The 576,716-nt window shown below is 43.5% G+C and overlaps 1 protein-coding gene across 8 annotated transcripts; it reads left to right on the top strand.

Annotated features, from left to right (window-relative positions):
- Positions 1–121,575: 121,575 nt before the first annotated feature.
- sipa1l1 (signal-induced proliferation-associated 1 like 1) lies at positions 121,576–487,839 on the top strand. 8 transcript variants are annotated; one of them, XR_013579509.1, is made up of 23 exons: positions 121,576–121,792; positions 211,525–211,604; positions 271,888–271,939; positions 343,820–345,611; positions 366,065–366,195; positions 370,355–370,543; positions 372,435–372,609; positions 376,747–376,850; positions 382,641–382,798; positions 383,844–384,417; positions 398,322–398,596; positions 405,892–406,164; positions 413,469–413,618; positions 422,827–422,948; positions 437,337–437,458; positions 440,097–440,566; positions 442,936–443,166; positions 456,936–457,098; positions 465,123–465,342; positions 466,282–466,428; positions 477,462–477,576; positions 478,741–479,011; positions 486,185–487,839. XR_013579509.1 is itself a non-coding variant. In XM_078563127.1 (23 exons), exons 4-23 carry the CDS (start codon positions 344,087–344,089, stop codon positions 486,326–486,328), a joined length of 5,337 nt encoding a protein of 1,778 aa, XP_078419253.1. In that variant the 5' UTR covers positions 121,578–121,792; positions 211,525–211,604; positions 271,888–271,939; positions 343,820–344,086; the 3' UTR covers positions 486,329–487,839. The 8 variants fall into 8 exon arrangements, 7 of the variants coding, with proteins under 7 accessions (XP_078419253.1, XP_078419247.1, XP_078419251.1 ...); XM_078563127.1 differs by having other exon boundaries at positions 121,578–121,792; positions 465,123–465,309; positions 478,930–479,011; XM_078563121.1 differs by having other exon boundaries at positions 121,578–121,792; positions 478,930–479,011.
- The last annotated feature ends 88,877 nt before the right edge of the window (positions 487,840–576,716 follow it).

Here is a 576,716-nt window from a genome sequence, read left to right as displayed (position 1 = left end):
TCCCCAACATCCACAGCAGAGGTGGAGGCAGCCTGCTGATTGCTACGCCCTGTCTGTGATGACTTTGGCATGCATTCTCTGGAGGGATGAAACCTGGAGGGCACTGGCCTGCATTCGGGGTCCTGCTGTATGGCAGTGACACCCTCCTCGGCCTGTGGAGCTGGAGCTGCTGGGGTCACAGAAGAAGGGATTCGGATGGGCCGGACACTTCCTGAGTCACTTGTTGTGAATGGCCCCGGGATGTGCACCTGCTGATCCTCCTCCCTATGGGTGCCCGAGGGCCCCTGGCTGACTCCTGTGAGATCGAGTTGGCCCGCACCCTTCTTGCATTGACAATGTTGGAGGCCAACTATGGCATCACCGATGGATTTCAGTCCACGCAGCAGTGCAGGACCAATGTCCTGGACCTCCATGGCAGTCACCGTCCTACCAGTGCTGATCTTGGCATACCAGTGCTATCACCTCAGCCTGAAGGTGGACAGGCTCCTCCATCATGCCTTGCAATCTGAAGAGTGCAGCAGGTATCCCTTCCTGATGTTCCTGAGCTCACCTTTGCAGCTCCAGCAACTGAGGTATGACTGAGTCCAGAGGCTCGTCATCTGTCTCGGACTCAGCAGATTTCTGGCCTCCAGCAGTCCTCCAAGTACCGGAAAACCGGGAAGTCCCTGCCGCCGCCTGCTGTGGATCAGACAGTGCGATGAACTCACCAGATTATGACACCGAGGCTACTCTTGAACTAAGCCCCACTGAGGTGTGTGTCTCTGTGCTGGTGAGGGTGTGGGTGAGCACTGTGAAGGGTCTTCAATTAGGATGTCATCAGATTCTTCTTCTGAGGTGTCTTTGGGGCTTGAGTCAAGACCTGGTTCGTGGACCCCCTCGGTTCCTTCCCAGGTGTGCCTGAGAAAGCAAGGAGAGATAATTAGTTCATGGCAGGAGACTGCGGGTCAGGGGAACTCACTCACAGCATGGTTGCCTGATGGGTGTTGCACTGCTGGATCCTCACTTGGTTCAACACTGTCAACCTCATCGTCAGCACTGCAACAGTCCAGATCGTTGTCGGCCAGCTGGATGACTCTATTTTCAAAGTCTGTGAGGACCTTGATGTCAGGCATTCCTCCACCAGTCTGCGACCTCTCCCTTTTGTTGTGCGCCAGCTTGTTCTGCATGAATACAGATGGCGAGAGTGTAAGCAGAACGCCTACCAGACCAGATGAGAAGGATGACTGGCATGTGTGGGTGGTGAGCAGTGCCATGGATGGGATGAGGACACAATCCGCAGGACAGATGAAGGTGTGTGTGAGACAGTGAATGGTGATGTCCCTCGAACTGGCAGTGAGTGAGACCCCTGTGGATGTGTGATGGGTTTGAGAGTGTGAGAGTGATGAGAAGAGTGACTTATCCTGGCGGAACAGAGGAGATCATTCATCCTCTTTCGGCACTGGGTGGCTGTCCTCCTTTGTAGGGTGTTGGCACTGCAACCGCCTCCCATGCTCGATGTTGCTGCCCCTCCTGCGGTCAAAGCGGGGTAGAGGACATCACGGCAGGCCTCCAGTGCATCCAGTATGCGCTTGAGGGAGGCATCATTAAATCTGGGGCAGCTTGTTTCCTCCCTTTGGCAGCCATGACTTTGCAGCAGTTTCCGATCCCTTAGAGAGCTAGCTCTGTGCAGGGCCGCCCTTTAAATATGGCACCCGGATTACTGAAGGCCTGAGATGACAGCAGAGCAGGCGAATCAGAGGCCTCCCCACCAGCAATCCAACGGTTTTCCCAGGAATGCATTACTGATGAGGCCATGAAAGGGATGATATGGCGTGAAAACCTGCCTTTGCGGCCGACAGTTAAAATGTCCTTTTTCCTGCCTGTTACCACACTTTGTGCAAATCTGGGTTGATTCTGCCCTATGTTTGCACCCAGGTATCCAGTGAGCTGCCATGTCTCCTTCATCCTTCAACAGTCTCATATACCACTGGTATTCTCACCACCTAAGAATATCAGCTGTTGGCTCCTGGGAGACCTATAGCTGCTGACACCGGTGAGGAACCCTATGACAGAGGCAGAAGAGAGGTCCAACTGGAGCCATGTCATCACCAGAGCATCAAATAAGGCTAGCCATTGGCTTGCTCAACATGAGGTTCCAGTGCTTTGACAGATTTGGAGGCACCCTTCAGGATCTCCCGGATAGCTGTGCCTTTCACAGATGATGGAGTAGAGCTGGTGCAAGAGGAAGGTAGGGAGGAAGGTAGCCCAGTATCCTCAGAGGAGATGGCTCATATGGCATTGGTGCTTGCAGCCACAGACCTGCCAGAGAAGCCCACAACAGACTTATCCAGGCATGCTTCACTTGTAAAGTGTTGTTACAACAATCTATACTTTCCATCAAAACCCCTGTTCAACGCCCATTCGCCTCCCACCCAAACACACCTACTTGTCACCCAGCCAACCAGCACAGTCAAACCCTTTCCTCTTCATCAAGGCTGATCATTTCATTCGCCAGAAGGAAACGGACCAAGGTGAATGGGGAATGCAACAAAACAGAGGCCATGAGGATGAGAAACTCATATAAGGTCACACTTCCATTGAAATAAAGAGCATGAATAGAGCATTGGCACTGTAATATGCATCCAAGTGAATCCTTTTGTGTAACATCTATTTCTTATACTCTCTATTATTTCTATGCGGTGCTGCCACTGTGGCTTCGGCACAGCTGGAGGCAGGTTGCTTGTTCCCCTGCTCTAACACATGAGATGCCCGTGGCAGGCATCCTTTGGATTGTGGAGCCTGATAGGGGCCCGCCAAAGACTGCCCCACCTGCATCTATGCAGGGAAAGTCTCGACCAATGTGACAGGAAGCAGCGTGTGGAGCTCCACCTGAGGGTGGGCAGGGAAAGGGCTGAGAAGTGGGGGCTTCTTCTCGAACCCGCTCCATGCCCCCTTTCTCTATCATCCCTCTGAGGGAGTATCTGCGCTTCCCTGCTAATCAAGAGCAGGAGTGCACTTGGCTGCACATCAGTGGAGGTGGTGAGCCACCAAGGCAATGCTTTGCTTGATCATCTGTAAACTGGCAGCCATAGTGTGCAGGTAATTTCTGAGGTTCAGCGTGTACTTGGTGACCTGCCACTTCTGATCCTCCACGCGGGTGGCCATAATTTCCATGGAGGTGGCCATTAGCATTAATGCCTGAGACATCATTTCACTCATGCTAAAGACAGGCCCCTCCATTTTTTGGGCAAGGGTGCGGACTTCCCTTGGAAATACTGACAGTAGCACACACGCTTCCCATCGCTGCTTCACACGTTGCATTTTCAGCAACTGGCTCAGCGACTGTGTCCAGCTGGGCAGAGCCTGGAATAATCTGTGCCGTCCTGTGCTCCACCCTATCTATCTGCTGGTCCCACCAAGATGCATGAACCTGCACTGGTGGAGGAGTCCTTCGCTGGCGCACAGGAGAGCTGTGTGTCTCGGAGTGCTGGTCTTCCTCTGAGGACTCCTTGGGGTCCTGCTTCCGTCAAGACCCAGATCGGACCTGTGGGAGTTGACAGATGTGAGCTACTGCTGAAAGTAGGTGAAATATGGCACACACTCATACTGTAGATCTCATGCATTGGTGACATCAATTCAACATGGGAAGTGCTAAGTCGCAGTGCTTTGTTTAATGCAGGTCTCTGGGCCACCCCCATCTCTCCACCACCAATGATTGGTACTAGTGCCACCCTCCCGAGCTCAAGGGTGTGGTCCTCAATTGCAGCCAGGGTGGCCATGTCAGTAGGTCCCCCCCCACCCCCCCAACACCCCCCACCCCCCCAACATTGGTTCTCTGCTTCTTCCTGGAATGGTGGGCTCTCTTCTCCTGCAATAAGAAAAGGCAGAGAGTTATAAGTATTAGAAGTGAACAGATCACTGAGGAGATAGGGGGAACATTTGAGGAGGGTGACCGTGAGGAATGGATTTGGGAGGGCGATAGATTGTGGGTGAGTGTGAGTGTTGTCTGCTGAGATAGAGATGTAGGGAGGAGAAAGATTGCATGTGACAGCAAGCGATCAGGGGATTTCTGTGTAGGAGAATGCAAGTGAGGTGAGAAGATGATGGCTACCAGCTGAGAGGTGTAGGACATTCACCTCGACGGACCTCATGAGGCTATTAAATCTTTTTCGCCACTTGATCCAGATCCTGGGCACCACATGCTGCTGCTCACCACTTCTGCAGCCTGCTTGGTGAGGCTGGCTTACCTCCTCCTTTCCCTGTCCTCAGGGAAGAGGACTTCTCTTACCGTTACTGCGTTAAAGATGATCTCTAGGGATGAGTCAGAGCACTGATCCCTCACCCAGAACCCTGACTTGCCCATGCTGTGCAACCAGCACAAAAGCAAAATACGGAAGATGTTGGAAATCTGAATTCTAAACACAAAATGCTGGAAATACTCAGCAGGTCAGGCAGCAACTGTAAGGATAGAAAGAGAGTTAGCATTTTGGGTCAATGACCCGATGAAAGATCATTGACCTGGAACGTTGTGCTGGATTTTACCAGCACTCTAGGGTCAGGCTGGGAGATGGTGAGGCAGTAAAATGGCAAGGGAAGGCAGGGGTGGAGTAACCGTTGTCTTCCTGCTACTAAGCCATTTTGCCAGGGGTGAGGAAGGTGGAGGTCAGCCATCCTGCCCAGAAGCCAAATGAGCCACTTAAGTGGTGAATTAAGGGCTTCTCCCTGCCACCACTGACATTTTATTGCAGCAGATGGCTCCTCCACCGTGTGTGGAGACTGCCTGGTGAACTCCTTGCAGGCTTGGGGGTGGTTTCCTAGTTGGGCACTCTATGGCTCACGGAGGGGCCTCTGGCACCAATGGCCACCTCCTTGGCAACACCTCGCCCTTGTCCCCACCAACCAGCCACCCTCTATCGCCTGCCTGACCAGCTCAGTGCCCCCAGACCTCACTTACCTGGTTGAGACGGCTGCCTGGCATCCTTTTCCTCTAGGCGCAGTGCCAGAAGTGGCCACCTCTCCTGGGGGCGCTGCAAAGCCAGCTGAGCTGTCGACACTCTCATTGGCCAGCAGCTTCTGGGGTGAACAACAATCCTTGGCTGCCCTGACAACAACAAATTAATTGCCTAGCCCCTGAAAAATGCAGCCAGGGGTCCCGGAAACGGCCAAGGTGGAGTTGCCCTCAGCTTCCAAGTCTGTCCATCCAGACTCCTGTTGCGACAACAGAATTCAGCCCGTTAACTCTTTCCTTGCTCTCTCCACTAACACTGTGCTGCCTGACCTACTGAGCATTTGTAGTATTTTCTGTTTTTATTCCATATTACCAGTAAGTCTGGCTATAAAGATGTGGGAGCTAAATTTAAGTTAAGTTATTGGTCAATGTTAATTATTTCCAGCATTTTCTGTTTTAGTTTGAGATTTCCAGCACTTGCAATTTTTGGGGTTTTTTTTATGAAGCAACCTCTTGCATTTCACTTTCTACCAAATTATAGTGTTAGTCTTGCCCACCCACTGGAATAAAATACTGTTCATGAATAATCATAATCTAATTAAGGAATTATTTGTATGTTGTACTTGCCAACACTGGCTATGCTTAGGCCTCCCACACATTGCTCTACATTTCTCTCACTTACTAAGCATTACACTGCTTATCCAAAGTGCAGAGAGCTTCATGGGTACATATACTCATATCGCCATGGAAATGCTCATTCCCAGATTTACAATTCAGCAGAGTTGAGTAGTCAACATTATGTTCTTATTAAAGACTATTATAAGCTCCCCTCTAAAAATCCTGGTGTTCACCGATTTCCTTATGAATATCCAAGAGTGGGGTCAGGGTTTTCTTTAAAAAAAATTCTGAATCTCAGATCAGTATTGGATATAAAGCTGCACACCTTCTTCACGATGCAAGTTCTCCATATCACTACTCTGAAAATAACTTTGCGAGCAACCATTCTGTCTGCAATCATCAACACTGGGATATGGCAGAAGAAACCTTTCTTATGGTACAATCTACAAATCCAATTACACAGCTTTTACTGAAGGTTTAACTGGGGCTTTCATGCGTGGTGGAATGCACAACGAGAGGCAAGTTCTTTTCTGTATTCAATCTCGCTGCGTGAAGTATGCATCATTATCGGCATGAAGTAAGATTTATGTTTCCACAATTGCAATTTATATTCTGTTTCATCCTATGTCTCTATGGTCACTTGTGGTGAAACACATCAAGTTCTAATAATTACCTTTGTGGAAAAAGAGTCAACCTTCTCCCATATTCTTCTAGTGATCATCTTGAGTCAGTGGCTACTTACTTCCACCCCTCCAAGCAGTGGAAACAATCTATAGCTATTTACCCTTTCATTGAATTTCCATTGTGTGCTCTTGAAAGATGGGTACGCTGTCATATGTTTGTAAGCAAGTTGTAGCTTTACCTCAGCTTTCCAAGTATGGGAAAAGTGCAACTGACGTTGTTTGCAGGTTTAATTGTACCGTGGTGAGCTTGGGTGGATTTTCTGATGAGAACCACTCTTCGTAATTTAAGTAGGCCAGAGGTATTGGAAAGGCTTACCCAGAGAGTTAGCTCACAGCATGCTTGGTTGCTCATTAGAAAATCCAAGCCAGTAGCAACTTTCAAAAGGCTAGGCTAGGCTTTAAAAGGAAAGTTGTTATGGGGTCAGAAAAATGGGAGTAATTGATCACAATGAAGCCATGGAGATATGCAGGAAAGATTAGTCCCTCAAGCTGAAGAGGTTCGGGTCTGGGAATTGGGGTAATCCTATTTGGTGCTGAAGTTCACCCCAATTAAATGCAGTATCGAGTTGCATGGAAAGGGTTCATTGAATGAGACAGGCTCTCTCAGGTCCCTTGCACTTGGCTGAAAATGGAGAAATTTGTGGGTGTTCTTCACTGTTATGGGAGTCCATCAAGGATGCCATGAACCTAAGTTGGGAATTTCCACATGCAAAGATAGAAGAATTACAAGTTTTGATGCCCTGTTATACAATACATTGTCATTATGCCAAAGTTCCAAGGCCTGAAGCCCTCCTCACTGTTAGGAGGGTATCTCCCTGGATCAACAACTATGTGGTGCAGTTAGCCCAGGTCTTTTAAGAGTTATTTCCCAACTCTGTGTTTCCATTTTCCAGAATTTTTAGGATATTATATATAGGATATTGTCGTATGTCCCTACTGCCGTTATGTATTATAGGATATTGACATATATTATTTATCTCTAATACATGCTTGAGATAATACTCTTAATTAATTCAAATCAATGAGATAATAAAACAGAATTCTATACTTGCAGTGTCTATGAAATATAGGTACCAAATTGTAATTCCAAGGATATCTTAAATAGGTTGTATGCATGCCATCTTGCCTGCTTATGCTACCTCAGCAAGACTGATTGAAGTTCACTGGAAGCTAATTTATGCTTTCACTGGATGTGGGCATCACTGGCAAAGCCAGCATTTGTTGCCCATCCCTAATTGCCCTTGAACTGAGTGACTTCCAGGCCATTTCAGAGTCAATCACATTGCTGTGGGTCTGGAGTCACATGTAGGCCAGACCAGGTAAGGATGGCAAGGACATTAGTAAACCAGATGGGTTTTTACAACAATCAATGACAGATTGATGATCACCACCATTATTGAGATGAGCTTTTAATTCCAGAATTTATTAATTGAATTTTAAATTCAAGCTGCTGCAATGGTGGGATTTGAACCTGTGTCCCCAAAGCAGCGGCCTGGGCTTCTGGATTACTGGTCCAGTGACATTACCACTGCCTCACCATCTCCCCTATCAACAGTGTGTTGTGTCTTTTAAAGGTTTCATTATGTAAGAGATGTACCACTAGTCATCATATTCTGTGTATGCGGTTGATACATAAATTTGTTTAGTGATGAGGTTAACTGCTGTCACTTGCTGTGCAGGCCTTTGACGTATTAGGTTGTTCATTGCATTCTGGACATTCCGCATATGAATGCCAATTAGTTCTCTGTAGCACTGAAGTTTTATCTCATCCCAGTACATCAGTAACAAAACCGTATTCATACCATTATCACCCCTCACAATTTCTTGATTGATTTATTCCTAATCTCTTCTGATGGACAGTTTAGGAGGTAATGTCGCCCATATTCCAGGCCTCACCATGGATAGCTATTGTAGAATGAACAGTAATATGTAGATATATATTTTAAAAGCTTATTATAGTTATTCTACTTGGTACACCTTTACATGTGTGCAAGCACTGACAGACTGCATCAGGCCGTTTCCTCAATAGAATTTCTGTGACCAGACATCACAAGAACATTGAGCACAACCCTTTCTTAGGTACGTGATTTTTATGAAAATACTTGATGCCACCTTGACTTTCATTGTGTGACTTCTTGCTCATGAGAATCTTGCTGTGAAAGGTGTGTCTTCTGTCCACCTGATGGTTCCTATTCCCCAGGAGAAGTGCTGAGGGTGCTGTCCTAAGAAAACATGGCAGTTGCCATTTCCCTGTTACTTGTGGCAACCGTAGACAGCTTGATGTGGCCGACGTACCCTGGGGTTGATGGAATTGTATGGCGGTGTTAAATCTTCATGCTCTGACAGCCTTAATTTCTCTGATGGCTCTCAGTTTCAATGCCCTAACTTGCATTGTGGGTGGAACTTCAACCAACATCGAATCAAATTTACACGTTTTACCTCGAAATCAGGCACAGTGTACAGACAAATTGAAGCCCATTTTCCCCCGCAAAAAGGGCCTCTGCAAAATTTGACCTGAAAAGAACGTGGCATAAGGTCAGAGGCCCAGTTTTCTGGTCCAGTCCTGTTGAGAGTAAGGCCATAGAAGCCACTCACACCATTGCAAAATTAATCTTTGTGTTTATGGTTTGAACAGCCCAAACAAATGTTCAAGCAATTAGTGAAAGAGAAAAGTATAAATTAACGAGGTTGAATTTAAAGGAGCCGCCATAGCGGGCTAGATAACGTGTGTGTCCACATAATTGCAGGGGAGACCACACAGCCGACAGGTAAACTGACTCTCATTATGTCAGCAATGGGAATGAGCCAATGCAGGGAACCTGCCATTATTAATTAGGCCCATTAGCAAGCCCCGAAGCCCACCAGGATTTAGTGGTGGCTCAGGGATTCTCCCAAATGGGTTTCCCATCTGTTACGGACACGAGAGAGATAGGCAAGCTGCACTGATTTCCTTCACCACTGGTCTATATTAAGAAGGTATTTTGAATTATTTTTAAAGTATGCTGTGGCGTGTTTTCCCAATCCCTAGGTTTGTATGATCCAATTTACTAATAATTCACGGCAAACTTACATTATTATTAACTCTGGAGATTAGTTTATTTCATATTCAAAATCCATGGGGAGGAGTGTTCACAACTTCCCACTCCAATACACACTCACAGTAAAGGGAGGGTTAGATTTTTCAGTATAAGAACCAAAGAAATGAATATTAATTCATGTGATTTCCAGGGCCCAGAGTCAGAGTCCAATGAGGAATTCTTCACAGAGGATTTCTAATTCAGATGGCTGATGACTGCAGGTGTAGAATTGGCTTTTCAGTTGGTGCAGATACCGCAAGATGAAATAGGTACAGAGACTGGGTTGGTTCTGCAGGCGATGGTAGGAAAACTTCCAGCAGAGACAGGCTTTGAGGAGCAGGCAGTTATTCTGCCTGGAGTTCGGCTTCTTGGGGGGGTTCACCAGTTGGATGTTAAACAGCAAACTGAGGATTTCTCAGTTCTCAAAGGCATATTGAGATACAAATTGGTCACTCGAATCATGTGACCTTCTTTCTCCAGTGACTTCAAAGGGGATGTTTATGCAGTATATGGAACTCGCTTTGACTTCAGGGCTGATAATGTCCCAGACATTAACTGTTGAAAGAGTTACCATCCATATTCAGGGTCTGGTGTCAGGAAGCCATTGTCTAGGCAGACCCTCTGACTCCGCTAGAAGGGTGAGCTTATCGGATGCAAATGGTGTCCCTTGGTTCCCCTTTGAAATGGACCTGGACAAACCCAGGTGTGATACGAGTCTGTCAGCAGCTCTGTGGACATAACAAGTTTCGATGTGCGAGTCTCCTGGGGCTGAATTTTCAGGTCGGTGGGCAGGCGCGATCGGCGGGTCCGGGAGCAGCCAGGGAACGGACCAGCAACCGTGATCAGCCCCCGACCACGATTTCACGCTAGCTGGCCGATTAATGGTCAGCCAGCGTGAAGCGCGCACTGAAATGCTCAGCGCTCAGGGAGCTGAAGACTTCAAAAGTATTAAATAAAGATTTTAAAATCAGAGCATAAATGTCCAAGCATCACAAACAGTCACCTGAACATATACATTATAAAAATTCTGTCCATAGATTTTTATTATTTTTTATTTAATAATGGAAACCTCACCCCGCCCTTGGATGAGGTTTCATGAAAAATGCAAAGGCTACCTGGCCGATACGCCCGTCCATCAACTGTGAGGTTGGATGGACCACGGAAAATCAGGGACAATTACAACTTTAATGGGCTTAATTTCCCTCTTTATCATCGGCGGGCCCGGTTCTAAATTTTGCGCACACCCGCTGACCGAAATATCATGTGAGCGCGGGATGAGGCCAGGACACTCAACTGACATCATCACGTGCTATTTTATGCTCGAGCAGGTTGGGCGCAGGCCCACACACTGACCTGAAAATTCTGCCCCTGGTTACAAGGGGTCTGTGCAATGTGCTGTGAAATCCCACAGGCTGAGAAAAGAATTATTTTGTTCTTGTAACTGCTGGTGGTAGCTCCCAGAACAAAGGGCTAACCCTGTGGTCATGTGACTTGTAGCAGCCATCTTTTTTTGGTTCAGCAGAAAGTCCGTTTTTAAAAAACAGCAGCAAAAACAAAGTTTTGAATATACAGTATTGAATTTCTTTTCATGTTGTAGGATCCCAACACATGCTTGCTGAAGGCCACCCAACAAATCATGTTGGATTTACCAGTGGCCTCCCAGAGAGGTCCCTCTTTCTTAGTGCCCGATTGAGGGAACAGGCGTCAGGAAGTGGGGTCTCCCCTGAGAGCCACCTTCCCTGCCAATACCTCTGAGCCCCCCCCACCCAACCGGCAACACCCTCCCCATGACTTCCATCCAACCCTTACTCACCTGGCCTGAGGTCCCCGTCAATCCTAAGCCTCTGGTGTGTGCATTACTGGCAGCAGCCACCGCCCCTGGTGCTGCTGACAGGCAATGCAGAGCTGCCAGCCTTTGACTGGCCAGCAGCTCGCAGGGGTGGGATTTCCACCACCAGGGCCCTAAATCCCAGAGAAGGCCCAATGCTGGCCACTTAATGACAGGCACTTAATTTGGTCAGGCTCCGTGCTGGCTTTCTGCAGGAATAACCCAGCTAGTCCTATTCCCCTGCCTTTTCCCTGTAGGCTGCATTATTTTCTCTTCAGATAATTATTAAATCCCTTTTAAGTTAAACAACACTTTTTTGAATATGAGAAGAATCACTGAGATCACTTTATCTACACTATATTAAATGATAACATCAGTACTTGCAGCTGAAATATTTGATATATTATTCATTGTCTTTCTTTACTAAGCATCCCACTTAGTACTTGGAGCTGCGCCTGGAATGCCATGTTGAAAATAACAGATTTTACAGTTCTGTTGGTGATCCTTGGCAACACAATAGTTTTACAAACAGTATTCTTTGTACTTGCTTCAATTAAAAGTGGCATATCTTTCACACCAATGTATAGCCTTGATTTAATCTCAGTCGCCAGCAGATACAGCTCATGGCAACACTACTTCAGTTGAATTGTAGCTCAACAACATGGCATCTTTTACTCATGCTAGAGGATTTTTTTCTTTAAAAAAGGCTTTCATAAAATGTCTGCTCAAATTAACCATGCAGGTGGTTTCTATCAATCTCCTTTAAGTCTACATACAGCATAACTGGTTCTTAAGAAGAAAAGAGGAGTGTTTGAACGATTAGATCTTGGTGCTAAATATGTGGTGGGTAGCTGATCATTAAATCATATACTTTGGATCGCTCTGTTTTTCGAGTGTTTTCTTTTCTGTTATTGAGTTACCAGAGAGCATGAATAGAGAGTAATAAAAAATCTTACTATGAAAGACTTGTTTGAATGATGTTTACTTGTTGCACTGCTATATCCATAATCTGTGTGAAGCACACCAAGTAGAAGGGGTATATTTGCTGAGTTTGCACTCCTGTTGCGGGACCATCACCAATGGGAACAGCTGATTCAATTAACGAACACAGAGGTCGGCCTCCAACATTCATGATTCCCTGATATTTCAGCTCTTCATTGTGTTATGAAAGTATAAGAATTTTCATAATTTTTTTGGGTTTGTTGTGAAGTAGGTTTATGGGTATAAGTATAGTTGGTTCTGTCTATGTGATTTAATTACATTTGGAGTCAAGTAGACTGCAAACTTGAAATTATCAAAAGAAGCTAGCTGTAGAAATGTGCTTGAAATGCAAATGAGTAAACATGATGCTGGCTTAGCATGTAAGGGGTGATGGAAATTTGCATTTTCTTTAGGTAAATGAAGAGATTGTTTGGATTTCAAAGGGATGTTAGTCTGTTTACAACTAACCAGGTAAGCAAGGCTAAGGAGTGTGTTTATTTTTCTTCCCAAAGGTCATTGACAATATTGGCAACATGAAAGTTTTTTATATTATGAGGAAGATACAGTTTCAAAGACATGTGGAATAGTAGAATTTACATATTAAAGAGCGAGAAACATTTATAAAGGAGAAGAAAAGTCTATGTGAGGTGAGGGTCATGTAAGATCTAACAGGAGTGTGTGAAACAGCCTTCAAGAAGTCTCTAGCCATTTGTGCATAAGTCTGCTATGTAATGTAACTGAAGTTGAGGAGAAGCTATTTGGAATTCCACTGTCAAGCGGGCACTGTGTTTTGTTTAAATCTAAAATCTATTTTGGACTGTTGCCTTAAAGGGGGTGTGTAACTGAGAGTCAGGTTAATTAGGAATTTTAGGAGTTGTATAGTAATAAGTAATTGTAGTCTTATGCATGTGTTTGAAAACTTTTATTTTCTGAATAAATATTCTAATTTAATTTTTAAAATCTCTAAAGGTATTGGCGGACTCATTACTACTAAATTCAGTGCACACATCATCTCGTATTAAATACAAATTACAAAACCATTGTGATAGTGCACCCAAATTTCCCTTGTAGATTTGGTCCTCCTGGCACACATCGTCCGCCACATCATAACAATTGTAATGACCATAAAATTGAGCAGTATGGGTGCCATTATCTGGGAGCACAGCCCACAACGTCTGAATCAGGTCTGCATGCTCATCAAGTGAGACTCCATGACAGAAGCACTAAACTATAAGATTTGCCCTGTTGACTTTTATCTCCACCATGGAAAGACAATATAAATGTTTGACGTCCTTCCACAAATTAAAGCAGGGATACTGTACCTATGGCAAGGCTATGCTTTTCCACTCATTCATTCTCATCAGTTTTATTCTTTCCCCTCTCCTGGACTTTTCTCCTTTTACCATTGTGTTCATGTACAAAGCAATGGGCAGAGCCTGGCAGCCCTCTTGTACACCTTGTACATTTGATCATTCTTTCTCCACCTAGACAGTGGAGGGTGGCAGATTATTCAAAATTGGTCTGAAGCCTAATCCTATCCCTATATAAAAGAATTAAACAAAACAACTAGTATTGCTGAAAAAAATCGACATTTTTGTTGAAGCTTTTCGTTTTGCACTCATCGGGACAATTTGCAAGAATACCAAATGTAAAGGGAACAACAATTTATACTGTATGAGAAGAAACTGCTGATTGGTTGGACTCTGACTGGTAGAGGTGTTGCCATAGAAAATGCACCGGTTGATGGTAACTGACAGTTAACTGCCAAGCATTGTTTGAAATTTCAACCGGGCAGCTTGACACTGATTGGTCAAGGTATTGCCCTGAAGAATGAACCAGTGAATGGCTGTCACTTATTTTGTTTAGCTGAAACAGGAGCAATGTGCGTACATGTTCTTTCTGTCTACAAAGAACAAGGCCCTGTATGTGAATATATATGTAGCTTCCAGTACACGCAAGTGTGCCACACTGCAAGCCTGACTGACAATCTTAAATTGGTTGTCAGCATAATTTTTAGCACACTGAGGATTATTTAGCAAATGTTGTCCAAACACAGAATCGCATCTAATGTCGGACACTGTGTTTTGAGTCTTGCAAGCACGGGCTGGTTGGGTACAGTCTGTACCTTGCCCGTTGCGAACAGCAGAAGGGACATCCGCCAGTCTTTGTGACATATGGCTTACGTACCTAGCATCAGACTGGCACTGAAATTCATACGCCGCATTACTCATTTATGTGATGGGCAGAATGTCTTTTTAGTTTGACAGCAGCATCCTGTTAGTAGTGAATACCACTCGTGTTGCTACTGCACAGTAGTAGCTTGAAACAGCTAATTTCACCTGCTGCTCAAATTTTTGAGATACCTTGCCCTTCCAGACTGGGAACTTTTCAGGCCCAAAAGCAACAGACTTAGGCCCATTCATGAGTTTGCATGATATACAGTGTGAAATGATCTGATCAGGGTAGCCATTATCCTGCAGGATGCCTTTGATGCACCATATTTCAGCATCAAGCTTGTATAATGAGCAAGTGGATTGGGCCCTTTTACAAGGTTGCCGATAAGGCCAATCTTATAGTGTGTGGAACCATAAGAATCCCAACGTGTATACTGACCAGTGAAGGTAGGCTTGCGGTAGACCATGGTATAGAGAACTCCCTGATAGATTTCTCAACTAGTACATCAAGGAAAGGGAGTTAATTTGACTGCTCCATTTCAAAATTGAATTTGAGCGCAGAATGGAGCCCATTAAGACATGCAAGAAAACCATTACATGCAGCTGCAGATTTAAATATAGCAAACGTGTCATACACATATCAGAAATATGCTAGGCATAGGAGGTTAGATGTCATTCCATCAAAGACACGTTTCTCATGGAACCCAACAAAGATATTTGCGACAGCTGGACCTAGAGGGGATCCCGTGGCAATACCATCTATTTGGGCATACATGGGCTGGGATTTTCCATGTCCATCGGTGATGGGCATGTTCGGTAGTGTGAGTGGACAACATGGCGCGATTGGTTTCACAATGGCACGAAACTAGTTAGCGATCATCCGCTCGGCCCACCAATGGTGGGCTGCATTCCCCGTCATCAGACATCGGGAACCTCAATGTAATACATCATCATATCATTATTAAGCCTTCCCGCCGGAATCATCCTCCCTCCGCTGGATTGTGCGTCAGCAGGAAAACACACCGACATGTTTCATAACAGCACATAAGCGACGTGCACTTGGCAGGCTGCGCTTCACTTGAGACTTCAAGGTTTGTTTGCCTACCTTGCTTCAGTCAGCACTCACAATCATCAGAGCCAGGCCTCACAGACAGCACCATATCACTTTTAGGGGGGGCACACAGCAGGTGTCCACCTACCAGATCAGCCATATGTGGGTGGCTTTTCAATTGCTGCAGGGCTAGGACTTGCTTGCCAGGCAAGGGAAGAGGCTGGACAAGGGCTGTACTGGGGAAGGAGAGTCACATGTTGATCTGTGCATGGCCTATCTGTGCATGGTAATGCCTGAGGAGGCAGTCTCCAGAGGAGATGAGGCCAGATGGACATGTGAGGGTATGTGTGAGAATGGGTGGTGATGTCCCTTGAGCTGGCAGTGAGTGAGATGCCAGTGAATGTGTGATGGGCTTGAGTGTGTGAGTTTAGAGTGCTGAGATGGTTGCCATACCCTGGCTGCACGGATGAAATCTGCATTGGATGGCCAGCCTCTTCTGTGCAGCATTGGCGCTGATCACCACTGCCATCACCTACCTAGCCATAGTAGTAACGTTGCTGCGCCTCCTGCGGCCAGAGCGGAGATAGAAGACGTCACAGCGGGCCTCCACGGCATCCAAAGGGCGTTAGGGGGCTGCAGACGTCTTGCCTTTAGGGGCCATGTCTTCTTTGCTGCAATCCTGGGCTGGAAGCACTGAGCGCAGCTGTACTTTAAATGTGGTACCTGGCATGATGAAGTGGCGAAGTGACGGCGTGCCAGGCAAATCGGAGCCCGCCCGCCATGGAAATGGCGTGTCTCCCGGGAATGCATAAATAATGTGGCGGGTTTGGGACGGTACGGCATGAAAACCCACCATCACAGCCAGCAAGTAAAACGTTGTTTTACCCATCCGTTACCACACTTAGTGCAAATCTGCTTCAATTCCACCCATGGCGTCGTTAAAACTGAACACAACTGCATGAGTTGCCGAGTTCATAAGTTCAAAGAATACCGATTCAAGCAATGGTGGTAGGTCTAGATCATCATGATATAGTGCTGCAGCACAAATATCTAAGGTTTCCTTAAGTGGAACATTGGTGAATAGGCTAGCAATGTCAAATCAGCACATGAACAGAGCATTGCTATCCATATGCAGGTCCTTTATGGTCTTCACAAATATGAAGGAATCTTTCACCATGTATGTGGAAAACCTGCTCAAAACTAGGTGTAACATTTCGCCCAGATATTTGGTCAATTCATATTTTACAGAACCGGTCATAGATAAGATGGGGCATAAAGGGACATCACTTTTGTGTGTCTTGGGCAGCCCATACATACGCGGGCGCAGCAAGCCTTGAGGAGTAGGAGATGGAGGTGGAAAGGAAATAAATGGCCATGGGGAACATTAAACAGAATTAAATATTGCAACTATTTATGTTTTAGTGTACATGTGCATATTTATCTCTAAACAAATGCATCAAATAAATCAAAACTTATCTGACTAAATTTGGTAAATTAACAAACACATCCCCTCCTGTTCTGAAGATAGTTTAACAAAGTATGTGAAATATCAGGTTTAGCAGTGCAGCAAGTGCACAGAATGAGCCATCATCATGTTGCTATCTTAACAATATGGAACAGCAGTCTGTGGCATAATCTGCTCCTGAGCAACAGAGTTCAGATACAGGGATAAGGATGGCATGTTCTTCAGAATCTGGGCCAAATCTGAACAAGTGAGATCAATGTTCCTGCACAACAAAGTAAAATTACATTGCACTTCAAGAATCTACTTCCCCCATGAAAATTCAACCTAGAATCATAGAAATAGCACAAGCAGGTCATTCAGCCTATATGTCTGTCCCAGTGCTTTTATCCACAGGGGTCATCTAGCCTAATCCCAATCTCTTGCTCAGAAGCTGAACTGGACTAGCCATATAAATACTGTGGCTACAAGAGTAGGTCAGAGACTAGGAATAGTGCGACGAGTAACTCACCTCTTGACTCCCCAAAGCCTGTCCACCATCTATAAGGCACAAGTCAGAAGTGTGATGGAATACTCTGCACTTGCCCGGATGAGTGCAGCTCTCAAAACACTCAAGAAGCTTGACACTGTCCAGGACAAAGCAGCCAGCTTGACTGGCACCACATCTACAAACATTCACTTCCTCCACCACCGACACACAGCAGCAGCAGTGTGTACCATCTACAAAATGCAGTCCCTTGAGCTGGCAGTGAGTGAGATGCCAGTGAATGTGTGATGGGCTTGAGTGTGTGAGTGTAGAGTGCTGAGATGGTTGCCATAACCTGGCTGCACGGGTGAAATCTGCATTGGATGGCCAGCCTCTTCTGTGCAGCATTGGCGCTGATCACCACTGCCATCACCTACCTAGCCATAGTAGTAACGTTGCTGCCCCTCCTGCGGCCAGAGCGGAGATAGAGGACATCACAGCGGGCCTCCACGGCATCTAAAGGGCGTTTTTGCTTTCCTACATTCCTCCCCGACTCCATCCCCATCCCCCCCAAACTGCAGAATCCCAGGGTGGGATCACACCTGGTAACATGCAACTTGCTTTCTTCCATTAAAGCAGGAATTCACCAAGGCTCCTTCAACAGCACCGTCCAAATCTACGACCACTACCATCTAGAAGGACGAGGGCAGCAGATAGATGGAAACACCACCTGGAAGTTCTCCTCCAAGTCACTCACCATCCTGACTTGGAAGTATATCGCTGTTCCTTCACTGTCACTGGGTCAAAATCCTGGAACTCCTTTCCTACCAGCACTGTGGGCTTACCTGGACCGCATGAACTGCAGGGTTCAAGAAGGCAGCTCACCACCGCCTTCTCATTGGCAACTAGGGATGGGCAATAAATGCTGGCCCAGCCAGCGAAGCCCACATCCCGTGAATGATTTTTTTTAAAAATTATTTAATTGTGCTCTTTTACAAACAATGATATAATACTCTTTTGAAATATCTTATGCATTCTGCTTCAAGGATAAATTTTGACAAAGATATCCACACACTAACCACCCTCTGTGTTAAGAAATCTCTCCCAGCTTCAGTTTTAATCCAAATCTCATCTAACTGTAGTTGCAACAAAACCAGGCTAATTAATTGAAATTCTTGCATTTAGGTAATCTCAGATTTCCTACTTCATTGCAATGTTGATTGAAAAGTGTTTTTTTTAATGCTTTTGATTTTTGCCACATGAACATTGTCCTATGTTATGCGGCAAATGACTATTCTCAGCCTTACTGCCAACAGACACCACAGGAAGCCAAAGCAGGGATGAAAAGAAATTGAAGGCTACTTCATCCAGGAGCCCTTGGCACATGAATATCTTGGCACATGAACAATATTGGCAGAAGCATTAAAAGCAGATCCTGTGCCTGCCCCCTTGATAGGGAAATGATGAGTATGATCAATGTCAGCTGAGTAAGTGACCGAGTTCCCCTCTTCCACAGAGTAAAGTGTCACTCCTTCCTTCAGTACCAGACCACGGCAGGTCTCAAAGTGAGATTACGAACCCAGTTTGTGGGAAACATGCAGGGATAGAGGCCTCCTATTTGGGCAGCTCAACAATGCACTGTAGCAGCATTATCCTTCACAATTTGAGACTCTGTCAGCATGCGACTTCCATTAATCTTGCGTGACTCATACAACACTGGGAGCAGGAGGTGTCCCATTCACTATTCATACAACAGACACACTTGCCATTTCATGAATTAAGCAACATTCATGAACACACTATTCTGAAATCTATAAAATACTAAAGAACAACAGCATCTTGCATTTATTTAGTGCTTTTAATGCACTTAACCTGCCAAGAACCTAAGCTCTGGAATTCCCTTTCCAGGTCTCTCCACTTCTCTCTCTTTGCTCCTTTAAGACCCTCCCTAAAATCTACTTCTTTGACCAAGTTTTTGCCATCTGCACTAGCATCTCCTTATGTAATTTGCTGTCAAACTTTGCCTCATAATGTTCCTGTGAAGCACCTTGGAATGTTTTATTATGTTAAAGGTGCTACATAAATATGAAGTAGTTGTGATGGGAATATGTTTTTTTTTAATTCATTCAAGATATGTGGGCTTCGCTGGCTGGGCCAGCATTTATTCACCATCTCTAGTTGCCCTTGAGAAGATGGTGGTGAGCTGCCTTCTTGAACCGCTGCAGTCCAGGTGGTGTAGGTACACCCACAGTGCTGTTACAAAGGGAGTTGAAGGATTTTGACTCAGCGACAGTGAAGGAACGGCAATATATTTCCAAGTCAGGATGATGAGTGGCTTGGAGGGGAATTTCCAGGTGATAGTGTTCTCATCTATTTGCTGCCCTTGTCCTTTTAGATGATAGTGGCCGTAGGAGTGGAAGGTGCTGTCACAGGAGCTTTGGTGAATTGCTGCATTACATCTTGTAGATGGTACACCCTGCTGCCACTGTGCATCGGTGGTGGAGTGAATGTTTGTGGATGTGGTGCCAATCAAGCGGGCTGCTTTGTCCAGGATGGCGTTAAGCTTCTTGAGTCTTGTGGGAGCTGCACTCATCCAGACAAGTGGGGAGTATTCCATCACACTCTTGACCTGTGCCTTGTAGGTGGTGGACAGGTTTTGGGGAGTCAGGAGCTGAGTTACTCATCGCACTATTCCTAGCCTCTGACCTGCTCTTGTAGCCACAGTACTTATAAGGCTAGTCCAGTTCAGGTTCTGGTCAATGGTAACCCCAAGATATTGATAGTGGAGGATTCAGTGATGGTAATACAATTGAATATCATGGGGCGATGGTTGGATTCTCCCTTGTTGGAGATGGTCATTGCCTGACACTTGTGTGGCATGAATGTTACTTGCCATTTCTCAGCCCAAGCCTGGATATTGTCCAGGTCTTGCTGCATTTGGACATGGACTGCTTCAGTAGCTGAGGAGTCGTGAATGGTGCTGAACATTGTGCAATCATCAGCGAACATCCCCACTTCTGACCTTATGATGGATGGAAGGTCACTGATGAAGCAGCTGAAGATGGTTGGGCCTAGGACACTACTCTGAGGAACGCCAGCAGTGATATCCTGGAGCTGAGATGACTGACCTCCAACAACTACAACCATCCTTCTTTGTGCTAGGTATGATTCCAACCAGCGGAGAGTTTTCCCCCTGATTCCCATTGACTCCAGTTTTGCTAGGGCTCCTTGATGCCACACTTGGTCAAATGTGGTCTTGATGTCAAGGGCAGTCACTCTCACCTCACCTTGGGAGTTCAGCTCTTTTGTCCATGTTTGAACCGAGGCTGTAATGAGGTCAGGAGCTGAGTGGTCCTGGCAGAACCCAAACTGGGCGTCGGTGAGCAGGTTATTGCTAAGCAAGTGCCGCTTGATAGAACTGCTGATGACCCCTTCCATTTCTTTACTGATGATCAAGAGTAGGCTGATAGGGCGGTAATTGGCCGGGTTGGATTTGTCCAGCTTTTTGTGGACAGGACATACCTGGGCAATTTTCCAAATAGCCGGGTAGATGCCAGTGTTGTTGTTGTACTGGAACAGCATAGTTAGGGGCGCAGTAAGTTCTGGAGCACAAGTCTTCAGTACTATTGCCAGAATATTGTCAGGGCCCATAGCCTTTGCAGTATCCAGTGCCTTCAGCTGTGTCTTGACATCACGTGGAGTGAATCGAATTGGCTGATGACTGGTATCTTTGATGCTGGGGGCCTCCGGAGGAGGCCGAGATGGGTCATCCACTCGGCCCTTCTAGCTGAAGATTGTAGCAAATACTTCAGCCTTATCTTTTGCACTGATGTTCTGGGCTACCCCATCATTGAGGATGGGGATATTTGCGGAGACCCCTCCTCCAGTGAGTTGTTTAATTGTCCACCACCATTCACAACTGGATGTGGCAGGACTGCAGAGCTTAGATCTGATCAGTTGGTTGTGGGATCACTTAGCTCTGTCTATCACTTGCTGCTTATGCTGTTTGGAATGCATGTAGTCCTGTGTTATAGCTTCACCAGGTTGACACCTCATTTTTAGGTATGCCTGGTGCTGCTCCTGGCATGTCCTCCTGCACTTTTCATTTTACGGTGGACACAGTCTTTCATGGTGCTGTAATAAAAAAACTTCGCTGGAATTTTACAACCTCACCGACCAGGCTTGGCAGGTGGGTGAGGGCCTAAAATTGCACACCATGGCGCAGCGCTATGCCTGTTGCCTACCTGGCTCTGCTGGGAATTAACCCATTCCATAGGAGGCAACAGGTGGCCCACTCGTCTATGGGTTGATGATTGACAACTTAAGGGCCTTTTCCTGCTCCCACTGCTATTTTATCCACAGCAGATGACGACCAGGATGCCCTTTATGCAAGCTGAGGTGGAGTTTCTGTATAGGCACATTGTAAGGTAGTTCTCCCCCCACCCCTATCCTGGCAAACTTGGCACCAAACCCTCTCACCAGTGCCTGCCAGTTTGTTCCCGCCGAAACCCCAGGCTTACCTTTAAGTCCGGGTCCACTGCATCTCTTCCTCAAAGACTGCCTGCAGTCTCAGCAGTGGCATTGATGGAACTGGACAGCTGCCAGCCATTTGATTGGCTGGTAGCTCTCAGAGGCAGCATTTCCTCCCAGATGGAGGCGGAAGTCCCGCCTCGAGTCAATTAATGGCCTGACGGAGTAAAATGTCTGCAGGGCAACTCGGGCAAAGGGAGGCTGGCTTGCTCCAGCCGGAAAGCAAGGCTCCGGTTCCGCACAAAATTCTGGGTACTGAGTCGCATGTGTTTCATTTTTTAAAAATATATGTTTTATGTTGAACATTTTTTCTTATTGCACTACCTATCATTTGGGGGAGGTGATGGTGAAGTCGTATTTATCACTGGGCTAGTAATCTTGACACCCAGGTTAACAATCCAGAAACCTGGGTTCAAATCCCACCACAGCAGCTGGTGAAGTTTGAATTAAAAAAAAAACATCTGTAATTCACCATAAAACCATTGCCAATTGTTGTAAAAACCCACCTGGTTCACCAATGTCCTTTAGGGAAGGAAATCTACTGTCCTTACCTGGTCTGGCCTACATGTGATTCTAGACCCACGACAAAGTGGTTGACTCTTAAATGCCCTCTGAACAAGGGCAATTAGGGATGGGCAATAAATGCTGACCTAGATAGTGATGCCCACACCCTATGAACTAATATAAAAAAAAGAATGTCATAATTTATTGTGGAGGGCAGAGAGCATGTTACAAATAGAACCTCTGAGTATAGATCCTCACACTCAGCTACAAGAACAATGCTTAATGAATGAGGTCAGTGGAAGAACATTGTGATTTGACAGCACTCTGTGGGGAAAAAAACAAATTAAACTTTCCTTACCAAGTGATGGACATTAAGACCTAGCTATCTGACTCCCAAATCAACTGTTCCCAATCCTGCATGAATGATATGGGCTGAAATTGCATTGTGCAATATCAGTTAGGAACATATTAATCTATTCATTTAACATTCCTTTGCCTGCTTTTTTTAAAAAAGAGATTTTAAGCCAACTGGGATAACAAATTTGTTAAAATAACAGAGGAATTTAATTAGAATGCATGAATAAGTTTGTTACATGGCTTGCACAATCTCAAATTCCCCCAATCCTGGCCAATGTTCTCAGGTTGTCATAATTTAAATAAATTTGGCAAGGCTCACATCTCCATCATGGAGTCCAAGAGTTTGCTAGGGTAGATGTATAAGAGATGGTAGCATGGTGATAAAGTCACTGGGCTGGTAATTTAGAGGCTTAGGCCATTGCTCTGGGGATATGGGTTCAAATCCCATCTGGCAGCTGGTGGAATTTAAATTTGATTTTTAAAAAATCAGTAATGGTAACCATAACAACTATCAAACCTATGCCCATTTAGGGAATGGAAATCTACCATCCTTTCCTGGTTTGGCCTACATGTGACTACAGACCCACCCACAGCAATGTGGTTGACTATTAATTGCCTAGCAAGCCTATCAAGGGCAACTAGGGACGGGCAGCAACAATGCTGCCTTACCTGTGATGCCCACATTCAATGAAAGAATAAAAAAATGTTTCTACTTGTGAGACACCCAAAATTTTGGGGTCATAGAGATAAGATGGAGGTCTTGTGGCACAGTGGGTGGCATCCCTGCCTCTGAGCCGGAAGCTCCAGGTTCACTTGACGGCCAGACAGGTTGAGTATCAAACTGCAAATCCTTCCAACACATCAATGGTAGCCGATACGAGCTGGAGTGATTCCTTCGTCAGCCGTATGATGGAAAGGGATTAGAGCCTCTGCCATCACTAACCATTGCTCCAGGCTGCAACATGAATGTAAAAGTGTATGTTGTCACAGCAACTTGAATTCCTTGAGGAGTCAGTCGGCTGCAGGGCTGGTGTGGATCAAATTGGCACCAACAGCATGGGGTTCAGTTCCCTGTTCTGGCTGGGGTAGATTGGGGACTGGCTTCCCTACCCTATTTGGTGCTGTGGGTTGGACCCGCCTTTGGGCAGAGAACTCAAGAAGAAGTTATAAGATATTCACTAAAGAATGCAGGAGAAACTTTGGTGCTGACATACTGGAATTTGCTACCATATGGAGCTGTTGAGGCAAATACTATAGATACATTTAAGGGGAAGCTGGATTAATGCACAAGGAATAAAGAAACAGAAGGATATGCAGATAGGAAGAGATAAGGTAAGATGGGAAGAGATCCATGTGGAGAATAGGCTAGTTAGGCCTTTCTGTAAGTTCTCTATTTAGCTCTGTGCAATAAAAATCTTCAGGCAGAGGCTTCTGCCCAAGTTTAGCACAGGCGGTATCTGTGGCTGGGTACAAAATCTTAAAGTGTTTCCATCTTATTCCAATCCCAGCTTAGTCTGTTCAGTTGAGTGGACTGCAACTGATTGCATGGTTATATGCTTTAAATCTTTGGCCTGTTGCCTCAGCAACCCCAGGTGCCAATAATGTGCCCAGCATCACTAGGTCACAAATGATAGGAAATACACTAGATGACATATTCCTTATTTTTGCAATTAAACTGAAGATGCATGCCCCTATTAAGGGAAAATATAATTAAGGTGCCTCATAACTTCTGGCAGGAAATCTTCCGTATATGTTCATTTAAGGCCAGGGCACTAGGGTTTTTTAATGATATACAACACAGCTGTTTCTGAGAAGGTTCCCATTAATCTTTGGTCTTGAAAATGTATAGTGTAGAGCATATACAATATATGGTCTGGACTCACTGCCCTTCACCTTGTATTCCCATCACAGCAACAAGCCATTCTGCCAAACATGTCCATGCTGCTGTTTATGCTCCACATGTGCCTCCACTCATCTTACCTTATCTCACCTCATCAATATAACATCTATCTTATGTAGGTTAAGCTTTCCCGTAAATTCATCAGTGCAGTCAGTTAAATTGCAATCAAAATTATCTCCTGATGTGAATCTCTGGATGGTCAAGTAGATTTTGAACTATAGCTAACTTTTTTTAAAATTTGTTCACGGGATGTGAGCATCACTGGCTAGGCCAGTATCTATTGCCCATTCTGAATTGTCCTTGAGAAGATGGTGGTGAGCTGCCTCCTTGAACAACTGCAATCCTTGTGATGTACACCCACAGTGCTGTTAGGAAGGAAGTTCCAGGAACTTGAATTAGTTGATGAGGAACTATGTTTCCAAGTCCATGGTGTGTGGCTTTGAGGGGAACTTGCAAGTCGTGGCGTTCCCATGCACCTACTGCCCCTGTTCCTCTAGGTGGTAAAGGTCACAGTATTGGAAGGTGCTGTCGAAGAAGCCTTAACAAGTTGCTGTAGTGCATCTCATTGATGATGCATATGTCCAGATTTTTGCTCCCGGGTCAGAAGTGCAGGGACAGGACATTTCCCAGCTCCACAAACCCGACCGAGGGAAAAGAGGCCCAGAAGGTCAGCTTTTTGTTCCTGGGGTGGGCTGCATTCAAAGTAGAGCCAGCTGCCCCCCAAATGAGTTCAGACGCTGCTGGATGCGTAGGCAGACTGGCCGGAAGGCCTGCCTCTGTGCACCGTCACTTTGTTGAAGATATTACGAAAAATTATTAAAAGAAAGAACATCCTTCCAGTCCTCACCCCTCACACTCTCCCCATGCTGCATCCATGCCAACATGTATCATCTCGTGCCCCCCAACTACCCCATGGCCCCTATACCCTCTATGCCATCTTATACCCCTCTACCATTCCCATGGCCCCTCGCATCCCAATGTCACCTTTTGCTCCTCTACCAGCACACCAACGGCCCCTCATACCCCCATTCCACTCTATGTTCCTCTATCCACCCCTATGGCTCCTCATACTCTCTATACCAATCCATGCCCCCAATCATCCCCATAACCCTTCATAGCCTGTATGCCAACCTAGTGCCAACTCATGCCAACACATGCCCCCCACCCACCACCCTTACCTCCTCCATGCCAACTCACCTAGTACCCACCGTAGGCAAACTTCAAGAACCAGGCTGACATAAAATAGTGGGCTGCATTGTAACTGCCCCTGCCAGGCATGTTTTTGGCAGGAGGGGCATGTAAAGTAGGGCGGGTGCTCAACCCACCACCTTCTTGTTCGCTCCCGAGCTCACCCCCATAATACGGGGAGTGGGCAGGTATCAAAGATCAGCAGCCCATCTGCGATGTTTAAATAAATAATCAAGGGTTAATTGAGCTTGTTAACAAGCCAATTGACCCCAATATTATGCTGCCCATATAAAACAGCTGGCGTGGGCAGTAAGGTTGGAGTGGGCAGGCCGCTTTTTAAAAAACTTTTTCAAAGGGTGGGAAGGAAGGGGGTACTATCTTTTGGGAATCAGGTGGACATCCCCCTTAAGATAGTACCCCTCCTTTCTTCCTACCCACCTGCTCCATTAAGCACACAACCCCCACCCCACCGTCCCCCTCCCTAAGCTGCCCAAACTCTCCCTGCCCAAGACCCCGGAATTACCTGACTCTGGGATCCATTGCTCTTTCTTCTTGTTCCTGGCTGCAGTCTTGGCAGTGTCTACTAATGTGCTCTTGGCGCTGCTGGGTCTGATGCTGGCCAATTGGATTGGCCAGCAGCTTCCGAGGGTGGGACTTCCTCTCCTGTGTGAGGTGGAAGTCCCCACTGTTCCAATTCAGCTCACCCACAGTGCATTATGGCTGCCAGGTGGGCTAGCATGCAGGTCAGCTCCATGCTGACTTTGCTTCCAGAGGGAGGCAAGCTGTCTGCCCCACCCCATAATATTCTACCCAGTGTGTCTATTGATAATGTCACAATTTTAAAAAAAATATATTCTCATTGATAAAAAAAAACATTCAATACATTGAAATTCCTTCAACAAATCTCTTATCAAAACAAACATTTATCTTAAGGACTTAATCTCTTATGAAAACAATCATTTCTATTCTACAACCACTTGGAGCTGTCAATCCAACTGCTCACTTAACAGGCACCTCACTGTGATAATGGTAGGTTGTAAAAACAGTCATGCAGCACAAATCCTATAATGATAACCCTTGGGCTTATATCAACAGACAAAATGAAATATCCAACACTGATTTTTTTTAAACTCCACACTTCTTTTAAAACTTAAAGCCCAGCAAAGTTAAATCCCTTGACAGCTTTGACAGTTCCAATGAGCTTTGACAGTTCCAATGAGCTTTGACAGCTTTTGATGGTTCTTTGGCAGCTTTGACAATTCCAATAAGTTTATGCATTTTTTATGCAAAATCATGTCTACTGCCTTACCTACCCCAAAGGGTGCTTTACCTCTTCCAAAGGTGTTAGGTGACCATATCGAAAAGGAGAACCTTACCTCTTCAAAGGGGTACCCTGGCTATCCAAATGAATCCACCAAGTTCAGGCCAGCTCTTACCTGGTCTAATCTACACACATTGGGTTTCACACTCCTGACCTACCAAAATCCCATTTCAGTGGAGGCAACTGATGAGTTGAATATCCAGCTGTCTCTGTAAATGTTAGGCTGCAAAATCAGTCATGCAGCATAAATTCTATAATTATAACCCTCAGGCTTATGTCAACAGACAGAATGAAATATCAAGCACTGATTTTTTTAAACTCCAGTTTTTTTTTAATTCAAAGTCCAGCAGAGTTAAATCCCTTGACAGCTTTGACAGTTCAATGATTTAAATGTCCAGCTGCCTCCCTAAACCACCCGGCCCAACTCCACCTCCACCCTGGTGAAAATAGGAAGTGCCATGTTTGAGGGTGGGACTTAGGATTTTAGGGCCTGCCCGCCATTTTTACCATGGTGGCAAAATCTCAGGCCATACTGTTGCTGCAACGTGCTGGTGGTGGAAGGAGTGAAATGTTTAAGGTGGTGAATGGGATGCCAATCAAGCGTGCTGCTTTGTCCTGAATGGGATCAAGTTTCTTGAGTGTTGTTGGAGCTGCTCATCCAGGCAAGTGGACAACACTCCATCATATTCGTGGCTTGTGCCTTGTAGATGGTGAACACACTTTGAGGAAACAAGAGGTGAGTTACTTGCTGTAGAATACCCAACATTTGACCTGCTGTTATAGCCACAATATTTATGCGGCTGGTTGAGTTAAATTTCTGGGTAATTGTGACGCCCAGGATGCTGCTGGTGGGGTATTCTGTAATAGTAATGCTGTTGAGTGTCATGGGGAGATGGGTAAATTCCAACTTATTGGAGGTGGTCACTATCTGGCATATGTGTGGCATGAATGTTACTTGCCACTTATCAACTCAAACCTGAACGTTGGCCAGGTCTTGTTGCATGCGGGCACAGACTGCTTCATTGTCTAAATAGTGGTGAATGGAACTGAACATTGTGTAATCATCATGGATCATCTCCACCTCTGACCTTGCGACGGAGGGAAGGTCATTGATGAAGCAACTTATATGGTTAGATCAATGATACTGCCATGAGGGACTCATGCACCGATGTCCTGGGACTGAGATGATTGGCTTCCAACAAGTATAGCCATCTTTCTTTTCGCTAGGTATGACTTCAGCCAGTGGAGAGTTTTCCCCTGGACATTTAAATCACTGAACTGTCCCAATGACTTTAATTTTGTTAGGGCTCCTTGATCCCAAGCTATCATATGCTGTGTTAATGTCAAGGGCAGTGCCTTTTAACTCACCCCTGGAATTCAGCTCTTTTGTCCATGTTTGGACCAAGGCAGTAATGAGGTCTAAGCTGAGAAATCCTCCTGGAACACAAATTGGGCATTGGCGAGCAGGTTGTTGGTGACTAAATAATTCTCAGTATCAGTTGTCATCGACAGCTTCCATCACTTTGCCAATGATTGAGAGTTGATTGATGTAGCAGTAATTGCTGGTTTGGATTTGCACTGTTTTTTGTACATAGGACATACCTGGGCAATTTTCCATTTTGACGGTTGGATGCCATTGTCGCTGTGCTGGAACAGTTTGGTTAGAGGTTCAGCGAGTTCCGGGGCATGTCTTCAGCGCTGCAGCCAGAATGTTCTCAGTGCCTTCAGCCGTTTCTTGATACCATGTGTAGTGAATTGCATTGTTTGAAGATTGACCATCAGCATTCATGACTGGATGTGCAAGACCACAGAGCGTCGATTTAATCCATTGATTGTGGAATCGCTTAGCTCTGTCTATAGCATTCTGCTTCTCCAGGTTAGCACCTCATTTTTAGGCTCCTTGCATGCTCTACTGCACTCCTCATGGAATGAGGATTGGTTCCCTGTCTTGATGATGATGGTCAAGCAAGGGTTATGCTGGACTATGAGAGTACAGATTATGGTTGAATAGAATTTTGTTACCATTGCTGATGGCCCACAGCATCTCATGGATGCCCAGTTTTGAGCTCCTGGATTTATTCTGAATCTATCCCATTTGGCATGATGGTAGTGTCATACAACACAATGGAGGGTTTCCGCAATGTGAAGACAAAACTTTGCCTTCAGAAAGATCATGCGGCATTCACTCCTCCCAATACTGTGATGGATAGATGCAACTGTGATAGATAGGCCGGTGAGGTCAAGGCCAAGAACGTTTTTCCCTGACGTTGATTCTTTCATTACTTGCCACTAATTTAATCTGGCAAATATTTCCTTCAGGACTCAGCTAGGTCCATTAGTAGTGGTGCTACTGAGCTGGACTTGGTGATGAACATTGAAATTCCCGCATCCAGAGTTCATTCTGTGCCCTTGCTACTCAGTACTTATTTTGAATAGTGTTCAACATGGAAAAGTACTAATTCATCAGCTGAGGGAGGGCAGTAGGTGTTTGCCTAACCCATGTTAGACCTGATGCCATGAGACTTCGGGCAGTCGTGTCAATGTTGAAGACTCAGAAAGCCTCTCCCACCTGACTGTATACAACAGTACCTCTGCTGGGTGTATGTGTAAGTGTGACTATATCAGGCTTGTCTATGAATATGTCAGACAGACAGCAATCCCAATTTTGGCACAAGTCCCCAAACGTTAGCGAAGAGGACTCTGCAGGGTTGACTGAGCAGGATGTGTCCTTTTTCATTTCTAATGCCTAGGTCAATCTTGTTCATTCCATTGGAACTTTTCACAGTGGTTTTTGTACAACTGAGTGTCTTGCTAGGCCATTTCAGAGGACACCTAAGAGTCTGCCACATTGTTGTGGGTCTTAAGTCACATGTAGGCCAGGCCAGGTAAGAACAGGTAAGGGCAGCAGGTTTCCTTAACCAAAGGGCATTAGTAAACCAGATGGGCTTTTATGACAATCAGCTAGTTTCATGATCACCATTATTGATAGTAGCTTTTTAGTGCACATTTATTTTAATTAACTGAACTTAAATTTCCCAGCTGCCATGGTGGGATTTGAACTCATGCCTCAGGATCATTAGCCCAGGCCTCAGGATTACTATTCCAGTAACACAACCACCATGCTACCATCATAATTAATTAAGGCTTCTATCACTTTTCAGTTAGATACTTATCAAAGAAAGCAGATCCACAGACATGGGGCCAAAACTTATTTGATTTTCATAGTCACATTTCTTATGCCTGCCTCTCTCTTATAGCTAGAAACTCCAGTATAAACCTGGCATGGGAAGTTTTTTTTATTCATTCATGGGGTGTGGGCATCGTTGGCTAGGTCAGCATTTATTGCCCATCCCTAATTGCCCTTGAGATGGTGGTGGTAAGCTGCCTTCTTGAACCGCTGCAGTCAATTTGGTGCAGGTACACCCACAGTGCTATTGGGGAGGGAGTTCCAGGATTTTGACCCAGCGACAGTGAAGGAACGGCAATATATTTCCAAGTCAGGATGGTGAGTAGCTTGGAGGGAAACTTCCAGATGGTGGTGTTCCCATGTATCTACTGACCTTGTCCTTCTAGATGGTAGATGCTGTCTAAGGAGCCTTGGTGAGTTCCTGCAGTGCATCTTATAGATGGTACACACTGCTGTCACTGTGCGCTGGTGGTGGAGAGAGTGAATGTTTGTAGATGGGGTGCCAGTCAAGTGGGCTGCTGCTTTGACCTGGATGGTGTCAAGCTTCTTGAGTGTTGTTGGAGCTGCACTCATACAGACAAGTGGAGAGTATTCCATCACACGCCTGATGGTGGACAGGTTTTGGTGAGTCAAGAGTTGCATTACTCACAGCAGGATCCCTAGTCGCTGACCTGCTCTTGTAGCCACAGTATTTATATGGCTAGTCCAGTTCAGTTTCTGGTCACTGTTAATCCCCAGAACGTTGCTAGTGGGGGATTCAGTGAGGGTAAAGACATTGAATGTCAAGGGGCGATGATTAGATTCTCCCTTTTTGGAGATGGTCATTGCCTGGCATTCGTATGGCACGAATGCTACTTGCCACTTGTCAACCCAAGCCTGGATATTATCGAACTCTTGCTGCACTTGGACATGGACTGTTTCAGTATCTGAGGAGTCGCGAATGGTGCTGAACAATATGCAATCATCAGCGGACATCCCCAATTCTGATCTTATGATGGGAGGAAGGTCATTGATGAAGCAGCTGAAGATGGTTGGGCCTAGGACACTACCCTGAAGGACTCTTGCAGTGATGTCCTGGAACTGAGATGGCTGACCTCCAATAACCACACCCATCTTCTCTTGCGCTGGTATGACTCCAACCAGTGAAGAGTTTTCTCCCTGATTCCCATTGACTCCAGTTTTGCTAGGGTACCTTGATGCCATGCTTGGTCAAATGCTGCCTTGTTGTCAAGGGCAGTCACTCTCACCTTACCTCGGGAGTTCAGCTCTTTTGTCCATGTTTGAACCAAGGCTATAATGAGGTCAGGAGCTGAGTGGCCCTGGCAGAGCCCAAACTGGGTGTCAATGAGCAGGTTATTGCTAAGTAAGTGCCGCTTGATAGAACTGTTGATGACCCCTTCCATCACTTTACCGATGATCGAGCGAAGACTGATGGGGCGGTAACTGGTCGGGTTGGATTTGTCCTGCTTTTTGAGTACAGGACATACCTGGGCAATTTTCCACATTGCTGGGTAGATGCCAATGTTGTTGCTGTACTGGAATAGCTTGGCTAGGGGCACGGAAAATTCTGGAGCCCAAGTCTTCAGTACTATTGCCAGAATATTTTCAGTGCCCATAGTCTTTGCAGTATACAGTGCCTTCAGCCGTTTCTTGATATCATGTGGAGTGAATCGAATTGGCTGACGACTGGCATCTTTGATGCTGGGGACCTCCGGAGGAGGCTCAGATGGATCATCCACTCGGCCTTTCTGGCTGAAGATACTTCAGCCTTATCTTTTACACTGATGTGCTGGGCTACCCCATCATTGAGGATGGGGATATTTGTGGAGCGTCCTCCTCCAGTGAGTTGTTTAATTGTCTACCACGATTCACAACTGGTTGTGGCAGGACTGCAGAGCTTAGATCTGATCTGCTGGTTGTGGGATTGCTCAGTTCTGTCTATCACTTGTTGCTTATGCTGTTTAGCATACAAATAGTCCTGTGTTGTAGCTTCACCAGGTTGACACCTCATTTTTAGGTATGCCTGGTGCTGCTCCAGGCATGCCCGCGTGCACCCTTCATTGAATCAGGGTTGGTCCCCTTGCTTGGTGGTAATGGTAGAGTGGGGAATATGCCAGGTCATGAGGTAACAGATTGTGGTTGGGTACACTCCTGCTGCTGCTGATGGCCCACAGTGCCTCATGGCAGCCAAGTCTTGAATTGCTAGATCTGTTCGAAATCTATCCTATTTAGCACAGTGATAGTGCCACAAAGCACGATTGAGGATTTCCTCAATGTGAAGACGGGGCTTTGTGCAGTGGTCATTCCTAGTGTCATTGTCATGGACAGGTGCACCTGTGGCAGGCAGGTTGGTAAGGATAAGGTTAAGTATGCTTTTACCTCTTGTTGGTTCTCTCACCGCCTGCCGCAGACCCAGTCTGGCAGCTATGTTCTTTAGCACTCAGCCAGCTCGGTCAGTAGTGGCGCTACTGAGCCACTCTTGGTGATGAACATTGAAGTCCCCCAACCAGAATACATTCAGTGCCCTTGCCACCCTCAGTGGCAAGGAGGGCATTCCCGAGACTCTCCAAAGCTCAGTCATGTCCTCCTCAATCCCCTAAGTGAATGGTGCTATTCAGCAATGTTGCCATCCTTCAGGCAACTTGGCCATAAGGAGTCTTCTGCACAGGCTCTGCCATCCTGACATTTTCCTGGAAAAGGTTCATCCTCCAATGAGGCATGTTGGAAATCCCAGAAGTGGAGTTACAGCAGCAGACCAGTGGAAACTCCAAGGAATTTCAGCTCCATATTTAAAATCTTTAATGGATGACCCATTAATATTAAACTGTGTCTGCACTGAGTACATTGATTTCCTGAGGCCACAGACACTGGGTATCACTGCTCATTCAGTCGGGATTACTTGGGAAATGGTGGCATAGTGGTAATGTCACTAGACTAGTAGTCTAGAGGCCCAGGCTAAAGTTCTGGGGACATGGATTCAAATCTCATCAGTACAGCTGGTTGAATTTAAATTCAAATTAATAAATCTGGAATTGAAAGCAATTCTCATTAATGGTTACGACAACTATCATCAAGTGTAAAACACCATTGGATTCACTAAAGATGGTACACTCTCCGATCCAGCAATGACCACAGAGGCCAGCTGAAGAGGAGAAGTTACAGTCTCCGATCCCACAGAGACTCAGGCTTCCTTTTAACCGGTTTTATTCAAGCATATGCAAGGGAGCCGCAATCATTCCTAAGAATGAAGACCCAGCTCCCAGACTGATTACATTTCATTACTTTTGTACTTTTTCTTATCATAATACATCCAATTGATAACCGACACACCGGTCCCATGCTAACTCTATCTTATTGAGTACATAAACAGGTAATTTTGCTAACCAATTATTCTAAAGGGTGCATACATAATTATTTTATCCAATCAAAATTAAAACACGTACACAAAGACCTTGGTTCCCACAACTCAAGACTGTTTGTGTTTCATCAAAGCCCCCTCTTTGTCCATTGTTCGTCTTCCCATATCTAAGCTAAAACCATCTGCCCCTTCCCTATGTGAGAGTGGAGTACACGTAATCTAATTTATGTCATGCTTTTGTCTCCAGTCTGACTCTCAAGGTTGTGCAATGTAGCAGCCATGTCTGCCTGGAAATTTTAAGGGTTTTTCAGTAAATTCTTACTGTATTCTCTTTTAGCATTTTTAATTTCCCCCGAACAGCACTAATGAGCTTTAGGGAAAGAAATCTGCTGTCCTTACCTGACCTGGCCTACATGTGACTCCAGGTCAACAACAATGTGGTTGGCTCTTAGCTGCCCTCTGAGCAAGCCACTCACTTCAAGGGCAATTAGGGATGGGCAACAAATGCTGGCCTTACCAGCAACACCTTCATCGTTTTTTTGATCTGGCTTAATTCGGTTTTATATCCAGAGCCCTCTCAGGGTGTGGTAAATACAACAGGGTTTTGGAAAGATGTGCTTATGTGGTGTTTCATAAAGGCTGTTTCCGAAACTCAATATCACTGTGGTGAAATGGAAATCCAAACAGAAAATCATCCATGTAAAGGACTCTGAACAATAAGAATTTTGAAACGCATTGTCATTTTGGATTTAAAATATCAGTGAAAGTTAAGTATTGCATTTCTGATTTATTTTGCTTCTGTATAAAGTTACCTTTATTGCAATAAATAATCTTTTCTTGTTTACCTCAAGATAAATGGTCTGTCATTCTTGTTGAAGCAGAGGAAACTACAATTAGCATCCCATCCATCTTTCTCAGGTGTAATCAAGGAAGGTATAATCTTTAAACCTGCAACTCATTAACCCATTCACGATATGCACGAGATGTATAGATTTCAGCGCATAGCAAGATGTGGGTTTGCATTTGAATCCTGCCTTGATGGTGACAGCATGCATTAAAAGTACTAGTTGAAAGCATACCTGTAACCATTTCAACCAATGGAGAATGAAATACTTGAAAGTAATCGAAAAAGCAGATTCAGGTGGTCTACATGGAGCTTAATGGATACAGAGGAACCTTGGCTCTTCACTGAAATAAAGGCAACTTTCTGTAGACCCTAGGTTTGGAAGATAATATGAAAAAGGCTTTATTCATTGGGTAGAAAGCATTAGGGGCCATTATCTTACACTAAACAGTTTCAGTATATGTTGTCTTTTTTACATGTAATTCTGGAATTTTTACTGAGGTTTTGAGGATTACATTCTGCTTCCAGCTGTTTACAAGCTGAGCCGCCACAGCTCCGTACCCCGCGCCCCACCCCTGCCCACAGAGCCCAGTTTATGGTGGCTAAATAAGTAAAATTCCATTTTAATACCATGAGATTACAGACCTCTCCTGGAATTGTGCCATTGACTTAGAGATTGCATTCCATGTATCCATGTATTTTTCCATGAAAGCTGCAGATCAGTGTAAGTAATGAATTGCTTTTGCCATTCAGTGACTGTGTGTGTAGGACCACTTACACCTGGCAGAGAGGGGAGCATTTCAGCCTGTTGATCTGGTTTGCATACAAAGCCAGGTCCCAAAGGGGAAAGGATAATATTCCAACAGACTGCAACACCCAGTCCCTCGAGAATTATACAGTTGGTACATCTGCCAGATCTTTTGTTGTGTCAAAGATAAGCGTGTAATTTTCAGTTAATGTTATTTTTGGAAAGTTATTTATTATTTTTGGGACACTGAGTGCTCCTGAAGTATCCTATATCGTTCTGTAGCAGCTGTAGCTTGGTCGTGGCTGACGTTAAAGGTAGCACTTCCATCAAGAAAAATATCTTCATCAACCCTTTACATTTTTTTGCGCGACGGGGTAGGGAGGAGGTGAATACTAAGAGGCAGAATAGCTGCATGTTATTTTATCACAACATATTCATGATCTGATCTATTTTGACAGAAATCATGCCATGGTTTTCTCCATTTATAAACAAAGTGACATTTTACTTTGTCAAATGCTTTCTTTAGGCACACAGGGTTGCTTTGACTTCATTTTTGAACACTTTAAAAGATTCCAAGGAGTGGTTTTATCTGTCACTTTGACTATTACAAATATATTTGCTCTTTATACTGATACTGTTTCAGGGCTGGATTTGCTATTGGACTACGCCACTTTCCATAAATTTGTATTGATGTGATTGAAGAAAACACTAAAATTATTGCATGTCAAATAAATTATGGTAAGCATCCTGTATTAGTAAAGGTTGAATCCAATCCACTTGGGTGTGATGAGACTCAGTGAGGTAGATTTTCAACTTGCTGCCCAGGCATAAAACTGATTTTGTGGATCAGTCATTCATTATACGGAACATCCAAGTTTCCTTTGCATTGTTCACGTTTCCTTCACAGGGAAAATGGCGAATTCCATTCCCTTAAAATAAAGATTCTGGCCTGAATTTTCATCATGGAGGTAGGTAGCGTGGGCCCGCCTGCCTCGGGAAAAAATGCCTGCATGTGAGGGATCCTCATTGCCAGCGGGCAGGTGTACGCTGGAGTCAGGCCAGCTGACCCCGGAGAAGGTTCACAGGCAGCCACAGGGACTGCGGGATGTGTAGGCGGGCTGTTTAAATGGCCCGCCTCGGTGCTGTGGGACTTCGTCCCAGTTAAAATAAAATGCAAAGGCCCTCCAGCCCTCTTGCCTCACAACCTCCCCCGGCCACCCCGACACTGCTCATGACTCGCCTATGCCACCTGATTTCCCCCACCCACCACTTATGGCCTCTCACACTTCCATGCCAATTTGTGCCCCTCCACCCACTCTCCCATGGCCCCGCACGTCACCTTCGCCAAGCTATGACCCTCCACCCACCCCTATGGCATCACATGCTTCTGATGCCAAACTAAGGCACTCCACACACCCACATGGCCCCTCATACCCCATATGCAAAGCTATGCCCCTCTGCTACCCCCATGGCCCATGTCCCCTTCGCGAAGCTATGCCCCCCCACCTTCTTCTTTGACGACCTGCGCACCTTTGTGAAGTGATTCATTTTTGAGCATGTGTTATACTTTTTCCCTTGAGCTGGACATGATATTGTGAATCAATGGGTACCTCCACAATTTCAAGGTATCTGACCGTGATGGGGCACATGTTGATGACCCTGCTGAGATCTCTTTATCTGTAATCCTTGCACTTGCGCTGGCTGGGCAAGCTGTGTTTGTGACCCTGACTCTGAAGGTAACCTTTCCATGCAACCTCTTCAAATCAACCGTGGCGGATTTGATTTGGGCTGCCAGGATCTTGGCTTTTCCCAAGGTTAAATCATCATACTCCATGAGGAGGTGTTCCCTAATTCGTGGAACTCAAGTTTTTTTTCAATAAATTGGTCACAAATTAGGGCAGGCTGGGATTTGTTTGCCCCGCCATTACCTCATTGGCTCATATTTCCTGGTGCCATATTTAAACCACACCAGCACGCACATTCCCTCTCTGCAGCTGGTCTTGGCGAACATCAGAATGGCCCCGAGAAAAACAAAATACACAGCCCCAAAATTCAGCGACAACACACTGGCGGCACTCCTCTAGGCAGTGGAGGACCAGTGGGAGATAGTTTTCTCTTGTGATGGGCGCCAGAGGTTCACAAACTTCACCACAAAGGCTTGGGACAGTCAGCACTAATGCGCCGCAGAGGAGATCCGCCATACAGTGCAAGAAGGTGAATGATCTCATCCTCTCCGCTAGGGTAAGTCCACCTTCTCGTAACTCTCAACTCACATTCTCACAAGCCCATCAGGCTTTTGCAGGGTTGCGGTCCACAGGGATCTCACTCTACCACCACAAGGGGCATCACCACTGATTCTATCACACACACTTGTACTGTCACTGAACGGCTGCAGGGCATCCTGAAGGGGGAGGGTGATAAGGCAGAGGTCATGGTACATGATGGTACCAATGACATAGGTAGAAAGGGGGATGAGGTCTTGCAGCAAGAATTCAGGGAGTTAGGTAGTAGACTAAAAAGCAGGACCTCTCGGGTTGGAATCTCTGGATTACTCCCAGTGCCACGTGCTAGCAAGCTCAGAAATAGGAGAATAGCGCAGGTGGCTTAAGAGTTGGCGCAGGAGGGAGGGTTTTAGATTCCTGGATCACTGGGACCGTTTCTGGGGAAGGTGGGACCTGTACAAACAGGACGGTCTACATCTGAACCAGGGCGGGACGAACATCCTTGCGGGCAGGTTTGCTGGTACTGTTGGGAGGAGTTTAAACTAATTTGGCAGGGGGAGGGGACACAGAATGTTAGCAGAATAGGGACACATCATAATACAGTAAAACAATCAAGTCAGAGGGAAGACAGCTGCATTAAGTTTCAAGGGAGTAAGGCAAGGCTGGATAGCCTCTACTTTAATGCCAAGAGTATTACAGGCAAAACAGATGAGTTAAGGGTGAGGATTGACATGTGGAATTGTGATATAGTAGCCATCACTGAGACGTGGTTGAGGGAGGGGCAGGATTGGCAGCTCAACATTCCGGGATATAGAATCTTCAGGCGAGACAGGGGAGGGGGTAAAAGAGGAGGCATCGCATTATTAGTTAAGGAGTCAGTTACTGCAGTAAGGAAAGATGATATCTTGGAGGGGGCATCGAATGAAGCTTTGTGGGTAGAGCTTAGGAATAAAAAAGGGGCAGCCACATTGTTAGGTGTTTATTATAGACCCCCAGATAGTCAGTGGGAAATTGAGGAGCAAATATGTGCACAATTTGCGGAGGTGTGTAAAAACAATAATAGGGTAATTATATTAGGTGATTTCAACTTTCCCAACATTAATTGGGATAGACATAGTGTTAAGGGCTTGGATGGAGTGGATTTCTTGAAATGTGTACAGGAGAATTTTTAGGTCAATATGTTGAGGGTCCAACAAGGGACGGCGCAGTGCTGGACCTATTTCTGGGGAATGAAGCCGGACAGGTGGCTGAGGTGGTGGTAGGGGAGCATTTTAGTGATAGCGACCACAACATGGTACAATTTAAGATTGTTATGGACAAAGAAATATACAAGTTGCAAAAAAATGTTTTGGATTGGGGGAGAGCGGATTATAGTAAAATAAGGCAGGATCTGGCCAAGGTAGACTAGGAACAGCTACTTGTGGGGAAATCTACAGAGGAGCAGTGGGGGGCGTTCAAAAAGGAAATGGGGAGGGTACAGGCTCAACATGTTCCCTCTAGGGTGATAGGAAGGAGTAAGCCCAGAGAAACATGGAAGACCAGACTTATTCAGGATACGATGAGAAGGAAAAGAGGCTTTTAGCAAGTACAAGGGAGGAAAACCAGCGGGGGCATTAGTGAAGTACAGAAAGTGCATGGTGAAGCTTAAGAAAGCAATTAGGAGAGGAAAGAGGGGATATGAGAAAGCTCCGGCTGGTAAAAGTAGGGAAAAATCCCAAGATATTCTATAAATAGATCAATGGGAAGAGGATAACCAGGGAAAGAGTAGGGTCCATCAGGGACCAAGGGGGCAATCTATGGGTACAGCCAGAAGACATCAGTAGAGTGTAGAACGAATACTTCACATCCATCTTCACCCAAGAGAATGAGGATGAAGGTATTGAACTCGGGGAGAGGAACTGCGAGGTTCTTGAGCAAATTGATATAGGGAGTGACAAGGTACTGGAGGTGTTGGCAGGCTTAAAAGTGGACAAATCTCCAGGTCCGGATGATTTGTGTCCCAAACTGCTGAGGGAGGCAAGGGAGGAGATCGCAGGGGCTCTAGCCCAAATTTTTAATTCCTCTCTGGCCACGGGGGAGGTGCCAGAGGACTGGAGGACAGCTAATGTGGTTCCGCTATTTAAGAAGGGTTGTAGAGATAAGCCAGGGAACTACAGGCCAGTGAGTCTCACGTCAGTGGTGGGGAAACGATTGGAGAAAATTCTGAAGGAGAGAATCTATCTCCACTTGGAGAGGCAAGGCTTGATCAGAGATAGTCAGAGGGAGATAGTCATGGCTTTGTCAGAGGGAGGTCATGCCTAACAAATTTGATTGAATTTTTTGAGGTGACCAGGTGTGTAGATGAGGGTAGTGCAGTTGATGCAGTCTATATGGATTTCAGCAAAGCCTTTGACAAGGTCCCAAATGGGAGACTTATAAAGGAGGCAAATGTACATAGGATACAGGGTAATTTGATAACGTGGATTCAAAATTGGCTTAGTTGTAGGAGACAGGGGGTGATGACAGAAGGATGCTTTCGTGACTGAAAGCCAGTGTCCAGTGGCATACCACAGGGATCTGTGCTGGGTCCCCTATTATTTGTCATTTATATAAACGACATAGATTACTATGTGTTGGGTAGGATTAGTAAGTTTGCAGATGACACAAAGATTGGCCGGGTGGTTAACAGTGAGGTTGAGTGTCTTGGGCTACAGGAAGATATAGACAGGATGGTCAAATGGGCAGATAAGTGGCAGATGGAATTTAACCCTGAGAAGTGTGAGGTGATACACTTTGGAAGGAGTAATTTGACAAGGAAGTATTCAATAAACGGCATGACACAAGGAAGTTCTGAGGAACAAAGGGATCTTGGCGTGTGATCTCTGAAGGCGGAGGGGCACGTTAGTGGGGTGGTGAAAAAGACATATGGGACATTTGCCTTCATCAATCGAGGCATAGATTACAAAAGTAGGGAGGTCATGTTGGAGTTGTATAGAACCTTGATGAGGCCACAGCTGGAGTACTGTGTGCAGTTCTGGTCGCCACATTATAGGAAGGATGTGATTGCACTGGAAAGGGTGCAGAGGAGATTCACCAGGATGTTGCCTGGGATGAAACATTTAAGTTATGAAGAGAGGTTGGATAGACTTGGGTTGTTTTCGTTGGAGCAGAGAAGACTGAGGGGCGACCTGATCGAGGTATACAAGAAGATGAGGGGCATGGACAGGGTGGATAGGAAGCAGCTGTTCCCCTTAGTTGAAGGGTCAGTCACGAGGGGACATAAGTTCAAGGTGAGGGGCAGGAGGTTTAGGGAAGAAATGAGGAAAAACTTTTTTACCCAGAGGGTGGTGCCGGTCTGGAATGCGCTGCCTGGGAGGGTGGTGGAGGCGGGTTGCCTCATATCCTTTAAAAAGTGCCTGGATGAGCACTTGGCACGTCATAACATTCAAGGCTATGGGCCAAGTGCTGGTAAATGGGATTAGGTAGGTAGGTCAGGTGTTTCTCACTTGTCGGTGCAGACTCGATGGGCCGAAGGTCCTCTTCTGCACTCTGTGATCTTCATCTCTTCTCACAACCTGCACAAGTCATGTCCTTAGCCCTTACAGAAGTCCACTTAGCACACACAGAAGGCAGGTGTGCTTATCATCTACTTTGCCATCCGTCCTGCTCGCAGTCTGTCCATCTGTCTTTATGCAGGAAAAGATCGCCCCCAACAAATGAAGAGATCTCAGACTGGTGGGGAGATGCCAGAGATCAGGCTACTCAACCCTTACGAGGAGCAGATGACAGAGCTTGCCAGTGAGGACTGGGACAGTGGCTGTGCTGAAGGCAAGATCGGCATCACCCAACAAGCCAGTGAAGGCCAATCAACAGCTCCTCGGTCACCAGGTGAAACTGAGAGTGATTTTTAACGTTTGTGATTATGCAGTCAATCACTAATATTTTCCCTCTTTAACAGGCACCAGCAGGAAAAGGAAGAGGGTCCAGCCAGCCCATCAGCCCCAGTCGCAGGCCACCTTGGATGAGGATCCTGAGGACCCACTAGATGTAGAGCTGTCACTGCATTCACCTGCACACTCCACCAGCGCAGAGACACGCACCTCGGTGGGGCCTAGTTTTAGAGCAGGGTTGGTGGTCACCATCCGGTGAGCACAGCACAGGTTCAGGTCCACAGCAGGCAGAGGCAGTGACAGCCAAGATCACCAACATTCAGAGGACTGATGGAGGCCAGGCTTCTGCTGAGCCCAAGTCTGATGGCGAGCCTCTGAACCCAGCCCTTAGAGAGATATTTGATTTTCAGGTAGACAGAGCCTGATCAGGCAGGATTGTCAGAGGTCATCACCAGATTTGAACGGAGGATGAAGGAGTCCATCCATGTTCAGTCTGATGTCATTGTGCAAACATTCCAGCACGTCGAGATCACGACTGGAAGGGTGGCAACCGCCATGGAGACCTTGGTCCAGGACTTTGTGCCGGATATGTGCAGGGATTTGCATACCTTCACTTCAGCTATGAGAGTGTTTCAGCAGTGGCTCGGCGAGAGGGGGGGCAGGGCATCTCAATCTCACTCCTGGAGCCCCTTCTTCTCAAGGAGTCAGGGAGAGGCCCTCCAGTCCGCCCAGTGAGGAGCAGTATCATCTGGACACCCTGAAGCCATCCACCCAGGTCTCTCTTGGGGCGACCAGCCTCTCCAAGTCCCTTCTGCCGGTGACCCCATCAACTCCAGCTCCTCAGGCCAAGGAAGGCGCACCTGCTCCACAGCAGGAGACCCAAGACCTCCAGGCCTCGGCCCTCCAGAGGACCCCCGCCAACGTCATCACAGACAACAGTCAACAAGACTGCCTTCACCTCTGCTGTGGATGTTGGGGAAGCACCCAGAGGTAACGGTAGGTGCTTTATTAAGATTAATTCAAGAATTAAATAAGAAAAATTAAGAAATACTAAGAGCACAAAGGTTGTTCACAATCTGTATATACTTTGCACACATGTAACTATATCTTGCTACTGCCAACTTCTCATCCAGTGTGTATCTCTTCTGTCTGATGCAATGGTCCAAGGTCATACAAGTATAACAGATGCCGCCCTCCTTACATATATCCCATCGTATGCTTCAAGTCTGTGGTTTCTCGCACCATCTTATCACAGTGCGTGGCCGCTCTCTGCACAGCAGCGACATGAGCAAAGCCTCTGCATGTATGGGCATGGTGACTGGGCAATGCATCTCTGAGACCTGAGTCCAAGGTTCATATCATGTGGCCTCATGAGTTTAGATGCTGCAGTCTGGTTTAGTCTCCTGGTGCTCCTGCTCTGAAGAGTGCTCAATGTGGATCTTAGAGGATTGAATGGCAACCACAAAGCAGTCAATCTCAGTCGATGCATCTTTCAATGGCCTGCATTTAATGCCCATCAGGCATGAGTGAGGGTTAGATATCCACCAATACTCGTGGCTCCTTTGCTGGCGACCTACAGCATTATGTCAAGTCCGCGTGTAGATCAACACTTCACCCCTATAGTAGTGCTTACTTTTCCACCTGCATGATGCAGAGCTATGGACCTAGCTTACAACTAGAGAGTCTTGAGATTCTTGCCAGAGGTCAACGACTATGCAAGATCGAAGATGTGTGTCAAGGCCCTAGATGATGGACTGTGACATGAGAGGATGCCGCTTTTGAGCCGGAGGTCTGGCTAGCGTGTTTTGACATTAACCTTGTACCAGCTTTCTAAAGGACAGTCAACATGGTTACATGGTCATCAGTATGCCTGGTTTCCATATTGATATCTGAGACCGGTGAAATGAAAATGTGGATAGCTCACGTGGGATCGGAGCAAAGCTCCACTACATCTGATCTGTACTCTTTATTATCAACAATTTAACTCTTTGATGCCTAAATGCTAGGCTGAACAGTAACATGGGAGACTCCAGACAATTACAGGGTCATGAGTACTTGACAGTGATCAAATGATGCTGCTGCTAAAGCTTCAACAGTCCACAGAAAATTGACCTGACTCGCAAGCACTAGCGTGAATGACAGATGACTGAGTCCTAAGGAATGATCTCATCCTGGGGGGCTCAATATGATGATGAGGCCGGAACATTAATCTTACAGGAACGATTGCCTGTGAAGAGATGCCGCAGTGTGGATGGAGATTAGACCTCAGGCTTCAAGACGAGATCCACTGAGTGATGATCGTCCCCCTTGAGGTGCCTTGCAACACTCCCGGTATACTGCCATGAGTGCAGTGAGGATTGCAGTGCTGCTCCTGCCTCTTGAAGTCTGTCACAGGCAGTGGAATGTTTGTGAGATGCTTGAAGACACTACACCATGTCTACTTTGCTCACAATGTGCGCTAGTAGAGTTATTATCCCATAACAGAATGGCCACATGCTTCAAAAGCAACCTAGCATTCCAAGGATGAGGACATCATTACAAGAGATAGTAACAACTCATTCTGAGATTGATGTGCATCATTGAGATGATGAGGATAGCAACGAAGGTGTTATTGTTGAGTCAGCATTAAGGGCACAGGTGAAAGAGGCTCACCTGAGCTAGTCTTCATCATCGTCCTGGAACCTTGTGGCTATAAGAGTCTCACATGCACGCCTGCCATGCCTGATCCATGCTATGGCCTCCTCCTCCTCTGGAGCCTCAACTGCGTCACCCTCATTGAGGTCAGCCCTCTTGATGTCCTCCTTATTGGGGGAGACGTGCAGCTCCTCCATCTCTCGTTGTGCCAGGTCATTCCCCACTTTGTAGGGCCAGGTTATGTTGAGTGCAGCAAGCCATGATGAGGGAGGAGACCCTCTGGGGAGAGTACTGGAGAGCACTGCGTGACCAGTCCAGACACCTGAACTGTAACTTCAACATGCTCAATCAAGGAGCATGTCACCGAATGAGCCACACTGTACCTCTCTCCTCTGAAGCACTTTTGTGGCCACTTATTGGGCATCATTAGCTACATCTTTTACGGGTAGGCTTTGTCTCCAAGGAGCCAACCCTGGATGTGCTGAGGGTCCTCGGTGATCCGTGGCACCTGCAAGTGACTCAAAATGTATGAGTTGTGGGAGCTCCCAGGGTGTCTCGCACAGACCTGCATAATCTGCTTCTGGTGATCACAGATCAGATGTACATTGGAAGAGTGCAAGCCTTTTCTGTTGATGAATCGTAGTGGCTGCTGCCAGAGAGCTCTCAAAGTCACATGTGCAGTCAGTGGAACCCTACACTTATGGGAATCTGGAAATTGTTGAAAATCCCACTGCTCTGGCAACCTGGCTGGCTTCATCCAGGATGAACTAGATGTAATTGAGTGCCTTACTAAATAGGGCATCAGTAACCTCTCATATGCTTTTATGCATAGATGCTTGAGATATTCCGCAAAGCTCCCCTACCCTGGAACAAGCCACTCGCAAAAAAGTTCAGTGCGATGCTCACCATAAGAGCCACTGGCGATGGATGGCCTCCCAAACCCTGTGGCTTCATTTCCTCCCAAAGAATGTGGCAGATGTGAGCCACCACATCCCTTGACAAGATGTCTACTGCACTGTCTCTCGCTCACCTGCAGGTATGAGAGGCATCTTCGGCACACCCTTGGTCATGCCAAACACCTCCGTGGAATGGGTCTGTGAGCCTTAATTTCAGGATCTTGAGGGGGGCTCACTGGCCCATGTTCCTCAGCACACGGCTCTTCCCTTTGCTCAGCCTCCTCCTCCTCAATTGACTGATTGCCAGGAAAAAGACAAGTTTGCCGCTCTATCCATTATCCACTCCTGCTCAGCTCCACAGAAACATTGGACAAAGACGTGACTGAACATTACGCAGGAATGGTCACCTTGCATTCAAAAGCTCGGGAATCACTGTGAAGCCCTTGGAGTGCACTCATCCAGCCATTCCATCCCTAGATCGTCCCTAGCCTGCCTTAAGGATTACCGGTAGGGCAACCCCCTTCCCCCACACTCACAAACACCTCAGGCATGACGGCATGTTCACAGAGGGGGTCGTGTCTAAATGAGTGCAGACAGGCGATATCAGCCTCAGTCAAGGCACTATCAGACTGAATCCTTTGGACAGGCCCCCTCTCTCCCTGGACTGGGACCAGGACAGGCTTGCCAAACACACCCTCTACATTGCCATGTGCTTACCCAGGACTTTCTATGCTTTCTGGCCCTGACTACTTGCCCCCCACCCCCAAGTCATATGTCTCTGTGCACCCTTTCTCTCTTGTTCCACTCAATATCCCCTCCTCCCCCATGAAGCCTTTGCCTTCCAGCACACCACATTGTCTTCCCGCTGGTCTTGCTTGAGCAGCCCTGGCATGGAGATGGAGCAGCAGTGGCCCCAGCACAGAGAAATGTAGGCAAGCGTTGCATGTACAAATCTCAAGGTCATGCGTGAAGTGCAGTTCACCAGGTGCAAGTCAGTTAAATCCGGTTGTGAATCACACAGGCCTTATTAGCTACCAGTGTGTTCATCTGATCTGGAGTGGGGGCGTGATCCCTGTGAGCTGAGTTTTTAATGAGTATTCATGAGTTTCAAATACATGCAAATACAGTTCCCTACATGACACAGCGGGCTACCCAACCCACCATGACACACGGGGATGGAAAATATCAAACTATTTTTGAGCTGGCAGGAAACTGACTTTTTGCTGCATTCCTAATTTTCCTGTCCCACCCGCCACGATGCCCGCCTCCAGTGAGAGTGGAAAATCCCGTCCATATTGTTTTATGGGCTCACCATTTCTCTGGAATCTCTGGCAGAATGTGTATCATTCGATCATTACATTGTTCTTTGGTCCACCTTATTTTTCGAGAGCTCTTACTGTGGTATCAAATATAGACATGTCTTCTGTGAGCGACTCGAATACTCGCTGGCCTTCAGCTACATTGCCTTCTTGTGAGTTACTGCTACCTGCAGACCATCCATAACCGTCGCAACCATGTAGATCTTGGACCTTGAAATCCCATGGTATGGGTGGATCTCCTTGTGAAGAATGGAAAGGTGCTGGAGCCAGTTGGTTTAAACCATTCTCCATCTTTGTTGCCAAATATTGTGCTTTGTGCCTCAGAGATATGTGGAAATGACAGTCTCACTAGGTTTTATGTGTGAACAGGAGCTTTATTACAAGTGCTTTTAAAATGTCTGCTGTCTCAAGCTTACAGCTAGGTTCTGTTTCTATAAGCATTGCGTGACTAACAGCACACAGCACAGTCAGTAGTCAACAGACACACTCAATCAAACACCAAACAATTGAAAATTGAACACAACATACTCCACTACCCTCCCTTTGAGAATGCGGGAATACTCTCTGGCAAATGGATCAAGACACTTTCAGATACACTCAAAAGCGTTTTCAAACACCTGCCAATAAAAACAATTACATAAAATTTATTTCCCGACAATTATGATGCTTTGCCATTTAAATAACACTATTGCAGGGTCCATATTCCTGCTCAACGCTTTTGTTTTCAGGTGTCAAGTCCGGCTTTGTTCAATTTTAGTATGCTGGCCTGTTGGGCTGTGTGACACCAGGACAGCACCAAGCCATAATGTTTGGATGCATGCAAGGGCTTAGCTGCATCTTGAGTTGCCAACCCTCCAGGGTTGGTCTGGAGTCTCCAGGATTTGAAGATCGATTTCCAGGACACTGCTGTGTGCAACCCTGGTGAAAAATCATCGGGATATTAAAAAAGAGTGGGTTTTTTTGTCGTTTTTGTTGACATTTCTCTTTACCTGATATAAAAGTATTGAAAATGGGGTGAAACAAGACTGTTTGCCAACAGTCAAGAATCATCCAACTGGGTAATGAGTCTTTTTGCTTTCCAATTGGCACAGGCAAGCAGTATGTCACAAGGATGGATCTGTTGGCCGACAAATGGCTGGAGCGTGGGGGCAAATCATGTGATAAAACCTCCAGGAATACATTCAATCATAGTTGGTAACCCTAGCTGCATCTGCCCATATCACCAAAGAACGCCACGAGGGCCATACAGTTAACAGTAGTGCCACAGCATGTGCATGAATTTTGCTGCCTACAAACAATGGTTAGGGCCCCAGCTGGTATATTATGTCCAATTGTCGCCATTACACTTTAGAAACGACATCAAGATCCTGGAGCGGGTGCAAAGGAAGTTTACCAGAATGGTAAAGGGATGAGAGACTTTAGTTATGTGGTGAAAATAAAAAAGGTGGGACAGCCTCCTCAGGGTAGAGAAGCTTAAGGGGAGATTTAGGAAAGGTGTCCAAATTTATGAGGGGTTTTGTTAAAGTGCCTTTTGCTCGCATTAAAATATATGTAAATGAGCTTGATGGGTCTTAAAAGATGGATCATGGGAAGAGCCAACAGCTTGAGGGGCCTGGGGGGTACTGACTTTGGAGTGGACAACTGGTGGAAATTTGGTCCCAATTTACGACCAAAATGCTCTAATTCTAGGCTAAAACTACCCAAAAAACAGTCACGAACTTTCAGGTCAAAAGGCTCAAGTACATGCCACAAAATAAAAGTAACAAAGAAACAAATTGCAATCAGTTGCCATTTAATTCTCTAAGCATCAAAGAAGAAATTGATAACAGTTTGATTTTTTAAAAAAGCACAAACTAGACGTACTATTTTAACATCTTCTTTAAATAAAAGTTGATGTGGTCAAAGTGAGGAGTGTCAGACCTGGAGAATGGAAACACTTTCCAATTCAGGCCCCCATTGTTGGAATCAAGTGTTTGCAGGTCAGGTTTAGCACACACAGCCGCAGAGCAAAAGCTCTTTCACTCTGCCTGAGCCTTTCACTTCCCACTTAAACTCAGAGAGCACGCCTTGCTGCTCCAATATGGTACTGTTATCTCCATCTCCCAGACCAGCCATTCTTAGTCACCTTGGCACTAATTGCTGAAACCTCACCCAAGTAAGAAATCCCTTCCCTCCTCATGTGTAGGAACTGAAGACACAATGCTACATTTTTAGTGATGTGAAAAGCTGTCTTAGCTGCTACTGTAGTTGAGAGAACATTGCCATTCAACAGAGAAAGTCAGTGCCTTGGAAAATTCATTCAATTATGTTATTTGTGCAATTGAGTGTAATAATGTATGATGAGCAATTACCAGGCTGCAACAGTTGCCGGAGATGGGAAAAAATCTTAAACATACTTTTGGCAGCTTTTGAAGAAATTTTAGCTTCTATATTTTTTTCCTCCCATCTGCTGTCCACAGGCTTCAAGCCTCTATAATGTTGCTCTGAAAGTGGTTTGGAGAATGATACTCCTACCAATTTCCCTTTCTCCTCACGCTTCATCATAGCAGGTGTGAATTTAGCCCAATGGGTATCAATCCCCCATTCTGCGCTCAGAATGACTTTGCCTTTACTCTGCTCCATCTTTGAGTTTATAGTATCATATCAGTTATTTTTAAATGCTTCAATTGATTCAGTGGTACAAGATGTACAAAATAGCAGTTTAAATATAGCCTAAAAGGGATGAAGCTGTGGGAAGCCATGTCATCCTCCATACTCGCATCACTTTCTTGTCAATTCTAATGTTCAATGAGGTAGATGATGCACCATTATTACATGGATGCTGTGATGCTTCACAGTCGCTCTCAATCTTTTCCATTTGGTCTGCTAGCATGACTATAGCTGTAGCTGGCTCAGCCTCACACAGACAGGAACGCTTACTCCCCATGCAAGTCACGTCCTCATGCAAAACAACAATCGACGCTTACAGTTCTGTTTCTTCCTGCCTACTGAAACTATTTCATTACATAACATGTAAACATGCTATTGTGTTGTCAAATACAGTGGCCTCCAGCTTTTTCTTCAATAAGACTAACTTTCTCAGCATTTTTCTCTGCTTATGGGAAGCTCAATGACTTAAGACAAAATGTTGGAACCCTTTGAATTCATCCCCCACCTGATTATTAAACACTGTTGAAAATGCCATGAACATTTCTGCAGCATACAAACCTTGGCTCCAATTAAGCAGAATATAAGTTAATTCAATGCTAAAATATATGCCATTGTGAATTGACAGGTCAATTAAAGGACAAGGAACAGTTAGCTACTTTACAATCCGTGAATGCTCATTATTGTAATTTGGTCATACTGCTTTTTGCACAGAATGTTCCCATTATTTCGATTTATATTTTGCCAGCAAAATATTCTATAGATCACTTTGGGGAATGGAATATTTTTTCCATCTTTGGCTGCAATCCATGATTTTCTAAAGCTTTGTCTGATGCGACATGGAGATGCTGGAGGTAAGCATGAATCAGAGAATCGGACACCAACCTTGCATGGCTGATTTTCAACATGAGAGGTGGGCAATTTTGGGCAGAAAAATTTAGATGGATTCACCAGAATAATACTGGGAATAGAAGGGTTAAATTATAGACAGGTTGAGTATACTGGACTTGTATTCCCTTGAGTATAGAGGGGTGAAATGTTTAAGGTAATTAAATGGGGTTGATAGTGTAGATATAGAGATAAAAGAGTGGATGGGAGAGTCCAGAACTAGAGGGAATAAGCTCAAAATCAGAGCTAAACTGGTACATTAACCATCCCTTCACACAAAGGAAAGTGAAAATATGAAACTGTCTCCCCACAAAAATTGTTCAAGCTCAGTCAGTTGAAAGTTTCAAAACTGAGATCACTAGAGTTTTGTTAGGCAAGTGTAATTAGGGTTACTGAACCAAAGCGGGTAATTGGAATTAAGTGCAGATCAACCATGACCTAATGGAATGGTGGAATAGGCTTGAGGGTCTGGATTGCCTACTCTTGTTTCTAGACTCTTAAGCCTATTGCTGAGTAGAATAACCATTTAAATTAAATCCTTAAATTTTGATCAGCCTCTTTTCTAGTGTTCAGCTCCACCACGTAAGCCAGGTGCATGATACTCTGAAGCTTGGCTTAGGGTGAAGACTGTTGGGCCGTGCAAATGGACACGACCTAAAAACGGGAACGGGTTCATGATGTGACATTACCACACAGCCGTTTCTTCTGATGCAGACAGCACACAAGTTTCATCCTGCCTGCTCATTTAAATTATTGTAGACTGCAGATATGCATGGCCGCATATCTGAGCAGCGGGTGTAAAATCGTGAGAGGCTGGCAATGACTTAAAGCTAGCTTGCACTTCCTAAAGGGGGAGGCGTGGTTGGACTATAGGCAGGAAGTCAATCTACAACTGTTTCTGACCCAGGAAATACAGGGGAAATGCATAATGAGGCAGGGAGCAGGATCAAATATTTTCTGAGTTGCACTGGAGGCCTTGGTGAAAGAGATGTCATCTATTCACAGGAGGCTCTCCAGACAAACTCTCAGGCAGCAGTGGGGCCAGAAAGCTGTGGCAATCAATACTAGGATTCTGGCACTGAGGACCTGGATGCGGTGCTACAAGAAATTCAGTGATCTCCTGCCAATGGTCAAGGTCAGTGAATGCATCTTCAAATGGCTTATCCCACCAGCTGCACCCCTAGCCTCACAAACTGCTCAATGCACCACATCCCATCCTACCAACAATCTCTACTAATCAGGATTCATCGTTAAAACTTAACGCTTTCACACTTAGCACTGGTAGAAGACTCTCAGTCACACAGACCTTTCACACATTCCCAGGTATTCAGCCATGACAGCCACATCACTCAACATATTGCACCATGCTCACTGACATACTTCCCTCTACCGTTCAGAACAAGGTAGCACATAACCAGAGGCAGCAGCTCTTAGCCGCAGAAGGCAGGCATGGCTGATAGATTCTTGGGGAACAGAAGAGAAACCATTGCAAGGGAGTCACTGGTTAGGTTTAGATAGATAAGAGTGGAAGCAGGCGAGCATAATCCCAGCCAGCTAGATGAGATGTTGAAGGAAGATGGTTTGGTCAGTTGTGTCAAAGATCAAGGAGGATGAAGTGGGATAGTTTATCTTTGTCAGTGTCACATAGCATGTTATTTGTCACTTTGATAGGAACCTTTTCAGTACTGTGACAGGGGTGGAAACCTAATTGGAAGGATTCAAATATGGAGTTCCAGGATAGATGGACATGGATTTGGGAGGCAACAACATGTTTGAGGACCTTGAAGAGGAAAGGGAGGTTGGAGATGGGAAGATAGTTTGCAAAGACAGTGGAGTCAAGGGTTTTTTTTTGAGGAGAAGGCAGACTTAAAGGAGAGAGGGACAACACCTGAAGTTTACAGTATTAGTTAACATAGGGACCAGGTGAGGAAGTTGGGATAGTCAGCAGTTTACTGAGAATGGCATTGAGGAAGCAAAAAGTGGTTCTCATGGACAAGGTGAGCTCAGAGCGTCCATGAGGGAAGATAGGAGAAAAATTAGGAAAAGTTTCAAGTTCAGCATTAGGTCAGGAGGTAATTTAGAGGAAGTTTGGCCTGGTGGTCAATAGAAAGTAGGGACACGGCAGGGACAGCTAATTGGATGGCCCCAATCTTGGTGACAAAGAAGTCCATGAGTTCCTCACACTTATTGTTTAAGCTGCAGGGCTACTGGCCAGGTGCAGGAAGGTGGGATTAGAAAGGGCACCTGGGTGTCCTCGGGCTGGCATGGACAAGATGAGCCGAATGGCCTCCTTCTGTGCTGTAACTTTTCTATGGTTCTATGAAGGTGGAAGGGATAGGTGAGAGGAGTTTAAGAAGATGGGTTGCATTAGGGAAAATAAGCCAGAGTTATATTTGCATTCCAGGCCTATCCTGGAATAATGAGCAGCTTAAGTAGATGAGAGGAGGGCCTAGTGCTTTATGTAGTACAGCCAGTACTGGCAATGAGTGTCTAAACCAGTTGTCCACCATTTTTTAAAATTTGTTTTTGGGATATAGGTGTCGCTGGCAAGGACAAAGTTTATTGCCTATCCTGTTCTTTCTGTACTTTTAGGCTGAATGTTCAGCACAATTCATGACTCCTCAGATAGAAGCAGTCCATGTCCAAATGCAGCAAGACCTGGACATTATCCAGACTTAGGCTGACAAACGGCAAGTAACATTCACACCACACAAGTGCCAGGCAATGATCATCTCCAACAAGACAGAATCGAACCATCGCCCTTTGACATTCAATGCCATTACCATCGCTGAATCCCCCACTATCAACGTCCTGGGGGTTACCATTGATCAGAAACTGAACTGGACTAGCCATATAAATACTCTGTCTACCAGAGCAGGTCAGAGGTTAGGAATCATGTGGCGAGTAACTCACCTCCTGACTCCCCAAAGCCTGTCCACCATCTAGAAGGCACAAGTCAATAGTGTGATGGAATACTTTCCACTTGCCTGGATGAGTGCAGCTCCAACAACACACAAGAATGCCATCCAGGACAAAGCAGCCCGCTTGATTGACTCACTTAATTGATTGATTGATTCACTCCCTCCGCCACTGGCAGGAGTGTGTACCATCTACAAGGGTTACAAAATGCTGGTTAGGCCACAACTGGATTATTGCGGGCAGTTCTGGTCACCACATTATAGGAAGGATGTGATTCCACTGGAGAGGGTGCAGAGGAGAGTTACCAGGATGTTGCCTGGGCTGGAGGGTCTGAGCTATGAGGAAAGATTGGATAGGCTAGGGTTGTTTTCCTTGGAGCAACAACGATTGAGGAGACCAGAAAGAGGTGTATAAGATTATATGGGGCTGGCATTATTTCCATTAGTAGAGGGGTCAATAACCAGGTTTAAGGTAAGACGTAGAAGGCTAAGAAGAGAGTTAAGGAGAAATTTTTTCACTCAGAGGGAACTCTCTGCTTGAAAAGGTGGTTGAGTCAGAAACTCTCGTAACATTTAAGAAGTATTTAGATATTTCACTTGCGTTGCCACAGCCTCCAGGGTTATGGGCCAAGCATTGGAAAATGAGATTAGTGTAGTCAGATCTTTGTTGACCGACGTGGACACGATGGGCCAAATGGCCTCCTTCTGTGCTATAGACATCTGTGAGTCTAAAAGATGCACTGCAGGAACTCCCCAAGGCTCCTGAGACAGCACCTTCCAAACCCACGGCTGCTACCATCTAGGACAAGGACAGCAGACACATGGGAACACCACCACCTGGAAGTTCCCCTCCAAGCCACTCATCATCCAGACTTGGAAATATATCACCGTTGCTTTACTGTCACTGGGTTAAAATCCTAGAACCCACTCCCTTACAGCACTGTGGGTGTACGTACACCACATGGCCTGCAATGGTTCAAGGTGGCAGCTCACCACCACCTTCTCAAGGGCAATGAGAGATGGGTAATAAATGCTGGTCTAGCTTGTGACGGCCACATCCCATGAATGAATCACTTTTAGGCTGAACCACTACTATTCTTTCCTCTTAGTTCATCCCTTTCCCATTTGGGCTCAGATTTCTTCATCTGCTCTGTATCATTTTATTGTAAGTGGAACCACAGAAGTTTCCAGCCAGACTGTCCATCATGCTTAGGCTTCAGCAGTCCAAACCTAATCTTGTCTCATTCTCTTTCCAGGCATCATTCTGTATGGTCTCCATAGCTTTAATTTCCTTTTAATCAAATACATAAAACTGTACTCAAATGTTCACCATTTTGTGAAATGGTAACTAAAATGGAAGATAATATCCTTGTTGTTCTCTGACCAGTGTATTGTAGACCCTTGGCCTATTGTCTGTCTATTGCCAAGCTGCCTCTATAACCACCCAACATTAGCTTTTAAATTTCTGCACCAAATTATCTGGATATTGAAATTGACATGCTTACTATTAGTCTCTGGTTCTTTTCTAAATTAACCTGTGTAATTTCAATCACTTATTACTTATATTTTAATTATTTAATTACTTATGTCCTGTGCTTTATTGACCAAAATATCACACTTTATCCATGTTAAATTAAATTTGCCACATGTCCACCCAGTTTGAATCTTTTTCCTCTATCCTTTTCTGCCACTTCTCTGCATACTGTTCTCCTTATTTTTATGTTGCCGGAAATTAGTTACAGTTGGCTGCAATATGCAGACCGGTTGGATCCTGACGATGGGACTTGGCCCTTTACCTAAGAAATATGCAGTGCGTTGCATTATGAAGTCACAGGTTTAACAAAAAGCCATGACTTGAGGTGTCGACAAAATACATCAATTGCAGTGTAACTTGGAATGAATCCATTGCATCTGCAGAAAACTAAAAGGTGTAGCTACAGCTCATGGAGCTAATATGATGACAGTGAATGGAGTTGTGATTGTTTAATGTGTAGCTGTTTAATGAAAGTGTATTGGAACGTGAGGCGGAAAAAAAAATGTAATCTGAAACGTGCAACTTTTAAAAATAAATTCCCCCATGGCGGAGGGTATTTCCTGCACCTCTTGCATGAGGCCAGGGGCAGAGAAAAGGAACATTTGAGGGATGGTTTTGAACTGGAGAGGCTGGGGAGGTAAAAGTAGGGTTGCATTTCTGGCTGGACGTATTCCGGCGGTCGCTGATGGGAGTGAAGTGAGGGGAAGGGCCAGTGGGGCGGCACGAGCGGCTTCTGAGGGAGAGCGAAAGGGGGAAACGCGCCGAGGCCTCTTATCGAACCCGCCGCAAAAAGCCCATTCCAAACCAGCTAAAAACTTCCCGTGTAAACTCCCACACATATATAGTTTGATTTTTTTTTAAATTTAAGCTAGGATTAAAATCGGCACTCCTTTTCCCTCGAGTCACGGCGAGGGAGGAAGGGAGGGGGAAGCTTCCTAGGCTTGACGATATAATTTTTCCAAGCCAGCGGCCTCAGCAACGAGCTCCTCCGCCTCCAGCTGCTCCCACTTGGCGGGAACAGACAGGCGATGACGTACACGAACGCAGCACGCATGCGCCACCACCTGCGTCGGCGTTGTACGTCATCCGGCTGCCAAGTGCGCCATCGAAATGGCTTGTTCGGCCATGAGCGGTGACCTGCGGGCTGCTGGGCGTAAAACATTGTTTTAAAATCTCCCGGATTGCTTTCAATATCCTCCAAGGGGATTGATGCCAAATCTGGTGGACTCTCCAGCCATTCCGGGAGGGCTGCCAACCCTAAGGCAAGACCATGAAACGACTTGAAAAAACAGTACAAACGCACCAGGGGCCTGAAACTCTCACGAGACGGTTGGTGGATCTGGGGCACAAAAATCGCCTGCAGAAGAACCAGTGGGGACATGACATGAATGCTGAAATGCAGGTCTCTTTCCAGATCTGGATATAGTGGAATTCTGATTACAATATTGGGCTAGCAGCCCAGAGGTCATGAGTTCAGTTCCCACCAAACTACCTTGTGAAGCAGTTTTCGTTAAATCCGTTAATTTGTGGGCTGGCACCAGAAGAGATCATGAGAGCTGTTGGATAGTCAATAAAAATCCAACTGGATAATATATATCCTTTGGGGAGGGACAGAGGAAATAGCTTCTATCCACCCTACCAGCTCCTTTAATCATCTTAAACGTCAATTAGGACTCCTCTTAATCTTCCATACTTAAGGAAATATAAGCTTTGTCAACCAACCTGTTGTCATAATTTAAGTCCTTTAACCCAGTATCATTCTGGTGAATCTGCACGGCACCCCCACCAAGGCTAATGAATCCTGCCGGAGGCACGGTACCCAGAATTAAGCTCAGTGCTTCAGATGGGGTCTAACCAGAGCTTTGTAAACTGTAATGTAACCTCCAATCTTTTGTATTCCAGAGCAACTCCCCCCCTGCCCCCTGCCCCCAGCCCCTTCAGATAAGGACCAACATTCCATTCATCATCTTAATTATGCTATGCCATAGATGGGGAGCTGGTGGCATAGTGGTATTGTTACTAGATTAGTATTCCAGAGACTCAGGGTAATACTTTGGGGACCCAGGTTCAAATCTTATCATGGCAGATAGGTCACACCATTGCTGATTGTTGTAAAAACCCATCTGGCTCACTAATGTCCTTTAGTTGTCCTTATATGGCCTGGCCTACGTGTGATTCCAGACCCATAGCAATGTGTTTGGCTCTTAAATGCCCTCTGAACGGGAATGGGCAATAAATGCTAGTCTAGCCAGTGGCGCCCACATCCCATGAACAAATAAAAAAAACCTCTATCATGCAGTTGACTCTTCATGCTCTCGGTGTAGCAAGGGATGGACAATAAATAACCCCAGAAATTCAAGCTGATGGTGTTTGTACTGTCACCAGTCCACCTCTCCTCACCCTCACCAATAATAATGCTGCCAATTTGTTTCACTTCTAGCAGTGAGCTGACACCTTATTTCCAGTCCTCTGTTCTTGATTGTAGCCTGATGTTCAGTAGCATATCAACACAGAGATGGATTCACCATCAAGTTTTTGTATTTTTTTTTATTTCCATTGTCAAAAAACTCACACTAGTCTCTAGGGGAGATCAAACAGTTCCTTGTTCTGTACACATTCATGAACCTTTATTTAACCCTAACAATAAATCCTGTTCTAATCCTTCGTCTGGATCTGCCTAGAAGCCCTCAGGCAGATGCTTCACCATCACAGTGCCTAAGCTAAACAGGTCAGATATACTGGAGGCCTATTGGGCAAGAAAACAATATTCTTAAAGAAGCCCAAGGTCTGACAAACACGTTTGATTTTGATCATGGGGAAGGAAACATCCTGTCTGATCCACTTCTAACATTCACGGAGGTTGGATTAAGAACCTCTCAATGTGACATTTGCTTCAGGGCATAAGCAGAATTAACATGTCACACCTTGTGTACAAGGGTGGCAATCAGCTTATTCATGTTTTGACGCCGCACCTGAGGCAAACTTCAAAGGAGTTCTCCTTTGAAACTGAGCCATCAGATCTGTTTTTTAACTTCATGAAAACAAAGCCAATATGTCATGGTCAACTGAAGAGATGAAGCTCCCTTAAACCATGCTGAGTTAGAGCAGAAGTACAGATTCAACTGCTTTAATGGTCTCATAGAAGATGATGGCATCTTCAGGAAGTTGAAGGAGTAGATTTATTATCAACACCTTTGTCATGATGTAATTAACTACAAGGATTTTCATGCTAAAATTCATAAACATTCCTCTCCTGTGATCTATGCATTACTACACATCATTTACCACAAAGAGAAGTTGAATTGCAGAGGTTATAACTTCCATTTTCGTGGAATATTGCAGCTGTCGAGAAAATGTTTTATTATCTTTCGTAACCTGTTTCATAGCCTCTCCAAGCCACACACCATTCTGATTTAGAACCATATCATCGTTCCTTCACTATCACTGGGCTGAAATCCTGGAACTCCCTAATACTACTGTGAGTGTACCTGCACCACATGGACTGCAGCGGTTCAAGAAGGCAGCTCACTGCTACCTTCTCAAGGGCAATTAGGGATGAGCAATAAATGCTGGCCTAGCCAGTGATGTCCACATCTCATGAACGAATACATTTTTTAAGAGATCATGTTGATTTGTTCAGATGTTGGAGTTTGTGTACTGCAGTTGAATCTCTTTTTGTTATTTCAGGATTCAATTTCTTTGTTCCGCTTCAGCACCAGCCTCTGGAGCTCTCTAATTGTCCAACTCTTCACTGCCTGAATCTTACTCAGATCTAGGTTTTGCTGATTCATCATTCCTGCCCTACTTAACATTATTTGCTCCCTTTCTCCCAACGCAATAAATTCAAAATCCTTGTACTCATTTTCAAATCCCTCCATGGCCTTCCCATCTTACCACTGCAAATTTCTTCAGCCCCTATATTCCTGCAGACATCATATCATCCCTACGCAGCCTCTCTTCTGGTCTTCCCGATTTGGTGACAGAACTTTCAGCTGTCTTGGCTGCCCTCTCTGGATTTCCTCCATGTCTTTACACTTGCTTCCACTATCTTTAACTTTGTTTCTGGCTAAGCCTCCTGGATGCTCTGTCTCATTTGCCTCGTAAGCTGCATGGATCGTCCAAAGAGGCTACAAAAAGAAAATATTCCCTCTAAAAATGTTCTTTCACAATGGGAAGTACAATCAAATTTAACAATAACATACAATACAATTCCTAGAAAGCATTTATTTTTTTGAAGAAATATCTTGATTCCATGATTCGCAATGGCCATGTTTTCATCTCAGCCACAACTTTCCTACTTGCTGCATTAACAAAGTTCTTGCCATTTCTGTATGGACTGCTAATTTTATTTTAGCAGGTTTCCTTTTCACACTTACTGTTTACAAGAATCGAGCTATTGATAGACTATGAAAAGACATTTTACTAAGCAAGGCGGAAATTGGATTTAGATTGGCTTGGCGCAGCTGGTGTTGCTCGATTATGTTAGCATAGCCTTGCCAAACTAGCACACTGTCATTTCAGGCTGGCTGCATTTGTTCAGTTATGGGTTTCATTAGGATCAGAGTCCATGATTAAGAATGATGACAAAGGGAAAGCTACAGAATTTGTGCAGTGCCTTCTTCTCATTCATTGTTAAGCTGTCAAAATCATTTTTGTTCATATTACAAATCTTCAGTGAATTCACATCTGGGAAGAAATGGAATGTGATGCGCATCATTTGAGTATGGCTTCAAGTTCAATTATCTTGCAACCTTATTTTATACAGGACAGCGCATAGTTAGAGTGTTTCATTGTGACACAAAATAATAGATGCCACTTTTCCAGCCATTATCTACAATCATTTCCCGAACCCCGTTAAGCTTTGGGGCAAAGTGCAAAGAAAAGGAAAGAAATTTTTCATTGTGTTGGAGTGAAAATCAAACAACAAGTCAAATTGGCTGTTCTTTCACATCTCCAAGCAGACAGTTGCAGAATTCAAGATAGGAGCTAGGAGATGAAGCAGAGTTAAAGAGACCAGGGCCTGAATTTTCAGCTCGGCAGGCGGGCGCAATCGGAGTGCCCAGGAGCGGTCGGGAAACAGACAGCCGACTGCAATCGGCCCCTGGCCACTATTTCACACTGGTTGGCCAATTAACGTCCAGCCAGCGTGAAGCATATGCTGAAATGCTTAGCGCTGCCAGGGTGGGGGCGGGAGGAGGGTGGGCGATGACGTTAATGCGGGCGAGCGCTTACAGAAAGCTCCTTGAAGGCAGAGAGCTACCTCAGGGATCTGAAGACCCAAAACCCAGGAAATGAAGTTTTCAAAATCAGGAAAAAAATTGTCCCAGCATCACAATCAGGCACCTGAACGTATAGGTTATAAAAATGCTGTCCACAGATTTCTATCTTTATTTTATTTGGTAATGGAAACCTCGTCCCACCCTTAGATGAGGTTTCATGAAAAATGTAAAGGCCACCTGGCCGATTCGTCCATTCGCCAACTGTAAGGTTGGACGGGCTATGTAAAATGACAGACAGTTGCGCCATTGCCTTAATTGCCTTCTTAATTGTCAGCGGGTGCACTTCCGACTTTTGCACGCGCCTGCCGACCAAAATATCGCGCAAGCGCAGGATGACATCGGGATGCTTGCCAAATGCATCATGCGCAATTCCACGCCCGATCTGGTTGGGCATGCGCCCACCCGATCAGCGTAAAATTCAGCCCCAGTTGTACATTGGGACATGTGTAGGAGTTGTATTAAAGAGACCAGGCTAAGCGTTCAAGTGTGAACCATGACTCAGTGGCAGAACTCTTGCGTCTAAGTCAGAAGGTTGTGAGTTCAGGTCCCATTCCAGAAACCTGAACAGAAAGTCTGGGGTGACACTCCGGTTCGGTACCAAGGGAGTGCTGCACCGTCAGAGGTGCTGTCCTTCTGATGAGACATTAAACCAAAGCCCTGTCTGCCCTATCAGGTGGATATAAAAGATCTCATGGTCTTTCCCAGTAACCCAATACTTATCCTTAACCAACATCACTCAAAATTAAATTTTCTGACGATTATGTCATTGCTATTTGCGGGATCTTGCTGTGCAGAAATTGGCTGTTGCATTTGCTACACTACCACGGTGACTACATTTCAATAATCGCTTCATTAGCCGTGAAGTGCTTTGGGATGTCCTGCAAGTGTTGACCATTTCAAGTCTTTCTTTAGGAAATGCATGAAAGCAAAGTTAGAACATCTGTGTTGGGAAGTGGAGGAAGTGTAGGAGGACAAGGCCAGAGGGAATGAGACAGAGTATTAAAATGACAAGTATCTGGGTCACCGCTGTGGATTGAACGGAGGTGATCTGCAAAGTATCACCCAGACTGTGTTTGGCCTCCCAGAGAGGTTGTTGGGGGAGTGATTGAAGAGTGGACCAGGGTCTTGCAAAGGGAACAATCCCTTTGGAACACTGAAAGGGGAGGGGAGGAGAAGGTATGTTTCATAGTGACATCACACTGGAAGTGGCAGAAATGGCAGAGGAAAAGCTTTCAGGGAGAAGCTCCCCACCAGAGGATATAGTTTCTCCCTTTCAACTCCACTAATCATCTTAAAGACCTCAGCTAGATCACTCTTTAATCTTCCATACTGAAGGACATACAAGATTAGTCTATGCAACCTGCCCTCATAATTTAATCTTTTCAACCCCAGTGTTCTGCTATCCAAATTATGTTTCTGGGACAAAGGGGAAGGAGCGGGGGCAGAAATGTGGGAAATGGAACAGATACTGTCAAGGCCCCTGCTAGCTACAGTGGAGGAGAATCCTTGACTGGAGAAAAAGGAAGACAATTGTGTCTGGTATGGAAGGTAACATCACCAAAACAGATGCAACAGAGAGAAACTCGAAAAATGGAATAGGGTCCATTCAGGAAACACGTAGGAAGAAGTGAAATGAAGGTAGCCATTGGAACCATTGGCTTATTGTAGATATTGGCCATCAGCTTTGCCTCAGAAATGGAAGTAGACAAGTCCAGGAACTAAAAGGAAAAGTCAAAGATGAACCATGTGAAGGGGACGGAAGGGTGGAAATTGGAAGCAAAGTTGTTACAGTTTCCAGTTTGGGGTAAGAGCAGGAAAAGGCACCAATGCAGTCATTGATATACCATAAAAAGAGGTGAGGGTGGGGACCTGTGTAGTACTGGAAGAAGGAATGTTCTGCATATCACATGAAAAGGCAGGCATAACAAGAACTCATAAAAGAACTTCCTGCTCTTCTGTGCCATGCAATCTCTTATTTCCACCTCAAAGGGCAGAAGGGGCATCAATTTCATATCTCATCTGAAGTATTGCAGCAAAGATAAAGTGAGACAGGTGTTAGCTTATACCTCACCGACAAAAATAAAAATAATCCATTCATGGAGATTCAGGTCACATCAAAAACCACAAGAATATTCTGATCCCAAAATGGAGTTTTTGTTTTAAATTTATCAAGTAATATCTGTCACTGTTTACAATATATGCAGAGCTGTGAGTTCTTCGTTATGATTATTTTTCTATCAATGCGACGATATGATTTAGTGCAGCACCTAGATGTCACACTAGTGAACATGTTATCTTTCAAATGAGATGTTAAATCTAGGCCCTGCCAGTCTGCTCAGGTACATCTGAATGATTCCACAGGATTGTTCAAAAAAAGAGCAGCAGTGTTCTTCAGGTGTGCTAGTCAATAGTTATCTCTCAACCCAGCATGGGCAAAACCCACCTCTATGCTGAAAGTGAGACCTTGCTTTGTAGAAATTGGTTGCATTAGCAACAAAAGTGATGACACTCCATCAGTAACTTAATTGAATCTGAAACTCTTTGGACATCCTGAGATCATAAAAGTCAACTTATAAGTTCAAGTTCTTTCTTCACCCTTTGTATTTCCCTAGGATCTCTGTGATTTCCACTGGAGTCAGACCCAAGTTGTTGCAGCTGCGAAGGTGGCGGAGAGCCTGCAGCCCACAGAGAGCCTGTAGCCCATGTCTCCGCTCCTTCTTCCTCTGCTTTGCTCCCAGGAACTGAATATTTGAATCCCAGACAAGTGAGCTGGGAGCAATGTAAGGACATCTCCCAGCTCATTTTGCTGCTGCATCACTGAGCAGCAATTATTAAGAACACATCCAGAAGACATCTTAGCTTTGCTCACACTGAAGAAGCTGAGAGGGCAGCAAGTCCACGCAGAACCCAAAAGATAAATGTCTATTTTCAGGTCCCGCACAAAATTTTTGGGAATAGATGCCTTCTAGCTCTGGTTTTTGGACAACATGCAGAAGGCCTCACAGTCAGCTGTCATTACTGCTGCTATAGACATCCAACAGTGGTTGAATTACTTCTCTGGTTTATAGGCACTGGGATCTACAACAGAGCGAATTTGTGCATGGAGTATTTTGGGCCTGTGGTAATATAAAGACCCACCAATACAGTTGAATGGGGGGAAAAAATCTATTATATCTGTAATGGAACATATTTTGAGAAATGTTTGAAGTGAATTTTAAGCAGTAAAGGTCCCTCTGCATTTTAAAGCAGTGAGCTGATGAAATATTTCACTTACTGCATTTGAAAATTCTGCTGACCTCTCGCCTACACAACACACTCAACAATGGACTTGTGATCCTTCTAATCTTGGTAAACTTGTTTCTTGCATGACAGGTCAATAACTTACTCATGAAACCAAAAAGGATCTTCTTGGGATTCAGCAGAGTATATTTCAGTTCCACAGTTACCAGAGCCCTCAGCATATTCTCTTTAGCTTTTCATCTCCTTCCTAAACACTTTGGTGTATGTGTGCCTCTTCAGTTTTAAGAATCTTCACTAAATCAGTCAATTGATTTTTTTATTTGTGCCATGCATCCTATTTGTACAATAATGTGACGTAAGTCATTGACACGCTTCAAAAACAATACTTTGGTAGAAGTAACATGAAAAAGGAATAGTTTTATTTTCAGGAGTGCATTTGCAGATAAGGTTCATACACCATCAGTTTGACTCAAACTGATCCCAGATTGTAGTATACTTTGAATAGTTTGGTAAGAAATGTCACAATCTGCTTTGCATATAGAAGTGTAATTACCACTGAGTTGCACCGGTTTACATGTTTAAATTTCCACCTCATTATTTTACTAGTAAAGCGCCAATAACAGTTAGGGCAAAATTCCTTTTTGCACAAACCGCTTAAAGAAAGACTTGCCTTCATTCAGCGTCTTTCACAGCCTCGGGACATCCCAACACACCTAACAGTCAATGAAAAGCTTCTTTTGAAGTGTCATCACTGTTGTGGTGCAGCAGGCTCGACAGCCAATTTGTGCAGAGCAAACAAAGAGCAATGTGATAATGGCCAGAGGGGTCGGTTAGCTCAGTTGGCTAAATGACTAGACTGTGATGCAGAAGGATGCCAACAGCGTTTAATTCCCATACTGGCAGTGGTAGATGACGGATGCCTGCCTTCTCACCTTGCCCCATGCTTGAGGAGTGGTGCCCCTCAAGTTGTATGTAACCAATTGTCTCTCCCTAATGGAGAGAGAGACACCTACAGTCCTTTGTGGATTGTGGCTAATTACCTTAACTGCATTAATGATGTTGATTGATAGATAAATATTGGCCAGGACACAAGTCACAAAAATTGATATTAAATACCTCATGGGTTGCAATGGATAAAGTAGTGGCAGATTTTTCTGTGTAACTTGAGAAAAACTGCATAAATCAGGAAGACTTGATGGAAATGATGGAGATCTGAATTTTACAGAATGTCTATAAAAATTACAGTCTTGCTTTGATCATCCCTTCCATCAGCTCATGAATTTCTTTCGTGTAGTCACTTATTGATTTTCCTTCATGTCTTGTGACAGCTGATTAGACCAAACCATTTAACGCACATACTGGTCTTTAGAGTTGAATAAGGGTATCTTTCCAATTTTAGCAGTTTACAATAAGAAAGGTTAGTTTTAAATGCTGGTCAGTTGGGTTCTGTCAGTTACTGGGTTTAATTTACTCTCAGAAATGAACAATTTTACTCAGGGTACTTTTTTGTGGGGGGAGGTTGGATATGTTATAACTAACATGCGACACTATAGCCAATCAGAACTTAGCATACCATTAAACTCATTAACTTTTGACTGATTTTCAATGACCTGATCTCTTTTGCTGCCCCTTTCCTTTTCTTTTTGTTCATCCTAGAGGTTTGCTCATCTTTTTGTGCTTCATTCATGGAAGTGTATCCATGAAACAATCATCTGTGTGGATATTGGTGAACCTGCTCTTTATTTTCAGTATTTTCTGTTTCAGTTTTAGGTTTCTAATGAGTCCATTAGTTTTTCTTTTTCCTTTTATTTGTACCTGCATTAACGCTACTGAATCCCCTGTAATCCTTCCTAATTGGCACTGCACCAGCTCAGCTGTGTAGCAGGGTGCAAATGGAGAGGGCAAGGCCTAGAAAGACAAGCTTCATTGTCGGGGGCCATAATGCAATAGCATAAATTTGATGGGAAAAGCAAAATTCCCTGTGTCATTCTCAGGGGAACTCCATGGGCAGGGGTAAGTGGCAATAACATATTGGAGAAGAAGTCGTATTTGTCACCTTTTGCACCTGGCAGAGTGCATGGAAGCAGCATATGATGTGAAGAAAAGTGCTAAGGCAAGCAATGAAGAAGATTTAAATTATCAAGAAGGTAAAGAAGCTCAGTTAGCTAGATAGCTAGCCTGTGGTTCAGAATAAAGCCAACAACGCAAGATTGATTGTTGTTCTGGCTGAGGTAAACTTGGGATCTGCCTCCTCACCCTGCCCTTGACAGTGGAAGGCAATGGTGAGCCACCACTGACAAAACAGCCAAGAAGACAGGTTAAGATCAGCAGACAATGAGCCAAGAACCTGCCTTTGGGCACAGCACACATGAATGAGTGAATAAAAGGTAAGAACTTGTACCTGTTTAGTACCTTAATTACCTCAGGATGTCCAAAAGCGCCTTACAGCTAATGAAGTACTTCTGACGTGTAGTCACTGTTCTAAGATAGAGAAATGTAGGGGAGAATGCAGGGTGGGAGCTCATGCTTGGATTGGAGAGACCAAATTCATAAGGATTTGAAAAGAGGCTGGAAGATTCACCTAGCTTGTGCTAGAGGGGAAATCTCCAGGAAAAACCGTCACTGTGAAAGACCATTCTGGGGTTAAAATTTACCAGAGTGAGAGCTAAGAATCACTTTGGACAGGGTCTGGGAGAATTGAATGTCTACTCAAGGGACAGTGTAATATATCAGTGGAATGGGGTTTTTAGTTATGTTAAAAGTAAAAGGGGAACATTCTGTTTTGTAGTTTAAAGTATAAATTGCCTTTTGAACTAGTGTTTACTCATTGGTGTTGTTGGTTTTTTTGTCACAGTGTAAGTCTTAAACTTTGAAATCTTGTCATGCCATCCTTTCAGCTACTCACTGGAAGTTCAAATTTCGTTTTTAAAGGTTATCAGTCTCTACGGAGTTCATAACAACTGTTTGTTTCCCCAATGGAGACAAGCACAAAACCTATGTTGCTGGGATCCCAGTAGCCCATGATAGGGGTACATGAATGCCGTCTGCATGTGGCCACCCTCAAGGGACATTGTGGGGGTCAGCAAAGATGATGGATGTCTCTCATGTAGGTGCAGCCGTTTCTCTGACAAGATATGCTGCTGCTTGACCCCCTTGTCAGCGACTGGGTGGTCACTCCCTTTGCACCAAGGGTACCTTTTTGTGTTGTCACATGCAAGCGCCTGAGGGAAAAGAGGTATGGAGTACTCAACTTGGCAAACCAAATGAGGTAATTGGCACGCTTGCAGGAGTGGATCCATGTTTGGGGAGTGACCCCAGTGCTGCTGACCTCCTCTGTGATCTCTGTCCAGTCTTGCTTGGTTGAGCAGCGCCTTCTCCTCCTCCCATCCCTGAGGAGGAGGACTTTCCCTTGCAGCCTGGAGGAGAATCTGCAGGGAGGCATTGCTGAACCATGGGGCCAACCGGGGTCTTCCTTCTGCCATTTTTGCTGTAGCCCTCCGGTGAGCTCCTCGGTTGGGTTGAGTCTTCAGTGAAGGGAGTGGCTGCAGGAGCAGGATAACTCAAGGCAGCAGCAGCAGGGTGGGGTAATTTGTTCAGGCTGCAATGAGGCAAGGCTAGCAGCCCTTTAAATATGGCACCAGCACCTGCCACGGCATCAGCTGATGTCAACTTAACCACCTGAGTTCCTGCTTTGGGCAGGGATTGGGTGGCCCCGGCACCCCAATTCCTTCATTGGTCAACCACCACAAGATCGCATATGGCCAGCTGCTTAATGAACAAACAGAAATGGCACCCGCTTCTGCTGCCGCTGCTATGACCTCCACCCTTAAGATAAAAATCAGCCTCTAGAGTTGGATGTTGATTGGCATTCAGTTGGCCTCCAGGCCCCGTGATGCTTCAGAGACTAGACCAGCTGCTCCAAGTAGACTTTTAGACTTTCCCCACCTGCCTGCCCTCAGCTTCCCAACACAATAATGACCCGGCTGCTGAGAACATTTTTTAACTAAACAGCTTAAAAGTTGGAGAGAAGGCACCTCAAGATGAAGACTTACCTCTCTTACCTAAAAAAACAGGCTGTTGTTTCTTCTAAGCTGGAGAACCTCCAGCCTGCCATGCTTAATTGGACAGTGAGCCAGCCCTCTGGCCACTAATTGGCCAGTTTGGGAAAAATCGCTGCTGGACAATTGTTCCACACATAGTGCAGGATTGCCATCCCCCCATTTGGCCCTGACGTCAGGGTCCCAACGCAAACTCAAAATTCTGCCTGTAGCAACCAATTAGCACACAGCTAGATCCCACAAACAGCAATGTGATACATGGCGGGATAATCTGTGCTAATGATATCCATTTGTGATAGAGGATTGAGGGATAAATATTGGGCAGGACACTGGGAGAATGTCTCTGTTCTTCTTCAAATAGTGCCCATATAGGATCTTTAACATGCACCTGAAAGGGCAGACTCATTTTAACATTTCATCTAAAAGATGTCACCTTTGCGACAGTGTAAGAAAGGGCTTAGTGCTGCACTGAAGTATCCACCTGACTTAATTACTGACATCTCTGGAGCGGGATTTAAGCCCATGACCACTTGATTCAGAGACAAAAGTGCTACCACTGAACTAAAGCTAACATGCTATTGCTACATATAAGCCAGAGCTATTAATTATCTTGCATTATCTCAAATTGATATCCAAACAGGTTGCAGTTGATATGTTGGACTAATTTCTCAAAAGAATAACGTTAATTCAAATTCATTCACAAAAAGAGAGGATATAAAGATATGTTAGAAGTACAACAGTCAGGCATACAAAGTAGCAGCTGATTGTTCACTAACATCCTTATGCATGCAAAGAACAGGAAATCTTAAAATAGTTCTCTGCTTTTCTAACCGTTGCTAGAAAAGTATTTGACTTTTTTCTATTCTGCTTGGCCAAGCAATGTGTGTGCAACCTTACTTTACCTCTGTAAAATTCCATCTCATACAATGAATACTATTTTTTGCTTTGCAGAATAAAACAACCTCCAACTGACAGCCCCAAGAGAGGATTGAAGGTAGCACACGCCATAAGTGAATCCCCTCACTCACTAAGAGGGTGGCATGCCAGAGATTGTAGACTGGGAGGCCATTCAGGGATAAGTTGTTGCTATATTTGAAGAGGCAGCAATGCTTCTGGCTTGTGCACCGATCATCATCAGCTGTGCTCACACCTCAAACTCTGCTAGCTCACTTCTGCGCCTTTGCCTGGTATGAAAGCGACACATGTAAATCAAATCTGAAGTTTGCCCATTTCCCATTAATTGCTGCTTAACAAGCACTCAAGCAAAAATAAAGTCCACACTGGTTCGATGTATTAGCATTTGCTAAACCTGTTTTCTGGAGGAGGTTTAGGATTTGGGGAATGGTTAGCATCTGCTACATTGAAATTAATACACAACATAAGACATCTGAGTACAGAGTTAGTACAGGAGACAGACCAAAACTTATTAACTTCTATTATTGTTGGAACTAAATCCTGTTGGTCCTGACATGACACCTTATTCCAAATTCATAGTTCATTTTTCCATCTGCCCATCCATTGTACATAAACATATTTTACATAGACCCTTGAATACCTTCTGTTTCTATGTAGTTAGCATGTAGAAACATCCACAATGACATAGCTGGGAAATTAGTAAAAAAAGAAATCCTTCCTCAAATCAAATGGAAAGACTTCCTGAATATTTTAAAAAGGCAGTGTCCTTTTAATCTGTCTCAACTAAATTATTTTACTTAAATACCTTTACAGTTTTATGCTAGAACTTTGCAATTGCTCTCCACCATCCCATTGCTAGGGGGTAATTTATTTATTCTTTCCTAGGATGTGGGTGTTGCTGGCAAGGCAAACATTTGTTGCCTATCCTTAATTGCCCTTGTACTGGGTGGTTTGCTAGGCTATTCCAGAGATTTAAGAGTCAACCACATCTGGAGTCCAGACCAGGTAAGGATGGTAGATTAATGCACTAGATGGATCTTTACAACAATCAGTGATAGTTTCATGGTCACTACTACTGATACTAGCTTTATATTGTAGATTTTATGAACTGAATTTGAATTCCACCAGTTGCCATGGTGGGATTTGAACCCATGGCCCAGGACATTAGTCTGGGCCTCTGGATTACTAGGTCAGTGACATTATCACTACGCCATCATCTCTTCTCACAAGGTACTGCTATGTCGTAAGAGTTGCTGTGCCAAGCAGAATTTTTTGGGTGAAGCATGCTTAAAGTGGGCAAACATCTGTGGCTTAGCCAGCTGCCACTGTCCAATGGAAGACCTGGGAATGTGGTGATCCACATGTCTGGATGAGTGGAGCTCCAACAACACTTAAGAAACTTGACACCACCCAGGACAAAGTAGCCAGCTTGACTGACACCCCATTCAAAATATTAAACATTCACTAACTCTACCACTTCCACCACTGGCAGCAGTGTGTTCCATCTACAAGATGCATTGCAGTAATTCGCCAAGGCTTCTGTAGCACTTCCCAAGACCACGACCTCCACCACATAGAAGAACACAAGCAGCAGATGCATGGGAACACCGCATGCAAGTTAACCCTAAGTCAACACCATCATGGCTTGGAATTATATCATTGTTCCTCCACTGTTGCTGGGTCAAAATCCTGGAAATCCCTCTGTAACAGCACTGTGGGCAGTATCTACACCACATGGACTGCAGCGGTTCAAGATGGCAACTCACCACCACCTTCTCAAGGGCAATTAGGGATGGGCAATAAATGCTGGCCTTACCAGCAACACCCACATCCCATGAACAAATAAAAACAAAATTAGGTTTAGACCTGGATATACCTTTTTTTTCAACCATTTTCTGCAGGATTATTTTTTGCAGTGGGAATTATACCCCTCCAAAGAAAGAAATAATGAACATCCTTTCAGACAGTACCTTCCAAAGCCTATGAATGCCCAAAGTGCTTTACAGTCACTGTTGCCATATAGGAAATTTGACAGCTAATTTGTGAACAACAAGGCTCTACAGACAGCAATGAGATATCTCTCTTATGGCAAATAAATGCTAAATGTGAAGTTGGATAAATTATTGTTTGGACAAGTTGATTTGTGGTTAGAAACATAGAGCAGGAGTAGGCCATTTAGTCCCTTGATCATGTTAATGTCCTTTTTGGATCTGGGACCTACCTCTATATACTCACCTTTACCCTATTACCTTCATACCTTTGGTTAACAAAAATCTATCAGTCTCAGATTTCAACTTAACAAGTGATCTAACACTAACTGCCACATGTGGAAGAGAGTTCCAAACTTCTACTACCCTTTGCATATAGAACTGTTTCTTAACTTCACTCCTGAATATCTTGGCTGTAATTTTCAAAATTTTTCCCCTCAGTCCTAGACTCCTCAACCGGCAGAAATTGTTTCTCTCAATTTAACCATGCCTGTTCCCTTTAATATCTTGAAGACTTAGGGCAGAATCGTCCCAGGTTTGCGCTAAGTGCAGTTTTACCCGATGGCCGCAATGGTAGCTTTTCAAGCTGTATGGTCCCAAACCCACCGCATTAATTATGCATTTCTGGGATACAAGCTGTTTTGATGGTAGGTGGGCTCCAATTCACCTGCCACATCATCCCCTCGCCGCTTCATCATGCCAGTCACCACATTTAAAGTACAGCTGTGCTCAGGGCTTCCTCGAGCACCTTTTGCCTGCTGTGATGTCCTCTATCCCCACTCTAGCCGCAGGAGGGGCAGCTACATTACCACTCCAGCTTGGTAGGCGATGGCAGTGGTGATCAGTGCCAGTGTTGCACAAAAGAGATTGGCCATCCAATACAGATAGAGGATGAATGATCTCATCCATGCAGCCAGGGTATGGCAACCATCTCATCACTCTAAACTCAGACACTCAAACCTATCACACATTCACTGTCATCTCACTCGCTGCCAGCTCAAGGGACATCACCACCCATTCTCACACACACCCTCACATGATCATCTGGCCTCATCTCCTCTGGAGACTGCCTCCTCAGCACTCACCATCTTGAGGCCACTTGCACAGATCAACACCCTGGAATACCCCCTTCCCCAGTACAGCCCTCACCCTGCAGCCTCTTCCCTTGCCTGAGGCCACTTCTTCCCCTTCCCCAAGCAAGACCTTGCCCTGCAGCCGTTGAAAAGCCACCCACATATGGCTGACCTAGTAGGTAGAGACCTACCCGTGAGCCCCCCTAAAAGAGATGTGGTGCTGTCTGTGAAGCCTGTGCTGATGACTGTGAGTGCTGACCGAAGCAAAGTAGGCAAACAAATCTTGAAGTCCTGAGCCTGCCAATGCACACCTTATATATGCTGTTGTGAAACTCGTCGGCATGTTTTCCGGCTGACGCGAGTGAACGACTCAGCGGTGGGGGATGAGTCCGGCAGGCTGGCCTTATAATGATATGCTGATATATTACAATGAAGTTCCTGCTGTCCGATGGCAAGGAATACGGCCGGCGGAGCGGACGATCACAAACTGGTTTCATGAGGTTGTGAAACCAATTTTTGGCCTTCTCGCCATATTGTCTGCTCATGCCACCGAACACACCTGACGCCGGTAGGCAGGAAAATCCCAGCCTTTGATCAAATTACCCCTTAACCTGCTACACTTCAGGGAGCACAACCACAGTTTGTGTAATCTCTCCATGTAATTTAACCTTTGGAGTCTAGTATTATTCTAGTAAATCTACATTGCACATCCTTCAAAGACAATATATCCTTCCTAAGGTGTATCCCCAGAACTGCTTGCAGTATTTCAGGTGTGGTCTAGTCAAAGCTTTGAATAGCTGTAGCAGGACTTCTAACCCCTATATTCTGGCCTTCTAGTATAAAGGCCAGCATTCCATTAGCCTCTGATTATTTCTTTGTACATGTCCATGTCATTTTAATGATCTATGTACATGGAACTCTTAAGTCTCTTTGAACCTAGATTGCTTCTGGATTTTCAATATCCAGGAATTACACTAATCTGTCCATTTTAGGTCCAAAGTGGATGATCTCGTATTTGCCTACATTGAAATCCATTTGCCACAATTTTACCCAGTCGCTTAATCTATTAATATCTCTTTATAACTGTATGTTTCCATCTGCATTGCTTCCAATACGGCCTATCTTTGTCTTATTGGCAAATTTGAAAATGTGGCTCTCTATTCTGTCAACTAAGTTGTTAATAAATACAATGAATATTTGAGATCCCAACAAAGATTCTTGCAGGATAACACTAGTCACATTCTGCCTATTAGAGTACCTATGCATTATCCATAATCTTGGTGTCCTATTACTCAGCCAATTTCCTAGCCAGATCAATAATTTGCCATCAATTCCGTGATCTTCAACTTTAGCTGACTCTTTTTGTGTTCATCAGATGCGGGTGATGCTGGCAAATCCAACATTTATCCACCCATAATTGTTATTGAGGAGGTGGTGGTGAGCTGTCTTCTTGAACCATTGCAGTCCTTTTGGTGTAGGTACATACACAGTGTTGTTAGGAACCTAGGGGCAATGAGGGTCCAAGTCAGGGTGGTGTGTGGCTTGGAGGGGAACTTGCAGATGTTGGTGCTCCCATGCACCTGCTGCCCTTATTCACCTAGGTGGTGGAGGTTGTAGGTTTAGAAAGTGCTGCTGAAGGAGCATCCCCGAGTTGCTGCAACACATCTTGTACATGATACAGATTGTAGTCCTTGTGTGCAGGTGTGATAGGAGTAAATGTTTAAGGTGGTGGATGGGGTCCTAATCAAGCAGGCTGCTTTGTCCTGGATTGTGTTGAGCTACTTGAGTGTTGTTGGAGATGCACTCATCCAGGCAAATGGGGGAATTTCCATCACACTCCTAACTTATGCCCTGGAAATGGTGGACAGCCTTTGGGGAGTCAGGAAGTGAGTTGTTTGCCACAGAATTTCCAGCCTCTGACCTCTTGCAGCCACGGCTGGTACAATTAAGTTTCTGGTCAATAGTGTCATGACCATGGATCATAGCCCCAAATTGCTTATGGACATATTGAACTTTTAAGTAAGACATGCGTTTTTTCAATAAGGACATACAAGCAAAAGCTGTTTGAGACCATAAGGTAATCACTTGCTGGAAAATTCCTATGTGGATTATTTGACTAACTAGTTCAGAGAGAACAGAATGCCGCACCTAAAAGGTGTGACACAGCCTACTTCAGACATAGGCACTTCAAATGAAAAGATACAATGCAAACTGAACTGTAATCTCCTGTGACTGTGGAGATAATGGAAAATGATTACCATCTCAGCTGAAACCTTCTCCTATTAAGTTATATCCCAGACTGTGAACATGAACTGAGCTGAAAAGAAAACATATCTGGGCGAAAGACAACTTTGTTTTTTCCCTTCCAGGAATACACAAGGAAAGAGGTTTAAAAAAGCCAACTGCAACCCAAGTTCTGTGTGCTAGTCTGGTATTCTGTTTTGGTGTGTGTGTGCTGTGAATGTCACAGCTGAAGAACACCAACTGGGCATCCCTGTGCTTGCAGGTAAAAAAACTCTCCTTGGTTGCTGGAAGCAAGTCACAAGTCAGCAAAGCCACAATCGAAAAGGAAACAGGACAACTCCTTTCAGCTAACCTACAGAACCAAGAACCTCCAAACCAACTGCTCAACTGCCAAAGCCAGCACTACCAGAATCACCCCAACTTAACGGCCGTAAAGTTTCACCATCTACTCCTCACGGACAAGCCAAAGGAGTGATCTGTATATTTTTTTAACTATTATTTTTGGACTCACTTTCTCATTTCTAATCTGTGTGTATGTGTGTTGCATTTTTATTCTTTTTTTTCTCACGTTTTAGTAACTAATAAACTCACTCTTTCTTTGAGTCAAGAAAGCCTGGTTAAATTGGCTCCTTTTAAAACATAAATACATTTGGACTGGGAAAAGGTATCCAAACAGAAGGGATCCTTTTTAAATAAACTTGTTGCGACCCCCAAGCGAGAGGGTTGAATAAAAAATGGGAGCCAGTTCAGCCCTCCTCACCCAGGAGCATAACAATTTGAGGTACCTCATCTGGGATCATAACAAATTGGGGGAAACTTGCCCGGGGACCAGTCGTAACAATAACGACCCCAAGAACGTTGAAGGTGGATTCAATGATAGTAATGCCATTGAAGTCAAGGAGAGATAATTAAATTTTCTTTCGTGTGGTGCGACTGTTGCTTGACATTTGTTCCACTAAAGCCTGAATGTTGTCCAGGTCTTGTTGCTTGCAAAAATATGCTGCTTCTTTATCTTAGGGGTCGTGAATGGTGCTGAACACTGTGCAACCATCAACAAACATCCCCACTTCTCACCTTATGATGGAGGGAAGGCCATTTATGAAGCAACTGAAAATGGTTGGGCCTAGAACCCTACCCCGGCGAATTCCTGCTGTAAGGTGCTGAGGCTGAGATAATTGGCCTCCAATAACCGCAACCATCTTCGTTTGTGACAGGAGTGCCTCCAACTAGTGAAGAGGTTTCCTGCCGATTCCCATTGACTTCAATTTTGCGAGGGCTCCTTGATGCCACACTTGGTCAAATGCTGGCTTGATGCCAAGGGCAGTCACTTTCACCTCACCTCTGGAAATCAGCTCTTTTGTCCATGTTTGGACCGTGCTTACAATAAGTTTTGGGGCCGAGTGGTCTTGGCGGAGCACAAGCTGAGCATTGGTGAACAAATGAGGAGGATCTTGTAGCAGCTAGAAAAGCTCTGAAGTGTGCAGTGTTATAGAAATAATCCATGTGACCATTTGGGCTCCACTCATTAAACTTGGGCCAGATATCACAGGAAGGGATATCTCTGCATAAATATACTGTTGTTCCTGCCCACAGCAATATGATCCTGCCTGTCATCAAGGTAGTGGCTACAATACAGTGGTCCACCATGCCTTCATAATCTTTCTAAAGAGAATAAACACTTGGCTGTGGAGTGACTAGGAGAAGGGAGAGTTTCCAAGAAGCTTCCATCATTGTAGATTTTCACAGCCACTCTCTCAGCTGTTTCTATTTAATATCATAAAAACCTAAAATTTGTTTAGGAAATTGATTATGCCAAAAAGCTAATGTCCTGTAAAACTATAGTATCAATCTTCATTTTTAAATGCCCTATAGGGCATGGTAACTGGTGTGGCTGTTTGGCTACCTTTGTGTAATTAGTCTTTTGTGAGTATTAGTCATGTCATAATAACTCCATACAGTGAAAAGAAATATTTTGCTTGAAACCAGAGGCATCACCTATTTGTATTGGCTTACTCAAATCATAACTCCTAGCATATTGCAGCAGTTTATGAAGCTCTTGTTTTTCAAACTGTCTGGTTGAGATATGTGAAATGGGTGGACACATAGCAGATAAAATTTAATGCACGTAATTATGAAGTGATTCATTTTAGTGGGATAAATGAAAGGAAGCCAAATAAACAAAATGGTGCAACTTCAAAGGAGGAGCGGCAATGGAGAGACTTGGATATGGACATATGCAAGTCTTTGAAAGTTCAGGACATGTTGAGAAGGCTGTTGAAAAGGCATACGGGATCCCTGGCTTTATAAACATAGGCACATTGTACAAAGACAGGGAAGTTGTGCTAAACCTACATAAAGTATTAGTTAAGCCCCAGATGGAGTATACTGGCCCCGCACTTATGAAAACTATCAAGACCTTAGAGAGAATGCAGGGGCGATTTACTCGAATGGTACAAGAGATAAAAGATTTCAGTTACCTGCACAGAGGAGAAACTAGGGTTGTTCTCCTCAGAGCAGATGAGTTTAAGAGGAAATTTGATTGAATGAATAAGGAGAAACTGTCACCATGGTTGAAAGGTCAGTAAACAAAGGACACGGATTTAAGGTGATTAGCAATAAGACAGAGGTAGCATAGGAGAAAACAAATTTAACACAGTTAGTGGTTGTGATTTGGAATGCACTGCCTGAAAGGATATTCAATAACAACTTTCAAAATAAATATTTGAAGTGGAAAAAATTGCAGGGCTATAGGGAAAAACTAGGGAAATGGGCTTAATTGGATAGCTCTTTCAAAGGACTGGCATAGGCATGATGGGCTGAATAGCTTCCTTAAGTGCTGCATTATTTTATGATTCTATGTATTATTCTTTTCTTGCTGCAGTCAGTGTTCTCAAGCATTTGGCTGCCAAACCAATGATCCTTGTACATGTAAGATGCCACTGGAAAAATGTGTTCTAATTTTTATTTTTCTTACCCTATTGTGAAGCCTGGAGGAGCAGCTGTGTTACAAGCTCTTTGTCCATGACTGATACCTATAGCTCTCCAGTCATCAACAAATGAGGCCAGAGACCCAATTTTCTATGATCCTGCCACTAACGATATATTAGCCATGTACAACGTGTATAATAATAGGGTCGTGCTCTGAACCGGGTGCCATGCAATTTCTACCATGATCATTTTCAATGGATTAATACCTTTGTTCATAATCAACAGAGGAAACCCATTATGTATTTGTTACTGATCTCATACAGCAAGATTACAATCTCTATAAACCTTGAAGACCTGCTTACTTATTGCCGATGCTCTTGCATTAGGTATTCAAAATGGTGAACGAAACACTTGTCTACTTTGGAATCCATTGTCAAAAGTGAAAGCTCCCAGGCTAGCTAGTGTGTGGATTACATCCAGAGTAAAGTTCTATTTGCCTATCTCCAATAGCATGCCTTAACTAGTGAGCCAGTGTGGTGTTATCAGTTTCCAATACTAGACTTCCTTTTAGCCTATCTTGTAATTAGTTTCAATGTTGTGCTTTAAAGAAGATTCTGCAACTGCACCAAGCTACTGAAAAAGTATTTGATTCTAGATCCCTGCAGCCATTAGAAAGAGAAGACATCCACTGCTGAACACAACTGAGATTCACAGATTAGAAGGTATTACATAGAATTAGTTACAGAAATAAGCCATTTAGCCCAATTATGCCGGCACCTATGATCCACACAAGTCTCCTCCATCCTTCTTCATCTTACCCCATTAGTACACCTTTCTATTCCTTTTTCCCTTATGTGCTTATCCAGCTTCCCCTTGAATGTATTGACACTACTCATTGTGGTAGCATGTTCCACATTCCTACCACCCTTTGAGTGAAAAGGTTTCTTTTCAATTCTCTATTGGATTTATTGATGACTATCTTATATTCATGGTTCTAGTTTTCCACAAGTGGTAACATTTTCTCTACGTCTACCCTATCAAGGTCCTTCATAATTTTAAAGACCTCTATTAAATCACCCCCTCAACCTTCTCTTTTCTAAAGAAAATAAACCCAGCCTGTTCAGCTTTTGCTGATAAGTATATCCTCTCAGTTCAACAAACTGAGTTTATCCAACAAACATACCCACTATCAAAGATGAGGTGAGGTGAGAGTGACTGCTCTTGACATCAAGGCAGCATTTAATCGAGTGTGGCATCAAGGAGCCCTAACAAAATTGAAGTCAATGGGAATCAGGGGAAAACTCTTCACTGGTTGAAGTCATATCTAGCACAAAGGAAGATGGTTGTGGGTGTTCCTTTTGTATTTGGTATTCTTGCGAATGCCCTGATGAGTGCAAGACAAAAAGCTTTGACATGTCTCTTTTTTCAGAGATATTCAAGTTCTATACTACAAAACAACTATTCAAGTCTTAGTTCCACTGAATCTACCAATGCATTGCCTACTTAATCTCCTGTTTTTCATGAAGAATCTTCCACAAGGGATCCTTTGCCTGAGTCCAGATCAGAGTCCATAGAGGATCATACTGCTCAAGAGCTGGTACCTTCCTGGGGTGAAAGCCATACTTCAGTCCCAGCTGAAAGTCTTCTTCCCTCCAGAGCTGGAGGTCAGCACAGGAGCTGAGGTAGAATCTTTAGCACTTCTCAAGCTGCAGAATCCTGTATAGCAACCTTGTCCCAGACTTGATTGTTTACAGGAAATTCATCTTATTAGAGAAGATGAGGCTGTCTTGTTTCCATATCCTCAGCAATTCTTCCCATTGCCCATAGTGGAGCAACCTCACACAGAGAGAGGTGTGGCTCTCTTACCATTGCCTTACCCTGCCGACACAAATGAGAGCATTCATCCTCTTTCTACATTGGATGGCGAACCTCTTCTGTTCAACATTGGCACTGATCCCCACTGCCATTGCCTACATAGATTGCTGGACTTCCTGTGGCCAGAGCGGAGGTAGAGGACATACGGTGGGCCTCCACGGCACCCAAAAGGCATTCCAGGGATGCATCACTGAATCGGGGGGCTAAACTCTTCTTACCTTTGGGGGAGCCATGTCTTCTGTGCAGCAGTCCTGGGCTGGAAGCACTGAGAGGTGTGCTTGCAGCTGCACTTTAAATATGGCACTCGGCATGAGAAAGCAGCGAGGTTACGCCCACCATCGAAACAGCGTTTTTCCAAGGAATGCATGATTAATGAGGTGGGATTGGGACAATAATGCGTGAAAAGCCACCATTGCGGCTGTGGGGTAAAACATTCTTTTTTCTGCCTGCTACTGCACTTAGTGAAAATCTAGGGTAATTCCACGAAAAGCTACACTCTGCTTCCTAGCAATGCTGACAGCTGTGCTGCTAAAGTGTTGTCTTATTCTGCAGATGATGATGTTCTACCGGACGCAGGAGAAAGTCCTCATGTCTCCAAGATGTCTTCCCTAAGGGTTGAGGGTAGTGTGAGAGATTAAGGGGAAGGGAAAGCTGGAGTGAGATTGAGCTGCCCCACACCCCCCTCGCATTGAGACTGTTGTAGGCCAACTATGGTGTCAGCGATGGAATTGAGCCTGCGCAACAGTGCAGGACCAATGTCCTGGACCAAGAACTCCATGGCGGCCGTCATCCTACCAGTGTTGACCTCAGTGTGTTGGCATGCTGACGCTATCACCTCAGACTGAAGGTGGACGGACTTCTCCGTCATGCCTTGTAATCTGAGGAGTGCGGCGGATATCCCTTCCTGATGTTTCCGAGCTTGCCTTTGCAGCTCCAGCCACTGAGGTATGACTGAGTCCAGAGGCTCCTCAACTGACTTGGACTCAGCAGATTTCCAGCCTTCAGCAGTCCTCTGAGTGCCAGAAACCTGGGAAGTCCCTGCTGCCACCTGCTGTGAATCAGACAGTGTGATGTGTTCACCAGATTGTGACCCTGCAACTACCCTGGAGCTAGGTCCCACCGAGGTGTGTGTTTCTGCACTAGTACAGGGTGTGGGTGAGCGCTGTGACGAGTCATCAATTACTGTGTTATCAGATTCTTCTTCCGAGGTTTCTTCAGGGCTGGAGTCGAGGACCTGGCTCATGGAAACTTTGGCTGTTTTCCAGATGTGCCCGCGAAAGCAAGGAAAGATAATTAGTGCATGGCAGGAGACTGCGGAACAAGAGAACTCACTCACAGCATGGTTGTCTGATAGATGTTGCACTGCTGGTTCCTCACTTGGTTGAGCACCACCGACCTCACCGTCAGCACAGAAACGGTCCAGATCATTGCCGGCCAGCTGGATGACTCTATTTTCAAAGTCTGTGAGGACCTTGATGTCAGGCATTCCTCCACCAGTCTGCGACCTCTCCGTTTTGTTGTGTGCCAGCTTGTCCTGCGTGAATACAGATGTAAGCAGGACACCTGCCAGACTAGATGAGAAGGATGCCTGGCATGTGTAGATGATGAGTGTGCCGTAGATAGGATGAGGACACAATCCACAGGACAGATGAAGGTGTGTGTGAGGGACTGAATGGTGATGTCCCTTGAACTGGCAGTGAGTGAGATCCTTGTGGGTGTCTGAGGGGCTTGTGAGTATGTGAGTTGAGAGTGATGAGAAGAGTGACTTACCCTGGTGGAACAGAGATCATTCATTCTCTTTTGGCACTGGATGGCTGTCATCTTTTGCAGGGCATTGGCACTGACCACTGCTGCCACCACTTCCTGTTCTGGATTTGTCACCTTGCTTGCTGGTCTTCACCCAGAGAGGGAGTAGAGGATTTCACGGCGGGCCTCCACTGTGTCCGGTAGGCATCGAAGGAAGACATCGCTAAATTTGGGGGCAGCATGTCTCCTCCCTTTGCCAGCCATGACTTTGCAGTAGTGTCCGATCCCTAGAGAGTGCTAACTCTGCGCACCCTCTAAATATGGTGCCCAGATTACTGAAGACCCAAGGTGACAGCAGCATAGACGAATTAGAGGCCACCCTGCTAACGATCCGGCGTGGTTCCCAGGAATGCATTACCGATGAGATGGGATGCGCCAGGAAGGGGGCAACATGGAATGAAAACCCACCATTGCGGCCAGCAGGTAAGACGTCCTTTTCCCACCTACTACCGCACTTTGGGACAGCTCTGCCCATAATTTCATGTTGTTAAAAGGTAGGTTAGAATACTTGGTGGGGGGGGCGGGGGGAGGTATGTAATGTAAAGGGTTGACAGATGAGATATGCTAATGTATGACAGATGATGATGTATGACTGACATCAATCAGTCATGTGTTAGACTCTTGAGAGAGAGACGTTGGAATCATGCCTAGGAAAACATGCCTACTCTGTAACTTGTTTAGAGGTAGTACTAAAGAACAAGCATTACGCAAATACCAGAGTGTGTCTACAGTCTGTCTAAGAACCATGTCCCATGCCTAGAGTCCAAGGTAGAAGGACCCATCTCAGAACATCTATCACCTAGAAGGACAAGGGCAGCAGATGCAAAGGTACACCACCACCTGCCAGTTCCCCTCCAAGTTACACACCATCCTGACTTGGAACTATATTGCCATTCCTTCACTGTTGCTGGATCAAAATCCTGGAACCTCCTCCCTAAGAGCACTTTGGGTGTTCTTACAGCACATGGATTGCAGCGATTCATGAAGGCAGCTCACCAGTACCTTCTCAAGGGCAGTTAGGGATGGGCAATAAATGCTGGCTTTGCCAGCGATGCCCACATCCCATGAAAGAATAAAAAAAAGTAGAAACTGCCATATTTATAAAGACATCAATAACACCACTGACAGCTGCCTGAAATGAACGTTTGTCTCATAAACATGTATTAATAGCAGTAATTAGGACCCCATTACAAAATTACTGCCTGGTAAACTTTCATAGGCCTGATTACAACAGTCGGGAAGCTGGCTGAACCCAGAGCTATTTAAAGGAGTCTCCGCTTTTATTGTGGGAGGTCATTGGTAAGTCGTTTTTGGCTGCTAGCGAATTTTGAAGCCATTTGTTTCAAAAGGACTGTGTTTTGGTAGGAGTTCAAAATACAGGGCAGTTGGACTGCTGACTACTGACTGCAGCTGCACTGTTTGATTCAGAAGGTTTAGGTTAGCTATGGAAAACACCAAAGGACAATTTAGAGTAAAAATACTTAATTGGAGGAGAGCCAACCTCAGCGGGTTGAGAACAGATCTGTCACAAGTAAATTAGAATCAAAGATTTGCAGGCACAACTGTAATGAACAATGGGCTGCTTTTAAAGAGGAGCTGGTTCAGGTACCATTAAGGTGGATTCCCACGAGGGGGAAAAATAGGGCAACCAAAGTCAGAGCTCCCTGGGTCGCACAAGAGATAGAGAGTAAGATGATGATGAAAAAGGGGACGTATGAGTTGTCAGGTTGTTAATACAAGTGAGAACCAGGTTGAATTTAGAAAGTTCAAAGGGGAAATGATAAAAGAAATAGAGGGGCAAAGAGAAAGTATGAGAAGAAACTGGCAGTTAACATGAAGGGGAATCCAGAAGTCTTTTATCAGTGTATAAAATAATAAAAAGGTAGAAAGAAGAGGGGTGGGTCTGGTAAGGGACCAAAAAAGAGACCTTTGGATGGAGACAGGGAGCGTGGCAGAGGTGCTAAATAAGTACTTTACATCTGTCTCTATTAGGGAAGAGGATACTGCAATAGCCATAATTAAAATTAATGTAAAATTATAAATGTAAAATAATGTAAAATTAAAGCGCATGGGATTTGGGGTAGTGTATTGAGATGGATAGAAAACTGGTTGGCAGACAGGAAACAAAGAGTAGGAATAAACGGGTCCTTTTCCGAATGGTAGGCAGTGACTAGTGGGGTACCACAGGGATCGGTGCTGGGGCCCCAGTTATTCACAATATATATTAATGATTTAGATGAGGGAGCTAAATGTAATATCTCCAAATTTGCAGATGACACAAAGCTGGGTAGGAGGGTGAGCTGTGAGGAGGATGCAGAGATGCTTCAGTGTGATTTGGACAAGCTGAGTGAGTGAGCAAATGCATGGCCGATGCAGTACAATGTGGATAAATGTGAGGTTATCCACTTTGGTAGCAAAAACAGGAAGGCAGATTATTACCTGAACGGCTATAAATTGAGAGAGGGGAATGTGCAACGAGACTTGGGTGTCCTTATACACCAGTCGCTGAAGGTAAGCATGCAGGTGCAGCAAGCGGTAAAGAAGGCAAATGGTATGTTGGCCTTCATAGTGAGAGGATTTGAGTACAGGAGCAGGGATGTCTTGCTGCAATAATACAGGGCCTTGGTGAGACTACACCTGGAATATTGTGTGCAGTTTTGGTTTCCTTATCTGAGGAGGGATGTTCTTGCTATAGAGAGAGTGCAGCGAAGGTTTACCCGACTGATTCCTGGGATGGCGGGACTGACATATTAGGAGAGATTGGTTGGTTAGGATTATATTCGCTGGAGTTCAGAAGAATGAGGGGGGGATCTCATAGAAACCTATAAAATTCTAACAGGACTAGACAGGGTAGATGCAGGAAGGATGTTCCGGATGGTGGGGGAGTCTAGATCCCAGGGTCACAGTCTGAGGATATGGGGTAGACCATTTAGGACTGAGATGAGGAGAAATTTCTTCACCCAGAGCGTGGTGAGCCTGTGGTATTTGTTACCACAGATGGTAGTTGAGGCCAAAACATTGTATGTTTTCAAGAAGGAGTTAGATAGATATAGCTCTTGGGGCAAAAGGATCAATGGATATGGGGAGAAAGCAGGAGCAGGCTATTGAGTTGGATGATCAGCCATGATCATAATGAATGGTGGAGCAGGCTCGAAGGGCCGAATGGCCTACTCCTCCTATTTTCTATGTTTCTATGAAAGAAGAGGTAGTTGAGATACCAGAAGGGCTAAAAATTGACAAAGTGGAGGTACTAGAATTCTGGCAGTGCTACAAGTTGATAAGTTACCAGAAATGGATGGGAAACATCTGATAACACTGAGGGAAGTAAGGGTGGAATTTGTGGAGTACTGGCCACAATCTTCCAATTCTCCCTAGAAACAGAGGTGATGGCCTGAATTTTCCCATCGGCGATTTGGGGGCGGGGCCCGCTCACCAATGGGAAATGACGCGGGATGATGTCGGGAGGAACCCCCGACGTCATCCCGGTCCATTTAAATCTTTAGGAAGGTGGGCAGACAGCGAAATCAGCTGTCCGCCCACCAACCTGTCAGTGGCCAATTGAGGACATTGACAGGGTAATTAAGATAATTAAAGACCCTGCCCGTCCAATCTTAAGGCTGGAGGGCAGGCCAGGAGCCCCAGCGGGCTTCTGATAATACATGAAACCTCGTCCACTGGCGGGATGAGGTTTCATGTTCGTTTTTAAAAACTTTAATAAATTTTATGTAATATTTATTAACATGTCCCATCTCGTGTGACAGTGTCACATGAGGGGGACATGCTAATAATTTTTAAATTTTTCTATTTTTAAAGTTTTTTAGACTGTCAGTAATCTCCCTGAGACAGCACTTAGTCTCAGGGAGCAGTGCGCATGCGCACAAAAGAGTGCATTTTGACAGATGGGGAATCCCTCCACCCCCTGTCAGGCAGGCCACTGGGCAGGCCTTAATTGGCCCGCCCACTCAAAATGGCGACAGGCCCCGTTTTGGCAGCGGAGTTCGGCTGCCTGCCCGCCGCCGAGCTGGTGGGGCCCGCCCGCCAACCGAGGGCAAAATTCTGCCTGATATCAAAGGACTGAAGAATTGCAATTTTGTTTTTTTCTTTCATGGGTTTTGGGAATCACTGGCAAGGCCAGCATTTGTTGCCCTTCACTAATTAACCTTGAGAAGGTGGTGGGAGCCACCTATTTGAACCACTGCAGTCCATCTGGTGTAGGGACACCCACAGTGCTGTTAGGAAAGGAATTCCAGGAATTTGATCTGGTGACAGTGAAGGAATGGTGATATAGTTCTAAGTCAGGATGGTGCATAACTTGGAGGCAAACTGGCAGGTGGTGTTCCCATGCTTGTGCTGTCCTTGACCTTCTTGCTGGTAGAGGGCGCAGATTTGGAGGGTGCTGTCGAAGGAGCCTTGGTGAATTGCTGCGGTGCATCTTGTAGATGGTACTACTGCCGCTGTGTGTCAATGGTGGAGGGAGTGAATGTTTAAGTTTATGAATGGGGTACCAATTAAGCAGACTGCTTTGTCCTGGATGGTCAGTAGCTTCTTGAATGTTGTTGGAGCTGCACTCATCTAGACAAATGGAGAGAATTCAATTGCACTTCTGACTTCTGCCTTGTAGATGGTGGACAGGATTAGGGCAGTCAGTTTGTGAGTTACGCTCCACAAAATTCAGGCTCTGACCTTCCCTTATGGCCACAGTATTTATATGACTGGTCCTATTCAGTTTCTGGCATACGGGAACCCCCAGGATGTTGACAGTGGGAGGTACAACAATGGTTATGCCATTGAATGTCAAGGGCAGATAGTTAAATTCTCTCTTCTTGTAGATGGTCATTGTCTGGCCCTTGTGTTACTTGCCATATATCAGCTCAAGCCTGAATGTTGTCCAGGTCTTGCTGCATATGGACACGGTTTGCTTCAGCGTCTGACGAGCTGCAAAGGGTACTGAACGTGTGCAATCATCAGCAAACATCCCCATTTCTGACCTTATGATGGAGCGAATTCCATTCATGAAACAGCTGAAGATGGTTGGCCTGGAACACTGACCTGCAGCAATGTTCTGGGGCTGAGATGAGTGGTCTCCAACAACCATTGTCATCTTCCTTTGTGCTTGGTATGACTCCAATCAGTGGACAGTTTAGCCCTGATTCCCATTGACTTTAATTTTGCTGGGACTCCTTGTTGCCACTCTCGGTCAAATACTGCCTTGATGTAAAGGGAAGTTACTTTCACCTCACCTGTTGAGTTCAGCTCTTTTGTCCATGTTTGGACGATGGCTGTAATGAGCTCAGGAGCTGAGTGGCCCTGACATAACCCAAGCTAAGCAACAGTGATCAGGTTATTGCTGAATAAATGCGTCTTGATAGCACTCTTGACGACACCTTTCATCACTTTGCTGATGATCAAGAGGAGGCTGATGGGACGGTAATTGGCCAGATTGGATTTGTTTTGCTTTTTGTAGATAGAACATACCTGGCCAATTTCCCACATTGCCAATTAGATGCCAGTGTTGTAGCTGTACTGGAACAGCTTGACTAAGGGCGCAGCTAGTTCTGGAACACAAATTTTCAGTACTATAGCCGAATGTTGTCAGGGCCCATAGCCTTTGCAATATCCAGTGCCTTCAGCCGTTTCTTGATATCACATGGAGTGAACTGCAATGGTTGAAGACTGGCATCTATGATGCTGGGAGCCTCAGGTTGAGGCTGACATGGAATTCCCATGGTACTTCTGGCTGAAGATGGTTGTAAATGCTTCAGCCTTATCTTTTGCTCTGATGTGCTGGTCTTCAACATCATTGAGGATGGGGATATTTGTGGAGCCTCCTCCTCCGGTGAGTTGTTTAGTTGTTCACCACCATTCACAACTGGATGTGCCAGGACTGCAGAGCATTGATCTGATCCGTTGCTTGTGGGATGGCTTAGCTCTGTTTATCACATGCTGCTTCTACTGATTGGCATATAAGTAATTGTGTTGTAGCTTCACCAGGTTGACACCTCTTTTTTAGATATGCCTGGTGCTGCTCCTGGCATGCACTCCTGTACCCTTCCCTGAACCGGGTTTGATCCCCTAGCTTGATGGTAATGGTAGAGTGGGGGATATGCTGGGCCATGAGGTAACAGATTGTGGTTGTATATAATTCTTCTGCTGCTGATGGCCCACAGTGCCTCATGGATCCCAGTTGTGAGCTTCTAGATCTATTCTGAATTTATCACATTTAGCACGGTGGTCATGCCACACAACATAATTGAGAGTACACTCAGTGTGAAGATGGGACTTTGTCTTTGCAAGGATTGTGCAGTGGTTGCTCCCACCTATACTGTCATGGGCAAATGCATCTGCAACAGGTAGATTGCTGCAGACAAGGTATAGTAGATTTTTTCTTCTTGTTGGTTCCTTCACTGCCTGCCACAAGCCTAGTCTGCCAGATGTGTCTTTCAGGACTCAGCCAGCTCGGTCAGTCATGGTGCTATTGAGCCAGTCTTGGTGATGGATATTCAAGTCCTCCACCCAGAGTATATTCTGTGTCCTTGCCACCCACAGTGCTTCCTCCAAGTGTTGTTCAACATGGAGGAGTACTGATCCATCAGCTGAGGGAGGGCAGTAGTCAATCAGTAGGAGGCTCCCTTGCCCATGTTTGATCTGACGCTATGACACTTCTTGGGGTCCAGAGTCGATGTTTAGGACTCCAAGGGCAACTCCCTCCTGACTGTGTACTGCAGTGCCACCACCTCTGCTGGGTCTGCCCTGCCAGTGGGACAGGACACACCCAGGGATGGTGACGGTGGTGTCTGGGACATTGGCTGTAAAGTACGATTCTGTAAGTATGACTCTGTCAGGCTGTTGTTTGACAAGTCTGTAGAACAGCTCTCCCAATTTTGGCACAAGCTCCCAGGTATCAGTAAGGAGGACTTTGCAGGGCCAACAGGACTGGGAGTGACATTGTCTTTTCCAGTGCCTAAGATAATGTCAGGTGGCCCTTCCGGTTTTGTTCCTTATTGACTTGTTCAAAAAAGTGTTTAAGGATTGACACAGCAATTATAGGCCAGTCAATTTAACCATGGTAATTAGCAAACTTTGAGAAATGATAACGCAGGACAAAATTAACAGCCACTTAGATAATATAGTGTAATTAAGGCGAGCCAGAGGATTTATTAGAGGCATATCATGTTTAAATAAGTTGTTTGAGTTTTTTGATGAGGTAACCATGGGGATGATGAACCTTCCAAACCCACAACCACCACCATCTAGAAGGACAGGGGACAAGGGCAGCAGATAGATGGGAACACCACCACCTGGATGTTCCCCTCCAAGTCACTCATCATCCTGACTTGGAAATATATCGCCTTCTTCACTGCTGCTGGGTCAAAATCCTGGAACTCTCTTCCTAACAGCACTGTGGGTGCACCTACACCACATGGACAGCAGCGGTTCAAGAAGGCAGCTCACCATCATCTTCTCAAGGGCAGTTAGGGATGGGCAATAGATGCTGGCCCAGCCAGCGAAACCCACATCCCATGAATGAATAAAAAAAAGGTAATACAAGTGATGCCATGTATGTGGACTTCCAAAAGGCACTTGATAACGTGCCACATCATGGAATAGCAAGTTGTCTGGGTAACAGGAAACAGAGAGCAGTGGCGAACAATTGTCTTTCACACTGGTAGAAGGTATGGGGCAGAATCTTGTGGAGGCAACAAGGTCTCAGCTGCTGGCTGGAGAGCCGGAGGGATCCCCGCATTACCTTTTTGACAAGGCTCACCACATCTTGCGTCACTCAGGCACTTAACAAGTCAACAATGAGCCTTCCCCTGGGATCAAGGACACCTTGGGTAAAAGTCCCACCCGCCAAGAGCTGCGGACCAATCAGAGGCTGGCAGCTCTTCTGTACTCAGCTGTGCCACTGAGGAAGTGGTGGCTGCTGCTGGCATTACATGAACCTGAGGCCTCAGATCGAGGAGGGACCAGGCAGATGTGAATGATGGCAGGAAAGGGGCTGTGGGTGGGTGTTGAAGTGGGGGGTGGGTTAGTTGGGTCGGCAGTAAGAGCAACGGTGGTGACTTTCAGCAGCTCCCCCATCCCCCACTTCCTAATGCGGGGTCCCTTAATCAGGCACTGAGTGCCTTTGAATGAAGGACCCCCCGATTGGAGCCTATTGGTCCCCCGCGGACAGCAGCAGTGGGATGAGAACCTTAAGTGAGCATTAATTTGTCCACGGGCCTTCCCACCTAAGACATAATTGCGGTTGAGATGGGAAGGTGGCAGGGTCTCCCCCCATCACCTTCCAGCCAAACTCGCCATGGTTGAGGGCACAAGAACCCGCCCGTACAAGGGGGTTCCCAGGGATCAGGCCTAGGACCACTGCTTTTCTTGATCTATATTAAAAACAAACTTGGGTGTAAAAGACCCACAAATTTAAAATTTGCAAATGACACAAAATTTAGAAGAATTGTGAACTCTGAGGACGATAGTAAGGTGGGAGAGGCGGCGAGCGGGAGGGTTCGGGTGGGAAGTGGCAAGTAGGGAGAGTCGGCAAGTCAGGAGAGGTGGTGAGTTGGAGGCAGGAAGCAGCGAGCTGGAGGTAAGTTATTAGGAGTTGGTCATTTCAAACATAATGAAAGCAGAAAATCTATTTTATTTCATGCATCAATACTGATAAAATATTTTGTTTCCTATGTCAAGAAAGTGGATAATTTTGTTTTATGCCTCAAAGGAATAGATACATGTAAGGTTCTAAAAGGTTATTGAAAATTTTGTAATATTATTTTTCTTTTTATCTGACTTCAATCAAATTAATATCCCCAGTGGTGCACCTTGTTAATTATCCCTTGTTTTAATACTCTTTCTTCCATATCTATGGTAACTTTTTAAAAATAACTATTAAAAATATATATTATTTATGGGTTTCTTGCTTCTACTGGTGGCACACATCTGCACATTATCATGATATTGGTGCACATTACAAATTTCATTCTGCATACGGATGGAAAAACTGAGAGGGAACATTGGTGGAGGGTGGGAGCGGTGTGAAGGGGAAGGTGGCACTAATGAGGTAGGAAGTGTAGTATAAAGTTCTGGGACATACAGGTTTAATGTGGGACTTGGTACAGTACCACCCACACAGTGATGTAAGAAGGCACAGGACTCAGACCTAGGGGTCAGTGTGGGGTTGAGCAGTGACTGATTAAGACCTAAGCATGGAGATAGCTCCTAGCCTGTACCCTTTACTGTACATGTGTAAACAGTTCTACTTGTTAATAAAAGCTTAGTTAACCTACTGAAGACTACAAAGATGTCTTTAAAATACATCATTCTGTAACCTTCTCAACATGGTGGCAGCTGGGATCAAAAACCCTCAACGTTGCTAAAATGCTGAAACAAGCCTAGATGCTGGAAGACTATGAAAAAAAAACTTTAACGAAAATTCTGACCTGAAAGAAACTCCCTACAGAAGCTGAAGACGCAGAGAAAATTTGCCAGAAAAGACTCCAGAGTGGAAGCTGAAGGCACAGATTTTTATTGCAGCAGAAGAATACATTGAATCTCCCTTGGAAGTCCAGCTTCAGAGTGCAGGGCATACAGAGTCTGCAAGGATGAGCTAAATCTTTAAAAGTTCCAGGCTGCAGACAGCCCTGAGAACTCTTTCCCTAATTCAGTGTCAGTGGCGTTGTTGAAGGAAAGCTCATCTCTAAAACCTGATTCCCCAGTTGGAGCCCCAACGTATGGCCGCCGAACTCATAAGATCAGAAAAAGAATCAATTGTTTAAATCTCCCACAAACGTCACAACTGTCCAGCTCAGAAAACAGCAAGCTTAACTTTAAATTCGAATGTCTTGTTACTCAATGTAACAAACCATGGAATGAAAGAAGCCGATCCAGGCAGCCATTATTAAGAGTCTCCTTCAAGAAGCATGCCACCGCCATTTTGCAGAGCCGCCAAAACCGGCAAGTGCGGGTAATCCCTTTGTCTCGGAGTCAATGGCGACGGCGTGTTGAAATCCAGGTAAAGCATCAGAGAAAATTTTTAAAAGAATCACTGAAAGCAGAGCAAGAAATCACCTTCCAACACAGTTCTCCAATTTTAAAAACGCCTCAATGGCACAAGCTTCTTGTTTTGAAACTTTCCTGCAGAGTTAAAAAAGCTTGAAAAAAAGACTACCATTAGTGCAATAGGACAATCGCTGCAAGGAGAGCAGAGAAAGAAAATGGTTACTGCACAGCCATTTAAAGCTGTGGTTGCAGAAAAATATTAAATGACCGTGGATCAAAAATGAAACTTTCCACATCAGTTTAGACTCATCCCAGAGCCAAACCTAATGAAAAATTGCATGTCCTGGGGAATGGAATTTTTAAGCTACTGGAGAACATTGAGTGTCAGTAAAAAATCAGAAGTCCAGATTAATACTGGCTTGGTGAACGTGCTGATGAAGTAATGCTTATGCAATACATTGATGTCTCCTTAACCAGCTTCGATGAAATATTAAATGCCTTTGATGAATTTTTTTATTTTCAAGTTCTGGGATGCACAGACCTTCTAAGAAGGAAAAGAAAATCCCCAGTAAAGCTACGAAAACAGGTGATAGTGCAGAACAAGCAGCTGACTGTGTATAATGGAAAGCTATCTGATGAAATCCAAAATAAACAACCCTACAGAAGGAAAATTAGATAAGGCTCAAAAATGTCCATATCAAAGCTGAACTGGAAGATTTGAAGGGCAAGAGACAAGCTGACTATATGCCTTTGAAAATGTACGGTAAACTAAAGTCTTCAATGAACCAAACCTTTCGAGATCTAAACGAACACACTTCAGAGACATCACAAAGATACCAGGAAGAAATAACGACCCTCAATTCCATAGGTGGCAAATTGAAGTTGAACTTGGGAAAATTCAACCAGCTGCACAGCCAGGCACAACAGCAGGCAGAAAAAGTACTCAAAGAAGTTGTATCCTTGGAAGACTCTTTGAAGAACCAATACTTGGCCCTGGAAAAACATAAGGGGCAGAATCTCCCCAGTTTTGCACTTTTTGGAAAAAGGACGTTTCATCTGCCGTCTGCAACGGTGGCTTTTCACACCATATCAACCCAATCCCACCTCATTAATTATGCATTCCCGGGAAACACACCATTTTGATGGCGGGCGAGCTCTCATTCGCCCACCACACCATCACCTCACCACTTCATTATACTGGGTGCCATATTTAAAGTGCAGCCACGCGCACAAATCTCAATGTTTCCAGCCCATGACTACTGCAAAGAAGACATGGCCGCAAAAGGCAAGAAGACTGCAGCCCTCAGGTTCAATGATGCATCCCTCGAGTGCCTTTTGGATGCAGTGAAGACCCACTATGATGTCCTCTACCCCTGCTCCGGGCGCAGAATAGGCACCAACATTACTAATCCAGCATGGGAGGTGGTGGCAGCGGTGGTCAGTGCCAGTGCCCTGCAAAAGAGGACAGTCACCCTGTGCCACAACAGGATGAATGGTCTCATCCATTCCACCAGGGTAACTAACTCATCACTCTCAACTCACACACTCAAACTCATCACACATCCACAGCGATCTCACACCTCAAGGGACAACACCACTAACTCTCGCGCACACCCTCACATTTTCCTCAGGTTCATATCCTCTGGAGCTCGCATCCTCATCCCATCCATGTCTCCATTCACCACACAAACATTCCATACAGTGCCTTGTGTCCTGCTCACACTCTCTCCATCTGTTTTCATGCAGGAGAAGCTGGCTCACAACAACAGGGAGAGGCTCCAGACTGGGGGTTGGGTCTCCCACATTAGGCCCCTCACTAACTTTGAGGAATGTGCCATCGTGCTGACTGGTGAGGACATGGACCGTGCCTACGGCGATGGTGAGGTTGGCGGCGAACACCCTCGTGAGGATCCTACACCACATCATCCCTTCTTCAACACAACTGTGAGTACTCTCTCTCTCCTGCTTTTGACTCTGCTGACATGCACTAATTATGTCTACTTTGGTTCACAGGAAGCTCTGCCAAGTGACTGACACCCTCTGTCAGCCAGTCCCTCAGCTCCATCCACATCCTCACTGCCAGCCCAGAGGACACCTCCTCCATTGAAGAGCTGGAAGTAAACAGCCTGGAAGACCTGTCACAGCGCTTACCCATACTCTCCACCAGCGTAGAAACACACACCTTGGTGGGGCCTAGTGCTAGAGCAGGCTCGGGTTCACAATCTGGTGGTCACCACATGGACTGCAGCAGGAGGAGGAAGGTTCAGCCGAGCTCCCTAGCAGCCAGAGGACTGCTGGGGAAGAGGCATCTGTGAGGTACGAGTCAGATGATGAACCTCTGGATTTGGCTATCCAACTTACCCTGGAGATTCAGCAGAAGGCAGAGGAACATCACGCTGAGCTGTCAGAAGCCCTCAACAGAGTGGCACGCGAGTCGGAGGAGTGCGTCTGCCTGCTCTCTGATGAAGCGGTGCCCACATGTGCGTGTATGGAGGTCTCCACGGAGACGATGGCAGACACCATGGAGACCCTGGTCCAGCAGAATGCGGAGATGTGTGCAGACCTGCACTGCATTGCGGTAACCATGGATGAGTTCCTGCAGTGGCAACATGAAAGGGAAATGGGGCACCTCAATGCCCCTCTAGGTGCTTGTTCCCCTCAAGGAGTCAGGCCGGGGCCCTTGGACACCCGGAGGGAGGGGGAGCAGCAGCTGACGCCCCTGGCTCATCCACTCAGGAATCTTAGTCTGTCCTCTCCCTCCAAGTCCCCTTTGCCTGTGACCCCCTCAACCTCATCCTCTGTCACTGCAAAGGAAGGAGCTGACCCACAGGAGGACAGCCAAAACAAGCTGGAGCCTCCAAGGCCTTGGCTTTCCACAGGACCCACGCCAAAGTCATCAGATGCAACAGGGCCAACCATTGCACATGCTGTGTCCACCCCTGCTGCGGATGTCAGGGAAGCACCTGGAAGTGTAAGGCGTTCAAAAGTTAAGAAATTCTGATCACAGTTGGTTGCACAGATGAACACATTTTGTCACTTTACAACCTGAAAATATATTCACTTTCACTGAATAATGTGTAATTGTGTCTTTCAGCTTCATTGACAGGCTTTGTGAGTCCTCACACTGCATCTCCCTCCGCCCCCCAACTAGCAGTTCAGCTGCACACAGCCAGCCCACGAGTGATTCAGGAGGGAGAAGTGTGTGTTTGTGGAGGAGCCTTTCGGAGCCTCATGCAAGCATTCTCCCATGCTCCCGGATACTTGCTGCACCACACTCACCTCAATGTCGTGAGCCATTTCAATGCTGCCTGCTGAGGTTCGCTTTCAGTTGACCATCTCAGCTGACCTGCATCTCCGCCCCCCCACCCCCCCGCAACCCCCCCCCCACCCCGCCACCCCACCCACTGATCACACTCCCATGCTGCACCTGTTCTCACCCACCACGACTATCGTTTCAATTTTGATTTAGCAAGCACGGTAGTGCTACAGTTTTCTTGGCTCCGCCACCCTTTTCCTCCCCAGTCACCCATTTCCTTTCTCCCATCACTGTCGACCCCCTGGCATCACCTTCCACCTCCCCACCATTGTAAAGTAGGAAAGATGACAATTTGCACACAGCAAACTCCCCCAAACAACACTGCTCTGTAACCTTGCAAGTCCCTTTCAGCACTGGTGACCACAGTCATGGTGGCAGCAGTATATGCTCGATTGGCAGAAAACTGAGACAACAGCCAGAGATGCTGCATTACAGTTGAGTCCACAAATGTACCAATGGAATTGGCCATCATTTCCATGCTGAAAAGGATGGGCTCCAAACTCTGTGTAAAGATCTGTGCCAAGTTGGTGCTAGACTCCTCCAAGCTCCTTGATGGTACATCAGATTTCCTGGCAGGCCTCCCAACTCACCAAGCATTTCATTGTCCAACAGGCTTTTTCTGTACCCTGCCACATCAAAGTCCTCAACCGAGCCCTCTGCAGCAGCACTTGAGTGCAACCTCGTGCTCCAGGGATAATGACCAGGTTATCTGTTTTTGTGATGGTTGATTGAGGAATAAATATTGACCAGGACACTAGGGAGAACTCCCTTGCTCGAGGTACCTCGCTTCGTGAAGCGGGGGGCCAACTAAAAGCCACTCCCCCCACCACGGAATCTTTCACATTCGTCTGAGATGGCGGATTGGTCCTCAGTTTTAACGCCTCATCTAAAAGAGGGCGCCTCTGAACTGCAGCACTCCTATACTGGATTGTTAGCCTTGGATTTTTGTGCTCAAGTCTTGAGAGTGGAACTTGTACCCACAACCTTTTGGCTCAGAGATGAGAGTAATGCTGACTGAGCCACGGTTGAAACCAAGTTTGTGAGTAACGGGTGCAGATTATTTGTGCATCCAGATCCCTGCATCTGTTTTTGGAAGCTGTCAAATTTTGCCTCCCCCACCAACCCCCCCACCACTCCAGCAGTCTGTGAAAACCCACAAACAACAGGGGAGGTAAGGTGATGTGCAACTGTATGCTATCACCTCCAGGTGCATGGTGGACAATATTGGAGTCAGGTGTCAGTATTCCTCCATGTGAAGGGAGAGTGGAAATCAGAGGGGGTGGACTGACTCCTGTGCAACTCAATCAAGAGCAACTTTGACGGGAGACTGGCTGTTCACCTACACAGCAGGGGGAGGGAGATAACCGTTTAAAAAAAGAAATTCAATAATAGCACCTTTGATTAAAATGTGATTTAATGCAATGAAGTGGTTTGATCTGAAACTTGTTGAAATCTTACTTGCGCTGGATACACCTGCAGTTTGTTTTGCCACCTGGCTTAAATTATAGTTTTGCCAATAGGAGGGGTGGACACCACAAGATGAGATAACAAATTAAATAAATACATTGGACATTGTACACATCCATTAAACTGAGTGATGAATTTTCTTCAAAATTAGATGCTAATTTAAAACTGGTGTTATTTTAAAACAACAGAGGGAAAGTGTTAATGTGACCCAACAGGGAAGATAATGGTTCATTGTTTTTAAAGGCCCTTTCTTGGTAATATTTTCACAAGGCTGCAGCATTCCACTGACGGCAGTTTTCTTAATAATGCTGTGCAGGGATGATTCATTTCAGGAGACAGAAGGAGCGTAGGTGGAAAGAGCTCAAAGTCTCTCAGCTGCGTTTTTTTTTAATGTTTTAGTCTTCTAAATATGGTTTGACAATATTGTATATATTACTCAATAACAAATGCAATGCTGATTTTTAATTTTAAAAATATTGAGAGGGAAATTTGATGATATTTAGACAGGAAGAATATGATTTCATATTTCAGCCATAATGGCATCACTTTGCACTTTTAATATGAAATGTGAATCAAATATCTTCAAGTATCCGTGGACATAAATGTGGCCATTTTAACCAAGTCATGGAAAATCTTGACAATTTTGCCCCCAAGATAAAAGATGATGGGGGAGGAAAAGTGGATAAGGTCCAAAAACAGATACAGGGATCACAATGAGCGATTAATCTACCCTAGTCACTTCCAATGCAGTAGTACACAATCTTTGTAATGTCTGCTAATTTGAATGATAGTAGCATGCAGTGCAGCACTAAATATGCTGCTGAGTGGCTGCACACCTCAGCAGGGGCCCAAGTTTATGCAAGGTTAGCACCACTTCAAGTTAACTTGCACTATGAAAAGGCAGCCTGCACTTTGTAAAGGGGAGCTGCATTCTGGTTGCAACAGGCACTGGAACTGGTTGCAAATGAGTCACTGAGCAGCAAAAACAATGCAAAGAGTACACTGGGGCAGAGAGCATGCTCCAAGGTTCTCTGACACAGCATTGGTGGCCTTAGTGCAGGAGATGGATAGGAGGAGAGAGGTCCTATACCCACAGGGGGTCTAGGAGGGCCTCTGTGACAGATACTCAGGGCAGTGGGAACAGATAACCATCATTGTCAATGCAAGCAGTCTACCCCAAGCACCTGGATGCATTGCCTCATATGAGTGGCCAGGGTCAGGAAACCCTCTTCAAGTGCCATATCCTTACAAATGAACCACTAGAGTCACACACTGACCCATTCACCACCGCAATTCACTCACCTACCAGCATTATCTATGAAGCATGACTCATTCTTACCATTTATAGCCTCACCTCATCCTTGCATACTTAGCAGTGCTGCAAGCCTCACACACATATCTCTTATCCGGAACACATTTCCAGCTATTCAACTGTTACCCAGACACATTGCACCACATTGATACATGTCTCTCCCTCTCTTGCAAGACAAGGTGGTGCACAAGCAGAGGCAGCAGAACCTAACCAGCGGGGGACAAGCAATGCTGCATATCCTCATGCCCATGGAAGAGATGGTGCTGCCTGAGGCTGTGGCCAATGTCAGGCCTGAAAGCATAAAAGATGATGAGGGGTAAAGAACAGTGCAGGTGCCAGTTCCCTGGAGGACGAGGCTGTACTCAAGTTCTGCTGTAGAGGGCTCGGTTGAGGACTTTGATGTGACAGGGTACAGAAAAAGCCTGATGGACGATGAAATGCTTGGTGAGTTGGGAGGCCTGCCAGGAAGCATGATGGAGGAGTCCAGCACCAATTTGGCACAGGTCTTTACACAGAGTTTGGAGCCCATCCTTTTCAGCATGGAAATGATGGCCAATTCCATTGGTACATTTGTGGACTCAACTGTAATGCAGCATCTCTGGCTGTTGTCTCAGCTCCCATTCCAATTATACACCATGTCAGTCCAAGCAAACGCCACCCACTGTTGGTTTCTGCAGTCGAAGTTCAGATGTGTAATACAAGGTCAGCTTGCTGCTATGGAGACTGAGACTGCTCTCATGGAAGCTCAGATTTCTGCTAATCAAGCTTATACTACTGCCACCATGACTGCAGTCACCAGTGCTCAAAGGGGCTTGCAAGGTCGCAGTCTGTCCTCCAATAGATTTCTGGAATTGCTGAGGCACCATCCTGAGGAGTGGCTGTGGCCCTGTGGAGCATGCATCTGCTATCCTTTCTCAAGAAGCCAGCACTTGTCCTCCCACTACTGCCACTCTGTCATGTGCTGCTGCCTGTCAGTCAGCCCAGATGATTGCCGCCCATGCCAAAATGATGCAGCCTGAAATCGGACCTTCTAGGGCCAGAGCTGTTTGTGATCATCCCCCAAGGCTATTTACAGTTTTCCCCCACTGAAATTCAACAGCCTTCCATCAGCCATGCTGGGCAAGCTCTGGGTATGGGGCCTAAAACAGATAAAGGTACATAAAAGACAGAGAATTCCCTTAAGGGAATGCAGCAGGGTGATTAGTTGCAATATGGCATGTTTGATTTTTTTTAAAATTTGGTTTGGAGAGCTTATTTTTTGTTGGCTTTTATTTTTGCATTGTGGCCAAGAGGAAGCTGTGACGGTCAATGATAGAGGGAAGATAAGGCGTAGGGCTGTTGGTGAATGGGAAATTGGGGTTGCTTTTACAAGTATTGCAACTCAAATGAGTCATCCACAACATCCTGGCAGGAAAAGGGTGTGTTAGTTGTCTTCTCTCTTCCTCTTCTTCCTCCTCCGCTTTCTCATCTGGTCGCCATACAGCTGGTGGCAAGGGCTGTGCTCTCATGATGGAAAGATTGTGCAGCATGCAACAAGACCACCACTAATCTTGGAACACACACTGCTGAGTAGGAACTCTGGGTTCCTCCAGAGCGGCTCATGCCCTTGAAGCATTGTTTCAGCCCCACTGCTCTGCTCTGACACATTTCTTGTGGGAGCATGGCTTTCCTATTATGCATGTTTCCCACTTGTGCGTGGTTTGTGTGCCGGAGTTGTGCGCATTGCCATCAAGAATGCCCCTGTCACCCAGTAGCCACCCTCTGGTTTGTCATGGTGACTCAAGTACACATGGCACAGCAAACTCTGCCAGGGTGCCAGGCATAACCTGCACCCAGGGAATACACAATGAATGGTAAGACCCTGGGAAGTACCGAGGATCAGAGGGACCTTGGTGTGCATGTCCACTGATCCCTTAAGGTAGCGGGACAGGTAGATAAGGTGGTTAAGAAGGCATATGGGATACTTGCCTTTATTAGCCGAGGCATAGAATGTAAGAGCAGGGAGGTTATGCTGGAACTGTATAAAATGCTGGTTAGGCCACAGCTAGAGTATTGCGTGCAGTTCTGGAATCCGCATTATAGGAAGGATGTGATTGCACTAGAGAGAGTGCAGAGGAAATCTACCAGGATGTTGCCTGGGCTGGAGAGTTTTAGTTATGAGGAGAGATTGGATAGACTGAGGTTATTTTCCCTGGAGCAGAGATTGAGGGGGGGACATGATTGAGGTGTATAAAACTATGAGGGGCATAGATAGGGTAGACAGGAAGGAACTTTTCCCCTTGGAGGGATCAATAACCAGGGGGCATAGATTTAAGTAAGGGGCCGGAGGTTTAGAGGGGATATGAGGAAGAACTTTTTCACCCAGAGGGTGGCGGGAACCTGGAACTCACTGCCTGAAAGGGTGGTAGAGGCAGAAACCCTCATAACATTAAAGAAGTATTTGGATGTGCACTTGCGATGCCATGGCATACAAGGCTATGGGCTTAGTGCTGGAAAATGGGATTAGAATAGTTAGGTACTTGTTTGACTGATGCAGACTCGATGGGCCAAAGGGCCTTTTTCTGTGCTGTAGACCTCTATGACTCAATGACTATGACTATGATACACAGCGAGCAACTCTTTTACCATCAGAGAAGAATAGTGGCTGGTATTTAGTACTATCAAGGGAGTGGGGGGTGCTCCCCACCTGTTGGAGAACCAGTGGAAACCCTGCGTTGCTTCTGTGGGTGTGGCCCAATGTCGTGAAGTATTCAGCAGGCATTTGACTGACCGACACATTCCCTCCTCCCAAAGCTGCCAGCCAACCAGAGACCGGCAGCTCTCCGGACCGGGAGCACCACAGGGAGCGATGGCCGCTCCCGACAATGCTCCAAGGCCCAGCCCCAAGATTGTCACTGGATTCCTGGATACAGGTGAGTTGGGTGGGAGGGGGTCACCAGCGAGGGGGAGGCAGCAGGTGGCTTTCAGCTGCTTCCCCCACCCTTTCATGAAGCTGAGTCCCTCAACACTGAGTGCCTGACAGTGAGTGACTCCCCCCACCTCAAGGCTGCTGGAAAAGCCCAACAAGGTTTGCTGGGCTACCTTGAGGAGGCATGAGAGAGCCATGCGAGACCTATTAAATCCCAACTGCATATTGAGGGAGTGGAATCTCTTCTGGTTGCAGTACATCTCAAAGTTAACATATAACAGCCACAAAACAGTCAATGGGGTCGTCTGTACATTGAGAAGCTGTACACTGACCCCATCTGCTTCTCTCTGGCAATAGAGAATGAATTGTATTCAACTCTCTTTAAATATAGAGCCTTAGTAACCTCCCTAACACTATAGGGGATGACAAACTGGGAGGCATTGAAAATATCCATTGCTCTTGCTTGGGAAGGAGCCCAATGCATAAAGGCTCATTGCTAGGGTCACCTTCACAGCAACTGGCAAAGCCTTCCTCACTCTGCTCTGTGGTTGCTTGTGGCTGAAGCAGATGGCAGCTTTCAATGAAGACATTATTACTGAAGGGCAAATGCCTGACACAGTGGGTGGAATTTAATTGAGCCCTTTATAAGAGGCATGGTGGGGTTGGGAGGGGGTGCTGGAGAATTGAGCAGAAGTACCCACATTGGATTTCCAGCATCAGGAAAGCTGTCTCCAATTAAGTTGAGGGCTGGAAGGGCCTGAGATGAAAATTCTGCCTGTCAGCAGCAGGATGTCATTAATGAGCTACTCAAGAACAATTATCCCTGAGCCCACTGGAATTTAATGGTGTCTCAGGAACTTAATGGGATCTACATGGCCCTACCATGCCTCCCAATGGTCGCACAGCAAACTCTGTTGGGTTTGCCTACGGCCTTCTGGAAGTGTGGAGGTCCCTCATTGTCAGGCACTCAGTATCAAGGGACCTGACATCAGGAAGGTGGGGGACAGCTGAAAGCCACCCCCTGCCTCCCCCTCTCTGGCAACCCCTTCCCCGTGACCCCCATCCCACCCGATTCACCTGTAGCCAGGAACCCAGAAGCAATCCTCAGGCTGAACCTTGGAGCATTATCAGCAGCAGCCATTGCTCCCAGTGGTGCTTCCAGTCTGGAGAGCTGCCAGCCTCTGTTTGGCTGGCAGTTCTGGGAGACAGGATTGCCTGGAAAGCCCAACACTGGTCAGTTAAATGCCTGATGAGTACTTAATAGCGTCAGGCCTCCCCCACAGAAGGAACGTGAGTTCCCACCAGTTCTCCAACTGGTGGTTTGGGGAGAGGCCATGTGTCAGCACTAAATCCCAACCACCTGTTCCTCTCGGAGGTTCAGGTAAAATAATTATCCCTGAACATCCTGGGTAGATATGACCTCCTGCTGACAGCTGTGCTCCCTTTCTCCTCCTCCCGCTTCCTGCAGCTTGTCCTGCTTTGTATCACCTCTGTTCATGCTGACTGTCATATTGTATCTGAGAGAAAGGGGTTGGTGCAGAATCCTTGAAGTCCAGAAGTCCTACAGCATATGCCACTCCACTTCAAACAATTATAGAAAGTACCAGGCACTTCTACAATTGCAGCAGCAGCAAGTAGAAATCAGTCAGCAACTAACTTGTAAGTAGTTGGTGATCCTTTTAAATAGGGCTGGTGGTAGGGGATTCTTCAGGTTGTTGAACACATGTTCAGTTGTGTGTGTTTAAGATACCATGTTAGCTGGAGCTTTGAGTTCCAAAATGGCAGTGCTGACACCAAATCAGTGTTGCATGCAGATGGCTCTGCCTACTCCAGATACTTCCAGGGATACTCCCTACACATTTTTGTTAATTTAGTTTATTGTTTTGACTCAAAAGAGTTACTCCCTACGCATGAGGTAACGTCCTCACTAGTGTGACTCACGTGGGAAGTGTGTATATGGACTGCAGACACCATTTTGGAGTCAAAAATTACACCCAAAGTGCCAAAAAAGGTGCTGAGTTTAGCAGCCTTTGAACTTTTATGAGTCATTTGCCCCTGGAGGGCATCTGAACCATTTCTAATCACGCCATGTCCAATTTTTCACTCTTACAGCAGGCAGCAGTGAATAAGAAACACATAGATTAGCTAAATTTCCCCCGCCCTACCCTGGAACTATTTCCTTTTATTTCTCTCTGTCAATAATATAAATGTTAGAAAAACTAAAAACAGTTGATCAGTAACCTATTTGAGGAATTTTCCATGCCTGTTGGTGTTGGCTGTCTGGGTGGGTGTGAGCAGACAACGTGGCAGGAAGGCCAAAAATTGGTTTCATGATGATTTGGATCCCCTGGGCATGTTGGCATGATTGCATGCTGACATATTTCACAACTGAACATAAGCAACATACATCTTGCAAACTGCACTTCGCTCCTGACTTTGAGGCTTGTTTGCCTACCTTGCTTCAGGCAGCATTCGCAGTCATCAGCGCCAGGCTTTACAGACAGCACCACATCACTTTTAGGGGGGCTCATGGGCAGGTCTCTACCTATCAGACCAGCCATGAGGCAGGGGTGGCTTTTCAATGGCTGCAGGGCTGTAACTTGGCTGTGGAAGGGGGAGAAGTGGCCTCAGGCAAGGGAAAAGGCTGCAGGGCTAGGGTATTACTGGGAAAGGGGGGTATCCCAGCGTGTGTGTGAGGACACATGTTGATCTGTACAAGTGACTTCAAGAGGGTGAGGGCTGAGGAGACAGTCTCCAGAGGAGATGAGGCCAGTTGGGACATGTGAGAGTATGTGTGTGAGAGTGTGAGTGGCGATGTCTCTTGAGCTGGCAGTGACTGAGATGCCGGTGGGTGTGTGATGGGCTTGTGAGTGTGTGAATTTAGAGTGATGAGATGGTTGCCTTAATATAAAAACAAAAAACTGCGGATGCTGGAAATCCAAAACAAAAACAGAATTACCTGGAAAAACTCAGCAGGTACGGCAGCATCGGCGGAGAAGAAAAGAGTTGACGTTTCGAGTCCTCATGACCCTTCAACAGTTCTGTTGAAGGGTCATGAGGACTCGAAACGTCAACTCTTTTCTTCTCCGCTGATGCTGCCAGACCTGCTGAGTTTTTCCAGGTAATTCTGATTTTGTTTTGAGATGGTTGCCTTACCCTGGCGCCATGGATGAGATCATTCATCCTCTTTCTGCATTGGATGGCGAACCTCTTCTGTGCAGTGTTGGTACAGACCACCACTGCCATCGCCTCCCAAGCTGGAGTGGTGAGACTGATGGGCCTCCTGCAGCCAGAGCGGGGGTAGAGGACATTGCAGCGGGCTTCAAAAGTGTCCAAATGGCGTCCCAGGGATGCATCACTGAATCGGAGGGCTGCAGTCTTCTTGCCTCTCGGGGCCATGTCTCCTGTGCAGCAGTCCTGGACTGGAAGCACTGAGAGGTGTGCAGGCGGCTGCACTTTAAAAATGGCGCCCGGTGTGAGGAAGCGGCAAGGTGACGATATGACAGGTGAATCAGAGGCTGCCTGCCAGCGAAATGGTGTGTTTCCTGGGAATGCATGATTAATGAAGTGGGATTGGGATGATACGGTGTGAAAACCCATCATTGTAGCCAGCAGGTAAAACGTCCTTTTTCCCGCCGGCTACCGCACTTAATGCAAATCTAAGACGATTCCACCCTACGTGTTTCACCCATTGGTAATCAGAACGTACCGAGGACAAATGTATCTTATGGGTTAGTTTGTTGGTTTCCAGTAATGAAAGTGTTAAAAGCTCAAATTTATCCACAACCTCTCTCTTGCAAGCAATAAGCTAATTGGAAGTGTATGGTATTAATACTTGTACATGGTTTTGCAGCTAGTGAGTCTGCTAATGGTGATGTTTTGGGTGACTCACTGATGAATTAATTGGCAAACAAACTGAAGAGCAGTAAGGAAAGGACGTTTATATACAAAAACATAACAATTGTGCCCTAGCTTTTGACAGACACCAAGTTAAACCAAGGCCCTTGTTGCCTGTTCAGGTGGGCATAAGAGATTCCATGGGCTGGATTTTTTGTTTCTTGGCTGGGTGAGGGAGACAGAACAGAAATTGAGGGGTACGCTCACTCCTGCTCCTGCCATCTCTGTACGTCCAGTCAAACATCAGATGGCCAATAAGTGGCTGTCCAGCATGAAGGAGGCCAATCATAGGTGCATAGGAATCTTGCTTCCCGATCACAAACCCTTTCCCTTGCTTCCTTCCAACCTTGCAGTTATTATCAGGGCCCATTTCTCATGCCTGCCTTTAGATGCCATAGTATAGTCAGCACTTGTGACTTTGAGTTAATATAATAAATAATATAAATAAGATAGTGATGAACTTTTGTTGTAACTAAATTTATAGTGGAATATTGTTGGGTTCCTGTGACACAGGAAGAAACTCAACACTATGCTCAGAACTTTATCTATATTGCTATGTTATTTTTAAACAATGGGCTTTTCTATTGAGAAAAAAAATTAAGATGGCTGCTGTAAGTCACCCGACCACAGAGTTGATCTTTTGTCTGGGAGCTATCCCCCACTAGTTTCAAGAACAAAAGAATTCTTTTCACAACTTCTGGAATTTCACACTTCATTGTACAAACCACTTGTAATCAACGAAAACAGAGGAAGTGCACATGAACTGGCTCCCCCATCCTGAACTATCAATAAAGAGAAAGATGAAAGAGATGCTAATAACCAATTCGTCTCTCTCCTAAGGAGGAACAATGAAATCCTGGTCAGAAGCACAGAAATGGATTGTTAAGCTGCAATTAACTATTAATAGGCCATGTCACATGACCGAAGCCTCTGGCCTTTTGGGACAGTTTACATCTTTGGGCTTCACAGACAGTCTGTTGTTTTAATATTCAACTGGTGAGCCATCAAGAAGCAGGCTCCTTCTGGCAGAACCACAGCCTGCCCCTCTAGCCTGAATCTACTGGAAGACTTCATACCATTGCCTACAGGACTGACTCAATCTCTGCGTACCTACTTCATCTTGTGTTATCAGCCCCAACAGGAAAAAGCAAATCCTACAACTCCAGTCTTCAGCCAGCTGACTTTGAAAGCCTACATGAAAGAATTCCTCATTGAACTCTGACTTTAGTCTCTGGAACTCGCGTGAATTACTATTCATTTTCTGTGATCCCTGTACTGTAAAACTCCTTTTCTCTACCCCTCCCCCCTTTACTGTGCGTATGTGTGTGTGTGTGCGTGTGCGCAGAGTGGGATGTGGCGAACACTCCTTTTACAGGGTTTGAATGTGGAAATAAACTAACCTTCTGAATTAATCCCAACTCAAGTTTGCTGTGGATTATTAGGAAAATTGGATCACAAAAACCAACGGATTGGGAAAACACACCACCAAAAACTAATTTGAAACACCTTCTGCTTAGCACCTGCCATAAGAGGAAGAGAATCAGCACTGTAGACCGGGACATCATGTGGCAGAGGGGTAATGCCGTGGTCACGGCTAGTATTGTAAAGGCCCCCTGCTTTCAGATCAGTCTTTATTATTGATTGTGCAAGAAAGATTTTTTTAAATGTCATTTAAAATCATAAAGGCACTGCCACCTTCCCCAGCAGAATCTGCTGGTAAATTCAATCATGGTCCCTGTGGTAGGCCTTTTCTACCATCCTTGTGTTGCTTCGTTTTAACTGGTGTAAAAGACTCCCAAACCTTTTTTCGTTCAATGCCCAAAAAATGCATTGGGCAAGGAAAAATAGCAGACTACTGGATTGTGCCCCCGGGCTTTCCTTAATATTGGAGACTGGTGTGATACCCGACGTCACCACACCGAATTTTTCGTCAGCATGGGGTGAGGAGGCAGCGTACCCAATTTGGGAACATAGTACAGCTGCATGACACGATTTAAAAAGAACACGAGTATTACCCCTGTGTCTCACGTCAGTCAACACTTTCCTCAACCAACCTCACCAAAGCAGATTATTTGATCATTTAACACATTGCTGTTCATGGGATCTTGCTGTGTGCCACATTTCCCACACTGCAAAAGTGCCAGCACTTCAAAAAAACATTTAACTGACTGTGAAGCACTTTTGAGATGGGTGGGGATGTGAATATTCTCTATAAATGCAAGTTCTTTCTTTGTCAAGTAGCACTGGGAACAGTCTCCTATGGGCTTGACTAACTAGGGAGCAACGCATGGCTGAGGGAAGTCCAAAGAATGGGGAAAAAAGAACTGGGAAAATAAATTTTTTAAAAAATATTCAGTATAAAGTTTATATAGATTTGATGCAGTGAGGATATACAGTTTGTGTGTTATCCTGGGATATGTTTACTATATTATTGAAACTATTTGTTTTTCAAGAATGTCATGTCTTTGTTGAATCATGCCAGATTGCAAGACATAAGTATATTCACGTTAATGCTCTGTGACAATCTCACTGCCTAGAAACTAGAATCATGTTGAGATTCCACTTCTACATATTGCAAGCAAGAGGGCAGATAAAGGCACTTTCACCCTGAGGGAGTGCCATCAATGGTAGACATGTTGTTACTCAAGTCTAAATATGCTCTCTGCCCTGTGTAATAGTTAACACACCACAGACTCGCTGCGTCATAGATCTTGTGGCCTGCTTTCAACTAAATATCTCAGCTCCACAATTCATTAGGAGACTGGGGTGGAAGGTGTGCAAATCTGGGGCAGATTTGAAGATCTGCCAAGCCCACAACCTGTGTCCCTGAGTCCACCTGGAATTCATGGGTCAGGTTAACTTAATACAGTACCTTAAGCAGGGGCCTGAACCACTGCAGCACTACTGGGGCTCCCATACCAGTGAGAGGGAGGAATTCCACTGCTGACACTTCACCACATTGTGGGCTCTGGGAGGCAGAAGAAACCTTTCAAATTTAATCTGTTTCCTCTCACACTGTGATGTCATAGTACTGGTAGATTCCTCATTGTTTGAGTATGTCCAAGCTGTAAGTGATTTCAAAGGTCATACTTTTTACAGCTTAACCTACACTAAGGGATTTGATTATAGCAGAGGAAAGGCATGTGCTGCTGCCCCCACTCACTTGGCTGCTTTCACAGGATCCAAGACATCTGGGTAGTTTGGCAGCTGCAGTGGATCACCAGTACAGGGTGTTTCTCTGCTTTCACCCTTTGTTCAAGTCCACCAAGGGTTGCTAATCATGTCTTGTGCCACAATATCACTATGGGAACAATACAAAGAGCTAGGCCCCAAGAACCACCTCTGCCAGCATGGGGATTGAACCTATGCTGTTGGCATTATTCTGCACCACACTCTTAGCTAACTGAGCTACCTGGCTCTACACTCTGATGTATTGTGTAGCTAAAACCCTGAATTGTTTAATCCCCAGCTCTCCCTGTGCTATAGACAACCAAAGCTTTAGAGGTGGTCCTGGTGCTCAGCATTACCCAGGGACTAAAGAGGAAAATGCATTGCATGATAAGTTCACCCATCTATGATCCCTGCTTTGCAAGTCAGTCTCCTGAACGTGTTGGAAATTTTAATGCAATTGTAAATAGACAGAATGCTGACGGAGTACCTGCTTCAAATTCTCACCCCTTACTGCTCAGGAATTTCAGGGCCTTCCCATTTTGGTTCATGGAGGCTGTTCAATGCATTTGCATCCTTGTGTTATGGCTGATTCATCCCATGAAAGCCATGAAGATTGAGAATGTGGCTCGGGAGAAACTTTGTGCAAAAAGTGGAAAAAGAGTGAATGATCCATGAAACCAGTAAAGAGAGGTTAAAATTGTTGAGATTTTCAAACTATAAGTAGGCACCATGATGGAAAGTCAATAATGTACCAAAGGAATGAACATTGATTGTTTAAACATTCTTTTCCCAGCCCTGTTCTTTCCTAACTTCTTAAAAGTCTAAGCTGGAGCTGAAATCTTTATCACTTGCAGGTTAAAACTGAATGCACCTGGACTAACTGATGCCTGCAAGTCTGTTTTTCCACTGAGTTCTAACCCAATTGAAATGTTAATACTGCATGTACTGTGTAATGTTATATAATATGTTTAGTCATTTTCTCTCTGGCATGCAAGTTGCTTTTAAAAGTTCAAGGCAACAAAGTGCCTGAAACAGTACATTTTCCATGGGCTGCTGCCCAATAGAGTGAAGAAAATCCAAAAATGTGTGAGAAAAGTTCCCAACACATAGATACCATTCAGTGTATGAACATGTTGGCAATGTTAGCATTTATTTCGAGAGGACTAGAATATAAAAGCAGGGATGTGCTGCTGAGGCTTTATAAGGCTCTGGTCAGACCACATTTAGAATATTGTGAGCAGTTTTGGGCCCCGTATCTCAGGATAGTTGCGCTGGCCCTGGAGAGGGTCCAGAGGAGGTTCATGAGAATGATCCCAGGAATGAAAGGCTTAACATATGAGGAACATTTGAGGACTCTGGGTCTATACTCGATGGAGTTTAGAAGGATATGGGGGGATCTGATTGAAACTTACAGAATACTGAAAGGCCTGGATAGAGTGGACGTGGGGAAGATGTTTCCATTAGTAGGAGAGACTAGGACCCGAGGGCACAGCCTCAGAGTAAAGGGAAGACCTTTTAGAACAGAGATGAGGAGAAACTCCTTTAGCCAGAGAGTGGTGAATCTATGGAATTCATTGCCACAGAAGGCCGTGGAGGCCAGGTCATTGAGTGTATTTAAGACCGAGATAGATAGGTTCTTGATTGGTAAGGGGATCAAAGGTTACGGGGAGAAGGCGGGAGAATGGGGTTGAGAAACTTATCAGCCATGATTGAATGGCGGAGCAGACTTGATGGGCCGAATGGCCTAATTTCTGTCTTATGGTCTTATGGTCTTATTCAGGCTTTGTCCCTCTGCCTTTTAAAACTCCCATCATCAAAGCCCCTAGTCAAGACCTGACCCCTCCAACCAGTATCCAACCACTAACCTCCCCTTTTTGCCAAGGTCCTTGAATGTTTTGTTGCCTACCAGGTGCATGCCCATCTCTGTCACAATTCCTGTTCAAATCCCTTGAATCTGATTTCCAACATGTCCACCCTGCATCAAAGCCACTTTGGCCAAATTTACCAATGATAACCACTGTGACTGTAAATTTGGTGCATAATTGTTCTTGTACACGCTGATAATTCTACAGCAATTGTGGAGGAGTCCAAGACTAGGGGCCATAATATAAGATGGTTACAAATAAATCCAATAAAGGATTCAGCAGGCAATTCCTTATCCAGGAAGTGGTTAGAAACCCTTGGAATAGTTGAGAGGAATTGCATAGATGCCTTCAAGGAACAGCTAGATAAGTATATGAGGGAGAAAGGAATAGAAGGATATGCAAATTGGGTTAGTCAAAATAGAATGGGAGTAGGCTGGGTGGAGCATAAGACAGTTGGGCCAAAGGGCTTGTTTTTGTAAATTCTCTGTAACTCAGTTTAAGTAACATTTGGCTTTGTTGATCACACCAATCTCTTTCACTGACTCTGCTCCATGACCCACCTCAGCGGAGCTATCATTGCATAGACCTTGTATCATTTGTTCCAACACAGCCAGCGTGTAGTTCCAGTGGCTTTTCTTCCACCTTCTGTATGGTCACCTTGAGAATTTGCCACCCTTGGTCCCCGTTCTCACCTTCATCTACATGTTGCTGGGGCTGTCAAACCTCCTGGAATCCAGAGGAATGAAAAGATTAATTATCTAGGCACCTTTATGAGCAACATCAAAGAAAAATAATCGAGGCACCAAGACAATTGATTAAAATATTGGAGATGGGAAAAGGGCTATTTGACTTGGTAGGGCAGTTGGAGTTGTGAGTCATGTGGTGAAACAAAGATATATAGAAAATTTATCCCACAGAAGGAGGCTATTCAGCCCATCATGTTTGTTCTGGCCAAAAAAGAGGTATCCAGCCTAAACCTATTTCTGGTTCTTGGTCTGTAGTCCTGTAGGTTATGGCACCTCAAGTACAGATCCAAGTATGTTAGAAATGCAATGAATGTTTCTGCCTCTACCACCCTTTCAGGCAGTGAGTTCCAGACCCCTACCACCCTCTGAATGAAATATTTTTCCTCAAATTCCCTCTAAAACTTCTGTCAATTACTTAAAATCCATGTTCCCTGGTTATTGACTGCTTGGCTAGGGAAAATAGTTCTTCCTATCCTAACTAGGCCCTCATAGTTTTGTACACCTCAATTAAATCTCCTCTCGGCTTCCTTTGTTCCATAGAAAACATCCCCTGCCTAACAAATCTTTCCACATTTCCGTATCTACCTGTCCTGATACCTTCAAGGATCTGTGAACATGTACACCAAGGTCAATGTTTTTTCTCCTCTATACTTCTCAGCATCGTAGCATTTATAGTGCATTCCTTTGCCCTCCCCAAAGGTATTATCTCGCACGTCTCTGGATTGAATTCCATCTGTCACTTTTCTGCCCACATGACTAGCACACTGGTATCTTCCTGCAGGTCTACAACTTTCTTCCTCGCTTATCAACCACATGGCCAATTTTTGTATCATTTGCAAAAATCTTAATTATGGCCCTTACATGTAAGCCTAAATCAGTGATAAGCAAAGGACCTGGTACTGAGCCCTGCAGAATCCCATTGGAAACAACATTCCAGTCACAAAATCAGCCATTGACCATCACCCTTTGTTTCCTGCCACTGATCCAATTTGGATCCAGCTTGCCAGTTGCCCTTGGGTCCCATCAGCTTTTATTTTTCTGACCAGTCTGCCATGTGGGAATTTGTCAAAAGCCTTGCTAAAATCCATGTAGAAACCTCCAGTGGTACTTTCAACTAGGGCTGACAACTCTGTTACATCATCTGCAGACACAGTGTCAGCTTCAGTGGGTATACCTGATGACATCTAGCCCTATCTTTCCATCATTTCCTTTTGCACATGAGCAAATCTATTTGACAATAAGCCACAAATGACCCAAATATCCTACAAGTGAGCCAAAAACCAAAAAGGAAGACCAAAACTACTGTTTTTGCATGAGCCAAAGTTCTGCACCATTAACTGCATCCACTGGTTGAACAATTGTTTTGAGCCAGAGCTGAGTTTTAAACTCCATATCCTACCCATCTCATAAAACCATTTACTTCTACCTCCACAGCATTGTCTACCTCCAACCCTATATTATCTGCACCTCCACTGAGAACTCTTTTGATTCCTTTGCTACCTCAAGAATTCTCTATTATCCTTTTGGCTGGCCCTGAACTTTACTCTCCAAAAACTCAAAATCATCCAAAACTTTCTAATTAGCCTCCTGTTCCACGTTACAAACCATTTACTGCTCTTAGAGAGGCCTTAATTTTGAAGAAAATCCTTTGTAGCTAGGATATAGTAAAGTTCACTTAAAGTCATTTCACCATCGAGAGCACATCATTTGTCCAAGTCAAGAATACCCCCACCCTTCATTTTGTGTGCTGTGCTGACTGGTTGTAGCTCCATATTCATATTACATTATAACAATCCAAATTTGGAAGACTTGAGTGCTTTCAGTCTACCCTGAAATCAGAGTATTGTGTTTCAGAAGTGATTACAAAGCTGTTAGTAGGTCAGACTTGCAAGAGAGGGGAATATGCAAAAATTGAACCAGGTTAACGGGAAAAAAAATGATTTATACCTGCCACTGTGTGCAATGCTTCTAGCAACAATACAGTGTAGGCCCCATAACTTATCTTCATTTTTGCCTTGTTTGACTGCTTGCAAAAATTTCATGTGTCAGCATGTCGAAATGGTTTGACTGATAGCTACAATACCTTTATTTTTCTGCAAGACTCAATAGTAAACAAAGACCAGTGCAGCCTGCAGCTGTACTCAGGCCCGAGACCCAGATGGTCACAAAAAGAGGGAGGTGTCAGCTGTGGCTCAGTTCATAGCACCCTCGCCTTTGAATCAGAGGGTTGTGGGTTCATGTCCCACTCCCGGAAACCAAGAACTGTGATTGTACTCGAAAAGAGTTGCAATCTGTGACTGTTGGTAACTCGAACGAGTTTCCTACAGGTAGGAAGTAGACGATAGAGATTTAATCATGGCATTGACATGCACAAGGATTGCATAACTGCACTCTATCTTGCAAATCAGTCTACAAAGCACTTGGAAGAGAGACAGCAAATCAGAATATATATATAACAAAAAATAAATTACTTATGTGTAACAACCGTCAAGAATATCACAGAGCATGTTATTGGTATGGATGGTTTAGGGGTAGTCAGGGAGAGGAACTACTATGCAGCAGATGGAAAGGATTGGGATCCTATTGTGGTTTCGGCTCAGAGCGGAATTGGTGAGATCAGAAGTGTGGGAAATGGGACAAGGTCGGTCAAAGGCCCTGTTAACTATGGTGGAGGCGAATCCTCATTTGAGGTAAAAGGATACGTATTGGAAGCACTGTGTGGCAGGTGGCACCATCAGAACAGCGGTGATGGAGACAGTGGAACTGGGACAATGGAATAGACTCCTTACAGGAAATGGTGTCAGTGAAGGTGCAATCAAGGCAGCTATGGGAATCAATGGACTTATTGTAGATATTGGTGCACAGCTTAATTACAGAAATGGAGATGGAGAAGTTGAGGAAGGAAAGGGAAGAATTAGTGATGGATTATGTGAAGATGAGAGTGGGGTACAAATTGCCAGTAAAGTTGATGGAATTGTCCAGTATGTGACAAGAGGGAATCAGCAAAAACGGTATTTGAGAAATCAATCCGAAAGGCAATGAAGGTATATATTACAACAACAAGAAGTTGTATTTATATAGTGCTTTTAACTTAATAAACTGTCCCAGGTGCCTCACAGGAGCTTTCTAAAGCAAAATTTGACACCAAGTCACTTAAAACGATATTAGGACAGATAGCCAAAAACTAGGCCAAAGAGGTAGGTTTTAAGGACTGTCTCAACGGGAAAGATGGAGATAGTGAGGGAGAGAGGTGCAGTGAGGAAACTCCAGCGATTATAGGCAACTGAAGGTGTGGCCATAGTGGAACAATTAAAATCTGGAATTTAAAGAGGCCAGAATTAGATGAGGACAGATATCTTGGAGGGTTGTTGGGCATGAAGAGATTACGGAGATAGCGAGGGGAAAAGTCATGGAGGGATTTAAGAACAAAGATAACATTTTAAAATTGTGGTATTGCTTCATTGGGAGTCAGCGTAAGTTAGTGAACATGGAGATGGGAGAATTGGACTTGGTGCGAATAAGGACATGGATGGCAGAGTTTAGTTGATCAAAAGTTTACAGAGGGAAGAATATGGTTGGCTGGCCAGGAGTCCATTAGAATAGTCAAGTGGTTTCTGCAGCAGATAAGCTGAGACAGGGGCTGAGTTTGGCAATGTTATGGAGGTGGAAATAAGCGGCTTAGTGATGGTGTAGATATGTGACCAGAAACTCAACTCAGAGTCAAATATGCCACCAAAGTTGCAAACAGTCTGGTTCAGCTTCAGACTGTTGCTAAGGAAAGAGATAGTGTTGGTAGCTAAGGAGGGAGTTTGTGTTGGGGACCAAAGATGAGTCTTCCCAATATTTAATTGGAATAAATTTTTGCTCATCCAAGAGTTTTGCTGGCCAAAGGAGTGAAGTGAGGTGGCAAGAAAGCTATATTCCAAAGCTGGAAAAATAGTGACTAATTGGAAGCATGGAATAGAGGTAATCTTAGAATTAAGCAGAACACCAAAGTTGAACACAACTTAGTTCAGGCTCTGTGAGCACCTGGGACATTTATGAAGCTGTAACCAGAGGCAGAATTGGAGTTTGACTTTGGATAGCATGGTAATAATTAATGGTAGTGACAGAGGGGTAAAATCAGGTGTCATTAGTGTACGTGTGAAAGCTGACTGGAAACTTATGGGTTATTGTATTATTGTCACCAGCAAATAAGTTGTACACAATAAGTAAGTGATTGGTAAAGCACGAGTCTCAGGGCAAGCTACACATGCAAGGAGGGACAGTTTGAAGAGCTATAGATGCTCTGTCTGAAATAAATTGGAAAGATCAATGCATGGAGGTTATTTGAGTGTCACTCTCAAAACCCAGCTGACTCGAAAAGAGACAAGACAAATAAAATCAGTGTTGAGTACAGTCTTTCAGGCTATTTATAGTTGCTTTTATATTTCTCCCGAAACAAAAATGAGAAAAAGCAAGCAAGGAAGATGATATCAACCTGAGGTGAGTTGATTCTGTGGAGACAGTTCAGGGACTAAAAAATGTGTTAGACAAAAAAGACAAGTGGATAGAAAGGAATTTAATATAGTCAAGTATAAAGAACTGCACAAAGTGGAAAATAATATAATTACCAACTTAATTCAGATGTGAATGATGCTGACATACCTTAAGATCAAGTCAGAAGGAATTTAGGGAGTCGAATAAACTTGACACTCATCACAGCAGAGCAGCAATCAACAAAAAAAATTGATTGCCAAATAGCAGGGTCTAACTTGGACGGATCAATCCTTTATGAACCCTCCAGGTCTGGGATGTTCAAGGAACTGAAGCTTCCAATTTTTCAAGCTTTAAGGAAAGAAAGGATGAGTGGGGAGAGCAGAGAGGGAATGAGGATGGAGGAGAGGGAGGGAAGAGGCTGAGGAAGAAAGGGAACAAGAGGATGGGGAAAGGCATGAATGTTTTATGTGTGAAGATTTTGGGGCTTTGTTTTCATGTCTTTGGGGGCTTACACTTATGCATAATCATATATCACCCACTCACTGCATTTGGTATAGGTATTTACCCCCAGTTCTAAAGAGTTCAACACTCCTGATTTAACAGACACTTTGATGCCATAATGAGGAGAATCTAAAGTAGGCCAAATGACTTTTTCCTATATATTTTTCTGGTGATCTTGTTCTTATAAGTGTTATTATATTACAACTCCACATTGGGATATGCATGTCAGCAAACACTTTAGCTATTCCTGAATGCTAAGTTTGTCTGTCACCTTAATTTCATTTCATTGTTTTATAAATGTATGTCAATTTACATCAGTAGCTGTAATTTTTTTGAAGCATTGCCAAGTCTACATAATTCCACCTTGTGTTATATAATGGTAGGAAGGTGATTTGTCAGTTGGGAAAATATTGGACTAAGAAATTGTCAGCTCTGTTTGAGTGCAGGGGTCATGATTTGCCACCTGCCCAGGCCGGTTGTGCAACATGCAAACTTGGTTCTTCCATGTCATTTACTTTATCATAATGGAGGGCCAAGAGGGATCCTTGCTATTGGTGTCCCCTTCGTGCTTCGAGCTGCCTCTGTGTTCAGCAGGAAAGCAAACTGCATTGTGCTGATAGCATGTGGTGCTGCCAGTATTCTCTTCCTAAAGGCAGTCTATCTCTCTTAAAGAGAAGCTGCACTGAATGATGTTGCTGGAATTTCAAACACGAAAAATGGCACACCAGAACAGAGAGAGGGTTCCAAGGTGATGCATGGGGCACTGGAGGCATTAGTGGTGGAAGGAAGATGCCACGGTTCTGCAGGGGTACCAGAAAACCCTCAAAGATCACCATTAATTGTATAATAATTGAATATTTAATTATATTTAGGTGGTGGACATTAACTAGGGATTTACTTGGTCTCCTGTTGGGTTAGGAGGTGGATACTTATAATGTGTGTTTCTGTAAATAAAAACCTGAGTATGTGAACATTAGGTTTCAGTTCTGTCCTTCACTGCCTGACAACCTGGAATAGAACACCACCCCCAGAACAGAATGGGAGCTGTTGGCCTGGGCACCTGGATCCAAGGAGTTGGCAGCAGTGTCACAAGATGTCTAGTCACCTTACTCTGGTGGTCAAGGTCAGTTAATGCATCTTCACATGATATCTCCTACTCTGCACCACCAGCCTCTCGTGCTGCTCAATGTACTTACATGCTCATCGGGCACCCTTTGGCATCCCCTATCTCTCAGGACTCACACCCAAGATCCAGATACTCTATGTCACCCTCACACACATGTTTAATGCTGCCAGCCTCACACCAGTCCATTCAGTCTTCAGATACTTCCAACTATTCAGCTATGGCAGCACACCACCCGAGTGCATCACTACATGATCACTGACATTCTATCCTCTCTCTCTTGTGGGATAAGGTGGCACAATAGAAGGGAGCAGAGCAGAACTGGATGCCTGCATCTCCTGAGCCCTGATGAAGATGGTCCTCTGCATCATGGGGCTGGCTGAAACACAGACTGTAGCAACTTACAATACTGAGCACATTGACAATGATGGTATCTTCTTGTCTTAAGCCCCTTCTTAACTCTCAGCACATCCTCATCCCGCTAATGGGCCTGATGGGAAGGCTGTTGATGGTGTGACCATGAACTTTTGCTTCCCCCCCACACCAAATCCCAGACACTAACCTTCCCCTTTTGAATTCCTGCTTTCACACACCCAAAAACTGCTGCCTGCGCCTAGCCACAGAAGCCCAAGGAGGAAGAGAGAGATCAACAGCAGAACACTAATGAAGAGGCCCTATTGATTGATCTGACACTTGCAGCCATTGGAAGTATTGGAGCTGCAGGTACCTTGCAAGGATTTATAAAGTTCAGATCAGCATGTGGTGAGTCATCTGGGCATGAGTGGACAGCAGCTAGGCCATGGGGGAAAGATTTTCTGTCCCACCATAGGGCAAGGTCAGAGATGAGTTCTGCTACTGAGGATTCAGGTGAGAATCTTGATGGTTTGACATATAGGAGAACGCTAATGAGGACATACACTACGATGCTGGGGGTATTGGCAGGCCTACCAGACAGCCTCCTATCACTGTCAAGAAGCATAGAGGAGTTTGGCTCCAAGTTGGCAGAGGGCATTGTGCAGACCTTGCTCCAACTTTTTGCTGTGCTGCAATCCCAGAAGCACTACCTGTGCTGCCCCCACACCTGTTCTAACCTTGTGTGGGCATGTCACCTACTTCTTTGCCCTCCCTGTGAAGACACAGTAACACTCTCAGACAAATCCAGCAGCTCACCACTACACCTCCAATAAAACTCCAGAGTACTTCCAGTCACTTTGAGATAGCATAAGAGCTTAGTTTTTAAAAATTCATTCACAGGATGTGGGCTTCACTGGCTGGGCCAGCATTTATTGCCTAGTTGCCCTTGGGAAGGCGGTATTGAGCTACCTCCTTGAACTGCTGCAGTCCCTGTGGTGTAGGTACACCCACACTGCCGTTAGGGAGGGAGTTCCTGGATTTTGGCCCAGTGACATTGAAGGAACGGCGATATATTTCCTAGTCAGGATGGTGTGGGGCTTGGAAGGGAACTTCCAGGTGGTAGTGTTCCCATCTATCTGCTGCCCTTGTCCTTCTAGATGGTAGTGGTCGTGGGTTTGAAAGGTGCTGCCTAAGGAGCCTTGGTGAGTTTCTACAGTGCATCTTGTAGATGGTACACATTGTTGCCACTATGCGTCAGTGGTGGAGGGAGTGAATGTGTGTGGATGTGGTGCAGTCAAGCCTCTTGAGTGTTTTAATAATTACCTTATGTGCAATTTAGGTGCCTGACCCTTTAAGGAACACTAGTGCAGGGCCCATCTTGCTGCTGAGCATGTGTTGTTTGAATGGTGACAAGTGAATACGATACCTGGACCTGCCTGGTCAAAATTTGATATCCTGACTTTGCATTAGCCACTTGGGCTCTATGACAGTTTTCCGGTGCACACTGGGGACACAGCAACAGGAATGCCCTTATCAAGAGACTGCGTCACCAGAAGTGACTGGTAGCGCAGCACACCCCAGGAAAACCATCAATTTATTGCCCATTGTGTCTAACATGAACCAAATGGGGGTGGTGGCAAATCCAGGTAGGCATCTGTTGTTTGTCAGTGCAAGTTGTATGTGCATAATTTTCACTTATACAGGAAATATGTTAAATAGGAATGCATGTTATATATGAGTGTTCCATGAGTGAGAAATTATGATACTTGAACTTTACATTGGCCCACTTATTGACTCAGTACAACTTCCATAGAAGCATAAAGTTGCAAGTATAAACAGGCATTTGTTATCTGTCTAACCACAACTAATTCTAAGCTACTACTCCACATCCTGACAGATGGGTGCTACTGCTGGCTGTTTGTTATTCCTAGGTACAATATATGTACAACATGTTGATTTATAACAATATAAACACATACCAGCCAGAAAATTTCCTGACATATTAAGTGCAAATTATTTATCAATATATTTCATGGCATTATATTTTCTAATTCTTCTGTTGTGAACACCATACATCAGTAACACTGAACATTCTAGCAGATGGCAAACGTACGAAACATTGCATAAAATTATCTAGTGTTTATTCCCCTGCCTGGTATGGAAGACCGCAGACAAGAATAAGTTCACTTACTGGCCAATCTCAAATGTGGCCCTACAATTTGCCTCAGTGTTCCTGGGCTAGTGAGTGTTCTCACTTAGGAACATAGGACCTGGGTAGGTCATTTGACTCCTTGAGCCTGTTCCGCCATTCAGTGAGATCATGGCTGATCTGCGACCTGGCTCCATATACCTGCCTTTGCCCCGTATCGTTCAATACTTTTGGTTAACAAAATCCAACAATCTCAGATTTAAAATTAATCATTGATCTAGCATCAATTGCCATTAGCAGAAGAGTGTTCAAGCTTCTACCACTCTTTGTGTGTGTGTTTCCTAATTTCACTTCTGCGAGCCCAGACCTTTAAGCCATGTACCCAAGTCCTAGATTCCCCAACCAGCACTAATGGTTTCTCTTAATCTATCTTATCCATTCCCCTTAATATCTAGAAATCTTTGATCAAATACCCCTTTAACAATCTAAATTTAAAGGGAATACAACCCTAGTTTATTTAATCTTGCCTCGTAATTTAACCCTTTGATTGCAGGTATCATTCTGCAAACATACACTTAAAACACCCAGAAAGTGCATATGTATGGGTGTTAGGTGAGGCCAGGTTGGGTTTGCCTGTGATTCCATCTGTGGTTGAATAGTCCACCAGCAATGCAAGAGAGCTACAAACCCAACCTACATGCAAGTATTGGATTGATTGAGTTGATAATATGGTCAACAAAGCTTTGGTACACCATGAATGATAAAACCACAGGGCTTAATCACGTCATTCAGGTAGATATTCGGTGCAGAATTAAGTGAATATTGCATTTAAAGAAAGGTACTGAGTTTAGCTGCGGCCTTCAGCAATATTTCTTCCTTAAATAACACCACCAGAAATCTAACTGCTGTGTGTTCATGAAATGGCTGCTGCATTTTCCCACACAATAACAGTATTTCAAAGTAACTAATTGTGTTTGAAGTGCATTAGGATGTTTTTGAGACATGATATCAACCCAGATCTTTTGCTTTTGACACTGGCTGTCTAGGATACATGCTAAATGACTACTTGAATGAGCTTTCAGAGAGTTGATGGTGCTATGGAAACCATCCTACAGTATAAGTCACAGTCTTCAGCAGAGGAGGGGGTCAACTGAGCTGGGGAGAAGGTAATTAGACACAAAGGTCACCCTTAAAACATACAGCAATAGTGTTAAAGGCACAGCCTCTGTGGGGAAAAAAAAACATTCATTGCTTTTGAAACATCATATCTGAAGTATGTTAAAGACACAGTCTCCGTGAAAACAACCTTCAATTATTTTTGAAGCATTATATCTGTAGTGTGTTCTAATGTCTTTTTTGAGCAATAAAAACAATAATTTCCCAAGTATTTTCTCTGTAGACAGTGCACCTTAAAAATAAAACTCTGTTCTTTGAGTATCAAGATCTAATCCTGAGATTCAGAGGTGGCCCTGGAGAGGGAGCAGGCGAGGTCTTGTACACTTGATGCCTTCCGTGACCAGAATATAGGGCACTGCAGAATATAGGGCAGAATCTTGCCCTTGTCGGGCAGGCTCGGGTGGGGGTGATCGGGAAGCTGACTGACGCCTGAGATTGGGGTCGGAAGGTGATTTCATGCTGGTGGGCCAATTAAGGCCCGCCCAGCGTGAAAAGCGAGCGGCAGCGCTGCCTGTGCAGGCGGGGAGTGCGAATGGGGCGAGTGCGACCTTCGTGCATGTGCGTGAGTGCGCGCTTCATAATCTCCCTGGAGCACAGAGCTGCCTCAGGGAGATGAAGAGTTATAAGAAAAATAAAAAGGAAATTAAAAACGTAATGAAACACACATGACCCCTCATCTGTCACATGAGTCGGGACATATTCTTAATTAAGTTTTAAAATTTTCATTTCATTTTTATTTACTTTGGGAAACCTCATCCCACTGACTCCGGCATGCGCCCGCCAAACAAAATATCACATGACTGGACGCTGGCCCGACATCAACGCATGTCATTTTCGTTGGAGCTGGTTGGGCGTGTGTTTGCCCACCAAGCTAAAAATTTTGCCCATAGTGCTTTATAGTGTTATGGACAGCAGAGAGAGGCAGGACTGAACTTGTTTATTCTCTCGCATTCTGTCCGTAAGCAGAGGTGTTTTTTAAAAAAAAATTACCATTTGTTTGTTAATTTTTAAAGTAACTCGCAGCAAACTCAGAATTAAATTGGAAGTTTAGTTTGTTCACACATTCAAACCTGGAAGATGATTGCAACTTCACACACACATACCCACACACACATATACAGTAAGGGGAATAGAAAAGAGGGGGTTTTACAACTATAAATAATTTAGCAGTAAAAAAGAACCACAGAAATAGATATCAGCTCAGGCGATTTTCAGAGTCCAGGAAGTCCAAATCCAGTGGAGGTTCCTTCATGGAGAAGTTCTGATTCAGGCGGGTTCTTGGCTGAAGGCAGAAGTGCAGAATTCCTTTCAGATAATGGTGCTGCAGTGATATGAGGTTGATATTCAGAGACTTGGTCTGCTTGGCAGGCAGTGGCCAGTGGCTTCCAGATGAACAGGCTTCGAAGAGGGCCTATTGCTTGGTCAGCCTCGAGTCCTGCTGTTGGATGGTTGAAGGTTGGGGATAAATCAGAAGGCAGGCCTCTTCTGAGCTCTCAGCTATAAATGGAGACTTCAAAATGGTCACTCGAGTCATGTAACCTCCTTCCGCCACAATTATTTCATAAAGGGATGTTTATCTGGTGTCTGGGTCTGGCTTTTGTTTTGCAGCTTATAATGTCCTAGTCATTAGTCTCTCAAAGAACTGTCATCCATCTTGATGACCCTGTTGTGGGTAGCCATTGTCTTGGTAGACCCTTGGACTCCACTAGAGGGGTAAGCTTATAAAGATGCAAATTATGTACATTTCCTTTCAATAGTTCATTTTTGAAATGGATCTTAATAATCCGAGGTGTGAGATTCCATGAGCGACATATCTCCAGTGCAATCCATATAATGTCTTAGTGGTCACGTTACAATTTTATACATCAGGTGACTTGTGGCAGCCATCTTTTGGTCCAGCAAAGTTAATTTTTAAATAAGAAAAAAGAATAAAGTTTGATTAACATAGTTTATGATTTATTTCATGTCTTAGGGGCATGTCAATAGACTCAGTTAAGAACATTTTGATTTAGTTAGGAAGGCACCCCTTTGAGTTCTGAAGGGTCATCATCGACCTGAACTATTAACTGTTTCTCTCCACAGATGCTGCCTGACCAGCTGAGTCTTTCCAGCATTTTCTGTTTTAAGGCATCCCTTTGCTTTTGTTGGGACTTTGATGCTTATTTTGGCATCTTTTAGTTTGATTGAAATGTGAGTTTCTTTTATTGGTGGTGTCTTAAAAGGGATACTGATGATGACTCTCGTTTACCTGCTCTTGGACAACCCAATGCCACCCTTTCTGGCCCATCAAAAGTGCCCTGGGCTTCCGAATGGAAACAAAATTCTGCAGATGCTGGAAATCTGAAGTAAAAGCAGAGAATAATGAGAAAACTCAGTCAGGGAATTAGCTCAAATGGTAAAGCGAGTGCTCTAACTGTGGGAGGTAGCAGGATTGATGGCTGCATTTGCCACTCCTCTTTACCAGCACAAAAACTGATGGGCTGAATGGTCCCCTTCTGTTCCAGAAATTTCTTTGAGATCAGGGAGCATCTATGGTGAAAGAAGCAGGGTTAACCTTTCTGGTCTCTCGGGGAATTAAGGGATATGGGGAGTGGGTGGGAAAATGGAGTTGAAGCCCTATTTCCGCTATGATCCTATTACATGACGGAGCAGGCTTGACAGAACATATGGCCTACCCCTGCTCCTATTTCTTGGGTTCTTGGTCAATGACCTTGACTTTAACTCTTGTCTCCTCATAGATGCAGCCAGACCTGCTGAGCGTTTCCAGCATTTTCTGTTCTTATCTGGCCTTCAGAATGTGGCTGAAGGTGCCCTGGAATAAAAACAGACAATGCTGGAAACACTCAGCAGGTCTGGCAGCATCCTGTGGAGAGAGATACAGAGTTAATGTTTCATGTCCATGGCCCTTCACCAGAACTGAGGGAATGAAGAAACAAAATAAGTTTTGAGCAAATGAAAGGGGAAGAGAAAAAGGGAAGGTTTGTGTTGGGGTGGAGGCAGATTAATTGACAAAAGGCTGCATGATCTTCCTCACCCACCTCCCCTTCACTAGCTCAAAGCCTATTACATTTCTAACTTTCCTCAGTTTTAATGAGACATGAAACATTAACTCTGCTTCTCTCTCTCCACAGATGCTGCCTGACCTGCTGAGCATTTCCAGCATTTTCTGCATTTATTTCAGATTTCCGGCAGTATTTCGCTTTTTGCCAAAGGCGGCTTTCTCGTGGTTTAACGGCAATTATCTGGTCCCGTTGATCAGATTTAACAGTTACGGCACCTCTCTCTCGATCCTCGTGCACTGATTTCTGTAAATAAAGATAAAACGAAGAATGCAAACATGCGTCCTCCCAAGACGTTTTTGCTCCCCTGTTTACAAAACAGAAACAGATTCACGGATTTGCTATTGGCCACCAGTTCCTCAGCTTGCTGGAAAAAAAAAGTGGAGGGTGAAAGCTTTTTTCCCTCCGCTCCGATAAGGCTGCAGTGTCTGAGCAACAACACAGCCGGTCTTCCTCGCCTCTCCTGCACTTCAGTATCGCGACGTTTTGCCGCAATGACCTCAGACGTTTGGAGGTGGATTGGACTGAACTTTTCAACAACTTCCAACTGCATTCGGGGGCTGGGAGGGTTTGGTTTGAGCGAAGCAGACGAGCACAGATCACTGGACGGCAAGCCAAGGACAACTCTGCTGCTCTGACTGGGGAATTCAATCTATCTCGCCTGGGAACTAAAGAGTTTCGGCATCTTCCCCAATCCCGGATCGGGAATACTTTATCGACAACAAAAAAAAGACAAGCGGGTAAGAAAGTGAAGCGTTTAGATAATGAAAAGGGAGAGCTGCATGCAAAGCAGCTGGAGACGCAGCTTTTGTTGCCTGTGTCGCCCTCGCTAGTGGCAGAGCCTCGTACACTTCTAGTGTTCCTACCATTCAGGCAGGACGTGGTAGAGGATCCGAGAATGTAAAAATAAATCATATGCTCACAGCTGAGTGATGCATGAAACTTTATGGTCAGCATGAAAGGATCCTTGTCTCGGGGTTGTGGACTGTCAGTGAAGTGGCGGTGGTCGGTATCATTTATTTTATAGCCAGATCCAAGTTTTATAGACACATAGTATATATATATATATATATGATATATTATGATTCAGATTGCAGCCTTTGAATAAAAGCTTTGAAGGATCGGTATTGAAATATTTACATTGCACAGATCGTAGTTGCACGGTGAATGACACTAGTTACAAATCGGGTGGGGGTAGGGGTGTGGGTAAGACCAGTTTATTCAGTACATCAAGCTTCAGAAGCAGTGAATGGATGATCAGATGTCAATGATATGTGGATTGGAGGCCACTGTATCGTACCAGGGCATAGGGGTTGAATGAATAATTGTTGATGAAATTGCCGGTTATGTAATAGAAATAAACAAAAGGTGTCACTTAGTCTGTTTCTCTGTTATGGTTTTTCTTGTTAGTTTTGAAACACAGAAAAATTGATTTGTGAATTTATTTTAAATGGCTGTAAAATGATACTTAAAGCACTGTGTCTCTGGTGTAGCGCTCTAATCTAATTTCCATTTTGAATGGAAACGTCGGGAGTTCTCGACTGGATTTCATTTATAATCTAATTTAACCCCGAGTTAAAGTGTTTAACGCCCCTTTTCAGATGCAAATTTCTTTTGCTAGCTGATATTTCCGATGGCTGGAGGAGGTGGCAGCTTTGGAAGATCAGCCTGTATTCATTCACCTGCCACTGGCCCAGTGTACCGACCCTCTCAACATGTTTCATCCGTTCACTTTAGAGGCTCGAATTGTACCTCTTTAGTGCTGGGTTAAAAATGTAGGTTTGTAACGTCAAGAATGTAGATGACTGGCCAGGAGGAGTGTCATGTTCCCTTTCCCAATAGTTTAGCGATCCCCAGGCTTATGAAGATCAGAAACAGACCCTTGAAAAGGGGATCCGCATAAATAAATTGAGGTTTAGCATGGGTTCCTCATACCACTGCGTTCTCTTTACTCCGCATCTCTATAGTAAAGTAAAGGTTGAATGAAAATCGGTGAAGTAAGCAGCAGGATTTTGGTGGTGGGTGGGTGAATGAGGAGCGTGGAGACCTGTCCCATTCATTCAATCGGTGCGTTGCCTCGATTTATTTGTGGTTTACAAAGTTCATGCGGAGGTGGCAGGAGAAACTGCTAAATTTTAAATTAAATTACATTTTAAATTGCTAGAGTACGTTCTGTTAGATTGCAGCAAAAAAATAGCGGAGCACTGAAATTTTAGCAGTTTGATTAGCGGGGAGTCAGGGATGCCTGATCTTGGTTGCAGCTTGCTGCTGCTGCCCAGTTGTGTGAGGGGGAGCCACCTGAGCCTTCACACCTTTCGCCTCCACCTGGCGGCTGGTGCCCGGCCCCCGGCCCCGCCCCCTTGCCCCGCCCGCATTGGCCGGCAGCTCTCGCCGCCGCCGCCTCCGATTGGCCGGCGTCGCACGTCGATCACGCCGACTCCAGGCCCTGCCCCCCTCCTCCCTCCTGTCGTCAAGGCGCCGGGCGCGCGGCTGCAGAGCCGCAGTAGCAGTAGGAGAGCTCGAGTCTTGGGGTACAAGCAATAGCAGCCGCCGCCAGGTAAGGAGGGGTTAGGGACATTGTGAGGCACAAGGTCACTCATTGATGGCCCTTTCAATATAAAAGCTGCTGGCCTCTTCTCAACCTCCCAAAGAAAAATCAGGACAAAACGTATGATTGTAACAACCTACACCCCCCCCCCCCCACTCTTACCACCTACTCAGTAAAACGACTGCAAATTGAATACAGGTGGCTGGAAAGAGATGGAGAGGAAGAGTGAGAGCACCTTTTGAAAGGGTTGCCTACTGCAAAAGTTGTCAGGCAAACCTTTTGTTGTGTTCGTTATTGTTGGTAAACATGCAAGCTAATGAGGCATTCTACTGCTAATGAATCATTACCTTTTCCGTGCAGTGATTTCAACCTCTCTCGCCTTTGGGAATTGTGTACTGGGATTTTGGTTAATTCCCTCTCATCCCTCCCCCCCCCCGCCACCCCACCCCTAAAAAAAGGATGATGGCAGCATTTTAATTTTGTGCTCCTGCAAACTTGTGTTAGATTTAAAATTAATGATGAGCTCAGAGGTGCTGCAATATAGAAGATGTGATGTTCAGCTGCTGAGTCAGTCTGGTGTTGTGTTCAATTACATTGTCATTCTCAGACATTCTCATCACTAGGATATTTTTTCAAAGTTCCAACTAATGTGCTGTTCAGGGTTGTAACTTTATAAAGACTTTGGTTAAAAATGAGTACCTTCTAAGTTTAATTTATTTTATATTCTGTGATAATTCTCATTTGTACTTCCTAATATGTTAACATATGCTTTTAATTGTTTAGTCTTGAAATTCATGCTGTTTGAAGCAATAACCTTTTACCTATAACTTCTGGGGCTTTCAGTTATTATTGGCTAATGGCACAATGGGTGCACAAATGTGCATGAGATCTGAGAGTCTAATCCTGGCTACATCAGATTGTCTGTGACTTCTATGGCCTGTCCATTGTCTTGAGCTGCTGTGGCTTGGGGGCGGAGGCTAGCAATCCTGCATTCTCTATTGCACAATTTAGGACCTTAGACCTTGCAATCTGATTATGGACATAGCTAGGAAGCATCAAGTAATTCTCTTGGCATCTTTTTTCTTTCCCTGAGTACAGGGAGGGTCAAAGATTGGTTCTAGTTGTCAACCAGGTTGGTTGACAACCAGGCAGTATCACAAAATGTCAATCTCTGGGGTGAATGAACGAGCCTTCCAGAACTGAAAAGTAAGGTTATACTACACAGTTCATTTGGAACTTGGGAGTGTTGGGAGGAATATTGGACAGCTAGATTAATATAAATGCATGAATCTCTTGCATGCCTCCCAGAACCAGCCTCTGTCTGACTGCTGCAGGTAATTCTCCAGGGACACAAATTTGAAGTAACAAAGGAAAATGAGAGATTTAGGGAATGATATCTTTAGTAAATAGAAATGATCAGTAGGAGGGTTAATTTAAAAGAAGTCTGAGCAAATTGCTGTTTGGACTCAAGACTGTTAGTTGTGGAATTACTGTATGGAACTTGCAGTAAGTTTTAGTTATATGGACCAATGGCCTTCTGCACTCTGAGGCTTGAGAGTCTTTGGAACTCTCTTCCTCAAAAGGTGGTGGAAGCAGTCTTTGAATATTTTTAAGGCAGAGGTGGATAGATTCTTGATAAGCAAGAGGATGAATGGTTATTGGAGGTAGGTGGGGATGTGGAGCTGAGATTACAATCAAATCAGGCATGATCTTATTGAATGGTGGAGCAGGCTCGAAGGGCCGAGTGGCCTAATCCTCCTAATTGATATGTTCAAAGCTTTGAAATATACCTAACTTTCTTTTTGTGAGTTTAAAAGCTGCCACTGATTAGTTGAAAAATAACGCAAAAATAGGTGGGAAGGCAAGTGGTGAGGATGACACAAGGAGTTTACAGAGGGATATAGACAGGTTAAGTGAGTGGACAAAAACTTGACAGATGGAATGTAATGTTGGAAAGTGTGAGGTTATACACTTTGGCAGGAAGAATATAGGAGCTGAATATTATTTAAATGGAGAAAGACTGCAGAAGGCTGCAGCATGGAGGGATTAGGTAGTCCTTGTGCATGAATCCCATTTAGCTAACATACAAGTTCAGCAGGTAATAGGTAAGGCAAATGGAATGTTGGCCTTTATTTCAAAGGGAATGGAGTACAAAAATAGGGAAATCTTGCTAAAACTATACAAGGTGCTAGTTACACCACACCTAGAATACTGAGCAGTTTTGGTCCCCTTATCTAAGGAAAGATGCACTGGCATTGGAGGCAGTCCTGGGAAGGTTCACCAGGTTGATCCTGGGTATGGAGGGATTTATTTATGAGGAGAGGTTGAGTAGGTTGGGCCTGTACTCATTGGAGTTTAGAAGAATGTGAGGTGACCATTGAAACATATAAGATTCTTAGGGGGCTTGACAGGGTAGATACTGAGAGGGTGTTTCCCCTTGTAGGAGAGTCTAGGACCAGAGGGCATAACCTCAGAGTAAAGGGGTCACCCATTTAAGACAGAGATAAGGAGGAATTTTTTCTGAGGATAGCGAATCTTTGGAATTCTTTGCAACGGAGGGCTGTAGAGGGTGGGTTGTTAAATATATTCAAGGTTGATATAGACAGATTTTTAATCAGCAAGGGAATCAAGGGTTATGGGGAAACCGCAGGAAAGTGGAGTTGAGGACTATTGGATCAGCCATGATCTCATTGAATGGCAGAGCACACTCGATGGGCCGAATGGCCTACATCTGCTCCTACGTCTTATGGTCTTAATGGTCTTAAAACTGAAAATGTCTGCTATCCTTAAGGCTAATTCCTCAGGGTCTTGAGCTGTGTCCTCGATCTCAGTTTGTGAGGTGACACATTGTTTTACTCTGGATTAAACCCTATAGTGAGCTATTGAAGTTTCAGTTTTAGCTTTGCTTAATATTTTATTCCAGCCTACTAAAATTGGGGAAAGCTGCAATCCATTTCTTAAGGGTTCAGCTCCACACTGCCTTTACTAACAAAATCCCAGGTTCAGTTGCTAGTGTGGGCTGAGGTTACTGATCTTGGGTGAATGGCAATAGTTGTGCTGCAGTTTACCTCAATGCTCCTGGGTGAATGTTGGGAAAAATGAGTCAGAATTCCCAGTCCTGATTGCTTTTTAAAAAAGGAAGATTTAAGGGTGTGGAGAATGGATTACTCTAGCTCTCTTATGTGTTTACTAAATTGGCCTGTTTCAAAGCTGCTATACTGATTTTGTCTAATCTTGATGAAAATTACGTGCATGGACATAACGTGAGGATGTGTGTGGGCTTCATTGTAGTTCCCTTCATGGTTGACTAGCCCATTGACATTCTAGTTGGGATTCCATGCACAATGGTCATTTAGGAGAGGCATGCGCAGGTGAAAAGATGGAAAGCAACTTGGGCAAGCCATTGCAGGTGGCCGGCCCTGCGGCTTCACACTCCGGCACCAATCAGAGACCTGCAGAACACTGCCTCAACATAAGGAATCTTGAAGAGAGGAGGGATAAAAGCTCATTCCAAGACTAGTGTAGTAAGAACCAGTTTTGCAACAGAGTAAACTCATTCTAAAGTTCTTTCTAAATCCTTTCTCACTGCATCACCCGAGTAAGCTGCAATTGTGTTTGGAAATGACATAAGCAGCACAATAGAAGCCTTGAAACATATTTTAAATTCTGTGGTCTTAGTTGTGGTTGTGTGGCCTAGAAACTGTTCATTATCTGAACTCCCCACTGTGGAGGTTTAATTTAAGTGGGTCATATCAGATTCTTATCTCTGTATCTGGAGCAACTGCAACTCGATGTCGTCAGGCTTCAGTTTAGGTTACATTTGTATTCTGGTAAAGGGCAGAAAATTGTGGAGAGATTAGTTATAGTTACGTGAGCTTTAATTTTCATTTACATATATTATCTAGCCATCGTGCAATTGTGGAGGAATATATTGGTATAAAAGTTTCTTGGCAGGTTGCAGTTGTGCTAAGAGCAATGCATGTTCATAAATTGAAGCAATTTGCCTTGGTACCTCAGTTGGATTGGGGTTCCTTTAAAATAATCAAAAGGTTCCATTTGATCTCATCCTTCCAGATTATCTATGCTACCATCAACAAGAGGTTAGCAAGATTGTTATGAAAAAAAATTGACACCCAGCCACTGAAGGTGAAATCAGAACAAATGACCAACCTTGGTCAAAGAAATGAATTTTTTAAAGGGGCACCCTAAAAGAGGCAAGGTGGAGAGGTTTTGGGAGGAAATTTCAGAGCTTGGGGCCAAGACAACTGGAAGCATGGCTGCCAATGATGGAGCAATTTAAAATTGGGGTGAGGGCATGGGGCTGGGCCATTCAAAATGCCAAGAAAGGAGGGAGATCATAAACTAGATTATTCCTAGATTCAAAGAAGGAGATCAAGCAAATCCCAGGGAACTATAGATTAATGTCTGTAGTAGGAAAAATATTGGAATCTTTACTTCAAGATGTAATAGAAAAACATCTACAAATAACAGGTTTCAAAAGGGATGATTGTGCTTGACCAACCTTATTGAATTCTTTGAAGAAGTAACAGAGTGTGACTGGGGTAATGCAGTGGATGTGATATGTATGGGATTTGAAAAAGCTTTTGACTATTATGCAGTACCTTAAAGTCAAAGTCTATGGAGATAGGAGCTAAGGTGTAGCTAAGCTACAAAACAGAAAATGGAGTAGGGGGAATTAAGGAAGCTGCTTCCTTGTGCTCCTTGGAAAAGAAGGGGCTAAATGGGATATGTGTGCAAAGCAATCAAGGGGTACAAATCATTCAAAGTGGCATTGTAGATGAGCAAAGCCGTACAACTTTCAATCAAAGCGTTGGACCTTGTATCTAGAGAAGTAGAAATCAAAGTAGAGAAGTTATTTTAACTTTGTATAGCAGCATGGCTAGACCACACTTCAAGCACTCTACAGTTCTGGTTTCTATATTTTTAAAAAAACAGAATGTGGAAGCACTGGGGCAAATGCACAATGAGACCAGAGCTGAGGGGTTATTACTCTCAGGGAAGACTGAACAGGCTGGTGCTCTTTCCTTTAGGACAGTGGTTCTTAAACTGGACTCAGTAGAGACAATCTGTGGCTCCCATGTTCAGTTTCAAGTGTAAAATTCAGTCTGAGTGGAGCACGCATGGAGGAGCGCTGAAACGGCACAAAGATCACCAGATAGACCCGCAGTTACCAAGTCTGGTGGTGGGTGCCAGGTCAGATCAACCTTGTTCAAGACAGGAGAGTTTTATTAAAATATTTTAAGTTACTGCTTACTTAGACACAAATACCTATGATTAAGCCACATGTAGCACTTTCATATTCTGAGTATTATATCATATTGTAACTTAGATTAGGGGGATGCTCCATGATTAATGTATTTGAAAAGAGATTCTTCAACCAAAAACTGCTCAAGAGAAGAGAAGGCTGAGTGTTGTCCTAATGGAGGTCTTTAAAATTCTGAAGGGATTTGAAAGGGCAGACATAGATAAAATGTTCCTGATTGAGGGATCCAAAACAAGGGAAGAATGTGTTCAGGAGAAACTTCAGCCAGAGTGTTGAGTATGTGGGACACACTTCAAAAGGACTGTTTGAGGTGAATAGTGTGGATGCCTTTGAGAGAGAAAAGAATATGAGGACATGTTGATTAAGTTAGATAAAGTAGACTGGGAAGCGATTCATGTGGAACATAAAACACTGGCATACTTGGACTGAATTGCCTGTTTAAGTGCTGTAAATTTCATCAAATTTCCCTTGCATACAGGCCTGCTTTAACTGAAGGTATTCTCTATGTCCTTGTTGTGAATTGGACGTTTTTATTACTTGCAAATTTTTTATGATGTGCCACAAATTTAATTTGCTCTTGAGAAGGAGCTTTATAAAACCCATTTATGCCCACCATATTTATGGTTTGACTGATGAGCTTCCTCATTCTTGGCTTAAACTGGATAGTACTACATAGTATTTACTGCATGGAGGCAGGTTATTTGTCCCACCGGGTCCATGTTGGTGTTTATCCTGTACATGAGCCTCCTCCCACCCTTCTTCATCTAACCCCCATCAACATATTCTTCTATTCCTTTCTGCTTCATGTGTTTATCTAGCTTTCCCTTCAATAAATTTATACTAATTGCTTTAACTACTCATAATAGTGAGTAGTTTTACCTAATCGGCACCATTTTTTTTCCTCTTGAATCCTATATTTTAGTGGTCTATTCTAGGATAAATAAAAAGAGTTTTATTTTCAGTCTGTGAAAATGCCTGTTCACATGACATTATCGGCTTTGAATACTGCAGTTGTTACTGTGGAGAAAGCATATTTTCCATTGTGCAATATGACACAGAGCACACCCAGTGGATTAATGAAATAAATGGATGTGGCGTTGCAGGTTGTAAAGATTCGCAGAACCAGTGGGGATTGCATGGACATTTGTTTATGTGCCAGGCTATATATTGTGGACACAGTAGTGACATTGCTAATGTGGCATGATGATGTATAACAAATAAATTAATCCCAGGGCAAAGTTCATAACATATTTTGGACATTTATACAAGTGAATATCCTTGTAAAAAAACAATGTTTTTCCAGTAAGACTACTCTTCTTGTGCCTGCAGACAAGCTTGCTCATGCTATACTACCCAAAATGTTCTGCTTTTTGGTGTCAGCATCAATGAGTGTGCTACCTGTCCCCATGGCAACCACTTTGCATGCTTGCACAATCACTTCTCACTACATAACTAACTGAAACTGGCACTGAAACTATATGCTTAACAAAAGCTTGTCCTCCTTGTTTTATCAGTCAACCCCTGTTAGTTGGAATATTGCGTACAGGTCTAGGCACTGCATCTTGGGTAGGGTGTGATGGCATTGGAAAGAGTGCAGAAGTGGTTTATGAAATGGTTTCAGGGATGAGGAACTTCATTTAAGAAGTAAGATTGGAGAAGTTGGAACTCTTCTTTTCGCCAAGGGATAAAAAAAGGCTGAGGGGAAATTTGATCAAGGTATTCAAAATCATGAGGGGTCTGGACAGAGTAGATAGGGAAAAGCTGTTCCCACTTGTGACATGATTGAGAATGAGGGGGCACAGATTTAAAGTAATTGGTAAAAGTGATATGAGAGAGAACTGTTTCTCACAGCGAGTGGTTAGAGTCTGGAATGTAGTGCCTAAGACTGTGGTGGAGCCGGGTTCAACTGAGACATTGAAGAGGGAATTAGATGATTTTCTTTTCAAATAATCTTCTGGGTTACTGGGAGAAGGCAGGAGAATGTCACGAGGCGAAAAGCTCATTTGGAGAGCCGGCGCAGATATGATGGGCCAAATAGCCTCCCCTGTGCTGTAACAATTCTCTGTTAGGCTTGTGTGTCATGCTATGCTGTCACCTCAGAGTTCTCTATCGTTGCAGCCTCCTTGGAGTCTTTTGTACAATGTAACTCCAGTCTTTGTGTACAGGCCATGAATTTCATTCAGTGCTAACTCTTGGATGTTATGCAGTAGAATTTCTAAAATTATAAATTGTGCTGTAATCTTGAAGTGTTGATTTTTATGTTAAAGAAAGTCACCATTTGTAATTAATATTGTCTTTCCCCACAAATTCCATCCGTTTGTTATCAGCATGTGTCATTGTTTTATATAATCAGGTAAAGTCAAGCATTGCAATGTGTATAAATTTCTCATCTGTTTACCTGTTTTGCTTTCAAGGGAATTACAAGCACTGAATGTAAATAAAAAATTATGTATGACAACTGATTCTTGTACCTGTTGTGTCTCTACAATGCAGAGGAGCTGAGACCTATTTGACCAAAGCTGTTCAGATATAGAATCTATTTAACAGCCTGCCTGATATCCATGTACTTTATCTTAATTAGGCCTCTCTGCAGCCTCAAATAATAAATAAAGGATTTAGTTAATTATTTCATGTGTTTAATTCATTTTTTTGAACTGCTCTTAAGTTGTGTGTTACCTTTTTTGGACTACTGCATGTAGTAAAGCAGGTAGTTTATCATGATTGTCTGTCAATAAAAGAAAGAACTTGTATTTTTATGGTGCCTCTTTCAACTTCAGGATATCCCAAAATACTTCCCAGCCAATGAATTATACATTGTTTAATGTGTAGCCAGTGTTGCAAATTAAGGAAACACAACATCTAATTTATAATATTAAGACCCCACAAACAGTAATGAGCTAAATTACCGGATAATGTAATTTGAGAGTTATGATAGTTGAGGGATAAGTTTTGACCAGGGCACTGGAATAATACCTCAGTGCCTCAAATTGGCCTTAGGGATCCTTTATGTCCAACATTGATTTCAAAGAACCTTGGTTTAATATCTTATCCGAAAGACAGCACCTCTGGCACTGCAGTTGTCCTTCAGCACTGCATGGAAGTATCTGCCTAGATTACGAGCTCAAGTCTCTAAAGTGGGGCTTGAACCCACAACCTTCTTGCTCAGGTGAGAGTAATGCCCCCAAGTCAGATACAAAAGAAGAAAACATGGAGGAGTTTATATTGTCAGGACATCATGTGGTCAGGTCTTTGATGCCTCCTATTCTAGGTATGTGGTATGCAATAATATTGTTGAATAACTTGACTATACTTTTATATTTGAGCAGCATGATTATATATGCAGACAAAAACTGTGGCTGGGCATATGTTGCAGGACAATAATGTGTGTGAGGGTTTTTTTAAATCACCGGAATGATTTAAAAAAAAACTTCTGGTCTCCTTTCAGTGTGGTGCTATTAGTGTTGTACATTTTATTCTGTCTTTATGGCCATTTAAGTGCCAATTTTTGTACAGACCCATATCACTCAGTTAGGAGTCTGGTTGTGACGGGGGGATGGCTAGAAGAAATAATGCTTTTAAGATTTTGTATTATTGCGTAATTTTGTGTTCAGAATCCTACAGCCTACTTTGAGTCTACATGTGGTCAAGTCCATTTATCAGGAGCTACTAAAATAATCTCCCAGACAGCTTTACCCATGTTCTGTGTATAAATCAGGTTTCCATACTCTGTAAATAACTAAACTTCCAGTTAAGTTCTCTGGACTAGTGACGGAATATCAATATTGCATCAGTATTGTATCACATTGACCATTTGGACACAACCCTTCCTGTGATACCCTGTATGTTTCATTTTATTAGTTTTGTTTGTTTGTTTAAATGGCTAGATATATGGTTAGTTGTTGCCTTGAAGCCTATTTTCACTGATGGAACATGGCATGGAATTACAATACAGAAATGGGCTGTTCAGCCCAAGCAATCTGTGTTGGTGTTCACATTTCATATGAGCTACATTAGTCACATGTTGCCACATCCCTTTCTTCCCTTTCAACCACCTATTTAACCTGCTCTTGAATATTGACATGGTCTATGCTTCAACCACGAATAGAGCATTCTGCAGCCTTGGCTCTCGCACATCAGCATTGAGAGGGGAGATAAATCATGCAGACTTCGCTCTCCCTGACTTGTAGAGATTGTTGCAGGAATGGGGCAATGTGCGATAGTTCATTGAAAACCATATCGAGCATGTCTGATGCACTGCATGAACATGTAGCTTTCAGGGATTTGCCCATTCTCTTCTCATAAGAAGGCGGCCACTTGGGCAGTAAACCTTTATGGAACTGTACTCTAGTATAAGGCAGAGTCTGAGGTGGGGGAAGGGGATAGGGGAGAGAAAGGTATTTCCATACAGGCCGTGGTTTAAGCTGGAGACATTTTTGTTGGACATGGGTGATTGATGAATTCTGTCTCTATCATTCCAGCTATGTTTCCACATTGGCACCTTTGCCACATTATGGAACCATCTAGAGTACAAGGCTTTCCAAACTGTGGGTTGAGATTTTGGAGTCACAAGCTCTAGCTCAGACTGAATGTTAACAACTATGAGGCCCCTTTTAAGTCCTTGTTGTTTTTTCCAATGATGGTTGCAGCTTAAGTGACCAGTCTTGAGGCCTGATTTCTGCTTTGAAAATGTAGGTGATTTTTTGCTTTAAAAATCCAGCAGTTTTAACATCATCTCTGTGCGTTCACAGCTCTTCTGTCTTTCCCCTTCCCCACTCTCCCCATTTCCCTTCCCCCGCTCTCACCCCACCCCAACTCCCACACTCTCAACTGTCCCCTGTCCTCCACCACCACCACCACCACCACAGCCGGGTTACGGCAATTTTCAAGCTTCAAAATGGGGTCACAATGGGGAAAAAGTTTGGGAAGCACTGTAGCAGAACTGCATAGAGAACACAACCATGGAAACAGACCATTTGGGCCAAATAGTCTGCGCTGGTGTTTCTAGTCCACCTCCTCCCATTCCATCTGTCTGAACTCGGCCTTTCAGCATATCTTTTTATTCCATTTCCTCTTTTATACTTTCATCTAGTTTTTTTTTGAAAGCATCTAAGCTACTCAACCACTTACTGCATTCCACATTCTAACCACTGTCTTGAGTAAAGACATTTTTCCTTGCCTTCCTATTGGGTTTATTAATTATCTTGTAATGATGGCCTCTGCTTTTGGATCCTCTTGCAAGTGAAATAATTGTCTCTACATCAACCCTGTCCAACCCATTTATAAGTTAAATTATTTTGACTAAAGTTAGTTTAATTTTAAAATTATAAAGGAAGTGACAACTGGACACTTAGAAAATAATGGTATGATTGGGACAGGAGTCATCTTGGATTTTTGAAGGGAAATCATGTTTGCCAAATCTATTGGAGTTTTATTTTTGAGGATGTAACTAGCAGAGTAGATAAAGGGGAATCAGTGGATGTGGTGTATTTGGATTTTCAGAAGGCTTTCAGTTAAGGTCCACGCAGGTAATTAGTTAGCACAATTAGAGCCCATAGGATTGGGGGTAATATACTGGCGTGGATTGAGAATTGATTAATGACCAGGAAAACATAGTGGGAATAAATGGGTCATTCTTAGGTTGGCAGGCTGTGACTAGCAGGGTATGGCAAGGATCAGTGCTTTGGGCCCCAGCTATCCACAATCTCTATCAATGACCTGGATGTGCAGACCAAATGTAATATTTTCCAAGTTTGCTGATGACACGCTTGGGAATGAGTTGTGAGGCGGATGCAAAGAGGCTTCAAAGAGATTTAGATGGGTTAAGTGAGTGGGCAAGGACATAGCAGATGGAATATAATGTGGAAAAATGTGAAGATATGTGCTTTGATGGGAAAAACAGACATGCAGAGTATTTTTTAATGGTGAGAGATTGGGAAGTGTTGATATGAACAAGGACACCCAGGTCCTTGGGACAAGTCACTGAAAGCTAACATGCAGATGCAGCAAGCAATTAGGAAGGCAAATAGCATGTTGGCTTTCATTGCAAGAGAGTTTGAGTACAGGAGTAAAGAAGCCTTGCTGCAGTTGTATAGAGCCTTGGTGAGACCGTGCCTGGAGTATTGTGTACAGTTTTGGTTTCCTTACCTGAGGAATGATATACTTGCCATAGAGGGAGTGCAACAAAGGTTTATCAGGCTGATTCTTCGGATGGTGGGATTGTCCTATGAGGAGAGATTTGAGGACATTGGGCCTATGTTCTTCAGAGTTTAGAAAGATGAGAGGTGATCTAATTGAACCATACAAAGTTTTACAAGGCTTGACAGGGTAGATACAGGAAGGATGTTTTCCCCTGGCTTGGGGTGGAGGTGGGATCTGCAGGGGGTCCAGAACCAGGAGACACAGTCTCATAATAAGAGACCATTTAGGCCTGAGATGAGGAGGAATTTCTTTACTGAGGGTGATGAACCTTTAGGGGCTCAGTCATTGAATATATTCAAGACTGAAATCAATAATTTCTAGACATGAGAGACCTGGCGATAGTGCAGGAGAATGACATGGAGGTAAAGATCAGCCATGATCTAGCTGAATGGTAGAGCACACTTGAGTTAAATGGCCTACTGCTATGTTCCCAAAGACCTTTATCATGTCACTGCTAAAAATTTCTAAAGAAAAAAACCTAGTCTGTTCAATCTTTCATGTTAACTGTAATCTCCCAGTTCTGGTACCATCCTTGTAAATCTTATTTGCACCATCTCCAGTACTTCTATGCCCTTTTTAATGGAAATCTTAACCATGCACAGTACTTTTTAAGTGCCATCTGACCAGGATCATATACAAGTTTAACATTGAGAGAACCTGGGCCACCACAGACGGTTTAAGCATGACTGATTTTAAAAGTGTCCGTGAAATTACAAATCTAGATAAAAGAAAAACACCTAGAAGTAGCAAACATAGATTTCAAAAGGCACACTGCACTTGACAAAGCTCATAGATTCACTTTTTGAAAAGGTACCTGATATGGTAGGTGGGGAAATGGTGAACATGGACTTGATGGAATTTATTGTCAGTATGGTTGAGATGCTGCATTTTGGTAGCAACCATAACAGCAGTAATTAAACTCCTGAATGGAAGAAGGCTTGGTACTGTGGATAAGCAGATGAATTTGTCAGTACAGCATCACATGGCTTTAAAGATGCACTTCAGATTAATAAGGATTTGGGAAGAAAATAAAATATTTTGGGTTCTATCACAAGCTGTGGAATATAAAAGCCAACAGGAATGATGATCCTACATGAAACCATAATGCTTGAGTATTGTGTGCAGAATTGGGCAGCACAATGTTGGAAGGATATTGAGGCTTTGGAGATGGTACACTGCAGATTGACTACAATGCTGCTTGAGATAAGGAAGTAGGAATAGGAAGAAAGGTTTGAAAAGCTGGGTCTTTTTTTGCGACACTGGAAATGATAAGGTACTATGATAGGAGTTTTTTTTCGAATTATGAAGTGTTGAGACTGGATAGGTAGGCATATTTTATCAGTCATAGATGCAGCATTCAGTTTGAGAGATTTAGAACAGAGGGGAGGAGACATTTTTAGAGTTGAAGCTGTGGAATTTACTTCCATGGTTTGTGATTGAGGCAGAAATTGGATAGATGGATGAAGGGAAATGGGTGGAAGAGATACAGTAATGGTTGCTCACTGATGACAAATACTTGCTTGATGGAGGCTAAATGCAAACATGGACTGGTTGGACCGAATGGCACTTTTTCCATGTTGGAACTCCCATATCTCCCTTTGTGAGAAGCGTCGATGTGGAGCATTTTTTTTAAACTGTGATCTTCTGATCAATTACAAACTAAATAAATTAAGAAATTGACTTTTTTAAAAAAAACAGACAATAAGGTGGCTAATTGTAGCCTAATAATAAACTAATTAAGTACATGAGGCTTGATTAGATCAGGACACGTACAATGAGACACATAAATCCGCAAAAACTATTACGCTTCAGCTTCCTGTGAGCCACCAATCAGATAAATAATTGCTAAATTATTCTAATTCCTTTGCTCTAGCAGTTTCTAATTAGATTGACTTCAGATGTGTGTCCTATCTCCTGGCGGTGTGTCCATTGATAAGATTACAGTTCTGTAACCTTCTCTTCTCTCCTCTTTGTTCTTTCACTACACCCCCAATTTGTGAGGGAACATTCCGATTCTATTGTAATATTTAAACCTGAAGGATAATGAGATTTCATGATTCCTCCTTGACCCAGTGGCAGATTGCAGCAGTTTCTGAACAATATTACACTTCTGCAATAAAAATGTGTTGAGTTTCTAGTCATGTTGTCATTGTAGTGAGAGAGACAGTTACAGTCAAAAATCTCTCTGCATTTTTTAAACAAAACTAAATATATCTTTAACGGTGACTTTTTTCCTCCATTGATGCAGTAGTGTCAGTCTAATCTAGAATGTAGAACCATGGAACTTTGTATCCTTGATTAACATGTGAGTAAATATTTGAAAAAACTTTTAAACGCAGTGTATATTGACACCATTGTCAGCCAATGAATTGGAAGTGGGTTAAGATGGCAGGATTTACAACAAACACAATCTATTTCACAGCAAGCAGTGCATTTACACAGCAAATAGGGTTTCTACAAACTACAGTAAACTGAATCCGTAATCAGAACTACAGCAAAGTCTCCTGATGAAAGCAGGATTATTTCTCCACCAAAAACGCAGTGAGTGGAGAATAATTAGGTAATACAATTTATGTGCATTGAATCGATCCCAGTCATTCATTCACTCCTAAGTATAATTGACGAGGGAGTTACCCAATCATATTTGTTGTGGCTAGGACTTTGGTCACCATATGTAGCTAAATTTAAAAGGGTACGGGGGAAAGTTGGGGAATGAAAGCCTGTAAAATTCTGACTGTATGACTTGGACGGTCAGTCCCTGATTGGTGAGCATAGGTGTATGTATGAATTATTTCCATTTCTAGGAGTGCACTCCACTCCTTTCACATCAAAGATGAAGCAACTAGACTACTTGAGGAAGACTTGAGCAACCATTAAAAACATGGTTGGAAAAAAAAACTAATGAAATTTCATGTCAAGTCATGAGGTCCAGATGATCTACATGGCAGGATGCAGAAATAATATCCATTGTTTTACAAAATTCTTCGGAAATATCAATTAACCAAGGTTGGGATATACTGAACTCTGGTTTATTTTTTAAAAAAATACTAAGGATTGACAAATTAGCATGATTTTGGTGGGAGAAAATCTGTTGAGACCATAATTAATATTGCTGAACACTTGTAATAAAAACAGTAAGTGCTGGAAAAAACTCAGGTCTGGCAGCATCTGTGGAGAGAGAAACAAAGTTAACATTTCAAGTCCAATATGACTTTCTTCTGTGGAACTGAAGAGGGGTAGGAATGTGATGGGTTTTATGCTGTTGAAAAAGGGTGAAGCAAAAGAGGTCAGGGGTAGGTTAGATGGTGGGGGAGATTAAATGACAAAGATGTCATAGAACACAAAGCAAAGGGAGTGGTAATAATATTAAAGACACAAAGCATTGGTCCAGGGTATATTTTAATAGCAGGATAAAGGTCAGCGCTGTCTGAAAGCAAAAACACGAGAACCAGGCACAGACTTAGCGGGGTGGTGGGGAAAGAATCAAAGTGGAGCACAGAGTTCATGGTCGAAAGTTGTTGGAGTTGATGTTGAGTCCAGAAGACTGTGAAGTGCCTAATTGGAAGAGGAGATGCTGTTCCTGCAGCTTGTGTTCAGCTTCACTGGAATATTGTAGCAGGCTGTGGACAGAAATGTGAGCAAGATGGTAAATTGAAATGGCAAGCAACCAGAAGTCGGAGTCATGCTTGCAGACTGAGCAAAACTGAGCCAAATGCAAGCTGAGGGAGCAGCACCTCTTGTTCCATTTAGGCATTATATAGCCTTCTGGACTCAACATTGAGTTCAGCAACTTCACACCAAGAACTGTGACTTACTTAGGTTTTGTATTTTTCTTCCCCCAAGTGCCACTCTGTTGCTTTCAGATGCCAATGACCTTTATTCTGCTATTAACACCTACTCTGGACTAATGCTTTGTATCTTTCATGTTATCACTCCTTTTGCTTTTTTTGTTCCATGACTTCTTTGTCATTTAATCTCCCCCATCATCTAACCTATCCCTGACCTACTCTTTTGTTCCACCTGCCCTTCCCCTCTTTTCAACAGCATAAAACCCATCAAATTCCTACCTCTCAGAAGAGTCATATTGGACTTGAAACATAACTCTGTTTCACACTCCATGGATGCTGCAGACCTGGACCTGCTGAGTTTTTCCAGCACTTTGTTGTTTTATTTCAGATTTCTAGACTCTGCAGCATTTAGCTTTTGCTTAACCACTTGTGCTGCGGGTCCTGCTTGGAGTTAGCCAGGAAAATTCCCAAGCATTTGAAAAATGGAATTTGGTGGATCGGATGGATGTATTTGGACTTCCAAAAAGCTTTCCATAAGGTTCTATAAAAGAGCCTTGTTACAAAGATTAGAACCCATGTTATTAAATGTAAAAGCAAAAAACTGCAGATGCTGGAAATTCGAAACAAAAACAAAAATGCCTGGAAAAACTCAGCAGTCTGACAGCATCTGCGGAGAGGAATACAGTTAACGTTTCGAGTCCGTATGACTCTTCACCAGAACTAAGGAAAAATAGAAAAACTGTGAAATATAAGCTGGTTTAAGGGGAGGGGGTGGGACAAGGAAGAGCTGGATAGAGGGCCAGTGATAGGTGGAGATTGCCAAAAGATAACATAGACAAAAGGACAAAGAGGTGTTGACGGTGGTGATATTAGCTAAGCAATGTGCTAATGGGGATATTAAGGGTAGAAAGCAGGACGAGCAAGGTACAGATAGCCCTAGTGGGGGTGGGGTGGGGGGAAGGGATTGAAATAGGCTAAAAGGTAGAGATAAAACAATGGATGGAAATACATTTAAAAATAATGGAAATAGGTGGGAAAAGAAAAATATATATATAAATTATTGGGAAAAGGGGGATCAGAAAGGGGGTGAGGATGGAGGAGAGAGTTCATGATCTAAAGTTGTTGAACTCAATATTCAGTCTGGAAGGCTGTAAAGTGCCTAGTCGGAAGATGAGGTGCTGTTCCTCCAGTTTGCGTTGAGCTTCACTGGAACATTGCAGCAGGCCAAGGACAGACATGTGGGCATGAGAGCAGGGTGGTGTGTTGAAATAGCAAGCGACAGGGAGGTCTGCGTCTTGCTTGCAGACAGACCGAAGACGTTCTGCGAAGTGGTCACCCAGTTTGCGTTTGGTCTCTGCAATGTAGAGGAGACCACATTGGGAGCTTCGAATGCAGTAGGCTAAATTGAGAGAAGTGCAAGTGAAATGCTGATTCACTTTTTAAAGGAGTGTGTGGGCCCTTAGGTGGTGAGGAGGAGGGAAGTAAAGGGGCAGGTGTCGCACCTTCTGCGGTTGCATGGGAAGGTGCCGTGAGAGGGGGTTGAGGTGTAGGGGGTGATGGAGGAGTGGACCAGGGCGTCCTGGAGGGAATGATCCCTGCGGAATGCTGCCAGGGGTGTGAAGGGAAGATGTGTTTGGTGGTGGCATCATGCTGGAGTTGGCAGAAATGGCGGAGGGTGATCCTTTGAATGCTGAGGCTGGTGGGCTAGTAAGTGAGGACAAGGGAGACCCTACCATGGTTCTGGGAGGGAGAGGAAGGTGTGATGGCAGTGAAGTGATGGCAATGGATAGAAGGTTGCTTGAAAGATAGAGAATGGGTTTTAAGAGTAAGTAGCTGGTTTGAGGGTTGGAACGATGTAGCTAATTCTGTGCCTCATTAGGAGTTGGGACCTCTATCTTTCTGCAGTGAATTGGGCACAGTCTCTGAACAAAATCAATATTTTCTGGCAATACCAAACTAGGAAATAAGGCAAACCAAGGAAAGGTGTGGAAGACTGCAGGGGACAAAGACAACTTAGTCAATGGGAGTGAGACAAATACAATTTAATGTAAATGAATATGAAGCTGTGTATTTTGGGATAAATAATTGACTGATAACTTCCCTTAGCTGGTACAATTTTCAGTGAATTAGATGATTTTAAAAGATCTATAGGTTCAGAAACACACCAATTGAAAATAGAAAAGCCATGAAAAGGGTTAATGGCTTCTGACTTTTATATGGGCATTGAATGCAAAAGCAAGGAGACAGTAATGAGTCAGGACAAGGTTAAGCCATAGTTTGAATGCTGTGTGAATAATGGGAGACTTGAAATATAGACTTAGATGATACCAGAAGGACATAATTATAATGAGAGACTTATAAAACTTAGGCTGCATTCATTCAATGGAGCAGAGAAGCCTACAGAAAATTCGATAGCAGGAAAATATGCAAAATGCCAAAGGGTTGAGAGAGTGAACAGAATGTTGCTATTGATTGGAGTATTGGTAACACGATGATGTAAGTTTAGGATTAATACTAAAAGAACAAAAGTTAGATATTTTTCACACAAGCTTCATTAGAAAGTGGATTGCATTACATCAATAGTTCCTGCATTGTCAGTCAGAGTAAGAGGGCCTCACATAAACACTTGAAGGAAAATATTAAAGGAAAGAAGAACAAAAGAAATTGCCTAGAGCCCTAGATGGACATGATACAGGAGCTAGCACAAGTACTATGGGCTGACCTAAAACAAATAGCTGGAGAGATAGCAGGCCAATCAGCATCGGTGGAGAGAACAGATTGCTCTACATTCAAGGATGCCTACCTGAAACGTAGTTGTAATTATTGTTCCCACACATGCTGATTGGCTGGCTGTGTGTTTATGTTTTCAGCATTTGGTATATTTTGCTTAGGTTGAAATGGCTCTTTTTTTTTGTATGTTCCAGCTAGGCTGTGAGCTAGTGAAACTTGTTAAAATAAGTTTATTTGACTACCCCAAGGTTGGAATCTGAATTTCTGCCTCTCCAACTTCAACTTCAATTTGGGCAGTGTGCAGCTGTTTGCATGAAGTGCTTTATTTCAGTGCACATAGCACCTGGTGCCAACTTGGGCATGGACAAACCTGATAGCAGGCTGTAGTCTTGATTCTTTTATTCTGGGCTCATGTTCCTTTTGTAAAATTGTGCTTTCTGAACAAACTACATGAGAAAGGAATGGTTAATATTTGGAACGTACTTGATAACCTATTTTACCTAAAGGATTTCTGACCATTTATGAAATGTGTAGCAAAACTATTAATGCATTCCCAGTACTTCAGCTACTGGACATACATTCTCCACTTTTTTCCCTCCACCCTGTCTCATCGCTATTGCCTATTGGATCGCTGTGTTGCTCACATAGGGTTATGAAACTTCAAACTATCCCCTACCCTGCCCTTTACCCACTGTTTAGCTAGGGCTTGAGCCTGTTGTTTCCAAAGCAGCAATATTTAGCATGAAGTCAACTGAAGAGCGAGACCTAAGGATTGCAGTTTATCAGTTAGCCAGTAAGCAGTAACAATAATAGTGAAGTACATGCAGTGATGAATACTTGTATGCTCTGATTCTCACCTTGTAATTTTACCAACAAACTCTCAAAAATTTTAAAGTACCCATGCACGTAAAGTGTAAATAAGTACAGAGATCACCCAAAATGGTGTCCAAGACTCTTGTTTTTATTTGCAAATCAAAAATGCAATTAACCACATCTTGACTTCCAATTATCCACATGACTGGTGGGTAATATATTGGACAACGCTAGCAGAGACCTTTCTGACTCTCAGAATCATGAATCTTTACAGTGCAGAAGGTGGCTATTCGTCCCATCGAGTCTACGCTGACTCTCTGAAAGAGCATTTATCTAGTCCCACTGCCCTGCCTTATCCATGTAACCTTGCACATTCTTTCTTTTCAGATAGTAGTCCAATTCCTTTATGAATACCTCGATCGAACCTGCCTCTACCACCCTCTCAGGAAGTTTGTTCCAGACTCCAGCCATCCTCTGGGTGAAAATTCTTTTCCTCGCATCACTTTTGCACTTCCCGGTGAAATCTGTGTATTTTTTGTCCAAGATGAGTTGTGTGGGGAGCTGGTTAGCTCATTTGGATAGACAGCTAGCTTGTCAGATCAGATTGCCAATGGCATAGGGTTCAATCCCCATTTTGGCTGAGGTGGACTCTGGGCCTGCCTCCACGCTACCCATGGTAAAAAATCGAGGTGCTTGGCTATGGTTCAGCGAATAATCACCAAGGACCAGCCTTCAAGCAGAGACCTCGAAGATGATGAGTTGTTTTTCTGGGAACCAAAATATCTGGTAAAGCAATAGCAAGTAAGTGGTTCTGAAAAAGAAACAGACTGGTTAGATGTTGGGGTTCATCATATAATCAGTCCGCTAACTGTGTAACTCAGGCTGTTGTTCCATTGCATGTTGCAGTCACAAGTTTAACCAGTGTGAAGGCAATGCAGAAGCAGTGAAGCTGTCCAACATGCTGCTGCCTTTAAGTTGTATGTAACTGTGAGGCTTCAGAATGTGATAGCATTACTGAGGTAAAAATAAACTACAAGTGCTGGAAATACACATGAGAAAGTATGTTTTGATATAGTTGTTTGGTCGTACAGAACTTGAGTATTGCTGAAAAAGAGGCATGCCACCTAAGCTTTTCATCTTTTCATCAGGGCTGATTCGCAAGAGTACCAATTGTAAAGGGAATAACAGTTTATACTGCATGAAAAGAGTGCTGATTGGTAGAGGTGTTGCCATGGAGAATGCACCAGGAAGCAGTTAACTGCCAAGCTTTTGTTTAAATTCAAACCAGGCAGGTCGACTGGTCAAGGCAGTGTTTGATGTAGTGAGCTCGACAGTATGACTATAATTCAGATGGTTATAGGAGCACCTGAGTTGGGTTTGTATCTGTGAACTTGCATTTATATAGCACCATTTTAAAGTAGTTTATTGTAAATAAGGATGAAGTGACCTCACAACATTACCAGACAAAATTTAACGGAGCCAAAGTCTCTTGCACTCTTGCCTCAGGTAACCCCACTCTAACCAAACCAACAGAAATAAAACCATAATTTTATAAGTAGCTCTATGTGGGGTTGAAAATAAAATACAGCAGAATGTCTTTTTGCCAGCATTTTTGAAAGCCAAAAAACCCTTTTTACACGCGTTTTAGAGTCCAGGAGACAAGTGTAGGTGCATTGGAAGCCCACTTCACTGGTTCTGGCTTCCTTAATCTGGTAGTAGGTTTGTAAACCCACGAAAAACTGGGTCTAATGAGTTTCTGTCTAGGTAAGAGCTGGATTTAACAGTGTAAATGCTAAGAGCTGGTGACTCACTGATATCACAATCCCGGGTTCAAAACTCAAAACAGTAGCTGTATAGAAACAGCTAAAGATCTGATTTACATGGCGTCCAATTGATAAGTGATAAGGCATCTTGTTGCTTGAATTTGTATCAGCTTGGCTCAGCTATTGATGCATACCTGCCTTTTATTCAAGGTTGTGCATTCAAGCACAACTGCAGGACTTTTTCAATTATGCACATTTTATATTAAAGAGTGCTGCCTAAATAAATTTTTCCCAACTATGTGTAAACATTTTTTTTTAAACATAGGATCCCATCTGCCTGTTCTGTTGGTTTTGGCAAGCCTTAAAGATCCCACAGCAATTTTTGAAGAAGAGCTTGGAGTCCTTCAGCTTGCCTACGTCAGAAGTCACTACTTCAAATTAATACGTTTGTGTTATTTGATGCATGTGATAAATTGCTATAAAAATACAAATTTATCTTGTTGGCTCCTTTGGTGAATAAAATGAAAAAGTTTTAGTCATTTATATTTTGGCTTAATTCCTGAACCCAGGCTATTGCAATACTAATGTTTAACTCACAACCCTTCACTTTAGGAATGCTCACTTGGAGTTTTGTTCCTCTCTCTGATGTTAGATTACCATTTGTCTCTTTTGCCTTGTTCACTTTCATTGCTTTCTTATTCCTTTCTCATAATTGATCAGGTATCCTCTAAAACGTTCACTGTAGTATCTCTTTCCTCAGCAACTGTTGCTAGCTCCAAATTACTTCATGTGGATTCCACTCTTCATGTTTCAAATCCATTCGCTGTTACAGAAATTCGCATATTCAACGTTCCTCAAACCACTGTTCTCGCCACTTCTGGAGATTTCACGCACAATGCATGAGTTGCCGCATACGTCCTATCGACATGTCTCTTCAGAAACACAGACTCAGTCTATCTCAAAGCTGTCCTGGTCCACAGTTGCATTCATCCTTGATGTCTCATCCAGTAGCTTTTGAAAGGAGATAAGTTCTTATTTATTCAGACATCAATGATTAAAAGTTTCAAGAACTCAGATATGGACATGCCTTTTGGACCCTTTTTACTGCATCCCTGTCCTGGGGATGGGGTGTAGACAAATATCTAACGAGCTTCCTGTAAAGACTCTCTTCCATTCTTCAAGTTTCTTCATCCCCGTCACAGCTATTCTGATTGCACCTTCCATTTCAGTGTTTCCAAAAATGTCCCTTTTTCTCAATCATGGCTTCCTCTTCACTGAGCTTAACTGAGATCTCAAACGTCCATCCCATTGGCCTGCACCTGCTCTCACCCCTTCCCCTCCCTGTCATAGGGCTCCTCTTATCCTTGACTTCAAGCTCTGTATAAGTGGATCATTTTTCCTTCCCTTCAGCATGATGTCACCATTAAGCTGATCTTTCCCTCCTATCTCCTTTCATCACTCTGAAGGCATTGTTCTGCCGGCAGCACCTCGGTCCAGTTCACAATCACCCATTTCCTTTACATGCCAATGTAGGAGATGGATCATGTGCCCTTTTACCTTCTCTCTTCACACTGTCCAGGGTCCCAAACACTCACTTGAGGTGAAATAGCAATTAATCTTATGATTTAAATTTACTATGTTGTGTCCGCTGCTCAGTGAAGTCTCCTCAACCTTGGGGGAGACTAAACGCAGATTGGCTGATCACTTTGCAGTGCACCTCCCTTCAGCCTGCAAGTGTGACCCTAAGTTCCCAGTTGCCAGTGGTTTTAATTCCCCACCCCACTCCTACTTTGTTCTCTCTGTCCATGGTTTCCCACAATTTTCCAATGAAGCTTGAGAAACAGCAGCACCTCATTTGATTAGGCATTTCATAGCCTTCTGAACTCAACATTTAGATGAACAATATCAGCTCATATACCACTGCTCCCATATCCACTGATTCTGCTGTTGTCACTTACACTTCCTCTGGACCCATCTTTTGTTTCTTTACCTGTTCCATTACCATCCCCTTTTGATTTGCACCATCATCTTTTCTCATTCAACCTCACCTACCTTCCATCCTATTACAGATTTTTCCTTTTGTTCTTCCTCGCCAGCCCCTGCCCAACTTTTTTTCTGCCTCTATACTTAAAACCTGTTGCATCTAACTTCTTCCACTTCTGCTGAAAGATGATATGCCAGAAATACTAACTGTTTCTCTCTGCAGATGCTGCCTGACCTGCTGAGTATTTCCATTTTTATTGCTGTGCCATATGGTTTAAGAGCACATTTTGATGATTCTTGATTGTGTTTTAAGATTTGTCCTCCACTGGGAAAGAAGGGGTACAGTATTCAAAATTGGGAGATTTAGCCAAAGGCTAAACCAATGAATATTTGTGCGCAAGATGAAGTGATTATTATTAGAATCCAGAGCAATTTATTTTTTCAACTACAGAATTTGCCGTGTCTTCTGTTGAGATTTGAAAGCAGTTCTAATTTCATGTTTTACACCTGGCTACTAAATTAGTTATAATGCAAAAAGAATTGCTCAGAGCTTCTCATGGCAATAATAACTACAGAAATTTTAGCCTCTGAGCCAAGGCTGAAATTGCAGAGATGTTTTCTTTTAATTCATGTCTTGGTTCACTTTGTGTATGCAGATATAACAACTTGGTAAACTTGAATTTCTTCCAGTTTATTTAAAGTTTATTTCAGCTGGTTGTATTAGGCTGTCATTCCCAAACTTGTCTGGCAGATGTTTTACTCATCATTACATCATGAAGCTGTCTTCAGCCTGACTTGGCCTTGGATTTGGAGGCCTGTTCACCAAGACATTATGTAGAGGTTCCTATTTTTGACTGTTGATCTGCACTTGATATGGTGTTTTTTTATCAATTTACAGATAGTGGGTGTTGCTGGCTGGGCCTGCATTTATTGCCCATCCCTAATTGCCATTGGGAAGGTGGCGGTGAGCTGACGCCTTGAACTGCTGCAGTCCCAGTGGAGTATGTACACCCACAGTGCTGTTGGGGAGGGAATTCCAGGATTTTGATCCAGCAACAGTGAAGGAACGGCGATATATTTCCAAGTCAGGATGGTGAGTGAGTTGAAGGGGAACTTGCAGGCGGAGTTCCCATCTATTTGCTGCGCTTGCCCTTCTAGATGGCAGCAGTCGTGGGTTTGGAAGGTGCTGCCTAAGGAGCCTTGGTGAGTTCCTGCAGTGCACCTTGTAGATGTTACACACTGCTGCTACTGTTTGTTGGTGGCAGAGGGAGTGAATGTTGGTGGAAGGAGTGCCAATCTAGTGGGCTGCTTTGTCCTGGATGTTGTCAAGCTGTTTGAGTGCAGCTCCACTCAAGTGGAGAGTATTCCATCACATTCCTGACTTGTGCCTTGTAGATGGGGACAGTCTTTGGGGACTCAGGAGGCGAGTTATTTACAGCAGGATTCCTAGCCTCTGACCTGCTCTAGTAGCCACCGTATTTATATGGCTAGTCCAGTTCAGTTTCTGGTCCATGCTAACCCCCAGGATGTTGAATGTTACTGGGGGATTCAATGATGGTAATGCCAATGAATGTCATGGGGCGATGGTTAGATTCCCTCTTGTTGGAGATGGTCATTGCTTGGCACTTGCCAGTTGTCAGCCCAAGCCTGGATATTGTCCAGGTCTTGCTGCATTTGGACATGAACTGCTTCACTATCATAGGAGTCACGAATGGTGCTGAACATTGTTTTGTACAGGATGCTCTGCCCATTTTATCAAAGTCATAAATGTCATTTAAAGACCCTACCTTTTATCCAGTCCTGATTGCTGAAAAGCATTCAGTGGTAAAACCTGGGTTTCCTGTGCTCTTTCTCCCTGCCATCTGCCTCCCTCGCCCACCTATTTAGCTTAGCAAATCTAAGTAGTGCCTCAGTTGTCTGCGAAGTTTAATACTACACTGGGTGGCAGTTCTGATTTTTTTCCTCTCTCTCTTCTATTTCCCTTTCCCTCCCCCCCATCACCCACCCACTAGTGTTTGCAGTTGATGCATCATTGTTTACTAGATGCAGCTCTATTGTGAATGGGATGTTGATGGCTGCTTATTTAGACTTAAGTTGCATTGTTATCTATAAGAACCAACAATCTTTCAGAACAATGGTGCTTTCTAAGAAGATGCCCTCTTGTATCAATGTAATGGCTGGGTGACAATCTGAGTGGTGAGATGTTTATACTATTTCATAGGCATTCCCTTGCCTTGGCATCTATTCCTTTTGTGAGTTTAAAAAAATTTGAGGGGTGATGTGATTGAAGTGTTTAAAATGTTACATGGATTAGACAGGATAGATGCAGAGAAATTCTTTTTCTTGTGGTTCTGTAATCCTGAACAAGGAGACATAATTTTACACTTAACCCATGCCATTCAGGAGGGGAATCGGGAAGCATGTGTTCATGCAGAGGATGGTAGAATTGAGAATTTCTTCCCATTAAAAGGAGATGTTTGGATAGTTGGAGCTTTCAAGACTGAGATTGGTTAATATGTTATCAAGAGAAATGGAGTTTACAGATATGGAGATCCAAATGGAGGTACAAATTGACTATGACCTAACTGAATGACGGGACAAACTCAAGGGACTTAATAGGCTACTATACCTATATATACTTTAAATTTTAAGCATGCAGATTTCTGTAGGTTTTTGACTAGTCCAAACAGTAATTCAGAAATGTACTTGTAATTATTTTTGCTTGGAATCACCGTGACACACTATATATAGGTGTTTCCACAACAAGTTAAGAGGAAATGGGGCACTGAGGCTGCATGTTATTGCGTTTGGCCTGAGCAAACAGGTGAAAGGATTCTTCAGTGTGGCATTTCTGACTAGCTTAAAAGTTGATCATTTGTAAAATATTGTTGTTCATCTATAACTTGATGTCAAATAAACTTTGGAGCGACAGAGTGGCAGTTGTGGAGTCGAGGATAGTGACGTAGAATTTGTCACTGTGTGGAAGGATAGAAAGGGAGCTGTTCTGCTGTTGGGAGCATTGGAAAAACTAATAGTTAGATCCCAAGGTGATTATGATCCATCTCTTGAGTATCCCTTGCTCGGTTTCACTCCTACCAATCCATATAGAGCCTGCTAATTGTAGATGAAATGATCTTGATATGGGTTGTGGGAGATGTGGAAAGAAGTTTGTGCTATTGAGTCAGTCAGAGACAGGGGTTGGTGGAGGCAGCTGAACAGATAAGTGTATAGTCTCGTGCTTTTGTAAAAAAATCCAGATAAGGATTAATATCTTATTTCTTCCTGTTTTTCCTTGAATGGTCTTTTCCTGTTCCTATATCCTTTCCAGGCATTTTATGATAGAAATTTAAAATGTTGTTCTTTGGAACTGTGCTAACTTGTTTTGACAGCATAAATAATTGTCATCTTTCCTTCTGTTGGTATCAAATCTGGTTTGGTTCAAAATTTATATATATTTTAAAATATCTTGGAGATGAAGAGAAATCAATCATTGCAATTAATTAATTAATTGCGTTAAAATTAGAACAATATCACTTAGTTTTCACAATAGTGTTCCACTGGTGACCTGGAACACTTCATATTGGGAGCCATTTGTTAATCTGTGGGTAATTTAATCATTTGGGAAAGTATTTCTGGCATTGTTATCAATCCTGCCCAACAAATTTCAAAACAACATTACCGTGACAATTTATTCAGTTTTGCAGCTTAATATCTATCGGGGAAACCTACCTACCACGTAATGGGCAGAAAATGGGTTTGCTTTTTAACTACAGGTATTGCCAGGTCAGTAAAATGCTTTTGGGAGCAAGTGTATAAATGTGGAATACATAAATCATTTTATTTCACTTGATGTGTTTACTGTAAAAACCTGGGCATTGTCCAGGATAGCAACTATCAAGTCTGCTGCTGCGGCAACCGTGGGTGCATAAGCTGGAATGTTCTTATTCAAGGACCAATTAGTCCACTGTCATCCTCCATGACCTATCTGGCTTCTTCACAGGCCAAATGGGGGAATTGACGTGGGTGGCTATCAGTTGGAGGACTCCCTGTTCCACTAGGGATCCCACCGCTTTCTCCAAGTCATCCTCTACCTCTTTTGGATAGGTGTATTTTTTCCAGGGCCATACCATGGCTTCCCCATCTACCTGCGCCTCCATCCCAGACAGTCTCCCACAATCATGCTTATGGGTGGTGAGCGAGGCTCTGTTTCCCAGGTAAATCTTTTATAATCAGAAGGGGTTATGCTGTATTAGGGCGTCGGGGTCATACGATCTCAATGAGGCAACGGGCCACCTTTTCCAGGTTCTCCCTGTGATGACCACAACCCTGTCTTCTCCTACTACCCCTCCTCACAAGCAATTATTTGCCGTGTCTCCCGCCAGCTGGTGGTGGAGCATCTAATCTGCTCCCAAAACACTATTCCTGTGTCTGACCACTTGGTCAGGATACAGGTCCGTTTAGTGATCTGAGGTCTGGGTCAGTTTGGATACTGCCCCAGCTGCTGAGTGAAACACTCTCTAGTGTGTTGTGGTCTTGACTGGACCATGGAGACCTTAGGGGGCAAGAAGAGTAAGCGAGTAAGAGTAAGTGGGAAGCTCCCGTATCTAGCAGGTGCCTATCCTCCAGCCCACACAGGGTTGCCTGTACTTGCCGTATTCAAGTGGACACAGTTACTCCCCGGCTAGGCGCAGCCCCATCAATTCCGAGCCCCCCCAAGGATGCCGACATCATTCCTCATCGAGCACACTTTCTACTTTCTAGAGCTGCTAGTCGCCTTTCCATGTCCTCCCAAGATGGAGCTGTGGACACTTTATCAGGAGCCTCCCCTGCCTGATCCTCCCTTTTTGTTTTTGTGGGTGGGGGGGGGGGGGGGGGGGGGGGGGGCTGGTTTCTTATGTTCCCAGTTGGGATTTCCCCTTTAGTTTCCTTTTCTCTTTGTCTCCCTTGAAATCTAAGGGTCATTTTCCTTAGGACTCCTGCCTCCGTATTATTAACAGCATCTGGGTCAAAGTCCTCAAAGGCTACCTGCAGAAAGGATGGAGAGTGGGCTATAAGGACCCGCAAACAGTGATTCAAGGTGCCAGCCTGATCTCGAGCAGCACCCCCATGGGCCTGATTGTACACAGCCCAAAGCCTGTTGGTGAACATCGCCGGTGACTGTGTTCATGGCGAGTACTGTCTGACAACTTAAAAGGGTCCCCTCTGGTCAGTCCCGTGGCAGCTGTGACTCGGGTTTTCATTCTGATCCCTTGTCCTGCCTTTGCCTCATGCAGCAGAGTTGCATAAACGGAGGGAGCCAAGGTAAAAAGGAGCAGTCGGGCTTTTCTCCTCATCATCCAAGCCTTGGAGCCTGGCCACCTGGTCAATTTCTAGGAAATGACCGTACGGTTCTTCCCCCGGCTGGAGTTTCTTCTAAGTTTCCGGCTGTTTTTTGCAGTTTCTCAGCTGAATAGGGAATAACAAATTTGCGATTTGAGAGCCACCCATTGCTGATCGGGACCTGGGGCTTGAAATCGCTTCTGTTGCATCTGGATAACCGAAATGTTGTTCTGCATCGATGTAGTTTCTCCCCACTAGCCATCATCAAACTCCTTTGTCTACAGCTTCGCCTCCCTTTAGCATGCAAATGGCACCCCGATGCTGCTGCAATCTTGCTTCTAGCATCTCAATACGTTGCTGACTTTGTGTGTCTGTGTGTCAGCAAGCATGTTCCTTTCATACTCCTGAACCCTGTAGGCTGCTCTGAAATCATCTCTATCTGCTTTCGCTCTTTTAGGGTCCCAGCTCGTGGTCACCAAAGACTCTTAACCAGGGAGTCTCACTACCTTCTAAGGTCCTCACCCTGTAATTGGTATCAATGACAGAAAACAAACTATGGATACAATTTCCACTTTGAGGAAAACCTTTATTAAACCACTAAGCAATAGTACATGCTTACAACACCAGTTGCTTAGTAAGACCAGCGTACAGGAGTTCATTCCCATGGCTGGTACGCTGAACAAATTCCTCCACACGACTTTCCGTGATTCACCAAATCATACTTCCTGGTTGCAGCCCCAAGGCCCTTGGAGCTGTGGCTTTATACTCCTTTCTGACCCTGGTCTCTTGGCATATAAAGTAATGTCTTGAATTGAGTCATCTGATTGGATTATCAACCCCACCCTGGCCATGCAAAGACAATCTGCATGTGGTCATTCCCTGCTCTCAGGGGGTGTCTCCAGGTACCTGCCAGCAATGGATTGATTTCTGTATCATGGTAAGGTGGGGGAAAAAAGGCATTCACAGATACCCGAGAGACCATTACCAAGGTCGTTTCTGTTATTGGGTTATCTGGTGGTTAGCCACCGCCCCAGTGGCATGTCCCGACATGTCTGTGTATCCTTGTCCAGTCTTTATCTTTTAAAAAAAGTTCCATATAAGCCTCAGAATTGATGTCTCCGGTCAAAAATTTCTCCCTTTGTCCGACGTCCTCCACATTCTGTTCCTAACACCTGGTTCTGAGCTCGGGACGTTGGTCCACCTCACAACTGGTTATATTTTGACACAGTATAAAGATAATACATATTAAAAAGAAACGAAGGGAGGCCTTACAGCATCACAGAACTGCACAAAATATCAAAATGCCTTACAGTGCAGATGTGTGGTTGACAGCTCATCTTGGGATCAAATATGACACCAAGGTTGTAAGCAATCTGGCTCAGCCTCAGACAGTTGCGAGGGAGAGGGATGGAGTTGGTAGCTAGGGAACAGAATCTGTAGCGAGGACTGAGACAATGGCTTCAGCCTTCCCAGTAAGTTTTTTTTTTGCTAATTCAATGCTGAATGTTTGATTAATTTAGCAACAGTCCTATGGTAGAGCTGGATGATGTCAACATGCATGTGGAAACTAATGCTGTGTTTTCACAAGGAGAGAGTAGCATATCAGTAATGTTACTGGACTAGTAATCCAGACATCCAGACTAATGCTCCAGGCACTTGAGTTCAAATTCCACCATGACAGTTTGTGGAATTTAAACTCCATTAATAAATCTGGAAGAAAAACCTAGTCTTGGTAATGTTGACACTTGAACATTTGGTTCACTGATGTCTGTTAGGGAGGAAAATTGCCATGTGTGGTTAACCTGTGGCATCACAGCACTGGGTCCCTTTAATATTTTGTGGACCCCCAGAAAGCCTCAGTGGAGCCCCAGTGGCCCATTTTGAGAAGCGCAGATTTAGTAGAAGAGCATTGACACTTGCTTTGGTAATTTCCATTGACCAGCAAGGTATTTTGAAATGTTAGTTATGCAATTTGCCTGTCTGTGGTGGGTAACAAGTCATGCATCCAAAACATATTAGCATATCATTGTGGTTTATTTTTTCATCTTCACGGTTCCTATCACTGAATAAGTCAAAGTTTTTATTATGTGAAATTCCAGTATCTTTGTTAGGTGCTTGTTTTAAATATTTGACTGAATTTTTACCAAACGAGAACCATTTCTTCTAGACTCCTTAAAATATTATTTTCCTTGATTCCGTCCCTCTGTCCCTAAGCTTGTTGTGTTACCTCATGGTTCTCCTATTCAGGCAACCCTTTTTATAGGGAAATCTAATGGAATTATTGAGACATCAGTCTAACAAGATCATTTGTGGCATTATATGATAATTTTAACATGTAGTATGATTTTGATAATGAAAAACCCTATCTATGTCACTCACATCAGCATGTGCTGAAAATTGTAGTTACTAAGCCACAAGTCAGGTCTGTTCGGAGTTGGTCAATCTCAACCTGACAAGTCACAAGGATGATATGATTAGCCTAAGCATCCTCAGCTTAAGAAAGGAGGGCATTACTTACGATCCAGCTAGTTTTGTATTATTTGTTCAGTATCACAATAGGATAGAATTTAATATCTTAAGAATTTTATCCATCGCAAGTATTTTTCGTATTGATATTTCTCCCATTTGGATTTTTCCTCTGATTATCTTGTCTGTCTACTGCTTTCAAGTTGTTTGCTTATATTGAAGTACAGTTCCAAGGTGATAGATACCTTGTCCTGGCCAATGGTTACCCCTTAACCAACATTACTTTTCAACAAAAAAAAATCCATCATCTGGTCATTATCACATTGCTGCTTGTGGGACCTTGCTGTGTGCCAATTGGCTGCTACATTTTCTACATTGCAACAGCAACTACCTTCAAATGGCTTTGGGAAGCCCTGAGGTTGTGAAAGGCACTATAGTCTTTTTACCCTCAAATATCTTTTCTAAATGGCTATTCTTTAGGTATGAGCCTAAAATGAGTTTTGACTGGCAATTTGGGTGAGAGGAGAGCTGAACTAATTCTGATTCTGTACACACATTTACACCCGGCTCCATACTGTTATGATCCACTTGGAGATCAGCAACTGTGTTTAAAGTAGTTGAAGTTTGGAATCCCAGGCACCTACTAAGACAATAAAGCCGCATGATTCCACAGTTTTAAACAAACAAAATAAAATTTACTTTTTTGGCTTTGTACAGTAAAACAATCGGCAATATCTATCTTATACTAATATTCAAAATAAACATGAGGTAAATGTGAATTAACAGGAAAACTGGTCGAACACACCCTACTGCACGTTAAATGGCAACCAAGTCAGATCCTATGGATGGTTAAGCAACCCACCTGGACGTCAGTAACCACTGTGAGCCACAAAATCTTGTTAAAACTCTGTCTCCTTCATGAGGGATTTCAGCTCTTCACTTTTGAAGATCTAGTCTCTGAAGTTCCTCAGAAATCACTTCGACTCAAACTGCCTCAATAACTGCTCACCTCTAGAGAGTTCAATCTCTTCTCCTGCGACTGCATTCCACGGGATTCACAAAGCTGCACTCTTGCCTCTAATTACCAGCTTGCTTCCAAATCTTTCACAGATCTCTAGCTTCACAAAGCTAGCACTATCCTTGGGTTACTCCAAACTCAAGTCTCCTGACTGCAATGAGCTATAATTGATTGCCAGCGATTCTCTGGTTTTGTGCTAGTGGCAGTTAGCGTTCAATGACCTCCTGCCTCCTCAGCTCCCCAGGACTTCACCTGAGCCTTAACGGCACCGAGCAGCTCTTAGGGCTTCCCTGTGAGCTGCATACCACACAAAATCCAAACTGCAACCAACCCCCCTCTCCCAGCAAACACAGATGAATTGAAACCAGAGAAGTTTCTTAAGCTCATCCAACTCCATGACTTTGTAGCCTTTGAGGGTTCACTGAATGCATTTTAAACTAATTCACCTCTGACTCCCAAAACAAAACAACTCTGGACTGCACTTCTTTGCAAGCATTGTAGACGTGGCATCTTCAGTTCTCCAGCCAAGTAAGCCCGCCTATTGTTTTATGGCTCCATGTCTTCTATTCTGATCTGCCACTTTCTTTTGGGTATTCTGGTGCTCTGTAAACCCCAGCATTTTAGCCACCTTCACAATAATCTTCACAGATCTAAACGTTACCTCTGAAATATTAACATGCACCATGAATTACATATTCATCACAGTATGCATCCGCATATGACACTGACCTCAACCACCACCACCAACTATATAACGCACTTAATGTGGAGGGTGGGGGGGGGACTTCAAATGCTTTACTGGGGTGCAAGGAAATAATACAGAGCTAGCTGGATAGTAAGTTATGCCCTCGTTTCCTAAGCTGAAGATGTTTAGGCTAATCATATCACCCCATTTGTCAGGCTTGACCAACTCCAAACAGATCTGACTTGTGTGGTTTAGTAACCACAATATGCAGCATATGACATTTAGCCACTGAGCCACTTGGGTTGGGGAGGACAAAGTAATTTCTATCTTGTGTGGTTCATGGATTCATTAGATGGAAACCATGATTTTTACTATTTGTTTTTACTAATGGGAGAGATGAAATAAAAGGTGAGAAAAAAATTAATTCTTGACATTGTAGAAACTTTTTTTTCCAGAAAAGAGCTGAATTTGAATGCCTGTGGTTTTGCTGTGGATTGGTGCAATGAAGGTGTTTCCTGTGTTTATGGTACCTGTAACAATTCTGTCTCGACTTGTTGTATGAGTCATATGGTGGTGATGCTGATGACGACGTAATTCTGGTAATACAGGATCCCTTTGCTCACTCCATCAAGTCAGTCATTCCATGCATTTTAGTTTATCCTTCTTCCCTCATCCTGTTTATATCTGGCCTTTGAGCTTCCACAATTGCAGTGTTGATCTGAAGTCTGACCTGGGATTAACTTGCAAAAACAGTGAGTATCACCATAAAGTGCTACAGCGCCTGCATGGCAAGTTGGTTCATGTCGAATGTAATTCTGTGTTTGAACAGCTTTGAAGTGTTGTGATGTAAAGTGCTATTCCTGAAAATTATTTGGTTTTATAAAAATCCCACCTTCCCCTGCCAAAAAGAAAAGCAAATTAAATTGAAATGGCTTTGTTAATATTGCAGCAACATTTTTGGATTTTGTCTTTGACAAGGTGGTCAATGTAAAATTGTTTCCATACAGAAATTGTGTTCTTTGGGGTACAAAAGTCAATGCTGCTGATGTGATAACTTTCACAGTTTGGTTGCCTCGTGTCAGCATTAAGCAGTTACTATTGAGGCTTCCATTAGCCAAAAGAAAGAATTGGTATTTGCGTAGTATCTTTTACATTTGTAGAATGGCCCCCAAACACTTCACCGCCAATGATTTTGCTTTTGGAATGAGGCAATTGTTATATGTAAGCAGATTTGGAAGATAATTTGTCCACAGCAAGGTCCCACAAACAGTAAGTGATAGTCCAAGGTGGTGGTTAAGGGAGGAGTGTTGGCTGAGGCATTTGGGAAACTCGTTCCTCTTTTAAATGGTGCTATTTGGTCATTTACGTTCACCTGGACCACTGTGTATAGAATGTCTAAGCCTTGGTTTAAAGTTTTAGTTGAAAAATACAACACTCTGTTGAAATGTTAGGTATGATTCTGTGCTTCAGTGAGACTTCATCCTTGATTGGCAACAGTGATCAGTTGAGCCAAAATGGCACTTCAGATGCTTGAATGTTTTATGTTCCCTCTTTGTACCTCAGTGTGACATTTCAGTTTCCCAAAGCAGTCATACTTTATTTATGATTACCAGTTTGTGTTAATCATAACCAGCATTTTGGTGTAGGTTTATCCAAGCAGAAATGATTTTAGTATGATGTGCTGTCTAGGATTGTGCTCACTAATGGGCTGTATTGGGATTAAAGCTGTCTGGGAGTGTGTTAGAAGGTTGTAACATAAAGACGCAGTTCTGATTACAAACGCTTGCAGTTAAGCATGAACGACTTAAAAAGTTTCAAAGTCCTGAGGGAAAATTTCAGTGATTTGTCTTTTGAGGCTGCAACACTTTCTTGGGTATTCCTAATCCTTGGGGAGGGATAACTAACAAGCTTTTTCCCCCCTCATTTCCAGTGTAAATCCTGCTGCTTTAAAATGGGAAATGCTGGATGCGCACAGGAGGTTTGAGCATTCTGAAAAAGACGAAGGGTTGAGATTTAGATGAGAGATCACAAACCAAATTGCTAAGTTGGCTTTCTTTGTTCAGAGGATGGAGTAGCTGTGTATTGCTGTTTTTGGTTTTGGATTTTTAGCCTTCAGAGGCTTTTTTTCAAAATCCATTTTGTTACTAGTTTAATGCCCTTTAAACTTGATACACAAACTATTGGTCTGTGTTGGATAGTACCTGTTTAAAAATATTGCTTTGCAAGATATTCCTTCCCCTCCGCTTATTGGTTAAATGTTATTTTTATTGACAAACCTTTGGGCCGTGCTCATGTTGGTAAATTAGATCCCATTCCATTGGTCCCTCCTGACATTACTGGAGCTAACACTTTTCATCAGGCACCTGGCTTTTAAATGTATCGGCTGACAACCATTTTGAGCCTGAACGTTTAGCTGTTTTGGTTACCATGCCATCAGTGTACAGCTGTGATATTGAATGTCCATAGAAAAGTGAGAAGATGTTAGTGAACCTCCATTAATAAAAAGGAGTGCACCTACTTTCTGGTTAGTGTTACAACAGAAATGCTCCCATATTTGCCATATGTTAACAGTGCATTTGAACCAGAAGCAAAGGAAAATTAAACTCAGTGAGAGACTTGCTTTTGACTTGTATGACCAACTAATAGTCTGGTGGCACAGAAGGTTATAGGGGAGCAAGAGAATGAGTGAGAATTGGTAAGTAGGTGAAATGAAGATAAATCAGAGTATGGTCTTGTTGGACACCTCCTGCTGGCTGAGGTTTATGTACTATTGAATTGCTAGGTAATTGCAAGTTTGAGCAATGCATCGCACTCCATGAGTTGTGCAACGCACAGTTTGAGGCTTCAGCACCAATTCTCAAAAGCCCATTTAAATTCTTCCGAATAATTGATGTGCGTAATGATTCACAAGCTATTAATGCATGGCTACTGCAGCCAAGTAATGTGTTTACAAAATAGTTGCAGCGTTGAAAGAGCAACATTGAAGAGGGGGGAAAATGAATAAAGCTGCAGCAGTGCAGGTAGTAGGAGAATGTGTGATGCTTGCCTGTGGGATACCAGTTTGATTGCTGAATAAGAGCTTTCTTTTTAAAAAAAAGACAAAAGGAAAATTGAGATATCTGGTGGGAGGTTCATGATGAGCTGAAGCTGGATATTATAGCAACAGAGTACTGAACTCTATAGTTAAACCCTGGTAAATCATTGCATAATAAACTTTGTTTATAAAACCCTACTGTTGCAGTGTATCTAATTCAGTGCAGTAGGCTGTGGTTTGTCACTTGTTCATTGCAAGTTTCAGATCATTCTTGGCGATCTTTGTCCATGAGGGGAAAGATAATTAGAATGATTTGTCATAGGATGGTCTAATGCGACTGAGCAGCTGGTTAGAGCGCCTGAAATTTGTGTGGCCATGGCAAAAGCTGAGGGGGAGTTGGGACTAATTGATAGCTCTTTGAAAGAGCTGGCATAATGGGAAGAATGGCTTCCTTGTGTGAGGAGGTTACCTTTTCATCCTTAACACCTGAAACAAGCTAGAGGCAGGGACAGGGAATAATGGAAATCGTATCCTTTCAACCCCTCCAAAATAGGGAGGGTTTGGGAATATAGTGTAAGCCTCCTTGCCCTGAAAAATAGATAATTGTAGGCGAGGCATGTTGGCTGCCAGCAGCAGTATGGAGAGTGTTCTAAAAGTGCTGATAACTTATGTAAGCAGCTCAAGTTTTTCTCTTGTAACTTTGTTTTTTTTTAATTGTTGAGGTTAGTTGCAGGAAAAAGGTCTGTAGTACCAGAGACCCCCCAGAGCTGAAAGAATGTAGGGTAAGGTTAATCAGCAAATGGTGACTAGGGTGTTTCTCAAAGTATATAGACAGGAAGAGGAAGAAAAAAATGGAGGAAAAAAAGTCCTTTTTTCACAAGTCCTGGAAAAGAATGAGTTTTCAGAGTCAAGGACTCAATGTTTTGAGGGTACACTGAGGAAGGCAAGCATGTTGATGGCATTTTGCAATTTTAGAAATAAGGGATTTAAGAGACCAGAAGACCACTGACACATTTTCATGTTAGATTACTAGTTTTTAATCCCTATTAGATATCTGTTAACTCTGTATGCCAAACATATGGTTATGGACTTCATGGATAGCCAGGGGCTCAGTCAAGCACTTAAAAAGAAAAGACTTGAACTTAAACAATCCCTTTTGTGACCTTAGGATATCCCAAAGCACTTTATAGCCAGTTATGCACTGTTGTAATGTTAGACTGCCCTTGACATTATTGAGGTGTATATTACATACACACGTTCAAATTACTGAAACTTTTTACTTTTCAGTACAATATATCTTGGCTATACTTAATTTAAAAAAAACCTGTGTATATTCAGAATTTGGGCTGGCCTCTTGTAGTACAAACTCTGATGTAAAATGGCTTCTGTACTGCCAAGGACTGGAAACTGTTCCACTTGAAAGAGTACTGTATTGCTCCTAGATGGTAGTTCTTGCTGAGTTTGAATTAATGTACAAATTCAGTATTTTGTGCTGTCCTCAGACTATTAGTAGAATAATTCTGAACATTGGCCACAATTATGAACTAAAAAATAGATAGAATTTTTGTATCATTTTCATAGCCCGAAAAGAAAGGATTGAGGTGTCTGTCGCCTGTGCATGGTGCAGTTAACCCATGAATATATAATCTCAATTTTGTTAGTGATTATTGCCATTGCTTTATAGGGAATATGCCGCTGTTCATCATTTTGTTACATCTTTAACGCTTGGTTAACCATTTAAATCTGGCTTTTCTTATTTTAGCCGAGTGTCATCTTCAAACCACAAATATGGTTTGAGAAGCTTCATCTACTAAAAAGCGGCTTCCTCTGCTCCGTACCACAGGAGAATTGAAGAAAGCTAACAGCTAACAATAATTTGATGAATTGGAGCTGCCTACTCTAATCCTTTTATATTGTTCCTTTTCAAATATTTATTCAATTCTTGTTTGAATTATGTTATAGCCTCTGCCTTAAAAGTCACTTGTGGTGCAGAGTTTAATGTTTGTTTGTTTGTGTGTGTGTGAGTGAGTGTTTGGGGGCGGGGGTGATAAAAATTCCTTTTAACTTTTCCCTTTTGTTTCACCTGGTTTCCAATTTGTTGACAAGGGGGTGCAGACTCCAGATTACAACTAAAAGGACAATCTTTCTCTATTTATCTTCCTTGAAGCCTTTCATGATTTAAAAGGAAAATGGATAAAATCCTCTTAATCTCCTCCTGTTATAGTTATGCCTTTATATTCTGAAGGTGTGTCACTGTTTTTATCTTCTACAATTGTATGCTGCAATGCTGGAGTTTCTGGCACAATCTCCTTTCTATTGAGTGAAGGAACTCTGATCAACATCAAGGAACTGCTAAAAGTGGCAGTTAGCTGCCAGCAAAAGTGTTGCAGATTGTAAATCTACTTGTATCTATTGAGCAGTGTGTTTTTCCCTCCTAGATTTTTTCCCCCACTTATGAAAAGTTGTTGATTTGTGTGGAGGTGCAATTCCACAAATAGCAGAAGCCCTCTTGTAATTTAACCATGCACATTGTAAGCATGGTCCATGCTGAAGGTCATTTTATTGAGAGGCACCAACTGTCCCCTCCCTTTTCTTATCCAGTGTCTCTGCGCATCTAGCAAAGGCCACTAAAGAGGGATCAGGAGTGGCACCCAGGACCACTAAGATAGAAACAAAAAGCTAAAAGCTACTGCGGATGCTGGAAATCCAAAACAAAAACAGAATTACCTGGAAAAACTCAGCAGGTCTGGCAGCATCGGCAGAGAAGAAATCAGTTAACGTTTCGAGCCTTCATGGCCCTTCGGCAGAACTGAAGCATAGTTAGAAGAAGGGAGAAATATATTTCTCCCTTCTTCTAACTATGCTTCAGTTCTGCCGAAGGGCCATGAAGGCTCGAAACGTTAACTGATTTCTTCTCCGCCGATGCTGCCAGACCTGCTGAGTTTTTCCAGGTAATTCTGTTTTTGCCCAGGACCACTATCTCATTCCTTCCCCCACCGCACCCCCCCCCCCCCCCCCCCCCCCCAAAGTCTTGGGTGACTGAGACCAACCCCGCTGGTGGTCCTGCTGACATTGGTGCTAAATTTATGTTTGAGCTCAATGGCACATTTTACCACAGAAGTTGGCAAAATCAAAGTGAGTGATCTGCTTTCTGAATAATTGATACTTGGCAGCTCTCCTTTATTAAAACCATGTGTGCAATCTTCATATATATAGAAAGTACATTGATTTCCTGCTGAAACCCTTATCCATGCCAGACTTAACTGTTCCAATGCAGTTCTGGCCAGCCTCCCATATTCTACCCCCCCTCACTGTCTCCTGCACGTTCTCCAACCAGGTTCACGCTCTGTCTCTCTCCCGGGTAAATTAGGCCCCGAGCCCTGCGCTCTCTTTGTATTCTCGCTGTCTCCTGTGCGTTCTCCAGCCAGGTTCCACATATCTTAGGTAGACTTCATTTCCCCCAAAAATCAAATAACAAAAGGCTTGCCGGCTGTGTGTAGATTATTCCAGTTTATATTGTTTCATCCTATTAAAGCATCTTTTATCTATTCAAGCCATTTTGGAGAAACTCCAGGGCCTTGGCGCTTGGCACAATCCATTTCCTGGACTTTGTGCTAAGGGATTCACTGAGGCATGCATGACTTAAACCCTCCTGTCATTGGGAGATGCAGATCAGCCATGGTATAATTAAATATGGAATAGACCCATGGAGCTGAATGGCCTCCACCTGTTCCTATGCGATCGTATTCAATTTTTCTGTGTTTGATTGAGTCTGTTTACTAATGATGTTCACTGGTTGATTGTTACTCCTGGGTGTAGACTCTGATAAAAGTAAACAAAATTGTAGAAAGAGCTGGAAGCTAGAGTTGAAGCACGGAGTAGACATTTTAAAGCACTGTAAATAAAACCTGTTACACACAAACCTGTGTCACCTCTGCATTGCTCTGAGATATAAAATATACAAGAGTAGCAATTTGGATAATTTGTTCCCCCTTTCACTATATATTTAAAACAAAAGAATGGGATAAAAGCTGCTAATGGTGTAAGCTGCGTAAATGAAAGTAGCTCATCCTTCAGATCTGAAGATAAAATATATGGTGATTAACAAGGATAGATTATACGACTGTGAAAGACTTCAAAGATACTTCCTTTCTAAACCTATTCTCAGGTTGGTGCAAAAGACAATCTGTTTGATTCTCTCAAGGGCATGCAATATTTTCCAGTTTTGTAGCAAAACCTTATCTTTGGCAGTTTTTATTGATATCAATTTGTGAAGTGTACAACCTCTTACTTTGAGCATAATGTTCGTGTAATGTATATAAAATTTGGGCTATTGACTTTTTAAAAAGCAACCTTCTATCTCCATTTCCCTATATGGCCCTCATCTAGATAAACCAGCCTTTGCAGCAACTCAGAGCTCCAGGCACTAGTATCCTTGGTGACACTGGAAAAGAGCAGAAATCTATTTTTTTTTCAAACATGTTCAGTTCTGTCAAAATGTAGTCAAAATCTGGTGTAGGGGCCAGTGATGAGGTTGGTGTGCAGTCAAAATCCATGTGGTGTGATCTTTCCAATCAGACTGATGCCAAATGATTAGTGTAACTAGGAGCCAAGTAGTGAGGCTGTCGAAAAGAATCTGCTCCTCAGAGGCTGCGTGGCAGTTGTGGTATCGAGGTGAGCAGTATGGTGGTTTCTCAATTCTCTCTGCTGCTCCAAGTAAAGCAATAGAAATCCACTTGGCTGAGTTGTGCAAATTAGTTTTGAATCTTCATTAAATGTTTTTGATTTTGAATGCCTTTGCTTTGTAAGGTAACCTTTCATCAAATCAACTGTAAATTTCCTTTTGCCAAACAGCAATCATCTTCCCTGTTTTATAGCTTTCAATGTTTCCTTTTGAGCGTTTTATTGTGTGATCTCCAAGTGATTCAATTGTCTTAAACCATGATGAAAATCGTACATAACCAGGGCTAATTAGTAAGCATCAAATAAACTGGTGAATTTCCCATTGTTTGAGTTGTCTTTTTTTAAAAAAAAGCTAATGTGGGCTCTATATTTTCCCTGAAAAAAATTATATATTTGAGGCAATGCATTTCATTTCAGAGATTTATTTACTGGATCATTTGCAGATATCCATTTACAGTTTGAAAAGGCCCATAGGCAAAGTGCACCCTTGTGCTTTCAGGAGTTAAATGTTTCTGAGTTGCATGAAGGTTTCACTAGTTTGAGCCCCTCTTATGTTAGTGTAGCTTGGGTAAATATGCAGTTCTCCCAACATTTGTTCCAGTACCAGATCTTTGTGGGTATTGCAAGTTGCTGCCAGATCATCATCTGAGTAAAGCATCAAGGCAGGTTCCTTCCCTCTTTATGAGCAGGAATTGCTGGCCTCCAGTATCTAGCAGGTCTTAGAGAATGGCAACCTATCCAAAATTACCAATGAGACTGCAGTGCCTAGAGGGCACTAGTCTCTATTTGAGATGTTGCTCATTGCACCTGGTGGGGAAGGTGGAGGGGGTCAGTGAAGTATGTTACTGCTGTGGGGTTTGGAATATAGGGTATGCAACTGGGTTAAGGGATTATGTTTAAAAATGCCTCACAGTGCCCTTGCACAAAACTACCACCAAAGAACAAACTACCTAGTCACCTCTCATTCAGTTTTCAGATCCTTTTTTTCTCCTCTTCTTCACTTATTTGTACAGGATTGTTATAGTTTTGGTAAAAAAAATATTTTGACCACAGAAATAACAAACCTTGTAGCTTTTTTTGGCAGGGTGTGGTAGGATTTGTTTTCTTTCATTTTGCATTGTTATGCACATTAGTGAATGAGCCAAATGTTAAATTTTTACTCTGGTGATAACCCTTGATTTATTTAGCCTTAAGTATTTTCAATTTAATTAGGAAAATTTCGGTTGCTGCAGAATACTCTGCAATGTTTATGGCATGGGATTGTAGGACTTTGGCTTTAAAAATAAATGGTGTTACGAGGCAGCTTTTATGGATCACAAGTACTGATTCAATAGACTACTGGTTCTAAGTGTGTCCTGCCAAATTGTACAGAGTAATTGAGTTTTATTACAAAGCATACTGAACACCATGTAGCATCTCTGATGGGAAAATGTATAACCATTACATCTCATAAGTGACCTCGTTACCATATCGAAATTAGGTTTGTCCTACATAAACCACTTTGCAACACTACTCACTTTCCAGGAGGAGGGTTTTTGGTGTGCTTTTTGTAGTTACGTTGTATCTACTAGGCTTCTGCCATCTTTACTACTCTTTCACTTTTTTCAGTGCCTCTGCTGCACTTAGTGCTGGGTACATTGAGCTTGGAGATATAATACGTAGCTCAGCATCAGACATTGGTTTAAGTCTTCTCGGTGGTGGCAGAGTTTCTGAGCTGGAATACTGTGGGGCTGTTGACATAGTATTGTCAACAGTTTAATTCCAGTATATCCTAGATTGCTATATTTGGTGCCTGCGCATGAGAATATGTATATTTAGCTTGAATCCTTGCGGTAGTATTGGCTGTGGAGTGATGTGAATGAAGGCTAGATCTCGACTGTACTTAATGCAATCTCCAACAGAACAGTTGATGTCAACACAAAACCACTTTACACCAATGCTGAAGTGTCAGTTCTGCAACCTAAAACACAAACGGGCTGAGGAAACATTCTTCTAGAACATTCTCGAGCATTACTGGGCTGAAGTGAGATTATCCGGAGAACAGTGCTGCAATCCTAATGTTATCCTCAGAAGCAAAGAGCTATCGTTTATGAAACACCTCATGACGTACTCCGGATATCTAGTACTTTGCAGTCAATTAATTGCTTTTGAACTTTAGTTGTCGTTTAAGCAAACATCTCAGCTGATTCTGCCTACACACACATCTTAAAACAGCCTGACATGTTTGGCGAGCTAATTTGTTTTTGGTAGCAGTGATGGTAAAGAGGGGTGGTCTTGTGGTGCAGTGGTAGTGTTCCTACCTCTGGGCCAGAAGCTTTGGTTTCAAGTCCCACTCCAGAACTTGGTGGCCATGGAGGGTGCGTTCATAATGTGGCCAACCAGGTGGTTGATCAGCCTACAAATCCTTCCATTATGCCTGATGGCAGGCGATTTAAAAGCAAGAGCTTCCTGGTCAACCATACTGCAGAAGGCAACGACAAACCACTAATATTTTGCCAAGCGTAATCATGGACCAATCCAATGAAAGTCCATGGTCGTCAATGCCCTCTTAGGACATAGTACCTGAAGGAGGAGGATGGTAGAGGGCATTTAGGAGAATAGTTTTTTGAGCAGTGCAATGGAATTAATGTCTAACTGGAAAATCATATTCCTGTCACTAACCAGTATAATTTCTCTGGAAAGAAGATTACTTTAGGGTAGTGCTTCCCAAACTATGGATTGCGATCCCCAGTGGGGTCACGAGATGAGATTTTGGGGTTGCAAACTATGCAGCAGCAACAATGGCTGTTGTGCAGTTCAGACTAAATGCTAACAGCCGAAAGGTCCCTTTAAATCCCCATGTGACCTAAGAGACTCCTTTGACGCTTAATTGTTGCTGAAAAAAATGCTGTGAAAACCCTGCAGTTTAAAAAATTGCCATCACGCTCAACCTTAAGCCACAACCTATCTCCCCTTGCCTGCCACCCCCCACCCCCCCTCTTTCCAGCAGCTGAAGACCATGCCTTCCAATGCCCCCCCACCACCACCTCAATCTTGTGCCCCCACATTTTTCCTCTGGGGTCACTTGAAATCTGGGGCATTAAAATGGGGTTACACTGGGAAAAATTTTGGGAAGCACTGCTTCAGGGAAGGTAGTTTTGGACTTTCTGCCTGCTGCAATTACCTAGTCGGAGCAGTGAAGATTTTAGTGTCTGGTATGGTGTAATTTCAAGGTTATGTCCCCTTGTTCTGGATTCTGTCATCAGAGGAAACACTTATCCCTTATCCACCCTATTAAATCCCTTAATCATCTGAAACACCTCACTTAGACCATCCCTTAATCTTTTACACTCAAGTAATTGCAGGACTAGTCTGTACAACCTGTATATTTAACTCAACTCTTGTTTAGCCCTGATATCATTCTGGCAAATCATGCCGTATTTATTTTATGCAAGTGGCGTTCTTTGTTTGAGCCCATAGACTGATTATTGGCAACCTAATTAAGGGAGGTGTGGGAGTTTGAGGTGTCTTGTCCTCAGGTGGTACTCGTAGATGTTCTTTTCTAGTGGGGTATGCTGGCCTGTGATCAAGAGCAAGAATGTGGCTGATTTTTCTTCCACTGCTACATGATTTGCATGGTTCATTATGGTGATGTGAGTGAGCATTTACAAAACGTTGCTTGACTCTTTCATCATTCTCTGCTACTGATGACCAATACCAGGTCAGTGTTGGCCAAAACATGTAGAGACTGCCACTAGCCTGACTACCACAATCCTGTTGCTCCTAGTTTTATCATTTACAGTAGTTTTATCACCATTTGCCAAGAGTGTGCGCTCCCACTGCAAGATTTTGTTTTAAAACATTACAAATTGATGCATGAACAGTTAGGCTTTTTAGAGCACCCATGTGGGACATTTTAAGACCATAAAAGCACAGGATGGAAGACTCGGTCATCCATCTGACAGGTCTCAAGAATGAATACAGTGACTCTCAATTGGACTCTCCCTCAAATCGCTATTTAATCTGCTACATTTAGTCCACTGCCTGCTGCCACTGCTTCCTGGCCAGTTTGTTCAACATGTTCACCATCCATCCCCATTCTCTTCGGGGGTGGGGGGGGGTGGTGGGGGAAATAACCCCCATGTTAACCTTAGGTTTATTCATCAGAATCGTCTTCTCTTTCTGCAGGATGTGGGTGTCGCTGGCTAGGCCAGCATTTATTGCCCATCTCCAATTGCTCTTGAAGGTGGTGAGCTGTCTCCGAGAACCGCTGCAGTCCATGTGTTTGTAGGTAGACCCACAGTGCTGTAAGGGAGGGTGTTCCAGGATGTTGACCCAGTGACTGAAGGAACAGCGATATAGTTCCAAGTCAGGATGGCTTGGAAGGGAACTTCCAAGTGGTGGTTTTCCCATGTCTGCTCAAACAGCCCATATAAATTAGATTGTTAAAGATGTCTAAACTGGTTATTAGGCAAATGCAGTGCATGTTTTAGTACTGAGTATTGGTGAGTTAGGCAATTTCTGCTGGATAACTACAGTTGATTTCCATGCCTTTGTCCTAATTGTCATCTGGAAACATATATGGGTGTGGGAATTAGGCGAAGATGGGATTGTGCTCTTCAGAGATGTGCCCGTGTACTTCCGGGCTTGCACAAAACTGCCATTTAGAAATGTCAGGGGGCCATCAGTTTTCCTGGAGCTATACTTCAGCACCAGTGCACTGCGTTTAGGTAGGGGGAGGTGAGAGGAAAAAAAATCATCTTGCCAGTTATTGGCTGAAAACTTTCATAGAGCTACTTTGAGGTAGCTCAGTCCTGTAAATTAGGTACTGTTTGCTTTCCTACTTGAAACCAAAAATATCCTAGCATAACAATATACATTATGGCATTTGTTGGTAAAGGGGATCCTTCTAAGCATGTCTGCATTTGTTATGAGGTACAGAGGTCTGATCTGATGCTTTTGATATTCAGTAACTCATCAGTTGTAAGTGACTAACCATTTTATAAGTCAGAGAAGCTTTCCATAAATAAGTTGAAGGGCGATGATTTACTAACTCAAAGGCTGTGCACACCTTTTTATGGGAAAGCTTAGAATCCAACCCATAGAGGAGCCTGCAGCAATGAAACCCAGACTGTTTTGCAATGTGCATGTATGTACAAATGTGTGTGATTGCACGATCTCTGCTAGAAAACCTGACCTTCGATTGGCAGGAAGCTGTTTTCTTGTTGAGCTGGGTTCAATTCACTGCACTGGAATATATTGATGTCAAAATGAGGTTGAGGAAGATTTTTCTTTTTATTTGTCTCATTTACTTAACTGGCATGTAGCTTGGTCAAAGACCTGGTCAAAGTCAATGACTTGGATGAAGGGACCAAATGTAGGGTAGCTAAATTTGACACCAAGATAAGTAGGAAACTAAGTTGTCTAGAGGAGGTAGAGAATCTACAAAGGGATATAGATAAGTTGAATGGAGAAAACTTTGGCTGATGGAGTAGAGAATGTGGGAAAATATGAACTTGTCCACTTTGGCAGGAAGAATAGAAAAGCTCTATACTTCTTAAATGGAGAGAGATTGCAAAACTTGGTACAGAGGGATCTGGGTGTCCTGGTACATGAATCACACAAAATTAGTATGCAGGTATAGCAAGTGATTAGGAAGGCAAATGGAATGCTAGCATTTATTGCAAGGGGAATGGAATATAAAAATAGGGAAGCTTTACTGCAGTTGGAATGGGCCTTGGTGAAACCACATCTGCTGAGTGCTATGTCCAGTTTTAGTCTCCTTATTTGGAAAAGGATACACTTGCATCAGAAGCAGTTCAGAGAAGTTTCACTCGACTCATTCCTGGGATGAAGGGCTTATCTTAGGAAGAAAGGTTGAACAGGTTGGATCTATACCCATTGGAGTTTGAAAGAATCAGAGGTGATCTTATTGAAACATAGAAGATCCTGAGGGAACTTGATAGGGTGGATACCAGGAGGGTGTTCCCTCCGGTGGGGGAGACAGGAACTAGGAGACACAGTTTAAGGATAAGAGATCTCCCTTTTAGGATGGAGATGAGCAGAATTTTTTTCTGAGGGTCATTAGTACTATATGTGGAATTCTGTTCCTCCGAGCAGTGGAGACTGGGTCATTGAATTTATTTGAGGCTGAGTTGGATTTTTGATGACAAAGGATCTAGGGTTATAGGGGCAGACAGAAAAGTGGAGTTGAGAGCATAATCAGATTAGCCATGATCTTATCGAATGGCGGAGCAGGCTTTAAGGGCCTAAGTCCCATGTTGCTATATTCCAAATTAATGCAGGCCCCTCATATACCCAAGGACAGTAATCATATATGTGTAACCAATATTAAGAAGAAACCCGATAGCTGAATCAACCTAAAAATGTTCCTCCTATCTTGTCCTTCCACATTTCTTCACCATCTTCATTTTCCCCTGCCCCTCCTCATTTCTAATACACCTGTTATGTTTAAATGCCAAATTGGCATTGTCAGGCCAGTAACTGGGAGCAATATCATACAGTATCCTGTATTGTCCCTAAATCTAATGCCAAAACATAAAACCATCTGCTTGTGACACAGCTTAGTCTGTGGAGAATCAGCTAACTAAGCCTTTCTTCAAGAAGAGCATCATTACGGCTGCCACTACCCCAAAAGACTGATGGCAACCAGGGAAATTTAATGGAAAACTGGTCCTCCTTGCTCTTAGTCTAAAAATATTTCTCAGATTTGTTAATGTGGCCATATCATTAAAAAGCAGACATTGATGTATTTGGGTTACTCAAAGGTATGTTGCTGTTTTAGTAACTGAAAGAGTAATCCCTGCAGATGGAGTGTGTGTGTTATTTAGGTTTGAGCATGTGTCTATAGAACCATAGAACCTACCAATCTGCAATAGTGTTCTCTGTCCAGTCTGCGTTAACTGCTGAGGTAAAATAAAACGCAACATTTAAAAATACAATCAGGAGAATATTAGTTTTGGAGACTAATTACTCTTGAACAGTATATACACTTTTTGTTTTGATGCAACATTTTAATTTTTGATTTTTTTTCCACCCTCAAATTATTCATGTTATAAAGAGTTTCTACTATAGGGTTTAACATACCATAACATTTGATACAATCAGCACATGGGCACTTCCTCTCCGGATTGCCACCTCGATGAAGTGGAGATGAGTGCTCCCTTGAACCCTTTAACTACGCGCTGTTGGAACATGTTGAGCACTTCCCAAACCTTGGCAGTGACCTCTCTGGAAAGGCCACAATTGACGAGGAGATCCAACACCAATCAGCTGCGCCTGCTCAACTTTCTACAAACAGCGAGTGTTTGACAACAAAGACTTCCATAAGTCAGCAAAAGTCTGAATGTACAGAGCAGTTGTCATCACTACACTCCTGTGCTGCAGTGAGATCCGGACTGTGTATCAGTGACGCATAAGAGCATTAGAGAAATTCCATCAGCAATGCCTCTGCCGCATCCTAAGGATTCAATGAGAGGCCTGCCGAACAAACGCCAGTGTCCTTCTTGAAGCCAGCTCCACAAGCATTCGGGTAAAACTCCTGCAAAATCAACTTCGATGGACCAGCCTTAATGATGAGCCAGAGCAGTGGAGAGAAGGAAAGATAAGGAAGCAAATCCTGCACTCAAGATGCCACCACCTTGCGGGACATCCTGTCCCATGTGCTCAAAGATCTGCGAGTTGAGAATCGACCTCTTCATTCGCATGAAGGCACAAGATAGTAACTTGCGACCCTGAGTAGATGTCATCCTCGAATTGAGGAACAGTCAATGGTGACGTCACTATGCTGCTCTGTTAATTTTACTCTCCTAAGTGCTTGGAAAAGCAAACGATTATATTCCCATTAGCTGCTAATGTGTATTTTTAGAGCTAGATAATATTGAGTTTTCCTGCAATTTACTACTTTTTGAGGTAACTAAGAATAGAACCAGTCCCAAAGTGTTTAACTTGGAAAATGTCCATGGGTATTGCGTAAGAAAAAATCTGATCTTTGTTTTCTTTGTGCTCGAGCAGGGTAGAATCCAACAATGTGGACTAAAATAGAGTAGCATTTATTTTTTAAAAGATATTAGTGGGGTTTTCCGAAAAATTTGTGCTTTCTCTCTTCAATATGTAACCACTTCAGCATAAAAATCTGATATGTTGAAGGCTAGGAAAACAGGCAGTGTCAATGCATTAACTAAATTTATGTCCTTGCAAAATGTGAAACTCCCTGATTTTTATGCACATGCTGCTGTGGCATTAGATATACAAGTTGTTATTTCTTTGGGCAAAACCTACACTGGTGCTGCCTGTTCTTGCAAGCCTGGGTCACATGCAGCTGGCTGGAAGTCAAATGTAGAGGCTACCAGAACTCGCTTAAAAACGGCAGCTTGGAAGAACCAGTGAAAGCAAGTCTTCCCAACAGACTTTGTGAGCCTCAGCAGCTTTATGTTCATTGAAGGGCTGATTGCATGAGAGCTGTGCTTTGGGAACCCAGGGAGCAAACTCAGGTGTCGAGGAGGCAGCTGATGCATCGGCTGAGCACCTCCCAGCATTTTATTTTAAATTACAGTTCTACAGTCATCAGCAGACTTACTTGGGTTGCGTGTGTGTTACATAAAATTACAAATTCCCAAAGGTGTCTGTGTGGTCTGGCAGAAACCTAGAAGAAAGCATATGAAGGAGTTGTAGGTGTGGAGTAGGTATTGAATCTACTATGACAGAGGACGCACGCCAGGATTGCCAACCTTACTGCTAATGGCTTGTGGGGACCATTTAAAATCTGGACTGTTTATCAAAACCCCACTGTTGTATTGTTTCAAGCTGTGAATCAATTTTATGTACGTAAAACAGTATTTCTCCCCTTTTAAATTAACAACCAAGTTCAATGGCAGCAGAATGTTGAGTAAATTTTTTTCTTTGAAATTAGGCTATGAGACTGGGCTTTCCTGTTAACAGAATTATTGTATTATATTTTGCCGACAGTTTCTTGAGCAGAATTAAATTTGAACATGATTGGTTGCGCCTTGAGCTAATTATTATCGTTGGTGAGTAGTGCCAGAGGGACACTGGGACTATTGGTCAATAATTGATGAAGGCCTGTAATATACTATTTGTTTTAATAGGGACTTTGGATCACTGGGGAAATTATACCATGTCGCAATTTTTGGGAGCACTGCCAGAGCTGGGAATTGGTCATAACCAGAATCATTCTGCACTGATTAGTGAAAACACTCAGTAAATTGTTGGGACAGCAGCAATTTGGGAGAAAAAAAATACATTTAAAATCATCTGCATACAAGTAACTCAACCAACCCACGTTGCCAGCCGCAGAGTTGGCACCAGGTTATGACTTTTCATAATTGTCAAATGGGAACATTGCCTCCTTTGTTTTGGCCTTTCTCTGTTTGTGGCTGGTGAATTTTTACCTTCCTCATAATTCTGCTGAACTAGTGCCCAGAGGCCTCTTCACCATTTGGAAATGTATCTCAAGTGGGTTAGAATAATGAACTCTTCAGACAAATATCCATCGGTCCTATCATGTGTTCTTCTTTTCCCTGAGAGCCATGACAATTTAAGTGCCTGTAGGGTTGAGGGCTACCATATAATTTTGCTATTGTGTTGCCTGCTTGCGGTTGCACTTTTTATTAATTCTCCTTTTTTCAAATAGCGCCACCTGTGTGCATGGCTTGTAACAGCTTTTATAATCCAAAAAATTCACAGTTGACAGTAAAGGTAAAATTCTCTCTCAATCTCAAGACGCAGCTAGTTAGCAAGATGAAGTTAGCTGTTTCCTTTGCTCTGGAAGCAGGAACTTTAGAAGCTGGATGTTCACATGGCACCGTTTTAAGGCAGAATAATAATATAGGGAAGGAATACTTGTGGCACAGTGGGTAGTGCCCCTGCCCCTGAGACAGAAGCTCTGGGTTTGAGTCACACTCCAGGACTTGCTGGCCGTGGAAGGTGCAGTTGTAGTGTGGCCAAACAGGTTGATTGTCAAATTGTAAGTCATTCTGAAGTGCCTGATGGCAGGCAGTAAGAGTGGGAGTGTCTCCTGGTCAGCCATCTGCAGAAGACAATGACAAACAACTGCAGTACCTTGCCAAGTATAATCATGGACCAACATAAGTCAAAAATGGAAGCTCATGGTTGCCAGCATTGTTGCTTAGGGCATAGTGCCGAGAGAGAGTAATTTAGGGAGAGTGGCACAGGGAGAATGGGGTTGCCACACTGCCTCCCATAACTTTGTGCAGCAAGAAATATAGAAGTAGTCTGATACGGCTGCTTTTTTTTTTTGGGAAGATCTGATTGAAACCATGCAGCACTGCGACACTTTCAAAAGAAGGCTTCGAGAATACTGTGCCACAAAATTCCACACATCTGCTCACCAGTTGATTCCCTCTCTTTTCTCCTGATCCCTTCACCACCACCACCTGAAATATAGCTAAGGGTTAGCCACCAAGGTCAAACTAGAGCTGGTTGGCTACCTGTCATCTCGGATAGATGATGACTGCTTTCACAGGGGCCAGAACGAAAAACAAACACAAATAAACCAGCTTAACAGAAATAAATCATTTGGTGAGCTCTAGTGAAAGATCCTAGTCCAAGCTCTTGGATCCACATTTTATATTTGAACCTTCTATTGACAGTTGTTTTTCCCATTCTTGGGATGCAATGTCGTTGGCCAGGCCAGCATTTATTGCACATCTCTGTGGATGTTGGTGAACTGCCTATAATCGAGTTCCTTGCTAGGCCATGCCAAAGGGCAGTTAAGAGTCAACCACATTGCTGTGGATCTGGAGTCACATATAGGCCAGACCAGGTAGGGACAGCAGATTTCTTCCCAGATAACAGTGAACCAGATGGTTTTCTTTTACAACAATTCAGTAGCTTCATAGTCAGTATTACTGAGACTAGCGCTTTAATTCCAGGTTTATTTAATTAATTAATTCCACCAGTTACTGTGTTGGAATTTGAACTCATGTCTCCAGAGCACTAGTCCAAGCCTAAGGGTTACTAGAAGTTGTGATTGCCTGAATCCTTTTCACCCCCACTATCCAGTGCCCAACTCCACCCCAACCAAATAGAACAGATACCTCTAACATGACCATTGAGAGTATAGGCACACCCATTACAAACTGCCCCCATAATGCATTAACATGAGGATCTGTATTATTTTGCAAGCCGCAAGATAGTTATTGATTTTAATAAATGATCCTGATGCATGCTTGCATGCGTGTTTACATGCAAATGGGGCATTACAAGCACAGTTACTACATTCAGGCCTCATTGAAACTAGTGCTGAAAGTAATGAAGTGTTTATTTCATAGTGTATATGATGAAATTTGTATTTGAAACAAGTTAAGTCCATAGCATAGAATGCAATGCTAGTTAGATTTAATTCAATTTGGGTGCCTTGCTAAATCCTTCAGAAGGTACTGTTTTTTGTTTTGGGCTACAGCTTTCTTGTTACTGCCAGCCCTTTGATGCATCATCTTCACGAGTGTTAGTTGGTTATTAGGGGTCTCCCACTGAGCTTGGCAGGTGTCCTTGCCTCACACTGTCAAATGGGTTCCGGGAACTCCGTTGGGGGGGTGAAAGCTCTTGACTGCTCTCTTTTCTCTGTCTCATCCTTTCCCAGCTCAGAAGAGGATTAAAGGACCCCAAATCCTGGAGGCGGCGATCGTTTAACTTGACATGGTTCAATAATCGAACCTGAGACCTGGTTTCAGAACAGCTCCATGCCATAAAGATTAGCCTTAAGTTAATATTTGCCTGCTTCAGCTTCCATATGACCAATTTTGATTTGCTGCCTTAAAACATGCATGCCACATGCCCTGAGCTATAGTGAATACTATGACCGTTTCATTAAATGTTTTTCTAAATTACATTGAATTGCTGTAGTATGACTTGCTTTAGTTACAAAGCTATGGTCATGCCCCAAGTTGAATCTGCAAGAGCTCAGGATGAATAACCGTTCTCTATCCCGCTATAGTTTGTTAACGAGCAATACAAGCAGGAGCGAGCTGTTGTATTTGCTTCAAAGGGAGGTGTATGGAGGGCGTACAGATGAATCCTATAGGCACGGCGGAACACTGCATCTGCAACCAGTGGCCTGCCTGACATACTTTTATGATATTACAGATTCAGCTCCAGACTCCAAAGACGTTTATGTTCTTTTCACAATGAATGCTGTTTATTTGTTCAACTGTACAGGGGAATCCCTAGTAGAAAATATTTGAGCAAAGTATAGTTTAATACAGAAGACGTTGCATAGAGCACAAGAGAGAGGGAGAGGATAAAGTTTCTCTGAGCAGCAATTTTTTTTCAGGTACAGAAGTTGAAAAATAGGCAATATTTCTGCACGTTTGTGCTCTTAAAATAATCTCTTCTGTATCCCTGGGAGCAGAAGAATAATGTTTCTGTTGAATGGTGGATAATGAACCTCCTGGTATGGCATAGAGTATTGCGGCTGTACGAGCTGAAGTAGCATCATCGCTTGGTATGATTGTAGTTAATTTTTAATTGGTTCTCCGTCAAGCTGTAAAGGTTGAAAGGGAGATGGAAGATCTGTTTCCAGTTAATTCCAACATATACAGTCCAGTTATGTGACAGGATTTATACAGGACAAAGCTTTGTGTAAGATGCTGCCTTGTTGCACACCCCGCTAACCTCAGGTTTTTTTCCATTTGATATAAATGGACCTCAGCCCCCAAAAAATATTCGATTTATTTGTGTTGTTTGCCCTCCTCCATGACCAAAATCGTTGTATTCATATGCTTTAGGATGAATGTTGAGGCATCTCGATTATCCTTCGGTTTCTATCTCCACAAGAGGTGGATCCTCTTCATTGTAATGTATAACATGGATTTAGGGATACCTAATCCTAAAGTATTTTGACATCGATTTACAGCAATGACTTCACTTGCTATCTGATAATATGCAGCACTTGATGTGTTGTACCCATTTCCCGTGGTTTAAACAGCGTCGCTTTTTCTTTTCAAATTAACTTCACCCATATCGAGAATGAGGGGTGCTCGTGCTTGGAAATAGACTCCTGGGGCTGAAATGTTTGGCGCCTCCCCGAAAACCATGGAATGGAGGTGGGTTGGGCAGCCCAAAATGACCAGTGCTCGACAGTGTCGATCTCAGGGCACCAATCCTGACGTGTCGCTCTTGCTCCATTTCAGGCCAGTTAAAATTGACAGAGCTGGTTTAAAGCTTGTCGAAGGGGGTGGCTGAGATATTTAATGGGGCAAGGCCCGTTTTAGAAGCTGTCAGTTTCAGTTTCTGAACAGCTGAGGAGAGACAGGTGCACAGAGGGGAGCCAGTCACTGCTGCCCCAGCACAATATCCTGGCCCATTCGACAGATCAATGGGGCCAAAGGGACTGCACACTTGGTAATGGGGTCACTTTGCAGAGGCATTTGAGTAGGGGGGGGAAGCAAGGCTGCCAAGGACAACTGGGTGACCACCTGCCCAGAAGGAAGGTTCCTTCCATTCGATGCCCAACTGACCTACAATCACAACAAAAGCTTCTTCCCTGTGTGCGTGTGCACTTTCCTGGCAGCTGCCAAGATTCCTTCATCCTCTGCCAGTCCAGGCGGCTTCAAATCTTCACGCGACATATTGCTTCCTTCTGGCGACGAGGAAGGCTTAGGCACAAGCAGTAAATCTCTGCCTCGGGGCAATCAGCAGCCTTGGTGATGGCTGCCGCAGAGTGTCTCAATGAGTCCTACGCTTCATTTGACCCACTTCCATTCCCGGGCCCACTGGCTAAGTTGACAGGAAACCCATCTCCATATCGCTTCAGGGCTCACCCCTGTGATAATCTGGACTTCAATCAATTTACCACCAGAGATGGGCTTCTGACCCAAAAACAGACCCGGCTCCTGATTCCTGCCTTCATGGTGAAAATTCAACCCCTGATGTCAGCTTCAAGCCCAAAGCCTATTAGGTGCAGAGAAAAGACCCTTCTACTTTATCCAAGTTCAAACAACATCCCCGATGCACTAGCTCTTCTGAATGTTCAGCTGGGAGTAATTGCAGCTCACCTGAGAGTGGCTGTGTGCACGTAGACTGACTAATACAAGCAATGGAGGGATTGGGAGAAGTGGTGAAGAGGTAAAACTGTGTGTTGTTATTTTACATGTGGCAACTGACCCCAGGTCTGTGCATGATATCGCCAAGGTAAATGTAGATAGAGGAGGGGGTGCAAAGGACGGACCCCTAGGAGACTGTTATGATCCCCATAGAGACTGATAACCCTTGAAAAAGAAACTAATCCCACAAGGACAAGGCAAAGAAAACAGCTGGACGAGGCTTCGCTTTTTATAACTTTTTTACTATAACAAAATCAGCATTATTAAAAAATTAATTAACAGGCAATAGATATTTGAAACAAAGGTAAATTTCACTTTAAGTAGTTGATACAACAAAGCTATGCCTCATAGTTAAAAGCACTCGTGTTTCTTGTGTCTCAAATGTGACACCACGTGCAATCTCAGTCCTTCCAAATTGGTCTCTGCTATGTAGGATCTCTCACCTCCCACTCGATCATTTCGGCCGTTGAGTCACATTCACCAGCAGCCTTACTCCATCCAAAGTCCCTGGACAGAGTTACCACTGACAAGGCACACGTTCATGCGCACACACACAGAGCACCCCCCCCCCCCCCCCAAGTCTGGCCACGACAATCCTGATGGCACAGAATAGAGGCTCCCTTCTCCGAACCCTTTAAGCAGCCTGGTGAGCTCTGACAACACAAACAGCAGCAATGGGTCTTGTCCAATTCACAATCCCTTGCCCTTCCTGCCTTCAATTCTCTGTCCTTTCCAACTGTATAACACATATACGGTAACATTGGCCGGAATTTTCCACCTTCCTTGATGACGTAAGTGGACAATATGGCGAGAAGGTTAAGAATTGGCTTTACGTCGAAGTGAAACCAGTTTGCAATTGTGCCGCTCCACCCATCAGTGTCAGGCTGCGTTTTCCACCGCCACATGTCTGGAACCTAATTTCAATACTTAAGCATCTCATTATAAGCTCTGCTCGCCAGAATCAACCCCCCCTCACACTGGATCATCCATGCACGTCGGCATGATTGCATGCTGACGTGTTTCACAACTGTACAAAAGCAACACGCACCTGGCGAGCTGCACTTTGCTTGGGACTTCAAGGTTTGTTTGCCTACATTGCTTCGGGCAGCACTTGCAGCCATCAGCACCAGGCTTTGTGGGCGGCACCATATCACTTTTAGGTGGGGCTCACAGGAAGTCTCTTCCTACTAGACCAGCCGTAAGGTAGGAGTGGCTTTTCAACGGCTTCAGGGCTAGTGCTTGCTTGGGGAGGGGGCAGACATGGCCTCAGGCAAGGGAAGAGGCTGCAGGGTAAGGACTGTACTGGGGAAGTGGGTTATCCCAGGGATTGTGTGTTGGGACACTTGTTGATCTGTGCAAGCGGCCTCAAGGCGATGAGGGCTGAGGAGGCAGTCTCCAAAGGAGATGAGGCCAGTGAGATGTCAGTGAATGTGTGATGGCCTTGAGTGTTTCAGAGTTTAGAGTGATAAGATGGCTGCCTTACCTTGGCAGCATGAATGAGATCATTCATACTCTTTCTGCACTGGATGGCCAACCTCTTCTGTGCAATGTTGGCGCTGACCACCACTGCTACTGCCTCCCAAGTCGGAGTAGTGAGATTTCTGTACCCCCTGTGGCTAGAGCAGGGGTGGATGACACCACGGCAGATCTCCAAAAGACGTTCCACCAACTGGTTACTGATTTCTTCTTGGTTTTCAGGGCCATCTCTTCACTGGAGTAGTCCTGGGCTGCAAGCATTGAGAACTGTGTGCGTGGCTGCAGTTTAGATATGGCACCTGGAGTGAGGAAATAGTGAGGTAACAGCGTGGTGGGAAATTCAGAAGCCGCCTGCCAGCAAGATAGTGTTTCCTGTGGCTACATAATTAATGAAGTGGGAAGCGGACAATACTGTGGCGTAGTGCTAATGTTGCTGGACTAGTAATTCAGAGGCCCAGGCTAATGTTCTGGGGACTTGGGTTTAAATCCCACCACAGAAGCTGGTGGAGTTCAAATTCAGTATAAATAAATAAATCTGGAAAATAAATATATTAGTGTTATAAATATATTATAATTATAAATATAGTTAACTATAGTAATGGTGGAAATCTGCCATCCTTAGCTGGTCTGGCCTACATGTGACTCCACATCCACAGCAATGCGGCTGACTCTTAACTGTCCTCTGAAATGGCTGAGCAAGCCACTCAGTTCAAGGGCAATTAGGGATGGGCAACAAATGCCCACAAGAATAAACCTGTATGCTGAATCCAATGGGAGCCTTGTAGGAATGATGCTGGATTGATTTGGATCAGCTGGTCAGAAAAATGCAAGTAAAATTTTTCATGCAAAATTATTGCGTATTGGTTGATATAGGACTTGCAACTTGCATATACAATGAATGCAACAGAATTAGAGGTAGGTAAGTTATTTAAAGGGCTTGTGCTAATAGTGGACTTGTTTTTGATGCTTTGGTGCAACTTAAACAAACACACAGAATGATATATAGCCAATAGAGATTATACTGCAGTTTAATAATGCACTAATCATTCCACACTTGGAAGGATGGTGTTCATTTGTTTTTCCCAGAAGAAACGTGCACGTGTTCAGGCAAGGCAAAAACAAAAAGAATCATTCTAAGTATAAATTGAATAACTGAAACAAGAGGGGGGAAACGTTAATTTTAGCAATCAGAAAATGGCAAGATTAGGGAAGAAACTTATCAAAGACATATGAAGTATTAAATGGGATATAGACAAGCCTAGGTAGAAGTCCAAATCTTATTTCAGGGGGTATGACTAGACGGCACCAATTAAAATTAGTCAAATAATAAATATCAAATAGATATCTTGGAATATTTACTTGTAATTGAACATTTTATTTGGAATATTGTACCAGGCAAGAAGGTAGAGGCCAAGATCCTGGGCTTGGTGACTCAATGAACTTAGAGGTGAGCTTTGACTGAATGTCCTTCACTTGTCCTTGACCACTCTTTATATCTCAATTCCCTATTGTGTGATTCTTCATTATTCCAAATCTTTAGGCAAGCAACAACTTCCTTTCCAAGAAGGCTAGAACAATGCAGGAGGAATAGCTTCAATCTCTGAATGATGTGAATAATAGCTTAAAGGGAGGGACTCACGGGTGTGATGTGTGTGTTAGGGCAGGTTAGGCTGTGCTCAGGAAAAGGAAGGTGTCTGGAAAATGTTCTGCTCTATTTTAGCTTTCTATCTGTCTCCATGATGTATTAAAGAACGGAGAGGAAACTGGTTTAGCAGATTCTGTGTGCCCATAGTTCACAAGAAGCCATGTGTGAAGCTGCTTTCATGTTAATGGAACGTACTGATAGCTGACTGAACAATTGCTCCCAGAGGACTGCTTAGTAAATTGCCAAAAACATGCAAGCTACAAGCCTAAAGTGCAGTTTTTACTTTAAAACTATTAGCAGTTTACTGTTATGTGCAATGGAACGATCAGAATGGCCTATACTTTGATTTGTTTCAGAGTTTCTGTTTACCTGATATTGACCTACAGTAACGTGCCAAGACTGAAGATCTCAGCTACACAATGTGCCAATTCATTGACTTGAAAATATTCTCTCTTGCTTGAAATAATTGGCAACTTGGCTTTTAAAAATTGCTTTCTCCCCTCATCCCTGTTGGAAAAGATAAAAATTATGCAATTCAAGATTGCATCAAAACATTTACTATTGTACATACAGCGTCGGCCTTGTGCAATTTTCAAAGTCCTGCCCACCATTTTAGATAGAAGCAGAAAAAAAACAGATTCGCCTTGTATTGGTTCTATGTTCACTAAATGATCTGTTTTGAAAATATTCTTCCAATTGGTTCCTTTCAAGATTAGGAAGATCCTGCAATATTCATTGTCACTTTTATGCACATTTCTTTAAAAATACATTCCATTAATAGCATTGAAACACCATTTTAGTTTTGCAAAACTCAGTGATGCTTTATCAATCGAGAGTAAATTTCCAAAGATTCCATAGCAGGTGATCACTTTGTGATTAGTACGTTGTAGCAACCTCCACACAGCAGACTCATTGAAAGTTTAAGAAGGGTAGTAGGGATAATCCAGGAAATTACAGGCTGGTGAGTCTTACGTCAGTGGTAGGGAAATTATTGGAGAAGATTCTTCGTGACAGGATTTACTACCATTTGGAAGCAAATGGGCGTATTAGTGAGAGGCAGCATGGTTTTGTGAAGGGGAGGTCGTGTCTCACTAACTTGATCGAGTTTTTCGAGGAAGTGACAAAGACGATCGACGATGGAAGGGCAGTGGATGTTATCTACATGGATTTCATTAAGGCCTTTGACAAGGTCCCTCATGGCAGACTGGTACAGAAGGTAAAGTCGTACGGGATCAGAGGTGAGCTGGCAAGATGGATACAGAATTGGCTTGGTCATAGAAGACAGAGGGTAGCAGTGGAAGGGTGCTTTTCTGAAATGAGAGCTGTGACTAGTGGTGTTCCGCAGGGATCAGTGCTGGGACCTTTGCTGTTTGTAGATTTGGAGGAAAATGTAACTGGGCTAATTAGTAAGTTTGCAGACGACACCAAGGTTGGAGGAGTTGCAGATAGTGAAGAGGATTGTCAAAGGATACAACGGGATATAGATCGGTTGGAGACTTGGGTGGAGAAATGGCAGATGGAGTTTAATCCGGACAAATGCGAGGTAATGCATTTTGGAAGGTCTAATACAGGTAGGAATTATACAGTAAATGGCAGAACCCTTAAGTGCATCGACGGGCAGAGGGATCTGGGTGTACAGGTCCACAGGTCACTGAAAGTGGCAGCACAGGTGGATAAGGTAGTCAGGAAGGCATATGGCATGCTTGCCTTCATCGGCAGGGGTATTGAATATAAAAGCTGGGAAGTCATGCTGCAGCTGTTTAGAACCTTTGTTAGGCCACACTTGGAATATTGCGTGCAATTCTAGTCGCCACATTACCAGAAGGATATGGAGGCGCTGGAGAGGGTGCAGAGGAGGTTTACCAGGATGCTGCCTGGTCTGGAGGTTATTAGCTATGAGGAGAGGTTGGAGAAACTCGGATTGTTCTCACTAGAGCGACGGAGATTGAGGGGCGACTTGATAGAAATTTACAAAATTATGAGTGGCATGGACAGAGTAGATAGTCAGAAGCTTTTTCCCATGGTGGAAGAGTCAATTACTAGGGGACATAGATTTAAGGTGAGAGGAGAAAACTATAGACGAGATGTGCGGGGCAAGTTTTTTACGCAGAGGGTAGTGAGTGTCTGGAATTCGCTGCCAGAGGAGGTGGTGGAAGCAGGTACGATAGTGGTGTTTAAGAGGCAGCTTGAGAAATACATGAATAGGATGGGATTAGAGGGATACGGACCCCGGAAGTGCAAAATATTTTAGTTTGACAGGCAATATGATCGGCGCAGGCTTGGAGGGCCGAAGGGCCTGTTCCTGTGCTGTACTTTTCTTTGTTCTTTGATGTTATGCAATTTTTCACGCACAAGACTTGAGGAACCATATGGAGCCAAGATTTAGAGGTAAGACTGAGTGTAGTTGTTACAAAGGAACAAGGACAACAACATGTACAATATAGCGCCTTTAATGTAATAAGACATCCTAAGGTGCTTTGCAATGGCATTATAAAACAATATGACACCCAGCCACATAGAGAGATTTTGGCCAGAAGACCAAAAGCTTTGTCAAGGAGGCAGGTTTTAAGGAGTGTTTTAAAGGAAGAAAGTGTGGTAGAGAGGTGGAGAGGTCTAGGGAGGGAATTCCAGAGCTTAAGGCCTAGACAGCTGAAGGTATGGCCCCTCAATCCCTCCCTTCCTGGCCTAGTATTTATAATTCTCAAATTGATTAATTGTTACATCTTTACCTCAGTCTTTCACTATCGTAAATAATATTTGCTCAATAGGGAACTTGCTTACAAATTAGACTGTACATGCTTAAATTGCAAATCTTTAATTGTACCTACAAACCAAAAGGGATTGAGGAATAGTGACCAGATACGAAGCAATCCAAAACAAAAACTGCACTCCTTACCCTGGTATGGACACAATTATTGAGTGCCTTTTCTGAACACCTAACTTTTCAGAATTATCCTTTTATTTATTGCAGGCTCCCGCTTGTTTGTTGAAACAAAATGTTAAATCACATCAAGAGTCATCAATACTCCTTTACTCAAATTATCTCCAAGGCTATATTTTAGATCTGTTTCCCATTGCTAATCTTTAAACCTATCCTTTTAACTCCCTCCATATTCAACTATTCCAATGCTCTCCTGGCTATCTCAGCTTCTGCCTACTGTAAACTTGAGTCCCTTTGGAACTCTGCTATCCACATCCTTAACTCGCACCAACTCCCATTCACCTTTCATGGCTGGGTTCACTGACCTACATTGGCTCTGGGTCTAGCAGCATCTTGATTATAAAATTCTCATCGTTGTTTTCAATCCCTCCATGGCTTCACCTCTCCCTTCTCCAGCCACACAACCCTCCAAGGTGCCTGATTTCTCTGATTCTGCCGTCTTGTGCTTCTCCAATTTCCTCCACTCTACCATTTGGCATAGGTGACTTCAACTGTTTAAGACCCTGCCGTCTTCCTACCTCTGGCATTCTTTTCCTCACTCCCCTCTCATATTGAGTTACTTCCTAAAGCCTAATTCTTTGACCAAGCTTTTATTCCGCTGGCCCCATATCTTTATGTGGCTCTGCCAATTGTTGTCTTTGAAGTATATTGGGACATTTTTACTATGTTCAAAACACTATAGAAATGTCAGTTGTTCCCTATTCTGCTGAGCTCTCTGCAACTTTGCGATTGGTAATAGAAGCCTGGATGGAAGATGGCAGGCAAAGTTAGAGGAATAGAAGAACAGCTTTAACAAATGCCCCGGCGTGGCAGTATTTTCCTGTTAATATCTTTGGGGAATTTGTTCTGCAAAGAGGGAAGCTGAGGGAAGATATAACCTGTTGACTAAGATGATGCCCTCAAGGTTTAGCTTCCAAGAGGGCTGTAAACTTACACCTCTGCCACTGAAGGTGGGAGGAGGGAATGGTTTTGCCCATGTTGTTAGTCTGTTTGTAAACAATATATCTCAAAAAACTAGTGAATGGATTTCAACAAAATTTGGTACACAGAGTATGGGCCAAGGAGGAACTGATTTGTTTTTGGCGAAGATGTGGATTTGGATCCAGCTCCTGGAATTTTTCAAAGGATCCTTTTAATATTGGGAGATATGGTGAATTGACTTTTTTTTAGAATGTTGTAGGTTGTTTTATTTAGAATATTGTTGATTGTTTTACAATATTGTGGATTGACTTGGCTGCTGTAGTGCAATTTGTCACATTGTCAAAATGTCAGCAGAGTTTTCAGAGCAGGTTGTTGATGTGGATTGGTCTGAAAGCTCCTCAGTGAGATGGAAACACTTAAGATTTCTTTTTCAACTTTGTAGTATTTTAGCATCAAGGAAGAGCTGTGTAATTCTGATAAAGTTGAGTTAATACACTGTGGCAGAGTTATGTGCTCTACTGAGTGCCTCCTTAACTTGTAATTAGTGTTTCTTTAATCACAAGTCTAACGAGTTCTTCCTCACCTGTTATGTCCTCCTTTTAGCTCCAGCACAGCCCTTTCAAGCTTGAAATAAAGACAAAACACTGGGAAAAACTCAACAGGTCTGGCAGCATCTGTGAAGAGAGAAACAGAGTTAACGTCTCGAGTCTGTATGACTCTTCCTCAGATTTCTGGCATCTGCAGTATTTTGCATTTATTACCTTTCAAGCTTGATTTGGCTGTGCTGAATGCAGCGGATTAAGCTATGGTCTAATACTTTCAGGCATGGATAGGCATTTTGCAATCAGCCAATGCAGAATTTAATTTTGAAAATAGAAACCGCGAGATAGAAATATTTTTTATTCACTATGCAACTGAGAATTGTGGTAGTACAACTGTCTCATCTTACATGTAGTAACTGCTTGATTTTGGAGCCTTAAAACTAGCTTTTATTTGTTTATTTAGTTGCTTAGCTTTGCAAATATGTTCAACAAGTTTCGGGTTGTTTGGACTAAATTATTTTTGGACCTTATTTACAATTTTTACCAAATATGGTCAGTTTCGTTTCAAGAGAATGTAGTTCCAAAAATGCCTTAATTCTGTGAAGCAACCTCCTCTGGTGTTGTCCATGTTGTGTTGAGGGATACCAACCATTTTCTGAACAGCCATGCTATATAACATCTCCTTGGGGGATAAAGGCCTTACCTCTTTTTTTTAAGTTTTAAGTGCTTTCAGTTCACTAAAACTTATAATTATCCAAAAGCTAAGTTATAATTTAAGAAGTTGCAGCGCGAAAACAAACCCGTAAAATGCTAAAACTTCTATTAAATGAATAGGTATAAGTGTGAAATGATGGCGAATTTCTGTTTCAGATAATTCAAATATGTCCTGATGGCCAGACTTCAAATGCTTATACATGTGTGAAGGTTCAGTGTAAGCATACACATGCTTAAAAAGAAAGAGCCAAGTGATTATCAAAACTGTGAAAACGAGCAAAAAGTTAAAGTGCCTCTTCTTACTTGAAGTGTGTGCTGAGGGGCAAGCCTGAGACTAGGTGAAGGGCATTAAATTCCACCCAGAGGTAAATTTGGAGGTGGGAGGGTATCGGATGGGGACCCTGCCATCTTCCTGCCTCTGACCTGATTAAGTTTGGGACAGGAAGGCTTGTGGACAACCTTCTTTCCTCAAGGCCAATTAAGACCCATAAGTGTGCAATTAGTGCCTATTTAAGGGCCTCATCCCGCTGCCGAAGGTATTCGCCCTGTGGCAGGCAAGCCAGTTGCCGCATGAGGAGCCTGAAAAGCAAATCCCGATATTTGCTTACGGGGTGGTGGTGGGGGGTCCTTTGTTGTCAGGCGCTCGACATCTGATCGAGGTATCTGGTGTCAGGAATCGGAGACCTGCTGCTGTTGAGAGCCATCCCCTCACCCTAATCTCTGTCCCTCCACTGCTCCCTCTCACATGACCTCCAACCTGCCCTCACTCACCTGTGCCTGGGTCCCTCGCTGATCCTGGGACTCTAGTGGGTGCATTGCGGGGCAACTACTGCCACCTCCCTGATGGCGCTGCCTGCAATGAAGGGCAGGCCGCCGATTGGCTGGCAGCCCTTAGGGATGGGATTTCAACCCCAATGGACCTTGATCCCAGGGAAGGCCCACTGTTGAGCACTTAAGTGCCAAAATGGTGGACCTTTCACAAAGATAGCAATGCAGAGCTCTTGCTTGTTCTGCAGTTGGTGGATAAGAACCCTGTCATCTGGATTAAATTCCACCCTATGTGAGTAATTTTAGTGAGGAAGGCGGCACTCAAAAAATGCAGTAAAATTGGTAAAATATTAAATAAACCTTAAACAACTCAATGTACAGAAAAATGTCCAATGGAAAGTAAGTCACATTTGCACCCATTTTAATTAAAGCAGAATTGCCCCAAAAGCCAGCAATAGTTATTTTATAAAGTAAATGGAAATGGATCGTAGCCTCAAAGGAAGGGTATCTAAGGCGGATTTATTTATCTTATTCTGTGTCAAGTTTGACACTTCATTCTCTTGCAAACTTTGAAAAGCCTGTCCATGCCATTTGCTACAATTAGCATATATTCCTAGGATGCTGGCAATGCTGCCCAAGTGGATGCCAGGAAGTGTGCTGGGAGTGATACACTTGCCTATTCTCTCTCCGTAGCCCCCTCTCTCCTCTTGGAGGCCTGCTGCCTAGCTTAAGATCTGTACTCTTGCCTCATAATATAGTCAAGTTTGGGTGAAAATGTTCTACTTTTAGACATGTCAGAGTATAAGAGCTCATGACAACAACACATTTCAAGATGTACTGAATCCATTGATATTATAGCACGGTAATGTTTTGTCAGTATCCTGGAAGGGAGAAGGCTGGTGGAGAGTAGTTTTTATTAAGCAGGAAATTTTAAACGCTTGATGTGTTATTTGTCCATTTCAAATGCATCTTTTGAGTGCACACAGCTTTCATTGTTTCTGAATAATAATTGAATCTGTGTGTATAAACACAAGAAGGCGGCGTGGATATCCTGATGTGCCTTAGTGGAAATCTTGGCATTGAAATTTTGGTAAGATGCCAAAAAAGCTATAGCACTTCTTGCGGAAATTTGGGTAAACATGACAGAAGGTACAGTGGGGAAATTGCCAATTTGTCTTGACGTCTCTTCTGTATTTGTTTAACTAATTAGTTTAATTTTTGATGGTTGTCGTGTATTTTGCAGGATTACTGTGAATGCATCTTCCATTGTCATTTTACACATCTGTGACTTGGGGATTGGTTATATTTTAGAGTAACTAAAGCAGATTTGATTGCTCTCTTTTTAATAAAAATGCGCCTGCAGTCAAGCTTCATTCGACTTCGTGGAGATGCACAATATAATTTAACTATGTCTTGCGCCCCTGCAGATGGCCTCTGCCAAGGTCAGAAGTTGGTGATTATCTTGCTTAATGATGAAAATTCCCTTTTCCATGTGGTGATTCATGGGAGAAGCTGAAAACTAAACAATGTGCCGGTAGTAAATAAATGCGTCACTGTTCTGTGGTGATCTTTTACCCTTTATTGTGATGTATTGTAAGGAGACATAGAATTTCATGCTGCCTGTCCAAATTGGTGGAAGTGTGCACGTTTTAGTGTTTGATTGGAAGTTGTAATTCAGCCCTGGCTTCTCCCTTGCGACTTGGAAGTATGCTGATGCCTTGTAATTTCAGTGTATGCTTCGAGGCTCTGATTTTAAGCAGCCATCACCATTTCGATGATTAACATTTTATTAAGAGAATTGGTGAGCTGTCTTGTGCTGTGTCTTTTTTTGTTTAAGTTTATTTAGAAAAGAATTAGACATCAGTTTGGTGTATGTGTATATAAGTAGTATTTCCCTTACGGAGTCAAAACAAAATGATGTTTTACCAGTAGATCTTTTATCTCGTTGCTGAAAGTGAGCCAGATAATTTGCTGTTTTATAATAGGGATTTTTATGCCATGCAGAGCATTGCATCAGGGCTACTGATTTGCTTTGACTAAATAAGACAAATTCCATTTTCATTGCCCCCGTCACTGAAGGTGGGTGGAGGTAATGCTTTCACCCCTGTTTTAGTCTGTTTGTAAACAATGTCTCAAAAACTAATGCATGGATTTCAATGAAACTTGGTACACAGATTGGGTTTGGCCTAAGGAAGAACATACGAACAAAGGGATTAGGGAGTAGGAGTAGGCCGTTCAGCTTTGGCGGAGATGCAGCTCTGGACTGGACCCTGGAATTTTTTTTTTTTAAAGGGACCCATTAACATTGGGAGATGGGACAAATTGACTTTTTTTTTTAAAAAGAATATTGTGGGTTGTTTAATTTAGAATATTGTTGATTGCTTTAGAATGTTGTGGATTGTCTCAGCTACTGTGGTGTAATTTGTCACAGCTGTCAAATGTAAGCAGAGCTTTCAGAGCAGGTTGTTGGATGTGAATTGGCCTGAAGCCTTTTCAGTGAGATGGAAACTATTAATAAAAAGATTTATTTTTTCAGCTTTGGAGTTACAGCATCAACCAGACTGGGAAAAGCTTGAAGGAAGAACTGCGTAATTGTAATAACATTGAGTTAACAGCATGGTGGAGGTATGCGCTCTACTCAATGCCCACTTCCCTTGTTAGATGTTGTTCTGGTGTTTTTGGATTGAGTTATGCAACTCTATATCCAATATTTGTGGAAACGAAAAGTAGCCTTTATATTATGTAGATTCTTTCCCCTATTGTTTACTATCCTTCACCATTTTTAAAGCCAGGAATATACAACAAGATGCACCAAGCGAAGGTTGATATCTCTTACTTATAGGCATTGGATAGGATAAATTTGGTGCACTTGTGCATTGGCTCTGGAAATTGGCGCAGGGTTTCGTAGAATTGATGAAACTGTAGTTTGGGATAAAATCAACAGTCATTTAGACAAGTGCAGGATAATTAAGGAAAGTCAGCATGGATTCATTTCCTTAAACTAACTTGTTGGAGTTTTTTGAGGAGGCAACAGAGAAGATTGATAAAGAAAATGCTGTTGTGGTATATTTGGATTTTCAAAAGGCATTTAATACAGTGCCACAGAACAGACTTGTGAGCAAAATTCTAGGTCTTGGAATAAAAGAGAAAGTAGGCACTTGGATAAGAAATTGGCTGAGTGACAGGAAACAGTATTGATAAATGGTTGTTTTTCAGATTGGAGGAAGGTTTGTAGTGGAGTTGCTCAGGGGTCAGTGTTTGAACCCTTGCCCTTCCTGATCTATGTTGATGGCCTAGACTGTGGTGTGCAGGGCATGATTTCAAAATTTGCAGATGATATGAAGATTGGAAATGTTGTCAACTGTGCTGGGTATAGTCTTGAACATCAAAAGGACATAGACATGTTAGTGGATTGGGCAGACAAGTGGCAGATAAAGTTCCATACAGAGAAGTGTGAGGTGATTCATTTTGGCAGGAATATATGGTGAGACAATATAAAGTAAAGGGAGAGCCCCTAAAGGAGGTGCAGGAACAGAGGGATCTCAGTGTATACATACATAGGTCATTGAAGATGGTGGGGCATGTTGAGAGAGCAGTTAATATAGTATCTTAGGTTTTATTAATAGAAGCATTGAGTACAAGAGTAAGGAGGTCATGTTGAGCTTGTATAAGACACTAGTTAGGCCTCATCTGGAGTTCATTCAGTTCTGGGTCCCATACTTGAGGAAGGATGTGAAGGCATTGGAGAGAGTACAGAGAAGATTCACAAGAATGATTCCAGGGATAAAGAACTGTAGCTGTGAGGATGGATTGGAGAGGTTGGGGCTGTTCTTCTTGGAAAAGAAGGCTGAGAGGAGACTTGACGGAGGGGAATGGACAGGGTAAATAGTGAGAAACTGCTCCCACTCAAGAGAACATCAAGAATCAGAGGGTATGGATTCAAAATAATTGGCAGAAGGAACAAATGCGACGAGGAAAATTTTTTTGGAGTCTGGAACAAACTTCCTGAAAGGGTGGTGGACGCAGTTTGCTCAAGGTATTCAAAACCGAATTGGGCTACTAACTGAAAAGAAATAATGTGCAAAGTTGGGGATAAGGCAGGGGAGTGGGACCAGATGGAATGCTCTTTCAGTGAGTCAGTGCAGACTTGATGGGCCGGATGGTGTCGTGCGCTGTAAAGATACTGTGAAACTGTGGTTAGTCCTTGGCTTTCGCAATGAGGTGAGTGTTTGATTTGATCAGCCAATTGTTGGAACGTATGGCTGCATCCCAACGGGTTGCTGCTGTCAGTCCAAAAAGATGTTTTGCCTACCACACCATTGAGCAACGTTGTGACAATTTCTCTGCTGGCGTGATGTGAGGTATGTAGGCCGTACGTCCCAGTGATTGGCTGATGGAATCAAACAGCATGTCCTTTCGGCTGTTTGTAATCGAGTACAGACTGTACTCACTAGCCTGTGCTTGAAAAACCCAAAACAAAATGTCTGCTGTTAGATGTGATTCCGCAATTGGACAGCACTTGCTGAACAATGCTGAGTATGCTAACAGCCACTCGGACAAACAATTTAAGATAATCAGCTGAGCTTGTAACATGGCTCATTTATGCTTGCTAGAAGCAACATGCATTCATACTCAGGGACCCATTCTCTGCAAACAAAAGGAATATGTTCAAGCCTTGCTCCTTTTTTTTGAATTACTGGAGAGCTTGGAGAGCCTATAGTTCTCCATTGCTTTCTCCATGGTATCACCTTGGCCATCAGAGTTGACTTGCCAACCAATCAGCACCCTTTTTTCTCCTGTGGCATAAATTGTGACCATTTGAAATTTGACATTCTTGCATTTGCCTTGATGAATGCAGGACCAGAAGCTTCGGCAACATGTCATGATATTGCTGAAATGAGAGGCAAGAAATAATGAAAAGAAACTTTTTTTTCTTCTTCCTTCTACATGCTTTTAATTAACCTATCTGGCTTCTTTCTCTTCCCACCTGGTATCTTACTCCTTTTCGTTAGCTTTACTCTGCTGTCTCAGCTCTTTTGTGTCAAATTTTAACTTTGATTTTTGACTACCAGCTCTACCTAATGTTTGGGATGGTGACATTGAATCTTAATCAAGGTTCTAATTTAAACACACTTTGCTCTACCAGTGGTTTCTGTGATACCAGCAAACTTTCAGTTTCTTTATGGTTTTCACTTAGACTGTAGGAGGAGTTTGGACTATAAGACCACCTTTGTCAAATTTCCTCTTTCAAACAAATGATCTACATGATACTGATGGAGTCTCTCTCCAATCTTCACTAGATATGTGGATACACCTACAACAACTCTAATCACATACTTCTCCTTGCTACCTTGGTTTTTCACCAGCTGACCTTCTGACCAGCACTGAACTCTCTAAATTTCATGCTTTGTGTAGCATAACTCTTCTTCACTTTGTCTTGCTTTTCTTTTGCTAATGATGTCAGGCTTAATCAAAAAAACCTTGACTAAGGAGCATGTTTAAACACTAACTTGTAAAGCAAGTAACCTGTTGTAGACGTGGGGTTATCCTGAAAATTGTCTAGCTTGTGTCAAAGAGAAGCATGGGAATCACTGCAGATAGATGAGAACACCACCACCTGGACGTTCCTCTCCAAGTCACTCACTATCTTGACTTGGAAATATATTGCCATTCTTTCACTGTTGCTGGGCCAAAATCCTGGAACTCCCCTTCCTTCCTAACAGCACTGTGGGTGTACCTACACCACATGGACTGCAGAGGTTCAGGAAGGTAGCTCACCACCACCTTCTCAAGGGCAACTAGAGATGGGTGATAAATGCTGGCCCAGCCAGTAAACCCACATCCTGTGAATGGATAAATAAAAATACTTATCACCTAGTAAGTACTTCTGCAAAGACCTCTTCACGCAGTCTGTAGACTTCTTTTCTGCAGCAGTATTCGATGCTGGTGGGCATTGGAGTATGTTTGACTCCATTCTTGGGAATATTTCGAGCTTTTCTGATGTAAACTGTGGACTATTATCTGACGCCAACACCCCTGGCAACCTACAAATTGCAAATAACTTCTCAAAATGTCAGTGGTTTTGACACTTGGACATAGATTCAACATTTATCCACTTGCTGTAGCTATCAACCAAAACAAGGTAGTCTTTCCCTTCAATTTCAACGTATTCATTCCCACGGTTTTCTTGTGCTTGACCATGGAATGTAAGGAACCTTGGGTGGATCATTTCTCATTGAGATACAATTCACAACTTTTCACCAATTCTTCAAATACTCTGTCCACCTTTGGATACCAGAAAATAACTACTTGTTACTGCTTTCACACTATCCCTATGTGTTTTTGATTGAAGCTCCTCTAACAATCTCTCCCTAAACCTTAGAGGAATAGTGACTCTAAACCCCATTTTCTGAATGACAGACATATTCCGACTGAACCCTACTACAAACAACTTGGCTCTGTTTAACCATATCATCTTAAACTAATTCCTTCCCATCAGGAGACTTTGTTCCCTCCTACTACCACCAATGGCAAGTAAATGGCACTAACTTGGCTGGAATACTGTTATTGAAATAACTAGTCCGTTTTGCACCAGTTTTGCGGAAGGGAAAGCTGCTTCGGAACCGCATGTGTTCTCCTTCCGAGATAACAGACAGGGCTGCAGCTGTATCAACGACGAAAGTAAGTTGTGAATTTCTAACTGGATGCTGGAATTTTATCTTCAGTCCTATTACTCTCATCTTCAGTGTGTTGTTTTCCTTGCTCTCTGACTGAGTACGCTCTTGATCTTCCTGCTCGATAACATCATATTCTGTTCCATATCTATCATATGCACACTTGAGGATTCCCAGGCTCTTGAACTTGCTTTAGATCTACCATGACCTTGACCTGGTGCATAGCTGCGACCTGGAGCTTTACCATGACCTGGAGCATTACTGTTTCCTCTACTCCTGCATGCTTTCTGGATGTGATCAACTTTCTGACAGGCATAGCAATTTGACTGGCAATGGATGCATATAAATGTTTGGTGGCTACCATGGCAACGGGAGCATCTAAATTTCTGACTTGAGACTGTGGCTGCTGTGGCCTGGACCTTGCGGAAATTGGTGGGCCTAGCCTGCTAGCTCAGGAAAAGAACTCTCTTGCAATTTACAACTATCCCTTCCTGCCATTTCCATGGCTGTGGCCTCATTGCAGGCCTCATCCTGTGTCAAGTTATTGACTTTATTCAAAAGCTTGGCCTGGGTTTTATTGTTCTATAAGACTCCTACAAACGTGTCTCTAGGTTGCTTTCGAAATTCATGCCATATCCACAGTGATGAGGGTGTTTCTTCGAGTCGAATGTAATTTGCAGCAGTCTCATTTTGGCAACCCCTTCCTTTCACGAAATGCATCTCTCAGTGCAACCTCATTAGTCATGCCATAGTATGAGCCCAGAATCTCGTTAATTTCAGAATAGTCCATACCATTGGGGTCTCGCGAGCAACACTGGCTAGACACCACCTCCAAAAGCACCTGGTCCCATCTTGGTGAGGAAAATATTTACTTTATCCTCATCTATTTTATTCGCTTTCAGTTAAATGTGGAATCTTCATTTGTATTTACAGTAGTCCTCTTTGTTAGGGTTGGATTTCCCTATTGTCCCCAAATATGCCGTCATTACCATTTTATCAATTATGTACCATGCTGACTCACTATGTACCTGAATACAATGTGCACCACACATGGCGCAACCTTTCAAATTATTCAAAATCAGCTTCAGGCGTTTCAAAAGTGCGTCACCGGTATTCTTCCGTCCTAATTTCTCAAATTAAATGTAATAGAAAATTCCACTCCATCCTCGTTGCCACCCTTCTATTGTACATTGCAATGAGTAAGACAAGCACATGTTCAACCACAGGCAGTCACTATTGCACAACTTTATTTATACCTCCTTAATAATGCAGCAGATAGGGCTCCACAATACAGTGTAACTTTTTGAATTTTGTTCAAACTCTTCTATTGGACGTTAGAATTTTTAATTAATAAAACAAATATGAAAGTTTTTAAAAAAGCATTTTGAGCAATTTGTTGGGGAAAGATAGAGTGCCACCAAGTGGCGCAAAAAGGAGGAATTTGGAGGGCAATGGGGATGAGGCAAAGGGGTGGGGTTAATTGGTAACTCCTTCAAAGGGCTGGCATAATGCGCTGTATGGCCTACTTTTTGTGCTGTAAAACTCTTTCTATGGATGGTAATAGTTGGCGTAAGCCATTTCAACATGGTGAAAAGCTAAAGGAAGATATTTACATGGAACGTCCAATGAAAACATAACATTTGCACAGAGTTTAATATATATGGATTACATTATCTTTTTAGGTCAATGCTGACTACCGCTCCTGGACAGGAGAAGGCTGAAAACTAGCCATTTTAATATTAAACATATATAGCTGGCTAATATATTTGCTCAAAATGCTTTCCAAAAATTTTATGTGCAATTTTTTCCATCAGTAATTGAAAATTCTAATGTCTAGCATAAGCGTTCACAAAAAAATCAGTTACGTATTTCACAAAATTCATGCATTTATTCAGCTACATCATTTTGAGGTGAACATAATACTTTCTCTTATAATAAAGAATCTTAGTGTATTAACATGAGGTAGCTGCAAGATTTTGATGTGTCTTAGTAGATATCTTGAACATGGGAAAGTGATAGCCAGTCTGAATTACACCCACTTTGGCACAAACCACTGGTTGAATCTGGAACCACCTTTACATGTAGCTCGATTGGCTGTGCCTATGTTTAAAATTTTCCATTAGTCGGCTGATGATATTGGTCACTTGCTTGGATTGCTTACACTCATGGACTTAGGCAGCTAGATTTCAAATAAGCATTTTGACAGGTTAATCTATTCCAATGTGATTTAATTTTCAACATATGGCTGTCTCTTTTGTTGCTCTTCACCCACTTGAGCCCTGCATTGTCATCAAAATATAGCTGAATATAATCAACCATTTAATCAATATAATCTTTTGAAGGCAGCTGTGAGTGCAAGATGTGGTCTCTTTGCAGTATCCCTTCCTTTCTTTCCTCTTTTGCAGAGAATAAGTGCACCCATTTAACAGGTCTGTGAATCTAATGAATTTATATAATTCTTGTGTACTCTCCATGTTTTTTAAAAACATAATGCAATAAGGATTATAATCATAATTGAACAGCTATTTTAATTTGTTGAAATCTTATTCAGCAGAAAATTTACTGTTGTGTGTCAAATTCATAGCCATTGGAGACATTTTTGATTAAAAAAAAATACAGCAGTACAACAAGAAACATGACTGACAGCGCCAGGGAACAGTAATGGAAAGATTTGACATTTTCCCATGTAATATAAAATCTTTTAATAGTGCATTGATTTTTTGGAAACTCCTGTTTATAATCTAGTTTGTTAAATTGTGTAAAGAAAACAGTACTTCCTCTTCCTTAGTCTGTTACACAAATCATTTCACTGTATTATAAACAAGCTTAAGTTGGCTGAATGTTGAACATTTGATAACTGTAACAGTGTATAACTGTGCTTCGGGGTTTGGATGGGCAAGAGTAAATTTTATGGAAATGTTTAACCTTATAGGGTTTGAATGCTTGATCTGGTTTTTCAAATTGTAGAAATCAATGGCTGTATGGTTATACAAGTGTCCACTCAGTGCAAGTTGTCATTAATGTATTTCGTTGTTGAGTTGTAACAAGCGGGCTGAGAATAGGAGGAGGTATGATCTCAACCTTAAGATGGTCATTTGGCCTCCATTGTTCCAGTTCAGCACAAACTCCTTACTGAAGCTTTCATATCTTCCACAACATCAAGTTGTTGTGCAAAACTCTACATTGCCTCTGTAAAACTGCAAGTAGATGACTGAACATCCTACCATTTGTCAACTGTCACATGAGGACCCTCCCTGCTGACAAAGGTAGTTCATCCCATTAACCCACTTAGTGGATACGGTAGCATAGTGTTAATGTTACTGGACTGGTGATCTAGAGGTCTGGATTAATGATCAAGGAAAATGAGTTCAAATCCCACCATGGCTGCTGGAGAATTTAAAATCAATTAATCAGATAAAACTGGAATAAGAAGCGAGCATCTGTAATGATGACCATGAAGCTATCGGATTATTGTAACAACCCATCTGGTTCACGCATCTTCTTTAGGGAAGAAAATCTACCATCCTTACCTGGTCTGGCCTATGTGTGACTCAACCTACAGCAATGTGGCTGATTTTTGGATGCCTTTATATAATTCCCGACTCTCAGCAACATGGTTGATCCTTAACAAAAATAAAAATACTTGGAAAAACTCAGCAGGTCTGGCAGCATCTGCGGAGAGGAACATAGTTAACGTTTTGAGTCCGTATGACCCTTCAACAGAACTAAGTAAAAATAGAAGAGAGGTGAAATATAAGCTGGTTTAAGGGGGGGTGGGACAAGTAGAGCTGGATAGAGGGCCAGTGATAGGTGGAGATAGCCAAAAGATGTCACAGACAAAAGAACAAAGAGGTGTTGAAGGTGGTGATATTATCTAAGGAATGTGCTAATTAAGGGTAGAAAGCAGGACAAGCAAGGTACAGATAGCCCTAGTGGGGGTGGGGTGGGGTGAAGGAATCGAAAAAGGCTAAAAGGTAGAAATAAAACAATGGATGGAAATACATTTAAAAATAATGGAAATAGGTGGGAAAAGAAAAATCTATATAAATTATTGGGGAAAAAAAGGGGGGGGATCGGAAAGGGGGTGGGGATAGAGGAGAGGGTTCATGATCTAAAATTTTTGAACTCAATATTCAGTCTGGAAGGCTGTAAAGTGCCTAGTCGGAAGATGAGGTGCTGTTCCTCCAGTTTGCATTGAGCTTCACTGGAACAATGCAGCAGGCCAAGGACGGACATGTGGGCATGAGAGCAGGGTAGAGTGTTGAAATGGCAAGCGACAGGGAGGTCTGGGTAATGCTTGAGGACAGACCAAATGTGTTCCGCAAAGCGGTCACCCAGTCTGCGTTTGGTCTCTCCAATGTAGAGGAAACCGCATTGGGAGCAAGGAATGCAGTAGACTAAATTGAGGGAAGTGCAATTGAAATGCTGCTTCACTTGAATGGAGGGTTTAGGCCCTTGGACGGTGAGGAGAGGGGAAGTAAAGGGGCAGGTGTTGCACCTTCTGCGGTTGCATGGGAAGGTGCCATGGGAGGAAGATGAGGTGTAGGGGGTGATGGAGGAGTGGACCAGGGTGTCCCGGAGGGAACGATCCCTGCGGAATGCCGCCAGGGGTGGTGAAGGGAAAATGTGTTTGGTGGTGGCATCATGCTGGAGTTGGCAGAAATGGCGGAGGATGATCCTTTGAACGCTGAGGCTGGTGGGGTGATAAGTGAGGACAAGGGAGACCCTATCATGTTTCTGGGAGGGAGAGGAAGGTGTGAGGGCGGATGCGCGGGAGATGGGCCGGACACTGTTGAGGGCCCTGTCAACCACCGTGGGTGGAAAACCTCGGTTAAGGAAGAAGGAAGACATGTCAGAGGAACTCTTTTTGAAAGTGGCATCGTCAGAACAGATGCTACGGAGGCAAAGGAACTGAGAGAATGGAATGGAGTCCTTACAGGAATTGGGGTGTGAGGAGCTGTAGTCGAGGTAGCTGTGGGAGTCGGTAGGCTTGTAATGGGTATTGGTGGATAGTCTATCACCAGAAATTGAGACAGAGAGGTCAAGGAAGGGAAGGGAAGTGTCAGAGATGGACCATGTGAAAATGATGGAGGGGTGGAAATTGGAAGCAAAATTAATACATTTTTCCAGGTCCAGATGAGAGTATGAAGCAGCACCGAAGCAATCATTGATGTACCAGAGAAAGAGTTGTGGGAGGGGGCCAGAGTAGGACTGGAACAAGGAACGTTCCACATACCCCATAAAGCGACAGGCCTAACTGGGGCCCATGCGGGTACCCATTGCCACACCTTTTATTTGGAGGAAGTGAGAGGAGTTTAAGGAGAAATTGTTCAGTGTGAGAACAAGTTCAGCCAGATGGAGGAGAGTAGTGGTAGATGGGGATTTTTCGGGCCTCTGTTCGAGGAAGAAGCGGAGAGCCATCAGACCATCTCGGTGGGGGATGGAGGTGTAGAGGGATTGGACGTCCATGGTGAAGAGGAGGCGGTTGGGGCCAGGGCACTGGAAATTGTTGATATGATGTAGGGTGTCAGAGGAATCACGGATGTAGGTGGGAAGGGACTGGACAAGGGGAGAGAGAATGGAGTCTAACAAGAAATGAGTTCCGTGGGGCAGGAACAGGCTGACACGATCGGTCCGCCGGGACAGTCCTGTTTGTGGATTTTGGGGAGGAGGTAGAAGCGGGCCGTCCGAGGTTGGGAGACTATCAGGTTGGAAGCTATGGAAGGAAGATCTCCAGAGGAGATGAGATCAGTAACAGTCCTGGAAACAATGGCTTGATGTTCAGTGGTGGGGTCATGGTCCAGGGGGAGGTAGGAGGAAGTGTCTGCGAGTTGACGCTCAGTCTCTGCGAGGTGGTTGATCCTTAACTGCTCTCTGAAATGGCCGAGCAAGCCAACAACTCACTTGTGTCCAAGAAGTGGCTCACTGCAACCTTCGCTAGGGTAATTTGGGATGGGCATTAATTAGTGGCCTTGCTAGCGATGCCCACATGTCTTGAATGGATAATTGAGAGATCCTGTATCTTTTGCAGACATTTACATGCTACAACATAGCAGTTTTTATATGATTTGAAGTTGATGCAAGTATTACATGCAGCTTTTACACAGTTGGTGGCAATATCAAATGGAAAGATTAGGATATAAGCTTTATGAACTGCAGATAGCCAGATGCCATTTAATTTAAATTATGCGTTTTTTAAAACTTCATCACAGTCTGTTGACTGATGACACAAAAAGGTAGCAAAGTAGGCTGTCAAGAAGACATAAAGAGACTACAAAGGGATTTAGATAGGCTAAGTGACTGGGCAAAATTTGGCAGATGGAGGATACCATGCAAAAATGTGAACTTGCCCATTTTGGCAGGAACAATAGAAGAGCAGTATATTATTCAAATAGCCTGAGACTGTAGAACTCCACGGTACAGAGGGATCTGGGTTTCCTAGCATATGAAACACAACAAAAGTTAGCATGCAGGTACAGCAAGTGACTAGGAAGGCAAATGGAATGTTGGCATTTACACTAACGGGAATAGAGTATAAAAGTAGGCAAGTGTTGATACAGCTGTACAGGGTCTTAGTGAGACTGCATCTGGAATACTGTGTAGTTTTGGCTTCCTTAAAAAAGGATATAATTGCATTAGAAGCAGTTCAGAGAAAGTTCACTTGACTGATCCCTAGGATGAAAGGGTGAGCTTATGAAAAAGGCCGAGTGGTTTGGGCCTATATTGGAGTTTAGGAGAACGAGAGGTGTTGTTATTGAAACATAAAATCCTGACGAAACTTGACAGGGTGGATGTTGAGAGGATGTTTCCCCTTGTGGGGGAGTCTAGAACTAGGAAACACAATTTAAAAATAAGTGGTCTCTCATTTAAGACTGAGATGAGTTTTTTTTTCCCTAGAGGGTTGTTGCTCTGTGGAATTTTCTTCCCCAGAGAGCTGTGGAGGCTGGGTCATTGAATTTCTTCAAGGCTGAGTTAGATTTTTGATTGACAAGGGAGCCAAGGATTATTAGGGCCAACAGGAAAGTAGAGTTGAGGCCACAATCAAATCAGCCGTGATCTTGTTGAGCAGGCTCGAAGAGCTGAATAGCTTACTCCTAATTCTTGTTCTTGTGTGACTGAAGTCATCTGTGGCAGCTCTGCTGTTGTCTAGCTAAGATTTTCTAAAACTGCAGAAAGCAAGAATTGAGTCTAAGATTTCCCTGGTCTCCTTGACTGAATACTGCAGCAAATAGTGTGCTTACCTATTGAACCATCAGGGGAACTGGTTTGAAAAAGTTTACACTATTTTCTCATCTCTCCTTTTACATTCCAAACCTGCAGGCAAAGTAAGGCAAAGGGTTTCTCTACCTTATGCAGATAACACTTGTACTTTGATTACAATTCATAAAATCCATCATTGTATTTAAACAGCATGTATGCATCTCTGAGGTACCATTTTATTCTGGTCTGAAGAGTCACAAACTTGAGTTGCACAACCCAAAATATTTTGCTGCATTGAAAGTGTTAGCGCTTAGGCACTGCTATTGACTTCTGTCCAGTTTTGTCAGCTAATGGCTCCAAATGAAATTGCAGTAGGAGACCACTTGAAGGCTGCCCAAAAAGAAGCTGCTGAACATTCACTGTACTTCTACAAAAGTGTCTAGATTGTAAGAGTATTAGCATTTAGAAAACTTGGCTGTAATAGCCCTTTAGGTATGAAGCCCATCAGTTTTTTTGCTGCGATCCTGCTATTTTGTATCTTGTGTTCATGATTTTTAAAGGTAGTTTTCTCTGGTATGTGTAACCAGCCACTTTAATCTGATGAGAAATAAATGAATGAATTCTTGTGGGCTACTTGGAGTCGTAAACAAATCAATAATGGGTTTTATTTAGTGCTTTGAAACATCAATGCAATGCTTCAACTCTGGCTTCCAGCTCTTTCTACAGTTGGTTTATTTTTCAGTCCGCACCCAGGCATAACCAATCATGCACAGTGAGCATCAATAAAACCATGCTCTCATAATCACACAGAACAATTGAACACTACAGATTGGGGAGGGTTACTGAAAATGATCTAATGGATCTGAATTACAAAATCTAATTTTCAAAAGCAAGGGGCCAGTTAGTTAGTATGAACTCAAAAGAGTTTGTTTGACTTGTCAGAAAGCTTCAGCTCATTTGTTCAGCTGCTTGGATTTTTCAGTAAGGGTGGTTTAATGCATAGAAAGATTCCTCATAGCTTTCAAACTGTCTCTCAGCCAAAGATTTTAAAACTAAAATTTGTATACGTGTCTATTTAATATTTCTATTTTTACTTCTCCATTTTAAAGTTGGCTGTAATTATTCCATATCGGATGTTACCACCTGTCAGCGACTTGGGACACATTGGAGTTCAGTGCCACTAAGGATAACAAAACAAACAGCATGACCTTGATCGTCCCGCGATCTATAATGCTGACTTAAAATACACTGCTGGAAGCTGGTTCTGCCCACACAACTGGTCACCTTCCTCCGATTGAAATAATGAGCTTGTTGAGTGTCTGCTGATAGTGCCCACCTGAAGAAGTTATTCAAATTGAGCTATTTTTTTTTAGGAACTAAGACAGTTTTTAAACAAGTTTTGAAATGTTTGAACATGTTTAAGGTACTGAAGACCAGTACGCATCAATGAAACTAGTACATGCTTAGAATTTAGTTTTATGTACAAACTATTTTCAGTGACTTTTTTTAAGGTACACTCGGACTAAAAATGCTCTTTTTTTGCAATAAACCCATTTTTAACCAAAGCAATAAACCTGCAGCAGGTTACTGCTCTTAAATACATCAATAAATATTTTTTAATGCAGTGAGTAAAGAACCAATTGTGTTCCATTGTGCTAGCTTATGGAAGATTTTATGCTTTATTATGTAAATGAGTTTGAGTGGAAACTTGAAACATAATTGCACTTTTGGGAAAACAAGTGTAATTTATTCTCCCCTTGTAAATTAGCTACCCACGATTTTTCAAAGTAGTAGCTTAATCTAGTAATAGCCTATAAGATGTATAGGGTGTCGTCCAGTCTCGTCAATAATAATGTCTCGTAACTATTCCCTTGTTCTTTGTTATCCATGTAAAAGTATGGGCCATAATTTCCATGGGGTGGCAATCACAGTCGGATTGCCACTCTGCTCCTAGTTATTTACGCTGAAATGCAGCTGCACTTTTCTTGCCTGACCTTCCAACTCAGGCTGGGTGAGAATAGTGCAATGCAGTGGGTTCCAGGGGCCTTCTGTCAAGTGCAGGAGAGTCGAGGGTAAAGAAGACATACCTCCCTTTTGTACGGCACTAGCTGCTGTAAAGCAGGCAGGGTTAAAGGTCCAGACACTTTGAGAAGCCAGGGGAAAGGAAAGTGTGCAATATAAGTGTGTGGGGGGGGAGGTGTGTGAGGATGGTGGTGGGGGGTGCGTTGGAAGGGTTTGGGTGGTCAGTGGTTTGGGGGTGGTGGGGTCCTCAGTACTATAGTTACACAGAAGTTAGAAGTAGTTGTAATTCTCCTAATTTTTCCTGGGTAAATATTCTTGTAAGACACTTCGACCATCTGGAGACTGCGATTTAAATTGAGTATCGAATGGTTCCCATTGAAGGTCAATTGCCCAACAAAAGTTTGAACTTCCTAGGCAATTGCCATGCAATACATATGTGGGGATTTGGGAGGTGTGTTGGATAATCCCCCAGCACATCCTTGGGACACCCCCTCCCCTGGGTATGACACCCTGGAGATCAGAAGCTATGGGCCTATATTTGCTAGTTAAATAGCATGTAAACAAACTTTGGCTTCAGTCATACTGTTCTGGGCACCACACTTTAGGAAGGATGTGAAGTCATTACAGAGGTGCAGAAAAGATTGATCAGGGAAATGAAGAACTTCAGTTATGTAGATTGGAGAAATTGAGAATGTTCTTTTTGGAGAAGAGAAGGTTGAGAGGAGATTTGATAGAGGTCTTCAAAATCTTAAGGGGTCTGGACATTAGTAAAAGGATCGAGGACCAGAGGGTGCAGATTTAAGATAATTGGCAAAAGAAGTAATGGCGACATGAAAAGCTTTTTCATACAGTGAATGGTTAGGATCTGGAATGCACTACCTGAGAATGTGGTGGAGGCAAGTTCAATCGAGGCATTCAAGAGGAAATTGGAAATTATCTGAGAAGGGAAGGTGGTTGTTATGGCACAGCTGATGGTAAATGCTGAGTTGTTCAAATCCCAAAGGGAAATTTGAAACAACTGCCACAACTTGTTTTGTATAAATTTCAAGATGCATGTCTTGAATTCAGTAGTAAGGAGACCACCAAGTCTTTTAGGTTTTACAAAACTAGATTACCATTTATTAATAAGAGAAATTATTTATAAATACATACATAGGTCTGCAAATTACGACTATGATAACTTCTAAATTCCCCTAATCAATCTAACTCCCAGTTACACTTCTGTTAAGGCAACAGTAACATGCACAGATTTTAAAAGACCCAAGCAAAGAAACATGAAACCCCGAACAAGTCGAATTTCAAGTGAGTTTTCTTAACTTCAGCTTTTTGAAGACAGCAGCTTGAGGCATAAATGCTGAAGGCTTTTTCACACTTGAGATCTTAAAATGCCTACCCTTATACACATCCTCCACTCCTTTATACATATTTTCCTCTTTGAATGCAAATACCCATTGTTTCACTGTCTTTGGACTTCATCTTCCTGATGATAAAACCCTCTCATGGCACTAAGTTTTACCAGTAATCTTTGGGAAAAATAAAGACACTGTTTCTAAACTTCACCTGGCTAGGTGACACATTTCACTCCCTCTTTTGGAAACAATCTAGCCTGGTTTATTTAAAAATGCAAATATTCCCTTGACACCTATGTTTCTAAACTTCCCCATGTTTACCTAATTAAAATTTCAAACCTAACTTTTCTTCTTACATCAAAGCACCCAATTAAGTCTCACCACACACACACACACACACACACACACACACAACTCCAATAATATTGTGAGAATCATTATATCTTGACAGTGGTGCACAGCTATGGGGAAAATGCAGGCAGGTGTGTGGCACCAAGTGAATTGCTCCTCCAGAGAGCCAGCACAGATGTGACGGGCCGAGTGATGGTTACAGCACAGAAAGCATTCTATGTTTCTATGTTGAATACTTATGACTTGTTTTAATCAGCTACTGATATAGTGTAAAGATTTTTACTCGTTTTCAGTGGAAGGATAATGTAATGCAAAAGTTTAAATTTATCTTGAGCTGGAGAATGTGTTTTGTGGTTAGGGATTTTTAGCCTTTAGTTCCCTTTTCCGCATTGGTCAGTGTAGTTCATTCAAGACTTTGTTGCAAAGTCATTGACAACAGTGGAAACATAATGGATATTCCAGCATTCCCCGTAGTACATTCCCCATACCCTTACTTTGTTTCTTGTTGGGTCATAATATTTAAACTGAACTTTACACCATTGAATAGTAGTTCAGTTTGAAGTGACAAATTAAGAATTCCAAAACTTGTCATGCTTTAAAAATTCTGATGTGCCATCAATAAAAAGATTGCATTTTTTGAAATGCTGGTAATTTGTAAATTGTGCCTTTTAGTTAGTTTTCACTTCCATGAAGGGGGTGGTTTAGCTCAGTTGGCTAGAAGGCTAGAATGACACTGACAGGGTGGGTTCAATCCCCGTACCGGTCGTAGTAATTCATTGAGGGCTGCCCCCTTGCCTTGGCCTAAGCTGATGTGGAGTACTGCCCCTCCAAGCTACATAACAATTGTCTCTCGCTAACAGAGAAACATCTGGACTATGGCTAACTGCATTACCTTACCATTTTCACCCATCGTGTCCTTTATTTTTTTCCCTCCCTACCTATGGATCATACATCCTATGGGCTCTGAAATGCACTTGATTTAAACAAAATAATCATTCAAAGATTAAACCGTAGTTTATATGAAGAATTGTATTTGACTGAATTGCTGAATACTATAAAAGGAGACGGAAAGCAAGTTTTAAAAGTGCTGGTCACATCTATTAGCTGTCAATTAGATGTAGAAATGAATCTTCTTGGATGTGACATTATGAAGTTCCATTCCAGTGAACATGTGAATGGGAATAGTGGAGCTGTATGCTGCAAGTTCTATTTGTGAAGAAACTGGGATGGATCTTTGTAGTGCCAGTGGGATTTCTGGACAAAATCTTTTTCTCCAATCTTTTTTAACATCTGGTGCATTAAAAACTTGTTCACGGTGGATAGTTTAGAATACCAGTAGGTTCACCGATTTTGAAAAATGTTATTTATGGCAACAGAATATATAAATTTGATAGTTTTCTTTTTACTGTAACCTTTATACACAAGGTACTGGAATTCCTGGTTTAATATGCTCAATTTTCATAATGAGAACAATCAACTTATGTTTATGTAGATTGGAGGATCTGTCCTAACAATGCACATTTTTTAGTTGTACTATTGTGACCCTTTACAATTTCCGCCAGCTGCCATCCTGTGACAAATTGCGAGCTTATTCTGGAGCTATGGTTAGTTTTTGTAGGAACTAGATTAAAACTGCTCAAACTCATTTTGGGAAGGGCCATTGGAACCACCAGTCAGGAAACCTCATTCCATCAGTTCGATTTGAAACTGTTCTCGGAGAAAGACTTGCATTTATTCTGTCAACCTAAACTAGCAGCTCTGACTGTGGTGGTTTGTTGTGGATTGGTTCCAATAATCTCGCATGACATGGTTTGTGATGTGCCACTGTGAATGTAAATGCACTGTTCATTTCTATTGTGCCCTGATGCACCAGTGAGAATGCAAATGTGCTGACTGTTGCTTTGCATTGTTCTGCTTTTGGAATGTTTCAATTATTCCATAGAAAGTAATTCCAGTGATAAAGATTAGCTGGTACAGAACAGTGGCCCACTGAAGATTATAACAGCATAGCATGTTGGTATCTCCTTAAATCCTTGTGGTGGAGGGGATAGAAGAAGACTTTCTCATAGGCTGGCTGCAAGGAGGAAACTTATTGAAGGTATAGCAATTCCTAGGAGGAATGAAGATTTGGAGGTTGAATCAATTCATACACTAAGATAAAAGCAAAATACTGCGGATGCTGGAAATCTAGAACAAAAACAAAAATACCTGGAAAAACTCAGCAGGTCTGACAGCATCTGCGGAGAGGGATACAGTTGACGTTTCAAGTCCGTCTGAACCTTCATCGGAACTAAGACATATAGAAATGAGATGAAATATAAGCCGGTAGAAGTGGGTGGGACAGGAGAGCTCGATAGGGAGCCAGTGATAGTTGGAGGCCAAGAAGAGACTGCTAAAGATGTCATAGACAAAAGGACAAAGGGGTGTTGACGGTGGTGATATTATCTAAAGGATGTGCTAATGGGGACATTAAGGGAAGCAAGCTAGTGGCAGATGGCCCAAGTGCGGGTGGGGTGGGGGGAAGGGATCGAAATGGGCTAAAAGGTGGAGATGAAACAATAGATCAAAATAAATTTAAAAAATAGGAGGGAAAAAAACATATAGTACAAAAAATTTATAAGTTATTGGGAAAAGGGGGATCAGAAAGGGGGTGGGGATGGAGGAGAAAGTTCATGATCTGAAATTGTTGAACTCAATATTCAGTCCGGCAGGCTGTAAAGTGCCTAGTCGGAAGATGAGGTGCTGTTCCTCCAGTTTGCGTTGAGCCTCACTGGAACATTGCAGCAGGCCAAGGATGGACATGTGGGCATGAGAGCAGGGTGGTGTGTTGAAATGGCAAGTGACAGGGAGGTCTGGGTCATGCTTGCGGACAGACCGAAGGTGTTCTGCAAAGCGGTCACTCAGTCTGCGTTTGGTGTCTCCAATGTAGAGGACATATACCTTTTGTTAGATGCCTTGCAGTGGCCAGATCAAGAACACCAGTGGATTGGTTGTGTTACCATCACTGTAGAGACCAATAACTTCAAAGGGAAATGCGAGCTTCTAGTTACTGACTGAAAGACATACCAATCTTGAACAGGTTTAAAGACTTTTGCTATATCAAATAACTTAAAAAATACACTTGACTAAGCATGTTAACTGTAGGCAACTCATAAACTCTAGAAATGAGCAGTTCTTGTCACTTATCTCTCTCCACAGGAATACAGTTCTAATAGCAAACAGTTCATGGCTGCTCCCAGCTTCCAATGGATTGCTTCTATTTTATTTTCCCTGCTGGGTAACTCCTAATCCCAGAACTGCCTTTCCATGTGAGGATTGTGCTGTAGATAATTTCTTCTCGATCCAAGCTAGGCAAATCTTCCAGCCTCCTTTAACTCCTCATGAACTCTGTCTTCAATCTGAGCATGAGCTCTGCATCAGCATTTTCTCTACTTAGAATCAGCCAAGCCTGCATCTTATTTCTTGCTCTCTACTTCTCAGTTGGCTGCAGACCGCACAGGATGCAACTGCTCTCTGTCTGTGACATCCTGAGGAAGCTTGTAACCTTAGGAGAGGTGGTGGTATAGTGGTAATGTTACTGGGCTAGGAACCCAGAGACCCGGGCTAATGTTCAGGTTCAAATCTTATCATGGCAGCTGGTGGAATTTAAATCCCAGATTTATTAATTGAATTTAAAAAGGAAGCTAGTCTAATGGTGACCACAAAACCATTGTCCATTGTCAATTGTCTCAAAAACCCATCTAGTTCACTAATGGCCTTTAGGGAAGGAAATCTGCCATCCTTACCTGGTCTGGCCTACATGTGACTCCAGACCTGCAGCAATGTGGTTGATTCTTAGCTGGCCTCTAAAATGGCCTGACAAGCCTCTCCATTTTATCAAACCACTACCAAGTCTAAAAAACCAGATGGCCCACCTGGCGTGGACCCTAGGCACTGGAAACAACAACAGCACACTTAGCCCTGTGATGGAAAGTGTTGCCAAGAGTGCTATCAAGCAACACCTACTCAGCAATAAGTTACTAACTGACGTTTGGTTTGCATTCTACCAGAGCCACTCGGCTCCAGACCTCATCACAGCCTTGGCTCAAACATGGACAAAAGGGATGAGTTTGAGGTGAGAGTGACTGCCCTTGTCATCAAGGCAGCATTTGACTGAGTGGCATCAAGGAGCTCAAGCAAAACTGGTGTCAATAGGAATCGGGGGGAAAACTCTCCACTGGTTAGAGTTGTATCTAGCACAAAGGGAGATGGCTGTGGCTGTTGGAGGTCAATCATCTCAGCCTCAGGACATCACTGCAGGAGTTTCAGGGTAGTTTCCTAGGTCCAACCATTTTCAATTGTTTTATCAATGACCATCCCCCCCATCATAAGGTCAGAAGTGAGGATGCACGCTGATTGCGCAATGTTCAGCATCATTTGCGATGACTCAGACACTGAAGCAGTCAGTGTCCATATGCAGCAAGACCTGGAAAATACTCCGGCTTGGGCTGATAACTGGCAAGTAACATTCATGCCAACAAGGGCCAGGCAAAGACTGTCTTCAACAAGATCGAATCCAACCATTTCCCCATGACATTCAATGGCAATGCCATTGCTGAAACCCCCACTATCAATATCCTGGGGGTGACCATTGACCAGAAACTGAACTGGACTACCCATATGAAACACTGGCTACAAGAGTAGGTCAGAGGCTGGAATTTCTGTGGAGAGTAACTCGCCGTCTGACTTCCCAAAGCCTGCCCACCAGCTACAAGGCACAAGTCAGGAGTGTGATGGAATAGTCTCCACTTGCCTGGATGAGTGCAGCTCCTTCAGCACTCCAGAAGATTGACACCATCCAAGACGAAGCAACCTGCTTGATTGGCACCCCATCCGCCACCTTAAACATTCACTCCCCCCACCACTGATGCACAGTGGCTGTAGTGGGTACCATTCTACATGATGCACTGCAGCAGCTTGCGCAGGGATCTTAAGACAGAACCTTCTAAACCCAAAATTTCCACCACAAGGGCAGCAGATGGATGGGAATTTGCAGGTGGTGGTTTTCCCATGCAAGCCTCACACCATTCTGACTTGGAACTAAAACAAAAACAGAATTACCTGGAAAAACTCAGCAGGTCTGGCAGCATCGGTGGAGAAGAAAAGAGTCGACGTTTCGAGTCCTCACGACCCTTCCACAGAACTGAGTATAGTTAGGAGAGGGGTGAAATATAAGCTGGTTTAAGGTGGGCGGGGGGAGAGAGAAGTTGAGAGGGAGGCGGGGGTGGTTGTAGGGACAAGCAAGCAGTGATAGGAGCATATAATCAAAAGATGTCACAGACAAAAGGATCAAAGAGGTGTTGAAGGTGGTGATATTATCTAAGAAAATGTGCTAATTAAGAATGGATGGCAGGACACTCAAGGTACAGCTCTAGTGGGGGTGGGGTGGAAAGACTGACAAGGTACTAGCAGATTTAAAAATAATGGAAATAGGTGGGAAAAGAAAAATCTATATAAATTATTGAAAAAAACAAAAGGGAGGGGGAAGAAACGGGGTGGGGATGGGGGGAGGGAGTTTAAGATCTAAAGTTGTTGAATTCAATATTCAGCCCGGAAGGCTGTAAAGTGCCTAGTCGGAAGATGAGGTGCTGTTCCTCCAGTTTGCATTGGGCTTCACTGGAACAATGCAGCAAGCCAAGGACAGACATGTGGGCAAGAGAGCAGGGTGGAGTGTTAAAATGGCAAGCGACAGGGAGGTTTGGGTGTTTCTTGCGGACAGACTGCAGGTGTTCTGCAAAGCGGTCGCTTAGTTTGCGTTTGGTCTCTCCAATGTAGAGGAGACCGCATTGGGAACAACGAATGCAGTAGACTAAGTTAGGGGAAATGCAAGTGAAATGCTGCTTCACTTGAAAGGAGTGTTTGGGCCCTTGGACGGTGAGGAGAGAGGAAGTGAAGGGGCAGGTGTTGCATCTTCTGCGTGGGCATGGGGGGGTGCCATAGGTGGAACTATATCGCTGTTCCTTCACTGTCGCTTGGTCAAAATCTTGGAACTCCACCACCCCCCCAACAGCACTGTGGGTGTACCTACAACACACGGACTGCAGTGGTTCAAGAAGACAGCTCACCATCACCTTCTCAAACGCAATTAGGTATGGGCAATGAATGCGGGACAAGCCAGCAATGCCCACATCCCAGGAACAATTTTTTTTTAAAAAGCCTGTTCTCAAAACCATCTTTATCTACCCTCTTCCCCATGGCAACAGGAAACACTTAGCTTTGCATTGAATAGAAATGTTAATTATTTTTGATCCCTACTCTCTTTCATCTTAGAAGTAAAGGGTTAGTTTGCAGCACCAGTGTTTACAACTTAACAGCTATAACACCTTTCTGGGACTTTGGGAGACTTGGGGCCTGTTCATGGTATTCAGTACCTGCTGGCATTGTCTGCAAGCATCTCCTTGCACACCTCACTCAATAAAAATATGAATTTTCCTCCTATCTCTAACAATTTAAACCACCGAGGCTTACTGTAAGGCAGACTCCAGGTCACATGACCCCTTTCAGCTACCTACATTTAAAGCTACAGTCTGAAAATATTGCAATCTTCTAAACCAAAAGATGCAATACTAAAACATAACCTTATAAACCTCATGATTGTAACAATTGGTAACCATTTGATTTGTATTCCTTCATGTTTAAAGGATGTTGAGGAGAGAGGAATCTATCTGACAGAATTGGAATTTGATATATTGTAAATGTATTGGGATTAACTTGTTAGTCACATGACAGCTAACGAAAGTTCTTGCCATTTGTTTAGGTAGTATTGATACTTCATTGTAGTAATTATAGTTCTGATAAACGTAGGACTGTAGCTTTTAAGAATAATCCTGTGTTGTACGATCACATGATTTGTGTAAACCAATCAGTTTACAGCATGGGAACCTCTAGGCGGGAGTTCTTCTATAGTTATGGAGTTAGATGCACATGTAGCTGCTGCTGCTGTCTTGTAAATAAAGTTCAATGTTTCCACCAAGAAAAGTTGCCTGGAAAGCCAACTCATATTTTCGTGCCTGCTATTCCCCAAAACACTCTATGACTATGTGGAACACAAATGACTTTACTCCCAGTAAATTTCTAGATCAGGATTTTCCTCAAGTATATATGACCTGACTGCAGTTTGTTGTGCAGTATCTGGTGGGACAGATGAAACAGTAGCTTTAGAGATGACTGGGAAACATCTGAGCCTTTTTTAACCTGATCAGCTGCAACTTGTTTCAGGTAAACTTATTATTGCTACAAAGGTCATCTGCGGCTGGTTGGAGTTTGACGTGTTTTTTTAAAACCTGCAAGCTATTAAAATTAAGCCTGCTAAATCCAGTAATTTGAAATTAGAGATGCAGAGCCCTTTGTCATATGGGTCCATCGCAGATTTATTTACTGAACTAGAACCTTTGTTCTCTGAACTTGTGTTTAAAGTATTTGTATTTTCCACAGCTCCAGATATCCTGGCTGATGAAGACTAAATCTTGGTGGTGAAGTGGGCAGCAAAGCTTTGTGGCATTTCCCAATAATACGTAAGGTCACTTTACAGTATTTGTTTCTATACAAAGTGAATGACTGACATTTCAGTAGGTACAAGCTGAATGAGAATGAACAGAAATTTATGGAATACAATGTTCTAAATGCCCTTTGTAACGAAGATAATAATGCTGTGCAGTTCTGATCAGTATGATATCTGAGGGGTGCAATTGATGAATAAAGTTGAGAAATTAGATATTTGGGAATAACATAATGGGGAAAGGCTTGAGTCAGAAATCATGGATGTCAGTATTCTGGGAGTCTCAACCAACAGGGGTGGTGGGGGCATGAGTGGTTTCTGTCCTCCCTCTCTTCCATGCTCTGGGTTTGCCCTCCTCCCTGTCTTACAGATGACTTCCTGAGGACTCAAATTACATGCAGTAACATAAAGTGATCTGGCATCATGTCATGTGATCAGATGTCACATGGGTCAAATGTCACATGGTCAGACTTTCATGTGAGCCAACCTCCAGGAATGTCTCCAACTACAGTTAGCAACTCAAACCCCACTCCTTTATAAGCATCTACTGTTGATAGTTTATATTTTTTCTGATTGTAGAGATAATGTGTTAAGATGAGTTTTTTTATTTCGGACCTTAAGTCCATTAATTTGTGTGACCTTCACAGCTCCACGTGTTGAAGACTGTTCATTTTAGGGAAAGAAAATATGAAGCAAACATTTGACAATATTAGCTTTTGAATAACTTGGTGTTGGGAGCAGCTGGACTTGCATACTGAAAAAAAAAGTTAATTATTGTCCATTAACCAGGAACAAGAACTGTAGCCTGAAAGATAGAAATGTGCAACCGTTTGTCAACACAATTGAAATGTTTAGTTGAGAGCCAGCAACCACTCTCTGTTTTGAGAGGAAGATGGTGTTGTTTTTGACTGAGACTTAATTTAAATATTACAGTTCAGTGATTCATTTAATAGTTTCTGAATCTCTCTGGTTTTCTGTCTTGTTTGGAAGTCTATGACAGAATGAAAATTACCGTTGTGTCTGACTGCAGCTTGAAGGAAAAGGTCAACATGAATATTCAGAAGATGAGCACTTTCTTATTCACTTCCTCCCTTTCCTGCTTTTGGAAGAAAATGTTTTTTAGATGAAGCATTATAGAATGTTGCGTGTCAGCATGGATTTTGTTGGAGAGAATTTCAGAGGATTATTAGCTTAGTCAGCCTGCAGTTCAGCAGATGTTATTTTCTGTTTTGACTAGTGCGTTCAAGAAGAATTGACTGAATTAGTTGCGGTCATAGGACATATTAGTAGGGGTATTTGAATCTACTCTCTCTCTTTTCATTTAATGTTCCTAATTCACCTGTTCCATACGATTTTAAAATGCCTCTAAAATAATCTGTCAGAGACATTCTTTGCAGGTTGAAAAGTTTCAGGCTCTCCAGTCTTGTATCTCAGATTCCAGGATCAGTGCCTTGGCTCTTCTCTGCACTGGCAATAGCACTTGAACGTCTCTCTTGTATCTTGGTGACCACAGCTGAACACAGTGCTCAAGATGTAGCCTGACCAGAGTACTGCCTTCCTCTGACTGGTGGGCCAAAAATGTTGGTTTTGCAGTTCAATATACTCTTAGGTCTTATTGATGTATTACACGGCCATAGGTTAATAAGGATGTAAGAAAAGCAAGCAAAGCGCTGGGATTTGAGTGGAATGGAGTTGTACATTCATTGTGAAATTTTACAGAACTTTTGTTAAACCGCACTTGCAGCACTGTTTTTTGTTCTGGGTCTCCACATAATCAAAATGATATAGCAGCAGCAAAAACAATGAAATCAGAATGGGGAGGTTATAACTACCTACCTCAATCTGTTTAGCCTTTCCACTCCTTTTGAGGAACAGAAGGCTAAGGAGTAACTGAATCGAGGTCTTTAAAATTACGGAGGGGTTTTATAGAGTAGATGTAGGAAATATGTTTCCACTTTTGGGGGAGTTCAAAGCTAATGGCCATAAATATAAGGTAGTTACTAATAAATCCAATAAAGAATTCAAGAGAAATTTCTTTACCCAGAGGGTGGTTAGAATGTGAAAATCACTACCACATGGAGTAGTTGAGGCCAATGGCAAAGATGCATTTAAGGGGAAGTTGGATAAGCACATGAGGGAGGAAGGAACAATGTGTTATGCTGATTAGATTAGATGACAGGTAGTGGTAGGAGGCATGTTAAGCACTGACATAGTTCTCGTCAGCCAGGTGTCAAATGTGCAGAAAGTGATTTCCATTTGCAATTGTCTCGAAACCGATCTACTGAGAAATGTTTAGAGCTAGAATCTATTTTGGTTGAAATGAAGTGTGTGCATGCTTTCCATAGGGTATATGCCTTGAGATTTTACTTATTGGCAAAAATAGCTTGGAGGTCCCTAAGTATATTGCAGAGATAGCTTTGGAATTTAAGCACTTAATACTATGCAGTTTACTAGCAAAGAGCCCCTGCAAACTACTTGCAGCTTTTCCACTCAGAATCATCCTGCCCATTTGAACGTTGGCTTGTAGTGTGATCTGGAATGCAAAGGGGAAAGTACTAGCTTGCATTGAGGGGTCTAATGTAGTAGGTCCCTTTTAATGGATCAGGCTGACTGCTCATAGTGCCTTGGAGTACTGCAGATCTTGTGTCAGGTAATTGAGTCTGCCACAGAGGGATGATTTTAACTGTTTTCATGGTCTACATTTGCTGGCTGCTTTATCTGCAGGCATCATGCAGCTAATAGTGTCCAAAAATTGGAACTCACTGGATATTTTACAACCTGAAATGAGGGCTCCTTTTTCTTTTGAAGGGTATTTTCTACTTACATTGGTCCTAGAAAGACCAAAGGATCTGCTGCTCCTGCAACAGCAATGCATTTTGGCAGTGATGTCACTGTGCATACACAAGGACATGCCTAGTGGCATCATGACAGTCTCAATTCTGTATGCAAGCAGGTCAAAACCAGTCTGCATTAACATGGAACAATGATCCCCACAGTACAGCTGATTTACAAGAAGATTGGCCGCTCTGGAGGAAGGCATACTTGGTTCACGCTACCAAGCGTGTAGTATAAAATACAATATTCTAGGTGTGGTCTAACTAGTGCCTTGTATAGTTTTAGCAAGACTTCCCTATTTGTATACTCCATTCCCTTTGAAATAAAGGCCAACATTCCATTTGCCTTCCCTATTACCTGCTGAACTTGTATGCTAGCTTTTTGTGATTCATGCACGAGGACCCCCAAATCTCTCTCTGCTGCATTTTTTTGCAGTCTTTCTCCATTTAAATAATATTCAGCTCTTCTATTCTTCCTGCAAAGGGCACAATCTCACATTTTCCCACATTATATTCCATCTGCCACGTTTTTGCCCACTCACTTAAATGTAGTATAAAAATTGAACTTTTCTGATTGCTTCAAGGTGATATCCTGGTAATGGACCAATGTCAACAACAAGGCAACCCTGTTTCTCTTGCTGCTGTCCCTTTCCAGAGAACTTGTGAACCGTTTAATGGATTTCCAACAGGCGTTCAATAAGCTACCGTACATAAGGCTACTTAATATAAGAGCCTATGCTGTTGGAGGCAGTATATTAGCATGGATAGAGGATTGGCTAACCAATAGAAGACCGAGTTGGGATAACTAGTGGAGTACCACAGGGGTCTGCGATGAGGCCACAATTATTTGCAATATATATTAATGACTTGGATGAGGGAAGTGAATGTGCTATTGTCAAGTTTGCAGATGACACAAAAATAGATGGAAAGGCAAGTGATGAGGATGACACAAGGAGCATACAGAGCGATATAGACAGGTTAAGTGAGTGGGCAAAAACTTGGCAGATGGAATATAATGTGGGAAAATGTGAGGTTGTGCACTTGGCAGGAAGAATAGATGAGCTGAATATTATTTAAATGGAGAAAGACTGCAGAAGGCTGCAGCATGGAGGGATTTAGGGGTCCTCATGCATGAATCCCAAAGAGCTAGCATGCAAATTCAGGTATTAGGGAAGGCAAATGGAATGTTGGCTTTTATTTCAAAGGGAAATGAGTATAAAAATAGGGAAACCTTGCTAAAACTAAACAAGGCACTAGTTAGACCATACCTAGAATATTGTGAACAGTTTTGGTCCTCTTATCTAAGGAAAGATATACTGGCATTGGAGGCAGTCCAGAGAAAATTTGCTAGGTTGATCCTGGGTATGGAGGGATTTTCTTATGAGGAGAGGTTGAGTAGATCGGGCCAGTACTCAATGGAGTTTAGAAGAATAAGAATCTTATTGAAAGATATAAGATTCTTAGGGGGCTTGACAGGGTAGATGCTGAGAGGTTGTTTCCCCTTGTGGGAGGCTCTTGGACCAAAGGGTATAATCTCAGAGTAAGGGGCCAGCCATTCAAGACACAGATGAGGAATTTCTTCTCTCGGGGGCAGTGAATCTGTGGAATTCTTTACTGTAGAGGACTGTAGAGTCTGGGTCGTTAAGTATATTCAAGGCTGAGATAGACAGATTTTTAATCAGTAAGGGAATCAAGGGTTATGGAGAAAAGGCAGGAAAGTGGAGTTGAGGATTATCAGATCAGCAATGATCACATTGAATAGCAGAGCAGACTTGATGGGCTGAATGGCCTACTTTTGCTCCTACATCTTATGGTCTTATGGAAACCTGTTTACACTGGTGGATGAAACTTATACTTGGCATTGGCACGGTACCCACTTGGTATATGTGCTTAATGCCATTTCAGCTATTGTGGTTCCTTTTCCCCCAAGGAATCTTCTATGATGTGTAAAATAATTTTCTCTACTTTCCTTTGGGAACCTATTGCTTGGCAATTATACTGTTAACTGGTGAGATCCATTGTGTGGGAGGCATAAAAGAATGCAGGCAACAAAAATATTCTGAGCTAGTTTTCATCTGAGCCTGTACACTGGGATTCCTGCCACCCCCTGTTTCATGATGCTTCTCAGGATGTCTCTGTGATTCTAGTTTGTTTTTCCAAAAAAGATATCTTATAACTAGAATTATGAATATATAAATTTTTTTTCTTTTTAATTGTATTTGTCGGGGTAAAGAATGTATTTTCTCTACAAAGCTGCAAGTGAAACCTAGCGCTTTAATAGGAGGAAAGGTTGGAAGTGGCAGGAGTAAACTGTGATGCCGGTACCTAGGCTGATGGAACTTGGGAGGTGAAGTAATGAAATGGAATTTCAGATCAGAGAAAAGTGAAAAGGAGGAAGATAAAGGGGCAGATCAGTAGACTTTGAATGTTGTGATTGAGGAGTGAACGATCAATACTGCAAAAATGTGTTTACAGTACAATGTTGTAGTGTAATTCATCATTCTAGCTAAAATACAAAAGGTCATGTTTGTGCTGATATGACACAAATGGGGAAAGGTTGCTTGGCTCCTGGCTCTTGGGATGTACTTTGGAATTTATTTTTACAAACCAATATCTCAGTAATAGGAAGGGCTGAAGAATTAGTAACAAATTAATTTTGCTGTGTGGTCTTTTTTTAAATTCACTGCAGCTCTGTGTTTTTCTTGGACATGATCTTGTAAGTATGAAGGAACTGTTCTGAAGTTCATCTTTTTTTAAAAAAAGTATGGAAACATTTGGACGAAAGGAATAGTTACTAACTCTGACCAGCTGTCTATAATGTTATGAGATACAGTGAGACTGCATTAAATGGGATACTCTAGGATCGTGCTGTCAATGTTGAACAAAGGAACCAGTATCTCACTCTATTGTACAATAACTGTCCTTTAAGAACGTAATGGCTCTTTTTCTTCTCCTTTCCATTGCTTGCGGGTAAGTCCACTGAGTTACACAGACTTGGAAACAAAGAGAATGTGTCCAGGTATTGCCTTTTTCAACTAAACAAAAACTTCGGGTACAACTTTTCCCTGGTGCATTCTCAATGACAATGCCTCGACCAATCAGAATCCATTTGTCAACCAATCAACACCCTTTTCTCATGCAATATGAATCATTGTTCCCTTTGAAATTTGGTATTCTTGCTTCTGTCCTGATGAGTGCAAAATGAAAAGGCTCGACAGCATCTCATTTTTTTTCAGCATACTCAAGTTCTGAACTACCAAGGGTAGTGGCTACTTGGAAAATAGTTGTTTTGCACGCTACTCGTGTAGCAGAATGGTGAACTGTTCTCTCTTAATGCATCAATGATGTTGCTGAGGCTTGTCCACCAAGGAATTCTCTTCCCTCACCCCAAAAACAGGAATGCCCTGGTTCATCCTGTGTTAGCTGACCTCAGGTGCAATACAGTGCAAAACTGCAATTGTTCTTGGCATTGATTGCCTAGGGGGAAGAAAAATCAGCCAGAATCCTGGTCCCAGTTGTTGTTGTTGTTTCCTGACTCCTGACCCATTGTGTGAACTTCCCATTAGAACATGATTTGGGTTGAATTGCTCACCCTGTTCCTCACCAATTGACTAACTTGCAATACACTCTGACATGATTCGCTATCAATTTGCCTTTATGTGGCGATTTTAACATTCAAGAATGCCCCACAGCACTTAAAAGCACAATCGGGCAAAAAAATTACTAAGGAGCTAATGGGGGTGCCTTAAAAACATGGGGCAAAATGTTACGCTTTGCGAGCAGGTGTGCCTCCGACCCGAGCAGACGTGAAATAGCGCAAGCAACCTTCAGGTCGGCGGGTGTGTGCCGGTGTTGATGCCACGCGCGCCAAGAATTAAAAGGCCACTTTAGGCCATTAAAAAGGCAATTGTTCGTGATTTTACATTGTCCGTGCAATTTCATGCTCAGCCAACGAGCAGGCGGGCAGCCCACTTTTAATGAAACGTCATCCAAGGGCAGGATAACAAGGGTCTGCAGCATTGCCATTGTGAGTAGTGAGAAGATTAGGAGATAGCTGCTGGTTGCTATTTGAATTTGATGGCTTCATCTCTGTTCTGAGCTTCATTCTTAGCATTTCTAGGCTTCATTTCAGGACTCATTGGTGTCTCCAAGGCCCCCGAAGAAGTTTGACTGTTTGGAGCCTTCCAGGTATCAGACACCTTTCTGTTACCCTGGTAATGGGGATTGTGCTCTCCACTGGTGGCACCTCCTCAGGAGGAATAGGAGGGCAGATGGGAGTGGAGGCCAGTGTTCCTATGCAGATTCCAGGGGAGTGACCTGTCTGAGGAGAGGCACAGGCACAGGCACAAGAGGCGCAGGGACAGTAGGAAGTAAAGCATAAAGGGCCACATAAGACGCCACTATCCTGCTGCCGGGATTTACAGGCAGTGATGCAGCTACCTCAACATGTCTGAGGTGCAATGCTGAAGGAGGCTCTGCTTCCCCAGGGAGACTGTGACCTCCATTTTCCAGATGATTGGGCCTGAGATCAGCTCCGACTGTGTGGGCGGACACCCCATGCCAGTGGCTGAAGGTCACAGTGACTCTCAACTTCTATGCCTCCAGCTCTTTCCAGGGGTCAGCAGGGGATCTTCGTGGAGTGTCCCAATCAACTGTCCACAGTTGCATCAAGCTGGTGACTGATGGCCTGTTCAGGCAGATAATGGCATTTATTCATTTCCGAACGGACGAGGCCAGCGATTGCTGGGTTCCCCCCACATCCAGGGTGCAATCGACTGCACACTTTTGGACATCAAGACGCCAGCGGGTCAGCCGAGTGCCTTTGTCAACAGGAAGGGCCTCCATTCTGTGAACGTCCAGATAGTTTGTGACCATAACACGCAGATTCTGCAAGTCCGTGCAAGGCACCCTGACAGCTCACATGATGCTTTTGTCCTCAGACACCCCCAGGTGCTGAGGCTATTCAGTGCTCCAGCCTGGCTGGATGGATGGCTATTCGGTGACGAGGCCTCTCCGCCACCTAAGAACAGAGGCAGAGCAACGTTAAAATAGGAATCATGCCTCCGCAATGGCAGTGATGGAGAGGACCATAGGTCTTCTGAAGATGCGCTTCTGATGCCTGGACTATTCAGAGGGAGCACTTCAATACTTCTCCCAGAGCGGGTGTCAATGATGGTGGTTGCATGCTGCGCTCTCCACAATCTGGCTCTGGCAAGGGCCGGGGGGGAGCTCACTGGAGGAAGAGGAACTTGAGGCAGCTCCTCAGGCCACAGAGGATGAATCCAGTGGTGAGTCCTAAGAGGAGCCTGGTAAGGAGAATGCTGAGGGCATGGAGGCAGACCTCTGGACCCTTCAGGAAGGTAGGGACACCTTGATCCAATGCTCCTTCAGCCAGGCTGCTATAAGATCTGCTTCCACCTCATGCCAGTGATGCCACCTTGATCCCGGATGTTTGAAATGACCCTTTCCTTTGAACCAAAGTCTACTCTGCCTGTGCAATAAAGTTTAGAGCCACTCACGTGCAGCATTAGATACTGGCGTGCCCTGTAGATACTGGCGTGCCCTGTAGATACTGGCGTGCCCTGTAGATACTGGCGTGCCCTGCTCCTACCAAACAAGTGAAGCATACTCGGGCCATTAACACAAAAAGAACATTTATATCATGTTGACACTCAAATCAAATGAACATAGATATATATGGTATTAATGGCAACACTAGTAAACATATTAACAAAACATGGCAGAACAGAAGATCACCACCCATGATTAGCCCCTCTTGCGCTCATGGTGCCTTAAATTTACGTTTGTAAGTGCTGCGTCTTGTTGCCCCCATTGCTGGCAGTGGCATTGGAGGCAACCTGCTGACTGTGCTGTCCAGTTGACCTTGACCTTGGCGGTCGTCCTCTGGCCAGTGAAGCCTGTTCTGGCCCTTCCTGGGAGGGAGCGGCCAGTGCCAAGGCTGGCATCTGGGCCGCGTGGCCTAATTTCTGCTCCTATGTCTTATGGTCTTATGATCTCCCCAGTCATCGCAGCTTTATCAGATGCCACGGACACTGGCAGAGGGGTGGAAGAGCTGCTGCCTTCATCCAGAGCTTGCAGAGGCAAGCAGCTTGTTCGCCATCGTGAGGTCAGTCTGGACCTCCCTGCTCGCAATTAATGGACGGGCATCTAGCTGGTTGCCTCATCTATCACCCACACTGGCACTGACCACCTGAGGTCAATGTCTGTGTGAGGGCTTGCAGGTCCGAGCACAACCCCAGGAACTCTTGATTCTGTCTGTGGAATTGCCTCTCCGTGAGAGTCGTCACTCCCTCCAGGGAGGAGGCAGTGCGCTCGGTGATGAGGGTAAGACGTAGCTCTGTTTGACCCCATTCTTTATCTCAACTTTCAGAGGTGCAGCTGTCAAACTGGTGCCGTGGAAGGACCTTATGAGATTGCAAAGCTTGGGAGGACGGTTGACTTTTGTCCACTATCCGGTAGAGGCCCATCCTGCTCATGGTGTCAAATGCTTTTGTGAGATCCACAAAAGCAAGGTGGAGTGGAGTTTTCTGCTCTTGAAGCTGACGCAGGGAGAAGATCATGTCTACTGTGGATCTGCCTGGTTTGAAGCCACATTGTGCTTCCAGGTATGTTCTGTTGGCTAGTCAATGGAGCCTTGTTACAATGACTCTGGCAAAGGCCTTCCCAGTGATGCTGAGAAGCAAGATGCACTGGTAGTTGTTGCAATCCCCTCGATTGTCTTTTTTCTTGTATAACATGATTATATTTGCATCATATACATCCTCTTGGGCAGAGCCACCTCTAGGTGGTTGTGGAGGTATGGTAGCAGATGGGGCTTTCCATACTTTAATAGCTCAACTGGTATTCCATCCTTTCCAGCTGCTTTCTGTGCTGCTAAGGAGTCAATGGCCTTTGTGAGCTCAAGTAATGAGGGTTCTGCATCAAGCTGATACCTGACAGGTAGCTGCAAAAGATCATCAAGCAGAGGCAGAGAGATACCTGTCTCAGATGAGTATAGCTTGAAGTAGTGCTCCACTCAGTGGGCCATTTTTGTTCCTGTTGGTGAGTACTTCCCCATTTGCAGATTTCAAAAGAGCAACTTGGGTGATGGCGGGGCCAGATGTTAAACCATCGTACATAGTGTGAAGGTTACCATTTTCACCAGCAGATTGCATTTCTTTGCATAGATTGATCCAATACTTGTTGGCACGGTACCTTACCTTTATTTCTATCACTTAAGTTTCTTCTTATCTTCACTGAAGATGTTGCTTTGTTGTCTTCTGCACAACTGGCTTGCCTCACATGAGAGTGACTTGTGCTTTAGGGCTAGGAGACCAGTTGCAAGTCAGCTGAGCTGCGCTCTTTGCTTCAAGGACAGGAGTAATTTCTGCAAGGTGGGTCTCGAGCCTGTCTTTGTTCCTGTTTCTTCCTTTGCCAAACATGGTTACTGCAGCTTCAAAGATGACTGACTGCAGAGATTTCCACGCTTCATCAGCATTATATAATCTTCAATAAAAAAAATATTCACATCAGCACTCCACTGGACCGCAGTGAACTTTTTATGGATGCCAATATGTAAACATGACTGTGTTTACAAGAACATAGCTGGGAAAATACTGTCTGACTTGTGCACATGGTGCTATGTTATACAAAATTCTGTACACTATTGGTGTTCTCCAACTGTACTGGAAAATGCATCTTTTAATTTGTTTTTATTTCTATCACTTAAGTTTCTTCTTATCTTCACTGAAGATGTTGCTTTCTTGCTGAGGTTTCATGGGCCTTGATTGTCCCTTCGTACCTCATCCAATTAGCCATTGCTGTCAGTATTATGTTATTGAAATTACTTGACCACAGGACATCACAGTAGACCTCCATCGTATCATGCATGTGTATTTCCAATGGAAGACTTCTCCACACCTCCACCTGCCCCTCCCGACCCTCCAAAACACCAGGTGCAGAGAGAAGGAAATAAATAATGCTTTCATTTATAGAGCCTTTTTCATGACCACCAGACTTTTCAGAGTTTTACAGCTAATGATTTACTTTGGAAGTATAGTCACTGGTGTAACTTGTGCATAGCTTGTGCTTCCCTGTTTGTCTGCACACTTGAACATAATTGTTGCGGACATGCAAATCGAAAATTTTAATGCTTTGTTTTTATTCAGCTGTGTCTAAGGTTGAAGTAGATATTTATCAATAGTAGTTTCACTTTTAACATGTAGTTTCCTCAAAGAACTTTCTTCACACCCTGTTATTATAAACTGGTAGAAGACAAGGTTAAGGTTTTAAAAGCTTCAAAATGCTGAATTTAAGAAATGCTGAGAAGTTGGAATGGAGCAGGCAGGCCTACAATTTCCTGCTGTTGGCCTGTACGTTGGTTTGTCAGCATGTTCTTGCCTCAAGCCCATTTTGGGAAAGGCTCGTTTCCAGGGAATGGAGTGGATGTGGCTGTTGGCCATCCAGTGAAGGGATAGTACCTGCATGATGGCCTGGCAATTTGTCCTCTTTATAATTATACGCTTTTAAAAAGCCTTTAGAGGGTGCCTCTGTCTTGAGGCGCCCTCTATCTCCTACCTGCACTGACAGCTTCCACCTCTGATGTGGGGCTGCCAATCTTACAGTGTTGGTAGGTCTCCTATTGGCCCTACAGCCTTAAGAACTCACCTGCCACACTTAATAGGACAGGGCTTAAGGAGGCAGCTGCTTAATTGGCCTCCTTGTCTTGTCACTGTCAGTCTGGGTTCCCAACTCTGAATCAGCCCAGCATTGGGATCCGGACCCTGGAACAAAAATTCAGTTCAAAGTTTTTAATTGGAGGTTCTTGTAAGTGGGTTTCTTTGTGCTCCATCTCCAGGCAGTTAGAACAATGTAAGCTTTGCAGTGAAACTACTATATCACTGCAAATATAAAATTGAAATTAAAATTTATAATTCTTTAATATATTTTTCAGTATTCGTAATTGTATATTTAGAATATTTAATGTAACCATGTGTTTCTTTAATCTGCATGTTGCATTACACAATTCATAATGCTTGAAGTCATTGGAGCTTTACATTTAATGTCAGTGTTGTCTTGCTCTTGTTTTTGCCCCTTTAGTCTCACCACAATTTGCATCTCGCTGTATATCTATGCAGAATTCTCTGGCAGGAGCAGCTTTCTTCTGCACAGTGCTAATCAATCAATAGTGGTAACATTTTCAGTCCCCATTCTCCTGCCTTATGGAAATACCCTTTGCCAAATCACATTCTGCCTTGTTTTCAAAATCCCTTTCTTTGGGTTGAATTTTTGTGACCCACCCCCCACTTTTCCCTCCTTGCCTTCTCAATGTGAAATGCTGTAAGTACTCTTCTGGTATGTGAGGAGTGCTGTAGAAGTGCAAGTTGTTCGGTTGTGTCACACCAACTGTCAGAGAACTACAATGGATGCAAGGTGAATTTTTTTTAGAGAAATGCTGGCCCTGCAGTATAATGTCAGGGATGCTTCTTTTGGAGTGCGGAGGGGGATAGTTTTGTGAAGTGGAGGTGGGGGGAGGGGATTGCACGGAAGAGAGCAGAGCACTTTTCAGTTTCTATCACCTAAAAGTAAAATTGTATCCAGTGCTTCATTTAAACGCTGCGTTAGATGCAAGCTCTGAACTTTAAACAGTGTTCTGTAGAATAAAATAATACATGGCTGATTGGCATTATTATTTTAAGATGCTCACTTAAGTCTTTTCTTGACAAATTGGTGTACAGTAATTCCAAATGATTGGAGTAATGATAGGCTGCTTGGAAAAATGATCAAAAGCACAATTTTGGAGCTCTTCTAACATCAAAAAGTTGATTTTATTTTCAAATCTACATTCAACGTGTCTACCCCTGGTGAGGCTTAGTTTATACTGCGTGGATGTATTCACCCCTAGCAGAAAAAAATGACCGCAGTGCTTAATTTACTTCTTATGCTGGCACTATACAGTTTTTAATGGTACTTGACCAGTAACTCTTCCTGATGTGTTTTCCCTGTTTCTGCCTTTGCCCCCAACTCTTTTGATTTCTGAAATGCATAATGGAAGCTAGACTTCAGGTAAGAATGAATGAAAAAGCTGAGTTGAGAACATGACGAGGTTGACGATGACTTTTCTCATTGCTACAAATTTAATGGCTTGCAGTAAATAAATATCCTTTGAGGCTCACTGTTACTTGTCAATTTGGTAAGCAGTACTTGTGTTGTTCAACTGAACAAGAACCTTTTATTGTCCAGCATCTTAATTTAGTGTATATTTATTTATTTAGCATGTGCATAGTTACAGAGCCAAGCAATAGCCTTGTCAGGGGCTAGATGGAGTTCTTTAAACCTGCCTTCAACTTCAGTCAGCGGACACTACTCAACAATGTGAGTTAATGATGCCATGACTTGGAGGGTTGTAATTAGTCCCTTTTACTTTGTTTAGTGATCTCACATGCATTCTCTAGCTTTTATGGGTGACAGATTACAAAGCACTCGTGTAAGGAGTCACAATTATGTCAACAAATTGGTTCATTTTACATGGACTACAATGAGTGAGCAGAATGCAGTTTTCCTGGGACTGGATTTTCAGCTCGGTGTGCGAGTGCACGCCTGACACGCACGAACGTGAAATAGTGCGCGATGACGTTGGGCGAGCATCCTGACATCATCGCGTACTCATGCGGTATTTTGGATGGCGGGTGCTCACTGGAGTCGGCAGCGCACCCGCTGACAATTAAGAGGGCTGTTAAACCTATTAATAAATTTAAGTGAATTTTTTTCCTGCCCGTCCAACCTTACGGTCGGCAGGCGAGCAAAAAGGCCAAGCGGTCTTTGGATTTTTGAGCAAATGGATGAGATGAGGTTTCCAATGTTAATTAAAAAATAAAATAAATATTTTTAAATCTAATTTTTGCCATGCCCCTGCTCATGTGACAGAGGCACACGAAGGGACATGTTTACCTTAATTTTAAAATCTTTATTTTTAATGTTAGAAATTTTCAGCTCCCTGAGACAGCTCTGTGCCTTCAGGGAGCTTTCACTGAGGGCACCCACATGCATACTCTGACTTCAGCGCTCGCCCTCCTCACACTCCCGACCGTTCACCCACCCAGGCAGCATTGAGCGTTTCCGCACGTGATTCACACGGCTGGCCATTAATTGGCTAGCCAGTGTGAAATCATGGTCGGGGCCTCATCACGGGCGATGGTCAGTTTCGAGGCCACACCTGGGCTCGCCCACCCGACGAGGTAAAAATCCTGCCCTTGGGATTACATTGAATATACAGCACGACATGGGCAATTTGGACCAAATAGACTATTGGTATTTATACTACATGAGTCTCTGACCCTTCCATCTGCCTCATTTAAACTTTCAGCTTATCTTTCTCCTGCCTTTTATGTGCTGGTCTAGTTTCCTTTTAAAAGCATCCAAGTTGTTTGCCTCAACCACTTCCTAAGGTTATACTTACTTACTAACCACTCTGAGTAAAGACATCTCCTAGTTTATTTACAAGATTTATTAGTAACTATCTTGCATTTATGGCCCCTAGTTTTGAATTGCTTCTCAAGAATGGATATGTTCTCTCCACATCTACCCTGTCCTACACAATCATGATTTCAAAGACCTTTATTAGGTCACCCCTAAGTCTTGGAGAAGATTCAAAAGCATGACAGTAAGAGTTACAGATATGTGTTATCTCAGAATCATTTGAAGTAAAAGCACAGAAGATAGAAAAAGATAAACACCAACTCCAAATCTAGAACAAAAGACAAATTTATCAAACAACTATTCTCTCAGTAAGTTGGAATTGTCAAAAGTAATAGCACAAATAGACCTTGTGCAAACTGGTTAGTGTATGTCTTTGTATACATTTTCCTATCCTGATGCTCCAACGCAGGGTCAGAAAGGTACAGCGATACTAAAGGAGGATTTTAATCTACATATAGACTAGAAAAATCAGATGGGCAAAGGTAGCCTAAATGAGGAGTTCATAGAATGTTTTTGGCATAATTTCTCAGAACAGCATGTTCTGGAGCCAGCCAGAGAGCAGGCTATACTAGACCTGGTATTGTGCAATGAGATAGGATTAAATAATGACCTCGTGGTGAATGCGTTCCTAGGTAGCAGCAATCACAATATGATTGAATTTTACATTTTGTTTGAAGTAAAGAAGAGTGGGTCCAAGGCTAGTATTATAAACTTAAATAAAGGCAATTATGAGGGCATAAAAGATTAGCTAGCTAAAGTGAACTGGGCAAATTAGGTTAAGGGATAGGTCAATAGCGCTGTAGTGGCAGACACTTAAAGGGATATTTCAGGATACATAGAATAGATACATTCCAATGAGAGAGAAATTCCAAGGGGAGGACCTACCATCCGTGGTTAACTAAAAAAGTTAAAAATAGCATCAAACTTAAAGAAAAAGCATATAATTGTGCAAGAATGGGTGGCAGGTCAGAATATATAAAACAGCAAAGAATGACTAAAAGATTAATAAGGAGGGAAAATTAGCATGAGAGAAAGCTAGTAGAAATATAAAAACAGATAGTAAGAGTTTCTATAGATATTTAAAAAAGAGTTAACAAAGTGAGCGTTGGTCCTATATAAAACGAACTTGGGGAATTAATAATGGAAAATGAGGAGACGGCAGATAAATTGAACCAGTATTTTGCATCGGTCTTCACAATAGGGGATACAAGTAACATCCCAGAAATAGCCTTAAATCAGGAAATGGGAGGGAGGAACTCGAGAAAATTATAATCACCAGGAAGGTAGTACTGAGCCAGTTGTTGGAGCTGTGGGCTGACAAGTCCCTGGGTCCTGATGGACTTCATCCTCGGGTCTTAAAAGAAGTGGTTAGTGCGATAGTTGTGTTTTTAATTTTCCAAAATTTCCTAGATTCAGGGAAGGCTCCATTAGATTGGAACATGGCAAATTTATTCAAAGAGGGAGGGAGGCAGAAAGCAGAAACACCCTCCAATGGCACCTTCCCATGCAACCACAGATGGTGCAACACCTGCCCCTTTACTTCCCCTCTCCTCACCGTCCAAGGGCCCAAACACTCCTTTCAAGTGATGCAGCATTTCATTTGCACTTCCCTCAATTTAGTCTACTGCATTCCTTGCTCCCAATGCGGTTTCCTCTACATTGGAGAGACCAAACGCAGACTGGGTGAACACTTTGCAGAACACCTTCGGTCTGTCCGCAAGCATGACCCAGACCTCCCTGTCGCGTGCCATTTCAACACTCCACCCTGCTCTCATGCCCACATGTCCGTCCTTGGCCTGCTGCATTGTTCCAGTGAAGCTCAACGCAAACTGGAGGAACAGCACCTCATCTTCCGACTAGGCACTTTACAGCCTTCCAGACTGAATATTGAGTTCAACAATTTTAGATCATGAACTCTGTCCTCCATCCCCACCTCCGTTCTGATCCCCCCCCTTTTTTCCCAATAATTTATATAGATTTTTCTTTTCCCACCTATTTCCACTATTTTTAAATGTATTTCCATCCATTGTTTTATCTCTACCTTTTAGCCTTTTTCGATTCCTTCACCCCACCCCACCCCCACTGGGGCTATCTGTACCTTGCCTGTCCTACTTTCTACCCTTAATTAGCACATTCCTTAGACAATATCACCACCTTCAGCACCTCTTTGCCTTTTTGTCTGTGATATCTTTTGGTTATCTCCACCTATCACTGGCCCTCTATCCAGCTCTACTTGTCCCACCCCCCCTTAAACCAGCTTATATTTCACCTCTCTTCTATTTTTGCTTAGTTCTGTTGAAGGGTCATTCAGACTCGAAAAGTTAACTGTGTTCCTCTCCGCAGATGCTGCCAGATCTGCTGAGTTTTTCCAGGCATTTTTGTTTTTGTTTAGGATTTCCTGCATCTGCAGTTTTTTGCTTTTATCAGAAAGCAGGTCAGTTAGCTTTACACCTGTGGTAGGGAAAATGTTAGTAGCTATTATTAAATATGTTATAGCAGAGCATTTGGATAAATTCAAGATAATCGGGCAGAGGTTTTGAGAGAGGGAAATCATATTAAACCAATTTATTGAATTTCTTTGAAGAAGTAACAGGTACTGTGTATAAAGGGGAACCGGTGGATGTACTGTGCTTATATTTCCAGAAAGCATTTGAAAAGGTGCCACATGAAAGGTTATTGTGGTGTAGGGGGAACATTGGCATGGATAGATTGGCTAGCTCACAGGAAACAGTAGATGTAAATGTGTCATTTTCTGGTTGGCAAGATGTGGCAATGGTGTGTCACAGGGATCAGTGCTGGGGCCTCGACCTTTTACAATTTATATAAATGACTAGGATGAGGGGACCAAAGGTATCGTTGTTAAATTTGCTAATGATACAAAGATAGGTAGGACAGTAATATGTGAAGAGGACACAAGGAGGCTACAAAGTGGTGTAGGTTAAGTGGGTGGGCAAAGATCTGGCAAATGGAGTATAATGTGGGAAAATGTGAAATTGTCCATTTTGGCAGGAAAAATAAACAAGCATGTTATTTAAATGCTGAGAGGATGCAGAGCGATCTGGGTGCATGAATTGCAAAAGGCTAGTTATGCAGCTACAGCAAGTAATTAGGAAAGCTAATAAAATGTTGTTGTTTATTTTGAGGGGAAGTGAATACAAAAGTAGGTATGTTATGATTTAGTTATACAGGGCAGGTGAGACTACACTGCACTATTGGCCTTCTTATTAACGAAGGATGTAAATGTGTTGGAAACAGTTCAGCGAAGTTTAACTAGACTAATATCTGGTATGGGAGGGTTGTCTTACGAAGAAAGGTTGAACAGGCTCGGCTTGTATCCACTGGAGTTTAGAGTAAGAGGCTACTTAATTCAAACATGTAAGATCCTGAGGGATGTTGATAGGGTGGATGTGAAAAGGTTGCTTCCTCTTGTGGGAGAATCTAGAACTAGGGGTTATTGTTTAAAAATAAGGGGCTGCCCATTTAAAACAAATGAGGAGAAATCTTTTCTCAATCATGAGTCTTTAGAGCTCTCTCCCACAAGGCAGTGGAAGCAGAGTCTTGAAATATTTTTAAGGCGGAGATAGATAGATAGATTCTTGCTAAGAGGGTGAAAGGTTATTGGGGTAGGTGGAGTTGAGGTTACAATCAGATCAGCTATGATCTTATTGAATGGCGGAGCAGGCTTGAGGGGCCGAGTGGCTTACTTCTCTGCTCCTAATTTATATGTTCATATGTGTTTTGTTTTCCTTGGTGGCTGTAGCTTCAAAGGTGAGAGGCTGCTGAGCTTCCATTGAAGACGGTTCAGATGGCTGTGGAAGCTGTTGAGCAGCTCGAGGTTCTCTTGCCCAATTTTGTGTAATCACTTAGGAAGACACTGGCAGAATGATTGACCGGGAACTGGCATGCTGTTATCCTAAGAGACAGTGGCAGGTGCCAAGGTCACTCTCCTGGAACTGCACCCCAGTAATGCTATGGCTCCAATCTAGAACAGAATTCAGGAGTGAGGTGATGCTCTATTTAGAAACCCCTGCCAACAATGGCTCCAAAGTTAAGATAGCAGTTATCTGATCTTCCATGGCAGCTTTTCAAGTGGCCGTAAAGGCTGCATGATGGGCCGCCACTCTGGTGGTGTTAGAGTTGGCTGCTTGGCCCAGTTGGATACAGTCGTCTCTGTGCTCTGTGTGAAGCTGTGATACAAGTTGGTGCTGACTGTTCCATGCTCTGTGAGATTGTGCACAAGTTCACTGGCAGCCACTTCCTGGTATATACCTCTGAGGCTTCTTTGGTAGGCTGAGACTTTGAAGTCAACACCTGAGTCCTCTGCCACTCAACCTGCATTTGATCTCTCCTTCCAATAAACAGGCATCTGTGGCATCTTATTTCCCCCTTCCCTAAATATACTAGTGTGCAGTAAGTCACCACGTGCAGACCTCAGTTCTAACCTTGTGTCTAAAGTGTGTATGGTACCAGCATTGGAATTGGTACAAATGATTCTTGCCTTGAAAACTCTAGTGAGGTCATTGAACCTTTTCTGGCATTGCAGCTATGTGCTGGGTGCTAGACTGCTGTTGGTAATGTGCTTAATGATGATCATCCCATGACATGCATCTATTTCTTAACATTTCTCATAACACTTTTTAAAAAAAGTTGAAGTATGTACTTTATGATCCCCAGCTGAGGTTAACCCTGGACAAGCCTGATCCCAGAGTGGAACCCAGCCTGATAGATCCGAACTTTTATTTGTTCTTTTAGATACGTGGAGAATAGTTACTGAACAGAGGCAGAGGGGTCAGCTGATGAACTTTTAACAAAAAAAAATTTATTCAACAAGAAAAGAACTATATTACAATACTCCTTCACCCACAACTATACCATTTAAAGGTGTATACAGATTTGTAATGATAACACAAGTTACAAAAACTATCTATACTTTAATGTACACAGTAAGTACACAGTCCATGTAAACCTATGGCACCCTGTGGTCAGACACACCACACTCTGAGACCAAGTGACAGATGCCACATCAAATGGATCTCTCCTCAACTACCCCCAGATGCTTGTCATACCATGAACTAACCAGTCTCACTGAATTTCGTCCTTCGCATCAGGATTTCCAATCTCCCCTGTCCAAGACCTCACTTTGGAATCTCCTCCCAAGTCGACGCTTTCTCACTGACGCCTTCCGCAAGGGGTCGCCTGCAGGATTTCAAACTCTCCTGAAGATGTTCTTCTTCCTTAGATCACCACATGTATTCAAGCTGTCTTCCCCACACACTGTCTCTCTGACTCAGCCGTCAACAGTCCACCACTGCTTCACATGATCGTAGCAAAGAGTTATAGACCTTCAGTTGTCTCCTTGGACCTTCTTGTATCTTGCAAGCTGTTCTTGCTTTAAATCTGCTTTCTGCAGCTTTTGTCTCTTTAAATCTGAAGCTTGGAGCCTTTCTCTCTGCCCCTCACACTTTTCCAGGTTACTGTCCTTCCTTTGACTAGATGGCCTGCTTTGGACTTTCTCTTCTTCTACTCCCCTGGATTTTTGGGGTTTTTCTTTAGCTTGGGACTGTCTGTCTGTCCCGTTTGCTCCAGTCTCTCCTGGCAGCAACTTTCAGAACCAACTGCACTCAAACAGCTTCCAAAAACAACTGCTATTCTTGTGTGTGTGTGTGTGTGTGGCGGGGGGGGGGGGGAAGGGACCTGCCTCTCCGGCCCTCCTGTTGCTAGGCAACAGCCAGTTTTCCACTGTTTGCTTAACTTCTCCTTGGGGGTCGTAAAACTCCTCATTAGAAATGCAAGCACCTTTTTAAGAGTGAAACTAAAACTTCCTTTGACTTTTCTTAATGCACAGTTACAGAAATACAAATCAAACTTAAGCTTTAAAGCGAAAATTCATTCCAAACACCCACAACTACCAATATAACTTAAATTATCTCTATTCCAAACAACCTTTATTGTTGTCCTGTACAGAAGTTGCAAGTTAACTGATGTTGACCTCAGACTACAAGCAGTCACTTTATCTTTGCAGAGCCCCTTTCTGTGGCTCTGCCTCAAGCTGATTGGTGAGAGAACTTTGTCCAAGCTGTTCAAAGAGAGAGGGAGGAGCAGATAGAGGGGGAGGAGATACCAGATATATAGGAGAGCGGTCACATCCCTAAGAATGGATGAGTACTGTAGTCTAGTCGCTGTGCCTGTACATGATGTAAAGCAAATGAGTGCGAGGGTTGTCCTCAATAACATATCCTGCGAGGGAGAGACAGGGGAAGTCAACTAAGTTGAGGATCGGTCAGCCAAAGCTGTCAACCAAAGTCCCCACTTTGAATAAAAAGCCATCTCTTTGCGTGGAAGCTTGCAGGACTTGGAGATTTAGGAAATCTCTGCTGGATGCATTTGAATGATGAACATCAGGGTGCAAACGCTTGTGGGTGACCTCAACAGTTTCCCATAATTCCCAATTAACATTCTAAATACCTTAAGATAAAAAGAATGTATCCTTGAGAATTAACTCTTGTAACCACAATCTAAATTCATAGCAATACCCTACAAACGTAAAACCCCTTTCAGTTTGTAGAGGTAAAAGTTCCAAAATGTTACTTACTGTCATTAATTATTATATGCAGAGCCCATTTGTGCTTTGCTGCTTGTTGTAGCAGTCTGTGTTCTGCATTTAGGAAATGTTCTTTCATCTCTGGAATTGACCATAATTCTTTCCGCAGGTGATTTGGCTCTCATTTTATACTGGGTATATGTCATATCAGTTCCAACTGAGAATGGACTTGCTGTGATTTGGTTCAATGTGAGGGTAATTATCTCTTGCATGATGTATGTTGCACAACCTTTTGGGGTTAGCAGTTAGCATAGGTAGTGAACGTGCAATGCAAACTGTACATAATTCAAGAGTTTGCCAAAGCTTTATAAATTGCATGGCAAACAAAGATCTCAGTATCAAAGATTGCACAACGAACCAGTGTGTGCTATAATTTACAGGGACCAGAAAAGTGGTTAGATCTGATTTTTATTTTGAATCCTGTCCAGGAATGGAAACTGACATTTTAGTGACAGATTTTGTTTTGCAGCATGCATGATAAACCTGGGCTTGGCTGAGATTTCCTTGGGAGGAAGCCTTTGATGCAGAAATTGGAGCCTACAAATGCATTGGGAGCTCCATGTATGATGGCTACCAATAACCAGAATGTAGCAATTAGTTATACTTAATCAAAAAGATTGAGTAAAAGCACTGTGTATTTTGGCACCCCTGTTAATAGTGAAGTGCGCAACCTCACATCTTTTATGAAGTGTTTTTTAGTCCATTATGAGAAGAACCTTGTACTTATAGCCAAGTATAGTAATAGTAGCAAAGTCAGACCGATGCAGTGAGTAGAAATGCAAAGCATGTCCATGTGGTATATTCCATATTGTCTTTTGAAAATTGTATGACATGGCTGAATGGAATATGGGTTTGGTATTGGAGCTGGAGGACAACTTAAAATGATCGGCTAGAACAATGAACCTGAGTAAGTTAGCTAGATGGAATGAACGGTATTGCTTCATCCTCAACACCACTGAATTTATTTTGATACACAAAATTCCATTAAAATGTTTTGTTTTCTATAGTAGGTTTTCTTTTATATTTCAGGGAACTTTAGTGGCGATGTGTGTTCAGGGTCCGAGACTTAAAGAAAAACACAAAAGGAATGATGTTCTTATTCAAAGGTTTAAAACAAAACCTGCTACGTAACATGTTACAGTACAGTGCTTAGCTTCATCTGCATGTGGAAAATGCTGAAGGGACCGTAGTTCAAGCAAAATACTTGCGTTGTTTTCTCTATCTATAATTCTGTTTCAAATAGTGATGAGTGATATCTTTGATTACAAGTAAGTGATCGACATTCAGTATTCTGTGTTATCAACATCAAAAGCCGTCCACCTCTTCTTTTGGCCAATATGTTAGCCTGGACTAATGACTGCCAGAGGGAAATGTTTGCAGAAGTTCCAAAGCTCTGATCACAAAGCTGAAAGAAAGTTTCATTAACTACAGCGTGCAGCACTTAAAAGTCTTGGTTCTGAAGCAGGGTTCACATCTAAAATGTAATCTGCCTGTTCTCTCCAGAGATGCTAACAGACCTGTGTGTTTTCTGACTTTTTTGATGATTCAAAAGTTTGTTTGTAACAACTTTGTTTTGTATTTCACTTTGACTTAATGCCGCTGGTACTAGGCTTTTTGTTGACTTGGTATTTGATACAGGGGAATTTTAAGGCATGTAGCGTCCGCATCATGCAACGTTATTATAAGGAAAGGCATCCTATAATGCAGAACCATGCAGCCCAGAGAGAGGGTTCCAGGTTTGAATCCTGGTCTCCGCTCAAGTAAGGGATCTCAGTCAGGGTATCACAAAGAATTGGTACTGGTATTTCTGGGTTAGAAAGTGGAAAATTGGCCACAACCCGCACTACTGGTGGTATCCAGCAATCCCCATCGGAATGCATGCATGCGTATGTACTGCAGAAAACCCAATGGGCTCAGTGCGATGTGCCATTGTAGTTGAATAGCCCACCCTCACCCTCTGCTTAAAGTCTTGCATGAAGAATTTCCAAGGGTTCCTGACATTTTATAAGACTGGCCCCCGACATAGACAACGGCTTCAGCGGAGGGTTCAAAAGAAAACTGGAAAACAAAGACTCTAGTTTTGAAAGCAGCAAACAAAAATTGTTTTTAAACTGAGTGTTAGAGGGAATTATTGCCCCTAAAACTGGTGAGTTACGTAAATATTGAAGTATGCCATTACACCATCTGTGTCAGTACTTCATATTACTCGTAGATGATGTATTATTCTTTGCTTATTTGTGGGCATGTGTTCACTTCCATTAAAGTTAGGTGTAACCCTGGTCAGGATGAAGCGGCCAAAATCAGTATAAGTAACTTCAAATCGCCTGGAACCCCACAGATTAGTGACCATCTGCTGAGGTAAATCCAGCTCCGTCAAACTTGAGGTTGTTACTCTTTCAAGACCCATCCTGTGCAACGCTCAAACAAATAATTGAGAAATGTAATGAGGGCTAAATGAATATTTACTTGTGAATGACTTGTACGCTTCACCTCCCATAATCATATGTACCTAATTTCTAGTCTCATTGTGGAACAGGCTTTTGTACCACAACCTTGTTGAGCCATTGTAACATTTTACAACCTGGTCTGGGCGATTTTTCTCCGGATCCAGAGTGGCTTTGTGTACAGCCAGGTGAAATGAGAGCTTCAGCCACAGTTCCAGGACCTGCTCAATGGTCAGTTCAATTTCGGACTGCTGCTTCGCTGACGTTGATGAGATTTTTTTTTAACATAAAGGAAGTTGTTGTGGCCTGTTGCAGTATTTCAGAGTGTCAGCCTAACTGGCAAGTCGAACAACTACTTTACAGAGCAGATTGTGCTGCTCTAAACATTGTGCCACTGGAGCTGACTGTTCCCAGCAGCTGAAATCCAGTGCATGCTTTTTGGGGAAAAAAAAAATTGAATGGTCAGTGCCTGGATGGAGATTAAGTGCTTTAAGCTGGAGGTTTTGGTTCGTTTTTGATCTGTGAAGCTTATTCCATCATTCCTTATAGTGGACAAAATAGTTTTCAGTCAGCTTTTTTTTCATAGGAATAGGATAGGGCCATTCAGCAGATCATGGCTGATCCGATTCTGAACTCAATTTACTCACCTTGGCTCCGTAACCCTTAAAGCTCTTGTTGAATAAAACTTACCTGTTTTTGAAATTTTGAGTTGATCCAGCCTCAACAGCATTTGTTTGGAAAGTAAGTCACAAATTTCCACTGCAGTTTGCGTGAAGGAGTGCTTCCTAACATCACGTTGAAAGTACTAGCTCTATAAGGACCTATATGCTTCCATAATTTTTAAAATGCGCCTTAATTTGGGTCCAAACCAGAGTTTTGAAGGACACGATGTTTTTCACAGTTCAGATGGACTTAATATGGAAGTTTCACACACTGGCATTACCGATGAGGTTTTGTTGAAATCTTGGTTATGATTTAGGTGCACAGAAAATTAACTTAATTCTATCCAATGAATGGTATTGACCCTGTGACCCTTGGATTTGTTCCCTAATTGCCACTTTATAATCATAGTGTTACAGCCCCACTCTTAACTTTAGCAGCAGCATGTGGCATTATGCCATGCCCCTTTCCTTCCGACCTCTTGGAATTAAACTTTATCTAACGTTCTAAATTTCTCAATGTTTAACCTGCTGCCCATGTTAGCAGCCCAGAATGAAAGAAACCAAGGGTGCTGGCTTCAAGGGGCCTAAATTTGCAAGAGTGACTGGTTTGAATAGATTTCGTGTTGTTTGTTTGTTCCAGCACAAACTCAACTTTATCTTTATATCCTTAAAACAAGAAGTCAATGAAGCACATACTTGCTGTAATTTTCTGCATGTGCTGCACAGCGTCTACCCACATATCTTTATGAAAGTTTGGAATTTCCTGTATGTTAGTCTTGAAACCACATGAAGTATTTGTACACTTCATTAAATCTGTATCGCTGAGGGTTAGGTTGGTTCCAATTTTTATTTTGGAAGTGTTGCAGGTTTTCTATTGGCCGTGCCTCTTTTAGGGTCATGGCCAAATCCCAAAACTGAGTAATTTTCTGGCAGTGGGTTGCCTTGCAGCTCAAAACATTTACATCTTCTCTGGCTTTGGGTAGGAACTCACTAAGTACAGTACTTGCATAATCCAAAAACTGCTTAGGAAAATTTTATGAATATGAGTGCTATGACTGTGTGAGGGGAGAAAGGTGATGTACACTTGTGATGTTCCTTCTGCAGTCCTATATGCTGACGTGCAGTCCTCATCCATTGATTTGGTCTAGTATTCTTTACAGCTCTTTTATTTAATGAAGTATTTTATATGTGGAATATTTGGTTGCATCGTCTTAATGTCAAATGTTACCTAGGGTAGATGATGAAATACTAATTACCAGCAACAACTTTTATTTATACAGTGGCCTGGAATTCACTGCAGTGGTGATATGAGTGCCAAACATGATGTGTTAAATTGCTTTGCTCTACGGTCTTCCAGCAGTGAATTTGCATCAACATTTGTAGGGGTTCTATTCGAATATGCTGACTTGAGCCAGCGATGAATCTGTAGTAGTATGGAGAATGGGCAATTGATTAATCCCATCAGTTTTGTAGTTTATTGCCATTGAGATTTCCATAAATCCACATCTATTAATGTACTAATAGATAATGGTTATATAGGTGCTTACCAGTGGCAGAATGCAATATTTATGCTTTCAAGTTGGTTGTTAAAATTATGATGATTTAGGGTTCAGTAAAATTTCAAGATAAAACCCATTTGAGGACCATCTGTAACAGAACCAGAATGTATGCTTTAAGTTGATCTGTAATAATTAATTCATCTTTCAATGTATATTTAAGAGCAATGAGAATATTGTAGACATTTCACTACCTCACTTAATAAATGGATTGGAGAAAGTAAAGGGAATAAAAAAGCTCTCAATTATTCATTATTCTGTTATAGTTTATTGAGGCCAAAATTAGCTTCTTGAGGTAGACAGTGCATGCTATTCTACACAGTGGACCAGATTATTATCTGTTTACTTGCCTGTATATAAAGTATTAGAAATATCAATAATGTGACTATACAATGTGGTCTACTTCAAATCCATGTTTCTGTGAATCATTATCATTAGGATATCATTATGAGACTAGTAAGAGTTTAGTGCATATGTAGATCATCTAATGGGATGATATCCTCCTTTTGGGTAATTGTTCAGCACTGAACTCAACAGTAGTCAGGTAACTGGAAATATTTACTTGCCATAATCCTTAATACAAAAGGAATTGTTATGACAATATGTTGTATTTATAAAGTGCCTTTAACATAGTAAAACATCTCGAGATGCTTTACAGGAGTACCACCAAAAGAAATTTGATACAGAGTTACACGAGATGTTTGGGCAAATGACCAATAGTTTAGTTGGAGGTATGTCCTAAGGAGCATCTTGAAGAAAGTAAGGTAGAGAGAACAACTAATGTACCTCAATGAAGGACTTTGACAGATGAGTTAAAGGCTGCCAAGTTTATGTCTGTGCTTCAGCAAACAGAAGTGGTAACTGTAATTTGATTTATGAGAATGTATTTGTGCATTCTCTTTGGACTGAACTTCTATGCTCTTAAGTGTGGACAATGAGACAGCAGAAGCAACTATCTTGAATAAACATACAGAATTTACAATTGCCAGGTCCACAGTGCCATTATTTTTCAACCTAAGTGATGGTGATGTGAACACTGGCTTAAATGTAGCAAAATTCACAATTGTCACTTGTTTCAATGGGCGAGGCTATAATTACCTTGTAGCTGTTTTTGATGAGGGGTAATGGCGGAATGGAGCATAAGTGCTAGGGAATTACATGGTGGCATTAATTGTATAAGTCACTGACACCATTATTTCCTGGAATGTCTGTGCAAAAATATCATAGCTACAAGTGTGCCAATTGCTCTAGTTATTACATTGCGAGCCTTCAGCAAACTCCAAGCCAGATTATGGTGTAAAGAAAAACTTCCCAAGGTGCTGCACAGAAGCATGAGGAAAATTAATGCCGAACCAAAAAAAAATTAGTTGTGACCCAAAAATTGGTTGTCGGAATGTCTTTTAAGGCTGTTAGGATGGCTTTTAAAAGAAGAAAGGCAGGTGGAGAGGCAAAGCAGTTTGATGGAAGGAATGCAAGAGTGGAATCCAGGCAGTTGGATTGGTGGCAAGAGAGCTGGGTTTATGAAGGAATTCACCAAGGCTCCTTAGACAGCATCCTCCAAACCCAAAGCCACGAACACCTAGAAGGACAAGGGCAGCAGATAGATGGGAACACCACCACCTGGAAGTTCCTCTCCAAGTCACTCACCATCCTGACTTGGAAATATATCGCCGTTCCTTCATTGTCGCTGGCTCAAAATCCTGGAACTCCCTTCCTAATAATAGCACTGTGGGTGTACCTACACCACATGGACTGCAGCGGTTCAAGAAGGCAGCTCACCACCACCTTCTCAAGGGCAATTAGGGATGGGCAATAAATGCTGGCCCAGCCAGCGAAGCCCACATCCTGTGAATGAATAAACAAAATGATAGAGGCTGAAGGAAATGGCTCTTTCTCACTGCTGTTAGTTGGAGTAAACTGAAACTCATCCATGACCAATGTCATAAATGTAACCTGACAGTACAAAAGTCATAGTAGGGTTTATGAAAGCATTGCAGAGGTAGAGACGAGTGTTTTTGGTGCGCATGTGGAACTGACCCCATATTTTTGAATGATGACTTATCCTCTAGGGCAGTGTGTAGGTAGGTCTCTGGTGGCAGGGGTGGGGTGGGGATGTTGGGGAGAGATGGAATTATGAAAATAATGTCATGGTGAAACATGCCACTGTTAGAATTGCCCTGGCTATCACATAGATGGGAATGGAATTGAGAAGGGAAGTCCCATGCAGGTGGACAGCTCTGGTGAGGCATTTGAGGAGCTTTTAAACACGTCGAAGGTTAAAAGTTGTTTGAAGATTTTCATGGTGAGAGCATGGTAACATTCAGTAAGATGATTTCATGGCTACAGCAAGTAAAATTTGCTCTGAAAATAACAGTTACCTTAAAAGAGTTTCTTAGAAGAACTGGGAGGCCTCAATGTTTCAGGCAGTGTACTCTGCCTGTTGTCTGGAGGAATGACTGGAACAGGTGAAAGGGGTAGCTATGTATAATGGGCAGGATCTTGCTGCTGATTGGTCAGGCTACTGCTGCCAGACCTGCTGAGTTTTTCCAGGTAATTCTGTTTTTGTCAGGCTACTGTGTCTGAAATAGGTTGGTACATGTTAACATTTTTGCTGCTGTTTGGTCGACTGCATAGTGGTTGTATTCCTCGAGTAAAGGTAGCCAGATGTCAATGATGAGATGGTTACTATCTTAGTGGTGTTGGTAGATCTCCATGGCCTCCCCGACATGTCTTGTATGCCAGTATGTGATGGATAAGCCTAGCGTTGGACCATTGAATGTGGTGGTTATTGCATTGAACTTGTTTGATAACTGACTTGTCCCATTCACTGTATTTGAAGCAGATTTGATGTTCCTTGAATCAATTGTGTACGCTGCAGCCTATTTCAGCAAAGCCTGTAGGTAGGGTGGGTGAGGAGAGATAGTGAACCACAGTAGAATTTCAAGGTTTAAACCCTATTCTCTAATATTCCATTAACAGCTGCAGCTACAAACAATGTGACTCTATTGTGTAAGCATCTGAAAAAGTTTGTTTTGGTTCTTGTGTAGTCCTACCATCCAGAGAGTGGCCAGTTCTGATCTTGATTTGAATCATTTTCTAACTTGTTGACATTGTGGTGAGGAGGGTGTAATACATTTCATTGAGCTTTCCCATTCCCCACCCCCTCTTCAGGGAGTTAGTTGTGTGTGTTTTGCTCAAAGTTGCCATTTTGGACAACCAGTGGTTAAAGTGTTAATTGTTCTGAACTGGAACTTTTTTGATGAGAGGGATAATAACATGTGTGATGCTCCTTCAGGATTGAGGCAGGCTGATTTTGTAGTATTGTGTTCAAGCTGCGATTTGTTTCTTGGCTTTTTTGGACGCTTTAAGAATGTTGACTTTAGTCCATGTGTTAAGAATTAACGTTGAATTCTTACAGTAGAGTGAGGTTTGTATCTTGTGGAAAAGGACTTTTTGTGAACAGCGTAATCCAATCACGAATAAGATGCTTTTGTTGTCTCAAGCAGCATGATGTACATTAAATGCCATCTCTAATCAACTACTAGAGAACAATTATAAAATTGTGAAATTCCTTTGTGTTTTTTGACAAAGCTGTGCTGCTGCTGAACAAAATGTAATTTTCTCAAAAAGTCTCATTTTAGTACGCTAGGAACCACTTAAATGAAATGTTGCTGTTAACCCAGGTTTGCTGTAATTATTCAGAGTTTACATTGAGAGCAAAGCTGATCCCTGATATTCGACTTGGAAGTTTTCCCCCCAAATCAAGCTTTCACAAAATACCATATCTTCTTTGCTGGCAGGCGAACCGTTCATATTGTAATGTACAATCACTGAGAACTTTTGTTTCAATTTTGTTTCACTTTTCTTCTGGTTTTTAAAATGGAGAGTAGCATAGCATTCCTGAGACTGACATTTTGAATGTGGGAAGGCAGAGCAGCCGACAATTGTTGAATTATCCTCGCATGCAATCAAACTAATTCTTGAGTCCCTGAGCGAGTGAGTGGCAGATGCTGTGGCTGACATTTGTGCCTGCAGCTGCTCTGATTTAGAGTTAGTGGGCACTGGATTGTCATTATGTGCATTGTATTTAAAAGATCAGTATAGATGAGACAGGCTATTTTACTGATTTAGTTAATCCTCTGTAGAAATATACTTTTATATTTTCCTGTCGTCCCCCTAAGTCATTGGCATTTAAATGACTAACTCTTGTACCAGCCTCTTGCTTTCATGAGTCTACTGGAAAACCATTCTAATATAAAAATCTTGAGTGAAGAAATACTTCTTGACATCATCTTGAACTTTTACCTGAGAGCACTATTCAGCTTTAGCATGACTTGAGTTGTATTTAAATTCCACTGATTTGGCAACAGCTCAACATTTCATTTGCTGCTCCCACAGTTGTGGGCATTGTCAGTGAGTCTGCTATCATTCCTACTGGATCTTTCATCCTCTAATTAGTTTCACATTATTATTATTACATAAACAGTTGTGATGCCTTGTCCATACAGGCACTCACCCAGAGCTACGTAATCTCCTGGCAGAAGCAGAAAAGCTGATTATGACCAACATTTTCTTCAGTGTGTAAGATCTTCCATTTACTTGCATTGACTTTCATCTGCCATAGGTCTGCCACTTGATAAATACTGTTTAATTATTTCCATTTCTATGGATTAAGATCAGGCTCAGGAACAACAGCTTTAAAATGTTGATACTGTGGTTTAAAGACTTACCTTGTAATATTCTAGCCTTATTGTATTTTCAGGCTGAATTAATATTCAGCCTTTAAAATATTAGTCATATTGTGACCACTAATCAGACCTTCTTACTGGTATATTTGATCACTGGGGAATATATCAGTAACTTGCTTTGATGTGTGATTGCTGTTTAATAGCCACTATGACAGCAAAGAGGCGCATTAAAGAACATTGTAGATTATGAATGTGGGTTGTGCTAAGCAGAGTGTGTAGTTGATACCAAAATGTTACAGGTCAACCGTGGTTGCATTTTCCTTTCTAGTTTCTTCTTGCACCCTATTTCTTATAGATTACGATTATATATTTCTTTGTAATCCAGTAAAGATATATTGAAACCAATTATAGTGCCCTGATAGCCAGCTGGCCCAACTCAAGTTTTGAACTGATGACTCTTCCTGATATGTGCGCCACATCAACCTAGCCCATTTACCCAGTCAATCGATACAGATCCCTAAAATCTGCATGGTTGGAGATATGTTGGTCTGAAGCAAGAAAGTTGTTATTTTCCAGAGCCTGGGACTGAATAGAAATGAAATGGTGGTGGATCATGTCATAATATTTAACACATTTTTACTACATGACAGTAGCTGAGAAATGTGCTATTATTTTGGATGCACCTGGTTATTTTATTGTCTTGGGACTTTCAGAAACGTACACGTTGTCAGCATTTTGAAGCTTTGCTTTTTGATGCAAAGAACGAACTGGTATGTGGATAGATCTTATACATAGAACTTCATGAAGTTCAAGAATCTGTGTCTGGCCCTGCTTAGAAACATCTGGTATTCTATTGTTTGTTTTATTCAGAGGGTATTGACGGCTGAATGCTTTTAAGGGCACTGGTGTTTCATATGATCCATTAAGAACTGCACAGGACCTATCTCATAATTTGCTAGATTAGCAGGTCCTGCTGTAGGATGTGGCTGGGAGTTTGTCATTTGAGCTAGTGTGGAGGGTTTTGCTCCATATCCTAGCTATGTAAACAGTCCTGTACCCCAGTACTGAAGCCCTTCAAATTTAATAACGAGTTAAACTGCAAACCTCACCCTCCACCCCAAAACAAAATCTGTGCAGTGAGTTGTAGTACGCGCACCAGTGCTGCACTATTATTACACTCAGTATAACATGGGAAAACAGCAGCAGGATAATCCCTGTGTAATTTTATGATTTAAATTATTCATTGATCTAGTATTCTGATTTCAACCTGGTTTCCTGTAGGGGCTCTTCAATTGGTGGCAGTGCCTTGGGACAGAGAGTGGAAGAAGCAGCCTGCCCTCCTGATCCTTTTTTTATTCTTTCGCGGCATGTGGGCTTCGCTGGCTGGGCCAGCATTTATTGCCCATCCCTAGTTGCTCTTGAGAAGGTGGTGGTGAGCTTGTACGTACACCCACAGTGCTTGTTAGGAAGGGAGTTCCCGGATTTTGACCCAGCGCCAGTGAAGGAACTGATATATTTCCAAGTCAGGATGGTGAATGACTTGGATGGGAACTTCCAGGTGGTGGTGTTCCCATCTATCTGCTGCCCTTGTCCTTCTAGATAGTAGGGTTTGTGGGTTTGGAAGGTACTCAATGGTACTCGAGAGTTTCTTGCAGAAAAGTTTGTGTTATTGGATATCTGAGACCTGCATCAGGTTCACTGGTATTGCCCCAATTTGTCAAATAGCCAATATAAGTAATCTCTGAACTACCATGTATCACAATGTAATATTGTCTTCTAGATTTATTTGTGCAGGAATGGGCTCCACAAAGATGCATGTTTAAGTGGACCAAGGAAGCAAACCAAATTTTTCATTTGCATTGTAACACAGTCGCTTGTCCTGAATGCTGTAATTGATTTAATGTACCTGAAATGTGACCATGTTTTCAGTGCAGAGTAGTTTTGTTCCAGATTACTCTTTGAACCATTTTACTACCCAGTCATTATCCAGTGACGCTTGCTGAAACTTGAGGGAGAGATGCTCCCAGTTGTGATGCTATCAGCAGTTGAATAGCACATTGATGCTACTTATACAAGATATTGGAGAGCAGCTAGAATCTCTGAAACATTATTCCACCTAGGGCCAAGACCTTGAGGAAAGGGTAGGATAAAAGTTGGAGTAGGGGTGGTGGGAGAGACACTGTATAAGGGTGGAAATACTGCAAGTCCAGACAGCACCTCCCAATAATATTGGGCCATAAATTCCAACATTTTGTGCAGAAAAACTAATTCAGGAGGGGAGGGGTTCTGGAGAGGGAAGATTGATTCATGGGAAATTTAACCACACTATGTTTTAGTTCATCTCTTGCTTCAAGGTCAGTAGAAAAGGCAGAGACCCAAAAACAAGTCTGTTGTCCTCTTGGCAGAAGGTTTTGATGTATGTAAGCTATGGGACCCTGAACCATAAAAAATCTAAATGAACTGAAGCACTCAAACAATGTTTATGGGCCAGGGAAAGACTGGTGCAGGCAGAATGAGAAAATGCTGGAAACACTCGGTAAGTCAGGAACAGCATCGACAATGAGAAATAATTGACCAATCCTTAACCAGTCCCCTTCCTTACAACCCTGCGCTTTGATTAAAAAGCAATGCTGGAAAAGGTGAATTGTCACTATTTTCTACAGATATGATGTCTGCTTTGCTGAATGTTTCCAGCATTTTCTGATTTTGGTTTTTCAGTATTTTGGTTAGTGGTGCTGATATTGCATGGCTCATCCTCTGCCCAACACCTTTCTTACCTAGCACCCCCCTCCCCCAGGTGATCCAAGCACACTATTGCAAATTTTGGGCAAGAAATAGGAATCTATATAATATATTTCACCAGCCTGGATGGCAGATGCTTCTGGTTAGACTTGGAATAATTAGTATTCATGTACTAGTAGTGTGCTTTGAATATTCAGTACATTTGTAACTTTAAATCAAATATGGGAAATGTTCAATTATAACTTTAAAAAAGTTAAATGTTCCTTTCCTGGAGACACTTTGCTATTATTGGGGCAAGTGATTTGTTAATTGATTAGACCAGCTTTCGACACTGCTTCCGGGATCTTTTACGGAAACTGTGGTACTTGTATAGTGAGCAGTACGACATGATAATGATGAACACCTTATGGGATGCTGTGCCATATCGAATGACCTGCCCTAGATATTCGAATAAATCACTACACTGGAGAGTGAAACTTTGGTTTTCAGTGTCTCTGCCTGTTTTGTGCTCTACTTTATTTACTGGTGCTGAATACTCAATGGATCCCTCTGCTGTGTTTGAGCAATGTGCTTTATTACTCAAACCTTAGAAAAGTACTCATTATGCACCTGTATGTGTGTTTGTTTTCTTTTTTTTCCTCTTCCTGCCTGTTGAATTGCTTTTGTCGTGACTAGCTTTTGGGGAGTTGTATTATGTCAATATGGAAGAGCGTTGTAGAAATTAAGGTCCATTAGGAAAAGTGTCAACCTTAAATTAGACCTACTTTTATATTGTGAAAGACCTGTGTCCGTGACTCCAGTTTCCACCACACAGGCCCCATGTAACCAGTTGCAACCTGAAAGTAAACGTGTCAGGATTTTCCACTAATAACAGTGGGACGTCCTGGTAAAATTAGGTCTGGACAGGACCTGCACATTTATGCTTGTCGCCATTAGTGCAGGCCTTGGCAAAGCAGCTGACACCACCTCCACATGTGTACATATAATTCCTAAATTACAAGCAATAATACTTTCAGTTTTGCCAAGGAATGCCCATATTGGAGGGGGAGGGAGGGGAATAAATTGAAGTAACCTCTTGAGACTATGTCCATATGTATAGTACCCTGGTTTTATTGTCCTGGTTTAGCTAACTTTCCCATATTCTCTTTCACGAATGAGCTGGTGAGTTGAATTTCAGCTATGTTGTTCTGTTCCTTATCCAGTTGGCAGTCATGTGCTTGGAAATAATTCCCTGAAGAGAAGAGGTCCCAGATTCACTTCTGATCATTTTTCCCCCTTGTGATTACCCAATAAATCGACAAGTGCGTGTGGCTATTCGCATATCAATTTAGGTGGAGAGACGCATATTAAAGTTACTGCTGTCCCTATTTGAAAAAGCCAATAAAATGATGATTCTGTTGTAATCAGTGCAACTGAACTTCCATTACTATAGGGCCTTGTGCTTCTCAAACATCTCAAAGCTCATCGCACTGTTCAGCATTTAATATATTTCAAAGGCAGACTGGGCTCCCAGATGTTGTAGCAGGGCAGTCTTGCACTTTGAAGGCTGAGACGTTTCAGAAACCCCTAATGAATAACTTGAGGCTCCATTCCCAAACAAACAAACCAGCTAATCTAGCATGCAACGTAATATCAAACCACTCTGTAATATAAAACGCGTATCTGGAGTGAAGATGGCTGGGGTTAAAGCTAGTTCAACTGGTATGCCTGGTTTCCAGTTGAAAAAGCTTGTTAAAATAATTTTTTGCAAATGAGAATTATCCGCTGTGAGGACCTTGGCACTTCAGGATCTAGTTATGTCAAATAGTTGCATTGTGTGTCCAAGATTTCAACTGTGCCTGAATTTTTTTGACTTCTCCTTCATCTTGAACTAGTTCAAAGTCAAAATGGATTATATTTGTGAAAATGAATATGCATTTTGAAATTCTGAGATTCAGGCTTGTCTCTGTGGAATTACTGCTTGGAATTTAGAAATTATGTATGTATGTATGTATGGAGGAGATGATGTCAGCTGCTTTGCCAAGACCTGCATGAACAGTGACAGTCATAGATGGGCAGGTCCTATGCAAACCTGATTTTACCAGACATCCCACTGCAACTGGTAACTAAGTGGAATGCAGGACCGAAGACTTGCCATTCTTGGTGCAGTACTGAGGTACGGACCGTTCCTAATCTGTACTGAGTTAGCTGGTCTCAGCTGGCTTCACAATCCCACAGGAGATAGGGAAAAAAACTTGGCCATTTTTTTTTCTTCCACTGCTGCCTTCTTTCCCCACCCCAGCACCACCACCGTCACCTTCCCATCAGCCCAGGCTTCACTGTTTGTTCCTCAAGACATCAAAGAACCTTCCAATACTTGCCTTGTAAACTCACAGTCTAGAAATGGTTCACTTGGGTGTGTTTGACTGGGGCAACAGTAGTGGTTTGCTATTAAGGTTAACAATCCATTCAACAGTTCCAGCTGACAATGTGAATGGTTTTGATGCCACCAAGCATGGATTTCTCGGGGCAGAAGTTCATTATATGGCGATGATCTGACTTGGATGGCCGCAGTCCCAATTTGAGCGGTTCCTCATCTTCCACCTGTGAAGAAAGTGGCCACACCTTCCCTGGCCTGTCTCCAAGTGGTTAAGGGTTGTCTAGATTTTCCATGGAAGGTTGAAACCTGGGGCCCCACCACTCTGGTCAGTTACCAGGTTGCGGTTGGTGATGTTCGCAGTCAACCAGGTGTTCCTTTGAGGGGTGAGGATGTCAGTTTATAGGGTTGGATTTGTCCCTGTAGGGTCTGCAGGATTTTGGACACGTGCATGATTTTTTTTTAAGACCCTGTATCGCTGGGAATGCTTTGTTAGCTGTTAGCCTGTGGTGTTCTTTTAAGTTTGATGTTTTCATTGTGGACATTAAGTGATTCAATATGTGCAAGCACAGGAAGCCACTCGAGCCTTATTGATCTCAACATCCCAGAAATGATCCTCAAGACTTCCTGGAGGTAGATACCTACCACGTTTGTGTTGTGGCTCTTGAGCCAGGGTGAACAGCAGTACTCTGCTGTTGGGTAGGCCAGGGTGAGTGAAACAGTGCATAGTGTGTTGGTTTTGCTGCCCCAGGTGGTACCAGCCAGTTTCTGAATGAGATTCACTCTCGTCTTGACCTTGGCTCTGGTGTTCATGAGGTGTTGCTGCTAGGTCAGTTTGCAGTCAAGAGTGATCCCCAGATATTTTGGCATTGGGTTGTGGGTGAGTGGTCAGCCACAGGACTGAGCATGAAGTTCTCCCCTGGCCTTCAAGTTGTTCAGGTGGAAGGCTGAAACAACAGTCTTAGCAATGTTTGGTCAAATTCTCCATTTTCTGAAGTGGGCTTCCAGAGAACATAGATCTTCAGGACATTGACAAAATGCTCACTGAAGTTCTTTAGTCTGAAAGCCAGGGCCAAGTCATCAGCGTATGTGAAGACCCCTAACTTTGTGGGACGGAGATCGCTGTATATGTGTTGAAGAGAGCCAGTGTGAAGACACTGCCTGTGGGAAAGCCTGTTGTTGGTTATACATGGATAGCTGATTTGATCTCCAAAGTGCACATGGAACTGTCTTTTGCTGATCATGGAGTTGGTTAGTTGGGTAGACTGGACTCCCAGTCTAAGCAGTACGAACCCACTGGAAAATGGATTCTCAGGGACAACAAAGTGAGGAACAGTAACCAGAATATACCAGCTCAACGTTGAAGGCCTAAATAGGTAAAAAGTGAACTGCTCGCAAAACAACTGTCTGATAGGAATGTGGGCATAGTCACCTGGCAAGCAGCCCACCTCGTAGACTACTCCAGCCGCGGTGGCCACATTCCTGTGTACCACCAAGTCCTTACAAGCAGGGATAACGAGACATATGGCCTAGCCACCATCAAGGAAAGCCTCACTAATGGCATAGAAGACTTGAAATCAGATGACACCCCCTCCCCCACCACCGCATTCCATCTCCCATCAAAGTAGGCAAGCTGACCATCACAAATGTTTACAAGCCACCAAATGACTTGTGGCCCAACTTTGTAATACAGCCTGCAGCATGCCCAACTATCTACTATCTCATGGCAACTTTAACAGCCGACATCATGTGGGCGTATCTCAACGACAACACTGTGGGAGAACATCTGTCAGATTGGGCTTCCGTACATGACCTAAAACTTGTGCAAAGCAGCCTGGCACATTCCATGCTGCCAGGTGGAAAAAGGGCTGCCCACCTGACCTTTGCTTCATGACCCACAACAGCAAGACTGCTGATGTGCTCCGAAAAGTGCTGTCCATCTTCCCCTATTCTCAACATTGTCAAACCCTGATTCGCATTGACCTTGACTATCCGTAAACTCAAAGCCAAAACCACACTGGAATCTGTAAAGGACAGTAAAGATGCCTAGAGCAGCGACTTCAAAACAGCCAACATGCAGATCCCACCCCTTCCCAAAAACTACAACCACTTTACACACTTTCTGAAATTAGCAGCCGCCAAATTTGTTCCCAGGAGTTTCAGCAAAACTTTCAACCCCTGCTGGGCCCTGGAGCCACAACTACATCAGTGGCCCAGAATCAGCATTGCTTCATGGCTTCTAATAAACTCAAAAGATGCTGGCCAGCAGGGAAGATAAGTGGATGGTAAAGACAGCTCTGCAGTCTCTCAAGGCTGTCCCATAGCAGGCAGACTTCTCAAGCCCTTACATGAGGAAGTGGACAACACTTCCTGACAACAGCCCAGTCAGGCAAAACAGCAGGAACCAGTGGGATTTATCCAGAATTCCTGAAGAAAATTGGATCAGCGGGAAGGAAATGTACTGTAGATGTTGGTAAACAGACACCATTCCAAACATCTGGCGTCAATCCAAGATAGTGGCCATTGCCAAGCCAGGGAAGCTGTTCAGCCCACCTGGGTGTATATATAAGGTCCAGGAATGCCTCCTGCTAAATAGACTTGAGTCCTACCCTGGGAGCAGCAATATCCCCAAAAAAGGCAGCTTTTCGCACAGGCTGCATCTGCTTCAAGCAGATCCTGACACTGACCTCACGTCCTGAGGCCGGCTTCCAGAAAGACAGGAACCGCCTTTGTTGACTTATCCTCTGACTACAACACAGTATGACACACAGGCATGCTGCTAAAACTCGATCATCTGTTTGAAAACCCTACAACTTGAATGAGTTGCTGTAGGGCAGTTGGTGGTCAAGGGAGCAAAACCTCAACCTGAGTCAGTACCTTCAGCAATAGTATAAAACATTAAAAAGTGAAAGTTGGCTGTGGGGGATGGTGTGGTGTGGTCAACATGTATATTAGAGCTGTGGTTGCAAACTGCCTTTTTGATTTCTCATTGGAGATTAAAAAAGAAACAAAGTGACTGGATGGTTTAACGGGCACTGCATCATCTTCAGGAAGTTAGTTTCCCAGTGCTCAAGCAACAAGTAAAGGCAGCATATAAATTGCGACAGAATTGTACTGCTAGCCACTAATCCCAAGTCAGTAAACAGACCTCTTGGCCTTTGTTCAGTCAAATATGTGTGCAACCGTGAAAGATTCAAACAACAGTAAGTGCCTTTGGAGTTACCTTATGTGAAGTTGAGTTGCAACAGTACTTTGATTTATTGCTGCAATATCCTGAAATCACATGATTACTCCTGGAAAAACCAACAAAAAATAGTCCTAAAGTAAACTGGAAAGCGTTTCCAAACCTACAAGGCTTCCATATAAAATATAGTCCTATTTTTTAATGACTCCAGCAATATTGATGTTTCTGTTGGGGGCACAATGATTGCGTATTATTGCTTTAAGGTCTTGTAAGTTATTTAGACCAATCTTTTATTTTTAATTTGAAATCATTAAAAAAAATCTTGGAAAAAGCTGCTTCTCATGGTCAGTGATCAGTTGTGCTGCTTATTGCATGGGTAGTGCAAGTCCCACCAAATATCTCTGTAACAATGTCCCATGCATGAAGCATCATGTGTCCCACTTTCCTGATTGGCTTAAGTAACTTTTTTCAATTTCCTGTGCTGATTTGTTTCAAGTATCTGGCAACGGTGAATAAGGAATTCACAAAAATCGAATCAATCATTGATTTTTTTTTTGTTTGAAAAAGCTACCACTAAGAACTAGGGCTATCACAAAACAAACCAGTGAAGTTGCTCAATATTTTTTCAAGTTGCTTCCGCTTGCTATTCATTTTTCACTTGGGGTAGTTGCACCTCGTCTCAAACTGCTGATGCTGATAGTACCCGCTGGCCTGATTTAAAAAGTAAATTTTGAGTTCTTTGCAAATTAGTCAGAACATCACTTTATACGTGAAATGTGGTCTGTGAACGCAAAGCCAAAAATGCTGGATGTTCTTGGTCTAAGCCATTAATTTGAAATTGAGCTAACGTGTTTTGTTTTTGCCATGGAAGATGCTGCTGGAGTTGAAGACTCAGACCAATGACCACCTACTGGATGTTCAAAGGTGGGAAAATGCCCTCCCTCAATGGTGCTTAACCATTAACAAATAAAAGGGTAGAAGGACAAAATGATCTTTCCATAATTGCATAAAGTAAGGAGGAAAGAACAAAGTAGACAAATACTACTGCAGATATTCTGCCTGTGAGGCTCATGTCTTTCAGCATCAGCAAGGCATACAATGTCTTTTTATCTCACATCAGCAATGTGTGAACACCAGGGAACTAGACGTACTGATTTTTAATGAGTTCCGACAGATCTGTTGGAGAACAGTTATGCTCCAGTTATTTTTTAGAGTCACAGTGGAGAATTTTAACCCCCAAATTTGGGTGAATTTGGTTCTGGTGGGATGTTTAAAGGCTAAAAATCCTCAAACCTAAACTAGAACCTGTGAACTGCTGGTTTTAATGGAGGTGGGATGGGGTGACGGGCAGCCAAGCCACTCCCAGTAGGCAGGTAGCTTATTTAAATACTTTATTGGGGCTGCTGGCCTCATGACTTTTCTCAATTTCAAGACTAACACTGGACAACCGGAACAAAAACAGAATTACCTGGAAAAACTCAGCAGGTCTGGCAGCATCGGCGGAGAAGAAAAGAGTTGGCGTTTCGAGTCCTCATGACCCTTCAACAGAACTGAGTAATATTAGGAGAGGGGTGAAATATAAGCTGGTTTAAGGTGGGGGGGTGGTGGGGTGGGGGGAGAGAAGTTGGGGTGGCAGGGGAGTGTGGTTGTAGGGACAAGCAAGCAGTGATAGGAGCATATTTCACCCCTCTCCTAATATTACTCAGTTCTGTTGAAGGGTCATGAGGACTCGATACGTCAACCCTTTTCTTCTCCGCCGATGCTGCCAGACCTGCTGAGTTTTTCCAGGTAATTCTGTTTTTGCTTTGGATTTCCAGCATCCGCAGTTTTTTGTTTTTTTCACTGGACAACCGGAACCCACTTTCTTGCTTTTGTATTCTATGCCTCTATTTACAAAACGAAGGATCCCATTTGCTTTGTAAATTGCCTTATCAACTTGTCCTGCCACCTTCAAAGATTTTCAAAGACCAATTCAGGCTGGATGGTTAAAGATGGTTCAGTGTTGTGAAGATTGTCATATTGAACTGTAGTAGTCTTTTTATTGAACTATTAGAGGTTAGAAGGTCCCGGGTTAGATTCCATTACTGTGCTGAGTTGACCACTCTCATTCAGGACAGCAGCTGTGTTGATGGTCATCTAGTGACCCCTGCTGTGGGTGTTGATGGAAGATTAGAATTAGCTGTAATGCTGTTCCAGTTCTCTCAAATGTTTGGTACTGCATGCTTGAACCCACATGTCAGGATGCAAACCCCCCCCACACTATTGAGGTATCAAAGGGTGATTGGTACAGTTGGGACTGCCCTTCACCGTGAGTCGGTCCACCTTTAGAGAAGAGAAAGGAAATAAATTATCTGAATATTTGGATTTGTTGTTTTTGAATATTTGACCATTTAACAAATTAAGATCTCTGTAGAGATTGCCTAAAATGCCAATTGAATTCAACTTTGATAAATTTGTATTTGTGTAATCTGTAGCTCAGCTGTGAAAAACAAAGACGTTTTGATTGGATAGTCTCCAAGTAATTGTCGAGATTTTGCTAGTTTTTGTTTCCTGTGTGTTTAAACAGCTGCTTGTCAAAATCTGCCAGTGCACAAGTAGTTGAAGTAACAAAATGTTTTGAAACTGGCTGACTCTGCCAAAGGTATGTGGAAAAAGGGCTCTCTTGGCAGATCTGAGCAAAAGCCAGTGCAAAGGCTTAGGAACACAGGCCCCTAGATGGACCCCATTGGGATACTTTTGCCCATTTGCTGTGGAATCCTTCAATTCAGGCCAGAAAAGAGCTCATTTCCTGCACCTTAAACGGTATGCTGTCACCTTTTTACATATTTGTGGCATTTCTGGATAACTCAATGGAAGAAAATCTTAAATGGACAATCCTTGTTTAAAGTAGTTTGTGCGGCAAATGGAGATGGTATGTACTGGTGGAAATGAGCGGCTATCACTTATGTGATAGCATATGTTGTGCAAGTACTGAATTTTACTGAACTTGGAAATAATTTCCCTCTATGTTGCATTACCAAATAATGTAATGCACTTGAATTTTAATGAATTGCTCCTGATTCAGACAGGCTTTTTTGCAGATAAAGGTTCACAGTATCTTTACAGTGCAGAGGGAGGCCATTCAGCCCACCAAATCCGCACTAGCTCTCTGAAAGAGCATTCCACCTAGTCCCACTCCCCTGCCTTATGCCTGTAACCTTGCGCATTATTTCTTTTCGGGTAGCAATCCAATTCCCTTCTGAATACCTCGATCAAACCTGCCTCCACCACCCTTTCAAGAAGTTTGTTCCAGACACCGACCACCCTGTGGGTGAAAAAATATTTCCTCACATCACACTTACTGCTTTTGCCAATTATTTTGAATCTGTGCCCTCTTTTTCTTGATGTTCTCTTGAGTGGGAACAGCTTCTCACTATTTACCCTGTCTATACCCTCAGGATGTTGAATGCCTCTATCAAGTCTCCTCCCAGCCACCTTTACTCCAAGGAAGAGAGACCCAACCTCTCCAACTTATCCTACCATTCTTCCCTGGACAAAATCTGGGAGGAGGATATTTTATTTCTAAAAGGGAAGGATATTTTAGTTAATTTCTAAGAATAGAGATGGGGGAAAAAAAGTTTAGATGGGGCAGAAGTGTGAGGGCACCTGGTGCAACCTTCAGGAATACATCTAACTACAGTTGGTAACCGTTATCCATCATGCAAAACATCTGGCACGCTGATGCACGATCTTAACCAAGATGTAATCTGTTTTACTTGAAAGACAATTGAGGATTTAAGAAATTAAAGGGATTACACAGTGAAGAGAAAATGCTGCAAACACTCAGCAGGTCAGGCAGCATCCTTAAAGAAACAGAATTAGCGTTACAAGTTGCTAATCTATCATCAGAACTGGAAAATGTTAGATTGTCATCATCTTGTATTTATATAGTGACTTTAATGTAATAGAACATCCCAAGCTGCTTCACAGGAGTAATACAAGACAACATTTTTGCCACTTCAATGCTATAGATAGGTTTTCAATAGTGCACAAAGCGTGAATCAGTAAAATTGCTAGAATCTTTTGCTTGTGATTTTGATCCAAGATCAAAGAGTTAATTTTTTCCCCCCATAAAGAGGTTTCCTAGCCACTTGACTATAAACATCAAATCTCTGCAACTAGCTCATTGTCCTTCTCCCTTATCAGATCCCTTCTCTCACAAGTCTATCTTTACAGGTGAGTGTCATGCTGTTTAAAGGGAGCTGGCACCACCGCCAAAACTGATCCAGTCCCCATCCAGCAACCCCACACAAGCAATTCCCAACTTGACCCATTGGGAGTGGGATTTTCTCTTTCCACATTCCCTAACCCAGGGGCACTGAGGCTAATTGTTGTAACACCATCATTATTCCAGTTTGCACTGGCTACAATATGGACAAGTTATTGAATCTGGGGCCTGTTTGCCTAGAGGAACAGCTACTTGCTGTATAAATTTACTGTTATTGGAGAAACTTGGAATGTTGACTTAATTTATCATTGGCGAGGATAAAGATGCTGAGAGGATGATTGGGAATGCCTTTTTGCCCAGTTTGGTTATCGATAAACAATTAAGTGTTACTTCGTATACTACAGACCCTGTTGGAGGTTGCATATTGGTGCCTCACTGCACTGATTTAAAAACTACATGTTTTGCTGCTTTGATTCCCTATAAGCCTTTTTCCCAATCATGGGTCTGTCTTTTTATAGAGCAATATAGAGTGAAGTAAAGTGCTTCTCTAGGCTTTCTTCTCTTCTCCTGTGTCACTTCTCCAATTTATCTAAAAACTATATAATTGGAAAAAAAAACAAATGAGAATAAATAATTGGGCATCCAAGCTTGCTCCTTCAGTATTTGAGCTCAAACCAGTGAGTGCAATGGTGTCCCAAAGTCAAATCCACTTCTGCTCATGGTGGATTATGTGAAGGTGTTGCTTCTGGTATCTGTTGTAACTGTGTAGTTTTCACCGCTAAGATCCTGTGGTCCTAATATCCTCTCTTACACAGTGCTCCCAAGTCATATTTTGGTCGGTGTGTTGTAAAGCCTCAGCACAAACTCAATTTCCGCTGTCCTTGCCACATATCCGAGTATTCTGTTGGATAGCGGGGGAAGGATGAGAAAAAGAGGGTTCACTCTGTGCAATCTTGCCGAAAAAACAGCGAGGTGACCACTTTGAATTGCATTGAAGCTTGAAGTGAAGCAAATGCCATATTATGGAGGCTAAAGGAAGCTCTTGAGCTGTTTCAAGTTTAGGGGATTTTTTGGTGGTCCTATGCACAACTGGGGCCCTCCACCCCACCCCCACACATTCCATCTTAAATGAACAAAATGAGCCAATTGCCTGAGATGTCAGCTCTTTCCTTTTCCACTGTTGGCGTTGGCTGGAAGCACTGCATGTGGTGACTTGAATGTTTTTGTTCAATGACATTGAACCAAGTTTGTTGGTTAAAGTCGGGTATCTTATGTAGATTGCCTCAGCTATTTTGTTGATTAAAAGACTGGTTTTGTAAATTTTAATTATGCTCTCCATCCTCCTGCTTCCCCTCCATACTCCATATCCCCATAGATGTTGATGTAAAATAGGTATGAACAACGAGTTGCATGGAAACAAGATATTTAATTGTATGATCCTGTTTCTTAATAAAATGAGCCATCTCTCCCCACTGCCCACTCTTTTTGTCCCACCCCGCCCCACCAACTGAGTCTCTCCTCATATCCTGTCTTTTTTTACCCCCTCTTTCCCTTTCCCTACTGCAAAATCAGACCATTTATGGTAGAAGATCTTTTTATACCAAAAACACTAATGATTCTTCTTTGTGCATTTAAAGTAAAAGATATCTTTTGGATTATCTTGTAGTTTAGTCGACCTCTGCAATGTATTGGCTTCTGTTAAACGCTTAACCATCTGTGCTTCTGTATGTGAATGACAGTGAAGAATTTCTGTTAAGAAACTACTTTTATATTTCCTGTGGTGGGATCGCAGTGATTCTCATTTTCCATCTTAAATTTCAATTCCCACTATCAGGAAATCCTTAAATCCTAAAGAGTGGCATCTGTAATTTTGAAGTCAGGCTGTAAAAACAATTTATGGGCAGGAATTCAAGACAAAATTATTTTGGCATTTTTCACAATTTTCATTCTGGGTGGTGGATGATTTTGCAGCTTGCTGATTTGTAACTTTTGCCTAGTAATGTGGTTGAGGGACGTGCCGATATTCCCCGGATACGTTTCTTCGCTGCTCCCCAGGTAACCGCACAGGCCATTCTGGTCTCCAGCCAGAGCTGACATATTTTTTATTGAGCATTCCCAGTTTCTTTCTCTTGTTGAAAGCAGCCTGTCAATATAGGCAAGAAAAGTAATTAGCTTCCGCCAGCTTTTGTGACTTCTTGCCAGGCTAGAATGAATGCTGTTGGTGGTGTCACGACTCACTGGAATAGTGCACTAATATCAAGCCCCACTGTTCCCCGAGCCACAACAAATGTGAGAAGTTTGGCCAAACCACCAGATTGCCCCAATTCTACCAAACTGTTTAGTTTAGGTTAACAGAATATGAGCACCAGGTTTGTAAATTTAATAAGTAAGTAATTGTTTATTGAACAAACTGTCGTTAACCAGTGGCAAAAGAAAGAAATATGAACTGCTAATTTCTAACTCTCTAACCTAAACTCTACTCCTTCTTAAATCCTTATACACACACATACAAGGCACACACAAAAAAACATGGATTTAAAGGGTGGGATAAAACAGTTCAATAGCACCAATTCCAGAGTACAGGATTCAATGGGTTGATTTTGATCGATGTCTTCCAAATTCCTTTCAGTTCTTGTTGAGGACATGAGGTGGTCTTCCAGCACTTTCAGTATTTAGTTCACTGGTTGAGAACTTGCTTTTCAATGTCTCTAACAGTGGTTTTCCCCTTTGCCTCTTGACAGAGGTTTTCAGAGAGAGAGCAGGTTATATATACATCCTTGGAGAGAAAGCTAAGAGGAGACTTGATAGAAGTTTTCAAAATCATAAGGGAGCTGGACAGAGTAGATAGGGAGAAGCTATTCCTGCTTGTAAACAGATTGAGAACCAGAGGGCATAGTTTTAAAGTGTTTTAAAAGAAGCAAATGCGAGGTGAGAAAAAAAACTTTTTCACACAGCGAGTAGTTAGGGTTTGGAATGCACTGTCTGGAAGTGTGGTGGAGGCAGGTTCGATTGAGGCATTCAAGAGGGCATTGGATGATTGTTCCCATTTTTTGGCAGGGTTACGGGGAAAAGGCATGAGATTGGCACTAAGTTAAAATGGTCAGCGAGCCAATGCAGACATGATGGGCCGAATGGCCTCTTTCTGCAACGTAAGAATTCTGTGGTTCTGTATGAGGAGAAAAAGCCAGCTAGCTATTATTGCGGAATTACTAGAATCTGACACACACGGGAGAGAGAGGTTTTAGGTCTTGTTCCTTTCAGGCTAGGAGCTATTCTTCTGCACTGCCCTCTCAAAAGCCTGGTCACCTGGTCAGGAACCAATTAAAACGTTGTTGCCAGGCAGCTCCCTTGGTCCAGGGCTCCTTTCTGGCACCATCCTGTCTTTTATGGCACACTCTGTTCCAGGCCTGCAATGTTGTATATATCTCTCACCCTGTTCCAGTGGACATGTCTTTCAAACTGCAGCCATTGTAATTTTAATCCACAGTCCAACAGAAAATAAAAAGATATATGTTCTTTACAGCAGTCCAACAGAAATAAAGATATGTTCCTTACATTGGAAAGATGGAGCAAATTGAACTGGTTGATGTGGGAAATCTGTTTTTTTGGTGGCACTGAAATAAAGGTTCTGTTCCTAGGAAATACTTTTTTTTCTTTCTTCCTTAACTCTTTAATATGTTGGTTCAGCTGGTGATTGATTTTTTAAAAAATTTGTGTAGATCAGTTTGATCCTCATGAAAAATAAAGCAAAGTTTTTTTTGAGGGAAAATCGGTGTCATTACAGCATTAAAGTGATGTTGTGTTTGATCTACTGGTTTGGATTTGGACTAATTTAATTATCCCATGGAAATGCTGTCAAGTTTTATTTTTTGCATCCTGACTATCCCAGAAATTTTTTTTTTTTTGGAAGATAGCACTTTTTTGCCTCTGCTGTGACGTTTCTACATTTTTAAATCCAGGTCCTTTGCTTAAAATTTAAATAGTACCTAATATTTCAAATCTGGTCCGAAAATGGCTCAAGGATACCACCATTCACGAATTGAACCAGATACTATTACTGTATGAAATTGACTTAATAAAAGGAATTTACTTTTATTCGAAAAGATATGCTGGAAGATCAAAGTCACTGTCCTTGGCCCCTGCCAAAAACTTTGTACCCTAGCCACCAAATTCCACCCACTCCTTGGCCACTGTCTCAGGCTGAACCAGGCTGCTTCTATCCTCGGCACCTTTTTTTTGACCCTGAGCTGAGCTTCCAACTTCAAAGCCTGCCCACCACAAAGACTGCCTAATCCCATCTCTATAATATCATCCACCTCTGCGCCTGCTTTAGCCCATTTGTTGCTGAAATCTTGAAACCCCTCAAGCATGCTTTTGTGACCTCCAGGCTCGACAATGTGAACACTCTCCCTCAACCGCGATCACTAAAAATGGGTTATCTGATCATTACCTCATTGCTGTTTGTAAGATCTTGCTGTAGGCAAATTTGCTGCCAGATCCCTGACATTGCACCAGTGACTACACTTCAAAAAGTACTCGACTGATTAGAAAGATCTTTAGGAGGTCCTGAGGTTGTACGAGGTGCTATACAAATGCAAGTTTTTGGACCTCTGTTTTTCCTTGCAATTCCTTTTTGGTAAAATTCAAGTAACTGGATGTTGGTTGAGGACAGAATCTGGCTTAGTCTCACAGAGTTATATTTCTCATGGTCGATCCTTGCTGCCCAGATCCAAGCTTGAACAATGGCCACTTGGTGGAAATGAAAAAAACTTGAGAAAACATACCAAGGCCCAGAAGAAGGGAAAGTGGGTAGAAATAAGGAGTTTAGATAAAAGTTTTGAGGATGTTCAATAGACGCCCCTTATAAAAGGGAACTTGCACCTGAAATGAAAGACGAGAAGTGAATGTTCTTTATGAATTAAGATTACAGTGAACAGGTTAAAGATGAACATAATTGTAGGAAGCTGAAGCTAATAAGCAATCATAAGTTACATATAAGCAGCTCTAACCAGCAGAAATGCACCTCGTGTTCACCTTGGAGCATCACTGATATTTCTAACGAACACCTCCGAACATAATAGTTCACAATCACAGAATTATTACAGCACAGAAGCAGGCCATTCAGCCCCTCGTGTATGTACCAGCTGTCCGAATGAACAATTCACCTAATGCCATTAATCCTGCCTTCTCCCTGTAACCCTGCGCATTCTTCCTTTTTGGATAGCAGTCTAATTACCTTTTGAATACCTTGATTGAACCTACCTCCACCACACTCCCAGACCAGTGCATTTCAGACCTTAACCACTCCCTACATGAAAAAGTTTGCTACTGTCTTTTATATAAAAGTTGGATCCAGGATATTTTGAGGCTATTGGACCAGTCTTTTGCAGGCACTTTCTTACAAACCCAGTAAAAGCTAACATTTTTCTGGAGATTCTTATGTTGAGCATGAGAGCTCATTACCATCTAATTGATGTCTATGGCAGAAGGGTTGAAGTCTACTCCTGGACCTGCATTAATTTAACAAGGGAGCAACAGTTAAACTTGCAATGCATGGTTGTACTTCCAAAATTGCAAAATGGCAGCACCATTCAAGGCATGTGTACATTAGTGTTAGATGAAAATTATAGAGAACTTGCACTGTATTAAATGTAACTAGGCAGGTGAATGACAAATAGTTTATCTATGCCAAAATGGTAACTTTTTAATGAGAGGTAGAACAGGGCAACGGATCTGACGTGGACAGTTTTGTTTGCTCACAGCTGCACCGATAGTATTGATGAGGGATTCTGATGTGGGATGAAAGGAAACTTTTAAGGAGCCACTACATAAAGCTCTGATGACACCCCAGCTGGAGTATTCCATCCCAGTTCTGTTCACCACACTTGGCAAAGACGTGAAGGTCCTTGAGGGGGTGCAAAGGAGATTTACCAGAATGTTAGCAGGGATGGGGGGGGGGGATGTGATGGTTAGTTACAAGGTTAGATTGGAAAGGGTGGGGTTCTCCTGGGTGCAAAGGAGATGGACAGGAGATTTGATAGAGGTCTACAAGATTAAGCCAGTTAGATAAGGCAGATGAGGAAAAACTCTTCTCATCAGCTGATTGTACAAGGACTAGGGAATATGGGTTTAAGGTTTTGGACAAGTGATGCAGGGGAAATATGACGAAGAACTTTTTTTGTGCAGTGAGCAGTAATGACCTGGAACTCTGCATTGAGAAGGGTTGGATGCAGTAACACAGGAACATTCAATGCTTTCAGAAGTGTATTGGATGGGCACTTGAAGGAAATAAACTTGTGGGGCTGATTTTAGATTGCCGCGGGGTGGGGTGGGGAGCCAGCATGGACTTGATGGGCCAAATGCCACCACCTGTACAATATATGATTCTCTGGCACTAAAAATAAATAGCTGCATACACTGATGCTGTGTTAACCTTTAAATGGGTGGATGATGCCTAGCATAGAAGCAGAGCAACTTTGTCCACCGGTAGTGGCAGTTATAATTCCACAATACAAGTTGGATGCAGGAAACCTTTCAGCATGCAGTGCAACTTTGTCACAGTTTCCTTTGGCAATCTTTACCTCTGATTAGTCCAAATAAGTCTACCTCTCCTTTATATATGTGGTTTGCAGCCTACAGGCGGGCCCAATCGTCCTCTGGTGACCCTTGATTAATCCCGCACTTCTCTTATTTTCCCATGGCAAACAGCAACTAACGTTACTGGTTTCCATGGTGGAGTTAAATATGAGAAGTGGAAGTAGATTACAAGGAAAGCAAAAACAAATGTTGGTTCATAACCACAAACTGGCTAATGTCATCTTCTCTTCATGAAGAAAAATAGCTTCTTAATGAGGGAAAAACCATTCGGGTTTCAGAAACTTATTTTTCCTTCAAATGCTGTTTGAAGGAAATGAGTTGCCAGTGTAGAACATTCCATAGGAACAACCCGGAACCTGCATTAAATGCATTTTTGCATTACACTGAGCTACACATTATTTGTTCTACTTTTGTTTTGAGGTGGAGGAGTCAGCTTGTATTGAGGCACGACAGAGCTTTATATGTGTTGTAAGAGTGTACTTGAATGCATGTACGGAATGCTGTTCATTAGCCTCCTGACTGCTGGTGAGATTACTAATTGTATGAGAAGAGCCTGCGGGCAGACAGCTTTCTTGTAGTCCAAGAAGCAAACCAGCCCACTATCACTGCTGAATCTATCACTGTAGACACCATGGCCCCGAAAGTTTGTTTTAAATTCTTTTAAAGCAATTACCTTTTTTTTTGGTGTGCGTTTACGTCACCTTCCTTTGGTAACTAATGTACAATTTACCTGTTCTGTTTTGCATTAACTTGTAATACTGGGCTGGGATCCAGAGCATGCTGTTCTAATATCAGAAGTATGTTATAGCAGGATATTAGTGTAGAACTGAGCCATGTTTTACTTACTTCATTCACGGGCTGTGGTTGTTGCTGACTAGGCCAGCACTTATTGCCCATTCCTCATTGCCCTCGAGAAGGTGGTGGTGGTGGGAGCTGCCTTCCTGAACCACTGCAGTCCATGTGGTGTAGGTACACGCACAGTGCTGTTAGGGAGGGAGTTCCAGGATTTTGACCAGGCGACAGTGAAGGAACAGCGATATGTTTCCAAGTCAGGATAGTGAGTGGCTTGAAGGGGAACCTCCTAGTGGTGGTGTTCTAATCTGTCTGCTGCCCCTGCCCTTTCAGATGGTAGTGGTCACGGGTTTGGAAGGTGCTGTCTAAAGAGGCTTGGTGAGTTCCTGCAGTGCATCTTGTAGATGGTACACACTGCTACCACTGTGCATCGGTGGTGGAGGGAATGAGTATTTGTGGATGTGGTGCAATTATGTGGGCTGCTTAGTACTGGATGGTATCGAGCCTCTTAAGTGTTGTTGGGGTTGCACTCATCCTGGCAAATGGAGAGTATTCCATCACACTCCTTGTGCCTTGTTGATGATAGACAGACTTTGGGAAGTCAGAAGTGAGTTGCTCGCCGCAGGAATCCTAGCCTTTGTCCTGCTCTTGTAGCCACTGTATTTATATGGCTAGTCCAGTTCAGTTTCTGGTCAACCCCCAAGATGTTGATAGTGGGGGTTTCAATGATGGTAATGCCATTGAATTTTGAACTATGGTTGGAATCTCTCTTGTTGGAGATGGTCATTGCTTGGCACTTGTGTGGTGTGAATGTTACTTGCCACTTGTCAGCCCAAGCCTGGATATTGTCCAGATCTTGCTGCATTTGGACATGGACTGCTTCAGTACCTGAGGAGTCCTGAATGGTGTTGAACATTGTGCAATCATCAGTGAACATCCCCACATCTGACCTTATGATGGAAGGAAGGTCATTAATGAAGCAGCTAAAGGTGGTTGGACCCTGAGGAACTCCTGCAGTGATATCCTAGAACTAAGATGATTGACCTCCAATACCCACAACCACCTTCCTTTGTGCTAGGTATGGCTCCATCCAGTGGAGAGCTTTCCCCCTAATTCCAATTGACTCTAGTTTTGTTGGGGCTCCTTGATTAATTTTTAAATTCCACTGGCTACCATGATGGGATTTGAACCTGTGCCCTTAGAGCATTAGCCTGGGTCTCTGGATTAATAGTCTAGTGACATTACCACTACACCACCATCTCCCCTTGGGGCTCCTTGATGCCGCACTCAGTCAAAGGCTGCCTTGATGTCAAAGGCAGTCAGTCACTCTCACCTCGAGAGTTCAGCTCTTTTGTCCATGTTTGAACCAAGGATGTGATGAAGTCAAGAGCTGAGTGGCCCTGATGGAAACTCTTTTGAGTTACCAACAGTCACAGATTGCAACTTCTTTCGAGTGCAATCACAGTTTTCGGTTTTCCGGGAGTGGGACATGAACCCACAACCCTCTGATTCAAAGGCGAGGGTGCTATGATCTGAGCCACAGCTGACACCTCAAGTGGCCCTGATGGAAACTCTTTCGAGCTACCAACAGTCACAGATTGCAACTTCTTTCGAGTGCAATCACAGTTTTCGGTTTTCCGGGAGTGGGACATGAACCCACAACCCTCTGATTCAAAGGCGAGGGTGCTATGAACTGAGCCACAGCTGACACCTCATGGAACCCAAACTGAGCATCAGTGAGCAGGTAATTGCTAAACAAGTGCCACTTGATAGCACTGTTGATGACCCTTTCATCACTTTACAGATGATTGAGAGTAGGCTGATGGGGTGGTAATTGGCCGGGTTGGATTTGTCCTGTTTTTTTTGTGTACAAGACTTTTCTGGGCAATTTTTCACATCACTGGATAGATGCGAGTGTTGTAGTTGTACTGGAAAAAGCTTGGCTATAGGGGTGGTAAGCTCAGGAGCACAAGTTCAGTATAATTGCTGGAATATTGTCAGGGCCCATAGTCTTTGCAGTATCCAGTGCCTTTGGCTGTTTCTTGATGATATGTGGAGTGAATCAAATTGGCTGAAGACTGGCATCCGAGATGCTGGGGACCTCCAGAGAAGGCCAAGATGGATCGTCCACTCAGCACTTCTGGCTGACAACTGTTGCAAACGCTTCAGCCTTATCTTTTGCACTGCTGTGCTGGGCTCCTCCAATCATTAAGGATGGGGATATTTGTGGAGCTGCCTCCTCCAGTGAGTTGTTTAATTGTCCACCACCATTCACAACTGGATGTGGCAGGACTCCAGAGCTTGGATCTGATCTGTTGGTTTTTGAATCACTTAGCTCTATCTATCACTTACTACTGATGCTGTTTGGCGCACAGGTAGTCCTGTGTTGTAGCTTCACCAGGTTGACACCTCCATTTTTGGGTGCTCCTGGTGCTGTTCTTGGCATGCACTCCTGGGAAGCCAGGGCTTCCCAAACTGTGGGTTGCATCCCCCTGTGGGGTCATAATTGAGATTATGAGGTCGTGAGTTCCGAGGCAACAATGCTGCCATGGAGCTTAGACTGAATGGTGGCAGCTGCAAGGTCCCTTTAAATCTTTGTAATTTTTTTATTGGTGGGAGTGGCCTATTGGACAGATCTTTGAGGCCTGATTGCTGGTGCAAAACAAGGGCCTGTGAAAAGCTTGGGTCTTTGTTAAGAAAAACCCTGCGGTTTAAGCAATTCCCAGCACCATGAACTTAGAGGTAGGTAGACTCTTGACTGACAAGGGAGGCAAAGGCGGAATTTGGATAAGCCATAATATTGAATGGTGGAGCAGGCTCAAGGGGCCAAATGGTCTACTCCTGCTCCTAGCTTGCATGTACCCCCAACATCCACTCACCCGCCCTTGCCATGCCTCCTGGGCCTGGGGTCATGCAAAGTATGAGGCATTAACATGGGGTCACACTGGGAAAAAGTTTGGGAAGCACTGATGTCGGCCAGAAGAGCCGGGTTTTGGTCTGTGGTGTGCTGATGCATAATTGAGTGGGGAAATCTCGGATTGGCAGCCTTTCTTATATATGACATTGCGTGTTCCACCGCGATGGTTTAGTGGTCTTTCAATAATCACAATCTCTGCTCATAATGGAGAACAGACATTTGGATGATTAGCAGTGAAACCATACGCAAGCGTGAAAGCCTTCGGGAGAGAGAATCAAAATTGAGACGGACAATAGGTTGTTTTTTTGTCACATGTGGATCATGCAACATCTGACAGTGATACAAATCCATTTGTTGAAACATAGCCTGCGAAGCAGGCTGATGAGGACTGAGGCCCCCACAAGTTTGCTGACTGAATGATTTGCTACACTGCATCCATTCCCAAACCTTTCAATGTACTGTATGCACACCTTAAATGACTTGTCATTCTGGGGATATCAGCCCAGAGTGTAAACTCGGATTTTTCTAGTAGTTTGTATTGGAAACATTGATAATTCAAATAACCTGAGCCAAACCACTGTTAACTGGTGGAATCAATGATATGTCACATACTGGCAGTATTGCAAATATCTTTAAAATAGTCTTTTAAAAGCTTGGGACTCACAAACAGCGAAGTTCAGATTCTGATGTTTCAATGAATTGAATGGACTGGCCAGCTTTTCTTCTGGAACCTGATATTCACCTGTGATTAGACTGCTGATGCAAAAACTTCTTCTGACTACTGCAAGAGCCCGAATTGAAATGTTCGGCTGTCTCAATTGAGCTAGTTCGTCCTTTAGTTACTCTCAGTTTGGCGCATAGTTTAAATTCAGAGAAGCCAGAAGGGCGGCCAGCACCAGCAAAGAGGAGAGACCTTCATTCTCCAAAGCCCTTGAATGTGCTGCCATTTCCCAAATCCGTGGCTATCTCTCACGGAACTCCATTGCCTGAATTTCACGCTCCTTTGCTGGCAGGTTTTCAAACCGGGATGGGGCAGCTCACAGCCTTTGGAATTATCTATGCTCGTCTAACTCTGGTGTTGTCCGTCCGTCTCCCCACCCCCCCCAAATCCTGAACTGCCTGGTGATCTCCCCCCCTCCCCCACCAACCCCTTCACTACCCTCAGGACTCCCCCGACTACCACCTCCCAGACCCGACCTGACCTCCCATCCCCTGACTGTTCTGGCCCAAAAAATCTGCAGTTCAGAGCACCAATCAAAGTCATTAAATCAATGTTCTTCATTGCAAGGCCCTTGAGCCAGTGGCGGCTCCCATCGACATGAAATACGGCTCCCTGACTCCATCCATCCATTTTCAGTAACCTCTTTATCCTCAGAGGGTCACGACGAGCTGGAGTGCAACCCAGCATTCTATTCCTATTAATTGTATTTTTAAACAGTGAAAAATGTGTACCGAGCCTATCAAAAGTCAGCCTTCCTTACATGTCACATGTAGCACATGGTACAATGTGCGCCAATATAAGTATATTTAAGTTTGCGTCTTGTATAGTAACAGTCATATTACCATAGCAACCACCATAGAACCAGCAGAGTATTCAACTGTTGACGTGTATTTTTTTTTGGCCCGAGTGAGATACTGGAGTAGTAAGCAATAATAATTTAGTAGTCGATGTGGCTCTCACACTGCAGGTTTTTTGTTAAAGTGGCCCTTGCTTGAAAATTAGTGAAGACGACTGCACTAAGTGTTACGTTTCCAATCCCCTTGATTTGAATTGACTTTTTTGTGATTGGTTTAGTTGCACTGGTGGTGGTTTTGTGCTCTCTTTTTCAAACTGCTCTTCCACAATTATTTTCCACAGGTGAGCAGTGCCGTAGTGCGCCCGTTTTCAGTGATGTTGATCATACTTAGTCAGCTTCTGTACTGTTTAGAAGGATGAGAACTTTTTATCAAGCATACTCTGCTGGGATGAAGTTCTCTTCCTTTTTAATTGTTTACTTAACAGCGAGACAAGATTAGGTCACTTGGAGTTTAATTTTTTTTGCGATGTAACTCTCAACTTGTCAAATGCGCAGCAGTTTTGGCCCGAGGTCAGAAACCAAGTTGCTTTTGTCTTTTTTAAAAAAAAACTTTAGACCTGTGGTAAAGTGTGATTTTTGCTTATGTAAAATTTCCACCCTTTTTTTCCAACTGTACTATAGTATAATTGTAGAAATTGTGATGGGCCACGTTTGCTGTCACCAGTGTACCTGGGAATGTTTAGTGCTTCATTGATAGGCAAAGGAATTGAATGCTATAGGTTACCAGTGCTAGCTTGCCATCTGAAATCAATTGTTGCGTCAAAGTAAAACAGTTGGGAGAGGCAACTGAAGCCGTGATCAGGAGGAAGATTTTGAAGATGGGAGGAGAGTTTTTTTTTTATTGCAAGTGGAAAATATTCCATCACACTCAAGACCAATGTTCTCTCCACGCCTCATGGCCACAATGCAATCCGAAAGTTCCTGCCTACGCAGGTCGTCCCTTTTTAAATTAGCATATGTGAGCCAGTGCATAACAATTCTTAAGGGTCGTTCACTTAAATGAATTGGCATCAGACTACAAAAAATAGAGAGAGGGCACATTGAGTGTTGTTGGAGCTGCACTCATCCAAGCAAGTGGAGAGTATTCCATCACACTCCTGACTTGTGCTTTGTAGATGGTTGACAAATTTTGGGGAATCAGGAGGTGGGTTACTTGCTGCAGATTTCCCAGCTTCTAACCTGCTCTTCTAGCCACAATATTTTTATGACTGTTTCAGTTCACTTTCTGATCAATGGTAACACCCAGAATGTTGATGGTGAGAGATTTGGCAATGGTAATGCCACTGAACGTCAAGCAGAGATGGTCATTGCCTGGCACTTGTGTGGCGCAAATGTTATTTGCTATTTGTTGGCTCAAGCCTGAATGTTGTCCAGATCTTGCTGCATACGGACACTGACTGCTTTGGTGTTTGAGGAGTTGCGATTTGTGCTGAACCTTGAGCAATCATCGGTGAACATCCCCACTTCTGATCTTATGTTGGAGGAAAGGTTATTGATGCAGCTGAAGATGGTTGGGCCGAGGGCCCTACCCTGAGGAATTCTTGCAGCAATGCCCCAGGACAAAGATGATTGACCGCCAGCAACCATAACCATATTCCTTTGTGCTTGGTATGACTCCAACCAGTGGACAGTTTTCCTTGATTTTCATTGACTCCAGTTTTACTAGGTCTCCTTTAAGCCACATTCGCAGCCTTGATGTCGAAAGCAGCCACTCTTACCCCATCTCCTGGAGTTCAATTTTTTTGTCCATGTTTGGATGAAGGCTGTAATGATGTCAGGAGCTGAGTGGCCCTGGCTAGCAAATGCCACTTGAATGCACTTTCGACAACCACTTCCATTACTTTGCTGGTGATTGAGAGTAGATTGATGGGGTGATAATTGGCTGGGTTGGATTAAACCTGTTCTTTTGAACGAGGACATACCTGGGCAATTTTGCACATTACTGGGTAGATGCCAGTGTTGTAGCTGTACTGGAGCATCCTGGCTAGGGCCACAGCAAGTTTTGCAGCACATTGCCGGAATGTTGTCAGGGCCCATCGTCTTTGCAGTGTCCAGTGCCTCCAGCTGTTTCTTGATACCACATGGAATGAGTTGAATTGTGTGAAGACTGGCATCTGTGATGTTGGGGATCTTGGGAGGAGGCTGAGATGGATCATCCACTTGACACTTCTGGCTGTAGATGGCTGCAAATACTTCAGCCTTGTCTTGTTCGCTGATGTGCTGGGATCTCCCATTATTGAGGATGGGGATCTTTGTGGAGCCGTTGCCTCCTGTTAGTTGTTTAATTACTCACCACCATTCCTGACTGTGTGTGGGAGGACTGCAGAGCTTGGACCTGATGTGTTGATTGTATGATCACTTAGCTTTGTCTAATGCATGCTGTTTCCACTGTTTGGCATGCAAGTAATCCTGTATCGTAGCTTCATCAGGTTCACACCTCATTTTTAAGCATGCCTGATGCTGCCCCTGGCATGCCCTACTGTACTCTTCATTGAACCAGAATTGATCCCCTGGCTTGACGGTAGAGTGGGGGATCTGCTGGGCCATGAGATTACAGATTGTGGCTGAGTATAATTCTGCTGCTGCTGATGGCTCACAGCACTTCATGGTTGCCCAGTCTTGAGTTGCTAGATCTGTTCAAAATCTATCCCATTTAGTATGGTGGTAGTGCCACACATGGTGGGTATCCTCAACGTGAAGGCGGGACTTCACTCCGGAAGAAGCAGTGGTTACTCCTACCAACACTGTCATGGACAGATGCATCTGTGATGGGTAGATTAGTGAGGATGAGGTCAAGTAGGCTTTTCCCTCTTGTTGGTTTCCCCCTCACCACCTGCCAAAGACCCAGTGTAGCAGCTATGTCCTTGAGAAGCAGGACTTGGCCAGCTCGGTAAGCAGTGGTGCTACTGAGCCACTCTTCATAATGAATATTGAAGCCCCGAACCAGAGTACATTCTGTGCCCTTGCCACCCTCAGCTCTTCTCCCAAGTGCTGTGCAACTGTTTCATCAGCTGAGATGGTGGCTGGTAATCACTAGGAGGCTTCCTTGCCCATGTTTGACTTTGAAGCTATGAGACTTCATGGGGTCAGGAGTCGATGTTGAGGACTCCCAGGGCAACTCCTCCCTGACGGTATACCACTGTACCGCCACCTCTGGTGGGTCCTTCCTGTCGGTGCAACAGGACACACCCAGGAAGGTATGGTTCGATGAGAATGATTATGTTGCCTGACTCGTCTGCGGCGGGACAGCTCTCCCAATTTTGGCACAGGTCCTCAGATATTAGTAAGGAGGTCTTTGCAGGGAGCTAGGTTTGTCATTGTCGTTTCCGATGCCTAGGTCAATGCCAGGTGGGACGGTCTGGTTTCATTCCTTTTTTGATATAACTGATGCTCGCTAGACCATTTCAGAGTCGCATGTAGACCAGATAAGGATAGCAGATTTCCTTCCCTAAAGGGCATTAGCAAACCAGATGGGTTCTTGCAACAATGGTTTCATGGCTATTTTAATTAATTGAATAAACCGCACCAGCTGCAGTTGTGGGATTTGAACCCATGTCTCCATAGTACTAGCCTAGCCCTCTGGATTACTAGTCCAGTGAAATTACCACTATGCCACAGCCTCTCCGACAGTAGCCACAGTGTTTATATACTGGTTTAGTTGCATTTCCTTTTACTGAAAAGCCCCAAGATGTTGGTGGCGAATCAACATTTGCGCACGCCATTGAATTTCAAGGGGAAATGGTTAGATTCTCTTTTGTTGGAGAATGGTCATTGCCTGCCATTTGTAAGTTGCCCAGGCCTAAATGTTGCCCATGCCTTGCTGCATGCGAGCATGACTGCTTCAGTACCTGAGGAGGAAGTAAGGTGAGAGTTAGAATGTCAGGCTTTAGTGGATGAAAGCTTTGTCACTTGGTGGAACAGAAGGTTCAAGAAAAAAAGTGCAAAGGCAGCCAGAGTCCAAAGAGTAGAGGGATCGTGCACTGACCCATAGGGATAGAGATGATTAGGGAGGTAGAGATGAACCAGAGAAGAATTTGATTTGTAGTGGCAAGGACTGTGTGGATGTTGAGGGGTCATCGAAGAGGAAGTTGCAGACCTTGAGCCTGTAAGTGAAGAATGCATGAATGAGGGTTCTAGGTGAGTTTGTAGTGTTCACACAGCCCATTGAGTACATTTAAAAAAAAAATGCTGCTGTAAGGCATTATGCAGTTAACTTTTTAATATAAAATGTTTAGCTATGTTTTAAACCTCTTCTAGATTTTAAGCCTTGCACCATATGTCTGTGTTTCTGACCCCAGCTGTTTACAGAATGTGCTTGACTTCCAATATCAACAAGCTTGTCTGATTTTCTTTCATCTATTCTATCATGAGTTCTTTTTTGTAAATTAGGATCTCTAGTTTTTTTTATTTGTAATGTTTTAGACCTTTTTAAAAGCCATTAGGTGGTGGTACAGAACTTGGAAGTTTTTGTACCAACAGAGGGTAATGGGAGGTTGTGTGTGTGTTGTGTGTGTGTGTGTGTCGGGTGGGGGTTGGTGTGTGTGTGTGTGGTTGTACATAGACAGATGGATGGGTGTCCTTTACTATTGATGAATGTTGAAATAGCCCTGCAAGGTATACACTGACTATTTGATTTACAGATGCCATCTCTGATTCAGTGTTGAAGGTCACAGGGAGCTTTTTTACTTTTTACCTGACTTATGCCTCTCTACTGTGCTGCTATGCTCAGTGCCACATGGAAATGCAAACAGTGAAGACTCAATGAGATTTATAAAGCAACGATTGAATCTGCTTCTGCTTTGGTCTCTGAATCCCGAGATTGAATGACAGCCTTGGGGAACTTTCTGCTGGCTAGCAATTGTTCTGTCTTTTCTCCCTCATTATTCAGACCAGAATAATTTAAAGCTAGACAGCTTGAATTGAAAAAAATGGGAAGGTGTGAATAGTATATTTGAAACTTTTTTAAAAGAAGGTTCAAACTAGTGTTTAAGAGTGAATTGGGCTATTGCTGAATTTTAGATGAATAGTAATGAAAAATTGGGCCTGTAATGAAAGTTTAAGTGGACTCAGTCCCTAGATGTTTGAAGTTCAGTGTTGTGACCCTAATTAGACATGGCATTGAACGATGTTAGTAGCTTTGACAGTCTAGCAAGCCTGACTGGGTCAGAAAAATAGCTGTGGAATTCCAGAACATTCCAATGCATATTGTCCTATTCATCACTTGCTCTTTGTGTGAAAGTTTTTCCATTAAGCTGAAACTCCGTGTATCTGTAACTCCTTCAGCATTGGTTTTCTGAGATGGACAGCACTTGGGTAGGAAATTAAAACGGAAATGACCAATTTATTGCAATTGGCTCAGACCTGTCACTTTTCGTCCTGTAGACCAGATGGCAATGCTATTTTATTTTATTTTTTTCCCAGAATGCTTTCTAAACTATCATTCATGATGGATACTTCCACTTGTTTTTGGAATGCGTTCTTTTACATGTGGCCCATCAGCTATCGCAAATTTAATGATTTATATCAAAAGTTCATTTTTTGTCGAGCTTTTTTTGTTGGAAAACAACTGCTTGCCAGTTATTTTGTCGCTCTTTTTTCCCCTTAAAGACGTCGTGACCATTTAATTTCTGATCTTTTGTTCTAATTGGTCTCTTTCTTTGACAGGTGTGTCTACCGTAATGCAGTTTGTGCTCCTCCTAAGGATATGCTGAAACAGGTCAGTTCCCTATCTCATTTTGATCAGCGGAATGAGGGTTGTTTGAGTTGGTACAGGTGGCACATATACATCCTGTGTCAGAACTGAAAGTTCCAGGGTGTCAGATATACCTGGACCGATGCAGAGATATGCTCCTCCAGCCCTCTCCATATATGTCGATATACCCAAACCCTGATCACAGTGCAATATATCAGTTTTAAAGTTTTGCTTCACAGGAATAGCATTGGGATAGGTATTCCATTGGTGATCATGCTGCCTATGTTCTGCAACCTCGCTCTCATTTCTGTAGGTTTTTAAAATTCTTTTACTAAGCTTTTTTCAGCTCATCTTATCTTCATGTCCCATTTCTTAAAAATACAGATCAATAGCACTTTTAAACTGTCCCAGCCCAGAATCCCCTGGTTTCTTGCTTACGGTCATGTTAAGCGCCTCATCCTTTCATAACCTTTTCTTAAAAGAAAATTGACTTATAATGGTTTTTGACAGAATGTACCATGCTTCACGGAGGTGACTATTTGATCTGCAGTATTGACGGTTCTTTTTTCTTTTTAAAGCTTTGAAATGCTTGAATTGCTGTGCTGTTGGCATCAAACATTCACTCACTTTTCAGGGGTTTAAAGTTTAAGTACTTGCTGTTTATCAGCAGTTTGAGAATGCTAGTGTGAAGTAAAGGACAGGCCTCCCATCTTCCAGAACACCTTATGGCAGAGGTAATGTGAAATTATGGTTGTTCGTTTGATCCTTTCATTAGCACCATATTACCGCATTTCTCGCATTTCTGGTGGATATGTGCAACTTATTGTACGATTCAAACAGGAGGGCTGTTCTATTTGTTTAGCAGGCAGACTTTTTGTTTGAGTAAATTTATCCTTATATCCATTTATGTCATTTTCCCCCGCCACATTATCTTCCCTCACTCCCTGAAGGTGCTGATTTTTGTTGATGTATCTGTCGTTCCTCCAGCAGCCTCCACCCTCTGCTGCTATGCTGGTGATTGTTCACGACTGTTGATATGCTGTTCAACTCCAGCAGGCAACATTGCCCAGGCTGAAATAAAAACAGAAAATGCTGGAAAAGCTCAGCAGGTCTGACAGCATCTGTGGAGAGAGAAACAGTTAAAACGTTTCGAGTCTGTATGACTCTGCTTCAGAGTGGGCTGCCCAGGCTGAGTCTGTTCTCGCCTGATGTATGTGCATGTCAATTTTTCCGGCAGTGACCACTGAATTGCAATTAGGATACCTGCTTACTTACGCTCTTTCTTCCCACCCCCATCCCCCTCCCTTCCTCCAGCCCACTAATTTCGGGCTCTCTGCGGATGATTGCAATATCTGTTTTCCCAGATTTGGTTTAACTTGCTAGAGTAGAAACCTGGCATCTTTTGACCTTGTAGCTTAGCACTACAATGCATTTATCCAATATTCTATTAGAAGAATCTGGAGCAATTATTTTCAAGTTTAGAATAAATGGGAACATGGAAGTCTGAGGTGGATGTTGCACAGATGAAAGTGATGTAGCATATCTTAATTTACCAGAACAATTGCATTGAAACATTGTTACTATCGCTCTGACTGCAGGACCATTTTAATTGGTTAGCTTGGGTGCCCCATTGATTGGTGGCAGTGTGGTTGCTAGGAGAGCACTTTCTTGTTTAGCATGGAGTTTTCACAAGCAAGGGGTGGGGTGGAAGAAGACAGCTGCTGAGAATTTAAACAATGAACACCTTCTGTTAAGCCCATAAATAGAATAAAGTATTAATTCATGGGTGTTAGCACATCTCACGGCACATTACAGGGTGGAGATGCACCTTGGTAAGTGTAGAGTCTTTACAAGGGACTAATGTATAGCCTGGCATACAGATAAGAAGGTGAGGGCTTTTTATTTAACCCTTTGCTCTCTCCCTCTTTCTTTCTTACGGCTAATGTAGATGTAAAACAATAGCTATAACTTTACAGTCAGCTGGTTAAGACACATGTTGGCCTTGGGAGTAGAGGAGTGTGTCGCTATGATGCCTCTTTTGTATTTGTGAATTGGGCATTGGGATGTTTTATATGTTACATGGCATCCTCTGGTTGACTGCAGTCATACACTGGAGTGTTTATAATTTTCCGCATCTGCCATAGTTTATGCTCACAATCTTCACAGAAGCTCAAAGCCAGGGATCTTTTGCACCGGTTCTTTCATGATATGACTTCCCGTGAACTCCAGTTGACTTTCCGCACCATCAAACCACCAAACTTCAAACCATGGGGTTTGAAGTTGCAATATCGAAGGTTAAGTGCTTGGCTTGTGGAAAGGGCTCGTGTGATTTCAAGCGGGGTTTGGGATACTGTTAAGGTCCTGGTGGATAGGGAGATGTTAGTTTTCCTCAATTGGCTGGACTTCCTGGTGGGTTGTGCCCATATAATTACATTTAATTACCATATAATTACATTACAACTAGATAAGTGCAGCTATTATGTGAGTGCTGCTCTATTTACCTAGCAGGTAGAATAAATATATCTGGTAGTTGGGTATCTATATCCAGTGACTTGGATCCCCTCCCCCATTCCACCCTGATTTCCTATTGCGGTATGAGGTGAACGTATGTGAATGATCAGCGAGCAGACTCGTTTTTGCAGAGGTGATAATAGGTGCTGCTGAAATGGGAATCTGTGTTTGGTTAATGAGCATTGCGTTAACTCCTTGCACTCCAATTTGATTATATGGATTTGTTTTGAACTATATTGAGTGCTAGTTCTACAGAAATTACCCTGGAGTGTAACTTGTGTAAATGTTCTTTTCTTTCTCCCACTTTGCTTAAATTCTAACTCGATTGCATCCACATCACCAGCAAAAGAACTATTGGGATGTGAAATTTACAACACAAAAATTAAAATTTATCACAGTAAGGTAGGTGGTTAACCGCTGCACAACCAAGGAAAATGTAAACGGGCTTCATTGGTTCTCTGATTTACTTAGATGGGGAGATGATGCTATCAATGAACTGAATGTTTGAGGAACTCCAGGAAGTGCATTCCTCTATGATAAAGCAATCAGAAGCCTGACTTGAGCCACATCTGTTTAACACACAACTTCTATAGTAGGTATTGTATTTTTTAGGGATTTTTTTGCTTTTTAAACCATAGATATTTTTGGCTTCCATATTTCAGAGTGCTATTGTAGATGAGCTGTATTAACCTATAACAGCTATTTTTACTCACCCAGGTAGGTGCATACATTTGTAGCATCGACACGGAATGAACACAGAGCCCTCTTCAGTTTATTTTAGCTATTAGTTTGGTCATGTGATCTTGTGATTCTCCTGTCTTTGAGACAAGGTGTTAAACTGTTTCAAGTAGACAAACGCTTTCATGGCACTATATGAAGAAGATGGCTGGCCAACATTAATCCTTCAAGCACCATCACTAACGCAGATTCAGAAGTCCTTTATCTGTTTTTTTTTTCTGGAACCTTGTGTGCAAATTACCTATTATGTTTCCTGCATTGCAACAGTGCACACATTTCAAAAAGCACTTTATGCGATAGTTATTTTATTTTTCTCTTCTCTCTCTCTCTAACAGTGGGCCTGATTTTAACACTCTAAGTGAATGGGTTTTGAACGAGTTAAAACTTTCCCCATAATATAAGTTAGTAAATCTGTAATTTAATTTTGCCTGAGAGTGTTAACAAAGACAATATTAAGCTGCATCGTAAGCAAAAATGTTTCGTTTTTGCCACAGGTATTTGATGATGGGCTTGATCAGTTTAGCTCAAACTGCATTTTACAGCAGGTTTTTTTGCCTGAAATGTAGACTTTTCATTCACATGTACATAATTGCGGGAAATGTTTTTAATCCACTTTCTATTTGTAGTAATTGCAGTGTTTCCTGTAAAAGGAACCTATTTGACTCTGGACAGCTGGTAGGGCAAATCCTGTTCATTAGTCACTTGGGCTGTCTTCCACATTCTGCTTCACAAATATGAGCTAGATGTTTTGCGAGCGAAGGCTTAAATTCATCCATCTTACCTGTCAGCAAGCCCTGCTTTGAGATGGCGATTGAGCAGCAAGGTTTTGAATAACTGCGGGTTGACTTCTGAAGACATTGATCAACCTAGTATTTTGTCCGAAAATGAAGTTTTTGTCCAACTACATTAAAGGTCTCTCGTAAATTGTGTAATATAGCAGTTTTCTCATGTTGCAAGTTGAATGTTTGAATAATTTGTTTGCACATTATTTTGAATCAAGATTATATAAAGAATGATTAACCCATGGGAGTAAAGATGAGCTTATTAAGGGTAGAAAGCAATTAATTTAATTCTCACCAAAAATATGAGAATAGCAGTTTGTATATAGCGTTTAAAGTGCGACAGGAGGGCCTGAGCAGCATGCTACATTTTGAAACCACTCCTGTGTGCCATATATTTTGCTACTGTATATGAAAACACCTGGGGCAGCATTTTCCCCCCAGTTGGGGAGGGGTGGGTTGTGCAGGAGCGAGTGGGTTCCCGATCGGAGCCCCCAGTCGGGGGTGCGACGTCATTTTACATGGACGGGCCAATTAAGGCCCGCCCAGCGTGACGTCCGCTCAGAAGTGCTGTGTGCTCCCTGTGCAGGTGGGGGATTCCCTGTGCCGGGAGTGTGCACTTGCACGCAAAAGAGCGCACAGATCTCCCTCAGGCAAAGTGCTGCCTCAGGGGAGATCGGTTCAAGATTCAAAATTTCATCATAGGCAGAAAAAATATTCCTGACACTGTCATATGAGCTGGGACGTGTCAATTTCTTTTATTTAGACATTTCATACAAATTTGAATACCCTCATGAAACCTCATCCCACCTGTGGATGAGGTTTCATGTTTTTTCTGAAGGCCACTTGGGCTCTTCAGGCCCATTAATCAGTTTAATTACTTTTTTAATGGCCCTAACAGGCGGAACTGAAAATCTAAATGACGCGGGGTGACATCGGGAAGCACGCCCGACATCACCCCGCGTCATTTTACGTGTCGTAACCCCGCTTGCTGGCTGGAAGATGCAACCCCTGAAGTTTTTCTTCCCACCCCATTTCTGCAAACTCAATTTGAAATTATGGCAATTTTACATTGTACTGATTGCATATGCATATACACCAAATGGGAATCGCATCTCCCAGTTCTCCCCCATTCAAAATGTGTATTGTTTTAACCTACATAGAAAATCTCACATTGAATTACATCTGCTACTTTTTTTCCCCGTTCCACGATCTTATCAGAATCCCCACGGCCCTCAGAATTATTGACTCTGCTTTCTGTTTTAATACCATCTGAAATTTTCAACACCTAGCCCTATATCCAAATTACAGTTGTACTCAGTGCACAGAAGTAGTCCAAGAATAGAACCCTGTGGAATACCATTCCCCACTTAGAACCAACCATAACCTGAGTGCCTGCAATGTATTGATTTCTAGTGCAGGGCACATCACCCTGTGTAACAGAAACCCTTTGTTAGTTCATGTGGTGTCACATCATGATTAAATTGTAGGAGCCATCTTTTTGAGCTGACATAGCTCCTTGTAACCACTCGATATTTTCATTCTCCCCTTTCTTCCCCCATTCCCATCATCTCTGTATCTGTCATTTTCTTCAAGAAATAGCATTGGCAAGGGTTGGTAGGGAAGTGGGTTTTGATCTTCAGGGAGCAGACCCTCTATTTGAAGTTTGGGGACAGGGCTTTTGCCAGGATTCCGGACATGCTACTCAGGGCGAGAATGAGGAAGGCATAACTTGTTAGGTCTGATGCAAGATTATCGACTTGAAGCATTAATCTTGTTCATCAGAGATGCTGCTAAACCTGCTGAGTATTTCCACCATTTTCTGTTCTTATTGCAACTTATTGGTTGTTTGTGGGGGATTGGGGGATTGATTGCGGGGGGGGGGTCAGGTGTGGTTTGGCCTTCATGCTAAAGAATGTGCAGCTCAGGAGGCCATCCATGTACAATGTTGAAGTTGCTCAGCTGAAGAGGAGGTGCTTTGGTGTAGTGGGTTTTAGCTATTTGGAGTAGGGGCAATGCAACTCGATAGTTCAGTTGAGGTATATGCTACTGTGATGATTCAAGGCAGGCTGGTCAAATGGGGGAACGTGCACAACCTGGGATGGGCTGATCATCTAGTTAAGGCCAAAATTTTCCAATGTTAATGCCTAAACCTGAATGTCAGCTAAATGTTTGACCCCCATGAAGAAACACAATTGTCTTGTTATACAGCGGCTTACTGACATTTTCCTCTCTTAGGCTGTGGGTGTGGGAGCAGATGTTTCTCTGGAGGACTGTGCTGGTGGGAGGTTGGGCTTCACAGGGAGAACTGTGCACATAGGAAGGCAAGTGGTCGGATGATTAGAGCAGAGGGCTGTAAATAAATTCACTTAAACTTAGTTCGGTTCAACTCAAAGCGTTACGACATTATCTATGGCAGTTCCTTCAAATGACCAATTCTGAAATAACTATTGCCTGTGCAGATATGGAGGAAAAATGTAGAAGCAATGGGCTGAATTTTTTTTAAAGAAAAGCTGATTTCAGCGATAACTTCAGAGGAGAGAGGTCTAGCTGAAGGCTGGAAAATCTAGATTAAATGATGAAAATAACAGAACTAAAATTTAATTATTAAATAGACGCTTGAAAGTGAAGAGATGAAACAAGTTGGCAGCGGACAGCTCTGATTGTTCTCCCCCGGGAATCGCTATTTGAAGATGTTCGCGATATCACCAAACAGCTACATTCTGTCCTTGCAGTTTAGCAAGTTGAAGGAGGCAAAACTCATTATAAATGTAGGCCCAGGAAATTATAATGGAGAAAGTTGACGGTGTGACAACAGGACGCTAAGTGGTCTTAGCAGGAAGTGTGAGTAGAAGTAAGATTGTAGTGTGCAGGATTATTATAGATAGGTGTATCAATGTGTCCTACTGCAATGAACTGAATAGCTGAAAACTGAAGTAGAACAGAGTGACATATATTAGTTACTTGGAATTCTACCTCACTGAAACCTTTAATAAATTTGAGTAATTAGTACAATGAAATGTCCTAAACTCCTCTTCCCCTGTTTTCTGCCTGCACACGCCGCCCTCTCCCATTCTTTTTTACTCTGCTACTTGCCCTGGTAGATTGAAAGCACTTTTCAGACTTGGCCAGTCAAATTCTATGACCTTCGAATAATGAGATGACCTTAAAGAAAGAGCTTGCATTTATATAGCACCCTTCATGTCCTCAGATATCCCAACGTGCTTTACAGCCAACAAAGCACTTCTTGAAGTGTAGTCACTTTTGTAACATAAGTAATATGGCAGCCAATTTGTGCACAGCAACACCTCACAAACAGCAATGTGATGTGACCAGGTCATCTGTTTTGGTGATGTTGGCTGAGGGATATATTATGGCCAGGACACTGGCACCCCTGCTTTTCTTTGAATCAGAGGCATGGAATCTTTTACATCCATGTGAGAGAGCAGACGTCTCTTGTATAACGTCTTGCACAGAAGGCAGTGCCTTCACTAGTGCAGTATTATTCCCTCAGTACCATGCTGGAGTGTCAGATGAGATTTTTGACTGGAGTGGGATTTGAACCCACTGCCACCTGGCTCGGAGAGAGCATTATCAATTGCGCCTAGGCGAGTGTTGCTGGAAAACCTATGTGTCATTTCTTTTCCGTAGAATTGTAACACAATTGAATAGTTAAGACTACAAGTGAATAGTTAAAGAGTATCAATTGTATTACTTTGATATTATTGATGGTTTTCCAAGATCCTATGAAGTTATTTTGTTCTCACAGCTTTCATTGTACAAAGTATCTCCTTATCACTCAGCATTATGTATTGCGTAAAAAAGTGATCTCTAGGCAATAATATCTATGGATACTATCTGAACAACAAGACTCTGTCATGTGTAAGTTGTTCTAATGTGATTTCGTAATTTATTGCAATGCATTGTATAAAAGGGAGGAAAAATTCTCAAAACTAGTTCCCTAAAATAAATGTTGGGAAATTTAAGGAAAAAAAAGCCCTTTTTCAAATGGCATTCCATGTTCTTTTCAGCGAATTTTAAGAATGATTTCCCTTTGGGTAGCCTTCTCAAAACCTACTCTAGGGTTGCCAACCCTCCAAGACTGGCCTGGAGTCTTCTGGAGATTGAGCTTTAATTTCTGGACACTGCCGTGTGCAACCCTGGAGAAAAATCACAGGGACATGTGGACAATTGTTTTCTTTGCCATTTTCTTTGAACATTTCTCTTTACCAGATATAAAATGTTGAAAATGGGGGGGAATAAAGGCTGTTTGGCTAACAGCCAAGTATCATCCAATTGGGCAATAATGAGTCTTTTTGCTTTCCAATTGACATAGGAAGGCAGTGCTTCACAAGGATGGATATGTTGGCCGACTAATGGCAAGAGTGTAGGGGCCTGTTGTGTGCTGAAACTTCCAGGAATGCATTTAATCATAACCGGTAGCCCCAGCCTACACAAGAACTATTTCCAATGACCTTTTGTTCAAAGTACAACCTTATATTTAGAATTAAGTGACAAGATTATTTCAGACAAAAGCAACTGCAAAGACCAGTATAATTTTGAATGTTAATGTTAGCAGCAATTTTTGGTTCAGCTTATAAAAGGGAATCAATAAAAAAAAAGGCCTGAATTTGAGAAAAACTAAACACTGAAAATTGTGGGTGGGTGGGGGTTGGGGGGGAAGAAGCTAGAAACTAAGCTATATATAAATTTTGTTAGTCCAGTGTTCCTGATTACTGCTGCAAAGTATTGCGAAACTAGACACACAGCTGTTACTAATTGGGGCAGAATTTATCTCCAGACACGGTCCCTCTCTCCCACCCAGTGCAAACCCTTCATTCCTTTCCAAGACCTCAGCAATTCCCAGCTTCTGCACTCCTGCACAAATACAGCTCTGATTAAGCACTAAAACCAGGTTACTGTTCCAAATATCCCCACGCCCACACATGCAAAGGGTACAATATCGAAACATTTTTAGGGGTTTCTACCCAGATGTTTTCAACATAAAATGTCTGTTGCCGATACTCATTCTCTCTCACTCCCTTTTTCCAGCCCCCGCCTTAACTCTAATGTTACTTGTCTGTGTGACAGCTGCTGTTATGCTGTGTGTTGGAAGACAATATATTTTAAAAAAAAACCAAAAAAAAAATCTGGGAAAATGTGATAATGTTCAAGCTTGGGGAAAAGTGCAAGCTTGATTGACTGTCAAACTGCCTCCAAAGCGCTCCATTTATTAAATGCTAGTACATGGAACATCTGTAATATACTGCAGAAACAAAGGGGCATTGTTTTTCTGATAATCTCCTTCTAGGTTATGTATATGTCAATGACGTGGAGAAAATTCTGACAGCACTGTATTTGTTGTGACGAGTTTGTTTAGAAACTCAGCTTTTTTTTTCAACTTTCTGTTCTCTTCTTCCCTCCCTGCCCCCATAAACTCCACCAAACTGAATGTCTTTTTTAAAAAAAAACCTGACCCTATTTCTGATTTCACTTTTTTTTTTGTTCTTCCAATGCCGTTAAGGAAATGTGCAGTTTAAAAGGGTCAAATTCAGATTAGTGTATGCCTACCTAATGCATACTTTAAGTATAAAATCGACTGGTGCAAACCATCGTCAGAATGAGGTTTGAGTTTTAATGTAATAACAGCCTCAGGTGGCGTGTTGTGCTGTCACCAACATGTTACTGATTGGAAAAAGCTTGAAAGCCTCCCTGGCGATTTTCATGTTCTTCCTCTTGGGGGATATGGCAACCCTGGAAAGATGGTATTTATTGCCTATCCCTACTTGCCCTGAGACTTAACCATGTTGCCTTATGTAGGTCAGAGCAGGTTTGGAAGTTGGAGGTGGGTGGGTCACAGGACACTCTCTTTTTTGAGAAGTTGGGTTTTTATAACCGTTCGATAATTTTCACGATTTTATCTATAATTACCGGATTTGTCGATTTTAATTTCTCATGGTCGGATTTGTACTCTCAACTGTTGGGTTACGTGTTGAGGTGTCATGACTGCTAAGCTACTGTGTCTTTACAAACCATTCGGCCCAACTAGTCTGCGTTGGTGTTTAGCTTCCAAACAGTAAATATCCTGTAGTTCTAATCGTGTTTACCTATTCATTTCTGCTGTCCCTTCTCCTTCAATCACCTACCCATTCAAATGTTAAGTGTTGATATAGCTACTGCCTCGATCACTAACCCTGGATGTGAATTCCACAGCCACAAATCTCTGTGAAAACTATTTTCCTGCCGTCTGTTCTATGTCTTTTACATTTAATCTTGTATCTCTGGCCCTCTTTTCTTGACCCCTCAATGAATGGAATCACTGTTTCTATATGCTCTGTGCCATCCTTTCATACCGTTAAACAGCTCTATCATAATGCTCCTAGCCCATGTTGTCCTAATAATAAAAGACCCAACTTTCCAGGCCTGTCTTTGCATTTTTTCATACTGGCAACATCCTAAGAATTGCTTTCAATGCTCACAAAAGCTGCAGTGTTCTTCCTGTAGTGTGGAGCCCAATGCTAGTACTCTAACAGGGATCTTGTTAAGGTTTTATAGAGGCTCATCATTACCACTAGCTTTTATGTTCTATGGCTCTTGAGATCAGACCTGCAATACCATTTGTTTTTTTTTTTGCAGTCTTGTCAATCTGAGATGCTGTCTTTAATCTTAACGACCCATGGCCCCAGTGATAGCATCCTGGAACATAGCGCAAATGCTTATTAGTTTCACTAGCATTGATAGAACCAACATGAAACTAACTATGAAATGACTATTCGGACATAGTCATTGGCCTGTTGTCTAATGCAGATTGACACATGCAAAGCTCCCTCCTTTCCTTTAACTGTAACTCAACTTTGATAAAAAGAGAGAATGAAAATGGACATTCCATGAAGATTCTAGGAATACATTATCCCTCTTCAAATGAGATTACACACAATGGTTTGAGATGCCTCTGATTTCCAAAATGGCTAAAAATGCCCCCTGAGTACAGGAAATTTGGTCATACCAGGATGTGCATCATTGAGGACAGGTTAGGTAAGTGCCTTACCCCTTAGTAAATTCATTCACTATTTGCTCACTTTTTATATATGCACATTCATACATTAGTACATATTTCTACATTTTTTTTCTGCAAATCAACAATAATGTGGATAGGTAGATATGATTGGAACTACGGGATACTTGTGTGGAGGGTAAACACCAACACAGACTAGTTGGTCCAAATGATTTGTAAAGGTACAGTAGCTTCGTGGTCATGACACTTCAACATGTAGCCCAATGGTAGTGAGTACAAATCTGACCATGAGAAATTAAAATCAATAAATCTGGTAACTAGATAAAATCATGAAAATTATTGAATGGTTATTAAAACCCAACTTGTCAGAGTCCGGTGACCAACCCACCCACCTCCACCTTCAAACCTGCTCTGACCTGCATAAGACAACATGGTTAAGTATCAGGGCAACTAGAGCTAGGCAATAAGGGAGACTGTGGCATAGTGGTAATGTAGCTGGACTAGTAATCCAGACGCCCAGGCTAATGGTCTCGGGGCATGGGTTCAAATTCCACCACGGCAGTTGGTAGAATTTGAATTTACTTAATAAATCTGGAATAGAAAGCTAGTCTCGGTGATAGTGACCATCATCACTTGTTGCAAAAACCCATCTGGCTCACTAATGTCCTTCAGGGAAGGAAACCTGCCAACCATACCTGGCCTGGCCTCCATCCACAGCCTACAATGGCCTACAACCACAGTAATGTGGTTGACTCTTAACTGCTGTCTGAAATGATCTAGCAAGGGCAATTGGGGATGGGCAACAAATGCTGGCATTGCCAGAGATGCCCACATCCCATGACAGAAAAAAACACCCAGGAGCTTGTTTGTTAATGTAGCGTGTTCATTGTGAAGAGTGACATTACACCTGATTGTAGTAGAGCTTTGCATAGTACAGCTCCGCATTCGTTCCCCATGTGTCCATTGTTCTCTACGTCATGTTCACTGTTTATGCAAAGAAAATGCAGGGCATTTTAATCAAATTCAGATGATATTGATGAGCCACTCGAGCTTTGTTTGATCCTTTATCTGTACCTATTGGTGTTGGTGTCTTGTAATACTCTCCACTCTTGTATAATGGTGTGTTTGTGTGTGTATGCACGTGTTTATAAATGTACATGAGAGTTTGATGCTGCCTGTGACATGCTGCGATGTAAAACCTCATGTCACCATGCATGGTGTATTCCATAGTTTGAATCATTCACAAGGCACACTTATATATTTTTGAACAGTATTCATGTCCATCTGATGAAATCCAAGACACATTTCCAGTGTTTGTGAGCATGCTGAAGTCTGAATAACGACAAGGTGTAATGGTGACTATGTGGCTTTTTCATGTTGGGTTTACTTGAACCCAACAGCACAACTGAAAATATTGTCCTTCCGAGCTTGTTTGAGATAGAAGCAATTGAAGGTGATGATTTAAGCGTGTCACACAATGCTTAAGTTATTCCACATGCATCTCTATTACCTCATAATTAAAGCACACGTTTGTGTGGTTCGCAAGGTGTCCATTGACTTGATTGTGTCACATTGAACATTGCAGCACTTGTTCCAGTACATTTCTGCAGTGGCAGGGAACTATAATCTGCCCTGCTGAAATTGTGACCCAGTTATATGGGATGCACTGTTATAATAATTTTACTGTTGTCCTACATTGATGTAATATGCTCAGAGGAAAGGGGGCAAAAATTGACTCACAATGTAACTTTTTGTTTTGAAGCTATTGAATCTATAAACTGATCATCTTATGGAAGAACTGCTTAACAGGAGGTTGCAGTGAAAGTCCGATTTAGAAAAGAAGTGATGTGATCATTGATTTGAATTATGCTGACAATTCCCAGCAGATCTTGCAGCCTGTGTGGGAGGATATATCCATAACTTCATATCTTGGAAGCAAAGAGTGCACAATCTCTTGAAAGTAGCTCCAAAGAATTCTGTTTGTCTTGATAAAAGCCAATTTTGATGGATTTATACAACTGTCTCAATGTTTCCAATATACGCTTGAAAACTGTGATGCGTTTCTATTAGTTAGGTTTGTGCTAAGTATCTGAACTTGGGCATATTTCACATTAGTTCAGGGATCCAGCAATTGTCCTTTGGAGTGACTCTTGAATACTGAAGGCGAATGGTTACACTAGGCCAAATCCATTGAGCAGCCCCTGGTAATTCAAGCTTGTTCATGTGAGCCTCCAACAAAGTGTACTTTTAAATGCGCAATGTGCATTCCTAGCAACACCCCTCTTTAGTTTCATGTGTGATACCCACTGTTGGTTGTTGAGAAGAATAATGTTTCCAGGGTATTTAAGACACACCCAGTATGTCATGTTGGCAGGGTTTGGTTGTTTGTAAATGAAACATTATAGCTTTGATCCTAGAGTTTACTGAGTGTATTGTGCTTCAGAGAGAAGGATTTTATTGGTAAATTAATCTGTTTACCGTAGCCAAATAAGCATGTTACTTCTGAAATAATAGATCATCCCTTAATCATACCTCTTTACAAATTGAACGAACCACAATAAAACAAATAACTTGACGTGCAGGTACCTGTAGTTGCTTCAACAGTGACAAGTGGTGGGCAAATAATAAGTGAGTGTTTAGATACTGAAGCTGTGGTGAGGTAAATGCAGAGGAAATAGTTTGCTAGATGCATTTCTTTTTTTCCAATTTTCTGTTCTCCAAGAAGCCATTCTTGATATGTAACTCTCAAGGGTGAGTATTCCCAGTTTATTCTACTGTGAAGACCATTCCTGTCGAGCCCAATTGATGGTGTTGCATTTTGGGATTTTATGCTCTCTATACAGGTGTAACTGGTTGTACCATCTCCTATCATCGGATGTGTATCTTTACCTGACCAATATCTAGGTAATTGATAGCAAGAAGTAGGGATTAAGCAGAGAACTCTAATATTCCAGTAAACGAGAGTACAACAGTATCATAATATAAAAGCAAAATACTATGGATTTTGGAAATTTGAAATAACAGGAAATGCTGGAAAGCTCGGCATGTCTGGCAGCATTTGTGGAGAGAGAAATAAAGTTAAAGACTCAAAGCTTTAACTCTGTTTCTCTCTCCACAGATGCTGCCAGACTTGCTGAGTTCTTCCAGGTTTTCTTGTTTATATTACAACAGGATCATGTTCTTCCCTGTGATTCCTTTTGAATTGAGTAGGCGACTGAATATAGATTCAGGTTGGGGCAGCTCATTTAGCATCATAGAAATTAATCTTTACCCTAGGATTCTGTATCAGGTTATCTGAAACTGAGTTTGAGAATCAGCGAAGTTACGTTAGAGCAAAATACATTAACAAACAAGATCTTAAAAATTATGGTCAATGAAATTTGTCAATGAAGAAGGATGTTTCTTTCCTCCATCCCATTTTGAAATCTGTCATGGTTGAGACTTTGTCCATCCAGTCAACATATAACAGTCAATGCAGCAGGTCAACCCAATGCCCCTTTATTCAGTCTACATTAACATGCTAATCGATTATTTTTTTTAAACCAAAATTCACACTTCTTAACACACAAACACTCCTTTATTGATACTTAATCAGGCAACCCTGTGTGGGTTGCCATCCATGCATAATGGCACCATTTATACCAGACAAGGTCTTTTGGAACAAGGCACATTACTGCCCTGCCCTGAAGTGAGAAGATTAGCCGGACAGTGATGTACACTTATTTCAGTTTAAATTACTGTCAATGAATGGCCATCACCTTTTGTATACATTTACTAGTAATAATAAATATTCATGGACAATTCTTAGGTGTTTCCTTTTATTTGCCTATGATCAAATATATTAGTATGTGGATGTGTGTATTTTCCTACTCTTGGGGTGATTGAGTCAATTTTAATGACTCAGCAGCAAGCTTTTGTGTATGAAAAATGAAGAAGGCTGTATTATTTCTCACACACTAGCCCCAGAGGTTAACAGAAATGCGACGTATCACTCGCACAACTCACCTACACTACCATTCACACACAAATTAAATATGGATGAGGATAAAACAGTAATTATAAAAATGAAATTTAACTCAGTTGCTATTTTGATGCAACCCTGATGTTCCTCAGTCGAGCTGTTACTGTGGCTGAACTGAAAGTGTTTAAAAATGCAGAGATTTCTCAGTAGTTGCAATGGTTCCTTTGGCAGATCTGCCTGGAGGTTAGTTTCTCAGGTGACCTTGAAGAAGGAACAGATTACAGGAAAGAGAATCCCTCATTCTGTTTCAGGGTACTGTGTTTGGGCACTTTGGCTGCTTAGTCGACTGCAGTGATCAGATGGCTTTGCTTGCTGGGACTCTTTCTCCCCACCAAGGATGGCCCCCAACCCATGTGACCTGGTAACAAGTGTCGAGCCATGGTCCAAATAAGGTATTGTGGTAATTCAAACGGCAGTCTGTTATCCTTCTTCCGCCTATCGTTTTAGTGGCTTTGTTTTTGACGAGGCAAATCTGCATTTTTACAATGAAGGTGTTGAGGAACTTTGTGGCTGAAACTACAGTAAGTCATAATCAAATCAAAGGTTAACTTTGTCCTCTCAGGAGGTAAGACAATTCGATCCACAAAACCATCTGGTAGTCCTTGGAGACATCTTGAGTTCCAGTCTTTTAAAAAATGTAGCCTTAAAAATATAGCTTTAAAGATTTATAATACCGCCTTGCAGGTACTGACAAGACCGAATTCAAAAACTCTTGACAAAACCACAAAATACTTTTTAAAATGCATGTACTTACTGATCAATGGCCTTTCCAAACCTCGGTGCGGTCAAGATTAGGCTTAACTTGTGTTTTCCTTGGTTCAGTGAGTAACCTGTTCTCCCTCTGCCTGCTCTGATCTCAAGTGAAAAATAGCCTTTTGGATTAGTTATGCAAGCATTGCACTGCCTATGGTCTGAGTCCGTGGCTTCAGGAAAGGAGTGAGGAAAATCTGTCAATGGGGAATTATGAGAGAGCAAGGGAGCCACATATTTTTGAACAGTAGATACTCTGCATTCCTCTCCATTACTGAGCCAAAGGCATGAGACTGAAATCAAAATGCTGGAAATACCTAGCAGGTCTGGCACCATCTATGGGAGAGAAACAAGAGTTTAATGATTCAGTTCGATGATCTTTCATCAGAGTTGACTTAACCCTGAAAGATTGTTTGACGCAAGATACCAGTTTCCCCAATTCTGGAAAGTGGGATGCACACTTGGAAGATAATTGTATGTTTTTAAATTTCTAGTATTGTCTCAAAATTGTTAGAGCACTCGCTGAAAGTTACGGCCTTCTGGACCTGTGTGGGTTGCGTGGAAGAATGGTATGTCAGCGTTGGCATGGCTTAGTGTTGGAAAGTCATCTTCAACAGGCGTTGAGTGGCTGCCTGACAGTAATTCCTGGCAGTTTCTGCGAGTGGGGATTTATTTATTTTGGAATTGGCATTGCTGCTCTAAAATAATGCATGAATAATTTCCTTTTCTTCACAGTGGATATACACAGTGGCACTGCAATAAATAAAAGAAAATTGAAATTCTCTCAATTTTATGACTGGGAGGAAAAGAGCATATCAAAGTCTTCAATGGTCTGATCTTAAATTCCATTAGAGCCCCTCTGGGGAAAAATTCAAATGGTGTTCTCTGTGTCTTGTCTAGTTATTTTTAAATAAAAGCCTTAAATTGGAGTAACTTTATTTTATTGGTACCTCCTTTGTTTGGGCCATGGAAAGGTCAAGACGCGGTTGTTCCACTCTTGGCAAAGGATTGGGAAGGTTGGTTTAGGTGGCAAAATTCAGAATGTATTGTGGAGTCAAAAGAGGTGACTGGCCTAGTGTGTCTACACTTGATGATTTGTATCGTTGCCAATTATCATTAAGGACACTCTGTTCTACATAGGTAAACATGTTTGGAGCTTTGTCTTTTCGAAGATAAAAGGGAGAACTTGTAAATTCTCAAACCTACCTCAAATCCAGCTACTTGGAAGTTTTAGTCAAGGTACCTGTGGTGACAAACCTACACTCAGCACTGAAATCTTACAAAGAGGCTACAACCTTCCAATTTAACGGGGCTTTTATTTTCTTTTACCCACGGGAATCCTAATGGGTAAAAGGAGCCAAGAAGAGCTGGACCAGTGAGGCAAGTGCCTTTCTTTCTTTATTGCACTGCTTGTGAGCCAGGCCGATCAGGAGCATTTATTCCAGGCCCATCAAATTAATGTGCATGCAAATACAACATCTCACTGACTCCTTTCCTGCCCAACAGGCAAGCAGCCTGTCAGTCTGGCTGGCTGTTAGGTGGAACCCAGCTGAGAATATGTGAAGGACATCCTCCTCTGATTAATTTTTGCAGGCTGTCTGAAAAATCCATGCTTCCAAATTTCCTGTCAAACCTTACCCCCAACCCAATCCTGAGTAAATATCAGGGCCAAAGATTGTTGTCCAATAACTAAAATTTATCTGCAATAGCATCACTATAACTTCCTATAATGGAGGAAACGCCCAGTGAAAATTGGACACTCTCATTTGGCATGGTAATGAAAGCAAGGACAAGTAACTAAAGATCTATTATGGGAGATGGTTTCCTTTGTGTTACATGCAAAACTGGGAGTTTCAACCAAAGGATATCTTTGCATTTTGTTGCTTATATTCACCAAGTAAAGAGACAGAATACATATAGTGTATAAGAATGAGGCTGAAATCGGGTAATCAGGATGACTGCGAACCAAGCATTGTAAGTTCCACTATTGCCATAGGTGTGCTGCTCAACAGGTCAGAAACCAGCGCCTGTCAAAATAGTAAAGTTGGTGACCTCATGAGGAGGAACCAACTGAGCCACTTACTGAGCTGAGTTTTTTTTTCTTGCTTGAAGGCTCTCAACTGCTTCCAACAGAAGAAAAACCAAATCTGTTGAAAGCAAAAGAAACAACGGAAATTGCTCACTTCCAAATGTTCTTTTTTTTCTAAAACAACCCCTGACTTTGCAACTCCCTGTCCAATTTGTGACTGGTCAGAATGAACTAGGTTTCTGAAAAACTGTCACTGCTGTTTTAACAGTCTTGAGCAGAATTTCAGGCAGTGAAATAAGTCATAATTGAAGTATAATTGGAGGCTTTGCTGTGAGCCATGGGCTGAGGGGTTTTGCTTTGTGAATTGGGCGATCTGTTAAATAAGTGATTAAGAAAGATAGATGCACGCCCCCATCATACTTGTCTCCTGGTTTGCCACACTTTTGATACTTCTCACATTAGAAGCTTCAGTTGTGAAGAATTTATATAGTTCAAAACCAAGGCCGAAACTATTTATGTTGTAAATTCTAATTTATAAAAGACTTAATTTTTCATATACATTGATTATAAAAACAAATTTCTTTACTGAGAAAAATTAAATAATGTCAGAAATGACGATGTCACTTAAATTGTTAACCTGGAAGCAAAAGATCATTTCCCTCCACCTTGCATCTGTGATCAGTGAGCCTTAGAATTAATGGCTGAATCACAGGTTAAATTCTAGCAGTATAATACTGCAGCCTAACAGTTGTCTCTTACTGTTACAGTTACAGGACGGGTGTGTACAGCAACTGACAAAGACAACTGTGTACATCACAGTTGTAGTAGGAGAGGTGGTGTACAATAGTGATACAGACAACTGTCTGCATCATTGCTAAAATTGGGAACCAGTGTGTATAACCATTGGTACAAGTGTCTTAAAAAATGACACCAATTCCTCCCTGGACATGTGGATGCGGAGTTTTAATCTATGTTGCCTCCCTGGTGCCAGGGTCAAGGATGTCGCGGAGAGGCTGCAGGGCATTTTGAAGGGGGGAAGGGTGAACAGCCAGTGGTCGTGGTTCACATTGGTACTAATGACATAGGTTTTAAAAAAAAAAGGGATGAGATCCTACAAGCTGAATATAGGGAGTTAGGATATAAATTAAAAAGTCGGACCTCCAAAGGTAGTAATCTCAGGATTGCTACCAGTGCCATATGCTAGCGAGCGTAGAAATAACAGGATATATTGGATGAATGTGTGGCTGAAGAAATGGTGTAGAGGGGAGGGATTCAGATTCCTGGGACATTGGGACCTGTTCTGGGGAAGGTGGGACCAGTACAAACAGAATGGGTTGCACCTGGGCAGGACCGGGACCAGTGTCTTCGAGGGTGTTTGCTAGTGTTGTCGGGGAGGGTGTAAACTAGAATGGCAGGGGGATGGGAACCTGAGCAGGTAGACAGAGGAGGGGGAAACTAGGATAGAAACAAAAGACAGAAAAGAAGCAAAAGCAAAACAAAAGGCAGAAAAAACAAGGGCGAAAAATAAATGGGGTCATAGTGCAAAATAAAGCTAAGGTGACTAACAAGGTTAAAAAGACAAGTCTAAAGGCATTGTATGTTAATGCGTGGAGCATTAGCAATAAGGTACATGAATTAACAGCGCAAATAGATATAAACGGTTATGATATAGTTGCAATTATGGAGGCATGGCTGCAAGGTGACCAAGGATGGGAACTGAACATCCAGGGGTATTCAATATTTGGGAAGGACAGACAAATAGGGAAAGGAGGTAGGGTAGCATTGTTAGTGAAGGAGGAAATCAATGCAATAGTGAGGAAGGATATTGGCTTGGAAAATCATGATGTGGAATCTGTTTGTGTGGAGATAAGAAATACCAAGGGGCAGAAAAGGTTGGTGGGGGTTGTCTATTGGCCCCCAAATAGTAACGGAGTTGTGAGGGAAAGCATTAAGCAAGAAGTTAGAGAGGCACACAATAAAGGTACAACTGTAATCATGGGTGACTTTAATCTACGTATAGATTGGACAAACCAAACTAGCAATAATGCTGTGGAGGAGGATTTCCTGGAGTATGCACGTGATGGTTTTTTTTAGACCAATACATTGAGGAACCAACTAGAGAGCAGGCTATCCTAGACTGGGTATTGTGCAATGAGAGAGGATTAATTTTAACAGTCTTGTGCGGGGGTCCCTTGCAGGACAGCGACCATGAAATGATAGAATTGTCCATTAAGATGGAGAGTGAAGAAGTTGAATCCAAAACTAGGGTCCTGAATCTAAATAAAGGGAACTACGAGGGTATGAGGTGTGGGTTGGCAATGATGGATTGGGGAACCTAACTAAAATGGTTGACAGTGGATAGGCAATGGCTAATAGTTAAGGAGTGCATGCATGAGTTACAACAATTATTCATTCCTGTCTGGCACAAAAATAAAACAGGAAAAGTGGCTCAACCATGGATTACAAAAGAAATTAGCGATAGTATTAGACCCAAAGAGGAGACATAAAATTGCCAGAAAAAGCAGCAAGCTTGAGGACTGGGAGCAGTTTAGAATTCAGCAAAAGTGGACATAAGAAATTGATCAAGAAGGGGAAAATGGAGTATGAGAGTAAACTTGTAGGGAACATAAAAACTGACTGTAAAAGCTTCTATAAATATGTGAAGAGAAAAAGATTAGCAAAGACAAATGTAGGCCCCTTACAGTCAGAAACAGGAAAAATGGTAATGGGGAACCAAGAAATGGCAGAAGAATTGAACACACATTTTGGTTCTGTGTTCACAAGAGGACGCAAATAATTTTCCAGAAACATTGAGGAACCAAGGGTCCAGTGAGAGGGAGGAATTGAAGAAAATCAGTATTAGTAAAAAAATGGTGCTAGAGAAATTAATGGGGTTAAAGGCTGAAAAATCCCCAGGGCCTAATAACCTACGTCCCAGAGAACTAAAGGAAGCGGGCCTGGAAATATTGGATGCATTGGTGGTCATCTTCCAAAATTCTGTAGACTCTGGAACAGTTCCTACAGATTGGAGGGTGGCAAATGTAAGCTCACTATTTATTTACAAAAGGAGGGAGAGAAAAAACAACAATTACAGACCAGTTAGTCTAACATCAGTAGTGGGGAAAATGCTAGAGTCTATTATAAAAGATGCCGTAATAGAACACTTGGAAAGCGCTAACGGAATTAGACAAAGTCAGCATGGGTTTATGAAAGGGAAATCATGCTTAATTAATCTATTGGAGTTTTTTGAAGATGTAACTAGTAGAATAGATGAGGGGAGAACCAGTGGATGTGGTGTATTTGGATTTCAAGAAGGCTTTTGATAAGGCCCCACATAAGAGGCTAGTGGGCAAAATTAAAGCACATCTGATAGGGGGTAATATGCTGGCATGGATTGAGCATCGATTGACAGACCGGAGTGGGAATAAATGGGTCTTTTCCTGGATGGCAGGCGGCGACTAGTGGTGTACCGCAGGGATCAGTTCTTGGGTCCCAGCTATTCACCACATATATAAATGACTTGGATGAGGAAACCAAATGCAATATTTCCAAGTTTGCCGACAAAACAAAACTGGGCAGGGTTGTGAGGAGGATGCAAGGAGACTTCAGGGCGTTTAGACAAGTTGCGTGTGTGGGCAACCATATTGCAGATGCAGTATTATGTGGATATACGTGAAGTTATATGCTTCGGTGTGAAAAACAGAAGGGCAGAGTATTATTTAAATAGTGATATATTGGGAAATGTGCATGTACAAAAGGATCTGGGTGTCCTTGTACACCAGTCACTGAGAGCAAACAGGCAGGTGCAGCAAGCAATTAGGAAGTCAGATGGTATGTTGGCCTTCATTGCAAGAGGATTTGAGTTCAGAAGTAGGGATGTCTTACTGCTGTTAGACAAGGCCTTGGTGAGACTACACCTGGAGAATTGTGTGCAGTTTTGGTCTCCCTATCTAAGAAAGGATACACTTGCCATAGAGGGAGTGCAGCGAACGTTCACTAGGCTGATGCCGGGGATGGCAGGGCTGACGTATGAGGAGAGATTGGTTCGATAGGACCTGTATTCACTAGAGTTTAGAAGAATGAGAGGGGATCTGATTGGAACGTATAAAATTCTAACAGGGCTAGACAGACTAGATGCAGGGAGGATGTTTCTCCTGGTTGGGGAGTCTAGAACCAGGGGCCACAGTCTCAGGATACGGGGCAGGCCATTTAGGACTGAGATGAGGAAAAGTTTCTTCTCTCAGGGAGGGTGGTCAGCCTGTGGAACTCCCTACCACAGAAGGCTGTGGAGGCCGAGTCACTGAGTATATTCAAGAAAGAAATTAATTTTTTGGATATTAGGGGCATCAGGGGGTATGGCGAGAAAGCAGGAATATGGCAATGAGATAGAAGATCAGCCATGATCATATTGAATGGCGGAGCAGGCTGGAAGGGCCAAATGGCCTACTCCTGCTCCTAGTTTCTATGTTATCTAATTCTGGCTTCTTATTCCCAATTCTAATGGCTCCAATGTTGATGGCCATGCCTTCAGATGCCTGGTCCCTTAACTCTGGAATCCCCTCCCTAAACCTCTGCTCCTCCCTACCTCACTTTCCTCCTACCAGGAAGGACTCCTAAAAACCTGCCTCTTTGTTCAAGCCTTTGCTCTTTGGCCCTAAAACCTCCTTATGTGGCTTGTTGTCATATTTTGCTTTATAATATGCTCCTGCGGAGTGCCTTGGGACTTTTTATTATGTTAAAGACCTTAAATAAAGATAAGTTGTTTTTGCTTTGCTCTAAAATTTCCGTTGGAAGTGACATGTGATTAAGTATGTAGTTTATTCCCTCCCCCACCCCCCACAATTACCTCTGAGTTCTCCTTACAGTAAGAGCCATTGAACAATGATCAAAAATGGGAGTCCCAGGTATTTTAAAAAAAGAAAATCCCCTCTATCTGCTATGGATCTGAGGCCAGTTGTGTCCCAAATGCCACCCAGGCTGACAGTTAACTGAGTGTAGAGCAGACATCGAATGTTGGACTTTCCTGTTTGGAATGGCTCAGTTCCATGCTGAGGCAAGTGCATCTGCCAACTTAATCTTAAGGGGAGATAAGCAATGTCCTTTACAGAATAAAGTATATGTATAGGACAGGTGGTCTGATTCTCTCTTTTTCCTCTTTCCATCGGCCAAATGTTATTTATTCAAGTCTGTTTTAATACTTAAATACTGCGGAATAGAGCAGGGTATGCCGAAAAGCCACAGGGAGCAATGAGCATTCCTTCCTTCCTGTAATGCTGCAAGAATGTTTTAGTGCTTTGTATTATCCCAGAGGAAAATTGAAGTCATTATTTTGAAATGCCGCCATGCGAGAGAGTGGAAGCTGTAATTAGTTTGCACATTCAATTTAGTCAGCATCCTGTGTTATTCACAAAGATGAAAGAGCGGAAACACCACGTTTACTGTTTTCATGGTTGGAGCAGCAAACGTGAATCAGAAAGCTAAAGCTTGCATTGTAGAGGGTGTTCAGATGCTCTGACACTATAATGTTACAGGGGGTGCAAAATATGAGCATTTAACCCTGATCAAACCCAACACATTTGCATAAAATCATGATTCACTATATTTACTGTACATTTACTATATTTATATTACTGCTATATTTACTGAACATTTTACTCTGTTCTCTTTCTGTCTTTCTCTGAGGAAGTCACACATGAAAGTCTGGCGAATTTGTTGCACCTGTCTTACCTGCATGTTTTCGTGCCTTGAAATATAAGGTGCGGCTGAATTGGCAACCTCCGTGTGTGAAAGAGATTTATTTTGCTTTAGCAGATGCACAGTGGCACACTTTAACATGTGACAGGTTGGGACAGAAACATGTATGAAATTGCAGCATTGGGATAATGCTGGGTATTGCCAGGATTTTGTATATATGGGCTTATATATCAAGTCACCTGATCATTTGTTTCAAATGTGTTTACGCAAATGTCTGTTGTGCAATTTGAAGCATATTTAAGCAACACATATCACACCACATTGAGGACATAAATTCAGACCATGTTGGCTTTGGACTTGTCTAAGTATATAGATGGTTAGTTCAGTTAGCTAGATAGCTAGCATGTGGTTCAGATTAGCTCCAATTCTGGGTTCAATTCCCATTCCAGTTGAGGTAGACTTGGGACCTGCCTCCATGCCCTGCCCCAAGAAAGCAATGGCAAATCACCACTGACAGAAAACTGCAAGAAAACGGCTGAGGATGAAGCATCAGTAGATAATAAGCCAAGGACCTGCCTTTGAGCAGACCACACATCACACTACATGACATGAAATACATAGGTAGGGAGGAGAACCATACAGTGCATCATAAATCATGAACCAAAAGAATTCTACAGTCTCCACATTACAGCACCAACCAGCTCTTAAAGTGCTTCAAATAAATTGCATTAAATTAAATTTTGGCTCTAACACCTTGAAGTTCATTCCATATAAAGATCTACCTGAAACTTGTCTTTTGTAAGTTGAACTGGTGCACTCCTGTTATACTGTTCTGATTTAATTCAAAATAGTGCTCCAGATAATACCTGTTTTTATTTTGTGCCATTTTTAATCCCTGAGGTTCTTTGAGCTCCAACCATCATCTTTCAATGCCGAACAGAAAGTTTCCCTTGTTTTCTCACCCTCACACTCTTATCTTCTCTGTATTGCTTCTGGGACTTGGTGTTCCAGTGATCCAAAGCAGCCACAGTCATCAGAACCAAGCACTTGTAGAATTTTAGCATTACTTCCTTTAACCTGCGCTCCACTGAGTTAGCAAGAATATAAGTCAACATTCTGTTTGTCGACTCATTTAGTGCCAAACCAAGTTTAAACATTTCACTGGCAGCAACTTTATAAACCTCGGAGCTGTCTTAAGCTGATGATCAGATGCACACAAATGGCTTTAAGGGTGTGTGTTTGCACATATGCAGAGCTTGAACTTGCTAGTACTGCATCACATTATACAGTTACTAGTCTGAGACTTTATTGTGCCTCAGTCGATCATTACCGATCAACATTTTAGTGAGGCCAAAGGCAGCAAGCTCAGGTTCGGCTGCAGTATAGAGACAGATCACTGTTCATTGGGCATGTTTTACACTCTCAGTATTTCATCGAGTCTCAGGAAAATGACATCCACCTTGGCAAGTTGCTGCTCTGCTTTTACCATTAGGCTGGGGAACTTAGCTTTGGTTTTGTACAATGTCTGTTGGAAAGTAAATTTATTCGCTAAAACCAGATCCAGTATCCTAATAAGAGAAGCATAAGATACTCCCGTTTTCATCGATTCCTGATGAGCATTAGACTTGTTCATACAATGGAGTTCAGACAACGAGAGAGTGACTTCAGTGTAAAAATGTCTTTAAATCGGTGTCCCTATATATCAGTTTTAGAGGACAAAAACTTGAGGTCAGGTTTGGAGAATGTGATGCATTGCTTGTTCAGGGTATTGAGTCTGACCTGGAAGTGACTGTTTCCCAAAAAGATCACAGTCCAGAGACTAGTGGTTTCCTGTAGTTGAACTTGGAAATGAATGGATGCTATTAAGAAGAGTAATTAATTCAGTCAGCATAAGCAATAGTGAGTGCTTTATAACTGAAGGAATTATCTGTTGGAATAGTTCTCTGTTGCTTCAGAAGTAAAGAATGGATGGTTAGCACTCAGCTGAACAAAAAAGGCAGCATTTCCCATTGTTACAAGTCATTAAATTAGTAGATATTAAAATGTTCTTGCAGTAACACAGTATTTTGTTCATTATGAGCAGATTTCACTGCATCAGGAAAGCATGTGTGGGCTGTTTTTTTGCCGTGGGTGTATAATCCTCTCTGCACCTCCTTCTGAAACACAAGGGGGAGGTTATACTAGTGTCACAGAATGTTACAGCTACCTGCATATTTATGGGACTTTTAAACAAGTCGTATAGTTGACTGGAAATGGCTGGTAACCATTGAAGCATCAGTTAACTCGTTCTTCAGTGTGCAAGTCACCTTGCATCAATATGTAACACATTGTTTTCATCCACATTAACAGCTAATGTCAGCACAGCAACAGACAAAAAGCTAACTGGGCCAGCCTATGAAATAAGTTTTAGTGATTACAAGCCAATAATCGAATCTCAAGGTTTGGATGGGGTTGATTACTCGCTTGAAGTTCATTTGTTTCAGTTTATGGTGTCCCTACTTAGATTGCTTTGTTTTCTGCCCCCTAAATGCTAGATATGCACAATAGGAAAATCAGCATCTCAAAAGAGGAAACTAGGAGCTTTTATCAGAACAGCATGACATCTCTTTCAGGTGCTGCAACTTGATGTTCACTTGTAACCGTGTGTGTGTGTGTGTTAAATCAATGAATTTGATGTTTCTTCAGTGTTTTGAATTTGGCAACCGACCCTATTCACACTGACACACACATTCCTTAGCAATACTTTAACAAGGTCCAGTGGACATATTGATGGGAAAGTGTTGAAATGTGGGGGTGGATGGATGTAAATAAACTCTAGTTATTTTTATAGAAACCAAGAAGGAATGTGCCAAGGTAATGTGTAGCACTCTATTAAATAAAATGTTAAGAATGCCAACAGAAAAGGCTTGGATTGTTATTAGGGCAAGATAGTTTGTTTTGATAAGGTTTTGTGTAAAATATAGTGGATATTTTAAGTGCAGAACTCTGATAAAGGAAACTTTATTTTGTGTACATTATGATCACATTCATAAGAGGAATTTAAAGTGGATAAATTGAAATGCTTAAATGTGCCTCACGCACGCTCCAAATGTGTTGTATATTTGAATAGTTAATTTTTCCCAATGAGTGCTGTTGCTTGGTTTATAGTATCCTCCCATAAATCTCGAACTCATCACACTTCTTATCAGCTTTTATTGTTATTTTTCCGCCATCGTTGCTTCGCCTTTTTAACTCACCACGTGGGGGTGAGGGTTCCTGAGCATGGATGTTCTCCAGCACCTTGCTCTGTGGCTGTTCTTCATGGAGGGGACTAGATCATGCGTGAAGGGCTCATCTGTTTCAGAATTACTCTACGTAATGCATTTATCCAGCGGCTAGTGGGGGGTGGGCGGGATTGAAGATTCTTCTTTCTTACTCCCCACCCAATATCACAGGCAGTTATTGCATCTTGAGAGTGGGAGTGATATCTAGTTTTGATGCTCGTGAAGAACACTGGGAACAGATTGGAAAACATGAACAAATATGATAGGAATTGATCTATATTGCTAACCGAAGCCTTGGATGACCACTATCTCAACAAAAATCCTCCATGTTACCATGCCATCGATAGCGTAGCATATCTTGTGGAAGTACAATGATCCACCTGCTGTGTTACTGGATCTGCTGCCCAACGGTTAAGTTTTAACATTGCATCAGTGGAAACAGGATTCTCAAGACGCAGGGTAAAACCCAAGTGTCTAAACAGATTTTGTTGTCTTTGGTCACGTTTTTCAGTTTCTTGTTCGCAGCCCCACCAAAAAGAATCAACTTACTAGATCATTATTTTATATTTCCCTGCTATACTTAAAGCAAAGGAGAGGGCGTGGCAGGAAGGGAAGGATATTTAATTCTTGAACATTTCTCGCCTCATGCTTGAACCAAACCATCAGCGGAGATCAGACTAAATTGTAAACCTTTTATTTGTATCTTCGTAAAAGGCAATGTGACATTACAGTAATTAATCAGTGTCACAGCTGTTGCAAGTTGTCGTCTCAGTGAATTGGGCTTGGCCACTGGATTTGTTCATTGGTTTGGAAAGTGATGAGCCGCTTAGATAACTTCACCTCCTTTATAGAATTTTCACCAAACGTTATGAATGGTTTCTTGTGTCACTTCCAACATAACCAGATGTCAATGATGCTTGCTCTTTTTGATGCTCCAAGGAATGAGGTTTAGGGTTGGCTGTGCATTGAGTGGTTAACACATTCACCTTTTATATATTCCTGTCTGAGCTATTTTAACACATTTACATGTTAAACTTCAAATGGGTTAGCAACTGCATTGAGAAGCTCTAGTTGGAACATGTTAACCCGAACGCTAAAACGTTAGTGCCCTGATAAACGAGCACACCCCTCCCTCCCCGCTTCCCTCTCCCGACTTATTTATATGTCCATAAACATGAATGCATGATCTCATACCTCGGATGATTTGTGTGTTTTATTAACATTTTACATGACACTTTTTTTTGAAGCATGATACTTAATGTAGTCTTGTGACCTTTAAAAAGAAATTAATGTCATAGGTACTAGGGCAGAATTCATGTTAAATGATATTGTAGAAGCAACAAATAGGGTAAGTTCACTTATGCAAATGAAGTTTTGGAAAGTCTTTTTTTAATGCCATTTTGTTGTTGAAATTATTCCCTCTTATTTTTATATCCATACTCCTCATGAGGAGACCTGTCCACAGACCTGATTCCTTTTCCTAAACTTTCTCTTTATTGCTTTTATGTAATTTTCTTCGATCTCAGATCTGTAGGCGTATTCAGTAGCACACTCAGTAACTATATCACCTTTGATTAAACTTGTCTCATCCAGAGCCTGGAGGTTAGACAAATGCACTGAATCTTGTTGACAGATTGTGACAGGTACAGAACATATTGGATCAACGCAATACTAATTTGGTAGCTTGTCGCGAATCATTGCAGGTAGTAATTATTATGTTGCTTTCTTCGATAAACATTCTCTTCCAGGATTAAAATGTATGCACTCCAGACCGGGCTAGGTTACAACAACTGATTGCCAAGAGGACAGGGTATTTTTTTAGTCCCCAGGCTGCCTGTTGTTTCAGCAATTTTGGGGGTCACTATCAGGGAGGGAAGTCCTTTTTTTTCCCAGAAAGAAGCAAAGCGGAAGTAAAAGACACAATGCTTCTGTCACTTGTAGTAAGAACAGAAAGGCTGGAAATGTGCAGAATGGTAAGGAGAACATTTCTTTCGGAACTGTTGTGTTCTGAAGACTGAGACAGCCAACACTTCTATGTTCCTTCTTGTACAGCAGGCACCTCAAAGCACTTTATATCTGGGGGGAAAACAGTAGTTACTGAGAAGGAGGGTAAGAGGGATAATGGCATGGACCACTAGCACCATTTTGAGGGAACTTTTTGAAAGTGTTGGGAAGGGAGATAATGAGATGGAAGATCAAAGGGACTTCCTAGCTTTCACCTCGGGACTGCTTTGATGCTCAAATGTGTTGTGGGTGATTTGGCGTTGGGAATCCTATTGGGCTTTCCACGTTGAAGCAAGGATTCTGCTAACTGAAGAAAGGATGGTTTGGCCATTGTTTGTAAAGAAAGAAACTGGAAATTACAGCTGAAGCAATATGTTGTGTTTTCAAGATACTATTTGGTCTACTTGTGTTTAGTATTTTCCGGTGTTTATTTGGGATTTCCACTATTTATTGATTTTAAAATATCTCATCCTGTTTGTATTTAGCTTCTTCATCATCTGTTGCCAAGGCTAAGCTGGTGACAGGAAGCGTAAGACGGAAAGGAGGAAAAGATGCAGTACGGTTTCCACTTATTTTTACTGTAATGTTTGTGAAATGACTCATTCCTTTTTGCAGATCCAGCGAGTGAAATTCTGAACTGCACATTTATTAAATTATCTCAGCTCATTACTATGGCAACCAGGAGGGGAACAATGAAGGAACCAGTTGCTTTGAAAACTAGTGTTACTTGAAGTAACCTGTATAGTTCTGCAGGCACCTTGTTTATGAATGAGCAAGACAACAGTTGGGTATGTCATTATCTGTGCTATGCCAAAGGACAGCCAGGTTGTGATGGAGGTGGTAGTTAGTTCCCAACACAGCTGTGACTTTGCAACATCTGAATGCTGTGCCTAAACATTGGGAAATGTCTCAGTTCAGGGGAAAAAAGTCATGGTTAAGCTTTTGAGAGGTTTGCGCGCACTGTAGATTGGGTTCCTCATTCATTCTTCTGTAACTTCTTTATTAAAAGTACATTATTGCCGCACTGTGGTATTTTGCTGGTGGTTCTGCTTTCAGCCACAATTGTGGCCCCCATCTTTTTTTTTGTTGGGGTACTTTTATGGCATCTGGTAGTCATCACCTGATCCAGCCCAGCCCATAGTAACAAAACCAAGGGGCATGGTATTTGTGTAAGCAGGTGCATTTTTGGAGTATCCATTCTTGCAGTGTTCCAGAGTTGGAAAGAGTGTTTGTGCTGCTAGAAGCAAGATGGTTACAGCTTCTTTTCGGGTCAGTTGCTTTACCAGATGTGCTTTTTGTTTGTTACTGCAGAGAGGAAGGAGAGTCTGATTTGTGGTTTATATTACAATGCCACAGTAAACAACATTCACAAACCAGCAATGAGTAGCAAGAGGAAATATTTACCATCCTCCCAGTGGAAGCAGTTCTGTTAAGTCCTGTGGAGTCTGCCCAATTTACATGGTGGGCGGGAGTCTTTAGGTCAGCTGAGTACAAACCATCATACCATGTGATAAAACCCAAGTACTGAGGAATAGACTCAAATAGAGTTTGTTTAAAATCTATAAGACACACTATATCTATCCCCATAAAGAGATGTGTTGTTTGCCACTACTTGGCAGATCTTGCATGGGAACTCTAGATATGCGCATGTGCACTGCTAGAGTTTGTGCTGCTTGCCTGCATGAAACAACAGTGCTTGCCCAGTTAGGCCCACCCACTGCTTTGCAGGTTTATCTGGAGCCGAGTGGGAACAATCGCATCTCCAGTGATGGCCCTACTCCAGACCCTATTAATGGGGTATATTGGCTGATCAGTTATCAAGTGTGCCTTGGAGTACTGCACACCTGACTACAGGGCTCCACCTTTATTGTACAGATCATGGTCTGAGTTTCAAACTTTCATCCGCAAGAATAATATCTTGGAGCTAATTTAGTTTTAAATATGCCCCGCTTTGGGGTGGAGTCCATAGCCCCAGTGGAAAATAAGGGCACATGCTTGGTTGCTTGAAAGCTGTGGTTGGCAATTTCAATTTCATTTTGATCTGGGGAAGTTCTGTAATAGCTGGCTATCATTGGCCAGTCATTGGCAGTGTCAGTGTTGGTCTCTTGCCTTGGAGGTGCCTGGGAAGGCCTCCTATTTAGGTGGTTCGAAACAACTCTTCAGGCGGCAACACCTTGTTATTTACGTGGCAGCTGTGTGATTCCAAAGGAACTATTAGAAACATCTCCACTCTGCATATTTCTTCATAAATTGGACTTGCTGTTTATTTAAAATTGATCCGCCTGCTTCCCTAAATGTCTGTTTCATTGTTGTATGAAATGTTTTCCGTGGTGGCCTTAGTCGGTGATCTGTGTCGCCCAATTGACTGACGTTACAACCGGGATGGGAGGAGTGCAAAGTTTGACTAGCCCCACTATTCTACAGGTCACACCATTAGTTTAAAAGTTTGATTCACTCACCAAAATGGCCAATTGTTTACCAGCGATAATGTTGCCCAGAATAAAAGAGTTTAACCAGGCTTCTTTCAATAAACAACAAACTTATTAGTTTATAATAAATGCAGTCTAGTTGAATAGAAAGGCAAAGCTTATTAACATGCAGTATGAAATATGAAGTTATACCAATTACTCTCACTCACACAAAAAAAGGAAATAGAAGAATTCTGCCAAAGGTTAAAAGTCAATGGTTCAAGGCAGAAGGAAAGGTAATGGAGCCCTTGAGATGGTGTCCGGGTTATACGGTTGGTGTCTCAGCGCTGATCTGCGAAACAATCTGACTCTTGCACTGCTTTTCAGGCGGACTCAAGGAACACCTGCAGGTACTCAATTCCAGCATGTAGAGCAACTTAGAAGCAGCTTATATTCACTTTCTGCTTTGGGCTGTCGCTGGTCTGCAAAAAGGCTGCTATCTTCCTTCACAAGCAGTTGGTCCTTCTTCCTCTCAAACCAAAACCAACTTTTAAGTGCAGCTCCAGGCATGTATTTTACCCAGAGTCAAAAACTACCATGTGACCCCTTTTATACACAGTCCACCATGGTCAAGAGGTTTCCAGCTTCTTTACAACTGCTTAATTATCTTTTCTTGTAAATAGTTTTTCTTGGAAGAGACATCCATCAAGAGTTCTTGCATTAACCCTTTAAGGAATAGTATCTCTTAAAACACAGGTTCTCCCAGATTGTTCTTAGTCCTTGAAGGTGGACCATTTTCTTGATTGAAGTGTTCATCACTCTGACCAATTGTCAAATGTTGCTAATATTTTTCAAATTTTGTTGATAATCTCATTTTAATCCAGTACAAATCCTTTGAAGGTTATTAATAAATACGTTGCCTGGCTGACTTTAAGGTGGAACAATTTTCAGCTATTTTGCCTAATTTATATTAGCAGCCACGTCCATGCACAGAGCAACAGATAAATTTCAGGGGCAAAAAAGGAGAAATTTCAGTGTCAGGCAGATATAATATTTTGCATAATGTTATTGGAATTTATTGTAAAGTATAGGGGGGTGGTGTGTTAATTGAATTAAAGGCAGCTGATCTGAAGGCTTTGATATATCAGAAGATAAGCTAGGTTTGAAATGTTAAGTAGGTAGACATAGGGGTAATGGGAACATTTCCATTTTTAAATAAACCAGACCAGCTTGAATTCAAAAGAGGGTGTGAAATGTTCACCATGCCAGGAGAAGTTGAGTAACAGTGTGTTTATTTTTCCCAAAGATTATTGGTAAAATTGGTACTATGAGATATTTTTATTATTAGTGAGGTAGAGTCCAAAGACCTAGTGAAACAATGGGAATTTGCATTCAAAGGGGAAAATATGTATAAAGGCTGTTTGTAAGGGTAGGTAGTTTATGATCTAAGACGTGTGAAAAAGCCTCCAGCATCTAAGCCTCAAACTGCTGTCCACAAAGAACTGAATTTAAGAAAACTCACTTTGAATTGGATTGCTCAGGTATCGTGTTTCTTTGCCTGGGTGTTTTAAAATTTGTGTGTCTTACTGTTGCCTTAACAAAAGTGTCAATGGGAGTTAGATTAACTAGGGCGTTTAGAAGTTATCATAGTATGTAGAACTGTGTGTGTTCTTAAAATAATTTCTTCCATTAATAAAGGTTTAATTTAGTTTTGTAAGAAACCTATAAGATTCGGTCTTATTACTACTGAATTCAAAGCACGCATCTCAAAATTTATACAAATTGCAAAACAGTTGTGACAGTTGTTTCAAGTTTTGCTTTGGGATTTGAGCAGCTCAGCATTTACCATTGGCTGTGCCATAACGGCAGGGATTTTCTCTAAATCCTTGCTAGGAAATTGTGGGTAATTATTGGTACTGTGACTTAATTGCATATATAGTCACTGAAGTGGCAGTGCTCCTGTCCCCTCCACTTCACAAAGGCACTCTTGTCTTTCCTTCCTACTGCTTACATTGGCACACTTCCCTGGCCTGTCCTTCGCTGTCTCCTAACTGATGCTTCTGTTGCAAGAGTTTTATTGAAAGCTATGAGTGGAAATTTATGACCTTCCAGGACAATTGTGTAATCAGGAATTTGCATGCTGTATGTGTAGCACAGATCAATGTTTAAGGCAAAGCAGCATTAGGCTAGAGATTGGAGCAGTGGTAGCAAATTGGGGAATGCAGTAGAATACAGGTTCCTGTCTTTACTGTCGTGGGGTTGAATGTACAATCATAAAGTTGCATTGGTTCCAATTGGGTAGCAGAGAATCATCAGGCTGCAGCTAAAAACTCCTTAGGAGTGGGAAGAAGGGAGGAGACTTGCAAGGGTATGGAAGCAGGAATTGAGAGCAGCCTCGGCAGTATTCTCGAAGATTGCTCCTTACGATGACCAATTTCTTAATTCTTTTGATTTTTATGTGCTCAAAATCAAAAAGATGGTGGTTGACCCTTCCACTGCCTATGCTTTTTCATGCTGCCCATCTGACATTCAGAATTGGGTGAAAATAAATTTTCTCTATCTGAATATTGGAAAGACCAAAGCCATTGTCTCTGGCCGTCACCACAAACTTCATTCCCTGGCCATTGATTCCAGCCCCCCCCTCAGGCCACTGGCTGACGCTGAGCCAGACTATTTTCAACCCCTGCATCTATTTGACCCTGAGCTGAGCTTCCAACCCATATCCTCTCTATCGTGATTTCTGCTTCCACCTCCGCAACACTAACCTGTCTCTGTCCTGCCTCAGCTCATCTGCAGCTGATCCCCTCATACATGCTGTTGTTGGACCTTAAGCTCTCAAGTTCCCTATCCACCCATCCATGTCTGTTGGTTAGCCCAGCCAGCTCTTTCCTAAACGCTTCAATTCTTCACCCGTGCTGTGATCCACAACACCCCCCAAGCCCAATCCAGTCATTATCCGATATATTACCTTGTCTTCCAGTGGCCGAGTCTGCCTCTGCGCAGGTGCAGGTGGAGCAGTCTTTGGCGGGACCTTCACAGGCTCCAAAACCCAGAGGCTGCCATCCAGGAATCTGCTCAGCAGCCTGCCGCTACTTCTGTTCAAACCACAGGTGTTGCACCACAATGGGAGCTGTGGGATAAAGAGCAATAAAAGTCTTGGATGTGCATGTGGATTCATGATAAAATATTATACTGTGAGCTTTGCATTGCTTAAAACCACAAATTTTTTGAATTACTACCATTTTCTTGTCTTGCCCAATCACTGTGGGGTGGCAAGACACCTTTAAGTGTGCCTGATGATGATAGGGGTAACATGAATTGATGAGGATCGATGTTGTTTGGGGTGCGGAGGAATATGCAGCAGAGGTTGATTATTTGCAGGAATGCTTTGTTTCAGTGCTACGTGGGTCTGTGTGTGTGGGAGAGTCGGTGGGTTGACAAGAAGTGTGACTGCTGCATGTGGTTCTAACATTGGCCTACTGATGCAACTCAAGTGAACCTTGCATTAATAAAGGCAACATTGTGAGCAACTGGTGTTGGGTTGTGCTCATTACCTTGGTCTGCCTCCTCGTCCCTTTAAGAATCACCCAGAAAGAACCTTGTTCAGCGCTTTGCTCCTCCTGCAGGCCCAGACCTCTCTCTGCTGCACGATGTGCAGAACACAGTACACTATGATCATTCTGGTGCATATTGAAAGGCTCCTCCATAAGAGTTGTAGGGCATGGGTTCCCCCCCACTGATTTCTTAAGCCAAGTTGTTCTTCTGAGCTGAGTATTTGACAGAAGGAAGAAAGACGAGGAAGGCATCCAGTTACTTGAGAAATCAGGGAAGAACCCATGTCCTACATCTCATATGGTGCAATGTCCAATACAAACGTTGTACCACTGCAGCCATTGGTAATAGTCAGGTTCTCTTGATTTGAAAGGCCAATCGAGAGGCAGGCTTCTCTGAATGGCCCTTTGTGGCCAAATGCTCCAAGGTGTGGAAGAAGTTGTCCCTCCCCCTCCCTCTAGAATTATTTCATACCAGCTTTCACTTCTATCGTCGGCACCGATAACCTATCCATAATCAGAAACATGGCATATAGAGAATGCGCGGATATGTAATCACGTCTGTGCTTTGCAGTTAAGAATGCCAATGTATAGACTACAGAGGCTCAAAATAAATTTACTATTTTCAGATCAAATGGGCAATTTTGCCTTCTATGAGAGACGGGGTTGGTATATTTTTGGATTTTGACTCAAGATATTTCTATCGCTTTTGATGTTCCAGACCAATCCTGTAGGCAGGTTTTCTAACCTTTTATAACCTTGGACTGTCTTCATCTGCTCTTTCTGGTCAGGTTAGGTCATCTGTATTGAGCCCAAGGATTGGGCTGTTGGGAGGAGTTTAAACTAATTCGGCAGGGGTAGGGGAAACAGAATGTTAGCAGAATAGGGACACTTCATAAAACATCGTAAATCAATCAAGTCAGAGGGAGTACAGCTGCAATAAGCTTCAAGGGAGTAAGGAAAGGCTGGATGGCCTCTACTTTAATGCCAAGAGTATTACAGGTAAAACGGATGAGTTAAGGGTGAGGATTGACATGTGGAATTGTGATATAGTAGCCATCACTGAGACATGGTTGAGGGAAGGGCAAGATTGGCAGCTCAACATTCCGGGATATAGAATCTTCAGGCGAGACAGGGGAGGGGGTAAAAGAGGAGGAGGCGTTGCATTATTAGTTAAGGAGTCCGTTACTGCGGTAAGGAGAGATGATATCTTGGAGGGGGCATCGAATGAAGCTTTGTGGGTAGAGCTTAGGAATAAAAAAGGGGCAACCACATTATTAGGTGTTTATTATAGACTCCCAGATAGTCAGCGGGAAATTGAGGAGCAAATATGTGCACAATTTGTGGAGGTGTGTAAAAACAATAACAATAGGGTAATTATATTAGGTGATTTCAACTTTCCCAACATTAATTGGGATAGACATAGTGTTAAGGGCTTGGATGGAGTGGATTTCTTGAAATGTGTACAGGAGAATTTTTTAGGTCAATATGTAGAGGGTCCAACAAGGGACGGTGTACTGCTGGACCTAACTCTGGGGAATGAAGCCGGACAGGTGGCTGAAGTGGTGGTGCGCGTGCATTTTAGTGATAGCGACCCCAGCATGGTACAGTTTAACTTAGTTATGGACAAAGAAATTGACAAGTTGCAAAAAAATGTTTTGGACTGGGGGAGAGTGGATTTTAGTAAAATAAGGCAGGATCTGGCCAAGGTAGACTGGGAACAGATACTTGTGGGGAAATCTACAGGGGAACAGTGGGGGGTGTTCAAAAATGAAATGGGGAGGGTATAGGCTCAACATATTCCCTCTAGGGTGATAGGAAGGAGTAACAAGCCCAGAGAACCATGGTTGACCAGAGATATTCAGGTTACGATGAGAAGGAAAAGAGAGGCTTTTAGCAGGTACAAGGGCAGCAAATCAGCAGAGGCATTAGTGGAGTACAGACAGTGCAGGGTGGAGCTTAAGAAAGCAATTAGGAGAGCGAAGAGGGAATATGAGAAAGCTCCGGCTGGTAAAAGTAGGGAAAAATCCCAAGATATTCTATAGGTATATCAATGGGAAGAGGATAACCAGGGAAAGAGTAGGGCCCATAAGGGACCAAGGGGGCAATCTTATGGGTGGAGCCAGAGGACATCGCTAGAGTGTTGAATGAATACTTCACGCCTGTCTTCACCCAAGAGAATGAGGATGAAGGTATCGAACTTGGGGAGAGAGACTGCGAGGTTCTTAAGCATATTGATTTAGGGAGTGATAAGGTATTGGAGGTGTTGGCAGGCTTAAAAGTGGACAAAGCTCCAGGTCCGGATTATTTGTGTCCCAGACTGCTGAGGGAGGCAAGGGAGGAGATCGCAGGGGCTCTGACCTAAATTTTTAATTCCTCTCTGGCCACGGGGGAGGTTCCAGAGGACTGGAGAACAGCTAATGTGGTTCCGCTATTTAAGAAGGGTTGCAGAGATAAGCCAGGGAACTACAGGCCAGTGAGTCTCACGTCAGTGGTAGGGAAACTATTGGAGAAATTTCTGAAGGAGAGTATCTATCTCCACTTGGAGAGGCAAGGTTTGATCAGGGATAGTCAGCATGGCTTTGTCAGAGGGAGGTCATGCCTAACAAGTTTGATTGAATTTTTTGAGGAGGTGACCAGATGTGTAGATGAGGATAGTGCAGTTGATGTAGTTTATATGGATTTCAGCAAAGCCTTTGACAAGGTCCCACATGGGAGGCTTATAAAGAAGGCAAATGCACATGGGATACAGGGTAATTTGATAAGGTGGATTCAAAATTGGCTTAGTTGTAGGAGGCAGAGGGTGATGACAGAAGGATGCATTAGTGACTGGAAGCCAATGTCCAGTGGCGTACCACAGGGATCTGCGCTCGGTCCCCTATTATTTGTCATTTATATAAACGACATAGATGACTATGTGGGGGGTAGGATTAGTAAGTTTGCGGATGACACAAAGATTGGCCGGGTGGTTAACAGTGAGGTTGAGTGTCTTGGTCTACAGGAAGATATAGACGGGATGGTCAAATGGGGAGATAAGTGGCAGATGAAATTTAACCCTGAAAAGTGTGAGGTGATACACACTAATTTGACAAGGAAGTATTCAATGAACGGCATGGCACTAGGAAGTTCTGAGGAACAAAGGGACCTTGGCGTGTGTGTCCATAGATCTCTGATGGCGTAGGGGCATGTTAGTGGGGTGGTGAAAAAGGCATATGGGACACTTGCCTTTATCAATTGAGGCACAGATTACAAAAGTAGGGAGGTCATGTTGGAGTTGTATAGAACCTTGGTGAAGCCACAGCTGGAGTACTGTGTGCAGTTCTGGTCGCCACATTATATGAAGGATGTGATTGCACTGGAGGGGGTGCAGAGGAGATTCACCAGGATGTTGCCTGGGATGAAACATTTAAGTTATGAAGAGAGGTTGGATAGACTTGGTTTGTTTTCATTGGAGCAGAGAAGACTGAGGGGCGATCTGATCGAGGTGTACAAGATTATGAGGGGCATGGAGAAGGTGGATAGGGAGCAGCTGTTCCCCTTAGTTGAAGGGTCAGTCACAAGGGGGCATAAGTTCAAGGTGAGGGGCAGGAGGTTTAGGGGGGATGTGAGGAAAAACTTTTTTTATCCAGAGGGTGGTGACGGTCTGGAATGCGCTGCCTGGGAGGGTGGTGGAGGCGGGTTGCCTCACATCCTTTAAAAAGTACCTGAATGAGCACTTGGCACGTCATAACATTCAAGGCTATAGGCCAAGTGCTGGTAAATGGGATTAGGTAGGTAGGTCAGGTGTTTCTCACTTGTCGGTACAGACTCGATGGGCTGAAGGTCCTCTTCTGCACTGTGATTCTGTGATTGAGCAGAAAACTATTTATGGAACATACTATATTCTTGCTACTTGCATAAACTTCTGTGACTGCAGAAGACGATAGAATAAACACTTTCCCAGAGTACGACTTGGGCTGTAAGCTGCCAAAACAGACTTATTAATCAGTAACTGGATTAAGTAAACAGAAGCAAATGATATTTTGGAGAATTATAGGAGTTCAGGCTTAACTATCTCACCTGCAAGGATGGAAAAATAACAGTTTTGGCTAGACAAAGGGGGTAATTTGAACTGCAGGAGCTTATGGGTTTGGGTGTGGGGTGAAAATCTAACCTGCCGACTTCCACGTTTTGCTTAAGCACATTAAGGGGCAGGCAAGTTGCCTACTAACATGATCAGTGATCACTCAACTGGAGTGATATTCAACACAGTTTTGAGTTTAACAGCACATCCATGTGTTTAAGTGTGTCATGCCAAGCTGAGAGAAGCCTCATTATGGTAGAGACAACAGTGAGAGGATTTCTTCTGTCTGCACAGTATTGCAAAATCATAAACCTGTTTATAAAAGCTGTATTTTTTTTTTCAAAAAGTTACATCTGATGCAGGCAAGCAGCCTTCAGCCGAGCTCAGCTGGTGACCCATTTGCTCCACTTGCTGGGGAATCATGGATTTTGTTGTGTGTGCACAGAAATGGTACAGAAAAAAAATTCTTTGAGGGAAAAGCAGTGGGTGCAGATGCTGTGGAAATTGTTAATTGTTGTATCATGTTCAAATAGCTCGCCTTGTGTCTAAAGAACTGGCCTTGTCTTGTTTATGTACGTGCTGACTTAAAAATGAGACCACACAAGCAATCCATTTCTGTTTGTGGTCTTACCACACCAGAGGAAGATGAGTGCTAACACTGATGTTCAGAAACCACAATAAAACCATACCTCTGGTGATAGTTCTGCTGAATATGAATGCTGTTTTTAAAGAAAGAAAATCCCGACTTGTGAAAATTTTGCATTGATGTGGTGTGAGTTTTTAACCACAGTTGGCATTGTCTTTTTTTTGATGATTTACTGCAGTTTTTTTTTTCATCAATGGATGAACAACTTGAAGTGATCGCCAGTACATCACAAGTGATGATACTTAAAGTAAGTTATTGACTCATTGCAGCATAGGTAAGTTTAGAAACCTGTATTTCTCTGTTTCAGCAGCTTCTTAATGCAAAGTTATGGAATTTTGGTGGCAAATGTTTAGAGGTATTCTGCTGGATGGGGTGTCCCGGGAATTATACCCCACACACTGCAGTAAACAGCTGCACCTGCTCCAGTACAACTCGTCTGTCAGCAATATAGCAATGCTTGCTTTTGGCAATGAGGATTTCGGCACACGATAATTTGTTTTACAAACTGTAGCTTTCTCTAACATGCAGAAATGTTGCTCTCCACCACTAACCGTCCAACTTAACCGCCCAACTACTTTAAAAAAAAAAGTGCTTGGGTCACGTTCTGATTGGTCCACTTCGTCGCCCTTGCCCCATTTTTCCTCCTGCCCCTTCCTCTCCCTTTTTCTGTTCTCCCCCTTCAAGCTGACCCTATGGCTTAATAGTTTCCCTAACTGTTTTACTCTGGGTCAGCATGTCTGCACAAGTGCTTTCGAGTAGAAATGGCTGGTTAGTATTCAGGAACAGGGAACCTATTCTAGGCTAAATTTCTACTTAAATTGCTTATTTGATCACAACAGTTGCAAGGAAGCTGTGCTTTCTGGAGTGGCGTCTGGGGGTGTTCCTTAGAGCAACTCGTTGAGCCAAATGTTGCTAGGCACCGTGACTGTTCAACAAAAGTTTCCAATATTGACCAAGAGAACGATGGGACGTAGATGAGATTTACTTGCTTCATTTTATTTCCATTCATTAGCTTGTTCTCCCCTCACCACCCCAAAAGCAAGCAAGCAAATAAGCACATACTCAGCAGGTCAGTCGGTGACAGTGGAGAGAAAGAGTTAATGTTTTAAGCCGATAACCCTTCATTAGAACTATTTCTGGCATTTCCTGTTTTTATTTCCGATTTCCAGCACCTGCAGTATTTTGTCTTTGTTCTCGTAACCACTTAACTGTATTTAAGCTGTTTGATTGGCTAATAGTTTAGGATGTTAATTTTCTGCTTATGACCCTGTCAATGTGATTTGCCAATAACCTCGCAAACTCTTTTCCTTTAGGTAGGTGTGATCTCATTCCCATTCTTCTATCTCCACTCGAGTGCCTGCAAAATTAAAGTTAGTCACTTATTGGATTTTGCAGCATAAAATGGCAAGCACATTAGGTCAACTAGTAGTGTTGTGGCGGAGCTTTGTCAGCAGGGTATTCCTTGCGGCGAATGCCGATTTAACTTTTATATTGCATAGTAGCAGAAGATCTCGGTACAAGCTTGGCAGATATGGATCTGCTTTATAATAGTTCACTCTTTTTTAAGAGTTCGCTTAGTTTTTTTTTAAAAAGCTGAAATGATTTTTGACTCGTTACCTGGCATTACTTCCCACTACTTTGTGCTGTCCTGGTATTTTATGCTAAGCTCTCAATATTTAATGTGCGCCTCAATATTTCAGAATTTTTTTGACTGGAACCAGCAATTTAAACTTTTTCAAAGTTTATATTGTTTTCCCCTTCTAAAGTGCCTTTAAGATGCTGAGAGGAATGACGTGGCAAGTACTAACTCTGCAGATTCCAGTTTGAAAAACAAAGTGTACAAAAAAGTAACTTAAATTGTAGTGTTTTGCCCTCTTCGATCCTCCCCTCTCCTCCCCTTGCCCCCGTCAAGGTTTATTGGCTATGGAAAAGAACTAGGAGTAATCCAGAGTTAAAAATAATTAATTGGTGGAGGGCCAACTTCATTGGGGTGAGATGGGATCTGGCCCAGATGAATTGGCGTTGAACATTGATAGGCAAAATTGTAGTTCAACAATAAGCTTCCTTTAAAGAGGTGATAGTTCAGGTGCAGTCAAGGTATAGTTCCACGAAGAGGAAAAGAAGGACAAACAAATCTAAATCTCTCTGGATAATAGAATTAGAAAGCAAGATGAAGCAGAAAAAGGGTGCATTTGTCAGATGTGAGGTGGCTAATAGAATTGAGAAGCAGGCTGAATATATAGAAGGTTCAGAGGAGAAGTGAAAAACAAACAAGAGAAGCAAAGAGAGAACATGAGAAGAGACTGGCAGCTAATATAAAAGGGAATCCAAAAGTTGACTTTAGGCATAGAAATAGTTACAAAAGTGGTAAAAAGAGTGGAGCTGATTAGGGACCTAAAAGGGGATTTACACATGAAGACAGGGGGCATGGTTGCGACACTAAATGACTACTTTGTATCTCTCTTTACCAAGGGAGAAGATGCTGCCCAAGTCATAGTCAAAGAGGAGGTAGTTAAGATTCTGGATCGGCTAAAAATTGCTAAAGAGATATTAATAGGCTGAATGTACTTGAGTTGGTAAATCAAAAGGACCGGATGCGATGCATCCAAGGGTGCTTGCAGAAGGAAGGGTGGAAATTGCGGAGGGGCTGGCTATAATCTTCCAGCCCTCTTTAGATACAGGTACCTGTATTGTGTCAGAGGAATGGAGAATTACAAATGTTACACCCTTGTTCAAAAAAAAGTATAAGGGTAAGCCCAGCAACTACAGGCCAGTTAGTTTAATCTTGGTGGAGGGAAAGATTTTAGAAATGATAATTGAGGACAAGATTAACAGTCACTTGGACAAATGTGGATTAAGTAAGGAAAGGCAGGATGGATTTATTATGGGAAATCCTGTTTAACCTGCTTGAGTTTTTGATAAGGTAACAGAGAAGGTAGATGGGGGTAATGCAGTTCATGAAAGGCACTTGATAAAGTGCCCCATAACATGCTTGTCAGCAAAGTTAGAGCCCATGGAATAAAAGGTTCAGAAGCAGCATGGAAATGAAATTGGCTGAGTGATAGGAAATAAAGAGTAATAGTGAACGGTTGTTCCTTGGACTGGAGGAAGGTTTATAGCGGGGTTCCCCTGGGGTCAGTGTTGGGGCTCCTGCTTTTCTTGTTATATATTAATGACCTAAACTTTAGGTAAAAAGGGCATAATTTCAATATTTGCAGATGGCACAAAACTTGGAAGTATTGTGAACTGAGGAGGATAATAAACTTCAAAAGGGCATAGGGTGGTAGATGGGCAGACCAAGTGGCAGATGAAATTTAATGCAGAGATTTGTGAAGTGATTCATTTTGGTAGGAAGAATGAGGAGAGGCAATATAAAATAAAGGGTACAATTCTAAAGGGGGTACAGGAACAGAGGGACCTGCGGGTAACTGTGCACAAATCGTTGATGGTGAATGGGTGGGTTGAGAAAGTGCTTAGTAAAGCATATGGAATCTTGGGCTTTCTAAGGCAATTGAGTACAAAAGCAAAGAAGTTATGTTGAACCTGCATAAAACACTGGTTCAGCCTCAAGTGGAGTATTGGTCCACTTTTGGGCACCACATTTTAGGATGGATGTGAAAGCATTGAAGTTTTTCTGTGCCCTCTTTGAGATTGGCTCCAGGGATGAGGAATTTCAGTTACATGGGTAGATTGGAGAAACTAGGGCTATTCTCCTTTTAGAGAAGAAAAGGTTGAGAGGAGATTTGATAGAGGTGTTCAAAATGAAGAAGGGTCTGGACAGAGTAGATAGGGCGAAACTGTTCTGTTAGCGGAAGGTTGAGAACCAGAGGGCACTGTTTTAAGGCGATTGGCAGAAGAAGCAACTGTGACACGAGGAAAAATATTTTTTATGCAGCGTATAGTTAGAATCTGGAATGCACTACCTGGGAGTATGATGGAGGCACATTCAATCTTGGCTTTTAGAAGAAATTGGATAATCTAAAGAAAAATTATTTGCAGGGCTACGAGGAAAAGGTGGAGGAATGGGAGTAGGTGAGTTACATTTGCAGAGAATTGGCATGGACGTGGTGGACTAATTGTCCGCCACTTGTGGTGTAACCATTCCACGATTCTATATACCTGCTATGGCTGAAATCTACTGCAGCTTACATCACCAGTAGTGTTAGTACAGTGATACATGATGGGGTCTTTCTCAATTACCGCTGCATCTGAATCTTCGACAGGGTTGAGGGAGGCAGAACCAGCGGGATTAAGAGATTGGCTTTCTAATTATCTTGCAATAAAGAAAATTACTTTAACCAAGATATTTCGATAGTTTTGGCCAATAACGTCACTGATCAGAGGAAAATGACAGCAATGCTTCTAATTCTCCCTTTGGTTTTTATAGAATTGTACAGGAGGCCCAGGGTCTTTTCAATAGACTGAAGTAAGGCTATGCCGGAGCATGTAGTAGTAAGCAGCTGACCCTGACTGTATATACCCTAGTGCTTTTACAAGTCTGCTTTGTGTATTGGCGCAAATCAGCTCATTCAACATTTACCCAGATTTGATTTCAGCCCCTTCCAACATCCATTATTCTACATATGGGGTAGATTAAATCATGTATAACTATCTGTCACATGAATTGAAATATCACACAACATTAATCACCTTGGATTGTTTACTGCTACCATCGGAGCGCTAAAGCAGATGCCAACCAGTATCCCTGACAGGAACCTGAAAAAAAGATTATGATCCATTCTACAACCTGTTTTTCTATATCTCAACCTACATAGAATGTAGAGCACAGAAACAGGCCTTTGGGCCCAAGTGATGTATAAAGCTGTCCAATGTGTGCCACACAATACACCTATCATTTTATTGTCCCCTTCCCATCCTGCCTCTGTATCCCCTTTTCCCTTGTCCCTCATATATATATATTATATATATATAATAGAGAGAGATGGTTTAATCTTTCCCAAAAAAAATAGGTGCCTCTTCTCAATTCTGGTGGCGTTGTTGTAAATCTTTTCTGCACTTTCTCCATCCTTCAATGTCCTTGCAGTATGGAGACCAGAATTGTGCACGGTTCTCCAAATGTTGGCTAAATATCTTTGCCCCCTGTTTTTGTGTTCTCTTTCTCTAGAAATGAATTTCAATTTTTCCCCACATGCTTATGGCCTTATCAATTAGGGGTGTGTGTGTGTGTTGGATTTTTTAAACTACTGTCCACTGACATCTCACAATTTGGGAACTGTGTAGGTGTGCAATTCCATACAGATTTGGTGCAGTGAGCTGCCCGCCATTTTACACTGGGGTTCTTAAATGAGTGAGTAGGAAGAAACAAATTTTGTTTATTCCAATTCCCCAGTCACCCCATTCACAGTATGAAACTGCTAGCAGAGCTTGGGCAGGATTTTCCCCGACAGGGGTGGGAAACATTGGTTGGAACTGTTTAGAGGTCCCGCTCCCGTCCCTAGGAGAGTGGGGTGGTGGGTGGGAAACATTCACAGGGACCAGTAGATGTAATATATTTGGATTTCCAAAAGGTGTTCGATAAGGTACCGCATATAAGGCTTCTTAATAAGAAAAGAGCCCTTGGTGTTAGGGGGAGTATATTAGCATAGATAAAGGACTGGCTAACTAATAGTTGAGATAAGGGAGACATTTTCAGGATGGCAACTTGTAACTAGTGGAGTGCCACAGGGATCAGTGCTGGGGCCACAATTATTTACCATATATATTAATGACTTGGATGAGGGAAATGAATGTACTCATCGCCAAGCTTGGGGATGGTGCAAAAATAGGTGGGAAGGCAAGTGGTGAGGATGACAGTCTACAGAGGGACATAGACAGGTTAAGTGAGTGGGCAAAAACTTGGCAGGTGGAATATAATGTGGGAAAATGTGAGGTTATGCACTTGACAGGAAGAATAGATGAGCTGAATATTATTTAAATGGAGAAAGACTGCAGAAAGCTACAGCACAGAGGGATTTGGGGGTCCTCGTGCATGAATCCCAAAAAGCTAACATACAAGTTTAACAGGTAATAGGAAAGGCAAATGGAATGTTGGCCTTTATTTCAAAGGGAATGGAGTATTAAGATAGAGAAGTCTTTCTATAACTATACAAGGCACTAGTTAGTCCACATCTAGAATACTGTGAACAGTTTTGGTCCCCTTATCTAAGGAAAGTTGCACTTGCATTGGAGGCAGTCCAGAGAAGGTTCACTAGGTTGATCCTGGGCATGGAGGGATTTTCCAATGAGGAGAGGTTGAGTAGGTTGGACCTGTATTCATTGGAGTTTAGAAGAATGAGAGATGACCTTATTGAAACATATAAGATTCTTAGGGGGCTTGACAGGGTAGATGCTGAAAGGTTGTTTTCCCTTGTGGGAGAGTCTAGGACCAGAGGGCTTAATCTCAGAATAAGGGGGTGCCCATTTAAGACACAGATGGGGAGGAATTTCTTCTCTGAGGGCAGTTAATCTGTGGAATTCGTTACCACAGAGGGCTGTAGAGACTGGGTTGCTAAGTATATTCAAGGCTGAGATAGACAAGACTTTTAATCCGTAAAGGAATCGAAGGTTATGGGGGAAAAGGCAGGAAAGTGGAGTTAAGGATTATCAGATCAGCCACGCTCTCATTGAATGGCGGAGCAGACGCGATGGGCCAAGTGGCCTACTTCTGCTCCTATGTCTTATGGTCAATTTTCACAAGGGCGGTCAATTAATCACCAGAGAGCGGACTCGCTGAAGGGCAACAGGCAGCCTAGTGAAGCTGGAAGGTGAATCAGAGGTCTTCCAGTTTGAAAAGCCTCTGAATGCAAGTAAGTGTGAGAGAATAAGAGAGAGAGAGAGAGCGTATCCAAATGAAGACACAGTCTCCAACTATTTTAAAATGTAAATGGAAAAAATGGCCTTGCAACCAGGTCACCGCTGTGGGGACAGGTGGGGTGTGTGGTGCTGCAGAACCTGAGGCTGCTGCAGCATCTGTACAGTCAGGGAGGACCTCCATGGCCTGCCTGGAGTGTTGGAAGCCCTGTCTGCTGCTTCTAGGCAGCTAAACTGACTCCGCTGCCTGCTTCCAGTAGGCCTCAAGGTTCCGTTGAGGCCTACTGGAAAATACCAGTCAGCCTCCTTTAGTTGCCCTTAATAGGCTCTCAATGATCTATGCCGTGCCCCCACACCCACAATCATCCTGCCTCTGCAAAAAAAAGTTCTTTGAGTTTGCATTTGGAGAGGAAAAGCTGTGACTGATTTCCAGGAATAAAATGGCCTGTACTTGACACATCACAATCTACATGATAATTCAAGTATTGTGCTTTCTTTGGAACAGTGTGATTTTTTTAAGTGTTGAAAAAGCCACGTGTGCTAATTGTATTGACTTTGTCGCTCAAAGATTTGCATTTATATAGTGCCTTTCGTGACCACAGGATATCCCAAGTGCTTTACAACCAATAAAATACCTTTGAAGTGTAGTCACTGTTGTAATGTAGGAAACCTGATCGCCAATTTGTGCACAGCAAGTTCCCACAAACAGCAATGTGATGATCACCAAGTAATTTGTTTCAGTGGTGTTGGTTGGGAGACGAATATTGATCAGAGCAGTGGGGAGAACACTGCTGTTCCTCTTTGGGACAGTGCCAAGGAATCTTTTTTGCATCCATCCAAGAGACCAGATGTGGCCTTGGCTTAAAGCCTTATCGGGACTGTACCACCGATCATGCAGCACTCTGAGTCCTACACTGGAGCATTAGCCGTGATCATCTGCTCAAATTCCTTGAGCTGAGCTCGTGACATTCCGACTGTACCGAGAATTGTACCACTGAGCCATGGCTGTCGCCACAGTTGTCTTTTTTTTCTTTCACATGTATGTTAAGAATATAGCACCATGGAGGTGGTACTAACTCAGCATCCATTACACAAGTGAAAGAAAGCAGGCTGCAGAAAGAAAGCAAAAAGATACAATCTTTCAGTCAAAACCAAAGGTTTGATCCACCAAAAATGAGTTGCCTGTGTTCAGCTCCTGATCATTGTTAAATCAAGGAAGAGAGTCCAATCAAGGGGAAATAATAGAAAGGAAGGAGAGACGGTTTGTGGCAGAGGGATAGTGAGCTGGAAGGTTGAATGAATATTCTGAAATTTTATTAGATTTCCTTTTCGGTAGGGGGAAAAGAGGAAGGGATCAACTGTAGACGCTTAAATAGATTAAATCAGGTAAAACACAGTCCATGATAGATTTCCTGTGGGATGGCTTGATAGGTCATAAACTTCTCTTACTGCACATTTTTTTTGTTTTCTATCACTTAGACTTTACTTTCACCAACCAAGCCACTAAATAACAAGGTATTTTTACTTTGGGAGGGAGCGGATGGATTTTACTGTAAATCAATCTGGAACATAATCAGAAATCTTAGTGCTCCAGGCATCTTAGTGATGGCCAGAGCCTTTGATTTTATTTGATCACAATAGGCAGATCTGTTGAGAATTCCAATCAACACCACAATTCATGTTAATTAATATACATTCCGTGCAAATGTATATACTTTGGATGAAAAAACTTGTTGAGCATAAAAGTATGAACGCTGTCACATTGTAATTTGGAGACCTGCTATTTCCTGAAACCCTAAGGAGAGGAAAAGTATTAGGAGCAGCAGAGGTCAAGTGAAAAGTGACTCCAAGCAGCAATGATATTTCTGGTAGCCAGTGGGAGGGATTCGCTATGATGACCGTTACAGTAAATTAATGTTGAGCGACATGACAAACTGCACAGAACAGCTGTTCTATGGGATTAGGTTTCCTCTGGCATCGTGTGGAGAATTGCAAAGCTAATCTTGCTGCTGAAACATGGGCAGAGCTGAACAAAAAGGCAGCAAGCCATAGCCATCTAGAATGGAAATCAGGGTTAGGAGTTTAAAGGAAAAGTGATTGAAGTCAGACATGCCATAGTGATTTTTTTTTGTATCAAAATGGAAGAGAAACTGAGAAAATAGCCGTTCTAATAAAGCCGAATAATTTAAAATTACGTACATCCAAACTCCGCCATACATCTGATTCTTATTACAATTCCCCTCCCTCGAGGACAGTAACTGTAGCATGCTTGTCAGTGGTCCTGGTTTTATTCTGTTTTATCCTCCGTATTCATGCCACTGAAGTAGCAGCGAATACCGCTCCAGATGGTTTAAAAAAAGCCGTGGGTGGAAAGGGGAGCTCCCGGCATGAACACAAATGTGATACAGTATGCTGGAAATGCAATTCTGGCTGTCATTTAGCACTGCGCCAGGTTCCCTTTTATGCTGGGTAAAATTAGGCATTTGTAGATCCAGGCTGAACTTGGCGAACAACAAATATTAGTGATTACAAGTTGAAAATATTTTAAATCATATGTTTTTGGCCAACTTTTGATTTCAGTGCAGTCATGGTATGATTTTCCATGAGTAGATTTATAAGAACCTACATGATTTCTTTTTTTCACCCCCAGTTTTTCATAGGTGCTTGTTTTTTATTCTTTGATGTTGTGACTCAGTTGGTAGCGCACTGACTTCTTAATTACAAAGTTCCAGGTTCAAGTCCCACTCCAGGGTTTAAGCACAAAAGTCAAGGCTGATATTCCAGTGCAGTACTGAGGGACCGCTGCACTGTCAGGGTCTTTCGCATGAGATGTTAAACCAAGGCCCCATCTGCCTGCTTGGGTGGATGTAAAAATTCCCATGGCACTATTGCAAAGAACAGGGAAGTCATTCCAGTGTCCTGACCAATAATTATCCCTTAATCAAAAAACAGATTACCTGGTCATTATCATATTGCCGTTTGTGGGTGTTTGCTGTGCACAAATTAGCTGCTGTGTTTCCTACATTACAACAGTGACTACACTTCAAAAAGTTCCTCGTTGGTTGTAAAGTGCTTTGAAAAGCACTACATAAATGCAAGCCGTTCTTTTGTTTTTAAACCAGCTTTACACATGATCACAAGTGCTCTGGTAGTCCATTCATTTAGTGGGATGCCTTTGCTTCAATTTGCATCGGCACTTTTTAAAAAAAACTTCAAGCCATGCATAATCACTTTTGAATAAGGGGTTGACCAGGTAGCTGTCTCGACTGTACACTAAATGGATGTCAAAGGGAGCACTTCCCAGAAATTGCCAGAAGTTGCAGCCCACTTATCCCCAAACCCCAAGAGAGGGCACATGGCTGGCCTTTGATAATGGTCTGACGATGAGCACTTTAACTTCAACTGGTAGGTGTGCCTTGCAGGTGAGTATAGACCTCTTTAAAATTACAGTCATAGAAATTCACAGAAAAGAAGGAAGCAATTTCTCACATCTTGTCAAGGCCAGAGCTTTTTTTAGAACAATTCAAAATTGCTGCTGTCTCACTCCCTTCCCATTGTCCCGTATCTTACTGATGTTTCCATTTTCCCCTGAAAGATTGCAATGGTTGCTACCTCAGCTACTTCCTGTGACAAAGCATTCCATTGCTCCAACAAGCCTCGTGTAAAGAGATTTTGCCTAATCTCTTAAGGGATTGTCAATTTAAAATTCTTATCACTTATTCTCCAACTAGAAGCAGTGGTCTTTTCCTATCCACTTTCTCAATTTTTTTATAAGAGTAAAGAAAATCATTATATCCCCTCTTAGCCTGAAAATAGTATGCATGCTTAGTGAATCCCTATAGTTTTTAATGTCCTTTCTGTAATGGGATGTCTAAGACTGCACACATTATTCTAACAATAGCCTAATTTCATTTTTCATAACTTCTTTAGTCTTGTACTCTGCCATTATTCATACTCATCAGGTTTTGGTCTTTTTTTTGTTATGTATTTGCCTGTGTGCTCACACTTTCTGCTATTTGTCTTTGAATCCTAGGTGTCTGCTTGTCCATAACCTTCAGTGTTTCTCTATTGAATGTATAACTTCATTCCTTGGTTTTCCTCCTAAAGTGCATTACCTCATATCCACCTATAATAAATTGCATGTGCCATCTTCCTGACATTCTACAAACATGTCTGTAATGCTGAATTTCTCAACACTTCCCCTCCTTTTGTGTCGGTATTTATAGTTTGCAGCTATAACATCCTCAAAAAAAAAATCTGATAAATTTGGTGTATTGGTCAGAACGGTGATATAATACTGAAATGTTGTCCTGAAAACCAGTAACTTCATGAATTCGTGCATTAAAAATACTTGGTGAGCAAAAGTCATATGAACATGTATTCACATGTGACTTATACTGGATGCAACACTATTTTTGATGCAAAACCATAATCTACAGCTAGCTTTAAGAGTTCACATTTCAGAATTCTCATTATTATCCCAGTTTAGAGATGGATTTCCTTGTTTCATACAGAATATTCCTAGGACACGAAGGCAAATTAATAAATGCTATGGTCGCCTGCCATAGAGACAATTACTGAATGCAGTACCATCCAAATTTCACAAAGTGAAATTGTACACCATGATGAAGCGCTCTCCTCCATTCCAAATTTAGACTTCATTCCTGCAATGGGGCCCAGTTGGCATGAATGAATTTAGGAATATTACAGTAATACTTGCAGGGGGAGTAGTGAAGAAAACACTCATGACCTGATCTAAGCTACCACCAATCCAAGGTATTGTACGCTGCATACTATGTAAGGTGAAAGTTCTGTGGTTCTCTATTTCTAGACCCTGCTGAGTTCAGCTGACTTGCTGCATTTGGTTATGAGTTGCAGCGTAAGGAAACCACTTAGCTCTTCTAATGGAGCTGTCTACTCTCATCTCATTTCCTGGTCCTTTCTGCCTATCCTTTTATATTCATCAATTTCAAACACTTATCTAGTCACTTTTTAAAAGATATAGAGCAGAATTGTCCCTGATTTGCACAGTGCAGTAGTAAGCAGGAAAAAGGACATCTTACCGCCGGCCGCAATGGCGGTTTTTTGCGCTGTATCGTCCCGTTCCCAGCCCATCCCGCCTCGTTAATAATGCATCCTCGGGAAACATGCCCGATTGCTGATGAAGCGGCTTCTGATTTGCCCGCCCCGCCGTCACCTCAGGCTGTCAGTAATTCGGGCGCCATATTTAAGGGGCTCTCCTGCACAGAGAGAGCGCTCGGTAAGGGATCGGAAGCTGCTGCAGCCATGGCTGCCAAAGCGAGGAAACATGCTGCCCCCAAATTTAGCGACGCCTCCCTCGGGCGCCTATTGGACACGGTGGAGGCCCACCATGAGGTCCTCTACCCCCACTCTGGGCGAAGACCAGCAAGCAATGTCACCCATCCAGCATGGGAGGTGGTGGCAGCGATGGGCAGCACCAACGCGTTGCAAAAAAGAACAGTCACCCAGTGCCAAAAGAGGATGAATGAGTCTCCACTGTTCTGCCAGGGTAAGTCACCCTTATCACATTCCACTCACTCACAAACCCATCACACATCCACGGGGATCTCACTCGCTGCAAGTTCCAGGGACATCACCATTCACTCTCTCACTCATCCTTCACCTGCCCTGCAGATCATGTCCTCATCCCATCCACAGCACCACTCAACCCCACATATGCCAGGCTTCCTTCACATCTGGTCTGGCAGGTTACCTGCTTACAATCTCCATCTGTCATCTTGCAGGACAAGTTGGCACACAACCAAAGAGAGAGGTCGCAGACTGGTGGAGGAATGCCTGACATCAAGGTCCTCACAGACTTTGAAAATAGTCATCCAGCTGGCTGGTGATGACCTGGACCATTCCTGTGCTGATGGTGAGGTCAGCGGTGCTCAGCCAAGTGAGCATTCAGCAGTGCAATATCCATCAGACAACCATCCTGTGAGTCAGTTCCCTGTTCCACAGTCCCCTGCCATGCACTAATTATCTCTCTTTGCTTTCACAGGCACATCTGGGAAGCAGCTGAAGGGGGCCCATGAGCCAGGTCCTCGAATCAAGCCCCAAAGACACCTCGGAAGAAGAACCAGATGACACCTGAATTGACCCATCACAGTGCTCACCCACATCCTCCGCCAGCTCAGAGAGACACACCTCAGTGGGACCTAGTTCTAGAGTAGCCTTAGGTCACAATCTGATGAGTGCATCGTACTGTCTTGTCCACAGCAGGCAGCGGCAGGGACTTCCAGGTTTCCGGCACTGGGAGGACTGCTGGAGGCCAGAAATCTGCTGAGTCAGAGGCAGATGAGGAGCCTCTGGACTCAAACGTACATCAGTTGCTGGAGCTGCAAAGGCAAACTCAGGAGCATCAGGAAGGGATAACTGTTGTACTCCTCAGATGGAGGAATCCGTCCGCTTTCAGTCTGAGGCGACAGCGCTGGCATGCTAACGCACCGAGGTCAACACTGGTAGGATGGTGACCACTATGGAGATGCTGTTCCAAGACATCAGCCCTGCACGGGCTGACCTCCATTGCTGATGCCAAAGTTGGCCTCCAACAGTGTCAATGAGAGAAGGGTGCAAGGCAACTCGATCTCACTCCAGCTTCCCCTTCTCTTCAAGGAATCAGCCAGGAATGCTCAGGCACCCACAGGGAGAAGGGTCAGCAGGTGCACATCACCGGCCCACCCACCCAGGTGACTCCAGGAGTGTCCGGCCCGTCTGAGCCCCCTCTTCCTATGACCCAAGCAGCTCCAGCTCCACAGGTCGAGCAGGGTGCCACAGGACCCTGAAAGCTAGCCGGGGGCCTTCAGGTCTTGGCCCTCCAGAGGATGTCTGCCTAGGCCATCACAGTGCGTAGCAGTCAGCAGGCTGCCTCCACCTCCACTGTGGATGTTGGGAGAGCACCAAGACATAGTGGCAGGGTAAAGAAGATGTAACTCTTTCGAGTACATTCACAGTTCTTGACCTTTTTTTTTGTTCAAGTCCTGGAGTGGGACATGAACCCACAACCTTCAGACTCAAAGGTGAGGGTGCTATGAACTGAGCCACAGCGTAGTTGCACAGCCTGGGCATCGGTGTTGATCACTTGTACTTAATGTTCACTATTGTATATAAACTCCCAAAAATGTCTCCTTGCCTATGGCTCCTTGTTATGATAAGTGTTTGTCTCTCTCAGATGTGAAACCTTGGTTCCTGCACAAGATAAAGGCAGGTGTCTCAGTCCAGGGCCTCTTCCCTGTGCAGTGTGTAACCTTCAGACCAAAGCGATGGTGAGCTTCACACTCACTGGACACATTAGCGATGCCTGCACCTTGATGGTGCTTGTTATTGCTGCCAGAATGTCGTGGGCTGGCATCAGAGTTCTGTCATTCTCTCTGTGTGCGCTCAGCACGTCTGAGGTGGGACTGGCCCTCCAATCTCTTTATCTGTGACCGGTGACGCTGTGCTCCTGAAGGGGTCAGGCGCAGAAGGCTGACGAAGGATCAAGTGCATTTAAAGTTTCTTGGCTGCATCTCTGTGATATGACTCTGATCACAGAGCGCAAGCGAGCTGCCCTCAGCCAGATAGGAATCAGATATGATCCTTACTGCATGTTGTTGTCATCCTCCTGGAAGTGAGTGACTATTAGGGCCTCTGCTGTGTTTCCATGACTTTAGCCTGAATACTGAAGGTATGTGCGCTGCCATCAGCCACAAACGAGTCAAGTGTTCACAGATGCAAGGTGAGGATGTCAGGACTGTCTACATTGCATCTCGTCATCATCTTTCACAAATCTTGCAGCTGTACGGGCCTCCCGAGCACACCTGCCTGGTCTGGCGACTACGATGGCCTCCTCCAGCATCCTCGCCTTCAAGGACCTCATCGTCATCGCTTTCAATGTCATCCTTATTGGAGGAGACGTGCTGCTACTCCATCTCCTCAGCCAGGTTCTCCCCCCCCCCACCCCTATTGCATCACCAGTTGGGGAGCGTGCAGCAAGTGATGATGTGCAACACCCATCCGGAGTGCTCCACCGGACCTGTCGAGGCACCGGAGCTCACTTTCAAAATGCCTATCGTTTGCTCCACCTAAGTCTGTGTTGTGGCGTGAACCTTACTATGCTGTCACTCTGCTGCAGCCTGAGGCTGTCATGTGGGTGTCATCAGCCACATCCTTTGGGTAGCCCTTGTCCCCGAGGAGCCAACCCTGCAGCCTCTCTGCACCCTGGAAGATGTCAGGGATCTGAGACCTGCTAAGGATGTAGGGGCTGTGGATGCTCCCTGGGAATCGTGTGCAGACCTGTAGGATGAGCTTGTGGTGGTCACACACAAGCTGAACATTCAGCGAGTGGGAAGCCCTTGCGGCTGACATGGTGCTTGTTGCCATGGAGATCTAAGCGCCACGTGAGTGCAGTCGATGGCACTCTGCACCTGTGGAAAACCTGAGATCTGCGCAAATCCTGGCACTCTTGCTTCCTGGCTTTCCTGATCGCAGGCAAAACGCACAAAGCTCTGTTCCTTCACGAAGATGGCATTTGTGACCTCCTGGATATACTTGTGCTTGGAGGCTTGTGAGATCCTGCACGGGTCATCTGTGGAGCCCTGGAAGGAGCTACTGGCATAAATATCGAGCGCCATGGTCACTTTCATGGCTACTGGCAGCAGATGCCCTCCATGACCTTGTCACGCTTAATCCTGCAGCAGGTGGCATATGTGACCGACCAGTTCCCTAGACATGCGCAGTCTTCATTGACACTGGCTCTCGGTCACCTGCAGGAATGACAAGCGCCATCTATAGACCTTGGGTCTAGAGAGGTACCAACACGGCTCACTGAATCTTCAGCTGCGTGTGCAGCAGGCCCTGCCTCCCCTTCATCTTGAGGGAAGTGCTCCTCCCTTTGCCGAGCCAGGCACCTCTGCCGCTCTCTTCCTCTTTTTCTTCTCTGTTCCCTGTAAGCCATGAGGCATACCGCTAAATCACCAGGCTCCTTGATCCTGATGTTCTCCTCCTGCAGGGTCAAGGAGAGTGATGCAGGGGTTAGCATGGGTATACTAAGAACCTCCTCTTGGTTAAGCCTGAAGGCTCCTTCATTCATGCAGGAGAGTGCCGGCCACCATTTGGATGGCCAGTGTGTGGTGCACTCATTGGCTGTCCAAAGCCCCACCCACCTCTGCCCCACTCCACTTGACCAATTGGCGGTAGCTTCAGCCATTGGACTGCATGTTGTTTTCTCAACTCGGGTGCAGGCATTCTCCTAACCTGCACTGCAAGGTTGCGCTGTTAGCTTGACCCATAATGGATACTGGTCCAAGCCTAAATAAAGACCTTGCAAGGGCCAATGAGTGCCTCCACCAGCGATTGTGCCATGGCCACCTTTTACAAGGGGATTGTACAACTTGCCCAGTTGGCCAATTGATCTGCTGCCCCCTAAAACACATGTTAATTTGCAGTCTGCACCTGGGAGGTGAAAGGTTCTGGAGCTTTTGGTGGCACTTCCATGCTTTTGCGTTTCTTGAGTGGGCAGAAAAGCTTCAGAGGCCCAAATCCAAACATGTCAATGGAGCTTCAGCTGAATGGTCTCGGAAGAATGATCACTGTCGACGAGCTTTTCCAAGTACGTGGCCGCCTCCATCACCACCCCCCCTCCCCCCACTCCCCCATCCCAGCACGTGCTTGAGTATCTCCTTCAGTCTGTCTGTGCTGCCTTGCCCCCCTACCTCCCCCGGCCTGGCCCGCAGTGCAGCCCTTGCCCCGGCACCATGCTGAAAAAGTGACTTCCCTGTGCCTCTTGCGAATGCGCGGCGCCACTTCGTTGATGTCCTACGGGTGATGTTCCCGAGCATTGCGCAAGGTTGTGTGCACTCGCCTCGGAGTTCCCCTCAAAATTCAGGTGGCCAGGTACTATTTAAAGGCAGTTGTGGATCACACTGTTCTGAAGTCGTGCCGACATGGGTGGTAAATTTGACTTTGCTGGGGGGATAATTCAGGTGGGCAGAGCTTATGATTAGATGCAAATGTATTAAAATGACATTCCCAACATGCGATGACAGAAAATGCGGGCTGCCATTGACTGGTAGAGTGGATGATTGCAAACTGGTTTGACGATGGTGCAAAACTGATTTTTTTTTTTAAGCCTTCTCGCCGTACTGACCCCACCACCGCCCACTATGATGATGCTCGATGCCAAAGGGACTGGAAAATTCCAGCCATAGTCTCTACTTCAGTAGTCCTGTAACAAGACATTCTTTGGCCTAGAAATTGGGTTGCATGATCCCCATATTTCAGGCATAGCTAAGTCAGTAAAATTACAGGTAGAAAGCGCAGGTGCATCTAATGGGAATTGCGAACTCTCTCTCTTCCCCCCCCCCTCCCCCCCCGGGCATATTGGTGGAATGGCAGTGACTGTCAGATTGCCACTGTGCACCATTTTACTTACCTGAGTTGGGAGCTGCATGCTTCTCGGCCTGGTGAGAAATGTGCAGCGCAGCAACTCTGGAGACCTTTCCGTGCAGGGAGGCAGCATTGGAGGAAGTGAAGCCATGCTCCCTTTTTTAAAAGGACCAGCTGCCGTAAAGTGTTCTCTCCTTTGACAGGAGAGAAGGTAAGTGGGTGAGGGGTTAGGCTGGTTGGGGGATGGTTCTGGGCTGGTGGGGGCTCAGTAGTCGGTTGGGGGGGGGGTGGGAGCGGTGGGGGGGTCAGATAGTTGGGGGTATCAGGTTATGGGCAGGCATGGCAGGGATGGGGGTGGGGTAGTTGGGGGAAGTTGGGAGGGTAGTTTGTGGGTGTAGCCAGGAAGCTAGTTGGGAAGCCTAATGGGAGGTTGGGGGTTGGGGGGAGGGGTGTGGTGGTCAGTGGCATAGTTACCCAGGAGTTAAGTGGTTTTAATCCTTCTAACTTTTCCTGGGTAACTATTCTGTAAAGAGAGTTGAAGCCATCTGAAGTCTCCGATTTAAATTGGTGTGTGGGATGGTTCCAGGTGCAGGGCAATTACCCATTGGAAGTTTAAGCTTTTCGGACAATTTCCATGCAATCCTTGCCTGGGACTTCTGGGGAGGCTCCCTGGCGCATCTTAAGGGGTATGATATCACCCTCCCCGCTCCCCTCCCACCCGGGGAAAAACCTGGGTAAAACCTTCAAAAGTTGAACAATTCATTACCTGCCATTTACAAATCCAAGCTGACTTCTTAATTGGCCTAAGACTTCCTTTGTCTTCACTAAATCTATCCACGATCAAAGTCAGGCAAATTAGCCTGTGATTTGCTGACTTGCATTGTTCTCCTTTCTTGAATAAGATTGTGACTTGTGCTACCCTCCAGTCGTTTTGCTATTTTCAAAGCTTTTGGAAAGTTTTGTTTTGTGCTTCAGGCATTTTCCCCCCCTGCCCACCACTTTAAGCAATCTGACATGCATACCATCTGATCCTAATTGGCATCTCAGGCTGGGATGGACAATAAAAGTGTTGGACAGGTCGATGTGCATGTATGTGGACTCCAGACGAGGAGCGATTTGGACTTGGCTCGTAATACTGTCACATCATTGAATATCTCATTAATGTTTGCTGCCTGTGCTCACAAAATGAAAAACAGCTTGGGCAGATTGAAAGAAGAAGAGTGATCAGTGCCTGAGGAACAACACCAGATTAAAAGTTGGCATTTTTTGGAGAGGAAGGGAAAGATTGTGTGTTGGAACCTCGACTTGATTCTCCAATATTTGGGGTTTTAAATTTATAACAGCCACCAAAGTGAATAGTTGTTGCAGAAGTCATGATTTAAATGTCTCGAATATTAAATTGGAAGATTTATTAAATTAAACCTGAAGGAGTTCCTTTTTATTTTGTGTGACTGTATCTAAGTTGCACCATGTTGCTGCACAGCAGGTCGGGAGATGGTAATCTTTCAAATAAAATATATATGTTTTTTAAAAGACCAATTGCAAGTCTTTTTCTTTTGTTTTGATGTGGCTGAAAGCCATTAAGTGGCGATTGCATGTCTTTAGTGAGAAAACAAAATTGTGAATTTTTGTTGGAAGGAATGTTTTCCATTGGAGAGGTTTTGAAATATTTTAGGTGACGATCGTGATGACTGAACACTTCTTGGGGACTGCAGGAGTTGGTGAATGCATTTTTAAACAAATAATAAATATGTAGAATGGTGAAACTTGAAGCAGGTTTGTATGGCCTTTAAGGTGAGGGGGTCATCAATTGATGTAATCAAGCCGGGGTGAAGGGTGAATAGGATTTGGTGCAAATTAAGATTGCAGGCATAGTTTTGGGTGAGCTCAAGTTGATGGAGCGTGGAAAATGTGGGCTGGCCAGGAGACCATCGAAATATGTGTGTCTGGTGGTAACAAAAACATGAATGAGGATTACAGCAACAGATGGACTGAGGCAAGTGATATTACATAGGCAGAAGTAGCAGGTCTCTGTGATGAAGTGCTTATGGGGTTGGAAGCTCAGTTCAGGGATGAGTTGGATACCATTGCTCAGCCTGTGATAGCAACCAGGGATGGGAATGGAATGGGGAATGGACTTTCTGTTGGTGGGGGGTGGTGGAGAGAGTGGTGGCAAAGACAATAGCCTCGGTCTTCCTGATCTTTTTTTATTCCCAGCACCTTTGATTAGAGTTGTAGTCTACTGCTGGAGGCTCTGTTCATTGAATAAGCTTACACCAAGGTCACATGTCAGATTCTCCTTGTTTTTTAAAAAAAAAATTCACAGCCCTCATTATAAAAACAGAACAACCACTTTCGTGACAAGTCCTCTACCAAGCTGACCTCTGTCACTTTACAGCTTTCTTCCCTCATACCCCGTGCCACCAGCTTCATTGTAACACAAGTGTGCCAATGTGCACTTTGCTGGAAATCTACGATTAAAGGATCTCAAACGAAATAGAAATATAAAGAGCATTATTAACTGGTAGATTTTGCTTCTAATTCCTATTGGTGTTTGGTTTGACATTTTAAGTAGAATCCTCTGTCTCCAGTGATTTTATTCTAACATTCACTGTAAATAATGGTATGTTTGCGTAGAGTCGAGTTTGAAAATGACCTTACACTTGGAAAGTTGAGCCGGTTCAACAGCTGGCAGCAGAGAGAGAAGCAGGTGCCTCTTTCTTTTAGTGCTTGATTAAGTCTTTTCAGAAGCTAACATATGTTGAATCCTGTGCCAGGTTTTTGTCAATGGTTGCTCTGTAGGCCAGGAAGTAGCAAGATGACATGCAAAACACAAGAATCCTAACATTTCACACAGAGGTTATTTTGTCTGAAGTGAAGAGCAGAGATCGTGTAAAATGGACATGCTAAAGAATCAATGCTGAACTCGTATTGGCATTGCTTTTGGCCCAGGAGCAATGGTGTCTTGTCGGACGACTGCCCAGTTGGCTATTCATGGTCTTGGAGCTTGGGGGGAGAAAAAAGCTAATGAATGTTGACTAGATTCGCAGAGCTCTTCGGTGACATAAATGAAATGCAAATTGGACATCGGCATGGTGTAGGGAGGAAGAAGGAACTCCTACTTTGTGAGATGGGCTCTTCAGCATAGTGGTACAGTGCGTGTTGATATGTATGTGTTTGAATGGGCCTGTGTTGTAGACCTGCATTTGGTGAATACAGAATAGTGCAGTTGCAGTTCCAAAGCTATCTTATCTTGCTGGATGTACTTGCAAAATCAAAATCAAAATGTTGGTTATGCTTTGCAGTGGACTCAAGACAGCAGAATGTAAATACACCAAAAGTAGGTCAGCTTTAATGTTCAGAATGGGCATGTGTGGAGCATTTGTCAAATTATGGAACAGATTATCAATGTCAATAGCTTTAACTGCTTACTGATTCCTTACGAGCGCTAGTTTTCTGGAGCCTAATATTGTCACTGTGTTTTAGATAAGAGTTTTTACTTCTGCTCAGAGATTAAAGTAATGTTTGGATTCTCCACTGCTGTCCTCCACCCCACAATATTATAATAAATGATAGTATATTTTATTAAAATATAACATGTCCCAAAAACGTTAAATACTACGTTAACCACTGAGATTTCAAAATTATTTTGGAAGCAGAGTAAATATTAAATTTTTTTCAGTAGGATTACGCTCACTGCAACTAATAGATTATTAAATTCCATTATTATATATTAAAAATTGAATTTAATGTATTTTAGTTGTAAGTGCCACAGTGAAATCACTGCACTATTTCAGCTCGTTGTTGAGCTTTTCTCCCCTGGGAACTTTTTAATACATTTATCAGCCCATGTGGGACCTACTACATAAATGAGCAATCTTCTAAGTGGTGCAGTGGTTGGCCGAATTTACTCGTGCCTGTGACGTTGATTTTATGGCTGTCTTTGGAGTTTAAGGAGCTGCTTCAGCCAAGTTGGGATGGAGTGATAGAATAGAAAGTATAATGTAAATCATATTTAACTTCTGTTAGTGAAGCTACTGTTTGTGTGTTGGTCCCAATTATCTGCCACTGTTGTCTAAAGTCCATGCCCAGAAACAATAAAATGAAGACTGTTGACCCTTAATATCGCAAATAGAGCTTCCATAGTTGTGTCCTTTGACTAGATTGAAGCTACTATTTCCAGCTATTTGAAGTCTGGCAGACTAATAAAATAAACATTGGTTTTAGGTTAAGCGCCCTATTGTTTCTTGGGTAGCTGAGAAAGTATAAACATGTAATGGTTGTCTTCACGTTGGACTTGCGGCAAGTGCACTGTTGGGTTTCCTTCAGGCCACAGTGTATTACTGTGTCTTTAACTGTAGTTTATTTTGTATGATTTATTACTTTGTTCAAATATTGATTGCACTTGAGGACCAGTTGTTTGCTCATAGTTGTTTTCACTGTTTTGAAAGCTTGAAGCTGAACTCTTTGGGGTTTGCAATGCACTTGTGTCTTCACCTAACCTAGTAGGTAGTAGTGCATGCTACAGCTTGAAAGCTCTAGTGAGTAGCTTCATCGACTACTCATTGTTTTTCGCTGCAGGTAAAGGTTTGCATATCTGGAGATCAAAATTTAAAGCTTAGAAACATGGAGGGAAGTCAAGTGCAACTTTTTCATCCGAGGGGCTAAATGTGTGCCTTGGGTCACTGAAGCAGACTGCAGAAGTAGATTCAAGAGGGAATTGGTTGTGCTTCTGGAGACTGGCAGTAAGAATTGAAGGATATAAAGAGAAGTTGTCTGTTTGGGCTGTTCTATTCCAGAAAGCCAGGTGTTGAAGGATTGAACTGGAGCATAATCTTTACACACTTTTTTATAAGCTTTTATATACAGAGATTTGCTGAGAATCACTTTACAAACGTGAATTTCTAAACCCAACAACCACAGTTTGTTTGCTCCGCGATAAATGAGCACAAGTGAATATCCAATTAATGCCCAACACCTGAATATAAGTAAACACTAAATTAATATACAAGTAACAGGGCTAATATATGAAAAATGCCTGGAAAGGTGTATTTTTTATTAGTAACAGGCAAAACTATATTTAATTGCTTTGCCTGCATCTTGTGCAGACCCTTAGCTATGGTTTATGATGACAGCGGCTTTTTCTGTCTCTCTTGTTGCTCATTGATGTCCATGTAGAGGAAAGTGGGGAAAAAAACTTAATCCACTGATTATCATTGCTTTTTAATAGAAGAAAAATATAGAATTGAACGGGCTCCACTTTATACTATTCATATCAAGTCATAAGAACATAAGAAATAAGTGCAAGAGTAGGCCATTTGGCCCCTCAAACCTGCCCTGCTATTCAATAAGATCATGGCTGATCTGCCCCAGGCCTTGCCAGCTCCTCATAGCCCTCAACTCCCCGATTATTTCAAAAATCTATCTACCTCTTTAAATAATCTGTGATCTAGCCTCCACAACTCTCTGGGGTAGAGAATTCCAGATGTTCATACCCTCAAAGAAGAAATTCCTTTGCATCTCAGTTTTAAATGAGTGTCCCCTCATTCTGTAACTACGTACCCTAGTTCAAGATTCCCCCACTGGTGAAAACGTCTTCTCAACATCTACCCTGTCAAGCCCCCTTAGAACCTTGTGCGTTTCAATAAGATCACCCCTCATTCTTCTAAATTCTAATGAATAAAGGCCTAACTTGTTTAGCTGTTCTTGATCAGTCAACCCCTTCATCCCAGGAATTAACCTAGTGAACCTCTTTTGAACTGCCTCCTATGCCAGTATATCCTTTTTTTAAACACGGCGACCCAAACTGTACATAGTATTCCAGGTGTGGCCTCACCAACGCCCTATACAGTTGTAACAAGACTTCCCTATTTTTAAACTCCAACCCCCTAGCAATACAGGCCAAAATTCCATTTGCCATCTTAATTACTTGCTGCACCTGCACGCTAACCTTTTGCGTTTCATGCACAAGAACACCCAGATCCCTCTGTGCTGCACTTTTTTGGAGTCTCTCTGTACTTAAATAATAGTCTGCCTTTTGATTCTTCCTGCCAAAGTGCATGGCCTCACACTTTCCTGCATTAAACTCCATCTGCTAAGTTTTTTCCCACTCACTCAACCTATCTATATCCCCTTGCAGATTCCTTATGTCCTCATTACAACATGCCCTCCCACCTATTTTTGTATCATCAGCAAATTTGGATACATTACACTCTGCCCCTAACTCCAAGTCATTAATATTGATGGTAAATAATTGAGGCCCTAGGACTCACCCTTCTGGCGCTCCACTAGTTTGTCTTTCCAACCTGTAAAAGACACATTAATCCTGTCTCTTCTGTGTGTTAACCAATCCTCAATCCATGCTAATACATTATCCTCAATACTGTGAGCTCCTATCTTGTGCAATAACCTTTTATGTGGCACCTTGTCGAATGCCTTCTGGAAATCCAAATACACTACATCTATCGGTTCCTCTTTATCAACTCTGCTTGTTATATCCTCCAGCAAATTTGTCAAACGTGATTTCCCTTTCACAAAACCATGTTGACTCTGTTTGATTGCATTAAGCCTTTCTAAATGTCCTGCTATTTCCTCCTCAATTTTCCCAACTACAGATGTTAGGCTGACTGGCCTATAATTTCCTGCTTTATGTCTCCCTCCCTTCTTGAATGGGGACACTATATTAGTGGTTTTCCAATCTGCTGGGACCCTCCTAGAATCCAGTGAGTTCTGGAATATTTCGACCAATGCCTCCGCTATCTCTGCAGCCACTTCTTTTAAAACCCTTGGATGCAGGCCATCAGGTCCTGGCGACATGCCTGCCTTTAGTCCCATTAGTTTTTTCAATATTTTGTCCCTCGTGATAGAAACTGTTACAAGATCTTTCCTCCCATTAGCTCCTTGCTTAATGCAAAATATTGGTTTAAATTATCCACCATTTCCCTGTTCCCTGTTATCAGTTCTCCAGTCACATCTTCCGAGGGTCCCACGCTCACTTTGGCCACTCTTTCTTTTTATATGCCCGTAGAAGCTCTTGCTGTTTGTTTTTATATTTCTTGCCAATTTATTTTCATAATCAATTTTCTTCCTCTTTATTAGCTTTTGAGTCATCCGCTGCTGGTTCCTTTGAAAAAAAAATTCCCAATCGTAGTTTTCGCCACATTGTATGCCTTAGCTTTTGATTGGATGGTCTCCTTGACTACCTTTCTTAACCACAAGTAGTTCAGCCTTCTCATCAAGCCTGTTTTTTGACCAGGATAAATTTTTGCTGAGTGTTATGAAATATCTGCTTAAATCCCTGCCACTGCTCATCCTCTGACCTTCCCCTTAGTCTATTTTCCCAGCCCGCTTTAGACAACCCTTTCTTCATACCTCTGTCATTGCCCTCATTTAAGTTCAAGACGCTGGTTTGAGACCCGAGTTGCTCGCCCTCAAACTGAATTTGAAATTCTACCATGTTGTGATCGTAACCCCTTAGAGAATCCTTAACTACGGTACCTCTTATTAATCCCACCTCATTACACATTACCAAATCTAAAATAGCCTGTTTCTGGGTTGGTTCTGCAATGTATTGGTCTAAGAAACAATCCCTGATGCACTCTACAAATTCGCCTTCTATGTTACCCCGCCAATCTGATTTATCTAGTCAATATGCAGATTATAATCACCCATGACAATCGTAGCGTCCTTCTTACACTCCTCCATTATTTCCCGATTTATACTTTGCCCTACAGTGAGGCAACTCTTTGGGGGCCTATAGATGACTCCCACCCATGACTTCTTCCCCTTGCTATTCCATATTGCCACCCAAACTGATTCCACATCACGATCTATTGCACCTATATCACTACTCACCACTGCAGTGGTACCTTCCTTTAATAACAAAGCTACCCCACCCACTTTTCCTTTTTGCCTATTTTTCTGGAATGTCAAATACCCTTGACTATTGACTTCCCAGTCCTGGTCACCCTCCAATCATGTCTCTAATAGCTATCAAGTCATATTCATTTATTTCTATTTGTGCCATCAACTCATCTATCATGTTGCAAATGTTGGCGTGCATTCAGATAAAGAGCCTTAGGCTTTGACTTTTTACCATTATTGCTCATTCTGGTTCTGATTTCTGCTGCACTCTTCTGCTTAGATTTTCTGCCCCTTCCTGTCACACTTGGATTGTCATTTGCCTCTTCACTATGCTGCACCTCTGCTCTCTTGTTTCTTTTTGATTTTTTTTTAACTTCCCTTCAATTTAACCCTCCTCCCCACTAATTAATTTAAAGTCCTATCGACAATCCTAGTTATACGATTTGCCAGGACACTGGTCCCAGCATGGTTCAAATGAAACCAGTCCCAATGGAACAGCTCTCTCCTCCACCATGAATTGGAACCCATTTCTCCCACACCAATTTTTGAGCCACGCATTTATTTCTCTAATCTTATTTACCCTACGCCAATTTGCATGTGGCTCGGGTAGTAATCCGGAGCTTATTACCTTTGTGTTTCTGCTTTTTAATTTAACCCCGAGCTGCTCGTAGTCCCTCAGCAGAACATCTTTCCTAGTCCTACCTATGTCGTTGGTACCTACATGGACCACAACAACTAAATCCTTCCCCTCTCACTCCAAGTTCCTCTCCAGCCCAGAAGGGATGCCCTTAACATTGGCCCCAGGTAGGCAAAACAGCCTTCAGGACTCCCTCTCTTTGCTGCAGAGAACAGTTTCCATTCCCCTAACTATGCTATCCCCTGTCATTATTACATTTCTCTTTTCTCCCCCCGCTTGAATGGCGCTCTGTACCATGGTGCTGTGGTCAGTTCACTCATCCTCCCTGCAGTCTGTGTCCTCATCCACACCAGGAGCAAGAACCTCATACCTATTGGACAAGGGCACTGGCTGAGGCTCCTCCAAAGTTAAAAATTGAATCCCCATACCTACCTCACTCACAGTCACACCCCCTGTCCCTGACCACGGATCAAATTTGATGTAATTAATCTAAGGGGTGTGAATGCCTCCTGAAACAGTATCCAGGTAACACTCCCCCTCTCTAATGTGTCGCAGTGTCTGCAACTCTGAGCCAAAGTTCCTCGAGCAGCAGATGTGGTCACCGTGGATTGCACCGGTGCCCACCAGCCCCCACATGCTACAGCTGCAACACATTGCCTGCCCAGCCATCTCTCTTCTATTTAATTAATTAATTTGAAAGTTAAATATTTTAGATGTGAATTTCTTAACCGTACTCTTCAGCTGTAATAACGTCTCTTGATTTAAACCATTTGACCAATCTAAAGAGGCACGGAAGAGATACCCACCAATCACCTACCTGTTTTCCTTTGATGTCACATTTCCGCTCTAATAGGTAGAAACAGGTCCTCCTCTCTCACTCTCCTCGAGGTGCTGCTGACTGCCTGTCCCAGAGTCGTCCTCTCGCACTCTCCTGTATGTGGATTGTACTTGTTTCTTGTTCTCCAGCACCTGTTCACAGTTCTAAGCTAGCCAAGCTTGTACTACTCAAGCTGTGGTGTAAACTTTGGGCAGTGGAATCATTTCAGAATCAGTGTTAATTTTGTTTTCCACATTGCAAAGCAGATCCAGAAAGTTCAATTTAATTACCTGGCAAATTGAGATGGTAATAGCATTCCTCGCTGGGAAGCCAGCTTAACTCTGTAACTCTGCTGAGTTGACAGCCTCAACTGGGTCCTTGGGACACTCTGAGCCAAACATAACCTCTTGAGGCGGAGGAAGTTGTCATCAGGTCCACCTTGTATATATCTTTATGCACAGTTGAAAAGTGCCATAGAAACAGACTGGCTGTGTCTCCTGTTGACACAGAAAGTGAGTTTCTTAGTGAGATCAGGAAGTGGAAAATGGGAGATTACCCTGACATGTAACATGTGGTGCGATGTGATTCTGTGTTTTAAGTATGAAAACATATGAGTCAACTTTCCTGGCAGCGATCAGGAAACCCATCTGCATTACTTTAACTATTGGACGATTTATTAGTGATTACTCATCTGTATTAACACTATCAGGCCTTCTATAGAAACGCTGTTGGATTGGTGATGGCCCAAAGATGAGCTGGGCCAGTTCTCCCCTACCACCTGCCCCTCCTGCAACAGCATTGCAGTTCATTTCTGAATTTCATTGCTGCTGATTTGGCTCAACTGGTAGCACTCTTTACCTTTGAGGCAGAAGGTTGTAGATTTGGTCACACTCCAACACGTGAAGTCTACTTGAGGCTCCGGTGCAGAATTGGTGGAATACTGTATTGCCAGAGGTAAGTTTTTTTTTGATGCGGTGTTAATTTGAAGCCCTGTTTTCCCATTCTGGTAAACAAAATGGATGTTCAAAGGTGCCCTTTCTCAGATTACCTTGGAAGGGCAAAGTATGTCAAAAATTTGAGCAACAGGTGAAGCTAGCTGTTTCACACTGCTACTATGCAGTAGCAACATGTGGTGTTCGCCACTAACAGGATGCTGTTGTCAAGTCAAAAAGGCGTTCTGCCTATCACACAAATGAGTAATATGGTGTATGAATTTCAGTGCCAAAATGATGTTAGGTATGTATGTAGGCCGTAAGTCCCAAAGACTGGCAGATCCTATCAAACAGCATGTCGCAACCACTGTTTGCAATGGGAAGGGTACAGACCGTACCCAACCAGCCCATGCTTGCAAAACGCGAAACACAATGTCCAGCATTTAGATGTGATACTGCAATTGGACACCGTTTGCTAAATAGCCCTCAGTGTGCTAAGAATTACGCTGACAACCAATTTAAGGTTGTCAGTCAGGCTCACAATGTGGCGATTTGAGTGTACTGGAAGCTGTGTATTAATATACAGGGCCCTGTTCTTTGCAGACAGAAAGAATATGTGTACACACTGCACTTGTTTCAGCTAAACAAAATAAGTAACAGCCATTTGCTTACTCATTCCTCAGGGCAATGCCTTGACCAATCAGGGTCAAACTGCCTGGTTAAAATTTCAAACAATGCTTGGCAGCTAACTGTCAGTCACCATCAGTGGTGCATTCCCCACGGCAACGTCACTTGCCAACCAATCAGCATTCTTCACATATGGTATATGTTGTTTTCCCCCTTATATTAGTATTCTTGCATGTGTTCTGATAAATGCAAGACAAAAAAGCTTAAACATGTCTCCTTTTTTTCAGCAAAACTCAAGTTCTGTACTACCAAATGATTATTTCTCAAAAGAAATGGATCAACTGGTGATTCACCACAATTCTGTTTGTTTGTGAGCTCTTGCAAAAAGTTTCTGAAAGATGTGATGAGGTGCTTTGCAATTTTTAAAATAACACCTTCATTGTCATTTTCATTTAATACTGGTTTTTATTTCCAAATTTTCTTTGACTGGATTTAAATTCTGAAACTGCTAGAGGATCATTTGAACTTAACTATTATTAGTTGAGGCCTCTAGTTTACTAGTCCTACAACATAACCACTACCTTACTGTATCCTGTATGAATGTAAGGTGTTCAGATTCTAAAGATGCACCAGTATTGGCTGATACTGCTGGAGCTGGGTGGGTGTTAGTTAATTGCAACTTAACCCTGTCTCAAAATTTGTCCAGCAATATAACTGGGCTATTCATTTGTATAAATTACACATCACATTTTTGAAAATCTCTTCTCTCGATGCTTATGACACTGGCAAGGCCACAATGGTTTGCACAAAATTGCTGCCGTTTTTTTTTGTAGTGATATAAGAATCAAATGATTACAGTGAAACTGTGGGCACCTGTAAGACCAGTTGGAGTGCCATGCACCCTTCCCTGAAGGACAAAACCAGCTACTTTTTATAGCAATTTGGCAACTTCCATTTTCAGTTCACCTGATGCCAGCCTAATTCTCGCAACGTGCCATGGTGGGATTTGAACCCATGGCTTCTGGATTGCTGGAATGGTGCCATAAACACTACATAACTGTACCCGTACATTTACTGCTCTCCATTTTACTTATCCTTTCACGGAATATGCATTGGCTGCCCATCCCTAATTGCCCTGGCAAGTGATGGCGAGCTGCTGTCTTCAATTTCTGCTGTCATAGTGCTGTTAGGGGTGGCAATTCCAAGTTTTTGGCCCAGTAGCAGTGAAGGAACGACGATTATAGTTCTAGATCAGGATGGTGTTAGGCATGAAGGGGAGCTTGCAGAAAGTGGTATTCCTATGCATCTGCTGCCTTTGTCCTAGAGATCGTGGGGCTGGATGGTGCTGTCAGAGGAGGCTTGACAAGTTGCTGCAGTGCATCTTGTAGATGCTGCACACTGTTTCCACTGTGCGCTGATGGTGGAGGAAGTAAATGTCTATGGAGTGACGATCATGCAGGCTGCCTTGTCCTGGATGCTGCCGAGCTTCTTGTGTTGTTGGAGCTGCCCTCATCCAGGCATTTGGAGAATGTTCCATCACACTCCTAACTTGTGCCTTGTAGATGGTGGACAGGCTTTGAGGAGTCACAAGGTGAAAATCTCACCACAGAACTCCTAGCCTCTGACTTGCTCTTGTAGCCATAGTAGTTATGTGGCTGGTCGGGTTAAGTTTCTGGTTAATGGCAACCCCCGGAATGTTGACAGTGGGGGATTCAATATTGGTAATGCCATCTCACGTCAAGGGAATATTGTTACATTCTGTCTTGTTGGAGATGGTCATTACCTGACACTTGTGTGGTTTGAACATTACTTAACAGATTCTGAGCTCTGTGACTTCTAGAATCTAGCTTTACACTTTGCTGATAATTTATGTACGCTGTATGATTGTTTTTGTTTGCCTTTACTCAATTGTTTCACCCATTCAAGGAATTAAGGCGATAGATTTTTTTCTGATCAAGATTGTTTAAATTTTAAAAGATAAAAGAGCTGATTTTGAGAACTCGATGTTATAATTGTAAGCAATCCAGTGTCTTAACTACCATAAATTCTGGTAGTTAAGTCACTCCTTTATCTTATTGGTTGGTGTTGAAACACTATGCAAGTCACATCCTTGTAATAGGAGGATTAAATAAGAAGCATCAATGTACCCACTTGTAAACCAGATTTTACAGTAGTTCGACACTCCATTCCTAAACAAGGGTCATGACTTTAAGTTCTGGGGATGCTTGTCAGTTAAAATGTTTGGCTCAGACTTTGGCAAGCTCCTTTCAGTCTCTGCCTGACCTGTCAATGTGTAGCCCTTCATTGAGGAAGAAATAGGAAATTGCAGCATTATCTGACTTTGCCAGCTCAAGTCGAGAGTGAAATTAATTGCAGTTGAAGAGTGGTGCTTGACTTAGACAGGCTGTCATCCAAGTGGAGAAGGATAAGTGGAAACTGGATGATAGTGAAGAAGGACAGAGCAAAAAAAAGTCTTCAAAAATCTTTTATAAAAGTTCTTTGTAATTGAAATTGGGTATCGTAGTTTCCGAAGTGCTTTGGCATGGATAAGGGCTCAAAGAATCAAAACCAGCTGATTTTACTCAGAGCCCACAACAGCATTATCAGCTGATCTACATTTAGATTGTTTGGTTGAGCTTTGACTGGAAATTAGAATGGTATTTCTGTTTCACATGTATTCTGTGAATATTCTTTAATGCAAGTATAGGCAGCTAATCAGAATCAAATATGAAATAAATTCTGGCTGCAGTATGTTGCCAGCAGCAATACTTCAGATGATTTAGTTGATATTTAAGTTGTCACTCCCAAGCTTGACAAATGCTTATGTCTTAGCTTGTTTACCTGTACAAAAAGTTAGTCATCATTGTCAGTCAGCTTATTTAAAGTATTGCCATTGGTTCGCTATAGGAAAAACCTTACGCAGATCAATATTTTATGGCCTTGTTTCATCAGTTCATATTGCTCCCACCACTACCAAATGCAGACCAGTACTTAACTCTTGGGTAAATCTGCTCAAATGCTTTCTTTGGAAACAATTAACCCAAAGTTGGGAAGGGTAATATCATTTGTAGGCTGCTGGTGCTCCAGTGGAAATGGTCCGCAAGCTTCACCTGGCCAACAAAATATTTTATTCGTTACAAACATGAAGAAATTACATTTTGTAATTTCTTAGTTTTCTATTCTCAGTTTTGTATAACATTTTGTGCTGACAACCATGTTCTCCACACATCACCATTTTCTATTAGATCACGCTTACTTAGGTTCCTCAGATGGGTTAGTGTGCAAAGGTCTTGAGTTTTACTGAGCCATGCAGGTAATTAACATCATAGGGTTTGATTCCTGTTCTGAGCTGAGTTATCTGAGCTGGGGTGATGGTATCACAATTGGTATCTTTACCTTCAGGCCATGGAATGGAAAATACAATTGGCCAGAGTTCTCATGGTCACTATTTGGTGATATCTGCTGACAAATGCATGCGTATGGATGCCCAGCATTGAGGTGGGTTAGATCGGGTTGGTTGAATGAGCTGGTTTTTTGGTGTGCATGGATTCATACCCTAGTGTGAGCCCTCCTAACCAGGTCAGAAAGAGAAAACTTGTGGATTTGTGACATTGTAGTATTTTTAAGCGAGTAATTCAGCATTTATTATTGATGGTAGGTAGGGAATTTTATTAATGGCCAAAAGGTTGCTCCTGAAATGTCAAGCTGTTAGCATTGGAAGGGGAAACTAACCGGTACAAAAAATTATGAAAATGTGGCAATTTCATTTTAAGTTGGTGATCTTACTGTCAAGAAGAACCAGTGATCTTCATATTTTCTTTTCAGCATGTAACATTCTGTAGCAATGAAGAGATGATATCTTCTACAGTTTTCATTTGCTGATCCTCACCAGGGTTGCTTCTGAGTTGGATTTTCCAGTATCCTGTTTGTTTCTTTCCCGTTTCTTGCTACAACCTTCACGGTTTGAGTTCACCTCAATGATCAACTCAAACCATGTTCACCCCCTATAAAACAAAATTTATTTCCTTTCCTACCAGAGAATTAGCTACATGTTGGGGACATTAATGGAAAAAGTGAGAGACAGTGTTATTATATTTTCAGATGTTTAAAACAATAGCCACTTGTTTTTCTATAACACGCCTCATGCATGAAAGATGTTCCAGTCCAATGAAAGGTCATTGACCTGAAACATTAATCCTATGTTTCTCTCTGCCTTTGCTAGGTGACTTGTTATTTCCAGTGTTTTCTATTTTTTATTTCGGATTTCCAGCATCTGCAGTATTTTGCTTATTGGTTACATGTTTCAAAACATATGGCGGAAATAAAATAACCAATACTTTTTTTTTGTTCTTTTCAGGTTTTCTTCAAGCCTTGGCAGTCGAGTGATTGTACCGTCTAAAATCTATATTGTGAAGATGTACTGTGGATCGTTAGACAGCAGCTCAGATTATAAACAATGCCAAGATGAATATATGTGAGAAAGATACTACAGAGTAACAGGAATCTGTAGACATCATAATCCTTCAACTTGACTTGCTTAGAGATTGCTCTCAAGGAGATTCTTACTTCCAAAAGAGATGGTTGTACGTTTAGTAGAAGCTATTGGGAGATACAAGTGTGGAGCATGACCAGTTTAAAACGTTCCCAGACTGAAAAGGTGGGTATCGGTGCCACTGCAGTTATTGGCCCTGAACTAACCATTGGTTCACGTTCAGATGACTTCTACGCGCGCCGATTCCGAACACCAAACGGCACGTTTGGCTCATCTAGTGTGACTGGGCCACCGCAACGAAGTGAAAGTGCTCACCATGTTGGTGCAATGCCAGGTGTGCCTAAAATGGGTGTTCGAGCAAGGATTGCTGACTGGCCTCCCAGAAAAGACATGGCTAAGGAGTCTTGTAGAACAAGTGACCAAGAATCTGCAGGCAGTCCAGATGGAACAGTCATGTCTATCCACTCTGGTAGCCCAAACAGCCGGCTGAGCCACAGTAATCAAAATTCTCTGGAATCATTGGCATCAAGGAGGATGCATAGTGACTACCTACAATCCAAGGCACAAGAGATGGAGAGCTTGGATTCTAGGTTTCTTACACCAGATGGTTACCTCCAGTCTCCTGCAAAGGGCCTTCGCAGAATAAGACAGCGCAGTAATAGTGACATCACCATCAGTGAGCTGGATGTCGATGGAGCTGAGGAGTATGGAGCATTGAGTCACAAATTGGGAACTGCTCTTCACCGTGAATATGGCAGCACCTCCTCCATTGACAAACATGGAATGTCAGGGGACAGTTTTTTTGATTTATTAAAGGGTTATAGAAATGAACAGACTGACCAGCGAAGCCCAGCACCAGAACAACTCAGTGAGCTACTAAAGGCAGAAGCAAGTAAAGCCTATGGTTCAAATATTGAAAGTACCAAATCTGACTTTGTGGATGGTTTCTTTGCACACAGAGGGAGCCCCAGGCCACTGCATAAAGAAAGGGAGAAACCACTTAAAAGGCGATCGAAGTCCGAGACTGGGGATTCTTCTATTTTCCGCAAATTGCGCAATGCCAAAGGTGAAAGTGAGCTAGGCAAGTCAGCAGACTTTGAGGACAACAAGTCAGAAGACAGTGTGAAGGGCTGGACTTGCCAGAAATGCTTTGGTCATTACGATGTGCAGAGTGTACTGTTTGACTTGAATGAAGCTGTGATGACCAGGCACAGTGTTATTAAGAGGAGGAACACCACAACAGGTGCATCTGCGGCTGCTGCCGCCTCACTGACTGCTGGCCCACTAGCACATTCGATCAGCTTTAGCTCTCCCTCTGGCAGCACAGAGGACCTGAACTCAAAAGAGAATCTTGACGTCGACTATGGGGATGAAATAAGCAATGAACTTGTGTTGAGCTGTTCGTACTTCAGGAATGAAATTGGTGGAGAAGGAGAACGCAAGATAAGCCTATCTCGGTCGAATTCTGGGTCACTGAGTGGATTTGAAAGCACCTCTTCTGAATTTTCCCTGAGCTCCCACTGCACAAATGCGGGAGTTGCTGTGCTGGAGATATCAAAGGAAAACTTGGCAGTACATTGTGACAAAGTGAAGAGATACATTGTGGAACATGTGGACCTTGGAGCTTACTACTATCGGAAATACTTCCATCAAAAAGGTAAAGCTCTATTTCAATTGCTGTCAGTGTCTCTGGTTTAGGAAGGATTGGTCAAAATCCCATCTTTTGTGTGGTGAAGCAATTTGTAAAAAGTGATGTATTGAAATTCTGGCTTGCAAATATAGGTGTTACGTTTTGTCCAAAAAAAGGTACAATTCCAAAAAGAGGTGTTCTTAAAAAAAGTAACTGGATAATTGAACAAAAGCAAGGAACTAATTATTTAAACTAGCATATTTTTGGAATAAGATACATCCATCAGTTGTATACACTAAAATCTATCAATGACAAAGCGACAGGGAGGATGTCTTTTGTGGGGAGTAACATTTAATGCAATTATTCATGTGAGAGAAAATGGATGAAACAATCAGTAAGTAGCACAAGGGAGGGGTCAGTTCCACATTATGTTGCATTACATGAGGGCCAATTGTGTCACAAACCTCATGTACATTTCCAAGTTTTTTGATATTTTAAGTAACTTCTACACAACCATGATGTGCAAATTGGGTCAGAAGTGACACTAGTGTACACCGGAATCATAATCAAACTTTCTCTCAATTTCACACTTTAGAAAATTAATGTAATTTAACTTTAAATTCTGACATAAATAACAATGATTTCAGTCTGCCTGAAGTGTCCTTGGAAAGGAGTGATTTGTTTATTACTTTGGTCACGCTGTGACCTCTCTTTTAATCAGCACAGATGGTTTGTTGTCTGCTGGGACTCATTGGAAATATGAGAAATTCATCATTGTTTTTAAAACCAAGGTATAAACCCTTTTCTTTCCCTCTTCGCACTCATTAATGACCCATAACTAATTGTAGAGTGTATATTTTTCCCTGAAAGCAGCCCATCTGCACAGTTCACACCCATCTTGCAGGATTTACAACAGCGTGAAGAGTAGTATTGCTGGAGAAGACTTTTTTTGTCAAAGCTTTTCTTCTTGCACTCATCAGGCCAATTCACAAGAAAATACCAATATCAAGGGAAACAACATATCCACAGAAATGTGATCGATAGCTTATCTGTTCTTTTCTTAACTTACCTGCCAGTTAAACTATGTTGTTGATATCCTGATATACAAATATCCATGACAGAGGTGCAACAAAGACCAAATTCGGGATATCAACAACATAGTGTTATGACTGGCCCCCAGGCGAGGTCCCTCAATTTGTTAACTTCCCGAACGTGATCCCGATTTTTGTTATGCTCCCAGGTGAGGAGCAATGAGCTGACTCCCCTTTATTCAGCCCCCGTGGTTGGCCGCAACAAGGGTAATTTAAAAGGGATCCCTTTCCCATGGAGACATTTTAACAGTCCAGATGTGTTTATTTTTTAGAAGGAGCCAATTTAACCAAGCTTCCTTGAGTCAAAGAAAGAGTAAGTTTATTAGCTACTAAAAATGAGAGAAAAACAATAAAAAATGCAACAAGCACACATCAGAAATGAGAAGTCAAGAGTCCAAATAGAAGTTAAAAAGATGTACGAATCAGTCTTTGGCTTGTCCGTGAGGTATAGATGGCAAAACGTTGCAGCCGTTAAGTTGGATAATGCTGGTAGAGCTGACTTTGGCAGTTTCACAGTGGATTTGAAGACTTTTGGCTCTGCAGGAAAGCTGAAGAAGTTGTCCTATTTCCTTTTTGATTGTGGCTTCTGCTGACTTGCCTCCAGCAACACAAAGAGAGAGAGACACCACCTGCAACTGCAGTTGGAGACTAGTTGGGCTTCTGTTGCCGTCACACACCCAGCACATTAGCACACACTGCACTGCTCTGCAGAGATGGATTTTAGAAGACTGCTGAGATGTGGTAATCAGTCTTTTGTCTCTGCAAGCACTGGAGATTAAAGTTCAGTCTTTTGCATCTTTGATATCTCCCCTTCAAGTCTCTATGCTTGAAAAAGGCCATGACACCTTTTTAGGTGCGACATTGCATGTTCTCTCCGGACAGGTCTGTCAGTATAATCCACATAGGGATTTTTCCAGAAAGTGGTCACTTTGCATTATCAGCCATCTTTTGCTCAGTGCCCTTGCTTGTATTTCTTTGAAAACACACACGCCTTTCTTAAAAAGTTCAATATGGCCGGAAGTAATTCGTGGCTTTAATCTGCTTTTCATGAGAATAGTTCGACTTGCAGGTAAGCTAACTATTGAATTCCTATAAATATGTTGTTTCCCGTGACATTGGTGTTTTCTTGTGAATTGTCCTGATGAGTGCAAGACGAAAAGCGTCAGCAATATTAAAGTGAAGAGCCATTGCTGAGTTCATTTAGAGCAGCGTGTAGAAACTTTAATGCTGTGTAGTTTTTATGACGTTGAATTTTGGAGACAATTCAAATAAGCATTTTTGTTGAGAGTTCATTTTGATTTCATAATGATTTTCAATGTAGCTGCTCTTTTTTATTAACTTTAACATGCAGTAGAAATAGGGGTTGTGATTAGCCCGCAAAAGAGATAATTGCCATGTGCGCTGTTGCTTTAAGCGCCTCATGAACGAATAAAAACAAAATGCCATGTTATGCGGGCTTGGTCATGTGATGTATTCAATAATTTATACCTTTAGCTTCCTTCTTCCCATTCTTCTTTTCTGAAATATGCTACAGCAAAGATCCAGGGAATCAGGCCACTTGTTGGGATCCATCTTTTTGATAAGGGTCACTGTTGTAACCAACATCTTGCTTAACTGTACTGTGAAATATTAGGGATCAGTCACAAGCTGTGAAATTCTGCAGCAAATTTGAATTAGATGAGGGAGTAAAAATGGTCCCAGATCAGTACCTGTGACTCCCCACATGGTGAGCTCCTGATTTTCATTCATCATCCCTGGGCATTTGCCAAGTTAAGGAAGGGAAAGCAAAAAAAAAAAAGTCTTGAACACCAATAATTTTGGTTTTTAGCATTTGGTCTTTTCTGTCGCTTCTAATTCCACCCACCCGAAGGCATTGACTCAGTTTGCAGCACAGCTTCAGAGGCAGCAGCTGTGGTAATATTCATTCAAGTGGGTCTTGTGTGAGGTTAGACAGGCGAGTGTTAGGAGGATATTGCTCAGGATGTCGTGTCCTTGGAGAGGGTGCAGAGGAGGTTGACCAGATTGATACCGGAGGTGCAGAAGTTCAGTTATGTGCTGGGGAGAGGAGAGTAGAGAAGATGGGATTGTTCTCCTTTAAAGCAGAAAAGGTTGTGGGCAGATTTTGCATAATAGCAAATTATGATCTCGAATGCACTGGGTGGTGGCTGCAAGTTCACCAGTAACTTTCAAAACAAAGTTAGGTAGATACAGGAAAAAAATTGCAGGACTATGAAAAAGAGCAGAGGAGTGGAACTAATTGGTTGGTTCTTTCAAAGAGCATAGGCATGATGGGCTGAATGGTCACCTCCAGTATGCTGTGGTGTGGGTCTGTATTATAATGCTACACTAGAACGTGCCAAAAGTCAACATTTTTAATGACTATTTACTTTCTATGTTTATTATCTCTAAAGATCCTACAATAAATATTGGAATGCCACAAGAACCGCTTCAGACAGCACTTAGTGGGGGAGCGTGGGGGTGGATTTTTTTGTCTTTTTATTGTGAATGCTCTTCCTTTGTTTTGGCCTGTCTATGAAAACTGGGAAAAATGTGCCTCTTAATAGCATCCTCATGTCTTTTGCTTGAGAGCAAGAGAATAGGAGAGGAAACAATATTGAACATTAGTTCAAAATCCCAAAGACAGAAGACCATGCATGGAGGCCAAGGGTTGCGTAGGGAGTGGTTTGAACATCACAAATCAAAGGGAGTGAGGCAGAAGCCAGCCCCTTAGACTACATCATGAACACCATTGACATTTGCCAAAACAAGTTGAAATCTACTGTTCAAAAATTATTGCCATAATTACAGTTGTTAACTGTAGGATGCAATTTACTTTGAATCCTATGACATTGGCCTCTTTATTATCCATTTACCTATTTAATTCAGCTGCTGCTTTACCCCTTGTATATAACAATAAGAAAGTAATATGAACCCTTCTATTAAAAAAAACAGTTTTACAGGCTTATCTGCCCTTTATTTCTGGCAGCATAAATGCAGACACTTTCTTTTCCAAGTCACTGGTATTTTAGCTGGTTTGCTTTATGCATTCAAAAGTGTTCATGCATTCAACACCTAGATACTTTTGGTCCGTGATGAGAAAGATTTAGAAAAGCAGAGAGAAACATACTGACTTAAATCCAGTGGTTTGAAGGCTAAAGTAGCTTTTGGCTATCCCAACTAGGTTACTAGAGTGAAGGAATAACTGTAGAATTGGGCTTCAAACTGGTTGTTTGACAAGTTTCCAGATAAAGTAGAATCTTCCTCTCATCTCTGCCTGCTTATTCAAACCATTTCACTTCATTTTTTATTTTACCCCCCTCACTTTTGAGTTATTCAAGGTGGGGGATTTGCGCATTTCAACAGCCCATCTTATGACTGACATGGCATGTCACTTATCCGGCATCTCGGAGTCATCTAATTACATTGGATATCAGACTGCACTTAACTATCTCTGGAGTTCATGCTACAGTTAAATGTCAGCATTCTGTTGTTCACTAGTGTTAAATACCAACTCTGCTGTTCAACTCCCCGGATTTAAAACTTATTTCCAGATTCCATGAATCCTTTGAATAAAATACCAAAATAACCTTAATTTAGATTCTATATTTAGCAACGCTTATTTGATCCCTGTATGCCCTTGCTTCATCTCCTGTCCATCTCTCTCCATTGCAGACAAGATACAGTCGACCTATTTTAGGGTTTGCAAAAAGAAAAATCAATGGTAGAAATGGACATGTTCATTAATTTTCTTTCCATGAACAGCCAGAATTAATTTTGTCTTGGCTTACACAAGACCTCTCCTGTACAATAAATTATCAATAAAGCATTTAAAAGATTTCCTGTGGAGGACTTTATGCAAGAATAACCAAATAACCAACCCTTAATACGTCCAGTGGTTTATTGCAAGCTTTTTCAGAGTTTTTGAGAGATTACCCAGCACTGTTTTGTACTTGCAACAGTAAATTTGAGCAATATGAATGCACGTATTTATCATTTACTGTATGTATAAAATAATCCATTATCCAGTACATTCCTTTGGAGTTAAGATTATTTGAGTTAAATTCTAGTAGTGTACAACAAAGGGTTTCTAAATGGCGATTCTTAGCCTTCCTTGAATCTAGGAGAGAGCCAGTCAATTGGTATTTTCTGCAACACAGATTTCTATAGGTAGTGCCTCAATCACCATTTTGTTTTTGTATAAATACATCTAAAGAAAGGGGAAAAAAAAGAGGAGGCCCTCTTTTAAACTCTATTTTAAAAGCTGAGTGACTCATCCTTTCTCTTCTCTTTATTCGCCCCTACCCATTCGCCCCACTTAGCTGGGAAAAATATCATCGTTATTCCAAGACCATCTTCTGTAATTTTCTTTCATTTGCGGGATGCAGGTGTCACTGGCAAGGCCTGCATTTATTGACCAGCATCCTAATTGCCTTTGAGAAGAACAATTCAATCCTCGGCAAACTCCCCCACTTCCAAGGTCATTACTGAAGATGGTCGGGCCTAAGACACTGCTCTGAGGAACTTCTGCAGTGATTGGCCTCTGATGACTGCAACCATCCCCCTTCGTGTTAGTTATGACTCCAGCCAGTGGAGAGTTCTCCCTGTTTCCTATCGACTTCAATTTTACTAGGGTTGTTATATGCCACACTCCGTCAAATGCTGCATTGATATCAAAGGCAGTCGCTCTCACTCTGCTCTGGAATTCAGCTCTTTTGTCCATGTTTGGACCAAGGCTATAATGTGGTCCTGGTGGAATACACACTGAGCAGGCTGTTGATGAGCGGATATCATTTGATGGCATTGTCAGTGACCCCTTCCATCACTTTACTGATGATCGATGGTAAACTGATGAGGTGGTAATTTACCAGATTGAATTTGTCCTTTTTGTGGGCAGGTCATACCTGGACAATTTTATGCTTTGTCAGATAGATGCCAGTGTACCTGTGCCTAAACAGCTTGTTAGGGACACTGCTAGTTCTGGAGCACAAGTTTTCAGCACCACAGCTAGGATGTTGTCAGAGCCCATAAGCCTTCATTGTATCCAATACACGCAATAGCTTTTTGACATCACATGAAGTGAATCAAATTGGCATTGACTAGCTTCTGTGATGGTGGGGACCTCCACTTGGCACTTCTGGCTAATGATGGTTGTAAATGCATCAGCCTTATCTTTTTCACACAGATGCTAGACTTTGTCCTCATTGAGACGGCCCCTTTTAGTTTAATTGTCCACCGCTACTCACGACTGGGTGTGACAAGACTGTAGGGCTTTGATCTGAGCAGTTGGTTGTGGGATCACTTAGCTTTGTCAGTAGCATAAAAACAAAAAACTACTGCGGATGCTGGAAATCCAAAACAAAAACAGAATTACCTGGAAAAACTCAGCAGGTCTGGCAGCATCGGTGGAGAAGGAAAGAGTTGACGTTTGTTGAGGACTCGAAACGTCAACTCTTTTCTTCTCCGTCGATGCTGCCAGACCTGCTGAATTTTTCCAGGTAATTCTGTTTTTGTCAGTAGCATGTTGTTTCTGCTGTTTAGCATGCATGTGGTCCTGTGGTACCGTATTTTTAAGTATGCCTGATGCTGTTCCTGACGTGCTCTTCTACAATCCATGTTGAATTAGGATTAATACCTGGCTTGGTAGTGTTGGTAGAGAGCGGGTTATGCCAGATCATGAAATCACGGATTGTGGTGAAATACCATTCTGCTGCTGATAATAGCCCACAGTGACTCATTGCCCAGTTTTGGGCTGCTAAAATCGTTCTGAATGTGTCCTGTTTAGCATGGTGGTAGTGCTACATTGTGAAGAGCACGAGTGCTGAAGATGTTGGTATTGGTAATTGGCCATTGTCCACGAACAACCAAAGGCCTCTCTCTCTCCATTAGAGGGAGACAATTTGTTATACTTGAGGGGCACCAGTCCACATCAGCTGTGGGCCAAGGCAAGGAGACAGGTGTCCAAGTACTACCAAAGCTGGTACAGTGATTGAACCCATGCTGTTGGCGTTGTTCTGCACCACAGTCTAGCCATCTGGCCAACTGAGCTAACCAAACCTCGCGCTCAGAAAAGGTCACTGAATTTAAGACGCAAGTGAGTTATATTGCTCAAGTATCTGTAATTTTTTATGTTGGTTCAAAAGACACTTTACCTGAAACAATCCCTGTCAATAAAACTGGCCACACCCCAGTTCAGTGTGGTGGGTTTCCACCAATTGTTGATTAATATGATCACAGGTGCTGAGGATATGAAGTTGACTATTTCAAACTGGTCATTCACCGAGGTATAATTTCTGGCTTACTTAACAGCTTGCATTTATATATGTATATAGCCTTCAACAAAAATAAAGTCGCAAGGTGCTGCGCCAATAGAGAGAGAAGCAGATGCCAACATATAGAGAGAGATCAGAAGGACTGGCCAACGATTTCGTCGAAAAGATGAGTCCTGGAAAGTATATTGGGAAGGCATTAGAATTTTGCAAAGACATGCCAGTGAATAGAGGGTGAGCAGCTGTATATTCTGTCACTAATGGTGGGATGGGATGAGGTGAAGTGGTGAATGGGGCCAGGCTGTAAAAAGCTAAAATAAGAGGACAAGGGGGCTGAGGGGTGGATAAAGGCCTGCTCAGCTAGTGTGGGACTGGAACCTGGAAGTACCTAAGGGTTTAAATCTAATACTTTTAGGGACCAGGGTGCTAGTGTAGGTCATTGAGCTTGGAGATGATTGGTGAGCGAGACTTGGCATGGAACAGGTTATAGGCAACTGTGTTTTGGACACACTGGCGTTTTTGGAGAATGGGAAGCCAGCAAGGAGGGTACTAGGGGTGCCAAAAGCAAAATCATGTGCATAGTAAAACACTGGCATCAGTTCACAGCACAGAACCAAGACAGAACAGCCTTGGCAGAGAAGGAGGCCCTTTTGACCTTTGCACACATGGATCTCTGAAAGAGCTATGCATTGAGTCCTGTTGTTGTTTTCAATTCCTTTTCCCACATTCACTCATTTCCCTTTTACATGCTGTAATGGATTTAACTTCTAGCACTGTTTCTGGGAGGGCATTCATTTAAGGAGGGAGATCGATAGATTAAAGTGCAGAGCTCCCTCCTTTAAGGAGATATACGAGATATTAAATGGTGTACAGATTAAATACGTTCAGCATGTTGCGTAAAGATGAGCTGTGACTGTAAGATAAAAAGGATCTGTTTGAAATGATCAAAGGGAAATGCAGGATCAATATCAAAAGTTTTCATGCACAAAGCAATTAACTCTTGGATTGGACTTTGAGTTTGGGTAATGAAATAGAAATTAGAGTAATTTTAGTCAGTTGGATGCTTTGATGGGATGACTGCTAGATTTTCTAGATAAATGAGTTATGATGGGACAAATGGCATTCCATTTACTTGTGATCTTGATTTTGTGATTTCATAGTCATATTTCAGACAATGCTGTTACACATCTTATGTTAATGGTGTACATTTATATGTTCCCCAGGATTTCAATACAGTACAACTTTATTGTGGTAATTATCTCAGTTGTAAGACTTATTTATTTAGCAACAGAATTAATTGGGTTAATGTTGCAAAGGGCCATGCCTTATACATTCACACCAGTAATATTTCACTAATTTTTCTAATTTCTCTTGGGACTGAAACTCCAGGTCACCAGCTCTATCCATGGTGTTTGCTGTCTGAGCAATCTATGCACACACTAACATTCAGAGTTACGTTTCAGCACACCAACCAGTGCAGACTACTTTACAACTCAGCTTATGTATTTTGCAAGGGCTGTTTAGATATTTTGTGCAGTTTTGCACAGGAATGATTTGCACTGGATTGATTTGAAACACTCCGATCATGCTTAAGAATACTAATTTGAAAGTTGGAATTCCAATATGATCTGACCTGCAATCATGGCGTTAATTATGAGTAATGTTATATATATATATTACCTGGATCTGCACCTGAACTGCTGTAAGCTAAAGGCTATGGACCAGGTGCTGGAAGGTGGGATTAGAATGGATGGCTAGTTTTTTATTTTTTATTTTTCAGCCTGCGCAGGCACGTTTGGCTGAATGGCCTCTCCCTGTGCCGTAACTTTTCCACGGTTCTAATCCATTTGCAAATAACATTCCATAGTTTTGTTATTTGGAAAAAGAAAGCTTGCATTAATGCATTGCCTTTCAGCGCCTCAGGTCGACCCAAAACACCTTATAGCCAACGAAGTATTTTTCTGAAGTGTATTCACTGTAGTAACGTAGGGAGACATAGCAGCTAATTTACAAGAAGCAATAAGATACTGACCGGATAAGCTGTGTTAGTAATGTTGAGGGAGGGATAAATATTGCCCAGAATACTGGGAGAATTCTTTGGCCAGGATTTTCTCCTCGGCGATTTGGGGGCGGGGCCTTCTCGCCGAGGGGAAAATGATGCGGAACCCCCGACATCGTCCCGGTCCCTTTAAATATTCACGAAGGTGGGCGGACAGCGAAATCAGCTGTCCGCCCGCCGACCTGTCAATGGCTAATTAACCTTATTAAATACCCTGCCCGGCCAGTCTTAAGGCTGGCGGGCAGGCCAGGAGCCCCAGCGTGCTGCAGATTATCAATGAAACTTCGTCCACTGGTGGGATGAAGTTTCATGTCTGTTTTTTAAAAATTTAATAAATTTTGTGTTTATTATTAACATGTCCTGTCTCGTGTGACATTGTCACATGAGGGGGACATGTTAATAATTTTAGAGTTTACTTACCTCCCACGAATCTCCCTGAGACAGGACTTTGCCTCAGGGAGCAGTGCGCTCGTTCGCACGCATGTATGAAAGAGCGCACTTTGACAGCTGGGAATTCGACCCCCCCCCCCTTGCACAGGAAGCACATAGCGCTTTTTGTTGGGCAGGCCATAAGGCCCGCCCATTCAAAATGGCGGCAGGGTTCGGCTGCCTGCCCACCGCCGAGCCGGTGGGGCCCGCCCGCCCATTGAGGTAAGAATTCTGCCCTTTAACTCTCCTTTGAAAAATGCCATGGAATCCTTTATGTCCACCTGAGAGATCTCAAGTTATACAAACTCCCTCCAAGTACAAATACAAGCCTCATTCTTATTGCACCTGTTGGTGCTTAGTTTATGTAGCCATGTATGTGAGTTTACATATGTGAGTTTTGACTATGAATGAATGTGCAGCCATGAATGACCTTTTTATATCTCCTCCATTGCTGGCCTGTATGGCTCAGTGCTACACTAGTTAGTACATTTGTCCACGAAGCCATTGTGGGGAGTGATTTGAAACTTTTCTGATATAATCTGCCCATTGACAGATGAAATTCTGCCTCTTGACATATGTCAAGATATGAAGCCAAAATAAATTGAGAACTCGTATCAAGAAGTGCTTTGCCTTCGTCTGCGTTTAAAAATTAAAACGTTGGAGAAAGCACTTCATTTCAAGCATGAAACATGCAGTGACAGACGCTAACTTTGAAAGGCACCGGGGAGCCAGATGCAGGAATGTCCCCATGCAGTGCAAGTACCAAACACAGCTGAAATGACCATAGACTCCAGTTTCAAATAACCATTGTCCCCTTATACACTGTAACTCCACACTGGTTTTCATTTACAAATATTTTTTGGACAGATGTGAGGGGTAATTATTTTTGACATGTATGGGATAACACTGTGCACCAGCATTAGAGAAAGTAAGTTCAAGTTGACAAGGATAACTTCCTAGGATTTAAGGAACAGCAGGGTTCAACTGAGCGCAACAATTCCTTTACTACTACTATGTTTCCAAACCCATAAGTGGCATGAAGGTGGCGTTGGAGACTGAGTGCAACCAGACTGAGTGCCTAAATTCATTTGGTAAATGAGGGAGTTTTAGGAGTTGATCTCTTTCTAATCTAGTCAAATTTGCATTTGGCATGTAACTTGACTGTAACATTAAATTGTAATTTGATTTTTCACTCAGTCCATGTTAAACAGGCTCACTGCTAGAGGCAGCTGCAGTTAATTATTTAGGTACCGGTAGTTAGAACTGGTTCCCTACCCAGCAGTGGCTGACTCAGCTCACTGGAATCTGAACTAGTATAAATAAAGTTTAGCAGATGAATAAAGTAAGTCACACGGAGATGGTGGCAGGAAACTGGGTGCAGTGAGGCCAATTGCTTAAATCCAGGGATTTTGGTAAGTGAGGGAATTCGGTGCAATGAGGGAGGTGATGCTGTCTGGCCTTTACAGAAAAAAACAGGTCCAAGAGAGGGAGCTAGACACAGCGAAAGCTGAAGCCAAGAGACACCAATAGGTGTGCAGGTGGGTGATACGTGAGTTTTTTTTTATTGTCCATCCCTAATTGCTGTAGAGTGGTTGGTGGTGAGCTGCCTTCTTGAACTGCTGCAGTACAAATGGTGTAGGTACACCCACAGGTGGGGAGGGAGTACCAGGATTTTGACCCAGTGACAGTGAAGGAACGGTGATATATTTCCAAGTCAGGATGATGAGTGGCTTAGAGGGGAACTTCCAGGTGGTGGTGTTCCCACATGCTAGCCGCCCTTGTCCTTCTAGGTGTTGGCGGGTTATGGGTTTGGAAGATGCTGTCTAAGGAGCCTTGGTGAGTTCCTTTGAGTGACTTTGCTTACAATCAGTGTGACACAAAAATGATTTCATCATAAAATGAGTGTTACATTTTAGTCTTTTTCTCCCTACTCACCTGCTGATGGTACTGACTTGTGTTGGGGTACAGCTTTCCAGATTTCGCCTAAATGGCCACCTTTCATGCTTAATCCTAAATGGTGAATCCAAGAAGGAGTGCTTTGCAGCCAAGCCCAATTATGTCCTTGCACGTAGTTGCATTTTAATCAGGGGCCCATAGATAGCAATTGGGAGTGGTGGATCACTTAAATATAGCCCAAGGATTGAAATTAGGATGCTGCTTTGCATTACACAATGCCAATGAATCTCTCCATTGCCTCATTCGACACTCAGGAGGGTTTTGTCAAATCTTAATCTGCAGGAACATGGTATAAAGTGAAAAACTGATCTGCAATCACGCTCCCTAATTTCTCTTGTGCCGTGTGTGGAGGCATCCTGGACTAATTCATCTGCAATTGGGTCACTTGATCATGTGCAATATTTAACCAGATATTCTACACATGGCCTTAGTGCTTTTAAATTTAGATTTATCGCTAACTCAGTGCAGGCTTTAACATCGATGGAATGCAGTCTCAGAAGCAAATAACACTCTTTATAATCATTCGGATTCTTTATCTGTTGTACTTTTTGCTTTTATTCTAAAATGCTAATGTGACACCTTGAATGTGAGAGGACTGTTTATAGAAAATACTTAGAAATGTTTGTGTCCTCAATCAGTTTTCTATTCTTTAAACCAAATCTGATATGTTTTGTGATATTTATCCAGAGCCAGTCTGTCCCATAAATAATAGTGAATTTGTGCTTTATTTTTGAAGAATGCATCTATAAAATCAATTTGCCCCCGCTCTTTGAAAAATCTCCTTGTATGAGGCTAGTTCTTCAGAATTGTATAGAGGGAAGCAGAGGCAACATTTCAATGAAATGTAAACTCTGTTTTTGCCTTTGCACATGCTGCCTGACCTGCTGAGTATGTTCAACACTTTCAGTTTTTATTTCCGATTTCCAGCATCTGCAGTAGTTTGCCTTAATGCAATGAAAACATTCACTCATTTAGCTTTAAACTGTTTTGATGAATTACGTCCACACTCTCTGACCAACTTTGCAAACCTACAGCAGGGCACAGAAAGCCTCGCAGCAGTGCAAAATTTATTTAAAGTGACTTGCATGCGCAAAATCTTTGCGAACGGCCACAGGAGTCTTACCAATTCTGAAACTATTCAGCTTGCTTTTAGAAACAGCTACAAGGGCATTTAACTGAATTTAATGATTTGATTTAGTCCGTTTTTGGGGCCATCGGAGGAATAGGCAGCTGCAGGAAATTATCAGTACAACTCATACAAAAAAAAATGTCAGATAGTTTCAAACTAAAAGCACATTATATCCTTCCCATTTCATCATTTGATCAGATTGTAGAACCTCTGCAGTTTCTAAATGGAGTGCGTGAGGTGTCTCTATTTTTATAGATGCTGCTAGCTGCTTCTTTTATGTAGCACTACTTCTCATGTTGCACCATTTTAGCACTTACTTTCAGCGACCAAGGAAACGTTTCTTTCTCTGCCTTTCAGATGCTGATTAGTGTGATGTCCTGGCCCCTTTTGAAATCAATGTGTTTTTGTTTCAAACAAATTAGGAATGCAGCCTCATATTAATGTTATTGAGAGGCTCTCATTAACCGTATGTGCTGAACTGTTGTTTCTCAGTAATCTCTCTAATTCCATTTAGGCAAGAACTTGATTCTTTAAGAGAATGTGATCACACGAGCCATTAGAAACATTCTGGCCATCGCTGTACACCACAATTTCTGCTGTCAGGAAAGTAAACAAATTTGAAAACAAATTATAGGCTGTTCGCATAGATCCTAGAGCATGTTTTAAAATTACTGATGAGCTCATTTTGAGTTCAGATAGCAATGAATAACATGAATTTTCTCACACAGCTCATGATCCCATTTATGAAATTATTCTTTTTTCTCTCCTGCCGATGGGATATCTTTTTATCTTTCCATTTTTTTTTCATTTGATCTATAATTAATCAACGTTTTTCTTTTGAAATTTTCACACCTGGGAGAAGTCTTGGCAAATTTTCTCACTGACATTTTGATAAGAGTTAAGCATTGGTCATCACTTCAGTGCTCTAAATAATTCAGCTCCTTTACAGTTATAGACTTTGTAACTTCTACTAAACAAGTTTTAGGGCTGTTTATATTTTTAAAAAATCTGACCTGTCCTTATGCACCCATCTCATACTATAAACATCGCTCCTTTTTTTTAATATTTGTGTGTTTACCACCTGTCTTCCCCTTTCCTCATCAGTCTCACTCCTTCTCATTTACCCCTGCTGATGACAACTTTGTTGTTCATCTAATGATATCAGCATTCACTGTTTAAATAAAAATGCTCACACAAGAGATTTCTGAAGTAGACCGAGTATAAGAGGGAGATGGAGCTTGCGTGTATATAAACACCTTTCATGTCCTCTGGATGTTCCAAAGCCCATCACAGCCAGTGAGTTGATTTTTAAATTTAGCTGCCATAAGCATACGTGGCAGCCAATCTGTGCACAGCAAAGTTCCCGAAGCAGTAATGACTTCATTGACATAATTAAACTGTTTAGATGGTGTTGGTTGAGGGATAAAATTATTGGACAGAGCACTGGGAGAATGCTCCTCTGCACTTTAAGTTGCCATGGGTTTGTTTCCATCCTCCTGAGCAAGCATAGCTAGCAGGCCTTTTCTGAAAGCACCTCCAAAAAAGCATTGCTCTCTCAGTACGTCAAATGAAGTGCCCATCTCGACTCTGATCAAGTAGTTACAGTAGGATGTGAATCCTTGGTCTTCTGACAAAGGTGTGAGTGCAACAATTAAGCCAACCTGGCACTTTAAAGCTTATCACATTTTTAAATTTGCAAAAAAGGAGGTTTGAAAGTATTGTTTGGGTTGTCATATTTCAATTTTGTGGAGCCTAACTAGCAGCCAACTGATCACTGACACATGCCCAGCCGGGTTTGCTGAACCCGTGATTGGAAGCAGCAACCCTCTTCAATTTTCACAATGCTATTGCGTCAAATCAAATAAAACGCCTAGCATGTAAAAACCAAACTTCTGTGGCATTTAAGTCCAATGCCCCTCCGGGATATGAGTTTTTTGAGTAATCATCACTTCTGCTTTATGACAGGCTGGTGGGTTTTGTAAAATTAAGTTACATTTTAAACAGAAGCTAAATGATTACTTTTTTTATAAGCTGAAAATTGATTTTAAACAATTATTTGTTTTGCAGGTTCTTTTTAAATAGGGCACTGATATTACTATAGTGTTTCTATACTTCACTGGATAGATCTTTGATATTAGTGCAGCTTTGTTTTATTTCTTGCTATTCTTACAGAAGCATTGACTTGCTCCTGGTAAATCTCCACCTCTGGTACATTGGGCATAATGTCCGAGTGCTGAGAGTAACTGTCAACAGGTTATTCGGCAGTGGAGGACAACTTAGCTATGTCCAAGCTTGTCCATCTGTCATCCAGTCACTTTCAGCACAGGCCATTGTTACACTTGATCAAGTGCAGGCACCCTGGCTGATTTGTACCTTCCAGCCTAAAAATAACCTGAGATATTCCAGGCTTTTATGCAGGTTAAAAACCACCTCCCTGTAGAAGCGTTCTTTTGTACTTATTTAATCACGGTTGTGATCGTGTCATCTTATATTCAACCTGGATTATTTTGAATCTGAACATCCGTGTCATTGTGCACACCTTTAAATTGTTTCAGTGACTGCAGGAAATGTGAATTTTGTTTTTCTTCCCACCCACCTCAATTTGCTTTCTGCCCACCCTCCTCCCTTCTTGGAACTGGCCTGCTGGGATGCGGGGCTAAGAATGGAGGGACCCATTCTTTGATACATAACCCAATTGTCAATTCTTTGCAAGTGCCAGCCAGCTATTCTACTATGCGGCTGTCAGTCTGAGTCCAACCTGTCCTCCCATAATGTCGATGTGCTTGCAGTGGACATCACCCAATGGTGATCAAGATTTTGTACGCCTAGGTTTTGTAATCCTTTCCAGGGTCACTGAAGCCAATGCTAGCGTTTTGTCACTAACCTTGCACAGACCAGGGTGTTGAATATGGGACCACCTTGGTCTTTATGACTACGTGCCACACTCTTAAGGTGAATGTGAAAGCCCTCGTGGTCCAACATAGATGTAGAGAAGTAATTTTTGTTTCAGCCAACTAAAATAAAATAATGCAGAGCAAATCTTGCAAGGCAGTTAATTAGTTAATTACCTGGGATGACAGTTCACTGTCGTCATGGCCATAGGCAGTGCATCTGGATGAAGATCTAAAGCTAATATCATCTAAAAGATACAATTACTCGAATTAACCTTTGAGACTCAGTGTCACAAAAGATGCTTTATTTTGGATCTCTCCCTCATTCTAAGACTTTTCCAATGGCTGGCAGGTAACACTGATACCTTCAGATTTGAACAAACACCAAAAGAACAGTTGTGCTGACAGAATAATTGCACCTATTTTTACTCATCTCACACTCCTCCACAACTCCATATTGTGAGGTTAGTGCTCTCTGTGCCACCTACGTTTCATTTGTCCAATGTCATTAGTTTCAAACCTTGTTCTGTTACATATGGTAGAAGACCAGGTTAGTTTTTTTTAATTGTCTCTGTTGCCAAAAGAAGGCTTCAACTCTAAAATAAGCTGCATTCCTTATGCAAATTGGTAAGTCTCAATTTCCTGCCCCCTCTCCTCGCAATGAAGCTTAACATGCCACAAATAAGCCAAGGCCTTAGGCTTCCTCTAGTCTATTTTTTTTAAAAAAAGGTCTAATAACTAAATAAAATACATTTTTTGTCACCCCAGCACCTCGGCAAGTTGTAATAAATTAATTCTGTCTGTTGAGTCAATGAAAAAAAGAGCCATTGTTCTAGGTGATAACAGCAAATGCTAGGAATGCTCATCAGGCCAGGTATCATCTCTGGAGAGAGAAATTGAGTTAATATCTCAGGTTGATGACCATTTATTGGAACTAGGTGCTCCATAGATGAGGTTTCCAATTCAGAAGGACCGAATGGTTTTCTGACAGCGTGTCGCATTTGGGTGTTGGGAGCTGATGGTCAAGAATGATCCTGTTTTATTGCTGTCTCATTGGTACTGCCAGCCATGGTGGGAGAATTAACAAATTTTTGAGAGTTAATTCATCCCCTCCCCTTGCACATGATTTTTTTTTCTCTTTTGTCTTACCACTGACTTCATAGAAAGCTGTCCACAACGATATAGCGATCTATGTGGCGTGGATTTGCTTTTAGCATCTAGTCAAGGGGGTCTCCAGGCGACCAGCAGCAGCAATATCATCATTGAGTAGGGTGAACAACCAATCACAAAGTATCCTCTCAAACCGCAAACCAGGAAGTAAAGTGAACTGAATCTCTTCGTTTTTAACTTGGGATTTTATAGTTGTTGAAATAATTGTTGGGGACATTCACATGGGATTAAGGTAAAAACTGAAATATAATCAAAGAAAAATGTTTAAATTGTGGAATTTTTTATTATAATGGAGGAACTGGTCATTCATTAGCAGTAATTATGAACTTAGTATGCTGTTAAAAGTTCAGTTACGCCTCATTCAACAGGTGTAACTCTAAGGGGTTTTTACAACAAGGCTAATTCTTTCGAGTTATCAACAGTCACAGATTGCAACTCTTTCGAGTACAATCACAGTTCTTGGTTTCCGGGAGTGGGACATGAACCCACAACCGGTGTAACTGGTAGCTTTCGTCAGTTCAGTGGTTTTTAAATGAAGTTGGAGGGACCTAAGCAGTGCTCCATATGGAGAAGCATAGAATTACTGACAGCAGCTCTTGGATTTCTGTGTTTAACTGCGCATGTGGGGACTCCAGAAGTTGCTGTTAGTTTTAGAGGAATAATGATGGGGAACACTGACAGTTTTGTCGTCATTGCAGCTGTAAAACCTGCGTCTTATTCTTTCCACTTCCGTGTATTGCTATCTTCATCCATCTGGGTAGATTAGTATGTAGTTGACCAACATTTTCAGCACCATACACAATGTTGGATTTTACTTTGCGTAATGGTGTAAAATGGACTGCAGCAAATTGGCGGGCTGTTTTACATCACTCCTGGTTATTATTTCCACTGAAGTCAATCAGGAGAGACATAATGAGGCTGCCACAGGCTTCCCATCTTATGCTATTATGCAGTCAAAATTGGCCCTGCAGAGCCACTTGAACTGAAGTTGAGATTGTAGCCAATGACGTTTGCTCCTCCTCTGAGGAGACTGCTCGACAAAGTCTAAGGCATTCCATCTCATTCTATTTCCTTGTCAATACCAAGGTAAGTTGACCCAAGTGGACAATTGATTGAACTCTATAGCATTCCTCTGATTGGGAAACCAACAGTGATTCTGGAGGTGATGAGGTAGTTTTAAAATTGGCCCATAAATCTGTGGCAGTAAAATGTAGTTTACTGCTCCAGCAAAGATGTAACCAGCTGAATGGCTTCCTCCTGTGCTGTAATTGTATGCATTTCTGTAATGTGCCTAAGATGAGTTAAAGCTTTAGTTCAGTTTTGCCTTATTATTGAAAGTGTGTGTATCTATAAGAACCAGAGAAATTAGGTTCATGAATATAAATTACATTGCTGTGATGGAGAGTGCATTTATTTTCCCATCTTGTATCTATTCTTAGGCACTGTCTTTCAAACCTTAGCACAGACTCATTGAGGTTAATGCAGACATGGTTTGGGATGGAGCAAGAAGTAGTGAATTGGAATCATAGAATAACACAGCAGAGAAGGAGGCCGTTCAGCCCATTGGATGCTTTGGCACAGATACAATTAATTCTACTTCCCTGTTCTTTCCCCACCCTCCTGTAAATTTCTGCATTTCCAGCACATATTCATGTATTGTGTGGGGATGAGGGTTTAATAGAAACAATTTGCTTTGAAAAAGATAGGTGTCAGAAGGGTTGAGTAGGAGGTTTAGGAACTTTCTTACTCTGACGTACAAGTACTTGTCTAAGATCCTCCTTTTAAAATCCATCCATTTTGGTCAAACTTTTGATCAGCTCACTTATCTCAATTTTTGGCCTTGGTTTCATTTTTTTGTCGTATGCTTCTGTGAAGCATCTTGGGATGTTTTCCTGCATTGAAAGGTGCGTATAAATACAAGTTATTGTAGTGGTAGGTACAGCATTTATAGAGCCAGTGAAGGTAAGTTACAGCAACATCTCCCCTATCCAATGGAAGTATTCTTCATCTACCATGTTATCAGGTGCATACGTGGGGAGGGAAACTGATGTATTTTCTGTTTAATGTATAGCTTCATCCCATTGATTTCAGAAGAAATCATTAGTAAGTCTTCAAGGAAGTGTTGGATTTTGCTGTAGATTTCACAGTCACTGTTTCGCTTAGACGTATTAGAGCTTCAACATATGGTGCTAGGGGATGATGGTCCATGTGTTTCCATATAGATTTCCTAGCCTTAGACTCAACATCAACCATGTGGAGCAGAGCTCTGGTTAAAAGCGCTTCTTTGTTGTTGTTCTCTCAGTCTTCATCATCACCTTTCCTCTCCTTGAGGAGAATTGTTAATCCATCCTCGGTTCAACTTTTGTGCATAACCAAGTGGCTTCTTTCAGGATTGCATTGGTGAAAACCTTAGGAGCAGTTTAATCATGGGTAGACTAATGGAAGGAGACTATTGTAAATTGGAGCCTCAGGCTGGGGAGACAGCAGGTGGTTGAAAAGACATGCTAATTTTCATGGAGACATAGCAGAAGTAGGCCATTCAGTCCCTCAAGCCTGTTCTGCCATTCAACTAGTTCATGGCTGATCATCAACTGCAAGGATGTTTTCCTGTGCTTTCCCTATATCCCTGGATGTATTTGTATCCACAAATCTATCGATCTCTGTCTTGAACAGGCTCAGTAACTAGGTTTCCACAGACTATGGGGTAGAGAATTCCAAAGATTCACTGCCTCTGAGTGAAGAAATTCCTCCTTCATCTCAGTCTTAAATGCTTTGCCCTTTATTCTGAGACTGTGTCCCCTGGTTCTACACCCCTCCCTCCACCCCTATGCCAGGGGAAACATCCTTCCTGCATCGACCTTGTCGTGCTCTGTAAGAATTTTATGTTTCAATGAGATCACTTCTGATTCTTCTAAATTCTAGAGAATACAGGCCCAATCTCCTCAATCTCTCCTTATAGCACAGTCCTGCCATCCCAGGAATTAGCCTGGTGAACTCCCTCTATGGCAGGTATATTGTTCCTTGGGTAAAGGGTCCAGAACTGTACACATTACTCCAGGTGCGGTCTAACCAAGGTTCTATACAATTCCAGCAAGACAGAACCTTTTAAAGGTACTTTTAACAGAAGCCCATTGAAAGAATGTAATTGAGGAGCAATTTATCTCTTCATCTCTAACCTGTGATGTTATAAGTCAGTGCCTATGATAATTAAACAGGAATGGACAAATTTTTTTATTTATCAGTTCAGTACACTTATTACATAGGTCATTAAAATTTCCATCACTGAATTTGGGCTAGATGGTTTATGTACTTACCCTGATCCATGATTGTGTTGTGCATCTGCAACAGAAGTTCCTTCCAGTGCTAACTGTAACTGTAACTCAATGGGCATTTGACAAACTAATTCTGTATTCTGACTTCTGTGCTGGTAATGGGTGAAACTAACTACTACTTGGATTTTTTTTTTGATTTTAAATGATATTTTCTCAGAACATTCAAACTACTTTGGGGTGGATGAAAATCTGGGCCCTGTGGCGGTGAGCATTAGACGAGAGAGGCTGGAAGACAGTAAAGAGCATGGAGCTCAGTACAACTACCGGATCATCCTTAGAACAAGTGAGGTGAGATCAATGAATCTACTTGTATCTGACTCAAGTGAGCATTTAGCTATATTGGTTTTAAAAGTACTCATCCGGATTGCCACAAAGTCCCAAGGATATATCAATACGCTTAATTAGTTGTGTCTTTGTTCCCAAATTTTTTATCCAAAGAGAGATTTTTATCTATATGGAATGTTATGTACAATGAACTACTTGGATGTGCAGTAACTATTCGGTAGGTATAAGAGGCACCCATTTTTCTCCTAGCATGATCAAGCAAATAAGGACACACGTAACCTCTGAATCTGTTGGTGGTTTTGGTTGAAGGAAGAAAAGTTGGCCGGGATACACATAAGAAGTTGTTCTTTATTCAGATAGTACTACATGATATTTAATGTCGATTTGAAGCAGCAAAACAAGCAGGTAGGGCCTTGTATAAAGTCTCGTCTGAAACACGGCACTTTTAACAATGCAGCACTCCTCCCAGTATGTCATTGCAGTTTTGTCCTAGATTCTGTGTTGGAAGTCTTGGGTAGAGCTTGAGCTTCTATGGCAAGTGTGCTATCAACTATGTTTGGCAGACAAAAAAACTCTTGATTTGTCAGAGTTTTTTCAGGAAGTAATAAGCAAGGGGAACCTAGAGATGTGGTGTAGTTGGATTTCCAAAGGTTTTTGAAAAGGTGCCGCATCAAAGGTTACTACAGAAGATAATAGCAAGTGGTGTAGGGGGTATCATATTAGCATGTATAAAGGATTGGTTAGCCAACAGGAAGCAGAGAGTAGGTTTTTTTTGGGTTGGCAAGCTGTAACTAGTGGAGTGCCACAGAGATAAATGCTGGGGCCTCAACTATTTGCAATCTATATGATAGCTAAGTTTGCTGATGATACCAAGATAGGTAGGAATACAAGTTGTCAAGAGAGGGAGAGAGTCTGTAAAGAGACATGGAAAGGTTAAGTAAGTGGGGAAAAAGAATTGGCAGATTGAGAGAAATTTGAACTTGTCCACCTGGTACGAAGAATAGAAAAACAGTATACTATTTAAATTAAGAGAGATTTCAGAATTCAGTGGTATAGAGGGATCTGGGTGTCCTGGTACATGAATCACAAAAAGTTATTATGCAGGTACAGGAAGTAAATAGGAAGGCAAATGGCATGTTGGCGTTTATTGTAAGGGGAATGGAATATAAAGTAGGGAAGTTCTACTGTAGGACCTTGGTGAGACCACATCTGGAGTACTGTGTACAGTTTTTGTCTCCTTATTTGAGAAAACATAAAATTGTGTTAGAAGCAGTTCAAAGAAGGTTCACTTGATTCATTCCTGGAATGAAGGGCTTATCTAATGAAGAAACGTTGAACAGGTTGGGCCTATACCCATTGAAGTTTAGAAGAATGAGAGGTGATCTTATTGAAACGCAAGATCCTGAGGGGATTTGATAGGGTAGATACCAGGAGGATGTTTCCACTTGTGGGTGAGACTAGAACTTGAGGACACAGTTTAAGAATAAGAGGCCTCCCTGTTAAGATGGAGATTAGGAGAATTTTTTTCTGATGGAACGTGGACTGGGTCATTGAATTTATTCAAGGCAGAGTTAGATAGACTTTTGATAGACAAGGGAGTCGAGGGTTATGGGGGCAGGTAGGAAAGTAGAGTTGAGACCACAACCAGATCAGCCATGATCCTATTGAATGGTGGAGCAGGCTCGAAGGGCTGAATGGCCTACCCCTGCTTCTAAGTCCTATGTTCCTATGACAGTGATGTGATTTTGGCATGCTGCAAACAGCTGTAATTCTAAATGACGGCACCTATCTCTAACTCAGCTCTATCATTCTGCTAAGAGATTCTATGTAAAGCACTCACACACAGGCTTATTCTGACCAATAATTATAAACAAAGCACAAGAACAAAAGATGACTTGAATCACATCAGTAAGCGTACAGATAACTCCCGGTATAACATTATGCAGTATGGTATTATGGTATGCAGTAATTTAGATGAAGGCACTACCCATCTTAAACGGCCTACTGCTGCGATAATGCAAGATCTCATCATTATTACAGGTTAGCTTTTAAGTCCTGTAGAATGAGAATGAACACAAGGTTCAAATTCTCTCTTGTTAGTTCTTCAAGGTTGCCAACTGACCTTTTTCGGGGTAAACCCCTTACCACTTGCCGACCTGTGATTTATAACCAGTGTTGATTTGTGTTTATTAAGCTAGTGATGTTTTATAATCAGGCAAGTAATTCTTGCAGTAAGAGCTATTTTCCACTCGGAAGCCAGCCTCTGGGACTTGTTACAGTTCTTGAGCAACAGATTGCGTTATACATATTAATTGTGGGAAAATGGCGTGTTGTATTGCACTGAGACAAATGCCTGTTTCTTTTTATAATTGGTTTTGTATTGGGTCTTGCTATTAGGATACTTTGGGACATTACTTGCCACAAAGTGAACAATGAACACCTCATGGGTTAACGCTGGTGTAGTATGTAATAGATTGTAATCTTTTAATTGGAAATTGTGGAACTTTGAATCGTCTGAAGTTGAGATTTTTGTTTCTAAAATATTTCCATTAAATATTTTAATACTTAAAGTATCGTTCACATAGTTGAGGTCTTAAGGTTGCTTTTGATGTTGAAGGCACAGTGAGAACAGGTGGGTCAGTCACATCCTTAAGCACTCATTGCGTGCACATGAAAAATAACATTGATTTGTGGTATGCTGAAGTGTGACTGAAAGATTGGTGCATCACAAAAATCAACAAAAACATTCTTGCAAATGACATTTATCAGTTAAGGGAATTGGGGAAAACGCAGACTTGTAAGTTGCATATGGAACTGTGCCATGAAATAGAGACTGACACCTGTAAAGGGCCCTTCCCCTTCCTTTTAGAGCATGGTCTTGGAGACATAGTTATCCTTGTTGATTCTGCCCCTCCATTTGTTGACTTGGCCTGTTGGGTAACGGAGTTTGTTTTCAAAGTCTTAAACTTGGTATTTGTGGCTGACGGAACAATTTAAATGTGTAACTTTCTCATGATTGAACATAGGATATATAAGCAAAGCTGATCAAAGTCGAGAGCAAGTTGAGATTTAGTAAAGATCTGCTTTTATTGGATTAATTTGATTGTAAACTAAATACGAGTCAACAAGACTCGAACAACATTTTATATGTTTAAAACCTGACATGGCAGATTGTATGTATGTATGTGCAATTAGCTTTATGCTGGAGTTTTAAACAAAGAACCTGAGGTGATGCAATGGTGCAGCATGTTTAGGTACCAATGACAGCTGCTGCAATGATGAGATATAGGTTTTATTCCAAGGACTTAATGATTCTTTCTCTGCAATCATTGACCTGCCAGGTGGATGTTAGATTCCCAGTAGCAGCAGGGAGAATCCGAAGAAAGTCGCTCCAGGCTGCAATTATTTGTCTCAGTGCCTGATTCAATGTTATATGGATGGAAACCTGGGAGCATAATTTCTCAAAGCATTATTGACTATGAGCAGAGCGTGGTCAGAGGAGACCAAGGGGACTAATTGTAACACGTCTGAAGGTTATGGGAAATGTTACAAAGTTAAGACAGCCTGCGTTTACAAGTCTCTGCAAAATCTTCTGACTGGTGATATTTTGTCCAAGGTTTATTTTACTTTAAGGAAAACAAGACAAATTCTTCTTAACCCACACAACTGCTTTGGCAGGAATTAATGTAATGTACCTGAGAACATTGGTCATTCCTCAACAGATGGGCCATTAGTTATTTGTAAGAATGGGTTCAAATGCAGTGCAGCGCACCGTGGAATGCGTCTTTAGGTGTAATTCTGGTAATTTCATGGCCCCACAGATGTATGCCCTCCTTTGTCTGCTCAGGGTCATCAAATGAGTGCTGCTAGAAAGCATTCCTCCTTGAATGCCATTGGGAGTGATAGTTTCACCCAGTGTGTTATGCAGCATTCAAGACTGTGGTTCTACTTCTATGTCACTGAAACACAGCTTTGAAAATCTTGTACAATTTAATGTGCAGACACTAAGTCTCCTCTTCTTCTACATTTTCTGTGCTAATCTGCTCCCATTACTCCCCCTGCATTTGGAGCATTGGTCATTGTAATGCACCTGCTCACTGGGTAAACATGCTAAACCATTGACAGGTGCAGCAAGATTAAACCTCTTTTGATATTTTTCCAGCTTACTACTTTAAGAGGTTCTATATTGGAAGACGCAGTTCCTTCAACAGCTAAGCATGGCACAGCCAGAGGTTTACCTTTGAAAGAAGTACTTGAATTTGCTGTACCAGAGCTCAGTGTTCATTGTCTCAGACTGGGCCTGAACACCCCCAAAGTCACAGAGCAGCTTATGAAATTGGATGAACAAGGGGTGAGTGGTGTTCTCTGGTTAATCCTGCTTTCTTTAGAATGTTATTCTTTTAATCAATGACATGCATTTGAGCTTTTGGCTCAAATGAGTTGGGTAAGCATGTGCTGATTATAATAACCATTTAGAGGTAGATGCTCAAAGCTGTTTGGAAGAATCATGTTTTACAATGTGTCTTTCACTGAATTCTTCAAAGTAGCTTTCTTATCTTCTTTCCAAATGCTGTGAGTAAGAAATCAGTCACTGTTTAAGCAAATGTAATTGGGGAAAGAGGAATGTTAATGTGGCTCATATTTCATTTAGATATTCAAAAGAGCTACTGATGGTATGACTCCCATGTTCAAAGTGCACTGTCTTTGTTTTTTTCTTAATAAGGTGTATATATTAATTTATGTAGATTGAATTCAGTGATCTGGAACTCGTTCTGCTTTTGAGCTATTTCGTCTTCAATAGTAAATATTCTTTTGGGCTAACTAGATTTTTGTTTGGTGGGAGAAGGGGAAATTTGAATGAATGCAGAAGCATCGACAAAACAGAACAGGTGTTAGATTCTAGCATGCTGGTGCATTTACTCTCCTGTAAAGATCTTGATTGGTCAGAATTTCAGTCTCTGGTCTTATTGACGTTTGTACAGGATCATAAGAATCAAGTCAGGAATTGGCTGTCATATTGTTCGTTAATGCAGACTTATTGCTGGTAACAGCAGAAAAATGATAATTATGTCAAGGCCTCGTGGTGGTGTTCTACAGATTACTCAGAGTCCGAGTTGCTGTAGCAACATGCACTTTTACATGTCTGTTGTAGTTTGGAGCTATGAATATTGACGGTAGAGGTAGATGATCTTTTCATCACATAACTAACCAGGAATCTCTCCCACTCTTACTGCCTGTGTTTCAAGGATTTGCACAATGATAATCAGCCCTGTTTGGCCACGTTATGAACACACCTTCCTTTGCCATCAAGACCTGGGATGGGACTCAAATCCAGAGCTTCTGACTCAGGCAGGGACACTATCCACTGTGCCACAAGACCTCCCAAGTTCTCTTACCCTCTTCCAAACAAGGTTGGAAGACCCTATTATGAACGGAGTACAGGATAGATGTTTCTTGGGGGTGATGGAACCTTATTGGATGTCTTTAACAATTCCATGTTTTAATGTATATATTATTTACATTGGTTGCATGATGAGTTATGGTTATGACCCAAATTTTGCTATCTAGAGGTTTAGTTTAGTAAAACAAATCTTTGTATATGAAACAGTCCCTAACATATTAAAGTCTCTGGTTTGCCTGCATTAGTGCTATAGTTTACTTGTGCCTTCAATAATTACACCATCTGCTCTCAACTTGCAACATGAATTCAAACCCCATTTTGCAGTTTGGGAATATAAAACAGTGGCCATGCAGTTAGTGAATTGTTGTAAAAACCTAACTGCTGTACTAATGTCTTTTAGGGAAGGAAACCTGCTATCCTTACTTGATCTGGTGCCTCTGGATCCAGTGTTAAACCAATATAGTTGACTCTTAACTGACCTTGGAAGTTGACTCGCAAGCACTCAGTTGTATTGCTACCTTCTCAGGACTAATAGGGATGAATGATAAGAGCAGGCTGTGCTAGCAATTCCCAGATCCCAAGAACAGATTTCAATAAAAAGATTTTCTGCAAGAACTTTTGTAGAAGATGCATAAAGTTGGGAAACCTAACTCTATGCAGGGCTTCAAGTAGGGTAGCCTACTGGAGTCTGTGCTATCTATACTTCATTTATTTTGAAAGAAAAGGTCATCATGCTGTACTCACGGGGGAGTCTACCAATCAACTGAGATTTTTTTTTGTGACAGCCACTGGGATGGAGAGGTCTATTGTGGTAACCGATTTTATCTTTCTATTTGAACAGCTTAGCTTCCAGCACAAAGTAGGGGTAATGTATTGTAAAGCTGGACAGAGTACTGAGGAAGAGATGTACAACAACGAAGTGGCTGGCTCTGCATTTGAAGAATTTCTCCAATTATTGGGAGACAAAGTACGTCTCAAGGGCTTTGACAAGTATCGAGCCCAGCTCGACACCAAAAGTAAGGCTTTAAGATACATACAGAATTTTGTAAAAACATGCAATTAGACAGCCTGGAATGGTTACAAAATGCTGCCGCCTCTCCCTCCTCTGTCCCAATTTTTTCCCTCTCTTTCCCCGACCCCCTTCCTCTGTTGAAAGCAGTGATTCATGAAATGTGGACATTAGTCAGCTCTGTGCCTTACCCATACCAGCTGAACCTCCCATGTGACCCAAGTTAATGCCATTGGGCTACTTGGGTTTTAAAAAAAGCATCAAGCCTTTTATAGCCTAGAAATTAACTAGCTGTGTGATATTCAGTAGTAGCTAGTGAATGGTCTTCATGAACATTCTCAATGGATGATATCAGCAGAATGCGTATACGTGAAATGTAAACCCATTAGGGGTTTTAGATGCGACATCAGTGCATCGGTATGGCTTTTTGAAGGCTTGCCTTTACATTTCTTTGTAGAAAAGGGCCATTTGTCCTGTGACATGGGGTGAAACTCATAAAGGAATTGAATGTGGGTTACATTTGTTATTAGCCTGGCTTGGATATTGTATGTAATTTTAAGACCCAAAAATGGGTGAGTTATGGGTTGGGTGGAAAAATAAAGTCTAAAGCAGGAGCCCAATCATGGCAGTTTTAATGGGGTGGGTAGCCAATCCACTTCTAGGAGGCAGGCCAGTCATTGAACCCTATTAAGGAGATGATATGCCTTCATTTCAATAAAAAGTTGATATTTCCGTGGCCCATGATTTTCACGCACCGGTTGGGAAACAGACTCTGTTATTTGATTAGATGATTCTTGACTGTGAGTCTATCTTTTATACCATTTCCTGCATTTGTGTATCTAATAAATCAAGGTATTTAAAGAAATGGGGAGGGAAGGGGGCAGGGGGGAAACATTTTTTTAAATTCCCTATGATTTTCTCCTATGTTGCTCAGAGATGAATGTTTGATTCCTGGAGGATTGACCATTCTAGTCCCACCTCACCCTTAGAAGTTTGCTTTTTGCTCATGATATTTGCAGATTTCTTTTCGAGATTCACTCTTCATGTTACCCCTTGCGTTTCTTAAATTTTTCCTGATCTCTTTCCTCTTTTAAAAAAAATCCCATTGTTGATCTGCTGCCTTGAGTAGCAACATATCTTTGCACCTCAACTCACCGGTTGAAGAAGTTCTGTGCACGTTTTAGGAATTCGATTCTTTTCTGTCTCTCTTTCTGCCCCCCCTCCTCCCCCCACCATGGCCCAATGAATGAGTGGGTAATTAAAAGAAATCAAATTTCCTTGGCTTTTTTTGTTCTTGGTAACATGTTGTTTCTTCATCTGTCATTTCCCTGATAATAAATGGCCAATTTGACTTTATTCTTTGGTTTATTGCATTGTTGCTGCTATTGTTTTTGTTTGTGTATTAGTTTGCTAGTTTCTGATTTGCTTTTATTTCCTCTACCCAGCACCCCTCCCCTATCCCTTTCCACTTGAAATGACACTTCACTTTCCTACTTATCTGTTTTGCCAGTTCAGTAGCTCCCTTCCTGTTGATCTGTAGCACATCTTTATGGAATAGCTCTTTTATGTTCCCCAGGACTGATGCCGGTGATGAAATGGAAACTCCGTGTCTGGCACTACTCATTAGCCATGCGCTGCACTCCAGAACCTTCCAATTCTGACCTGTGGCTGCAGTAGTAATCCAGAAATTTCCAACCTTGAGGACCGGCTGCTAAATTTGCTTCCTAATCTTCTAAACTCCGTTTGCAGAACTTCAGGTCTTTCCTTTCCTTGTATTGAGGGCCACTATGATTGGATGTTGACCCCCCCCTCCCGCCCCCACCACTCACCAACCAACCGTCGCCACCAAAATATCGTCCAGTCTTTCCAATATGTTGAAGTACCACATTTCTAGTTTCTAGTGCCCAGATAGTCATTCTACAACACGTGAGCCAAGATTGAGAGCTCCACGTTTTCTAATGCTGACTGTAGCTCTTTAAAATGAATCAGTTAGTACTGATGTTGTGATTGAAAAATCGAAGCCGGAGTGCTGGACTTTTCACCTCTGGAGGGCAGCACAGCTGATTCCAACTCTTATGCTTGTGTTTATGGAGAGCAATGATAGGAGCATGGGGACAGAAGTAGACCATTCAGCCCCTTGAACCTGTTCCACCATTCAGCTAGATTGTTGGATCTATATCTTAACTCCATCTACTCCCCTCAGTTCAGTGATCCACAATACCCTTGCCTAACGATAATAGGCGTGATAGTTTTTGTTGATTCATCCCTCTTTTGCCCTTGTGGAGTGGTGCTAAAGGAGCTGCCCTAGTTAAGGTCCACTAGGTACCAACTATGAATTTCACCTTCCTTGTCTACAGTCCGCAGTTCCACACTGGGTGGTGACTTTTAACAATTGGGCAGCCCAGGGATCTACTCATAGTCCATGTAACTTTGTTAAAATTCATAGCTTTGTAACCTGATGTTTCACCAGCTACAGACCATAAAACTCAAAATATGTGCTTGTGTTCGAATAATATTGATCCATCCTTTTCAGTAAGGAACCAGGTTATAAAGTGCAGCACCATCTTACTATCATCAACCAGAGTATCCATTTATCGACTGTTGGCCTATAGAAACACAGAATATACATCGACACAAAAACGTTCATTTTCAATATATGGATTTTCTTTTGAAGTTGCTTCTCAAATCTGAGTGTCAATAAAAAGTCTTTGAGAAATAGTTTATTAGCTCATTTCGATAACAAAATTGTGTCAGACCAAGCCATTTCAGTATATCATATGCAGTATCAAGTAAACCTAGCACAGAGAGAAATTTCAGTTGAAGAAAGTCGATGAATGATTGAGGTAACACATGATAAAAATGAAAAACTGATCATAAATGTAGTACAAAGGGTTAATGCTAAATATGTAAATATGTAGTCTACATTCGTGATGTAAGATCACATGACAACAGAGCATAGCAAGAGAGAGTTCTATGCAGCGCCTCATTCTGAGTCTCTATTGTATGTAGTTAGTATCATGTTCAATAAAAGGTAGAGTTTACCAATAGCCTTGCCTCCAGCAGTATCTGTAAATGCAGACCATGAACAACCCCATCTAAGAACCACATTGAGGATAACCGAATAAACAGCCCTCTAATCGGGATCACAGCACCCAGAAAGGGGAAGATTTTCACCTGATCTTGAATAAAGGTTGAATGAACAAGAGTGCAAACTTTTTAGCCAGACAAGCATTATTAGTCGAGGATGAAACGTCCTCTCCCAGCAAATATCTTGTACCACTTGCTGTAGGATTAGAAAATGTTTCTTAAAAGTCCCTTTCCACAACTTTTCAATTCTATTTGTCGTATTGCATGGAGGACTAATACTGTCAAATTATCACAGACGGATCCCTAGGTGTTAGCTTTTCAGCTTATTGCCCATAGTTTCCTCATTAGCTTTTTGTTATTGCTGTGTACACTATAATAGCACTGTTCTCCAACAAAGGAAGACTAGAGAAATACTATCAGCATAGTCCATATGTGCAGGAGACTGCAGTCATTAGGCATGAAGGTAGTCGATCATGCTTTCTTGCATGAGGCCCCACTGCATGCCTGAGTTGGTAGACCTGAGGAAACTGATGAATTACAGCTGAGCTTTTAATTGAATGCTAATTGAACTCCTTGAACATTGCACTGAACATTAAAAACAAATTAGATTTGGAACTATATATCTGATAGCTGATATTGCTGACTTCTAACCAACCTTAATCCCTATTAATCAGAAAATTACATGGTGCTGCAATCAATCTAATTGGCTCTCTAGATCAACGTTCTTTCAGACTTCCATATGGGTACTCTTTGAACTTCAACTCTAAGTTTCAACTTTTAAGTAGTTATAGTTAGGTCAGCTGGTGTGCTTAATTGCTCAGTTTTTGTTGAGGGATTCTCACGGTTGCCTTTTGCATTTGTTGTTGAACATGATCATCTGGTCTGATTAGCTCCTGTCAGTCGCACCAATGATATTAGTAGGTGACTAACAGAGCAATCTTCCTGCAAAAGAATAAAATGTCGATTAAATTATTCCAATATGCAGCATGATGCTTTTATTGTATTCTCATCTTCTTTTCTCAATAATTACACTAAGTCTGCCTTCCTGTGTTTTCAGCTGACTCAACTGGCACTCATTCCCTCTACACGACCTACAAAGATTATGAGATCATGTTTCACGTTTCCACCCTGCTTCCTTACACACCAAACAACAAGCAGCAGGTAGGCCAAGGTCCAGTAAGAGAAAACTTCCCTTTTCCTATAAAGCCTTTGTTCAGCTATGGTTTCAAGTGACTCGTGGATTATTAGTAGCTGGGACATCTTAACTCAATTTGTGGCACCTGGGGAGCAATCTTGATGATAAACTAATTGTATGACTTCTGTTTTAACAGCATAAGTCCACAATTGCCAGGGCTTCAATTGTTTTATTTTCAACATTCCATTTTCTTGCTGAAGGCTGAGTGGAGGTCTTCAGTTGTTGGCAGTCTTTGATACATCACCCCGTGAGCATTTTTCATGTGTGTTGGCCAAGGTATTTTGCCAAAGGGGGCATTATATCTAAGTCTGATCTGGTTCGCTCGTGACATGTGTACTTCTGAACTGTAATTTGGGTGACCATCAAGAACAAAAGCCAAAGCTAATTTCTGCCATACCTTTACTCATTGAGTGATTCCAAGATCAATTATACTCACCCTATTTGCTGGGTTGGGACAGGTGATTCAGCATGGGTTAAAGATCAGATTTGGAATATTTCTGAGTATCACACTGATTAGTGCATGCACGCCGTAGACCATTGACTTAAGCTCCTTCACTTTTTTTTGTAGTTTCTGTTTTTGAGGGAGGGGAGTTGAAAGAAGTACTATGTAATAGAAAATATTTCCATGTTTCACAATTGAGGTTTATTGAAATAACCATATCAGTACTGTGGCTACAAGAGCAGGGCAGAGGCTGAATGCTCTTGATGAGTGGACCGCCAGACCCTTCAAATCACCATCTGCAAGGTTCATGTTGGGAATGTGCTGGAATATTCACTCAGCTGGATTGGTAACTGTTGCAACAACACTCAAGAAACTAAACACAATCCAAGACACAATATGCTATTTGATCTGGGCCTCTACCATTGAACTCAGTACACACCCTTCCCCAGTCAGTTCCTGGTAGCTACTATTTCTACTGTCTAAAGGATGCACCACAAAAATTGCCCAAGTTTACTTTGCTAGGCTGTCCCACCGCATGATCTTAGTGCAAAGAAAGTTGAGAGCAGCAGTGTTGTGGGAACATATTCAAATTTTTCTCCAGTTGCACATCATCTTGCCTTGGACATTTTCACTGCTGTTTCACCATTGCTTGGTCAAATACTGCAAACTCTACCTAATATCATGGTAGGAGCACCGTCTCAATGGGTGCAGTGGTTCTTGGAGAAAACCCACCGTCACCTTCTCAGGGCAATTTGGGTTAGGCAATAAATGTTCTGTAGCCTGTATCCATCAAACTCCGAAAACAAATAAAAAGTTCTGTCCCATGGGTGATTATGAAGCATGAAGGATATTCTATCTGTTGAGGCTGAAGCTAAGGCACACTAGAGTCCTTTTCTGCACTGGTATGATATTCTTTTTCCATTTCCTGCACCAGCCATCTTAGTGCTTCTTTGGCAATTTATGGGTTTATGGCTTTGGGCTGTAAATGCTACTTTCCAAAGGAAGGTTTAAGCTAGCTATGATAGATCACATCCTTTGGAGAAAGTAGATGCTGTTTGGGCTACACTCTAGTTCAGGTTGCAGATGTACATTTATCCATTTTGTCATCAACTTGCAATCATTCTTTTATTCTCACTATTTTCATTCATGCATCAAAATTTTTGCCTCCCACAACTTGATAGCTGGAGAAGACTGAGCATGCTGCAACTGAGTTGCCGCCCAGCTGGTGACTTGCTTCAAAAAATACTTTCAGCTAGAAAATTACACTCTTTTTATTCATTCATGGGATGTAGGTGTCGCAGGCTAGGGCAGCATTTAATGCCCATCCCTAATTGCCCTTGAGAAGGTGGTGGTGAGCTGCTTTCTTGAACTACTGCAGTCCATGTGGCGTTTGTACACCCACAGTTCTGTTAGGGAGGGAGTTCCAGGAATTTGAACCAGTGACCGTGAAGGAACGGCGATATATACCCAAGTTAGGATGGCGAGTGGCTTGGAGGGGAACTTCCAGGTGATGGTGTTCCCATGTATCTGCTGCCCTTGTCCTTCTAGATGGTAGCGGTGTGGATTTGGAAGGTGCTGTCAAAGGAGCCTTAGTGATTTGCTGCAGTGCATCTTGTAGATGGTACACACTGCTGCCACTGTGCATTGGTGGTGGGGGGAGTGAATGTCTGTGGAGGGGGTGTCAATCAAGTGGACTGTTTGTCCTGGATGGTGTCAAGCTTCTTGTTGTTGGAGCTGCACTCATCCAGGCAAGTGGAGAGGGTTCCATCACATCCCTGAATTGTGTTTTGTAGATGGTGGAGAGCCTTTGGGAGTCGAGAGCTGAGTTACTCGCCACAGAATTCCGAGCCTCTAACCTGCTCTTTTAGCCACAGTATTTATAAGGCTAGCCCAGTTCCGTTTCTGGTCAATGATAACCCCCAGGATGTTAGTGTGGGTATTCAGTTATGGTAGTGCCATTGAATGTCAAGGGGTGATGGTTAGATTCTCTCTTGTTGGGGATGGTCATTGCCTGGCACTTGTGGTACGAATGTTATTTGCCACTTATCAACCCAAGCCTGAATGTTGTACGGGTCTTGCTGCATATAGACATGGACTGCTTCACTATCCTGAGGAGTCATGAATGGTGCTGAACATTGTACAGTCATCAGCGAATATCCCCACTTCTGACCTTATGATGAAGGGAAGGTCATTTGAGCAGTTTGGCATGGTTGGGCCTAGGACACTACCCTGAGGAAGTCCTGCAGTGATGTCCTGAAACTAAGATGATTGACCTCCAGTAACCACAACCATCTTCCTTAGTGCCAGGTATGACTCCAACCAGCAGAGAGTTTCCCTCCTGATTCTCATTGACTCCAGTTTTGCTAGGGCTCCTTGGTGCCATACTCGATCAGTCAAGTGCTGCCTTGATGTCAAGGGCAGTCACTCCCACTTTGCAGTTCAGCTTTTTTGTCCACGTCTCAACCAAGGCTGTAATGAGGTCAGGAGCTTGGTGACCTTGGAAGAACCCAAACTGAGCATCAGTAGCAGGTTATTGCTAAGCAAATGCCGCTTGATAGCACTGTTGATGACTCCATCCATCACTTTGATGATATCGAGAGTAGGCTAATGGGGAGGTGATTGACCAGGTTGGATTTGCCCTGTTTTTTGTGTGCAGGACATACCTGGACAATTTTCCACATTACAGGGTATATGCCAGCGTTGTTGTGCTGGACCACCAGCTTCTCAAGGGCTACTGGAGATGGGCAATAAATGCTGGCCCAGCCAGTGAAGCCCACATCCCGTGAATGAATAAAAATAAAATGGAACAGCTTGGCTAGGGACTGGCAATTTCTGGAGCACAAGTCTTCAGTATTATTGCCGGAATATTGTCACCACCTGCCACAGACCCAGTCTAGCACCTATGTCCTTTAGGACACAGCAGCTCTGTCTGTCGTGGTGCCACGGAGCAACCCTTAACGATGGACATTGAAGTCCCCCATTCAGAGTATATTCTGCACCCTTGCCATCCTCAGTGTTTCCTCCAACTGGCGTTCATCGTGGAGAAATACTGATTCCTGAGCTGGGTTGGGGTGGGTGGTGTCGGTGGAAGTATGTAGTAATCAGCAAGAGGTTTCCTTGCCCATTTTTGACCAGATGTACCATGAGACTTCATTGGGTCCAGAGTTGATGTTGAGGACTCCCTGGGAAACTCCCTGTCATCTGTAAACCACTGTGCCCTCGCCACCTCTGCTGGGACAGGACATACCCAGGGATGGTGATGGTGGTGTCTGGGACATGATCTGTAATGTATGATTCCATGAGCATGACTGTCAGGCTGTTGCTTGACTAGTTTATGAGACAACTTTCCCAATTTTGGCACAAGCCCTCATATTAGTAAGGAAGACTTTGCAGGGTCAACGGGGCTGAGTTTGTCAGTGTCGTTTCCCGTGCTTAGGTCGATGCCAGCTGGTCCATCCGATTTCATTTCTTATTGACTTTATATTGGTTTGATATGACTGAGTGGCTTGCTCGACCGTTTCAGAGGGCCTTTAAGAGACAACCATATTGCTGTGGATCTGCAGTCGCAAGTAGGCCAGACCAGGTAATGACAGCAGATTTCTTTCCCTAAAGGGCATTAGTGAATCAGATGTGTTTTTACAACAATCGACAATGGTTTCATGGTCATCGTTAGACTTTTAATTCCAGGTGATTTTTGTTGAATTCAAATTTCATCATCTGCCATGGTGGAATTTGAACCTGGGTCCCCAGTGCATTACCCTGGGTCTCTGGATTATTAGTCCACTAACAATACTACTATGCCACAGCAGCTCCTAAGGAACGTATGATTTGTTAGATGAAAACAGACTAAGATTCATTCATTTTGCATTCTACCATCATGGTAGTCACATGATACCATGATAATGGAGGAGTTAATCATCAGAATCAATCTCAGTCTATTAGTCTGCAACACAAGGGGCCCGATTTTCTTTTGACTGCGGGGTCGGGTCAGCTGGCAATTTTCCCCCTCCCTGCTGAAGTGCTGTCAGCAAGCTTCACATTTAGAAAGATGCCGCTTGGAAAGGGGTGGTGCCTACCCACCTGCAAGTGGCGGCCAGCCGTTTAAACCAATTAGAAGGGCAAATGAAGCCACTCTTCCAGTGGTATCACTGGAACCCCACCCCGCCGAGGCTGAAACACGGCTGCTGATTGAACCCAGCAGACCAGAGGAACCAGCACTCCGTCATTGAGTTTGAGCTCCCCCACAGTCGCAATAACCATAGGATCACTGCTGCGGTCACACGCTGCCCTGTGGAAGTTCCTAGTTTCCCCCTCCACAATGATGGTCTGGCAGCTGTGCCCGCGTTTTATTTTAATATTTTGATAATGGCTCAGAGGGTACTTCCATCTTGAGACACCCTCTTTGCTCTTAATTACGTCGGCAGCACCCACCTCCGACAGTGGGGCTGCCGATCTGTTCAGTGTTGGGGGACCTCTTATTGGCCCTCCAACCTCAGGAGCTCGTCTGCCGTCCTTAATTGGAAAGCGAACGAGCCAACTGGCCATTAATTGGACATCTTGAAAATTGCACCAGGCGCCAATGTGATGCGGGCCGGGACCCGAAAATGCTTCCGCCAATTGTCCCAACCCAAAAATGAAAATTCAACCCAAGGTAAGGAAACCCCCCCCAGTGATGGGAGAGCTTGGGTCCAAGTCACCTGCTCATTGTCAGCATGCCATCTCGTGCCAAGCCTTAAATTATACATATACTGTATCCCAAAATGCTTTCAGAAATAATGGAATTGTGAAATGCTGCTTTGATATGCCTTTACACACTGTGTATCTTCATTTGACACCAGGCAATGCAGTTACTCACTGAGATGAGGGGTTGAGAAGATTCATGATTATTTTGTATACAGTGCTTTTTGGCAAGTTTCTGTGGAATTCATGTTTTGCAGCTACTATTTGTGTTTGGTATTTATAAATCCGATTATATGTGAGCCACTCTGTTCACCCTCAGAAGAGTGTCCCCTTGTGAACCAATGTGAATTTTTCTCTTCATGTCAGCAAGCTCAGTGCCTCACGGAAGGAGAATTGTCAAATTATGAATGGTTTTATGTTTAACTTGACACTTTCATTCTGCATGGCTCATTTCCATTCATTTTCACAAAATTAAATGCAATGGATCTCAAAACTGGCACCTTGAATATATTTATTGATATTTTGAAGCCTGTTTTCCCAAAGAGAATAATTAATTCATGACAGTTTACAAAATTTTTCACCTTGACTTAAAGGTAGCCTGTGGGTTATTTTTCCACCTCCTTTTTGATTTCAGCTTCTTAGGAAACGACACATTGGGAATGATATTGTGACCATAGTACTACAAGAGCCTGGAGCCATGCCCTTCACTCCAAAGAACATTCGCTCCCATTTTCAGCATGTGTTTGTCATAGTGAGAGTGCACAACCCTTGTACTGAAAATGTCTGTTACAGGTGAGAAAAATGAAAATGCTTTTGTGTTATAGATGGAAAATTGGTCTTATTAATAATTTAAAAAAACGTTGGCTGGTGATGACAGGTGTAGTTCCTTGAGTTACAGCCAAAGATTTGGAGCATTGACTCCACAACGTGCCAAGTTTTGCCTTGATGTTCAGTCCTAACCCTGGGAAGGGGTGGAGTTTGATCCCCGGTTCCCTGACCCCATTGGGAGGGGGAGGGGTGATGGAATATAGATGGGAGAACAGCTTGATGGAGCTGAAGGGATGTCCCGGGGGCCTAAGAATTCTGCCTGACCAGGGTTAAACCTGAAAAGTGGGTTAAATCAGAGTCTGCCAGCCTCATTAAGATATCTAAGCTGCCATCCCACCTCCTGGGAGTGGGTTGGCAGCCTTCCTTGTCTGGCTTCTATTAAACTCTAAATTGAGCAGGTTGGAACTGATTGTGGTTTGATTTGAGATTTTTAAAATGTTAACATCTCACCTGACCGCCTACCCGTCTGTTTTTGGGTGGGGGGGGTGTGGGGGTGGGGGGGTGTGTGAAGATTCAGCCCATAATTTCTTCCCGGGCTATCACTTCAAGACATATAATTTACACTCTCCTTCTCCCTACCGTTGCTAGTCTGAGGACATGTCTGGTCGTTGCTCAGAGTCCAGCCCTGATTGCAACTATAGATGAAATTTGGAGCCTCTTATACGTGAGGAAATGCATATCGATGCTTCTTTGCGTTCCGGCTTGATGCCAAACTGCCAGTGCTTGACAGAATGTGTAGTTTTTAATGACGGGTATAGTCTTCTTGTGTGCAGAACAATTTAGTGACAGTGATATTTTCTGCTATCAAGTAGTGCTGTTTGGTATGAAGAGTGAGTGACACATCCCAAGTTTTGGAAATTCCATACCTGAAATACTTTTGTCTGGAAACTAGGGTGGATAGAAAGAGTATCAGCATTCACACCAATAAAAAAGTACTGGGTGTGCCAAGGTCAATAGCAACTGCTTCAGTCTTGCTGTAAAATAAAAAACGACATTTTATTTTTTACAGTGTCGCTGTGGCCAGGTCAAAAGATGTGCCTGCATTTGGCCCACCAATTCCAAAAGACGTCACCTTCCCCAAGTCATCTGTCTTCCGGGACTTTTTACTTGCTAAAGTGATCAATGCAGAGAATGCAGCTCATAAGTCAGAAAAGTTCCGTGCCATGGCAACGAGGACACGGCAGGAGTACTTGAAAGATCTGGCAGAGAACAGTGTCACTAACACACCAATCGACCCTTCTGGAAAGTTTCCTTTTATTTCTTTGGCAACAAAGAAGAAAGAGAAATCAAAGCCTTACGCCAATGCTGAGATGTATAGCCTGGGAACGATTGTGTGGAGTGTCCGCGCAGAGGACTACAGCTGTGCTGCTGAAATCGACTGTTTACTGGGCATCTCCAATGAGTTTGTGGTGCTTATTGAAGAGAGTTCCAAGCAAGTAGTGTTCAATTGCTCCTGCAGGGATGTTATAGGATGGACTTCAAATCTCACAACCATTAAAATCTTCTATGAACGAGGAGAGTGCATTTTTGTCCGGACTTTTAATAATGTCGAGGAAATTAAGGAGATAGTCAAAAGGCTGGAGGTAAGCCACCATTTCATTATTATAGCTTTCCCCTGCTGAATGCATGTTCTAGTAGCGCGTTTTCATTTTGAGCGTGCTTTGTAAATCGGGGAACTTGCCCAAATGGCAATGCCTCCATTTTTGTTTTAGCGAGGTTCCTGCACATTCACCAAGAACCACGTTGTAACTGTGCACGTTCAGCCTTCTTTAAAATGCACTGCCACTTCGCTTGCCATCTCACTTGCTCCTACTCACTTCCTCCCGCTCACCACTTCCTGCCCCCTCGCTCCCTCCTACTTGTTGCCTCGCTCGCCACTTCCCCCCTCCCACTGAGAGCTTGAGAGAGGGGTAGTGAGTGGGAGGGAGCAAGGAAGGCATTATGAGAGGGGCAGTGTGATAGAGAGGATGTGGCTCAGGAGAGAGAAGCTGAGAGTGGAAAGCGGTGAGCAGGAGGTAAGCTAAATTAGAGTTTTAAGGAATTGCAAAGATGGTTTTTGGGCCAGTTAGGTTCAAGGCAGCCAATAGGTTTTTAATGCAAAAATTACAGGTTAGGAACGTCACCCACCCTTATTACATGTTTTCTGATGAGAGAGTGGTTTCTGTTTAGTGTGTCCTTGTTTACACACCATCTTCTGGGCACAGTGCTAAATGAGGGCTAGCTGTACTTTTAAAGCAATGAGTTAAGCATTTCCTTTGCATTTTCTAAAGTTGCATGGTTTAACTGGTTTGAATCTGGGCTTATATCTGGTTGAATCGGTAAGTGCCCTCTTTTTTTTAAGAAGAAAATGCTACGAACATTTTTGTCTTCATTCTTTCCCATATGGTGTATTGTTTGAGCAGAAGTTGTGAAGCACCGCACGCCAACTGATAATATCATTCCGTGGATCTGGCCACAAGCGGAGCTCCAGTTCAGGGCGAAGTACTGTAGTCCTATTGCATTTGGTGTTTTGGATCTTCAGAAATCGGTAACCAAAGCAGCACTTCCCAGCATTTTTTTGAGTGTTGGGAGCGAACCTATCAATTCAGAATTGGTTCCATTAACTCAGCAATTTTGCTGCTATTAAAGGCTTTTTCCTTATTGATATTTCTCCCATTTTTGGTAGAGTTTTGCACTTGGGTTTTGGAACATTGGTGCTAGGGAAGGGTGCATTTTTTCACAATAGATAGGCAGTGTAAATACTGACACTCATTAGGTGTAACACGACTGAATGCTTAAAGCTCATTCTACTGTGTTCCAGCAATGTGTTTCACCCCAATTTTAGACTGTTTTGTGCTGAAACTCTGCTAAGGAGTGCTTAATGTCATTTAACCTGAACTTTACAACCAACAGAGTTGAGAACTTTGTATGGGCCAACTAGACTCAACAAACCTGTTTATTTTTTCATAAATCAATCCAATGTTGTTCACATTTTACTGTCTCTTTCCCCTGAAAGCTGTCCAATTGTCCCTTGAATCTTTATATGCAGTAGGCCATCCAAGTATGAAAAAAAACTATCAAAACACTGGAAAAAAACATAGCCCTTTGAGTGAAAAAATCTGCCTGCTTCCCTTCGCGCTCCTTATTTTCACCCTGTTCTCTGGTAATGGACTTTGTCATAGAAAACGTTTCGTCTCAATTAGCTTTAGATTTTTCAAAGCTTCAATTAAGGGGCTTTGAAGTCGTCTTTTCCCCTGAGAAAACTGGCTTCTAAGTAATATATTCTGTTGCTATTTCCAATCCTCACCCGGTTGGGGTGTGTTGTGACAGACGTTGGTCAGGCCAGATAGTATTGATTAATGATTCACAAAAGGATTAATGGCTGTGATGTAATTACTGCTGCTATATAGGGTGATGGTCTAGTTGAATGCCAGAAAGTAACAAGATATAACCAGCATTGAATTTTAGATTTATAGTCATTAAGACACTAATTGTGCTCTTGAAATGTAGGCAATAAATTATGTGTTTTCGGTTGTTCTTGAGCATACTGTAATAGCTTTTTTTCCCCAAATGGTTTCTGTCTTGTTCTTCTATTGATCATCTTGCAAGGATATCCTATATGTGCTGCACCTTATGTTTCAAAGATTTTAGACACTGGTCTGAAGGTAATTTCCACAGTTAAGCTGAGAAAGGGAATAAAACTTTGTTGTTTCATTTTGCGTGATTGTACTTTGGTGTAAAATTATCACAGAACTGTTGCACTCATAAATAATGCCAAGACATTTAGGATTATGAATGAAATAGTGGCAGCTGCAGATTACCAAGAAGCTGATTTACTTTCAATATATAAGAACATAAGAAATAGGAACAAGAGTAGATCATTTGGCCTCTCGAGCCTGCTCCACCATTCAATAAGATAATGTCTGATCATCTGTGTTTCGATTTCCACATTCTCATCTAACCCTGATAATCTTTGATTCTCTTGCCTAACAAGAATTTATTTAACTCTGCCTTAAAAATATTCAATGACCCTGCCTCTGCCACCTTCTGAGGCAGAGAGTTCAAAGTTGCAAAGCCCTCAGAAAAAAATTCTCCTCATCTCTGTCCTAAAAGTGTGGCCCATAATTTTAAAACAGTGTCCCCTAGTTCTGGACTCACCCACAAGAGGAAACATCCATTTGATGTCCACCTTGTCAAGGCCATTCAGGATCCTGTATACTTCACTCCTCTATTCTAAATTCCAGTGGAAACAAGCCCAGTCTGTGCAACCTTTCCTCATAAGACAACCCATTCAGTCCAGGTATCAATCTAGTAGACCTCGTTCGAACCGCCTCCAATGTGTTTACATCCTTCCTTAAATAAGGAGACCAAAACTACGCACAATATTCGAGGTATGGTCTCACCAATGCCTTGTATAACTGAAGCATAACATCCTTACTTTTATGTTCAGTCCCCCTCGTAATAAAGGATAGCATTCCATTAGCCGCCTTAATTATTTGCTGTACCTGCATACTGAATTTTTGGGACTCGTACTAGCACACCTAGATCCCTCTGCACCTCAGAATTATGCAGTCATTCCCCATTTCAGTAACACTCTGCTTTTTTTGTTTTTCCTGCCAAAGTGAACAATTTCACATTTTCATACATTAAACTCCATTTGCCAGATCTTTGCCCACTCACTCAACCTATCTATATCCATCTGCAACCTCCAAGACCTCTTCACACCATACTTTCCTAGCTATCTTTGTGTCATCTGCAAATTTAGCTACCGTGTCTTCACTCCCCTCATCTAAGTCATTGATGTAAATCGCAAAAAGTTGAGGCCTCAGCACAGACTCCTGTGGGATGCCACTCGTCACACCCTGCCGATCTGAAAAAGATCCATTTATGCATATTCTCTGCTTTCTGCCAGCCAACCAATCTTCTATCCATGCTAATATGTTACCCCCTACACCAGGCACTTTTGTTTTCTGTAATGATCTTTGATGTAGCACCTTATCAAATGCCTTTTGGAAATCCAAGTACATATGCCTACAGGCTCCCCTTTATCAACTGCACATGTTACTCCTTCAAAAAACTCTAATAAATTGGTAAACATGATTTTTCCTTTCACAAAACCAGGCTGACTCTTCCCAATTGCCTTGAGCTCTTCTAAGTGCCCAGCTATAACCTCCTTAATGATCGATTTTAATAACTTCCCCACGACAGACGTCAAACTAACTGGCTTATAGTTTCCTGTTTTTTGCCTCCCTCCCTTCTTGAATAGAGCGGTTATATTTGCCGCTTTCCAGTTTGATTGAACCTTTTCAGAACCTAGCGAATTTTGGAAAATTAACACCAATGCATCTACTGCCTCATTAGCCTCCACTTTTAAGACCCTAGGATGTAGTCCATAGGGACCCGGAGACTTGCTAGCCTGCAACTCCATCAATTTGCTCAGTACCGTTTCCCTAGTGATTACAATTTCACCAAGTTCCTTTCTCCCATCCGCCTCCTGATTTGCAGCTATTACTGGAATGTTTCTTGTATCCTCTAGTGAACACAAGCAAAATATTTGTTTATTTCTTCCACCATTTCCTTATTATCTACTATTAACTCCCCACTGACACCATCTAGAGGACCAACACTCACTTTACTTTTTTCCTTTTTAAATACCTGTAGAAACTCTTGCTATCAGTTTTTACATTTCTAGCTAGCTTCCTCTCATACTCTAATTTCTTTCTCCTGATTAACCTTTGTCATTCTCTGCCGTTCTACATATTCTATCCAATCATCTGTCCTGCCACTCATCTTTGCGGAGTTGTATGCTTTTTCCTTAAGTTTGATGCTTTCCTTAATTGCTTTAGTAAACCACAAATGTTGGGTCCTTCCCTTAGAATTTTTCTTTATAATAGGAATGTACTTATTCTAACTTCTCTGAAATATCCCCATAAATATCTGCCTCTGCTTCTCTATTGGTCTATCCTCTAGCCTAGTTTCCCAGTTCACTTCAGCTAGCTCAGCTTTCATCCCCACATTGTTGCCCTTATTTAAATTTAAGATACTAGTCTTAGACCCAATCATCTTCCTTTCAAAGTGGATGTAAAATCCAATCACTATTGTGGTCGTTGCTACCTAGAGGTGCCTTTATTCTGAGGTCATTAATTAATCCTGTCACGTTACACAATACCAAGCCTAATATAACCTGCTCTCTGGTTGGTTCCCAAACTTGCTGCTCTAAGAAACTATCTCAAAAGCAGTCTAAGAACTCCTCATCCAGGCCACTACTGCCAATCTGTTTTTGCCAGTTTATGTGTAGATTAAAATCACCCATGATTATTGATGTCCCTTTATCACAGGCACACAATATTTTCTCTTGAATACTTTGTCCTACACTGTGGCTACTGTTAGTGTTAATCTGAGGCACAGCTAATGATTCTATACTTCAGCGTGTGTGCGAGTGCATTAACTCTTGCATAGGAGACAATTTCTTGATGCTCCCCTCAAGCCAAAACAAGCATTACAATCTCTAATTCTGAGCTCTTTCTTCATCTCTTAACAGTCTTGTCCTTACAACACCAGTGAAACTCTTACATCTCCTCTTTTGCTCATTCATCCCAAAGATCACTTTTGCCTTTTGAAGCCCAATTCTGTCAAAACTTGTAAACTATATTTTCCATTCCCAAAAACTACTCTTAATCCATTCTTTCTATGAACTTGGGGAATTGTGGAACATCTTGCCTCACTTGACCTTTTTCTATAATCTACATGCTTGGGCTAAATGCTACCTTTCTGCTGTTCACCTCTTATTGTGTTTGATCTTCGTGGTTACTGGCACTCAGTTTCTCAATAGAATGGGGGGAAAATGGTGCTCTGTGAGAATGTTGTTTTGGAACTAAGCTGCCACCTAATGTTCTAAAGTGGTGTCCGAGATGCCGGTGCGTACTTCTGACAGGAAATTTCATCGTGGAAAAGGAGTTTGTGTACAAGTCCATGTACCTAATGATTGCCAGTAGGATATAGACTGGTCAATTATGATGTCAGTAAGCAACCTGGATTTGACACCAGTGTTGCCTTTTGGAATTCCGTAATCAGTCGTAACCTTGCATAGCTGAACATGATACAAAATGGCATGAAGGACATCCCACCACCACTAATTAAAAGGATAATGAATGATGTGCAAATCAGTTGCTGGATTATCTCTTCAGCTGCTGGTGCAATTGGATTCATTTTTGGAGCTTTCCTGCCGTCGCCTAAAGTTTGCATAGTCTAAAGGGAATGGTCTGGCTGCTGCCGAAGTACTTTTTTGTTCATTGAAAAGCTTAGGCTGAAACCAGTTGTTTCCAGACATTGGTGGTCTGGTAAGCTTTCCACTTGAGTGGAACAATGACTGCAAGAATGAGCAGAGGCCATGCAGAGTAGGACAAGATGCTAGAAGAAGGAGGTGGAGGGGAGAAGTGTACTCAGCAGGAGAAATACATCTGTCGAGGGTCTTTATGAGCAATTCTCTTAACTTCTTCAAGCATCATTTCCTGAGACAACTTTGCTTCACTAAAGAAACGGTGATCAACATCTGCCTCTGCCACAGCTACAACAACAACCTCAAAGCAGAGCTAGGACTGCATTATCTGTGGCTGTCGAGTTGACTGGCTCCTTCTAGGAAACGACTGGATGTTTGTTCTAGGCAATGACTGGATGTTTACAAGCACACTGCTGCCTAAGGGACATTGCTTTGGCTCTGAGTACAAGAGAGACAGCCTCATCTCTCTTCTTGTCAAAAGCAAGCAGGAGTCAGAAAGGTTTTCACTGCCAGATTCCCCATTGTGTGCCCGATCAATAGCACCATGCACACTTCTTGTGTGCGCCTTATGCCAGCTTGGCAATTTTAATGAAGTAAAAGGGATTCCATTTTTTTCAATGTGCAGTTGATGTATGACTACAAGCAGTGAATCATGCAACTAAATACCCATTATCCCAGCAACAGTCATTATTCCTCCCTTCTGCAGCAGTCCTCTGTGCCACCTGTATTTGACCCACAGCTGGCTACTGAGTGACAAGCGCTCGCCATTGATGACCTGGCTTACGATGCTGGCCTGGAACCCATGCACATGGGCATAACAGTGCTAGACTGAGAACATTATAGAACATGCCATTGCTGTCCTCCAGCATGCTTCCACTCCTTGGACTGCTTTGAAGGAGCTCTGTGCTACTCAGTTGTGTGAGTAGTGTGATTTGTAGTGACATGCTGCACACAACCTCACCATCATGAGGGAACAGTCCTTGCCACCGCTTATCAGACGAGAAGCTGAGGAGCTGGAGCACAAGGAAGAGTGAGTGAGGGAGGGTAGCCATAGACAGCCCTTTTCTGCCTGGTCTGTACATGATAAAATAATTAATGAGTAATACCAGTAAGCTCAACAGCACCTCTTCATTCACCAACAGTCCCGATCTTACCTTTCCTCAATCGCTGACCGTTACGTTGTCCTCGTGCTGACGATACAAAAATAAAAAAAACCATAAAATGCACATTCTAATCCAAATGTACAAATTTGATCATAATGCACATTATAATAAACTAATCACCTTTGTGCATTTCCTTAGAGCCTGTCTTCCATGTGCCTTTGCTTGCCTTACTACTGCTAGGCAGTGAACCCAATAGTTGTAGCATGGCTGGTGAAAGGCTGCTAACTTTCAGTGGAGGAGATTTCAGATGACCTTGGAGGACAATCTTGAGCAGCTTTGGGTCTTGAGGGCCCACCCTTAGGCTTCACTACCCTAGGTTGCCTGGCTGGCTAACAGACAACAGCAAGGGCACTGGCAGAGTGGTGGGTAGTGGGAGCACAAATTCTGTCAACTTGAGAGAGGAAAGCAGGTTTGTGCTTTGTGAAGCCACTGTCGCTTCCCCAGTACTGCATCACAGCATTTGTACTGATCTGTTAGGACATATTGGAGTGCTGTGAAGCCCTGAAAGCTGCTTTGAGCAGTGGTATCTATAGTAATGATGACAGTAGTCTGAATTCCTCTGCAGCACTCAGATATTGGGTGGAAGCTGTGACATTTGGCCATCTGACACTGCATTATGGTCAACTCCACAGATGTGCTGGTGGAGGTGACCACTGTTCCATGGTGGAAATGGTGAGCTCCAAGCTTTCTGCTCAAAGCCCCTGACCAGTTGATGCTGGTCTCCTCCATGCTCCTGGGTATTGAGTAAAGGCTTTCTGCCTGGCTTTCCAGTGCACCAAGCATTTGGTCATGTACACCCATCAGCCACCTTCTGTAATAAAAACAAAATGCAGGAAATGCTCAGCAGATCTGGCAGCATCTGTGGAGAGAGGAAAAAAAGTTAACATTTCAAGTCAAATATGATTCTAGTTCAGAACTTCTCCTGTAGTTTGGCACCTCAAAATTCTGATCTCGTCCTTCAGAGCAGGACTAGTGTGTGACCTTGTTTTCTGGCAAGCAGAGACTTGCACTACCCTTCTCTCCCTCCCCACACACACACACACACACACACACACACACACACACAATGACTCCTGCACACTTGTGCCAGGTATCTCCCCACATTCGGATACCCCTTCGATCTTAGCCTCTGAAATACATTCAGTGTTAGTATCTGAGCTGGTGACTGTGAGATTGAGTGACAGTGTCCCTGGGCAGGTTCCAGTTCTTGGGTATCTGAAATGGAAAAGGAGCATGGACAGAATCGTGGTGAGGAGAAAGTGAGAAGTGTGCGCTTACCCACTGAGCAAATTATCAGTCAGAAGAGATTGTAGGATGAAGCAGTAAAGGAATGAGAGAAGGAAGATTAAGTATACTGATTCATCATTGATCATTTCAGCCTCACCACTGGCCATAGCCTCAGTGCCCCTTTTCTTGATAGCAATACTGTCTCCCTGCATGATGGGCTTAAAGCATGCAGGTGTACTTGGCTTAAAGTATGCCAGTGTGTTGATTCTCTTCCTGTCCTTCGCTACTGCCTGCTGTTACATGCCACCCTCTACTGCAAGAAAGAGGCCAATGTGTCGATGGTGTCCTGCAATATGTTTTGGGTGATGTGGCTGTCATGGCTGAATAGCTGCCAATGTGTCCAAGTTGAGGGCATGAAGCTTGCAGCATTGCCAAGTGTGTGAAGGTAAGGGAAGACATAGGAAACCTGGGGTTGAATACTAATTGATATTGTTGGTAGATGGTGGTGTCGTGTGGAGGCTAGTTGTTAGGCTAAGCCCTGTTAAGATGAACTCACTGACTGTAACAACTCATGTGAGGTTGTTAAATTTCTTCCTGCGCTGCATCCATGTACTTGGAGCAACATTCCTCTTATTGACCACTACCACTATTTCTTCCTTCTGACCATGTGTGCGGAGGGCTTCTTGTCCCAGTGTGGATGTAGGACCGTTCCTCCTTTCCACTTCTTTCACCAAGACCTCCAGTGCTTTGGTTGAAAGCCTTAGTGCATGCACATCCATATGTTCAACCATTGTTCAAAGTACCAGAGCACAGAATTGATTTTCATTCCCACCATTTCTTGCAGCCATCCAATGCATCTCCCCTTTAAGAGAGCTGTAGACCAGTGGTGGGCAACCTGCGGCCCACGGGCCGCATGCAGCCCTTCAGGGTTCTGAGTGCGACCTGTGAGACACTTTGTTGACTGTTGCCCACCCATGGGGTTGCCAGGTTCTGCTGGTTTTCTTCTGCATAGTTTTTTTTTTCCTATTAGCATTGCTAAAGTCAAACACATGCGAAGTAAGGGCACGTGAAGTGAGGTGCGTGTTGATTGCACACAGCATTGACTGAAGGCCAGGCGCTCCATGTGCATACAATCAAAGTGCTGCTTCAATCGACACGCCCCACAAATTCCTATTCATGGGGTCACAGTTAGTGCACATGCGGGATTTCAATTTTGTGGCTCACTGAGATGAAGGAGGGCCACTCATGAAGCCCACTCACTAGCCTAGGTTGCCCATAACTGCTGTAGACACATATATTGGGCTTCCTGTTGATGCTGGTGGACAGCGTGGGCAGTGCTGGCTGAACAGAGCAATCATTTACCTTGCTGCCTGCAACCTGATGAAGGGATATGGGTTAACCATGTATTGTGTTGACCACACCGGCTGTTGGGTATTGGCTAATATATCCCCAGCTACTGTTTAAAAATCTGCACGTTTACAGAAAATGATCCAACATACTGTCTGTGTGGCACCCAGCATATAAATCTGTGCCCAAGCAATCAGTGATTATATAGCATGCTTCATCTCCAACACCAAACAAAATACCTGTTCTATAGCTATTTAGGTGCCGTGTTTTTATTAATTGTTTAATGGTTGGTTGGGTGACGCTTCCTATCTGGAGATCAAGCTAGTGTTAATTATGTGTTTTGTGTTGCAACAGGAAAATATTAATTCATGTACAGTTGAACATCAATTGTGGCATCACTCCAGATAAGAAGTTAAATGCCTCAAAGTACTGTTTTGTTTTGGTGAATCATTGTTTTTCATAAACTCATATTTGCAGTGCTTACAGTTGGTCTCCCTACTTGCATCTCCCATCTTTTTTTTTACCAGGTAGAGATCTGTTTGCCAGTTTGGTTATTTAACCCATGGCTTGAGAACCCATTGATAGTTTTTAGTGGCAATTGTGCAGCCCAGAACAAGTAGTTATTTTATTTTTTTATTAAATTGTATCTATACTTCAAACAATTCCTTGCATTAATGCAGTGCTTCTCATTTTGGAAAGAAGCCTCACAATACTTTACTGTTCTGAGAACAAAGCAAATGAAAGGCCAATTCATTAATGTTTTTACTATAGTAAAAGCATAAATAGTGCAGGGGTAAAAATTGACCCATTGCGGCTCATACTTTTCGTACTTTTGTTTGATGGATTATTGCAAACATTTAACATTATTTAAGCAATGATTTCTAATGCCAGTAATAACGTTCTTTTATTTCCATCTGTGTCCCCTGGACCTACTTTCCTGAAGTACTTTGTGCTAAATTGCCACCCGTTTTCATAAAAGGGAAACAAAGCCAACTCGGCCAGCTACAGAAATATTAACCTTGCATCAATAATTGAATAAATTATCAGGATTAACCTTGAGGACAACCTCTAGAAAACACAGCTGACAGCAGCTAACATGGATTTAGAAGCGTAAGATGTTATCTGACCAAACTCCTTGTCTTTTTTGAGAAACCTGCATCTCAGGTGGACTTGGAAAACCCAACAATATGGTACATTTCACATAGTTCCACACCAAAGGTTACTACATAAGCGTTGAAAGCTGTGGAGTTTCAGGATAATGCATGGGTGTACGGAATAAATTTGCTGAAGGATAGGAAACAAAAAAGGATGCAAGAATAAAGCCAGCAACTATAGGCCAGTCTGCTTAACCTCACTTTTACAAACGATAATCCGGAACAAAATTAACAGTCACATGGACAAATGTGGATTAACTAAAAGCCAGAATGGATTTGTTAAAGGCAAGTCCATGTTTAACTAGCTTAATTGAGCTTTTTGATGAGGTAACAAAGAGGGTTGATGAGGGTAATGTGGTTGATGTGGTGTTAATGGACTTCCAAAAGGTGTTTGATAAAATAGACTTATCAGCCAAGTTGAGGCCTCTGGAGTAAAAGGGATAGTGGTGGCATGGGTATGAAGCTGATTAAATGATAGGAAACAGAGCGCATTGTTGAGTGGTTGTTTTTTGGACTGGAGGAAGGTATACAGTGGTGTTCCCTAAGCACTAGGACCACTGCTTTTCGTATTAAAGACTTGTGTGTATAGAACACAATTTCAAAATTTGTAGATGACAGAAAACTTGGAAGTATTATGAACCATGAGGAGGGGAGTGATAGACAGGCTGGTGATATAGGCAGATGAAATCTAATGCAGAGAAGTGTGAAGTGACAAATTTTGGTAGGAAGAATGAGGAGAGGCAATGTAAACTAAAGGGTACAATTCTAAAGGGAGTGCAGAAGCTGACAGACCTGGGGATAAATGTGCACAAATTACTGATGGTGGTAGGGCATACAGGATTCTGGGCTTTATAAATAGAGGCATAGGGTACAAAAACAAGGAATTTATGATGAGCTTTTATAAAACACTAATTCGGCCTCAACTGGAGTATTGTGTTCAAATCTGGGCACCGTACTTTAGGAAGGATGTGAAGCCTTTAGAGAGGGTACAGAAAAGATTTATGAGAATAGTTCCACCAATGAGGGATTCAGTTCTGAGGACAGATTAGAAGTTGGGGTTGTTCTCTTTAGAGAAGAGAAGGTTGAGGGGAGATTTGATAGAGGTGTTCAAAATCATGACGGGTCAAGACAGCGTCGATAGGGAGACACTGGTCCCTTTGGTAGTGGGGTCAAGAACCGGAGGACACTGATATAACATAATTGGCAGAAGAGCCAAAGGTAACATTTGATAGTCTTTACGCAGTGATTAGGATCTGGAATGCACTGCTTGAGCGTGATGTGGAGGCAGATTCAATTGTGGCTTTCAAAAGGGGATTGGGTGAGCAGCTGAAGAGAGGAAATTTGCAGAGTATACAGTGAAACAGTGGGGGAGTTTGACTAGCTGAGTTGCAGAGAGCTGATGGGACTTGGTGGGCTGAATGGCCTCCTCCTGTGACGTAACCATTCTATAGTTCTGCACCTGCTTGTTAGAAAATTTATATCAGGAGAAAGGTAAGTGCTGACACACGCCCCAGGAATCTGTTTTGGGTCACCAACGGTTTCAATTGATAAATGATGTATTTGGAAGTTTGGTACATACTAGTCAAATTTGCAGAACATCAAACGTGTTAGTTAAATCTGAGGAAACTGCTTGGGGAATGCAAAATGAGTTGGGCAAAATATACAAGTAGATGGAACAATGACAGATGAAATTCAATAGATGTGTGTAAATGTTATAGATAAGAAAAAAGAGCAACTTAAAGATTCCATGAATAGCATTGGATAGTTAAGGATGAAGGTGAAGATAACCTAGAAGCTTTAATGGACTCTGTTCAATATGCCCAGTCACTGCAAGCTACCAATCAACCCAGCTCATCGAACACTGAACTTTGATGTCAAAGTGGCAGAATACAAGTTGGAGCCACTAAATTTGCCAATGCTCCTAGTACTCCTCAGCTATTGTCTCAGGTTGAAGCAGTCTATTCAGAAACTCTCAAGTGGAGTTTCCAATTCGAGCTTTATCATACTTTATCTAGCTTTAGCCTACTTCTGCCTCCCATTACCTGTCTCAGCCTGTTAGTTGCCAAAATTCTCATCCATGACTTTGTCAACTCCCAACTCAACTATGTCAAAGTTCTCCTCACTGGCTTCCAGCCTGCACCCCATAGCTGCTCCAGAGCTCTGCTGTAAATTCCTAATCTGCATTAAGTCCCACTCCCCCATCACCCTAACCATTACTAACATGCATTGGCTCCCAATCCAATAATGCTTTGAGTTTAAAAACCTTGTGCTTTTGAATCCTTTCATATTGTCATTTCCTGTAATCTCCTCTAGCCCTATAACACCCTAAGAACCCTGCATTCCTCCAACTCTGGCCTTTGTGCAACTCAAAATCCCTGCAGCAGGTAACCCTGCCTTAGCTGTAAGCTCTGACATTCTCTTCATTAAACTCTTCAGCCTCTCAATCCGCCTCGCCTCGTTTTAAGCCCTTCTTTAAAATGAACTCTCTTTAACCTTAAGCTTTTAGTTATCCTGCCTAATATTTCCTTCTTTGGCTTCGTGGAGTTTTGTCCAGTTTATGCCTCTTTAGAGGGCTTTAGGACATTTTTCTACCTTGAAGAGCTAAAGACAAAATAAATTGTCATTCTTGTTGATCTGACTAGTTTACACTGAATCCAAAGCACTACTTTAAAGATTGAAGCTGCCAAAGGCTATTCTGGTTTTCATAACTGCTATCAAGGCAGTCATGCTCTTTTTATAATGTTTGAGTGTGTAATAACAGATTGCCTGCTTCACATTAGGCACAGATTGCCTTGGTTCACACATGAACCAAGAAATGGCATTAGATGGATTGTACAGGAGGAAATATGTGCCATGCAATTCCATTATAGTGAGAAATGGTTGTCTATGAACTTTTGAGTGAGTTGACTGAACTTCAATGCTGGTGTACAATATTGTACCGCCTCCTTGCTTCCCATTATATCAAATTCGAAGTCCTTGTTTAGAAATCCCTCCATGGCCTTGCTCCTCCTTACTTCAGTAAACACCTCCAGATACTGTTTAGTTCCTCTGTTCTGACCTTTTTGATTCACTGCCACTGGCAGTACTTCCAGCTACCTTGACCCTACCCTCTGAAACTTTCTCCCTAAATCTTTGCACCTTGCTACTTCTGCCCTTTTTCTTTAAATACCAGTCTGTTCAATTGTGCTTTCACTCATCACTCCTAACTGTTTTGCAGCTGTGTAAAACATTTGTAAGCTGTTAACAATAGAGACTATAGCTATTTTTATTTATATGTTACATTCTATATAAAAGTTGCATTCCCCAGAATTATGTCATGTTGTCTGCATCCTTTTCAGGTGACCACAAAGGGGTGCGAGACCGTTGAGATGACGTTAAGGAGAAATGGCCTAGGCCAGCTTGGTTTCCACGTTAACTATGAAGGCATTGTAGCAGATGTTGAACCCTATGGCTACGCATGGCAAGCTGGACTCCGACAAGGTAGCCGACTGGTGGAGATCTGTAAAGTTGCTGTGGCAACTCTGACCCATGAACAAATGATTGATCTGCTGCGAACATCTGTAACGGTTAAAGTGATCATCATTCCACCCCATGAAGATAGCACTCCTCGCAGGTATGTTTCCTGACCCCAGCCCTGCTGCTCTCTTTAAATTCAGCTCACTGCCCCCTCTCTACTACCAAAGCTGTACAGACCCAGCTGATCAGAAGCCACTAATTCACACTACTGGTTAATCTATCTTCTTGGATTAGCGTCAAATAGTCAACTTTAAATTTTATAACTAACAGTTCTGGAAGCAAACGAAATCAAGGAAACAAAAAAAAAACATGGTCTAGACATTACTGCAATTATTGGCAGTAATAGAGGACAAATGGTAAACCTGTTCATATGGCCCTCCCTGTATACTATTTTAATGTAAGGACGAACTTATTTATTTCAAACAGCATACATGAATATTATACAAACTGTTGTGCATTTATTTGCTAATATTGGCAGTGGTAATTTTTTGGCTCAATTTTTTATATATAGTTTACATTCCAAGCTAATGGCTGTTGTGGTATATGACTTGATAAGAAACCTTTACAAGCTTCTTTGAAATTGCTGCTGTTCAAAACTTTTGTGTGGTCTATCTTTAGACTATTTGTGTTTCAGATATCGATGCACATTTTTGCAATCTTTTGTAGGCATTAGATCAGCCTGTATTTGTTCACAATCTGCGGTACTTCTCTTTGACGTGACTTAACTTAACCGTTGAGAATCTTGCCAAATAATTCAAAGGTGGAAGGTTAACCATGTCAATAGAACAACCTGTATATGCGTGAAAGTTGACTGATCAGAATATCTTCTCCGGTTGAGCGGCTTCTATGTTGCTTTCTAAACTGCAAAGCTATGTTTTTTTTTATTATTTCATGGGAAGTGGACGTTGCTGGCGAAGCTGGCATTTATTGCCCATCCCTAATCACTCTTGACCCAGCAACAGTGAAGGAATGGCAATATTCTTCCAAGTCGGGTGGCGAGTGGCTTGGAGGGGAAACTTCCAGGGGGTGGTGTAATGTCTGAAACCGGAAAATGCTTAAATCCGTCTTCCGTAGATCCACTGTTTTGACAGGGGTAACCTTCAGATTGTCGGCGGCGCAATCAGCTTGCCAAAGGAACGTTTTTTTGTTAATTCAGAAATGGTGGGAGCCGTGAGATGTTGGCATAATCTAACGTCAACAGCCATATTTGTAGTAATTCATTTCAATATTTCATTGGGATCACTCCAGCTGAGTAGGTGGCGATCCCTCAATTTTCCTCTTCCTCCTTTCAGGGAAGACACACTATGTATTCTTGTGTTGCATTAATGGCCTTAAAATTACCTGGCTCAAACAGCAAATGCTTTACTAGCTGATAAAACCGGGCATTTGTGGAGATTTGCGATCAACTCATGTCAAAATGAAACATACATTGCCCTTATATAAGCAAAATAGTAAAAAAGCTGCAAAGGGGGTTCACGAGCAAACCTGGATGTTTACATACACAAATTTTTGAAGGTACTTTTTTTTTTCAGTTTTTTAAAAAGAAACGTGGAATCATTGGGTTTATGAATAGAGGCATAGAATACGAAAGAAAGGAAGCTATGCCAGACTTCTATAAATCACTAGTTAGGCCTCAACTAAGCACAACACATTATGAAAGACGTCAAGGCCTTGACGAGGGTGCAGTGAAGATTTGCTAGCATGGTGCCAGGGATCAGGAACTTCAGTTGAAGTGGAGAGATTAAAGAAAACTGGGACTGCTTTCCCTAGAGCAGAGAAGTTAAAGGAAGAGGTGCTCAAAATTATGAGGGATTTTGATGTGTAAATAAGGAGAAATTGTTTCCACTAGTCAGAGGGTTGGTAACCAGAGGGTAGAGATTTAAGATCATTGGCAAAAGAACCAGAGGTGATATGAGAATTTATTTGGTGCAGTGATTTATGACCTGGATTGCACTGCTGGAAAGGGTGGTGGAAGCAGATTCAGTAGTAACTTTAAAAAGATATTTGGAAAAGAACCTGAAGTGGAAATATTGCAGGTCATTGGAAAAGAGCATGGGAAGGGAGCTAATTAATAGCTCTTTAATGGGCTATATAGCTCTGAATGTGTATGGTTCTGAGTAAAGTTACACCTAAGATTTTAACTGCTGTTGACTGAGCGCAAATGCGTGGATTGCACCAATCTGAATTAAACCATGAGGTTGGTAGTCATAACCACTGTTGTAAGATTGTGATTTATGAAGTAAATTGAATGGTAAATTGAGTGTTATTTAATCCATGCATTGTCTCTTAAAGCTGGTCATAGCTCTATTCTATTAAAATTCCTCCCATGGAAAACAGCTAATTTTTTTTATTCGTTCATGGGGTGTGGGCATCACTGGCTAGTTATCCCCGCTCACCCTCTCAATGGTTCGATAGCTTTACAGGACTACCTCATTCAAAAATAACTGTTGCCCGTTTTAGAGTCAACCACATTGCTGTGGGCCTGGACAGTTAAGGACGGCAGATGTCCTTTCCTAAAGGACATTAGTGAACCAGATGGGTTTTTATGACAATCGTTTCATGGAAAATGGTTTAATGGTCAGCATTAGACTTATAATTCCAGATTTTTATTGAATTCAAATTCCACCATCTGCTATGGTGGGATTTGAACCCAGGTCCCCAGAGCATTACCCTGGGTCTCTGGATTACTAGTCCTGTAACAATACCACTACGCCACCACCTCCTTAATTTTGAATGGTGAATTTGGAGAAGAGAAAGAGAACACAGTTTTCTGCGACACTGCCCCTATCTTGTATGAGATGATAGAGCAGTTCTCATAAATTAATGTGGTGTTTTCATGATCTTGTGCAAAGTCATCTGTTTGTCCCCTTTGAGGCTAGGATTGGGGGCCCACCTAACACAAAGTGCAGGACAGCTTACCCATTGTTGCTTTCATGCAAAACCGATGAACTCTCAAGGTTGAGACTCGTTCAGCAGGAACTTCACTCACACTAGCAACTAATCTTGAATCATTTTGCCTTTGAGAATACTTCCAAGGCAGTCTTGTGGAATAATCCCCTACTTCTGCTTTAAGATGGCTGCAAGCCAAGACTTGCAGTTCAGCCAAAGATGCATGAGCTGTGTTGTAGCTCACAGATGGATGGTTTTCCATCCTGCTGAAAAATGCCACTTTGGGTTGCCATTCTTTTTCACTTCCCCTCAATGAACTTGATTGAAGAAATACAGCCTTCTTTGTTCCTTGAACAAAGTTTTCTACACATCACCTCCTCTGGACCTGCCTTGAAGAAATAAAGATCGATGTTCTGTACCGTAATGATGATAGGCCGTCGGGACTAGTTAGCCTTAATTAGCAGCAATTTTCCTTCTAAATTTGTTCCATTCCTTCAACGAAGGAAGCAATATAAATTAGTCTTGCAAAAATATTCACTGTGAATCATGCACACAAATCAGACGAGAGGGGAGATAGAGAATTTTTTCTTATTGATACCTTACCAGAATGAGAGGAAGAGTTGGCATAAAAAGAGGCAGCTGCCGTGTGGGATTATTCAATGTTTTAAAGGATTAAAGCTGTGAAAAATCCACTTTTCCTTGTTTCCCCTGTGCACCCTCTCAATGGTTCGATGGCTTTACAGGACTACCTCATTCAAAAATAACTGTTGGCCTTTCTTGTTCCTTAATGATAATACTGGATTCGATGGATCTTGCGCAGGCACCACTGGTGGTGCTTTGAGGTGCCTGCTGTAGGTTGGTCAAGTCTCCGAAGCGTACAGGAGCGTGGGAGCACTGCTGTCCGGTAAACCCTGACCTTAGTCACGGGTTTGAGGTCCTGGCCTTCAAATACTTTCTTCCCCGGTCGGCCGAAGGCTGAGCTAACACGTCGGAGGCAATGATGAATTTCGTTGTCTATGTCTGCCTTCATCAAGAGGAGGCTCTTGACCCTCCAAGCACCACCTGCACCGTATGTAATAGAGTCTGCAGATTGCACATTGGACTGATCAGCCATCTCGGAACCTATCGATCCAAGACCGGAAGCAAGTTATCCTTGATATCGAGGGATTGTTTGAGAGAGAATGCTAACAATGAGAAACAAGGCACTTGAAGCTGATTATAGCACTTGGCTATTGCCCTGTGGTTATGTCCCAGTGTACTCGAAATGTACTCGAGCACTGTGCCCTCAATTGGAGTTTTAAATGTGTAAGCTTATGGTGGAGGCAAATTAATAATTTCAACAAGATTTGATGTTAACTTTGAAATCCAGATAGAGCACTGAATCATTCAAGGAGACTCTCAAATCGACAATGCAACATAGGACAGATAATCAATTAAAAAGAGCATCATCCTTATGGGTGAATAGGGCAGTTTACTTCTCCTGAAAATATTCTGATTATTTTGAAAATATTCCTTACATTGGTAATGGTGCCTGGGAGTCAGAAGTATGCATTTTGCGAAGGCACGTCACTGACCTCTGCTCTTTGGTACATCACTCATGGATATAATTTGCAGAAACCAAAGGCAAATTGTGGAAGCCAGCATCACAAATAGGAAGAAAAAAAGCACATTTCCTATGACAGAGTTCACTGCTAAATAATTTAATCGTTAATCACATTAGTTATGTGCTATTTTCCGTCTAGAGAAAAGCTGCTTTATTCTCCTGTATCTAAGAATGTAGCTATGGGACACTGCAGCTTCCACGCAAAATACTGCCGCTTGTGTGTGTTTAATCAACTCAGACCCACCTTCGTTCCAGTGTGGCACTTGATGCACTGTATCAACCATCATTAAGTACTAATCTGGAATCAATTTTTTAAATAGTTTTCTATATTTTAGTTAATATTTGCTGCTATTTTCCCTGTTGTTAGGAATTCAGAATTTATCCTTCGGTTGTAATTTGCTTGTGCTGCTAATTTTAAAAATACAAACATATTTATCAAATCCAAATCTCCGCCGGGGATCAGTAATTGTTGCCCTGCAGATACGAGTTTTAAATTGTGCTCAACTATTTACAAATCCCTACGTATGGGGCTCTCTGGTGGATTAGGCAACCAGGAATTGATTAAAGCTTGAGGTAATCACTGGCTGTGATTCTAAATATAAACTGAGGTTGAGCAACAGGTCGTTGTGAACCTCTCAGATGGTGCATCCATGTACATTTCAGCTGTTTTCGAGGTGTCCTAGCACATTTTCAACCTACTTTTTCACATGTGCTGAACCATCCCGTGTTGTAATTTGTGGCGGCAGAATGGTCTGATTTTATGTCGGCAAAAAACCAAATTGTTTCTCTTTCACCTGTCCTACACATTCAATTAAATTACAATGTGATGCAAATAACAGATGAATTGATGGCATAGCTAATTATGCCCATTAAACCGTTATTTTATGAATGAATTTTCTGTACGAAAACAACTTTACTGCCTGGTGGCAATGTTTAATGATTGAATTGCTGCAGTTTACAACATTACGACAGTTTGATTTCAGAATCCATTTTGTACTGCAAGATGAAGAATTATATATACCCGGAAGCAAAATGCAAATTTTGTACTCATAGCAATATTTAAACTGCTCCTTGGTCTTCTTCAATAACCTTTTTGATAAGTTTACTAATTCTTTACATGGAGCGTATCTATCCCTACGGAGTTCTCATTCTCCTCTATGATGTGGAAAATGAACTGAGTGGACTGAAAAAAAAAACAGCCTATGGTATGTAAAATATGTTGCCTCGTTACCAGGCCACTGGATCCAAAAGTGTCAGACGTACCAGATCAAAGGCACAATAGCAGGAGATCCTTGCTATCCTTTTCAAAGAGCACTGACACCCACTGTCTGTCGTAGCAAGGACTTGATAAATGCGCACTACACCTCTTTGTGTACAGGAAAAATGATTTTCAGTGGCTTAGAAATAACAGTCAATTGGAAACTTGACCTATGTGTAGTTGGATGATGGACACCACAGAGTGGTTGCAGATGATCTACAGTGCATATATGTACTCCATCGGGATGGATACACTCCGTGTAAAGAGTCAGTAAACGGTTTAAAAAGGTTACTGATTAGGACTAAGAAACAGTTTAAATATTACCAAAAGTACCAAATTTGCATTTTGTAAGACAGATGCGTGTGGCATACCATGACAGCAGATCTCCTGGTGTAGGAGTAGCTACAAGAAGCAGCAGCAGGAAACTTGCATGAAACCCAGATAATGCTGTCGAGAGATAATTTCTATTACAGAAAGCTTCTAATGACTTTGGCCTACCAAACCACATTTTTAATAGTTTGTCATAGACTAAAAAATTCTATGAAAAAAATATATAATACAGAAATAACTTTTTTATAGTGCAAGACTGAGCGCCAGTTCAAACAGGCTGCTAAGGTTGTGCCTCAGCCTGAGGCAATGTCCTGGAGATGATGGTGTTGATGATGGGGACTGAAAGCAATGGCTTTATTCGTCCCAGTGGTTAGCTGGAGAAAATTGCAGCTCATCCATAGAGGAAAATTGGACAAGCCAACTGTGACAGCACTGAGGCAATAGAGAGAGCAAGAGAGTTGGTGAAAAAGCAGTGTCGTCTTCAAATGGCCTTATCACCAAAAAGATGAGGCATGTAGATAAGTAAAAGGAAGGGCCAAGGATGAATCCTCATTGGATTCTGGAGCTGGTGATGTGTTTTGGGAATGGAATATGATTGTTAGGGATGCTTTGGTGATTCACAAGATAAGTAAGAGTAGAACCATGCAATTGCAGCCTCAGTGGAACGTAGAGGAGAAAATTGGAGGAGGATCATGTGATGAACATTGTTCCAGGTTTCGGACAAGTCGAGGAGGGATAATGCATCATGGTCACTGTCACAGAAAATATAGTTTGATTTTTGTTCTGGCCATGGGAGAGAGCAGAATCCTGTTCGTAGGAGTTCCAAGTGGAGTTGAGTAAGAGATGGTCATGAATTTGTGACAGCATATTTAAGGGTGTTGGAGGGGAAAGGGAGCTAGGAGATCAAATGGTAGGATGGATTTTTTTGAAAAAGGAAGTTGGATGGTCAGGAGTTTAGTTGGAATGTGCTCTTGGGAGCAAGAGCTAGGTCTCATAGGCAAGATGGGCTTTGAGAGGGTAGGCAAGAGAAACTGGAGAATTTAAAGACTGACTGGTTCCAGACTAGGCTGGGTACAGAACATCGGGTGAGATTTAGCTTAGTGGGCAAGGGGAAAGGATCAGAGGCAGCTGAACAAATAGTTGGGGAGTTTCAGTATTCATTCTTTTTGTCAATGGTAGTTTATAACCACCCATCCATTGTCAGGAGATGGAATGATGTTTTGTTGTTTAAGCTGATTACCACCATTATTATCTGTCAGTGATTGATCTTGCAGTACTTCATCAGTAATCTTTCATTTTATTTTGCTTTCAGGGGTTGTTCCGAGATGTACCGCATGCCCGTAATGGAATACAAAGTAAACAATGAAGGGATTCCATACGAGTTCAAATTGCCATTCAGAAATAGCAATAAGTGGCAGCGGGGAATTCCACCATCTCACAGTACCATTCAAACCCAGTCTCAGGCACAAAACCAGTCTGTCAACAAGATGATATCCGCACCTGGTAGCAGAGCTCAGCCACAAGAGCGTAGCTCTGTTATACCACGCAGTGCTTCCAGTGATGGGCGACCATTGGATACAAAGAGGTTTGTGTTTTTTTTCCTTCCTCTAAGTACAGCATTTTTTTTTTTTGCATGCAACAACTGTCTTCAGTTCAGCATTCAGTATTTCCACTAGAATTCCAGCAATGCGTAATGATGCACCAACATTACCAGTACTTTATCTTTTGAGTTCGCAAGCAATTTATTGAAGTGCAAGACCCCTTTCAATTTTTTTTTTGCGCAGCCATGCACGCACGGTAATTTAAAAGGGCTGACTTGTCTGTAGCCTGCACGGGGCCTTTCGGGTTGCTGCACAGATACACAGCTTAGATGGAATCTTGATGGGCACCTAAAATTGTCATCTTGTGTCTACTCAAATATGAAAATCATCCAGCTATTTAAAAAAAAAAATCATAAACCATTTTCACTGGAGTCTTACTGCAGTTCTGGGCTCCACCTCATGAAGGATACACTGACCTTTGGGATGGTGCAGTACTGATTCACAAAGATTATACAAGGCCTAAAAGGGTTCTGAGACTGTGAAAGGTGTGTTGTTTCTATAGTTTCATGGGAATAAACAAAAAGTAGCTTGTAGTAATAGAGGATGAAAAAAAAAGACACATTGCTCCCACTATGACTGCTGTAATATTGAGGGTGGTTGATGGTGCTAAGCGCACTGGGTTGTGCATTTAGGTTAAAGACCACAATCTTCTCCGTGCATTGCAGCTAATCTCACTCGTTATCCTCACAGAGTTCTTATTCAAAGGTGTGTTAGTACAGAACCCAACAAGGGTAATCAAGCCATATCCTTATGGTTCTCTTAGTTGATGCTGATGGATGCTTGAGTGTAGTGTTTGCCCCAATCTGTCCCACCAGTAAGGGTTACTGTGTAACTTTGGAATACTTCGTCAATTCTTCACCTTGTTCTTAAGCAAGGAAAGAGGGCAAAAATAAAACTAAATGCTGGAAATCTGAAACAAAAACGGAAAATGCTAGAACTGTGCAACAGGTCAGTGAAGATGTATGGAGAAAACAGACAGCTTAACATTTCAAATGACAGCAGGATTGTGGCTTGCAACATTAACCTGTTTCTCCCAGGATGTTGGCTGACCTGCTGTGCATTTCCAACTGTTTCTATTTTTGTTTTGTTCTTGTGCAAGTTTGCCTCCTGGTGTCTAAGCCTGGAATAACACCAGAGATTACTTGTAATCTTCCCCAGCTACACAATGCACAGAAAGCAAACTAAAACAATAGGACAGTGGGAAGAAAATAGAGTTTTATTTTAAATTAAGATTTTATCAGAGTTCCTCCTTTAGCCTAGAAGGCATTCAGCCTTGGAACTGAGGCAGAAGCCCAGATGATATAAAAATAGAAAATGCTGGAAATACTCAGCGAGTCAGGCAGCAACTGTGGGGAGAGAAACTGAGTTAATGTTTCAGGTTGAAGACCTTTCATCAGAACTCCAGGCCAGATGATAACTGGTTCAATTTTAGTTGGTCTGACTTCAGCCAAAGCAGCGTCCCTTGGTAAGAGAGAAAAATAAAAATATTACCAGGTTCCTGGGTCCTGAATACTGTTTCAAGAGTTAGGCACACACATGAAGAATGTCCACTTGGCCAAGGTCCTTGGAAGCTGACTGGCACCTACAAAATCACAATCAAGCATGGGCTGCAGGAGAGGAGGATTGGAGTAGGATGAATCTATGAAGATTACTCAGAAATTAAGTCAACTGTTAGCACATTATTTATGAGGCCATCTGGGATGGTGGGTGCATCCCCTGTCTCTGAGCCAGATGTTCCAGGTTCAAGACCCACCCTAGTCGCATTCGTAATGCAGCCAAGCAGGCTGAGTATCAACCTGTAAATCCTTCCAATGCATGCCAATGGCGGGGGGGTAAGAGCAGGGGAGAGATTCCTCGTCATCCATGCAATGAAAAGAAAGTTGAAGCCTCTGCCATTACTATCCATAGCTCCAGGCTACAACATGCATGTAAAGGTGCACATTGCCACAGCAACTTGGACTCCCGGAGTGAACTGTAACACACCATCAGCCAGCACAGATTTACCTACTTTTTGAGTTATTGAAGGTGGCTACTTTTGTTAACCAAGGCTTCACCAAAACTTATGAAATAGCAGACAGAAATAATTGCCCAGTGTAACCACACAATGTAACTGTGTGAGCTGCAATGACATGCTTCGTTGACTTAAAAATATTTGTTTGCTTATGAAACAAAATTTAATTGAACTTTCACGTTATTACTGGTTCGGTACCACACCTTGCAGTGTGTATATTTTTCACCCCTCAAGTTTTAAACTAACCTCGTTGAACTGCTAAGATCTTCTATGGCCAGTGCTGGGTAATTGTCCTTCAATGAATTTGTTGAGATTCATTGCAAGATTAGCTTCAAAAGCTTTTATTTTTCTTTACATCTATTTTCTAGCCCCATGTGGCATTGTAATCTGCAGGGGAAATGCAGATGTCTAAATGTGAATGAAAGTGACTTGCAGTAAGGAGCTTAATGCATGGTTGAGTTGGGATGGTTTTTTGGCTCTTCTCCCAGAAATCCATCTCTTTTCAAGTGCTGAACCACGACAGAAGGGTTTCAGAAATTTAAAATTCCAGTGTTTTTAGAAAGAACATTGTCAGTGATAAAGCACAGATTTGACGCCCAGTCAATACCTTTAATCTGTAAGAACTGGATAGCACCATGGCAATGTGGAACACCAAAGTCTCCAATCTCATGCTGAGTTATGGCGCCCCAGGCTCCATCCAGTAGCTCAGCCAAAAGATCTGTTCCAATGAGTGGAGAGAGTGAGTGATGAGACTATTGTACAAAGGATCATCAAAGCTAAGCACAATATTCTTCTCGCCCAACATCCATATACATACACAGTCTAACAAGTCCCACTGTGTAGAGCACACGGGAGCAGGCACTCTGGCTGATTTTACTGTTCCCTAAAACTAACCCATGAACACTGAGGACTTTGGTAGTCCCTCCAACCACTACTACTCCCCTGGCCGAGATCAGCTAATTCAGAACAGACTGGAGATTGTAACTGCAACCTTCCGGTTTTGTACAGCTCCATTTCATTTTAGAAGTTGAGCTTACGGACTGGGCTGTTGGGCAAAGCTAAAAGCAGCATAAAATACTTCAAAATTGAGGTCATAAAATTGGTTGGCCTGCACCATTGGCATTGGATCAGAAAAACAGATCAGAAGTATTCCAAGGAGCACTCAAATAATTGTTTTTTTCATTATTTCTGTATCTTGAAATCAGGACGTAAATGCTGAAAATGGGTGTATAATCTGTGAGGTTATTGAAGTTCAGGAATAATCATATTGAAGCAAGTGAAAAAGTATGAAAAACAGCAAAATGGATATTAAAATTGGAGTGCCTGAGAAGTGAAATGTGTGCAAGATAAATTATTTTTAAAAACTGATATTTTGATGTAGATGTTAGTCACAACTTGCTGGAACTTACTATGTTTAGTGATCTTCATTTGCAAAACAATATTCAGCAATTTCAGTAAGATGGGCCTCAAGGTTATTTAGTTCAAAGCATGCACATTTTAACCGCATCAAAATAGAAGCCTATTTTTGTTTTAATCCATACAAATATATTTCTTTACAGGCTTTGTTCCAACTCAGAACTATTTGTCCTAATTTGGAAGTGCTGTTGTTGGGTTTTTTAAAAAAAAAACTTCCCACACAATGGTCATGGCAACAGTTTTAGTGGATATGAATGAACATCCTCAATAAATAAAATTTTCTCTTGTTTGCTATGGATTGTCTAAAACTTTGATCATCTGCTACACTTTCCATTAGTTAACCAGCATGGAATGTTGAAGTCCAATGAAGATTTTTATTGTGAGAGGACACCATTTTTTGAGCTTTTTAATGTCTTGACCTATATGATTTTTAGGGTCAAAAGCCTAGAGGACTACTGCAGTGTTTCACAGTTTAATAGAAGCCATCTGCAGTTTTAAGGCATTAGGGTAGTTTCAGTGACAACACAGAAAATACAATAAGGATAATCCAGCAGAGATGTTGGGGACTTGTTTTGATGGTTCTCTCCATAATGTAATTTAAAAAGTCTCTCTTGATTTTAATTATGTTTCATAATTTCTCCCCCACTATCAACACTTCCTGGGGTTACCATTGACCACAAATTGATCTGGACCAGCCATATAAATACTGTACGTAAGCAGATCAGAGGCTGGGAATTCTACAGCAAGTAACTCACCTCCTGACTCCCCAAAGCCTGTCCACCATCAACAAGGCACAAGTCATTAGTGCGATGGAATACTCTCCACTTGCCTGGATGAGTGCAGCTCCAACAACATTCAGGAGGCTTGACACCATCCAGGACACAGCAGCCCACTTGATTGGTACCCCATTTATCACCTTAAACATTCACTCCCTCCACCACCGTGGCAGCAGTGTGTACCATCTACAAGATGCACTGCAGCAACTCACCAAGGCTTCTTCCAAAGCACTTTCCAAACCCGCAACCTCTACCACCTGGAAGAACAAGGGCAGCAAATGTATGGGAACACCATCACCTGCAAGTTCACCTCCAAGCCACACACTGTCCTAACTTGGAACTTATCATCATTCCTTCACTGTCACTGGGTCAAAATCTTGGAACTCCTCCCTAACAGCACTGTGGGAGTACTTATACGACATGGACATCAGCAGTTCAAGAATGCAGCTCACCATCAACTCCTCAAGGGCAATGAGAGGTGGGCAATAAATGCTGGTCTATCCAGTGAAGCTCACATTCCTTGAATGAATGAAGAAAGGTTCGATCCAATGTGGTTTTTCTCTCTCTTTTACCTGATGTTGTTGATATGCTGGAGAATGATTGTTGCTAGGACCCATGCAATGAATAGTGCCTCATCTAGCGTAGTTTGTGAGCCAAACTTGGGGGTCAAATTATGGAAGGAGGCTGGGAGGGTGAGGGTCCCAATCCAACCCTCACCTAAATGTCTTTCCCATCAACAGTCACTAGGTAACGATTTGAAATTGGGAACTCAGGTCCCCATCGCTAATGTGCGATGCTAAAGCCAATTAAAACATCACTAATACTCCAGCTGGCATCAATGAACTTAGTACGAATGGAATTCAGACCTTCCCAAGTTATTTCCACACCAGTCAGTGTATTTCCCAGCTAATCTGTTTAAGTAATAAAATAAATACTTATTGAATTAATTTGAAGGTTGGCCAACAGTAACAAAGCTACTCCCAATGCCCATGGAGCTTTATTATTTTTGTTTCCATGTCACAGCTTCTGAGGTCAAAACAAAACAAAGCCATTCGACTGAGGGAGATGCCTGGCTCCCTTAACCTATTGGGGTAGGAAGATTTTTAAGAACTGTTCAAAATTATACTGATGTCAGGCTGGGAAATTTTTATTGTAGGATGTGAGCATCTTTGGCAAGACCAGCATTTATTGTCCATTGCCAATTGCCCTTGGGAAAGTGGTGATGAGCTGCCTTCTTGAACTGCTGCAGTGTATGTGGTGCAGGTACGCAAACACTGCTGTTCGACAGGAAGTTCCAAAATTTTAACCCAATACCAGTAAAAGAATAGTGATATAGTTACAAGGCAGGATGGTGTGAATCCCAACCAAAGAACTTGCAGGTGGTGGTGCTTCCATGTGTCTGATGCCATTCTTCTTCAAGGTGATAGAGGTCACAGATTTGGAAGATGCTGTCAAAGGAACTTTGCTACAATGCATCTTGTAGATAATGCACATTGCCACCACAGTACACCAATGCTGAAGGGAATGAATCTTTAAGGTGGTGCATGGAGTACCAGTCAAGCAGGACTGCTTTGCCCTAGATGGTGTCAAGCTCCATGAGTGTTACTGGAACTGCATTCATCCAGCCAAGTGGCGAGTACTCCATCACATTCCTGACCTTGTAGATTGTGGACAGTCTTTAGGAAAACAGGAATTGGGTTACTGACCACAAATCCTAGCCTCTGGCTTGGTCTTGTAGCCACAATATTTATATGGCTGGTTTAGTTCAGTTTCTGGTCAATGGTAAACTTCAGGATGTTACAGTGGGGTTTCAGTGATGGCAATGCCATTAAATGTCAAGGGGTAGATGGTTAGAGGCTCTCTTGTTGGAGATGGTCATTGCTTGGCATTTGTGTGGCATGGATGATACTTGCCACTTATCAGCCCAAGCCTCAATATTGTCCAGGTCTTGTGCACGCGAGCATAGACTGCTTCAGTATCTCCTGAGGAATTGTGAATATTATTGAATGCTGTGCAATCAATTAAGTATATGAGAATGTATAAGACTCAGATTCTTCAGATATATTTAAACTTGGTGTCTAGTGCAGTTAGATTTATTTAATTTAGATTTTGTTGAAAAGGTCAATTTTTTGGGCTCTTTACCTTTATCAATGCTGCTGATCAGATTGAACACAACTCCTGTGGATAAATAACAATGCAGAACAGAAGGGTCCCAAACTCAATGTGCCAAGTTGGCTGATCTCACTGCAATTGTTCTCAGCAGCCGTTAGCTTGGGGGAGGTGGTGGTGGCGGTGTAGTGGTAACATCACTGGACTAGCAATCCAGTTACACAAGCTAACCCTGTGGGGACACGAGTTCAAATCCCACCACGGCAGCTGGTGGAATTTAAATCCAATTAATAAAATCTGGAATCTGAAATCATGGTCTCAGTAATGGTGACCATGAAACTATCATTGATTGTCGTAAAAACCCATCTAGTTCACTAATGTCCTTTTGGGGAAGGAAATCTGCCATCCTTACCTGGCCTGGCCAACATGTGACTCCAGACCCACAGCAATGTGTTTGACTCTTAACTGCCCTCTGAAATGCCTTGCAAGCCACTTAGTTCAAGGGCAATTAGGGATGATCAACAAATGCTGGCCTTGCCAGTGACACCCACATCACATCAAAGAATACATTGTGAGCTGGTCATCATTAAATCAGACTTCAGCTGGAATTGCCTGCGCATGCATACATTTGTTGAGGACAGGATCAGACTTGGCTGTGATGCCACCTGTAATCAGATATTCTGCCAACATTCACAACTGGGCATGAGGTGCCAGAGAGCAGCCACACCCAGTGTACCATGCACCAGTTTGGAATCACCTTCAGAGTATGGTGAGAAAAAGCACTTGAAAGTCACAAGGATGCTGTGTTATTGTGACTTTTTTCACATACATATGTCCTAAAACCTTAGTTTTTCTTGAGTAAAACTTTAAAAATAACTTTGAAAATATCCTGCATTAACACTCAGAGAGAAAGGAAAGCATTGCTGTTATTTAAATACAGTAAGGAAATAGTAGTGACATTTATTGACTCCTGCAGGTCGCTCTCTGCAGTGGACAGTTCTTATGTCTCCGTGTCATCGGTTGGCAGAAACCAGCACAGCCGCAATTCGCCCAGCAATCTGTCTTCCTCCAGTGATGCGGGATCTGGTGGTGGCACCCATCGAAGGCAGAAGTCCATCCCTGATGGGTAAGTTCCAGCCGATTTGCTTGCTGTAGTTCGAACCATTTGGTTAAAGCTCACCCCCGGGGCATGATAAAGAGCTGTGTTCAGCTTGTACAAATTGAACTGTCTGTGCCCTGCTGAGCAAACTGAACGAGAGGCTGATGTCACAGGCATCTGTTAACAGGTATTCATTTCCTGTTAATTGCAGGCTCTGAAATTAGAATGAAACGAGGCAGAAAGAAGCCACGTGCCTCTTGCACCAGATACCAGCAATATCTTTACATGCTGAAGGCTTCTTCAAGGTCGTAGCTTGTACAGGCTGTGTTATAAAAATGGTTAAAGCATTAACATTATAGAGCTCTCCAAACAACTCAATGCTTCTAATTTTTAATCCACATAATTATCCACTGACCATTCGATAAGCCAATTGATATCAAGCACCACAGAACTCAAAATTAAGTTGTTTTGTGCTGGACAAGTATCAGAGGCCTTTGTGCCCAGGCATATTTTCTCTTTGTCCTTCTTGCTCGTTTACGATTTTTCTTTCCTTTTTCTCTGCCTTATTCTCACAGCCCCCACACACCCCTCACTCTTCTCTGAAACCACCCTTTCCCTTGCTCTTGTGCTCCACCTGCACCTGGATCCTCTACTGCTTCTAGCTTTTCACTATTTAGGAAGTACCCTGATCGACCCTAATTAGGTCCAGATGAAACACCCCACATTTGTCTGTATTGAAATCCATTTTCCACAATGTTACCCATTCAGTTAATCTATTAATGTCTCTTTGAAATTTTTTGCTCCCATCTACACTGCTTACAATGCCATCGACAAACTTGGGTATGTGAACATAGATAGAAAGATATGAATTGAGAGCATGAGTAGGCATCTCAACCCTTTGGACCTGCTCCCCCATTCAATAAGATTATGGCTGATCTGAATGTAACCTCAACTCCACATTCCTGCCTACCCCCTGATAACCTTTCACCCCCTTGTTTGTCAAGAACCTATCTACCTCTGTGTTAAAAAGGTTCAAAGATTTTGCTTCCACTGCCTTTTCAGGAAGAGAGTTCCAAAGGCTCTCAATCCTCTGAGGAAAAAATTCTCCTCATCTCTGTCCTAAATAGGTAACCACTTATTTTTAAACAGTGACCTCTAGTACTAGATTCTTCTACAAGAGGAAACACCCTCTCCACATCAACCCTGTCAAGACCCCTCAGGATCTTACATGTTTCAATCAAGTCACCCTTTACCCTTCTAAACTCCACCGGAGCAGGCCTAGCCTGTCCAACCTTTCCTTATAAGACAACCCTCCCATTCCAGGTATTAATCTGGTAAACCGTCACTGAACTGCTTTCAACGCATTTACATCCTTCCTTAAATAAGGAGACCAATACTGTACACAGTACTCCAGATGTGGTCACATCAATGCCCTATATAACTGAAACATACCTCCATACTTCTATATTCAATTCTGCTCGCAATAAATGATAACATTCTATTAGCTTTCCTAATTACTTGCCATACCTGCACACTAGCCTTTTGCAATTGATGCACTAGGATACCCAGATCCCCCTGCATCTCAGAGCTGTGCAATTCTCACAATTTAGATAATATGATTTTTAAAAAATTTTTACAGCCAAAATGGACAATTTCCCACTTTCCCACATTACACTCCATTTACCAGGTCTTTGCCTACTCACGTAACCTATCTATGTTCCTTTGTAGCTGCCTTATGTCCTCTTCATAACTTACTATCCTACCTATCTTTGTGCCATCAGCAAATTTAGCAACCATACCTTAGGTCCCTTCAGCTAAGTCATTTATATAAATTGTAATAGTTGAGTCCCCAGCACTGATCCTTGTGGCACACCACTCGTTAGATTTTGCAACCAGAAAAAGACCCATTTATGCCCACCCTCTGCTTCCTGTTAGCTAGCCAGTCTTCTATCCATGCCAATATGTTATTCCCTACACCATGACGTTTTATTTTGCGCAATAACCTTTGATGTGGCACCTTATCAAATTCCTTTTGGAAATCTAAATACAGTACATCCACAGGTTCCTTTTTATCTATAGCATATGTTACCTCTTCAAAGAACTCCAATAAATTGATTAAAGATGATTTCTCCCTCTCAAAACCATGTTGACTCTGTCTGATTACCCTGATTTTTTCCAAGTGCCCTGCTATAACATCTTTAATAATAGCTTCTAACATTTTTCCTGTGATAGATGTTAAGCTTATTGGCTTTCTATTCCATCATCTAAGTTGTTAATAAAACATTGAATAGTTGGGACACCAACACAGATCTCTTGTGGGGCATCATAAGTCATCTTCTGTTAGTTAGAGTACCTGCCCATTACCCGTACTCTGACTGAGCAGCAGGACTCAATCCCCCAACCAGGTCAATAATTTGCCTTCAATTCCATGAGCTTCAATTTTAGCTAAACAGCCCTTATGAGGGACTTAATGGATTTCCAGAAAGCATTTGATATAAACAACATCCATAGGATTTCAGCTGTTCACTACTTTAGTCACTACTCTTCAAAATATCCAGTCAGGTTCTTAGCATGACCTACCCTTTACAAATCCATGCTTGTGCACTCTGATCAGCTGAAAATTTTCAAGACGTTCAATCATCCTAACCTTAATTATAGACTCTAGAATTTTCTTACAACAGATGTTAGGCTAACTGGTTTAGAATTCCTTGGTTTTCTTCTCTCTTTTCTTAACTATTGGTGTGACATGTGCAACTTTCCAATCTAAGTATTCTCTTGCACTCTCTCTCTCTCTCTCTCTCTCTCACATGTCCCATTCCCCTACTCTTTAAAAAGAACTTGAAAAGGGTGAAATTTAATATAATCTTTTAATAGCAGGCAACATACAACTTGTGATGGCTATGCTGGTCATATTTCCATAGTGAATTTTTCTTACTTTACAAGGGAAAACAGACCCATCAAGCAGCGCTTGTGTTTCTATAACCACTAATCACAGTTCATGAAATTAAACATTGACCTAATTTGACTGTAACTATCATTTAAAATTAATGTGAAGATTACAGCATAGTTGGTTATCTGTTAAAGCTGCCTGATATTCTGTTGGTAACTGCCATTAACTACTAGCAAAATTGGTCTGATGTTTGTAATAATCTAATGTTCGTGCTTTATTTAATTATTGAGACTATTAAATTAGACCACTCTCCTTTGGGATTTCCATGTATGTTTCCCCTGTAAGAACACAGTGTCAGCCATCCCAAGTCAACTCAGATGTTTCCATATAGGACAGAGCTTTACCTAAATCTCAGAGGAAAAAAATGACTTTCTAATGCACCACATGTCACTACAATAGTATGAATCTTCACCATTCATTGCCATGGCCACTGATGTACAGTGATTAAATAAGCCAAGGGAATCTTAAGGCACAATGGGTAGTGCCCCTGCCTCTGAGCGAGAGAAGCTATGGGTCCAAGAACTTCTCCAGGACTTGATGGCCGAGGAAGATGCATTCATAACGCAGCCAAAATGGTTGATTATCAACTTGTAAATCCTTCCAACATGGCAGTTGGTAAGAACGGGAGAGGTTCCTGGTCAGCCACACGATGGAAAAAAATTGGAGCCTCCACCATCACTATCCATAGCTCCAGGTTACAACATGAAAGTGTATGTCACCACTGCAATTTGGGCTTCTTGGGGGAGATTAGTTGGCTGGATGTGGATCAAATTGGTGCCAACAGCATGGGATTCAATCCCCATTATGGCTGGGGTGGATTTGGGGCCTACCTCCTTGCCCTATCTGTGGTGGAGGGTGTTGCGCTGTGGGCTGGACCTGCCTTCAGGCAGAGAACTTGAGCACAAGAAGAAGAAATGAGCCAAATTTCAGTTTCAAAGTAAAATAAAAACTGAAAATACTGGAAAAACTCAGCAGGCCTGGCAGCGGCTATGGAGAGAGAAACAGGGCTAATGTTTCAAATCCATATGGCTCCTCTTTAGAGCTGAAGAGAGGTAGAAATGTCTTGGATTTTATACTGTGGAAGAGAGGGGATGGAGCAAAATAGTAGGTCAGGGATAGATAGGAGCTCAGGAGAGATTTGACAAAAATGTCATGGACACAATACAAAGTGAGTGTTTATGGTAGTGTTAAAGACTGGAACAAGGAGTGTTCCACATGCCCCACAAAAAGACAGGCATAACTAGGGTCCATGCAGCTACCCATGGCCACACCTTTCATTTGGGGGAAGTGAGACAAAGGAGAAATTGTTCAATGAGAGAACAAGTTCAGCCAGGCAGAGGAAAGTGGTGGCGGATGGGGAATGTTCGGGCCTCTGTTCAAGGAAGAAGTGGAGAGCCCTCAGACCATCCTGGTGGCGATGGAGGTGTAGAGGGATTAGACGTTCATAGTAAAGAAGAGGCAGTTAGGGCCAGGAAACTGGAAATTGTTGACATGACGTAGGGCACCAGAAGAATCATGAATGCAGATAGGAAGAGACTGGACAAGGGAGGAGAGAATGGAATCAAGATGGGAAGAAATTAATTCAGCAGGGCAGGGACAGGCTGAAACGATGAGTCTACTAGGACAGTCCTGTTTGTGGATTTTGGGAAGAAGGTAGAAGTGGGCTGTGTGGTGTTGGGAAACTGAGGTTGGAAGCTATGGAGGGAAGTTCTCTGGAGGAGATGAGGTCTGTGACAGTCCTGGAAACAATGGCTTGATTTTGATAAGAAAAACAGATTGGCAGAGTATTATTTAAATGGTGATAGATTGGGAAATGTTGTTGTACAAAGGCACCTGGGTGTCCTTGTACACCAGTCACTGAAAGCAAGCATACAGGTGCAGCAAGCAGTTAAGAAGGCATATGGTATGTTCACCTTCAATACAAGAGGAAGAGGTGTCAGCTGTGGCTCAGTTCATAGCACCCTCGCCTTTGAATCAGAGGATTGTGGGTTCATGTCCCACTCCCGGAAACCAAGAACTGTGATTGTACTCGAAAGAGTTGCAATCTGTGACTGTTGATAACTCGAAAGAGTTTCAGTACAAGAGGATCTGAGTTCAGGAGCAAGGATGTCTTACTGCAGCTGTACAGGGCCTTGGTGAGACCACACCTGGAGTGTTATGTGCAGTTTTGGTCTCCTTACCTAAGAAAGGATATACTTGCCATAGAGGGAGTGCGGCAAAGATTCACCAGACTGATTCCTGGGATGGCATGATTATCGTATGAGGAGAAATTGGGACGACTGTATTCACTGGAGTTTAGAAGAATGTGAGGGGGTCTCATTGAAACGTATAAAGTTCTGACAGAGCTGGTCAGACTGGATGCAGGGATGTTGTTTATTCTGGCTAGGGAGTCAAGAACAATAGGTCACAGTCTCAGGATATGGGGGAGACCATTTAGGACTGAGATGAGGAGAAACTTTTTCACTCAGAGTGGTGAACCTGTGGAATTCTCTACCACAGAAGGCTATGGAGGCCATCACTGAATACATTTAACAAGGGAATAGATTTCTGGACTCTCAGGGCATCCAGATGTATGGGGAAAGCGTGCGGGTATGGCATTGAGATAGAGGATCAGCCATGATCATGTTGAATGATGGGAGCAGGCGTGAAGAGCCAAATGACCTACCCTTGCTCCTATTTTCTATGTTGCTGTATGGATTTGAAACGTTAACTCTGTTTCTCTCCCCATGCATGCTGCCAGACCTGAGATTTTCCAGCATTTTCTGCTTTTATTCAGATTTCCAGCATCCGCAGTATCTTGCCTTTTTTTTCAATTTCAAATGGATTAACAGGAAGCTATTTTGTATTCTCCCTGTTGGCTTATTTGATTATCATTTCAACTTGATGATTAATTTTGTGGACTGTGATTACAAACACTTATTGATGGAACGGTTTCCACTGAGAAGCAGGTGTTTTGAAATTCAGTTCAGTCCAGTTTTCTTAAAGGAAACTGTAAATTGGAACTTTTTATGATTACCTCGTCAGCCTCAAGCTAGAACCCTGATTTTGTGCTAAATTAGAAGTAGTTTATCTTTTAATTATGGGTACTTATCCTGTCTGTCTGACGTCACCAGGACCAGACCTGAGATTATTACAGCCGTGAATGGAAGAGAGACCTTGTGCCTGGTCAGCCTGAGTTTAATCTGCACACAGTTCCAGAGCGAGAGAGAGAAAACAGCCTGCAAACCTATTGCACTGCTCAGGCCCGTTCTCTTCTCCTTTGAAGATTTGAGGGAGCGAATCCTGAACAGGAAAATATTCCCTGGTCCACCCAGCCTGCCCCCAAACAATCTCAATGACTTGTGCATCACAATGTATCCACTCCCCATCCAACCCGAAAGCCATGCAACCTCCTTGGAGAGGCCAAAAAACACAGATCAAAGTCAGGCCAATTATGGGGGGGCGGTGGGAGGCAGAAAATCTGGAGAGCTCCTCACTTAGGCCCCTGATGCGATTAAAGCTAGTCCAGGAGATCGATCGCTCTGGCACTAATTCACACTAGCAGGCACATACCTTTTTGTACAAGGTGGCCACCACCCCAGCCAGAAACTAGTCTAGCTCTCGCTTGAAGGAATTCAGCAAGTCGGTGTTCATCTCACAAGCCAGCAGCCTGTTCCACAGGTCCACTATTCTATGGGAGAAGAATCACCAGCTGATCTCTAACCCAGTTCTGACCTTGAATAACATAAAATTCTAACCCCTAGTCCTCCCTAACCTACTTCATTGAAACAAGCTGTTGACATAAACACGACCTGTCCTCATTATCACCTAATGGACACATGCACATTGGTGAAGGTAACCTAGTTGTCCTGATGATTATTCTTTTTCTAATGCAGAAATGTCTCTCCCATTTCTATTATCAGACAAATTTATTTATAGAAATGCTTGACTAACACTGTCAAAACATTCCTGATCACTGTGGAATTTGTCAATGAGCAACATAACCACAGAGCTGTGGGAAAAGTCTAGTCTAATGAACAATGTATGCTATGTAGGTTCTTTATATAAACAGTCACATTAGCCTCACAAACAATTCTTGCATTTTACTAATGGAAATATAGCATTTGTCAAACCCATTGGCATATTCAATTAATTAAAAGGGATCAGATCAGATACTGTATTCTAACTGTTCACAGCATACAATTCCATGCTTTTCTTTTTACAAATCTGCCAAATGTTGTACATAATTGTACCATTACTCTAGTAATTGCTTCATGTATATTTTTAATGATCATGATGTGAATTTGAACTTTTATATATTCTCAGGAATGCAAATTAGCCTTTGAGAAAAAAATTTGAAGGGATATTCATAATTGCCATTTTTTGTGATCTTTGCTTCCTCCCTTCCCTGCCAAAAATATTAAGTGGTATTATTTTAAGTTTCTCTGGCTAAGGGACCCTCTTCAAAGATTGACATACTCGCTCGCAGCAGCTATCCAAAATTCAGAAAAATGGTGTTAGGACTTTCTTCCTTCCGGTAGCCATCGTTAAAGCAAATGTTTATTAAAATGCAGCAGAAGTAACATGCTTGTCAGCCAACAAATATAGAAAATTGCAGATGTTTTGACAGCATTGCATAAATCTGGAATCCCCTTGGATTGTACAGGAGCATTATGAGCTATTTTTACTTCTCCAGATAATTTTTATGAATTAATTTCTTGTGTGTGCATACAGGATTCTCATATATACACACATTTAAATTTTTCAGAGAAATAGGTGCCCTATAATTTGAAGTTGCTATTTGTATGGTAATGTCAAATTGTTATGATGATCAGCCATTAAATAGGGTGTGTTCAGGCAAACTGAACACCTAATTCAAGCTTTCAGAAATATCAAATTTGACATGTTGAAGGCCAAATCAATGGCTGAAAGGTCCTCAGCAATGTAAAGTTGCTTAAAACTAAAATGTACATGCCATTCAGGAAAAAAAAAACTAACAAGGAGCCCATGGTCATTGTCTACCGGCAGAAAGCAAAGTTCTTTGCCTTTGCAAACCAAACCTAACTCAGTAGGAGAATTGCTCTCTGTCTCGCAGTCAAGTTCCAAATCCTGCTGTATGCTTAACATCTGGAAGAAGGGCTGGATAGGACACCGATGTTGAGCTATTTCAGTGCTAGGCATTTCGATAATTTGAAAATGTTTCATTCAAATAAAGCACTTTGTATAATTAACCTAATTTCAAAATAGATGATACCAGTTTGTTTTACTGAGTTTGGTGGAAATGCAAGAAGTTGGGGGACCAACACCAAATAGGGTTTAGTTTGATTTTAGGCACCTCATTTCATAGAGGATGTCAGCAATCACCTTGTGGAAGATGGATCAAATACCTGAGATTGTGTACTGGTCCAGTGATCTATTCAGCATCGTCAAACTGCTTTCATCAGTTGGATCACATTTGTTATCTTTTGAATAACTTTTTAAAAGTTCTTTTCATGGGGCGGGGTCATCGCTGGCTAGGCCAGCATTTTTATTGCCCTTGAGAAGGTGGTGGTGAGCCACCTTCTTGAAATGCTCCAATCCATGTGATAAATGCTGGCACCAGGGACAGATTTTTTTTAAAAAATGTCATCTTGCCAATTATACCCCCCACCACTTCCAATCCTGAGACCATTGTTACTTTGTGTGGGATACAGTTCCATAGGTGCCAAATTTGGCAATCTTTCATTCCTTGTCTAAATGGGCACAATGCATGCATGAAGCTTGACCGTGTGTCGCAGATCACCTGACCATAAGAGGCGTATCATAAGCTAGCTTAATCCTGTCCACAACTACTTCCAGAATGTCGCTGGACTGGGAGCAGGACCTTGGCCACGTTTCTCCCTCACCTTGAGGGCACTGAGACCAATTGAGCAGTTGACTGATTTCTTCCACTTGATAGACCCACAGCAACATGGTTTGTATTGAGGTGTGTACAGTGGACAGATGGTATCCGTGCTGTTTAACTGTCAGTTTGTACCTCCGTCATGGTCACATGAGCCTGCATAACAAACTTTGTCAATATAGAAAAAATTCTGTTGTTAAACTATTCCCTAAGGAAATTAATCTGCTAAATAAGAAAATTGGGCCACTTTATATACTCTTCAAAAAAAAATCACTCTATAGTTGAGCCTTTTTTTTTTGGACCATCCAAAAAGTAGTCTGCTTCATTATCTTTGAATTTGTTTACTTATGAAACTGTTGACCAGTCTGAGATTTGTTTTATTCGGGAAGTAATAATTCTCTTGTCTTTTTAATTTCAATTGTCAGATTTGGTATTAATCGGCGGTCGCCTGGGTCAGTTGATCGCTTGAGCTTTAATGAAGGTGGCGGTAGTGGTAAATCTACACCTGTTTGGCAGAGAAGTGAGGATAGCAACATGGAGAAAACTGGTTAGTATGGTGGTTTTTTTTCTTATTCGTTCATGGGATGTGGCATTGTTGGCTAGGCCAGTAGTTATTGCCCATCCCTGATTGCCCTTGTTCAGAGGGCATATGAGTCAATCACATTGCCAGCCCCCTTGAGATCAAACTGGTGTCCTTCCTATGAGCCTGAAGCCTTGAATTCATCCCCAACCCTGCAACCGCCCCTCCCCCCCACTTCTCCCACCCCACTCCCTGGCCTGCCTAAACCTTTCCTGCCCAAGACCCTGGACTTCGCTGCTCCAGGAATCCATGGGCTACCTTCTTTGCAGTCCCAGCAGTGGCCACTGATGCACTCTTGGTGTTGCTGGACTGATAGAGCTACTGGCCAATTGGATTGGCTGGCAGCTTCAGAGGGTAGGATTTGTGTCCCTCTCCAGTGAGGGGCACAAGTCTCACTTGGGCCTGGTTCAGCCTGCCTGCAGCACTTTATGGCTGCAGGGTGGGTTGGAATGGAGTATGATGATTTCATGCCAACTTTGCATCCAGGAGGTGGGGAGAGCTGTCTGTCTCCCAAATCCTGCTGCATTATTCAGGCCCTTGTCTCTTGCCTTGCTTACCCTCCCCAAATGCATTACCTCACACTTTCTGAGGCTGAATCCCATTTGCCAGTCCATTGATATCTTCCTACAGTTCACAGCATGCTCCCTCACTATCACACGACCAACTTGTCACCTGGTCCAGGAAAAAGGGGCACACGAGAATGTAAGAATTAAGACGCCGAATGTTGTAACACCAAAATTCAAGGAAGTAAGGGCACTCATTTTGAGACTTTTGCACATCTCATCCCATTTTCCCTGAATCAATTATATATCAAGTGACCATTTATTTAACAGCCAGTCTGTAAAACAGAAAGTGCTAAAAATACACAGCATCAGGAAAGAGAGAAGGATAACATTTTGATAATAAGTGCTGAGAGGAGAGTTTTTTTTCTGGCAAATGTACAAGAAGAGAATGAACCAAAGAAAATAGGCAACTGAAAATCACAATGAATAAATCAACAGAGATCTCCTACAATAAAGGCATTATTAATGGAATGTAATAAATCAAAGAATAGAGATAAACAGAAACAAACTGCAAATCCTGAAGTCTTTAAAAATGTTAAATGGTTGAAAGTGTGCAATAGGTCGTTAGCATTTTAGAAAGGGTAAAGACAGGTGAATGTTTTGGCTGCTTCAAATGTTTAATCAAATAGTTATGTTCATTTTGAATTATTAGAAATATTTTTATCAAGTGATGTGATAATGTGTAATCTGATTTACTTTCTCCCTCTGCTGTCTTTAAGTGTTAAAAGCACAGACTTTATTTTCAAACTCAGATTGAAGGATTTTTTTTTTAAAAGAAGCACTGCGATGAAGTTACAGAGCTATATATCATTTCCATCAAGGAATAATATTTGAGCTTAAAGCTGCTGTGTGAATTTAATGCTTCATTTCATTTTTGAAGGTGAATTTAACGCTTCGTTGCATTTTTGAAAGTTTTTGAGAATTACTCCATCAGGAACAACAGAAAGAAGCTTTATGATATAAAGCTAGATAGGCAACTCAGTCAATGAGTGTACAATCCAGCCCAAAGTTTTGTGCTTATCTGCAGTACATCATATTAATGCAATTAGATTGCGATACTGTGTTCAATCCAAAGAAATACCAGTTGGAATATTAGTTTATTCTGCTTGTAAATAGCCTCTTCATATGTTTATTAATTCTCAATTATGAATTTTCCATATATTTAGGCTGCTGGAGTTTTGGGTAAAAAAAAAAGTTGAATGTAAATTTGAGCATAATTTCTGTCACAAGACAATTTTGATATTGTAAGTTCCCATGTCTCACATCACTTCACAGTCCAAGGATTCAAAAGAAAATCACCATGGCCAAAGGAAGGGGAGAATAAAAAATAGATTATTTCACATTTCCTTTTTATTTGTATCGAGCAGTTTTTTCTCCCGGTCTGCTTTTTGCTTCCTGCTCTAATTCCAACAATTCGCTGTCTCTCTCGTGTAGATCTCTAGTTGCTTATGTTTTGTAGTCTTTCTCCTACCTGCTCCATTACTGCCTTACTCTTTGATTTATGTCAAGTTTTGTTTTCTCCCTGAACTCCGTTTCTTTCCTTCAACTTTCGCGCAATGTTGTGTGTCCCAGCTGCAACCACAACATTCAACCTCAGTGACTTCCAACAAGAAATGATTTAATCCACAATGTGGCATACCACATTGCCACAGTTTGCCCTCCAAGATAGACATCTTAATTTATAAGTCATGCGATGCACACCACTTGAGTAGTTGCTATCAAAATCTATTAATGAGAGATGCGCATGTCATTGCTGGTGTAATTCTCTTTGTGTAATAATTAATATTTGATTGCCAGAAAAAGTTCCTACCACAACCACATTAGCCTTATTGAATCTTATTGAATGGTGGAGCAGGCTTGAAGTGCTGAATGACCTACTGTTCTCAAGCCCTATGTTCCTATCTGATCTTGTCGGATGTCCATTTTAGAATTGTTTTCGAGCTACGAGACATTTCATTGCATAAATTGAGACATTACAATGTAACAAAGTGCTGTACAGATGGAAGTTTTTTTTAAGGTGACTGAGTGCTAAAGAGTTAAAACAATACATTGAACAACTCCTACCATGGTTGTACTGGGTGGTTGGAGAAGCATGAAGTTCATTGACTTCTGGACAGCATGTTCTACTGCTGGCAATTTCTCACCCAGTAATTATAACCAGAGTGATGCTGCATAGAATAAGTAGATCACTTCAATTGCATCTCACCTAGGCAATCAGCAATGAACATCTGCTTGCCATTTCTTGGACCAATGTGCAATCTCCACTCAGTTTTATGTAGTAAACAAAGATGATAAGAATGGAAAGTGCTGGAAAAACTTAGCAGGCCTGGCAGTATCTGTGGAGAGAGAAATGTAGTTGACGTTTTGTTTGGAACTTCGGTTCCAAAGAAGAGTCATATTGGACTCAAAACATTAACTCTGTTTCTCTCTCCGTGGATGCTGCCAGACCTGATGCGCTTTTCCAGCACTTGCTGTTTGCATTTCAGATTTCCAGCACCTGTGGTATTTTGCTTTTATTTCAGTAAGCAAAGGCTCTACTTCTTTGGTGTTCTGGTGCAAAGATGCAAATGAGGAAGCAATTATGGATCAATCCCCAAAAAGACAAGTTTTTTCTTTTGTTTTCCGTTTGGTTTAGAATTCAGAGAAACATTTTTTCCATCAGAGGAATTTTACCAGTGTAAGTTGGTGGGGTATCACTCTCTCATTGTAAAGTGGGCAACTGAATTCAGAAATCTTCAAGGCTCTGATGAGAATACAACCAAATTCATTTTTAAAATTCATTCACGGGATGTCGGCTGCGCTGGCCGGGCCAGCATTTATTGCCAGCCCTAGTTGCCCTTGAGAAGGTGGTGGTGAGCTGCCTTCTTGAACCACTGCAGTCCATGTAGGGTAGGTACACCCACAGTGCTGTTAGGAAGGGAGTTCCAGGATTTTGACCCAGCGATAGTGAAGGAACGGCGATATATTTCCAAATCAGGATGGTGAATGACTTGGAGGGGAACTTGCAGGTGGTGGTGTTCCCATCTATCTGCTGCCCTTGTCCTTCTAGATGGTAGTGGTCGTGGGTTTGGAAGGTTCTGTCGAAGGAGCCTTGGTGAATTCCTGCAGTGTATCTTGTAGATGGTACACACTGCTGTAACTGTGCATCGGTGGTGGAGGGAGTGAATGTTTGTGGATGTGGTGCCAACCAAGCGGGCTGCTTTGTCCTGGATGGTGTCAAGCTTCTTGAGTGTTGTGGGAGCTGCGCTCATCCAGGCAAGTGGAGAGTGTTCCATCACACTCCTGACTTGTGCCTTGTAGATGGTTGACAGTCTTTGCAAACATGTCATATTCCACTTGCATGCTTACGGCCCCCAGCTGTATTTCTCCACCAACCCTCTCAACTTGCCTCCCCGCACTCTGATCTGTCAAACTGCTTGTCTGACACCTGTTACTGGATAAGCAGAAATTTCAACCAACTAAATATTCGAAAGAGAAAACTTTTCTTCAGCCACAAACTCTTTCCTCTGATTCCATCTCTCTCCCTGGCAACTGTGCTGGAACTGAAACAGACTGTTCGCAACCTTGGTGTCATGCTTGACGCAGATATAAGCTTCCCAACCACACATCCTCTCCATCAACAAGATAGCAGCCTTTCACCTCCATAACATCACCTGATATCTGCTGCTGAAACCTATACTCGTGCCTTTGTTATCTCCTAGACTTGATTATTCCAATACTTCCCTGGACAATTTCTCCCATCTTACCTTCTACGTAAACTTGATCTCATCCAAAGCTCTACTGCTTATACCCCAACGTACACTGTTTCAGTCACCCCAGTGCTTGTTGACCTTCATTAGTTCCTGGTTTGGCAGCACTTCAGTTTAAAAAAAATTATCCATGTTTCAAATCCCTCCATGGCCTTGCTTCTCCCTACCTGTGTAACAACTTCTATCCCGACAATCTTTTGAGATCCATACACTTGTTTAATTTTGGCCTCTTTGGCCCAATTTTAATTGCTGGTGGCCGTGCCTTCAGCTACCCTAAACTCTGGAATTCCCTCCCTCAATTTCTTGGTGTGTCTCCTACTTTAAGCTGCTCCTTAAAAACCTATCTCTTTGACCAAATCTTTGTACATTTGTCCTGATGTCTCTTTGTGGCCCGATGTAAATCTTTGTTTAACTCTCCTGTGAAGCGCATTTGGGTGTTTTACTACATTAGCGAAACTACAGAAATGCAGGTTATTGTGATTTATTGTTTACTGTGAATTGGGACTGTAAGGGTTATCTTAGGTAAAAGTTGGACTGTTAGCAGCTATGTTTGCAGTAAGGGAAATGGCAGGCTCCAATCTAGTACCTCTGATCTGAAGTATTTGTAGGAATATCGAAACAAGATTAGACTATTCAGCCCCTTGAACCTACCTGTTCTTCCATTATGACTGAACTGTACCTCAAACATCACTTATCCAGCTTTACTTTGTATCCCTTTGACATCTGTACCAAAAAGATCAATCTCGAGTTTTTAAATTTCAAATTGATCCAGTATTCATTGCCTTTTGAGAAAGAGAGTTTCAAATTTCCACTACCTTTTGTGAGAAGAAATGCTTCCTGGTTCAACTCCTAAATGGCCTGGTGCATCCATGTTCTAGATTCTCTGGGTGGGGCTTCACAGGGGAAGAATTTATCTGTATCTACCCTATTAAACCCCTTTATCGTTTTGAATACCTTGATTAGATGACCCCTCATCTTTCCAAACTCCAGGCACCAAGTTTTTGCAATTTGTCCTTGCAATGTATCCTTTTGAGCTCCAGTATCATTCTGGCCAATCTGTGTTGTACCCTGCAAAGTCTGGGAGTTTGTTGTCTGTGTTTTGGAAAAAGCTTTACATATGAACATACGAAATAGGAGCAGACATAACCATTTGGCCCCTTGAGCCTGCTCCACCATTCATTAATATCATGGCTGAACTGTGTGTTTTGAATTTCACATTGCCATCTTCCTCCAATAACCTTGTTAGGCAAGGAAATCAAACTCCACCTTAAAAATATTCAATGACCCTGCCTCCACCACCTTCTAAGGCAGAGAGTTCCAAGATCTCACAACCCTCTGATAGGAAAAAAAAAATCTCATCTCTGCCCTAAAAGGACAACCCATCCACATCCACCTTGTCACTACCGCTCAGGATCTTATATACTTCAATCAAGTCACCCCTCACTCTTCTAAACTCCAGTGGAAACAAGCCCAGTCTGTCTAACCTTTCCTCATAAGACAACCTGGTCATTCCAGGTATCAATCTAATAAGGAGGCAGCTGCCCATCTAGAAGGACAAGGGCAGCAGATCGATGGGAAAACCACCACCTGGCAGTTCCCCTCCGAGTCACTCACCATCCTGACTTGGAAATATATCGCCATTCCTTCACTGTCGCTGGGTCAAAATCCTGGAAATCCCTTCCTAACAGCATTGTGGGTGTACCTACACCACATGGACTAAGGCAGTTCAAGAAGGCAGCTCACCACCATCTCCTCAAGGGCAACTAGGGATAGACAACAAATGCTGGCCCAGCCAGGGAAGCCCACATCCCATGAATGAATAAAAAAAAACCCCTCTGAACTGCCTCCAAAGCATTTACATCCTTTCTTAAATAAGGAGACCAAAACTGCACGCGCTGTTTGAGATATGGTCTCACTACTGCCTTGTATAACTGAAGCATTACGCCCTCACTTTTATGTTCAATTCCTCTTGTAATAAAGGATAGCATTCCATTAGCCACCTTAATTACTTACTGTACCTGCATACCAACTTCTTGTGACTCACGCACTAGAACACCTAGATCACTCTCCACCTCAGAAATCTGCAACCGTTCTCCATTTAAGTAATACTCTGCTTTTTTATTCTTCCTGCCAAAGTGAACAACCTCATATGTTCCCACATTATATTCCATCTGCCATATTTTTGCCCACTCACTCAACCTACCTATATCTGTCTGCAGCCTCCTTTTTTCCTCTTCACAACCCACTTTCCTACCTATCTTTGTGTCATTTGCTAATTTAGCTATCATGCCTTCACTCCTCTCATTTAAGTCATTGATATAAATTGTTTAAAGTTGAGGCCCCAGTAGACCCCTGCAGGACTCCACTCATCACATCCTGCCAATCAGAAAAAGACCCATTTATGCATACTCAGTTTTCTGCCAGCCAGCCAATCTTCTATCCATGCTAATATGTTACCCCCTACACCATGAGCTTTTATTTTCCGCAGTAACCTTTGATGTGGCACCATATCAATTGCCTTCTGGAAAGCTAAGTACAGCACGTCTACAGGCTCCCCTTTATTCACAGCACACTGTTACTTCTTCAAAGAACTCCAATAAATTTGTTAAACATGCTTTCCCTTTCACAAAACCATGCTGACTGTTCCCGATTATGTTGAGCTTCTTTAAATGCCCAGCTATAACTTCCTTAATGATTTGATTCTAACACCTGCCCCATGATAGACGTCGAGCTAACTTTTTTCTGCATCCCTCCCTTCATGAATAGAGGGGTTATATTTGTTACTTTACAATTCCTTGACAATGGCAGTTGTGAAATTCCACAGAAGAGTGTTGTTTAGACATGTCCATTGAAGGGAGACATAATCCAATTTGGGACTTTCCAGAAAGCTTGCTAGACTGTTGAAGTTGCAAAAGGCAGACGATCCCTCAGCAGCCATCTTGCAGTTCATCAGGGCCCATTTTAAAATGAATACAACTTTTTTTTAAAAATTGTAATACCTTCATGCCTGGACTGGCATGATACACGTCATCCTTATATATATTTTGTCACGCCCTGCTAAGAATGTTTTCTTAATGCCTACTCTTTTCTGTCTCTTGCCTGCAAAACTATTACCAATCCATGTCACAAGGTAACCTCCAATTCTGTGCACTTTTGTATTTGCAATTCATCTCTTGAAAGAATCTTTTGAAGTGTAGTCTGAAAGTCTGTATAGACAACATTTATAGAATGCTCCTTATCTATCATGTTAACGATCTCCTTAAAAAGTTCAACTTCAATTCGTCTGACATGTCCCATATCACAAATCCATGATGACTCCCTGATCGGTGCATAATTGCCTAAGTGCTCAATCATTCTAACTCAAATATTAACGGTCAAAGAAATGCAGGGTCGAAGATGTTTTGATGCTATGTGTAATCATACATTAGCCATTCCGACCAGGATAAGTTGCCCATTTGTTATGAGTGCATGCAGAAAATGCTGTTTTTCACTGCCTTGGAGAATGTTTTTTTTTACAAATATTCAGTACACAAGCACCAAATCATGTTATAAGCTGTAGTTGTTGAAATTTGTAGGATATTGCACAACAATAGAAAACATGCCCTTGTCAATTGCTATTGAGAAGCCTAGGATTCAGGCCAAGAACAGGTAATTTCAGGATTGAAAAGAGCAATGTAGATGAACTAGATATGGTTATTCAAATGGAAAGGATGTAATGTGCTCACTAATTGTGCATCTGTATTGTATTTGCGAAATACATTTTTTTTTTGATTTTAAGAAAGACCTATAAACTCATTCAAGTGACAACAAGATCAGTTTTAATTGACTCACTTCTCAGTGGCCAATAGAAACATGATCCTCTTTGAAAATACTTTTTTCCATTACGCTTTATATTTAAGCTAAAGTGTTATGGTGAATGTCTTACAATTTGTGCAGTGATTCTTGAGAGATTTCTAAGACTGGAAGGTTGGGCCTTTGGTTCAGATTTTATTTGAAGTGCAAATGCAGTAAAGCTAAAACACACTAGCAGTCTGAACTACTTCCAAATATTTGAAAGCTCTGCTGTTGCCAGAAAGGCCTTGTCCTCATTTCCATATTAAATGAGTTTCTTATTACATGCAGTGTTCTCGTGTTCTCTTTCTTGTTCTTTCTCTCTTTTCTCTTGCCTGACCCACCATCTGTTCTGTCTGCAAAAGCCTGTCATTATCATGTGCATCAAATTGCAGTGTGTTCGACAGGATATAGTTTAGCTCTGAAGATTCATGGTAATTGTGATGACAATAATGAATGTGAAACCGCCCATCCCCCTGCTGCGTATCCATGGCCATCAAAGTAACTCCTGTAACACCCAGGAACTAATGACGCAAGTTTATTTTTTAAACTGGGTTGAACATCAGTGAACTTGGGCATAATCAACAGTGTCATCCGTTAACTTGTACTACTGACACTGAAATCCAGCAAAGTGTTTGCATTTTTGCTTTCTTTTCTTATAAAAGTCATTTGTGTTTTTAACCATCTGACCTGTTACATTGCTGAGTAGCACTATTTTTCTAATTAAATGCATTGGGCTTGGCTCTGATCTTCAAATCCCAGTCTGTAGCTGTAGATTATGAATCTTGTATTGTGGTTCCTAAGTGTTCATCGTTATGGTTGGTAAATCAGATACCTACAGGGGGTGCCCCAATGGTTTGAGCCCAAGGCACACTAAAGCATTTTTCATGAAAGAAAGTGAAGTTTCATGTATGTCCTGGCAAAGGGTCTACATCCAGCATTTGCAGTTTTGGTTCCTTTATGTCTCTTGGCATTTCATATTTTTTTTGTAGAATTTACCAGTTCCTAAAAAAAATTGACCCTTGATAATATGCAAAGAGTGAAGTTGAGTGAAAGGTATGTTTCCTTTCCACCAATTTGTACTCCTGTGAAGAGCATTGCATGTACCACTAGCAATATTCAATTCAATTTCACTTTATTGTCCGCATGGAAATTAATTTTGGTTACATTGCCCGTTCATTCAAAATTTATATATAAATGAATAATGACAAAAAGAAAGAAAATTACCCTATCACAGAGGTCCAACTTTAATTAAAACCTATTTAAACAAAACTCTCCCAATCAGTCAGTGAGTCCCCATCATGAGTGCGTATCCTCATCCATTCATCCAATTCCTTTTAAAAGCCTTTATAGAGAAGGGCACAGACAAGTTCAGGAATCCATATCTCCTGCTTCTGTGGGATTGTATCCTTTTCCCTGAATGTATCCAACAGTGAGACTGAAACAAGGGGTGATTCTGGATGCTCGTGACAGTTGTTACTTTGTTCGAACTCTGAGAATAGATTTTGTCAAGAAAGATTAGCTCATCAAGTACCCTTTCTGTCTAGTTCAGTAATCTCTGTACCCTTAGAGTTTGATTTTCTGAGACCACAGTACCAGGAGAGACATCCAAAAAGGATAGCACTCTCAACTACAGCCGTATAGAAGAGTCTCATGATTGTTGGATCTACTCAAAAGGATTTTAATTTTCTGAGCCCTAAATTTACCATAAAGAAGCTATTAACACCTGATCCAGGGCTGAAACAAGGGCTGTTTGGCACTTTTCTGATTTTTACTATCAAGGGAAATGGGTTGTCTCAAAAATTATCTCTCAAAGAATAAAACTCATATCAGTTCACTAATTCAGTGTTATTATTGCAAATAGTTCTCATACTATGGGTTGAGTAGAATTGTTGCTTTCAGCATTGAATTGATATAAGTTTTTAATTTTGTATTGGGATTATTAAATGTTACGCAATTCGGCATTAAACATGTTGACTAACTTCCCAGCAATGATAAACCAAAAGACACTAAGTACTAAATACCAAAATTTTATTTATCTGCTCTGAGCCTCATACTCGGTGATGGTCTCTGCTTGGAGAACACACAGGGTAATTCCGCAGTCTCAGGGTTTGCTTAGCATACTTGTTCCACTCCAAGTTTAGGGATGGTGCCCTTTAAAAGACTCTTAAAATAGCCACATAAGGTTCAGCATACTGTTTAGTGTTTCTAAATACCACCACTAGTTAGATTTGGCTAGTTGTTCCTGCTGAGTGGTGTGGGCACCTTCACAGTACTTGTACACGAGAGCAAAATGTATAAAACTTCAGCAAAAAGAGCTAGCCATTATCTTAGGGAGGGCGCTTTACATTCCTCACTCCGAAGTTTGACATGTTAAATGACGCATAGCGTTGGATACAGTGGTCAGACTTGTGTTCTAAAATCTCTTTCTCAATAATAGCTTTGTGCTGGGTAGAAGCTTCCATGCTTGGAGATCTAGTTTGCCTGCATCTCATCCCCACCACCTCTGTCTCTCTAGCGGTAGAACTAATCAGGGTACCTTGGCCTTCCACACATTAACAAAGAACATTTTGGGGATATAGGAATATAGGATTAAAGAGAAGAGGTGACTGCCTCACTATTTCAGCTCATTATTGGCCTAATAATACATCCCAATATCTGATATGCTTCACTCACTCCCACCAAATATTGCTACAATATATTCAATTTGTCAACCTGGGGCCCACCAGATCTCTTTCCATTTAAGTATTACTCCTTTCAGGGATGCTTCATCCCAGTGAGTAAAGCTTTTGCATTTCTTTACATTGATTCTCATCTGTCACCAGTTGGTGCATTTGGGCACTCTGCAAGTCTGCAGCTGTGAAATATCATTAAAACGCATTTTTAATCAAGGTTGTTTGTTTAAAAAAGTTCAGTGAAAACAGCTGATGGTTTTTTAACTACTTTTTCCTCAATAGTTCAGTAATGTTTACTTCAGAACTAAATGTTAAAGGCCAGAATTGAGGAAAAACCAGAGCAACTTAGGTTGACAGGAAAACCTGAAATAAAAACAGAAACTTAAGAGCAGCAGATTAGTACATAGGCTACAATACAAATAATTACCAAGTTTGAAAATGTATCAATTGTTACAATCCCCGTAGAGACCGATAGCTTTTTAAAAAGAAAGGTATCCTCATGAAGCCAATGGAAAGAAAATGGCTGGACAAGATATCACTTTTACTAAAGCAAACCGACATAATTCAAACATTAGTTAACAGGCAAAGGATATTTCAATAAGAGGTAAGTTTCATTTTAAATAGCCAGTAGAACAAAGATACGTCCCGAGTAGTTACAAGTGCTTGCTTTACTTTCCACACTAATGTGGTACCATGTGCAATCTCTCAGACTTTCTAACTCTGCCTCTGCCATGTAGGATCTCTCATTTCCTGCTCTATCATTTCAGCCCTTGAGTCACATTCACTAGTAGCCTTATTCCATCTGAAGCCCTCAACATTCCTCCTCCCCCCCCCCCCCTGCCAAAACTCTGTTACCACCAACAAGGTGCACATTTATGAACCCTTTCTCATTCTGGTTAAGGCAGCCCTGATGGTGCAGGATCCACAGAGACTCCCTTCTCTTGACACCTTTATGCATTTTGGCGGGCTCTGGCAACATTGAAACAGCAGCAATTGGTCTTGTCCAATTCACAATCCTTTGTGATTCCTGTCTTTAGCTGTCTGTCCTTTTCAGCTGTATAACGCATGCAGTAACACAGCCCCTGCTGTATTCTCAGATACCTCTTTCACCACAAGGATCTGTACGAAAATTGCCAAACCGAAAACTTCCATTCGGAGAAAGCCTTGCTTTTTTCCTCAAATTCTCAGTGGGTTTTGAACTGCCAAACAGAAACACAGGCTGAAACCTAACACCATTTCAATTAACTTTCTGTTTACCCTTTGTCATGTGGATGAACAGCAAAGTAACAGCCTCAAACTCTTTCGAGTTATCAACAGTAACAGATTGCAACACTTTCGAGTACAATCACAGTTCTTGGTTTTCCGGGAGTGGGACATGAACCCACAACCCTCTGATTCAAAGGCGAGGGTGCTATGAACTGAGCCACAGCTGACACCTCAAAGTAACAGCCTCAAGTTACATGGGCATTTCTTGGAACCTAATTGTCATAATCAAGTAATCAATTAACTCTCTTTCAGAATACTCCCTTTTTCCCCATGGCCTTTAAGGGGACATCGTCCCAAAAGAAAATACAGGCTTTCCCAAAGCACGATACATTTAATGATTATTCCACCACACACTCAATTTTCTTTAAATGCTGCAGTGAACGGACATTTTAATTCTTAGTTTCTTCATTTGATGTCAGTAAGAAAAAAAACAGATAAATCCCAAAAACCAAGAAAAAAATCCTCCCTGAAATCTATCTTCACGGCAATGTGGCACACCTATGATGTCACAGGTAGAGATTCAAACTAATCATCAACAATTCCCAACCTTTCCCTTTGTTCTAGGAAACCATTGGATAATTTAAACCCCTTATGGAGACAACTGTAGACATCTTGTCTCCACTAAGACTCAGAAAAGGGCCATCCATTGTTTAATGTTTTCCCACTTCCAACTCTGTCCTTATTAAATAAACACAGGCCACCCTTTGACAATTACTTTAGGCCCTGTTTACCAGCTTCCCACCAGGGGTTTTCATTCATCTTACATATATCAATTCAATCCCCAAACTAAAAGTTATACTCCATATGAATCGTGAATTTCGACGTTTTCGCTGCAATAGACCCAAATCAAGATACAATTCTAAAGTGGGTTGGGAGTATATGTGATGTGTGAGTTTCACTAGAATGTGAACGCTGCAAACATTTAACGTTTATTGCAAATCAAGTCGTCTTCAAAAAAAATAAAATAAACTATAAGTAATTTTTGAAATGAAGCCAGAGTTTGTTTCAGTTCACAGAATACATGTGGATACTCACACTGAGCTATGTTGACAAGTCTGGTCATTTGAACTGTACCACCTGTTGATTAATTACAGAGGGTTTCAACTGACTTCACTCTGGTTTAAAATGGAACCTGGAAGACCTGTGATGTTTACTTTGAAAATTACACAATTCGTTTTAAATTCTTGTTGAAAACTGATGATGGCTGTGGTCCTCCAAACAGTTGTAATTGCAATTTCAGGTGATGTAATTAATGCATTTATTGGAAAATGCGTACAGCTGCAGCTTTCTGTGTAGTGTTTTTGTAAATCCCAGAATGGCAAATTAGCTCAAATTCTCACATCTCAGAAAAGCGCAACAAACAATTTTGCAACATTATGACTACTTTACCAAAACTACACATGCTAGAATATTTCACATTAGAAATGCTTGTACACTCTACCACTGCAGGAAACAATGTGTTGGGGTTCCACTGTACCCACAAGATTGCAAGATAAAATGTGAATGAATGATGGGTGGATTTTTTTTTATTTGGAAACGTAGAAACAACAGTCCATTCACCCTTACCTATTCAGTAGCAGGTAAGGAACCAACATCCCACACTGATTGCGGGCAGCAAAGGCATAGGGTTTATCTTTATTGTTGCTTGACTGGACTGCAGTGTGTGCTTGTCTACATGCTGCTCTGATTTACCTGACAAGGAATGGGCAAGGGTTTGAATGGACTATCTGAAAGGGGTTTGACGCCTGTTGTTTCCCCATCTTCAGAACAAAAATTCACGTTCGTTAAATACTCATTTCACCTCGCAATCTTGTGGAACCCCAACACATTGCCTTGTTGCAATGGTAGGATGTGCATTCTTTTCTATCGCAAAATATTCTTCCGTATGTGTATTTGTTTGGAAAAGTAAGCACGATGAGGTTGAGGAATTCCTTTTGTTGTACTTTTACGTGAAGAGGGTTTGAGCTAATTTCCTGTTCTGGGATTTACTACATAAAACTGATGCTCTTCGCATTTGCAAAGGATTCCATTAATTACAGCATTTGAAATTGCAATTTCAGTTGTTTGTGGGACCACAGCCATAATCCGTTCTCAAGATGAATTCAAAATGAACTGTATAAATTTCAAAGCAGAAATTATAGCTCTTCTGGGTTCCATTTTAAGCCAATGTGAAGTCAGTTGAAACCCTCTGTAATTAATATTTGGCCTGTTTGTAAATAGCAGGAGAAATCCTTCTCTGCTTTATAAAAAGTATCGAAATTATGTTTTCAGAACCAACCTGGCACATCCCATCTGTATCGAAGGTAACATCTGCACTTCGAGATAGCCCCAACGGGAGGCTGATGAGACAGGACGTCGTAGTCGGCCACATTTCTCCCAACAAACATGGACAGGTAAATAAATTAAAAATCTACCGCACACTTGTTCTGCATTTGCTCGTGTTAATGGTCTTGATATCCACAATGAAGTCTCAGTGCTTGACATGTTCTATCGTTAACCTGCAGCTTATGATAGAGGATTACTGGAAAACCTTATTCTGGTTTCAAGGTGACTTGTTCAATTAGGTGCGTAATCATGCAAAAGCAGCCTTTAAAGAAGATGAAGAATTGCATTAGAGAAAACCGCTCAACAATTTTTTTTTTTGGGCACCCCTGTTCAGTCTAAACCTTAAGTGCTGTATAACTTATTAATCGAGGCGTACAAAAAGAGTGACGATCTGGTCATGTGTTTTTGCTCCTAGTCCTTGACACTCATTTCCAATTAAAGAATTCTGGGGGCGGAATTTTGCCCCGGGTGGGCGGGGCGGTCGGGAAGCTGACCGCTGCTCATGACCTGGACCAGACTCTGTGTGTGTGCGTGCGTGCGTGTGTGTGGGGGGGGTGATGAATGGGCCAAGCGCAGACTTTATGCATGCGTGCGAGCAAGTGCTTCATAATCTCCATGAAGCACAGAGCTGCACAGGCACACGATTGAAGATGTGTAAACTTGGAGAAGTGGAGGATTTTAGGCTGGGGTGCATGGTTGGAATCGTGTAATCCATGAGTGCTAAAAGATCTTTCAAGATATGTCCATTTTCAAACAGGTGTTATATAGAATTTCTGTGAACTTAAAAAAAGAGTCCAACAAAAAAAATTCTGATGAGATAGGCAAAATGATGAGACAGCACCTTCAGATACTAAAATGAAAAATGTCTTAAGGGGTTAAATGCTTCCGAAATTAAATTTTTTTTTTGATTATTTTCAGTTATAATTGCTTCCCCTCTCTCACTTCCCCTCTCCAGCTGCACCCCCCATCCCATAAAATTCATGGAGACCCCGGTAGCTAACTTTTGCATGCCTAAATAACATTAGATGTCAAACAAAAGCTTTTGAGTACATGCCTCATTGGGTTTCTTAGTCAGGCTCCATTAACCTGTGGCAGTTTATGAAAAATTGGTGTTTTCACATGGTCATGTCAGTCATTAAGATATTTCTGTGGGAGCAATTTTTTAAACTCACTTCCTTGTGCTACTGAAAAAAAAAACCAGTTAGCAGTTGTGTAGCCACAGCCTTGTGCTGTTCACAGGGTAAACGTAACATGGCCCGAAAGGGTCACGTTAAGGTTCTGTGTTTAATGTGAGGAATATATTCAGTATGTCGAACGTGGCACGTGGCACGTGGTCACTGTCACCACTTTTTTTTATGGAGTCTGGTCAATGCAGAATTGGTCAGGCACAGTGGTTTGTGTGGATCAGATATATGGACCACAAATTCACTGAGGCATCAGGGATTCCCCCCCCCTAATGCCAGATCTCAAGATTCATTGTCATGGAGTCATAGTTGTAGAATGATTACAGCACAGAAAGAGGCCATTCAGCCCATTGAGTCCATGCCAGGTATCTGTGGGGCAATCCAGTCAGCCTCATTCCCCTGCTCTATCCCTGTAGCCCGGCAAGTTTATTTCCCTAAAGAGCTCATCAAGTTTCCTTTTGAAATCATTGATTATTTCCACTTACACCATCCTCATAGGCAGCGCATTTCAGGTTATTACCATTCACTGTGTGAAAAAGCTCACTTATGGATGTAATCTGAATGAGTGGTGTTGTTTTATACACTGCTGAAACATTCCTTGAACATATCTATGTTTAATTCATTGCTGTTTACCATCAGCATCTGAAGCACATTCTGTGCTGATCAGTTTTGTTGATGATTTCCAATGACAACCTATCCTGTATGACCTGTATCTGTTGCTCCAGATGAAGTTTTGAGATGTCGTCTTAATTGCTAGTTATCTGAATCTTGAAATCCCTGTCCTAGCAGCTCCTCTACGTTGGGCAATTTGCTTTGGAGGGCAGTTGGTCACAGTGATGAAGTTAGGCTATAGCCATGGTGCATGCACACTTGGTGTAGTTTACTGCTCATTGAGCAGGAGATGTGGTGCAGTTTGACATTTCACAACAAATTACTATGCTTAAAAACCAAGCAGGATTTGGTACCTTTCCATTTCCAGTTCAGAAGGTGGTGAAATGCAGGTATTTGAGCAGAGCTGAACAGAGAGCAGTGTGCACACACAATTTACACTTTTCATATCTAGCAACAAACCTTCCCAACCTTCAGTCATAAACTTGGCATCTGGCACTAGCAGAGATGAAGATTTATATTTGCTGCACTGGGTCTCTTCCTGCAAAAGGCTCTAGGAACACCACTTCTTAGGATGGGTCTACAGCCCTCCAGAGGCTGCCAAACCCAATCTTTCCATTCAGTTTGAAATTGTCGTTAGCAATGCTATTGTGATGAGACATGGCCATCATGATGATGTATCCAAGCAGGAGAAGCTTTACAATTTATAATAGTTGTTTACAGCGAGAATTCAATAACCGATTTACAGTTTGCAATGTTTCTTATCGCAGTTAAACGTTTTGCTTTTAAGAATTTTGCTGTAAGCAATTTTAGATGGCAAATATTTTGATCTAAGTTTTATTAATTAAGCTCAAATCGTTTAGGGCATGGACCCCATGTAACTATGTTTGCTTACCCACACCTCTCCTCTTAGACCGACGCACAGTATTCAAGCCACTCGAGCAGCAACACACTTTCCAGCAACGCTTCAAGTGCCCACAGTGATGAGAAGTGGTATGAAACAGGGGACCGCACAGAGTCTGAACTAAATGGATATAACTACGTTCAGGGCACGTCCGCAGACAGTGGCATCGACACAACCTCTTATGGACCATGTCATAGCACCATGTTGTCTTCAGGCACCCCAGTTTGTCCAGCAAGTTCTTTGAGGTCTGCACCACTAAAGGAGAAGGCGGCTTCCCCTTGGCCTGGCTCCAGTGATGGTAGCATGCATTGCAGCCGATTGGGAGATCGGGCAACTCACAGTTACGAGAGGAGGGGAGCACAATCACCAGCACTGAGCACAGAAAGCAAGTCTTACGGAGGATTGATACACAGTACATCAAATCTGCCATTTCGAGAAAGCAGTGCATATAGCCTCAGTGACACCTCCTCCCAATCCAGGTAACTTTTTTTTAAACCTCTCAATAATTGTGGGTTTCCTCTTATTTCCCTTTTTGGCCACCTCGCCATCTTATCCAGTGTGAGAAAGCAGTGTGTATAGCCTCAGCGATAGCTCCTCAACTAACTTGGGCTGAGGGCACCTTGCCCAACCCAGCCTGTTGTAAAGTGTGAGAATGCAGCTGTGTCTGCTTCTTGAACAGCAGCTGAGAGAAGAACCCAGGGTGAGTGTTGCTGATGTGCTCCCTGAATGACAGGGAGTAATAGTGCAGTGAGAATGGAAAATATGTTTCCAGGCTGGGAGTTGCACCAGTTGTTGCCAATTGACTCCCTATAATTTTCCCTCCACCACTCCCTTTTGGGAATGGTCTGACCTTTGCTTGGCACCTCCAAGGCAACGCTGAGGTCAGTAGCTAAGCATCTGGGAAGTGACCAGACATCATATAGTGTGTTACAGCTGAATTGGATCACTGCCAGATAATTTTATTGATGTAATCCTGCAGTCCTGGCAGCAAGTGTGCCGAGTTGGAAAATACAAGTCCGCAGCCTCATCTTTAACCAGTGCTTCTTGCAAGCATGGGATTGCAGATTTACCGGCATATATTTAGGCACTGAAATTTGCATTCGACAATATGCTTTACAAACTGTTGCACTTGAACAGCACATCCATCAGCTGTCATGGATATCAATCAGGGGCAAAAATCATGGGAATAACTTTTTTAAAAAACTGCTTCCAACCTTAGTCCAGGAATGCGGAAGGTAATTGTATCACCTCATTATAGTCTGCCTGAGAGCAACTAACTCATCATGGGGCCAAGAAGGCAGCATAGCCTTCCTGACCTCCAAAGCTCCGTGCCACACTATATTATCCACTAAATCATTTCAAGAACTGCATAGGCCACCAATTTTTTTTTTCACCCCCAAAGAGAAAATATTCCATGAAGTTAAAGCAGTAAGCTTTTGAAAACTTTTAAAATAAAACAGAAGACACTTCCCATTGACAGTTGGCATTCCACTGTAGCTGGTATCCTGTTCTGGTGAACAAATGGTTGTGGTTTAAGATCATGATCCTGGAATGTCAATTATAATATTGCAGAATAAGTTGAGCAGGCACCTTGATGTCAGAATGTTCCTGCCACACAATGCCGGACGTTGTTTTTTGGTGATATTCATCTGTATTTATATATCATTTACATTACAATGCTTATCTTTTCTGTGAAAAGATGTTGCTTTGAGTAAGTCAGTGTGATTGATATGCGTTTTAAGAGTCTGAACCTGAAAGGGAAATTTTCATACGTGCCTATGTTCTTATTAGTAACCCAGCACCATTGCTAGAAATCTTTCTTCTTTATGATACCTTGCAGCTAGATTAATAACCCTCTGGATAGTTTTGATGAGAGAGATTCCCCAAGAAGGGGTGTTCTTTACCTATTCTGCACCAAGACCCACTTAGCCATCACTTTTGCCTTTGCTAAACTAGATTGTTCCTGATTTTTCACCACCACCGCACCCCCCCCCCCCCACCCCCGCCAAAATTTAAATTTAATCATGTTTATATCCTTGGCCCTCCCTTTCTCTTCCAGCCTTACAAATCTGTCAACTTTTCAGCCCTTTGATCCTGGCTCCTTTTGAATTCCACCCCACACCCCCCCAACTCCCCTGACCTCCCCACACTTTCTCTGCCCCACCGTAGGTGGCTGTACCTTCAGGCACCTTGGCCACAAACTCTGGAATTCTTTCCCTATACGCCTCTGTGTCTCCATCTCCCTCCCTCCCCCTTTTTTTTTAAAGATCCTCTGTAAATTCACTGCTTTGACCAAATTACATCTTTTCCCCAGGTAAGATTTATTAGTGCTGCAATCATTGTTATACCAATTTCTACATTGAAAAAAAAATCCTCTCTTCATAACAATACGAATCTAAAGGATGATGAGCCCTTTGATAAGCAAATAGAATCTTTCTCCATGCCCTACAGCATTTAACTAGACTCTTTTAGGAAGATTTATTGGACATTTTGAAGATGACAATTTTGACCTTTTGCCCCTTTCCATCCAAACAAATCTGTAGAGAAGATGGGAGAGACATTTCTCCTGCTTCCCTCTAACAACTTTCATCTTTATCTGCACATCATGCAGATCTTTTAAGTGCTATATTAATGTCAAGCCAGCAAAGATTAAAAATGATCAGTAATTAATTATGCAATTCAGCTCACTTGGCATAATTTATAAAATCAACTGTTCATTTTAACAAGAGGAAGATTATCGTATAAAGATGATATTTTGGTCATTTTAGTTTGGTGGCAATGACATGCAAGTTCTTTGTTGGTTCAAGCTGCACACTCTTGATAACAAATTATTTCATTTTCCCTCCAGTACTCTGAGTTCAAGACATTCCATAAGTCCAGTAGTCTTCACACGTAGTAAGAGTTCGCCTCATGACGAGACTCGTCCAACTCCTTCGCCACAGCCTTCACTCCACTCATCCTCGGCATCTGGACCCAGAACATTTTACCCCCGTCAAGGGGCCACCAGCAAATACCTAATAGGCTGGAAAAAGCCAGAAGGGACTACCATTAATTCTGTTGGATTTGTGGATACAAGAAAGTAAGATTCTAAGTCTTCTGCTAACTCCCTGAAGTGTTCTTTTCTTCTAACCCATAGTGTGTAACCAGGTTAAACTTTGCATAAACTGCAAGACTAACAGCTATTAGAATCCCTCTCCACATCCTTATCCCAGTACAGTAGGCCAGGTAATATAATCTACCTCTCTTCTACTGACCTCCTAAAAGAATTCTGGTATTTACAAAGGGGGAGCATGGTTGGTTCAGATGAGCGCATATGCACAAGATACGTGTTCTGAAACCAAATATGGTATATCTGTCTTCTGCTTGCTTTAAGTGCAATTAGGAACAACCATTGCTACTAATGTCTATAAATTATTGTTAGGGTCAGACTCAATGACTCAGTAAACCTTATGGTATAAATTCAACAATGCTTGCCTGAAAACGGAGCTCTGTATATTGTGAACTTGTAAGTATTATGCACCAATAGTTTGATACTGAATAGTTTTACCAGAGTGTTAGCAAATCAATTTAATAGGCTCTTTGGAGAAATATTCTCTTCCTTGCTTTTAAAGCTCAGGTCAGGCCTTACAATACTAGGAACAAAGATGCTCAAAGGGTAAGGGAGTCTAGGAATGGGATACTTTGCTACATGAATGTCACAAAATAAATACGGAAGTGGAGGTTCTTTTGGGCCCTGTAGGTTCACCCACATAAAAATACTACAGTTATCCTATTCCCTTTTTCCCATTCATTCCTGGACCCAACCAATTATCAGATTCAACTTTCTCAAGCAATAATTAGGGTTTTTGTCATGGTTCTATTCCAATTATTGATCGCTTTTTATGAACAATTTTCTAGTATCTTTTCCCCTTTGCTGTCTTGCTCAATTTTACAGTAATCTTGGAATAGTGCTTTGCTATTGTTGTTGGTCCTGGTGCCTTAAGATGTATCTTATTTGGTGTAATTTAACCAAAGGGATGCTAGACCAAAGCTCTCTTGCAACAAGGTAAAATTATGTAGACAATCGAGGACCTGCGGCAGACAGGCACAAATAATTTTCTTACAGTATATTCTTTTTGAAAGGTGCCAGAGTGAACAATAAGGGTGAAGATGCTGGCTCTTTGCTCTTTCTGCTTTAAGTTTCCATCTGCGTTGTCACTGTGATGCAGTGAAATCCAACACAAAGTCCAGATCTGCCTTTGACGCAGATTAACAGAATTTCTGCTCCGTGCGGTGCCTGCACCTGCATTGTTTTTCTTGGCAATGCTAGGAGGCTGCACTGCCACATACCAGACAGCTCCGAGACAGCCTTTTCATGTTAACAGTTGCCCTGATGGATGAAGAGTAGAAAAGCTTGCTGTACATTTGTTGAGGTCTGACTAAATCTGCCACCCTTCATTCTTTTTGTTAATGCAGCACACTTTCCAGTTAGTAGACTCCAGTTTTATCACAGTGCATAAACATTGCTGGTTTGGGAAATCTCCTCCTTGGCATTTAGATTTTTTTTTAAATCCAGTAGCTTCAGTGTTTTATTTTTTTTCCTTTCTTTTCTTTAAAAGGAAATTTCCCTCAACCTTTTACTTCTGGAATGTCAGGTAGTTGAATGTTTTCTCCCCCCCCAAAAAATTGTATTCTCGTGGTTCTCTCAAGCTTTTGCAGTTCCAGAAAGTGTTTGCTGGTTTGGGACACCTGTGTGATTATATTTGATGTGTTGATTGTAGTGTAACTAGTTTGATGCATGGGCTTTATGTTGTGAGTTGTGAATGGCATGAAGGCATTTGACTTGACAGCTGGGAGCTACTCAAATTAGGTATAAATAAGGGTGCTTTAGAAAACCATCAATGTCCAAGTATCTAGCTACACTCAACTCAAAGGTATTCTGCCATTTTTAAATTGCCAGGTTTGTCTCTCTCACACATGCGCACACGTACACACCCAAGCACACAACCGTTATAAGAGTTACACCTCTGTATCTTTTTTTATATGCGTAATGGTGCCTTTTATAATGGATGAGATCATATACTAATTTTATGGTAAAATTACTCTCTTTTTAAGAGCTAGTGACTAATAGGTAATTGATTAAATTTCCATTTTGAAAACAAGACCTTGTTTTAATATTCAGAAACAAACAGGCAAATGTCAATTCAGTAGCTCCCAACATGAGCCATTATTTCCTTATGTGCCAACCTGCCTTCTCTCCAATAACTGCTGACTGGCTCTCCAACTGGCATCCAATGTATGACTATCAATTGATGCTGGAGTTCAAACCTGGGTCTCCTGGTCATGGGTAAAAACACTTTAGCATTGCTGCAACTGATTGTTTTTTCAGCATTTTGAATATTAGCTCATGGAATTAGTGTGAATCAGTATTATGGGCATTAGGTCACTCTTGCCATTATATCATGGAGCATTCTGCAATCACCCAACTCCTTTTGGCTTCAGCAAAGGACATTGTTCCTTGCCAAAGAACTGGCTCAGTATGGTGTGAATATTATGGCACTGGGAGAAACCAGTTTGTTCAGTAAAGACAAAGTTACAGAAGTTGGAGCTGGATGCACCTGGCAACTATGACAAATCTGCCAAACACTTACCATCACAGGGATGGGTTTTATGATCCATAACGAACTAGTGTTATCCAGCATATTGCATAATTAGTGAAGCTAATAGAAATGATAGGTTTCAAGAAAATGAAGCAGCCTATGCATTAACTATGACCAGTGACAATATGAAGAAGAAGCAGTTCTATTTTGCTCCTGTTGCTGAAATTTTGCAAGCAGATAAACTTATCGTGGCAACTTCAATTTATGAATTGATGCTATCATGTGGCATTGAAAACATCAGTGGACTTATTTTGCTCAGCAAATGTCTCCAATGAAAACATTCTATCCAACACACAACTTTTCACTGACAAGTATCAGACGTCTTGACTGCAGCAAGAGAAACGGCTCTCCTGTGCCTGCCTGCATTCCTGAAACTGCGTGCTATCTTGTACCCATGCCCACAGCTGATCCCATGCCTGAAACCTTGCAGAGAATTTACATCATGCTGCCAGGCTCAGGCATGGGAGTGCGAAAGAGAAGGAGGGTATGGAGGTGGGCCCTCAGCACACAGAGATTGTTCAAACTTCACTGCTCGTATAAGTGCTATACATAAATATGCAGCTAAGTTTGCTTGGGTAATGATGCCTTTGCTTTCCTTATCATGATGTGCAAATGTTCAATCCACACTGTCGACATACTTTTAAACATTTTTGTGCAACAAGTTGAAGGAATGTGAAACGTAATCTTAAAGAGCAAATTAAATACACCCTTCATTTGTTTAATTACTTATTCACATTACGAGTGTGTCAACCTAATTTATATACAATTATCAAAATACCTTGTACACTGGCAAATCAGATTTAAGTTCTTAATTATTGCTCTTAAGTTTTTATCTGAGAATTTTGGAATCTGTCAACAGTCAACACTTTTGGGAGTGGAGCAGTTTAAATTGGATAACACGTTTTTACATTTTGAGGGAGAAATTTGGCATTTTTCCTAAACAAAAACAAAAATAAAAATAGCTGGAAAAACTCAGCAGGTCTGACAGCATCTGCGGGGAACACAGTTAACGTTTCGAGTCCGTATGACTCTTCAACAGAACTAAGGAAAAATAGAAGAGAGGTGAAATATAAGCTGGTTTAAGGGGGTGGGTGGGACAGGTAGAGCTGGATAGAGGGCCAGTGATAGGCGGAGATTGCCTTCCTACCTTCTATCTCCTTAATCAAACTGGCACTCCAGTGCAGTACTGAGGGAATGCTGTACTATCGGAGATACTGTCTTTCAAATGAGACATTAAACCGAGGCACACTGGTGGATGTGAAACGTTCCATGGCATTATTATGATGAACAACAGGGATGTCATCCCCAGTATGTTCGCAAATATTTATCAATCAGTCAACATCACAAAAACAGATTATCTGGTCATTATCACATTGATATTTGTGGGAGCTTGTGTGCAAATTGGCTGCTGCATTTCCTACGTTAACACAGTGAATACAATTCAAAAGTACTTCATCGACAGTAAAGCACTTTGGGACATCCGAGTGGTCATGAAAGGCGTTATAACGGAATTCTTTTTCTCTTGATTTTCCTTAACTTCAGCGCAGTTGAATCTCATTGCTATCAGCAGTAGCTGAGAACAGCACAAAGGTTACAACATATCAGCCCTGCTAATTACATAAGCATGATATTTGCATAATTCATGGCACCGTCTGGAATTTGCTTGCGTGTTGGTTTTGCCCAAGCATTTTAAAAATGTGAGAAACAGATGTAGCAATGCAGTGCCTAACCAGCTTCTGAAACATATTCCATCAAATCACTGTGCAGTAGGTGGTGGTAGCAGGCACACATTCAGGTATCCAAATTTGCTGTATGCTGTCAGTGTGCAAGCATGCATGCAACTTTGTGTGTTAATAATGAACTAAAATTTTGATATAAGTTCCATACATAGTTTATGTCTTTTATGTAGAGAAAAGAAGGACTCCTTCAGCAAGTAAGGTATCAATTGTTCATTTCTGTTATTTCAGAAATGAAATTTTAATACACTGGTCTCCATTCAATTGCCTTTATCCATTTCTCCTTTTAATATTTGGCTGTCTGGAGGGGTGCAGGTCAGGGATTTTGTCCATTTTATAAATGTGTGCACTTACCATTGATGGATGACTGGGTTGAATTCCATCCATTTTTGATATATTTTATTGGAGGCCTGCATGTATGGATATGCCGTAAGACTCGTTTTCAAGCATTGTGTGGTTAAATACCAGATTGTGTCTTGCTTCCAGTGCTTTGCATACCTATTGGGAGGTGCAGCCTAGCAGATGATTGATGATTTTCCTTCTCTGTGGAGTACCAAGAATCCTAGTCACCCAACATGACGCTAGCAAGTCATCTGTCTTCGCTCCTGGAGGAAATGGCAATGGGAAAACTTAGAGGGATCCCTTGGAAAGTGCACCTTTGGGCTTAAAAGCAAAAAAATGCTGGAAATGCTCAGTAGGTCAGGCAGCATTGGTGAAGAGAAACAGAGTTAATGTTTCAGGCCGACAACCTTTCATCAGAACAGAAGGAAGATAGAATCATTGATAGAATCTTGATTCACACAGGAGGGAAACCCAAAATCAGAAGGGCCGTCAGTGCTGAGGTCAGACCCCATTTTTGGCAGAGTCGGGGGCATGAATTGATGGTATAGATGTTAAAACTCTTCAAGCATGGATAGGATCTGTATAACTCTCTTGATCTAAAGTTTTTTGTTTAAATGCCCACTCTTTAAACTTGTTTTAAAAAAAAATACAGGCTCCAGTTGTCAGCAAGTGTTTTAAGGAAAACACTCTGATTGACAGGCCTAGGTTGGAAAAAAAAGTAACATCTGATCCTGCTGTTTCAAGGGGCTCTTTGTTGATATTTCCCGAAGGACTATCATTATGGGTAAAATTTTTAGCTCGGCGGGCGGGCACAGGCCCGACCTGGCTGGGCATAAAATGACGCACGATGACGTTGGGCATGTGTCCCAACTTCATCATGCATTCATGCGATATTTCGGTTGGCGGGCATGCGCCAAAGTCAGCAACATGCCCGCTGACAATTAACAGGCTTATTAAGGCCATTAAAGATCTAATTAAATGTTACTTTTCGCTGCCCATCCAGGTGAAAACGCCAAGCGGCCTTTGCACTTTATTTGGAAACCTCATCCATGGGCGGGTTGATGTTTCCAAAAGCAGATAAAAATAAAATTAAAAACTTTCATTTTTCATTAATAAAATGTCCCTGCTCATGTGACAGAGCTACATGAGGGGGCATGTTTCATTACATTTTCATTTTTTAATTTATTTCTTCATATATCATTTTCTCCCTGAGGAGATTATGGCACAAGCACTCATGCGCAGAATTTGCGCTTGGCCCGCTCGTCGTCCTCCCCCCGCCCGCACAGGCATCACTGAGCGCTGCTGCTCGCGTTTCATGCTGGTCTTGCCTTAATTGGCCCACCAGTGTGAAATTGCCTTCCAGGCCTGATTGCGGGCCGCTTCCTGACCGCCCTCACCAAGCCAGCACGCCAAAGGTAAAATTCTGCCCTATGTCATTATGAATGCTTGGCTGAGTTTCAAAAGTTACATTTATCTCAGGGCATTCTGATTTCACGGTTTGGTTTAAAGAGTCCGTTAAAGGATTAGCTGTCTTTCATTTGGGGCCTGAATAGATGTTTCTTTTTATAAGAGATTAACCATTTAAAATTTGAAAGCTTTGAATGGGTTCTATGAATGGGAATTTTTTCACAATCAAGGATGTCGGAGTGAGACCTGTATCAGATGGTTAGAAGTCTATTTTTTTTTCATTTCCACATGGCTCCTGAGGTCTTCCATGGTGGATACTGGTGGAGTAGCTATGTCGGTGCTATGGAGGCGCCATTGGGTGGGTAGGGGTTGAGGGGATGTCAGAGGTGAGGGTGAGAGGGCCTAACAACTTAAAAAACAACTGGAACAAGGTCCCAGAAAATAGAAGTGAGCCTCCTAACCAGCCCACCTGGGCACTCCACCCACTGCTATGGCCATCTGTGCACTGCTGTTGGGGTCAGTGACTTGAACTCTGCCTCAATAGCCAAAATCCAGCCCAAACTCTTCCCCCCCTCCCCAACCCAACCCAACCCAACCAAAATGTTGTTGAGGCCAGATCAATTGAACATTTCAAAACTAGGGTGTATGGACTGCAGACAAGGGTATTAAGGGATTAGGAACCAAGGTGGATAAATAGGGTTAAACTACTCATCACACATAGTCTAATTGATTGGTGGAGGAGGCTTGTTGTGTTGAAGTGGGCATCGTGAGGAAAGGAAATAAAAACTTTGGAGAAAGTGCAAAAGAAAGTGATTTCCCTTCGTGATCACAATAGATGAGTTATCGAAATAGGGAATTGTGCCATGTTGGGATTTGGACTCTATGCTAAACCCCAGAGTATGAACATTCTTGTTGAGGAATAACCTTACTGGCAAAAAGAACAATCACTAATTCAGGGTGCAAATTAGCAAGGTTTATTGAACAAAGATTAATATTTAACATTTCACTAGTCGAGGCATGGCACGATGCACAAGTTCAACACGTCTCGTCGTTCTGTCTTACCTGGAGCTCCTGGAACGCCTGTTGCTCCGACCACCTTCCTGACTGTAACTTCAGTTTTTTTTCTTTAAGCCACGTTACAATATCTGGCACTTAGAGGTGCCAACTTTGAGACTTCTTAACAACATATCCCAAAATTTGTGAATAATTCAACAATACATACAATTTAAGACTTGTCACTAAGCTTATGTACAGTACAGTTTGATAATTTTGGCAGTGTGAAGTCTAACAGTAGGAACCATCACCATGGGCTAAAATTACCTTCAAAATGTTTTAATGGAGGTGACACAATGTTGATATTAAAATACGTATATTTAAATGACTTTAAAAGCTGACTGGAGTAATAAAGATATTTAAAAACTGTTTAGCAAACCTGAAGTAAATCAGTAAAATTTTAGATGCTGTCCAAACTTTTGTGTATTTCTGGATCTTTGTTTTATTTTTAAACCCTTAACCATTTAAACACCAATTAAATCCCATTCATACATGCGAACAGTTCAGGAAGTTTTTGATGTGGAGAAACACATTGACGATCATTCATAATTCATGATTGATACCATTGCTGGTTTCCAGAAAGGAGCAAAATATTTTAAATGATCAATAGACACATACGGCCATGCTTGAGTCTGCAAAATGGATGACTACAAAATTTCTCACACAGTACCTTGTCTGCCCAATACATAGTGGATTACCTTGCCTATTTCCACCCCCGTAGCCTTACCCAATCCATCCTTGTCTTAGTTCATGTGCTGTGGAAACCCTCATTCATTTGTTAATTTGAGACTTGACTGTTGCAATGCACAGGTGGCCAGTCTCCCAAATTTTTACCTCTGTAAACTTGAAGTCATCGAAATCCCTGCTGCCCGTGTCCCTACTCACACCCAGTCCTATTCGCATATTACTCCGAGGTTGAGAAAGAGCTCCTTTCCAACGATCACTTTGTACTCCGCTACCTGTGAGGACAAGGAGATTACAGGGAGGGCAGCCACAATACAAACCAAGGCACTGTGGCTTAGAAGGCTGTTTAAGACGGGGATGAGCAGAATAGAAATGTAGTAATATGGAACTCTATAATTAGGGATATAGATGGTATCTCTGCAGCCAAGAATGAAAATCCCAAAGGGTGTGATACCAGGGTAAGGGATATCTCATGGTGGCTGGAGATTAACTTGGAAAGGAGAAGGTAAATCCAGTTGTTGTGGTCCATGTTGGAACAAATGACATGGGTAGGAACAGAAGGTCCTGCTGAAAGATTATCAGGAGTTAGGCTCTAAATTTAAAAAAACAGGACATCGAGGTTCATGATCACTGGTTTATTGCCTGTGCCACATGCAAATTGGCATAGAAGCAGACAGATCTGGAGAACTAACATGTGGCTAAAGGGATAGAAGGATTCCTTTTCAGTGGACACTGGCACCAGTTCAGGGTCAGAAAGAAGCTGTACTGATGGGATAGGCTCCATCTGAACCAGGAGGGGACCCTTGTCCGAGTGGAAAGGGTAACATAGGAAAATGGGAAAGGCTAGCAAGAGATGAGGAGAAATTTCTTCACCCAGGGAGTGGTGAGCCTGTGGAATTCATTACCACAGAAAGTAGTTGAGACCAAAACATTGTATGTTTTCAAGAAGGAGTTAGAAATAGCTCTTGGGGAAAAAGGGATCAAAGGGTATGGGGAGAAAGCGGGAGCAGGCTATTGAGTTGGATGATCAGCCATGACCATAATGAATGGTGGAGCAGGCTCGAAGGGCCGAATGGCCTACTCCTGCTCCTAGTTTCTATGTTCTAAGAGTGGGGGATGTCATCAGCCTAAATGTAAAGAGGACAGGAGAGAATAAAGTAAGGGAGGACCCTGACTGCAAGGGTGTAAATAAAGTCATGGAACAGATGGCTAAACATAGTGAGAGGAAATCCTACTAAAATGAGTTGGAATGTCTGTGCAGCAATGCACACAAGTGTCCTTAATTAAACAGGGGAGCTGGAAGTAATCATGCATTGAGAGGGACCAAACATAGGGATTATTGACACATGGCTACAGAAGAATCAGGGCTGGGTGGAAACACATTGCGTGGTATAACATTTAGAAAAGATATGGAGAGAAAATGGGTAGATGGAGTAGCTGTATCTATTCAGGACAATATAATAGCAGTAGAGAAAAAGGAGACAGCCATTAGCAAGACAAAAATAAAATCCATATGGATTGAGATAAAAGATAAAGCATCCATCACACTAATAGGTGCCGTCTACAGACCAGCTAATAGTGAGAGGAAGGGAGGTGGAGGAAGAACCGATGCAGACAAATTAGGGAATTGAGTCAAAAACATAGAGCAAAATTTAATGTCCCCCCCACCACCTCCCCAGCAACATGGTTGGGGGGACATTTAATAAGTCACTAAAAAGTTGCACCACCGGTTAGCAAGGCTGCAAAAAAGCAAACCAAACACTAAGCTTTATTTCTAGACGGATAGAATTGAAAAGTAAGGAAGTTATGCTAAACCTGTGTTGAGCCTAGTTAGACCGCAGCTGGAGAACTGTGTGCAATACTGGCTGCCATTTTATTAAAAAGATATCGGGGCACTGGAAAGGATGCAGAGAAGATTTACAAGGATGATACCAAAACTGTGAGAATATACATATCAGGAAAGGATTGACAGGCTGGTTGTCTTCTCTCCTGAAATGAAATTATAAAAGTTTTTGCTAGCAGTGGATACAGAGAAAATGTTTCCTCTTATGGAGACGAGCATAACCAGAGGCCATCGATATAAGATAGTCATCTAGGAATCCAATGGGACATGCATAAGAAATTCCTTCACCCAAAGAGTGGTAAGAATGTGGAACTAGCTACCACAGCGAGTTGGTGAAGCGATTAGTATAAGATGTATTTAAGGGGGGAACTAGACAAGCATTTGAGGGAGAAGACAATAGAGGGTTACAATTGTAGATTTAGATGGGCGGAAGCTCAAGTGGAGCTTAGACACCAGCATGGACAGGCTGGGCTGAATAGCCTGTTTCTGTGCCATTGTCCTATGTAATTCTATGCTTGCTGACCTTACATTGGTTCCTGGTTAAGCAACACTTCAATTTTAAAATTCTCATCCTTGTTTTCAAATCCCCCTATGGCCTCACCCCTCTTTATCTTTGTAATCTTTCCAAACTCTCAATCCTCCGCGATATCTGCGCTCCTCGAATTGCGCCCCCTTGAGCATCCCCGATTTTAATTGCTTCACCATTGGTGACTGTGCCTTCAGCTGCCTTGGTCCTAAGCCCTTGAAATCCCTCCTAAACGTCTCCATCTCTTTATGGCCAGGATCTTTAGGTCAGTGAGCGGTGGGGCGGGGCCTGCTCGCTGACGCGCGTGATGATGTCGGGCGGAACTCCTGACCTCACCCCGCGTCATTTCGATTTTCAGGTCGGTGGGGGCGCAGCCGAATCAGCTGTGCGCCCGCCAACCTGTCAGCAGCCAATTGAGGCCATTTAAAAAGTAATTGAGATACTTAATGGACCTGCCCGTCCAACCTTAAGGTTGGCGAGCAGGCCGGGAGCCCTGGCGGGCTTCAGAAAAAGCGTGAAACCTCATTCACGGGCAGGATGAGGTTTCATGATGGTTTTAAAAATTTGAATAAATGTTTGATTAAAAGTGATGGACATGTCCCCTCACGTGACACTGTCACATGAGTTGGGACATGTCAGGGAAATTTTATTTTTGCCGCTTCACCTTTTTGAAAATTTGGCACCGATCTCCCTGAGGCAGCACTTAGCCTCAGGGAGGTGAGTGTGCTCTTTCGTGTGCATGCTTGAAAGAGCGCACTCCCGGGTGAAGGAATTCCACCCCCCCTCCGCCCACACAGGGAGTGCATAGCGCTTCCTGGTGGACGTCACACCAATTAAGGCCCGTCCATATAAAATGGTGGTGAGCCTGCACCTGCTCCTGCACCTCATCCCCGCCCCCCCCACCCCAAACAGGGGGAAAATTCTTCCCTATGTCTCTTTCCTCCTTTAGTACGTTCTTTAAAACCTACCTATTTGACTAAGCTTTTGGTCATCTGTCCTAATACCTCTTGATGTGGCTTGGTGCAAAATTTGCTTCATAACACAACTGTGAGCCACCTTGGACATTTTATTCTGTTAAAAGCGCTATATAAATATAATTTGTTTTAGAAGCTCTCTGTAAGGGCACACCCCATTTTATTCAATTCCATTTTCCCGACTGACCTTTAGCAACTGCAACCGTGTAGCTTACCAAAACAAAGCATTTTTAAATTTCCCACCCCTTATTCACCCTATCAATTCAGGCATTACCTTGCGTCTGGTGTTCAATAGAAGAATTCCAGCTCTCACTATAGCCCAGTCTGGGTCATCAGTGCTCGAGTGCTGTGAAGCTGGCTGACTTGAGAGTTCGCCTTGAACAAGGAATGCCTCTACTGTTTAGATGTATTCCTGGAGGTTTGACCATCTGATACTTTATCATGTGACACTAACCTGATTTGCCTTATAAAAAGGCTCAGGGCTGGATTCTCCAGTCTCTCACCAACCCAAATATTGGGTTTTCTAATCTTACCACCCCCTCCCACCCCTTTCCAAACTTCCATCCCTTTAATTCCACTCCCCCCACCCCCACCATGTACCCAGTCCTGTGGGTGAGGCTCTCATTTCCCACCCCCAGCCAGCCCCCCCCCACCTCTCGACAAGACCAGCCCTGAGAGGTAGGTTCTCTGATTTTCACTTCTTGTCACCCTCAACTTCAATAATAAAATGACAGAAGAAAAAAATATTTCAAGTGACGAACCAGGTCCCGGCACTTATTTTCAAACGCTTCATCGACTTGACAATTCCCTTACAGTTTGGCTACAGCTACAGGAAAAGAAGCAGCAAAAGTGAGGGGAGAAGCAAATTGAAAAGCCAAATTGCATAGCTATTAGTTGGGAACTTTATTGCCTTTGGTGCTCAACTGTGCTCCGGCGCTGCTAATTTACTGAGGCGAACCCACCCCTCTTGAATGCACTGCAGGCGCTTGCCTCAATAACCAGTCAGGTCTTGCCCCTAGCCCTTGTACACACCCATGTAAACCAGCGATGTTGCAATCCTTCATACCAGGCTGCTGTGCTTGCACCATTAACCACCTGTATGATGGTTTCACATTTCTTTCAGAGTCAGTAGTTATCCAACTCGCGCTCTCTCATCCATCACCGCATTATTGGCTGCTCCGCCTGTCTATGTTAAATTCCAATTTTGCTGGATGTAGAATTATAAAATGGTTAAAGCAGAGAAAGAGGCCCAATTGTGTCTGTGCCGACTCTGTCAAAAGCAACTCGGCTAGTCCCACTTCCCCACCTTATCCCTGTGGCCCTGCAAATCTTTTCTCTTCAGGTAGTTATCCAATTCCCTTTTGAAAACCACGATTGAACCCACCTCCACTGCTCTGAGGCAGAGTATTCCACTTGCTGTGCTTAAAAACAAAAGCTTTTTTCCCTCGTGTCTCCTCTGGTTCTCCACCATCTGCCACCCTTGCTCCATCTGTGTGTACTGAATCAAGCCTGCGAAGGACTGGCCTCCACACCCACACATCAAAGCTCTGGCCCTCCCTCATTGGTGCACTGGTGGTACTCATCAACTTTACTTCCCTGTCTCCTCCCAGGTTGCACATAGCAGTGCCTGGGAAGGTCAAACCTCAATTCCAGGAAACTCCAGGACAAACTGGGAGGGCTGGCAACTGTACATGGAGCTTTGACTCCGTTCTAATCCACAATGTGAATTTGAACTTGCCTAGATGTATTAAAACAGAATTCCTGCAGGTTAAACACACAAGTGATGATTAGAAACAATTTTCACGGAGCAGGATATATGAGCTGCACGTGCCCACTTCACTGAAGGCGCTGGATGACACGTGATGGCAGGAGATGCTGGTGGTGGAAGTCTGGAGGAGGAGGGAGGGATACCATCTCTCCCTCCAGTCCTGCGCTCCTGCAGCACCTCGTGTTGCTCCGCTTGGCTTCAGTCTTCCTCTTCCAGACCAAGGGGGTCCCCCTAGCAAGTCAAGCACCCACCTTTTTCCTTGTGACTCCTATGAAGTGCCTAATCAAAGCACTTGCTCCCGCTTTTTAGGTTAAGCCCTCAGAGAATTTCCAGAATAAATGTTGAAAGTGTGCTGATGAAGCCTTGACAGTGCCCCAAAATGTTTTTCCATTTGTTTCAAAATTCCTCTTCAAACCTTCAGCAGCACCTGAATAGTAGAGATGCGATATGCCTTTCAAAGATACTCATTCCTCAGCCACAGCTTGTTTTCTCTATTTCAGCTGGTCGTTGTTAAGAGAGGGAGTTAGACACATGCTATCTACTAAAATGCTGTGCAGTCTCATCAATGAATGCCATAGCAATTTAAGTGGCAACAACCTTGACAATCCTCTGGGTGGCTATTAAGAGTGCATGCTCAACTTCTTGGACCAAGATGGTATTTTGGGCTAAACTTCCATTGCAGCTGTAAACCCCAAATTGGCCATCCTCTTTAGCACTTAAAGGAGCTGGGGAAAGTAACCCCCAATGAGCCTTAACCAAATACATCCCAGTGATTCTGTTTTGGTGTTTTTTGGTGCCTGCTTAAAACATAAGTTATACATTTATTTTAAATGGCGTATCAAAGCCTTGCAGTTGATCCTCTATTCTCTTTACTAGGCGTCACCACAGCGATGTTTGCGAAATTACACAGACAAAGCTGCGAGGTTCAGTTCGAGACTTGAGGTCTCCTAAGAGGTCATCAAAATCCACAATTGAAGAAGACTTGAAGAAGCTAATTAACCTTGATAGCCCTCCCCCAGACATTGGAAAAGATGGGAAGGTATGAAAATTCTAAATGATCATGCTGTGTTTGTGAGGATGGCGGACCTGGTTAAAATTCCTCAGACATGGTCATTGCCATACTCCTTTGTTAATCGTCTTCCTTTTTCTCATTCAAAATATTCAGGCTTGCTGATGATATCAAGTTTATCTTATGTCAATTTAGAAAAGTCATTAACTTCAGCATAGAGCACTTAAGCGCACTGCGTCATTTTTAAACCTGCAAAACCTGTTAGAACACCATTAACCTGAGGACACAACTGTCCTCTGAAAAACGAGAGACCAGAAAGTAAATGGTGCAGGAAATTAGATATCAGACTAGGTCCCGCCATTTGACTGGAGATGTACTAACTTAGAGGTTTTGTTTTTGGAGCTGGGTTTTCATGTGTGATGTCACCCGGTGACTTTGAGGTTTGCTGCAAAGGCTCCCTGTGTAGCAGTCTCCAGCCTCTTGCACGAACACAGCATCTGTCGAATGCTTCCAACATTTCCTAGGAGTTTGTAAAATAGGTTTCAGACAATGGTACGACAAACCTCACGTCTCAGTGCTGAACTTAGCCTCTCTGTGAAAGGCTGTGTGGGGTGATGTCTGCCTTTGCAGAGTGCTCCCGTCTAGTTTGTTGTATTCGGCCCTCGAGGGGCAGGAAGCACAAGCATTTTTGCCAAAAGTATAGAGCACAATGCACACAGCCAGTTCCATTCAGGCATCCTGACTGATGGAACCAATTCATGTTCATTGCAGCAAGAAACCCCTATTCAAGTGAAAATTAGTGATTTTTTTTTTCAGTGAAAGATGTCTGCTGTTTTATTTTCCCCACTTGTCTCATCCTGTGCCAGCATGAAGCACTCCCAGATTCAGTAAAATGCTGTTGATTGCAGAATAATGCTTCCATTTCTCTGCTTCAACAACATGCCTAATTGCAACTCAGGAGAGCAAAAGTTTGAATGTCTCCACTCCCCATACCAGTTCCCTCAGCTAGCCTACCTGAGCAAGATTGACGACTATCGCTCATTTAGGATTGGTTTAGTACTGCGAGCATGTTCCTATAAAGGCCCCAGTTGAGACAGTCCATTTGCTCAAAATTTGTAGCCAACTGATTTTGACTTCCTCAGTCTCAACTGATTTTTGAACTCAGGCGCCACAGGTCAAAATGCCGTGTGCTTAACTCAGTGAGCCTCACAGGCACCGAGATGTTTTCTCGACTAACAGCATTGCTTTTTGTTTAGATTTAAATAGATAAACTGTTTCCACAATATAATTAGCCGCTCTGTTAAAGATGTATCCCTTCCTTTGTAGATATGTATGTATGCAAGTCTATAAGGTGGTTGTATTGTGGATTCAATGAGTTCACATTCCCAGCTCCAGAACAATGTAAAGAAGCTAAACTAAATATTACAACCATGTTTCCCATGATGGTTTCATCATAGCTGACTCAGTCATGGGTTGAAAGAAAGAATTTTAATTTTGTATCGCACATTGAGACATCCTCGGGAGATTCCAGGGTGCATAACAAACATTTAATTACTATTGATGATGTAATCACTGTTGGTATGGAGGTAAATACCGCAGCCAATTTGTGTGCAACAAGATGCTGCACACAGTAAATAAGATGAATGAAAAATTTGGTGGAGGTGATTGAGGGAAGAATTCTCTCCCTGCTCCATTTCAAATAGTGCAAGGGATCTTTAACGTCCACCTGAGCAGGCAGACCACACATAGTTTGACTTGGCATCTAAACATTGGCACTGGCTTTAATAGCGTATTAAATTGACAACCTCTATGTTTCTGGATCTCCCCTGGCATGTGGGTCTCCTTTCCCCACCCCCTCGCACACGACTGTTTCCCCCCCACCCTGGACCCCGCTCGCGCGCGTCTCTTCTACCACCCCAACCCCCATGTGTGTCTCTGTCTCTCCCAGCGTGTGTCCTGTCCCCGTTCTCCCCGTGTGTGTGTGTCTCTTCTCTTCCCCCACCTCCCCCAATTAGTGTGTCTCCCCTCCCGCCACTGCCCACTCTCTCTGTCTCTCCTCTCTCTTCCCCACCCCACCCCGGCTGCTCTACCTGGACTCAGCAGCAGGTGGGAATGGTTTTACGGTGTCTATCCTATAGAACCTCTTCATAATTTTACAGCAATGGAAAGCACCCCAGCTAGTTCAATCTTCCCTGATAACTGCATTGTCTCGATTCTAGCAACTTCAATGTAAATCTTTTCTCCCTGAGCATTATTGTTATATTATGGAGAACAGAACTATTCCCGTTACTCCATGTAGCCTATTCAAGGTTTGTTATAAGTTGAGCATTGCTTCCCTGCCTCTGTAATCTATTCATCTAGAAATGAACCCTAGTACTCTGCTTAAACCCTTTATTGCTTCGTCAAATTGTGTTGCTACTTTTAATTAGTTTGAGTAAAGTGGTCATGGGACTTTGCTGTGCTCAAATCAACGTTTTTCTACATCAACTAGACTTCAAAAAGTACTTCATTTGAATGTCCTGAGGCCATGAAAGGAGCTATAGAAATGATGTCCATGTCTCCCCCTCATTCTCTTGCCTTGCATGACAATGACAATGACAATGAAAGCACAGTTAGAGGTCGTTTGGCCCATCACATCTGCACTGGTGCCAGTTCATCAACATAATTTGTTTTATGTGAACAGGTTTGATTTGTATAAAGTCCAGAGTTGCAGGTGGAGAGAGACTTTAAGTGTGGCTGAGAGTGAAAAAGATATTCAGAGAAATGAATACCGAGAAGGCGCATTAGTAGAGCAACTACTGAATTGTAATATCATGGTTCCATTTAAGAATGGATCTGGTCCAGATAAATTGGAATCAAAGGTTGGCAGAAAAATGGTACCTGAGCAATGGGTTACGTCTGAAGAGGAGATGGTGCAGGTAAAGCCAAGGTATATCCCACGAAAGGGTAAGGTAGGGCAAACAAATTCAGAGCTCCCTGGATGATGAAAGAGCTAGAGATTAAGATGAAGAAGAAAAAGTGTGCTTATGACAGATTTCAGGTGGATAATACAACTGAGAACTAGGCTGAATGTCGAAGGTTCAGAGGGGAAGTGACCAAAGCAAATAAGAGAAGCAAAGAGAGAGTATGAAAAGAGACTGGCAGCTAACAGAGATGAGGAAGAAGTTCTTCTGTCAGAGGGTAGTGAATCTGTGGAATTCTTTACCGCAGAGGGCTGTAGAGGCTGGGTCGTTAAGTGTGTTCAAGGCTGAGATAGATTTTTGATCAGTAAGGGAATCCAGGATTGTGGAGAAAGGGTAGGAAAGTGAAGTTGAGGATTATCAGATCAGCCACGATCTCATTGAATGGCAGAGCAGACTCAATGGGCTGAATAGCCTACTCCTGCTCCTACTCCTTATGGTCTTATAAAGGCAAGTATCCCATATGCCTCCTTAACTACTTTATCTACTTGTCCTGCTATCTTAAGGGACCGGTGGACATGCACACCAAGACCCCTCTGATCCTCGGTACTTCCCAGGGTCCTACCGTTCATTGTGTATTCCCATGCCTTGTTTGTCCTGCCCAGGTGCATCACCTCACACTTATCTGGATTAAATTCCATTTGCCTCTGACCAGCCCATCTACATTTTCCTGTAATCTAAGGCTATCCTCCTCACTATTTACCACCCCATCAATTTTCGTATCATCCACGAGCTTACTGATCAACCCTCTTACATTCAAGTCTAAATCGTTTATATATACCACAAACAGCAAGGGACCAAACGTCGATCCTTGTGGAACCCCACTGGACACAGGCATCCAGTCACAAAAACACCCCTTGACCATCACCCTCTGCTTCCTGCCACTCAGCCAATTCTGGATCCAATTTGTCACATTGCCTTGAATCCCATGAGCTCTTAGCTTCATTATCAGTCTCCCATGCGGGACCCAATCAAAAGCCCTGCTGACGTCCAAGTAGACTATGTCAAATGCATTACCCTCATCTACACACCTGGTCACCTCTTCGAAAAATTCAATCAAATTGATCAGACATGACCTCCCCTTAACAAAACCATGTTGACTGTCCTTGATTAATCTCTGTCTCTCCAAGTGTAGATTAATTCTGTACCTCAGAGTTGCTTCCAATAGCTTCCCCACCACTGAGGTTAGACTGACTGGCCTGTAGTTTCCTGGTTTATCCCTTCTTCCCTTCTTGAATAATGGCACCACATTGGCTGTCCTCCAGTCCTCTGGCACCTCTCCTGTGGCCTGAGAAGTATTGAAAATTATTACCAGCGCCCCTGCTCTCTCCTCCCTTGCCTCATTCAACAGCCTGGGATACATTTCATCCGGGCCTGGAGATTTATCTACTTTTAAGCCTGCCAGACCACTTAGAACCTCCTCCCTTTCTATGCTAATTTCTTTAATTATATCACAGTCCTTTGCCTGATTTCCATTTTCCATACCAATGTCGTCCCTCTCACTTGTGAACACCGACACAAAGTATTCATTTAGAGCCCTACCTACATCTTCCGGCTCCATACACAAATTACCACTATGGTTCTTAATGGGGCCTACTCTTTCCCTAGTTATCCTCTTACTCTTAATGTACTTGTAAAATAACTTTGGATTTTCCTTTATTTTACCTGCCAATGTTTTTTGATGCCCCCTTTTTGCTCTCCTAATTTCCTTTTTAAGTTTTCCCCCCTACACATTCTATACTCCTCTAGGGCTTCTGCTGTTTTGAGCCCTCGGTATCTGCCATAAGCCTCCCTTTTTCTCTTTACCCAATCCTGTATATCCCTCGACATCCAGAGTTCCCTGGATTTGTTGGTCCCACCCTTTCCCTTAACTGGAATATGTTGGCTCTGTACTTTCCCTGTTTCCTTCTTGAATGAGTCCCACTGCTCTGATGTAGGTTTACCTAAAAGTAGCTGCTCCCAGTCCACTCTGGCCAAATCATATCTGATCTTATTAAAATCGGCCATCCCCCAATTTAGAACTCTGATTTCTGGCCCATCCTTGTCCGTTTCCATAACAACCTTGAATCTAATAGAGTTATGATCACCATCTGCAAAATGCTCCCCCACTGATACCTCTACCACTTGCCTGGCTTCATTCCCTAAAATTAAGTCCAGGACCGCCCCCTCTCTTGTAGGACCTTCTACGTACTGGCTTTTTTGTTTTTTAAGTTCTACCCATATGGCTTCATTTGAGGAGCCTTCTAAGATGTCATCCCTCCTTACTGCTGTAATTGATTCCTTGATCAATATTGCGATACCCTCCTCTTTTACCTCCTTCCCTGTCTTGCCTGAAGACCCTATGCCCTGGAATATTGAGTTGCCAATCCTGCCCCTCTCTCAACCATGTCTCTGTGACAGCAGTGACATCATAATTTGTGCCCTCAATTGATTTGCCTTATTCATCAGACTCCTTACATTAAAATAAATACCATCCAACCTTACCAAACTCCCTTGTGTCTTAACCGGCCTATAATTTCTATGCCTTCCAGACTCATTTGCTCTCTCTTCTAATTTTGGCTGTGCATCTCCCCTTGCTGAATCTCCTCTCAGGATCTCACCCCCCTGCCAAGTTAGCTTAAACCCTCCCCAACAGCACTAGCAAACCTCCCTGCTAGGATGTTGGTCCCATTCCAATTCCGGTGCAACCCATCCTCCTTGTACAGGTCCCACTGTCCCCAGAAACGGTCCCAATGTCCCAGAAATCTAAAGCCCTCCCTCCTGCACCATCTCTCCAGCCACGCATTCATCTGGACTAACCTCCTATTTCTATACTGACTAGCGCGTGGCACCGGAAGTAATCTAGAGATGATTTCCTTTGAGGTCTTGTTTTTGAACCTGCTTCCAGCTCCCTAAATTCTGCTTGCAGGACCTCATCCCTCTTTCTACCTATGTCGTTGGTACTAATATGTACCACGATCTGTGTCTGTTTGCCCTCCCCCTTTAGAATGCCCTGCAGCCGTTCAGTGACACCCTTGACTCTGGCATCAGGGAGGCAACATACAATTCTGGAATCACGTCTACGGCCGCAGAAACACCTTTCTGTTCCCCCTACTATTGAGTCTTCTTCCATTACTTCTCTTCCCCTCTTTTTCCTAACCCCCTCCTGTGCAGCTGAGCCACTCTCAGTGCCATGAGCGTGGCTGCACTCCCCAGAGGAACCGTCACTCTCGTCGTTTTCCAACGCAGAAAAACGGTTCTTGAGCGAGATGCACCCTGGGGATTTCCTGACTACCTGCCTGACACCTTTCTTCTGACTGATGGTCACCCATTCCCTCTCTGTCTGCACTTCCGTAAGCTGTGGGGTGACCACATCTAAAAACGTGCTATCCACGAAACTCTCAGCCACGCGGATACACCTCAGTGCCTCCAGCTGCTGCTCAAGCTCCAAAACTCAGAGCTTAAGTAGCTATAGCTGGTGGCACTTCTGCACACGTGGTCGGTCAGAGCACAAGGAGCGTCTAGGGCTTCCCACATGTTGCAGGCGATGCATAACATGAGACTGAGCTGCCCTGCCATGCCTCTAGTTGAGAAAAAAACCCTTACTTGAAGTTAAATACAGTAAAAGAATGTTAAATTATTTATGTATTTTAAATAAAAACTAGCACTCTAACCTTTCCTTGGCTTAATCTATTTTAAACTGGAGGAAAAACACTTGCCCGCAACTCACTAATCAGCTCTCACCTTTATGCTGACGTCACTTTCTGAAGCTTCCCTACACTTGCACTGGTTCTGATCTCTCCACTGCTCTCTTGCGCTGTCTTGTGATGTCACTCTTGTTATTTTTGACAAGAACTGACTGCAGGACACTCTTCCCAGACTGCTTCACCGTGATGGTGACTGCAGGACAATCTTCCCAGACTGCTTCGCCGTGATACTGACTGCAGGATACTCTTCCCAGACTGCTTCACCGTGATGCTGACTGCAGGACACCCTTCCCAGACTCTAAAACGTTGATTTTTTTTTTATTTTAACAAGAATTATCACCAACTTGCCCCTCCTTCATTGGTTGTTCTTGGTTTTTCAACTATTCCAATGGAGTGAACATGCCGTGGTGGGACTCAAACCTGGATCCCCAGGGCATTACCCTTATATGTGCATAAGTTATTGAACGTGGCAGGACAGGTTGAGAGAGCGGTTAATAAAGCATCCGTGTCCTAGGCTTTATTAATAGGGTTATAGAGTTCAAGAGCAAGGAGTTTATGTTGAACGTGCATAAAACACTGGTTCACCTTCAACTGGAGTATTGCATCTAGTTCTAGATGCTGCACTTTAGGAATGATGTTAAGGCATTAGAGAGAATATAGAAAAGATTGACAAGAATGGTTCCGGAGATGAGGAAATTCAGTTACAAAGATAGATTAGAGAAGTTGGAACTGTTTTCCTTGGAAAAGAGAAAGCTGAGTGGGGATTTAATGTAAGTATTCAAAACCATGGGGTGTCTGGACAGAGTAGATCGGGAGAAATGGTTTCCACTCTTGAAAGAATCGAGAATAAAAGGGTACAGATTTAAGGTAATTGGTAAATGAAGCATTGGTGACAGGAGGAAAAAATTTTTTTTTCACACAGTAGTTAGGACCTGGAATGCATTGCCAGAGTTTATGGTGGAGGCAGGTTTAATCAAGGCATTCGAAAGCAAATTAGATAGTTATCTGAAAAGGAAGACTGCACTGGGCAATGGGGAGAAGGCAGGAAATGGCACTGAACGAATCACTCATTCGGAGAGCTGGTGAAGAAATGATGGGCTGAATGGCTGCCTCCTGTGCTGTAACAGTGTATGATTCTGTGATTTTAAGAGATTGATGCAGCATAAAGTCTAACAATGACATGCTGTGAAGGAAATAATGTGACAAGAATGTGCTTCTGAAAATGAAAAATTAACCCTTCTTAAAAGTAGAAAAGGATCAATTTGTCTAAATCTATATCCTCGATTTCCTGTGAGTGCAAAGCTTGTACCCCAGGATGCATAACATGTATTTGACAATTAAGTTTCTGTTCCTCATCTCTGATCTGAAACAGCTGCATTTTCTCTTGTTTCCTTTTGTCTTGATGTAGCCTTCTCTCCCAGACACGCCAACCACAAGGAAGCCATTGCACCGGACCCTGTCTGATGAGAGCATTTACAGTGGCCAGAGAGAACCTTCATTCTCCAACACTCATTCATCACTCCTGGACCAAGCTTTGCCCAATGATGTCCTCTTCTCCAGCACCCATCCCTCCCTGCACTTCACACTGCCAGGCCGTAAGCATGGACAGTCGATAAAATCTCATCATGGTGGGTAGTGCTCACAGGCCTCTGCTCTGTTGTTTTGTCCGAGTACAGCAATCTCGCTCACTTGCTGCTTTTATTGCGTCTAAAGGGTTTTCTATCCTGATTTACCCCATCTCTCCTGATATCTGGTATGTTTTGAGGTGCAGTTCTGTTGGACCCAGACATGCGCTTGTACCTCTCCAGATATGGCTGCTGCTCTGGCTTGAGCTTTGGCTGCGTAAGTCTGGACACCGATCACATGGGGCATCACCACTGAGGCCTCCACCTAGGACGTGCACACACTTTTCAACAGGAGTCATTGGATTGTGATCGGAAACAAGAACACACAACACTTTCTGCCCTGCCTCCCAAATCCAGAGGCTCTTAGAGCCACTTGCAGCTCCTGTATTGCTACCCTGGCTAAGGTTGGTCCCGAGGGCAGACCAGGATCGGATCTGAGGTTTATCGCTTGAACTTTTATGTTAAGGGCCAGGAGGAGGAAGCTGCCCTTGGCCCTGGTCTGCCGCTTTGTTGAAATGAAGGCCATATTCAGACTCTCGTTCCCTTCAACTGAGGTCTTACTTTATGTAGGGAAATTAAAGTCCACCTTTTTAACTTTGGATGGATTTTCTCCTGAATTTTGATTGGTCACCAGTTTATCTAGTTAAGCCTTCTGTAGTTTTTAAAAAAAGATGATTTCAGGGTTCAAGCTCACTTGCTACTGCAGGGATTGAGTTTCATCAGTTCTTGGACAGGAGCTAGAAGTGTTTTCTATGGAGGGAGAAAATTGGGAATTTCAGGTAAAGTCAAATTTTTCAGGTAAATGATGGAGTGTGAAGATTATTCCTCTGTCTTAGATTGGTCCAGTTTTCTAATTCCCATTTTAAATTAATCCATGGGTCTGCTAGAGTTAAAGTATCTGGTAACCTATGTTGGGTTAATATTTTACTATTTATCCCGCAGTTGAACTTTCTGCGTCTGATGGTTCCCTGTCTGATATTCATGAAAGAAGGAGACAACCACTGCCAGACCCAGGCCTTATGCCCCTGCCAGACACTGCCATGGGCTTGGAATGGTCCAACCTTGTGGATGCTGCAAAGGCATTTGAAGGTCAGAACGTGTGTGTATTTTTGACAGTTGAGTACTTAAGCACTGTGTAGAATCTTATTCCTCATTCGCCAGTCTATTCAATGTTGTAAATTGACACATGGCTTAGTCTGGACCCTGGGAGAAGAACACCAAATGTCCTGCCAGTGTTGCTCTCATTATAAATAAGAAATTTAACACTGGTGGGCTCTTCAAATCCAATTGAATACATGGGGTTGGGTTTTCGCACAGTTGGGAAGAATCAACGGACCTTTCAAATTGGCGGGCAGGACCCAGATTAGGAAGTCCCACCCCCATTTCTGACAGATCCAGTTTTTGCCGGCAGGTGAAGGGGGCACGGTGTGAATTACACAGGAGCGAAAACCAAATGCAGCAGGACTATTTGAACTTAGCGCTGAGTTCAAGCAGACCTCACTTGGTTCGTCCAAGGGCCTTAACCTACAGTGTGGGAGTCATTAATTGTTGGAGTAGACATAAGCGCTCCTGAAGGGTAGATAAGGTCTGTTCTAAGTGTCATAATCTGAAGTGTTTTTTAAATCCTCTACTCTGTAAACTTGAAATAAAACTTGAAGTTTAACCAATTTATTTGAGTCCTTTGAAGAAGTAGCATGTTTTATTTATTTATTCAAGGGATGTAGATGTTGCTGGCTAGGCCAGCATTTATTGCCCATCTCTAATTGCCTTTGAGAAGGTAGTGATGAGCTGCCTTCTTGAACCCCTGCAGTCCTTGTGATGTAGGTACACCCACAGTGCTGTTAAGGAAAGAGAGTCAGGATTGTGAGTGGCTTGGCAGGGAACTTCCAGGTGGTGATGTTCCCATGTGTCTGCTGCCCTTGTCCTTCTAGATGGTAATGGTTGTGGGTTTGGGAGGCGCTGTCTAAGGAGGCTTGGTGAGTTCCTGCTATGCATCTTGTAGATGGTACACGCTGCTGCTACTGTGCGTCTGTGTTGGAGGGAGTGGATGTTTGTGGATGGGGTGCCAATCAAGTGGGCTTCTTTGTCCTGGATGTGTCAAGCTTCTTGTGTTGTTGGAGCTGCACTCATCCAGGTAGGTGGAGAGTATTCCATCACACTCCTGACTTGTGCCTTGTAGATGGTGGACAGGCTTTGGGGAAACTGGAGGTGATTTACTTGCCGTAGGATTCATAGCCTCTTGACCTGCTCTTGTAGCCACAGTATTTATATGGCTAATCTAGTTCAATTTCTGGTCAATGGTAACCCCCTGGATGTTGATAGTGGGGGATTCAGCAATGGTTATGCCATTGAATGTCAGGGGGGCGGGGGGCGCGGGGGCGGATAAAGGGGAACCAGTGAATGTACTGTATTTAGATTTCCAGAAGGTATTTGATAAGGTACCACATCAAAGATTATTGCAGAAAATAAAAGTCCCTGGTGTAGGGGGTAACATATTGGCATAGAAGGAAGATTAGCTAGCTAACAGGAAACAGTAGGCATAAATGGATCATTTTCTGGAGGGCAGCATGTACCGAGTGGTGTGCCACGGATCAGTATAGATAGGAGAGTAAGCTGTGAAGAGGGCATAAGGAGGCTTCAAAGGGATATAGATAGGTTAGATGAGTGGGAAAAGATCTGGCAAAAAGGGTATAATGTGTGAAAATGTGAAATTGTTCATTTTGGCAGGAAGAATAAAAAATAAGCATTTTATCTAAATGGTGAGAGACTACAGAGCTCTGAGATGCAAAGAGATCTGGGTGTCCTTGTGCATGAATCACAAAAGGCTCATGTGCAGAAACAGCAAGTAATTAGGAAAGCTAATAGAATGTTATCATTTATTACAAGGGGAATTGAATACAAAAGTAAAGAGATTTTGCTCCAGTTACAATGTACAGTATTGGTCTCCTTATTTAAGGAAGGATGTAAATAAGTTGGAGCAGTTCAGAGAGGGTTTTCTAGACTAATACCTGGAATGGCAGTGTTGTCTTATGAGGAAAGGTTTGACAAGCTAGGCTTGTGTCCACTGGAGTAAAAGACAAGACTTGCCATTAGGGCCTTGCTCAGATTGCGGGCATCTGAGGAGGTGATGATACTGGAGCCCTACAGCTACTGGACCCTGGAGGAACACATGCATCACATGCTGTGTGGATTGTCATGGACTTGGCGGCACTGCAAAGCAGAAGGTGGGAGGTCTCCGTTGATGTCTTTGGCCTGATTCGGAACATCCTGGTCTTGGCCATGGGCTGCTACGGATGATTGGTGAGTTGGGGGGAGAGAGAGGTCCGGCTGTGAGTTGGAGAGGAAGGTGTACGATGGGGGGGTGAGGTTGGGAGGGAGGCCACGAAGGTGTTGGTGGGGTGGGGGTGGGGGTGGTGGTGGTGGTGAGGTTGTAATGGGGAGAATGCAGCAGGTGGGGAGCTAGGTGTGAAGGAAGGAATCCGGGGTGGGGGAAAGAGCCTGGAGCGGGGCAGGAGTAAGTGTGGAGGAGGGAGTAAGGGTTGGGGGATGTCCAGGTGAATGTGCAAGGGGAGGGCCAACAGAGTTGATGACTGCCTCCTGGGGAGCGAACTGAGGGTGGGTGTGGTAGGAGGGAATGGTGAGAATAAGAGGGGGCAGAAGGAGCTGGAAGGTTGGGAGGGTGAGAATGCGTCGGTACCAGTAGAAAGGGTGGCGAAGGTGGTTGGTGGGGACTCTGAGGCAGACACCGACCCTTGGGGTTGGAAGGAGGAGGCCAGGAGATCAATTTGGATGGGGTTGGGATTCTTATGAAGGTAGGGAATGTACACATTCACTTGGACATCCTGAAAAGACAAGGGTTCGGGTTGGTTGGTGACATTGGGGAAGTGCAAGGTGATGACAGGGGGGGTCGACAGTGATGGGGGAAAGGATATGGGTGACTGGGGGAGGGGAAAGGACAGGGGAGTTGAGCAAAAATCTCACTATGATCATGGTTGTCGAAATTGAAAGTGAGCGGAGCCTCATGTTGGACGGACACAGGTGCTGCATGGGAGTGTGATCAGTGGGTGGGCGGAGATACAGGTCAGCTCAGATGGAGAGCTGAAAGAGAACCCCAGCAGGCAGCATTGAGAATGCTCAGGACAGTGAGATGAGTGTGATGGAGGAAGAACCCGCGTGCGTGGGAGAGGCTCCGAAAGGCCCTGCCACACACACACATACACACACTTCTCCCTCCAGAATCACTCGTGACTCGGCTGTGTGCAGCTGAATCGCTAGTGAGGCGGGGCGGAGGGGGAGTACAGTGGGAGGACTCACAAAACCTGTTCAATGAAGCTGAAAGACACCATTACGTGTTATTCAGTGAAAGTGAATATATTTTCAGATTATAAAGTGACAAAACATGTTCACCTGTGCACCACTTGTGGTCAGAATTTCTTTACTTTTCTAGGCGCTGTCCTGACATCCGCAGCAGGGGTGGAGACAGCCTGTGCAATGGTTGGCCCTGTTGCCTCTAATGACTTTGGCGTGCATCCACTGGAGAGCTGAGGCATTGGGAGCCCCGGCTTGTTTTGTCTGTCCTGCTGTGGACCAGCTGCTCCCTCTGTGGTGACAGCGGATGAGGTTGAGGAGGTCACAGGCAAGGGGGACTCGGAGGGAATGAAAGCCTCTGAGATTCCTGAGTGCATCCAAGGGTGTCCAGCAGTCACTCCCCTCCCCTCGGGTGCCCGAGGGCCCCGGCCTGATCCTTAGAGGGGAAGGAGCACCTGGAGGGATGTCGAGGTGCCCTGTTTTCCCCTCGCATCGCCTCTGCAGGAACTCACCCATGGCTACCATTTTGGAGTGCAGGTCTGCGCGCATCTCCTTGTTCTGCTGTATCAGGGTTTCCATGGCGTCCACCATCCTTCCCATGGAGACCTCCATACGCGCACATATGGGCACTACTTCATCAAAGAGCAGGTGAATGCACTCCTCCGACTCGTGTGCCGCTCAGGGTTTCCAGCAGCTCTGTGTGATGTTCCCTCGCATTCTGCTGACTCTCCACAATGAGTTGGAAGGCTGAATCCAGAGGCTCATCGTCTGACTCGGACCTCACAGATGCCTCTTCCCCAGCGGTCCGAGTGCCAGGGAGCTCGGCTGAACCTGCCTCCTCCTGCCGTCACATGTTTGTGTGGTGACCACCAGATTGTGAACCCGAGCCTGCTCCAGATCTAAGTCCCACCGGGGTGTCTCCTTCTGTGCTGATGGGCGGTGTGGGTAAGTGCTGTGATGTGTCTTCCAGGCTGCTTGTTTCCTGCTCTTCAATGGAGGGGTTGTCCTCTAGGCTGGAGATGAGGACCTGGATGGAGCTGAGGGCCTGGCTGGCTGAGGGTGTCAGTTGCTTGGCAGAGCTCCCTGTGAACCAAAGTAGAGATTATTAGTGTATGGCAACAGAGTCAAAAGCAGGAGAGAGAGCACTCACATTTGCGATGAGAAAGGGATGATGAGACAGGATCCTCACGTGGATGTTCACCGCTGACCTCACCATCACCGCAGGCACGGTCCATGTCTTCACCAGTCAGTGTGATGGTATACTCCTCAGTGAGTGAGGGGCCTAATGTGGGGCACTGCACCCCTGGCCTGGGACCTCTTCCTGCTAATGTGAGCAGGCTTCTCCTGCATGAAAACAGATGATGGACGTATGCACTGCATGGAATATTTGTGTGGTGAGCGGACCCCTGGGCGGGAGGAGGATGTGACCTCCAGAGGGTATGAGCCTGATGGAGATGTGAGGGTGTGTGTGAGTTAGTGCTGTTGCCCATTGAGGTGGGAGACCCCTGTGGATGTGTGATGGATTTGAGAGCTGAGAGTGATGAGGTGGTTGACTTACCCTGGCGGAAAGGATGAGAGCATTCATCCTCTTCCTGCACTGGATGGCTGACCTCTGCTGTGTTCCGGTGGCGCTGACCGCCACTGCCACCACCTCCCAGGCTGGATTGGTGCCTCTGGTGGACCTCCTGCAGCCAAAGCGGGCGGAGAGGACATCGCGGCGGCCTTCCATTGCACCTAGCAGGCGCCCCAGAAAAGCGTCGCTAAATTTGGGGGCTGCCGTCTTCCTGGCTTTTGGGGCCACCTGTCCTCTGGAGCAGTCCTGGTCTGTTGACGTGAAGTAGGCTGCGCTCTGGTGTGCTTTAAATATGGCGCCCGGAGCGAGGAAGCGCTGAGGTCATGCAGAGTGGACAAATTCGAGCCTGCCCGCCAGCGATCCGGCGTGTTTCCTGTGAATGCGGGACCCGCCGGGAATGTGACGATACGGCACGAAAAGCCGCAGGCTGGTGGGCAAAACAATTGTTTTCCCACCTGCTACCGGACTTTGTGTAAATCTAGAACGATTCCACCCTGTGCTGCTGTGTTGCCAACATGCTTTTGTATTGACACTCTTGTTTTATAACATAAACTAATTGACGCTCAGCCCTTTAAACAGGCTGCAGGATGTTTGCACTGGCAAAGTCTACAGAGGTTAGGTTGTTTAGTTTAAGGTGTGCACTTGGCAGGAGAAACACACATCATTAGTCAGTCCCTCATGTAGGGTCTACATGTCTGCTATGAAACTGGCCACTGTGCAAATGTAAGTTATGTATCCATTGTTATGTACTGCTATAAAGGAAGGTACCCCTAGTGCAGATTCCTATCAGCACCTGTTGAAGTGTGTCACTGTACAAAATGTAATGCAGATTCCCAAGCTGTTGGATTGCAGGTTTTTTTCCTTCACTGTCGTTGGGTCAAAATCCTGGAACTCCCTCCCTAACAGCACTGTGGGTGTGCCTCCACCACATGGACTACAGCAGTTGAAGAAGGCAGCTCACCACCACCACCACCACCACCTAAAGAACAATTAGGGGTGAGCAATTAATGCTGGCCTAGCCAGCGATGTCCACATCCCATGAATGAATTGGGGGGATAAAAAACAAGCATAATCTGCGTGCACTTTGTCTCGTGCTGAAATTGCGTGCGTAAACAGCATGGCAACAAATAATGCAGAGCCAGCAGAGTTTAATGAAATGGAAGGTGTAAGTTCAGCCTCGAGCAAATGAGATATAGAAACCAATCATTCAGGAGTCTGTATGCTGTGCTGTCTTGTGCGGTTAGCATACACTCAGTTTCCACAACACGGTGACAGAAATGTGCGGCTGGCACAGGCTATTAATCTCTGGAATAAAATTGAAAGAATTCTGTTATCCCAGTAGTATCACAGTAGAGCAATATCAGGTGAAAAGCCTAAGAGTCAGTCATGACCTGGGGTGGGGTGAAGCCAGGGGACCATGGTGCAGGCCAGTGGCACTATTTTTAGCACCGCCTGCCTCCATTCCAGGCCTGGCAGCAAAGGGCCTGCAAATGAATATATGTAGGTTAAGTATGTGGCAAATGATGTAAAACGTGGAGAAATATGAGGTTATTCGCTTTACTAAGAAGAATAAATGATGAGAAACCATTTAATGCTGGTGATTGGACAGATTTTGGTGTCCCTGTAAAGGAAACACAAAGTTAAAATACATGCCCAGCAGGTAATCAGAAAGGCAAATGGCAACTTGGCTTTTATTACAAGAGGTTTGGAGTGCAAGAGCAAGGAAGTCTTGCTACAATTATACAGGGCTTTGGTGAGACCACACCTGCGTACCCAAAGAAGGACATACTTGCTCTAGAGGGGGTGTAAGAAAGATTGATTCCTGGGGTGAAAAAGCTGTCCTGTGAGGAGCGATTGAGAATAATGGGTTTATATTCTCTGGAGTTTAGAAGAAATAGAGGCAATCTTATTGTAACACAAGTTTCTGTCACTGAGGGGACTTGACAACAGGCCGGAGGGGCTATATGGCCTGCTCCTATTCCTGTTTTTAATGCTGTTATGTTTATTTTCCAAGTTGATTATAAGTGGCGTTTTCCACCTTTTCCTGCTATTTTGCCGGACTTTTCACTGCCACTTTAGCTTGCTCTTATAAGCAGTGCAGACCTTGTGCTTATGGTCTCCCTCTGCATTCTACCTTTCCCACCCCCTTGGCAAATGAGAATATATAGACCAGGTCAGCCAATAAAACTTGCCGGATGCAACCCAACAGTCAGCCATTGCCAAAGCCCAAATTCAGGGCTATCAGATTGCAAGTTTCCCAAGTGATTGGATCAATGTAACAACTGGTAATGTTCATGGGTTCAAAATTCTAAATTGAATTCTTTTTAAAAAAAAACCAAAATGTCGACAGAAGGTGGATAAATATAATTAATACGTATGTGCATGTGTCAGAAATCAACAATCCCAGTAGCTCCAATGTGGCAAGTGAAATCTGCACCCATTGCGGATTTTCACCAGTCCCACTCGCTCAAAGTTGTCACTAAAACAGTCAATAATCACCCAGCATGCTAACAACATGACAGTGTGATTTTGGAATTGTTTTTCACTATACACTGTCATGTTGTTAGCATGCTGTATGTGTTTCATTAATACGTGAGCTTACCTAATGCATTCATGTCTAATCAGCTCTGAGCGTACCAAACTGACACATCATGACTGTTTTTATACAGGTAGATGTAATAGCCGTTCTGCACCAGGAATATCCCACAATTTGCCATGAAATGGCTGAGCAGTTAAGCTATTTAAGGGACATTGGCTCATGAGGAAATGTTGACCAGGAAACCAGGAGAGTTGCTTGTTCTTTAAGTAGTGTCATGAGATCTTTAGCATCAACCTGACCCAACAGGCAGTGCGAGATTAGTAGCCTTGCATGAAGCACTTCCTCAAGCTGCTTTTCATGTGAGCCTAAATCATGTGCCAAAAACTCATGTTGACAAAATTTAAGAACTTTATGACCCAAACGTGTCTAAACCCTGGTTTAAACAATTAGTGAATGTTTGTCTCTTTCTACGTTGACACCCCCTTCCCCCCCTCCACAACACCCACTATGGACACATTCATAAACATCTTTCTTTCCAATCTAGCATCACTGCTACTTCCTCCAACTATTCCATACCACCCCCGCCCCGCCCCCCTCTCCCTTCCCACAAGGTTTTTCCATGACAGTTATCAGTGACACTCTCACTGTTTCCAACACAGGATATGCTTCCACAGTCCAGTCTAGCTGCTGTTTCTCCATGAACTAAATTTGCCCCACGGTCTTGCAATAGTCAGTCATGTGGCATAGATAAGAGCTGGCAAAAAGCACCCAGTGCCAGGTACGTTCTGACACTAGCCGTGACTGTTTCGGAGCAGCAGTTTTCTTTTGAGTGTTATCAGATTACCTGTACGTTTGCCAGTTGATTGTGCTACAAGTTAGTTCTGTAGATTTATAAGGAGTAGTCTCATGTTTTATCAACAGGCTGAGAGGCTGAATTATTATGGCATGGCTTGATATTTAGAACTCTGAGAACTGGGATTGGAACAGTTCTCTCTTATCCTCCTGGGCGTATTAAGTTCCTCAAGGCCCTCGGCGATTGTAGATTTGTTACCACAGTACCTTGAGAAATTGTGCTGGTATCTTGTTTATGCGCTGGGGCTTATGGGAAATTGGGTCTGTCATTTAAAAGCTGGTCACATTTTCAGATAGTGAAAGCTTGGATTAGTGGTGCTTCCATGATTTGACGGGCTTATCTGATCTCTCAGTGGAGCGGATTAGTGCCTTCTGAAAATCTTTTGTCCCAGCTACAAGAGATGGCCTAAGCGCTCTCATTAATATGATATAATTTGAAAGCTTAGCATAGAAAGAGAGAATGTTGCACAAAGAATGTAGCATCTGGTGTGCGAGGCGTAATCTTTATATTTCTTAGCAGTTGTTATGGGTTTCTTTACAATTTTTACATTGTTAATGCTTTAATGGGACCCACATGTGCTTTTCATTTTCAAAGACCCCTGATAATGATGAAAATGATAGGGTAATCCGTCTGCTCTTAGGAAACATACAGGGATCAGCAGCCTTTCTCATAGCTTTTCAGTGCCCAGAAGTTCTGCCACAATAAACATCAGTGGGTCAGTAAACTTGAGCAGCTTAGGATTGGGATCAGTATTGAGCTGTGCTGGCTGCCTCGCCATTACAGCACGATACAGATCAGGCAGCCGTCATCCAACGTCCTGCTAATGCTTTGCAGTGTTTCTGCAACCCAATCCATCCTCGCTTAACAGAGAGGAGTAAGTACTCCCTCTTGCAATGTAAGCAAGCCAATGTTCTGTATTTAAGATTGAATTAGTAGCATAACAAAATAAATAATTATGCATTAATGCAAAATGAAGTTGTGTGTTTTGTTTTTCTTAATATTTTAGGTAAGGAGTTGGTAATTCTGGCATTGCTTCCGATCGACCATGTACAGTCTTTTTTCCTTCACGCTTGCAGGAACCTTTCCCCGTAAAATGTTCGTACTGGGGATCTTGTTGCTTGGGGAGTATGAGTGCACTTCAACTCCATGTCCTGAGGCAGCGGGAAGGAGATGATGTTACATTCACCATGGGTTAGATTTTCCTTCTGGGGTCCAGAACCCAAATTTGGTCGGACTTCCAGGTCCTGACACCACATTGCATCGGAAGTAAATCCCTGACACAAGTTTTCAGTGCTAGGCCAATTAATGGCCAAAAAGCACACTTGCCATCCAATTAAGGAAGGCAAACAGGCCCCCGAGGCTGCGGGGCCAATAGGAGGCACTCCAGTAATGGCACATCAGAAACCGCACAGTTGGAGGTAAGAGCTGCCAATGTATGTAGGAGAGAGAGATGGCACTTCCTTCTTGAGGCACCCCCTGGATGCCTTTCAGTCATGTAAAAACAGGAGGAAGTCACAGCTGCCAGGCTGTCCACGTAGAGGGGGCCAGAGCTGAGGCCATCGCTGTATGTTGGTTGCAGGGGGGAACGCTGGATCCCCAGGTTTTCCACTGGGTGGCCGGCTCCTCTTCACTGGCTGTGTAGACCCCTTTTAATTACCTTTAGTGGCTACTTGTCACTTCTAGGTGGACATTTGTCCCACCCCAACCCAGCCTTTTCAAAAATGGCTTGGTGGCAGAACCAAGCCAGCAAACCCTGGCCAGCGGTGAGATATTCCGGGCCTGCTCTCCATTGTGCTTTGAAAATCCTGTCCCATGTCTCCAGGCCTCAATATGGGGCCTTTCCCCCATTACAGAGGCAGCATTGTGGGGTCTTTCCCTCAGTACTGCACTAGTGTCAGTCTAAACTTTGCATTCTAGTCCCTAAAACCCACAACTTGCTACCTCAAAGGAGTGCTGTCACTGAGCCACAGCTGACGCATAAGGTGTTTTCATGTGAACATGTATGTCTGTACGAAATTGCAGTTTGTGCTAACAGTTTCATTGTTGCATACTTCCCTTAATTAGTTCTTTCAAATTCCTCCCTCCTCTTATGACCAGTACTTTACCCTTGTGTTGTGAGACTCACGAGTGTTCTCCCCAAACCTGGAGCTCAAACCTAGAGAGACAGAACACATATTTACAATTGTGTTGTTGAGTATAGTTCACATGAACACTATATGAAAAACTCTTGCACGCCATTACACTTGGCCGAAGTTAATTTGAGTCTTTCTCTAGTTTTACTGTTTTTTAAAAAATCAGAACTTTTAAAGATGCTAATGATACAACACCTTTCCATATGTAACACAAAGTCACTAATTGCTGTTGCCCAAGTCTCTGATTTATTCTTCAACTGGGAGACCAAGTTAGCTGCAAACTTCCCATTCTGTGCCTGACCCACCTGTTATTGTATTTTTGTCAGAACTGGTACTGCTCGTTTCTCCTTCCCCTCTCCCTGGTCTCTGCAGCAGAAAACTCTGTCAATGTAAGATGGTTAATATATCAAGCCAATTCAGAAACATGCAATCACCTTAGAGAAGGAAAATCTGTTGTCAGCAATGGTTGAAGTGGGGTGGGGAGGTGTGAGGAGGGCAGGGGGTGGGGGGGGCGGTGGGGAAGTATAATCATCTCACATAATCACATCTCCTGACAGTTGATCACAGCATGGTATCAGTCATCACAGACAAGCCAGTGTTCCATGCAATCTGCGCAGCAGGGAATGTTTAACAATATGGGTTAGAAATGACCATTAATTTATGTCAAAAAATATGTGCCAAAGTAACTATTAGCTGTTTTCCTTCTTCAATTTCCAGTTCAGAGAGCTTCTTTATTTGGTGTTGATGATTCAGATCACAGACCTGACAGCTTATTGCTTGACAGCAGCAATCAGGCAGACAGACACCCATCACCTCAGGCTATACCCAGAAGGTGAGTCATCCTGTCTTGGGAACCTGCGGAATGATATCCCAGTTTGGGTGCTTTTAGCTGTACTTTGACTGTTTTTGTGTTTACTTATCTACTGACCCATAAAAGCAAACCAGCTGTGTATGCACTGTTATGTGGTCTAATAATATTGGCACCTCCTTTCTCCCAGCAACAGTAGCCCACAAACAATCCAAGCTTCAATCACTTTTTATAATACACGCACCCAAAACAAGACCACACGGGTATGTCTTTCAGCTTTTCTTTCTTTTTTTGAACCTCACCCTTCTCTGCTCAGCTGACGAGGGAAAGTCTACTCTCCCTACTTGAATTGCAATCACCTTTTCAAAGGTGAGGATCTTAAAGGGCCAGGCCTTTCCTTTTGAAGGTGAAGTTTCTTCAAGGATCGTATCATTACTTAGGGAGCAGGGCCCTCATGCCAGAACCCAATCACTGTGCTCCAACACACACACACACACACACACGTTACACAGGGGCAATTAATGTGCAAACCCAGCAAGTTCTTAAAAATAACGAGGGAGCTAAGGGTGGGATGCTGTTTGTGTGAGCGACGTAACTCTATCAAGAAGTTCTGGAGATTGCACAACATGCTGCATATCCTTCATCCTCTGAACCTACTGCCAATTTTGGGCATTAATAACAGCTTGTGTTGTTAACATGCTGTTATTTTTCAAGTGCGGCCTGGCCCAACAAATTGTATGTTGCATGCTGTAGCACTCCAAGGCAACCTTTAAGTAGTGCCACTGTGTAATCAATCATATAATGAGAAAAATGAAGTGTAATTTACTCCAAATAACCATCAACGAGATGACTCTTAACCTTAATCTGTCTGCTCCAGGTCAAAACTATAACTGGTTGACAATTTTATTGTTAACACTTTATAAATCTGAAATAAAAGCAGAGAATGCTGGAAATGCAAAACCAGCCTGCAGTCTGAATAGAAACAAAATCGGTTAAAATCCTGGGTAGTGGCATTTAACATGGCTGTCGGAATTGTGCTGACATTCATTATCCAGGCTGACACTTGACTAATGGCCTCCTGGGTGAGGCATCAGGGAAATCAGGAGTTGATGGCTGAAAGACAGTAGGAGGGGGAAAGTTGGGTGAGAGTCAGGAAATAAACTTTTCCTTCTCTTGCTCGTCCACCAGATATGGAACCACCTCGCTTAGAGTGGAGTTCGCGATCACATCAGCCCTGCGTGTCAGTTAGCAGATAATGCCTCCTCCCAAAGAAGGGGTGGAATTGGAACAGATCTGACCGAGTTTTACAAAGTAAGAACCACCACCTAATTTAGCTTGATAGGATTCTTTTCTGACTGGTTGCACTTTTTTTTTCAGAGAGGAATCTCCTACCACACTCTCTGGCAAGGTGAATGAACTGGAAATGTTGCTGAAGGAACTTCAGGATGATTTGAGAAGGGTAAGTGAAAAACTCCACATCTGTGCAATCAGGGCCCAGGCAAGGTGGCAGTGGTGGGTGCCAAGAACCAGGACTTGTAGTGGGGGGAGTGGGTGAGACCCTGCCTCATTGCTCTAAATGGAGTTTCTTGCTGGCCCCCAGCCTGAGCTGCCGGAGGCAGAGCTCCAGACCTGAAAGACTGACTTTAAAAAAAAAATGGAAACTTTAGGCTAAGTTCTGATTTTGTTTATAAAGCTGGTTGGTCTGTGGGTGAGGAGAAGGCTTGGGGGGTGTAGGAGGGGCGGGGGGAGGAGGTTTGGGGGTGTTGGAGGGGCTGGAGAAGAGGTTTGGGAGGGGTGTTGGGTGGCAGTGGGGAGGGGCTGTTGGATGGGGGTAATGTAGGGGCAGGGGGAGTTTGGTGGTTTTGGATAGGGTTGACAGGGGTGACATGAGGGAGGTTAGGGGTTGAGCGGCAGGGGTGTGGTGGGAGGTGTCACTTTTTTTTTGCTGTTGGAGTTTCTAATTTATTAATTAGTTTCTTCCATTTTAGGATGTAAGTTCAATGTACAATGCAATTTGTATGACAGTTTCTGGAGAAAGGTGAAACAATCCAGTTCTGGAGCTAAGGCTATACTCAATTTATGTACCTTGTATCACTCTTCTCTGAATAATTCAGATCAGCAATTCAATTTACTGTACATTTTTCTTAAGCTGCTGGTAGATGTCTGATTGCCAAATCCTGGGGATAGTGTCATTAGTGAAAAAAGGAACAGATGCCATTTATTGTATATTGCGAGTTGGCGCCAGAAATGTCAGAATGGTATGGTTGTATTAGCTATAGAGTTATTTTGTAAATGTAGTGATTTCTTTGTAGCCATTTTCCCAATATCAATTGATTGCTCCGTGATTAATTATCCTTAGTGAATCATCCTTTGTGCTCCAAATTTCACCATTATTACAGCCACCCTGCCTACTCCATGCAGATGTAATGAAAGAAAGACAAAACCTACATTTATCTCACATCGCTTTACAGCCAATTAAATATTTTTCCGTTGTAGTCACTGGTACAATGTAGATAATGCTATCAAATGGCAGAGCAGACTCGAGAGGCCAAACAGCTTACTCCTGCTCCTAATATGTATGTTCGTATGTCATTCTGGATGGATGAGATGAGCTGGGTTAGATGGCCTTTGTCATCCATAATTATCTTGTGAACAGAGGGCAGAATCATGGCTGGAGTTCTGTTTATTTTGTTGCTAATGGAAGTTTACTGTGAGCAGGCTTTGTGGGGTGAAATTGCCAGGACAGGAGTGCATAATAGGCTCATAGTGAGTCAGTAACCTGCTTTATCCTGCACATGATTCTCGAGAGTCTCTTCCATTGACTTATCCTTTGTCTACTTAGCTATTATCCCACTCTACCCTGCTGCTTTTGAGATTTTTGAGGCATTGAAATATTGTGATAAAGCTGAGTTGCATAGTAGATATTGAAAATATATTGTAGCAAGAAGAAGCAATCAGCAGAGCCTTCAGAGTTGCTGATCAAGAAAATACAGATATAATTGTGAACCATTCAGTCTTTGTCTTCTGGCCTCTTAAATGTTATGTCACACAGAGACACCTGAAGACTCCAGCGCTTCTCACTAACAGTGAAAACCTATGTTGTGCATTCATTCCACTTTGTTGCTCAGGAATCATTTGATCTTTCTACCCTGTGAGATTACTGATAAAAGAGAATCCAATTTACACCCCTTCCATGAAATAATTATATTGAATAATATCAAGCAGCCAGGCAGGAGAAAGTCATCTAATTCTTCTAAAGAATGGAAAATATCTTATGTAGTTTGTGTTGCAAGTGTTTTATCTTTCACCTAAATATGAATTGACTGTCACTGTGGCCAGAATCTTCGGCTCGGTGGGCGGGGCCCACTCGCTGACGCGTAAAATGATGCACAGTGACATCGGGCGTGCGTCCCGGTGTCACCACACGTCATTCAGATTTTCGGTTCGGCAGGCGCGCACCCGAGTCGGCTATGTGCCCACCGAACTGTCAAAGGCCCATTAAGGCCATTTAAATATCAATTAAAACAATAAACTGAGCTGCCCGTCCAACCTTAAGGTTGGCAGGCCAGACGAAGAGCCCAGGAGGCCTTCGCATTTATCATGAAACCACACAGGGAGCGTTAAGTGCTTCCGTGTGCGCGTCGTGCTGGGCGGGCCTTAATTGGCCCGCCCACGTAAAATGGCGGTGCGCAGCCAATCGCGGGCGACAATCGGCTGCGCTCCCACCCAACGCCCCTGACGGGGAGAAAATTCTCCCCACGTGTTCATATGGTGCAATGTGCAGAACGCATGAATGAGGGCTGAGGCAGTCACCAAAATCAGTGTTATCATCTGCACAATGTTATAAATAACCAATGGGATATTTTGCTGTCAAATTAACAATATTGCACAATGCTGATAAAGTAAAATTTGTATTCTTTGGTTTGTTTAATAGTCGTGGTGGGATCACTTATAGGACTCGCCCAGACTAACACTGCATTATATTTCTGCTGCTCTTTTAATATAAAAGGTCCCATGCTGCATTATATATCGAGTGATATTTGTAACCAGATGCCAACAATGGGTGTTATCATTTTACTGGTACATTTGTGCAGTTGGTGAATCTTGAAAGGGGGAAAAATACCATGCATGATTAAGGGGGAGAGTTAAGTGGGAGCTGCGGGGAATGAGGGGCCCAGAAAGAGAAGTACCAGGGCCCATGGTTTCTCTCCCTGACCCTGTGTGCGACCAGCAATTGGCATTACAAAATCCTAGCACACTTCTCACACTCCGCTGGGGTTGAGGTGGAGGACAGAGAAAATCTGTCCACATGAGCAGTCTTATTAATTTTGCAATAGGACGTACTGCTTAGCTTGACTGCAGTATCAAGCAAGCCACTTGTATGCTTCACTTTATTTTATGTTAGCCTGAGATATGGGTAATAGAGATAGGAATTAGCCTTAATAAAGTACTGATGTAAAGTGTTGTTTCATTTTGGAAGTAACTTGACAGTATAACTCTCCCATGTTTGAAATGAACATTTTAAGAAAAATATTCCCAGCCCAGAGATGTTGGCACAAATTCTAGGTTTATACTCCAATGCAATATTGAGGGAGGTGACATCTTTCAGTTGAGACACTAAACCAAGGCAGTACCTGTCCCTCGTGTAGATGTAAGAGACTCCATTGCAATAGTTGAAGAACAGGGGTGTTCTCCCTGATTTGTGGCAAATATTTATCCCTCAGCCAAATCGCTAAAAGCGGATTACCTGATCGTTATCTCATTGCCTTTTGCGGGATCTTACTATGTGGCAAATTAGCTGCCGAATTTCCTACATCACGGCCATGACTACACTTCAAAAGTATTTCATTGGTTTTAAAGTGCATTGGGATATTGCGAAAGGCGTTATATAAATTCAAGTCTTTTCTTTCTTCGAGGTGGCCTTTCACCTCAAAGCAAATCCAGATTAATGATATGAAAACCTTCTCGCGCTGACTCTCAGAATGGGCTCACAGTACAGAACCACCGCTAAATCCCAAAGTGGCCATTAATCACACTCAGATAACCCAAACATTGTTACTGTCCAAAATGTAAAAATGTCACATCAGTTCAATGAGTGTCATTTTCTAAGGTAGGGATGGGAATACATTGAGGGAAGGATTTGGCTAATAATTATTTATATAGAAGTTGGAAACTCACATATAAATAACTCTATTTACAATTTTGTATAATTTGGGAAAAGCAGGAAACGTCAACCATTGTTGGGGTAGTGTAGAAAGGAGCTTTATTCTTTTAACCGTGTTGTAGCTAACCTGGGACTGCTTGATATTGATTTTGGGTATTGGTGTGGAAAATTATTCCATTTCTTGCTAACAAAGCACAAAGTTCACAAAGAACGAGGTTCACTGTGGTGCAAAAAAAAAACTACCACAAGACAAGTATCTTTCCTTCTTTGATTCCAGCCTGTATCCTAAGTAAAACACAGCATTGATCTTAAATTCACTGTGCCTGACCAGCTGAAAATGGCTAGGCTCAGACTGTTTCACAGTCGACTGCAAGTGTTGTATTTTTCGTGGACTTCATTCTATTGCGTGTGCGCTCTGCCTGAAGGCAGGTCCTTGGCTCGTTGTCTGCTGATGCTTCATCCTGAGCCGTTTTCTTGGTAGGTTATGTTGCTGGAGGTTTGCTAATGCCTTCCACTCTCGGGAGCAGGGCAAGGAGGCAGGTCCCAAGTCTACCTCTGCCAGAATAGGAATCGAACCCGCACTGTTGGCGTTGTCCTGAACCCCACTCCAGCCAACTGAGCTAACCAGTCTCCTTTTGTGCGCTATGTTCTGGTTAATGCAATCCCTACCATGTGCACATAGGAGCAAGAGGTTAGCGCTAATCCCCTTCTCTAATCTTTTCAATATTACTTTGTATTATTTTGATTAGTATGCTTTTGAAAGAAAAGATGTGTCTGCCTGAGATCATTTGTAAGCAGCTGTGCAGTTATCTGCCTGTTCATATTGAGGTTGTCAACATTTCCAACCACAACACAGATTTGGTGTGCCTAATGAATAGTCAACAGCAAATGTCCGCATATAGAATTCAAGGTTTGCCTTCAATTAGCCTCTCGGCCCCTATCTAATCCAAACCACATACCTGTACTTAATAAAACAAAAACAGAATTACCTGGAAAAACTCAGCAAGTCTGGCAGCATCGGCGGAGAAGAAATCAGTTAACGTTTCGAGCCCTCATGGCCCTTCGGCAGAACTGCAGCATAGTTTCAGCAAGGGAGAAATATAAATTGGTTTAAGGTGGGTGGGTGGGGGGGCGGGGGTGGAGAGACACATTGAGGGTGTGGTGTGAGCAGATAATCAAAGGATGTCACAGACAAAAGGGTCAAAGAGGTGTTGAAGGTGGTGGTCTTTGTCTGAGAGAAGTGCTAATTAAGAATGGAAAACAGGATATTCAAAGTACAGCTCTAGTGGGGGTGGGGTGGAAAGACTAAAGGTTTTAGTTTTAGATTTAAAAATAATGGAAATAGGTGGGGAAAGAAGAATCTATATAAATTATTGAAAAAAAAGTGGTGGGGGGGGAAAAAGAAACGGGGTGGGGATGGGGGGAGGGGGAGTTTAAGATCTAAAGATCCCCACTAGAGCTGTACTTTGAATATCCTGTTTTCCATTCTTAATTAGCACTTTTCTCAGACAAAGACCACCACCTTCAACACCTCTTTGACCCTTTTGTCTGTGACATCCTTTGATTATCTGCTCACACCACACCCTCAATGTGTCTCTTCCCCCCCACCCACCTTAAACCAATTTATATTTCTCCCTTGCTGAACCTATGCTGCAGTTCTGCCGAAGGGCCATGAGGGCTCGAAACGTTAACTGATTTCTTCTCCGCCGATGCTGCCAGACTTGCTGAGTTTTTCCAGGTAATTCTGTTTTTGTTTTGTTTTGGATTTCCAGCATCCGCAGTAGCTTTTAGCTTTTTGTTTTTACCTGTACTTAATAACTGAAAGCTAACTCGGCTTATTTTTTTGTACACCTTTGAATGGACCCAGATGGTAGTCCTCGTATCCAACTCTCTGGTTAAACAGCGCTAACCATGGTTTCTGACCCCCAAATATGCATGTGCAGAGGTTGGACAGGAACAGCAATGACAAAGATTAAGATCAGACATTAAGAATCCCACTTAGTGAAGCAGCCAGAGGATATCCCAGCATAAGGCAATGCTTCAGAGGGAATAGAGGAGTGATTTCACTACTGGAATCTGGACAACTCACTTTGTGACCATAAATGACTCTATTGTCTATTGTCAGCTGGACTCCTCAGTGAAATTATTGCAGAGTAGTGACTTCCAGGTATCAACTTTCCATATGAGATGTGATTGCTCCCAATTTTTATTAAATCAGCTGTATCCTAGAACTAGATCGCATATCTTCTAATTGTTCCCTGGTGCCTAATAGAAGAAGGACCTAAATTTATATTGCGCCTTTCATGACTTAAGGACATTCCAGAGCACTTTACAATGGAGTACTTTTGATGTGTAGTCAATGTTGTAAAGTAGAAAAAATGGCAGCCAACTTGTGCACAGCAAGGTCCCACAAACAACAATGTGATAATGACCAGATTATTTGTTTCCAGTGATGTTGGTTGAAGAATAAATATTGGCCAGGATATTGGAGATTATTCCACTCTGCAATTATTCAGGATATTGCCGTGGGATTTATTTTACATTCACCTGTGTGGGCTGGCAGGCATTCTGTACCAAACATCATAAGCCTTCACTCAGACTACTGCACTGATAGCTATCATTTTTTAAAATATGTTTTGGAGTTGTTCTCCTACATTCTACTCTGTAAACTTGAGGCCATCTAAAACCTTTGCTACCTGTGTCTTAACTTGAATCAAGTCCCATTCCCCAATAGCACCTGTGCTCACTGGCTTACACTGGTTCCCGGTCAAGCAATGCCATGATTTTAAAATTCTCACCCTTGTTTTCCAATGCTTCCATAGCCTCGTCCCTCCCTATCCCTGTAATCTCCTCCAGCCCCACAACCCTCTGAGATATCTGTGGTTCCCTAATTCTGGCCTCCTGTCATTTCCCCAATTTTTATCACTCCACCATTGGTAGCCATGCCATCAGTTGCCTGGGCCTCAAGCTCTGGAATTCCCTCCCTACACCCCTCCGCCATTCTACTTTGCCTACCTCCATTAAGCCGTTTTTTAAAACCTACCTCTTTGACCAAGCTTTTAGTCATCGAACTGAATATCTCCTTGTGCTTTGATGTAATAGTTGGTTTTGTAATACTCCTATGAAGCACCTTGGGATGCTTTAATACCTTAAAGGTGCTATATAAGTGTGTTTTTGTGTCACACTTACTGTATTGTAATCACTATGATTGTAAATATGATTGAGAGGTTCAGATTACTACAGTGACATCACTTCCAGGCAGCATTCTGTGTACAATTCTGATCTATGATCAGGTTACTGCAGTTCAGTAACTGTTGTGTAATCATACCATTTAACTCTTTTTCCAATCTGATTACAGCACCATAATTACTGCCCGAGACTGCCCTCTCTATAGCTGATTCCCTCGGTCAGGCACTACTCTGTACTCCAAGCGCGGCCTCGCTTTATCTGTGTGTGTTTCTCCATTAGGCAAAGGAAGATCGAGCTGCTCTGCAGGAAGAGGTGCAGCACCTGCGGGAGGACAACCTGCGTTTGCAAGAGGAATCCCACACCGCGTCTGCACAGCTGAAGAAATTCACCGAGTGGGTTTTCAATACAATCGACATGAAATGACTTTTGTAGGAAAACAAAGAAAACAACAAACTCTTTTTCGGAAAAGAGCCTTGACGTGATCTCCTGTTTGCGAGGAGCTCCACTTTAGAAAATCCCAAGCACTTTCATCACAGGCTGAATGAATGATTGTTCTCAGTGCATACCACATACATCTTTGCTTGCCTTACGTTTTCATCTGGAATTGTTAAAATGTGAAAGTCAGGTTTTGCACAGTATATATATATTTTTTTTTTTGTAAAGCTCATTTTACTACTTTGAACCACTTCCGTGGCATTAGTTTTTCAGATTTTTGTTACCATGACACAAATTTGATGCTTTCCCATTTAATTCATTTAATATTAAAACAACATGTTTTAAAGGGAAAGGTCAGTCAGCTACATGCCGGAAACTTTCAAACGTCTTAAAAGCAAAAGAGGGTTTTGAGTTCCAGAAGTGGGCCTCTCTTGAATCATTCACCATGGTTGGGAATCCTTCGGGTTTTTGCTTGGCATTTGAAACAATAAATTCATAATTTTTTTTTAAAAAAAAGAAGTTTAAATAACATGCGGTGTGAGTGTCTTTTATCTGAAATTGATTTAACAAAGAAAACAGATCACCATTCAGGTACCGTCTGAGGAATGCTTCACACAAACACTTTTCAAAATGCATGTGAAGTGCCCTTTGCACATCCCTTCTTGTACAGGTTCAGATTACAGCACAAATGGTGACCAAAAAAATAAATGAGCAAAATTGAGGACCTTCTGGCATCCTAACTAGAGACTCTTTTAAAAAAAAAGTAAATCATTATATTGTTACTAAGAAACTCATTTCATTTCATACTTAACCAATTTTCAGTTTATGAATTGTGGAGAAACTCATTGTTTATTTAAAAGGTGGTTCATTCAGAAGGAAGTGGTGGATTTTGAACAGTGATGGTATCATGAGCTGCTTTGGATGAAGTGTTGGTCCAGTAGGGACATTTGTTGGGAATTCACCCATGAGGGTGAATGCAATTTGCCCACTAATAGTGGCAGTTGCATTAAGTGCAGGGGTTCGTCTGCATTTTTTGTATTTCCAAACCCCACCACCCCCACCCACCACCCCCCCACCCCAGCCAATACACACCCCCACCCTCCCGGCCACCTTCAAAATGAACATTTTGTGATTCCAAGGTAATAGAAAATAACTGATACTTTTGTAAATAAATTGGAACTGAACTTTTCGGAATATTTTGTAAGGTTCTGGTAAGTTTTGAAGTTCTGGACTTTTTTTTTTAAGTTTAATATGGCCTTGTATGAAGGAAATGTATTATACCTTGTAGTGTATTGTTAATACAAATGGGAATTATGGCAGGCATTAACGAGGTTTCAAAAGGTATTTGCTTGTTCAGTTCCCCCCCCCCCACCCCATGGTAAAAAGTTGGAACTAAAGCCCGCCTATTTATTGTACTTAAGATTTCTGATTTATTGTGTCCTGTATTTAATCAGAAAAGGTACATCTAAACATCTCACAATAAAATTTGTCTCAATGTTTGCAGGTTGGTCTTTTTGTAATGTTTTGTTGCAAGGTGCCTGTTGCTTCCTTTTCTTGAACTCTGTTGATAGACCAGAACCTACGCCCTTTTTCTCCTCCGTATTCTTCTATTTACATTGACTTCTAGAGAATACGGACTGTACAAAAGAAAACGATCCTTTCTCGGTCTTCGGTTTGTGGCCTTTCTCTCCCAAATTAGTAAAAGATGAAAAAGCTTATGAAAACCCAGTAAAAATAAGTGTTCATTTAAAATGTCCTTCCTCATTTCTCCTGAGCTCTAAATGCATACTCTTCCTTCTCTTTGTATTCTAACAGTGTTGAAATTGAGACTTGTCACACCATCTCCTACTTCAGTGCCTTCTTTCCTAGGGTTTTGACGCTGGAGTGGCTTAACCTCCCTCAGTTTGACCCCAAGAATGAGGCAGTTCAGTGGAGTATGTTTCCCCTTTAATAAGTAATAACCTTACTAAACCCAAGTTTGGTTTGTCCTAACAATCATTTGATTGATGTTAACTTATATTTTTGAATATTCATCATGCCCTACACCTTGGCCCACCATCTGGGCTTCTCAGTAGAGTTGTGACTAGTCTGAATCCTAGCTGCAGCTGACTCACTCTGGATAGTTCTCATTGCTTAACCTTCTGCCTATTTCATCCTATTGCTAAATTGATAGTGCAGCCTCCCTGCCCAAAAGCAGCATCACTTTGTCCTCTCTTACCATGCAGAGAAGTTACTTACTTACCAAATATTTTTTTGTGTTTGCAACTGAAGTTGAAAACCTGGAGCTATGAGCCCCATCACCAAATGGTAGGGCACAGATTTGCTCTCAATTGCCACGCGTTGCAGCTTCATGGAGTGTGAGTAGGGCGGGGGGAATGGTGCAATTCAATTTGGGGCTCAGGGTCACAGTGTGCGCTTACCCTGCTCTGAGGGGCATTCGTGACTCCTTGCAAGGCATTGCCCGTCTTTTACCAGGACCTGATCAAAGTCTGGAACATGGTCACTTCGCGACGCAGCTCTCCGCTGTCAAGAGTAACGGCTGTTGTCAGAGAGCTGCTGCTCAGGAATGCACACCGCTGCCATTTTCGGTGGCTGGCGGAGTGGATGGCTGTAGCTGTCGGGGTGACCAGGAGCGGGGTCGTGCTGGGTGGCGGAGGAGCGGTGGATGTCCAGCTCGCAGTTAATGCCATTCAAGACTTTGGGATGGTCGTGCTTGGCCCCAATGCCATACCGGGACTCGAGGTGGTGCAGGTGCACGGTGGCCTTCCATCTGAACGTACCCCATGTTCGGACGGAATTCCACATTGGCCCCAAGCCCCGAACCCTCCCTCGGGAGCCGGTGCCCCACAACCAGAGTCGCCTCGCAGAAATGCCATCCGTGCCCTTTAGCACGGTACAGGGGGGCTTCCTGTATGGGCTGCTGCTGCACACCCTTCATTTTCTTGCCCTCACCCACTGCCCAGACACGCCCTGGCGAGCCTTGTTGCCATCCGGCAGCAGAGGGGGAGCCCTCTATGGGGGTGTGCTCCTACTATCCATTGGGGATCTGGGGTGGAGGGTGTTGCATGCAGCAGTCCCATACAACCATAGGATGTGTCAGTTCATGACTCCCAAGATGCCTGCATATTTTGCAGCCTTGTGGAGTCCTTGGACCATGCTTATATAGGTTGTTGTAGGCTGCACCCCTTTTTTGTTTTGCGGAAAACGTTTTTACTGTTGTTTTCTTTGCACTTCAGTCCCACGCTCCTAATCTACGGGCACCCGGTGCGGAGAGGGGCCGGGAGGTAGCAGGACCTCCACATGAACTTGCTCCTGGGCCTCTGGCAAAATTGGCCATTAACAGGTCCTGGCAGCGGGCGATTTGAGGGGGTTGTCCGACCCCACTGTCTGCCCCTCTTCCACGGCTATGTTCACGGCCGGGTGTCCCTGGAAAGCCTTCATGCTCGGTGGGCACCGTGGGGACTGGGGTGTTTTATTGGCCCCCTTGATCACATTTTGATTTAATGTTGGTAAGTTTCCTTTAAATTTTGTCTTTTGTTTTTGCAGTTTCCCTTTAAGGGGCTGCCTTTTAATTTATCCCTTGATTTGTTAATTTAGTTTATTTGGTTTTGACTCGAAAGAATTACCCTGCTCCAGGTCTTATTGAGGCAGGTAGCCTGCTAACTTTGTGCTGCCAGCTTATCAACGGGATTGTAGCATGCAGCCTAGCGTGAAACGTATTGTTGACTGGCTGCACCCTCAGTGTGCGCATCGACCACAACATATAGTTAGCCTTAAAGGGAGCCTTCCCCTCTTAGAGGGGAGGTGCACTCAGGCTACAGCCATGTCGGGATGGCTTTGATGGAAGATAGAGGGATGTAATGGAGCAGCAGAGAGAGGGCTCCCACTTTCTTCGATATCGTGCTGGAGGCTATTGTGTTGGAGGTGGAAAGGAGGAGAGAGGCCAAGTTTCTACAGGAGACCTTCGAAGCACGCCCTGGGAAGAGCGGGCCCCGGACGTCAGTTCCCAGAGTCTGGCCCCAAGGATTTGGCCACAGTGCCAGAAAAAAAATCAATGACCTCACATTGGTGATTAATCTTCAAATGACAGATTCTACCCACTAAACTCTCTCACTGCTCAATGCACCAAAACCCTATCACTCAACAGTAATAGGGTCTCATGCCTAACAGTCAGATGCTCCACCTCCCCCTCACACACCTTTCAATGCTGCCAGCTTCGCACTTCTTGCAGCTTCCACATACCTCCAGCTATTCAGCATTGGCAGGCACATTGTCACACAATCACTGACATTCCTCCCTGCCTCTTGCAGGCTAAAGTCGCACATAACCACAGGGATCAGCAAGAGAACCACTATCAGGCAGACCTCCATCTCCTGAGCCCTTTGGAGGGGATGGTGCTCCATGTCAGGGGGCTGATTCTGGGTGAAGCCGATTCATCTGGTGTTGCTGAGAGCCTTCAGGATAATGGCATGTTACTGCCTTATGCTCCTTCTCAAACCCCACTTTAACCTCACCCTGCTTGCTCTCTGGCTGAGTACAAGCTGCAGATGGCGTGACCATGGACCTCTTGCTTTCCACCCTCTACCCTCACCCCAACCCTCCCCTTCTGATTGCTTACTTTAAGATACCCAAAATTTTCCACCTGGCCAACAAGAGCAGAATTATCACATCACAAGAGTTAGAGCAACACCTGACCTCTGATGAAGAAACACTATCCCTTAACCTGGCAGCCGCAGCCATGAACTCAGATACTCGGCACTGCACATTACCTTCGAGCAGGGCTCAGCAACCTTTTTTACCTGAAGAACCTTACTGTTGGAACCTACAATGAAAATTTAGAACCTCGAAACCAAACACCAAATGGTAGAATGCATAATTTGCATATATAAATAAAATACATGTATTGAATTTATGTATAAATACAAAAGAATAAATTAAGTTAGGCCTGACTCTGAATTATTACATTTGTTTTTACTATAATTTTGTCAATAGTCACCTTAAAACGAGCTTTAACTTAAGATCACAGATTTGTCACAGTGCAAAAGGAAACCATTTGGCCCATCACGTCTGCACCGGCTCTCCGAATGCCTTCTCCCCTTAATCCTGCACATTCTTCCTTTTCAGATAACACTCTTAATTTCCTTTTGAATGCTTCGGTTGAATCCTCCTCCACCACATTTTCAGGCAGTGCATTCCAGACCTTAACCACTCGCTGCATGATTGCATGATAAAGTATTTCCTCATGTCGCTTTTGCGTCTTTTGCCAATTACTTTAAATCTGTGCCTTCTCGTTGTCGATCCTTTTGCGAATGGGAACTGTTTCTCCCTATCTGCTCTCTCCTGACTGCTCACGATTTTGAATATCTTTATCAGATCTCCACTCAGCCCCTGTTCTCCGAGGACAACGATCCCAATTTCTCCAATCTGTCTTCATTAACTGCAGTTCCTCGTTCCCAGAATTATTCGTGTGACTCTTTTCTGCACTCTTTCCAATGACTTCACATCCTTCCTAACTTCAGTGCCCAGAACAGGACGCAAAACTCCAGCAGAGGCCGAGCTAGTGTCTTATATAAGTTCAACCTAACCTCCTTGATCTTGTGCTCTATCCCCTATTAATAAAGCATACAGCAGCCTTGGCTGCATTAACCCTGCTCTCAATCTGTCCTGCCATCTTCAATGACTTATGCACATACACATCCAGGTCCCTTTGCTCCTGCACCCCCTTTAGAGTTGTCCCCTTTATTTTATACCATCTCTCTATGTTCTTCCGACCAAAATGAATCAGTTTGCATTTCTGCACATTGAACTTCATCTGCCATTTGCCTGCCCATTCCACTAATTTGTCTATGTCCCTTTGAAGTTCTACATCATCCTCCTCGCTGTTCACAATGCTTTGACACTCCAAGTATGGGAGAACTCTGCCCAAGCAATCCAGCTGAACTGTTGTTTCAAAATGCAGATGGTTTGCTCAGTGGGATTCCTGGTAGCGACATGGCTCTTGATATATAAGGGTTTGACACATACAGGGTCATTGTGTGACTGAGTACAGTACCACCCACACAGTAAGGGACATGATGCAGAACTAGGGTCAGCGTGATGTTAAGCAGAGAACTGTGAAGACCTAGATATGAAGATAACTCCTTGCCTGTACCCTTTATTAACTATTTGTATCTATATACATATGCACAATAAAGACTTGCTGTTAACCTACTGAAGACTATGAAGACTTCTTTAAGAAACACTAACCAACACACCCCCAACATGATGGCAGCTCGGGATCAAAAGCCCTCGAACTCACTAAAATGCTGAAAGATTACTAAGAAGAAGAAAAAAACTCAACAGATACCTTGACCTGAGAGAAGCTCCCTACAGAAGATGAAGACGCTGAGAAAATTTGCCAGAAAATGCTCCAGAGAAAAAAGCCTGGAAGCTGAAGGCAGAGATTTTTACTGCAGCAGAAGACTCCATTGAATCTCCCTTGGAAGCCCAGCTTCAGAACGCAGAGTCCACAGAGCCTGCAAGGGTGAGCCAAATCTTTTAAAGTGCCAGACTGCAGCTAGTCCTAAGAACCCTCTCGCTAATCCAGTGTCAAAAGAAGCCCATCACTAACACCCAATCTCCTTCTCGGAGCCTCAACACCTGACCTCCGAGTTTGTAAAAGGGAAATAAAGAATTAGATCTCTCGGGAATGTTGCGATTGTCCAAATTGGAAAACAGCAAACTTCCGTTTAAATTTGAACGCCTCATTACTTGGAAAAGCAAACTGCTGACCAAAATAAGGCGGCAGACAGCCGACCCAGGCAACCATTGTTATAAGTTTTCCTTCAAGAAGTGCGCCAACACCATTTTGCGGAGCCCACCAAAACTGGCAAGTGTTGGAAATCTTTTGTATCGCAGTGAACAGTGATGCCATCTTGAAAGCCTGTAAGCTCTTAAAGCTGTGCTCACACTTTAAAAATCTTTAACATGGATCACAGTTCAATACTTCCAACTCAATTTTGACTAACCCAACACCCAGACCAGTCACAAAATTGGGGTCTTTGGAGGGAAAGATTTTTAAGATACAGCATTGCTTCTAGTTTAAATAAAAAGTCAGAAGAAGAGCAAGTGAACACGCTTCTTTACCCTACAGAGCCAATTGCAGATTACATCATTGCAAGACAGGGTATTAATGAGTCATCTGTCAAATTTGAAGAGGTTTTAAAATATTTTAACATTTATTTCAACATGCAAGCCAACAAAATATTGGAGAGAGCTAAATTCAGTAAGAGCCCAAGTGCCAGGGAAACCTGTTGACTCCTTCATAAATGATCTCTACAGGACGGCAGAGGGGTGTGAATACAGAGATTTAAAGTCTGAACTCATCAGGGACAGAATAGTGGTGAGTGTCACAGACAATTCACTCTGACCTCCTGCAAGAGATAAATGATCTAACCCTAGACAAGGCAATCCAGATAGTTAGACTGTCTGAACTATGTGAGCAACACAGGACAATCTTAAGGGGAGAGAATCAAACATGGAACAGAAGCCAACCTTCAGTCCAGCGTATCAGGCCACAAAGACACAGGGACAATCCAAGTCAGGAAAAGAAATTCTTGAACAACCCAACAGAAGCGACCTTGCCAGCACTGAGGTGCAAAGCGCCCCCACAGGAGAGATCAGTGTCCTGCAAGTACAGCCCAATGCTTCCACTGCAACAGACAGGGACACGTGGGTAAACCGTGCGAGTCAAAACCCCAGCACCTCACATTAGCACAAAGGTAATCCAGGAGGTCGAGACTGAAAAACCTGAAGGCACACAGCCACGCTTCTTGGGTGAAGTCAAGGATTGTGGTTCTTCATTTTGGAATGCTGACCTTGTGAATGGTCATCTAATGAATTTTAAATTAGGTTCAGGTGCCAGCGTGACAGTCCTGTCAGATGATGAACCATGGCTTAAAGACCTCTGGCTTTCAACAACGGGAACTCCGCTTTACAGGGCAGGGGGAATCGACTTCCCCCTGTCCCCCAGTCACTGGCATGGTCCTGGAACCACTGAGGTATGGTAGCAAACAGATCACTGAGCTGATGGTGTGTCATCCATAACCAGCCTTTCTCTCCCCTGAGCAGGGATGCCTGTGTAGCCCTGGATCTCCTCCAGACAGCAGAGGATGTCAAGACTACCATTTTCATTAGCCAACCGCAACTGCATGTTCCTGAGTCCCCAAACACTAAAGGGTATTCAGACTTGGACTTCAGCTTTGAACTCATTTCTGTCTTTGTGGAGTAGTTTGGTCTATTCCCATTGCAGGTTCCAGAAAACCCCCAGTGGTCAGACCAGCCTACCAACCATGAGATAACCACAATGCCTCCAGTGGAAGTGGTACATCAGAGTGATCAGCAGTCTGAGAAGCCTCTACCTCCAACTACAGTGATGGTGTAGCTGGTCAACACAGCAACCACTGCGCGCACACTGCAGCTCTCAGCCAGCATGCCACAACTGCAAGAGATGCAGGAACCTGGTAGCAGTCTCCCACTATCGACAACAACAAACAGAGAGTGTACAACTAAACCTTCCTCTCACACAAGAACGCTCTTCCTCGGCCGCAAAGGGCATTGAGATGGCTAAATAGAGAAAGAAGTGCCCAGGAGATGAATACAATGCTCGTCCACCTGGCCATAAATGATTCAGAGTATCAGCAAGCACTGATCAATGCAACAGCCGAACCGACCAAGTACAGTTCAACATGAAGCAATGGAAGATAAGAATGAAAGCATACCCAAATGCCAGTCCGTCCTCCAAGCCAACAACAAGAACCAGAACCATCAGAACCTACCACTCCTCTGACAGAAAGGCGATCGAGATATGGGAGGGTTATAAGGCCTCCAGACTGCCTGAACATGTAAATTCAATTACTTGAAGGGGGGAGATGGGGTATTGATAATATTGTAGTAGTTATAATGTAGTAATAACAATAATGTGGTAACAACAATGTAAATGGATGAGACTGATAGCAATGTAAGACATGAAGTAAACTTGTGTAACTTCTCACACATTGGATAAAGACCTGGGTTGAGGTATAGCATAAGGGTCTGACACAAAAAGGGTTAACATGCGACTGAGTACAGCACCGCCCACACAGTGATGTAAGAAGGCACATGATCAAGATCTAGGCTCAGTGTGGTATTGAACAGGGACTTGTTAAGATCTAGACATGGAGATAGCTCTTTGCCTGTAGCCTTTACTGTATATATGTATATAATTACAAGTAGTTAAAAACAACTTGCTATTAACCTACTGAAGACTTCTTTAAGAGACACCATTCTGTAACCAACACCCTCCCAACAGCTCTCATTGCAGCTGTGCTGTCAGCACATGTTTGGGTGGTGGAGTAAAGTCATCCGTCAGGTTTAGAGTGGGAGTAATGAAATAAAAACAGAAAGAGAAGAGGAATCATACGGACTCGAAACGTTAACTGTTTCTTTCTCCACAGATGCTGTCGGACCGGCTGAGGTTTTCCAACATTTTCTGTTTTTATTTCAGATTTCCACAGTATTTTGCTTTTATCTTAGAGTGGGTATGCCTATTTATCCACCAGTGACCCTGTGGCATGTGCAGCTGACTGATGCAGGGTGAATATGTCATGACTACTGCCAGGATAGCAGACTTTCTACGAGAGGATCTGCTGGGCATGGCCACATACCAACTGTATTTTTTCATATATTCGTTCATGGGATGTGAGCCTCACTGGCTGGGCCAGCATTTATTAGCCCATTCCTAAGTACCCTTGAGAAGGTAGTGGTGAGCTGCCTTCTTGAATCCATCCTCTGCAGCCCATGTGGTGTGGGTACACCCGCAGCGCTGTTGGGGAGGGAATTCCAGAATTTTGACCCAGCAACAGTGAAGGAGCGGTGATATAGTTCTGAGTCAGGATGGTTGTGGCTTGGAGGGGAACTGGCAGGAGGTGGTGTTGCCATGCATCTGCTGCCTTGGTCCTTCTAGGTGGTAGAAGTCATGGGTTTGGAAGGTCCTGCTTAAGGAGCCTTGCTTAGTGCATCTTGTAGATGATACACACTGCTGCCACTGTGCATCAGTGGTGGAGGGAGTGAATGTTTGTGGATGGGGTGCCAATCAAGTGAGCTGCTTTGTCCTGGATGGCGTCAAGCTTCTTGAGTGTTGTTGGAGTTGCACTCATCCAGGCAAGTGGGGAGTATTCCATCACACTCCTGACTTGTGCCTTGTAGATGGTGGACAGGCTTTGAGGAGTCAGGAGGTGAGTACTCACTGCAGGACTCCTAGCCTCTGACCTGCTTTTGTAGCCACAGTATTTATATGGCTAGTCCAGTTCAGATTCTGGTCAATGGTAACTCCCAGGAGGTTGATAATGGGGGTTTCAGTGATGGTAATGCCATTGAATGTCAAGGGGCGATGGTTAGATTCTCTCTTGGAGATGGTCATTGCCTGGCACTGGTGTGTCATGAATGTTACTTGCCACTTAGCCTAAGACTGAATATTGTCCAAGTCTTACTGCCTAGGGACATGGATTGCTTCAGTATCTGAGGAGTCATGAAAGGTGCTGAACATTGTGCAATCATCAGCAAACATTCCCACTTCTGACCTTACGTTTGAACGAAGGTCATTAATGAAGCAGCTGAAGATGGTTAGGCCTAGGACACTACCCTGAGCAACTCCTGCAGTGATGTTCTGGAGCTGAGATGACTGACCTCGAACAATCACAACCACCTGCCTTTGTGCTAGGTATGATGACTCCAACCAGCGGAGAGTTTCCCCCCAATTCCCATTGACTCCAGTTTTGCCAGGGCTCCTTGGTGCCACACTCGGTCAAATGCTGCCTTGATGTCAAGGGCAGTCACTCTCACCTCATCTCTTGAGTTCAGCTCTTTTGTCCATATTTGGACCGAGGCTGTAATGAGGTCAGGAGCTGAGTGGCCCTGGCGGAACCAAACAATGTGTTAGTGAGCAGGTTATTGCTGAGCAAGTGTTGCTTGATAGCACTATCAATGACATATCATCACTTGTATGTTCATTAAGTGGTAATCCTTGTGGGTGTGGTACATCTCCCCATTAATGTGCTGTGTCTGCAGAGCCACGTACATGCAGTTGATGGATGCCTGCATCATTCTGAATCCCATTAGCCCAGCAAAACCAGGAGAGTGCTCTCTCCTCTTGCTTCTCTCTGTCCCCTCCCCTCCTATACAAGACCTCAGTCACCTCCCTGAGGCAGCAGGTGCATGACAGATTGTGAAATGTTGGATATGTTGGCTGCTCCGACCCGGAAGAATCCACTGGCATAGAAATTGAGGGCCGTGGACATCTTCACATCCACTGTCTGCACCGTCCTCGCCCTGTCTGCACAATCCTCACCCTGCTCTGTGGCTGCAGGTCTGGGTGTAGGGAGTGGCGCAGTTTTCTAACTACCTCCTTGTCAGAGACTAGCTCCACTCCAGCATGAATCCAAAAGGTTTTCCAAACTTCTCCAATAAAGCTCAACAAAGTACTTCCACTCACTGTACAGTGCCAAAATAAGGAGAAAAGCACCTTGCCCGCAAGACCCATGGTAATTTCTTTAAATAGCATAAGTTGGAGGTGGTGGTAGGGAGGTGTGCAGCATGAGTTGGAGATGGAGATGGGGGTGGGGAGGTGTGCAGCATGAGTTGGAGGTGGGGGTGGACGTGGGGGTGGGGAGGTGTGCAGCATGAGTTGGAGGTGGACGTGGGGGTGGGGAGGTGTGCAGCATGAGTTGGAGGTGGGGGTGGGGAGGTGTGCAGCATGAGATGGAGGTGGGGGTGGGGGTGGGGAGGTGTGCAGCGTGAGTTGGAGGTGGAGGTGGAGGTGGGGAGGTGTGCAGCGTGAGTTGGAGGTGGAGGTGGGGGTGGGGAGGTGTGCAGCATGAGTTGGAGGTGGAGGTGGAGGTGGGGAGGTGTGCAGCGTGAGTTGGAGGTGGAGGTGGGGGTGGGGAGGTGTGCAGCATGAGATGGAGGTGGAGGTGGGGGTGGAGGTGGGGGTGGGGAGGTGTGCAGCGTGAGTTGGAGATGGAGGTAGAGGTGGGGAGGTGTGCAGCATGAGTTGGGGGTGGGGGTGGGGAGGTGTGCAGCATGAGTTGGAGGTGGAGGTGGGGGTGGGGAGGTGTGCAGCATGAGATGGGGGTGGGGGTGGGGGCGGGGAGGTGTGCAGCATGAGATGGGGGTGGGGGTGGGGAGGTGTGCAGCATGAGTTGGAGGTGGGGGTGGGGGTGGGGAGGTGTGCAGCGTGAGTTGGAGGTGGGGGTGGGGAGGTGTGCAGCGTGAGTTGGAGGTGGGGGTGGGGAGGTGTGCAGCGTGAGGTGGAGGTGGGGGTGGGGAGGTGTGCAGCGTGAGGTGGAGGTGGGGGTGGGGGTGGGGAGGTGTGCAGCATGAGTTGGAGGTGGGGGTGGGGGTGGGGAGGTGTGCAGCATGAGTTGGAGGTGGAGGTGGGGGTGGGGAGGTGTGCAGCATGAGTTGGAGGTGGGGGTGGGGGTGGGGAGGTGTGCAGCATGAGTTGGAGGTGGAGGTGGGGGTGGGGAGGTGTGCAGCATGAGTTGGAGGTGGGGGTGGGGGTGGGGAGGTGTGCAGCGTGGGTTGGAGGTGGGGGTGGGGGTGGGGAGGTGTGCAGCATGAGGTGGAGGTGGGGGTGGGGGTGGGGAGGTGTGCAGCGTGAGTTGGAGGTGGGGGTGGGGGTGGGGAGGTGTGCAGCATGAGATGGAGGTGGGGATGGGGGTGGGGAGGTGTGCAGCGTGAGTTGGAGGTGGAGGTGGGGGTGGGGAGGTGTGCAGCATGCGATGGAGGTGGGGATGGGGGTGGGGAGGTGTGCAGCGTGAGTTGGAGGTGGAGGTGGGGGTGGGGAGGTGTGCAGCATGAGATGGAGGTGGGGATGGGGGTGGGGAGGTGTGCAGCGTGAGATGGAGGTGGGGATGGGGGTGGGGAGGTGTGCAGCATGAGATGGAGGTGGGGATGGGGGTGGGGAGGTGTGCAGCATGAGATGGAGGTGGGGATGGGGGTGGGGGGGTGTGTAGCATGAGTTGGAGGTGGGGGTGGGGGTGGGGAGGTGTGCAGCATGAGATGGAGGTGGGGATGGGGGTGGGGAGGTGTGCAGCATGAGTTGGAGGTGGGGTTGGGGGTGGGGAGGTGTGTAGCATGAGATGGAGGTGGGGATGGGGGTGGGGAGGTGTGTAGCATGAGTTGGAGTTGGAGGTGGGGGTGGGGAGGTGTGCAGCTGAATGTATATTAAAGCTGCCAGTGTTTAAGAACGATTGTTAATGAGTCCTGACATCTAGAATGGCAGTTTGTGCACAATATCAGCGTTAAACACTCCTCGGGTCTCAATGCGCCCACTCTGCATTCTTCCAGTGCACTCACAGCACAACTGTGTAGGCTGTGCTGAAAATGGCCAAACGCTTTCCAGCCAATGTTTTTCGTAGTTTTGTATTTCTGAGCTCCAGCACCAGCTGTGCTGCGGAGCCCAATTTTAAAGCCATGAGCTTTGTTGGCTAAAGGCTGGACACTTTTCCAGTTGGGTAGAGAGAGGGTCGATTAAAGGATGACTCGCTCCCAGATGCTCTGGTGCACCCCTTGAGTTAAAGGAGTGTTTCTGTGTGAAGTCTGTTAATAGGTGGACTGGCTGCCCCACCATTAGGAATGGTTCATGGCATGAAGCGTTTATATGAGTCTAAAAGGGACAGTAGTGCCTTAAAGTGTCCTTTCTTCCCAGGAGTACTAATGCGAGTAATTCATTTCACTCATAGGAACATGTGCAGATGTCAGGTAGGTACTTGGTGTGGAGAGATGCATGTTTCTCCTTCACAATGGTTGGATGCTTCCCTGTTGGTTGTACAACTGACCACGTAGCTTAATAGATCCAAGGCTGTTGACAGGGTTACTTGTGGAATTGCACATTATCAGCTGCTGCAATAGATGTATGGGGAAATTTCAGCCCCATGCAGAAATAACAGTTCTCAGTGACTGTGAAGGAAAGGGTGTACACAACATAAATAAGCCATTCATCTGTTAGACATCGACACAGCTATATTTTTCTTTGAAGGTGCGGCCAGCAATTTCAGATGAGTAATTAATATATTTTAATGCTACCGTGGTTCTGACACTTGATCAGACGTTTCCATTCTCAATGAACATCTGTGTATTCGCTCAGTTGTGTGTTGTGCCTCCCATCTGCTCATAATCTAAGGAAATGGGTGGAAGCATCAATGTGGTCACCGTAAAGCCTGTTAGCTCCCTGTTGTTTATTCAAAGAGAATTGCACTTGATGAGTAGTCTCGCCGCCCTCTATTTCTTTAATCCTCTAATATTAACCAGTAGGCACTGAACTAGACCTCTCTATTGTTCGATGTTACCATTAGCTTGCTACCATGGTCATGTAACCATTCTTTGTGTGTGAGTTTATACAATGAAGAGATGGTTTCACAGGTGCTCAACAAAAACCCAATTGTGCCTTGTGTCTTGCACTGCAGTGCCGGCAGGCTCTTTGATCGTAGGAGTTTACAGTCAAGCCTGACCATGTCTTGTCCAACACCCACAAAGTAGTCATTTCCAGGATGGGCATTAGTGCCAATAGTAGTGCTTTGGTCATCACCAGAGTGGAATCTGCTGGGTTCAGAACCTGATACATTGACAAAGGAGCTGCATCTATCTCTGTTGCCTTCCCTTGTCTTTGTTCCTGTCTCCCGTGCTTTCAAATTGCTGGCAAGCAGCCACAGAACGGCATACTTCCTATCGAGATTTCAGGAGCAGGTAGACTTCCTCTCCAGTGATGACCTGAGGCAGTATTAGGCATGGGGGCTGTATCATCAGCTCTCAATATTTTGGCATTCGTCCCTTGTGATTTGCAGAGGGGGTTTTGCGCTCAGCTAAGCAATACATGTCACATCCTGGGGAAAGCAGGGGTTTACTGCTTTCAACATCCAATGTCAAAATTAAACACGCAAGTCACCTACAGAGTAATCGATAAAGCTGTGTTTTGCCCCAGAACTTGAGCACACACTGTTGCACCAATGTGACATTCTCATTTTTCACTGTAACCATCCTTATGGCCTTCCTGAGTGAGATTGCTGTTCTCCATCTGATAATAGATAGTTTTATTCTGTGAACCACGCTGAGACCACCCAAACTCACTTTGTATACTTAAAACAAGCAAAGGGAGAAGCCATTCATCTCATTAATGATGCCCAGTGTCCAAACGTAGCACCCACTAATGGGGGAAAACTAAAAGGCACAACTGTACAAGTAAGATGTAGTGTTATGTTATTTCAATAGAACATTGTTCCCACCTCACTTCCCTCCCCCCACCTCAGCAAGGCAAATAACATTGAACAAATGTTCAGTGCAAATTTTGTCCTTTAATAACACAAATGCAGCTTTCAGTCTTTAATCACCAGGAGTGTTTTGAAATGAGAGCTGACCTCATCAATTATTCCCTTTTCCAAATGCATCTTATTGCAACAGCTCCTCAAAACGCCCTTCTGACACCCCCCCAACTACATTCCACTTCTAATCTCCCTTTTCTCTCCAAGTATTGTTGAGTCTCAGCTCCCTGCTGTACCACCTGGACAGCCCTTGTTGAAATTCCAGAAACGTGGTGTCCATCCTCTGCTGATTCACGTCATCCTAATTAAAGTCACCAATGGCACTTCTGCAACATTGCACTTGTTTCCCTCTCTCTTTCTAGTGTTTGACATGGTCAGCCACTCCATGCTCCTCCACTGCATCTTATCGCTAGGGTGCCACAAGATTCACTCCTGATCCTTATCCGCGTGTTGCTTCTGGGTGATTGCTATAACAGTTAAATAAATCATTGATCTCTCCTCCACCACACGTGACACCATGACCATCACTATATTATCTCACAGCGTCTCCTCGATTGGTTGATGACTCCAGTGTAACATCAAGACTGATGCCGTCCTGTAGGTTCCTCCCCAATTCCGATCGCCTACCCAATTTCTGTCTGAACTGAGCTTCAAGTCTCATATCCCAACCATCACCAAGTATTCCCTTACCTAATCCCCACTGCCACTAGGACTATCATCCATGCCTTTGTCCCTTCAAGGTTTGACTTCTCCAGACGTCCCTTGCCAGTCTCCTGTACTCCACACTAAACAAACTCCAAGTTGTCTAAAACTCCTGTCTAAATGCCATCCTGTATCAAGTCCGTGTAAGCCTACATGTCACATTTAAAACCCTTATCCTTACTTGCAAGTACCTCTTTCTGCACCAGAAAAGGAAATCCCCTCTAGCTTGTGCATTCTACCAGCTCTGTCCTTTTTATATATCTCCATGTTATTCCACCATTTATAAGAGAGACTCAGCACTACATCCTGTAACTAAAAACCCCTTTGACTGCGCTATTAGTCACCCTCCATAATTCTCCCAATGTTTAGGTTCTCCTGTTGTCTCTGGGATGTGCTTTGGGATGGTGCTAAATGAACATTGTAGTCATAGCAGTCCCTCACTATGAGTTCAGAAATATAAGGTTGTGTCAACCTGAACAAATGCAACACAAACAATTTCGGCATCTATCTTGTTAACTTTTCTTTCAGGGGCTTCTGGGCTTCATGTAGCATCACATAGAGTCTCAATCCTAAAAGTTAGCGGTTTGGTGATTACTCTGTGTTTGTGACATATATTGATAAAAATACGCTGCTCTTCTGAATGGATGATCTTCAATAGCGAGAAACCCAGAGGCAGCTTTGTTGCTTGTCTTGAAAGTATGTGGAGAATTTGCCCTTCTCGCTAATGTTTTGCAAAGTTCAGAACCTTTCAGCGAGATTACAAGGAAGAGTTCTGTTCCTTTCTCTTAAATCTGACCCTGCCCTCACCCGTAAGAAAGGCCAGTGTGTACGACCTCAACAGATTCACCATCTCTCCCTCCAGCACTCACCCAACAAAGACCACGAGCAAGAGTTTGAACAAATTTCCTGTTGTGTCTGTATGAAGCAATAAATCACATAAATACATGACTGTTCTCGTTCAAAGGGAGCTTAGGCACTCAGTTCCTGGAAGTGAATAAGCTATTTGTCTCAAACTTCTATTCATATGCGGTTACAGGAGACAATGTCATGTTTACTCGAGCAGTGAATTACATTTGATGTCTTTCCCTCAATGTCTATCGAAAACGTTTTTGGCTGCTGCAGCACCGGTTGGTTAGGTATACGTTTCTATCTGTCAAATCCCACATGCGCCCACACCCTGTTCTCAATGCTTCTAAGCTGCTATTCGGCACTCCTCCCTCCGCCTCCTCTTAAACATTTGCACAGCCAATTATCCAAAATCTTGCCCAAGTGGCTGCTCACATTATGTAAGAATGTAAGGCACTGGGGATGAAATTGTTCTCTGACAATAGCGGCAAATGGACGATAGTAAGTCAGCAAAACCAGGGAGTAAAGCTGCTAATTCACTACCATTTTGCCTTACAGCCCAAGACCAATTTCATCCCAGTGAACGTGTGCAGGCTATTTGACTACTGAGTCATCACAACAGCCTTATCCCATTTTATATCCAAACACACACACACACACACACACACATTTTCCAATAAGGCTCCTCTGTCCGAAAAGCAGAAACTCTGGCCCCCAGCCCGAGAAAGCCAAGGGCAATAGTTTGAGATTAACCAATTCAGCCATGGGATTTACTTTAAATAATTATTTTTGTTCAAAAGTAATGGCCTCAGTTCCTGATTTTGAAATGAAATGGTTCTTAAATTATTCACACACTTAAAAAGCTTGTGGGTTTAGTATCCTTCATCTTTGTCACTCTGAGCAATAAGTACATTATCCTGTGTGTTCGTGGCATAATGGATCTGACTACTTCAAATACTGAGGTTCAATAATAATCAGGGTATTTAGGATCTAAATACCAGTGATTTCAATAACCTTTAAAAACAAACACATATTGCCTCTTAGAAACATGTAAAGTTAGGGCAACTGCCCGAATTGCGCAAAAGCAAAATACTGCGCTTGCTGGAAATCTGAAATAAGAACAGAAAATGCTGTAAAAGCTCAGCAGGTCTGGCAGCATCTGTGGAGAGAGAAACAGTTAAAGTTTCAAGTCCGTATGACTCTTCAGCGCTCTGAAGAAGAGTCATATGGACTCGAAACGTTAACTCTGTTTCTCTCTACACAGATGCTGAGTTTTTTCCAGCATTTTCTGTTTTTATGCCCTGACTGCATGATATTTTGCGTAGGGCTGGAAATGGGCACCAATAGCAAACAGGCTGAGGCTCAATGTCACTGGGATAGGCGTGACTAACAGGCTGAGGATCGCTAGGCCTCACCAACACACTGAGGGTCAATGTCACTGAGGGGGAAATAGGCCCCACTAATACACTGAGGCTCAATGTCACTGAGGGGGGAATAGGCCCCACTAATACACTGAGGCTCAATGTCACTGAGGGGGGAATAGGCCCCACTAATACACTGAGGCTCAATGTCACTGAGGGGGGAATAGGCCCCACTAATACACAGAGGCTCAATGTAATTGAGGGGGGAATAGGCCCCACTAATACACTGAGGCTCAATGTCACTGAGGGGGGAAATAGGCTCCACTAATACACTGAGGCTCAATGTCACTGAAGGGGGAATTGGCCCCACTAATACACTGAGGCTCAATGTCACTGAGGGGGGAATAGGCTCCACTAATACACTGAGGCTCAATGTCACTGAGGGGGGAATAGGCCCCACTAATACACTGAGGCTCAATGTCACTGAGGGGGGAAATAGGCCCCACTAACACGCTGAGTCTCAATGTCACTGAGGGGGGAATAGGCCCCACTAATACACTGAGGCTCAATGTCACTGAGGGGGGAATAGGCCCCACTAATACACTGAGGCTCAATGTCACTGAGGGGGGAATAGGCCCCACTAATACACTGAGGCTCAATGTCACTGAGGGGGGAATAGTCCCCACTAACACGCTGAGGCGCATCTTCACTGGAGCAGCGAATAAGAGGCTGAGGCTCAGTGTCACTGGGACAGGTATAACTAACAGGTTGAGTATCAGCTTGCACCATTTTGCTTGAAATGAAGAAGCTTTTAATACTATTGTAATCGTGGTGCATTTAAAACAAAACAATCTTCATAATACAATAATTGGGCACTAGTTAAAATACTGTACTTTCAGCCACTTTTGCGCCAATTGTCTTCTGCCGAATTTAATGGACTTTTAACTGAGGCAGGGAATATCCTGAAGCTTTAGCTGATGGGCAGTGCCCGTTTTTCACTGGGGCTTTAGTAGGTCAGTTCAAAATGTATCAGGAAAGAAGCACAAGGCTATTTACAGCCGGAAGTGCGCCTCTATTGAATAAGGTGACCATGCTGGTGGAAGAAGAACACGTTGGCGATTGTTTAAAGGGAAGAATGTTTTATTTAAGTTTTTAATATTTGAATGGCTGAGCGTTTCACCCACCATGTGCTGATGTGATACAGCACAACAGGGTGCCAGACAGAAGGCTTCTGCACCAACCCTGTTTCAGCAACCCAGGAATGATTAACTTCTGGTTTCTCATTTCAAGCTGCTGTTGAAGTTCTGGGTGTTTTTTTTGGTGTGTTTTATTATTCTGGGAGGCTCTTTTGGTCTACACAGGGAAAGATTTTGCTCTTTCACTGTTGGGTGCCTCATGGTCAGTTTGGCTGCAGCCATGAGTGGTCCCCCAGGGTGGTCTTTGGGGCTGGAGGCCGAGGGGCAGCAGCACGGAAAACAGGATAGAGGAGGAGAAGTTACTGCACTGAAGGCCATACCTGCAGCAGGACGTCAGGGAGCTCGTCCTCCATTAATTCCCTGAGGGCCGATGTCTGAGGTATTTTCAGTGCACCAAGGTCGCCATACTTTAGGAAGGATGTGAGGGCCCTTGAGGGGGTAGAGGAGATTTACCGGAATGGATGGGAGATTTTAGCTACAAGGTTAGGTCGGAGAAGCTGGGCTTGTTCTCCTTGGAGCAAAGGAGATTGAAGGGAGATACGATAGAGGCATAGACAGTTATGATAGGCTTAGATAAAGTAGACAAGGAAAAGCTGTTTGCAGTTGCACTTGGGACAAGGACTAGGGGACACAGATTTAAGGATTTGTGGAAGAGATGAGGGGGGCACGAGAGGGCGAACTTATTTACACAACGAGTGGTAATGACCTGGAACACTCTGCCCAGGAGGATGGTGGGAGGGGAGATGAGTTCAAAAGGAAATTGGATGAGCACTTGAAGGAAATAAGCTTGCAGGGTCACGGGGATAGAGGGGGAGAATGGGACAGATTGGATTGCTTTCAGGAGAGCCGACATGGACTGAATGGCCGCTTTCTGTGCCATAATGACTGAGTCTAAGGAGGCTGTCACTGAACAATATCACCAGCTGTAGCAACAGCTTGAGACTTGAAACTGTGCACGGAGAGCACTGCCTGTGGATGACAGGGTCACCATGGCCCTGAACCTTTATACCACGGGTTCTTTTTAGCCTCCAGCCCGTAACATCAACACTCCCCAATTGACAGTGGACCAATGTAACAGGGGGTGGCCAAGGTTCTCAACACTTGCCCTTGAGGCCGGGGCGGGGGTGGGGGAACACAAGGGTGTCCCTCTTCCTCAAGGACCTCAAAGGCTACATTGAAGAACCTCGGCTCTATTTCAGCACTTGCTTCAGCCGAAATATTTCCCTGGTGTCTGCAGAATGCACCTCCCTTTTCTTGAGATGTTGGCTGCCTTTAAGTGCCTATAAGCCAATGTCTGACCCTCCCGCAACACTTGCAACCAATGAGTAGCACAGGCTGCCTGAATGCATGATTATAACCAGCAAATAAGTGAACATTGTGCGCTGCCTGAGTCATAAGTAACCCAGCCTGATCAGATTTCTAAGTTAACTTTTGTTCGGATAACTTTCTACATTCTGAGGGGTGGATTTCTGTCTGTACTGACTCACAGTAAAATCTCATCGGGGCGGTACACTTGAATGATAATGGATCAGGGACAATCAGATGACTGTAAAGGAACGTGAGCAATTTTCCTTCTGTTCCTTTAGACAGGAGTAATTTCAGACGTGCTGCACCATACAGCCGGGCAACCTTCCAATCCAATGTTCCTCCCTCCTCTCTGCCCTAGCAATACTTGACATTCTCCCCTCAGAATTCTGAGCACACCAGGGCTCTCCAGAATTTGAGCCAAGTAATCAGTCGTGTGTATGGCTGAAAAAAGAGATACGTTGTCAGAGCTTTCCATCTTGCACTCATTAGGACAGACACAAGAATGCCAAATTTCAAAGGGAGCAACAATTTATACAGCATGAGAAAAGTGTGCTGATTGTTTGGCAAGTCAGCTCTGATTGGTTAAGGCATTGCCATGGAGAATGCACCAGCGAGCTATTGTCCCCTACACTTTTGTTTAATACAAAAAGGCGCAATTCCTGGCCATGTTCTTTTTGCCTGTGTATGAATATGTGTAGCTTCTAGCAAGCATATGTAAGCCACATTGTGAATCCAACTGATAATCTTAAATAGATTGTTAGTGTAGTTCTTAGCATATTCGGGGTTGTTCAGCAAGCACTGTCCAATCATGGAATCGCATCTAATGTTGGACATTATGTTCTCAGTTTTAAAAGCACGGGCTGGTTGAGTATTTTCATTACTCTGCCTATTGCAAACAGCCAAAGGGACATGCTGTTTGATAAAATCTGCCAGTCGGTGGGATGTGCTACCTACATACAATGGCACTGAAATTCATTCGTGTGGTAGGCAGAACATCGTTTCGGCTTAAACAAAAACAGAAAACCCTGGAAAAACTCAGCAGGTCTGACAGCATCTGTGGAGAGAAAGACAGAGTTAACGTTTCGAGTCTGTATGACTCTTCTTCAAAGGCGTTTTATCTTTTTGGCTTGATGGCGGCACCCTGTTAGTGGAGAACACCGCTCATGTTGGCAATGCGTAGTAGCAGCATGAAACCAATAGCTTCACCTGTTGTGCAAATTTCTCCATGTCTGATTCCAGAATAAAATAAAATATATTCTCAGGATGTGGGTGATGGGCGCAAGATGGCAGCAGTGATGAAGTGTACAATTCATGAGTTGGTGGTGGTGTTAGATCCGGCATTTCAGTGTATTGACCCAGCGACAATAAAAGAACGCATTATTTTGATGCAAGCAGTGATCCATTTAAACTGAATGGGTTAACTCTAGTGATAAAATGACCACCAATTATAAAACCTCGGTGTGTGTGTGTGGTCGTGGGCTTAGCAGTCCTGGGAAGCAGCTTTGCCGAGCTTGATACTGTCCTTCCCGACATCCAAATGTGGGCTTTCAACCGGGGTGGAAAGCAACCAGGAGCTGAGAGAACCCTGGCTGATTTTTTTTCTCACCTTCTTCTTAGCCTAAGGCCTAACTACCCAGCTTGGCAGAAGGAAGCCTTTTTGGTGGATCTGAAAACAATCAAACATTCATTATCTTATGTTTGATTGTTCAGTTCCTGGCCATGCCAGAGATGCTAATGCATAAAGAGACGGTGATTTGGGGAAAGACATCAAAAGTAATTCCAGAATTTGGAGCAGGGGAAGTAAGTGGGGGATTCTAACCTCTGTGAAATACTAGTGGACATTGAAACACATAATTTCTTCCACACCTTTCCCTCCCCCCATGTTTGTGCTTTTGTAAGACTCTGAACCAGGGGGTCTCACCATCCTCTAAGGTCCTCACCCCGTACTTGGTATCAACGACACGAAACAAACTATGGATCCAATTCCCACTTTATGTGGAAAGCCTTTATTAATCCACTAAGCAATAGGATATACTTACAACACCAGTTGCTTAGTAAGAGCCGCGTGCAGGAGCTTGTCCCTGGGCGGTCAGGCTGCTGAACGAATTCCTCCACACAACTTCCTGTGACTGACCAAATCGCACTTCCCAGCCGCAGCCCCAATGCCCTTGGGAGCCGAAGCTTTACCTCCCTTTCTGACCCTGGTCTCTCGGCATATAAAGTAATGTCTTGAATTGAGTCATCTGATTGGATTACCAACTCCACCCTGGCCATGCAAAGACAATCTGCATGTGGTCATTCCCTGCTCTCAGGGGGTGTCTCCAGGTACCTGCCAGCAATGGGTTGATTTCTGTATCATGGTAAGGTGGGGGAAAAAAGGCATTCACAGATACCCGAGAGACCATTACCAAGGTCGTTTCTGTTATTGGGTTATCTGGTGGTTAGCCACCGCCCCAGTGGCATGTCCCGACATGTCTGTGTATCCTTGTCCAGTCTTTATCTTTTAAAAAAAGTTCCATATAAGCCTCAGAATTGATGTCTGTGGTCAAAAATTTCTCCCCTCGGCCAATGTCCTCCACATTCTGTTCCTAACACTCGGTTCTGAGCTCAGGACGTTGGTCCACCTCACAACTGGCTATATTTTGACAATATAAAGATAATACATATTAAAAAGAAATGAAGGGAGGCCTTACAACAGCATAAAAATACACAAAATTTCAAAATGCCTTACACTTCTTATCAGAGAGGCATGAATTTCCATTGGTCTTAATTGGCACACTGACTCAAAATGTTTCTCTTGGCCATTGTCATCGAGCAAAGCAGTTAAAATGGACAGTTGAAATAAATTATTCACAGAGTCAGCGAAGATTCGAGGGTGTTTGCGAAATGGAGCTTTTCAAATAAGGACGTGAGCAACAATTAGGGAGAAGAGTCAAGGTGGCAAAGATGGGTTTGATGTTGGCTCAGGAGACGAGATGGGTGAAGATGGATTAGGCAGGAAGTAAACATATGTTCAGAGGAAGTGAGCATTGACGGAGAACCAAAGGATTGAGCCCAGACTCGAGGAAGAGTGAACATTGATTGGAGGAGATGAACAGGGGATTTGCCCTCGGTGTCCTGGCCAATATTTATTCCTCTGTCTGTTTTTGTGCTGGTCTCTATCTAGTCATTATCACACTGCTTGCTGTATGCTCATTGGCTGCTGTGTTTTCTATATTACAACAGTAATTACACTTCAACAACACTGCACTGGCTGTAAAACACTTTGGGGCGTCCTGTAATCATGATGGGCGCTATATAAGTGCAAGCTTTCCTCACAGCAGTCTGTCGTCTTCCACTGGAGTGGGGGCAAAGCTCTGTGCTGCCTGATGCCCTCAAAGACAGTGTGCCACATGATAACTTGGCAGCCCTTTCCTCTGTCTCCTGGAATGTCAGTTGAATTAAATGAGCCACCAACAAATCACAAAAGTTGAAGCCCTGTATGCACCACCATTTTTACACACAGATGCTGAAGTTATGTTTTGTTTTGGTTCGAGGGCACTGATTGTTTCCAACCACAAGTGCTCGAGCCACATCAACCATTCTGGCTTTCAAGATAGAACTCGTAACGCGTACAAATTTTTAAATGTTTCATTCGCCATTTCGTTGGATTTTACTTGGTTAAGGTAAGGTTTCCCTCTATTGGGAAGCAGTTTAGTTGAGCTACAGATCATTGTCTTTAAGTACGTTGTGCAAAGTTTACAGCATCGAGAGTGTTAATGGAGGGCCAACTGTGCTTTGAATGAAATAAACATTCTGCATGTGTAGAGCATCCAACAGGCCAGGCTTATTCTCAACACTTTGGTATTCAAGCACCTGTGTTGTATAGAAGAGTGTTTGATTGGTATATATCCATTCAATCTTCTCTCTGATAACAACAACCTCTTCTACATTTAGCAGTTAATCAGTTGGCAGAAAGTGGCAAATAGTTGCTTATTTTCTGCAGTATTTGGCACTTTCCTTTTTCAACCTTGCCTGGATTGAAGTTTCTTTTCACCCATTGGGCGTGGGTGTCACTGGCCAGGTCAGCATTTATTGCCCATCCCTATTTGCCCCTTGAGAAGGTGGTGGTGGTGGTGGCAACTGAGAGGCCTTCAGAGGGCAGTTAAGAGTCAGTGACATTGCAGAGGGTCAGGAGTCACAAATGGCAGATTTCCTTCCCTGAAGTGAGCCAGATGGGTTTTTACAACAATCAGTGATAGTTTCATGGTCATCGTTAGACTTTATTATCATTATTTGCTGTGGTGGGATTCAAACCTGGGACCCCAGAGTATTACCCTGGGTCAGGAGTCCAGTGACAATACCACTACACCACCGCCTCCTGTCTGAGAGAGATCCCATCATTATTCTCCCAACTTCCTTCCCTCTGCTCCTTCCAAAGCTCCAAATCAACACCTCCCACAGGCTTCTTCCCTCCCGGAGCTCGACTAAAGTCAAAACTACTTCCAAAGGTCTCAAAACTGTGAAACTCCTTACCCCTCTCAGTCCTCCCACATTCTGTATGCTTTTAAAACCCGAGTCTAACCACTAATTCTTGGGGTGGGATTTTACGGTCCTGCCGAAGTCAGTGGGCAGGATTTTTCACTCGGCAAGCGTGCGTGTGCGCCCGACCCGCTCGAGTGTGAACTAACGCGCCATGTTGTTGGCCGAGTGTGCCAACGTCAACGTGCACTCTCGCGATATTTCCCTCAGCGGGAGCGTGGTGGAGATGGAGGCGTGCCCACCATTAACTAAGAGGCCAGTTAAGGCCCTTGACACACCAATTGTCTCTGACTTAACGTAGCCCGTGTGATTTCGTGTCCGTCACACAGGCAAAACGGGCAGGCGGGCAGGCCACAATTAGCAAAGCCTCACCCATGGGCAGGATAAGAAGGGTCAGTGGCCTTGTCAATGCGAGTAGTGAGGAGTTTTGGATCTAACTTGCTGCCGGTTGTTTCTGTGAACCGGACAACTTCGTTGCATTTCAGAGCTGCATTCTGAGCATTTCCAGGCTTCGTTTCAGGGCTCATTGTTGTCTTCCAGGCCCCCGGAGGACTCAGACTGTGTGGGCCCTTGCATGTATCAGACAGCCTTCCCTTACCCTGGTCATGGGGATTGTGGTCTCTGCTGGAGGCACCTCCTCTGAGGAGGAAGAGAGGGGCAGAAGGGAGAGGAGGCCGGGTGTCCCAGTGCAGCTTCCAGGGGAGGGGCCTGTGGGAGGAGAGGCGCAGGCACAAGGGGCGCAGGGCCAGCAGGAAGTCCAAGGGAAGGGACCGCAGAAGACACCACTATCCTGCTGCCAGGGTTTACAGGTGGTGATGCAGCTACCTCAATATGTCTGAGGTGCAATGCCAACGGAGGCTCCGTCTCTCACAGGAGACAGTGACCTCCATCTGTCAGATGATTGGCCCTGAGATCAGCTCCGACTGTGTGGGTGGACACCCCATGCCAGTGGTTCTGAAGGTCACAGTGGTCCTCAACTTCTATGCCTCCGGTTCTTTCCAGGGCTCAGTGGGGGATCTTTGTGAAGTGTCCCAGTCAGCTGTCCACAGTTACATCAAGCTGGTGACAGAAGCTCTGTTAGGCAGGTATTGGCTTTCATCCTTTACCGTACGGACCAGGCAAGCCAGGCTGAGTGAGCCAGAGGCTTCGCGGCCATTGCTGGCTTCCCCCATGTCCAGGGTGCTATAGACTGTACACATGTGGCCATCAAGGTGCCAGCGGGTGAGCCCGGTGCCTTCATCAACAGGAAGGGCTTCCACTCCATGAACATACAGATAGTGTGTGATCACAGGATGCTGATTCTGCAAGTCTGTGTAAGGTACCCAGGCAGCTCCCGTGACGCTTACATCCTCAGACACTCCCAGGGGCCGAGGCTCTTCAGTGCTCCAGCCCGAATGGATGGATGGCTTCTGGGTGACAAGGGCTATTCCCTCAAAAGGTGGCTCATGACGCCTCTCCACCACCCAAGAACAGAGGCCAAGCAGCAGTACAATAGGAGCCACGCCTCCACAAGGGCGGTAGTAGAGAGGACCATAGGCCTTCTCAAGATGTGCTTCTGATGCCTGGGCTATTCAGGGGGTGCACTGCAACACCCCCCAGAGCACGTGTCACTGATTGTGGTTGCATGCTGCAGTCTCCACAATCTGGCACTGGCAAGGGGGGACCCATTGGAGGAAGAAGATCTAACACAGCTGCACAGGCAACAGATGATGAGTCCACTAGTGATTCCGAGGACGAGCACGGTGAGGAGAATGCTGAGGGCGTGGAGGCAGACTTAGGTAACCTCCAGGGAGGCAGGGACATCTGGGAATCTTTGATCCAATGCTCCTTCAGCTAGGTTACCAAATGAGAACCATCACCACATGCCAGGGCTGCAGGCTCCATACTCGACCCCTGACAGGACCATTTCCTTCGCCAACAACATACACTCTGTGCCTGTGCAATAAAGTTTCAGGAGACACACGTCCATCATTATATAATGGCCTACCCTGCACCAACAGAACAAATGAAGCATACAGAGGTCAATAGCACAAAATGACATCTCATTTAGTTGTGAATGTGAAACAGAGCTGGAATGAGCATTAACCGGTGTTTTCAATCACATCATGAAAAAATTTAAAGCAAAATGAGGGAACAAAATATCACCCGTGATAAGTCCATCTTGTGCTTTATATTTACGTTGGCAGGCGCTACATCTAGGTGCTCCCCCCTCGCTGGCACCGTCATTGGAGGCAGCCAGCTCACTCTGCTGTTTTATTGGCCTTGATGATCTTGACTCTGGCCCATGGAGCCTGTGTTGGCCCTGCCTGGGAGGGAGCGGCCAAAGCCACAGCCGGCATCTCCCCAGTCGTCGCAGCTTCTTCAGATGCCACGGGGCGGACGAGCTGCTGCCGTCACCCAGAGCGCCCTTAAAGGATCCCACAGAGACGGCAGGCAGCCCGTGCGCCAACATGAGGTCGCATTGGACCTCCCTGCTCACCACTGATGGCCGGGCACCTAGCTGGGATACTGGGTGCCCAATCCATCTCCCACACTGACACTGACCAGCTGAGGTCATTGCCGGTGTGAGGGCTGCAGGTTCGAGTGCATCCCCAGGAACCCCTGACTGAGTCTCTGGAGCAGCCTCTCCATGAGAGTTGCCACTCACTCCATGGAGGGAAGCAGTCCGCTTGGCCATGAGGCTCAGCACAGTGGTCATGCTCCGCAGGGACTCCTTCACAGCAGACACCATGGTACGCATTCCCTCCTGTATCTCCGCCAGATCCTCCCGCACATCCCACTGGACTTCCAGCATCCGCTGCCTCAGGGGTAACTCCAGAGGCTCATCATCAGCTACCGACTGAGCATTGTCCTGTTTCCCAGCAGTCCTCCGACTGCTGACGCCCTGGGCACTCTCTGTCTCCGCCTGTTCCTCAAGTGAATGTGAAGTGCCCTCACCAATGTGCACCGAGATACTAGATGGCAATCTTATGCCCACTGAGGTGCTGGTATCTATGCTGGTGCCTGCTTGACAGAGTGGGTGTGACACAGTTGAGTGCTGAGCATGTTGGTCTTCCGGGGTGAGGGGTGGGCCTTCAGGCTCCTCATAGCGACTGCCTGCTGGTGAGTCCTAAAAAGGACAAGGAGGACACGTCATTAGTTTAAGTCATGACACTGTCGCTGTACATGCCAGGCAGCCTGGTGAGACAGAGATATGCATCATGGTGCCCTCGACTTTCCATTATCAATGGGGACTCCAGGTTCAAGGCTCACATCAATATAGAGACTACACTGGAATGGTTGCAATATCCAACATTCTCATCTCAGTGCTCTGCACTCTTACCCCAACCTCACCGCGGCCGCTTGACCGAGGTGCATGGTGCCTCTCCAGCTCCAGGGCCTCCTGCTCGTATCGCGTGAGGGTTAGGAGGTGTCTGTGACTTCTCAATATTGTTATAGGATGTCTTCTCCTGAAAGGGCAGAGGACCATTGATTAATCCGCTCTCTACCTGCAGCGCCATTGCAGCCTGGCCAACCCCACCTGAGGAACACCTCGCAGGGCTCAGCCGATTCGTGACCCTGGAGCCGCAAGGCACTCAGTCCAAGCAGCCAGGGCTCACCCCTTGGCCAGCTCCTACCCTCATTGACATTTGCCACTCACACACCATCACCTCTGAGGTACACGAGGGGATGGGCAGCTCTTAACTGTTCTGCAAAGTGACCCATGCCAAGGCGGTACTCTCCCTTCCTGAAGCGCTTACGGCACTGCAACCGTGTGCGCCTCACCATGTTGTGGCTGCTGACCCTGGATGCCACCTCCTCCCGTCTCTGGGTACAAGGGTGTCCCTTCTGGCAGCCAGCTTCTCCAGGGAGACTGAGGCACTCGTCCGAGAAACGCTGATCCGACTGCCCCCCCCCTCGGCCTTGCCCTCCCACCCGCCGTGTCCTCCGGCAACGGGACCCACGGAGACTTCCGCGTCCCTCGGTGGCAGCCTTCCACCAGGGGCGGCCTGGGCCGGTGTTGAATGGGCTGCCGGGTCGCTATTGGACCCGGGCGGACATCGTGCCCCTGCCCCCGCCCCTCCCCCGCACTGTTTCGCAGGTTCCCCAGCCGCCTTTCACACCGGGAGAGCCTTCATTGCCCCGTCGGCGCGAAATCGCGGCGAGCTGCCGATCGCGGGCAGCAGTCGGCTTCCTGACTGCCCCCCCACCCCGAGCCCACATGCCAGGGGTAAAATTCTGCCCAATGGTCTTTTGAACGACCCTGCCCCCGGCCACGATGGGGATGTAACATTCTGCCCTTGACTTGCCCCACCTCTATTTCAATTCACCATGTGGGAAACTGGGACATCCACCCCCCGCCAACCCCACTCCATGCCCCTAACATATAGCAGGTTACATATGTTGTTCTATTATCAACACTGTTTTCTTCAAGAATCCCATGGCCTTTTTAGGGGGGGTTTGGGAGGGGGATATTGGCCAGTGTGCCCCTGTTCTCCACTATGGGCCTTTCCCTTTGTCTAGATTTTGTGCCTTAATTTTATTTAGTTTCTCACCTGATGTTCGCCATCAGTTTCTTTTTATAATGGGCTTTTCAGAAACTATCCGTGCATCTGGATCCTGAATTGTTTCTTTAGGTTATCTCACAGAGGCAGTGAAAATGAAAATGAGTCGTCCTTGAGCACTGGTTCCGGTATTAGGGGCGAAAACTCTTTCCTCCGGCAGTTTCAAAGTTTCAAGATGAAATGAGATTGGGCAGGTTCAACCTGAGGCCCCCACAGCGCCTGCTTGGAGTCACCAGGTGGTCCTATGGCCCCCTCTGGTGGAGGCTCTTCACTGTCTTCAGCTTTTTGTAACTTTGCACCAGAACACTTGATCTTTTAGACTGAGTATACGAGACCTGACATGGCAGAATTAGCGATAGGTCCCCTGTTCAGAAAGGTCTCCTTTATATTTATACCGCATGTCTGGTCTGCATTGCATGACCGACTGGGTTTGTTAGATTGCGAGTACGCATTTTGCTATTGTAACATTTTAATTATTCTTTCGCAGGATGTGGGCGTCGCCAGCTGGACCGGCATTTATTACCCATCCCTAGTTGCCCATGAGAAGGTGGTGGTGAGCTGTCTTCTCGAACCGCTGCAGTCCATGTAGCGTAAGTACACCCACAGTGCTGTTAGGGAGGGAGTTCCAGGATTTTGACCCAGCGACAGTGAAGGAAAGGCGATATATTTCCAAGTCAGGATGGCGCGTGACTTGGAGGGGAACTTGCAGGTGGTGGTGTTCTCATGTGTCTGCTGCCCTTGTCCTTCTAGTTGGTAGAGGTCACAGGTTTGGAAAGTGCTGTCGAAGGGAGGCTTGGTGAGTTGCTGTGTCTTCTGCCCTCACAGCCCACTCGCTAAATTGTAACTGGATGCTCCTTCCTCCGTTGCCAGGAAACTGCTCTTTTCATTAGACCTCCAATTACTCACCTGAAAAAGTCACAGATGACAGGTGCTTGTTGCCATGCCGGTGAGAAATTGATGTGGGGAGGTGAAAGAATGTGAAACGTATCAATGTGAATGGGCTGCGTTTCAGAACAGCTTGTCATTGACGATATTTTCCACAGAGCGTATCTGAGCAACTAATAGGAAACAGAGCTAAACCCAACGATGATCAAGTGGGCTGGGAAGGCCTGCTTCAGATCGCTGTGGGTAACATTAGGAATAATTTCCAGGCTTCTGGCAAGAGCCCTCACCCATAAATGGACTGAAAATCACGCACACCAGATTTAGATTTCCAATACGCACCATTTGCTAGGGGTAAGCAGGAAACTGGAAAATTGTGTGGAATTTTAAACACTTGAAGCTTGAAAAGCCATTGATTGATTACAGGTAGTGAAGAACAAGGAGGATTTTAAGATGCAAAACTCCTAATTTATAACAGGCTCATATCATTGAATTTGTTTTTCCTGGTGGAGGAAGAAATCCGAGGAGGACGTGGCCTGAGAATGTCCAAATCGATTCTTCCTCCCTTTGTGTAATGACTCGACAGACTGGACAGGTTTCAACAAGAAACAGAAAAGCTTTATTACAGAGAGCGTTACAGGTGCTGCACGCTCGATCAGGACTCTCGTTAGGAAGCCCCACCCCCCGCCAACCGGAGAGGGCTCATTGGTCAGAGCCTCCAAGAACATCACGTGACCTCTGATAGACAGAGGAGAGGCTATACCCCGAGATTACTACACTTTGCATCAACAATAACGGACATCTTCCCTTCTTCTGCCTCCCCCTCTCTGGAGACCATTCTCTCTAGGATACTCTCGTTCCCTCTTCCACTGTCCAAATGTCCTCTGGTGACTTTTTGTTCAACCACAGTGGACGTCGGCACTCTTCACTAATCTCCTGCCGCACCATTATCCAGGCCACAGCACTTCATCTGTCTGAGACAGACATCTACATGCAATTCCTCCAAACTTCATATACTGTACCCTATGCTGACATTGCCTCTACACTGGGTAGCTGCAACACAGATTAAACAATGCCTTCGCTGAATATTTCTGTCTGCAAATGTGACCTTGCGCTCTCTGTGTCTCATGAATTTATCTCCCCCTTCCGTCCCTACATTGTGTTCGCAATGTTTGGTCCCTTTACTATGCTCCAACTAGGCTCAGGGTGAGGAGTCAGGTTGATGCTTTCAGTCCACCAGCAATGCATGTTGGAAATTTGTCCCAAACTATTCTGACCATTAGTTGCTCTCGCCTGACAGTCTGGATCTGTGAACTTGGACCTGGTCAGTTATCCTCCTCCTGGGAAATTTGCAATCCTCTGGTTTGAACAGAAAATGTAGTCATTTCAAGTCTTAGCTGTATCCAGCTGAATTGGACTGTGCTCACCTGGCTCCATTCCTATCTATCCAGTCATAGCCAGACAATCTACAGCAAAAGGGGAGGCGGTGACATGGTGATATTGTCACTGGACTAGTATTCCAGAGACACAGGGTAAAGCCCCGGGGATCCGAGTTTCAATCCCACCATAGCGGATGGTGAAATTTGGATTCAATGAAGTCTGATCAGAACCATTGTTGTAAAAACCCATCTGGTTCACTAATGTCCTTTTGGGGAAGGAAATCTGCCATCTGGCCTACATGTGACTCTAGACCCACAGCAACGTGGTTGACTCTTAACTGCCCTCTGAAGAAGGGCAATTAGGGATGGGCAATAAATGCTAACCTAGCCATTGATGCCTGCATCTCATGAACAAATAAAATAAAAATGGCTTCTCTTCCCAATCCAGCACTGTTACTACTAACCATTTTCTTAACAGCATTGGGCGCTGCTGTGAGGTGGGTCTATCGATGCGTACCCAGGCTAACATTTCAGATGTAGAATTTAATTTGTAACAAAGTTCTGGTGGTGTCCATGGAGTATTGACTTTTTCTGAGAGTGGAGGTGGATCCATTTTCTGTGTGTGTGTTTTCAGTGCACTTAGCTTTATTGCAAGCTCCTGCTATTCAATTTCCTTCTTCAGTTTGCCTGAATTCCTTACCCCTTTGAACATAGGAATATAAGAAATAGGAGCAGGAGTAAGCCATTCGGCCCCTCGAGCCTACTCCGCCATTCACTAATATTTTGGCTGATCTGATTGTGCCCTTAACTCCACTCTCCTGCCTGTCCCCCATGACTCTCGACTCCCTTGTCAATCAAAAATCTGTCTAACTCAGCCTTGAACATAGTCAATGACCCAGCCTCTATTCCTCTTTAGGGGAGAGGGTTTCAACCACTAATGACCCTCTGAGAGAAGAAATTCCTCCTCATCTGCATCTTAAATGAGAGACCCATTATTTTGAAACTGTGGCCCCTAGTTCTCGAATCGCCCATGAGGCATAAACTCCCTCTCAGCATCTATTGCTTGATTAGGTCTTCTCTGTCTGTTTCCAGCACCTCAGACCAGCACTTGGTTCTTGGACTGCCTTAACTTCTTCCACTTCTGTATCACCCAACAGGTCTCTCTGGTTTGAGAAATAATATCCCTCCCCTCCATTGTTTTATCTCCACCTTTTGGCCTATTTCGATCCCTTCCCCCTACCCCACCCCCACTAGGGCTATCTGTCACTTGCTCATCCTGCTTTCTACCCTTGATGTCACCATTATCACATTCCTTAGCTAATATCACCACTGTCAACACCCTTTTGTCCTTTTGTCTATGACATCTTTGGCAATCTCTTCTTTGCCTCCACCTATCACTGGCCCCTGATCCAACTCTACCTGTCCCACCCCCCTCAACCAGCTTATATTTCACCTCATTTCTATTTTTCCTTAGTTCTGACGAAGGGTCATATGGACTCGAAACGTTAACTGTATTCCTCTCCGCAGATGCTGTCAGACCTGCTGAGTTTTTCCAGCTATTTTTGTTTTGGTTTCAGATTTCCAGCATCCGCAGTGTTTTGCTTTTATCCCTCCCCTCCTTTTCACTGATCATATTAAAACGCTGTGTTATCTTTCAACTTTTAGTCCTGATGATGGATTGTACCCACGACGTGGACCTGTCTTTGTTCATTACAGCTACTAATCAAACTTTCATATTTTTACAGCACCTGGGCACAGATTTAAAATAATTGGCAAAAGAAACGATGGTGACATGAGGAAAACCTTTTTCCCACAGTGAGTGGTTAGGATCTGGAATGCACTGCCTGAGAGTGTGGCGGAGGCAGGTCCAATCGAAGTATTCAAGAGGGAATTGGATTATTTGTCTGAAAAGGGAGAATGTTCAGGGTTACAGGGAGAAGGTGGTGGGGGGAGGGGGGGGGATAGGGTGAGTCACATTAGGTGAATTGCTCCTTCAGAGAGGTAGGACAGACAGGATGGGCCGAGTGGTCTCCTTCTGTGCTGTAACCATTCCAGGACTCCCGCTTCAGGAGAATGCTGCAGTACAAGGGAAGTAACTGGGAGTTTGTCTCAACAAGATGATGCCCTCTCAGCCACTTTTTAAATTCTTTAATTGAAACAAAACAGATAAAGCAGCCAGGCTACCACTCTGGGTAGAGAGGGGTGGGAGCAGGTGCTCAAAGGAATCCCTCTACAGAGTAGCCTTTGCCTGTACTCCCCTACCCCACCCACCCAGACAGGCAGAGGGGAGGGGGAGTGGTCCTGACCTCCTGCCCTTGCCCTCAGACAATTGATCGGCTCCCCTCATCCCATTGGGGAACTGAAGACCAGATGGCTTCTTAAACTTACCTTCATCACGGCTCTTAACAAATCTAATTGCTGCCCTCCTCGTTGGAGTCGGGGGTCGTTCCCAAGCGCCAAGCTCTAATCCCAAAATTGTCCGGTGCCTGGAATGGTCTCCTGCAACCTGCACATCGCTCAGTGCCAGTATCCCTGGGCCCCGCCCTGCCCTGCCTCCATTTCTGCCTGTGGGAAGGGGTGGGTGTGGGGGCCCCAAAACCCAGCCCCCAGCATTTACAGGTTACTTTCAATTTATTTGTAAGTGAAGCTGGTTGTTTTAACCCTCGTAACTTTTTGTTTCGATTTTAGATGCACAAAGTAGGTTTAAAAAGGTCACCCTGTGGATTGGGAATGGGATGAAAGACAATGAAAACAATCTGAGACCTGGGGCTGAATTTTACAGCACCTTCCAAACCCAGGACCGCTACTATCTAGAAGGACAAGGGCAGCAGGTAGATGGGAACACCACCACCTGGAAGTTCCCCTCCAATCACTCACCACCCTCACTTGGAAATATATCACTGTTCCTTCACTGTCGCTGTGTCAAAATCCTGGAGCTCCCTCCCTAACAGCACTGTGGGTGTACCTACACCACATGGGCTGCAGCGGTTCAAGAAGGCAGCTCACCACCACCTTCTCAAGGGCAACTGGGAAGGGCAATAAATGCTGGCCTAGCCAGCGAAGCCCACATCCCATGAATGAATAAAAAAACACTTTTGGTTTTGAATTGGGAACTTAGTGGGCCCTCAAGATTTATCTCTCCCAGCCAGTTCCTTCTGAGGAGACTCAGCCGCCTGCCTGACATTACAAATAGGGGTAATTTTGCAGACTGTTCCTCATACAGCACCTTGACTTGACATACCCCCTTTCTCATTGATTTCTTTGCCCGTGTATGTCCTCAGCTTTGTGTCTGAAACTTCTAACTTCAGAGGATGGGTTCCTTTACTCAGATATCTAAATGTTTGCTCTCCAATGACGGACATCGATGCCCCATATCAACTTCCATCTTAATGGGTTGTCCGTTAACTGTAATGACTGCTTGGATTGGCTCAGCTTTACCCACTTTGAGGTTATGTAACGAATGGATGTCTGATTTTATTTCTTCTGGCTCTTCCATGAGGCATATTTCATGATTTTTCCTTCTGCCTTTATAGTGTTGTTTTAGCTTTTATCTACAGTGCCGCCTTATGTGGCCATAGCGGTGGCTGAAAAAGCACTCGACTTGTTTGAGTTGTCGTTCTCTCGCTGGAGGCCTGGATATATTTCTCTCATTCATTTTGTGGGTTTTCACTGCAGTGCTGTTGTTTCTCAATGGTCTGGAGCTAGAGACCGGTTCCCGCTTTTCCGTGGAGTCGACGTTTTCGCGCCTTTTGTTGCCGGATTGTCCCGCTCGACCAGATGGACGGCGCCATTTTGTGTATCTTTAATAACTTCGGAATTTCTGACAGCACTTTCCATCGCGGCAGCTAATTCTAATGCCTTATTGAAGTCTAGACTAGGTTTGGCTAGCAAATGCTTTTGGATGGTATCATCTCCAATCCCGCACATCAACCAGTCTCTCAACATATCACTAATGGACATTCTGAATTCGCAATGCTCAATTAATGCCTTTAAAATGACCACATAATCAGCTATTGGTGTCTCCTCTGGAAGCCTGTTCCTTGAATTGAACTTGAAGCGCTGCATAGTAACAGGGCTTTGGTCTCAGGTGGCTCTGTACAAATTTTTATTAACTTGTCGAAAGCCTTCGAGTCTGGGACACTAGGTGACATGAGGCTGCGGATCAGCCTGTACGTTTTGCTCCCACATGAGGACAAAAGAATTGCCCTCTTCTTTTCCTCGCCCCCGATGTTGTTAGCGGTTAAAAAAAACACTATGCATTCGACATACTGAGACCAGTCATCTGAAATGGGGTCAGATGGATTGGCACGCCCGAACTGCGGCATTGTGAACGATTGCAAGGGGACTGCTCTTTCGATAAGCTTTCCAGGTAATGACGAATTTAGTTTGGCTTTCTGCGGAGTCGCCCTCTCTCTGGGGTCTCGTATAATTTTCTGCCCATAGCCATTTTTCATGTATTTGCCAGTTTAAAAGTATTGATGTTTTAAGAGCAGTCACCTTTTTTGCAACTCTGTCTCTGCAGGTGTCGGCTTTTCTCTGCTGGGTTTTGTGCTCTTTTTGAGTTTCGGTGGGACCCCCACGATCGCGAATCTGCCGGGTTTAAAAATTTTTAAACTGCAGTACTGCTTTCTGCTCTGATTGCCGGCTGTCACCTATTTTATAAGTTAAGTACAGATGCTCTTTCCAATGCTTTGCTCACCTGTCTTGAAATTTACTTTCTTTTGTTCTTTGTCCTCGTCGCCACTTTTATGTCTTGGACAAATGAGATCGTTGGCCAACCGAACTCTAACTACACACCTTCCTATGTCCTCATCAATTGCTGCTTGCATTCAATAACGGGAAGAGACTGATCTAAGAATAAACAGTGATGGTTTATTGAGACATAGGGCAGAGCACCAGATCATATGTGCTCACTCAGAAACCTCTATGTGTGGTGTGCCTGTTTGTGAGTGTGTCTGTGTGAGTTGTGTGTGTGTTTGTGTGTGTCTGTGTGAGGTGTGTGTGTTTGTGCCTGTGTCTGTGTGTCTGTCTGTGTGAAGTGTGTGTGTTTGTGAGTGTGAGTTGTGTGTGTGTTTGTGCCTGTGTCTGTGTGTCTGTCTGTGTGAAGTGTGTGTGTCTGTCTGTGTGAAGTGTGTGTGTTTGTGAGTGTGTCAGCCTCTGTTTGAAGTGTGAGTGATGCGAGGGGGGGCATGTAAAATAGGACAGGTGGCCAGCCCACCACCTTCCCACCCACCCCCAAGCTGCCCCCATAATACACTAGCCAGCCCATCCACCTTTAGGCTTGTTACCTTAACTGCCCAATTAAGTGGCAGTTAAGGGCCTCATTCCATCTCCAGTTCTTGCAGTTCCCAGTTGCCTACGCTGTACGGTGATTCATCAGTGCTGTCACGTCATCAATACACTTGCATTCTCTTAAAGGGACATGGCACCCCACATAACCACAGACAAGGAGGGATCGGGGACCCTTGGAGGGGGTGGTGAAGTGGGTGGGGCACAGGTGTTGGAGGCCAGGCAGTGACGCACAAAGGATGGGTACGATCTTAGGGGAGGGGGACTGCCTGCAAAGCACACAGGGCACACCCCAAAGGAGGTAACACCCAACTCCTTCCTACTCTTTCACAAACTTTGGTGAAAAAGTGGGCTGTCCACTCTCTTTCAACTGCCCAGCGTAATATGTTGGTGGAGACGGAATGAGGCCCTTAATTGCCACTTAATTGGGCAGTTAAGGTAACCTAAAGGTGGACGGGCTGGCTGGTGCATTACCAGCCCTCTGTATTATGGGGGCAGCTCGGGGGTGGGTGGGAAGGTGGTGGGCTGGCCACCTGTCCTATTTTACATGCCCCCTCACATCACACACACCTCAAACAGAGGCTGACACATTCACAAACACACACACCTCACATAGACACAGACACACTCACAAATACACACACTTCACACAGACAGACACATAGACACAGGCATACCTACAAACGCATATACACCTCACACAATAGAGAGGTTTCCTAAGTTCAGGAAACCAGGATGTGGAAATGATTTGGGTGGAGATGAGAAATGGTTAAGGGAAGGAGTCACTTTTGGGAGTTATGTACAGGCCCCCTAATAGTAACCACATGATAGGATGGAGCATAAAGGAAGAAATAATGAGGCACAGCGATAATCATGGGAGATTTTAATTTACATATAGACTGGAAAAGTCAGATGGGCAAAGGTAGCCTAGATGAAGAGTTCTTAGAATGCTTCCGGGATAGTTCCTTAGAACAGCATGTTCTGGAGCCAATCAGAAAGCAGGTGATACCACACCTGGTATTGTGCAACGAGATGGGATTAATTAATGACCTCATAGTGAAGGTGCCCCTAGGTAGCAGTGACGATAGTATGATTGAATTTTACAATCAGTTTGAGGGAGAGATGAGTGGGTCTGAGACTATGTTTTTAAACTTAAATAAGGACAATTATGAGGGCAGGAAAGCAGAGCTGGCTAAAGTGAATTGGCAAATTAGGTTAAGGGATAGGTCAATAGGGATGCATTGGCAAACTTTTAAGGGGATATTTCTGAACACACAGAATAGATACGTTCTAACAAGTAAGAAAAGGTCCAAGGGATGGACACACCATCCATGGTTAACTAGAAATGTTAAAGATAGCATCAAACTTAAAGAAAAACTATATAATTGTGCAAAGATAGGTGGAAGGCTAGAAGATTGCACAAAATGTAAGGAACAGCAAAGGATGACTAAAAGCTTAATAGGGAGGGAAAAATTAGAGTATGAGAGAAAGCTAGCCAGAAATATAAAAACAGGTTTCTGTAAATATTTTAAAAAGAAACAAGTTAACAAAGTGAGCATTGGTCCAATAGAAAGTGAGTCTGGAGAATTGATAATGGAAAACAAGGAAATGGTTGATGAATTGAACAGGTATTTTGTGTCAGTCTTCACTATAGAGGATACAAGTAATATCCCAGAAGCAGCTCAAGTCAGGAAATGGAAGGTAGGGAGGAAATCAGGAAAATTACAATCACCAGGGAAGTGGCACTGAGTAAATTGTTGGAGCTGCCGGCTGACAAGTGCCCAGGTCTTGATGGACTTCATTCTAGGGCCTTAAAAGAAGTGTCTAGTGAGATAGTTGATGCATTGTTTTTAATTTTCTGAAACTTCCTAGATTTGGAGAAGGTCTCATTAGATTGCAAGATAGCAAATGTAACTCCATGATTCAAAAAGGGAGGGAGACAGAAAATGGGAACCTACAGGCCAGTTAGCTTAACATCTGTCATAGGGAAAATGTTCGAAACTATTATTAAAGACTGTATAGAACCATTGAACCCTATAGTGACGATAGTATGTGTTAAAAAAACTTTTTAAAAAGTCATTTATTCATAATTTTCCTTTTTCTGAAAAAACTCATTTCACTACAGGCCAATAAAAGTGTCAATCATCCAGATCCTTTAAAGTACCAATAGCTGAAACTGCAAGCACTTGGAATCTTTTTACCTTGTGTAAATAAACATTTTGCAATTGACAAATTGTGGGCAGGCACAGCTTGGCATAGGGGTATGATGTGGCATGGGAGGCATTGGTAGGTGCTTTTTAACTTACCTGTTAAAAGGTTCCCTCATGCAGACTATAGTTCATGACACCTTTGAGGTGCTGTGAATCACAACCCTTTGAAAAGCTGACCCGACTCCATGCGTATTGAGGAGGACCAGGACATGCCTATCCCCACAATGCTGGCCAGGCCCGGAGTGCAGGGTGCAGGCTCACACCCAGCCCATATTAAACAGCACCGTTAAATATCAGAAACCTCAGTTATGGGGTTGGAAATCCTTGAATTTGGTCCTCGCCACCATTTTCACCCTTCCACTTGAAAATCCAGCCCTTGGTATTTTGACTATTGACCAAAAATGTGACGAATCTGAATCGCAAAAATTTGAGAATGTACAAGTCACCACTTTGATTTGCACATGGATTACCTCTACATACAAGATGTACCCATCTAGTGGCCTCCTGAGGAAAGAAATAGCTTACATGTACGTTAAATTCCAAACTGATTATTTGAAACTTAAATTCAAGTTAATAAAATAGAATTGATGTGCTGCAATTTGCCATTGGGTGGAGCTGTCTAAAAATCAAGGAGGCCTCATCTATTCTGCTTCTACAGTTTGGTGCAGTATTGATAAATTATTTCAATGTAGAAGGTCATTACACTGTAAGGTTGTTACACTGCAGGAAAATGTGGGAAGAATTTTGGAAGCTGCAATAGCTATTTGACAGGAAGAATTTGACAGGAAAAAAACTCATTGTTAGTTATGAGGAGAGATTGGATAGAATGGGGTTATTTTCCCTGGAGCAGAGGAGATTGATGGGGGACATAATTGAGGTGTATAAAATTATGAGGGGCATAGATAGGGTAGACAGGAAGGAACTTTTCCCCTTGGTGGAAGGATCAATAACCAGGGGGGCATAGATTTAAGGTAAGGGGCAGGAGGTTTAGAGGGGATGTGAGGAAGAATTTTGGTGGGAATCTGGAACTCACTGCCTGAAAGAGTGGTAGAGGCAACAACCCTCATAACATTTAAGAAGTATTTGGATGTGCACTTGCGATGCCATGGCATACAAGGCTATGGGCCTAGTGCTGGAAAATGGGATTAGAATAGTTAGATACTCATTTGACCAGCACAGATTCGATGGGCTGAAGGGCCTTTTTCTGTGCTATAGACCTCTATGACTCTATGCTATAGCAGGACACTTGGATAAGTTCAAGGTAATCGGGCAGAGTCAACATGGTTTTGTGAAAGGGAAATCATGTCTAACCAACTTTTTGGAGTTCTTTGAGAAAGTAACATGTGCTGTGGATAAAGGGGAACCTGTGGATGTACTGTACTTAGGTTTACATAAAGCATTTGATAAAGTACCACATCAAAGGTTATTGTGGAAAATAAAAGCTCATGGTATAGTGGGGAGCATATTGACATGGATAGAGATTGGCTGGCTAACAGTAAGCAGAGTAGGCAGAAATGGGTCTTTTTCAGGTTGGCAAGATGTAACGAATGGTTTGCCACAGGGATCAGTGCTGAGTTCTCAACTGTTTACAATTTATATAAATGACTTGGATGAGCGGATGGATGGGATGGTTGTCAATTTTGCTGCTGACACAAAGATAGGTAGGAAAGTAAGTTGTGAAAAGGGCCTAAGGAGGCTACAAAAAGATATGGGTAGGTTAAGTGAGTGGACAAAGGTCTGGCAAATGGGGTATCATGTGGGAAAATGTGAAATTGTTCATTTTGGCAGGAAGAATAAAAGAGAAGCGTATTATCTAAATGGTGAGAAATTGAAGAGCTCTGAGATGCAGAGGGACCTAGGTGTCTTAGTGCATGAATTAGCAAAAGGCAAGTGTGCAGGTACAGCAACTAATAAGGAAAGCTAATAGAATGTGGTATCATTTATTGCAAGGGGAATTGAATACAGAAGTAGGAAGGTTATGCTTCCGTTATACAGAGCACTAGTGAGACCACATCTGGAGTACTGTGTACAGTATTGGTCACCTTATTTATGGAAGGATGTAAATGCATTGGAAGCAGTTCAGAGAAGGTTTGCCAGACTAATACCTGGAATGGGCGGGTTGTCTTATGAGGAAAGGTTGGACAGACTAGGCTTGTATCCGTTGGAGTTCAGAAGACTAAGAGGAAATTTGATTGAAACATAAGATCCTGAGGGGTCTTGATAGGGTGGATGTGAAGAGGATGTTTCCTCTTGAGGGAGAATCTAGAATGAAGGGTCACTGTTTAAAAATAAGGGGTCACCCATTTAAAACGGAGATGAGGCGAACTTTTTTCTCTTAGGGGGTCGTGAGTCTTTGGAACTTTCTTCCTGAAAAGGCTGTGGAAACAGAATCTGAATATTTTTAAGGTGGAGGTGGATAGATTCTTGGTAAGCAAGGGGATGATGGGTTATTGGGGGTAGGTGGGGTGGAGGTTTGAGGTTACTATCAGATCAGCCATGATCTTATTAAATGGGGGAACAGGCTCGAGGGGCCGAATGATCTACTCCTGCTCCTTGTTCTATGTTCGTAGGCATACTCCCACTCACCCACATGTCTCACACACATACATGTCACACACACCTCACACACACGCAAACATATACAAACCTTTTTAATGATTCCTTCATTATTCATTCACAGGATATGGACGTGGCTGGCAAGGCCATTTATTGCCCATCCCTAATTGCCCTTGAGAAGGTGGTGGTGAGCTGCCTTCTTGAACCGCAGCAGTCAATAAGGTGTAGGTACACCCACAGTGCTGTTAGGGAGGGACTTCCAGGATTTTGACCCAGCGACACCGAAGGAATGGCGATATATTTCCAAGTCAGAATGGTGAGTGGCTTGGAGGGGAACTTCCAGGTGGTGGTGTTCCCATGTGTCACCTTCGAGGTGGAAGAGGTTGTGGGTTTGGAAGGTGCTGTCAAAGGAGCCTTGGTGAATTGCTGCAGTGCACCTTGTAGATGGTACACACACTGCTGCTACTGTGCATTGTTGGCGGGTGGGGTGAATGTTTAAGGTGGCGGCTGGAGTGAATGTTTAAGGTGGTGGGTGGGGTGAATGTTTAAGGTGGCGGGTGGGGTGAATGTTTAAGGTGGCGGGTGGGGTGAATGTTTAAGGTGGCGGGTGGAGTGAATGTTTAAGGTGGCGGGTGGGGTGAATGTTTAAGGTGGCGGGTGGGGTGAATGTTTAAGGTGGCGGGTGGGGTGAATGTTTAAGGTGGCGGGTGGGGTGAATGTTTAAGGTGGCGGGTGGGACAACCCCATCTTCTCCATTCTATGCATGTAACTGGAACCATTCTCACAGGTCTTTTCAGGGCCCTCTCTAAAGCCTTCACATCCTCCCCAAAGTCCGCTGCCCGGAAATGGACACATAACTCTAGCTGAGGCTGACCAGTGTTTTATAAAGGCTATAACCTCCTGGCTTTTCTACCCCATATCTGTATTTATAAAGCCCAGGATCCTGTATGCCTTATTTATCACTTTCTGCCTTGCCATCTTCAACAATTTTTGCACCTAAATCCCCAGGTTTCTCTGTTCCTGCACTCCCTTTAGAGTTGTACCCTTAAGCTTATGTTGCTTCTTCTCATTTTTCCTACCAAAATACATCATTTCACACTTCTCTGCATTAAATAACATCTGCCACACAGCCTGTCTGTGTCCTCAAGTATATCACTGTCCTCCTCAGAGTTCATAACACTTCCAAAAATAGCATAATCTGCAAATGTCAAGTACCCTCCTTTGTCCTGGATAGTATCGGGCTTCTGAGTGTTGTTGGAACTGCGTTCATCCAGACTGTTTAACAGCACACGCTGTCTATCAAACATCTTCTCAGCTGTATAGCTTATAACTATCCTTACACATTAAAAAAACAAAATCAAGGAGCCCAGGGATTAATTAGCCAGAATATATTTTTGGATGCTTTAAGTTGTTCCTTTTGCAGATGGAGGGCAGGCTCTCGCCCTTGTTGGGTGGGCTTGGTGGTGGGGGGTGGGAAGGGGGGTGGGGGGTGGCTGGGAGGCGATTTCACACTGACCAGCCAATTAAGGCCCGGCCAGCGTGAAAGGCGAGAGGGGAGGGGGGGAAGGGCAAGCGGGGCGAGCACCAACTCAGTGCATGTGTGCGAGCGCACACTTCAGAATCTGTGCCTCAGGGGAGGCGCAGAGTTTTCCAAAAATAAAAAAATAAAGAAATGAATAATGTAATAAGACACGTCCCCCTCATGTGACCCTGTCACACGAGCCGGGACATGTTATTAATTAAACTTTACATTTTTTATTTTATTTTTATTGGCTTTAGGAAACCTCACCCTGCCCGCGGATGAGGTTTCCTAATAAACAAAAATAAACTTGGCCTTTTCGCTTGCCCGCCAACCATGAGGTTGGACGGGCAGTGAGAAATTTAAGTTAATAACCTCGTTAATGGCCTTTACAGGCCTTTTAATTGTCGCTGACCAAAATATCACGCGGCTGCGTGTTGATGCCAGGATGCTTGCCCGATGTCAACGCGCCTCAGTTTACGCTCGAGCGGGTCAGGGGCACGCGCCCGCCTATCGAGCTAAAAATTTTGCCCAAAATTTCTGAAATTGTGAAAGAAGGCAGGCACTGCCCTCCAGTGGGTGTCATGCCTCACTGCAATGAATTCAGGCAAAAAGGGAAACGTGAAGCAAGTCTTCACTTTTTGCAGTTAATTCCGACTGAAGATAGCTTACTTACAAAAGAAGTCAACAAATGTTGTAATCAATTCCTGAGGACAGCGGTTAGACATTGATTCTGCTGCACGTAGGAGACAAGAAGCTCTGGTGAAAGGTCAACGCCTGAAACGTTAATCTGCTTTTCTCTTTATCACTTGCCTTGTCCCTGACAGACCTACTGGGTATTTCTGGCATTTTCAATTTTATTTTAGAAACTGGGCAGTTTGGTAATTCCTCAAACGGCTCTGCAGACTTCAATACCCAGTGAGCAGCTGGGCTCTTCCTGTGCAATTATAACCGAATCACATCGAGTGCCAATACTTGAGCTGTAGGAACCAGGACAAGTGTCTCCTCATGCACTTGTGATGTGGCGAGGACACTGGACTGATACAAAACGCAAAGGCAGACTTTCTCTCTTTGTTGTGCCTGAGCAACGTACTTGACTCGTTGCGTATGTGAAAACAGGAATTGCTTTCCAACTGGGTTTGAACTTCATATCCAAACGATTAAAGTGGGTGAAGCACTGGGTGCTATCACCCTTACCCATCCACTCACCCATTCGCTAACATTCGCGCTAGACACTTAAATTTACCTTGCGGCAGCTAGTGCTGTAAAAAGGGAGCATGTCCTATCCTTTCCCCCCCGCAACACTATTCTGCTGCAATGGAGTTCTCCGGTGGACTGTACGCTCTTGCATTTCTGGGGAAGCCAGGCTTGGAATATCCTGTCAGAAGTGCGGAGTTGTGTTGGAATGCCGCTAAGGTAGGTCGAAGGGACAAACTGGTGGTGATTTCCGCTTCACGGAAAGTCCGAGTCATAGAGTATGAAAGCAAGGAAGTTATAAACCTTTAGGAACACACCGGTTAGGCCTCAGTTGGATTATTATATCCAATTCCGGGTACCGCGCTTTGGGGAGGATGCCGGGGATTTGGAGAGGGCGCAGAGATGATTAACTAGAATGGTATCAGGGATATGTGGAGAGACTGGAGAAGCTGCTCCTTGGAGCAGAGGAGATTTCACTGAGGTGTAGAAAATGATGAAGGGTTGTGATCAAGTAGGTAAGGAGAAACTGTTTTCACTGTTATGAAGGTCGATATAGATTTAAGGTAATTGGTGAAAGGACGAGGGGGAGAGGAAGAGAATTTTATTCCCAGTGAGTTTTTATGATCTCGAATGCAGTGCCTGAAAGGATGGTGGAAGCAGATTTTTATCAGTAATTTTCAAAAGGGAGTTGAATAGATACTTGAAAAGGAATAAAACATTTCGGAGCTTCAGGGAAAGAGTAAGCAAGTGGGACTAATTGAATATTCCTTCAAAGGGCCAGCACAATTTCAAGGGGCTGAATGCTCTCCTTCTGTGCTGTGATCAATTCGATTTGATATTAGATAACAGACTTAAACCTAACCCGGTGATTGCTTACAGCTTAGGTTTGCTGTGCCTCAACCTGAAATCTTTAGCTCCAAACAAAGCCATCTTGTTGATTTTCACTTAAAATTAAACTGATTAGAAACTTGCACGTTCATAAAAGTATACAGCTTGAAGATTTTGAGAAATTTCAACTTGAATTAACACTAAACATGGGCCAGAATCTTCAGGTCGGCGAGTGGGGGTTGGGCCCCGTTCACCGACGTGTAAAATGATGCGTGGTGATGTCGGGTGTGTGTCCTGACATCACCGTGCGTCATCCTGATCCTCAGTTCGGCGGGCGTGCAGTGGAGTTGGCTGCGCCCTCGCCGAACTGTCAAAGGCCTATTAAGGCCATTTAAAAACTAATTAAAGCTATTAATTGAGCTGCCCGGCCAACCTTAATGTTGTCGGGCAGGCGAAGAGCCCAGGCGGCCTTCGCATTTATCATGAAACCTCATCCACGGGCAGGATGAGGCTTCATGAAGGGTTTATTAATTAAATAAATCTTTTTATTAAACTTCATTGAAGTGTCCCAGATCATGTGACACTGTCACATGAGGGGACATTTTTTTTTTTCTTTATTAAAATTGAAAAAAATCACACTAATCTTCCTGAGGCAGCTCTGTGCCTCAGGGAGATTTCTGAGCTCTTTCACGCGCATGTGCAAAAGAGCGCGGGCCCTGACTCTCCCTCCACACCCCGCCCACACAGGGAGTGCTGAGCACTTCCGGGTGCGCGTCACGCTGGGAGGGCCTTAATTGGCCCGCCCACATAAAATGGCGGCGCGCAGCCAATCACGGGTGGCGATCGGCTCCGCGCCCACTCCCTCCCCACCATGACCGACAGGGAGAAAATTCTCCCCTTGGTACAGAAACATTGTGGGACGATTACTGAGGATTTGTTTCCGTTAATTCCTTACAGATCATTTTGAAAAATGTGTTTTAATCTCTTAATATATTGTTGTAAACCAGCATTTCTTGTAGTGTTGGTTCACTTGCTCATTCTAGGAGATTGAAGCTATTATTGTGTTTTAAACAACATCTGTACGGGTGCAGTGGGATGTCCATTAAACACAGTAACGGGGATGCCATTTCCCAGGAGATATTATAAATGAATAGATCATCGACGGTTCCAGATGTTAGGGCTGACATGTACTCTGAACCCTCAAATGAATGTAAATAACATATTTTGAAGATAACATTTCCTGGGCAGAGTGATTTTGGTTTATGTTGGCCAGGCAGATGTTGGCTATGCTGTGAGGTGACATCTCACATAAAGCTTTTGTCCCCAAAGTGGATGTGAATCAAGAAGGCCGAGAATTGGAGAGTGAGCAATGGTAGATCAGGTGACTTTACTTTTTTGTCACATCCTTTAATCGCGGGATAACTTTGATTTGTTCTTGCGGAGACTCCCTGAATCCCCTGAGTAATGGATGCAGCATCCTGGGCCTTTCCATCGGGTGGCTACAGTTCTGGAGATGACACCTAAAGCTTTCCTAAAAATGTAGTACTGAGTTGACGCACTTGTCTTTGTTTTAAAGTTGGCCTATTCCCCCACTTTGTTGTTTTCTTTCCATTGCCCTTATATGCATGTGCCTCATTGAAAGGCTGGGAGGGGATCTTAATCCTACATTTTTATCCAACTGATTCCCAAACCAGGATTTCCAGTCTCCCCTCCTGGCTGGAATCCACATTGCTCAGTGTCATCGAGTCATGACGCCAATGAGGGAGGCCATTTGGCCCATTGAATCCATTCTGGCTCTCTGTAGAGCAATCCAGTCAGTCCCATTTTCTCACTCTATTCCCTATAGCCTTGCAAATTCATTTCCCTCAAGTGCCCATCCGATTTCCTTTCGGAATCAACGACTCTCCTCTCTCTCTCTCTCTTCACCTCCTAAGAATGAGACTGATTTTGGTTAGCAAAGAGTGCAAACCTCAACCTACCATTCCACAACCTGATACACAAGTGCACCACCAGTCTGCCGTTTGCCGGGGATTCTCCCGCTTTGCACTGAGTGTGGGGGAGAAACGGGCGGAGATGAGGGTGGAGACATATGGTGATTTGGGGAGAGATTAGAACCACTGCTCATTCTCCTTAAACCGAGTTTATGAGTTTAGGAAAATAAACCTTTCCTTGAAAATCTGGATGTGAACATTCCAATGAATCCTCAGATACTCAGTATGCCTATTTGTGGAATGTCAAATTTCTACAATATGAGAATAAAGTCATATGTTTTTAACATAATAAAGATTTTTTAAAAGTTTGTTTATGATATTTCAGTTTCTATCATATTTCCATTTGTATGTTCCAATCTACATAGGAACATGGGAACATAGGACTTGGGAGCAGGAGTGGGCCATTCGGCCCTTCGAGCCTGCTCTGCCATTCAATAAGATCATTACTGATCTGATTATGATCTCAACTGCATTTTCCTGTCTGGCCCCCATAACCCTCGACTCCCTTGTCTATGGAAAATCTGTCTAACTCTGCCTTGAATAAATTCACTGACCCCGCCTCCATTGCTTTCTGGCGAAGAGAATCCCATAAACTAACGGCCTTCCGAAAGAAAAATATTCTCCTCATCTCCGTCCTAAAAGGGAAACCTCGGCCGGGATTTTCCGTGCCCGCTGGCATTGGGCATGCTTGGTGGGGTGAGCAGGCAATATGGCGAGAAGGCCAAAAATCAGTTTCACAATGTCGTGAAACCAGTTTGCTATCGTCCGCTCCGCCCTCTGATGGTGGGCTGCATTCCCCGCCATCGGACATTGGGAACCTCAGTGTAATACATCAGCATATCATTATAAAGCCAGCTCGTTGGACTCATCCCCCCACCGCCACCCCCTCTTGCTGGGTCATCTGCCCATGTTGGTGGGAAAACACACTGACGTGTATATAAGGTGTGCACTTGGCGAGCTGCACTTCGCTCGGGACTTCAAGGTTTGTTTGCCTACCTTGCTTTGGTCAGTACTCACAGTCATCAGCACCAGACTTCACAGGCAGCACCACATCACTTTTAGGGGGACTCACGGTTAGGTCTCTACCTACCAGATCAGCCATGTGTGGGTGGCATTTCAATGGCTGCAGGCTAGGGCTTGCTTGGGGAAGGGGGAGAAATGGCCTCAGGCAAGGGAAGAGGCTGCAGGATGAGGGCTGTATTGGGGAAGGAGGGTAACCCAGGGCACGCATGGGGGCACATGCTGATCTGTGCAAGTGGCCTCAAGATGGTGATGCCTGAGGAAGCAGTCTCCAGAGGAGATGAGGCCAGATGGAGATGTGGGGGTATATTTGTGAGAATGGGTGCTGATGTCCTTTGAGCTGGCAGTGAGTGAGATGATAGTGACTGTGTGATGGGCTTGTGATTGTGTGAGTTTAGAGTGATGAGATGGTTGCCATACCCTGGCTGCACGGATGAGATCATTCATCCTCTTTTTGTATTGGATGGCCAACCTCTTCTGTGCAACGTTGGCACTGATCACCACTGCCATTGCCTACCAAGCTGGAGTGGCAATGTGGCTGCCCCTCCTGCGGGTAGAGTGGGGATAGGGGACATCACAGTGGCCTCCACGGCGTCCAAAGGGCGCTCGAGGGCTGCAGTCTTCTTGCCTTTCGGGGCCATGTTTTCTTTGCTGCAATCCTGGGCTGGAAGCCCTGAGCGCAGCTGTACTGTAAATATGGTACCTGGTGTGATAAAGTGGCGAAGTGACAGCGTGGCAGGCGAATCGGAGCCCGCCCGCCATGGAAATGGCGTGTTTCCCGGGAATGCATAAATAATGTGGCGGGTTTGGGACGATACCGTGTGGAAACCCACCATCGCGGTTGGCAGATTAACCATCATTTTACCCAACCGCTGCTGCACTTAGTACAAATCTGGGACGATTCCGCCCCTCTTATTATTAAACTGTGTCCCTTAGTTCTAGTTTCTCCCATAAGGGGAAACATCTTCTCAGCATCCACCATGACAAGTCCTCTCAGCATCTTATATGTTTCAATAAGATTACCTCTCATTCTTCTAAACTCCAATGGGTATAGGCCCAACCCATTCAACCTTTCTTCGTAAGCCCTTCATTCCAGAAATGAGTCAGGTGAACATTCTCTAAACTGCTTCTAACACAATTATATCCTTTTTCAAAGAGGGAGACCAAAACTACACTGTATTCCAGATGGTGTCTCACCAAGGCCCTGTACAGCTGCAGTAATACTTCCCTATTTTAATATTTCATTCCCCTTGCAATCTGCATGTCGTTCCTTGTTAAGTTTATAAAAAGTACATAACAATTGGTGCCTTTTACTTCCTGGTTTACCGCCTGAGTAATTGGTTGCTTAACCTGCTTAATGACTTCACAGCTGCTGGATCTCTGGAGATCCCCTTGACTGGGCACCAGAACCAAACAGACACAAGGAAAAGTGAATCCATGCCACTGAAATTTTTGTCAGCAGCTTTCTTTAAGGTCAGCGATGGGTTCTGTCACTTCACTGCCGGCCACAAAATCCAGGCCATTGTTATCAACTTGATCAAGGCTGGTTCAAAGTGTAAGGAACATGTATTTTTATTTCTGCTGGACTGTTGTAAAGAACATATCTTTTATTTTCTGTTGGACTGTGGATTAGAATTACAATGGCTGCAGGTTGAAAGACATGCCCACTGGAACAGGATGAGAGATATATACAATGTTATAGTCCTGGAACAGAGTGTGCCATGAAAGACAGGATAGTGCTGGAAAGGAGTCCTGGACCAAGGGAGCTGCCTGACAAGTGCATTTTAATTGGCTCCTGACCAGGTGACCAGGGTTTGTATGAAGAGCAGGGCAGTGGTATAGCTCCTAGCCTGAAAGGAAAAAGACCTAAAACCTCTTTCTCCTGTGTGTGGAAGATTCCTGTAATTCCACAATAATAGCTAGCTGGCTTTTTTTCTCCTCATATCTCTATAACCTGCTCTCTCTGAAAACCCCTGTCAAGAGGCAAAGGGGAAAATTGCTGTTAGAGATATTGAAAGGCAAGTGCTCAACTAGTGAACTAAATACTGAAAGTGCAGGAAGACCACCTCATGTCATCAATAAGAACTGAAAGGAATTTGAAAGGCATTGATTAAAATCAACCCATTGAATCCTGTAGTGCGGAATTGGTGCTGTTGAACTGTTTTATCCCACCCTTAAAATTCATGTTTTGTGTGTCGTGTGTATGTGTAGGAATTTAAGAAGGCGATACAGTTTATGCTACAGTGTTAGAAATTAGCAGTTCATATTTCTTTCTTTTGTCACTGGTTAACAACAGTTTGTTCAATAAACAGTTATTTACTTATTAAGTTTACAAACTTGGTGCTCGTATTCTGTTAACCTAAATTAAACAGTTTGGTAGAATTGGGGCAATCTGGTGGTTTGGTCAAACTTTTCACATTTGTTGTGGTTCGGGGAACAGTGGGGCTGATATTACAGCTCAATATCCCCAGTGAGTTGATGTATTTCCTTTGGCAGGTACATTATTCTGTTTATTGAGTCTCAGATATCGCACAGATTCTGACAAACACAGGAATTGGTTTTCTTAAGACCCAGCACAGTGCAGGGGGAGGTCTTTCTCTCACTGACCCAGGTAGACGCTTCCACTCAGGGCTCAGGTGAAGCTGAGGACAGCTTCTTCTACCACTGGCCCAGGTTAGACCTCTCTTGGTGGATGCGAGTACTGCAGCTCATGAGCAATGAACTGTACCTGGCCCAGGATGTAAGTAAAAAGTGGACAAGTAACCGGCAATAATATAGACATTACTTGTTTTATTACTTAGCGAGGTAATGCTGTTATTCCTATGTTCCTACCTGTTTGCAGCACATGCTCTCGGAATGTTATTCCACTTTAAGGCATTGCAGAAATGCAAATTGTTGTTGATAATGCTGCTTTGAGTTTTTTTTGGTAGAGGTGTTTCAAGTTGCACAACAATCTTTACAAAAGGATGGATTTAATGTTCTACAAAAGCCAACTTCAAATTAACTGAATCTAAGTTAACGGCTAAAAAAGGTTCAAAGCTTTGATAAAAGGTACTTCAATGATCAGAAGGATTGCCAGAGTAAACTGGTGGTGAGAGACATATTACAGTTTACGAGGCTGCTGTTGCAGTTCCTTAGACTGGCTGTAGGTGGCAATGTTGGTAAAGGAGTTGACTGATGTCTGAACGCAAGGTGGGGTTTATAAGACCATAAGACATATGAGTAGAAGTAAGCCATTCGGCCCATCGAGTCTACTCCACCATTCAATGAGATCATGATTGATCTGATAATCCTCAACTCAACTTTCCTACCTTTCCTGCCTTTTCCCCATAACTCTTGATTCCTTTACTGATTAACAATCCGTCTATCTATTCCACAGATTCATTACCCTCTGAGAGAAGAAATTCCTCCTTATCTCTGCCTTAAATGGTGACCTCTTACTCTGAGATTATCTCCTCTGGTCCTAGATTCTCCCATAAGGGAAACAATCTCTCAGTACCTACCCTGTCAAGCCCCTTGAGAATCTTATATGTTTCAATAAGGTCGCTTCTCATTCCTCTAAACTCCAATGAGTACTGGCCCAACCTATTCAACCTCTCCTCATAAGAAAATCCCTCCATCCCCGGGATCAACCTAGTGAACCTTCCCTGGACTGCCTCCAATGCCAACATGTCTTTCCTTAGATAAGGAGACCAAAACTACTCTCAGTATTTAATGTGTGGTCTGACTAGTGCCTTGTATAGTTTTAGCAAGATTTCCCTATTTTTATACTCCATTCCCTTTGAAATAAAGGCCAATAATCCATTTGCCCTCCCTATCACCAGTTGAACTTGTATGCTAGCTTTTTGGGATACATGCACAAGGACCCCCAAATTTCCCTGTGCTGCAGCTTTCTGCAGTCTTTCTCCATTTAAACAATATTCAGCTTCTCTATTCTTCCTGCCAAAGTGCATAACCTCACATTTTTCCACATTATCTTCCATAAGTTTTTGCCCACTCACTTAACCTGTCCATATCCCTCTGTAAACTCTTTGTGTCACCCTCACCACTTGCCTTCCCAGATATTTTTGTGTCATCCGCAAACTTGTTGATAGTACACTCACTTCCCTCATCCAAGTAATTAATATATATCGTAAATAATTGTGGCCCCAGCACTGATCCCTGTGGCACTCCACTAGTTACAGGTTGCCATCCTGAAAATGCCCCTCTTATCCCAACTCTCTGTCTTCTATTAGTTAGCCAATCCTCTATCCATGCTAATATACTACCCCAACACCATGGGCTCTTATCATATTAAGTAGCCTTATGTGTGGTACCTTATTGAACGCCTTTTGGAAATCCAAATATATTACACCTATTGGTTCCCCTTTATCTATCCTGCTTGTTACCTCCTCAAAGAATTCCAGTAAATTTGTTAGGCATGATTTCCCCTTCATGAAGCCATGCTGACTCTGCTTGATTAGATTATGGATTTCTAAATGCTCTGCTATTACATCCTTTATACTAGGCTCTAACATTTTCCCAATGACAGATGTTAAGCTAACTGGCCTGTAGTTAACTATTTTTTGTCTCCCTCCCTTCTTGAATTAGAGTGTTACATTGGTGGTTTTCCAATCCTCTGGGACTTTTCCAGAACCTAAGGATTCTTGGAAGATTATTACCAGTGCATCCACTATCTCTGTAGCTACTTCCTCTAATATCCTAGGATGCAACCCATCAGGTCCAGGGGACTTATCGGCTTTTAGCCCCACTAGTTTCCCTAGTACTTTTTCTCTAGTGATAGTTATTGTATTTATTTCCTCCACTCCTTTTGCCTCATGATTATTTAGTATTTTTGGAAGGCTATTAATGTCTTCTACTGTGAAGACTGATGCAAAGTATTTATTCAGCTCCTTTGCCATTTCCTGGTTCCCCATTACTATTTCCCCAGACTCATTCCCTAAAAGGCCTATGTTCACTTTGGCCTCTCTCTTCCTTTTTATATATTTAAAGAAGCTCTTACTCTCCGTTTTTACATTACTTGCTAGTTTACCCTCAAAATTTATTTTCTCCCTCTATTTTTTTTGTCATCTTTTGTTGGTTTTTAAAACATTCCCAATCCTCTGGCTTACCACTAATCTTTGCCACATTGCATGTTTTTTCATTCAATTTGATACTATCCTTAACTTCCTAGGTTAACCATGGTTGGTTAATCCCCTTCCTAGAATCTTCCTTCCTCACTGGGATATATCTTTGTTGTGAGACATGAACTATTTCCTTAAATGTTTACCATTGTTCATCAACCATCTTTTCTGCTAAACTCCTTTCCCAGTTCACTCCAGCCAACTCTGTCCTCGTTCCTTTGTAATTACTCTGATTTAAGTCTAGCACAGTTGTTTCTGACCCAAGTTTTTCACACTCCAACTGAATGCTAAATTCTACCATGTTATGGTCACTGTTTCCTAGGGGATCTTTTACTCTGAGATCATTTATTAAACCTGCCTCATAACACATTAGCAGATCCAAAATAGCCTGATCCCCGGTTGGATCCAAAACATATTGGGCGGAATTTTCCGGCCGTCGGTCAGACGCAGCGGGTGGGCCTGGGAACAGCTGGGAAACGGTCCACTTCCCATGATTGGCCCCCGTCCGTGATTTCACGCTGGCTGGCCAGTTAATGGGCGCTGGGAACCCGGGTGGGGGCAGGAGGAGTGCGAGCGCAGAAGTCTGCACATGCGTGGGGGGAGCGCACACTGAAAGCTCCCTGAAGGCAGGGAGCATCCTCAGGGAGCTGGAGATTTGCAGAAACAGAAATAAAGATTTTAAAAATGAGGAAAACATGTCCCCACATATGACTCAGTCAAATGAACAGGGACATATGTCCAAAATGTTTTACTTTACTTTTAACTAATGTTGGAAACCTCATCCTGCCCACGGATGAGGTTTCATAAAAGATCCAAATGCCTTCTGGTCAATTTGCCCGCCTGCCAAACCTAAGGCTGGATGGGCAGCAAAAAATTGCTTTTGATTAATTGATTATAGGCCTGAATAAGCCTCTGAATTGTCGGGGGCTTGCTGCTGACTCTCCCACGTGCCCGCCGACTGAAATATTGCGCGAGTGCGCGATGACATTGGGACGCTTGCCCGGCGTCATCGTGTGCTATTTTATGCCCGATCGGGTCGGGCATGCGCCTGCCCACTGGACATAAGATCCTGCCCATTGTTCTAGGAAACTGTCCTGAATACACTCTACGGGCAAAATTTTCCAGTCATCAGGCGGGCACGGTGGACAAGCCCAGGAGTGGCCGCAAAATGGTCCACCGCCTGCGATCGGACCCCGGGGTGGCAGGGGGTGGTGGTGGTGGTGGTGGTGGTGGCGGGGGTGGAGGGGGGTGGGGAGGAGTGCGAGTGCAGAAGTCTGCGCGTTGTTGGGAGGAACGCGCGCTGAAAGCTCCCTGAGGGCACAGACCTGACTCCGAGAGCTGAAGGATTGTGGGCACAAAAATAAACATTTTATAAATGAGAGAAACATATCCCCACATGTGACTCACAAGGACATGTTTAAAATGATGTTTAAAATTTTTTATTTTTTAAAAAATTACTTGTGGAAACCTCATTTGAGGTTTCCTCAAAAATGCGGCAGCTGCCTGACCGATAGGATTGAATTAATTGATTAATGGCTTTAATAGGCCTCTTAATTGTCCGCGGGCGCGAAGGCCGACTGAAAGATCATGAGAAAGCATGAGGGACAGCGGGGCCATTAACAGTGAGAGAGTGTGAGGGGGACAGCAGGGCCATTAACAGTGAGAGAGTGTGAGAGGGACAGCAGGGCCATTAACAGTGAGAGTGCGAGAGGGACAGCAGGGCCATTAACAGTGAGAGAGTGTGAGAGGGACAGCAGGGCCATTAACAGTGAGAGAGTGAGAGGGACAGCAGGGCCATTAACAGTGAGAGAGTGTGAGAGGGACAGCAGGGCCATTAACAGTGAGAGAGTGAGAGGGACAGTGGGGCCATTAACAGTGAGAGAGTGCGAGAGTGACAGCAGGGCCATTAACAGTGAGAGAGTGTGAGAGGGACAGCAGGGCCATTAACAGTGAGAGAGTGTGAGAGGGGCAGCGGGGCCATTAACAGTGAGAGAGTGCGAGAAGGACAGCAGGGCCATTAACAGTGAGAGAGTGTGAGAGGGACAGTGGGGCCATTAACAGTGAGAGAGTGCGAGAGGGACAGTGGGGCCATTAACAGTGAGAGAGAGCGAGAGGGACAGCAGGGCCATTAACAGTGAGAGTGCGAGAGGGACAGCAGGGCCATTAACAGTGAGAGTGCGAGAGGGACAGCGGGGCCATTAACAGTGAGAGTGCGAGAGGGACAGCAGGGCCATTAACAGTGAGAAAGCGAGAGGGACAATGGGGCCATTAACAGTGAGAGAGTGTGAGAGGGACAGCAGGGCCATTAACAGTGAGAGAGAGCGAGAGGGACAATGGGGCCATTAACAGTGAGAGAGTGTGAGAGGGACAGCAGGGCCATTAACAGTGAGAGAGCGAGCGGGACAATGGGGCCATTAACAGTTAGAGACTGTGAGAGGGACAGCGGGGCCATTAACAGTGAGAGTGCGAGAGGGACAGCGGGGCCATTAACAGTGAGAGAGTGTGAGAGGGACAGCAGAGCCATTAACAGTGAGAGAGTGACAGGGACAGCAGGGCCATTAACAGTGAGAGAATGCGAGAGGGACAGCAGGGCCATTAACAGTGAGAGAGCGTGAGAGGAGCAGCGGGGCCATTAACAGTGAGAGAGTGTGAGAGGGACAGCAGAGCCATTAACAGTGAGAGAGTGACAGGGACAGCAGGGCCATTAACAGTGAGAGAATGCGAGAGGGACAGCAGGGCCATTAACAGTGAGAGAGTGAGAGAAGCAGTGGAGCCATTAACAGTGAGAGAGTGTGAGAGGGACAGCAGGGCCATTAACAGTGAGAGAATGCGAGAGGGACAGCAGGGCCATTAACAGTGAGAGAGTATGAGAGGAGCAGCGGGGCCATTAACAGTGAGTGAGTGTGAGAGGGACAGCAGGGCCATTAACAGTGAGAGAGTGTGAGAGGGACAGTGGGGCCATTAACAGTGAGAGAGTGTGAGAGGGACAGCAGGGCCATTAACAGTGAGAGAGTGTGAGAGGGACAGCAGGGCCATTAACAGTGAGAAAGTGACAGGGACAGCAGGACCATTAACAGTGAGAGAGTGTGAGAGGAGAAGCGGGGCCATTAACAGTGAGTGAGTGTGAGAGGAACAGCAGAGCCATTAACAGTGAGAGAGTGTGAGAGGAGCAGCGGGGCCATTAACAGTGAGTGAGTGTGAGAGGGACAGCAGGACCATTAACAGTGAGAGATTGTGAGAGGGACAGCGGGGCCATTAACAGTGAGAGTGCGAGAGGGACAGCAGGGCCATTAACAGTGAGAAAGTGTGAGAGGGACAGCAGCGCCATTAACAGTGAGAGAGTGAGAGGGACAGCAGGGCCATTAACAGTGAGAGAGTGCGAGAGGGACAGCAGGGCCATTAACAGTGAGAGAGTGCGAGAGGGACAGCAGGACCATTAACATTGATAGAGTGTTAGAGGGGCAGCGGGGCCATTAACAGTGAGTGAGTGTGAGAGGGACAGCAGGGCCATTAACAGTGAGAGAATGCGAGAGGGACAGCAGGACCATTAACATTGATAGAGTGTTAGAGGGGCAGCGGGGCCATTAACAGTGAGAGAGTGTGAGAGGGACAGCAGGGCCATTAACAGTGAGAGAATGCGAGAGGGACAGCAGGGCCATTAACAGTGAGGGAGTGTGAGAGGAGCAGCAGGGCCATTAACAGTGAGAGAGTGCGAGAGGGACAGCAGGACCATTAACAGTGAGAGAGTGTGAGAGGGGCAGCGGGGCCATTAACAGTGAGTGAGTGTGAGAGGGACAGCAGGGCCATTAACAGTGAGAGAGTGAGAGAAGCAGTGGAGCCATTAACAGTGAGAGAGTGTGAGAGGGACAGCAGGGCCATTAACAGTGAGAGACCGAGAGGGACAGCAGGGCCATTAACAGAGAGAGAGTGTGAGAGGGACAGCAGGGCCATTACCAGTGAGAGAGTGTGAGAGGGACAGCAGGGCCATTAACAGTGAGAGAGTGTGAAAGGGACAGTGGGGCCATTAACAGTGAGAGAGTGAGAGAAGCAGTGGAGCCATTAACAGTGAGAGAGTGTGAGAGGGACAGTGGGGCCATTAACAGTGAGAGAGTGAGAGAAGCAGTGGAGCCATTAACAGTGAGAGAGTGTGAGAGGGACAGCAGGGCCATTAACAGTGAGAGAGTGTGAGAGGGACAGTGGGGCCATTAACAGTGAGAGAGTGTGAGAGGGACAGCAGGGCCATTAACAGTGAGAGAGTGTGAGAGGGACAGCAGGGCCATTAACAGTGAGAGAGTGAGAGAAGCAGTGGAGCCATTAACAGTGAGAGAGTGTGAGAGGGACAGTGGGGCCATTAACAGTGAGAGAGTGTGAGGTACAGCGGAGCCTTTAACAGTGAGAGAGTGTGAGAGGGACAGCAGGGCCATTAACAATGAGAGAGAGGAGCAGCGGGGCCATTAACAGTGTGAGAGGGAGAGAAGAGTGAGAGACCATTAAAGACCGCAGAGAGAAAGGCGAGAAACCATTAAAGAGCACAGAAAGCAGCTGGCTGGAGAGTAGGATTGGTGAGTATTTCTAGTCTTTAAAGTAGAAGTCAGGTCTTTAGTTTGTGTTTAGGTCTCTAGTCTTTTTTTCTTTTGTTCTCTTTTTCTTGTTAAATATATGATCGATACTGGTGTGTAAAAAAATTACAATAAAGTGTAAAGAGTGGGGATTCTTCAAGTGTAAAGAGTAGGGACAGTAGAGTAATTAATTAAATAAAATATGATAGTGATGGCAGGACGGGTGATGTGTTGCTGCTGTAGCACGTGGGACCTGCTGGACACCAAGGTGATCCAGAGTGAACACACCTGTAGTAAACGTTTGCAGCTCGAGGAACTTCGGATCCGCATTGAGGAGCTGGAGTGCGAGCTGCAGACATTGCACCACATCCGGGAGGGGGAACGTTACCTGGACACTTTGCTCCAGGAGGTGGTCACACCCCTCAGATTAGTTAATTCAAATTTGGTCTGTGATCAGGGACAGGAGGGCGTGGTAGCAGGTGAAGCAGGTATGGCGATCCAGGTGTTAGGATTTTGGATCTGGTAATGTGTAATGAGGCAGGTTTAATAAATGATCTCAGAGGAAAAGATCCCCTAGGAAACAGTGACCATAACATGGTAGAATTTAGCATTCAGTTTGAGAGTGAGAAACTTGGGTTGGAAACAACTGCACTAAAGTTAAATAAGGGTAATTACAAAGGAATGAGGGCAAAGTTAGCTGGAGTGGACTGGGAAAGGAGTTTAGCAGAAAAGACGGTTGATGAACAATGGCAGACGTTTAAGAAAATAGTTCATGACTCACAACAAAGATATATCCCAGTGAGAAAGAAGGATTCTAGGAATCCATCTACAGCACAGAGGGATCTGGGAGACCTCATGCATGAATCCCAAAAAGCTAACATACAAGTTCAGCAGATAATAGACAAGGCAAATGGAATGTTGGCCTTTATCTCAAAGGTAATACAGTACAAAAATAGGGAAGTCTTGCTAAAACTATACGAGGCACTTGTTAGACCACACCTAGAATACCGTGAACAGTTTTGGTCCCCTTATCTAAGGAAAGATATACTGGCCTTGGCGGCTGTCCAGAGAAGGTTGATTCCAGGTATGGAAGGATTTTCTTATGAGGAGAGGTTGAGTAGGTTGGACCTGTACTCATTGGAGTTTAGAAGAATGAGAAGCGACCTTATTGAAACATATAAGATTCCTAGGGGGCTTGACAGGGTAGATGCTGAGAGGTTGTTTCCCCTTGTGGGGGAGTCGAGGACTAGAGGGCATTATCTCAGAGCAAGGGGGCACACATTTAAGACAGAGATGAGGAAGAATTTCTTCTCTCAGAGGGTAGTGAATCTGTGGAATTCTTTACCACAGAGGGCTGTAGAGGCTGGGTCGTTGGAAGTATATTTAAGGCTGAGATAGACATTGTTAATCAGTAAGGGAATCAAGGGTTATGGGGAAAAGGCAGGAAAGTGAAGTTGAGGATTATCAGATCAGCCATGATCTCATTGAATGGTGGAGCAGACTAGATGGGCTGAATAGCCTACTTCTGCTCATATGTCTTATGGTCTTATATGGATTCTACATCTCCTGATCCAAGATCACTTCTTGCTATTGTACTTATTCCATCTCGTACTAACAAAGCTACCCCGCCACCCTTTCCTTCCGGCCTGTCCTTTTGAAAAGTCACATACCCCTGAATATTTAGTTCCCAGCTTTGATCTCCTTATAACCATGTCTTCGTAATGGCTATAAGAGCATGCCCATTAACCGCTATTAGTGCGGTTAATTCATTCTAATCAATCACAATCTCATCTGGGACCCTGAACCTATGTTACCAACCCTGGCAGTGTGACAGGGGTTTGTAATATGAGAATCACCTCCAGAAGGATAAAACAGTTGAAAATGTTCAAATCCCAGTAAAAATCAGTAATACTGGAGTTCCTTTTTAGGGTATACAAGACCAATTTGGACAAGCTTTACTGGTACCCTTCAGTTCCAAGTTTAATGGTTTTTCCTTTTGGATTTGTGACTTGGATTCAACAGACCTTAAACACTGCAAAACTTTCCTGCATATATCTTGTGGCCAACAACCCTCCATCACCAAAACCAGATAGTTTGGCCATTTGTCTCTTCAGTGTCTATGGGATCGTGCTGTGCACAAACTGGCTCCTGCATTTTCCCAGGAAATAATAATGTCTACACCTCAGAAGTAATTTATTAGCTGTAACAGGGCATGGGAGGTCGTGAGGGCATGAAAGATGTAAGATAAATTAAGGGCAGGATTTTCCTGTCGGCGAGCGGGGGGGGCGGGGCTGGCTTGCCGATGCGTAAAATGACACGTGGTGACGTCGGGCGGAACTTCTGACATCACCGCGCGCCATTTCGATTTTCAGGTAGGCGGGGGCTCAGCAAAATCAGCTGTGCACCTGCCAACTTGTCAATGGCCAACTGAGGCCATTGAAGTAATTAATGGATCTGCCCATTCACCCTTAAGGTTGGCGGGCAGGCCGGGAGGCTTGGTGGGCATTAGAAAAAGCATGAAACCTCATCCACGGGCGGGATGAGGTTTCATGTAGGTTTTAAAAAATTTAATTAAAGGTTTTTAAAAAGTTATGGACATATCCCAAATCATGTGATAGTGTCACATGAGGGGACATGTCAGGGATTTTTTTTTCTTTTTTAAATAATTTGTACAGTTGAGACAATCTCCCTGAGGCAGCACTTAGCCTCAGGGAGATGAATGCGTTCTTTCATGCGCATGCGCGAAATAGCGCACTCTCGGGTTTAGGGATTCCCCCCCCGCCCGCACAGGGAGCGTATAGCGCTTCCGTGCGGATGTCACGCTGGGCGGGCCTTAATTGGCCCGCTCACATAAAATGGCACAGTGCCCCCGATTGGGGGTACCGATCGGTGGTCCCGTACTTCAACTTCCCCCTTGATGCGGAGAAAATCCTGCCCTAAAGTCGTCCTTTTTTGTATTATTGTTAAACCCTGTGTGAAAACAAAGCCCAACTCCCACCCTCTCAGCCCTCACCTCAGATGTCAGTCACTGAAATAACTATTGGTGTGGTTTACCAGGCAAGATTGTTGCATTTTGACTTTGCACAGGTTGTTCATGCAAATATTAAACTGTGTATTCTCCTCCCCCTCCCCCTAATGGGGTCAGTCAGTACCTCAGCTAAGGCAGTGAATGTTGCCAGTCCTTGGACTAGAACTCATCCATTGAGTGGGATATGGTGGGGTTGTCTGCCTTCAACTGCATTTCTTTATCTTGCATCCTGTCTGTCTTCACTGCCCTGACAGCTGCTAGACTAGTTTGAATGTTGATTGACGGCAGGTTTTGGTTGTCGGATGGGGCTAGCTCTCCAGTTCTTCACCACAACGCGGTGAACCTTCCGATGGCCAACATGATCGACTCAGTCTCATGCAAACGCATCTTTGTCCCACTGTCGACCTCAGAGCAGCATCAAAGTGACAAGGAGAGGAAAACCAGGAGTTCGCCTTTCCCACTCCTGCCAGAATCAGAGAGTAGTACTGCACAGGAAGAGGTCATTCGGCCCATTGACTATGGGACAGCTCTTTTGAAGAGTAACCACCCCTCTCTTTTCTTATATTCCTGCAATTATTTTCTCCTTCAAGTATTTATCCAATTTCTCCCTTGAAGGCTACTACTGGTTCTGCATCCACCACCCTATCAGGCAATGCACTCAAAATCCTAACCACTCATTGGGCAACAAAGGTTTTCCTCATGTTGCCTCTGCAGGGCATGTAGTCTAAAAATTAGAGCCAGACTTCCCAGGAATGAAAATAGGAAACATTTCTGCACACAAAGGGTGATAGAAGCTTGGCTCTCTTCACCAAAACAGCAACTGATGTTAGATCAGCTATGAATCTTACATCTGAGATTAATGGATTTTAACCAAAGGTATTAAGGGACAGGGCGTTGGTTTGCTGGCCTGCCATGATCTCATTGAGAGAAGAGGTTCTAACAGATTCTTGTTCCAATCGGCAGACTTTTACCCTCCCTCCCCGCATCCAGGAGTGGGGTGGGGGGTGTAAATTCAGGTGGGATGGCGGGGGTTGCTGTGCCTGCTTATCACCTACGCTGGGATTTTACCACCAGCAGGGTAGGTGCTGGGCAGCCCCGCCCAATTAATGGTCATTTAAGGGTCTCCTGCTGCCGCCAGTATTTTACAGTGGGGGTGGGGGGGGGCGGGGTGTTGGTGCCCACACTACGCCACCAGTAATCCCCATCCACGCTTGGTCACCCCACTCCCAGCGCAGCCAATCACGGCTGCCCTCCCCCCTTTGCTGGGGCCTGCCTGACTGACCCCGGCGAAACCGCCCCACTTAACTCAATGTCTCGCCCCCAGTGACAACCGTCATGGGCGCCTGGCTATAGTCCCAGCAATGTCCACCCGTTCCTGGAGAGAGCTGCCAGCCCTCTGGTTGGCCGGCAGCTCTTGGAACCGGGACTTCTCCCTGAATGGGGACTGAAGCCACAACCTGAGCCAATTGACAGTGTGATGGCTGTAAAATCAGGTCAAGGCAAAGGCCGCCATGCGGTGGTGAGCTCACCCCTGACTTTTCAGCCGAGGGGTGTGATCACAGCTTCCGTGCAAAATTACAGACAATGTTCCCATGGTTTTTTGGCTATTGACTTTAAATCTATGCCCTCTGGTAACTGACTCTTTAACCTTTAGCAATATTTTCTCTTAATTTACTCTATCTAAACCCTCTTCCAGCACAAAGGAAAGGATAAGACCCTGCCTGAGAACACCTGCCACATGTAGGCAGAGACTCGAGTTAGTTTTGAACTCTCTGCCTGAGAAACTGTGCCAGTGCTCCGATCGTGCATCTTCACTGGAGTACAAGCAGAGAGACCTGCTACCGTGAACACAAAGCAACAGCGAATTCATCCTTCTAGGCTACTGGAGCTTTTATTCAGTGGCCTGAAAGGATTACAGACCTGCATCATTTCAAATCTTCACCCCAGGGAAAAGCAAGTGTAACAAAGAACTCTTGAAATCCTAAGTCATAAATGCATGTTACTTGTGTGTGTGTGTGTATCCGTGTGAGTGTGAGTGTGGGTGTAGTTGCGTATATTCATCTGTTGAACAATAAATACTTATCTTCCTTTTAAAGCTTACAAAAACCTGTCACTTGCCTGTCTGTGACAATTGCAGTATGCAGGAGTTAAAAACTCTTTTCTTGACCCAGTGGATGGGTGAAGGAAAAGGGCAGACCTGCCCATCATCCCTTCCCTGCCCGTAACAAGGGAAGGAACAGGGTGCATCTTTTTGCAGTGGCTTTAACCCAGAATTGCAGAGGTTGTCATCAGAACCTCACCATTATTTTTATACTCCTCCTCCCACCCAGAGGCAGGCAAACTTGTTAGGCTGCCGGGCGGGAAAGCCAATGGTAGGAGTCTGCTGGAGACAGTCCCTGGCAAACAGGAAATATCACAGGTTGCTGGGCGGGCGGAGGTGGTGAGATGTCCGACCAGCAATCAGGGGCAGGGAGCGAATAGGAGGGAGTGGCAGGATTGGGGGTAAGGGTCCGAGTGATAATCAGGAGTGGGGGAATACCAGGAAAGGTTGCAGGGCTGAGGAGGGTAAGCTGGTGCAGTTGACCAATTGGGCAAGGAAATTTGCCTGGGGAATCAGGGAAGAAGCACACCTGATCCTCCTAGCCCACAAACAGTGCTGGAAAAGCACTCACCTATTGGATTCGATTCCTCCTGCTTTTCTTATGTTCCTGGGTTCGCTGAGCCCTGGGGACTTCACCCAAGACAGTGAGTGGTGCATTCTTCTCACAAACACACAAAGAAAGACTGATAACTCAAAAGTGGCCCTCACTAAAAAAAAACCTATGAAAACAAGTACTTACATTGAAAGTGTAGTGGGACCTGGGTTAAGATCTTACATTATAGTTCCACACCAGTCTAGTTCACTGTATTGCAGGAAATAAACCATAACTATGTATGAGCCTGAAGGCAATACAAGTTTTGAGGCATGAGATTAATTTCCTCTGGTGTCTAGATGCATGACCTCTGAGAAAATGTTAACTTTAATGCTTTATCTGAGGAATTTTCTAGCAATTGGAGTAAGTAATAAGCAGGGGCATGAAATATGTTCAGTCTGAAAAGGAAGGAGGCAAATCTTATTTTAAAAAATAGATCCTCTATTTTTTGTTGGGAATGGTTTTTTTTTCATAGTTTTAAATTTCTTTCTTCCAGAAGCATTGGTGGGAGAACAAAACATTTTTTGAAGAATTGCTTAAGAGAAATTAGATGAGTTAGCGCGGTTTTTGTTGAACATTTAGATCTTTGCAAATAGTGCTGTAGGCTTGAGGAGGACTAAAGCTTGCTCATCAGGGAGTGCTGAATGATATAAAAATGGGACATTGTGGTTAACTGTAATCACTTGTTTCATACTTGAGAGACATATAAATCTCAAAAAATGAGGAAAGTTATGTGACTTTTGGGTTCTGAATAGACCAAAAAGATCATCACATCCATTAAAGTTACCCCCTGTTTACAAGTTACTCTCTTGCTTCATGCTGCCATGCTCCTTTCTCCCTACCACCCCCAACCCACCACCCAACCCTCGCCACTTCACACTGGTGCATTACACATCTTTCCCTCACACATTTTTGAGCTTAACTTTAAAAGACCTTTACTTTTAGAAATAATGGACTTATACTTATGCAATGTCTTATCACAGCTCCTAGATGTCCCAGGAGTTTTTTTCTCTAGCAATGGATTACATATGAAGTGCAAGTCCCTGTTATTAGGCAGACACTTTTCACACAACAAACGTCCCGTAAGAATAAATACATGACCAGATAATCTGCTTTTGATGGTTTTGGCTGAAGAAAAACAAGTTGACCTGGACATCAGGAGAAGTCCTCCTCTTCTTCATGCGATCTTTGCCAGCAACATAAGCAGGTAATGGTTTAACGCCACCCTCAATTATGTGCTTAAATTCTGGCGTGGGTCTTAAACTCACAACCTTCTGATCTAGAGAACAAAAAGTGTTACCAATATGTTAAGCCAGCAACATTTTTATCCGTTGACAGAGTGACCTGGCATCATATCACTTGATTCTATAATGAATAAAGGATGGAGGAAAATGGTGCGCACATGTTACAAGCTATAGAATTGTTTCACAAAAGCTTTTAGTCTCTGCGCTTTGGAAGGCCCACACATAGGAGCATGCATCAGAGAACCTGGAGTGGAGGTGACTAAATTTGCAATTTTCAGGAGGCCCATGTCCTGTTGAATCAGATGCCACTCTGGCAGCACAAGATTGGACAATATGCCATATGACACAGAATCTGGAGCTAATTTGACGTCCAAAATTGCAGTTAATACTGGCTCCAAGGTGTATTTTTTTCACATTTGAGAAGCGGACCCCCACATCTGGGGAGATGGTGGTGTATGTCGCTGGGCTAATAATCCAGCAGGCTAATAATCTGGGGACATGGGTTCAAATCCCACCATGGCAGCATTGAATTTGAATTCAATTAATAAATCTGGAATATAAAGCTAGCCTCAGTAACAGTGACCCTGACCACTATCATTGATTGTTATAAAAACTCATCTGGTTCACTAATGCCCTTTAGGGAAGGAAATCTGCCATCCTTACCTGGTCTGGCCTACATGTGACCCACAGCAATGTCGTTGACTCTTAAACTAGCAACCAATCAGTTTGAGGGCAATTAGGGATGGGCAACAAATGCTGGCCTTGTCAGTGACACCCACATCTCATGAAAAAAAAAGAAAAAAAAACAAATTTGAATAATGTTTGTTAAGATCTTGCAATGAGTCCTGAAAGGGAAATCCATGATCAGTTTCAGAAAGGACAATGTCAGTCATCTGCAGGCAACCAGGCCAGTAATTGCGATAAATCCTGTCCACCGTTATGTCCAGCATATACCTGACAGCAGAAAGATGCTGAACATTAATATATTCAAATGGGAAGAAAATCTTTCGAGGCTTATGTGGAACTGACTCTGGACCCAGCATTAATTATTGTGGTTTAATACATTATTTATCTCTTGTAATTCACTATGTTTCTCTAATCTTTGCTGAGCTTGAAATACCTGCACTTCAGAAACATTTTGGCAGCTGCATCTTGCTAAGTGTAAACTCCTTAGTGAGTGGGAAGTAATTGATGGCTTAAAAGCTATGGGGACAGTGAGAAGGATGGGACCCGAGTACATCTCCGAGCTCAAGGTTTACTGCTGTATCTCAATAATCTATTTAAAAGGCTGTAATGAGGTTTTATCAATCGTGGACTGTACATCTAGAAAATAATGCAAATGAATCTTGGATCAATAAATCCTTTAAGCACCTTAACTGAGGGCATTTTTTATTTCTTATGCAACTTTACAACATTTTTCATAAATCTGAAGCCATGAGCTATAAAGGATAATGGATACCTCTCAGTAAAGCACAAGGCAGAAGTGCAATGCAAAGTTTCAGATGATGTTGTAAACTGTGAGAGAAAACCTCAAATAGGTTTTGAGCCCCCGGGCTGTACAGCTCGAAATGAATGTCTGCAAATGACTGTAATATTCATTGATGGTATTGACGCACTTCGTGATACATGTCGTAAAAGTTGAACCTGATTGTACTTTTGTGCTGGTGATTTTGAAATGTTTTGGAATGTTCTTGAAAATATTTTAGGAATAAAGTATATTTTTGCAAAAAAAAACCTCAAATAGGTTTTAGGGGTAGATGCTGGCATAGTGGGAATGTCAGTAGTTTATTGATCCAGAGGCCTAGGCTAACTCTCTGCAGACACAGCTTCAAATCCCACCACGGCAGCTAGTGGAATTTAAATTCGATTAATAGAATCTGGAATTGAAAGCTAGTCTCAGTAATGGTGACCATGAAACTATCATTAAAAAAATCTGGTTTATTAATGCCCTTTATGGGAAGGAAATCTGCCATCCTTATCTGGTCTGCCCTACAGATGTGCACAACAATGTGGTTGACTCTTAACGGCCCTCTGAAATAGCCTGGCAAGCCACTCAGTTCAAGGACAATTAGGGATGGGCAACAAAAGCTGCCCTTGCCAGCAATGCCCACATCCCATAAAAGGATAAATTAAAAAAAAATGGACAACTACCTTCCCATCACTGTGAAGCATCCATTATGGTGTACAATAAATAAGGTTAAATTTTCTTCACAATTCCTTATCTTTCTATTGTGATTCAGCAGAGCAATTTTCAACTGCTTGCTGTCTGTTTCTCACTTAATAAAGCTAACAGTTGAATTTCGCGGAGGGTGAGGTAAGGGGAGAGGCAATGTGGCCACCCGTTGACACCCAAGGTTCACCTCATGCAAGCCGGTAATTGGGCAATTGGACACTCGCCTGATTCTGGCTGGAGACTGCTGGAAGGAGCAAATGGGAGAACCTGTGCTGGTTGTTGGACCCCCAAGGCCATTATTTGGTACAAATGGGCAGAGGGTGCTCCACCCATTCATGCCAAGTGCTGACCAGAATAACCGACATTCTGTAATGGGGACCAACTGGAGGGTATTGTGTAGATAGGTGAAGAAGTATTTCATGCTAATTTTGTTGGGTCGGGAGAATCAAGATTGCTCTTCCCTGGATGTACACCAAAATTGCAGTCAAGTGCCGGCCAATGCGAGGCCCGCAGCTCCGCAAGGAAGCTGCTCCATATTCTGCCCTCCCACAGCTGGTGGGCTGCACAATGCAACCCACAGCTTGCCAGTAGCATTCGCATTTTTCTTTATCCATTTACAGGATGTGGGCATCGCGGGCCAGGCCAGCATTGCCCTTGAGAAGGTGGTGGTGAGCTGCCTTCTTGAACCGCAGCTGTCCGTGTGGTGTAGGTACACCCACAGTGCTGTTAGACAGGGAGCCCCAGGATTTGATGGTGGCTTTTTGGGAAGTGTAGCCACGCCACTGAACTTTGCACCCATTTTGGCTGGACATTGAAGTTTGCCCCCGATCTTTCTGTTCCCTTATGCATTTTGACATGAAGGTACACTCAAAGGCTTAACATGTCTTTCAGAAATGTCTCAAAGCACCTGGTATACAATTCATTGCCTGTCACTGCAGTGACTACTGTTATGTAAGAAAATGCAGCAACCGCTCCACTCATACAACACCTCAATGGCTTGAGATCACCAAATCAAGGCCATGGATTAATGCTTCATCCAAAGAATTACTCTTCTAACAACACCGTGCAGTGGGGCTTGAACTTGCAGCTTTCTGATTCAGAGACAAATGTTCCACCATGTGAATTAAGCTCACATATTGATTATATAATATTCATTATATAATGAAGAACTTGCAAACCTTTGAACTGCTGAGGCAGGTGTCATAGTATGGCCTACTTTATGTAATTGGATAGATATATAGTAAGCTCTCAATGCTTTGGTGGGTAAATCTGTACACAGTTTGGAAAGGTCTTATGTTTGTTCAGTTAGTTGGTAGTCGTGAAGTGCTCCAATTGGCCTCCATCTCCTGTGTTATGGCCAGTACCCAGATGAGATCCCCAATTTGTTATGACAGGGATGGGACCCCAATTTTGTTATGATCCCGGGTGAGGAGGAATGAGCAGGCTCCCTCCCCCTTCTTTATTCAATTCTCTCAGTTGGTCGCAACAAGGTTAATTTAAAAGTCCCCATGGGTACCTTTTCCCAAGCCAAATGTATTTACTTTTATTAAGGAGCCAACTTAACCAGGCTTTCTTGAGTCAAAAATATTTGTTACTAAAACCCCAGGAAAATAATAAAACCGCATCACACATACACACAGATCAGAAATGAGAAGTTAAGAGTCCAAATTGAAATTAAAAATATGCAAATCAGTCCTTTACTTGTCCATGAGGTGTAGATGGCGATACGTTGCAGCTGTCAAGTTGGGTGATTCCGGTAGAGCTGACTTTGGCAGATTCGCAGTTGGTTGGAGACACTAGATCTGCAGCGTAGCTGAAGAGGCTGCCCTATTTTCTTTTTGATTGTGGCTTCTGCTGAGCCTTGCCTCCAGCAACAGAGAGAAATAGAGAGACTTCACCTGCAAACTGCAGAGGTGACTGCTTTCTCTTCTTGCTGACACACTCACTGGTCTGCAGCTAACTTTTTAACCCATTTTTTCCTGGGTATTCCAGGAGAGGAAATAATCATGTATTGCATTCATTTCAGAACCATTAACACATTCCGAGATATAAATCAACAGGAGATGGATTTTTGGGCGACTGCAGCAATGTGCAAATCAGTCTTTTGTCTCTGCAACCGCAGGAGATTAAAGTTCAGTCTTTTGCGTCTTCCCAATGACCCTTTCAGGTGTCTCTGCTTGAAGAATGCCATGAGACCTCTTGACCTGCAACAACCCATGTTCTCTCAGGACAGGTCTGTCAGTATAATCCACATAGGAATTTTTCAGAAAGTGGTCACTTTACATTATCAGCCATCTTTTGTTCGGTGTCTTTGCTTGTATTTCTTAAAAGAAAAACACAGGTCCTCCCTAAAAAGTTCAATATGCCTGTAAGTAATTTGTGGCTGTAATCTGCTTTTCATGACAGCTGAAAAATATTGATCACTATCCTACAGCGTGGAGGTTGGGTGAGAACAGGATCAAATAATGAAATATGTGTGCTGTTTATGGCAATTTTAAATCGTAACTAGTTTTTTTTTTAGATTCTTGTCATGTCAAAAGGAAATTTAACTCTCATTAACAAATGAATCTTGGGCTACTAGCAAAGCAAAAGAACAGCTTGTATTTATATAGCACTTTTCATGCAGAATAACATCCCATGGTGATGTGAGGGAAGAAACAGATGATGAGAGATATTTTGCTGCTCGTCCTTTACAAACCCTGTAGTATTACCTTCAAACATAGGGATGTCCTCATAAATTGTATAATTGTAACTTGTACAATAAGCAAGTTGTGTGTAATTGCCTGACAAAACTGTGGTTATAAAGCGCATCATACTGAGATTTTAGCTGTTGATGGGCTTTATAAATAGAGGCATAGAGTGCTTTGCTAAACCCATATAAAACAGTTCAACCGCACTGTGGTGTGGAATGAGGGGCCCAGAAGCATCAGGGCCCATGATTTCTCTCCATGGCCTTGTGACTATATAGCCTCCCAGTTACAATTATATGTATATAGGCTTATCGTCAAATAAAGGAACCACATTATTAGAAGCATAGAAAATAGGAGCAGGAGTAGGTCATTCGGCCCTTTGAGCCTGCTCCGCCATTCAACACCGTACCCCGGTCTCCCCCCATACCCCTTGATGCCTTTAGAGTCTGGAAATCTATCTATTTCCTTCTTAACTATATTCAGTGACTTGGCCTCCACAGCCTCCTGTGGTAGAGAATTCCATAGCTCCACTGCCCTCTGAGTGAAGAAGTTTCTCTTCATCTCAGCCCTAAATGGCCTACCCCATATCCTGAGACTGTGACCCCTTGTTCTAGACCCCTCAGCCAGAGGAAACATCATCCCTGATCCAGTCTGTTCAGCCCTGTCAAAATTTTATACATTTCAACGAGATCCCCTCTCACTCTTCTAAACTCCAGTGAATACAGGCCTAGTCAGTCCAATCTCTGCTCATACGACAATCCTGCCATCCCAGAAATCAGTCTGGTGAACCTTTGCTGCATCCCCTCTATGGCAAGTATATCCTTTCTTCGGTAAGGAGAGCAAAATTGCGCACAACACTCCAGGTGTGGTCGCACCAAGGCCCTGTACAGCTGCAGTAAGACCTCCTCACTCCTGTCCTCAAGTCCTCTCGCAGTGTAGGCCAACGAACCATTTGCCTTCTTAACTGCTTGCTGCACCTGTATGTCTGCTTTCAGTGTTTGGTGTACAAGGACATGCAGGTCCCTTTGTACATCAACATTTCCACATTTCCTAAACTATCACCATTTAAATAATACTCTGCCAATCTGTTTTTCCTGCCGAAGTGGGTAACCTCATATTTATCCATAAGTGTGCATCTGCCATATAATTTCCCACTCACTCAACCTGTCTAAGTTGTCTTGAAGCCTCTTGACACACTCCTCACCACTCACATTCCCATCAAGTTTCGTGCTGTCAGCAAACTTGGAAATATTACATTTGGTTCCCTCATCCAAATCATTGATATATATTGTGAATGGCTGGGGTCCAAGCACTGATCCCTGCGGCACCCCACTAGTCACCGCCTGCCACTGCAAAACAGACCCACTTATTCCTAGGGCTGAATTTTCTGTTTGGCAGGGGGAGCGGTTGGGAGGGGGAGCGAGAGTGGGCGCCACCCATGATCGGATCTGCGCCCCCATTTTATGTGGGGGGGCCAATTAAGGCCCGCCCAGCGTAATGCCCGACTCCCGAGGATAGCGGGGGTGGGCGGTCGGTGGCGGGAGTGCATTGTCTGCCGGGTCCAATGGCGACCTGGCAGCCTGTTTATCTGAAGCACTGGCAGCCTTTGCAAGGCTGCTCACAATGTCAAGTGGAAGGGTTCGTCAGAGGGCTTCTGGTGAGCAGGCCAGTCCGGAGGGTAGGCCAGCGGAGCAGGCGAGGCTGGAGGGTCGGGCAGCAGGACAGGTCAGGCTGGAGAGTAGGGGAGTGGGACAGGCCAGGCTGGAGGGTAGGGTGGGGGGCCAGTGTGCCCCTCGTTTTTCAGATGGCTGCCTTGCTGCCCTCCTCGAGGAGGTGGCAGCACGGCGGGAGGTGCTGGTTCCCCAGGATGGGAGGAGGAGGCCCCCCCACATGACAAAACATGCCTGGGAGGAGGTGGCGGAGGTGGTGAGCTCCCGCGATGTGGTGCGGTACACCTGGATCCAGTGTCACAATCGTTTCAACGACGTGTTGCGCTTTGGCAGGGTGAGTATCATGGTCATGTAACCCAGCAGGGACTGCATTGAATCATTGACGGCATTTGTTCTTTGCTGGGTGGGCAAGCAGATACTGCCCATGCTGAGGTCAGTTTGAGAGGGTGATGAAGAGATGTGTATTGCCCCCGCTGCATGTGGTACACTGAGTCCCACATGACTGGTTTGGGGGCAACCTGGAGGAGCTGCACCTCGGCGCAGTGCTGGAACTCCAGGACATGTCCAAGTCAGGGTGATGAGATGCTGGGAGGGGAGCTTCAAGATGGCGTGGCAACGAACCATCTGCTGCCTTCTGCGCTCCACGCGCTTGTGCCTCCTTGCTATGTAAGGATATATCGGGTGGTGCCTAATGTGATGTAGGCCGCATGTGGCCAAGGGGGCAGTGGGCGGGTGGGGAGCAGGCCTAGCGCCTTTGTGTAAGTGTTCGGCAGCAGTGGGGTGAGGAGGCACTGGAGCCCTGATATGTCCCACTCTGGTTGGGGTGGGCCGTACGCGAGGAGAGTCCATGTGCAATTTGCCCTAATCTATGCTCGTCTCTCATTTTCGGGGAAGAATGCTCAGAACACTGCAGAGCGGGTGAGGACTGGCCGTGGCCAGGCGCAGATTGCCATTCTTAACCACTTCAAGCAGGAGGCCCTGGATCTGGAGAGGCGCCATGCCACTGGTGTCGGTGAGGCTGGGGTGCCACGGCCAGGTGTTTATGCCTGGCAGTGAGGTCAGCATTGTTTCCCCAACAGCCATAGCAGTGCTGAATGTTAATTGATTTAATTTTGCAACATGGCTTGACCATTGGTTACGGAAGGATGAGTGCATAATGATCCAGGGGATAGAGATACACTTTGACATTGTCTCCACGTTAACTGATCTAATGTCCTTGTTCTTCCTTTCAGCATCATCGGAACAGGGCTGGAGGAGCTGGTAGAGACAGAGAGTGCCCATGGTGCCAGCAGTCGGAGGGCTGCAGGGAACCAGGTACATGCTCAGTCAGTGCCTGATGATGTGCCTCTGGAGTCATCCGCAACACAGCAGGGGCAGGGAATGTGGCCGGGTGTGCGGGAGCATCTGGGGGAGATACATGAGGCTATGCTTGGCTTGGTCTCCATGGTGGAGGGTCCATGCGGATGATCGCCGAAGCAATGAGCCACATGTCCAAGCGCCATGCGTCCTCCATGGAGAGAGTGGCGTCTCTCGTGGAGAGCCTCCTCCAAGAGACCCATCAGGGCTTCCTGGGGATGTGCTCTGACCAGCAAACCCTCACATTCGCCTTGACCTCAGCTGGTCAGTGCCAGTGTGGGAGATGCTTTGGGCATCAACTTTCCCAAGCTCGGTGCCCATCCGTCCATGATGAGCAGGGAGGTCCGAAGCGACCTCACATCGGCACAGCAGCTGCTTGTCGTCTCTGTGGGCACCTCTCAGGGCGCTGCGGATGAGGGCGGCAGCTCCTCCCCCCCTCTCTCAGTGACCGTAGCATCCGGTGAGGCTGCGACGACTGGGGAGATGCCAGCTGCGGAGCTGGCAGCTCCCTCCCAGGCGGGGCCAGCACAGGCTCCAGGGCCAGAGGACGACCGCCAAGGTCATCGAGGCCAACAGGACAGCAGAGTCAGCAGGCTGTCTCCAGTGCCACTCCCAGCGAGGGGGCAGCACCAAGACGTAGCACCCAGAAACATAAACATAAGGCACCTGAGGCAAATCACGGGTTTCTCACTGGTGCTTTTGTGTTGGCCCGAGATGAGGTCCTTATGATTGGTTTTCTTTGGTAACACTATTCTCATTGTTTTGGAATAAGTTGGTTTGCTTGACAGAATAAATTTAGATATGTCACCATGGCTGAGGCTGCCTCTTTTCTTCTGCATGTGTATAGTTTCCAAAACTGTAATGAGTGCTTTGTTGGACATTCAGCAATTAACAGGGCCCTTAGTGACTGCTCCTAACCTGGCAGATTTTGCACTTAGGTGTCGAGCATCGAGCCGACAGCCCAGGCTTGTCCTGGTGGTCCATCTGTGGTGTGCTAGCTGAAGTTTCATTGGATTAAAGCCTCCTGCGTGTCCCGGCCTCCCTGGAGTATGCCCGGGTCAACATCTACCCCCTCAGCATTTCCCTGTGCGTGCTCATCCTCGGACTCACTGCTGGACTCATCGTGTGCAGCCGCAGCCACTGCGTCGACGTCTTCATCGTCCACTGTGCGAGATTGTGGAGAGCGCAGCATGCAACCACTATCGCCGGGACACGATCTGGGGAGTACTGGAGTGCACTCCCTGAGTGGTCCAGGCATTGGAAGCGCATCTTGAGAAGACCGATGGTCCTCTCCACCACAGCCCTTGTGGAGGTGTGGCTCCTATTGTACCGCTGCTCAGCTTCTATTCTTGGATGCCGGAGAGGCGTCGTGAGTCACCTTCTGAAGGGATAGCCCTTGTCACCCAGCAGCCATCTATCCAACTGGGCTGGAGTGCCTGAGGATGTAGGCATCGTGGGAGATGCCTGGGTACCTTGTACAGACTTGTAGAATCAGCATCCTGTGATCACACACTATCTGCACGTTCATGGAGTGGAAGCCCTTCCTGTTGGTGAAGGCACCGGGCTCACCTGCTGGCGCCTTGATGGCCACATGTGTACAGTCTATAGCACCCTGGACGCGGGGGAAGCCAGCAATGGCCGCGAGGCCTCTGGCTCGCTGTGTCTGGCTTGCCTGGTCCCAACGGTAGTGGATGAAGGTCAATGCACGCCTGAACAGAGCATCTGTAACCTGCTTGACACAAGTGTGGACAGCTGATTGGGAGACACCGCAAAGATCACCCACCGACCCCTGGAAGGAGCCAGAGGCATAGAAGTTGAGAGCAGCTGTGACCTTCAGAGCCACTGGCATGGGGTGTCCACCCACACAGTTAGGGGAGGTCTCAGGCCCAATCGTCTGACAGACATAGTTGACTGTCTCCCTTGAGAGATAGAGCCTCCTTTGGCACTGCACCTCAGACATATTGAGGTAGCTGCTTTGTCGCCTGTATACCCTGGCAGCAGGATAGTGGCATCTTCTGCAGCCCCTTCCGCCTTGGTCTACCTCTTGGCCCTGCACCCCTTGTGCCTGCGCCTCTCCTCCCAAAGGTGGCTCCCCTGGTGGCTGAATGTCCACTCCTGGTCTCCTCCCCCTTCTAGCCCTCCCTTCCTCCTCAGAGGAGCTGCCTCCAATGGACAGTTCAGCTCCCATTCCCAGGCTATGGGAAGGCTTCCTGAAACCTGCAGGCCCAGAAAAGATTCCTCACTGCAGGGCGCTGACCTGAAGGTTAAGAGTCCAGAAAAAGGAGCTGGAATGCGTGAAGCACTGCAGATCACACAGACAAGTTTCAAAAACTTTCAGAAATGAATGCCTCACTGTGCACACTCGCGACCCCACTGAGCCCTCTTATTCCGCCCGTGGATGAGGTTAATATAAATGTGTCCTGCCCGTTGAGCCCGTACGCCGAGCCGAAGATCGCACGGGCGCTGAAAACTTGGCATTGATTGGCGCCTCAAGGGCCTTAGCTGGCCCATTAATTAATGGTGGGCACGTGTCGGACATCATCATGCACCTGCCCAGCGAAATATCGCGATGGCGCGCGGTGACATCGGGACACTTGCCCGACGTCACTGCACGGCATTTTACACGCAGAATTGCAGGGCCCGCCCCCTGCACGCCAAAGGGAAAATTCAGCCCCTACTCTCTGTTTCCAGTCTGTCAACGAATTCTCAATCCATGCCAATATATTACCCGCAATCCCATGTGCTTTAATTTTACACGCTAACCTCTTAAGTGGGACTTTATCAAAAACTTCCTGAAAATCCATATGCACCACATCCACTGGTTCTCCCTTATCTATTGTTACAACCGGCCCCGGGTGATACCCCCAATTTGTTATGGTCCCGAATGACCTCCCAGTTTGTCACGACCGGTTTCCGGGAGAGGTACCCACAGTGCTGTTAGGAAGGGAGCTCCAGGATTTTGACCCAGCGATAGTGAAGGAATGGCGATATATTTCCAGGTCAGGATGGTGAGTGATTTGGAGGGGAACTTCCAGGTGGTGGTGTTCCCATCTTTCTGTTGCCCTTGTCCTTCCAGCAGGTAGTGGTCGTGGGTTTGGAAGGTGCTGTCAAAGGAGGCTTGGTGAATTCCTGCAGTGCATCTTGTGGATGGTACACACTGTTGCTACTGTGTGTCGGTGGTGGAGGGAGTGAATGTTTGTGGATGGGGTGCTAATCAAGCGGGCTGCTTTGTCCTGAATGAAATAAAAAAAACACACAACATATATGATCTCAAAACCTGAACACCTTCCCTCCCTTCCTGCTGCTCTCTGCACCTCTCAGAGGCCATCAAATCACAGCTTGGTTTGTTTCATCCTCCCTTTATGCTCATGGTTTTGTCATACACTCTAAGAGCAGGATCGTCCCAGATTTGTAGTAAGTGTAGTAGCGGGTGGGAAAAAGAACGTTTTATCCGTCGGCCGCAATGGTGGCTTTTCACGCTGTATCATCCCAATCCCGCCTCATTAATCATGCATTCCCGGGAAATATGCTGTTTTGCTGGTGGGCTGCCTCCGATTCGCCCACTATGCCATCACCTCGCCGCTTCCTAACGCTGGGCACTGGATTTAAAGTGCAGCCACGCGCACACCTCTCAGTGCTTCCAGCCCAGGCCTGCTGCACAGAAGACATGTCCCCTAAAGGTAAGAAGACTGCAGCCCCCGATTCAGTGACACACCCCTGAGACTCCTTCTACACACCATTGGAGCCCACTGTGATGTCCTTTACCCCAGCTCTGGCCGCAGGAGGCCCATCAGTCTTACCGCTCTGGCTTGGGAGGCGGTGGCAGTGGTGGTCAGTGCCAATGCTGCACTGAAAAGCTTGGCCATCCAATGCAGAAAGAGGATGAATGATTTCATTTGTGCCGCCAGGGTAAGGCAACCATCTCATCACTCTAAACTCACACACCCACAAACCCATCACACATTCACTGACACCTCACTCACTGCCAGCTCAAGGGACATTACCACTCACTCTCTCACACACACCCTCACATCTCCATCTGGCCTCATCTCCTCTGGAGACTTCCTCTTCAGCCCTCACCATCTTGAGGTGACTTGCACTGATCAACACATGTCCCTACACACACCCTGGAATACCTCCCTCCCCAAGTAATGCCCTAGCCCTGCAGCCTCTTCCCTTGCATGAGGCCACTTAGCCCCCTTCCCTAAGCAAGCCATAGACTTGCAGCAGTTGAAAAGCCACCCCCTCCTCACGGCTGGCCTGGTAGGTAGAGACCTGCCTGTGAGCCCCCCTAGAAGTGATGTGGTGCTGCCTGCGAAGCCTGGCGCTGATGACTGCGAGTGCTGCCTGAAGCAGGGTAGGCAAACGAACCTCAAAGTCCCGAGTGAAGTGCAGCTCACCAGGTGCACGTCGCTTATGTTCAGTTGTGAAACATGTTGGCATGCAATCATGTCGACATGCTCGGATGATCCAGCATGAGGGGGTGATTCTGGTGAGCTGGGCTTATAATGATTTGCAGATGTATTAACATGAAGTTCCTGACATGGGGCATTGGGAAATGCAGCCTGCCATTGGTGGGTGCAATGGACGATTGCAAACTGGTTTCATGACATTGTGAAACTGATTTTTGACCTTCCCGCCACATTGTCTGCTCATGGCCACCATGACGTCCGACACCAATGGGCATAGAAAATTCCACCCTAAGTCTTGGCCCTTCTCCTAGATTTCTCAATAATAAAAGACCACAAAAACAAGTTTTAATGATGGGTTAATTCAGCTTCCGTTCAGTGCTATGGATTTGGTCTGAATTCAATCAATTTCCAGCAAATGCAAGCTTAAGAGAGGAAGAGAGATTGGGGCAGGTGTGTGATTGACATGTGAGATGCAACATGTATTTGAAAGCCAATCAAGTTATTCAAGCAGGGGTTAATTTTTGCATAGCTATGATGCAATGGGTTGCATTAAAATTGCACACATGCACATCAGTGTGGGTTCATGCCCATGATTTCCCAGAATGATTAGCTACTGATCCTAGTTGTTGGGAAATGCCAATCCATTGGATCAAGAGGAAAATCACCAGGGCCATCACTCAGGCTGACATTGTGACGCAGGGAACATCTCTGGCATTGGTTTGCCAGTAGATTAAATATCCACTCTAATTTTTGCAGGTAATGTGTGGAACTTGCAGAATGCAATAAATAGAATTAAAATGTTGCCAGGCAAAATCTTAAAGGACAAAGCATTCCAAATAATGGATGAAACTTATTTAAATAGCAAATTGTAAAACTGGGCATAGAGATATGTATGCAGTCTCAGGGATGACATCCACTGAGAGTTGGATGTTTGGCACCATATGGTCATATAATGATATTAAACCCCAGAATGATAAGTGCTGTTAAAACATTTATGATGTTGCGACCATTGTGATCATTGGAAGGTTTGTTTTTACTTCATTAGCAGCATAGAATTAAAGATTCTAAACAAATGCCTCTGCTGTTGAAATGGAAATTCTTCCAACCTGCAATTATATGCAACAGCACAAAAATAGCAAGCTCCCATTGCTGTGACAAATCACTGTTTATTTCTGTGACTTTATTAAAATAGAGAGAGAGAGGCAGCTTTCCTCGACACCAGTCTATTTGCTTACCCAGATGAGTGAGTTAATAGACTAGTGAATGTATTACCTCATGTCAGAGCAACACAGTGCCGAGGGACAACAGGATTAACGCCATGCTGGGAGATTTCGGGATTTGTTAGGTACTTAGCGACATTTGTGTCTCAGTTTTTAATTTCTTTCTATTTTTCCATCCTTGGTTCATGATTGGAAGTGGTTGGACAGGCAGTGAGTGTCAGTAGGCTTTTGACTTTGAGGTCACACCTGAGGCTTACCTGGTTTCACCCAGGACACCTCCCAACAGGAGCCAATAGGCTGTTCTTGGAAGCAGGCACTTTGGTTTGTTTTTTCCCTTTCTAGTTAATTCAACACAAACCAGGGATGGGCAATGTTACGACCGAGACGGGAGGAGCGCACATTCTGTCTCTAGTTCCACTACTCCACGGGTCACAACATATATTTAAGTTATTTTTCCAGCGAGCTATACAGCCAATTATGTGCTTTACCTATCAATCTCAGGGTGACCACTCAATGCCCAGGTTTCTTCAATAAACAATAAAATTATTAGTTTATTATAAAACTAAACTAGTCTAGTAGAAAGGCAAAGTTTATTAACGTACAATATGAAATAGGAAGGTACATTATTTACTCTTTCCAAATACCCTAAAACATGCACACACACACACACACACACACAGACACGCACACAATCTCACACACACCCACACACACAATCTCACTCATACACACAATCACACACACACACACGAAAAGGATAGATGGTGGCGTCCTTGAAATGGCGCCTGGGTTATGTGGTTGGTTACTCAGCACTGGCCGGGGAAACAATCGATGACTCTTGCACGACTTTTCAGATGGACTTCGAGGGACTAGCAGTCAGTCAATTTCAGAACGTAGAGCGATTTCAGAGCAACTTCCATCCACTCTCTGCTTTGGGACTGTGTCTGGAGCTTCAGGAGCTGGTGTGTTCTTTACCCAAACAGTCGATCGTCCTTCTTCTCCTCCAAAGCAAAGCCAAAACCAACTTTTAAACACAGTTTTCCAGGCATGGTTTTTTTCAAAATCATAAACTACCATGTAACCCTTTTGTAAACCGTCCACCAGCGTCAAGAAGTTACCAGCTTCTTTAAACTTGCTTGATTACCTTTCAGAAACATGGATAGAGACTAGGAGCAGGAGTAGGCCATTTGGCCCTTCGAGCCTGCTCCGCCATTCAATACGATCATGGCTGATCTGCTATCTCATTGCCATATTCCTGCTTTCTCTCCATTCCCCTTGATGCCCCTAATATCCAAAGGATTATCGATTTCTTCCTTGAATATACTCAGTGACCCAGCCTCCACAGCCTTCTGTGGTAGAGAATTCCACAGGTTGACCACCCTCCCTTAGTGAAGAAATTTTTCCACATCTCAGTCCTAAATGGCATGCCCCGTATCCTGAGACTGAGGCTCCTGGTTCTAGACTCTCCAAACAAGGGAAAAATCTTACCTGCATCTAGTCTGTCTAGCTCTGTTTGAAACGTATAAAATTCTATCAGATCCCCTCTCATTCTTCTAAACTCTAGTGAATATAGGCCCAGTCGAACCAACCTCTCCTCATACGACAGTCCTGCCATCCCCGGTATCAGCCTAGTGAATCTTCGCTGCACTCCCTCTATGGCAAGTATATCCTTTCTTAGGTAGGGAGACCAAAACTGCATGCAATACTCCAGGTGTGGTCTCACCAAGGCCTTGTATAGCTGCAGTAAGACATCCCTACTTCTGAACTCAAATCCTCTTGCAATGAAGGCCAACATACCATTTGACTCCCTAATTGCTTGCTGCACCTGCCTGTTTACTTTCATTGACTGGTGTAAAGGACACCCAGATCCCTTTGTACATCCACATTTCCTAATATATCACTATTTAAATAATACTCTGCCTTTCTGTTTTTCACACCGAAGCGTATGACTTCACATTTATCCATGTTATACTGCATCTGCCATCTGTTTGCCCACACACACAACTTGTCTAAATTGCCCTGAAGGCCCTTGCATCCTCCTCACAACTCACAACCCTGTCCAGTTTTGTGTCATCAGCAAACTTGGGAATATTGCATTTAGTTTCCTCATCCAAGTCATTTATACATATTGTGAATAGCTGGGGCCCAAGCTGTAAAACGTTGTCTTTTCCAGGAACAGCAGAGTCCTTGCATTATCCCTTTAAGGGACAATGTCTTTTAAAAAACACAAATTCTTCCAGTATGTTCTTACCCCTTGAAGATGAACATTCTCTGTGATGAAAGTGTTTATAACACCATATCAAGTTCTACACTGTATGGCTCTGTTCTGCTCTGAACCTGCTTACCAATTTGATGCTACTATCTATAACTTAGTACAAGGTGTGGTGTCACACTGATTGTAATATAGCATAACTGTTCCGTGTTAGCGATAGAGCTCACAATTAGCCTCAATTAATATATGCTAGAGCCTTTTCTAAAGCAAATCCTTGTAATCATGCTATTGATTAACATTGATTTTGCAGGCATTGTAAGTCTTTGGGGCTGAATTTTCAGGTCCTGCCGAGATCCAGAACAGAGGCAGATGAGGCCCCCAAAATAGCGGCAAAAATTTCTTGACTCCATTCCCAGTGCCGGGTGGGTTCAGGACCAGCATGGCTACCTGCTCCTCAAAACCCTCCACCCTACTACCCCCCTCACCCCACCCCACTGAGGCAGATAGCCAATGTGAGTCATTAAGAGCCTTGTTCCAGTTGGCCTCCAGTCTCCCGACTCAAAGTGGGGAACAGTTTAACTGCCAGGAGGAAGGCACTGGATGGCAGGCCGGGGTGCCTTATGGTGCCAGCATGCCCACAGGCCCTCTCTGCCTGCCTGGGTGTGGGTGCAGGGTGCAGCCAAAAGCTGTCCTGTGGAAGGATCTCTGCTCCCCACCCCCACAGTGGTGGCCTTGGCTACTGAATCTGTTTTCTATTCAAAGTCACAAAAAATGTTACAGGGCCTTCTCAGATATTACCTTTCACTGCAGCTCCCTGCTTCTCTCAAACCGGAAGGCCTCTGATTGGCCCTCCTGCTTCAAGAGCCCACCCTTAATTGGACAGGGAACCTGTCTCCATGCCAATTAAGGGGTTGCCTCCGTCAAAATCCCAAACAGCAGTTGTTTACGCTTTTTTCCCAACCCAAAGTGAAAATTCAGCCCTGGGAGTTAACAATAGCTAAAAGGAAAGTTCAACTAAAGTCATAGATCATTCACTTTCCATCTCAACTTCTTTATTACTGGCTGTAAGAAAGATCAAAATCAAGGTGTGAGAAGGTCATTTGACCCACTGATTCTCATCCCTTCAATATACTAACTAAGCCATTATTGCCGTGACAGATATTGGGAGACAAAGTTAGAAGAGTATGTAAGAATTTGCAGCTAGCTTAGGGGATAGCAAGCATGGCTGCTGTGTTTGGCAAGATCTTTTTTGTCTCCATGTTTGACCTGGCATAGATAAACTCATCAGATAGCTGGAGGAGATGTTTTCCTCATTCCATCAACACGATATGATAGAAATAATTAACGCTAATCACCGGGATTCCAATTGTAGACACACAATCAATTGCAACAGAAATTCTGGTCTGGCTGTGAAAACTTTGAAGGCCCCAGTCATTTTTTGGACGAGATCCAATCAAACTGTGCATCCTTTGAAATGGATATGAGTATTTCGGAGGCCAGATGGTTTAATTTGTAAGTCTGTCAGGTGCAGAATGCTTTTGCCAGGATTAATCTGATTGTATCTTGCCGAGTTATTAAGCAGGTGTACAATCATGGGGAGAGGTTAGGAGCAGTATTCGATCAGGTGGTGCCATGATCATAGTGCGCCATCATGTCTTTGAACCCGGTTTGATTGACTTGTCTGTGTTTAAATGCTTCTTTCAGCTTGATAAATACAGAAAGAGCTGACTAATCATTTAGTTCACTGAGGTGTACTGTCCACCCAGGGTGATATGCTCGGACTGAATTCCATAAGCGTCAAAGAGTGCGCTTAAGCGAAAATGATCAAAAGCCTTCAGTTTTAAGTGTCAGAAGATTGTTTATTGTATTTTCCAATGTGTCTACTGATTTCACTTTCATATCTGTATATTTCTTTACAGTAACAAGCTATTTCTAGATTCCTAGCAATGTAGGAGCCTGGGGATTTCTAAGGAAGCGATCCTAGAAATTACAGCACAGATTGTGCTAGAGTTGCCAACAGATAGTTAGAGTTTTGATAAATATTTAAAAAAGAAAAGTGTTGACAAAGTGCGCATTGGCCCTATAGAAAGTGAATCTGGAGAATTGATAATGGAAAATAAGGAGATGGCAGATGTGTTGGAACAGGGTATTTTGCACCAGTTTCACTATAGGGAATATAAATAACATCCCAGAAGCAGCTATAAACCTGGAGAAGGAAGTCAGGAAAATTACAGTCATCAGAAAAGTGGTACTGAGTAAATTGTTGGAGCTGCAGGCTGACAAGAGCTCGGGTCTTGATGGACTTCATCCTAGGGTCTTAAAAGAAGTGTCCAGTGAGGTAGTTGATGCATTGTTTTTACTTTTCCAAAACTTCCTAGATTCGGGGAAGGTCCCATTAGATTGCAAGATAGCAAATGTAACTTCATTATTCAAAAAGGGAGGGAGGCAGAAAGCAGGAAACTACAGGCCAGTTAGCTTAATGTCTGTCAGAGGGAAAATGTTACAAGCTATTATTAAAGAAGTTACAGCAGGGCACTTGGATAAGCTCAAGGTCATCAGGCAGAGCCAACATGGTTTTGTGAAAGGCAAATCGTGTTTAACCGACTTACTGGAGTTTTTTAAGGAAGTACCATGTGCTGTAGATAAAGGGGAACCGGTGGATGTACTGTACTTAGATTTTCAGAAGGCATTTGATAAAATGCCACTGCAAAGGTTATTGCAGGAAGTAAAAACTTATGGTATAGGGGGTAGCATATTGGCATGAATCAAAGATTGGCTGGCTAACAGGAAGCAGAGGGTGGAATTTTCCCCGATTTACAGGTAAAACGGCGTTTTACCAGCGGCCGCGATGGCGGTTTTTCATGCCATATCGTCCCAAATTCGCCTCATTATTTATGCTGTCCTGGGAAACACACTGTTTCCATGGCTGGTGGGCTCTCATTTGCCCATCTGTCATTATTCCGCCGCTGCATCACACCAGGCATCATGTTTAAAGTCCAGCCACAAGTACAGTGCTCATTGCTTCCAGCTCACCACTGCTGCACAGATGACATGGCCAGCAAAGGGAAAAAGACTGCAGCCCCCTGCTTCAACGACGAGTCCCTTGAGTGAATGCTGGGTGTTGTGGAGGCCACCGGGATGTCCTCTACCCCCGCTCTGGCCACAGGGTGGGGAAAAACATGACCAATCCAGCTTGGGAGGCAGTGGCAGCGGTGGTCAGCGCCAACACCCTTCAGAAGAGGACAGCCACCCAGTGCCATGACAGGAGGAATGATCTCCTCCATTCCGCTAGGGTAAGTCACTCTTCCCATCACTCAACTCACACACTCACAAACCCATCACACATCCACAGGGCCCTCACTCGCTGCCAGTTCAAGAGACATCACCATTCACTCTCTCACACACACTGTCATTGTCCTCATCCCGTCCATGGGACCACTCACCACTCACACAGGCCAGGCATACTTATCATCTGGCCTGGCAGGTGTCTTGCTTACACTTTCCCCAACTCTATCCACGCAGGACAAGCTGGCACACAACAAGAGAGAGAGGTCCCAGATCGGTGGTGGAAAGCCTGAAAATAAGGTTCTCATGGGCTTTGAAAACAGGGCCATCCAGCTGGATCTGGACCGCTCCTGTGCTGATGGTGAGGTCGGCGCTGCTCTACCAAGTGAGGATCCAGCAGTGAAACATCCATCAGACAACCATGCTGTGTGTGATGTGTCCTGTTTCACAGGCCACTGCCATGCACTAATTATCTCCCCTTGCTTTCACAGGCACATTTGCCAAACAGCCGACAGAGTCCATGACCCAGGGCCTCCAATCAAGCCCCGAAGAAACCTCTGAACAGGAATCTAGAGGCACCCTCCCTGAAGTCCTGTTACAGCGCTCACCCACACCCTCCGCCAGCGCAGACACACACACACACCTCGGTGGGACCTAGCTTTAGATTAGCCCTGGGATCACAATCTGGTGAGCACATCGCACTGTCTGATCCACAGCAGGTGGTGGCAGGGACTTCCAGGTGTCTGGCACTCGGAGTTCTGCTGGAGGCCTGAATGTTGCTGAGTCCGAGTCAGATGACGAGCCTCTGGACTCGGTCATGTCACAGTTACAGGAGCTGCAAAGGTAAGCTCGGGAACATCAGGAAGGGATGTCCGCTGTACTCCTCAGATTGCAAGGCATGATGGAGGAGTCTGTCAGCTTTCAGGCTGAGGTGATAGCGCCGGCATGCCAATGCACTGAGATCAATATTAGTAGGGTGGCAGCCACCATAGAGACCTTGGTCCAGGACTTCGCTCCTGCACTGCTGCGTGGGCTCAACTCCATCGCTGATGACGTAATTGGCCTCCATCAGTGCGTACGCGAGAGGGGTGCCGGGCAACTCAATCTCACTCCAGCTACCCCTGGGTACTCAAGGAATCAGCCTGGGGCCCTCCTTAAAAGTGCTGAGAGCACACGGAGAGAATGAGAAAACTCTGTGGCACCTGCCCACTACATTCTGGTAGTAATGACCGGCACCACCGAGGTGCAGGCATCAGTAATGTGTCCAGGGAGTGTGAGGCCAGACCATCACTTTGGTCTGAAGGCTGCACAGATCACAGGGAAGAGGCTCTGGACTGAGACCCTCGGGCACCCATAGGGAGAAGGATCAGCAGATACACACCCTGGGCCCATCCATCCAGGTGAATCTGAGAGTCCGGCCATTCCGACTCCTCTCTTCCTGTGACCTCAGCAGCTCCAGCCCCACAGGCCGAGGGGGGTGCCACTGCCACACAACAGGACCCTGAAAGCAGGCCGGGGCCCTCCAAGTCTCAGTCCTCCAGAGGAGGCCCGCCAAAGTCATCATAGCCAGGGCATCGCAGTCGGCAGGCTGCCTCCACCTCCGCTGTAGATGTCCGGGGAGCACCAAGATGTAGCAGCAGGGTTAGGAAAGTTAAGGAGAATTAACTCTTTTAGAGCCAACCAAATAAACTAAATGAACAAATTGAGGGATAAAATAAACGCAGCCCCTAAGTTAGGGTCACTGTAAAACCAAAGACAAAATTTAAAGGAAACTTACAACATCAAACCAAAATGTGATTAACAGGGTCGACAAAGCACCCAACCCCTGCGGTGCCCACCGGGCACGGAAGACCTCAACGGTGCCGGCAGACAGCGCGTGCTCCCTTTCCAGGGACAACCGAAGTTAAGGAGAATTAGTTGCACAGCCTGGGCACATGTGTTAATCACTTGTACATACTGTTCACTATTGTCAATAAACTCCCAAGAATGTCTCCCTGCCTATGGTTCCTTGTTCTGATGAGCAGTGTTCTTGTCACTCAGATGTGAAACTTTTCGGCACAAGATAAAGGCAGGTGTCTCAGTCCAGGGCCCCTTCCCTGTGCTCTGTGCAGCCTTCAAACCAAAGTGATGGTCTGGCCTCACACTCCCTGGACACATTACTGATGCCTGCACCTCGGTGGTGCCGGTCATTACTACCAGAATGTAGTGGGCAGGCGCCACAGAGTTCTCTCATTCTCTCCGTGTGCTCTCAGCACCTTTAAGGAGGGACTGTTCCCATCACACAAGCATCTGCGACCAGTGATGCTGTGCACCAGCTCCTGAAGGGGTCAGGGGCTGAATGTGGACAAAGCATCAGAACTTCTTAAGTTTCATAGCTGCGTCTCTATGTTGTGACCCTGATCATGGAGCGTAAGAGAGCTGCACTCAGCCAGACAGGAGTCAGACATTTACAGAGGCTATGCGAAGATCTATGGAGTGTCCTCACTGCATGTCATCATCATCCTCCTGCAATCGAGCTACTATTAGGGCCTCCATTGCATCTCCATGATAGGAGCATTCTCACAGAGGGTATTTGCGCTGCCATAAGCTAGACTAGGGTCAAATGGTGGTTGCATATCAGCTGCACATTCAGTGAGTGGAATCCCTTGCAATAGATGTAGTCCACTGTGTGTAGCAACGCAGACCTGAGCGCCACACGGGTGCAGTCAATTGCACCCTGCACCTGTGGGAATCCTGAGATCCAGGAAAATCCAATGGCCCTTGCATCCTGGGCTGTCACAGTCCTGGGCGAAATGCAAAAGTTGTGTGCCCACAAGAACTTGGCATTTGTGACCTCATGGATGCATTTGTGGGTGGCGGCTTGTGATATCCCACAGAGGTCACCTGTGGAGTCCTGAAAGGAGCCACTGGCATAGAAATTAAATGCCATGGTCACTTTCACAGCCAGTGGCAGTGGATGCCCTCCATGTCCACTTAGCGCCAAGACCTGCAGTAAGTGGCAGATGTGAGCGACCAGGTCCCTAGACATGTGCAGTCGTCGGCGACACTGGGTCTTGGTCATCTGCAGGAATGACAGGCGGCCTCTTTGGACTCTGGGTGTCGCTAGGCGCCGATCAGCCCACAGCAACGATGCATGAGCCCCAGCAGCCCCTTCTTCCTGAGCTTGTTGCTCCTGCCTTTGCATGACCAGGAGCCTCAGTCGCTCTCTCCTCCATCTTCCTCACTCTCTGTGGGCCGTCGGACATACAACTAGGTCACCAGGCTCCATGCTCCTGATGTGGTCCTCCAACAGCATGAAAGAGAGAGAGAGAGAGAGAGACGTGGTTAGCATGGGGTGAACGTCGCACCTTTCCTGGCCTGGCGCCTCTGCATTGCTTGCATGGGTGGGCAGTCTAGAACCCCAACCCCAAACATATCATTGTGGCTGCGCCTGAACTGTCTCAGTTGCAGAGGAATGGTCAGTTTTTACAGGTGTCTCTACTGCATGGCCACTTCCCTCGTCTACCCTGCCCCCACCTCGATTTCGTATGCGTGGGATCCAACAATAGGGCAGCAGTTTCCCCCAGATGACCGCCCCCACCCCCTGACAACAGTCACCTGCAAGGCAGGGCGGCACTTCACTCAGGCCGCCCGGTGCCCCTGAAGCCTGAAAAGCACAGGCGACCCTGATGAGCTGTGGAGAACGATGCTGTTCGCTCACTCCCAAAGTGAAGGCCGTCAAGTGCATGTCGCTTGTGCACTGTTGTGAAACATGTCGAGCTGCTTTCCCCCCGACGTGGATGGACGATCCAGCGGGGTTCCAAGAGCCTGGTGGGATGGCCTTTTAATGATATACTGATGTATTACAATGAGCTGTCTGACGACCGTTGGCGGGAAACGTGGCCCGCAATCAGCAGGCTGAGTGGGCGATGGCGACCTGCCTTCCCGCCGCCGTGAAGCTGATCGCGCCATATTGTCTGCGCGCACTACCTATCACGCCCGATGCCAACGGGCATGGAAAATTCTGCCCAGAGAGTAGGTGTAAATGGGTCTTTTTCAGGTTGGCAAGAATTAACAAATGGCATGCCACAGGGATCAGTGCAGATCAGACCTCAACAGTTTACAATTTATATAAGTGACTTGGATGAAGAAATGGATGGGATGGTTGCCAAATTTGCTGCTGACACAAAGTTGGGAAGGGAAGTTAGCTGTGAAGAGGACATAGGAGGCTACAAACGGATATAGATAGTTTAAGTGAGTGGGCAAAGATCTGCAGATGGTGTTTAACATGGGAAAATGTGAAATTGTCCATTTTGGCTGGAAGAATAAAAGAGAAGCATATTATCTGAGAGATTGCAGAGCTCTGAGGTGCAGAGGGATCTGGGTGTCCTAGTGCATGAATCACAAAAGGCGAGCATGCAAGTACAGCAAGTAATGAGGAAAGGTAATAGAATGTTATCATTTATTGTGAGGGGAATTGAATACAAAAGTAGGGAGGTTATGCTTCAGTTGTATAGGGCATTGTGAGACCACATTTGGAATATTGTGTACAGTATTGATCACCTTATTTAAGGAAGAATGTACACACATTGGCAGCAGTTCAGAGAAGGTTTACCAGACTAATACCTGAAATGGGCGGGTTGTCTTATGAGGAAAGGTTGGACAGGCTAGGCTTGTATCTGCTGGAGTTTAGAAGAATAAGAGGTGATTTGATTGAAACATATAAGATCTTGAGGGGTCTTGACAGGATGGATATGGAAAGGATGTTTCCTCTTGTGGAAGAATCAAGAACTAGCCGTAACTTTAAAATTAGAGGTAGGTTGCCCATTTAAAACAGAGGTGAGGTGAAATATTTTCACTCAGAGTGTCATGAGCCTTTGGAACTCTCTTCCTGAAAAGGCAGTGGAAGCAGAGCCTTTAAATGTTTTTAAGGCAGAGGTGGATAGGTTATCGGGGGTAGGTGGAATGCAGATTTGAGGTTACTATCAAATCAGCCATGATCTTATTAAATTGCGGAGCAGGCTCGAGGGGCTGATTGGCCTACTCCTGCTCCTTGTTTGTATGTTCATATGTATGTTTGTATGTCCCCAGGAATTGAAGATCAATCTCCAGGACACTGCTATGTGCAACCCTGGAGAAAAATCACAGGGCCATTAAAAAGGATTTTTTTGTCATTTCCTTTGAACATTTTCTTTACCAGATATAACAATATTGAAAATGGGGGAAAAAAAAGATTGTTTGGCTAACAGTCAAGCATCATCCAATTGGGCAATGAGTATTTTTGCTTTCCAATTGGCGTAGGAAGGCGGTGCTTCATAAGGCCGAATGTGTTAGCCGACCAATGACAAGGGCATGGGGGCAAGTCATGTGATAAAACCTCCAGGAATGCATTTAATCACAGTTGGTAACCTAGATTGTGCTGGTCAGTCATATTTGTCACTAACCCCTATTTGAATATTGCCAGTGTTCGGTCATGCCACTAGGGTTAAATTGCGGGGACTCCACAAGAGCTGGGGATTCTGGTGCATGCTGCTTTCTGGAGGGAAGGTATCTGACCGCCACAGAAATTTAACTTTGTGGCCCAGTTTCAAGGGGGATGGAAATATTATTTTGGTGAGTCTTGGTCCCCTGGGGGGGGGCGTAGGCTACTTTCCTGGCCTGGACCCACAACCTTTGCCACCAAGTGGACCACCTTCACCTTTCAAGAGGCTGGTCACCTCATCTCACTCAGCATGTGGACGCGATCTCCTTGAGGCTGAGGGAACAGGAACTCCCAGCGGAGATAGTCCCCCTCCATCCCCAGCCCAGCTCCATTCATGGCTCTGGCCTTATTTGAGCAGGCGGAAACTCTGCCCCCTCAACACCATCACTGGAAAGTCCAGCAAGCCTGGGACCTGGTGCTTCTGAGTCTCTATGAAGTTCATAGTCATTCAATCAGTTATGGAATGAGTCCACCAGAATTACCATGATCTGTGTTGTGTTTTCTGCCATTTTGAGAGATCAGAAATGTTGAAGTATGCAGCCCTTACCATTTCCAGTTTAGCCTAA

This window comes from Cetorhinus maximus, chromosome 18, assembly GCF_964194155.1.
Source record: "Cetorhinus maximus chromosome 18, sCetMax3.hap1.1, whole genome shotgun sequence".
In the NCBI taxonomy this organism is placed as follows: domain Eukaryota; kingdom Metazoa; phylum Chordata; class Chondrichthyes; order Lamniformes; family Cetorhinidae; genus Cetorhinus; species Cetorhinus maximus.
This window is presented reverse-complemented; position numbering and strand designations above follow the sequence as displayed.

What these genes read in the sequence shown, in the direction of transcription:
- sipa1l1 (XM_078563125.1), top strand. Translation starts at nt 344,087, where the DNA reads ATGACCAGTTTAAAACGTTCCCAGACTGAAAAGGTGGGTATCGGTGCC. An exon ending in CACCAAACAACAAGCAGCAG is followed by an intron (nt 376,851 to 382,640) that starts GTAGGCCAAGGT and finishes TTTTGATTTCAG; the next exon opens with CTTCTTAGGAAACGACACAT. An exon ending in GAAGATAGCACTCCTCGCAG is followed by an intron (nt 398,597 to 405,891) that starts GTATGTTTCCTG and finishes TTTTGCTTTCAG; the next exon opens with GGGTTGTTCCGAGATGTACC.